Genomic DNA, 576716 nt, shown 5'->3' on the forward strand with positions numbered 1-576716 from the left:
ATAATACCTCATTTACCTTACCTCTTGTCCACGAAACTGCAATAATCATCAACTTCACATAATCTCAATACCTCAATAATACGTCCATACATATAAACCTCAGCACCAATATCATTTCACTTCCATAACAACTCTTTCCTGTAGTCAGTCTCCTCGAACAAGTACAGGCAAAATCCTAGTGCAACTTCAATTCAGCATCCCATACAATCCGAAGACACAGTGTCCACACACAACCTCTGTGTAATCCATCTGACACAAATTTTCTACTCATTATAAATTATAAGATACATTTTGGTTCCTTGTCCATCATTAAATAAAAGAAATGCATGCATGACCTCTAACAGCCTTTAGTTTGAATAACTTTCAGTAAGTAAGTACGATTACGAAGTGTTAATGATCATAATATTTCACAGTGTGTACACCACTTCAAGAATTATGGCAAACAGAAGCAAACATGTGGAGTATTTCTTGTGTCGTGTCACTTCCTATTTCAATTACTCACGAAAAATGCAGTGTAATAACTGTCAGTGGTCTAACCTAGTGTTGGTATGTCATGTCGTTAGCTTCCTTCCTATTAGCATAAATTTATACAGCTTCCATAAAACCTCCATCTCATGTGACTTCTATGAAATTTCTTGTACTAATGTCGTTCGTAGCATTATAGCAGTTCGTTTTCTTATCTTAAAAATATCAGGCACTGAGCGTAAGCAAAACATGCAATAGCGAGTAAATATACCAGTAGAGAACAGAATGTCAACAAGTGGATGCAACACAATCCCTACAACGAGGCTCTGCCAAGCGAACAATCTATAATTAATACCATAGTGTGACCTAAACTCTATGTTCGTACACAGTATATCAGCATTTCTATATTCTAAATTGAAGAGTAGTTATGACAACAAAACAGAAATGTGTAAATATGCAATCCATACGCACAGCAGCAAACATATATCTTACGTAATAAACAAGTCATTAGCATCATATCAGCATAAGCAAATAAATGTTCATACGTAATCTTAATAAGTAAACATGAAGACGCAAGCAGATAAATCACAAAGTGTAACCTACATACATAACCACAGTCAGCACAATTAATCAGTTGACAATTACAATTTAAATAAATAAGCACAGCAGGCACATAATAAAAAAAAAATATGACATCAGTAAAAGAGCAGTGCAGCCAAGCGATGCATAATATATACAAATAACAAGCCTGTTCATTAATCAATAATTGTCAAAATCAGTAAATGTACACAAGCACGTCGCTTCACAAGTAAATTCATCAAATTCATAGAACATGAAATTTAGCACAAAGTATGAATCACGTAATCGCGAACAGCAAATTGTGGAATTATGTTACCTGAAAAATAAACTCAATTAACAGTTACCTTTTTTTAGTTTATTACTTTTTTTCTTCGAAATTACATTCTTCCTGAAATTTTCTCCATAGCAAGTCGTCTTAACGTCGGACACACACAGAATTTACCTGAAGGTCTTAAATATTTTACACAACCGTATCCTGAAAAATACTGAACGTTAATAACATAATTTATAAAGTCACCATAGCTTTATACTGAATTTAATCCGAGAAATTAGACTGTGTATTTGTTTACGGCTGTCAGGGCATTCGCACTGAGCGCTCGATCAGCTGTCGGCGCGTGACGTACGAAGTGATTGTTTGCGGTCAACGACTGCCTTGTGCGGCGCGCAGACTGATTGTTGCTTTGAGTATGTGCCGCCGCCAAAACACAGCGCGGTATCCTTGTATTCTCTGCATGTTTACATGTAGCTGTTAGTTTCTCTAAAGTATGTCATTCCACAAAAATTTTAACGTTTGATATATGATGTATTCCTTTAGAGCGTCGTGATTTAAGAGTTTCTACTTCAACAGTGTTATCATGAATGATTTTGCGAACCCTATATGGACCATTATAAAGCAGAAAAAATTTGCGACACAAGCCTTTTCCTTTATGAGACAAACGATGAGACTTAATTAACACCTTTTGACCAACTGACAAAGTTTTTAAACGACCAGGACGTTTAGCTGATTTCTCTCTTCTAGCAGCCGCAGATGCAATATTTTGCAGAGCCAGGTTCACAACTTCAGAATGCCGCAGTTTCCGTGAAGGCGGAAAAGGAACGATTTCAGAAATGCGATTTGTTGGTACTTTATTTTTTAATATCAATAGAGGCGGTAAAGAAGTTGAGTCATTAGGAAGTTCATTCAGAATGTTTTGAAAAATATGAAGATACTGATCCCAAGTTCTGTGATTCTGATGACAATAAAGACGGCACAATTTATTGATTTCCTTCATCCATCTTTCTGAAGCGTTAGATTGAGGGTGAAAAAGTGAAATGAAGATTGGTTTAATTTTACGACGCCGTAGAGTACGAAGCCAAATTTTAGAGCGAAACTGTGATCCATTATCTGATATAACCTTATCAACATGACCCACTTCTTTAAGAAAATGTTTGATGAAAGCATTAGATACTGAACGAGCTGTTGCTTCGCGTAACGGTGTAAAACACACGTATTTTGATGTCAATTCCACTGCTACAAAAATGTACGCAAAACCATTAGTAGATCGAACCACTGGACCGAACAAATCAACTGCAGCCATCTCCTTTAATTTCGCTGGAATGATAGGAAACAACGGTGCTCTGTGAGAAATTGTTGGCGGCTTAGCCTTTTGACATAATTTGCATTTGGCAAGAACAGATCGAATACGTTTTTCCATATTACTGAAGTAGCAATTTTCTCGTAATTTATGAAAGCATTTTCTGGGACCAAAGTGCGCATAACTGAAATGTGTAAACGAGGTGTGGCCAAATCATCCAATCTAACAAAGCGTCTAACAAAATTACAGACACCAAGGAAACTACGAACATCACGTTTTGTGGAAGGAACAGCATAATTACGAATAGCGTCTAGTTTCTCTGGATCAGGAAGAATACCTTCTGTAGAAATAATGTGACCGAGAAATTTCACCTGAGAACGACCAAATTCAGATTTTTCCAAGTTCACTGTAATGCCAACTCTTGCAAAAATACGTAATAATGAATCCAAAATTTTTGTTGTGCTCACTCCAAGAACGTTTAGCAATAAGAATATCGTCAACATATGAAGTAATATTGTCACGAAGATAAACAGGTAAAATTTCATTTAAACTACTAATGAATGCTGCAGAAGATGCAGTAAGTCCAAACGGTAATTTCCAAAGTCACTTTTGGGTAAAATCGTCAAATCCGGTTATTCTTTACCTACTGTCTAGATAGATGGATAGTAGAAGAATTGTTTTTATAGATGCAAAGAATAGTGAAAGAGTAGGCAGCGGTGCAGAAAACTAAAAGGGAAATAGCACCACTACAGCTCGGGGCCCTGTGAGCGCTACGGCACATATTCACTTAGTGTAGTGAATCCCCTGAGGACATTAATAGCTGCACATAAATTTCAGTTTGTCACCTAGTGGCAAATTCGGCGGAAGTGCGTACGTAAATTGATCTAACCATGCACATGGATGTATGTCATTCTTAGAATTGCGAAATATCTTAATCTTCCGAACAGTCAAGAAGTGTTTATAGTCAAAGTTTTCGCCTCGTGGCGACAAAGACCTACCGTGTCTGTCCCAGTTTGAATTTCGATTATTGTCAAGTTCGCGCGCCTGGCGCTCTCTTGTTGCATCCCGTAAATGAAACAAATTATTTTCTTCAAACCCCTCTGCTATCTGTGATTCCAAATTTCTTTTGCTGTCTTTTCCTACAATTTCCCCTTCAATTTGTTTGACTTGCTTTCGTAATGCCTCAACTTCTCTTTTAACACGTTCATTAAATTTTCCCTGATTTTCAACATGCTTATTTATGTTCTGGTACTCTTCGGTTTCTGCAAATGGTAATGGAGCTGTATCATCCGACTCTCTGTCCCCATGTAAACTAAGATTTGTCAATTTATCTGAAATCTCCTCAACTCTTTCCGATAAGTCACCTATTTTTTCTTTCTGTTTATTTACGTCTTCCGTAAGTGTCGCGACTCGGGTTTCAGTGTTGACACATTTGGTAGTTAACTGTTCATATTGTTGTGTTAGATTATTTATTCTGTCATTTGGTACGGATTCCTCGATTCTCTCAAATATTTCTTCGTTATCGTGTGCACGTTGTAAATTTAACTCTGAAAATTTTTGTACTATCACGCGATCTCTTTCTTCCTGTTCTCTATCTTGTTCCCTTTGTCTAATCTCCACTGCAATTAATCTATTATTGTGAGAATTCAAAATCGGTTGTACTTCTTCCCTAATTTCTTTCTTTAATTCATCTTTCATATTTTTGAAACATGTCCCTATTCGTAAATCTAACCGTGTTTCCAGTGTTCCCATATCAGTTTTTAATTCAGATCCAAAAGTTCCCATCTCGGTTTTAATTGTTCCTATTTCTGTTTTTAATTCAGATCCTTGTGAGTCTAACCGTGTTGCCAAAGTTCCTATCTCTGTTTTAATTGTTCCTATTTGTGATCCCAAATTTAATATTGCACCCATCAACTGCTCCATAATAGCCGGTTCGAAATTCCTTTCGCCCCTAACATTTCCCGCAAAACCAGTTTCATTCGTCATAGCTGTAAAGCTATCTGTGTTCGATGCTATTCCAGAATTTTCTATCGTTAATCTCGTATTCTGTGAATTTTCTGATTGAGAAAAATTTTGAAATGGTTCCGGACTGTCTTCCCGACTTATTAAATTGTTTTCAACTCCATTATTCATCATACTGTTGTCCTGTGTTGGCGAGTTCGCCATGTCGACAATTTCGTCATTCTCACTATTCATCATTTTCGCCTTTTTCATTGATCGCGTAATCATTTACAAAACATACAAAACTCGTTACTGTACGAAAATTACACACAATGCCTCTATTTCCAACAATACCATTCACACGAAATGCTTCCCTCAACCACGATTAACGAACAATTGAAATCTTCCTAACTGCACAAAATTGTCAAACCCGTATACAAGATAACAAAATTAAATTCTGCAAAAAAAATACCATTAGAAGAGTGACAATTACCAAATCTACACATGCAAAATAGACTACAATTACTAAACTACAAAGTACTACAACAATACTACTGTCTACTATTTTTACAATCAGAAGAATGCCAAGGGACGATCCGAAGCAGCGGTCGCCACGTGCATGGGGGCTTAATTGAAATAGAATGCAAATAATTTTAATTTTTTGATTCAGTAGCTGTATGTCCGATTACGCTATGTCTCGTAAACGGTTGGCCCTGACTAGTATTATTACGCTATCTGACTGCAAAGAACAACAACAAAGAATGAAATGGAAATTTTCATTAACACAATTAATTAATTAAGTCCCCAGCAACTATAAAACCTACGAAACCAAAGCACAAGTGTAACTGTTCTGTGTGTGGAAGTATGACTCAACGTACGCATCTGGCACGGTTCTTCTTCAACAACACAAGAAATTTTAAATATCATTTATACTGAATTAATTAAAGAAAATAGAAATACCATAATTACTCAAGAAAACCAGAATTACACTCTAATACAAGAACACAAGCCAGATGCTTTGTTGACTGAACCTGTAATGACGCATTATTCAGGACATTGAAATAATGAGAAAGAAAATAAAAGTAGTTACCTTAATTTATATTGATGAAAAGCACTCTAGACATTACAATCTCTCCACACCGACTCGCTACTATCACATCTCAACAAGAACTTTTCAGTATCACATCTCAGCAAGCACTGCCTACTAGCTCATCTCAACAAACACTCCTCACTACGACATCTCAGCACTGACTACCACGAGTTCTCCCAAAGCACTGCCCACTACGAGTTCTCAATAATCACTGCCAGTGGAAGCGGCGGAACAATACTCTCTAGCGCGATCTCTGGCGCTGTGGCTCAGTGTAGCCACCTTTCAAGGGTCGTAATGTGTAATAGGCACACATCTATCCAGACCATCACAAAGGAATTCCAAACTGCATCAGGATCCACTGCAAATACTATGTCAGTCCGGCGGAAGGTGAGAAAATTTGGATTTCATGGTTGAGCGGCTGCTCATAACGCACACATCACGCCGGGAAATGCCAAACGACGCCTCGCTTGGTGTAAGGAAGGTAAACTTTGGACGATTGAAGAGTGGAAAAACGTTGTGTGGAGTGAAGAATCACGGTACACAATGTGGCGATAGAATGGCAGGATGTGGGTATGGCGAATGCCCGGTGAACGTCATCTGCAACGTGTGTAGTGACAACAGTAAAATTCGGAGGCGGTGGTGTTATGTTGTGGTCTTGTTTTTCATAGAGGGGGCTTGCACCCCTTTTTGTTTTACGTGGTACTATCACAGCGAACGTCATCTGCAACGTGTGTAGTGACAACATTAAAATTCGGAGGCGGTGGTGTTATGTTGTGGTCTTGTTTTTCATAGAGGGGGCTTGCACCCGTTGTTGTTTTACGTGGTACTATCACAGCACAGGCCTACATTGATGATTTAAGCACGTTCTTGTTTCCCACTGTTGAAGAGCAATTCGGGGATGGCGATTGAATCTTTCAACACGATCGAGCACCTGTTCATAATGCACGACCTGTGTCGGAGTGGTTACACGACAATAACATACCGGTAATGGATTGACCTGCACAGAGTCCTGACGTGAATCCTATAGAACACTTTTGGGATGTTTTGGCACGGCGACTTCGTGCCAGACCACACCGACGGACATCGATACCTCTCCTCAGTGCAGCACTCCGTGAAGAGTGGGCTGCAATTCCCCAAGAAACTTTCCAGCACCTGATTGAAGGTATGCCTGCGAGAGTGAAAGCTGCCACCAAGGGCCGGCCTAGGTGGCCGAGCGGTTCTAGGCGCTTCAGTCTGGAACCGCGCGACCGCTACGGTCGCAGGTTCGAATCCTGCCTCGGGCATGGATGTGTGTGATGTCCTTAGGTTAGTTAGGTTTAAGTAGTTCTAAGTTCTAGGGGACTGATGACCTCAGATGTTAAGTCCCATGGTGCTCAGAGCCAATCTTGTCACCAAGGCTAAGGTTGGGCCAACGCCGTATTGAATTCCAGCATTAAAGATGGAGGGCGCCATGAACTTGTAAGTCATTTTCAGCCAGGTGTCCGGATACTTTTGATCACATAGTGTACCTAGACAAAAGTACTCCAGAAATTTCATTTTCTTCATTAATTATTTTTGAGTGTTGCGATATTTTCCGTCGGTGTATGTTTATTGCTATTGTTTTTTCTTGTAGGCTTCATTTCGAAGACTGTTTCGAACAGGGCCAATTTAAGGCCGTAGGGATACGAACGGCTGCTTGAGGCAGCAAGGCGAATGGGGCGCCAGAGGCACCCTTAACGCAAACTTTGTACTCAGTGTGTATCATAATTAGCGGCGAAAACAATTCCCTTCCTCGCTCATTAGGTTTAGACTTATTTTAAAAGCTCTTACCATGACCCCAAGGAACGGCAGCTAAGGTAAGGGAGAGAGGAAGAAGAGGAGGATGCGAATGATATCTTGCTTGTGTGGAAAAATGGAGGAAGTGGGTGCACTAAATGATGTGTTGCTTGTCTCGAACCAGCCCTGGCTTCGCTGCAGCTCTCTGCATCAGCCTGTTTCGTGCAAAGACAGCAAAGTCTCTCCATCTCTGCGTTGCTATTGCAACCTACCGGGTGGTTGTGACTAAATTGACGGTATTATCAGAGCCTCAGTGCATACTCTATACATCGCAGACGCTGAAACAGCGGAGGTAAGTCCATTAATCGTTGCGCTCGTGGGGTATCCTAAAAAAAAAAAAAAGTTCCACTTTTGCCAACAGGTGAAAATGTGGTATTGTTAGCGAGAAAAAGAAAGGAGAGAAACGATAAAACACATGATAACGGTGATTCTAACATGTTTATTGTGATATGGTCACAAGTTACAACATTTATTCAGTATGGTCTCCAGACTCAGCAATATGCTTCGTCCGTAACAAGGCATGCTTGCAGCATATCTCGAATCATCAGAGCGATATGTTGTCATATGCTATCCATCATATCAGGAAGAGTGTGGATACATACCTGGCAGAGGGGATCAGGAAGGCCACACACCTTGAAATTGCGTAGAGATGATGCGGTCGTTACCGACGCTTCCTCGAACCATACCTTTCATCTGGAAAGCGACATGTGGCGTTGCCCAATTTTGAATGAAAATAATAGTGTATGCAAAGCTGGAATCACGTGTTGCACAGTGAGGTCCTAGATGTCACTGTACAGCTAATAGGCCCACGGGGTAACATCTCTTCAAGGAAAAACGGATAGAGAATGAAGGGGCTTGTGAAACCACACGACAGAATCACATAACCTGAGAGCAATAAATGTTCCTGCGCAACATGCCGAAGAGTGCAGCCCGATATGGGACAATTCTGTGCATTTACAACAGCGTGCAGAGTAAAATGTGCCTCGTTCGTCTACTGAATATTCCCCGGCCACATGTCGTCTCCATACGTGCCAAAGAACTAACAAAAAGTCAAGACCTTGTAGACTATCTTGGGGCTCCATTTGGTGAGAATTTTGAATATTGTAGGGATGCCAGTGTAAAATGGGCCAAAAAATCTTTTGAACCGTTGCTCAGGTGACAGACAATTACTGTGGCACATTTCGAGCGCTGGCTGTAGAGTTTGAGGCAAGTGCTGCACGGTCGACTATGGCTACAGCAACTTCAAAAAAATGTTCAAATGTGTGTGAATTCTTATGGGACTTAACTGCTAAGGTCATCAGTCCCTAAGCTTACACACTACTTAACCTAAATTATCCTAAGGACAAACACACTCACCCATGCCCGAGGGAGGACTCGAACCTCCGCCGGGATCAGCCGCACAGTCCATGACTGCAGCGCCTTAGACCGCTCGGCTAACCCCTCGCGGCTACAACAACTTCATCAGCAGTTGAAATGGGAACGGATCGCCTCTCTCTCTTCCTACAGCACCACGTAATTCACCTGTTTCTTCAAATTTCTTTACCTTTTTCTTTAGCCCGTTCACTGACGTGGCGCCTATTCACAGTTTTTTTATGTCGGTAATGTTCCCGCAACGAAGCGCTGCTATAGCTGCTGTTCTGTTAAAAGAACTTTACTAGCGGTGTATAGCCTTCTTCTCAATAACCATTGCGTTTCGTACGGAAAACTTCAGCATGTTAACCCGTTACACCAACAGTCTCGTCTCAAAAGAAATCACCGTGCGTCGCTAAGCGACCGACAGCATACCTGAAACAAAAGAGGAAACTTTTCACATTCGACTGATTGTGACGCCATATTTTTATCTGATGGCAGGAACTGCAACTATTACCTTTTTCATTATGGGTTACATGCGCATACATATGATGGTGCAGCGTCCCGCAATGTTCTCGGCCCGCACTGCAGCACCCGGTAGATACTTTTGAATCTGCTTACTGTGTTGAATGAAGCCTTGATAGGATTATCACCTCGATTGCATCACAGAAATCAGCCGTGATATGTAGATACTGAACATATCGAGCATGTCATCGACTTTATTCTGTACTTACTTAAACAAATACACTTTGATGTGTTGGCAGAAGTGCCAACACCGTGTTGCTAGAGGAGGCCGAAATGTACGCGTTTAATTACACGCAGACTGGCGTGAGGTCTGGAACAGGACAATGTCTTGAGAATTGCAAATAAAGTACGTAGATGATATAATACTTAACTTTAATCCATAATTGGAGTACATCGCTCTTGATGATACAAGAGTATAATAAGTTCAATATAACTGGTAATGGCGCCTTGCTAGGTCGTAGCAACTGACGTAGCTGAAGGCTATGCTAACTATCGTCTCGGCAAATGAGAGCGTATTTGTCAGTAAGCCCTTGCTATGAACGTCGGCTGTACAACTGGGGCGAGTGCTAGTAAGTCTCTCTAGACCTGCCGTGTGGTGGCGTTCGGTCTGCAATCACTGACAGTGGCGACACGTGGGTCCTACGTATACTAATGGACCGCGGCTGATTTAAAGGCTACCACCTAGCAAGTGTGGTGTCTGGCGGTGACACCACACACTTTCATATACACTAGGCATTAACATTTTCCTCTGCGAGGTATTAAATTAAAAACAGGTTTTGAAAGCTTTCTCTCGTTTCTAAGTGAAACGACGGAACGAAAAATCCTTCCCCAAATGTCCCCAATAGAGACCCTTCCTCTCCACCACCAGTTTGTCCTTGACTCTACTCTATTATTCCAGTCTCGAACATCGCGTGAAAAAAAAGAACACCTGTATCTTTCCGTGCGAGCTCTGATTTCCCTTATTTTATTATGATGATCGTTTCTCCCTATTTAAGTTGGCGTCAACAAAATATTTTCGCATTCGGAGGAGAAAGTTGGTGATTGAAATTACCTGAGAATATTCCGCCACAACGAAAAACGCCTTTGTTTTAATGATGTCTATGTCAAATCCTGTATCATGCCAGTGACGCTCTCTCCCCTATTTCGGGATAATACATACGTGCTGCTCCTCTTTGAACTTTCTCGGTGTACTCCGTCAATCCTATCTGGTAAGGATCCCAGACCGAGCAGCAGTATCCAAAAGAGTAGATCTGTTACGTTTTCTAAGTGTTCTGCCAAAAAAGGCAGTCTTTGGTTTGCTCTCCGCACAACATTTTCTATGTGTTCTTTCCAATTTAAGTTGTTAATTATTGTAATTACTAGGTATTTAATTGAATTTACAGCCTTAAGATTTGATTGATTTAGCGTGTAACAGAAGTTTAATGGATTGCCTTTAGCATACATGTGGATGATTTCACAGTTTTCATTATTTAAGTTCAATTGCCAATTTTCGCACCGTCTTTTGTAAGTCATTTTACAATTACTTTCGATCTCCTGGTGATTTTACTATTCCATAAACGAGAGCATCATCTGCAAACACCTAAGACGGCTGCTCAGATTGTTTCCTAAATCGTTTATACAGATAACGAACAGCACAGGACCTATAACACTACCTCGTGGAACGCCAGAAATCACTTCTCTTTTACCCGATGACATTCCATCAATTAGTACTGTGACCTCTCTGACAGGAAACCACGAATCCCATCACATGACTGAGACGATATTCTATAAGCACGCTATTTCACTACAAACTGCTTGTGTGGTACAGTGTCAAAAGCCTTCTAGAAATCTAGAAATACGGAATCAATTTGAAATCCTTTGTCGATAGCACTTAATACTTCGTGTGAGTAAACGACTTAGTCGTCTTTCACAAGAACGATGGTTTCCAAATCCGTGTTGACTGTGTGTCAATAGACAGTTCGTTCTCTTCCAGGAGCTCATAGTGTTTGAACACAATGTATGTTCCAAAATCCTGCTGCATATTGACGTTAATGATACGGGCCTGTAATTTAGCGGATTATTCTTACTACCTTTCTTGAATATTGGTGTGACCTGTGCAACTTTCCAATTTCGGGTGCGGATCTTTCGTCTAGCGAGTGGTTGTATATGATTGTTACGTATACAGCTACTGTATCAGCATCCTCTGAAAGGAACCTAACGGGTATACAGGCTGGAACGGAAGGCTTGCTTCACTATTCCGAGGATATCTAGTTTTCAGGTACTCATGGTGGCCGCTATTCTTGATTCGAATACTGGAATATTTACTTCGTCTTCTTTGATGAAGTAATTTCGAAATGTTATGTTTAGTAATTCTGCTTTAGCAGTACTGTCGTCGATAGTGCTTCCATTGCTACCGCGCAGAGAAGCCACTAGCAAACTTTACATACGACCAGAATCTCTTTGGATTTTTTGCCAGGTTTCGAGCCAAAGTTTCGTTCTGGTAAATATTATAAGCATCTCGCATTGAAGTACGCGCTAAATTTCGAGCTATTGTAAAAGATCGCCAGTCTAGCAGATACTAACATTGCACCGTAACACAATATGGTCGAGGTTACAGCTTGTGAAGCGAGGGTATGAACTTCTTCTTCCTCTCATAATTCACCGACTGCACATTTATTTTGTACTTTGAGTCATGTATGTATAACACTAATACCGAGAAATCTCTCAAATATGCTTAAATACCTCATAAAAATGCCTTCTCTGACTTGTAGGTAATTTCTGCAATGGACCAGAAATTGTTTCATTATTCCTTTCGCGACAGAAAAAAGAAATAAATGAATCACAATGCAACAGTGACTATTTAATGGCCTCTAAGCTGTTATAGGGATTACGCAGTATTATTATTATTATTATTATTAGTTGCAGTGGTCATACACAAAGTATTAGCAGCCTGAAGTCTTTCAGTTCCCGGCAATTCAGAAGTAAAAAGACAAGCAATAAATAGATTTAGAAAGTGGTCTAGGGACCATAGTATACAAATTTTAAATTGGTTTATTTTAAATAGAGGTGCAAGGGTGTGGATGAAACGAATGCCACTAGGGAGAGAATAGTGCAGAGGACGAGGCGCCACCCTTCATGTGGATAGTCAGCTTTCTTTTCTGAGGAAGAGTTGTAGGTAGCCCTCGCAATGCACTGAGAATAGCTTCAGCATTCTATAAAATGTTGTTACAAATAATCAGTACTAAGTGTCTCTGACTCATTATTTCGTGGTTTAATAAAAAAACTATAAAAACAGATTTCATTTATCTTTCGTCATTTTAAAAATATGAGTGCTACAAGACAATTAGTTTTGATTCTGAAGTTTATTTAGGCGCTAGTGTTAATGATGGGGGGCAGAACTGAACTGCACAGTAACCCTGGGTTCGGTGTGGGGCGACTGAGGGGTGGGTGGACTGCTGTGGCCTGTTGTGGGGTTGTGAACCACTGAGGGTTACGGCGTGACGCAACCTCTCCGTCGTTTCTAGGTTCCAGACTCAATACACATCACACACAGTGGTTTACAGTAATAACCCTAACAGACAGTAGCTTTAATAAGTCAGAAACGCAACAGCTGCTCTCCGAAGTATGGGCTACACAAGAGAAGTCATTTGCGTAATATTTTTTCTTTCGCAAGCCAGTTGCAGATTAGTAACCGAAGCATGTGATATATTAATTACTTCAGATCACTATTAGAAAACAAGAGTAATTTTCATAAACGCGGAACTAGAAACAAAAATAACCGGTACAGTTTAACCCACTCTCTCACACTCTCACTCTGACTGCGCTTGCATGCTTGAGCTCGTGTAATTTTGTATGTACGTATCCCGTCAGTCCAAAATGTTTCACAACTGGATTATCAAAAAACAGTGAAACGTTAAGATGCAGGTTTTAATACTTCAGGTGTTCTACATAGTCCCGTCCCCCCCCCCCCCCCCCCCCCCCCCTCCTAAGTAGAGTGGACAGAACGTTCAAACAATCAAGTGGAACTGTCAGTAAACTACTTGGGGATGTTGCACAACTCGTTAGTCATTTTGCCTTGAGTGTTAGTCGTCAAAGCGTTGACTCTCCATATGAATTTTCTGCGCTTTGTCGTTTTGAGGTAGGTTCGTATCGATAATATCAAGTCCAGTCACGCCTTATGATTTTTTTCAGAAAATAACTGTCCGCGTTTTACTTTCATTCAAGTCGCTACAGGCGTCCACGCACCGTAGTTTTCGTTCGGGAGTCAAGGTGTGCAGGAAAACTTCGCACACACTATTCTCTTTCTCAAAACATTCTGCAGAATGTCTTCAACACCTGATTTAAAGATGTTGCTCCACTGTGATTTGGGACGCGATAATATCGGCGCGCTAGGGTCGCTCGTCCACTACTTAACACTGCCTGCTCACAACTGTATGGCCGAATGCACTTCCGTTGTTTACAGCTGTTAGTACAAGCTACCACCGGAGTTAACAGCGTCGACGTCGCTTGCACGCCAGGAATAAAATCAAGTCTCGGAACGGTGTATCAACGTATGCATGTATGTGTGCCGGCTACTAAATTTATACCTGCAATTAACTTTCATTTTCACACAAATGCCAGTCACTCATGTTAGTCGTCAGAATGTATCCACGTTTAATCTGAGAAAAAATTGACGCGTTCCATATCGCAGCGCGACGTTATGAACACGATCCATAAAATGTGCATATAACTAATTTAACGTGAAAGACTGTAGATTCGCTGTGTGTTTATTCATTCCAGTGACATTTGTCATTGCTGTGGAAATATTCCTGAATGGACCATAAAATTTTATAAGCTGTATCGTACTTCTAGCTGGATACAAGGCTCACTCGCCTCTCGTTTGCTGTTATTTTGGAAGGCGCAGAAAAAACTCTTGACGTCTCTGGCTGAGGCTGTCGTGCTGCCACTCGTCACATACCCCTCATCGTACTTGCAACCCTGACTGTAAATATTTAATCCTTCCTCGTTTCCAAGGAAACGTGCCTCTATTTTTTTTGCAAGCTGTAAGCAGAGCAGCGTCCCCCGATACCACACTGTAAGACACTAAATTTCATATTCCTGCAAGTACCGCTAGTTTGTTTCACAGCACTTATCTAATGGAGGTTGTGTGGCGTATAAAAATAAAATAATAAACTACGACACCTGCATTCACTAGGAGCTAGGCAGAGTGCAGCATTTTAAAAGCTGAGATATTCTCAGGCTCGGAGCAATCTAGTTAAAACCAGCGACCTGAATCCCATTCTTTATACTGGTTGAATACTATTTGTGCACAGTGTACTCCGCTCACGTTTAACATCCAATAGATAGGGAATAAGTTAAGCAATCGACTATAATTTTGTTGAAGACTGTTTAGGAAATCATGTGACACATAAGAGTAGAATGATTTGATTCTGAGCGGCGAAAATAGCCAGAAGGAGGTGTAGCTCTCGGAGTTGGTTGGCTCGAGGCTCGAAAACTGCGACCAGTGAATGAGTTGATACTCTTTTAACCTGTGAGAACTACCGCCTTCAAAAGTTGTACAAGCGGCCGCGCGTTAAGCATTTTGTTCACACTCAACAAGCAGCCTGAAATGTACCTAATTCATGTAAATTAGTATCTTTTTTGTTAGTTTTAGAATAAAACACTCATATTTTACTTCTTAAAATATTTATTTGCAATACAGAATAATCCGTATATTCATATCGTTGGAGATAGTCTTAGGGCAAGTAAAATCGCTAGTCTTCTAAGGCACTTATGAAAAAATAGAAAAACAAAACAAGTATTTCTCGTTATTTAACTTTTGTTGCTTAATCTTCGTCATATATCTGAGCTTCACTCATACCAGATAATGTTACAGCATATTCATTACACAAAGTTTCGACAACAAATACATGCCTTTTTTGTCTTCCGATTTTTGTGCCTTGGAAAGACCTGATGTATACCACATGGTTTTTCAGCGTCTGAAACTTCAGATTCATTGGAAAATCGTTTTATAACTTGATGTAGAGAAGACGACAAATTTTGCATTGTACTCCTACGAACAATTTGTAGTCGTCTTAGCTCCAGGGCCAGCGTTTTGAAATATTGTCTCCTAGTAATAATGACATTTGTATTTTCTTTATATGTTGTTTGACATGGTACACCGGTAATATTTAAAATTGAGAAAAATAATCTCAATCGCCACCTACACATTACTAGAGCCACAAAATGTTCTTTCAGACGATCCACTACATCAACACCTCCTTTTGTCCGATTATAATACGTGAGATTTCGGATTTTGCGTGTTCTCCAGTAGCTGGATCAATCAGGTCATTATTATGGAGTGGACTAGTCACAGGCACAACTTTTTCTTTCTGTTTTTGTTATATCGAAAACAAGAACCTTGTGCACATGGAAACCAAAGATGCTAATGGGGTTTTGTCTTATTTCAGTGTCTAAAAACAAGCGAGGGATTTCTTTTCTATTATTCCTAACTAAAGTGGTACGTTTGCTGTTCAATTCGTCAGCCAATGGACTCCAGGTGAAATAATTAACAGTCGTTATATTTCTACATGCATATAAAATATCTTGTGATAAAGGATTCACGACAGCAGATGCAGTATTATCAAATTTGTGTTGGCCATTAGGTTGCTTGTCTGTGTAAATTTCTGTATTACTACTGCAAAAAGAAAGTGAATTACATAAAGCATACACATTCATTCCGTACTTGACCGTTTTATTTACTATGTGCATATGGAATTTCCAGCGACCTTGAAATGCTTCCAGCATTTCACCGATTGTTACATTTTCTCCAACCTGACAATTCGATAGGCACTTTGCGACAAAAGAATCAAACATTTCTCGAATCGCGACGAGATTTCAACATTACATCTCTTTCAGCGGGTTTGAATATTGTCAAATCTTATAGAAAAAGTAATGTAGTACTGCTCATAACAGTTCGAAAAATATCAGTAACTCTGCCACCCCTGTCCCACATTTCCTGCACGTTCAAATGACACATTCTTTTTATATCAGCCATGTATAAAATGCCAACAAACGGTTTTAGTTCTATAATATTGTACCTAACAATCTCCCCCCCCCCCACTCTCTCTCTTTCTCTTAAAAAAATAGATCCTTGATTTTTCTATTATGAATATTCGTATATATGACTGTCATTGTGCATTTATTTAGTTACAAGAAGAAGAAAACAGTCCACAATATCTTTGGCATCTTTTGCCCCTTTCATACATCACAATATTATGAGGTCTTGTCCATACACTGGAACGACCTGGACTGCAACGCCCCTCGGTGGCTTTTCTTTGCCTAAGTGAAATAACTGATCTCGTGCTTGCATCGAAGACATCTTACCTTCATCTTCTTCTGATGACTGTTCCGTCTCGTTACAGTGGTCGCTGTGTTCATGTCACTTCCTAGTGTTATAGATTTTGCTATTCACACATCTTTAATCAAATATAACAGTAATGATGATAATGTCTGGCAATGTTTGCCGACAAGATAAAGAATGCAACCTGTAACACTAGACTGCGTCAAGCCCCTACCACGCCGTAGCGGAGAAGCGAGGCAACTGTCCCCTAATTGAAGCAGCTGATCGCCGCCATTTGCAGGGATGGATCCTAGTACTGGGGTTGTGATTTGAACTATATGAGACACAACAACAGCAAATTGAAGCACAAATTAAACACATGTTTGTTTAAAAAAATTACTGAGTATTCGAGTCTATTTTAAAAGTGCACTCAAATGAATGAAGTTTCCTAATTTCCGAAATACGTCTGCATAGAGACGCGAAATTTAAGAATGTAAAGCTCATTCCTGTCAAGGTTGAGCGTGTTTACATTGAGTTATTTGCATTAGATAATTAGATGAAACTTTTAAAGTAGCAGACAGTACGATTATATTTGCCCCTCACTCCCTTGCCATTCCAATATTAGTGAAAAGTCCATCACAAGTAACAGCTAACACACTGACATTTATATCATACATTGTAATGGCCGTCTCCAGTAACATGTCACTGCGAGTAGCGTTAATGAACGAGATTACTTTATCGTTTACTAAGCTTTTAGCTTTTAGTTCTTCTAAAATATTTGCTAATTTGAAAACCTTCTGCGTCTGTCATTTGAACTTTTTGTTCACTGTATTTAACTTAGTCTTATATTGCACAATTTTTGCTTCCTTCTTTCTTCAGTTTTTTCGAACTTTTCTTTCAGCTTATTTGGACTTGATGGAAATGATTAATTGTGGTCTCCAGTGTAACCAGAAACGTGCACATCCACACACACGTTTTCTGCTGTCTCAACATTTCTTGGCTTTGGCTTTGGAGGTTTCCTTGCCTTGGTAACCTGGAAAAGGAACGTTCAAAGTTATACACACTGACAGTATTTCCACACTATTTAACCTAGGCCTATACTGCACGATTTTCAGGACACTATAACTTTTTTAAATGAGTTGAAAATCCAAATACTGTTCGTATAGCATCGTCCTTCAGTTGACGTCTGTTTACATAATTTTCCATGTAACAATTCTCTTCAAAATGAAGAGAGCACAGCAGATGATTTGCTGTCGGTTGGAAGTTCTATCTCCGAGTAGCAACTATCCATTTCCGATTTAGAAAATCATTTGTAAGAGGAAACCTAAACAAAAACAAACGCTCATGATGTATTATTTCTCCATGAAAATACTACAGGGTGTTTAAAAAATGACCGGTATATTTGAAACGGCAATAAAAACTGAACGAGCAGCGATAGAAATACACCGTTTGTTGCAATATGCTTGGGACAACAGTACATTTTCAGGCCAACCTTGTGTGAATGCTCTGAAAAGCTAATTATCTGCATATCACAGCATCTACTTCCTGTCGGTTAAATTTCGCGTCTGTAGCACGTCACCTTCGTGGTGTAGGAATTTAATGGCCATTAGTGTACAATAAATGGTAGAAGGACATTGAAGCTAACATAGGCGCCAAATGGTTGGAGTCCACGACACTTCACAGAACGTGGGTTTGGAGGCTTGTCTGCTCTGTAAAGTGGGATAGGTGGTCATCTGTGGCGAAAGAGCACAGTGCTGCTGCTCGCACAAGTGTTTCAGAGCATACCGTTCGTCGTACGTTGTTGAACGTGGAGCTCCGCAGCAGATCACCCCTACGTGTTGACATGTTAACCCAACGTCATCGCCAATTACGACTGCAGTGGACACGGGACCATCGGGATTCGATCGTAGCTCATTAGAAACGTAACTGCTCTTCGCGAGAATTTTTGCTACAGTAGGTCGATAGTCGTCTCAGAAACGCCATCATCCAGGTGCACGGCGTTTCGAAATGTACAATGCTTCACGGACGCAGGCTGGTGGAAGCAGTATTATGCCATGCGAGACCTTCTCCTACGCTTGCATGGGATCTGCGGTAGTAATCGAAGACACGCCGACATCTGCGAACCACATGCCGCCTTTCATGCTTGATGCCTTCCCCGACGGCGATATCATGTCAACTGTATAATTGCCCGTGACTCGTAGCCAGAACCTCACCACAATGGTTTGAGGAACATTATAGTGAATCTACGTTGATGTCTCGGCAACCAAATTCGCCTGATGAAGATCCGATGGCTCGCTATCGTACGCCATCACCGCGTACACACGTCAGCGGACCGTTAGGTGAATTACGTGACCTGTGCGTAGACATATAATGCCACATACCTCCTTAAACCTACCAACAAACTGTCAAATCCCTGGCCGGCCGGTGTGGCCGAGCGGTTCTAGGTGCTAAAGTCTGGAACCGCGCGACCGCTACGGTCGCAGGTTCGAATCCTGCCTTGGGCATTGACGTGTGATGTCCTTAGGTTAGTTAGGTTTAAGTAGTTCTAAGTTCTAGGGGACTGATGATCTTAGCAGTTAAGTCCCATAGTGCTCAGAGCCATTTTTGTCAAATCCCTGATACAAAGAATCAGTGATGTATTGCGTTCCGCAGACGGACAAACAAGGTAATAAGCAGGGGGTCATAATGTTTTGGCTCATCGGTGTGAATGATCTATTGGCTGAGATCGAAAGCTCTATTTGGCTGCTCGCGGATGATGTTGCAGCCTACAAAGAGGTTCCGCAACAACAGAAACTTGTAGCGAAATTCAGGCAGGCATGCAGCGACTCGAAGAAGCTATCAACGTAAACAAATATACAGGGTGTCCATGAAGTCCTGCTATTATTTAAACACAGCTTGGAAACTGTTATAAAGAATCATTGTTTGTTGTAAAAGGTTTAGGAGCTCTCAAAGTTTTTTTCCTTTGGCTTTTTTTGCCGATTTAACTTGGAGTGCATAAAAATGGCGACAGATCAGGAGAAGGCGCACTGTGTCATCTGACACGCAGAATCCAAACCTGTGACAACGGTCCTGTGGAATTTTCGACGCTAGAGTGGTTGGGCATCACCGGCAAAAACAAGCATATTGAAGTTGTTCTAAAACATTAAAGAGACAGACAATGTCAAAGACATTCCTCGAAACAGACGTCCTCCTACGTCTCAAGCACGTGTTGACAAAGAACAAGCTGCTGCATTTTTAACGCAGCCCCTAGAAGTAAATTCGTCATGCGAATTCCAGGAAGCAAGATCAGTTGTCAATGACGCATTAGAAAAGCTGTTACACCTTTATTTGAACAAAATGCAAATTGTCCGAGCATTCCAGCCAGACTATCGGTCCTCTCAGGTATGCATTTACTGGCTCCATGCAGACCTCCATATATGATGTCAATGACTAAGTGCTTGTCTTCAGATGAAGCAAAGTCCCACATTTGACAAGTCATAAAATTAGGATTTGGGGCTCCAAAAACCCTTCCAAAAGACGTGGACAGATCTGTGCTGGCCGGAATATTTATGTTTCGTGTATCCTAATGCACGATAGAGTGACAGTTCCATTTTCCTTCGTAGGAAAGTAACCCTAACGGTATTTGTTTACCTGGACATGTTCGAACAGTTCCTGCTACCGCAGGTCGAAGACCTGCAGCAGTCCATCTTCTTGCATAACGCTGCGACCCCACACTGGAGTTTGAACGTGAGGGATGTGCTTAATGGTACATTTACTGAGAAGTGGATGGATCGTGATTCTCTCATCACATGGAAGCCGCGCTCTCCCGATGTCACGACATTAGACTTCCTTTTTGCGACTGCGTCGAGGACCACGTATACACATCGCGAATAAACGACATCGCTGCCCTTCGTGCACGAATGAATGAAACAATCATAACTGTGGATCCTGCAATGTTGACCCGTTCATGGACAGAATTCGAGTATCGTCTTGATGTTCTACGAGCGACGAATGGGGCGCATACTGAAATTCTCGGACAAAAGAAATTAATAAAAGAAAAATTAAGATCTGCTAAAAGTTTCACGACAAACTACGAGGCTCTAGCTCTAATATGAGTAGTTTCCTATTTATATTTCTTTGAAACGATAGTGGAACTTTATGGGCACCCTGTAGTTATTGCTTGTAGATGGGAGGAAAGACGCGTTGTTGTTTGTTTGCACGGTTATTAAACAATCAATGAGCACACGCACATCGGTAGACGTTCGTATGTGGGAATACGGAAACGGAGCGACGTAAAGTGGAACGAATATTCCCTGGTGATTTTCAAACTTTCAGAAATGATGTACAATGATAAATGTGTCAATTTCAGGTAAGGAACCCTGGCCCGGCAACGACCTGATCGAAAATTATGAGCGAAAATTGTTCTGATACCTCTGTCAGTGGAATATACGTATAATACTGTTGTTGCGAAAATGATAGGCTCTGAGCACTATGGGACTCAACATCTTAGGTCATAAGTCCCCTAGAACTTAGAACTACTTAAACCTAACTAACCTAAGGACATCACACACACCCATGCCCGAGGCAGGATTCGAACCTGCGACGGTAGCAGTCCCGCGGTTCCGGACTGCAGCGCCAGAACCGCTAGACCACCGCGGCCGGCTGCGAAAATGATAGGGTAGGCAACTTTCAGAGGTGGTAGTATGGATAAACCAAGAAAAAATGTCTAGTAAACATGCTCTACGAAATGCATATCTTAAGAACTATGAGCTCTAGTTGATCTTCGCTCCTGTGAAACACATCTCTTCTACTGAATAGGTAGTCATAGCTCTTACGTTATTCATTTTAGAGCCTTGTTTACTAAAACGTTTTTCTTATTTTTGTCCATAACATCACTTGTGGAAGATGCCTACCCAACAATCTTAACAACAACTGTACCGGTACAAGTACTTCGATGTCAGAGGTGTCAGAACGTTTTTCGCTTATGACCTTCGATTCGGTCGTTTCGGGGCAAGAATTCCTTATCTCAAACTGATACATTTACCCATCTTCATCACCCCTGAAAGTTTGTAACCTCATCACGGAATCACCCTATATAAGTTTAGCAGCAAAGGGAGATATCGGACTGAAAAAATGGTTCAAATGGCTCTGAGCACTATGGCACTTAACATCTGATATCATCAGTCCCCTAGACTTTACTTAAACCTAACTAACCTAAGGACATCACACACATCCATGCCCGAGGCAGATTTAGAACCTGCGACCGTAGCAGCAGCGCGGTTACGGACTGAAGTGCCTAGAACCGCTCCGCCACAGCGGCGGCTATCGGACTGAGATTAGTCAAAATAGCACTGAGAAAGGGTAGCCTAGGCACGAAGAAGGTGGTTTACAAAACTTTCGTTTGACAGTTACTGGCCAATTGAGAAAATCCGAAGAAGAGCAGCGCATTTCGTCACAGTTTCATTTAATAAGTGCGAATGCTTCACGGAGTTCCTTATCCACCTACAGTATCAGACGCTGGAAGAGATCCATTGTGCATTACGGTGTGGTTTAGATTCGAAATTTCGAGAACGTTCGTTTCTGGAAAATTCAACTAAAATATTGCTTGCGGAAACTTCTGGGCAGGTTCAAACTGTGTGTTTGATCGAAAAACGAACACGAAATCTTGCCATTAAAGGGGGAAGCTCTTACTACTCGTAACTGCGCGGTCCTGGCATGATTCAGCAGTCGCTCACACTATGTGTCAGAGTGAAAGGTGTGTTCTGGCATCAATCCGCTAGCGGCTAACCAATTCTCTGCGGTATCCCTTCCTCCTGTAGTGCTAGTCCCTCAAGGTGCGCAGGAGGAATTCTGTGGAGTTTCTAAAGTAGCAAGGTGTACTAGAAGAAGCGAAGCAGTGAAAGAGGGTTGAGACTCATATCTGCATAACCCAGCTGGTTAGAGGAGGACCAGTTTCTGGGTTCGAGCCCCAGTCCGGCGTACTACACACATCAAAAAAAGTTTTGCATCACCTCGGTTCCTAGAGTTCCACAACCTGTACAGAAAATTGGAATACAGATCAACATAAACATCATTTCCGCCATTTTTATTGCTCATGAAAAGCACACATTGCACGTTGTATCACCATACAGCGAGATCTTCAGAGTTTGTGGTCCAGATTGCTGTACACAGCAGTACCTCTAATGCCTAGTAGTACGTCCTCTTGCACTGATGCATGCCTGTATTCGTCGTGGCATACTCTCCACAAGTTCATCAAGGCACTGTTGGTCCAGATTGTCCCACTCCTCAATGGTGGCTCGGCATAGATCCCTCAGAATCGTGGGTCACGTCGTCCATAAACAGCCCTTTTCAATCTGTCCCAGACATGTTCGGTAGGGTTCATGTCTGTAGAATATGCTGACCACTCTAGTCGAGCGATATTGTTATGCTGAAGGAGGCCATTCAAAAGATGTGCACGATGGGGGCGCGAATTGTCGTCCATGAAGACGAATGACTCGCCAATATGCTGCCAATATGGTTGCACTATAAGTCGGAGGATGACATTAACGTATCGTACAACCGTTATGACGCCTTCCATGACCACCAGCGGCGTACGTAAGATCCACATAATGCCACTCCAAAACAGCAGGGAACATCAACCTTGCTGCACTCCCTGGACGGTATGTCTAAGGCGTTCAGCCTGACCGGGTTGCCTCCAAACACGTCTTCTACGATTGTCTGGTTGAAGGCATATGTGGCACTCATCGGTGAAGAGAATGTGATGCCAATCTTGAGCGGTGCATTCGGCATGTTTTTGGGCCCATCTGTACCGCGCTGCATGGTGTCGTGGTTACAAAGATGGACCTCGCCATCGACATCAGGAGAGAAGTTGCGCATTATGTAGCCTATTGCGCACAGTTTGAGTCGTAACACGACGTCCTGTTGCTGCACAAAAAGCATTATTCAATATGGTGGCGTTGCTGTCAGGGTTCCTTAGAGCCATAATCCATAGGTAGCGGTCATCCACTGCAGTAGTAGCCCTTGGGCAACCTGAGCGAGGAATGTCATCGACAGTTCCTGTCTCTCTTTATCTCCTCCATGTCCGAACAACATCACTTTGGTTCACTCCGAGACGACTGGACACTTCCCTTGTTGAGAGCCCTTTCTGACACAAAGGAACAATGCGGACGTGATCGAACCACGGTATTTACAGTCTTGGCATGGTTGAACTACAGACAACAAGAGCCGTTTACTTCCTTCATGGTGGAATGGCTGGAACTGATCGGCTGCCGGATCCTCTCTGTCTAACAGGCGCTGCTCTTGCATGGTTGTTTACATCTTTGGGCTGGTTTAGTGACATCTCTGAACAGTCAAAGGGACTGTCTGTGATACAACATCCACAGTCAACTATCTTCAGGAGTTCTGGGAACCGGTATGATGCAAAACTTTTTTTGAGGTGTGTACTTTAGCCTACTACGATCTCAAGAAATGCAAAACAAGCTCTGCGTAATTACGTACTCAGCATTGTACACACAAAGGCATGGGTGAATTTCGCCAAGAACTGCTGCCCAAGAATTTTTGTAACAAGTGCCCATCTTCGTGGATAGGAAAACTAAATGACTATGTCATTGAATGTGACAGGAGTCACTACCAACTGGACACAACTGCATCTAGAAAATACGATGGTTGGAACTTAAATAGTATCAGCCCATCCGAAGCAATCACCAGAGTTGTATACACGCCATTTCCAGATATGTGTAAATCGTATGGTATCCTTAGCAGCGTCAGTTGTGTCGATAGTCCACGTCTTAAAGGCACATTTGCATGCTGAGCTTTTCTTAACAAAAAACGTAATTATAAGTAATGCAATAAATAATTTGAGCCACAGATATAGTCCATGGCAGTATAAATATTGTATGCAGCCGCTGGAAACATTTGAAGATTTTTTGATCGTCATATTATTGGCGAAAGAGGAAGAGACACCTTTTGTTTTCTAGATCTTGTTCAAATCGGACGTATTTAGGCGCACCGCCATTAATAAAATGTTATTTCATTATTTTATTCACGAGTCGCAACCAAACGGCACTCGTAATCACATAATGTAAGTGTACTTTTTAATTGTGTTTTTATTTCAGAATACACTGTCATTAATAACCTATGTATGTTTTATTTTGTGTCGTTAGTGATTGTAAAATTCTTGGGTGACTTGGCATGGCAAAAGGTTCCGTACTTCTACGCAAAAAGTCGTCCAGCTCGATCCACCGTCGTCTTCGGGTGCTGTCTTATTACGAAGTCCGATTGTAGTAAAACAGAGAGAGGAGACACGGTTAAAAAATACGTGAACGGACCTTTAACAAATAAAAAAGCCGTGCTCAAGCGGTGAGAGTTTGTATGATACTTAATATTCATTACTATAATTCATTGTAAGGTCTCGATCCAGTTACGAATGACTTCGTGTCTCGACGCATTGTTATATGTACTATATTGTCTTCCTTTTGTTACGTGTTTATTGCAAACGACGTATGGGAAACGAGACGGAAATACATTGAAGTAAGACAAATTACTGGATTCTATGTCAACACCTGAAATCGCGTACAAGGTAAGACACCGCATCTTTACATTAGCAATCTTGCCCAAGCGCTTCGTATTATCGTAGCTTGCTTGGTAGATTAATCGCAATTTTCCGTTTCCGTAGCAGTGATTTTAAGCTACATCGTGGTTTCCAAAATTATTTTCATGATCCATACAGTGCAACAATACAGTTTTATCAGTTCACAATACGGCCGACTTTAGTTCTGTGCAACGTAATATGGCGCGAGCAGCCATTGGTGTTTAAAATTCCACCATTACTTTCGACAATTAATTTGCTTGTTCAGACATTGTCGCACAACGAGATTAATTATTGCATTTATTCTGATTACTCATACGAGTTTAAAATTTTATTGTGTCGTACATTACGTGTGGCATGGTACTGACCAGAAAACAATTAGAAAAAATGGAGGAGCAGAGACTGCAAACACAGACACAGTCCGACTCTGACATACATTAAATAATGAAAGTGACATTACGGTTGACTCGAATACTAACGAGCGACATATTATTGACTACTCTGGTGACGCAAATTTAGAAAAGAGACCGTCTACGAGTAATATATCTAAATCTAGTTCCGAGCCCATTTTGGTGTCTGACGCCATGTCTAACGACGTGGCGGGGGCGGAACAGTTGCACATCACTAGTATTGCCAGAATGTTCGATGCTGCTATGAAACAAATGACACAACATGACCAACAGATGACGTCTATATACGCCACTTTGAAAACAGCTCATGACGAGATGAAAACACATGATGAAATCAGATAAGATTTAGCTGTACTTAAAACATCAAACGACACTTTGTGTAGCCGTGTTGAGGAGATAAATGACTGACTGAACAAGTGTCCGACGTCAACGCGAAATTTTCAGAACTTCTATTACAACAGGAAACACACAAATAATGACGTGACAGACATGCAAGCACTACTGAACAATCTCAGTAAAACATGCGAGTCTGTAGTTATACAGATTAAATCTTATCCGGCAGTGCATGTTACAGAAACGCGTATTGCCGATATCGAAAACAAGGTTGACATAATTGACAAACAGCTTTCTGATGAAGTAAGACTACGCACTGACAACCATTTCTCACACAACATAGAGAATTTCACAGTTGGATAGAGCAAAAACACAAATATTTTGACGAGTGCTTACAAGAAAAATTGCATGCTGTTGTCCACGACACTGTCGCGGAATTTATAAACAACAAACAACACGTAATCAGTCAAGCAGCACAATCTGCCGTTGCACAATCGAAACAGTTTGACAATTACGTACAACCAGTGTGCAATGACGGTAGTAGCAATCAAAACACACAGTTTGGCAATGAACACAAGTATATTTATGACGCATACACATCGCACACTACGTACTCACAACAACAGTACGCACCTCGACATGACACACTGCATTGCAGTCGTGATAATTATCAACAACATTTTCCTTGCCATTCGCCACTTGAACCTTACAGTAATCATTCTGAAACTAAACATTACTATAATGTGAAGGAAGAGGAGAGCCTCATAAAACATAGGGAGTTTCAGCTATTTATACATGAAAAAAGAACCGTACTTCCTGTCATCTTTCTTAAAGCCGTCAGAAATGCTTTTTCTCGTACGTGGAGTGACCGTAAGAGGATATCTTATGTTGTCGGTTATATCCAAGGCGACGCAGCTGCATGTGCTTATAATGAAGCCAACAGATGCGTCACGTACGAACAATTTGAGAGAGCCTTTTTATCTAAATTTTGATCACAATCTGCACAGGAACGACTTCGAAGACAGATTGTAGATCCTGAACCATTCAAACCTAATCACGGCAGTTTGCGCCGGTATTTCGAGAAATACTTAAATATAGGACATTTCCTTGATGAGCCGGATGCAACGCGAGACGTCCTCCACGCATTGAAGGCAAGACTGCCGTTTAATATCAAAGAAAAACTTCTGCACATTCCAGACAAAGTACGGCAAAACAATTGATGCAATGTTTACACCAGCGCCACGCGAAATACGCAGGGTAGCCAACCCAATTCCGGAGCGCCGGCTGCCGTCGGACACGCAAGCCAACAGAATGAACCGATTCACATGGCAAATGTTTACACACAACAGAACTTACATGCTCAACACAGCACAAACAGCAATTATAACGCTTCTTATTCTATTGGCGGCAATCCAAATAAGAGACAGCGCAATAGAAACAACAACAACTACAACGGTAATAATAATTATCAGAATGGTAACAAAAATTTTAAGAGAAGCAAAAATATTAATCCATACCAAACCAACAACAGAGCTAGAGTAACAGCAACTACGCTGCCCATTGTCAAAACACTGCGACACCACCGCAGCAAAATACTAATACAGGCCAGTGGCAACTGCTGCTGCCGCAAATGCAAACTCAGAACTGGAATGCATCTACGAACCCACAGGTGAGTCATAACATGAAAACGTAATGACCGCTACCATTAGGAGACAGGAATAAACAATACCAAAATATAAATATTATCGAAGAAACTAGTGATACTCCACCTCCGTCTGTGCCTGCACCCACAACATATGTGACGACGTCAAACTAAAAACAGTCACTACTATGCCCCAGGTCGTGGCTGTGGAAGAATTGGGGGGGGGGGGGGGCTTCAATTTAAATTTATTATTTGACACACCCAATTTGCAACGGTCAGTGATCACGTACCTGACACTTGTATACAGCAACCATTATTACTCGTAAAGTATAATTATGACGAAAACTTGTCTGATGAACTGTTACAAGAGAACACACAACGTTGTTCATCATCTAATGAAATTGTTTCGGCCTCAACTACTGGTGTTGTGGGTGGTATTCCTATTACTATTATTCTGGACACAGGCGCGGCTGTGAGTGTCTCGTCCCATGATTTTTACAAGGAAATGTGTGAATTTGAACCCGTACCGGAGTATCCTGTCCATAACTGTAAAATTTTAACTGCGGTAGGCAATAAGTCTTCTAGGGTTAAGAAACAGGTTTTTGTGACAGTCAAGGTAGGTAATGGAGTCGTACAATGGCCATTCCTCGTGTCCAAAACCTGGTCAGAAATTGTATTTTAGTTTTAGATATATTGCGCGAGAAGGACAGCACTATCGACTTCTCCCAACGTAAATGTATATTTCGAGATAATGGCAGTGAAATTTCAATTGGCCTGGATACCAGAACTCTTAAGAACGATAAATATGGTACAGGGAACAAGATTCCGTTAATACAGGACACCGATGATGTTGACACAGAGACACACGCGCCTGATGCCGAGTCTGAGGACTTGAAAACTTTAATTAGTAATAAGTTATCAGAATCCACAACTGTCACACATGATGAACTTAATGAACTTTATGAAGTTTTGTCCAAGTATATACAGGTATTTAGCAAACGACCAGGTGTTACCAACACATATGTGTAAAAAATATAAGTTAAGCCTCACCAGATTTTCTTCCGCAAAACCTATAATGTGCCACTATCCCAACGACCTGCTGTGTGACACGTTGTTGTTGTTGTGGTCTTCAGTCCTGAGACTGGTTTGATGCAGCTCTCCATGCTACTCTATCCTGAGCAAGATTCTTCATCTCCCAGTACCTACTGCAGCCTACATCCTTCTGAATCTGCTTAGTGTATTCATCTCTTGGTCTCCCTCTACGATTTTTACCCTCCACGCTGCCCTCCAATACTAAATGTGACACGAGTTGAAAGAAATGTTAGAGTGGATATTATCGAACCTTCCACCTCACCTTACTGCAGCCCTTTACTTGTTGTAAAGAAACCCAACGGGAATATCAAAGTTGTTTTGGATGCTCGTGCAGTTAATGAGATTATTTTACCTGTTCGCAACAAACCTGAAAATTTAAAGGAGCGACTACAGAAATTTTTGTATTCTACGTATTTTTCTTCTATAGATCTGACCAATTCGTTCTGGCAAATCCAAATCACGTCAGATTCTAGAAAGTATACTGCATTTACATTCGGGGAGCGAACCTATCAGTTTTGTGTCCTTCCCTTCGGCCTGAACGTCAGTTCAGGCGTGTTTATCACCGCATTGGATTCTGTACTTGGTGATGAATTGGTTGAATCAGTTACTCACTACACTGATGACCTGCCCATAGCTAGCAAGACTTGGTCTGAACACATTGATACTTTTAAAAAGATTCTGCACAAATTCGCACAAGTTGGAGTGATAGCTGATCTCAAAAAGTCGAAATTTGCTTGGAGTGAAATCAAGTATCTTGAACATATTATTAATGTTCAAGGTATACGACCTGACCCAGGAGAGTTAGACGCAATCAGGAATTTTCCTAGTCCACGCACTAGACAGCAATTGAAATCTTTCCTTGGACTTTGTTCTTTCTTTCGACGATTTTTACCACACCAACTATTAGACAGCAAACATCTGTGGAACCTACTCAAAAAGAATCAGCTATAAATATAGTCTGACCAGTGTCAGAAAGACTTTGACAGTATTATGCATGTTTTGGCTAACGCAAACATTTAGGATCACCCTGATTTTAATTTAGATTTTTGTATGACACGTGGCGCCTCAATTTATGGTTTAGGCTGTTGATTGTTTCAAGTTGTAAAGAATGGAGAGCAAGAACATGTGAAAATTATTAGTTTTGCGAGCCGCACACTTAGTGAATGTGAATGCACATACTCTACCACAGAACTTGAAACACTCTCTGTAGTGTGGGCCTTTAAGAAATTCAATTACTATATATACGGTAAGCACACTAAAATTTATACTGATCACCAAGATCTCACATTTCTGTTAACTTGTAAGCTGGTGCATCCCCTGAAACTATTTGTGGACGTTTACTATACGTCGCTGAACTTGTGACTATGAGGAAACTTATGTGCAAAACCGCATAATTGAAAAAGACTGTTCTTGATGTAATGCTATGGACATAGACGTAATGAACTATTTATGTATGAAATTTGTTTACAAACTGATAATGTACAATCGTGTTACGAATGTTTGCATAAAGACTTGTCCACGGACATTTGTGCTGCGTCACAACTACTTGTGTACGAATGTTTGTATATCGCTTAACAAATTGAGCACGTGAAGAAATGGTCATATGGAAGGGCACCGACACTTTTGAGTGCATCACAAATTGACATTTACTGCGCTGCATCTCTGTATCTCTGCAAGTCTGAATAGCAAGAACTGGTTTCCTACTGCACCTACGCTAGCTTTGTTCCAAAACGAGGAAGACCACTCGACGGGTGGAGGAATTTTGGACGGGTCCTCAGGCAGCAAAACTATCGCAGTCAGAAGTTGAGTAGAACAGTCAGCATGGTGTAGTGGTTGTGGTACTAGACTGTTGCTTGGAGAGTCGTGAGTTCAAAACTCATGTGACGTCTGGAATTTTAATTTCTGTATTCGGTTCGTGTACATTCTAGCAAGTATCCACAAATGTCAAGAATCATTGTACTGGAATATACACTCCTGGAAATTGAAATAAGAACACCGTGAATTCATTGTCCCAGGAAGGGGAAACTTTATTGACACATTCCTGGGGTCAGATACATCACACGATCACACTGACAGAACCACAGGCACATAGACACAGGCAACAGAGCATGCACAATGTCGGCACTAGTACAGTGTATATCCACCTTTCGCAGCAATGCAGGCTGCTATTCTCCCATGGAGACGATCGTAGAGATGCTGGATGTAGTCCTGTGGAACGGCTTGCCATGCCATTTCCACCTGGCGCCTCAGTTGGACCAGCGTTCGTGCTGGACGTGCAGACCGCGTGAGACGACGCTTCATCCAGTCGCAAACATGCTCAATGGGGGACAGATCCGGAGATCTTGCTGGCCAGGGTAGTTGACTTACACCTTCTAGAGCACGTTGGGTGGCACGGGATACATGCGGACGTGCATTGTCCTGTTGGAACAGCAAGTTCCCTTGCCGGTCTAGGAATGGTAGAACGATGGGTTCGATGACGGTTTGGATGTACCGTGCACTATTCAGTGTCCCCTCGACGATCACCAGTGGTGTACGGCCAGTGTAGGAGATCGCTCCCCACACCATGATGCCGGGTGTTGGCCCTGTGTGCCTCGGTCGTATGCAGTCCTGATTGTGGCGCTCACCTGCACGGCGCCAAACACGCATACGACCATCATTGGCACCAAGGCAGAAGCGACTCTCATCGCTGAAGACGACACGTCTCCATTCGTCCCTCCATTCACGCCTGTCGCGACACCACTGGAGGCGGGCTGCACGATGTTGGGGCGTGAGCGGAAGACGGCCTAACGGTGTGCGGGACCGTAGCCCAGCTTCATGGAGACGGTTGCGAATGGTCCTCGCCGATACCCCAGGAGCAACAGTGTCCCTAATTTGCTGGGAAGTGGCGGTGCGGTCCCCTACGGCACTGCGTAGGATCCTACGGTCTTGGCGTGCATCCGTGCGTCGCTGCGGTCCGGTCCCAGGTCGACGGGCACGTGTACCTTCCGCCGACCACTGGCGACAACATCGATGTACTGTGGAGACCTCACGCCCCACGTGTTGAGCAATTCGGCGGTACGTCCACCCGGCCTCCCGCATGCCCACTATACGCCCTCGCTCAAAGTCCGTCAACTGCACATACGGTTCACGTCCACGCTGTCGCGGCATGCTACCAGTGTTAAAGACTGCGATGGAGCTCCGTATGCCACGCAAACTGGCTGACACTGACGGCGGCGGTGTACAAATGCTGCGCAGCTAGCGCCATTCGACGGCCAACACCGCGGTTCCTGGTGTGTCCGCTGTGCCGTGCGTGTGATCATTGCTTGTACAGCCCTCTCGCAGTGTCCGGAGCAAGTATGGTGGGTCTGACACACCGGTGTCAATGTGTTCTTTTTTCCATTTCCAGGAATATATATATATATATATATATATATATATATATATATATATATATATATATATATATATATATATATATATAGCTTATGTGTTCCGGCCAGAGGCAGTTCGCTCCGCGCTCTTGTATGTGCAATTGCTGAATAAACTTTCATTAAGTGAAGTTAGTGTTCGTCATTCATCTAATTACACCTTCTTCTACGTGACATTATTCTGGTGGAGACACTGGGTATTGGAACTTGTATAGCTCACGTTATCGACGACACGGTGGCTACCATCGGGCCACGACAGAGCCGCCGTTTACGTGGCGAGGAATCCGAATTCGAGCCATATTCAACAGATCGCAATCTACCGGAGACAGAAGAAGAAGAGGACGTTACGATGACAGCAACTGTGTGCCACCATATGAGACATCCTTCCGGGTTCTCTGGTGACGATGGCCAAGATCCAAACAAGCGGCTGCAGGTATATGAGCGTACAGCCAAATTTAACAAATGGGATGACACCGTGTGTTTGGCTAACGTATTTTTTTACTTGGAGGGCACTGCCAAGCAATGGTATGAGAACAACGAGGAGAAGTTCACAAGCTGGGAAGTATTCCAGGCGGAACTGCACAAGTATTTCGGCGACACACAACGACAGAAGTGCAAGGCTGAAGATAAATTAAAGTGCAGGATACAACGTCCAGGAGATACTACAGCATCCTACATTCAAGACACCGAGTGAGGTAGGCCAGTGGCTAGCACACTGGACTCGCATTCGGGAGGACGACGGTTCAACCCCGCGTTTGGCCATCCTGATTTGGGTTTTCCGTGATTTCCCTAAATCGCTCCAGGCAAATGCCGGGATGGTTCCTTTGAAAGCGCACGGCCGACTTCCTTCCCTGTCCTTCCCTAATCCGATGAGACCGATGACCTCGCTGTCTGGTCTCCTCCCGCAGACAACCCAACCCAACCAACATACAAGAAGTGTAAAACAGTGGAGCCTAGAATGAAGGAGGTTGCACATCTAATCAAGGGTGTTGCTGAAGACATGTATCAAGCCCTTCTCCTGAAGGAGGTTTCGACAGCAGATGACTTCATAAAACGTTCGAAAGAACAGATACCATCTTCATATAGTTAAGCCCGTCTCCATATCATAAACTCTGAGTTGCTTGTCCTGGTGTGCTATAGGGTAGACAGCAAGTCGTCCACTAAGTCAGACTGCCACCTCATGTCACTTAACATCGTTTGCAAAGTTTAATTTAAGACTCCTATACAGACAGAGGAAGATCTACTGTCACGAGTTCTGGCCGCTGCACTAGTAATTCAAGAGACACAAGGTGGGATGGAGAGTGTGTACCAGAACATGCGTCGTAGGTACAATGTCTGAAACAACGTTGGTGATCGCTACACCGAGCCGCTATTGTAATGGAGCAGTACTGTTTCGTACGTACGGTATGCTGGGTTATTTTTTGTTTTGGAATAATAAATGTTTAAGTGTTAATACAAACAAAAATTCTTAAGTGATAAAGGATGTTACGTTATGTTTCCTTTCGAATTGTTACTTAAGGATTTTATTGCGTCACGCCTAATTCAGTTCGTCAAGCAGAAGTGAATGAGTTAAACGTCTGAATTGAAATGGTTCCAGAACATGGGTCCCTATTCTAAATATTATGTACTCACTCACATCTATAAGTCCAAGAATTATGTAACGGGAATTTCCGAACACTGTGTATAATTTGCAAATGCCGCTCTCAAGCACAATCTAAGATATGCGATTCCTTTTATATAATATGCACATGCAACACTCGAGTGCCATTCAGTATATTATAAAATAAGTCGACCACCACACAAAAAGCCTCCATAATGTGGAGTCCCTTTTGTAATGAATTGTCAATTGTTGATTATTTTGCCTTTAAGTGCCCGTATCTTGTTGCTTTCGGACACTGTTTTCCCAAATTGTTTTTGTTTAATATCAACATAAATTTACAGAATGGCACGGCAAGTAGTTGGAAGTAGACTAACGAACACAATGCATGAGTGCATGCCGTATCTCTTCTGAATGTGGTTATCGTTTAAAGTACTGTCTCAGTCGTGCTTTCATGTATTTAAATATTCTGTATCATTTCTGTAGTCTTCTTTTACACAGGCACGCATATAGATACGAACTTTGCGTCGTAATTCGGAATAACACAGGCACTGCAATATCGTATTTATCCGCCGACACTGGGCAAGCGGCTTTCAAATAAAATAAGTACTGGTTGACGATATATGTAAGTTTGGATACAGCCGTGAGTCGTGCATTGATAGCCAACTAGTAAGGTGACCGCGACGATAAGCAGGAAATATGGGTTCGAGTTCCGGTGCGGCACAAATTTTCACTGTCGTCATTGCATTCTATAGCTGACGCTTGTCCATATTCAAAGTTGCATGCATGTCCTGGAAATTTGCATGCTAATTTTGAATAACGTAAAAATTGAATGGGGAACGACGCTTTAAAACAGTTGTTTTCGATGTTGGAGGACAATACAGATCATAGAGAGGTGTGGTTTATAGAACACATGAATTCTGAATATACAGAGTTGCTGGAAGATTTTGCCTGAGATATGAAAGATTTTGAGGAAGAAACTAACAGGAAGTTTGAGAAATAGTGGAAGCCATTCCAAGATGCGATACATTACGAGCGTTGTGATTTTTCAGAAGAAATGGCAGAAAGGTGAAGGAAACTCAAACAGGGAACTTAACGCATCTTGATGGCTGAAAAGAGAAAATAATGAGAGGACTGTAAGCGACATACAAAGCGAAATCGCCGCCAGTGAAATCTACTAAATGAGGCCTCTGCACAGGGTAATGTTGCACGTGATCAGGCCGTCAGAGAGCTTCAGCAGGAGGACTCTGTGTCGAAAGACATGTTTCAAACGAAAACACCGTAGGTTGAAAAACATACGCAATCTTTAAGTGTGCAGCAATTGAAATTTCCTTACCTATAACCGACGTAACAGAAATGTGAACTTGAAAGCATTTCTCAGAAATTTCGATGTATACTTTCTTGTTAAAGGAATTAGCGAGGAATGTAATATATTGCTAATCCAGTGAGCGCCAGACCGCGAGGAATGTGCGTGGTTCACAGCCTTTTGTATGGAGCGGACGACGTACCAGGAAATTAGGCAGAAGTCCTATTGGAACATTTCTGCGCAGGCAGCCGTAAAGCTCAAACCTAATGTAGATTCAAGATAGAATATGGCAGTCTAGTCTTCTAACTTAGCCATTCTTTCAGACCATTTAGATTGTATAATGACTGAACAAGAACGATGTCACTCGATGTGGCAACATTTTTCGATGCATGTACAAGTGTACTTGTATTTGTTGGTATAAAATGGCTTTATTGAAAACCTTAGATCTTTAGATGATATGGTCCCGGCGGAGATTCGAGTCCTCCCTCGGGCATGGGTGTGTGTGTTTGTACTTAGGATTATTTAGGAAAAGCAGCGTGTAAGCTTAGGGACTGATGACCTTAGCAGTTAAGTCCCATAAGGTTTCACACACATTTGTATATTTAGAGGAGGTGGGACATCCTATGGAGGACTAATGGACCCCAAAGATTCATCCACAATAATAACTGTAACAAATCGCCTGTTGCTCCCCTTAAGATTTGTTTCGATTCCTGAGTACATGGCTTGGTTATCAAAAGTTTAATTTCTAATGCTACTGAGAGTTCTAACGGTCGACAGGTGAGAGTAATTTTATGTGTACTAGCAGTGGACGTGAAAATGTAGCAGAAGTCTTTCACTTGTGCAAACCACGCCTCCTCGATGCGGCCGGCGGATTTAACAGTAGCTGGCCGTCTACAGCGTGTGCAGGGCTATAATACGAAGACAGCCAAGCAACGCCCGACTGTCCTCGCCGAAGAAAATGAATGCAATTTGTTAATGATATCTGTTTACTTTATAAGAATTGTAGCGAGTCAAGAGTAATGCGCCTGGCCAAGGCATCTTTACTAATTTGAGTTTAAACTGAACTTGATTTAAAGTTAGATACGGAATTACGGCACTGCCACTGTATAATACTTATGTAATATCTACGTTAGAGAAGAAAGCTTATAGATCTTCTCGTAGCCAGAGGTATTTTGTGATCTGATTTCTGTGTGATGGTTAATGTACTGGTGAGTAACGGGAGGGAAGTTATTTCAAATGAATAAGTGTTATGAAAGATGATCGATTAGTTGTGCTTTGGTTTTTATATAGGTTTCTTGGTTACCGAACTTTGAGTGTCCGTTTTTACGCGCGATCTCGAATTCTAAATCACAGGTAGCCAGATGCAAGGAGGCTTGTCAGGGTTTATTAGCTATTGAATATAGCATTATCAGGGGATTTAGTTTAGCCCCTTCTGTGTGGTCTCCCCCTGCGTAACGCAACCAGGTTCGGAGAGGCAGGAAGGTGGACTTTCGGACTATCACCAAGTATAATTAAAATCCTCCCGATAGGAGAGACGCCGCACAACAATAGTTACTCAAACAAATCACGCGACAGAGGACAGGGATATTTCGGTGGAGCTTACAGAGATCATAATGCGCCAAGCAGAAATTATTAATCGATGAATACCGTGCAATGACAGGAGAGAGACGACCGTTATGTAATATTGACAATGCAGGCAACGAAGAATTCACCCCGAAATGAAGGAGGCAACAGGATTACATCCAATCACTGCTGAGTGTGGGAAGGGTCATCCAGGAAAACCCGTTGGTAAGACGCATAACAAGTGGGAAACATTAAATAGCAGAAGCACTAGAGCGAAGGTGATATAGAGAGCGAAAAGAATGAAGTCAGTAATTTGATGCCCCCAGATTGAGGCACCAAAGCATTGAAGTAAATGCTTACGTTGACACTGGATCGGAAGTTCAAGCAATAACCAATAGCGCTTTTGAGAGAACAAGGAGTAAAGACAGGAACGTCAAACAAATACCTGTGAGAGGTATGATATTACTACCAGCATTTGAAGCCAAAAACAGGAGGTCTGCAAGCATTGATTAGAGGAGAGTTTGATGATTCCTATATAGACGTCGCGGCATTTATGGTGGATGATTTAACCTTAGGTGTTACGATTGGAATCGATAGGCCTATTTTATCAGAAAAGGAAGTAGTGTTAAATTGGAAAAATAATACCATGTTCAATCTAAGATCGTTAAATGGAAATATGAAAGTGATGGCACCGGCATATCGGCAGTGAAGAGCAGGGATGCAGCACAAGGGCATGGTTGGGAGATACACAGTGGTAACTCACATAGATCATAGGAGTGACGAGAATTTTGTAGGGAAAGCGGGTCTGCGAACGAGGAAAAATTTAATATTTTAGAAAAATGAATCGATAAGAACCAATTTCTACAAGAAGAGCAACGCGTTTCCTTAAGGGAGGGTCTGCCGCACAATTTTCATGTGATGGGAGGCATAGATTCAAGCGTGAAATCGCATCCCGTGTCTGTCAAATACAGAGAAAGAGCCCGAAATGCAAAACAAGTAACGGGGCAGACGAACATAATATCACGTGTGGCATCAGAACATGCAAAGCCGATCATAATTGTGCCGTAACAGGACGGGAGTGTCAGATGTTGTTTCGATGCAAGAAAATTGAATAATGGTTGGAAGCAGACGGAATACAACCAGAGCCTGTACAGGATATCTAGTAATCCTCGGGAAAAGTGTGGTTAACCACACTAGACAATACGTCGTGCCGAATATACACAGGGTTTTTCTTCGAAGGAAACCATTTAATAGAGTTTCATACGGCGTGAAGCATTTGGTTTGGGATTCGTAGGGGCGATGATCAAAGTCTTGACGGCATAACTAAAAGTGTTCCGTTTGCGGTATATTGGCGACACTATATTTAATGTCGTTCGTCATAGCTGATGTTTTTGGCAGCCTCCAGCTGTGTGGCTCTAAGCACTATGGGACTTAACATCTGAGGTCATCAGTCCCCTAGAACTTTGAACTACTTAAACCTAACTAACCTAAGGACATCACACACATCCATGCCTGAGGCAGGATTCGAACCTGCGACCGGAGCGGTCACGCGGTTCCAGACTGAAGCGCCTAGAACCGCACGGCCACACCGGCAAGCTTGCAGCTGTCTCTTTCATTATTTAAATAATGAAAAACTGCACCAGTTATTTATTTTTTCATGCTTCGTTCAGTGCTTTTGGAGAATTTATTCTCATCTTCAAATGCATTTGTTTACATAAATATTTTTTTGTGATGTTTGAATGTGTGACTTCTGCTTTTATTGCACTGTAATTGTCTTTTTGGGGTTACACTGCCACAGGAAAATTGGACAAACGAAATTTGTATTTCTTAAAAATATGCTGATGTTATAGATAGTATTTTTTGTTTTGTTTTTTGCTTACAAGGATTTGGTTCAAATCGCTCTGAGCACTATGGGACTTAACTTCTAAGTTCATCAGTCCCCTAGAACTTAGAACTACTTAAACCTAACTAAGGACATCACACATATGGATTCGAACCTGCGATCGTTGCGGTCGCGCGGTTCCTGACTGTAGCGCCTAGAACCGCTCGGCCACCCCGGCCGGCACTTACAAGGGTTTCACAAAGAGTGTGTATACAGTCAGAAGTGTTTCATTTCCTAAGGGTTACGTTATAAAGACTTCAGTCATAAAATTTATTTTACCTTTGTTGACTACTGAATTATCGATTATGTTTATTTTGTTGTAGATGTTGAGTACAGTCTATGGAGTAATGTACAGGGTGATTATTATTAAAGTTGCAGTTTCAAGAAGAACCACTGCTCAGAATGACGTCAAATTTGAATGGAATGTTATGGAAGAAGGGGGAAAGATTACGAAAAAAAGTCAAATTTTACCACTAGATGGTACTGCAAGCGGCAGAATGTGCAAAATAAAAGACACAGGGTCCATGGTTGTTCCTCAGTTTGCATCCGAGGTTTCGGGCGTGACTGTCTCAATACAGCATCGCACGCTGCTGGTAAAGCTCTTTTAGAAGAACGGTGAGTTTGCGCCAGTACCTCTGCAGAAGTTCCCGATACTCAAGGGTACGGAAAAAAAGGCGTTGGGCTGTTGACTGCCAAGGGTCTGGAGAAAATTACTACGAAATTTGTAGAGACAGGTTTTTCTGAATTGAAATGTGCCAGATGGAGAAAAGCAATAGATCTGACGTCAGTAGATGATGCAGCCACTTCATTGCAGGACGTGTGAGTGGTTGCAAGGAAATATGCGGTACACAGGGAATTGTTCGAACTTAGGACATGCCTCTGGGAGCAGTGCATAAAATTTTACTAAAAACCATGCGTTGATATCCATGCGAAATTACTCATGTTCAGGAGTTGTTTAATGTTGACCTGCTAGTAAGACAATCGATTGCTCTGTACTATCTTGTTCAGATAGAAGTGGACAATGAATGGCCATGGAACATTATGAGGGCAACCTAAGCCATTTTCATCACCAAGGACATGTCAATAAGCAGACTTGCAGAATATGGCAACGAAAAATCCGCTTGCACACCAGCCAGTACAGTTTCATTCTGCAAAGGAGGGGCCGGCCACAGTGTTCCAGACTTGGTGCGTGCAGTGTGTGCGGGACCGACCTGTCACTCGGCCTTGTTCGGTCCTTCTCAGAAGCACCAGGAACAGCGCTACATTTAATTGAGTATTGCGGTGCGGCATTTTTCGGTCGGTACAACTGTTGAGCTCGGCAGAATAGTGCCGTCAGCGCTGTTCAACCTTGGCTATTTGTTCGTGGTATGAAGAACCTTCGCAGGTCCAGTATCTGTTAGCACAAAAAGAGGTGGTCTAGCGATATATCGTCGCAATCCCTTAAACTGAATGGGAATGACAGAAGAGAGGGATGAGATTCTTCAGTTCGCATAACGGCAGGTACTGCATATTTGCTCCTATTATTATTACTATCGTATGCATCAATTACAGTAATACACATTTAGCAAAACAAATAAATATACATAAAAATGAACATGTGATATTATATACAGTACACAAGTTTTGAAACGGCTCAGACTACACTCGGATGTTGATGGACTCTATCCAGCGAAGTGCCTCGTGGGATGCTTGATGGAGCTTCTCAATGCCACCAGGGAAGCGTCTGATTGGACATCCATTCACAATGTGGCTCATTGTTTGGGTGTTACCACAGTCACACACACTGTCACTTGAAAAGCCCCACATTTGCATGTTGTATTTGCACCTACCCTCTTCAGTCCGATATCTGTTTAACTGCACCCACACCTCCCTTGGTTGGTGGAAGCCTGGAACTGGAACGGTTGGATTGTCTACAAGTTCGTGGTTTCGGTTTCTTGTAGCTTGCTACTCACGTTTCCACTCTGCGTCCTGGTCGAATCTTGTGGATAACATTTGGACTCCCTGTTCATATGCTGGTCTTCTAGATTTGAGGCGTTTCTGGGCAGTGTTTTCAGAAACTTGCTGACAGAGGTTGTAAAGAGCAGCCTTTCGACAGAGGAGCACTGGTAGCCAGCAAGTAGGTGTAGACCGGGCTGTACCACTAATTACTCTCATAACTGAGTTCAGTCGGACGTCTACTTTCACTACGTGGGCGCTTCGGAGCCAAACTGGTGCGCAGTATTCTGCTGCAGAGTATACCAGTGCAAGGGATGCTCCTCTGACGACTGATGTGGTTGCTCCCCATGTACTGCCTGCCAGCTTTCTCACAAGGTTCACTCGTGTTTGTAACTTCCTGGCCAAGTTGGAAAGGTGTTTTTTGTATGTTAAAGTTTTGTCCAGAGTGACTCCCAGGTATTTTGGGCTTTCGTTGTATCTGACTGTGCCAAGAGGGCCGAACTGTGGACTGATCTTTGCTGATTAAAGGCGATTAGAGAGGTGGATCAGGCTTACCTCGGTTTTTGGAAACATTTGGTCTCAGTCGCCATGTCTCAAAATATTCATAAAGTTTAGTAAGGCCTTTCGTTAGGTGTTCTTCTCATTCAAAAAGGTCTTCACTCTTATATGAAACTGCCAGGTCATCTGTATATTCAAATTTTCGGCAGGTCAAATTCGGCAGGTCAGCTGTGTAGAGGTTGAATAACCCTGCAGCAAGAACAGAGCCCTGAGATAATCCGTCATTGAGTACATGCCATCTGCTTTTCTCTTCTCCTTGATGTACTTTAAACCGCCTATTGCTTAACATGTTACTTAAGAGGTTGCCTAGAGTTTTGCAAGGTACTGCTCTCAAAAATTTCAACAGTAGGCCCACGCGCCACACCGTGTCATAAGCTGCTGACAGGTCAATGAACACTACTCCAGTTTTAAGTTTCTTTTGGTATCCAGATTCTATGTGAGAAGGAGAGCACTTGTTAACAGCAGCTTCTATAAGATCTGAATCCAGCTCGTTCTGGTGGTATCATAGCATTAATTTGATCTTGGATTCGGTTTAGAATCATTCTTTTCAATAGCTTGTAAGCACAGCTAAGTAGAGATATTGGGCGGAAGTGTTCTGCAGCTGTTCTCTCTTTCCCTGGCTTTTTGATAGTGATAATTTTTGCTCTTTTAAGTTTTTTAGATAATGTCGCTGTACGAAGAATTTCGTTAAAAAGGCGAACTTGCCAATTTCGCGTTACCGGCCCACTGTGCACCAAAAATTCATAGTAAAGCCCATCTGCACCTGCAGCTCTTCTACATTTCGTATGCTTAAGGGCTGTCTCCAGTGATTATAAATGGAGAAGAGAATTCCGGGTTATGTTGCAGAGATTTCTTGACTTCCGTAAGCTCTCTCTTTACTTGCCGAAGATTTGCTTTATCTGTTGGGACTTTGGAAACTCTCACTAAGTGAGTGGCGATTGAGTCGCATGAGACCGTTGAGTTTTCTTTATTGTGGGAAGGGTCTCCTCCAAGTTTGTGAATCAGCGTCCATGCTTTTCTACTGGAGTGTGCGAAATCGAGGTCCCTTGTTTCTTTATGCCATTTTTCTCTCCTTTGTTCATTCAAGGAATTCATAAGGTTCGTAACTGTTTCTTGGTCTCAACTTTCCTTGAATTGGTTAAAAAGCTTATTGATCTCTTCATTCCAGCCAGGAATGTATTCTCTCCGGCATTCTCTGGGTATGCTCTTTTTGGCAGTAGATATTACGATCTTTAAAAACTTTGAGTATCATTTTGGAAGTGCAGGGACCTGTGTTATTGACTCGTCCAGCAATTTAGAAAATTTATACCAATTTGCTTTTTGAAAGTTCAAGCGGCATACATGAGCAGATCGCACTAGGGGAATGTGTAGCCCGTAGGAGATGAGGATGGGGCGATGTTGGCTTCTGGGAAAGTCATGCAGGACCTTTCTGATGATAGTTCCGCTACTACTCTCCGAGGGGTCCATAGTTGACAGGCAGAGGTCAGGTGTGCTCTCTGTACCCCATCTTCCAGACCTGACTGTGCCTTTTCCCTTTGCATCATAATGAAGCTTTAAGTTGTTTACTTCCATCCATTCTGCCATACTTCTACCATTTTCATCCTCTTCGGCATAGCCCCACTCATAAATATGGCTGTTAAAATCGCCTACATATAGTGCAGGATGTTCTAGTACTGGGAGTTGTTTGCGCCAAGTGCTATTCGGCTGTTTGTAGATATTTGCTATTTTTTATATTTCCGATCTGAATCACCGCTACCATCACGTTTTCTTTGTCAGATTTCTCCTAGAGAATAACTGAGACATCCTTTAAGTTGTTGCGGACAAAGCTGGCAACTCCGTATTGAGGGTGGTTAATTCGGGACATTAATTTGTAGTCTGGGATGCGCCCTCGCTTCCACAGAGCGTTGTCATCTTCAGTATGAGTCTCTTGCAGCGCTAAGACGTCCGCCCTATTCTCTCTCAAAATTTTAGATAGTATTTCGCCCTTATTCCTGGACGTTCCTCGACATTCAGTTGACATATTCTGAGCACGTTTCCAGGTTGGCTCTGAACAGTGTCGTTTGTGTAGGGTTTCATATTGTTGTTAATTTCGTAATCGCTGTTGGAATTATCTTTAAATTGCCTTCTGCGAGAGTTAGCCTAATTGGAAAGGACCAATTAGTTTCCCAGGGAGCACCGGCAGTGATCAAGGCACATGAAGATGCATTCGAAGGCGAAAAAAGTGACTGCTCACGTGGAGGTCTCTCGCTTGCTGTGAAACGACATTACAATACAATGAAAAAGAAATCTGAAGACATAGTTAACGATCCAAGAGCAAAACATTACAGCGATCGGCAGACGGAATTGATTGTTTTGTATATGAAAAACGCTTTGTGCTAAATTTGCAGGCCTGGAGGAAGTGAAGAAATTAGTTGTATGAATAGTAATACATCTGAAGTTGCATGCATTATTCCACTGTCAGTTGAAACTATTTTCAGTGGAACTGAACGATGAGTATGGAGGTTTCTTATATTACTGCAAAGTACATTGGCTAAGTGAAGGGGCATGTCTCGAACGATTTCTCGATTTAAAACTCGCTGTTGTTGAATTTATGAAGGAAAGAGGAGTGCAGAAACGAAAATTAGAACATCCGAAATGGATTGCAGACTTCTCATTTTAAGTGGACTTGATTGTACTCTGTCTGTAGTAAGACATTGGAAGGCAACTTCTTTCTGATTTGGTGGGGATGCATTTAAAAAGAAAATCACATAGTAGAGAGGACACATTCTGATAAAGACAGTCAACTTTCCCGAGCTCGCAGCCGGTGAAGAAAACGCTAGGTTTGAAGCCTTAATTGTGGCCTTGAAAGAATTACAAGAGTAGTTTTTTAAAGATTTTGAGGACAGTGTGAACTTTACATCTGTTTGCGTGCTATTTTTGAGACTGTTTGCCGTTTCAGTTGGAAGCCCCCTGTGCATGTGCCAATGCAACTGATTGACCTGCAAGGTAATTTCAGTTTTAATGATAAATCTTTTTACACAAAACTGTCCAGACGTCTATATTGCTTTCCTCACGTAGAGTTCCCAAGTCTCAATAATGATTTTGCAAAAGTACTACAATATTTGAATCTACATATTTGATTTGTGTGAAAGATCTTTCTTCGGTTATGAAACTGAATAAGTCTCGATTACATGGCAACTTGAGTGTGAAACTGTGAAATTGTCTGCATCTCTCAACATGCCGACAGTTTGTGCCAGATAAAGAAATTTATCTACAGTGCTCCAAAAATGATTAAATAATATTTAAAATTTATCTTGTTTGTTACCTATGTTACTGAGAAATGCGAACCATAAAACCAAGTCATATGCTGTGCAACTGCACTGCCATTTAAATGTGGTGCGTTCACAGAGTTCACTTATACCCTCTCCTCACTCTCAGACAGCATGGTGTGGTGGTGGGGGAAACATGAAGCGAGGTAGAGCACTTTGGCACTCGAGCTCCGGCATGGCCACGAGCCAAAATCTTGGCCACCCCCATGCGAAGGTAACTATGTGGTGTGGGTTGACGCCATGATTTATTGCAGGAACATATTTTTGTGTGGAGATGGGTCCTGCGGATCGTGGTTCTTGTACTGTCACTGGTAAACACTATGAGTGTCTTTTGCCCACCAACATCATTCCAGCCCTTCAACAGCGTGGATGTGTGGGTAGGATCATTTTTATGAAAAACGGCGCTCCTCCACACACTGTATAGCCAGTGAAGCAGCTGCTGCAGAGGTGTTGTGGAAATGCTAAAATTATTATCCGTCATTTCCCTACAGCCTGGCCGTCCAGATCACTTGATACTAATCCTTGTGACTTCTGACTGGAGTACCTGTGAAATCTGGTTTCGCAGGACAGAGCGGATTAGGTTGTGGAAAGGGGCCAAGATCAGTTACTGTTAGTTACGCAAGAACACACAACTTTATTCCTCAAAAACCAATGCAAAGTTTTCTCTTTAAAACAACAAGTATTAATTCACGGCTGAAGGCCCAAGTAACTTCTCAATAATAAAGTTTAAATAATTCATTTTAAAACACGAGGATTTAGGGAAACGGCTGAAGGCCTTACTTAAGTAAAATTAAAATATCCTTAAATAATTAATTTTAAGACACCAGAATTTGGAAAAACGGCTGAAGGCCTTACTTAAGTAAAATTGAAATATATTCTCGGCTAAAGGCCCAAATAATATTTCAGATTAGCAAAGGAAATTCTTTAAAAGGCAAGCATTTACATATCTCGGCTAAAAGCCGTATTAAGGAAAATGTAAATTAATTACTGAGCTGAAAGCCCAATAATTTTTCAATATAATAAAAGGCAACCTTTAAAGACAAGCATTTACAGAGCACAACAGAAAACGATCTTAAGAAAACTTGAAATATCTTGACGGCTGAAGGCCCAAGCACTTATTCAGAATAATTACAGACAAAACTAAAGATAAGAATTTACACAGTACGGCTGAAGGCCATTTTAAGAATTCGAGATAATTAAAGAGAAACCTTACAGACAGGAATTTACACATTACGGCTGAAAGCCACCGATTTAAAAAAAAACGCGGCTGAAGGCCTAAATACAGAGCAAACAAGAAATTTTAATAATACACGGCTGAAGGCCCCGCACAGTACTTTGAGACTAAAGGAAATCACAATCCCAAACAACTGAACAGTGGTGCTCAGAATTGTTCCAAGGGTCGGCCTGGGGTGGAAACTAACAACAGGTTAGGTGATACAGACAGCCAATCGTAACACTAAATAATCAGGTGGCAGCACGACCTAGGGACGGCTGAAGAACCATCCAACAACCCAATCAATTCCCTTCCACCCGACCAATGGGACGACAACAGGAAATACCAGCGAGGACGAAGACCGCAGGAGCACTACGTCTTGATAATTGGCATCTAAACACAGTCAAGCCATACTCTCTCGCAACCGACCGACTGGCTTCTCCCGTACGCAGACAGCATTCATCTGCTCAGCGGAAATCACAGAAGCTACACACTGTTCCACGTAAACACTTGCACCAAGAACTCCGACAATCCTAAAACCAATCACCGTGGAACAACAAGAAGAAATGACAAGTCTTACACACACAGAGTTTCCACAAGCGGTGGGCGACCAAATACACGTTGTGCAATGAGACGACCAACCAGGGTCGTCCCCGCTCAAGTTATGAGTGTCGGCAACGATAGGGCGAGTCTTGGCTGTGTGGAGCTCACTGCAGCTCCATCCCGACGATGTCCGTTCGGAACTCGGATACACGGCGATCCGTGCAGAGGTAACTCTTGCCCATCGGCGACGACATCTCTGCACGAGGAAGAAACCGACCCACGTTCGGCAAGATGACCAGTAGACGAGGCCCAGAAATGGTCAAAAGACCAAATACACGTCGCCCAATGAGACGAACAACCGAACGACCAACCGGCGATCGTTCCCCTCCAATCTCCTTCCGTCGGACAGTTCATGTGTGTGGCCAGCGGTCGGCAGGTACTGGCTGTCTGCACCTCACTAGCGCTCTGTCCACGAGTGAAGTCCCGACAGACGACGACCAGAGATAGTACGACGTTACACTTATCGATAAGTGCTGCTGCTGCCACTCACGGGCAAGCAAATCATCAACTTAGTGATGCCAAAAAATTGAATAAGAAAGAGGCGACAGAACCATAAAAACAAGATGAAGAGCAATAAACAGTATGACCGCGATCCGCGCGCGGCTCGACCTGTAAGATGCTGTTTTCACTGCTCTGACTACAAACGTATGTGAAATGGAGGTAAGCATTGGGCAACGCATTTTGAACGCGTCCCCTGACACAATGTGACCTGCTGTGGAACATGCTTCTTCTCGATTTCAGCTTGTGGCAGCAAACAGAGTACAGCATACTGAACATGTCTTGCGCCAGCCTTACCACAGTTAAATACCTATTTTATTGTTGCTTTTTATACGGGTTTTGACATCAGGACAATTAAAATCCAATTTCGCCCAACCGAATTGGTACGACCTTGCGGTAGCGGTTGGGCTTACCTAACTAACAGTCCAACGACCGTTGAGTGCCGAAATTGTGTTACGTTATGATGCCTACAGTGCCATTTGGTGGTAAAATTTTCATCAATTTTCGTTTTACTTCCATGACGTTTTCCCCTTCTTCGATAATATTATTCTCAAATTTGTCGTATTTTTGTGCAGCAGTTCTTTTTTACAGGGTGTTGAAACTTGTAATACATTTGAAAAAATAGCAACACACATGAAGAACACGGAACAACCACTCAAAAACAAAGAAGAAGTTCTTAAGATACTCCACCACTTTTAAAAATCAAATACTTATACAACTGATTCAGTGGAGGAGCCAGAAATTTTGCACCTCTCAAAAAGCAAGGAGGAAAAAATTCTCAATGGCAAATTAGATAGCGAATCAGTTAACTTTATCAATTATTTCTCCTGCGTATGACAACTGTAGTAATTTCCATAAATGTTTACGTTACCCCATATACTCTGCTCAACATCTACAATAAAACAGAAACATGATCGATAAATCAGTAGTCAACCATGGTAAAATAAACTTACTAACTGACAAATTTATGTACATAATATAACCCTCAGAAAATGTAGCACTTCTGACTGTATACAAACTCTTTTTGAAACCATACCGTTGTAATATCTCTGTATCAGGTTTTGGTTACAAATACAAACCGTGTCAGTGGTGATTAGCGTTTGGTTTATATTCTGCGTAATGGAGAAGGCACAATTCTTGTAAGTAGAAAAAACACTAATTAGCATATAAAACACATTCATTTGTCCGATTTTCCGATTGTAGTGTGACCTCAGGACAACTACAGTGCCAGAGAAGCACAAAATCACACATGTATACATCACTAAAAATATTTACGATTAGAAATGCACTTGAAAACGAATCTGTGAAAAATCCATCTCAGTTGCGAAATGTTACTGGTCTTTACCCAGGTTTCAGCTAGAGTAATCTAGCCTTCTTCAGAAGCATAAAATAAACTAATACATTCCAGAATAAGGCACGGTCAGACATAAAAAGCTAAAGTACCGTGGTACCATGTCAAGCTACGTTACTTAGCTGAGGAACAGCCCCGGCCCCACTTCATGGAAAGCGATCTCCTGACATTGCTCTTTTGTTACAAAGATAATTTTAAAAGCCTATCTTTGCGGTTTCTGCAACAATGTACAAATTTCTTATTACTAATGAGGGAAAGAAAACATTCATAGGTATTACACACAATGAGTGTTAATAATTACATTTAATTAGTTTAATCTTTATACATAATTGTATTTATTTTATTTATATTTCTTTACTTGATTTTTCTATCCTTTATTGTGTGTGTTTCATGTCCAGTGTACAACGATGTTTTCGCTCTTATATTGGTATGTAATGTAACGTTTGAGGCGAAAATGTAGCCAGAACACACCTAAATACTTTCATTCAGATGTAAACTGAATGTAGATTTTGGGCCATGGAATTTGTGAGTATTCTTCTTTCCACATTGTGTCTATATACGTTTTATGGTTTTCACGTGTTAATAAAAATGTTTGTCGCAGACTAACGGAAGACTCACCTACCGTATATTTTGGTAGGTGATACTATTTGTGTACGTAAAGTTATTTGTGTCTTGAAGTTCTCAGGATTTTCAGTCTTTGTGTCATTCTTTGGATAAAGATATTATGTTTTATAATAGTACAAATATTAAGAGATGCCCGATTTCAGAGATACAAGTGTAAAATAGCTATGTTACGAAAGACTTTGATCACTGTGAGGCAAATAGGGAGTGCAATTATTTGAAAGTGAGTTTACATGGAGATTTAACTGCTGCTAAGATTTGTCTCATTTAAGTCAAGAGCTAGTGTAATACATCTATCCTTCGTCGTCACATCACCAAGGTACAGTAGCTGCCCCCGGGAGCCTGCCACCCATTGTATAAGACACACGCCTGAGGGCGAAAGATGCCCCAGGGTACCTCATCCACGCAGTCGCCATTGTACGTCCTGCTAATAAAAGTCCTTGGTACCCTGTGAGCAGTCTACCTCTGCTCTTGAGAAGCGTCGAAAACACGAAAACGTGTGCATTTACAGTTTCAAACAGGAGAAGAAAAAGCCGTTATCAGATGCAGGGGTAGGGGGATGGGGGGGGGGGGTGGACAATTTGTTACTTCCACAGAACGTGTGGGACGCCAATGTGATGTGGACGACATTAGTTTTGACAGGTTAAACAAAACTTGTTATGAATGTCTTTTTAACGCTTACGAGTGACCTTCTGCGTTTACAAAACCTGAGAATGATGGCGGACCACACTCATATTGGCAAGACAGGATGAAAGAGAATGCTGGCAGGTGCAGAAGCTGGGGTTACGATGTTTGTACAGTGAAACTATTTCAGCTGCAATAAAATATGCGTGTGGCCTTCCTTTCCTGCGTGAGAATTGTGGTCGGTACGAAATATTTCATAAGAACGGTGAACAATATCTTGATTGGCCAGAAGAGGAATATAAGCTAGGCAATCGAGGGCCTGAGCACGCCCGGGTTGATAGCTTTGGAAAGGATCTATCGTCGAGATGGCAAAGAGGACACTTGTCGTCGAGACGGCAGAGACTTCCTGGTGAGCTTCTGAGCGCCGCCTGTCTCGCCGGCCATGCGGATCGTGCGACTCTGGGTGCATCAAAAGGTGCGCCTCACCCACCCGCTGACTCCATGCCGCCGCCCCAAAATGCTATGAGCTGCCCCCAGCGCGCAGTCACCATCGCCGGCTGCACCCTGACCATCGCCCTGTATTTGCGCTACAGACCTCTCGTCAATGTCTGCCAACCAGTTCCATTTCGTCTCGCAGCAACCACTGTTTTAAAACCCTGGTAACGAGCCTGAGAATATTATTGACAATGGGCAAATTGTTATTCATGAGTAAAATTAATTTTTAAGAGTGTATTCGTAGAGCTGTGGTATGACAGCACTTTTGTTTATAAAAATGAATTTTTGTGACTAATCTTCTTTCGTTCTTACGACTACTGATCCTAATCCTTTTATCTTGGGTGGTTCAGCTTCCGCTACCGATGTCATTTTAAGAAGCCCGCAATGTTGTATCTGGTCGTGTAAATCAATGAGCGAGATTCTCATAATCTCTCGCTCGCTACGTACAAACTGTTGGTTGTAATATATTCGCTAGACGCTGTAGTTTACGAGTTATTCAAGAAAAAGTACAAAAGTGACCTTCAAACGCGCCCACACTCCCACACTCCCACATTTACCCCCCACCGCTCAGGATTTTTTCTATGTTTTGATGGCACACCTCCTGCCACTGTATAAATTTTTACGACTGCACGAATTATGTCTCACATTTGACATCTTTTGATCTTCATTGACCACCCGTTATTACGCCACTGGATTACTCGAGCACTTATAAATTGTAAATGTTCATGTTTTTGTAACTTTTTCCTTATAATTTTGTGAATTTTAAGAGCATGAAATAAACAATCACATCTTTGTATTCACCAGGTCCTATGGCTACGAAATTATTGAGCTTGTGGCGGTTAAGTGTGGATCGAATTGTCAATGTATTTGGATTTTGCATAATGTTTACGAAAGCCACTTTCCTTTCATTGCTGTCTCTGACACGTTTAAATTATTAATATTAACAAAACAGCCGACTATGGTGTCGCGTAATAGCCCAATCAATAGAGACTAAAAAAGGTTGAATATCCGGAATAATTCGTGTAGTCGGAAATTTTTGCACAGTGAAAGGAGGGAGTGCCACTACTAACATGCTAAAAATCCGTGACTGGTGAGGGGTGAATGTGGAGGTGGCGGCGTGTCTGAAGGTCACTTCTGTTCGTTTTTCTTGAATAGCTCGGAAACGCATCCCCCTACAAAATTTATATACATTGAATTTCCTACAAAAATGTCCTGTTCCTTTTTTCTAAAGGGCTAATAGTATACGATACGCTTAGTGAATGAGAGAATATGAAAATCTCACGAGCGGTTTTTAAAGGCCAGACATAACACTGACGGTCTCATAAAACCATATCGATAGGGACAGCCCTATCACCCTGTAAAATTTGCAATTTAAAACATTGTGATTCTTATATTTAATATGCAAATGCCGCACTAGTATACAGTTTAATGCATTTTGTAAAACCTCGACCACCATTAGACTTTCCATTCCTGGAGGGTATCTTTAAAGATCTTGGACATTGTATCTTCGTCTTTACTCAGAATTTTCACAGTAGGCCCTCCTGGTTTGCTTTGATCCCATTTGTATTCTTTACTCTTTTGTACAGCAAATCTTCCTTTCCTCTCCAGTTCTTCAAATTTGTTATTCCTTGTCTGCTCTGTTCTTTATTCAGCCTTAGGTACACCTTTCTTGCATCTTTATTATTTTTGTTTTTGAATTTTCTTCTCTCCTCCGTCTTGAAAATCATTTCCTGTGCACCCGATGGCTTTTCTGCCTTTTTTCCGTTAACTTACAATTTTCTATTCCCTGCTTCTATGATTCCTCATTTCAGCATATTCCAATACTCTTTAACATTATCAGGTTTTTCTTTGTCTTGTAATGTGTTAGAAAGCTGAAGTGATGACTTTTTCGCAATTTTATCTTTCCCTTATCTTATCATCTAGAGTTCCCACTTCTTCGCTGCAGCAATTTTCTTTAGTTCTTTCATTTTTACTTCTGGTTCTCTTATAATCAAATTGTGATCGCTATTAAGATCTGTTACTGGTATTGTGTGCTCATTCGTAACTCCCTTTCCTTACCTTCCTTCCATCACTATAAAATTGCTATTTCTCCTTCCAAGACCATGACTGCGTACTACGGTTCTCACCTTCCCTTCCCCCACGATAGCACTTCAGTCGCCAACAACTTCTGCAGCATCATTGATTATTGTCCATTATTATCTCTGTTATGCATGGTGCCTCAGGAGGAACGGTACATGCTTTGAGGGATGACAGTGTAGGTGATTCTCAACAAAAAACTTCGTATGGACGCATTCCCTATTCCAAATGGTTTCGAGACAGAACGCTTTTATTGTCACTTTTGTAAGTTTTTCTTGAATAACTCGAATACCGCGTCTTCTAGCGAAAACGTGTGGCAGTACAAAATTAAACTACATTAAATATCCTACAATAAAGGTCTTGTTCACTTTTTCTCTAGCGCTGATACTTTGCACGAAGGAAGCGAGAGAAGACTGAAAATCTCGCGCGACACGCACGTGCTGTAACTTAGATAGTTGTTGGCCAATTTGAGGTAGTTTACTGACTAGACAGGCCACAAGTGTCCTGTGTCAAATTGTTCGTCTCATATTCCTCTACACACTGAGTTTAGTTCTAAACATTGACAATGTAGTTCTAAATTTAGTTATAAACATTGACAATACAGAAAACAAATAACGACGGACATTGAACGTGTTCTATCTCGGAAATTATGCGGATGGATCATATGTCCATACGAAGCTTTTGTTCAGAGTCACCAGTATTATCACCCCTCAAAGCATGCACGTTCCTCCTGACTCACCCTGTATTGCGCGTTTCCTCAACGAGCTTGACATATTGTTCTGATTTTAGCACATGTACCTTGATAATCAATATATTTTTTTGTACTCCTTTCAACCTTCCGCAGCTAACGTTATCACTTGCATACATCTAGATGGATACTCTACAAATCACATTTAAGAGCCTGGCAGAGGGTTCATCGAACCACCTTCACAATTCTCTATTATTCCAAAGTCGTATAGCGCGCGGAACGAACGAACACCTATATCTTTCCGTACGAGCTCTGATTTCACTTATTTTATCGTGGTGATCGTTTATCCCTATGTAGGCCGGTGTCAACAAAATATTTTCGCATTCGGAGGAGAAAGTTGGTACTGGAATTTCGTGAGAAGATTCCGTTGCAACGAAAAACGTCTTTCTTTTAATGAAGCCCAGCCCAAATCCCGTATCATTTCAGTGACACTCTCTCTCATATTTCGCGGAAATACGAAACGTGCTTTGCTTCTCTGAACTTTATCGGTGTACTCCGTCAATCCTATCTGGTAAAGATCCCACACCGCGAAGCAGTATTATAAAAGAGGACGGACAAGCGTAGTGTAGGCAGTCTCTTACATTTTCTAAGTGTCCTGTCAATAAAACGCAGGCTTTTGTTAGCCTTCCCCACAAAATTTTGTGTGTGTTCCTTCCAATTTAAGTTGTTTGTAATTGTAATAGTTACAAGGGAACCTCCCCATCGCACACCACTCAGATTTAGTTAGAAGTTTGCACAGTGGATAGGCCTTGAAAAACTGAACACAGATCAATCGAGAAAATAGGAAGAAGCTGTGTGGAACTATGAAAAAAATAAGGAAAATATACAAACTGAGTAGTCCATGCGAAGATAGGCAACATCAAGGACAGTATAAACGCAGGAGCGCCGTGGTGCCGTGGTTGGCGTGAGCAGCTGCGGAGCGAGATGTCCTTGGGTCTAGTCTTCTTTCGACTGAAAAGCTTAATTTCTTATTTTCAGTCAATTATTATGTGTCCGTCCGTCCGTCTGATGTGATCACTTTTTTGGGAGTGATTATCACATCCACAAGAAAACCTAAATCGGGCAAGGTAGAAGAATCTTTTTACCCATTCGCCAAGTGTACAAGTTAGGTGGGTCGACAACATATTCCTGTCATGTGACGCACATGCCGTCACCAGCGTCGTACAGAATATATCAGACGTGTTTTCCTGTGGAGGAATCGGTTGACTTATGACCTTACAATCAAATGTTTTCGGTTCCCATCGGAGAGGCACGTCCTTTCGTCTACTAATCGCACGGTTTTGCGGTGCGGTCGCAAAACACCGACACTAAACTTATTACAGTGAACAGAGACGTCAATGAACGAATGGACAGATCATAACTTTGCGAAAATAAAGAAAGAAAACTTTTCACTCTAGGGAAGATTTGAACCAAAGACCTTTTGTTCCGGAGCTGCTCACGCTAACCACGGGACCACGGCGCACCTGAGCTCATACTATCCTGATGTTCCATATCTTGCGCATGGACTACTCAGTTTATATATTTTGCTTATTTTTTCATAGTTCCACACAACTTCTTCCTGTTCTCTCGATTGATCTGTGTTCAGTTTTTCAAGACCTATCCACAGTGCCAACTTATAACAAAATCTGAGGGGGGTACGATGGGGAGGTTCCCTTGATAGGTATTTAGTTGAATTTACATCCATTAGATTAGACTGATTTATCGTGTAACCGAAGTTTAAATGATTCCTTTTAGTACTAATGTCAATGACCTCACACTTTCGTTATTTAGGGTCAACTGCCAATTTTCGAACCATTCAGATATCTTTTCTGAATGGTTTTGCAGTTTGTTTTGATCTTCTGATGACTTTATTAGTCGATAAACGACAGCATCATCTGCAAACAACCAAAGACAGCTGCTCAGATTGTCACCCAAATCATACAGATAAGGAACAGCAAGGGGCCTATAACACTACCTTGGGGAACGCCAGAAATCACTTCTGCTTTAATCACTTCTGCTTTAATCGATGACCTTCCGTCAGTTACTACGAACTGTGACCTCTCTGACAGGAAATCGCAAATCCAGTAACATAACTGAGACGATATTCCATAAGCACGCAATTTCAACTATAAACCGCTTGTGTGGTACAGTCTGTGGCATAGTCTGTATTCATCACACACTCAGCCATTTCCTTTGTTATAATGACTCGTATCCCATTCCTCCCTTTTATTTGTCCTCCCAAACAGTAAATTAGGTATTTTACTGCAGTTCTCCACGTCCATCCTATCTTTCATCAGCAACTCCTATCAGTTTTATGTTATTCTTTCCATCCCTCTTTTAATGTTTTTTAATCTTCCTGCTTGTGGTAGTGTCCTGGTATTCCAGATAGCTATCCTTGATTTGATTTGTTCATTTTGATCCTTGTTTTGATGAATATTAATCGCATATTGAAAGATTACTGCATTACTGGCCATTAAAATTACTACACCAAGACGAAATGCAGATGATAATATATTCTACAAATATATTATACTACAAGTGACATGTGATTACATTTTCACGCAATTTGGGTGCATAGATCCTGAGAAATCAGTACCCAGAACAACCACCTCTGGCCGTAATAACGGCCTTGATACGCCTGGGCATTCAGTCAAACAGAGCTTGGATGGCGTGTACAGGTACAGCTGCCCATGCAGCTTCAACACGATACCACAGTTCATCCGTAGTAGTGACTGGAGTATTGTGACGAGCCAGTTGCTCGGCCACCATTGACCAGACGTTTTCAATTGGTGAGGGATCTGTAGAATGTGCTGGCCAGCGCAGCAAAAACCCACTTCATTTAGAAAATGTGTGACAAGGCCGAATTATGTAAAGGATTTAATTCTCAACTAAATATTCTTAATCAGTTAATATGAGTAGCAGTCGAACATTTTCTGTATCCAGATATGTCCGTACAGGACCTGAAACATGCGTTTTGTTGTTGTGGTGGTCTTCAGTCCTGAGACTGGTTTGATGCAGCTCTCCATGCTACCCTATCCTGTGCAAGCTTCTTCATCTCCCAGTACCTACTGCAGCCTACATCCTTCTGAATCTGCTTAGTGTATTCATCTCTTGGTCTTCCTCTACGATTTTTACCCTCCACGCTGCCCTCCAATACTAAATTGGTGATCCCTCGATGTCTCAGAACATGTCCTACCAAACGATCCCTTCTTCTAGTCAAATTGTGCCACAAACTCCTCTTCTCCCCAATCCTATTCAGTACCTCCTCATTAGTTATGTGATCTACCCATCTAATCTTCAGCATACTTCTGTAGCACCACATTTCGAAAGCTTCTATTCTCTTCTCGTCTAAACTATTTATCGTCCACGTTTCACTTCCATACATGGCTACACTCCATACAAATACTTTCAGAAATGACTTCCTGACACTTAAATCTATACTCAATGTTAACAAATTTTTCTTCTTCAGAAACGCTTTCCTTGCCATTGCCAGTCTACATTTTATATCCTCTCCACTCCGACCATCATCAGTTATTTTGCTCCCCAAATAGCAAAACTCCTTTACTACTTTAAGTGTCTCATTTCCTAATCTAATTCCCTCAGCATCACCCGACTTAATTCGATTACATTCCATTATCCTCGTTTTGCTTTTGTTGATGTTCATCTTATAGCCTCCTTTCAAGACACTGTCCATTCCGTTCAACTGCTTTTCCAAGTCCTTTGCCGTCTCTGACAGAATTACAATGTCATCGGCGAACCTCAAAGTTTTTGTTTCTTCTCCATGGATTTTAATACCTACTCCGAACTTTTCTTTTGTTTACTTTATTGCTTGCTCAATATACAGATTGAATAACATCGGGGATAGGCTACAACCCCGTCTCACTCCCTTCCCAACCACTGCTTCTCTTTCATACCCCTCGACTCATATAACTGCCATCTGGTTTCTGTACAAATTGTAAATAGCCTTTCGCTCCCTGTATTTTACCCCTGCCACCTTCAGAATGTGAAAGAGAGTATTCCAGTCAACATTGTCAAAAGCTTTCTCTAAGTCTACAAATGCTAGAAACGTAGGTTTGCCTTTCCTTAATCTTTCTTCTAAGATAAGTCGTAGGGTCAGTATTGCCTCACGTGTCCCAACATTTCTACGGAATCCAAACTGATCTTCCCCGAGGTCGGCTTCTATCAGTTTTTCCATTCGTCTGTAAAGAATTCGCGTTAGTATTTTGCAGCTGTGACTTATTAAACTGATAGTTCGGTAATTTTCACATCTGTCAACACCTGCTTTCTTTGGGATTGGAAATATTATATTCTTCTTGAAGTCTGAGGGTATTTCGCCTGTTTCATACATCTTGCTCACCAGATGGTAGTTTTGTCATGGTTGGTCTCCCAAGGTCGTGAGTAGTTCTAATGGAATGTTGTCTACTCCCACGGCCTTGTTTCGACTCAGGTCTTTCAGTGCTCTGTCAAACTCTTCACGCAGTATCATATCTCCCATTTCATCATCATCTTCATTCTCTTCCATTTCCATAATATTGTCCTCAAGTACATCGCCCTTGTATAGACCCTCTATATACTCCTTCCACCTTTCTGTTTTCCCTTCTTTGCTTAGAACTGGGTTTCCATCAAAGCTCTTGATATTCATGCAAGTGGTTCTCCATTCTCCAAAGGTCTCTTTAATTTTCCTGTACGCGGTATCTATCTTACCCCTAGTGAGATAAGCCTCTACATCCTTACATTTGTCCTCTAGCATCCCTGCTTAGCCATTTTGCACTTCCTGTCGATCTCATTTTTGGTACGTTTGTATTCCTTTTACCTGCTTCATTTACTGCATTTTTATATTTTCTCCTTTCATCAATTAAATTCAATATTTCATCTGTTACCCAAGGGTTTCTACTAGCCCTCGTCTTTTTACCTATTTGATCCTCTGCTGCCTTCACTATTTCATCCCTCAAAGTTACCCATTCTTCTTCTACTGTGTTTCTGCAACATGCAGTCGTGCATTATCCTGCTGAAATGTAGGGTTTCGCAGGGTACAGCCACGGGTAGTAACACATATGAAATGTAACGTCTAATGTACAAAGGGCCGTCAATGCGAACAAGAGATGACCAGGACGAGCAACCAATGGCACCCTATACCATCACGTCGGGTGATATGCCAGTATGGCGATGACGAATACACGCTTCCAATGTGCGTTCACCGCGATGTCGCCAAACACGGATGCGACCGTCATGATGCTATAAACAGAATCTGGATTCATGCGAAAAAATGACGTTTTGCCATTCGTGCACCAAGGTTCGTCGTTGAGTACACCATCGCAGACGCTCCTGTCTGTGATGCAGCGTCAAGGGTAACAGCAGCCATGGTCTCTGAGCTGATAGTCCATGCTGCTGCAAACGTCGTCGAACTGTTCGTGCAGATGGTTGTCTTGCAAACGTCCCAACCTGTCGACTCAGGGATCGAGACGTGGCTGCACGATCCGTTACAGCCATGCGGATAAGAGGCCTATCATCTCGACTGCTAGTTATACGAGGCCGTTGGGATCTAGCACGGCGTTGCGTATTACCCTCCTGAAACCACCGATTCCATATTCTGCTAACAGTCATTGGATCTCGACCAACGCGAGCAACAATGTCGCGATACGATAAACCACAATCGCCATAGGCTACAATCCGACCTTTCTCCAAGTCGGAAACGTGATGGTACGCATTTCTCCTCCTTACACGAGGCATCACAACAACGTTTCACCAGGCAACGCTGGTCAACTGCTGTTTGTGTATGAGAAATCGGTTGGAAATTTTCCTCATAACAGCACGTTGTAGGTGTCGCCACTGGCGCCAACCTTGTGTGAATGCTCTGAAAAGCTAATCAGTTGCATATCACAGCATATTCTTCCTGTCGGTTAAATTTCGCATCTGTAGCACGTCATCTTCGTGGTGTGGCAATTTTAATGGCCAGTGGTGTATATTTCTATGTTCTGTATAGAGCACGGGTTAGCATTTATGAACATTAACATCTCTGAAGCGATATTTTGTAAAGATTTAACTGAATGCTACTATAGTTATTGACTGGTACCACTTGCTTATTATTCGCAAATGAAGGTTTCAGTTGGACAACGTGTCGAGTAGCAGTGGTCCACAGGCGGCCAGCTCCGTGCCGGACACGCAGCACCCCTCGAGATTTCGGCAGATAAGCGGTCACTCCCGCGGGAGCGACTGGTAAACAGGCGGTCTGAAGCGACTGCCCCCTCTCGTCACAGAGGCCCGCCGTGCTGATTGGACCCGAGGGAAGAGGCTCTGTCTGATGGAGGCGGAGCGCCGCTCTGTGAGCCGGGATTCCGCCTGCAGCCCTTCTCACTCCACATGCGCTTCAGACAGTGCTCGCCCAGGCGGTGTGGAATGCGCAGAATTCAGCTGCGCTCTACACTGTTAGAATGACAAGGAGTAGGACTGTGATAAAGTTCAGGAAAGAAAAGAAAATCTGTTTCAAACTGTAATTAATAATCCACATCTACATATATACTCTTCTAGCCACCAAGCGGAGGGCACTATTCGCGCCAAAGTCATATCCCCCCCCCTCCCCCCTCTGTTCCACTCGAGGTTCGCGAGAAGGAAAAGCGACTGTCTGAACGCCTCAGTACGAGTTCTAATTTCCCTTATCTTTAAATGGTGATCACTGCGCGATTTGAAAGTTGATAGTAATAATATATGCTCTACATCCTCGTCGAAGATCGTATTTCGGAATTTAGTGAGCAGCCCCTACTCTTTAGCGCGTCGTCTATCTGCAGGTGTCCCACTTCAAACTTTCTGTGAGATTTGTGACGCTCTCGTGATGGCTAAATGTACCAGTCACGAATCTTGCCGCTCTTCTTTGAACCTTCTCAATCTCTTGAATCAGACCCGACTGGTAAGGGTTCCATACAGACGAACAGTACTCTAAGACTGGACGAACTAAAGTATTGTAAGCTAGTTCCTTTGTTGAAGGACTGCATCGCTTCAGGATTCTACCAATAAACCGCAATCTAGAGTTCGCCTTACCAGTTATTTGTGTAATCTGATCATTTGAGATCATTTCGAATAGTCACACCCAGATACTTGACGGATGTCACCGCTCCTAAAGACTGGGCATTTATTTTGTACTCGTACATTAATGGGGATTTTCGCTTTGTTATACGCAGTAGGTTACACTTACTAGTACTGAGAGATAACTGCCAGTCATTATACCATGCATTTATTTTATGCAAATCCTCATTGATTTGTTCAGAACTTTCGTGTGATACTAAAAGCAGCGGACCTATTACGCTGGCCTGGGGCACACCTGATGTTACGCTTTTTTCTGTTGGAGGAGGAACGTCTCTGCCAGAAAACTTTCTATCCAACCGCACATGCCATCGGATAGATCGTAAGCGCGCACTTTTTGGAGCAAGTGACAGTGCGGAACTGAGTCGAACGCCTTTCGAAAGTCGAGGAATATGGCATCAACCTGGGAGCCGGTATCTAGAGCCTGTTGTATATCATGCATGCACAAAGAGGGCCAGCTGTGTCTCGTATGACCGCTGTTCCCTAAAACCGTGCTGGTTTCTGCAGATGAGCTTCTCAGAGTCTAGAAAGGTCTTTATGTATGAACACAAAATATGTTCCATGATTCTACAGCAAATTGATGTCAGTGAAATTGGCCGGTAATTATGTGCATCCGATTTGCTACTTTTATAGATTGCTAAGACCTGTGCCTTCTTCCAGTCCATTAGAACTTTCCGCTGTTCCAATCATTTCTGATAGATGATGAATAAGAATGGTGCTATACTTGTAGTATAGTCAACATAAAATCCTACGGGATACCGTCTGGGCCGGATGCCTTCCTGGCGTCTAAGGGTGTTTTACAATCCCAGATACACTAATCACTATGTCAGCCATACTTGCGTTTGTTCGATAATTGAAAGGGGGAATGGTGCTGCAGTCCTCTACCATAAACGAGTTTTTGAAAGCTAGGTTTAGAATTTCGGTCTTCTGTTTATCATCATCCGTTACATTGCCCGTACTGTTAGGAAGAGAAGGTATTGAATTATTCGTAACGTTCATAGATTTTACGTACGACCAAATTTTTTGGGGTTATTTTTAGAATCTGCAGATAAAATATTGCTTTCAAATTCGTTAAATGAATCTCTCATTGCCCTTTCGACAGCTGCTTTCATTTCGCATAATTTCTGTTTGTCAGCGGGGCAATGACTAAGTTTAAAACGGCAGTGCAAAATTCTCTGATTTCTCAGCAACTTCCCAATATGTTTGTTGTTTCAATGTGGATCCTTCCCCTCCCCTACAGTTTTACTAGGCACATATTTCTCTAGCATGTGGTGGACAATATGTCTAAATTCCGACCAAAGACGCTCAATATCTTTGTGTCCCCCGGTGAATGCTTGGAGCTGGCTATGAAGGTATACATTAATGACACTTTTATTTCCCAAACAAGAAAACCCTACGCTTTTTTCTTTTTTTTTGCAACTTCCACTGACACAGAAGCCATAACGACATTATGATCGTTAATACCTTTTTCTAGACCAACTTCCACAAAAAGATCAGGTCTGTTTGTCGCCAAGATATCTCCGACGTTCCCATCTCGAGTTGGTTTTCTAACCAATTGCTCAAGGTTGTATGCTGCGAGCGCTCCTCGAATAACACCACAGGAGTCTTTGCTCCTGTCCTCTGTGATAAACGCGTAATTTTCACAGTCAATGGATAATTTGAATATTTATTTTCTGTGTACTCAAGACTGTCCTTGAAACGTTCTGCGACGTTTGTTGCGGATGCTGGTGGTCTATAAAAACATCCTAATACAATGGTGAATCCTTGTCTGATTGACAGCTTTATCCAGAGTGTTTCACAGTTCGACCCAGTATCGATCTGAACTGCGTTTAAACTGCTTTTAACTGGAACGAACACGCCAACTCCCATAGCATCAGTCAGTCCTATCCTTCCTAAACATTGTCCAATCAGAGTTCAAAATTTCACTGCCATTTATGTCTGGTTTCAACCAGCTTTCGGTACCTAATACAATATTGGCATTACTACTGTTTATTTCGGAGAGTAAGTCGGGGATGTTGCTACAGACACTTCGACAATTTACTAACATGAGATTTAGCATATTTAAATCCTTTGGATTGACCTGCTTAGGCGAAATAACAATTTTTATAGTCGACACACCCACATAAGTGTCATGAACTGGTAATTTTTCAGGTCAATGGTTTGTTTCCCATGGGGAGGAACCTAATCTACAAAACCCCCATGTGCACGCCACAAGTACTGTATACTGTAGATGTAGCTGCTTCCTGTGTGTAGTGCTCTCCTGATCAATCGAGGGGCGTCCTACAACCTTATCCCATAGCGTAGGTTGAGAAACCTACAACCATTTTCATCACAGTGTCGATGTAGCCTCTGGTTTAGATTCTCCACTCGACTCCAAATCAGACGACCCCAGTCCCCCCCTGGGTATGATGCTGCAAATCGTCAGCTTGGCTTCCACTCCTAGAGAGATGTAGGCCGCCCTCGCCAGTTTAGCCAGCCGTCGAAAGGACCCAAGGATTTCCTCGGAGCCCCGACGACTGTCATCGTTGGTGCCGACATGTGCAACTATCTGCCGCTGGCTGCACCCCGCACTCTCGATAGCGGCCGGAAGAGCCTCTTCCACATCCCAGACAAGGCCCCACAGCAAGCACACCGAGTGAACGTTGGACGTCTTCCCCGTCCTAGCCGCTATGTTCCTGAGGGGCTCAATGACCCGCCTAACGTTGGAGCTCCCAATAACTAACAAACTCCTATCCGCATGTGCCTCTCCGGACCTTGCTGAAGGATCGGCCACTATCTTGGCGGAAGGTGCATTCTGATCCGGCTCTGCCCCTCCCCCCCCCCCCTCCAGCATCAGATAGCACACTGAATCTATTAGCAAAGTAATTACTACTAAAAACAGTCTTGATCACGATTTATTTAACAAGGTGACCGGTTTCGACCACTACTGTGGTCATCTTCAGACCATTGAGTAGGAACCTCTTTCTGTTGGAAAGTGATTTTCCAACAGAAAGAGGTTCCTACTCAATGGTCTGAAGATGACCACAGTAGTGGTCGAAACCGGTCACCTTGTTAAATAAATCGTGATCAAGACTGTTTTTAGTAGTAATTATTTATAAGACATTGATCACTGCAGTTCCCATAATGCATTCAAAAGTAATATTAGCAAAGTGTACGGGATTTGGCAGGAGCCTGCGTCCCGCATTCAGCCTTCGCCTTGAGACCTCGACACAGTCCGCCACCCACACTGAGGTGAGAGTGGGCCAGCCGGCTCAGTCGCACCTGAGGTTGGCTCTGTGACAGAGAGCTGTGACCCCCCCCCCCCCCCCCCCCCCTGCACATCTAGTACAGCAGAGGCTGCCCCAGGCAACCAACCCCAACTGCACCTCAAGGTGGCACCCTGGAGCCTGTTGACTGTGGCCAACAAAGCTTCCAGCTGCGTTTGGACTGTGGCCAACTCCTCCTGCATCCGCACAGAACAGACACAGTCCCTATCCAACGAGCTAATATGTGATTTACTATAAGAAACTTAAGGAAACTTACTGCCACACAAGGTTAACAGCTACACTCTAGTTGGCAGGAAGGACACTCAACTGAAAAACTTTAAAAGTGTGTGGTAGAAGCTAGATCTGGTGCTTATTTTCCTGCTATGCGCTATCTAGTGAATACAAAAGAAAAAAAAGTGACCTACAGTAAATTGCTAGGGGATAACTAGTGAATATTATTAAAGAATTAAACAGTAACCTACGGTAAGCTACACCTACTGATTGTCCCTCGTATTTGTAATTTAAACATACGTTTACGTACACGCGAAAATGACCTAATAAAACTATAAAGACTGCTACCTTCAATGTATCGAGTCTAAATGACGCTAATAAGCGTAAATACTGAGTATTGTATACTGACAGATGCAGGTACAAAACAAAACCTTTAGCTGATAATAAGAGTTTAGAATGTAAAGCACAAATACGACCTCTACTTTATAGGGACCGATGGGCTTGCAGTACACGATCGCCAAAGCCCACAACAAGCTGAGGATTTTAAGCAGACGGCGAGGTGAGTTTTAGCTTTCTGCTAGCTAAACCGTATGAAAGAAGGGCTCAGAAGTTGTATTATAACACTGATTTACTCAGATATTGAAGTGTAATACTAATTTACCACGTATTTTACGTTTGTTCAACTGTTAGCAGTCGCAGGTTGCGCTAGTCAAACGTATACAAGTGAGGTTAGAATTCACTGTCAGTATCACTTTTCCTAATAAAACTTATAAACTTCAATGTGTCGAGTCTAAATGACACTAATAAACGGGAATACTGAGTATTGTACACTAACCCAAACTGATTAACCCTCGTATTTATAATGTAAACAAACGTTTACGTACACGCGAAAAATGACCTAATGAAACGTATAAAAACTGCTACCTTCAATGTATCGAGTCTAAATGACACTAATAAACGTAAATACTGAGTATTGGTCACTGACTTAATTGATAATACCGCGTATTTGACGTCAGTTAAGAATATAAACAAACGTTTGCGTACACGTACACGCGAAACTGTCCTAAACAGGAACTTCGCTTTTCCTATTCAGACGCAAATAAAAACTGAAACCTTCAATTTATGAATTCTATCTGACACTAATGCACGTAAATACTATAGGATATGCAGCAGAAACAATTAATTACTAGCTAAATTACTTATCTCGTAACACAGCAAGCGAAAAGCGCTCGTAGCCGGCGTCAGGGCTGCCAACAGGTAGGACATGAAAATGATGTAAGCAAGCTATCAAGGTTTCCGTCCCAAAGGTTACACTTTAAATGCGAACATTTTTGGTTAGGATTTACCGTGACCTACTGATATCGAAAAAAAAAATAATTTCCCATATTCTGAAAGAACAGCACCACACATAAAAATATATGTACCTTGAGGACAAATAAGGAACCTTGAGTGCAAATGTGCCATTCGCTCAGCGTGTTCGGCCAGAGGGCTGTTCGCTCTCCGAAAAAAAAAAAAAAAACGATGCACTTGAACGGATGTCTTGTAACGTCCGCCCAGACCAAATGCAACGAACTATATCGAACAAAATGAAAGAAAAAACAGAAAGAAAAAAAAAAGAAAAAAAGATAGCAGAAGTGGTTCAGGTGACCACTCGTGACAATCGGGAAATCCGGGTTCGAGTCCTGGTCCTTCTCAAATCTTCATTTGTTGTCATTAGATTTATTTCAATGCCCGATTGCAGCTAATAATGGAATTTCACTTTCATCAATAAGTTCAATGTTACTAGTCATATTTTTCGTTATTTTTGGTTGGGCCAACTAAGGATGACATGCCCATTTCAATACCTTATCCGTTGTTCTTTTGTTTTTTCCTACTCCTCTTTTAGCTGTTCCCTATGTTATCCCTTCCTCTCTTCTGACCTCTTCAAACCAGGTTTTTTTACAATCACACCTTTGAACCCATCCATACGAGTATTCAGTACTTTATCCCTGACCACTTCTTCGTCAGCTGTTGTTCTACTTTTAAATTACTTTTTCTAAATAATTTTTGACTTTAAGGTTTCAACTTGTTGTTGTCTTTTTATTTCACAAATATCTGAGGTTCTTCGTTGATATGCTTTCTTGCATTCGATATAAATGTCCAAAAAGTACCAGTCTCCTTTTTCTCGTTGCTTCTCATACGTTTTCATTCCTGCTATAAATGTCGTAGTAGCGTCATAATTTCCAAACTTCCGCAGATTTTCGAATACCTAATATTTTCCTAATGATTCATCTTTCTAATGCTTCTGATTTGTCTAAATGAGGGCCAGCGACGGCGTGCCAAACGTCATGCTAGCCGCTGGCGGGCCGAGGCCCGGCCTGTCGTTCGGCTTTGCTCGGTCCTTCTCGTAAGTAACCGGAACAGCACGACGTTTCTTTGAGTATTCCGGTGCGGCATTTTTCGGACGGGACTCATCGTTCTGTAAATCAAGACGCACTTTGTGTTAAACTTATAAGCATGGATCTCGTGGTGAAACGGATAGTACGAATCGCAAAATTTCTGATGTCGCACCCATTAATCCATTTTTAGTTGCAACAGTTTTCGATGGAAATGAACGAAGAGTACAGAGACTTCATATATTACTTCAAAATACATTCGTTAAGTCAAGGGGCATGCCTTGAACGATTTTTCGATTTAAATCTCGCTATTGTTGAATTTATGAAGGAAAAAGGAGAGCAGGAACGAAAATTAGAACATCGGGAATGGATTGCAGGCTTCGCATTTTCAGTGGAATTGACTGTACACTGCCCATAGTAAGACACTGCAAGGCAAATTCTTTCTGATTCGATGGAAATGCATTTAAAACGAAAATCGATGAAAGACAATCCGGTTCTCTTAGCTCACTGGCGTTAAAGAAACCGTGAGATTTGAAGAATTCACGGTGTCCTTGCAAGAATTACAACGATAGTATTGTAAAGGTTTTGAGGATACTGTCAATCTTACATCTGTTTTCGAGACCATTTGCCGTTTCAGTTGAAAGCGACGCTGCGCATGTGCAGATGTAACTAACTGACCTGCAAGGCAATTCCAGTGATAATTACATATCTTTTTTACACTGAAACTGTCTGAGACGTCTAATTGCTTTTCTCAAGTAGATTTTCCAGCTCTTCATAATGAAATTGCAAAAGGCTACAATATTTCGGTCGACATATTTCTATGAAAGACCTTTTTTCGATTACGAAACTAAAAAGCCACGATTACATGGCAATTTGAGTGCGAAAGTCTGTGAAAATGTCTGCGTCTGTCCCTATGCCGATAATTTGCACCAGACAAAAATTATAATTTGTCTTCAGCATGCCAAAAATAATTAGTTAATACTGAAAACTTATTTCGTTTGTTACCTATGTAGTTGTTAAATGTGAAATATAAAACCCAGTCGTATGCAGTACGACTGTAATGCCATGGAAATGTGGCATGTTCGTTATTTCCCCCTCTTCCTCCAACTCGCACTCAGCGTGGTATGGAAGTGGGGGAAATGTGGAGCGAGGCTGAGCACTTTTGCGCTCGTGCCTGGGAACAGCCCGTGAGCCGAAAACTTGGCGACCCTGGTGATTATAGTTTATTGGTAGACATTTGCTTGCATGAAGACGTTCCGGTTTCACTACTGCCTTGTAATGCTCTATTTTTGGTGTTTTAGAGAGACTTTTTTTGTAATGGTCTTACAATTCAGTGCATCCTTTCTTCTGTAGCAGCTTTTTCTGAACGTTTTTTTGGATCATCCCCACAACATAGATAAATTTTTTAACCTTTCTTATTTGGCCAAATTGTGTTTTCAGAGATTTCAGTGTATTTTTAATGCTTGCTAAAATTCTGCAGGAATTCTTAAGACTGTCTTACTGGCTATTTCTTCTAAAAGAGTGATTCGTGTTACAGCAAATGTCACATTTAGAGACAGTATAACTAAGTCATCTGCAAATGCGAGACAGTTTATTCCAGTATTTTCGTTTCCTCTTCCCAATCTTATTGATGAAATCTTATATTAAATCTCACTATTTTTCCCAGAACGGAACTGGAGATAGGCAATCACCCTGCTGTGCAGTCGTGTATATTTTGAAGGACTGAGATATTTCTCCCATAAATTTCGTTTTAGATACTGTTTCCAAAAATGTTTCACGAATTAGATTTGCTGGTTTAGGCTTGACAGCAAATTCTCGGATTTTATCTATAGTTTCTCTCTCAACAGAATCAAAAAGTCCTTTTGAAACCAACGAACATTAACTACAAGTTTTGAATTCAATAATCTATGACGACTTCATATCAAATATATGTGTTCAGAACATAGTTTGCCCTTCTTAAAACTACCTTGACATTCACCTAAAAGAGTGTCTGACGCTTTTTTTACGCTGTCTAGTAAAACTTTAAAAATATTTTGCATGAAACTGTAGAAAAGAAATTCCTTAGTAGTTCTTAACGTCTTGTTTATTATCTATCTTCTGTACTGTATGTACAGGGTGACAGTTATTGAAATATATGAAAAAAAAACAAATTAGTTACAAACTACGGCGTGCACACACTTTATTCAACATGAAAATGTCACTACAGATATTCGGATTTAGGTTGTGACAAGTTCCGATACGCCTGCCATCATTGGCGACGATGTGACGCTGACAAATAGCGAAATTCTGTATGACCCGCTCAAGTGTCGCAACATCGATGCTGTTGACGACCTCCTGAATGGCTGTTTTCAGCTCGACAGTGGTTTGGGGTTTATTGCACTACACTTTATCTTTAATAAAGCCCCACGAAAAGGAGTCACATGTGTTCAGACCGGAGAATATGGCGGCCAATCTAGGCCCATGCCAGAATACGGTCTCCAAATTGTTCCTCCAGGACATCAAACACACTCTTGCTTCAACGGGGTCGAGCTCCGTCTTGCATGAACCACATCTTATCGAAATCAGGGTCACTTTGGATAATGAGGATGAAATCATCTTCCAAAGCCTTTACGTACCGTTTGGTAGTCACCGTGCGATCAAGGAATACCGCACCGATTATTCCGTCAATAGACACTGCACACCACACAGTTACCGTTGAGGGTGAAGAGACTTCTCGATCGCTAAATGCGGATTCTCAGTCCCCCAAATGCGCCAATTTTGCCTATTGACGAACCGATCCAAATGAAAGTGGCTCCGTCGTAAACCGAACCATAATGCATGTACTAATTCCCATCATGCCCCGCGGCCATCCGTGCAGTTTGAACGTCCTAACGCAAACCATTCGGAAGTTATGACGATTTTACTTCGTATAGTTGAATAATTATTGTCACCCTGTATGAAGACTATCTTCCACTCTCCTTTTTTCTATTTTCCACGATTCTTCAGAGATTAATTTTAAATCATTTTTATGGCTTAGTGCCTCAATCGGTAGAAACGGTACTCTTGCAGGATCACTTTGTAATTGTTATTTCTATGTGTCTGTCTGTCAAATACTAAGTTCTACGTCCCTTGGCGCTGTAAGTAATTTAAGCTTCTAAGTCAAAGCAATAAAAAGATACTGTCATAAATGCCATATATTACGACACTCCGAAATTCGCTCATCGAGACCTACACATAAACTATCTTCATACGTGTTGTTTCTGGTGGTCAAGTCGTAAAGCAAGTGCCTCTAACCTGCGAGATCGTGCGACCAAGCCTTGGTCGTACGACGAATTGTTCAGTCTCCCCTGTAATCTAGCCTTCAGCTCTCAACGATGTGAGAAGTCGCCAGAAGAGATAAGTGATTCGGATTCCATTTTAACTGCTCTTGTGCTCTGTGAAACCGCAAGAAGTTGGTTTGTGTTCTGTAGAGAAACATAGGCGCGGAAAACCATCAAATAGCATAAGATAACGGATTGTGCTTAACGCCTTCGATATGTTTTCGGGAAATACAAATCCGATGCTGCAGACACAGAAGATTACACATAAAACATCTGACAATGACTTTTACGGAGTTTCTGTGTCGACTGTATTATGTCCTCGGAAAGAAAAACAGAATACAGGTAAACTGTCTATTCTTGATAACTGGACAATACGCTTTCACATTATATATACCTCATGCACATTAAATACCCAGTTCGCGACAGATTTTTCTGCTGCTCGGTCTTTGTCATTACATTCCCTTTCACCCTGATTCCTTGTGTAGCTTATTACGGAATTCTACCATATTGTCCTTACAAATCCATATTACTAAGCGACTAATCACGAAACGATTACCCGGCCCCTGTTGCATGTTGTCCATCTAAGAGCTTCCGAGGATAAGAAAAATTAGGCTGTCAATATTTCACATAATTATTGACCTAAGTTAAAAATTTAAAATTCTGTCATAATATACTCATTAAGAAGTATAAACTTACGTTAAAGATTTAACACGGTAAGGCAAGTATTACAGTTAGAAGCTCTATTTGAGAATGAGAGCATTTAGGGACTTTCAATAAACTTAGCACATAATATCAAACCTTTAGAAAACTCTTTGTCGCTTACATGCTTAATATAATATTTAGAAAATTAACTCATTAGTAAAATAACCTGAAGTCTGAACCTGTGTGTAAGTGGGTTCGATTCTTTAAGGAATCGGTGGTTTTCTGGTTTCTACGAAATGGAATTTGATGTTACACTACTTGCTTCCTGGTCATTGCTTTTCCGGAATACATATACAGGGAATTTGACGTTCTGTTCGGCTGTTACGATACGTTAATGACGCAGGTGAGGCGAATCCTCCTCTGGTGTGGGTCCCAGTTGCTGAGAGGGCAGCGCAGGTGCAGGTTAAATGCATCAGCCGGTAAGCTACGCTTTCCTACGTCCGGAAATTAATCGCAGCGTGCTGCGGAGTACGCTTGCGTCTTCGATATCCCATGCGGACCACAAGACGTGTGATAGATCTTACGTCAGTTTAGCCACGAAGTATATGTCATTTAATAAGCATACCCAAGCGTAACCAAAGACTGGAAAGTTCACAGGTCACACCAATATTAATGAAACGTAGTAGGAGTAATCCACTAAATTACAGGCCCATATCGTTAACGTCGTCATGCAGCAGGATTTTAGAACATATATTGTGTCCGAACATTATGAATTACCTCGAAGGAAACGGTCTATTGACACACAGTCAACATGGGTTTAGAAAACATCGTTCTTGTGAAACACAACTAGCTCTTTATTTACATGAAGTGCTGAGTGCTACTGACAAGGGATTTGAGATCGATTCCGTATTCCTGAATTTCCGGAAGGCTTTTGACACTGTACCACACAAGCGGCTCGTAGTGAAATGGCGTGCTTATGGAATATCGTCTCAGTTATGTGACTGGATTTGCGATTTCCTGTCAGAGAGGTCAAAGTTCGTAGTAATTGACGGAAAGTCATCGATTAAAACAGAAGTGATTTCTGGCGTTCCCCAAGGTAGTGTTATTGGCCCTGTGCTGTTCCTTATCTGTATAAACGATTTGGGCGACAATATGAGCAGCCATCTTCGGTTGTTTGCAGATGACGCTGTCGTTTATCGACTAATAAAGTCATCAGAAGATCAAAACAAACTGCAAAACGATTTAGAAAAAATATCTGAGTGGTGTGAAAAGTGGCTGTTGAACCTAAATAACGGAAAGTGTGAGGTCATCCACATGAGTGCTAAAAGGAATTCGTTAAACTTCGGTTACACTATAAAACAGTCTAATGTAAAAGCCGTAAATTCAACTAAATACCTAGGTATTACAATTACGAACAACTTCAATTGGAAGGAACACATAGAAAATGTTGTGGGGAAGGCTAACCAAAGACTGTGTTTTATTGGTAGGACACTTGGAAAATGTAACAGACCTACTTAGGAGACTGCCTACACTACGCTTGTCCATCCTCTTTTATAATACTGCTTCGCGGTGTGGGATCTTTACCAGACAGGACTGACGGAGTACATCGAAAAAGTTCAAAGAAAGGCAGCACGTTCTGTATTATCGCGAAATATGGGAGAGAGTGTCACAGAAATGATACAGGATTTGGGCTGGAAATCATTAAAAGAAAGGCGTTTTTCGTTGCGACGGAATCTTCTCACGAAATTCCAATCACCAACTTTCTCCTCCGAATGCGAAAATATTTTGTTGACACCGACCTACATAGGGGGGAACGATCACCACGCTAAAATAAGGGAAATCGGAGCTCGTACGGAACGATATAGGTGTTCATTCTTTCCGCGTGCTACACGAGATTGGAATAATAGAGAATTGTGAAGGTGGTTCGATGAACCCTCTGCCAGGCACTTAAATGCTATTTGCAGAGCATCCATGTAGATCTAGATGTAGACGCAGAAGGTTAATATATAAATCAACTCAGACTCTTACAGTGGTAACAGTAGCGAGAGACTGTGGGGCTCCGCACCTAGACGGGTGAACTGTTTGCTGGTGAAAGTATCCGCCAGCCACATCCTCGAAATAATCCACATTATTCGCACCTCCTTGCGGCGCCAGTACTTAAGCACCAGTATAACTGTGACCGTGAAAAGGACGGTGCCAGGTGTAAATAATTGAAGTAATTGAAATATATAAAACATGTTATTACAATTTCCCATTGTATTAATTATATTTTTTTCTTTTTTACATGAAACTAATAACATTGCCAAGAGAAAGAGAGGAACGATCACGAAATAAAAACATGGGTGGACGGAGAATAAAATTTGTATGGAAACTACCAGTAGAAAGAAAACTGTGAAGGTAGGAAATTCTAACTAATAGCTTACATGGTTGCGCTTGATATCGCCTCACTACCCGTAGTATCTAATCGTAGTAGTACCTCACCGCTCCCATCCAAAAAATTGGACCATTCTAAATCATAGTAAAACAGAGTATTTATTAAAAATCGTTTTGGCTGATAATTGTGAGTATGCGTGACAACAGTGAGTTGCAGTATATGTTTGCGAAAAGTCACAGGATAATTTACAATATTTTCTGAGAGTAATTATGAAAGGGATATTCATTTCAAAATTTGGTAATTAGTAAATCACAAGGACAGAAATGGATACAGTAGATAAAATCATTGGTGACAATTCAGTAATTAATGTACAAGCACAAAATGTCGCCACAACTAACGCGACGACAAATGACGTCGGTGACTCAATCGACGACCGCGATTGTTATTTAAGCTTAACTATGACTGAGGATAGCAATGTTGTGATTAATGACAGGACTTTACTTATGTAGACGAAATAAATTCGCGAGTATCATCGGGAAGCACTTTTTCACATGAGGCGTGGTACCACAGATTCTAGTAGATGTAAAATTTCCGCACCCGGACCCGAATATTATCAGATGTGACTTAGTAGGCGTTGAAAATGATGGCCCAATGTTGATACAACTTATGTAAAGGATGATGAAAACTCTTAATGATCTTAGGATTGAACAAACACAAAAATTTAATGATCCAACAGAAAAATTTAATAATTTAATACAGAAGTCGAAGATTCTTCAAAACATCAAACACAAACATTTAATGATTTTAGGAATCATGTGGTACAAAAATCTGAGGAACTTTCAAATGAACAAGAGCAAAAATTTGATGACCTACGTAAAATGTTGCACACTGACCTGTCAAACGATTTAACATTCGTAAGTTGCCCGAAATGGGAAAAGAATTAAAAGTGGAGTTATTCACAAATATGCCTCGGGAAACACGTAAGCTAATTAAAAAGGTATCGGATGTTGACAAGGCATAGAAGGAAATGACAGGTAAGCTGAATAACGTGACCGAGACACAAATGAAAATGAAGGGGGCTCAACAAGAAATTAATAACAGTGTAAAGAAAATGCAAGATACTATTACCGAGTTGCAAATTGTATGTAGAGATTTTCCTGAGGAAGCACAGGAACTATCTGTACAACTGAATAATTTAAAATTGTGCAGAAAGTTAGTAAAGAAAACCCATGAAGAACTTAATGGAGAGAACCGAATGAGGATTACTAGACAGGGGTAGGACACTGGCACGGAAGGTAGTGCAAGAGCGTAAGACCGATGTGGAAGAGTTTGAAGAGGCAGTCAGGGAGAACGAAAATGAACTAATTGCCAGGAATGAATCAGATTTAAAGGCAGCAGAAGAAAAATATCGGAACGGTTTAACTAGACGTACTGATATCACAAAGGAGCCACTAATCGCTAGCAATTAGGAGCGGCCAGGAAGAATAGGAAGCTGCAAAACCTATCCGCCTTTTACCACTAGTCCTTCAGGCGGAGAGGAAGGGGAGTATAAAATGCAACAGGTACTTCCAGTGTCAATACCACCAGCTGCACCGGCACACAGGGAGTATACCTGTATGTAGCCGAACAATGCAACGGCTGTAGCAGACTATACCTCCTGCCTGTCTACTCTTCTAGCTGAGGAAGGGTTACTCCGTCATACGCAGTTTCTGATTTTTACTACAAAGGGTAAAAGAACCAACCATGTGGTATTCATCAGAGCCTTTCTTAACGTGTTACCACGCAAATGGACGGAAGCACAGATCAGGTTCGTTGTGGGTTACATTCAAGACGATGCTTTATTGCGGGCAACCGGTACGCCGAGCGGTGCCATACTCAAGAACAGTTTGAGAGTGCCTTCTTGGAAAAATTCTGGTACATAGCAGTCCAAGAGAGGTATTTAAGGCAGCACTATTCAAGGGGGAACTACGGCAGTATTCTGAAAAATACCCGAACAAAACAAGGTATTAGACAAATCTCACGTGGATGTACTAAAAACACTCAAAACTCGCTTACCATCACATATCAAGGAAAAATTGATCATAATACCCGAGAATAATGTAAAATTAATTTTATCCGTTCTGGTCTCGACTGAGCTGATTTATCTTCAATGCAGTCACAACCCCAGAACAATAACGTGCAAAGTGAACCTCCGCGAAATAGTGATATGCAGAGTAGTAACTGCGGCAGCAACCAACACGGTGAGCACCCGTACCACTCCCGTAGTAAAAATCGCACAAGAGATAAGTATGGCGACCATAGGACGAAAACGGAAAAAGGAAACCACAACAGTAATTACAACGGACCAACGTATACCGAACGTAGGGGTTTCCAACAACAGATTCAAAATATAATCCCAGCAGGTGTTAATAACCGATATAATAATTGGCAAGGGTCGACCGGTGGTAGAGCGCCAGACAGCCCTCCTCCTAGTAGCTACGACCCGTGGAACAATTACGTACCGGGCGGACGTTGTCAAGGTCAAAGAGAATTTGTTTAATTGGCGTTGCAAGGCACAAATTGGTGCAGTCAGGGCCACACTTTGTATATAGTGGAGGTAGCCCAGAGCGAAGACATTACTCCCCTCCCCCCGATTGATCAGGAAAACTAAAACAGGTCGCGATAGGCCCCGTTCGCAGATTTCTAATTATTTTCTGAGAGATGACAAAAAGCAGATATCAAGCAGGACTCGTGTCAGGAAAATGTGGGCAAACTGGAAGAGTATAGAAGGGAGTCTGTACAGTCCTTAATAAATGTCAGGATAGTGGATTTAAATATGCACACTGTACTGGATACAGGTCCACCGACAAATGTAATCTAACAAGATTTATTTACCGAGTTACAAAAGCATCTAGACTGCAGTAGCTAGGAAATGTAAAGGTGTGAAACTTCAAACATTAATACCATTACTATCCAAAATATTTCTTTGAAATGCATTTTTTTAGTGCTGGAAAAACTTGTCAATTGCCTTATTCGTCTGGTACCGTTCAACAGTACATGGTACACATTCACTTAGGACATGGAAAGTGTTTCTTCGCAATTAACACACAAAAGTTATCAGTAGATTTAATCAGAACCAGTGTAACAGAAAACAGACCTCTGCCAAATACAGACATTAGAGTACAACTGTCTTATTGAGATGTATTTTTCTATGATGAAAGCTACATGAAAGAAATGTGGATCTAGTACTAGTACGAGTCAGTTTTGTGGTGTCACCGCCAGACACCACACTTGCTAGGTGGTAGCCTTTAAATCGGCCGCGGTCCGTTAGTATACGTCGGACCCGCGTGTAGCCACTGTCAGTGATTGCAGACCGAGCGCCGCCACACGGCAGGTCTAGAGAGACGTCCTAGCACTCGCCCCAGTTGTACAGCCGACTTTGCTAGCGATGGTTCACTGATAAATTACGCTCTCATTTGCCGAGACGATAGTTAGCATAGCCTTCAGCTACGTCATTTGCTACGACCTAGCAAGGCGCCATTATCATTTGTTATTTATCTTGGGATGCATGCACAGTCAGACCGATGTTCACCAATTATGGATTAAAGTTAAGTATTTCACCATCTGTGTCCGTTTTTCTAAGTTCTAATTTCCTTGTCATTTTCCAGACCTCACGCCAGCCTGCGTGAGCTTAAACGCGTGCCTTTCGGCTTCCTCCAAACCCCGTTACAGGGAATAATACAGTATGCACAGATATTTGAAAAGTGCCCAGAAGTAGTAAAAAGGTTACACATATCAAATGGACGTTTATCCACACGAAACGTTCTGTTTTTCATCACATCCCGTACCCTGTTCCAAGAAGCAAGCAGTAAAGAAGGAAATTTAAAGGTTGATATATTGGGGGGGGGGGGTGTCATACAACACTCATCCTGGACGTATTGTAGCTCTATTTTAGCTATCGCTAAACCCAATGGTAGTGTCATGCTTGTACTTGATGCTCAGAATATAAACAAAAGCATTGTTCCTGTTAAAAAACGTCCTGGCTAATTAGAAGAACAATCACTAAAGTACCATAAAGTCAAATACCTTAACGTAACCGATTAAAGACATGAAAACAGTGGGAAGTACACAGCCTTTGTAAGTGGGACTAGAAGCTATGAATTTATGTCTTGCCTTTCGGCTTAAATATGGGCACAGATGTCTTCATTTCCACATTAGACGAAGTTTTAGGTCCAGAAATACTGAATAACTTTACTGTCTATGTGGATTAATTGCTAATGCCAACACTTACCTGGGAAGAGCATTTGCCACTTTTGGGCAAGTGCTGTACTGATTCTCTAATACGGTGTTCCAGCATATTTAAAGAAGTCTAAATTTGGGAAGGAAAATGTCAAATTCTTAGGACACATCATATCACCCCAAGATATTTTGCCAATTCCACGAAAACTAGATGCTAGCAGACATTTTCTCCTGCCTCAGAACAAAGAACAACTAAAAGTTTATCTTTCTTTAGAAAATTTATTCCTAACCAGCAGCTGAATAGCGGTGCCTTGTTAAACTTGATTTGGAACAATAACCTATGGGTATGGCCCAATCAATGTCAACGAACTGACTTTGAAAACATAAAAGAACCTATACTCAATGCAAATATATTTGCATTACCCAGACATGTCACAAGAGTTTTGTTTAAGCACTAATGCATGTTCACAGGGTCTGGGGCATGCCTATTCCAGTTCAACGAGACAGATGGACAACAAACACCCTAAATAATTAGTTTTTCAAAGAGAACTCTTATCAAATGCAAACGATCGTATTCACTAACGAAGCTCGAGGCTCTCTCTATAGTGTGGGCTTTTAAGAAATTCGAATATTATTTGTGAGGAAAAGACACCAAAGTATACCGTGACAACCAAGCACTTCCTTATTTCCTGATGTGCAGATCGCTGCGCAGAAGGAAAGCCAGAAAATGTCTTCACTTGCAGGAATTCAGTTTCGAGGTAGTATAGATAAAGGGCAAAAAGAAACATAATTGCTCACGCCTAGTGTTACTTAAACATTGATACTTGACACACACGGTATTATCGATGCTGTTATTAAAAACTATTGAGGTATCGATTAACTTCCGATTGTTTTGGACACGTGCTTCAAATGAAAAAAAAAGAACTTTTTAAGAATTTTTTATTGTTTAAAATATGACATTACAAGATATGCAAAGTTTGTTTTATAAGAGGTACACACGTTATACTTTAGTCTGTTGCGTTTTTCATTCGGGAACTGAAGTCGCTGGACAGCACAAATGTTTAGTGGTCATGATACGAATCATACTACGAGGGTTGGAACTCAAAGGGGTGGCAACTATTTATTCACAACAACAATGTTTGTACCTGTTACTGTCCTTCAAAGAAGTCACCAGCGTTGTGCAGATCCACTTGCCAGCGATGAGGAAGGCGTAGCATACCGTTAGCAGAGCCTGTTCTGTTGATGGTGCGAATGGAGCGGTAAACTGCCTGTCGAATCTCTGGAACAGTTCTGAAGCGAATGCCACGAAGTGGTTCCTTCATCTTCAGAATCAACTCAAAGTCACAAGGACTTACGTCCGGGGAGTATGGTGGATGGTACAGTGCTTCACAGTCCCATCGACCGAACAGAGCAGCCACAGCTTGCGCCGTATGCGCCCGCGCATTGTCGTGCAAAATGATGGGTGGTTTGCGCAGAAAGTGTCGCCGCTTCTTTCGCAAAGCTGGTCGCAGGTGATACCCCAAAACCGAACTGCCGCACGGGGTAGCCGTACGCTCTCAGGCGTCTTCTCACGGTTCGTGCGGCTCCCCCCGTCGGAGGTTCGAGTCCTCCCTTGGTCATGGGTGTGGGTGTTGTCCTTAGCGTAAGTTAGTTTAATTAGTGTGTAAGCCCAGGGAGCGATCATCTCAGCAGTTTGGTCCCATAGTCCTTACCACAAATTTCCAAAAACGAACAGTAATACTGTGCATTGACGGTCTGCCGTGGACGAACGTAGTGCGTTAGGATAACACTATCACAGTCGCACATTAGAATCACCTTAACTTTAGACCGTTCCATTCGCACCATCAACAGAACAGGATGTGCTAACAGTATACTACGCCTTCCATATCGCTGGCAACGGGTTCTACACAACGCTGGTGACTACTTTGAAGGACAGTAACAGGTGCAAACATGTAACTCTTTTGTATCGGTTGTGAATAAATAGTTGCCACTATTTAAGTTCCAACCCTCGTATTAGATTTTTCCCAGTATTATAACACACAAGCAAACTTGTCGGTTAGAGGTTTCTCAGAATATTGACGTAGCTCAGTTATGGAATCGCTGACTGATGGAACGACATCGACGTTACGCTGTTGCTGATTGAGCGAAAAAAGTGGATTGTCTGGTGTCAAACTGGTGGACGTCTCAGTAGACCTATTAGCACTGCTCATGTATGCTTCTGTTTCAGGCCTCATTCTTGGTGTTGATGCAATAATAGTAGCATACTCTTTCCGAAGTAATTGTGCTGCGTTGCCAGCTTCTTGAAATGTCCTCAAACCAAGTTTTTAAAATCTAGGATGTAGTAATCTTGTAAGCATATTAACAGTCCATGTATCAAACGGTTTCAAGATTTTCTTTGACTGATTTCATAATTGAAGTACGTGCTATATTTCGAACTTCTGCAAAACTTTGTCAATCTTGGGCATTTAGCGTTCTTTTAAATTTGGCATGCTTTTTTTGTTGCTTCTGCAACAGCGATCTGACCCGTTTTGTGTACCATGGGGGAACAGTACCATCACTTATTAATTTATGTCGTATATATTTCTCAATTGCCGTAGATACTATCTTTATGAAATCATTCCACATCTTTTGGACGCCTACGTGATCAGATCGGAAGCAGTGGAGAGTGTTTTTTAAAAAGGGATTAAGAGCATTTTTATCAGCTTTTTTAAATAGATGAATTTTGCGTTTCTTTTTGATGGTTATATGTGTTACAGTATTTAGCCTAGCAGCAACTGCCTTGTGGTCGTTAACCCCAGTATTTGTCACGATACTCCCTATTTGTCCAGGATTATTTGTTGCTAAGAGGTCAAGTATGGTTTCGCAACCATTTACGTTTCGAGTGGGCTCATGAACTAATTGTTCAAAATAATCTTCTGAGAAAGCATTCAGTACAATTTCGGATGACGGCTTATGCCTGCCGCCCTCTTTAAACGTATAATTTTTCCAGCATATCGAGGATATATTGAAGTCTCAACCGACTATAATTGTGTGAGTGGGGTACCTATTTGAAATGAGACTCAAGTTTTCTTTGAACTGTTCAGCAACTATATCTTCTGCGTCGGCGGTCGGTAAAACGATCCAATTAATAGTTTGGTCCTATTGTCAAGTATAACTTCTACCCATACTATTTCGCAGAAACTATCGAATTTAGTTTCATTACAAGGTAAACCACTTCTGACAGCAATAAATACTCCACCACCAACTGTGTTTAATCTACCATCTCTGAACACTGTTAGATCGTTTGAAAAAATTTCGGTTGAACTTATTTCTGGCTTTAGCTAGCTTTCCGAACATATAACTATTTGAGCTTCAGTGCTTTCTATTAGAACTTGGAGCTCTGATTCTTTCTCAACACAGCCACGACAATTTACAACTACAATCCCGATCGTTTCTGCAACTACTTTAATGTGTTTTACCTGCTCCCTTTTAGACAGACGCCCTTTCTGTGGTTTCCTGAGACCCTCTAACCTAAAAAACCGCCCAGTCCCTTCCACATAGCCCCCGCTACCCGTGTAGCCGCCTTTGTGTAATGTACTCCTGACCTATTAAGCAGAACCTGGAACCCACCATCCGATGATTTAAGTCAAGGAATTAGCAACATACAAGGCCACAGAACCGCCTGGGCCTCTGATTCAAACCGTCCACTCGAGTCTGTCGACGATGCTGCATATGGTGAGCTCCACCTAAATCTCGCAAGCAAGACTGGCAGTCTTTAGAATTTGTGCTAGCCGCCCGAATCCAGAGAGAATCTCCTCCGATCCAATGCGACACACGTCATTGGTACCTATATGGTTGGCTGCGCCCTGTACTCTTCATGGCATCCGGAAGTATCTTTTCCACATCCGAAATGACTCCCTCACGGTACGCACACGGAGTGCACATGGCTTCCTCCCCTCGTTGGCAGCCATGTTCTTAAGGGGCCCCATTACTTGCCTAACGTTGGAGCTCCCAACTATCAGCAAACCCACCCTCTGTGAATGTCCACCTTGCGGACTGAGAAGCTTCCTCTGGAACAGGGTGGACGACTGCATCCGGCTCAGAGACTTCGTCAGCCACAGATAACGCCCGAAACCTGTTAGTCAAACGAACATGGGAGGCCCTACGATCAGCCTCTCGGAAAGCATTTCGCTGCCTGCCAGACTTTGGAATGATCTACCGCTCGATCACGGGTGAGGGGTCAATTCCAGTGCAGGCAGTACCCGGGGCTGCCACAGCAGTGGACCAGTTGGGGATACGTGGGACGTGCTCGACGTCGCCTGCACAGTGATGCCCCGTGGCAGCAGTCTCAAGCAGTGTGACGTAAGCCAACACAGCCTGGAACTGTGAGCGAATGGTCACCAACTCAGCTCACATTTGTACACAGCAGTCACAATTCCTATCCGTTACTGAAGTCGCTCCTGTTTGAAGCTTTTAAAAATATGTAGCAAACGAACGGTGTACTCGCCTTATTAGCAGCAGGAACACGAGGTGCTCTCTCACTGACGGTTTGACCGACACTGATTTTTCTCGTGATGCTCGAAAACTTAATAAGATCGCAGAATGCTGTAAACTCAAAAAAATAAAAAAATAAAGATAATGGTGAGCTGTTTCACCCCCTCTACTAGTTCCAGCAAGAGGTTTCAGCATTAACAGGCAAGAGCTTAAGAAATATCGACAGGATTAGGAGCTTTTGCAAAAACATTTCCGGACATTCACACTCACGTCTTGGCAAGAGGAGATTAGTTTTGTGTCACATACATTGAAACATTCACATTTCGCCCGAATTACTTATGAATATGCATCGAGATACTTTGAAATTAGATAGTATTTAAGTACAGCTGTATATTTTAATGATTATATCCAGTCACAATACAAATAAAAAACCTGACACTCGACAGGTTGTACTTTTACTGTATTCAGTTTTGCGAGTGCTGGTGCGTCCTTGAAGGAACAAGTTCCTCTAATCGAACACAACGCAGGCAACAAACCTATGAACCATATTTGTGGTTCTACAAAAGCGGAAGTGAGACAGGGGCTCGAGGACTGCGTCGATGTTTTGGGTTTTCGAATCACCTTATACATTAACATATACAACTGAGAACACTTGTAAGTATAATGAGCACTCAGAAACAAGAGTGCAAGAATGGGTTTGTTAAATTAATGACGATAATAATAGCATTTATTGCACAATACATTATGCAATACAATCGCAAACGCTTAACAAATCTTTAAAAGTATTTTTTCCTTTTAGTACCTGCGTTGTATTACACCAGCCATATTTACATTTATATTCCGTGCTACAAGTATGCGCACACATTTCCAGATGGCCATCTGTGTAACGTGCATTCATGAATCCATGTTATTTGCGTGTGTAATTCTTATCATAAGTACCTGATAGCAACGAGGTGCGCACGACAGTGAGTTGTCATTACTGGAAAACAAACAAGAAAAATTCCCTCTCTCACGCCCCCTCTCCCATAGCGGACAATCTATTAACAACAGACGCGTGTGAATAACACAGACTGGCTAAGACGGCACCATATTTGATGTTGATTAAATATCTTTATGCAGTCAATTTTCCCCCTGCATTCCACAGACCGTGGAGGTAATAGGATCCGACAATTTTTCGCTCGCTAATTAAAGAAGGACTACATGATGAACAGTATGACTAGCGATAATTAAATCAAACTACTGATAGGGGCGATAGAGCAGACACTATCGATTTGTCGATAGTATATCGATGTTTAATTAACGCTACTGACGCCTTGCCGAGGCTACCCCAAAGGTTAAATGAATTTTTAGAACTCACCGAACAGAATTTTGAAACCTGCGTCCTACTTATGCATGACAAAACACATCAATTCTATTATGTAAAATGTGCAACAGCCTGAAGTAATTGTAAGAAGATCTACGCTGGAAAATGATAAGACACAAACTATGTGAAGGAGATAACGATAACAATATAAAAAAATTACTATTTACAAGGGAGTTCTGTTTCAGCGACGTACACCTTATCAATAATGGTGTTTACCTGAAGAGGTTGTAGATGGATTCATCATTTGCGCTCACAACGTATGAGGTTACTACGGTGTTTCTAAATGCACCGATAAGATAAACTCGTATTGCTACTTCCCCAACATGCGGTGCCGAATTCTCGAAGTGATTCAAAAAAATGCATTACTTGTTAGGAGACCAAATACTCCAGCAAATCAAAATGAATTGAACTGCATCTAATGAATCCCACAAATCCTTTAGAATTATTATTATTTGATGCTGCCGGTCTTTACTCAAAAGGAAAAGTGGGTTTCAAGCATATAACTGCCTTATATGATGTATTTTTTCAAGGATGTTAAGTTGTATACAATGAGATCAATGACCGCCGGTTCTATTGCTAGAAGAATTACAGACGACTATCTGTCGAGAGTAGGGAAGCGCATCTGCTGTTAACCGATGATGCATCGTACTTCACAGGTAGCAGATGGAAGGAATTCACGACCAGAAATAAAACAAAAGACATACTGGTATCACGATTCCACTCCAAAGGAAGCCCCATATCAAGGTTGTTTAAAGAATTTAGTAGATTTACACACTGCTACACACCACAGAAACATACAAACTGGATCGAGTTTCTCTCACCTTTCGGCAAATCATTAACAAACTGCTAATACGTCAACAGGTTTTCACACTAAATTAATGTTTAAGAAACGAGAAGTGGACGAGTGGGAAAACCACTGCCTAGAGTACCCAAGGGAGACATGTCATTTGAAGAAAAAATCTGCGAAGTCTTGATTAATCTAGGAGGAAAGGCCGAGCAGAGAAAAACGTCTTACGACAAAAGATTAGGGCACACTATACATTCCATACAGAACGAGGAGTATTGTTGTCAATGCACTCAAAGTCTACCGAACATGGAAAACTTAACCGCAAATGGCAGCCCTTACACACTGGCCCATTCGTAATTACACAGGTCCCTCATCCATGATCATAGAGAATAGCTTACCCTATAATTGGAAAGGATAAAGCCCTTTATCCACACAAGGATCTAAAGGAATTTGTAGCCTGAACGGATTTGACAGAAGGTTAAACTAATTCGTGAAGGTTTTGTGCTCAAGTATGGCGAAGATATTTAACTACAAATTATGAAAGATGTTCACTTAGTTTTAGGATAAATTTTGGTCTTGTTATTTACATGTGTGTAAATAGAAATAAGGTAAGTCATTAGTTATTTCAGATTTTGTTCACTGACAAAAAGGACGTTGTGAAATAAGTAATAAGCTGAATTAAATGACCATGATACGAATTTACTACTAAAACACATACACCTTCCAATGGCAAACTGATAAATTGGGTAGTGAGAAATTAATGATGTAGCATTATGACAAGACGCAACGCTCAAATGCAGCAGAAACTTGCATCGCAGGAAGCTGACCTCGGTACATGCACGATGGCAAAACGAGCCCAACGCGCTGCTTAATAAGCCAGATGGTCAGCTAACATTAGTACCTATATACCAAGTAGAATATAATCGAAAGATTATGAACATAAATTGATGACTAAAGTAAAGACAGAGGTCTACGTTATAAGAATAAGACTAATATGAAAAAAGAGAAATAAGATAAGGAAATATTTACGTGGAAGGGAAGAAAATGAACTAACTATGGGAAGATACCTACACACTGAACTACTATTTACAGTATATACACAAAAATCTACGTCACTATATACAAAATAAACTAAGCACTATAGTATAGGAAATCTGTATATACCATGAAAGAATCAATAATTCTAGGGACATGCTCATGCCCTGAATAAGCTACGAGAGAGGGGAAATGACGCTGTGCTTCGTCTAGGAAAATACCTGTTAGTTTCATGGGCACTCATTGTATGAATATATAAGAGACGAAAAAGATAAGTTGACGTGATAGACATGCTGTTAATATTTGCCCTCTTGCAAAAAAGGTTTGAATTCTGAGAATCAGTCACAAAATCAGAAACTAAAAACATTTGCGTACTGAATGAAAATGTATAAACTTCTATATAAGTTAAACGTATTAGACATCGTGTGTCAGTTAATATTAAAATGACGTTTATGTGGAGTTATAAAGAGCAAATTTACGTCATGGACGATGTGAACCATACAACCACGGGCGGAACTTTATGGCTTCTCCGTCGCAGCATCGAACTTTTTAGCCAATCACACATAAACGTTTACTTATCCAACGGAAGGTACCTCTGGACACTGTAACGACGTACAGTTCGTCGTCGTCTACAAAGTTACAGACCCGAGGCTAAACTGTTCACTGAAGTTACGCCGATGGTACCGTTGAAACTTCTTTATTAAATATTTTAAACTGCTCACTGAAACTGAATGCAAGTGAACCTACTTTCTCTTTACTTATTCTTATCATGTCAACACTGACCCACCATATTCTTGAGCAACGCAATCTGTCTACTCAAAAAAAGGATAACCTGACTTCAAATAATTAATTCAAAAGAATGGCCTTGACTAAAAAGAAATCTTAACAATAACCTATACATTTCATTAAGCACTTTTGTCATAAAAATCTTCATTACGCGAACTACTGTAATACAGCGAGAGTCAATACTGCCAGCTAAGTAAAAAATTCTAACTACTATAGCCACTAACTACTAATAAGCATGTGGTTAGCAAAGGAAAGATTTTGTTGCAAACCAAAAAATGTATTTTTACCTGAATAATGTGGCATCCAGTTTAGACACAAACATAAATCGTCATTTACATCTAGTACAAAGGTATATAGTCATGAATAATATTCAATCTCCAGGTCGAACATGTACAGATCGTTAGCCTACGCTAACACATCAGACCTCTACCCTCCATCAATGCTAACTTCTCACATCTAACATCCATCACTGCTGGCTATTCACCTCCAACTGCCCAACAGTACTTACATCACTGCTGGAGACTAATTTCCCACTGCCCAACACTACTGACGATTAACTTCCAACAACGAGTCTAACCAGCCGCAGAGTCTCTTACAAAGAAAGCGCAGTCAGAGATCCAATGCAAAGCGCTTCACAGCTCTCCCAACACAGAAACAGCCCACTTACGTTACCGTAAGGCGCGCGCACGACCAACGCCGCTTAATGTGTGAAGATGTGTCAGCGAAAAGCATGGGTGGCGGTTAAACCTCAATAATGGAGCAATAAACTCTAATTCAAACACGCCCTTTGTCGAGTCATGATCTCTCAGAAACTGAACCTTTAAAGTTTCGTAAAGTTCTCGTAAATAAATTATAATATAAATAAAGCTGACACATACAGGGGATAAATAAAATATAAACTTGACCACGAATAATGGGATTTTATCCCCAGCCAAGCCAAAAAGTAGTTACGTGGTGATTCCATATGAAATTTGATTATTTATGTTATGTATGTTTGTAAAATGCACCATTACTGTATACTGTCGTGCAGAAATCATGGACGACGCCAGTATCCAGTAGGGGGCAGTTGTGTATCGAAACACTGTGAAAGGCAAAGATGCAATATAAATATGCCCGCGCCAAAAAGAGATGTGTACAAAAATAAAGATGAACATACGCATATTTGTATTCTAATGTTTCCTTAAACCGATATAAAATTTTTCACTCTTCAACTATCTGTCCCTCCCCGTCTGAGATTCTGGGTGGATGTATTGTGTGTATGTCAGACAACACTATATATTTGTGTAAAAGCTTTTACAATGCATGTTCTGGAAAGGGAGACAGTCTCTTTCATTTCTAAATTGCTCCGTACTGAAAATCATACTTGGATACATCGTAGCCTGCAAACTTCGGAAAACACGAGGACGTTATTTATGATTCTGTTATACTGCATTCCTTATCCGAAGCTGGACGGTGCATCTTTTTCTTCAAGAAAGAGAAGGTAAATATCACTCTGTTCAAGGGAAGGTTAATAAATCAATCAATTTAGACTGTTTCAGGGGCAATCGTAGCACGAGGCAGTGGAGGTGCGAGCTTAAACGCGTGAACTGTTGCTAGTGGAAGTATCCGCCAGCCACGCACCTCGAAATAATCCACATTATTCGCTCCTCTTTACGGCGCCACTACGTAAATGTCAGTGTACATGCAGCGTAAAACATTCTCCTAGGCGTGGATAGTGCACGTCAGACCGGAAAAAATGGAAGTGGTGTTTCTTACAATTTGGGAACTGTGCGCGGTAGAATGATACGAGAACTACCTTCTAGTATCTATTTTTAATCAATGAAAATTTTGTGCTACTTTTAAGAAAGCGGATTTTTCACGATGCTCTATCACGCCTGTCCTAAACTACGTGTAGTATAACAACTATTTTATAGTTGCTTTCAGCAGTATATGTCGATAACGTCTGCAAACTGTCTGGTCAATAGTGTCATTAATAGTGAAGTAATAAATTCTCGCGCGTGACGCGGAATTTGTAGCAAATCAACAACCGAAATGTAGTAAGCGACAAACATTTTTCCTTCACGCATTTTCTGAGGGTGAGAGCGAGAAAAAGTTTCAGAAAGGGTCGACTGCATGTTTACAATTGTTGGAAGTCGGTGGGTGCCACAGTTTCTCCTAAACGAGAGTAGCATTGCGTGTTCCACTGGCGCGACGCGCGTTCGAGAGCACTGCGAGAAAAAATTTTACTGGCCGTGGGACAGTGAAGGGTGGCGGTAGCAGTAGCGAAGACAGCAAAGGCAATCATGCAGCGCATTTCTCAATCAAAATACTATTGATTTGGGTCCTCTGCAAGTACGAGGAAATTAGAGGAGGAAGAATGTATGTTATTGGGAAGAGTACTCAGGAAGCGTCAAGGAGACAGACAACTTTCTTACGTAGTGAAGAAGAAGGAGCATTTTAGTAAGAGAACATTTGCTCGACGATGCGGACAAGTTTAGGACATTTCTCAGATTCACACCCAGTCAGTTTCGATCTTCTTTCGTCAACTGAAGACAATATGAGAAGCAATTCGTGTAGGCGAGAGGCGAAACCAATTACACCAGCAGAAAACCTCAGGCGACTTGACGTAGTATTGATTGCTATTTGTACTGCTGGGCTATTGTCGCAGCAGAAAAAATACTGATTTGAAGAAATTCTGCTACGTATAACGAAAGTATTGACCTTATTGTATCGCTTTCCTTCGGTACTAATTAAAATGTATGTACACGTAGTAGTTTCGACTGTCTCCGAAAGCAGGAATTGGAACAAAAATATTGGTTCTGTGGTTTGACTGAAATATATCGCAGCAGAAAGAAAGAAAATACTAGTATATGGCATCTTTCAATTGTTCCAGGTAGCGAAGTCTGTAGTAGTGACATTATTGTCATAATACACTATGTGATCAAAAGTATCCGGACACCTGGCTGAAAATGACTTTCTCTTGGCGCCCTCCATCGGTAATGCTGGAATTCAATATGGTGTTGCCCCACCCTTAGCCTTGATGCAGCTTCCGCTCTCGCAGGCATACGTTCAATCAGATGCTGGAAGGTTCCTTGGGGAATGGTAGCCCATTCTTCACGGAGTGCTGCACTGAGGAGAAGTATCGATGTCGGTCGGTGAGGCCTGGCACCAATACGGCGTTCCAAAACATCCCAGAGGTGTTCTATAGGGTTCAGGTCAGGAATCTGTGTAGGCCGGTCCATTACAGGGATGTTATTGTCGTGTAACCACTCTTCCACAGGCCGTGCATTATGAACAGGTGCTCAATCGTGTTGAAAGATCCAATCGTCATTGTCGAATTGTTCTTCAACAATGGGAAGCGAGAAGGTGCTTAAAACATCAATCTAGGCCTGTGCTGTGATAGTGCCAAGCAAAAAAACAAGGGGTGCAAGCTCTCTCCATGAAAAACACGACCACACCATAACACCACCGCCTCCGAATGTTACTGTTGGGTCTGCACACGCTGGCGGCTGACGTTCACTGGGCATTCGCCATACCCACACCCTGGCATCGGGTCGCCACAGTGTGTACCGTGATTTGTCACTCCACACAAGGTTTTTCGATTGTTCAATGTTTACGCTTCTTACCTTGGCATTTACCGGCGTGATGTGTGGCTTATGAGCAGCCGCTCGACCATGAAATCCTAGTTTTCTCACCTCCCGCCTAACTGTCATAGTACTTGCAGTGGCTCCTGATGCAGTTTGGAACTCCTGTGTGATGGCCTTGATGGATGTCTGCCTATTACACGAGGTCAGCCTGTACACTTTCGTGCTGTATGTGTCCCTTCACGTTTCCACCTCACAATCACATTGGAAACAGTGCATCTAGGGATGTTTAGGAGTGTGGAAATCTTGCATAGAGACGTATGACACAGGTGACACCCAATCACCTGACCACGTTCGAAGTCCGTGAGTTCCGCGGAGCGTCCCATTCTACCCTCTCACGATGTCTAATGACTACTGAGGTCGCTGATATGGAGTGCCTTGCAGTAGTTGGCAGCACAATGTACCTGATATTAAAAACATAAGTTTTTGGGGGTGTCCGGATACTTTCGATCACATAGTGCATGTAGGGCCTTGCTAGCTGTCAACACTTGAAAGCACGAGGGCAAGATAAAGATGTGGCGCTGCAGTTTTCGTACCGAGACGCCGAGTTGTTGTCGTGTAGTTGATATCTCCGGTTTATGGTTGCCAAATGCTTCACTGTGTCGCAGATTTGTTTTTTGACTCTGGTCTAAATTTTTTCGCGGCTTCGTCCTCAATTTCAGGATCCAATAGCTTGTTGATAAATTTCGAAAAAGTGTGTCTGTCATGTATTTCCTGATCGTGTTCCTACTGTAAACTTTTGCTCATGAGGGATTTACGAGGGCCGTTCAGAAAGTAACCTCCGGTTGATTTAAAAAAATACACCAAGTTAAATAAAAATATTTTAATATATACATCTTACAACTACATCTTTGCACTATTTTTCTACATAGTCTCCATAGCGATTGAGGCACTTATCGTATCTCTTCACAAGCTTTGAAATTCCTTCTGCATAAAAATCACCCGCTTGTGCCTGGAGCCAGCCTGTGACCGCATCTTTGAGCTCTTCGTCGTCATCAAACCGCTGTGACCCGAGCCATTTATTCAAATGCATGAAGAGGTGATAATCACTTGGCGCCAGGTCTGGGCTGTAAGGTGGATGGTTGATAACGTCCCACTTGAAGGACTCAAGAAGGGCCGTTGTTCTGCGAGCAGAGTGAGGACGGGCGTTATCGTGCAACGTTTTCTCGTCCACTTTTAAATAAACGTCGTACCCATTCACGGACAACTCCTTCACTCATAACTCTTGGTCCGTACACGGCACAAAGCTCACGATGAATAGCTGCTGCAGAATATCCTTTGGCTGTAAAAAAACCTTATGCCAGCACGCACTTCACATTTTGCTGGGTTTTCTATTGCAGCACACATTTCAAACTGCCACAAAAACTAAACTAGCGCAGGTACGACGTTCACTCGACCACGGCTTGATGCCGACTGACCTGTTGAGTGCGTGAACGCACAGATGGCGTCGCTACTCCCCCCAGAACCCGCACTGTGACCAATCGGAGGTTACTTTCTGAACCGCCCTCGTATTTTTGATTTATGTTGCTGCGGGTCTGTGTACGAGCGGAGTAGAGCTGTCTGTTACATTCTCCTGTAACAAAGCAAATCGCTGCAACGTGCGGTACTAACTGCTCCAGAAGCACGCAAGCGTTTGCCGCAGATAGAGACCGCAACGGCAGTGCGTTGTTCGCATCCTAGGAGAACGGTTTGGTGTGTTCGCGTTGTGCGCTTGGGGAGCGCCGTCCCGCATGAGTTTTACGCAGCGCGTTGCGGAAAATTCCCGCAGCTGGGAAAACGTAGCTTATGGCGATGTGCGTTCGACGAGCTGCGGGCTACGACACGCCAAGACAAACGTACCGCAATAATTGAACACTACTGTACTCCACAGGTCATCATTAATGTACGTTCCGCGGGAAGGTGACTCCAACCAGGGTAACAACAAACGCGGAGGAAGGCCTAACGCTATGTTTACTTCCGTGTCAAACTTAACGATGGGTAAAGTACTGAAAAGAAAACAGTACCTTCTGAAGCAACTTCGAGTCCGAATAGCAGCTCACACAATATGCAAATGGTTTCGTCCAGCACTCCATGTGATGGAAATGTAGGATCTCCCCAGTACCGCCAATCTACTGTCACCCGGTCCGTCATAGTAATAGCGAACGTAAACCACACATCGAAATCTGGTGAACAAAAACAAGCGATATAGCAAGAATTATAATCATCCTCATGACATATCAGGAGTTGGCTTTGACAACACACAGACGAACTGACACCTTTCAATGTACCTCATCATCGTCACTGTACTGCTCTGTCTTGGTTTATGTAGTTACGATGGCACCCGCCTCAGTACAATTAAATTACCTACCAACCTTACTTCCGGTATTCATAGCTCACCCTCTAGCCTGGTGGGGTTTATAGTGCACTTAAATTTATGGACGACACACAGAGCGACATGTGGGAAATTAAATAAACTGCTCTCCAATTCCACAAGACGAAGTCAGTAACAAAAAGGAGAACACACAATGACCACAGCCAATGAAGAAGCTACTACAGTATGGTGATGTAGACTCTCGCACATTTTCCACAGTCATAACAGGCCTTGTTCATTTACGGAACGTCTTGTAATAAGAGCAACGAGAGAGCTGTACGTGCAATACAAAGCATTCATTAGTCATTATGTCTTTCAGTAATGGTATGTATACTATCTGCAACTGTCGTGTTGTTCTGCGACTATCAAGACGTCGCAAGACGTTTTGTAAATGAACGAAACCTATTACCATTGTGGAACTGTGTGACAGCACACTGTAGTGAAAGAAAATACAGTAATGCAGTTGTGACTTTACACCTTTTGACAGTATACCAAAATTACACAATGTAGTTTATATCCTGTCACACATACGGTAGTGGATCTTTTGTCTTCAATACCAGAAGCACCTCAAGTGACAAATTACCGTGAATCAAAAGTTTGGCCCAGCGTTGTATTAGTTATGTTTTTTTTGTATATATAACTCCACAGGTATCTTACTCAATTGGTGACAGCCGGCCGTGGTGGCCGAGCGGTTCTAGGCGCTTCATGCTGCAACAGCGCGACCGCTACGGTCGCAGGTTCGAATCCTGCCTGGGGCATGGATGTGTGTGATGTACTTAGGTTAGTTAGGTTTAAGTAGTTCAAAGTTCTGGGGGACTGATGACCTCAGATGTTAAGTCCCACAGTGTTCAGAGCCATTTGTACCATTTGAATCAATTGGTGACACTATAAATGTACACTGCCTGACAAAAAATGTGCAGCACCCAGAAGACATAGTCGGATGTCACTGTACTTCATACAAGTGCAGAGAATCGACAAGTATGTAAATATTCGAGTTCCAGTTGTCTGTAACAAACTGAACGGCCAACCAGAGTGCATTAGTGTTGTTACAAGGCTTGGTAAAGTATGTAAGGGCTATGAACAGCGCCAAATGTTGAGCGATCACTGTGAAGAACCCGGAGATACAGCGTACACGTGTGAGGCAACGTTATCAGCACTTACAATTTGAAAGGGGCTTCATTGTGGGACTCTTTTTGGCTGGCTGGTCGAATCGAACAATATCCAGATTTGCAGGGCATTCGAATGTGAGAGTGTCAGAACGTAAGGGCGGGCCTGCTCGTTATCAAGGTTCCAGCCGACTACAAGGGTGGATCACCGTGTTGTGGACCAAGCAGATTCTAACCCCTTCACACCTGCGCTTGCCATATGAGAAAAGAATTCCCTGGAACTTTCAGTGCCACCTCGTACCAATGGTCGGAGACTAACAGCAACCGAAATAGACAATTATCGTATCATGCGCAGGTTGCCGTTAACGTCACTACACAAACGCCTACGTTTAGAGCGGTGCCGTGATCGGGAAGCATAGGATGTCTGATGAATAGCGTCACATTTTGCTCAGCGATGACTCGCACTTTTGCACTACCCCAAATGATCATTGTCGGCGGATGTAGTGGCTACCTGAAGACAGGTATCATTCTTCCAATATTCTGAGGAGGCACACCATTGTTAATTCCGGCGTCATGATTTGGGGACCCATTGGTTACGACTTGAGGGCACGACTGGTAGTGATCGAGGGAACAACGATGATAAACGGTACGTCATAAACATCCTGCGTTCTCATTTGTTACCTCTTATGTGACAGTATGGTGGTGCCTCCTTTTTCAGCAAGGCTATGCTTGTCCACACATGGTACGTGTCCCTGTAAACAGTCTGAATGAGGTTGAGATTCTTCTGTGATCCCAGATCTGTCCCCAGTAGAACGTGCGTGGGATCAGCTCGGAGGTCAACGCTGTATCCAGGATATCAAGAACTGCCTACAACAAGTGTGGACCAGTTTTTCGGGAGAGGATACAAACTCTTTATGACACCCCTTCCAACCGAATCAGTGCTGAATCAAGGTCACGGGGTGTGTAACGTCGTACTGATAAGCTGGCTCATACTGCCAAATGTTTTGTAGATTTGATTCTGTTTCATATTCGCTTCGATAACATCAAACGCCTTCTCAAAACGTGAAGTTTCGTTACGTTTCCTCCTCCCGTTTTAGGTGCGCCGTTTACTTTGTCAAGGAATGTACGAGTATGATGAGTGAGATATGCAGGTTTCGAGCCGGGAAATGGGCGTGTTTGCCGCAAGACAAGTATCCACACGGAAGAGCAACGGCGCTTGCACCAGCACCGACTGTCAGCAGCGCGACCATAGCTGCAGCAGGGAGTATCTCGCCGACAATGGTGCGTCCAACGGCAACACTAGATTTAAGAGTGTCATCGTATGGTCTATTCCGTGTCATGGGCTTTCTGACCGTGTTGTCAGGGTGTTGTTTCCGCCCACGAATATTTTATCTGTCGCTGTTCCGAGCTTCAAAGGAAGTCGCTATTTTTCCTGTACCAGTCTACATTTTGTATCCTCTCTACTTCGGCCACTATCAGTTACTTTGCTGCCCAAATAGCAAAACTTATCTACTACTTTCGGTATCTCGTTTCCTAATCTAATTCCCTCAGCATTCCATTACCATTATTTTTCTTTTGTTTGTGCTCATCTTTTATCCTCGTTTTCAGACGCTGTCCATTCCGTTCAACCACTCTTCCAAACCCTTTGCTTCTCTGACAAAATTGTAATGTCATCGGCAAACCTCAAGGTTTTTGTTTCTTCTCCCTAAACTTCAATTCTTAATCCAAATATTTCTTTGCTTTCCTTTAACGCTTGCTCAGTGTACGGACTGAATAACAATGGCTATAGACTACAAGCCTGTTTCACTGTCTTCTCAACCACTGTTTTCGTTTCATGCCCCTCGACTCTTTATAACTGCCGTGTGGTCTGTGTACAAGATGTAAATAGCCTTCGCTCCCTGTGTTTTACCCATGCTACCTTCAGAATTTCCAGTCAACAGTGTTAAAAACTGTCTACAAATGCTATAAATGAGAATGTGCCTTTCTTTGGCCTATTGTCTACGATAAGTGGTAGGGTCAATATTGCCCCGCTGTCCCTAAGTTTCTTTGGAGTCCAAACTGATCTTGTCCGAGGTCGGCTTCTACCGGTTCTTTCATTCTTCTGTAAAGAACTCATGTTAGTACTTTTCAGCCATGACTTATTAAACTGATACGTCGGTAAATTTTTCACCTGTCAACAACTACTTTCTTTGAGATTGGAATTATTAGATTCTACTTGAAGTCTGAGGGTATTTTTCCTGTCTCAAACATCTTGCACACCAGACGGACGAGTTTCATCATGGCTGGCTCTCCAAACGATATGGGATATTAGTAGTTGTGATGGAATGTCTTCTACTTCAGGGGCCTTTTTTCGACTTACGTCTTTCAGTGCTGTGAGAAATTCTTCTCGCAGTATCGTATCTCCTACCTCATCTTCAACTACATTCTCTTCCATTTCTATAATATTGCCTTCAAGTTCATCTCCCTTGTACAGATCCTCTTCATTCTCCTTCCACGTTTCAGTTTTCCTTTCTTTGCTTAGTACTGGTTTTCCATTTGGGCTCGTTACATTCATAGAGCTGCTTCTCCATTCTCCAAAGGCCCCTTTAGTTTTCCACCAGTGAAATATGCTTCTAAATCCTTGCATTTGTTCTTTAACCATTCCTGCTAAACAACTTTGCTCTTACCGTCAATCTCTTTTTTTGACGTTTGTATTCTCTTTCACCTGATTCATTTGCTGCACTGTAATTTTCATCCTGTTATCAATTAAATCCAATGTCTCTTGTGTTATCCAAGTATTTCTACTAGGGCTTGTCTTTTTACCTATTTGTTTCTTTACTGCCTTCACCATTTCATCTCCGAAAATTAGTCATTCGTCTCCTATCGAATTCCTTTCCTCTGTCCTAATCAATCGTTACCTATTGCTCCCTGTGAAACTCTCAACAGACTCTGGTTCTTTCTGCTTATCCAGGTCTCATCTCCTTAATTTCCTATCTTTTTGCAATTTCTGTAATTATTATCTACAATTGATAACAAATAAATCGTGGTCGGTGTCTACACCTGTTCTCAGAAATGTCTTACAATGTAAAATCTGATTCCGAAATCTTTTTTTTTTACCGTTACAGAATCAGTCTAAAACTTTCCGGTACATCCAGACCTATCTCATGTATACGACCTTCTTTAATGATTTTTAAACCAAGTGTTAGCGATGATTAAATTATATTCTGTGCAAAATTGTACGAGGTGGCTTCCACTTTCATTCCATTCCCCAGTCCATATTCACTTACAATTTTTCCTCCTTTTCCTACTATCGAATTACAGTCCCCCATCATAATGAAATTTTCATCCCCTTTCACTATCTGAATAATTTCCCTTATCTCATCATCCATTTCTTCAATCTCCTCATTATCAGCAAGCTAGTTGGAATATAAAGTTGGTCTACTGTGTAGGTGTTGCCTTTGAGTCTATCTTGGCTACAATCAGGAGTTCACTATGCCGTTCATAGTAATTTACCCGCATTCCTGTTTTCTTATTCATTATTAAACCTGTTTCTGCTTTACCTCTGTTTGATTTTGTATTTATAACCCCGTATTTACCTGACCAGAAGTCTTCATCCTTCTCCCATCGAATTTCAATAATTCCAAGTGTATCTATGTTGAACATGCAGTACATAAGCAAGTTTAATATTTTTTATTGTTATCTTATTTTCTACAAAATTACTGTAACAAATGATTAAACTTGTCTTGTTTCACGAATTTTAGTTTCGATTAAACTTCTTTACTTATTTTATGAATTTTAATTTGTCACTCAATTTTTTTGACAGGAAAGTCAGAGCTTTTAGACATCTTGAACCCCCGAGTCGTTACATATTTTTATAATGTCTGTTAACCTTTTTCAAGATCTGTGTAGGTTTTCTTTTTTTTTTTTTTGAATAGGCAGGCCAATGGAATCTTTGTTATTTTAAACGTAGCGTGATTTGTTCAGGTATTTAGTTTTCTATGCCAGCCTTCGACAGATTCGTGGTCCTTTGACGCTTGTTAAAAACAGTCCACGTTTCAATTTGTATACCAGTAGTTTTCATTGGTTGGTTGAGCATATAATCTGTGGGTATATCTTCCACAGTTACCATTCACACTCCATCAACACTTTTTGGTGCTACTGCAGCACACATGCAGCAAAACAAACGGGCTTCCTCTCCATTCCCGTATTCCTTCGTTAATTCTATATCTTGCAATTTCTTCCAAAGACATTTGTTGAAGTGAAAATTACAACGGAAAGGGATTTTTCGCGGAACCTCTTTTCGTATCTTTAATTGTACACATTTGAAAGTCTGGCACTTCGGCTTTTGATGGTCATTGAGGAATCTTAGCCGGCCAGAGTGGCCGAGCGGTTCTAGGCGCTACAATCTGGAACCGCGCAACCGCTACGGTCGCAGGTTCGAATCCTGCCTCGGGCATGGATGTGTGTGATGTCCTTAGGTTAGTTAGGTTTAAGTAGTTCTAAGTTCTGGGGGACTGATGATGTCAGATGTTAAGTCCCATAGATCTCAGAGCCATTTGAATCATTTGAGCGATTCGATTCCTTTTTGCCTCACTATCATACAGTGCTGTGCAGAGAACGTGCATTCTCAGAAATTTATTTCTCAAATTAAGGCCTATGTTTGATACCAGTAAATTTTTATTGGGCAGGAAAGCTCTCTTTGCCTGTGCTAATCTCTTTTTATGTTCTCCTTGCTCCGTCCGTCATGGATTATTTTGCTTTTCCAAATGGTTCAAAAAATCGTTCAAATGGCTCTGAGCACATGGGACTTAACTTGTGAGGTCATCAGTCCCCTAGAACTTAGAACTACTTAAACCTAACTAACCTAAGGACATCACACACATCCATACCCGAGGCAGGATTCGAACCTGCGACCGTAGCGGTCGCGCGGTTCCAGACTGTAGCGCCTAGAACCGCTCGGCCACACAGGTCGGCATTTTGCTTTTAAGGCATCAGAATTGCTTAACTTCGTCTACTTCATGATCACTAATCTCAATGCTACGTTTTTCGGTTTTCTCATGTCTGTCACTTCTTATTAATTTCGTGTTTCTTCGGTTTACTCTCAATCTGTATTCTGTACTTATTAGACTGTTCATTTCATTCAACAGATCATTTTGTCCTTCTTCACTTTTACTGAGAATAGCAATGTCAGCAGCAAATCTTATCATTGTTATCCTTTCATTTTGAATTTTAATCCCACTTTTATTTCCATTGTTGCTTCTTCGATGCATAGACTGAACAGAGGGGGCGAAAGACTACATCGCTGTCTTACACCCTTTTTAATCCGAGCACTTCGTTCTTCGTCTTCTCTCTTATCTTTCCCTCTTGTTTTTTATGCACATTGTGTATCATTCGTCTTGCCCTGTACTTACTCTTATTTATCTCAGAATTTCGAACATTTTGCGCCACTTTAGACTGTCGAACACTTGTGTGTGGGTTGAAAAATTCTATGAGCCTGTCTTGATTTTTCTTGTCTTGCTTCCATTATCAAGCGCAACTCCAGAACTCTCTCTCTCTGGCGCCTTTACCTTTCCTAATCGGTCATATAATTTATTTAAGGAAAAGTATAATTTAAAAGTTAAATGGGAAATTTTGATTACAGACCCACTTATCTGTTTTCAGAGAACGATGCCAAGACATTAAGGGGTACGTTTCGAAGGGAACTGAAGAAAAGCTTCGCGTTTACATAAGGTGATGCAGCAACTGTGAGGAGTAGCAAATGGAGCTAAGCCGACTCTTTAATTTTCTTGAATGATGTTGTGACATTCAGGGGAAGTTACTCAAGTATGTTATTGAAAGTGCATTAGCGCAATCATCAAATGGAGACAACATTCACACTGAAGTGTCAGAAATAGATTTCGCTGGTAGTGTACTCATAGTCACATTTCTCATTTGTGTTGAAAGCAAGGAGATTGCCTCTGGATGGCACACCACCACTGCCAGCGCCAACACTTGCTTAGCAAGCAAAGAAGAAAAGAAAATGAGCTAATTCTAGCTATGATAAGGAGCTCTTTGAAGTAGAGCGCAAAAAAATAAATAAATAAATAAATAGGGAAACTTGAGAGAAGACACGAAGTTTATGCATTCTCTATTGCCTGATATGGAGCAGATAGATCCACTCGACAAATTAGATGCAGTGGGGTAGATAAGTGCAATCTTATTTTAAATCCAGTAAAAAAAATAGTAGAAAGAAGTTTATTTTCTATAACCATATCCTACTCTCTACCGTGCAGTTACCACAGTTCAAGGTTGTAGGTGGTTACTACCGCTACAGTTTTTCCCGTTGATGTGTGCATTTGGTTCCAAATTGCCAGGATTTATCTCTAACACATGTCGACAGCCCATTTTATTATTATTTGCATTTATGAAATTTTGTGAAATTAATGTTACAAAGATTTCACAGAAGTTTGCTGTCATGCCACATGTTGGATTTTTGTGATACATGATAGGTAAGTCGATGTGCAGCGATGCCAGCAAGTAGTGGTCTGCTTGAGAAAGTCTTAGCACTGCACGTGAGCGGGGTAGAAGAAAACTGTTTGGTCTCGACGACTATTTAGGTTAATTGAAACACTTAACTTGACATTAACATTGACTGCTGGTAAATTATGTCTCCAACTATCAAATATCAGCAAAAATTCTTGGTCTTTCAGTGTGTTTAATTACGAATTTAGTGTGACTGACGTACTGGGATGCATGTGTAAGGATTTCAAGATAAAGTACTTTGGTAAGACATCACAAATATACTTTGAGATGCAGTGTATAGATAGAGCAAACTACATAAAAGAGTAATATGATTCTGTTTGAGTAATTTTTCCATCTCCGCTAAAAGTTTAGTACTTCAAGAGCAAATACATGTGTCACCAAATAGCAGTGTGTCAGCTGTTAGAGTGTTATATCATCTGATTAAGTCCAAATGAATCAAGTATTTCTGGTTTTGAATCAAATGTAAGTGAACACTCTGTTGAGATGAGTTACACAGTGTCGTAACCACTTACCTTAAGTATTTCAGCTGCCAAATATTTACAGAACAATTCCATGTCAGGCATGGGTTGCAGTATTACATACTCCAGCATCAGTGCCTCTTCCATACATTCTTACAGAAATCACTGCAGACCTATATTTTTCGTCTGTTACTGTGTCAACGTAGTGTGGAAACTGACGTTTGTTCAGAATTTCCTATGCAGTATTGGAAAAGTGCTGTTTTGCTGGTTGGGACATACCTGACGTCTGGTTAGGTTGGGTTGTTTGGGGGAGGAGACCACACAGCGAGGCCATCGGCCTCACCGGATTAGGGAAGTACGGGGAAGGAAGCCGGCCGCGCCATTTCAAAGGAACCATCACGGTATTTGCCTGCAGCGATTTAGAGAAATCACGGAAAGCCTGTATCAGGATGGTCGGACGCGGGATTGAACCGTCGGCCTTCCGACGACTGGTATAGTAATCACAGAGCTCTGGGTATTTCTACCACAATATTTACCACCTCTGTTTTAGCATCTCGAAATGAATAAGGGCTGAACTAACAAGAACTTTAAAAAAGTGTTTACAAACAGCTTTAGATATATAGAAGTGTATTTGTAAATAAATTGGGGTTAGTTACCTGAAATAATTTCTTTCAGTTCCAGACCACATGTTCCTATTATTCAATTTAGCAAAACCAATATTCATTTTTTGCTGTGTCACTATCAGATTCGTGTACTGCGGCTAAGAACGCGTAGAAAATTGTTATTGGCATAACTTTACACAAAACAAATTACGCCAGTGCTTATTTGTAATAAAAAAGTTTCACGGAATCACAAAAAAGGTCTATCGCCAGTCACATTACACGTTTAAAGTACATACACAGCACACAGTTTATTTATAATTTGACTAAATAGCTTATCTTAATGGAATTGTCAGGCTTTCGCCAATCATTATTGGCTGCTGAAAGTTGGTGGTCAAAGCTGAAAGCCTGTTCATTAATCTCTTGATCAGATAGTTGAAAGTAAATCTTCTGATCACTTTGTATTCGAAATATTTGCGTGCTGATCTTCGTAGCTGAGGATACAAACTGTGAAATACTTGGTACAGATGCCTCTCGTATGTTTCATGTACAGAAATCCTTAGTCACATTATTTTTTGTTCAAAATGTTCAAATGTGTGTGAAATCTTATGGGACTTGACTGCTTACACACTACTTAACCTAAATTACCCTGAGGACAAACACACACACCCATGCCCGAGGGAGGACTCGAGCCTCCGCCGGGACCAGCCGCACAGTCCGTGACTGCAGCGCCTTAGACCGCTCGCATTATTTTTTAATTGGGGCTAATATTTCTGCTGTATTTTCGAGCAACAACATCCGACCCATTCGCGTCAGCTGACAATGGCCCAGGCTGTAGCGGGAACAAGAAATATGGCGGAAGCAAGGCTTTTCCTCGCTGTTCGCAGAAAAACAACGAAGGCTGCGCCTTTTTTTATAAGCGATCTTATTACAGTAAGTTAACTATCACTGGCGGACCCTTTGGTCCTCTTTCTCATGACATACATTTTAAACTTTACATACAGAAGACGGAAAAAAACACTGAGTGTGGAGTCCTACATTTGTACCCTTGAATGACTAGATAATTACTGTAAGGAATCATTCAAGTAATGATTACAATATTAACATACATGAGAAATCATAGCGGCTGGTCCCGGCGGAGGTTCGAGTCCTCCCTCGGGCATGGGTGTGTGTGTTGTCCTTAGGATTATTTAGGTTAAGTAGTGTGTAAGTTTAGGGACTGATGTCCTTAGCAGTTAAGTCCCATAAGATTTCACACACATTTTAACTTTTTTTTTTGAGAAATCATAATATACACATTTTTTAAATTGTATGAAGGTGATTTACAAACACATTTGCAATTGAAACTTCCTGGCAGATTAAAACGATGTGCCGGACCGAGACTCGAACTCGGGTCCTTTGCCTTTCACGAGTAAGTGCTCTACCGTCTTTTTTGTTGTTGTTGACGTCATTTTGTCCGTTGTTGTTCATTTTATTTGTTTGCGGCGGACGTCCCATGACGCTTGTTCTAGTTTACCGTTGATCCTAACTCAGTTCTTTTATTGCAGAGGGCTGAGCTACCGTGCCGGCTATCTGAGCTACCCAAGCAAAGCAGTTCATTAAATAGTTTTAAGATAAGCGTCTTTTCGTACTATCACATTCAGACAGGATTACAATATTTCATATATATCAATCATTTTCGCTTTGTTTTAGTAGTTAATAATTTGTGCTTTGGAAAATTTTCAGTTTTATTACTAGCACTAGGAGGTAAATACTCGTTGCGTTAGCATGATGTTTGACCGGTGTTGTTTGGACTATAGACTGGGGGGACGGTGAGTACTTTCAGAGAGCTGCGCGCAGCTAACTGCGCTGCGGGTCACACAGGGTGGCTGGTGTGACGTCACGCAGGGCGGTGGTGACGTCGAGCGGTCGTCAGACGCTGGCTGGCACGGCTGTTCCATTTGTTACGCCGTAAGTCCGCGAGCGCAGTTCAGCTTTCTCATCTCCCGTCTCCATATCTGCTTATTAACACTCTACAGTACAGTCGTACCACGTTTCCTGCAACAAGCGTAGTGTAACATTAGTTTCTTAGGAAATGCTGTACCAATACGCCACAGACACGAAAAAGATACACACATAAATGTACATCAAACACAAAATATATTTTTGTAACAAAAGTAACAGAAATTTCTTTTATACTCTAGATATTATAAGTTTTGTACACCTTTTATTTTTATTTGACTTGAATTAAATACAGACTTGAACTTTCCCTAGTATACAGGCAAAGTTCTGAAGCTCGGTCATGTCTAAAATTATGTTATTCTATAGCGATGGACCATAATCATTCTGTAACAGTCGTGTATCAATCAGTTCACATGGGTATATACAGTATTTTAATATTTTGTACTATTCAATTTGCCGGCCAAAGTGGCCGTGCGGTTAAAGGCGCTGCAGTCTGGAACCGCAAGACTGCTACGGTCGCAGGTTCGAATCCTGCCTCGGGCATGGATGTTTGTGATGTCCTTAGGTTAGTTAGGTTTAACTAGTTCTAAGTTCTAGGGGACTAATGACCTCAGAAGTTGAGTCCCATAGTGCTCAGAGCCATACTATTCAATTTATTTTGGTAAATGCGGAATCGCGCGTATATTTGACTGCTGAATAAGAGTCCCGCGGTGAGTTCCGCTACAATACCTTTAACTCAAGGCAAGCCCACGGCTCATTTTACAAGTGCATGAAATGTATTCACAGATGCGAATACGAACAACCGTCAGCTGTATCAGGAAATGACAATGAAAATTTGTGCCGGACTGGGACTCGAAACGGGATTTCCCGGTTTAGGACAATGGTCGCCTTAATCGCTTTGGCTATCCGTACATGATTCATATCCACACTCTAACTTTCATATGTCGTCGTTCCTAAGTCACAACCTGTACTCGTACACACATTATGTAATTCCCGTGCAGGGAAGGACATTTTAATTCACAGTCACTGCCTAGTATCGGTAGATACATACAATATTGCAGTGCCAGTTGTTAAGAACAACGATACAATGTCCCTTCGGATATGCGTGGATGTGTTTCCATCTGTTGACTGTAAGCAGTGTAATGTTAAAGTGTGTAGCTATCTAAGACAAAAGGAATAATATAGTAGATAGTCTGAAAATAAAAGCACCAAATACTTCAAGCAATGATGCACAATAGTAATTTTTCTCTTACCTGAAATATTTCTGTACTGCTTCGGCATCTGTTAATTCTAATAACTTCTCGAGATTGCTTAAACCATATTATTTTAATATCAGAGGTGCTCATTCATATCCATTCTCCAGTGTCATTTGTTTATCATGTTCATGTAACAATACCCGCAACAGTTCTTCGATCATGAAGAAAAATACAGATAATTAGTACACGGAAAAAATTAGAATTTTTAGATAACACTTGTTTCTGTTTTTTTCTCAATCGTGCTGGCTCAGTCGCAGGTGCGACTTGACCGCTACTTGCGAAGAGGAAAGGAAGATAAGGAAGTACAGAATAAGGCTTGCAATTACTTTCGGCTCCTCAGGGGTCAACCAAGTTAATTTTGTCGAAAAATTTCGCTTCATGAAGAATACTACTCAAAAAGAATGCCGATGCTGATCAGTGTAGTATACCTCTGCCTTGTAGTGGAAGGTTCCTTTAAGTTAAAGACGTGGGGTCTCGTAATTTTGAAAAGTACTGACCATTAAAATTGCTACACCAAGAAGAAATGCAGAAGGTAAACGGGTATTCATTGGACAAATATATTATACTAGAACTGACATGTGATTACTTTTTCACGCAATTTGGGTGTATAGATCCAGAGAAATCAGTACCCAGAAAAATCACCTCTGGCCGTAATAACGGCCTTGATACGCCTGGGCATTGAGTCAAACAGAGCTTGGATGGCGTGTACAGGTACAACCGCCCATGCAGCTTCAACACGATACCACAGTTTATCAAGAGTAGTGACTGGCGTATTGTGAGAGCCAGTTGCTCGACCACCATTGAACAGACGTTTTCAATTGGTGAGAGATCTGGAGAATGTGCTGGCCAGGGCAGCAGTCGAACATTTTCTGTATCCAGAAACGCCCGTACAGGACCTGCAACATGCGATCGTGCATCATCCTGCTGAAATGTAGGGTTCTCAGGGATCGAATGAAGGGTAGAGCCACGGGTCGTAACGCATCTGAAATGTAACGTACACTGTTCAAAGTACCGTCAATGCGAACAAGAGGTGACCGAGACGTGTAACCAATGGCACGCCATATCATCACGCCGGGTGATACGCCAGTATGGCGATGACGAATACACGCTTCCAATGTGAGTCCACCGCGATGTCGCCAAACACGGATGCGACCATCATGATCCTGTAAACAGAACCTGGATTCATCCCAAAAAAGGACGTTTTACCATTCACGCACTCAGTTTCGTCGTTGAGTACACCATCGCAGGAGCTCCTGTCTGTGATGCAGCGTCAAGGGTAACCGCAGCCACGGTCTCCGAGCTGATAGTCCATGCTGCTGCAAACGTCGTCAAACTGTTCGTGCAGATGGTTTTTGTCTTGCAAACGTCCCCATCTGTTGACTCAGGGATCGAGACATGGCTGCACGATCCGTTACAGCCATGCGGATAAGGTGCCTGTCATGTCGACTGCTAGTGATACGAGGCCGTTGGGATCCAGCACGGCGTTCCGTATTACCCTCCTGAACCCACCGATTCCATATTCTGCTAACAGTCATTGGATCTCGACCAACGCGAGCAGCAATGTCGCTATACGATAAACCGCAAACGCGTTAGGCTAAAATCCGACGTTTATCAAAGTCGGAAACGTGATGGTACGCATTTCTCCTCCTTACACGAGGCATCAGAACAACGTTTCACCAGGCAACGCCGGTCAACTACTGTTTGTGTATGAGAAATCGGTTGGTTTCAAAATGGCTCTGAGCACTATGGGACTGAACTACTGATGTCATCAGTCCCCTAGAACTTAGATCTACTTAAACCTAACTAACCTAAGGACATCACACACATCCATGCCCGAGGCAGGATTCGAACCTGCGACCGTAGCGGCCGCGCGGTTCCAGACTGTAGCGCCTAGAACCGCTCGGCCACCTCGGCCGGCAGAAATCGGTTGGAAACTTTCCTCATGTCTGCACGTTGTAGGTGTCACCACCGGCGACAACCTTGTGTGAATGCTCTGAAAAGCTAATCATTTGCATATCACGGCATCTTCTTCCTGTCGGTTAAATTTCCCGTCTGTAGCACGTCATCTTCGTGGTGTAGCAATTTTAATGGCCAGTAGTTTATAACTCAAGACCACCATCTCCAGCCGTGAGCCAGTGAGCCCAGCGACCCTGAAATTTGTGGATTCGACTTTACACTCGTTCTGTTATTTTCAAGTGTCTCTCTCTTCGCTCTGCGTCCTGAAGAGTGTTGTAGATGCATTAGCACAACAGCGTTTTTTCAGACAGTAAGTCATGTTGTAACGTACGTTATCCTGTCATTGGACACCATAAATAACGTACCGTTTCGGTATAATCATTTACACGATTTCTGTCTGTTAATATCCGGACATGGATAGCCAAGTAGAACGTATTTATTTTTGTTTCTTTCTGGTTTTGAACGTTATGAGCTACTTTTTAAATAATTGTTTGCGCAAGTTTCCTTCACTTTGATTCGTCAATAAGTGATTAAATGAAATAATAAGTCTATAATTATTTCTTTTGAGTTATCACTCATTATTTCCAATTTGTTTTTGACACCTTATCATTGAGCGCACCACATTATTTCATTCTGTTCAACACTTTGTTATGAAACTTATTCGATAATGTTCTGATTCAAAAGTCACAGAAAACTTATGTGCCCAGTATTACATTAAAACTGTTAGATACTTCAATATTTCTGCTGAACTCTCAAATCTTTCACGGTTGACCGCCCTCGCGCCCTACGCCCTACCCTCTCTGTTCGGAGTGATGTTAACGACGCTGCTTTAGCGTCCCCTCCAGATTCTATACATCGCACGCTATGCTTTCCGCCGATTGCACAACATGGTTTCACGTAATTTACCGGTGAGTACGTTATTTTTCCAAACAATTTTTTTTTCTTATGAGCACATTTTCTTATCGAGCTTCTCCATAAAATTAGGGTATTTCGGGGTGGATTTCAATATTCATTTACTTACATAAGTTTTAATTATTTACCAATTAATAAAATGTGTACCGAAGTCATAATGAATCGCTCTCGGGAATTCTTATACGGTTTGCCTCCAAACGCTGTATACACGCTTGCTCAGTCTCACTGAATCGATGATCATGTAGGAGGCCTGCTTTGGGCCTACACCGACGAAATTTTATGCCTCACTGGTGGCATTCTTTCAAAAGACATAAATAACCATCTAAAATCAATGGAATGTTTGATATACACCAAATTACCACGAACTGGCATCAATTCAATCTTTGCAACACACCAAAGATATGATACTACCGATATCACAGTGAAATAACGGTTTCAATTGTATTCTTTTTCGCAAAAATCATTACTGAATGGGGATTTGTTGTTTTATGTGCACATGCATCAACAGAACTGTGAAACCGAACGATACTATTTTTAAAATTAGAACTTGTGACAGAGAACTGTCAAACCAACTCTCACATTTCTTGGACTGAGATTTTCATTTCCGACTCTTCCTGTGGATTTTCCAAACATTTTCTTTCATACAAACCTTGTTCTGACAATTACAAACACAACAACATACGATCAGCCAAATTCCTTGAGCCATTCTGAAGTGATGAACTTTCATACATGCAGAAACTGATTTTTATTCATATAGATGTACTACAATCATGTGAAATTGTTTTTTTACATGTGGAGGTTGTGTATATTCTCTTGGATTTATGTTAGCTAACAGGATTGACAGTTGAAACTGATGCTGTATGTGCTGGCATAAGCTGTCGCCAGCACACCGGTTGGCAAAGATTTAGCAAGAAGATCGATGGTAGGCGCTGGATCGAGTGCCCCTATCAGGAGAGAGGTCAAAGACAGACTCGCAAGCAACACACCGCCAACGCCATCTCCACTGCAAGTATCTAGACCTCCGCCGCTGACCAGGAGACTCAGTCTCAGCCACTATCCCAAGCACTAGGTTAGGCACTCAGTCACTGGCGCACAAACTCGCACTCCAGTTGGGGAGTGTCATTCATCGCATAGTGGGACTTTCACTTCACCAGCAGTGAGGCTAATGTGGACTATTACCGAAGAGCTTGTACCACAACACATCGACTCTCTTAAGATGATAAGTAGCTTCCTGTTCGTGTAAATAAAGAACTCTGTTAATACATGTGTGCAGTTGTGTTGTAGAAAGAGGATACTGACCACCAAACAACACCCTCTCCTTTGTCCCCTATGGTAGAAGACTCTTCAGTGGCGAAGAGGACACAACAGTGGCGACAGAATAGGATAGTTCAGTGCTGATCGAAGTTAATCTTCTTGGCCAAGATTTTGCCTGCTTCTCTTGTTTTAGCTTGCAGGGGTGATCACTTCGCTAATTTGTTGTTGTGTTCATGCATGTATTCCAAGAAGGGTGCAGCATAACTAATAAAATTTCTCTTTTGAGAGGCTTGGCTTGCTTTTTTGCTATAGCGTATTTGTGTAAACCGTGGCTCCCCCGCCCCCTCCATCCCCTGCCCCCGTACCTCAACCTCAGAAGGCCAGTGTGATGGATCTAACCCAAGCTCTTCATTTACAGAACCAACAAATTGCTGCTTTGCTGACGACGGTACAACAAATACTGGCTGCACAAGCTGCGTCGGCCAACTAACCAACAACACAAAAAGTGCCGGCCAATAGCATACCACCGTTCCGGCAATTTAACGACTCAGAAAAGGAATGGACTGGGTATCTCACTTAGTTCCAAGGATATTGCGAAGTTCATCGTGTTCAAGGTATTTTAAAGTTGCGGGGTCCCCAGTGTTCTGGTTAATATAGTAGCTATTCCCAACCCGACGAACTCAGCTATAACCAACTCACAATGTTCAAATGTGTGTGAACTGCTGAGGTCATCGGTCCCTAGACTTACACACTACTAAAACTAACTTATGTTAAGAACAACACACACACACACACACACAGACACACACACATGCCCCATGGAGGACTCGAACCTCCTGCAGGATTGGCCGCGCAATCAGTGACATGGCGCCTCTAACCATGCGGCCACTCTGTGAGACTATGACCAACTAATCGCTGCATTAACTCAATATTATGACCAGAAAGTTCTACTGGCTGCAGCTAGATATCAGTTTCTTCGCTTGCAGAAAAAGCCGGAACAGACGTACCGCCAGTGGTACACAGAGTTAACGGGCATGACTAGGAAGTGTAAATTGAAATGTAGTTCTGGCGACTTTTACAGTGATTTAATGATACGGAATGGAATAACATTCAATGTCGCTGACAGTAGAATACGCGAACAGATCCTAAAGTATTCTGATCCATCACTTTCGCAAGTATTGAAAATGTTAGAGCAATATGATTCGGGTACCATAGCGGCAGATGAGTTTGACCAGGCCCCGGTTTGTCGGGTTCAGTCCCCCTTGCTCGCGACCGCCCCAAGTAGGCCGTAACAGCGAGCGCGTACACAGCCGCACGGACCGCCACGTCGACATGTAAACAGAGCTGTGAGGTTAGTGAAGTCTTGCTCTAGATGTTCTGCTCGCTATTAAAAATGGCTCTGAGCACTATGGGACTTAACTTCTAAGGTCATCAGTCCCCTAGAACTTAGAACTACTTAAACCTAACTAACCTAAGGACATCACACACATCCATGCCCGAGGCAGGATTCGAACCTGCGACCGTAGCAGTCCCACGGTTCCGGACTGCGCGCCTAGAACCGCGAGACCACCGCGGCCGGCGTCACTAGCTTAGAAATTTGTGGTGTGATTTATGGGACCAAACTGCTAAGGTCATCGGTCCCTAAGCCAACACACTAATTAATCTAACTTAAACTTACTCTATGAACAACACAAACAAACACACACCCATTCCCGAGGGAGGACTCGAACCTCCGACCGCACAGACCGTGACAAGGCGCCTCAGACCACGAGAAGATACCCCACGCGGCTCACAGTTATGTTTCTTTCGGGCCCATCCCGTTTCAATTGCTTTAAGAGACGATGTAGCCAGTGAATTGAAAGAATTGCAAGATAATTGTGTAATTGCTCCCATTCAAGCTAGTCATTGGGCAGGTACTCTCGTTTTGTTGCCTAGGCCTTCTGGTTGCATTCGGTTTTGTGTTGAGTTCAAGTTGTAAAGTTGATGCATTAAGTTGTTCTGAAAGCGGTGCTGATATTCAAGACAATAAAAGCGGGTTAAAAGCTGTGAGCTATCTGGGGAAGTTAATCTTGCATTACTGAGCAACTGTTTCACCAGGTATCCAGTCTAGCTTACCAAATTCCCAACCAGACTAACATTAATTATAATCTTTTAATAGTCATCTTACGACAACTGATGATTATATAAGAGAATTGAAATAAAAAGAAATAAATCAGTTTATATTTGGAAATTTATTTTAACATTGATCATTGTTGCGTTAAAATTTCAGCAGATTAAACTTGATTCATAACTAAACTGGTGCCTTATTTAGGATTGTGAAAATGTGAGTTTGTAATCTTACGGAACACATCAAATATGAAGCCAAGATTGGGAGACTGCATACAACACTGCATTCATAAAATAACACACGAAGAACGTTGAAACATATGCAAGAGGAAATTAACCACAACCAACCGATTCCATTTTCACCCAAAGAAGTTACGTTCATAGCGCAATCCTGTCCGTCATGAAATTACCACACACTGGTATACTAAATTAATACTAACTCTCTGTGAAATCTTACCGAAAAGAATAGCTGAGGGCTACTTTGATGATTACACCACATGCTTCACGTGGTCAACTTGATTTACACAAAGAGTGTAACTCCACAATAATTTTGGTAATTAAAATAAATTACATCGAAACGAAATTTACAAAAGAAAAACCTCGAACTGGTTACAATCGTCTTACTATTAACCTGATGGGTCAAACAACTGTATAAGCACGTGGTACTGGTCTCACAAAGTACACCCCACATTCGTTGAACATAAAGAAAAGTTGCTATATTGCAAAATATTGTCAAGACGAGATGTTATAATCTCACGCACATTCGCATTTAAGATTGATGATCTTAATTAGAGTTACGGATCATCAACACATGGTTCCACTTTACTCACAAAGTAGTGACAAAGCAACTACTGGAAGACATTCTGAACTTAACTCTCGAATTACACTGCGTTGCAATTTAAGATAACATAAGATATTTTGGATCTAAACCTGAAGTAAATGTGATAAAATTTTCAGTTAGGCTGAACTTAGAAACCCATTGTCCTACGGACTTAGCAGAGACGCGCTTAGCCGGAGATCTTACCACTTCAGACGCTCGCCACAGACTGACTGGTGTGGGCCCCTACCGAGGGTGTTTCAGATACAAACGGAAGTGACCAGGGAGGCAGCTTCCTATACCAACATGACAAGGGACGGACAGGACCATACCAAGAATAGAAACCTCTTTGCTTTTAGAAAGCGTACTACCTGCTCCGACTTTGGTCCTACTGTTCTCTAGCAGACAGGCTTGTCTTCTACCATCAAACACGCAACTAGAAATATATTTGCTCATTCATCCTTTCACACAGAAGAGAAGGGAGATGACAGTATCTTATCATATACACTATATAAAAGAAAGCGCATGTAGGTTCCATATGAGACTGTGTGACATGAATTACATATTAACTGTGTTTTAAAGTGTAGTGGTAACACGTTCCACTGCTGAGTCTCCTCCCAGATAGAGTCAGAAACACCACAGTAAATTTAGAAGTGGAATTTATGCCGTAAATGACAACAGATTTAAGAAATTAAAATGAAAGGAATCCAATAGAGACCATTCAAAGGCTACGGTCAAGTCTACAGTAGTTGACACTTATTCCTTACCTCGCCCTGAGGAACTCATGGACAGGTTTGGTGCAGGACGTTACTTTTCTAAGATAGATCTGCGTGATGCCTATTTGCAAATTCCATTGGATGAAGAATCATAGGAAGTGTTTGTTGTAAATACACACTTAGGACTGTTCAAGTATTTGCGTTTGCCCTTCGGCAATCCTTCCGCACTCGCCATTTTTCAACGTTACTTGGAACAGCTGACTGAAAAAGTGCCGTTTAGTTCACTTGACGATATTGTTTTCTCAGGTCGTACACCAGAAGCAGGACTCAAGTATCGTCTCGAAAAGTGTGACTCTCTTCAAACTGAACTACATTACATACGTCATGTGATAAACAGTAAGGGTGTGCGCTCCCTCCAATCTCATTTGCTTGCAATCCGTGACCTGCCTGTTCCTCGCTGATACGTGGTATCTACTGGTATTAAGGCAAATGTGGACGGGAGGACTCGCCAATGTAGCTTTCTTTTCACACAACCTATTTATTTAACAATACATAATCATAAAATTATGTTCGTTTCAAATTAACAAATTTGTGAAGTGAATAAGCTTTTACAAGAGAAATCAGAACAAGAACAAAATGACAATAATTACAATGGCCCGGACGTGCCGCCAGCCCGTTATCGGGTGAAACAGCTGTGTTTACTACCGCACTCGACACAGTTTCTATTGTTAAATGCCCTACTGCAAACCCATGAAAACATATAAGAAATATTGATGACAAGAGTGTGTCAGTTACTCAAACAAATGACGTGAATTATTTTTTTATTTGCAAATTGTATGTCGAAAGGTTCGAGGTTGAGATGCGCACCTATGTTTGAAGGTTAAACAAATTAGGAAACAATTATGACAATGATAAGGCTTGCTTCAAAGCGAACAACCTTTTCATTTCAATCAGTAGCAAGGTGCGCCTGGATTCCAACCCGTCCCTTTTGGCAATCTTATGCTGACTAAAGCCTTGGTGATTGTTGGCTGTTAGTATGTCAAAACTTAAATTGCTTTTCAGTTATGAAGGCCGCTCTGAAGGAAAGTTTTAAGACATTTCGCATGAGCACTTATTACAAGAGAATTCACTTGGCGGAATCACGAGATCCAGTTAAAAATATACGAATAATGACCCTGTCTTTCAAAGACAGGGACGCACAGCTTAGTACAACAGGTAGTTCAGTACAATCCTACGGTCTATATTTACGACCTAAGAGCCCACCGAGTTAAACTCTGAGGTCGGGAACAAACCAGAAAATAATTAGGAGGTTGGGTAGATAATGACACCAATCACCACGAGGACTACAGAATGTTACTCCCCTTTATAGCAAGCAGCTCCATGTATCTATGGTGCGTCGCAGCGGTTACTGAATAGCCAGGTACAAGGGGGCAGCCAGGCCACGAGCGGTCGTCCAACACGAATGTTGCCAACCAACCGACGGGATGTCGACGCTGACCCCGGTGAAGTACTCCGTTATCCTTCCTATGCGCAGGACCTCCTTGCGCAGCTCGTAGCTTGGGCCGCTCGGATCTCGTGACCATCTCTTGTTGCGACGCTACCGCCAATCCACAAAGTTGGTGCCTCCTTTCTGGGGCCAGCAAACCCGTATATATATCGGCAAGCAAAGAGCTTCTGAGGACACAGTCCACAGATACCAACTCTTCCACATAGATATTGGCAACGGGGCAGCAGGAAGGGTAGTCGATACTACCCTTGAACTAGTGGTGCCAGACAGAACAGTCTACTAACTTTATGGCGCCACGTCTCACTCGCAATGTGTTCAAAAATGCTAAGGTCATCAGTCCCTAAGCTTACACACTACTTAACCTAAATTATCCTACGGACAAACTCACACACCCATGCCCGAGGGAGGACGCGAACCTCCGCCGGGACCAGCCGCACAGTCCATGACTGCAGCGCCCGAGACCGCTCGACTAATCCCGCGCGGCTCGCAATGTGTCTGAACTGCAGTGAGTACTAGGCAAGATAACACACTACATTCGGTTCATACCGAATGCCGCTCAGGTCGCGACTCCATGGCATCGCTTGCGTCTCTAAAATGTACTTTTTCTGTGGGCTATAGACTGTCAAGACGCATTTCAGAAACTTAAAAACGCTTCGCTTAGTGACAGATGTTTAGGGCATTTTGACCTTACCAAGCCAGTAGTTTTGCAAGTCGACGCTTCTTCCTACGGAATCAGCGCTGTGCTTTTGCACCGAATTGGTGCACAAGACAGATCCATTGCTTTTGCGTCGAAATTGCTCACTCAAACTTAGTGCAATTATTCTCAAACAGAAAAAGAAGTTCTTGTTATTGTGTATGTTGTGACAAAATTCCATCACTATTTGTATGGATGCAAGTTCTTTTTAGTGAAAGATCACAAGCCTTTGCAGTCCTTGTTTCATCCGTCAAAGGCAGTTCGTATACGAACTACTCAAAAATTGCAACATTGTGCCTTGTTGTTTTCGCAATATCAGTATGAAATTGGCAATGCAGACGCCCTTTCTCGCCTTCCGATTGACCCAGACCCTGATTTTAATCGATATCCTGTATCTTGTTGCCATATCGATGCGCAGGACTCTGAATTACTGGACTCCTATCCCTTGCACTACAGAAAAATTGCACAGGCAATGGAAGCAGACCCAGATTACATTCGCACATCTCGGCCTCGTTCATTGAACAGTATCCAGAACTCGGTTGTGTGCCGATATTTTGCACGTCGACCTTTCACTTCAACAGGGTGTGATTCAGGTTCAAAATGGCAGTGGACAATCGCTTGTGCTTGTTCCCAAAGTGTTGCAAGAGGATGTGCTGTGATTGCTCCACCAAGAATATTGGCGAATTGTTCGCACTAAACAGTTCGCACGACGGCATTGTACTTCGCAAGACATGGACGCCCACATTGAATAGATGGAAATGGAAATGCCGTGTGGCTAGGGCCTCACGTCAGGTAGACCGTTCGCCGGGTGCAAGTCTTTCGAGTTGACGCCACTTCGGCGACTTTCGAGTCGATGGGGATGAAATGGTGATGATAAGGACAACAGAACACCCAGTCCCTGAGCGGAGAAAATCTCCGACCCAGCCGGGAATCGAACCCGGGCCGTTAGGTAGGACATTCCGTCGCGCTGACCACTCAGCTACCAGGGGAGGACTTGAACAGATGTCGCCCATGTGCGGCAAACCCGTCCGCAGACATTCTTAGTTTGGCCTAAGACACAATCGCCATGGCAACGAGCGCACAGAGACTTTTCAGGACCATTTTGGAACACTCATTGGCTCACAGTGGTAGACTCTTTTGGGAAGTTCCCATTTGCCGTGCCTGTGGCTTCTACCACACCACATAGCACCATTGAAGCGTTGTCCCTCCTATTTTGCATACAAGTTTTGCCAGAAGTACTTGTGTCAGACGACAGACCGCAGTTCACTTCACGTGATTTTGAACAGTTTTTTGAACGAAATGGCATTCGTCATCTAACACGTGCTCCGTTTCACCCCCCAGTCAAACGGAGGAGCAGAACGCTTTTTGCGCACTTTTAAGCAACAGATGGCCAAGCATTGCACGACCCACACACGCAAATAGGAGCTGCATCTCTTTCTCGCCTCCTATCGCTCCCACCCACGAGACGGACCGTCACCGGCGGAACTTCTGTATGGCCGCCGCCATCGGACGCTGCTACACTTGCTACTCCCAATGGTCCACAAGTATTGCTTTCCGCCGCGCGGTCCTGTTCTTTTCAGGGTTTTGACAACCGCGGGCGCTGGGAAAGGCGTGATCGAGGAAGGCATTGTCTCTTTTATGTACTTGAATGCAGGTCCCGATGATTTGCAGCGCCATCACCAACAAGAACCAAATTCGTGCGTGTCATTTGCCCTGTGATTCTCCTGCTTTTCTTCCCCCAAATTCACGGCCTCACGGGACCGCGCAGCCTTCTCAGCTGCCTACTGGTGCCACCATGGCATCCCAGGAGGATCGGATGGACGATGCGCCCTCGCCCCCGCCATCCCCGCTCGCTGACGCAACGGACCTGGGCCCACCATCACCATCGCCGTCGTCGTGATCGCCCCACGATTCGCCCTCAGACCAGGACGTGTGCCCTGGCAGCACTTTCCTGGAGGATGTTCCAGTGACCTCGCAAACCAGATGGCTAGGCACTGCCGAGAGTACGCCGTCCTTCATAGTCACGGCTCCTGGCTCACTCTACGTCCAGCGTCCTGCCTCCCTACCCGTTCTCGATCGCATCCTCTCTACACGACATCAATGTGGCATTTCAGGGGAAAGGAATGTGGTGGGGTAAACTGTCACCAGCAAACTGGTCCAGGAGAGAGGCCAAAGATAGACTCGCAAGCACCACGCCGCCAACGCCCTCTCGACCGCAAGCATTTAGATCGCCGCCGATGACTAGGAGTCTGTCATTAGTTCAGTCACTGTCTCAGTCACTGGCTCTGTCTCAGTCACTGGCTCTGTCTCAGTCACTGGCTTATTCACTAGCTCAGTCTCAGTCACTAGCTCAGTCTCAGTCACTAGCTCGACTCAGTCACTAGCTCAGCCATTCAGTCACTGGCGCACCAACTCACACTCAAGTTAGGGATTGTCGTTCATCGCATAGCGGGACTTATATTTCACCAGCGGTGAGGCTATCATGGACAATTACAGAAGAACTAGTTCCACAACGAGTGGACTCTCTTAAGATAAGTAGCTTCCTGTTCATGTAAATAACGAACCCTGTTAATACATGTGTGCAGCTGTGTTGTAGAAAGAGGATATCAGCCACCAAACAACACTCTCTCCCTTGATTGCTATGATACAAGACACTATAGTGGCGACGAGGACACAACAAAATACTCTACACGTCTATAACATTATGTTAGGGCATCATGTACCATCCGGATTGTAAGTTACCTAGATTTGTAGCACTCAGACGTGTGGAATGGATGTGTATTGAGTGCTATCAGGTGTCACATCGTTTTGCTATTATAGTATGGTGTGTGTCGCGTCAGCTGCATATACACTCCTGGAAATTGAAATAAGAACACCGTGAATTCATTGTCCCAGGAAGGGGAAACTTTATTGACACATTCCTGGGGTCAGATACATCACATGATCACACTGACAGAACCACAGGCACATAGACACAGGCAACAGAGCATGCACAATGTCGGCACTAGTACAGTGTATATCCACCTTTCGCAGCAATGCAGGCTGCTATTCTCCCATGGAGACGATCGTAGAGATGCTGGATGTAGTCCTGTGGAACGGCTTGCCATGCCATTTCCACCTGGCGCCTCAGTTGGACCAGCGTTCGTGCTGGACGTGCAGACCGCGTGAGACGACGCTTCATCCAGTCCCAAACATGCTCAATGGGGGACAGATCCGGAGATCTTGCTGGCCAGGGTAGTTGACTTACACCTTCTAGAGCACGTTGGGTGGCACGGGATACATGCGGACGTGCATTGTCCTGTTGGAACAGCAAGTTCCCTTGCCGGTCTAGGAATGGTAGAACGATGGGTTCGATGACGGTTTGGATGTACCGTGCACTATTCAGTGTCCCCTCGACGATCACCAGTGGTGTACGGCCAGTGTAGGAGATCGCTCCCCACACCATGATGCCGGGTGTTGGCCCTGTGTGCCTCGGTCGTATGCAGTCCTGATTGTGGCGCTCACCTGCACGGCGCCAAACACGCATACGACCATCATTGGCACCAAGGCAGAAGCGACTCTCATCGCTGAAGACGACACGTCTCCATTCGTCCCTCCATTCACGCCTGTCGCGACACCACTGGAGGCGGGCTGCACGATGTTGGGGCGTGAGCGGAAGACGGCCTAACGGTGTGCGGGACCGTAGCCCAGCTTCATGGAGACGGTTGCGAATGGTCCTCGCCGATACCCCAGGAGCAACAGTGTCCCTAATTTGCTGGGAAGTGGCGGTGCGGTCCCCTACGGCACTGCGTAGGATCCTACGGTCTTGGCGTGCATCCGTGCGTCGCTGCGGTCCGGTCCCAGGTCGATGGGCACGTGCACCTTCCGCCGACCACTGGCGACAACATCGATGTACTGTGGAGACCTCACGCCCCACGTGTTGAGCAATTCGGCGGTACGTCCACCCGGCCTCCCGCATGCCCACTATACGCCCTCGCTCAAAGTCCGTCAACTGCACATACGGTTCACGTCCACGCTGTCGCGGCATGCTACCAGTGTTAAAGACTGCGATGGAGCTCCGTATGCCACGGCAAACTAGCTGACACTGACGGCGGCGGTGCACAAATGCTGCGCAGCTAGCGCCATTCGACGGCCAACACCGCGGTTCCTGGTGTGTCCGTTGTGCCGTGCGTGTGATCATTGCTTGTACAGCCCTCTCGCAGTGTCCGGAGCAAGTATCGTGGGTCTGACACACCGGTGTCAATGTGTTGTTTTTTCCATTTCCAGGAGTGTATATCTCCAAAGTGTTTCAAACTACGTCTGCTGTTCGATCATCTTATCATTTACATTTTCTGTTCCATGTAAACATGTTTATTCCTCCTATTGGTAACGTTTATTAACGTATGTATCATATTCTCCAGTGTCATCTCCTGACTGGTAACTTCCTGGCCTGCTTTCAACTCGACATTTTCACAATGTGATCCTTTTATGACGTTGTATTGCAGTGGAACGCTAGTTGGAAACTCAAGCTGTGAGTATTGCTTCTATTTTCGATAAAATCTTGAAACTTACTTGTACGCCTGCAGTCTCCGTATTCATGAATTTTGTAGTACAGGTGCTGGAAAGTTGGTGGCCCATTAAGTGTTATTCTAGAGCTATAGAAGAGAGAGAGAGACTGAGGGAGTGGGTCGGAGGAGTGGCTTTTGCTAGCAGTGGGTAGCACACGATAGTTTCACGTCCTAATCATTGAGCAACCCAGCCCCCTCTTGTTATCTCCTGGCGTATTTCGAGTGCGTATAAATTCGTCTACATCTGTTCTCGGTGAAATAATGTGAAAAATATGTGGATATACTTCCAATTGTAACGATTTGTAGGGCTTTTTTCCGTTCCATTCAGGTATGGAGCGCTGGAAGCTGACTGCTTAAACGCCTCTGTACGCGCAGTAATTAGTCTAACGTTGTCTTAGCGCTGCATATCAGCTTCTCTTGGTGTAGTGGTTACCTTTGCTGCTTGGTGGTCGGTGGGGCCTGATTTCGATTCTCCGTCGGGTCGGAGATTTTCCTCGCTCACCAGGCGATCGAATAACGCCTGACGGGGTCTAGCGACCAATGACGCCATTCGATCATTTCATCTCCTTTGTGCGATAACTACTGGGGCGTTAGGTAGCGGGTGGATGAATATTCCTAGCTGCCTTACTTAAAGCTGGTTCATGAACTTTTGTAACTAGTGTTCTGGCGATAGTTGGCGTACGCAATTAAAAGTTCGTCGGTTCCGCTTTCAGCACCTGTGTGACGCTCGCCCATGGGTTGACCAAACCTGCGTGCATTCGTGCCTCACTCCTTTGTCTACGTTCAATTTCCATCGTTAGTTTCATTTGGTACTGCCCTTATTCACTGGAGCACTGTTTTAGGATGGGTCACAGACTGTTTTCTAAGCAGTCCCTTTTGTAGAGACCGAGTTAGGTGGCCCACTGGTTAGCACACTGGGCTCGCATTCGGGAAGACGAAGGTGAAAAACCACGTCCGGCTACCCAGTTTAACTTTTCCCGTCATTTCCATAAATCGCTCTAGGCAAATGCCAGGATCGTTCCTTTGAAGGGTCATGGCCGGTTTCTTTTCCCACCCTTTAAACATTCCGGGCTCGTGCTCCGTTTTATTAAAGCCGTAAAACCGCCGTAAGCTACAGTAGACTATCCTAATAAAATGCAGATTACGGTAGTTTTCCTAGTAGCTTTGGTCAGTTAAGGTCGTACTCACGTTACCTGTTCTTAAGGTATTCATATACATATCGGGTGTAATAACGATCGCTTTCTTTACGTATGCGGCCAGTGTGTTACTGGATTCTCCTAGAAACCGGAAATGGTGGATCTTCTAGAAACTGAGTGGGGATATATAAAGAGCAGCATAACTTACGCAATATTTTTGTTCTTCATAGTTATCCTCCCGTCTGTTACTTAAAATGAACAGATTTATAGCAAAAATGAAATTGTTGATGTTTAATTCATGTTTCATTCGGAAGTTTTTGCTTTGTAACGTGAAACAGAGGCACGCTGTAGTAAAAATTAAGAAAGCAATGCAGATTTATGAAATGGCGCTAGAAAACGCGATTTCCTCAACAAAGGGTAAAATAATAAAAAAAAAACACAAAACGAAAATATATCAAACATCCCTTCACTACTTCGTCGAAATTATATACAACATGTTTCCATTCTTCATAAACAACTTCCGCATGATCGTTTACAACAGGAAGCTCCTGCCTTTCGTCAGGTTCTATTAACTGCCAAATAACAGCAATAATTATATATTTTTTATGTTTGTGCATGTAAACTCTACTTGTATCATAACTAATTCTTCTGACTACGCCATCAACCAATTTTTAAACCTATAAAATGCAATTTATGTTCTATAAGGTCATAAAAAACCCAGTGGACTAACACCACATGAGGTGCGCTTCTAATTATGTGCGAAACAAACAACCAGACAAACAAAAAAAAAACAAAGAGATGTCGTCACCTCCTAGCGTCTTTCTTGCGCAGCCGTTTATGTTTCTTTCTCTGTCAATGTCACCAACAGTACCGATAAACCTATCATTTACTAAATCATTTCTATAGTGCACCTAAACTACCTAATCGTAGTTATGGCAGAGCGCAACTCTAGTCTCTAATGCGAGCAACGTGCACGGGCCGTTAAATCCTAATCTTGATCCTTTCCTCCTCTTTTTGTTGACTGATTTCACCGTCATAGTATCCTACTAGTAAACAGAAGTTCAAATGGTTCAAATGGCTCTGAGCACTACGGGACTCAACTGCTGTGGTCATAAGTAAACAGAAGTCTACCACCTGTTTTACCTACGACTGGGCCTATGTGATTGTTCCTTTTCACATCCTTACAAATTGTGACACCCAGGTCTTTGTACGTGTTGGACGAACCAACTGTGGCTTGTTGATGTTATAGTCACAGGGCTCTAGGTTTTCTCCTTTTTGTGTAGTGCGAAATTTTACATTTCAAAATATTTAAAGGAAGTTGCCGATTTTAGCACAACGTTGAAGTATTAGGAAGATCTACCTGAATATTTGTCAGCTTCCTTTAGACAGCGGGGAATCTGATGTTACTGTTAATATTGTCGGTCAGGTCATTACTATATGACATGAGCAGCAAGGATTCCAAAACATTTTCTTAGGGAACGCCTCAAATTAGTTCTACCCTACCTATGATTCTCTATCCAAGATAACCCGTCGGAGTGGCCGAGCGGTTCTAGGCGCTACAGTCTGGAACCGCGCGACTGCTACGGTCGCAGGTTCGAATCCTGCCTCGGGCATGGATGTGTGTGATGTCCTTAGGTTAGTTAGGTTTAAGTAGTACTAAGTTGTAGGGGACTGATGACCTCAGAAGTTAAGTCCCATAGTGCTCGGGGCCATTTTTCTAACACGTCGCAACCTCCCTACCAAGACATCCTCGATACAATTCCCAATTCCGCTTGACACCCTGTACGACCATCGTTCGATAGTAAACATGGGTGTGATACTGAGTCATATGCTTTTCTGAGATTCAATTACCCGAAGTTAGGTCGTTGGGGGAGCAGCAATGAATTAAAAAAAAAAAAAGGAGAAGTTTCCGTTGTGCAGGGAGTGTGGGCGTTACGCAGTTTCCGTGGCGCGGGTCGGTGCGTGCTCGGTAACTGCGCTGTGACAACCTCGGCGGGCTTGCGTACCGCAGCCCCGGCGCGTAGCGGCCGCCCGCCCGGGCCGAGGCGGCGCTGCGCGTGCGCGGGGGCGGCGGCGGCGGCGGCGGTGGCTCGGCCTCCGGGAGCGGCGGGCGGCGGGCTTCAGTGCCGGGCGCGCCGCCTCTCGCGATGGACGGCAGCGTCAGCGGGCCTTCAGCCGGCGGCGCCGTCGTGGCAGCGGCGCGACACAACGCGACGGCGGCCGCCGCCGGGGCCGGGCCGGGCGCGGCCGCGGCGGCCGGGGGCGGCGGGGGCGGGCCGCCCAACGCCTCCTCGGCCGTGATGGCGGCGGCCGCCGGGCCCTGGCCCATGCTGCCCGACGACCTCGTGTACCGGCACTCGGCCGCCATGACGGCCGTCTACTGCGCCGCCTACTCGCTCGTCTTCCTGCTCGGGCTCGTCGGCAACTGCTGTGTCATCGCGGTCGTGTGGCGGTCGCCGCGCATGCGCACCGTCACCAACCTCTTCATCGCCAACCTGGCCGCTGCCGACCTGCTCGTCGTCGTCGTCTGCCTTCCCGCCACGCTCGTCTCCAACATCTTCGTGCGTGAGTACCGCCGCTTCCCGCGACTGCGCTGCCGGCGCCGCCGCCGCTGGCCCCCGTGCCCAGCGACTGCCGGCCGCGGCACACACCGCGGCTGTTGTCTTCCCTCACCCCAAATAAAGCACGAGCCTTCCCAAACCGCCTACACCCTTCTTGTCCTACGATGACTACTTCTCCGTCGAAATATTACGCTGCTCCACTGTCCGCTAACGCAATCCGTTGCGGAGCAGCTTACTTGCGGCGGCGCTAGCTACAGCTGCAGCACGCAAAATAAAAATAAATAATGTTTCATCTTTCCAACTCGTTTGCAGGTTCCTGGACCACCGACTCAATTTCGTCTTCTGAAATTCTACATCTTGTGTACTTCTGTTACCGAAAATCTGTTGGAGCATGTTTCCTAAACACGTTTATATTTTAGGGTTGGATAAGTACAATACTGATTCTACTGGCTACGGCGCACACTACAGATGTCACTCCCAACTCGAAATAAAATAAAAGCAAGTTAGTTCCAACCTCCCCAACTCTTCCTATATTCTTCTTCTCCTCCGACATCTATTTCCCCGTCGAAACATCGCGCTCCTCCACTGTTCGCTAACTAAAATTTCACATTATCTGACTGGATAAAGCTATCTATTCGGTAAACATCCTTTTACTCGCAGACTTGTCGATGATATTTGCCAGATTTATGACAGTTAATCAATTTCCACTCTTACTGAGTTATCGTCAGAACTAAAAGCTCAGAAGAGACAAAAAGGCACAACCACTCTTAAACATAAACAGCTATAACAATATCAAAAAGTACAAGAGAAATACAACCAGTTACTTGTTACGAACGTATCACGTAAAGTTCTCTATCCACTCACTGTGGATTCTTAAAATCAACTGTTGTGTCTGACCTCTCGCTGAACTTTAAAAATCGAACACTTGTGTTCGTAGAAGGTACGTGAGCGTTAGTATTGAGAGACACCTAGAGAAGTTAAGAATACCTCTCCGTTATATGGAACAAATATACGAGTAAAACGTGATACAACTGCCCCTACCCAAGGGTTTTATGCAACCCAAAACACCTTCTAAAACCACATACTAGATTTTCATATTCTCTCGCTCTTTATCCGCAAAGTATTAGTCGTACAGAAAAATGAACACCCCCTTTTTGTAAAAAATTTTAGTTGGATTTTTTACTTGGATATATTTTCGCTAGAGGACGTAGTTTTCAAATTATTGAAGAAAAACGTACAAAAGTGTCCTTCGCACTTGGTTTTCTTGGATAAATCGTAAACCGCGGCCTCCAGCAAAAATGTGTCCCAATAAAAAATTTTACTAACTTACATTTCATACATAAAGTTTTTGTTCGTAGATAGTTAGGGAATATGAAAATCTCAAGCGCGAGTTTCGAGGATGTTGCAGGTTGCCTAAATCTATCAGCAGGGACCGCTGACTCAGTCTCTTTTATTTCACTTGTATAATTAGGAAACATGTAACTCAAACTCTGTAGGAATCGAATACTTTGATCACGCTCACTATAGTTGCGATTATTAGCTCAAACATTCAAAAAAAAAAAAAAAAAGTTCAACAACTGAAACTCTTTTGCTGTCTTCTTGATCTGCGGCACTAGTTCGATCATTGAAATACTGCAACTTGAGTAGTTCTGATATAGGAACTATGTCAGAGTATATTCAAAAATAGCATATTGTGCATTTAAACTTCAAAGCTTAGACAAGGAAAATTACATTACTCACAAAATTGATAACACTATTCACATACTCTACACATACATTTTTAAATAAATGTAACACATTTCCACTACATTACTCGATGAATCTATTGGTCACAAATCAGGACGATATAGACTTATTTGTTTTCTCATTACCGAGAAAATATCAGATCTGTAATTATAAATAATTGCCCTCGCATTGTTTAGACAGTATTCCATAAATATTTTATTCACCTTAGAAATCTGTCAAAGAAGGGAATCATTGAAATATTACGGAAGTTAACTGGAAGTTGAGTTTAATCAATTTGTTGCTTACTTCTCTTCCATTTCGGTGTAGAAACCTTACGATGGCATTGGTGTTCGCTGCAGCTGTCGTTCGCCACTCAACAGAAAATACTCAAAAAAGGGAGAGGTGGATATGGAAAACCTACAGTTTAAAAACATGTTTCAGCTGTAACTCACTGACTGTGGGTTAGTACCTGAAAAAGGAGAATGTTAGTGAACATTATATGCAGCGAGCAGAGGGAAGAAGACATGTAGACAAGATGAGAATGATGTACATCTAATACATATGCAAAAATGATTGCAAACCGGATGAAAAGTGGTACAAAGAGGACAGAAGATGAAAAATCATCAATATTTCCTACACTTTTTAAGTCTCTTATATCTAATCGAAATTATTTCACAAGCATGAAAGTATTGGAAACTGGATTTAAGGTTAATATCTAGATTCTTAAAACCAAATTACAAATACATCATACCACTGAATAACAAACTATGTATGTATAAATTTAAAATCCATTACAAGTTTCGAGTGTTTCAATATCTTGTGTCTAGATATTTACGCAACTAAGATTTATGAGATATGGACTGTAAACTCCTTTCGTGAAATGCTCCAGTTTAGATGCGCAAAATCACTGCAAAACATAAACATATTAGCATTCTTAACACTTGAAGTTACATTCCAAATACAAAAACTTAACTGAAAGGATTCCCATTTCACAACAGACACTCCCCCCCACACACACACACCGGCCAATAATTAACTTAACATGATCAAGGAATTTAATTTCACAGCAACATAGATCAATGTTTGAGAATAATAAGATATTTGTAGCATTATTTTACATAGAAACTGAAAAACACACATTATGGCAACCAATTTACAAATGACGCGACAAAATAATCAGATTAGTGACTACGTAATTTGTTCTTTTCGTAGGTTAATTAACATTTATTGTACCACTGTTTACCTTTATGGCGCTGTCGTGGTAGCGTCACGTTGAGAAGAGACAGTTATTCGGTTGACTCAATGTTCCACACTTTTTTTACGAGGTAATGAAACTAGTGAGTCTAAATGCGTCCAAATTATTGTCGGAGCCAGTGGACATAATCGAAAAAGTTTTTCGGCAAGCAGTGGATACAAAAGGCATGAGTATTTTGCAAGCTCGTAGCGAGCGACTGTCGGTTTTTGATTTGCGAATAGGTATTTTTTAACACCAATCATATTTGACCTACTTTGGAATCGAAGCAGAGGTAACATGGTTGAGACAAATACTGAGGCTTCATACTAGCGTCTAGTACACTCATCGTCCCATTTTTAGAAAAAAATTGTAATTAGAAAACGTTAAATTCTGTTCAAGTAGCCCTAAAGCCTCTATATAGTGTTGAAAAGACGTCATATTCCGTATATGGCTGTTAATGGTTTCATTTTTGCTAATTCAGTTTCAGTGTTTTCGCCATTATCGATCTCTAATAAATGGTGGTTTGTCATGGCACAGCTCTAGGCTGTAAATAGAGGTAACCTTGATGCTTCTTCGCTATATGTACACCGTGACATGGCATCAATTATTTGTTCTTGATAATGGCGTAAACGGCCAAGCAACAATAGCAAAAATAAAACCTCTAGAACGTCGTAAACGGATGTAGACGTCCTTTCAACACTACAAGAAGCTCCACATTCTTGTACGACCTTATGCAAGAACTTTGAAATAACATTAAAATAAAGTACAAACATTTCTGTAAAAATTCAGTTTTGACTCAATACCTTAGGGGATAAAAATGTTAAGACTATTATCAGTGCAGCAAATGAATTGTCATTTTGCTTACCATCACTTATCACCTGGCTTCAAACATCTACAGTGGACCCGAAAACACTTAAGGTCACTTCTTAGGTAATTTACCCCACCCATCACTCATTCACTTTGTAGGTCTAGCACAGCCATTTAATAATTAGTAAATACTATAGTGTGATATATTTAAATCTGATGGTTCAGATACACGTATTCGTCTTTTACATTACAGAGGATTCTGCTGAAAAATAAAATTAACTATGAAAGTCAACATTTTAGCTTTCGTAAGTTCCCATGATGCCAGTTTTTTTGAATTAAAAACTGCCTATGGAATTGAGCAGTTCTGCAGAAGGAACAGTTTCAGTTCTAAGGTTGGTTTACCTAGTCGTCAGATATGTTATATGTTGGCTTCGCTAAAGGGAACAACGTTGTATGTATCGATATATCTGTTCCCTCTACTTTCGGGATTACACTGAACTAAAATCGTCATTCTAAAATTATGGGTCGTCGTCATCAACGTGGAGTATCTGCTTGGTTGAAGATATCGAGTGCAGTTCAATAGCTTGGACTGTAAAGTATTAGCAAGTTGACTATCGCCACAATGTGAACTCCTACAGCTTATGAGAAGCCGACACAGCAGATAGCTAATTGCGGAAAACGAATGTAGGTGAAATTTCGCCCAGAAATTATTCGTTTCAGCTGTTAGCTCGATATTCTGTAGTTTAAAGACTATCGACACAGACATTTACTGTCTCACAAAAGTCCTAATGACTAGAATGGCCTTGGCGGACGAGTTCAATAACGGGGGGCTGAAGGCTTCTTACTTCACAATTTGATGACCCAAATTGGAATCAACACACGAACTTTAACGAAAGTTTATTTTTGATAATGACTGAATCATGTGTTTGTGCTACATCATCAGCTTCCCAACATAAGCCAGGTGTATTCATTCGATGTGGAAGAAATCGTGAATAATATCAAAATTAGTATTTATGTCGTTATAAGTTCTTATTCATTTCATTCTTCTCCGTTAAACGAATACAAATATTTATGAGACTGAATGGCTTAATATCATGTACAAAAATACATGATGTGACGGAAATACTTTTGCAAAAATTTGAAGTCTATTTTTCACTCTAAAACAAGACAATAGTAATAATAAACATAAACTTGGAAAACCTTCGTGTCTGAGTTATCGATCGAAGAAGTTTTTGCGAAATTGTCAAAGATGTCTATCATTTGCTTGTTTGCAGGCATGCATAGCCACATCACTTGTGGGTGGGAGAAAATTCTCGTGGGGCAGTGTGGTTAGAGAAGATCGGTGCTAGAGTGTATGGGCTGGAATTGTATCTGAACACCAGGCGGGTCCACATCTTCTTCCAGAACACGATACAGGGTACTGCTACGAGGACGACGTGCAGCACTCTCTTACCATACACTAATGCGCTAAAGAAGCTGGTATAGGCATGCGTAATCAAATACAGAGATATGTAAACAGGCAGAATACTGCGCTGCGATCGGCAACGCCTATGTAAGACAACAAGTGTCTGGTGCAGTTGATAGATCGGTTACTACTCCTACAATGGCTGCTTATCAAGATTTAAGTGAGTTTGAACGTGGTGTTATAGTAGGCCCACGAGCGCACCGTGTATATAGGGAATCAGGTAAAACATCACATCTCCGGCATCGCTGCGGCCAGAAAAAGATCCTGCAAGAACGGGTGCAACTGGACTGAAGAGAATCGTTCAACGTGACAGAGGTGCAACCCTTCCGCAAATTGCTGCAGATTTCAATGCTAGGCCATCAACAAATGTCAGCGTGCGAACTATCCAACGAAACATCATCGATATGGGCTTTCGGAGCCGAAGGCCCACTCGTGTGCCCTTGATGAATGCACGACACAAAACTTTACGTCTTGCCTGGGCCCGTCAACACCGATTATGGTCTGTTGATGACTAGAAACATGTTACCTGGTCGGACGAGACTCGTTTCAAATTGTGTTGAGCGCATAGACGTAGACGTTAATGGAGACAACGACATGAATTCATGGACCCTGCCTGTTAGCAGGAGACTGTTCAAGATGGTGGAGGCTCCGTAATGGTGTTGGGAGTGTGGAGTGATATAGCCCCCCCCCCCCCCCCCCGATACGTCTAGGTACGACTCTGACAGGTGAGACGTACGTAAGCATCCTGTCTGATCACCTGCATCCATTCCTGTCCATTGCGCATTACGACGGAGTTGGGCATTTCCAGCAGGTCAATGTGACACCTCACACGTCCAGAACTGCTACAGAGTGGCTCCAGGAACACTCTTCTGAAATGAAATACTTCCGTTGGCCACCAAGGTCCCCAGGCATGAATATTATTGAGCATATCTGGGATGCCTTGTAACGTGCTGTTCAGAAGCGATGTTCACCTCTTCGTATTCTTACGGATTTATGGACAGCCTTGCGGGATCCATAGTGTCAGTTGCCTCTGGCACTATTCCAGACGGCCGGCCGAAGTGGCCGTGCGGTTAAAGGCGCTGCAGTCTGGAACCCAAGACCGCTACGGTCGCAGGTTCGAATCCTGCCTCGGGCATGGATGTTTGTGATGTCCTTAGGTTAGTTAGGTTTAACTAGTTCTAAGTTCTAGGGGACTAATGACCTCAGCAGTTGAGTCCCATAGTGCTCAGAGCCATTTGAACCATTTTGAACTATTCCAGACATTAGTCGAGTCGATGCCACGTCGTGCTGTGGCACTTCTGCTTGCTCGCGGGGACCCTTCACGATATTAGGCACTGTACCAGTTTCTTTGGCTCTTCAGTTGGCCCTGCAAGTATACTTACACATGACAATGTTGCGGCGTGTTTGAAAGGGCGCGAGAGGCCATGGACCGACGAGTGCATGCCTGTAGAACCAATCGAAGAAAAGTTTAAACATTCGTCTTGATTCTCCGATAAGAGAACTTCGCAGAATGTTCTTTCGTTAGAAATTAAAAACCGAAGAAGTTATCGACATATTTCTATACACTGATGAACCAAAACATTGTGACCATCTGTTTAAAAGCCTGTTTATCCACTTTTGGCACGAAACATATCACTGACTCTGCCTACCAGTGATCCGAAAGTCTGTTGGTAGGTTTATGGAAGTATGTGGCGTTAAATGTCCACGCACAGGTCATGTAATCAGCGTAAATAACGGGCCGCTGATTTCCGTACGCGGTGATGGCACCCGACAGCGACCCGGCCGGGTTCAATAGGATTTACATCAGGCGAATTTGGTCGCCGAGACGTCAACGTGAGTTCACTATAACACTCGTCACACCACTATAGCCCGGTTCTGTCTCCGAGAAACGGACAATTATCCTGCTGAAAGGTGACATCGCCGTAGGTGAAAACAACAAGCATGAAGGGATGCAGATGGTTCGTAGCTGTCAGTGTGACTTCGATTTCCACCACAGGTCCGATGCAAGCGCAGGAGAATGTCTCCTGTAGCATAATACTGCTCTCACCAGCCTGCGCCCGTGGCGTCCTGCACGATTCTAGCCGCCCTTCACCTCGATGGCGTCATTTACGAGACGACCATCGACCTTGTGTAGCAAAAATGTGATTCACGCGAAGAGCCGACACGTTTCTGTTGATCGTTGGTCAAATACCAATGGTCCCGTGCTCACTGCAATCGTGATTGACGATGTCGTTAGATCAACATGTGAACGCATAGAGGTTGTCTGCTAGAGAGCTCTATTTTCAACAATGTACAATGGGCGGTGTGCTACTAAACAACTGTGCATGCACCAGCATTATGCTATTTCGGCAGAGATGCCACACATCACCGTTTTTCCTACTTTACAGAGTAGAAAAGTGTGCGAACCACACATTCAGTGAAGCGTCGTGGACGTCCAACCACTTAGCGCTTAGTGCTAATTTCACTTTCCTTCTCCCTCCGTCTCTAGACGCTCAGGACAGTAGCCGTGAACATTCAACCAGCTTAGCCGTTTTGTATATATTCGTTCCTAGGCTCTGCGTAATAATAATCTTCCCTTTGTCTAAGTCGCTTATTTTAATGGATTTCCCCATTTGCAGCCCAGACCTTCGCTAGGGTGATCCTCCGTCCGTGTCGGCTCCCCTTACATACTTTTGTTACCACGTCGCGTGCCCGAAACCCCACCAGCCAGCGTCAAAATGTTCAAATGTGTGTGAAGTCTTATGGGACTTAACTGCTAAGGTCATCAGTCCCTAAGCGTACACACTACTTAACCTAAATTATCCAAAGGACAAACACACACACCCAGGCCCGAGGGGGGACTCGAACCTCCGCCGGGACCAGCCGCACAGTCCATGACTGCAGCGCCCGAGACCGCTCGACTAATCCCGCGCGGCTCAGCCGCCGTCCAACGTCTCCGTGAGCAATGGTCAAAATGTTTTGGCTCATCAGGGTATGGACATTTGTCGAGTTTGTGCCCTTACAATCTATAAAAGATTCAACGAGAAGAGGCGCGTTTCGCCATGGGATCGATTAGTCGGCACGACATCGGTGCGGTGATGCCCAGCACACTCCAGTGGCAGACACTGCGAGAGAGGTGTTGAGACTCACGGAGGAGATTACTGTTGAAATTACGAGAGCGTACCTTCGAGGAAGAGTAGAGAAACACATAACTTCCTCTCGCATATGTCTCACGAAATGATCACTATGAGAAAATCGCAGAATTTAGAGGTCACACAGAGGTTTGCTGATGAACATTCTTCCCGCCCACCGTTCACGATGGAAGAGGGAAGTGGAGGGGGCGAAGGCTGTGATACCAGAAATATCCTCCGCCACACACCGTAATTTGGCTTGTAAAGTAGAGATGTAAATACTCTGATGTAAGGAATCTGCTGTGTCTATCGATTCCGATATCGGTACACGCGACTGGATTTGCGTGCCCCCACCTCCATCGGCGCGCAGATCATGGAGTTCTCACCGAGAACAGCGTTGTAAGCTGAGAACACGTCGCCTAATATCGTGTAAGACAGCGTGGCTTCAGCCAGTTCCTTCCGACTCAGCATATAGGTGCCGGTCGACCCTCAGATCAAAATGGTTCAAATGGCTCTGAGCACTATGGGACTTAACATCGATGGTCATCAGTCCCCTAGAACTTAGAACTACTTAAACCTAACTAACCTAAGGACATCACACACATCCATGCCCGAGGCAGGATTCGAACCTGCGACCGTGGCAGTAGCGCGGTTCCGGACTGAGCGCCTTAACCGCGAGACCACCGCGGCCGGCTCAAATAGTTCAAATGGCTCTAAGCACTATGGGACTTAACATTTGCGGTCATCAGTCCCCTAGATTTGGAACTACTTAAACCTAACTAACCTAAGGACATCACACTAATTCATGCCTGAGGCAGGATTCGAACCTGCGACCGTAGCAGCAGTGCGGTTCCGGACTGAAGCGCCTAGAATCGCTCAGCCACAGCGGCCGGCGACCCTTAGATCTTGCGATGCGGCTTTTATGGGCACGACCACCTGTTCGACGGACTTGGACTTTGCGAGGTGAACTGAAAATTTGGAAATTTGTGATAAGGTTGAAACCTCCCCTTAGAAAAATTAATGAATTACTGTGCTGATGAACCTCTTACGTTATTTGATTTTCAAACAGCTGAGCAAAACAGAACGTACTCAGACATTTCTCTCTTTACTTATTCTGATCATCACTAAACTGGTACACAATATTTTTTTAGCGCAACGCAATCTGTCTTTCAATAATCCCCACAAAAGAATGGCCCTGCCTAACAATAACCTATACCTTTCATGAATCACTTACCTCACAAAAATCTTCGTTACTCAAACTACTGCAATACAGCGTGCGCCAATACTGCCAGCTGAATAAAAGATTCTAACTACTGAGGGCACTAACTACTGATAGGCATAGTTAGCAAATTAAAGATCTACATACAGATCAAACAATGTATTTACCTTAATAATGTTCAAAAGTCATCACATACAAATTTACTCTTTCTGATGGACACACGTCCAGATCCGTACGCTCTCAAAATTCTAACATCTCTCCCCACATCCACCACTGCTGGCGGCTCACTTCCAACTGCGCAACGCTACGCGCTGTTCGTATCCAACTGCCCACCGCTACAATAGCAGATATTCCAACAATGCCACCCAGCCACAGACTGAACACAGCACAACCAGTGATTTTCATACAGAGCGCTACGTGGCGTTACCAACATAAAAACCTAAACGGCCTACTTACGAGGTCTAATGGGACCGAACTGCTGAGGTCATCGGTCTCTAATATTACGCACTACTTAATATAACTTAAACTATCTTACGCTAAGGACAACACACACACCCATGCCCGAAGGAGGACTCGAACCTCCATCGGAGAGAGCCGAGCGGACCGTGACAAGACGCCCCTAGACGGCGCGGCCGTCCCGCGCGGCAAGTAAACCGAGCCGGCCGGATTCTCGCATACAGCTTATGGTCGGCTATGCCCTGGAATTGCTACGAAAAGAAATGGCACCTCATGCCATTGCCCCCGGATGTCGAGCAGTATGGTGGGCGACAACCAGGAGGGATGGTCTCGGGTGTCATTTCTGTTCATAGCAGGACCCCTTTGGTTGTCATCCGCGGCACCTTTACAACACAGCGGCACGTCTACGACATTCTACGACCCGTTTTGTTTCCCTTCATGGCAAGCCATACGGGGCTTACATTTCAGCAAGATAATGCCCTGACGCACACGACGAGACTTTCTATCGCTTGTCTTCTTGCTTGTCAAAGTCTACCATGACCAGCCCGGCCGTCGGATCTCCCCAATTGAGAACGTATGGAACAGTATGGGCAGTGCCCCCAACCATCTCGGTATTTTGACGACGTAACGCGCCAGATGGACAGAATTTGGCCCGATATCCCTCAGGAGGACATCCAACAACTCTATCAATCAATGCCAAGCCGTATAACTACTTGCATAACTGCCAGAGGTGGACCAACGCATTATTGAGTTGTTCGATTTCCGGAACTCATTCTCTTGAATAAATCATCCAATTTTTCTGAAATTGTAATCATTTGTTTTTTAGTACACCTACATCACATCTACCGGTTTCCATTCCATTCGAACAATTCATTATAATCAGTATATTGTAGTTAAACGAGTTCTTTCAAAGTTTGTGGAAGTATTTATGATAATGATGAAGTCCCATAGTCCGAGGAGCGTAGGGGACGATGCGGGAGACCAGCACCGCTGTACTAGGCAAGGTCCTAGTGGAGGTGGTTTGCCATTGCCTTCCTCCGACCGTAATGGGGATGAATGATGATGATGAAAACGACACAACAACAACCAGTCATCTCGAGGCAGGAAAAATCCCTGACCCCGCCGGGAATCGAACCCGGGACCCCGTGCGCGGGAAGTGTGAACGCTACCGCAAGACCACGAGCTGCGGACAATACTTATGAAAACCCTGTATTTTTAACACGAGAAAAAAAAGACGTTTGGTCTGGATCGGGATGTGTTACGGGCTTGAGACGAAACCTGCAAATCTCCAGCATGATGCCGCGGCTACTAGCGCACCGAAGTTGGGATCTGACTGACATAGAAATCTATTATGCCAGCTTTCTTAAAAACTACAGAGTGTACATGTAAAATATGGAACGGCTGTCGAACGTAGTTTAATGACGAACATGTGAATATTATCAAGGCCAAAATTTCCGGACTCTCCTTGGTAGGAGAAATACTCACTTTTGAGGATGAATTGGTGTAAAAACTTGGTGCTTGAGGTGTTCCCTTGCAGGGGATCCTCAAGAAAAGGGTAGCAGCGTAGCAGCAAGACAAGGTTCCCAGAATGATTGCAGGAAAGACTTGAAATATCTGACAACAGTTAATTTAGTATAACAAAATAAGATTATAAATTTTGCTAGTCATCAACAGGCAGTAATAAGTCCTTCAACTACGCTTTTTTGAGCAATTTATAACGGTATAGTCTCAGTGGTACACGTACAATCTACGGCAAAATACTCCATACAGAGCAAGAGGAGCAAATCTGTCCGCAGACACTCACAGTACACAGGAATTCACTCTGAGATCACTGATATCTAGGCCCCATTTTAAAATCCGGACTGGCATGGTTCAAAGTTCTTCGAATTCCAATTCTGACACCGCATCTTAACTGAAGCTATAGTCTTAAGTTATAGTTAGAAAGTCCTATACTTGATAAAGCGCTACTGGTGATAATCCTGAAATTTTTCATTGGGTTCTTGGTGAGGTACGTGATTCTTTATCGCGTAAATAACATCAACATAAAGATCGAATGCTAGACAGCATTGTGTCTCAGAATTGTAATTGTTCTTGGGTGGGACAAATCACAAAGGCTGTAGCGGGAATCGAAACGATCGTGTATACGAGGGCAGTTCAATAAGTAATGCAACACATTTTTTTTCTGAAACAGGGGTTGTTTTATTCAGCATTGAAATACACCAGGTTATTCCCCAATCTTTTAGCTACACAACACTATTTTTCAACGTAATCTCCATTCAATGCTACGGCCTTACGCCACCTTGAAATGAGGGCCTGTATGCCTGCACGGTACCATTCCACTGGTCGATGTCGGAGCCAACGTCGTACTGCATCAATAACTTCTTCATCATCCGCGTAGTGCGTCCCACGGATTGCGTCCTTCATTGGGCCAAACATATGGAAATCCGACGGTGCGAGATCGGGGCTGTAGGGTGCATGAGGAAGAACAGTCCACTGAAGTTTTGTGAGCTCCTCTCGGGTGCGAAGACTTGTGTGAGGTCTTGCGTTGTCATAAAGAAGGAGAAGTTCGTTCTGATTTTTGTGCCTACGAACACGCTGAAGTCGTTTCTTCAATTTCTGAAGAGTAGCACAATACACTTCAGAGTTGATCGTTTGACCATGGGGAAGGACATCGAACAGAATAACCCCTTCAGCGTCCCAGAAGACTGTAACCATGACTTTACCGGCTGAGGGTATGGCTTTAAACTTTTTCTTGGTAGTGGAGTGGGTGTGGCGCCACTCCATTGATTGCCGTTTTGTTTCAGGTTCGAAGTGATGAACCCATGTTTCATCGCCTGTAACAATCTTTGACAAGAAATTGTCACCCTCAGCCACATGACGAGCAAGCAATTCCGCACAGATGGTTTTCCTTTGCTCTTTATGGTGTTCGGTTAGACAACGAGGGACCCAGCGGGAACAAACCTTTGAATATCCCAACTGGTGAACAATTGTGACAGCACTACCAACAGAGATGTCAAGTTGAGCACTGAGTTGTTTGATGGTGATCCGTCGATCATCTCGAACGAGTGTGTTCGCACGCTCCGCCATTGCAGGAGTCACGGCTGTGCACGGCCGGCCCGCACGCGGGAGATCAGACAGTCCTGCTTGACCTTGCGGCGATGATGACACACGCTTTGCCCAACGACTCACCGTGCTTTTGTCCACTGCCAGATCACCGTAGACATTCTGCAAGCGCCTATGAATATCTGAGATGCCCTGGTTTTCCGCCAAAAGAAACTCGATCACTGCCCGTTGTTTGCAACGCACATCCGTTACAGACGCCATTTTAACAGCTCCGTACAGGGCTGCCACCTGTCGGAAGTCAATGAAACTATATGAGACGAAGCGGGAATGTTTGAAAATATTCCACAAGATATTTCCGGTTTTTTCAACCAAAATTGGCCGAGAAAAAAAATGTGTTGCATTACTTATTGAACTGCCCTCGTAGTTTGCAGTTAAGAGAGGATGTGAAGAAATTCCTCGCTGAAGCTGATTCTGAGCGTTGTTACCATTATTTTTTTCCCTTACGGTGAAACTAGGCGTAGAGATCGCTGTATGAGACTAATAAGTTGGGTGACGGCTGACGGTGTTAAAATGCCGTAAAATGCGATGAAATATGTCGCGGTGCACATCAGGAATAACCAGACTTCGTATAACAAACAGTTTAGACTGCTGGTGGTAATAGGAAAGAAGCAAATATGCATATGAAAGCACGCTCATGACGCGTAATCGTCAAGTATCCAAACTTTCACTTCCCAGCGGAATTAAGCTGCTGATACATGTAAGACACTTGTACAAATATTTGCTGATATTTAAAAAATGGTTCAAATGGCTCTGAGCACTATGGGACTTAACATCTGAGGTCATCAGTCCCCTAGAACTTAGAACTACTTAAACCTAACTAACCTAAGAACATCACACACATCCATGCCCGAGGCAGGATTGGAACCTGCGACCGTAGCGGTCGCGCGGTTCCAGACTGAAGTGCCTAGAAGTGCTCGGCCACAACGGCCGGCGGTGATATTTAAAGTTATATTCAACAAATAATAAGTGATTATTATTCGTAATTATTCGTATTCAAGCTACAATTTCGGCGCCCTTACATGCATCTACACGGAAGAAAGAGTGTGAAGTAAGCAGCACTCTAAAGGATATTCCTTTGTTTCATATTAAAGAATAAATAAATTATTCCATCGATTCTAGCACATCGAATACAAGAAAGTACATTAAATTTGTTATAGGTGCTGGTCTGTCGCGGTCTCCCCCCCAGCAAAAGTGCATCTGGGTCGTGTGGATAATGCAGATTTCTTTTCGACGTGCAGTATGCATTGGTGTCTCTCTGAATGAGTATGGAATAAAAAGAGGGGGAAGAGAAGCGCACGATGGCGCCCACTGGACTACAGACTAAGCTTTCCGAGTAGCAGCAGTCTAGTCGGCGAACCTAATGTCTACGTTCGACACGTCAGACAGAAGAGATTATATTTTAATCCCAGGCATAAGCAGTAACTTTGATGATTTGGACTCAGACTGTTTGCGCATGATGCTAATACTTTCTAAGAGGTTCATTATTGAATCCCACAGCTACTGGTTTCCATTTTGGGACTGACGTATGGTTAAATTACTGCGAAATTCACGAATAACTTCTCACGCATTGCGCTTACGTGCGAGTCAGGGAGGTGTGGCATAACGACGTGCATTCAAGCAATGCTGGGGCGGTTAACCATCTACGCCTCAGATAATTCGATACACATCCAGATAAAATACGACAACACACATAAAAAGTTTACATTAGCCAGAAACAGACCACTTTCCTTACTTCGGTTAACTGACGACTGTGGCTGCAAGAAGGGCATCCGGTCAGATGTAGAAATAAAATAAGTATGCCAAATTACGGAAAACAGTGACAAGATAAACGCAAGGAATGAGAGGAATTGTGACAGAAAACTGAACTCACTGGCGCTGAAGTTCTGTTCCTGGCTAGCTGCTCCCCTCAATCAATGTAGGGCTAGTAGCTGTCGCTGACTTATTCATCCGTGGATCACTTTTTCAAGGACGTTGGTCATGCCGTGGTATCCGTACGTATGCGAATGCATGCACTAACGGTACGTTCCAAAACGGCACATATAAAGAAGGGATTTTTCCGGGGCTCATTGTGTTCTATTGGTGTTAGAAGGTGTTTTGGGTAGCCCCTGGGCTAGGGACCATTTGTATATATCTAACAGAAGAATCGGCTTAATGTAACTGTCCTACTGTACAGTGACAAAATTTGGATACTACACACTTCCAACAGTTAAGGCAAATGGTACAAATCGGTTGGTTCTTTTTACATTAGATGTCGTCTACGGTGCGTCTTACGGGGCTTATCGGGGCACCATTTAGTTCATGGGCGGTTGCTGAGAAAACCCGAGAAAAGCTTTTTTTTGCCATTTTTTCGCCGTCAACAGTGAATATGCAAGTAATTAACCGCAGAAAATTGCTCAAATTTTAACGGTATATTCTCTAGAAATTTATTGAGCAGTGCCGTCTTCCCGTTTTCTCGATGTCTTTGTTCGTTACCGAGAATAACCGCAAAAACATAAGCTTCGCAGCGTATCCCAGCTCCCCCACGATGATAATGGCCCAGCGTGTATCAAACAGTGAACCCGAGTCTTCTGCGCAGCAATCAGATAATCTAACATAAAAGTGGACCTAAATACACTACTGGCCATTAAAATTGCTACATCAAGAAGAAATGCAGATGATAAACGGGTATTCATTGGACAAATATATTATACTAGAACTGGCATGTGATTACATTTTCACGCAATTTGGGTGCATAGATCCTGAGAAATCAGTACCCAGAACAACCACCTCTGGCCGTAATAACGGCCTTGATACGCCTGGGAATTGAGTCAAACAGAGCTTGGATGGCGTGTACAGGTACAGCTGCCCATGCAGGTTCAACACGATACCACGGTTCATCGAGAGTAGTGACTGGCGGATTGTGACGAGCCAGTTGCTCGGCCATCATTGACCAGAGGTTTTCAGTTTGTGAGAGATCTGGAGAATGTGCTGGCCAGGCCAGCAGTCGAACGTTTTCTGCACCCAGAAAGGCCCGTACAGGAGCTGCAACATGCAATCGTGCATTATCCTGCTGAAATGTAGGGTTTCGCAGGGATCGAGTGAAGGGTAGAGCCACGGGTCGTAATACATCTGAAATGTAACGTCCACTGTTCAAAGTACCGTCAATGCGAACAAGAGGTGACCGAGACGTGTAACCAGTGCCACCCCATACCATCACGCCGGGTGATACGCCAGTATGGCGATGACGAATACACGATTCCAATGTGCGTTCACCACGATGTCACCAAAGACGGATGCGACCATCATGATGCTGTAAAAAGAACCTGGATTTATCCGAAAAAAATAACGTTTTGCCATTCGTGCACCTAGGTTCGTCGTTGAGTACGCCATCGCAGGCGCTCCTGTCTGTGTTGAAGCGTCAAGGGTAACCGCAGCCATGGTCCCTGAGCTGATAGTTCATGCTGCTGCAAACGTCGTTGAACTGATCGTGCAGTTGGTTGTTGTCTTGCAAACGTCCCCATCTGTTGACTCAGGGATCGAGACGTGGCTGCACGATCCGTTACAGCCATGCGGATAAGATGCTTGTCATCTCGACTGCTAGTGATACGAGGCCGTTGGGGTCCAGCAAAGCGTTCCGTATTACCCTCCTGAACCCACAGATTCCATATTCTGCTAACAGTCATTGGATCTCGACCAACGCGAGCAGCAATGTGGCGATACGATAAACAGAAATCGCGATAGGCTACAATCCGACCTCTACCAAGGTCGGAAACGTGATGGTACGCATTTCTCCTCCTTACACGAGGCATCACAACGTTTCACCAGGCAACGCTGATCAGGTGCTGTTTGTGTATGAGAAATCGGTTGAAACTTTTCTAATGTCAGCACGTTGTAGGTGTCGCCACCGGCGCCAACCTTGTGCGAATGCTCTGAAAAGCTAATCATTTGCATATCGCAGCATCTTCTTCCTGTCGGTTTAATTTCGCGTCTGTAGCACGTCATCTTCGTGGTGTAGCAATTTTAAAGGCCAGTAGTGTATTTTGATAGCGATATTTTTCTTTATTTAAGAGTTTTGAACAAACCACAGCAACCTTTTCTTTCCATACAATATCGGAAACGATAGACGACACAAGAACCGCTGGAGCTATGGCAGCTGTGAGCGAACGCGCAGCAAGCAGTAGAGGCGTGTGTCCCGCTCTTTAATGGCTGGCGTAAACAGTTACGAGGACGCCGGGCACCTGTGCTGACACAGCTGTCGCTGGAGACAGACAAGCTAGCTAGGGGCCTCGCGGGACAGACGGCCGATTTGCGACGAGTTACACGGCCGGCCGAGTAGTCGCAATCCCAGTGTGCTCTGGTCGTACTCTTAGTGGATTCCTTTTATTCTTTTTAAATTTGGTTTTGGTTTATTGAAGCATACTGTTGACAGCTTCGTAAAAACGTAAACCGTACACACAGAGGTATCACATCATAAACACTATGATTTAAAATTATTTTGGACTGACCACAGAAGCAATACTTTCAGCTAAACAATCTTGAAATAGTATCGGTTATAGACAAAATACCATATAAAAGAGAACTCAGCAGAAACAGGGGAACATACGGCTGGAGATTAATGTTTACGAAACCATAGACACTACACCAAATTTCACATTAACACGTCCTTGCTGGATGGGACATCTTCATTTTCACAAGGTTTCGTAGTAAGCGGTTTGGCTGTGCTTCGAAGAAATTGCAGGAAAAGAGCAAGTGGTTTACAATTCATGCCACTTTCTTCCGACAGTCGCAGAATAGTTAACCTTGATGCCTGTTCGATTTAAGTGGGAAGGGCTAGAAACGTGGTTGATACGCATTCGTACCGTTATCAGCTTAATCCTCGCCTGAAATTTTGGAAACCAGGGGAGCTTCCAATTACTGGTCAGATTGCAGCGTCGTTATTTACCTTTATGGTACACTGAACGGCGCAAATCATCCGTCTGTCCTTCCTCGGCCAGCTTCCCTATCCATAACTTGAAACAGTAGGATGGTGAAAAAAATGGTTCAAATGGCTCTAAGCACTACGGGACTTAACATCTGAGGTCGCCAGTCTTAGAATTACTTAAACCTAACTAACCTAAGGACATCACACACATCCATCCCGAGGCAGAATTCGAACCTGCGACCGTAGCAGCAGTGCGGTTCCGGACTGAAGCGCCTACAACCGCTCGGTCACATCGGCCGGTTAGGATGGTGGACTGACGTTCCTTAGATAACCAGAAACACCGGCCTCATTCGCCAACTGTCCGAACTTATCATTGTAAACCAATCCTACACGATCTGGGGCCTATACAAAGGAGATTCCCATAACCCTTTGTTTATTTATCAATGAGTCTCGTATTACTTACGGTATTTGGGTAATCATTTTTCTGTTTCGCTTAGGGTTTCAAAATATTGTAATCAACTTTTTGAGATTGATGCTATCAGCAGGATTTGAAGCCCGGCATGACCACAAAATCTGATACTCTCTCGAATCCGTATCGCCAATAATTGAACAGTAAGGGGGGGGGGGGGGAGGGGTAGGGACAGGCGACATTGTTTGAAAATATTTCTGCTTGGGGGCAAGAAACACACATCTCGCTGCTGAAGTTTGTTGATACCGAGAGCCATCAGTAGGGGAACGGCCTCTAACGTGCGCTACGTGGGCCAAAATTAGTATAAAAGTTTTGTTGTTATTTTGAATTAAGGTATAACTGCATAAAACCTTTGCTTGGACATTGGTTTAGTATAAATGATGAAATAAATATTTGTAACCAAAATGAAACACAGCAACTAAAGATTTGCCAAGACTAACACTTGAGGCGGTTAAGAAAAGTGCTAGTTAGTAAGGGATATGTAACAAAATACAGGGTTTTAAACAGCGAAAATCTTTTTGTGGTTCACAAACAAATCAATCTGTTTACACATCAAGATAATAAAAAAATAGATGATCAAAGAAATTTTCATCCTAACACAATGCATTACACTTATGGACTGACGTTTTCTCTGAGACAGTCCTAGGTGCTTCTTCACACGGTTTTGATAGAAATGTTTACCTGCCTATTTCTTTCTTCTGCTAAACCTGTGAGGCAATTGCAAATGTTCTGCCAAAACGTAAGCCAACTTTTGAAACTCAATCATAGCTAGCGACATTAACCTGGAATCTAAATCTCTCAAGTGAGCTACAAGTATTTCTTCGTAATGTTCTTCAGATATTTATTTGAGAAACCAAATATGAGATGTATTACATATCTGCTGATTCGCTACAGATGGGGTCTGTAGTTTTGGTACATAACTGAAGTAGTAAATAATAGGATTACCGGTAGTGTTGGTAGCATTTGTTGGGAAAGAAAGATAAGTGAATGTGTAAGAGAGAAACTTGGAGCCGATGTAGTCTCTTTGTTATTTTTTGTTTGTTTGGTTGTTTGCTTTGCACATAATTAGAACTAAACGTCATTGCGAATTTTTTACGTCCTTATAGAACATGAACTACGTCTTATAGGTAATAATAATTAGTTGATCGTGTAACTTACGTACTTTTATAAAAAATGGTTCAAATGGCTCTGAGCACTATGGGACTCAACTGCTGAGGTCATTAGTCCCCTAGAACTTAGAACTAGTTAAACCTAACTAACCTAAGGACATCACACACATCCATGCCCGAGGCAGGATTCGAACCTGCGACCGTAGCGGTCTCGCGGTTCCAGACTGCAGCGCCAGAACCGCGCGGCCACTTTTTTTTTTTTTTTTTGATTTTTTTTTTTTTTTTGTTTAAGCGAATTATCTTTGATGTTCAGTCAGACTCATAACTTTAGACCGACTGTGGAAAAAAAAAAAAACCGTTGGACGCGAACAGGCGACTATAAGCTTTTTTTTTTTTTTTTTTTACTAAAAAAAACAAGTGCCACCGCCACTTTTAATCCTAGAACAAAAAAATCTGGGCCACTTCAGGCGTTGGCTCCTGACTAAACCTACCCCATAGAGCTGCCTATGTACCAGGGGAAATATGGGAAATCAAGGTTAGGGCTATCCTTACAAACAAAACAAAATCTTCCTTTTTCTGAATTTTTTTTTTTTTTTTTTTTTTTTTTTGATTAGAGGCCTTCTGCGCCCCGCTGGTAATATGTTGAGTCACGTCTTCTCGAAATTGATGTGTTCCGTTCAATTGTTCAGAAATGTTCATTGTTTCAAACAGGAAACCTTCTCTCTTGGCTTAACACATTCCAGCTGCGAGGCGGCTCGTGGAAAGCACTCCCAAGGAAGTTCGAGAAAAATTGTCTGTATTTGGGGTGACGGACAACGACATAATGACGGTCATTGAGGTATGTCCAAAAATCGAGTGCAGAGTCTACAGTTTGTCCAAATAAGTAGTGAATGGCATGTCCGCGAATCCAATTCACAGCATTGGTCTTTGTCCGAGGAAAATATTCACGTTCCGGAAATAATAATGAAAGGGGAGTAATCCGATCCGGAATGTCCCGCGTTAGAAAAGCCACAATACGTCGAACCAAGTGCCAAACCTCCGCCGCCGGTCCGCAAACAAACCGATGTTCATCATTGTCTGGCACTCCACACGTGGAGCATAGAGGTGATTGGGCGAGGTGGATACGATGAAGGCGAAATTGGTTGATTTGCTTACCATTGACAGTTAGGTACCAGACAGATTGAACATTCGTGTCAAGGTAACAGGCGAACACCGCGCGCCATACATGACGCCAGTCAACCTGGGGGAACTTTTGTTCAATCGGGTTAGGTGGACGACCTAATTGGAGGACATTGTATACTGCCTTTGTCTTGAGTAAAAGCTGTCTTGGTAAGGTGAGGCGTAGATAACTGAGTTCCAGAAAGAAGTACCGGATATAATGGAACTGGGCCGGAACATCCGAGATCATCACTGGGGCTGACAGTGAGACCGGCGAGTATGCCGACAGGAGGAGACCAGTGAGGCTCGTTGGGCAACGGTTCCATACCGTCATCTGGGAGCTGATAAATAGGGCGCGAGCTCTATCCGGCACGTGAAACAGACCTATCCCACCTCGTTCACGGGGAAGAGTAAGGGTTGTATAGTTAACTTTGAACAACATCCCAGAGCTGACGAAAGATGCCATCGCTGCCAACATGCGACGTGCCACAGTAAGCGGGAAAGGTAGAACTTGCGCTACATGGGGAACTCGGGATGCGATATATGTATTGACATATCGAGCTCGTTGGAGAATATCTAGGAATCGAAGGCGATGGTCCATAAGACCTGCTCTGATCATTAAAAGGAGGCGTCGGCAGTTGATGGTGGCTGAACGCCGGAGATCAGATGAAAAATCTATTCCCAAACAACGAATGGTATCAACGATGGTGAGAGGTGTAACGCACTCCACGGGAAGTCCCGTGCCAATGAACATAACTTGTGACTTACGTACGTTTAAAGAGCTACCCGACGCCTCACCATAAGTCGCTACCCACGTCAAAACAGCTCGAACCTCGTCGGCATTACGTAAACAGATGACTACATCGTCAGCATAGGCCGTGCAACAGAATCGGTAGCGATCTATGGACAAACCTACCAAACGTTGTCTTAGTCCACATAGCAAGGATTCCAAGGAAAAGGCGTACAAAATTGCTGATAGAGGGCAACCTTGACGTACAGATCGACCTATTGTTATCGGTGGAGTGAGTCTGCCATTGTACATAATCCTGGATGAGGCACCCCGCAGAAGGCGCATCACTACCGTGATAACGGCGACTGGGAAACCCATATGGTGGAGAACGGCCGTAAGGAACGAATGGTCAACCCTATCAAAAGCTTGACTAAAGTCCAAAGACGCAAGTGCCCCAGAGAGGCGTTGTGCCTGGGTAACGGCGATCATATCCCTGTAGCGGCATAAAGCCGTGCGAATATTATTATCTCCTCCCAAAGATGCTTGGTCTGGCGACAGAACATATCGGGCAACGTTTTTAAGTCGTGCTGCCAAAAGGCGAGTGAAGATTTTCATATCACTGTTAAGGAGGGTGAGGGGCCGATAATCACTGATATTGTTGCCACCGTGCGGTTTATGTACAGGAATAATAATTCCTTCCATGAAAGCGTCCGGCACGGGTACTTCCGGAGACATCAGTTCCCGACAGATGGAGGTGAAGGTGGACTCTAACAAATCACGGAAGGTGCGATAAAATTCGAGGGGAAGACCGTCGGGTCCTGGGGAGCGATTGATGGTTCCTGCCCGGATCGCATCGCGGACTTCCTCATCAGTCACCTCCGACATCAAGTCAATCGCCGCATCTCCTGGGATACCACCGAAGTTGAGCTGTGAGACTTCCTCGATCAACTCTGGGGAATGTGGAATTGCGGCGTAGAGCTGCCGGTAGTGGGCGTGAAGCACATTCCCTATTGCAGATTGGGTTACGTAGCGCCGCCCTTCTTGATCCGTTAGGACGTGAATCAATTTTCGGCGTCGATTTTGTCGTTCTTGGATGATATGGTACATCGACGGATGTTCATGAGGCATGTGATCAGCAGTACGAGATCGTACTATCGCTCCTTCCAAATGCCGTCGCATGAGATTGGAGATTTGGGCCTTAGCTTGGTTCATCCTTGTATGGCGCTCAGGGGAGGCTGGCATCCTGGAGCATTCTCGTAGGATCCTGTAGTAAAAGTCCATAGTGCTCTTCCTCCAGGCGACAACATCTTTGCCATACCGGATTAAAGTTTTTCGAAGAGCAGGTTTTGCACACTGGATCCACCAGGATATGGTAGACGGATACGTGGGTCGGCGTCTATTACATGTAATCCAAGTGTCTTCTATTAGAAGTCGACAGTCAGGTGAATTAAGAAGTGCCGTGTTCAGTTTCCATAAACCACGTCCGTGCCATACTGCCTGTCTTGTGAGAACAACATCACAGAAGTAAGCCTCATGGTCTGAGAAAGCAACAGGCCAGATTTCAGCCTGTCGAGTGTGTTGAATTAGGGATCGCGAGATGTAGATGCGATCCAGTCGGCTAGAGGAGTGCGCAGTGTAGTACGTAAAGCCCAAAAGATCACCGTGAACATGTCTCCACGTGTCGACAAATTGTAGCCGCGTGACGACTGTTTCCAGAGCTGCGCATGGTGAGTGACGCGGCAATTGATCCTGAGGTCGCTGGGTGCAGTTGAAGTCTCCACCCATGACCCAGTCATCGTGTGGTCCCATAAAAAGGGGTGTGACTTCATTCGCGAAGAAGGCATTGCGTTCACGACGGTAGCTGGAGCCCGACGGCGCATAAATGTTGACGATGCGTACACCAAAGAGAGTAAGGGCCATACCTCTGCCGCTGGGGAGGTATAGGACATCTTCGGCAGGAAGACCTTCGCGTAAGATGATGGCAACACCACTACCGGTGTCCGAAGCGGGAGAAAGATGCACCGTGAAGCCATGTGGTGGTGAAAAATCGGCGACATGCACTTCCTGAAAAAGCGCAATATCTATGTCCGCATCATAAATCATATCGCGGAGCAGCGCTAGTTTGTGGGGCGCACGAATGGTCGCGAGGTTAATCGTTGCGACACGATAATGCTGGTGTTGGAGTCCCACAGGCACAGGTGGGGCTTCTTCTTCAGGAGCGAGAGGTCGTCGATCTTGCCGGTCCGCTGAAGAGGCTGCTATTGTGGAGAGTTTGCGGGCGCGGGCGCAACCGATGGGGGTGCCCCATCATCAGCAGCGTCCACCCCAGTCCCTTCGATCTCCACGTCGTCTGCCCAGGAGACTGATACTGCGGTAGGGCATCGGCTGTGCACGTCATCCACGTGGAGAGGAGACGTAGTTTGCGTCTCATCGGACAGGCTCTCTTCAACGTCGACCTGTGGGGGCGACGGCGTCAGTGAGGAGGGGTGTTCGTTGCCAGTGGTCGCCTGTGGCGGGTCTTTCGCATCAGACTTTTGGTCATCAAAGAGCGGTTTGTCGTCCATCTTCGGGTCTGCATCCCTGGTATCCATCCGTAGAATGGATTCATCAGGGGGTGTACGGCTACGTTTCTTTCTCTTTCGTGTCGACCCTTGTTTTCTAACATGTCGTTCAGAGTCCGATTGCGGGTGGCTTTCGTCTGACTCTGGACCAGTCTGAAGGAAAGCAGAAGTAGGTACCACGCCCGGATCAACATCCATCTCAGTAGCATTTTCAGTCACAGTGCTGCGATGATTCGGCAGGTTAGGATCTGGCGTCTGGGGCACCTCAGAAGGAATCTCAGGAGCGGTTGCATCTACCTGATCAGACGACGTCAACGGAGCAGGAAGACTCTGTGTAGACGTGCTACCTTCCTGGGCAACCTTGGCGTATGTGACAGGGATCTGAGTCATCACTGCTGGGGACGCTTCCTCGCCGACGGGCGTCTGGATCAGGCGGCGTCGCATGCAGGCGGATCGGACGTGGCCTTCTTGTCCACAACCCGCACATGTTCGGGGTTGGCCGTCGTACATGACAATGGCTCGCACCCCGCCAATGGTCAGGTATGATGGAATATGTTTTTTCAGTTCAATTTTGACCTGACGCACACCATTAAGGACATGGTAGGTCGTGAAGGTTTGCCAATTTTCCTCTACGTAACCGATGACGTTACCGTATGGTTGTAACGCAGAGACAACTTCGTCCTTCGGCACTTCAAAAGGTAGTTCAAACACCCTAATCGTGCGTTGACCGTACTCTGCGAGTTCAAGTGTTACAGCTCCGACGTGACCATCAGAGTATTTGAACTTAAGTCCATTGGCATGGCGGCGAATAACATCTTCACACACCTCGGTGTTTGTCATTTTAATATGAACGACACTACTCGTGATCGAAAAATGGATTCCGATAACGTGGTTAGGATCTAAACGAATTTCTTCACGTATGAACGTTTCAACTTCATGTGCACGAGGTCGCGCATGTTCAGCTGGGAAGGAAACTTTAAGGGTCGCACGGCGGTAAGCGCTCGACATGTTGTTCACGGTGGACGGACTCAAGCCTTAAAGCTACGACGCGGAAGTAAACAAAGCCTGCAGCGGAGCACTGGCCGGCGCGCGGGGCCGTCCGCACGCTGCCACGGCTGAGAGCCGACTGGCCACTTCGGCCGGCCGTACTTTCATACAACCAAAGCTACTGAAGTAGGGTTACATGCACAAACATAAAAATATTTACAATTATTGTTATTACTTTGTACTCAAGAGAACGTTCGCCATCATGGTCGAAGATAAGAGGGTAAGAGTTTCCTGTTATTATTGATAAAATTGGAGGCTGTTTATGAACAACAGAAAACAAGTTTCATATGAGATCGACGACGTATTAAAGCGATGTTTGAGATATTGTTATTTGCGTTTTTTTGTTTTTGTTTTGCCTTTTAGTTGAGGAGGTAGCGTTTTCTAGTGCTGTATGATAAGTCTATATCGTTTCCTTTATTTTTGTTTTCATATTTACTACAACGTAGTGATCTAAACATTGACAATTTCAGTTTTGATATAAACCTGTTTATTTTCAAGTAACAGACAGGAAGATAACTATGTTGCAGAAAAATGTTCTGTAGGTTAGCTGACGGTTTATACACTGATCAGCCAGAAACGTTATAACAGCCGACTTAGCCCCGCTATAAACCCGTCCAGGCAATAGCAGCGTCACCTGACAAGGAATGACTGCTAGTCAGATACACGCACGGTGCATGCAGTATCAGTGAGCGAGCTGCCCGTGTGTAGAATGGGTAAGGCGCGCCATCTGTCTGAGTTTGACCGAGGGTAGGTTGTGATGGTTCGCAGGCTCGGCACCAGGATTTCCGAAACTGCACGACATGTCGGATGTTCAAGGAAATGCTATGGTGAGTGTCTTCAACACGTGAAGAAACCAAGGTGAAACCACGTCTAGATGTAGTGCGGTTGGGCGACCACTCAACATTACAGATGTCGGGCGTTGTAGGCTGCGCAGACTTGTAAAACAGGACAGGCGGCGAGCTGTGGCGGAACTAACACAACACTTTAATGCTGGACAGAGTACAAGTGTGTCTGAACACACAGTGCACCAAACACTCCTAACTATGGGCCTCTGTAGCCGAAGACCCATGCATGAGCCAATGTTAACACCATGACATCGGCAACTATGACTGAAATGAACACGTGATCATCGGCACTGGACGTTGGCGCAGTGGCAGAGCGTTGCATAGTCTGACGAATTTGGATACCTTCTTCATCATGGCGATAGAAGAGTGCGAATCCATCGTCTTCCAGGGAACAGCTCCTTGACACCTGTACTGCGGGACGCCCGCGGCTCCATTATGCTCTGGGGAACATTCACCTGGGCATCTATGGTGCAGTAGAGCCAGTGCGAAGAACCGTGACGGCCAATGAGCGTCTACAGTGGTTGCGGACCATATACACCCTACTTGAAGATCATATTTCCCAGCTGCAGTGCATTTTCCAGCGAGATAATGCACCATGTCACGAGGCCAGGAGAGTGATGGAGTGGTCGAGGAACACAGTGGCGAGTTCCATTTGATGTCTTGGCCCCCAGACTCGCCAGGTCTGAACCCCATTGAACACATCAGGGATGTGGTTGAATGTCCCACCCCACCCCCTACCCCCTGAATTTACTGGAATTAGGTGACTTGTGTGTGCAGATGTGGTGTCAACTCCCTCCAGTGGCCTATCAAGGCCTTATTGCTTCCATGCCACGATGCATCATCGCTGTTATCAAAAAATGGTTCAAATGGCTCTGAGCACTATGGGACTTAACACCTGAGGTCATCAGTCCCCTAGACTTAGAACTAATTAAACCTAACTAACCTAAGGACATCACATACATCCATGCCCGAGGCAGGATTCGAACCTGCGACCATAGCAGCAGCGCGGTTCCGGACTGAAGCGCCTAGAACCGCTCGGCCACAACGGCCGGCTCGCTGTTATCCATGCCAAAGGTTGAGGTACCGGCTATTAAGAAGCAGGTGGTCATAATGTGCTGGCTGATCAGCGTACGTCCTCACTCAGTTTCTAGACGGTTCACCGCTTTCGGATTTTAGGGGAATCTGGTGATCGGATACGTGAAAAGGCGATCATTTTGAGGTAACACCCGATAAGTATACAATACACTTGACGTATAGGTAATTGTGGGTATGTCAGTCTAGGCTTACTTATCGTAGTCTACAGTAACCGGCCGTAGTTTTACAGCTGTATCTACAACGGATTTAAATCTGCTTTGCGGTGTAGTTCTAGGAACATTAAAAGGACCTGCAGCAGCTCTTTGGGTCATTTCGCCTTTCAAAACACTTCGCTTCATTGTAGTTCTGAGCCACTTCTCTCGACCACCACTGACACGTTTTTTCTTCAATCTTTGCATCATGCCCTAAAAACAGAAACAAAATTGCGTACATGGCCCATACCACCGGGTTTTGGTATGCTCCAAACTACTCGGCTGACATCGTGCATCAAAACATAGCGGAGACAGAAATCGCCTTTCATTATTACTATACAATCTACATTGGACTACTTAAATTTTAAGAATAGTACGTCAGTATTAGATTTTACTTTCAAAAGTATAAACAGATGCTGAAAATTATACCATTTTCCATCTTCGACCCTCAAAAACAAGTAAAATTTACTTGTGACACAAACTCAGCAGCTGCATTACTCAAGGTTTAGAAGATGGGGGAGTGGTGTCTGCGTTTTATTCCAGGCAAACCCGAGAAACACTACGTGGCTCATACTACCTGCCGGTCCACACCAAAGGCCGCCCCCTACACACGTGAAGAAAGTCTTGCCAATGACTAGTGACGTAAGCACTGAAAATTTAACTGACTGCGCCGAATCTATTTTTCATAAAACTGTAATAGTGAATTTTGTGACCTTCCGACTGATATCTGAATGGAATTCCAAATGGGGCTGTATAGTCAGCCATCCAGTCGACTCCTTCGGACGACAGTGCGCTCTGAGTATTGGTGGATTCTTAAAGCAGGTCGATCGACTGCGCGGAAGAGGACAACGGAATGATGCGTCGGGGAACAGAAATGCTGCAGTCGAGTGAGTCCGAAGTTCCGGCACACCGGCTGCGTACCAGGGTGCCGGGCCAGGCATGCTCTGCATTCCAGCACGCAGAGTGCTTTCGGAAGAAAAGAGACTGCAGATGCGTACCCTCGGCGCAGCACTAGCGTTGTCTTGCGGCCTTCCACGTTTCCAGCAAAGTGCTAGATCGTTTCCTTATCCGCTTTACGAGCATTCCTTCCTTTACGCCTTCCTCTCCTCGGTGCTATTTAATGGCATCAGACTAGGCGAAGGCGTCTGCTTTCACCTTCTTCTATCTTTTTTCAACCATCAGAACCTTAAACAATAACACTACTCTCTACAAACTATCGTTACAATCATGTACTGTACATTACGGTTAAGGCACAACATGGAAAGGCGCTCAGTGGATGTGGACATAGAAATCCTGATGTATGCGACTTAGTCCTTAGGGGACTTCTTTACCAACTACTTCACATATACAAGTGTCCACTGCGACAAGGTCACATCGTTACTTCGCAGAGTGGAGGTTTTAGGTTGGGCTAACACGTCAGGCATGAGTGTTGGCCTTAAATGTGCCGTGATAATAATAATCCGTGGGGCTAAACGGCGTGGTGTAAGTCCCTCAATCAGACGCCACTTCGGCGACTTGCGTGTTCCGAATCAAGAACAATAAACCTACGAAGAAAAAGTAATCCGAACTACGTGTCGTCCCAAGCGAATTTTCACGTCATTGAGAAGTGAAGGCTATCCTCTCCAAAGACTACAACCCTATTGCGTAAATCCATCTCCCATTCCTACAATCTTCGTACCATCTAATTATGGGCACTTGTGCTCTGCCTACACACCTGAGAATATGCAAGAGTCACTCCCTTGGCAAAATGTCCTTTCTATACGTGTTATGATGCAGCCACTTTTTAACTTAACAGAGTACGTCTTCATCCACATTGTTCCACTACATACAACATCAACTGCGTTTTTTTATCATTGAAAGCGTCCTATTACTATACCTTAGTCCTGGTGTTCTTATCTTTATACATACGTAATCCCTGTTAAATTTTAAAATGTTACAGGCTGAAGAACACCAATACGGAATTACACTGACGTAGGGGAAAGACATAATAACAACAATAATAATAATGGTAATATAAAAAAACCGCATGATCGCGTATCCTGTCCGCTTAAAGTGGTGTCGAAAACTGAATTCAACTATTATCGCGTACTGCGAGAACTGTCAGTTTCTGTTACTTCCTGACACCTCAGAATTGTTTGCCGGATTGGGAGTGAAACCAAAACCTTCCCTTTCTCGAGAAGTGCTCTTACGACTGAGATATTCAGGTACGGCTCACTACCCTCCTTCACAGCTTTACATCTGTATAGTGGAAGGCAGGTACTGGTAGAAGCAAAGATATGAAGGGAGGTGGTAAGTCGCGATAGGATTCTCGAAACAGGTTTAGAACTGAAAATTATAACGGGGATTTCGTGTTCAAGCCGTTAACACAATCACCTGATGGAACAAGACAGCGGCAAAATCATGTAAAACTGCAAAGAAGAAAATTGAGAGCACAGCTTGTTCTAAAACAAGATATGAGAATGCAGTTGAGATGGAGCATTGTTTAAGGTAACTTTGAATTTTTATATTATTGTTTTTGATTTTGTTCATCTTTCAATCTATTAGTTGCTTGATTAATGTAAATAATTTGAAGGATGTGTTGGTACCATTTATGATTCCGGTGTGGTCGAACAAGTCTAAATGACGGAGAAGGAATTGGCAGACCATTTCTCCGTTCGGGAACGAGAATCGCAAGAGAAATGGAGGACCGGCGAATCACAATCGAGGCATAGTCGAAAAAGTGAAACTCAGCCATGACCCAGTTTCAACATCTGGTACGACAATTTGAATGTTGTGTTCTACCCACTCATCTAATATAGGGTGCTTCAGAAGCCTGCTTTCTCGGATGGCTAGACAACAGTTCAAACAAATAGTAATAACAGATTTTTGTTACAGTAAGATAAATGACAATACTTAACATTGTGTATTCACAAAGGTGTGCCGCAAGCGAAGGGCTACATGCAAATAGTCAATGTCCGTTCGGTATATACTCGTATAATTCCAATTAAAGCAAAACAATACAGTTCATCATTCACTGCTGTAGCGTTCGGAGAACGGCTCGTTTTCAACTCGCACAGCGGCCAAGGGGGGCGGCGCTTATATTCTGTTCGAGTAGAGGCCGCTCCTGTCTCGGTGTCGTCCTACAGAAGGGTCTGTCACCGTACTATTGGCTGACGTCATCTCACAGGCCTCTCTGCTGTAACGTTCCTGGCCGACGAGACGGCGCTCGACGTTACGCCGGAACATGACAATGGTCGCGGCCCGCCAGGTTCCGTGACTGTTCACAGCCTCTGAAAAAGCCTAACGAGCCGAGACACCATAGAAAATGTTGCAGTTAAGTCAGGCCAATCCAGATTACTTCTTTAGCTGCTGTCACCATGGACGGACGAGTGCTGGGTGTATCAGTTCGACCCAGAAGCACAGGAGGAAAGCAAGCAAATGTTTTACAGGAATTCACTATCCTCAAAAAACACAAATATACAACCATCATCGGCCAAAGAGATGTTTTTGAAACTGGCATGGTGTGCTGCTAACGCGTGATTCTTGTAAGGGGCAAACCGTCATAGTATATGGGACAGTAAAACGAAAACAGAGCACCCGCCACAGCAGGACCTGCGAATGGTTCTATTCAGAAGCAATCACCACACGCTCTATACATCTATCCCACTCGAAGACGACACGATCAAAATAGTTCAAATGGCTCTAAGCACTATGGGACATAAGATCTTAGGTCATCAGTCCCCTAGACTTAGAACTACTTTAACCTATTGTATTGTATTGTATGTTAACCGGGGACCTAGAAACGACGGAGAGGCTCCGTCCCCGCCGCAGCCGCAGTGGTCCACAACCCCACGACGACTACCGCAGTCCACTTCACCCCTCCGCCGCCCCACACCGAACCCAATGTTATTGTACGGTTCGGGCCCTGGTGGACCCCCAGGGAACGTCTCACACCAGACGAGTGTAACTCCTATGTTTGCGTGGTAGAGTAATGGTGGTGTACGCGTACGTGGAGAACTTGTTTGCGCAGTGTATCTGAGGCGGAATAAGGGGAACCAGCCCTCATTCGCCGAGGCATACGGAAAACCGCCTAAAAACCATCCACAGACTGGCCGGTTCACCGGACCTCGACACAAATCCGCTGGACGGATTCGTGCCGGGGACTTGCGCTCCTTCCCGCCCGGAAAGCAGTGAGTTACACTACATGGCCAACCGGGCGGGCACTTAAACCTAACTTAACCTAAGGACATCACACACATCCATGCCCGAGTCAGAATTCAAACCTGCGACTGTCGCAGCAGCGCGGTTCTGGACGACACGAACAATTCCTGTCTCGTAGAACGCGGTCAGCCACTGACGGGTCCACAACCGGACCCACTCTCGCAGTTCCTCGTCCGATTGAAACCGACGTCCATGCGTGTCTTTCTTCAGGTGCCTAAAGATGTGAAAATCACACAGTAAGGGATCTGTGTTGTACGGAGGCTGTTGCAGTTTTTTCCAACCAAATAGCTGGACCGAAGCTTTCTTCCGATTCCGACAGTCTGAGGGAAAACGGCATAGAAAATAGTGGTAACACCCCACTCCTGGTTCAAAATGGTTCAAATGGCTCTGAGCACTATGGGACTCAACTGCTGTGGTCATAAGTCCCCTAGAACTTAGAACTACTTAAACCTAACTAACCTAAGGACAGCACACAACACCCAGCCATCACGAGGCAGAGAAAATCCCTGACCCCGCCGGGAAAACCCATTCCTCCCGCGGATGAAATCCAAAGCTGTTCATACAACTTCCGGTAAATTCACGATGACCTTCTTCTTCGATTGCAGGGGCCCTCGTTGAGTTCCTCGAGCGTGGAATCATAATCAGTGCGCAGCGCTAACAAGACACTTTACAGAAAATGTGACGCGCCATCAGCCTCAAACGCCCAGAAATGCTGTCAGACGGAACTACACTATTGCACGATAACGCCCTACATTGCCGATCGACATACGTGGACGTCGCTTTGAGTCGGACGCGGAAATACAAGAGTGGGTGTTACTGTGGATCCGTCAGCGAACGACCGCGTTCTGCGAAACAGGAATTGATCATCTCATCTCCTAGTGCGATAAATGTCTTAACACGTATGGTGATTACGTTTGAGTGGAGCAATTCCAAGATCACACTGTGGCGCATTTACAGTTTTTATTTGACTGTCACTCGAAATATAATAACGAAATGCCCATACGAGTTGTGGGAAGCTGTCAGTACCAAACATGGCGGGAAGGGAGTGTTTCAGATCCACGACAACGAACCAGCTTATTATGTAGAGGGTATCGCCAGATATGTTACTTCTTCCGGCTATGAAATTATACTTTCCTCCCTGTTGTCTTCTTATGGCACCCTGTTTCCTTGGATGAAATCAATCAAATGGCTCTGAGCACTATGGGTCTTAACAGCTGAGGTCATCAGTCCCCTAGAACTTAGAACTACTTAAGCCTAACTAACCCAAGGACATCACACACATCCATGCCCGAGGCAGGATTCGAACCTGCGATCGTTGGGGTCGCGCGGTTCCGGACTGAAGCACCTAGAACCGATGGCCACACCTGCCGACCCTTGGATGAAGAAAATCATTTCTTACCAGGCTTCTCCACAATAGCGACGATGTGATTTTGAGGTGGAACGTTCCTTGAACAGCCAAAATGCAAACTTCTGCAGCCAAGGTCTCCGCCAAGTTATCTATCGATGGCCAAAATGTGTCGCGTTCAAGAGTGAATATGTGGGGAAGGAGTAATACCGTCACCAAGACTCGTGTTCGCAGCTCGAGTTTTTCAGTGCCGTAATTAAAATTTCATGACTGCCCTTCCTTCTTGCTCGGAGGAGAGCTTGCTGAACGATTGGGTAATCCGCAGCGTTCACCGTGAGCGCCCTCAGGTGAGACGCGTGCACCGCCCTCTCGGCTGCTGACCGGCCGCTGTGGGCGGTGTGACGTCACACTCCCTGGGGCGGCTGGCCGTGAACTTTGCTCTTGCGCCGCAGGGTGCACTCCGCTTCCCGTTGACCATCGGTCCCTCGGGTAAAGGCCATACATAACCCCCTCCCTGGCAGCTGCCTCGTATTTTGTGTCGCCTTCGAGCCAGCCGGCCCTTCTGATTAAACGGAGCCGCGTCACTGTCACAGTCTTCTTCTTGTACGAGGCCGGGCCCCTTTCACGTATCTGGCGCGCCTCAGGGTGCAATATTGGTTCCACTACTATTCTTGTTGTAAAGGATGAGCCAGGTAATACTTTTCACTTCAGATATCACTTCACACATCAAACACGTAAGTAATCTGTCTTCACCTGTGATACTTCAATTTCTCCAGGGGTATTTTATAACGAAATAAATCTCGGGTGAACAGCTTGGTATGAGTGTGCATAAGACCACCATATGAGCTGCAATATAGCTGATTTTCTCGTCGTGGTCATTTCGCGAGACGTATTTTGAAGGAAGTTTATATGTTGACGAAATTTTATCGGTAAACCTCTCCGTGATGCACAGAGTCTCACTTTGTTTAACTTATCAATAATGTTGTGCCATCTGACGATCCCGGATCAAAATGCGCTGCTCTCCTCTATAGGGTGAAAAGTATTTAAAAACCGACAAACTCTGGCAGGTTGTAGGTGACATCAAAACAAATATTTTCCCCTAATGTCATTTTTTCGTATGAGGATTATTTAAACCGGTGGAAGCCGTATTACTCTCTTCAGTTGTTAGAGGCCGTATTACGATCTTCAGTTGTTAGAGGGCGTATTACGCTCTTCAGTTGTAGGCAACTGCTGTCCACCAGTGTAGCATTGTCTCTGTTTACTAATGGAGCGATACACCTCGAGTGAGTACACTGACATGCTTGGTGCGTACTACGTAGCGCACCACAACGGGCGAGCTGCACAGCGGTTTATCAACAACAATATCCTAATCACCGTATCCCGCATCATGCGACCTTTGCTGCTGTGTACCAACGTCTGCGTGAGAGCGGGTGCAATTGCACGTAACATGGGGACGAATCAGACGAATGTAAGAACAGCCCTTCGAGAGCAATTGTTACGTCCATTTCACTTACAGCGTGTCCAAAACCTGGAACCAGTTGATTATCCACCCAGAGCACAGTTTTCGCAGGGGTACCTGGGACACTGTGAAATGCATCCTACATTTCCATCCTCTGTGTTGTTTACCGATGAAGCAACGTTCGGTCGGGATGGAGTCTTCAACATGCACAATTCGCATGTTTGGAGTGAGGATAACCCACAAGCCACAGTTACTAGCGGTCATCAAGTGCGGTTCTTCCTTAATGTGTGGGTCTGTGTTGGTGGAGACTGTTTAACTGGGCCGTATCTGCTACCTAGGCCATTAAATGACAGTCACTATTACTATTTTCTCGCCAGAGCATTGCCAGAATTGCTGGAAAACGTCCCGCTCCCTACAAGACAACGCATGGGGTTCCAACATGACGGAGCGGCGGCACATTTCAGTCGTCGTGAGCGTCGATTCCTGGACCGACGGTTCCCAGAAACGTGGATTGGCGGAGGTGGTCCTGTACCATGGCCTGCTCGATCCCCAGATATGTCCCTTCTGGTCTTTTTTGTTGGTTTTAATTAATTTGTCGCCAGAGAAATCTTCCTCTACCGTTTTTTTACTCCTCATAGGAAAAAAATGACGTTAGAGAAAAATATTTGTTTTGATTTCCTTTACAACCTCCCAGTGTTTGTCGGTTTAAATACTTTTCACCCTGCATGTATCGTATCAATACAACTTGGTAACGATCCAAAAGAGAAGAACAGCACTCAACAACCGATCTTACAAGTGCTTTGTTAGCCACTTCTTCCGTGGATTAGATACATTTCCTTAAGCTTTTCCAAATGACTGTCAGGCAGGCACCTTTTTCCATCGTTTCACACTGTCCAGTTGCAACAATGTGTTCAAATGTGTGTGAATTCCTAAGGGACCAAACTGCTTAGGTCATCGGTCCCTAGACTTACACACTACTTAAACTAACTTATGCTAAGAATAACACACACACCCATGCCCGAAGGAGGACTCGAACCTCCGGCGGAAGGGGCCGCGCAGTCCGTGACATGACGCCTCAAACCGCGCGGCCACTCCGCGCGGCGCAACAATGTGACCACCCTCTATGTTCGACGCCAGCGTGCAGTAACCACTCACAGGTGGCAGGTGGCAGCATTAGCAGTGAAGGGTATACAGATCGCGAAGGGGGGACGCGAAAAGCCGGCCGCGGTGGCCGTGCGGTTCTGGCGCTGCAGTCCGGAACCGCGGGACTGCTACGGTCGCAGGTTCGAATCCTGCCTCGGGCATGGGTGTGTGTGATGTCCTTAGGTTAGTTAGGTTTAAGTAGTTCTAAGTTCTAGGGGACTTATGACCTAAGCTGTTGAGTCCCATAGTGCTCAGAGCCATTTGGACCGTTTTTTTTTTGGACGCGAAAAACAGTGCAATCGTTGCCCTAAATGCGGAAACGAAGCCGTTTGTCTGACGCCCAAAAGGGCATAATCATTGGCTTTCGGGCCAAGGGTGAAGCATTTACAAAACGCCTAAGTTTCTTAAATGTTCACGTTCTAACAATACCACCACTTGCAAAGTAGGTTAGAAATCAGATTAATAATGTTGCTCATGCAGCATATGTTCGCTTTATCAGGCAACAACAAAGTTATTGACTGTGGTTAGTATCGTCAGAATGGAAATAATGAAGTCACTGTAAAAAAGTCATTAATTTTGGCACTTAACTTGAATGGATGCCCACGTAGATTTCGTCGAAGTTGTTATGGCTTATCTTGTTCATTCTAGACTGCTAGAAGGTCCAGATCTGTATTTTAGCAATATTTGAAGACCTAACAAACGCGTTTTTCAGGAAATTCTTAATGATCAAACAATCCCAGATCAGAACAATGGTATGGTAGAAATAATTTTTGACTTGGTGTTCACGATCCACATATTTATTAAATTTCTTGTAAGGTCTCATATACTTCTTCTTAATTGTCACATCATCAAGAAAACACATTTGTGTCAATCTTCATACATTTAATTTCCACTTTAGCCATCTACATCTACATCTACATTTATACTCCGCAAGCCACCCAACGGTGTTTGGCGGAGGGCACTTTACGTGCCACTGTCATTACCTCCCTTTCCTGTTCCAGTCGCGTATGGTTCGCGGGAAGAACGACTGTCTGAAAGCCTCCGTGCGCGCTGTAATCTCTCTAATTTTACATTCGTGATCTCCTCGGGAGGTATAAGTAGGGGGAAGCAATATATTCGATACCTCATCCAGAAACGCACCCTCTCGAAACCTGGCGAGCAAGCTACACCGCGATGCAGAGCGCCTCTCTTGCAGAGTCTGCCACTTGAGTTTGCCTATACATCTCCGTAACGCTATCACGGTTACCAAATAACCCTGTGACGAAACGTGCCGCTCTTCTTTGGATCTTCTCTCTCTCCTCCGTCAACCCGATCTGGTACGGATCCCACACTGATGAGCAATACTCAAGTATAGGTCGAACGAGTGTTTTGTAAGCCACCTCCTTTGTTGATGGACTACATTTTCTAAGCACTCTCCCAATGAATCTCAACCTGGTACCCGCCTTACCAACAATTAATTTTATATGATCATTCCACTTCAAATCGTTCCGCACGCATACTCCCAGATATTTTACAGAAGTAACTGCTACCAGTGTTTGTTCCGCTATCGGATAATCATACAATAAAGGATCCTTCTTTCTATGTATTCGCAATACATTACATTTGTCTATGTTAAGGGACAGTTGCGACTCCCTGCACCAAGTGCCTAAGCGAAATAACTCAACTTCTGCAAAGTGAAACAAAGACTGCTCTGTGCGCATTCGCGCCAAAACGGTTACAAGTAAGTCAAAGATTATGACGGTCTCACTGAAATGAATACACACAAGAACCATATCACTGTAATATATCGATACAGCGGAGTACCTATACATTAATAAAACCAAATGTGAATATTGTCACAAAAATATGTCTGTCACTTCGCAGAAAAGTAGTACGATATTACTGGTATTGAGAACTGGGGTTGGAGTGCCGTAATGGTCACGTAAATAAAGAACCATTACAACGTGCCGCCATGGTTAAAGCGTACAGTGCATGATAAAATGGCGCTATCAAAAACTGATGCTGAGGCAACTATGGTGTGGGTCATAGATGACGGGGCTAAATGATAGCTGTGTAGCTGGACATGGACGAGTAGATGTGCAACTGTTGTGAACAGTCTCTCATCGACGACAACCGAGTGAGACTGCAAAGTGGCTAGCAGACTGGACTCGCATTAGGGAGGACTACAGTTCAAACCCGCGTCAGGCTATCGTGATTTAGGTTTACTTTGATTTCCTTAAGCCTCCTCAAACAAAGTCCGGGATGGTTTATTTGAAAGGGCACGGCTAATTTCCTTCCCCATCCATACATAACCCGAGCTTGTGCCCCGTCTCTAATGACCTCGTTGTCGTCAGGACGTTAAACACTAATCCCCTCCTCCTCAATGACAGTTCAGCGAACGTCGCTGTGTTTGGGCCTCGCAGCGAGCGGCTGGTTCATACATCCATGCTGATTGCTGTTTATCGACGAAGAAGGCTGGAATTTAGATGTCAGTACAGTAACTGGAGGTCAACTGAGTGGGGCAGGTGGCCTTTTCTGATGAATCATGTTTTACGCTCTATCATAAAGATGCCCGTTGGCGGGTACGGCGCGAAACACCCGAAAGAAACATTCAGCAACAATCGTCGAAAGGATCCAAGCGGCTGTAGGCAGCGTTGTCGCCTGGGGGAATCTTTTCGTGGCATACACCAGGGGATCTCGTCTTTCTGGAAGTCACAATGGATCAACACAAGTATGATTCTATTTTTGGGACCATGTCCACACCTGCAGGCAGTTTGTGTTTCCTTGGCACTATAGCATCTACCAACAGGACAATGCAACAATTCACACAGCTCGTTTGTAAGTGAGTGGTCCGAAGAGTGCCAGGATGAGTTTATCATACTCCCTTGGCCACCAAACTTCCCAGATTTAAACCCAATTGAGATTATATGGGAGCACATAACGCCATGGATCCTCAGCAGAGGAACCTAGGGCAGCCGGCTACAGAACTGGAAGTCGGCATGGCTCAGGCTTTTGACAGGTATTTTACGGTAGTTACTGTTCCCAGTGACCTGCCGTCAATACTGTGATCGAACAATAATGGACCCCTTCGTTTGCTCTTTGCCCTCCCTGCACCAATAGTCGTTCTTCTGCAACTCGTCCTGCATTTCGCTAGAGTCTTTTGAAGTACAGATAGCAGCACCGTCCACGAATCGTCTCACGCACTCTGAGCTTACAACGTTCTCTGCTAGATCACTCAATCACACACGCACACGCGCGTGAGTGAGTGCGCGAACGCCCTCGCGCGCACACATTCACACACACGCGAGCGCACACACGCACACATACTCACACAGTTATCAGAAGCTGCCTTAGTAAACTCCCTTGTGGTAGTTACCTCTAAATTGTAGATTTTGTTCGGCTAAGAAGGGCCGGCCTGTGTGGTCGAGCGGTTCTAGGCGCTTCAGTCTGGAACCGCGCGACTGCTACGGTCGCAGGATCGAATCCTGCCTCGGGTATGGATGTGTGTGACGTCCTCAGGTTAGTTAGGTTTAATTAGTTCTAAGTTCTAGGGAAATGATGACCTCAGATGTTAAGTCCCATAGTGCTCTGAGCCATTTTTTCGGCTAAGAAGGGGGACTATATCAAATACCTCCCGGAAGTCAAGGAACACGGCGGGAACGTGGGCGCCTCAGTATATGTCTCCCTGGAGTTCATCGACAAACTAAGCGACCTGTATTTAACAAGGTCTCTGTTTGCGAAATAAATGTTAATTTTTAAAGAGGAATTTTTCGTTGTCAGCATTAAACACGCCCCATAGTTCTACAACACATTGGTGCCACCAACGTGGGCCTATAATTACTCTCATTTATGTAACAACTGTCCATGAAAATGGAATGACTTGTGCTTTTTTCCGATCTCATTTCTGGACTATTTCATAAACGTAACCGAAAATTCCGGAGTGAAAATGCGTTTCTGGAGACCTAGCTGCGCGTTGAGTAGCTCACCATCCAGAACTTTATCCCTCTTTCAAAGGAAATACGTGGCGCCTCGATAGCAGCTGCATTATAAGTTATACGTTGCTCTCGAGTGGATCGGATGAAGTGATGGCAAAGCTTCTTTTGGAGTTTTAAAACTCAGTTACCGTAACTCTCTATATAAAAATTTTCTTACTGAAGACTGAATTGCAAGGATTTCAAAGTATGTTTAAAATCACTGTAATGTAACTCCTGATAAAGAGAATTGAGGAAAGAGTGATATTTATCAAGGCATGAAATATACAGAACACCTTTTGACCGATATCAGTCTCACTTTGCATTGTTGTAGAAGTTGTGAGACTGCTCCTCTTCTACAGTCTGTTTCAATTCTTATTTTTAATTTACTTTCGGTACATTTCGTCGAAGCAGAACTTGTCTCACAATTCCCATAGCCGGTATTGATTGGAGGCCGCGGTGGCCGAGTGGATCTAGGCGCTTCAATCCGGAACCGCGCGACTGCTACGGTCGCAGGTTCGAATCCTTCCTCGGGCATGGATGTGTGTGATGTCTTTATTTAGTTAGATTTAAGTAGTTCTAAGTTCTAGGGAACTGATGACCTCAGATGTTAAGTCCTATAGTGCTCAGAGCCATTTGAACCATTTTGAACAGTATTGATTGGAGTCTGCCTGGCAACAATTCTGTGTCCTGTTCTGCTACCTCTTACCTCAGCGACGCACCTACCCGTTGAAAACGGTATAAAATTCCGAGATGGGCTTCATTAAACAAGTTCTAAGAAAAACACAGGGACCACAAATTTAAATACGTTTTACTCCGTATTTTCTCTTCAAGGGATGATGCTGCAGGGTGAAAATCTCATTCTGGAAACATTCCCCAGGCTGTGGCTAATCCATGTCTCCGCAGTATCCTTTCTTCCAGGAGTGGTAGTTCGGCAAGGTTTGCAGGAGAGTTTCTGTAAAGTTTGGAAGGTAGGAGACGAGGTACTGGCAGAATTGAAGCTTGAGGACGAGTCGAGAGTCGTGCTTGGGCAGTTCAGTCGGTAGAGCACTTGCCCGAGAGAGGCAAAGGCCTCGAGTTCGAGTCTCGGTCCGGCAAACAGTTTTAATCCGCCAATAAGTTGAAGATCAGCGCACACTCCGCTGCAGAGTGAAAATCTCATTCTGATAACAGGTATAGTGTTTACCAAATGACACGCCAGGACTGTAGACCAATTTACGTAGGACGCATAAGTATGAACTTTAATACCGGATACACAGAACATAGAGCATTGAAAAGTACAGCTGTCATTCTACATTTACTGAACACCTTATGGGCATGAAAAGCAGTCAATCAACATCGATTCTGACTAGAAAATCCGCTCAGTCCAACCAACATCGACACTGACTAGAAAATTCTCAGTAACAGTCCCCCACAAAAACTAATCATTTAAGATTAAGTACAATGATCCAAAATCCACATGGGGAGCGCTTCGTCAACGATCTCCCTCGTGGTTAAATTACACTTCTTTAGAATGTTCAAATGAATTGCTTTATGGTATCTGACTCCACCCCTTTTTATCTCACTAGATTTATGCGGTCATTCCAAGTGCATTCGCCCAAGACGAATTGTCATAGTCATTTGTCAGTTGTGATTAACTTAGGTACTGCTAAAAATTGTTTTATACGTTCAATAACTAATGGCTCTGAGCACTATGGGACTTAACATCTGAGGTCATCAGTCCCATAGAACTCAGAACTAACATAAGGACATCACACACATCCATGCCCGAGACAGGATTCGAACCTGCGACCGAAGCAGTCGCGCGGTTCCGGACTGAAGCACCCATAACCGCTCGGCCACGCGGCCAGCTTCAATAATTAATATGTGGAGGCTACTAATGCTTATTTCCCCCTGGGCAGCAGGTCAAATATTGAATTGTGGATGTTTAGACACATCATCGTTAATCTATACTGAGAGGCGTTGTTAATTTCACAGCGCAGTTACGATCGTTCAGAAAAATCAGGTACTAAGATATGTAAAATGTTTTGCGGGAAGACTGTTAGAATCTAAAAAAAAGGCAACTAGCACACTGAAGTGGAAACATATTAAGGTACAAATGATCACACTATCTGCACTTGTACCCCCAACACCTAGTGTAGAAAACGCTGAGTAGAAGAAAGGAAAGGATAAAAGCGTATACGCTAAGACATCAGGCAACAATTTCCAGTGTATCAGAGGAAGACACAGAGGGCATAAAACTATAGACGAAGACTATATATTCAGCAAGTAATTGAAGACGTTGGATTTAAGTGCTACTCTGAAATGGAAAAATTCGTGCATTAGATGAAGTTATGGTAGATCACATCAAAGCAGTTAAAAGAGTGAAGGAAAGGGAGCAAAATTTCTTGTTTTCACTCGTGGAAATCTCTTTGTTTACTCCTAGTGTCAAATGCCAAATGCATGTTCTTGTACCAAATCTTGGTCATTTAGAGGCACTTCCATAAAATTCTAATGACTTCTCTATCTTCCGATGATGTCTTCTAATTGTTACAATCTCCTATTTTGTCTGAAATTACCTAAAGTCATATTTAGCTTAGGAGGTCTCGTTATATATCTGTGTCACAAGTTTACAAAGAACACGCGGTCAACTCGTGTCTAGATATTTTCCTGGATTGTGGAACCTGTAAAAGAGACGTGCGACCTTAGTTCCATATGATACATAGTGCGGAATGTGCGTTCATTCTTACGGAGCAACTGAATGGTTTCCAGGAGTATCCTATGGCATTATAGTATATGATCAGTAAATTTACATTTAACGTTATGACAACCCCGTCTCAACTTTGTGCACAATGTCTGCCTTCTGCACCTTTGCTGTTGTAGAAAAGATATTTGCCAAACGGAATCGACAGGGCCAAAAGTTTAGCCTCCCTAGGGCCTAATGGCTCGTTACTTTCTTCTACATGTTTACATACTTTTAGTAATAATAAATAATATCAAGTTAACGGGGAGCTCAGACTGTACTGAAATGATTCGATTCGTGATATTAGTTGCAGAATAATAAAATAACTGTGAATTTCCCATTCTAATTACATTTCTACAAAAAATTACTAAATAAACACGTCATATCTCGACAACACGTTAAGAACATGGACATTAACACTATTCAGTTGCAAAGTCAGCGGTATAGCTCTGTCTATGTCAGCTCAAATTCTTTTCAAAATTTGGAATAACATGTGTCTTTCAAATAAAATGGAATATTTTGTTCTAGATGAGCCAAAGGATTACGACACACATTCAACATCCACTGGTGAAACAGGGCTCTTCCAGACTTCTCCAGCCGTTACAGTCTTAAGTTGTTCGCATCCGTGTTGCTCCTGTATGTTTCGTTATGTCATCTTCCACTTTCTTTTCGTTATCTTTTCAGTGCCTTCTTATCTCTTGGAACCCAACCCAGCAAAGGGCTTCCCTGATTCATCTACCTTCCATTCACGTGGTTATATTATCTAGGCTGTGGCGAGATGAGTATATATGTCAGCAATAAATATTTAGTTTAATAGCAGAACTAAATACCTAATTCAACATAGGAACAGGTGTCTAATATTTTCTATATTACGGATGTTGTTGACCATAAAAAGGCTTCCTTTGCTTTTATTGAAAACTCGACTTCCTGTATGTCAGGCAGTTTGTTCAAAAAATGGTTCAAATGGTTCTGAGCACTATGGGACTTAACTTCTGTGGTCATCAGTCCCCTAGAACTAAGAACTACTTAAACCTAACTAACGTAAGGGCATCACACACATCCATGCCCGAGGCAGGATTCGAACCTGCGACCGTAGCGGTCGCGCGGTTCCAGACTGTAGCGCCTAAAACCGCTCGGCTACTCCGGCCGGCTCAGGCAGTTTGTAAGATTAAGTTAAATGATAAAATATTTATGTAGCGGCACTGAGCAATCTTTTATGGACCATTGCTTAGAGTGTTGTGGTCTGTTTGCAACGTATTTAGGAAGTCGCAGTCAGCGGTATGGGGAGATCACAGAGGTTGCGTAACGTCGGCGTTACGTGAGAGGCCTCCACCTCCAAGCAATGGACGGAATGGCTTCCATCGAGTGTCGAGTAGTGCGTGAACTAACACATTTCTGCTAAAACCACGTTTGTTTGAACTTAAGTAACACACGGTCCTGCAACTTAAGTGGAAGCAAAATATTTCATTCATAGAAAAATTTCTTCGAACGACAAAACTACGTTTATATATAAAGTGATTTGTTGACGCGCCAACCAAATTCATATTAACACTATTTGTTGAAGATGACAAGCTACAAGCAGCCGAATATGCACAGAGTGTCCTGCATAACTCTATAATTTAAAACGAAGGTAACAGCAACAACAAAGAATAACTGTTATAGACCTAATTTTTTTAGATCAATTATCACTTAAAACATGTTTACGTTTTAGAGATTTGAGTTAGTAAAACCCACTGGCGATGGCACGAAGGTGTTGAAACATGTTTAGGTTTCTATGGTAAAAAAAGAAAAATAAGAACAATGTTTTGCATAACAGATGGACCGTACAGCCAGTGAGTTAAATAGTTATCTAAATTATTCTTATTTCTGGTACTGATTCCATGAACGGAGATGAAGTTTTCGAAAAAGAAGTATATTACTTATGGAAAGTATCATTAATGATTAAATATTCTGGAAAACTGTAGTTAGTGTTACCAATTCCTTGAATAGGCCTCTGCAATCCGTTCTAGAATTCAAAAAGCATTTGTATTACATCCTTTTGGAATCAGAAAACAGTGCCTTGCCTTGATGAGCTAGCCCAAAATATGGTCCCGTATGAGATTGTGGAAAGAAAGTATGCGAACGATGGCAGTCAGCTGAGCAGAAACCTTGAATACACTGTGTCTTTTCAGAGTTTTGTGAGACATAATTAACTGGGAAACATTTATTAATGTAGATGTTAATCTCATTGCCACCACCTACTAAGGAAACTAAGCACGTCGAAGTTAGTATAGCTTTTTGCATGAAAGTATGTCAAGTAGTGTAACTGGTTACAGCCACACAAATATAATTTATTATCGAAATATGTGGAAAAGCCGAACTTTATTGTTTACAGAGAGAACCAGTGTTTAAATAGTCGATACCAGTGCACTATGCTCTGTTCCCACGGCGGTTTTTTTAACAATTCCCTCTGAATTCACGCTTCACTGTTGTAATAGACAAACCTCTCGCCTGTTCCACAATACAAACACCCTTTCCTTGTCTTGTCGTCATACTATCAAGGCACTGCAATCGTAACGGCAACTGGTGGGCACAATGCAAACCCAGTGAGTTTACAGTTCTATTCGTAAATCAGTCTCATTTTTATATTTAATATTTTGAAAAATATAGAACTTTGAAAGCGATTGAATCATTTCTATTGCTCTGTATTTGGGGAAAATCCTAAGAAGTGACACGGAATGGGAGGAACAGTCAAATGGGTATTAGGAAAGGTGAATAGAAAACTTAGATTTGTGGGATGTGGTCTGTTAAAAATTCAGTAAATCTGCAAGGAAAAATGCTTGAAATATGCTCGACCGCGCAATTCTCCTGTACTGTTCAAGCATCTGGAGTCCTCATCAAGTAGGAACGACAACAAACATGAACGAATTCAGAGACGTGCAGCTACGACCGTAACAAATTAGTGTAGCCCATAAGACGACAATGTAACATAGATACATAGGCACTTTAAAAGGGAAACTTTGCGAGAAAGCTATCGTAGGGAACATGAGAATTAGATAAGAGAGATTAGTTTTCGGGTGAAGGCGTATAGATAGCCACTTTTTCTCTCTGAATAGGCATGTGGAATAACTCAGGAAACGTCATTGATGGAACGAAGCACTCTCCGCCAAGGACAGTACAGTGGCTTGAATCTAGGCATATGCCGGATTCAGATTACTGGTAAATTTATTCAACAAAACTGGTTAATGGCTGACAACATGGTCACACATGTATAGTTTCCGTATGACACCATTAAAGTTTCTTCGGCTTTGGTGTCTGAGTTGGTTACACTACATGTATCCTTGTCCTTCTTATATGGGTTTGACGCTGGAATTGTTTTGACTGTTGTTCAGTGTTTATACTCTTTGTTTTTGTAATATTGCCTCTTATAGTGTTTCAACATTATATGTGTATGCATACTTTATTATGTTACAGTTTTCACCAAATGGCTGGTTTGCCGTTATTATGTGACACTGTAATATCGCTGGATATTTTAATACCATCGTGTGTATACTACATAATACCGCATGCAATATGCAGTTTCTGATTTAGGTACACTATTTGTATCCTAGAATTTCTGATGTGGAGTTTATTTGATGGTGTTAGTCTGAATGATTCGTAGTAGTTGGATTGCCTCGTATAATTGCTCAACATCACATGTCTGTGTATGTTTTCATATGTCGTCGATGTTACCAAATGGTCTATGTATATTTTCATATGTGGTAGTTTTCACCGATTGGTTGGTTTGTTTTTTCATGTGACATAAGAATAGTATCACGTAACTGTTAAATTACACAATATTGTAGGGAATTAAAGAATACATATCTCACTGTATCTTCTTTTATTGTATTTATTTTATTGTAATTTGATTGCATGGGTACCTCTCTGTGACTGTGTTATAGTGTACATATGTTTTGTAACTTACTCTTTGACGTATGGTCTTTGGCCTGAAGCTTCTTTAATCAACTCCTGTGTGCTAGCCTAGTGGGGCTTGTGCCTGAGCAATGGTGCAGTGCACTTACTGCTCTTATCGGTTTTCATGTTTTCAGTATTGTCTTCTACTTGGTTTAGCCTGTATTACGGTGTTAACTTTATTACGTTTCCAAGTCAGCAATTGCGTATACTTTCCAGGTTAAATAGAATGTGTGACATGTGAACTTGTTGCAATAGATACTTTTCGTACTTTTTCCGATTAATAATTCTCATGAAAATACACCGAAGAGCCAAAGAAACTGGCACACCTGTCTAATATGGTGTACGGCCTCCGCGAGCACGCAGAAATGCAGTAACACGACGTGGTATAGACCCGACTAATGTCTGAAGTAGTGCTGGTGGGAACTGACACCATGACTCGTGCGGGGCTGTCCATAAATCCGTAACAGTGCAAGGGGCTGGAGATCTCTTCTGAACAGCTCTTTTCAAGGCATCGCAGATATGCTCAATAAAGTTCATACTTGGGGAGTTTGGTGGCCAGCGGATGTGTTTAAACTCAGACAAAACGTTTCTGGGGCCACTCTGAAGCAATTCTGGACGTTTGGAATGTCGCATTGTCCTGCCGGAATTGTCCAAGTCCGTCGTAATGCACAATGGACGTGAATGAATGCAGGTGACCAGACAGGATGCTTACGCACGTGTCATCTGTCATAGTCGCATCTAGACGCATCAGGGGTCCCAGTCAGTCGAACTGCACACGCTCCATACCTGTACAGGTCCATCCGCTCGACACAATTTGAAACGAATAGAAAAGCAACTGGAATCACTCAACAGAGGAAAGTCCACTGGACCTGACGGGATACCAATTCGACTCTACACAGAGTACGCGAAAGAACTTGCCCCCCTTCTAACAGCCGTGTACCGCAAGTCTCTAGAGGAACGGAGGGTTCCAAATGATTGGAAAAGAGCACAGGTAGTCCCAGTCTTCAAGAAGGGTCGTCGAGCAGATGCGCAAAACTATAGACCTATATCTCTGACGTCGATCTGTTGTAGAATTTTAGAACATGTTTTTTGCTCGAGTATCATGTCGTTTTTGGAAACCCAGAATCTACTCTGTAGGAATCAACATGGATTCCGTAAACAGCGATCGTGTGAGACCCAACTCGCTTTATTTGTTCACGAGACCCAGAAAATATTAGATACCGGCTCCCAGGTAGATGCTATTTTTCTTGACTTCCGGAAGGCGTTCTATACAGTTCCGCACTGTCGCCTGATAAACAAAGTAAGAGCCTACGGTATATCAGACCAGCTGTGTGGCTGGATTGAAGAGTTTTTAGCAAACAGAACACAGAATGTTGTTATCAATGGAGAGACGTCTACAGACGTTAAAGTAACCTCTGGCGTGCCACAGGGGAGTGTTATGGGACCATTGCTTTTCACAATATATATAAATGACCTAGTAGATAGTGTCGGAAGTTCCATGCGGCTTTTCGCGGATGGTGCTGTAGTATACAGAGAAGTTGCAGCGTTAGAAAATTGTAGCGAAATGCAGGAAGATCTGCAGCGGATAGGCACTTGGTGCAGGGAGTGGCAACTGTCCCTTAACATAGACAAATGTAATGTATTGTGAATACATAGAAAGAAGGTTCCTTTATTGTATGATTATATGATAGCGGAACAAACACTGGTAGCAGTTACTTCTGCAAAATATCTGGGAGTATGCGTGCGGAACGATTTGAAGTGGAATGATCATATAAAATTAATTGTTGGTAAGGCGGGTACCAGGTTGAGATTCATTGGGAGAGTGCTTAGAAAATGTAGTCCATCAACAAAGGAGGTGGCTTACAAAACACTCGTTCGACCTATACTTGAGTATAACTCATCAGTGTGGGATCCGTACCAGATCGGGTTGACGGAGGAGATAGAGAAGATCCAAAGAAGAGCGGCGCGTTTCGTCACAGGGTTATTTGGTAAACGTTACGGAGATGTTTAACACACTCAAGTGGCAGACTCTGCAAGAAAGGCGCTCTGCATCGCGGTGTAGCTTGCTCGCCAGGTTTCGAGAGGGTGCGTTTCTGGATGAGGTATCGAATATATTGCTTCCCCCTACTTATACCTCCCGAGGAGATCACGAATGTAAAGTTAGAGAGATTAGAGCGCGCACGGAGGCTTTCAGACAGTCGTTCTTCCCGCGAACCATACGCGACTGGAACAGGAAAGGGAGGTAATGACAGTGGCACGTAAAGTGCCCTCCGCCACACACCGTTGGGTGGCTTGCGGAGTATAGATGTAGATGTAGATGTAGATGTCTGACCAGGCAACATGTTTCCAGTCATCAACAGTCCACTGTCGGTGTTGACGGGCCCAAGCAAGACGTAAAGTTTTGTGTGGTGCATTCATCAAGGGTACACGAGTGGGCCTTCGGCTCCGAAAGCCCATATCGTTGATGTTTGGTTGAATAGTTCGCACGCTGATACTTGTTGATGGCCCAGCATTGAAATATGCAGTAATTTGCGGAAGAGTTGCACTTCTGTCACGTTGAACGATTCACTTCAGTCCCGTTGGACCCGTTCTTGCAGGATCTTTTTCCGGCCGCAGCGATGTCGGAGATTTGATGTTTTACCGGATTACCGATTTACACGATACGTTCGTGAAACGGTCATTACGGGAAAACCCAACTTCACCGCTACCTCGAAGATGCTGTGTCCCATCGCCCGTGCGCCGACTATAACACCACGCTCAAACTAACTTAAATCTTGATAACCTGCCATTGATGCAGCAGTAACCGGTCTAAGAACTGCGCCAGACACTTGTTGTCACATACAGGCTTTTCCGACCGCAGTATCATATGCTGCCTGTTTACATTTCTATGTATCTGAATACCCTTGCCTATACAAGTTTCTTTGGCTCTTCAGTGTGTAATGTGTTTTGAGATTCACAGCTTTCACTTTGTTTCCATTTTTGTGCCAACACTGTGAAGATGGTCCATGACCGAAACCGGTAATGAATAAGTGTGCTGTAAGACAGCACAGTGTGTTTCTTGCGTGTCTCCAAGCATCTTCATTGCCCTGTATTCATGGAGCCTCGTTGTGCGCTCTGTCCGGCCGAATTGTCCGTGCTGTTAAAGGCGCTGCAGTCTGGAACCGCAAGACCGCTACGGTCGCAGGTTCGAATCCTGCCTCGGGCATGGATGTTTGTGATGTCCTTAGGTTAGTTAGGTTTACCTAGTTCTAAGTTCTAGGGGACTTATGACCTCAGCAGTTGAGTCCCATAGTGCTCAGAGCCATTTTTTTGTGCGCTCTGACTTTCCTGAAGCTTCTTGATTTTATCATCTGCCTCATAAGGGAGCGTCCTAGGCTCTACGGGATTGTAACCTATATATTTATATTTTTCTTACGCATATAAATGTCCTGTGCAGTTTGCAAGAGTTCAGTAAGTTGCCGTGCGCCCAAGTCAATATGTATCGGTAGCAATTCTATTGGGAATACTGCAGTGTATGACATTAACGCCACAGCCCTCCAATTTTTGATAGCTAATCCAATCGTGCTTTCCTCTTTTTGTCTCCCTCCATTGTTGCCACCTCCTGCTTCGAGGACAAGTGCATTGTGCTCACTGGATGTCACGTATTGGAGCTCTTGCCAACTGTTAATCTTAGCTGTTGCCATCCGGTTTGCTAAAGTGACAATTATGTTAGTGGCAGCGCCTGCTCGTCCCTCGAACGTAGTCGGCTGGTCCTCTAGATTTAAAGCAATGTAGTCGATTTCCTGTATTACTTCCTTTAGTATCTCTTCTCGTTCGTCAGCTTGCATGCTGTACCACAGAGAGGATTTTACATTCGTCTCTATGGCTGCAAGCAGGCATGCACCTCGTTCACAGAGACCTATTGTCCTGTGTTTATCTACAAAAGGTCCGACAGGATGAAAATACTGCTTGTATGTGCATACTACACACCACTTTGTCCGCGCGTCCTGTGGTGAGCATGGCGGTGACCTGGGAAGAGATACTGTACAACGTTTTGTAGAGCCACAGTGGTGTTCTCTAAGTCATGGTGTGGGGATCCATCAGGGTTGACTTCAGGTCACGGCTGATAACAACTGAGAGAAGTCTGACGCCATAACGGTACGTCACGGACGTCCTGCTTCTTCATTTGTTACCTCGTATGCAACAGTACCATGACGCCAAGTTTTCAACAGATCAATGCTCTTTCGCAAATGGCATGTGTGTCTTTGAACTGTTTGCGTGATATTGAGGTGTTCATTTGACCGAACATGGAACTTTTGTGATACAAGTTCGGCCATCAATTCAGACCCATTGCCGGTATCCATCTCAATGACCAATTACAATAGTAGTGTGTCGACTTTCCTCAGAAGAGGCTTTATGACACACTTCCCAACCGAATCAGTGCCTTCATGCAGGGCAGATGTGGTGCAACGGGATTTTGTTAAGTGGCCTCATATTGCCGAGTTCTTTGTAAATGACTCGATTTTGTAGGCTCTTGAAAAACATGATGTGGCCTCTTTGTGCGTGAACTTTCATTCCGTTTCTTCTTCTACAACATTTTTCTTTGTGAGGCAGAATAGATATAGGTATAAATTCTCAGTGGCAAATTTTCAAACAAATCTGGCAGGATAAGTTGTCACCCTCTCCCTTCTCCTCTCCCTCCCCCCTCCCTCCCTCGCTCCCACTCTCTCTCTCTCTCTCTCTCTCACTCACTCACTCACTCACTCAAACACACACACACACACACACACACACACACACACACACACCTCCCTCCCACTCCACCCACTCACACACATACATACACACACACATACACACACATACACACACACACACACACACACACACACACACACTCACACACATACAACACGAAGGAAACAGGTAATTGTGATGTACATGTACAGACAAACAAACGAAAAATTGGATGATTTGTTCAAGAGAAGAAGCTTAACAAATTCAGCAAGTCAGCAACGCTTTCGTCCACCTCTGGCCCTTAGGCAAGCAGTTATTCTACTTGCCATTGATTGACAGAGTTGTTGGACGTCTTCCTGAGAGATGTCGTGCCAAATTCTGTCCATTTGGCGCGTTACGATCATCAAAATCCCAAGCTGCCTGGAGAGTGCTGCACATAATGCTCCAGACGTTCTCAGTTGTAGAGAGATGCGGTAACTTTGCTGGCCAAGACAGGATTTGGAAAGCACGAAGGACAAGCAGTAGAAAGGCTCGTTGTGTGTGGCCGGTTGTTATTTTGCTGAAATGTAAGTCCAAGATGGCTTGGTATGAAGGGCAACAAAATTTGGTGTAGAATATTGTCGACGTATCGTTGTGCTTTAAGGGTGTCAAATACGACAGCCAAAGGGGTCTCACTTTAAAAAGAAATAGCACCCAAGACCATCATTCCTGGTTGTTGGGCCGTATGGCGGCTGACAATCAGGTTAGTATCCCAGAGCTGTACGGGGAGTCTCCACGACACGTCTTCCGCCTGGAATCTCATTGACTGGAGCAGAACTGTCGTCAGTGGTGAGCCCCGCTTAGAAGTGAATACTTGTCTGGAGACGCCCCAGTGGGACACCAAGTTGAGTATCACCCGTTATACGGCCCGACAACCAGGAATGACGGTCTGAGCTGCCATTTCTTTTCATAGCAGGACCCATCTGGCTGTCGTGTGCTGAACCCTCACGACGACGATATTCTACGCTCCGTTTTGCTGCCGTTAATAAAAGGTGGTCCTGGACTTACACTCGCACACGGCAAGAGTTGATACTGCTTAGTTTTGTGATTCCCAAACCCCCTTGGCCAGAACAGTTACCGGACTTCTCAACAATTCAGAATGTGTGGAGCATTACGGACAGACTCCGCAATCATCACGGAAATTAGTCGCTCTAAAGCGCCAATTGGACAGAATTTGTCATGATTTCCCCCAGGAGGAAATGGAAATTTGGGGTAAGGTCTTATGGGACCAAACTGCTGATGTCATCGGTCCCTAAGCTTATGCACTACTTAGTCTAATTTAAACTAACTTACGCTAAGGACAACACACACATCCATGCCCGAGGGAGGACTCGAACCTCCGACGGAGGGAGCCGCGCGGACCGTGGCAAGGCGCCTCAGATCGCGCGGCTGTCCAGCGCGGCGCCCTCAGGAGGAAGTACAGCTCTATGAAGCAGCACCAAGGCGAATAACTACTTGTATAAGGGCCAGAGGCGGGCCAACGCATTAGTGACTTGCCCAGTTTGTGAAGCCCTTTACCTTGTTTTTAAGAAAATTTCCATACATGCACATCACTTCTACAAATTTCTGACCCATTTGGATAATTCCTTCATCATTCGTCGTGGTTTTTTTTGTCTTGGAGTGTACAAAGACACATTTCGTAGACGACTGTATTTACTGTTTTGAAAAGTATGTGAAATTCGAACCGAAAATTATTGTCAGGAATATATTCACAGCGGGCTAATGCCAGTAGCATCGTTACAGTTGTTTGTAACGTAGGCACTTGCGGTAATGAACGGAACGAAAGCTCCTGGTAATGAAACCACCTCACACAGCTCTGGACGCTCTGGAAGATATTATGGCCTACACTAGCATATTTTCAAAAGCATAGCTTAACGTCATAGAGGGTACGTTCACTGATATCGACTACCAAAGTGTGCTTTATCAAGTCATTCAGCTTAAAATTGCGACGGTAATCCCAAAAGTAAGGCCTCCCGTTTTTTTTATAAGTACAGAACTCTATTTGTGTGACAGTTGGTCGCACTGTTATGAAGAGTGCTTCACGTGCTGTGTGTAAACATGCGCTGAGGCGCTCAGTCTTGGCTTGGCAGCCGTTGAGAAAGGAGCTACCGTTGGATGTTACCGCCAAGTGCGAATTGCGCGCGGTTATTCGGTTTTTGAACGCAAAGGGCACTGCACTGATTTAAATCCATCGCCAATTCACGGAAGTGTATGGTGAGTCGTGCATGGATGTCAAAAATGTTCATAAGTGGTGTAGAGAGTTTGCAGCTGGTCGGACCGAAATTCACGACAAAAAAAGGAGCGGGAGACCGTCAATTTCTGAGGAGACAGTGTTGAAGGATGAGCAGAGCATCCGTGAAGATCGGCGGATCACCCTGGATGATCTCTGCACGTTGGTTCCTGAGGTTTCCCGAAGCACCGCTCACAGAATTTTAACGGAAACATTGAACTACCGGAAGGTGTGCGCACGATGGGTACCACGCATGCTGACTGAGGACCACATGCGGCAGCGAGTTTATGCTTCCCGCGCATTTCTTCACCGCCTAGCAGCCGAAAAGGACAACTGTCTGGACTCAGTTATCACGGGTGACGAAACCTGGGCATACCACTTTACACCTGAGACCAAGCAACGATCACGCCAGTTCATAACTTTCTGAACAGCATGGCGACGAGCTGGTATGACCTGGGCATACAAAAACTGCCACAGCGTCTACAAAAATGCGACGGAAATGGTGATTATGTCGAAAAATAGCTAAATGTTCAAGCTGTAAACTAATGTACGCCATTGTAGAAATAAACAGGTCTATGTACTTATACAAAAAATAGGAGACCTTACTTTTGGGATTACCCTCGTACTTGGAGCCAGATAACGTGCATAAGAGGGAACCGCATACTAACAAACTGCACACTGGCTGTCATGACGAAAGACAACCGAATCGACAGGTGTGCTCTTCCAGCGGCAGAGCACGCTGCCCACAGTCGGCCAATCGCTGCCAGCAGTTGCGCCAGTCTGGGCCGCCGTCCTCTGTCGAATTCTGAACGCACAGCTGTGGCAAGTATGTGCTGCGCTAACGAAACATTGCTCGTGCCGGACAAAGAGGCAACGGGCAGCCCGTGAACACCTGCTCAGTTGGACACGGATGGAGGACGAAATCGATCACAGTCTCTTTGAAGGACCCATATCAATTTCCGCCTGAAGGGATTCTGGAAACTCTCAGGAGTTCAAATCAGGGTAACTAGACGAGAAATTAATATCTGATTGTCCAAAATACATGTCAAATGTCTTAATCACTGACCCCTTTCTCTTTGCTTCTGACTTTCTAAGGAACAGGAAGAAATACTTGTCTCGCTTTATTGATTAGGAATGAATCAGCCAATTCACGACCCAAGAAAATCGCAGTTTATTTGACGAGATGACAAAATGAAGATACTTGATGAGCTGGAGGAGCATTTATGTCATTCCACAACTGTCTTCCCAAATATGGAAATGTTTTGAGCTGCGACCACTATTACAGCATGACATAACGACACACTCCACTTACTAGGTTTATGTTAGGACCAGAAATTAATCACGGTCTATCGTAATTGCTTGGATAAAGCATCTTTGTCTAGTGAGACGAATGATCCACATCGTATGCGTTATGTAAGGCGAGTCCTTTCCGGTATTTAGTTCCCAAGACTTTGAGGAATATAAAGTTTAAATCTAGACCTAGAAAGTTTGTTATGCAGAGTAAGGTCTGAGGAAACTGCTGATGCCGATCCGTTGATCAGATTAGTGGGCCCGTGTGTAGTTGTTTACTGGGAAAGGTTGACCAATGGTTGACACACTGCCCTCATATTCAGAAGGAGCAAATTTCACCCTTGAATCCAACCACAATAAGACTTTCGGTTGTTAGCTGAAATTACTTTGGATGAATTGTAATGTTCGTGACTATTTTTGCCTAGCTGAGTTATGATTTATCTCTAAGGAACCCACTGTGAACCGGACCTTCAGCTCGTAAGACTACATCTTTTCTTCCTTTTTCCTTTTCCTTTGCTCAGCCTGTTCTATGAACCTGCACCTAGTCTGACTCTTCCAGTTCTTTTTTTGCCCAGATTGCTTCATAACAACATAGGCAGCACAGGCTGGCGGGATTCGATACAGACACGGGTAATGGAAGAAAAGAAAATGACTCCTACTGACTAGTGGCAGTTGGCATGAATCGGCTTCAGGAAATAGCAAATAGGGAGAACAACTGGTTGAGGTCTACACTCAAGTCGATAACATAATAACTATGATATGTTGTTCATGCACAATAATACGAGTATGTAAAAAGTGTCAAGAGGCACTGTGTCTAGCCTTACATGTGGCCGTCGAATTTTAGTTGGCCCTGACGTTCTTGCATCATGTTCTCGATGCCCTCAGCAGCACTTGCCCCTCAAAGGCTATCTGGGGTGCAGCCTGTGATAGCGTGATATTGCGTTTCGGCATTGAGCATGTGAAGAAATTTGGGCCCTCTTTCACCCACATCGAGTCGACTCTAGCCCACTGTTGTGGACGGGGTGGGGAGAAGACGGAATTCACTCTACAACTGTTAAACTGTTTCTTAATTGCATAAAGAGCAGGCGAATAGGCCAAAATCTGTGATTTCCTCTATAGTATGTATATGCTGATTCCAGCTACACAAGGCAAAAACGAAACTGCAAATATCTGCTGAAATATCAGAGAAAGTGCGCCTGACGGTTTTTAGGAAGGAGACCAAAGGAGGAAGCTTGTAAACACTGGCTCTGAAATGCATACCTTAAGAGCGATTGCACTTGTTTCACAGTAGCCAAGATAACTGGTATTCATATCTCTTAAGGTGTGCACTTTAGGGCCCTTGTTTACTGGACATTATTTTCTTGTTTCAGTGTATACTACAAACTCTCAAGATATGGAAAGAAGATGTCTGCAGTAGAAGAAATTTGTTTTACAGAGTGGAAGACAAAGTGTTCATAGCTGTAAAGTTACGCATTTTAGACCCATGTTTTCTAGACTTTTTTAATTCGAATAATCGTCCCTGTCATATCTGCTGGGACACCCCAATATGTACATTGTGGGTCATATAGTTGTATGTTCCGCAGGAAACTATCCGAAAAAGATAAAACGCTTCTAGTTTCGACTATGTCATTAACTCCTGGTAATGCGGTGAGCATATTTGTTCTTTAATATGTGTCGGTGCTTTCCTGTTAGAAATAACGAAATGATTATTCGTTGGGCCAGATGGCAATTTTGCGTTATACGCCTTGCTCCGTCTCTTGTTTTCTTGAAATTCAGCTGGGGCTTCAAACGTGTGACGATGTCACGTAATCAGTGAATATTTGGTTTGCATAGCTTCTCCCCACTACTTTACCGATACGGAATTTGATATACTTACAAAGGGCCAAATATAACTTGGTTAGATTTTTAATTATGCTCAGTACGCCCCTGTTCTTCTCGATCTGTCTTGCGATTTATCTTTTCACTTCGCCTTGGTTACTTGTTTTGCCGTGTTCAGTACGTTCTGTTAAATTTTTTGAAATATTACATTGCCCCTCCATCGTCTACTCATAAAAAGGACTCTAATTAGTGTGCGGCACGTACGTAGAAAAGTTGCAACTATTACTAATTTGGCGAAGATGTTAATACGTGCCTATGCCTCCCTCTAGATTTACAAAATATTTTCCAAATCAGCCTTATCAGCCTTCCTTACGCTTAAGCGGCTTTCATGTCTGGACTCGCATTCTGGAGGACTGGAGTTCCAGTTCCCGTCACGCTATGGAAATTTAGGCTTTCCGCTTAACCGTTCAACTAATGTTGGTAAATACATATACCACTATTATACTTTTGGAATTACCGTGTGTAGCTTTTCGCCCCCAATTCATTGGTATTAATATTTGTCATCACTTAACTCGTGGAAGGCTTGGAATTGCATAATAAACTGAGCAGGTTTATACATTGCTATTCGCAAAGAGTACATGACTTTTATTTCATTGTCATGCTGCAAAAACCATTTTGTCATCTGAAGTGTTAAGGTACCTACCCGAAAGGTTGCTTTGGATGAGACACGGCCGGATTCCGTCCCCATTTTCCCAAGACTATCTTCTGCTCTGTATCTAATGATCTCGTCGTCCCCGGGACATTAATCCAAAGCTTCCTTTCTTATTTTCAATTTTTCCCCAGCACGTTCTTCGCGTTTGTGTAGCTGATGTTCCTTCTCTCACTGGCTTTTCTGTTTTCCTTGGTTAGTTTTTCAGTTTATCGTAGCTGGCACAGTTACATAGTTACTCAGCGGAAGCTGCTCTGTATCTCACTTTTTGATCTGCCCAGGTTTCACAATATAAATATTTCTGTTGCCTTTCGTAGTACGCTGTCTCCCCGTTGATACAGAATTCGTGAATTTTCTGGAACTATTGCAAACATAACACCAATTATCCCAACGTTTCGACCCTGATCTCAAATTTCAGTACTGTCCCATTCCATTATCATCACGTTAGTCGATTCTTTAGTTCTACTTGCTTTGTGTCACTTTACAATGAAGCTTTGATCGATTTTCCTCCAAGGGTAATGAATGCGCGCAGACTCAACCCCTTACTCCCAAATCTAGTCCGTACACTCTTACATGCCAGAGATGAGCATTTCTCTCCTTCATCTTTCCTTTCCAGACTACTCTTGCCGTTTTCACTGACTACTAATCATTTCCACCCTCTCCTCATATCTTGACGCTTCCATCAAATAGAAACACATAAAGGTACCAGTTATCTGTTGATGACGACGAGTGAACCAAACCCGTTTATAGAAAATCAACAACAACTTTATCTCATTTAGTTCAGTGCCATTACGCATCAACACACCTTTATAATTCACAGTTATATTCTTTAATCTATTAAATGTAATTGATAACTCTTTAGTGTGGCTCAGTGGCTTAGAGGGTTGTCTCATACCACAAATTCAAAAGTACGGGGCACAATACTCAGCCAGTCCTTGTCTTTTTTCTATCTTTTATAGCTTCTGCCAATGTTTTTTTAATGTAAGAAAATGCAAAACTACACCGTAGTTTTAAATGTACGTTAAAATCGGGAGAGGTACGCGGTATTAGCTACCTCTTGTGTCCCTATCTTCTGTCTACGAGAAGAAACCCTTCTCTAAGCCCGCGATTGTAAACGTACGTTCTTATCACAGAGTCTTTTCCACGGTGTCGTTTCGCCTCGGTAGCACCATAAAGAAACTCCAACCGCAGAATCCGAAGTCTAACATTACGTGGAAACAGTGCGCTTGGTTCACACTAGAGATGGGGGATCCGCTCTTGAACTAATTCATAGAGTTGAATCTTTCAAAGGAGTGAACAATCAGTGATTCAGAAAAAAAGAACGGTAGCTCCAAACGTTTCCCACGGCAGAGAGAGAGAGAGAGAGAGAGAGAGAGAGAGAGAGAGAGAGACGGAGCATATCAGCAGCGCGTCTGCTGGTCAGAGCACACTGCACGCCACACAACACAGCCAGCGCCGGCCTCTGCCCTGCTTCTACCTCGGCTGCCTGCATTGTGCAGTGCCCCATTGGATTTTGTGTTTCACATATGCCGTGCCGTCTCTGTGCGTCGTCTGCCGCGTGCAGTGTCTGGCGCAGGTTAACTTCGCATCGCACTCTGTCGGCGATCGTTTCAGTCGCACGTCCTGCCCTCTGGGCAGTTGATGCGAGCAACAGGACAGAGAGCCACCTAGCGGATAACATAGGAACTACTTGCAAAAACCTGCTCGCAAGGGAACGGACGATTTGGCTCCGAGCGGGTGAGCTCCCCCCACCCTCGGAACTCGCCCGCTCAACGCTCACCCCACCGTCTCGACTCTAGCCAGAGCGTTGAGCAAAGCGACTCAGGTGTCACTCTGGTCTCTGCGGTCTCAGCTCATGCAGCAATACAGCTCGCGGCTCGACCTGCTCGACTCAGCGCCTCTGCATCGGAGTTCGTCCCCACTGGATATTGTTCTTCGTAGTAATACCGCTATGTATATTACATTATTATGTTATGTATACATCAATCGTTTTTATTTTATTTTTATTTGTTTAAACTGATTAGATTAGGTTGCTGATGACTCCTCTTACCATAGGATTTTTATTATGGACACTCGAAAATACGCTTTAATTACGAGCGAACCGATAAACGTATCGCAAAATGTGATACACCAATATTTTCCTTGTTTTATTCTGCGTAAGGCTATATGCAGCACTTTCGTTTTACAGTCAAATTTATATATTTTTTTCTTATTCTGCTACGGATTTTGCGATTTTAGGCGTCTTCGGAAGGAAACGTTCACTTTAAAAATATATGGCTTGCGATGTATTTGTATGAGGTTAATGAAATTTTAATACATTATAGCCAAATATATTGTTAATGTAAATCTCAAGTTACAACATTTTCCAATCACCCAAAAAACCACGATAGTGCAAAATAAATCAATAATCAAAAACTTTGTCATATCGTGGAAATTTCAATAAACAATACAAAATTCTTACTCATTATCTGTGTTACTTCAAAATAGGATCAAATAAGATCAAAATACAGGTGTAGTACTGGAATAAACCAAGTTTAAAGGGCAATGTGCCTTCCATTTATTTTCTATTGTAAATGAGTGGTGAGTCATGAAAAAGAGCTAATTCATTTCAGGGAGTGAACAGTTCTGATCCAATCTCTGAAAAGAACAGTTTTGCCCATCTCTAGTTCACACAGCTACTGTCTACCCGGTTCGCTCATCTTCAACAAAAGGAATTCTTGTCGCTATTTCGCTACAGTCTTGTAGGATCTCAAAGGTCGACTAGCGGATGCTGAAGTAGATATGCTGTTTGACTTCCGATCTCTGCTTCTTGTTATCGACTAGGCTTTAGAATGAGACGTGATGGTAGAGGAAGCAAGAGAAAAAGGTGAATGGGCTATGTAATTTATTTGTATCTTCGGTAAGTACTTTTGCTTCTTTCAAGTTTTGGTTGGTACGATCTGCTTTGTTAATGAAAAAATGAAAATAAGAATAAATCTTCTGTGATGGAAAAATAATACTAAAGTAGTTGTGCCTATTGACAGCTATATTCTGTTCATCCGACTTGTACCCTACTGTAAACTTACGTATGGTTTAGCAAAGTTCACGCGCAGTAACGATCTTTCAATGAATTTTGCATAAAGCAAAGGAAATGCAAAGTAAAGTTAAAATAAAAACGGAATTAGTGGAGAAGGACACATTCTCATTATAGCCTCTTTTCTTTTATTTATAATTACTTATCCACTATTAATAATTTATCAAGAGCCATTAAAATGCATTTTTTGTTATTTCTCATACCAAAACCAATGTGCAGTAGCTGGCATAAGCAGTAAGACAAATAGAATTTCTTATACTTTCAATTCGTTTGGTAAGTTCATACAACTTGTAATTTATCTGCAACAGTCAAACGTTTAATTTGCTGCGTGCAATATTTTTCATCTATGTAGTCGATTTGAATATTAATTTTCAATAATGTTCCATTTCTACTGACCCTAGCTACGATATTTTATATTTTGGTGCATCCGCGTAGAAAAAACTGCAGAAAAATGGTCTACAGAGGGAGGAGGTGAGGGAAGGGATGCATCTTAGACTGTTCTGTCAGGGGCGCAGGACCGTGGGTTCAAATGGCTCTGAGCACTATGGGACTTAACATCTGAGGTCATCAGTCCCCTAGAACTTAGAACTACTTAAACCTAACTAACCTAAGGACATCACACACATCCATGCCCGAGGCAGGATTCGAACCTGCGACCGTAGTGGTCGCGCGGTTCCAGACTGAAGCGCCTAGAACCGCTCGGCCACACCGATCGGCGCAGGAGCGTGGGATGGACGAATTTAAATAAGAGTCGATTAACTGATAGTTTTCGATTATTTAAATGAACTGATTAATCGTATCGATTAGTTGTATACTAATAATCGATTCTTCTCTTAATATTATGGTAGGTATTTTTATTCTGTAATGAATTCTTCTAAAATGATTTTTTATGAAAAAATATTCTTCTACAAAAACTAAAACTATGTTATCACCTAATATTTTTCTTTTTGAAACTAACAGTAGTTGCTCTGTTTTATGAAATACGTAATTACCATTTCTCTTTTTACCAGAAACGTATACCTATTTCACATTTATTAGTAAAGCTAATTAATATAGTTGCCTTTAACACATATACGGTAATGAATATGCTTACAACACGAAAATTTTTCAGTTTGTGAATTCAGGAGCACTAATTTATGTAATAGTTTTCCAGTGAGTCTGGAATGTCAATCTGTTGCTGTGTATCCTGCATGAGATAACGATCGCCGGCCGGTGTGGCCGAGCGGTTCTAGGCGCTTCAGTCTGGAATCGCGCGACCACTACGGTCACAGGTTCGAATCCTGCCTCGGGCATGGATGTGTGTGATGTCCTTAGGTTAGTTAGGTTTAAGTAGTTCTAAGTTCTAGGGGACTGATGACCTCAGATGTCCCACAATGCTCAGAGCCATTTGAACCATCTGAGATAACGATCAGAAGGAAAAGAGGTAGTCACTATTCCGATATTTACAAGCCACACTATGCGGAACAGGATATGCTGCCGTATTATCTTTCCAGAGTTGCAGGCAAGATGTTTTTCGAATGATTACAGGTTGGGGTAAATAGAGTCGAACAACAGCGACTAGATTCTGACTACATGCTGTTACTGTAGCCAGGGCCGTTTCGACAACATTTTCGTACACATGCAACTTATCATTTGGCGCCCATCCTCCTCATTTTTCCCTTGTCCACTTTCATCCGTTTCAGTTTTCGCTACTAACTGTGATGCGCACCTAATACAAATCTTGCACTTGGCCACCCCTGGCACCCTTCGCAGGTCGGTGCCCTTTGCCGTGGCTTGTGTCGCTTCGACCTTAAACTAGCCCTGACTGTAGTAAAGCTCTACAACTGATGTATTGAAACTGACGCCTCACGAATGCTCCACAAAACATCTTCTGCGGAAGCCGATAACTGGGTATGTGATTCTTCGACTTCGGCTTTTTTTCTGTGGCTGCTTCTGCTGAATAATACTGTTTAACGTGCTAATAGCTGCTTTTACTGCCAAGAGATCTTGAAAATGGAGCCGCTTGTAACGAGAATTTACAGTAGATAATTAATCGTATGAATAATCGTTTAGGAAAAATTAATTTACCTGAAAGAAATATCGGTACATCCATAACTGATGACCACGACTATCTCGATTAATAGATTACTTGCAGTTTTATCGGCCATTCCTGAGAGGATCACCTCGAAAGGGCTCTGCTGGTAGAGCACTGTGGTGTTCCAACGAACTTTCATGTTGGTGACATCTTTAACATTACGAACGCATGGCACACTTTAAGAAATACCGCTATCAGCACCTTTCTTTATGTATTTTCATTTATGCCAACACGCGTTTCGGACTTTCGCGTATCTTCAATTGGCGTAATACATACCTCAATCTTCAATTAAAACACTGTTAGAAACTGCGACTGCAATTTGGATACTGTATGCATCGATGTTTTAGCGATGTGCTAAGTGAAGATTTACATATGTATTACACATTGCATAAATAAAAATACGTAAGAAAAGTGGCTGGTTGCTTATTTCTTAAAATGGTATAAAACCTCTACAAAGGATAAATTAATGTTAACTCTTTCCTGTTATGTTATCTATAATAGCTGTCAAATGCAGCATTGTAATACTAGCAATCGCTCGGGGTAGGCGAGGAACTGAAAATTGAAGAAAACACTTCTTTAGAGGACGTTTCAAAGTCCTTGCGATAAAGGTCTAGAAGTGATATATCATTTCATGGGGAATAACTTTTGTCGGGGACAATATATTCGGTGACGCTTCCAGGCGACGCTAGGCGTCATTTAGTATTCGCTGGCCCTGGGGGCATTAGATTTCATTGAACTAGCGAGGCCTAATAATCAGGTGTGCGATATACTACCGGATGGTTATAATTAAAGTGCAGTTACTGACAGACGTCCAGTGTGGGCTGTGATTATTGTATGGCAGCGAAATTTGATGGCTTTGCTAATACGTTAATGTGGAATGGTTTATATCGGAAAAAAATTAGTTCCAGGTTGGCCACCAGGTGGAAATCGGGCGCTGTACAGCAACTCATCAACACGTCTGGTGCTCATATTGAACAAACTGTGTAGCCGTGGTTAATAATAAAATAAACGCAATGCCTTTGTCACCTGTTTGACCTTTTCTGCACATGTCCCATTCCTAATCTCTATGTATGGAAACCTTTTTATGCGTCTTTCTTGCATTCACAGCTCCAGATTTGTACCTGGTGGCCAAAATTGGAACTAATTTTTCCCGAGTGTAAATCGGTTCCGCGTTGACGCATTAGAATATGTACCAGGTTTCGCTGTCATACGATAATTACAACCCATACTGGACCGCTGTGAGCAGCTGCACTTTAATTATAACCATCTAGTACCTTCCCCAGTAATCTGTTAGTGATTTACAACAAGAAAACTATAAGAACGAGTATCTCTAAGAAGAGAAAGATATTTTATAGCCAATAAGGAACGATTGCCTTCCACATGGGGCAGATGACTGGATGACAGGCAATATAAAATGCATACGAAAGTCGCAGATTGCCTGCTGTCTGTTGCCTCTCAGGGGCATAACCAAGCACAGGGAATGAGATGGGGAGAGGTGTGGAGACTTTTGTAAGCGAGGAAATCGATCCTGAGGGGAATGCTAGGAGAAATCTAGACCGTCTTTGTGTTTCTTGCCGATTTAAAAATCAGTTGGATCAAGCTGAAGATCAGCGCAAATAGAATACTGGAAGCTTTTTCTTTTTTCCATTGAATTGGGCTACGAATCCTGATTTTTTTCCCCAACATGAATGGCGCTACATCTGTAGAAACATAAACTAATAAATTCAGTGGTAAAAATATTTTCCACACTTTCTTCAAGGCTGTAATGAATGTTACAGCTGTGTGCCTGCGATATCAACATGCCCATACAGCGATTCAGAATAGGCAAAACTCTCTTTACAAAGATTTTTCAAGCTAGCTCTGAATGTCGTCTGCCATAACCTGTGTGGGACGCCTGACTGACATGTTTTATAACGGCACCACGTGAAACTGTCCTACTTGAAGTCGACATAAACATTCAGGTGCAACTACCACCCGTGAAAGGACGCGGAGTTTGTTAAGAGTGATGCAGTTTTGTAGGCCATCCGAACGGCACGCTCACTTGATTCTTTTCTCTGTTTCCTTCTTCCTCTTCAGAGTGCTCCATTTTAAGTTTTAAAATCTCTTGTACAGTCTCAGGTACTTCGTATTTTCAATTTCCATATTGTCTGACGTGGTAAAACGTTTAGTATCTTTCTGAAAATATTCAGTTTCTTACCATATTATATACGCTTTGAAAAGTCATCTTTTTTGTAAGATTCCTCGCTCCGCGCATTGATATGTGAAGACGCCATCGCTGTTACACAATGCCTGCTCACCATTGCTGTAATTAGGTGACACGCTGTCAAAACTGAGCCTCCATCAAATTCAGAGTTGGCGCTGCTCCAGTGCTGTAGCGACCATATGGTCCCCGCGCGTTTCCCTCACTCACCAACTCGTCGCAACTTCTCTGCCCGCGAGCGAGTGTGCGACCAGACGCGAGTGCTCATGCTCAAAATCAGCGAGTTTTTAATCCCAGACCTAAATGAAAGTCTTCCGCCGTCCTAGCCACCTTAGTGTTCGTACAATGTTTGTGGGAAATCAGCGCTGCTTGAGGGCAGCTTTTAAGTTAAGGACTCACAGCTGTCAATAGTTAACAGCTGACAACATGTGAAAGCCAATTACCGAAAAACTACGCCACATCTTCATAGATTTAAGTATCAGTCAATATCGAAGATCTTACGCAGTTTGTGCTTTCTTTTTCAAATATGAAATTGTCTGCGCAGCACCCGTTGATTACGGGTCGAGGCTTACAATATTTGCGCAGAGTAGTACAGCAGCTCCTCGAGGTACATTTTGTTAAATGATCCACGCACTACTTCATTTTTTCATCTGGCAGGAAGCTAATAAAATATCCGATTTCTATCCCAGGGCGAGCGGCGAGCAGCAGCACTCAATATAACTGCACTGAAATCCCAGCTGCCTTACTTCTAATGTAATGCAATAACCGTAAGAAAATTTACGTTCGGAAACATTAATGTAATTACTACAGTATGAACTACCGGCTTCCGCGACGTTTCTTAGTCGTCCTCATCGTTTCCCCATCCCCCCCAATACTCTCCGGCTAGAAGCTGTGCAGGCAACTTTTTGCCATTTCATCTCGCACCTTCAAGTACTCGGGCGCGGCGGAACTTCTGAAATGATTGCTGTCTCTCTGAACCCAGTCTGTCGAATTTAATATAACAGAGTCAGCCACTTCGTTTGGAGTTCCGCGGAAGTAACTGCGGCCGCAGATCAAAGGCGCACTCGCTCTTGTGCAGTACTTTAACTGCCGGCACGTATTGCCATATTCTTTCCCAGCACTCGCGCCGGGCCCTCTTTCCCCAACACGGCGCCGGCTCACGTAGCGTATTCCATTTGTGAAAGTGTTATTCACCCATGACACTGACTCCTATGTGATGCAATGCAGGAAAGAGCAACTCGTGCATTTTTCCCGTGTTTGTTGCCTACTTCTCTCTCTCTCCATCTCTGCGCGCGCGCTTGCGTGTGTGTGTGTGTGTGTGTGTGTGTGTGTGTGTGTGTGTGTGTGTGTGTGTGTGTGCATAGGCGCGTATGCATATTTGTATCTGGTGCTATGGCATTGACACACTCCCACTCTCGTCACAAAGTCTCTTTTTTTTGTTTTTTCTTAATTCAGATGAGATACTATCAATTATATGAAATACGGAGGCTTAAAAAGACATTTGTCGAACCTCATTATCAAAATACATGTGAAACTTACCCTTTGAATGTAAAGAACTCAAAGCACTCCGTCGTCAGGCCACGAGTGGCCTACCGGGACCATCCGACCGCCGTGTCAACCTCAGTGGAGGATGCGGATAGGAGGGGCGTGGGGTCAGCACACCGCCCTCCCGGTGGTTATGATGGTATTCTTGACCGAAGCTGCTACTGTTCGGTCGAGTAGCTCCTCAATTGGCATCACGAGGCTGAGTGCACCCCGAAAAATGGCAACAGCGCATGGCGGCCTGGATGGTCACCCATCCAAGTGCCGACCGCGCCCGACAGCGCTTAACTTCGGTGAGCTCACGGGAACCGGTGTAGCCACTGCGGCAATGCCATTGCCACATTGCCACTGTAAAGAGTGACTGTGCTGATAAAACGTGTACATTACTTGATTTTCAAACTCCAGTGTGAAACTGAACGTACTGAGACTGTTTCCTCTTTTCTTATTCTGATCATTTCTAAACTGACACACAATATTTTAGCGCAACGCAATATGACTTTTAATAATTTTTACAAAAGAATAGCCCTGACTAACAATAACCTATACCCTTCATGAATCACTTACCTTACAAAAATCTTCGTTACTCAAACTACTGCAACGCAGCGAGCGCCGATACTAAATTAAAGATTCTAACTACTGAAGGCACTAACTACTGATAGGCATATAGTTAGCAAATGAAAGATTTTGATAGAGAACACACCATGTACTTACCTTAATAATGTTCAAAATCATATATATTCTGGACATCCAGTTTAACAAATTTCCTTTGCTGACGGACACACATCCAGATCGTCCGCTCATATTAACATCTCAGAACTCTGGCATTTCTCTCCCCACAACCACCACTAATGGCGGCTCACCTGCAACTGCCCAACGCTACGGGCTGTTCACGTCCAACTGCCCAACACTACACTGGCGAATAACTTCCAACAACGAGTAACCAGCCACAGACAGCACACAGCGCACTCAGCGATTTTAATACAGAGCGCTACATGTCGTTACCAACATAAAAACCTAAACAGCCTACTTACACATGTAAGACGCAAAAAAACCTACGCACCACGAAGGAATTATCCGAATGGAACGGAAATTAGTGTATGTGAAGTACATGCACAGACAAAAAATTATTACAATTTCAGAAAAATTGGATGATTTAGTCCAGAGAAAGAGCTTGATAACTTGAGTAAGTCAGTAACACGTTGCTCCATATCTGGTCCTCATGCAAGCCGTTATTTGGCTTCGTATTGATTGTCAGAATTATTGGATGCCCTTCTGAGGGGTATCTTGTGCAATTCTGTTCAAGCGGTATGTTAATATCCTCAAAATACCGAGCAGGTTGGAGGGCTCTGCCCATAATGCTCCAAATATTCTCAACTGGGGAGGGATCCGGCAACCGTACTGGTCAAGGCAGGGTTTGGCAAGCGAGGAGACCAGCAGTAGAGACACTCCCCGTGTGCCTGCGGGCATTGTCTTGCTGAAATGTAACCGCAGGGTGGCTTGCCATGAAGAGCAACAAAACGGGGCTTAGAATATGGGCGACGTACCATTGTGTTGTGAGGGTGCTGCAGACGACATCCAAATAGGGCGTGCTATGAAAAGAGAAAAATATACAGAGTGAGTCACCTAACGTTACCGCTGGATATATTTCGTAAACCACATCAAATACTGACGAACTGATTCCACAGACCGAACGTGAGGAGAGGGGCTAGTGTAATTGTTTAATACAAACCATGCAAAAATGAACGGAAGTATGTTTTTTAACACAAACGTACGTTTTTTTAAATGGAACCACGTTAATTTTGTTAGCACATCTGAACATATAAACAAATACGTAATCAGTGCCGTTTGTTGCATTGTAAAATGTTAATTACATCCGGAGATATTGTAACCTAAAGTTGACGCTTGAGTACCACTCCTCCGCTGTTCGATCGTGTGTATCGGAAAGCACTGCAACATGCATCGCGTTTCTACAGAATGATCTGCCAACGTTGCTCGAAAATGTCCCACTGGAAACGCGTCGACGTATGTGGTATCAGCATGATGGTGCACCTGCACATTCCGCAATTAACACTAGGCTGACCCTTGACAGAATGTTCGACGGGCGTTTCATAGGACGTGGAGGACGCATAAATTGGCCAGCCCGTTCTCCTGATCTTACACCTCTGGACTTCTTTCTATGGGGTACGTTAAAGGAGAATGTGTACCTTGATGTGCCTACAACCCCAGAGGATATGAAACAACGTATTGTGGCAGCCTGCGGCGACATTACACCAGATGTACTGCGGCGTGTACGACATACATTAGCACCACATTGAGCATCTATTGGCCTGACATGTCGGGACATACTCTATTCCACTCCGTAATTGAAAACGGAAACCACGTGTGTACGTGTACCTCATGGTAATGTACATGTGCGTCAGTGAAAAAGACCAATAAAAAGGTGTTAGCATGTGGACGTAATGTGCTGTTCCAGTCTCTTCTGTGCCTAAGGCCCGTCACTTCCCTTTGGATCCCTACGTAATTCGGTGCTCTCCGATACACACGATCGAACAGCGGAGGAGTGGTACTCAAGCGTCAACTTTAGGTTACAATATCTGCGGATGTAATTAACATTTTACAATGCAACAAACGGCACTGATTACGTATTTGTTTATATGTTCAGATGTGCTAACAAAACTAACGGGGTTCCATTTGAAAAAACGTAGGTTTGTGTTAAAAAACATACTTCCGTGCATTTTAGTATGGTTTGTATTAAACAATTACACTAGCCCCTCTCCTCACGTTCGGTCTGTGGAATCGGTTCGTCAGTATTTGATGTGGTTTACGAAATATATCCAGCGGTAACGTTAGCTGACTCACCCTGTATATAGCACCCGAGAGCATCATTCCAGGTTCTAAATCTGCATCTTCACAGGTACTCCGCAATCCACTTGTACAGCGGCTGGAGGAGGATACCCCGTACGACTAATAGCCATTTCCTTCCCTGTTCCACTCGTAAATAGAACAAGGAAAACTGTCTATATGCCTCCGTATAAGCCCTAATTTCTCGAATCTTGTCTTCGTGGTTGTTACGTGAAATGTAGGTTGGCACCACTAGAATCGTTATGCAGTCAGCTTCAAATGCCGGTTCTCTGAATTTTCTCAATTGTGTTCTTCGGAAAGGACGACGCCTGCCCTCCAGGGATTCTCATCTGAGTTGTCGAAGCATCTCTTTTGCACCTGCGTGTGGTTCGATGCTACCGGCAACAAATCTAACAACCCGCCTCCGAATTGCTTCCATGTCTTCCTTTAATTCGACCTGGTACGGATGAAATATGTCAATAGAAAATCGAATTGTAGTGTACAAGGAAAATGTTAAGAAAAATGTTTTGTAAAATTTATTGAAGTTCATTGCATATCGATGGTGACAGTGAAGTATCTGCAATAAGCTCTTTGTTGGCGTGATAAACCGCGCGGTGATACATAGGGAGAGAGGCGAGACGCGCGCAGCATTGTCTATAGAACACTCTTGAGTCAACCTTTGTGCAGCGAAGTGTAGAGACAGAGCGGTGTGCCTCATCGCCACCTGCTACATATTACTTGAAGAATACTATAATTATATAATTGGTAATGATTTATGAGTTATTAAAAATCGACGTCATGAAGACATCAAAGGTATTTAAGCGCTAACTGCATGTTGTAAGTTCGTTGTTACATTTTTAATGTGTTTTATGTAAACGATCCCCAAAGTAAAGTTTTATAAATTGAATCACTATAAAGAGTTAAAAATTTATATTCAGTCATTTTCAAAATAGATCAGTTTATCTCATTCAGTACCGTATTATTTTTCATTGAACCCAGTAACCACAAGATTTAACTTTTGCTGAGTATTCTCAATTTTTTAATTTAATAATGACATTAAATTTTGCACCAGTAACTTCAATCAAAAAAGCAAATGAATAATAACAACAGTTATGCTCACATATATGCATTCCTAGTAATGCCTACCCAAATAATTCTCAACAATAGATCAGAGTGAGTATATTCAGACATGCAGTCAGATGACGTTATCCAGAGCGACCCAGTAAAACAAAAGGTAAGGAAAAGATATACGTATTTTTTCAGGTTCACTGCATAGACAACCAGTACTAAGAGCCACGGCGTAAGCTTGTGTTCACGTCGAAATAATCTTCTTTTGATCAGTTACAATAATATTGTTACAAATAAAGGCACAAGGCGTACAAAATTGTGTACGCTAAAGACTATCAGATCAGACACGTTGTCAAAAGCAAGTCCGGACAGGAAAGCTGCAAGGCACAAAAAGTTCAGTTCTCTTTCTTTCTTTCATTAGATGGAAAGTAAGTTAAGTTATTTAAATTATTTTATTCGACGGGAAGGTTTCACGGATACCAAACACTCGAGTGGTACTCAAGCATACGTCGCACTAGCGCCCCATATGCGGTCTCCTTTACAGATGAATCACATTTTCCTAGACTTCTTTCAATACACTGAAATCGATCATTCACCTGCCCTGCTACAATCCCCACATGCTCGTTCAATTTCATATCGCTTTGCAACGTTACGCCCTGATATTTAAGCCATGTGACTGTGTCCACCAGGACACTACTTATGCTGAATTCGAGCATTAAGGGTTTGGTTTTCCTACTCCTTCGCATTAACTTACATTTTTCTGCATTTAGAGCTAGCTGCCGTTCATCACATCAACTAGAAATTTGGTGTAAGTCATCTTGTAACTCCTTATAGTCACCCAACGTCGACATCCTACCGTACACCACAACATCGTCAGCAAACAACCGATTGTTGCCCACGTTGTCTGTCAAATCATTTATGTATATACACAATAATAGCGTTCCTATCAGACTTTCCTGGGGCACTCCTAACGATAGCATTCTCTCTGATGTACACTCGCCGTCGAGGACAACATTCTGGGTCCTGTTACTTAAGAAGTCTTCGAGCCACTCACATTTCTTTGAACCTATTCCATATGCTCGTGCCTTCTTTAACAGACTGCATTGGGGCATCGTATCAAACGCTTTCCGAAAATCTAGAAATATGGACTCTGCCTGTTGCCCTTCATTTACAGTTCGCAGTATATCGTGTGAGAAAAGTGGAAGCTATGTTTCGCACGAGTGATGCTTTCTAAAACCAAGCTGATTCACTCTCGGTCTCAAGAAAATGTAATAAGTTCGAACTGAGAATGTGTTCAAGAATTCTGCAGCAAACCGAAGTTAGGGATATTGGTCTGTAATTTTGCGGGTCCGTTCTTTTATCCCTGTTATATATAGGAGTCATCGGCGCTTTTTTCAAGTCGCTTGGACCTTTGCACTGGTCGAGAGATTCGTGATAAATGCAAGAAGGGGTCAATCCTGCAGACTACTCTTTGAAAAACCGAGTTGGGTTTGCGTCCGGACCAGGTGGCTTATTTGTTTTCAATTCTTTCAGTTGTTTCTCTACGCCAGGGATGCCTAATACTATCTCGTCCATACGTCTTTTGATGGTCAAACGACGGTATGTTTGTACGATGCTCTTTCGTGAACGGTGTCTTACACCTGAAATTTAGAACTTCGGCATTCGTTTTGTTATCTTCAACTGCCACACCAGACTTGTCAATAAGTGACTGGATGGAAGTATTAGTAGCGATTTTACATAGGACCAGAATTTTCTTGGGTTCTCTGCGACATCTTTTGCCAAGATATGATCTTTTCACAGCCACACCAGTCTCTATAATACTTTTTTTGTCGTCGTTTGCGCATTCTCTTCAATGTTGGGTCTTTTCCGTCCTTAATTCACTTACTGGGCACGTAATTCCCCAGACCACGATTTAGAATCTTTTCAAACTTTGACATAATTCCTCTATGTCCTTCTTATTGGAACTAAGTGATATCACGTCACTGTCTAAGTGAGATGCTAACAACTGCTTATCTGCTTTTTCTAGCAGAAGGACTATCCTAGCCTTCTTACCTGATTTATTAACTTTCGTAACAGTAGTTGCTATAATTATATCATGATCGCTAATGGCTGTTTTTATACTGACGTTGACGCTAAGGTCTGACCTATTTATAGCTAGAAAGTCTAAGGTATTTCCATTGCGTGAGGTTGTTGGCCCATGTGGCAGGCGACAGTCAAGTTCGTATCCCACTGCTGTCCAGGACGTCTCCAGACTTGTCTTTGCTGGTCACTGGCGCTAGTTCGAAGCAGGACTCATCACTGAGTAAAGGCATTTTTACACTAATCAGTAAGGTTCCAGGACGAAGACGTGGCCCGGACAAAGATGGGATACCAAACTGTCGCCCACTCTACGGCCGACGACCTGGAGTGTCATGTCTTTTCATAGCAGCAGCCTTTTGGTTGTCATCCACGGCACGCTTACAGCACAGCGGTACGTCGACGCCCCGTTTTGTTGCCCTCGCTGGAAAGCCATCCTGGACCCGCACATGACGAGAATTTCTACTGCTTCTCAAAAACTACATTTGGCCTGCAAGGTGCCGGACCGCTCCCATATTGAGAACCTTAGAGCGTTATGGGTTGGGCCTTCCAACCAGCTCGCGATTTTGGCAATCTACCGCGCCAGACAGGACAGAATTTGGCAGGAGACCTTTCAGGAGGACATACAATAACTCTATGAATCAATGGAAAGCCGAATAGCTGCTTGCATAATGGGCAGATGTGGACCAACGCGTTATTAACTTACTCATTTTCTGAAGCTGTTTTTCTTGAACAATTCATCCAGTTTTTCTGAAACTGTAATCCTCTATTTGCTTGTACATGTACATCACATCTACCGATTTCCGTCTCGTTCGCATAACCCCTTCGTGATGCGTCATTCGTTTTTGTCTTAGAGTGTATAAGGCACGATTTTTATTATATATTGTTTGTACGAGGAAGGAGGACAAACCAGAAGAATGAAAAGCCAAACGTGTGGCGTTCCTGCCACGTACAGAGCCGCCGACAGCCAATATTCCAAAAATAATGAAAAAACATCAAGTAGAGATCGTTTTCCATGCAACGCAGAAAATTAAGGACATTGTCCGTAAAATTTCGGGAGTGCAGCCGCATAAATTTCACTTCTACTAATATTTCGGCTGTATTCCGTCCAGCTATCTTCAGAGTGAGTCGACGTGACTGACGCTCCAGCACTTTCTTCGTTCTTTTAAATCCGCGGACCGCACCACTGCGCATGCGGCCACAGATACACAAGGCGCCAGAGGCGTTGATAGGCGCCAAAGAGGTATAGCAAATGCATGGAATACGCCGATCTTCATGCATGCTTTGCTGAACCTTCAACACTGTCTCCTCAGAAATTGACGGTCTCCCGCTCCTTTTTCGTCGTGAATTTCGGTCCGACCAGCTGCAAACTCTCTACACCACTTACGAACATTTTTGACATCCATAGACGACTCACCATACACTTCCGTCAATTGACGATGGATTTCAATCGGCGCAGTGCTCTTTGCGTTCAAAATCCGAATAACTACGCGCAATTCGCACTTGGCGGTAACATCCAACGGGAGCTCCATTCTTAACGGCTGCCAAGCCAAGACTGAGCGCCTCAGTGCAGCGTGCGCATGTTTACACACAACGTGTGAAGCAATCTTCATAACAATGTGACCAAACAGAGTTCTGTCCTTATAAAAAAATAGGAGACCTTACTTTTGAGATTACCCTCGTATTAGAAGAAGAAGTGAAATTATGCGACTGCACGCCCGAAATTTTATGGAACAGTCATTGCGCCGCAAAAATATGAAGATGAACAAATTAAGGAGATGCTTGGCTCGGCGAAAAACGGGCTAGCACTGCAGACGTTGGAAGTTTACAACACTAAGTGCGAATATGGAATGCATTTCTTTGGCAGACACAGCGATACTTCTGACAGAGCCGTACGTAACTCATTAGGAACTAAAACTTTGAACATAGCTGCTAAGGTTCAGCGACCATGTCAGAATTATATTAGAACAAATAAGCCCTCGGTCACAAATATTAGGTCAAAATTGACCAGGTTCGACGCTACTATGAGCGTAGTCTTCAGAATTAAACTAACTGTTCTAAAACATATTAGGTATATAATACATTAATAAAATTAAAGTTTGTACTGACTGGAAAGAGATGCAGTACTTACAAGTCACATGAAAAATATCGAAGCCGCAAAGGCGACGTCATAAATAGTTGTAAATAATATGGCGAGCAGCCCTTAGAGCTAAGTGACTGGTAGCAGAAATAACAAATAAATACACACAGTCGCGGTTCACGAACGTAGCCACGATGGCCGAAAATAATACTGTGTAGCTATTTACAGCGCAGTATATCAAAGTCGTGATGACTCATCCTGAGTATAATAGCACATGGTACCACTTGACATCACAGATAACAAACATCAGTTAAAATTAAAAACATGTATTTTAGCTTATAGCTCGATTCCCAGATAAAATAAATGTAATAAAAGCAATGTGGTATAGCTTCCTAGATACAAGATTTTGCAGTCCGTTCGTCAGTTCCGTAAATGAATGCTGTCGCCACTGTATGCTTACGAAATACACTTTCTGCCCATAATTAATAATGCAGGACGATCACGTCGGCTAATCTCGGCACGCGAACGATCCACTAATAATTCACATGTATAATGTTGAAATAAATACGCGGAACAGCGTAACTGTAAATGAAAGCTCTGCTCTATTATTCAGCTGGTAATGAACCACACAAACCAGCACCGATTATAAGACGCGTCCTTTCTCTACCGGTTACCACTTCCGTTCTACTTGAATGTGATATCGCAGCAAAGATATGAGCTTTAAACAAACTCTGAATAAAATACAAATGATCTGAAATGGTTATCTGACTGGAACGATCCCTGTCGAAGTAGGGGGAAGCGCGTGATGTATCGCAGTTTCTCACACCTATTCTGTTATTACATCAATCAAATTTTGATGTTAAGGAACTCCATTCTGCTATTGGAAACCTAATTTATCATCGTGTTGTTACTTCTCGATGTGGCCCAGTGGTTATGGCACCGAAGTCGCATTTGGAATGAGCGCTTTCAGTTATCCGTCCGACCATCCGAGTTATTCTTGTTTTTCGCCATTTAAGGAAAATAGCGTGATGGCTACTTTAGAAATGACACGGCCGATCTCCTTACCCAATCCTGTCCTATCCAACACACTGTGTTCCTTTTCTAATGACACTGTCTTCGACTGGACGCTAAATTCTTATCCACCTTACTTTCATTAGTTTCTTTGATCTTAATCCACATTATTGCTAAGTAACACGTTGCCCTATTTAACAGGTCTGCAAAAATATTTATACTTTTCACTGTTGAACATATAATATGTGGGCAAAAATAGGAAATACCAATATCACAACGTGGAGGAAAGGTGGAAAGAAATAAAGTCCACGGTACTAAGTGTAGCGGAGGATATATTGGGAAGAAAGAAGATAATGTAGAACAGGAAATGGTTCAACGATACATGCCAAAAGGCTACAGAAAAGAGAGGGAAGATGAAGGAGAAGTGGCTAGCTGACATGGAGAATGAGCAGAAAAGGGAACATTTTATCAACATCAGACGGGAGACAAAGCGAATCCTAAGAGCAGAGAAGAGAATATATCTAACCAGTTTGCTAGAACAACTTGAGGCAGAGAGCCAAAACAAGAACTCAAGGTAATTCTTCCAATACATAAAATATCGGAAACGTCGATTTCAGAGCCCAACTTTTTTCGTTAGATATAAGAACGGCAACTTGATAAACGACAAGGAAAGAATTGTAGAAAGATGGAAAGAATACTTCTCAGAACTGTTGGATCGCCCAGACCAAGATGAGATATTATCTGCAAACACTACGGAGGAAAGGAAAGATGAAGAAGAATGGGAAGTTAGTGAGGAAGACGTGAAGATTGCAATCAAAGGACTCAGAAACAACAAAGCGCCAGGGGAAGACAGAATAACATAGAATTAATCAAGGACGAACGTGAGAGCTTACACTTAGAGATATACAGACTGATCCAGTTGATACGGGAGAAGGAGACACTGCAAGAAGATTGGAAATTGGTTGTAGTATGCCCAATATACAAGAAGGGAAGCAAAATAAAATGCGGTAAATACAGAGGAATCAGCTTGTTGAATGTAACGTATAAGCTGCTGTCCATCATTATCCTCAGGAAATTGCAACCATTCATAGAGAACAACATACAGGAGTACCTAGCTGGCTTTCGACCAAACCGATCGACAACAGGTCACATTTTCACACTAAGACAATTGTTTGAAAAACACTGGGAATACGATAAAGATATCTACCGCCTGTTCGTCGATTTTCAACGTGCATATGACAGCATCCACAGGAATAGCCTATACAATACAATGCGTGACTTCAGAATCCCTGAGAGGCTAGTGAGAATGGTGCAAGCTTGTATGGAAGGGTCAAAGGCAGCAGTACGTTTCCGAGGAGTCACAACAGAAACATTCGAGACTGAGACAGGCCTCAGACAAGGGGATGCTCTCTCATATGTTCTGTTCAATGTCATCTTAGAGAAAGTAATAAAAGAGTGTAGGCAACAGGAGTGGGCTGTAGTAGAGATGGACGGTCACTTAAATTGTCTCGCACATGCAGAAGACATAGTACTACTAAATGAACCAAAGCACGAGTTGAAAGAAATGTACCAAAACAAAAAATGGTTCAAACGGCTCTGAGCACTGTGGGACTTAACTGCTGAGGTCATCTGTCCCATAGAACTTAGAACTACTTAAACCTAACTAACCTAAAGACATCACACACGTCCATGCCCGAGGCAGGATTCGAACCTGCGACCGTAGCGGTCGCGTGGTTCCAGACTGTAGCGCCCAGAACCGCTCGGCCACCCCGGCCGGCGAAAATGGACAATTATGCACAGAAGGTAGGGGTCAAAGTGAATCGAGACAAAACAGAATTCATGCAATTAGGAAGAAGACAAGAGCAGGAAGAATTTCTTGAGATAAGATGGCAAGAGGTTAAGAAAGTACACCAGTTCAAGTACTTGGGATCTTGATTTACCACGGACAACAACATAAAAATGGACCACAAAGAAAGAATAGCAGTGGGAATGAAATGCATGCATTCCCTCAGAGAGACGCTTGCTCTAAATCGACCTCAGTGAACAGTAAGATGAAAATCTACAACACAGAGATATGCCCAGCAGTAATGTACGGTTCAGAAACATGGAGCATGACTAAGCGAGAAAGGGAAAAGCTATTAATATTTGAAAGAAGAGTAATGAGGAAGATATGAGGACCAGTTTTAGATAACGGAGAATGGAGGAGGAGAAAAAACGAGGAAATCTACCTTCTGATGCGATAACCAACTATCCTACAGAAGGTAAAGAGCAAAAGAATACAATGGGTGGTCCATGTAGCCCGTATGCCAGATGGGACAGGCGAAGATGGCACTAGCGGGGAAACCAAACACCAAACGTCCCACTGGACGACCAAGACAGCGCTGGATGGACGACCTGGCGAAGGACCTAGCAGCCCTGGGAATTGAAGACACCTGGAGGAACCGGGCACGAAACAGGACGGAATAGAGGAAATTTTTGGAAGCAGCGCGTGGTCTACATCTACATCTACATATATACTCCGCTAGCCACCAAGCGGTGTGTGGCGGAGGGCACAATTCGCGCCAAAGTCATATTTCCCCCCCCTCTGTTCCACCTGCGGATCGCGCGAGGGAAAAACGACTGTCTGAACGCCTCAGTACGAGCTCTTATTTCCCTTATCTTTGAATGATGATCATTACGCGATTTTAAAGTTCGTGGTAATATTATATGCTCTACATCCTCGGTGAAGATTGGATTTCGGAATTTAGTGAGCAGCCCCTTCTGTTTAGTGCGTCGTCTATCTGCAAGTGTGTCCCACTTCGAACTTTCTATGAGATTTGTAACGCTCTCACGATGGCTAAATGTACTAGTCACGAATCTTGCAGCTCTTCTTTGGACCTTCTGAAACTCTTGAATCAGACCCAACTGGTAAGGGCCCCATACAGACGAACAATACTCTAAGACTGGACGAACTAACGTATTGTGAGCTTTTCCTTTGTTGGAGGACTGCATCGCTTCAGGATTCTACCAATAAACCGCAATCTAGAGTTCGCCTTACCCGTTACTTGTGTAATCTGATCATTCCATTTGAGATCATTTCGAGTAGTCACACCCAGATAGTTGACTGATGTTACCGCTTCCAAAGACTGATGATTTATGTTTTACTCATACATTAGTGGGGATTTTCGCCTTGTTATACGCAGTAGGTTACACGTACTAATATTGAGAGATAACTGCCAGTCATTACACCACATATTTATTTTATGCAAATCCTCATTGATTTGTTCACAACTTTCGTGTGATACTATTTTCCTGTAGAGTACAGCATCAACGGCAAACAGTCTAAGGTCGCTGTCAATACCATCAACCAGATCGTTTATGTAAATCGTAAAAAGCAGAGGACCTATTACGTTGCCCTGGGGCACACCTGAAGTTACTCTTGTTTCTGTTGAAGTTACCCCGTTCAGGACGACATACTGCTCCCTGTCGGTTAGAAAACTTTCTATCCAACCGCATATGTCATTGCAGAGACCGTAAGCACGCACTTTTTGTAGCAAGCGACAGTGCGGAACTGAGTCCAACGCCTTTCGAAAGTCGAGAAATATGGCATCAACCTGGGAGCCGGTATCTAGAGCCTGTTGTATATCACGCACAAAGAGGGCCAACTGTGTGTCGCATGACTGCTGTTTCCTAAAACCGTGCTGGTTTCTGCAGATGAGCTCCTCAGAGTCTAGGAAGGTCATTATGTCTGAACACAAAATATGTCCCATGATTCTACAACAAATCAATGTCAGTGAAATTGGCCGGTAATTATGTGCATCCGATTTGCTACCCTTTTTATAGATTGCTATGACCTGGGCCTTCTTCCAGTGCCGTGGAACTTTCCGCCGTTCCAATGATCTCTGATAGATGACGGATAAGAATGGTGCTATATTTGTAGCATAGTCAACATAAAATCTTACGGGGATACCGTCTGGGCCAGATGCCTTTCTGGCGTCTAAGGATCTTAACTGTTTTACAATCCCAGATACACTAAACACTATGTCAGCCATCCTTTCGTTTGTTCGATAATTGAAAGGGGGAATGGTGCTGCATTCCTCTATGGTAAACGAGTTTTTGTAAGCTAGGTTTAGAATTTCGGCCTTCTGTTTATCATCATCAGTTACATTACCCGTACTGTCAGCAAGAGAGGGTATTGAATTATTTGTAGCGTTCATAGATTTTACGTACGACCAAAATTTTTTGGGGTTATTTTTAGAATCTGCAGGGCCTGAGATCGCTGAATATCTATCAACCAATATGACATTACCATACTTAATAGGCTGTAGGAAAACAGTTGGCATTAAGAAAAGCTTCCAGTCGTCTCGGAACTGATGAATACGGGTCCTGCATGAAGCAGGTGAGTTATACCAGTCTGCCTGCAAAATAGTGGCACGGCCAGATAACGATGATGGAAATGGGTAGCGATCACGCACCATTGTTTCGAAATAAGTCCACAAAGGTTCAGTAATAATGATATTTGGTGACCGTGTGGCGAGGAGAGATGCGACAATTCATCCTCAGGATCACGCAAGCTGTCCTGAGCGATGCGAGTGATGTGAATAGTAGCCCTGTCGTCTTGGAATACAGCATCACCAATGTGGAATAAACATTGTGCCAAGGGATTGACCCGACCAACCAAAATACTCATATAATCCATGGTAGTAATGTGATCTTGCAGAGAAAGCATGCGGCCCGTGGAATACCGTATACATAGTGGTCCATTGACACGAAATAAACATCAAACGAAAAAACTAAAAAGAACGAAACTCGTCTAGCTTGAAGGGGGAAACCAAATGGCTCTATGGTTGGCCCGCTAGATGGCGGTGCCATAGGTCAAACGGATATCAACTGCGTTTTTTGAAACAGGAACCCCATTTTTTATTACATATAAAGAAATATGAATGTTTTAGTTGGACCACTTTTTTAGCTTTGTGATAGATGGCGCTGTAATAGTCACAAACGTATACGTACGTGGTATCACTTAATATTCCGCCAGTGCGGACGGTATTTGCTTCGTGATACATTACCCGTGTTAAAATGGACCGTTTACCAGTTGCGGAAAAGGTCGATATCGTGTTGATGTATGGCTGTTGTGATCAGAATTCCCAACGGGCGTGCGCTATGTGTGCTGCTCGGTATCCTGGGCGACATCGTCCAAGAGTACGGACCGTTCGCCGGATAGTTAGCTTATTTAAGGAAACAGGAAGTGATCAGCCACATGTAAAACGTCAACCACGACCTGCAACAAATGATGATGCCCAAGTAGGTGTTTTAGCTGCTGTCGCGGCTAATCCGCACATCAGCAGCAGACTAATTGCGCAAGAATCGGGAATCCCAAAAACGTCGGTGTTGAGAATGCTACATCAACATTGATTGCACCCGTACCATATTTCTATGCACCAGGAACGTCGTGTACAGTTCTGCCACTGGGCACAAGAGAAATTATGGGACGATGACAGATTTTCTGCACGCGTTCTATTTAGCGACGAAGCGTCATTCACCAACAGCGGTAACGTAAACTGGCATAATATGCACTATTGGGCAACGGAAAATCCACGATGCTGAGACAAGTGGAACAGCAGCGATCTTGGCGGTTTAATGTATGGTACGGCATTATGGGAGGAAGGATAATTGGCCCCCGTTTTACCGATGGCAATCTAACTGATGCAATGTATGCTGATTTCCTACATATGTTCTACCGATTTTACTACAAGATGTTTCACTGCATGATACAATGGTGATGTACTTCCAACATGATGGATGTCCGGCACATAGCTCGCGTGCGGTTGAAGCGGTATTGAATAGCATATTTCATGACAGGTGGATTGGTCGTCGAAGCACGCACGTTCACCGGATCTGACGTCCCCGGATTTCTTTCTGTGGGGAAAGTTGAAGGATATTTGCTATAGTAATCTACCGACAACGCCTGACAACATGCGTCAGCGCATTGTCAATGCATGTGCGAACTTTACGGAACGCGAACTACTCGCTGTTGAGAGGAATGTCGTTACACGTATTGCCAAATGCATTGAGGTTGACGGACATCATTTTGAGCATTTATTGCATTAATGTGGTATTTACAGGTAATCACGCTGTAACAGCATGCGTTCTCAGAAATGATAAGTTAACAAAGGTACATGTTTCACATTGGAACAACCGAAATACAATGTTCAAACGTACCTACGTTCTGTATTTTAATTTAAAAAACCTACCTGTTACCAACTGTTCGTCTAAAATTGTGAGCCATATGTTTGTGACTATTACAGCGCCATCTGTCACAAAGCGAAAAAATTGGTCCAACTAAAACATTCATATTTCTTTACGTACTACACGAATATGTAATAAAAATGGGGGTACCTTATAAAAAAACGCAGTTGCTATCCGTTCGACGTATGGCAGCGCCATCTAGCGGGCCACCCATAGCGGCATCTGGTTTCCCCCTTCAAGCTAGACAAGTTTCGTTCTTTGTAGTTCTTTCGTTTGACGCTTATTTCGTGAGATATTTGGCCCGGTCACGATCAGTGGACCACCCTGTATAGCTTCCCACGCCATTATCGAACACCCGCCTTGTTTCACTCTTGGGGCGTAAATTCGATAAGAAGTTGGAAACAGAGTGAAACAAGACACATCCGACCAAATGGTGGGTGGTTCTGAAATTCTCTCGAACTGCAGCTTTCTTCTTATAGAGCTCCCTTCGCTTTATTTTGGTGCTGACAGAGTTGGCGACTGCGGCATTCATTTCTGCAGTGATTTTTGCAGCTGGTGTCCTCTATTTTTCTTCACAACCATCTTCAGTCAGCCACGAGAATTTCCCAAAATATCTCGGTATTAAGCTAGATCACAGCATGACTTTCAGACAACACCTAACTGATACTGCCCAAAAGCTAAAGACGAGAAATAACCTGCTCAACAGACTGGCAGGCACCACTTTGGGTTGTGATCCTGCCACTCTACAAACTACTGCCCTGGCACTGGTGTATAGCGCTGCAGAATACTGTGCCCCAGTCTGGAGCAGAAGCCCGCACGCCAAAAAAGTGGATGTGAAACTAAATGGCACTCTGATTACCGTCGCCGGCACTCTCAGGCCAAGCCCCGTTGAGTGGCTTCCGGTGCTGGCATACATCGCTCCTACTTCCATATGTAGAGGGAAAGCAACCCAGGACATAGTAGAAAAAATTGAAGCAAACCCAAGGCTACCCATACATGCCGACATGGGAGGACCCATCGTCTGGAGCAAAACATTGGGCACAGAGGGTCTCGATGCTGAATGGGAGAATGCGTGGCAGGGTCTGTGAAGAGGCGTCGTGGATAACCGTCACCTAATCCACGACCCAACCAAAAGGGTTGAAGGCTTCAAAATCAACAGCAAACACTGGTCGGCTCTAAACAGATTTCGCACGGGAGTTGGACGATGCAGACAGCAAACAACCAAATGGGGCTATAGAGACGATTGGTGTTGTGACTGTGGCGAGATACAAACAATTGACCATCTTCTGGTTTGTAACATTCATGGTTTCAGAGACGGCTCTCTGATGTCGCTCCACAAGTTAAAGGACAATGCCAGGAAATGGCTCCATAATCTTAATGTTACTGTGTAATTAATTGTCTTCAATTTAGGTGATTTTTGTTACATTTAATGTAATAAGGTAGTTTCCCTGACATAATTGTAATGTAATAACTGATATAATTTGTTTCCACATTGTAAGTTCCAAACGTTTATTGTGATTTATATTAATCTTATCTGTTCTCTGTAAAATGTATCTGGCAGATCGAACGACAAATAAATAATTCAGTAAGCTTCTGTGACGGTGACTCAACATACACTTTCGTCCGCATTATGACTCAGCGTAAGATGTTTCTCCGCTTTCACTGTATGCGGCATAAATCTTCGATACGGTGCCTGTTGAAACACTAAATACTTCGTCTGCCTTGATTACGACAGCACCCACCATACGACTGCCAACAATTGGCCCAGGGAAGCCACTTAGCTCCGACATAATGCACTCACAACCACACAGAGACTGTTTTGGCCAGGACTGAAACTTGCAATGTATTTATGACGTTGCACAGGTGCCGTTCGTGGTCAAATACAAAGACGCAACCAGCAAACTTGCCCAGCATCTGCATTCATGTTCAAGCACCCATTTCTCGCGGTGTACCCTGTCCAACCCCGCCCTGCCCTATGTTCTACGAACGCCAGAATTGGTACTCTTAGACGTTTAGTTCATCATCTGAAATTTTTCTATCGTCGCAGGCATTACATTTTCGAGATACGAGGTAAAGCGACTGTGGCGAGAAACTGCAGCCATACTTTTTATCGTGCTCAATGTCATTTTAATATTTTTTTATGTTCCACTTTCGTTAACCTGGAGGATTTATGTAAACATTAGAGAAAAAATTTTCTATTTCTCCTTTTTACGCCCACAAATCTCAGGATTGATTCTACTTCACATCATCGAAGCCTTTCTCTAGGTCCATAAATAAGTAATATAACCTGTTTCACTGTTTCCCTTTAATTTTATATTTTTTGCTTGTGTTTTGCAACACCAGGTCCGGTTACACGGCGAAGAAGAACTACCTCATAACGTATCGAGCCGACAAAAATTTTGCGGATGTACGGCTAAAAAACCGATAACCAACAGACGATGAGCAAATGCGCACGTAAACTAAGTTGCTCCAGCTAATAACTGCTGTGCTAAAGGGTGTAGATACTGGTTAAATTGGCTGAAGATAACGATATCAGCTGAACAGTCGAAACTAGACTATCTTCAAATTAATAAATATATCTGTTTCTTTTAAACAGGAATTTTATAGCATGTTTACTGGATAAAGCTCAACTCATTAAAATACTCTAAACGTACCGCAGTGCCATTAAATTCTTAAAATGATAATCTCCACTGTAGAAACAGCACTGCAGAAAGACAATCGACATGTGGTACTGCCAGGTTGAATATTACTAATATTGAAATATAAGCGATACACATTTTAATGACCCGCGGGGCAGCCGCGCCGTCTATGGGTCTCTTGTAACGGTCCGCGGAGGTTCGAGTCCTCCCTCGGGCATGGGTGTGTGTGCTTTCCATAGCGTAAGTGCGTTTAAGTTAGTCTAAGTAGTGTGTAAGCTTAGGGACCGATGACCTAAGCAGTTTGGTCCCATAAGATCTTACCACAGATCTACAATTTACACATTTTAACTTTTGCTAATGAACAGAGTGAGTAAATGAACATACACTCTAACAAGTACAGTAAACCACGACATGTGAATTAAGAGGATGGCGGAAAAGAAAACAGCAATTAAATTTCAAACGATCTTTTTTTCATTTATTATTACACTGAAGCTCCAAAGAAATTGTTATGGGCCTGCGTATTCAAATACGGAGATAAGTAAACAGGCAGAATGCAGTGCTGCGGTCGGCAACGTCTATGTAAAACAAGTGACTGGCGCACTTCTTAGATCGGTTACTGCAGCTACGATGGCAGGTTATCTAGAGAGTTTGAACGTGGTGCTGTAGTCGGCACACGAGTGTTGGGACACAGCATCTCCGAGGTAGCGGTGGAGTGGGGATTTTTCCGTACGACCATTGTACCGTGAATATCAGGAATCCGGTAAAACATCAAATCTCCGACATCGTTGCGGCCGGAAAAAGGTCCTGCAGGAACGGGACCAACGATGACTGAAGAGAATCGTTCAACGTGCGGAAGTGGAACCCTTCCGCAGAGTGCTGCAGATTTCAGTGCTGGACCGTCAACGAGTGTCAGTGTGCGAACAATTCAACGAAACATCATCGATGCGGGCTTTCGGAGCCGAAGACCCAGTCGTGTATCCTTGATGCGTGCACTACACAAAGCTTCACACCTCGCCTGTGCCCGTCAACACCGATATTGGGCTGGAAACATCCTGCCTGCTCGGACGAGTCTCTTTTGAAATTGTAGGAAGAACTATCACTTGAAGGACTATCACTTACCACAACGCATCAAGACCTCAACTGTAAACAGTGGAAAGGGACAGTCGATGAGAAATAGAGTTCTACATGCAGAAATGGTAAGCGAAGTGCTTTATTCATATTAGTTGTTAGTTCCTCAGTAAACCGAGAAATGAAGCTTTGTCTCTAATTTCAAATTTTCGCTAATTGGTTCAAATGGCTCTGAGCACTATGGGACTCAACTGCTGTGGTCATCAGTCCCCTAGAACTTAGAGCTACTTAAACCTAACTAACGTAAGGACATCACACACATCCATGCCCGAGGCAGGATTCGAACCTGCGACCGTAGCAGTCGCACGGTTCCTGACTGCGCGCCTAGAACCGCGAGACCACCGCGGCCGGCTTTCGCTAATTGAAACTCAGTCAGGGTACGTGAAGGCACGCAATAGTAAATGCCAGAAATGTAGCTGCCAGTGCTAATAATGCGTGCGGTGTTTGTACCAAGAAAATGCTTTTCAGGCGCGATTTTTACTAATCTGAGGATGATGTGGATAACTAAGACTTAGATAAAGTTCCGGAATTTGTTCCCAATGCAAATGGGGTTCAAAACATCTTGTTAATCAAGTAAATGTCAATATTTATTTAAGCATGTAAGCAATGTCAAGTTGTTCCTTACCATAGTATACGTGAATTTACTTAACAAGGTGATGGTAGAAATTTTAAGAGCCATTTTTAACATTTATTACACGCAGAAATTAATTTTACATTGTGCTGCGTCATAAGTTAATTTTGTAGTTTGTTATTCAAAAAATTGTTAATGCAAATCTTAATATAAAAAAACTGACACACATAGGACATTTTTAAATTTATGTTTTGAGTGGATTCGCAATAATATTTCGTAAACCCCAGATTATTAAAGCCTCGTAAAATTTACGATTACAGTTGGTACCGATTTCCGCTTCCCACCGATCTGGTATTGTCAGTATGGGTCCAACAGAACATTTTGTACTTTTCTTGTATGTGAAATGCCATTGGAGAACTTACAATTGTAATTAAATAGTGCATAAACCAGAAATTATGGATTCGTTTGCGTAAAGTATGGATTAGTAAGATTTACGACGGCTTAGTAACAATGTAACATTTTCCACTCATTAGTGTTCTACTGTTAAGTAAACATCGGTAAGTCAATGCTACCCCACGTTAAGTGCACTCAGTTTGCAAGTAAATAATATTAAGTAATCACTGAAGAATTTTTGAGAATAAAACTTTGTGTAGAACTTATCATTTTAAAAACAGGTCGGTACTGCTAATGTGTTTGGAAGCCGGCCGCTGTGGCCGAGCGGTTCTAGGCACTTCAGTACGGAACCGCGCTGCTGCTACGGTCGCAAGTTCGAATCCTGCCTCGGGCATGGATGTGTGTGATGTCCTTGAGATGGATAGGTTTCAATAGTTATAGGACTAGGGGACTGATGGCCTCAGAAATTAAGTCCCATAGTGCTTAGAGCCATGTGAACCATTTTGTATTTGAAAACAAAGACTATCTTATTAAAGGACAAACTGCGTGCACTTGAAATAAATTATTCGTGTGATTTTATTGAAATTTACTGTGCAAATTCGCAGACCAACAACCTTGTCTATTACCATTGTTTACAGCCGATGTTGGTCGGTTGATTTAGGTGAACGGACCAAACCGCGAGATTATCAGTACCATGGGATTAGGGAAGGATTGGGATGATAGTCGGCAGTGCCCTTTCAAAGGAACCATCCCAACATTTGAATGAAGCGATTTAGGCAATTTACGCAGAACCTAAATCAGGATGATCGGACGCGGGCTTGAACCGTCGTCTTCCCGAATGCCAATCCAGCGTGGTATCCACTGCGCCACCTCGCTCAGCAGCCGATGTCAGCACATACAAAACACCTAGTGCGTGACGCTTGAAGTCGCATGAGGTTTTTCGCGGGTGGTGCTCATGTGTACTGGGAACTTGCAACGGTAGAAAACTGTAGAGTAACACAAAAAGACCAGGCGAGAATAGACGATTAGAGCAGGGAGTGGCAATTATCCTCAACTTAAAGAAATGTAATGTGTTCAGCGAAAATAGGCAGAAAGCCCCGTTGGCGTACGATTATTCCACTGCAGAACGTCGCTAGAACAGTTACATCCATAAAACATCTAGGAGTTTGTGCACGGAGAGGTTTGAAGTCCAACGCTCACATAAAACAAACCATAGGTAAAGAAGTTTCACTGGGAGAATGTTCAGGAAATGTAGTGCACCCACAAGTGAGGAATCTAAGAAAATTCTCGTTCCATCAATACTTGAACATTGCTCGTCAGTCTGAATTTTGTACCAGAGAGTATTTATAAAGCAAATACAGAAGATCCAAGAAAGCGGAGCACATTTCATTGCAGGTTCAAGTAAGAAGCACGAAAGCGTCACGGAGATGGTCAGCCACCTCAAGTAGCTGACGCTGCAAGAAGGGCATTATGCATCACGAGTTCTATACTTAAGTTTCGAGAAAAAAAAATGGTTCAAATGGCTCTGAGCACTATGAGAGTTAACATCAGAGGTCATCAGTCCCCTAGAACTTAGAACTACTTAAACCTAACTCACTTAAGGACAGCCCGCATCTCGTGGTCGTGCGGTAGCGTTCTCGCTTCCCACGCCCGGGTTCCCGGGTTCGATTCCCGGCGGGGTCAGGGATTTTCTCTGCCTCGTGATGGCTGGGTGTTGTGTGCTGTCCTTAGGTTAGTTAGGTTTAAGTAGTTCTAAGTTCTAGGGGACTTATGACCACAGCAGTTGAGTCCCATAGTGCTCAGAGCCATTTGAACCATTTTTGAACTTAAGGACATCACACACATCCATGCCTGAGGCAGGATTCGAACCTGCGACCGTAGCGGTTGCGCGGTTCCAGACTGAAGCGCATAGAACCGCTCGGTCACAACGGCCAGCTAATTTTCTAGAACTTACATTCCTAGAAGTGCCACACAGTACATTGCTACTTCCTACGCATATCTACATCTACATCTACATCTATACTCCGCGAGCCACCTTACGGTGTGTGGCGGAGGGTACTTATTGTACCACTATCTGATCCCCCCTTCCCTGTTCCATTCACGAATTGTGTGTGGGAAGAACGACTGCTTGTAAGTCTCCGTATTTGCTCTAATTTCTCGGATCTTTTCGTTGTGATCATTACGCGAGATATATGTGGGCGGTAGTAATATGTTGCCCATCTCTTCCCGGAATGTGCTCTCTCGTAATTTCGATAATAAACCTCTCCGTATTGCGTAACGCCTTTCTTGAAGTGTCCGCCACTGGAGCTTGTTCAGCATCTCCGTAACGCTCTCGCGCTGACTAAATGTCCCCATGACGAATCGCGCTGCTTTTCGCTGGATCATGTCTATCTCTTCTATTAATCCAACCTGGTAAGGGTCCCATACAGATGAGCAATACTCAAGAATCGGACGAACAAGCGTTTTGTAAGCTACTTCTTTCGTCGATGAGTCACATTTTCTTAGAATTCTTCCTATGAATCTCAACCTGGCGCCTGCTTTTCCCACTATTTGTTTTATGTGATCATTCCACTTCAGATCGCTCCGGATAGTAACTCCTAAGTATTTTACGGTCGTTACCGCTTCCAATGATTTACCACCTATGGCATAATCGTACTGGAATGGATTTCTGCCCCTATGTATGCGCATTATATTACATTTATCTACGTTTAGGGAAAGCTGCCAGCTGTCGCACCATTCATTAATCCTCTGCAGGTCTTCCTGGAGTACGTACGAGTCTTCTGATGTTGCTACTTTCTTGTAGACAACCGTGTCATCTGCAAATAGCCTCACGGAGCTACCGATGTTGTCAACTAAGTCATTTATGTATATTGTAAACAATAAAGGTCCTATCACGCTTCCTTGCGGTACTCCCGAAATTACCTCTACATCTGCAGATTTTGAACCGTTAAGAATGACATGTTGTGTTCTTTCTTCTAGGAAATCCTGAATCCAATCACAAACCTGGTCCGATATTCCGTAAGCACGTATTTTTTTCACTAAACGTAAGTGCGGAACCGTATCAAATGCCTTCCTGAAGTCCAGGAATACGGCATCAATCAGCTCGCCAGTGTCTACGGCACTGTGAATTTCTTGGGCAAATAGGGCGAGCTGGGTTTCACATGATCTCTGTTTGCGGAATCCATGTTGGTTATGATGAAGGAGATTTGTATTATCTAAGAACGTCATAATACGAGAACACAAAACATGTTCCATTATTCTACAACAGATTGACGTAAGTGAAATAGGCCTATAATTATTCGCATCTGATTTATGACCCTTCTTGAAAATGGGAACGACCTGTGCTTTCTTCCAGTCGCTAGGTACTTTACGTTCTTCCAGAGATCTACGATAAATTGCTGATAGAAAGGGGGCAAGTTCTTTAGCATAATCACTGTAGAATCTTAAGGGTATCTCGTCTGGTCCGGATGCTTTTCCGCTACTAAGTGATAGCAGTTGTTTTTCAATTCCGATATCGTTTATTTCAATATTTTCCATTTTGGCGTCCGTGCGACGGCTGAAGTCAGGGACCGTGTTACGATTTTCCGCAGTGAAACAGTTTCGGAACACTGAATTCAGTATTTCTGCCTTTCTTCGGTCGTCCTCTGTTTCGGTGCCATCGTGGTCAACGAGTGACTGAATAGGGGATTTAGATCCGCTTACCGATTTTACATATGACCAAAACTTTTTAGGGTTCTTGTTTAGATTGTTTGCCAATGTTTTATGTTCGAATTCGTTGAATGCTTCTCTCATTGCTCTCTTTACGCTCTTTTTCGCTTCGTTCAGCTTTTCCTTATCAGCTATGATTCGACTACTCTTAAACCTATGGTGAAGCTTTCTTTGTTTCCGTAGTACCTTTCGTACATGATTGTTATACCACGGTGGATCTTTCCCCTCGCTTTGGACCTTAGTCGGTACGAACTTATCTAAGGCGTACTGGACGAAACCGTGAAGATAAAATTAGAGCGATTTGAGCTGACGCGCAGGCTTAGCAACAATCATTCTACTCGCGAATCATTCGCCACTGGAACAGATAAAGGGAATAGAGACAATGGTGCACAAAATATCCTCAACCACACACCGTAAGGTCTACTGCGGAGTCTGAATGTACAGGAGATGGAGAAAAAATGTGGAAACGGCGGGAGAAACGCATGCTTGAACATAAATGCAGGTGCCAGCGCAGTCTGGTGGTTGCGCTGTTGTATTTGACCACCAACGGCACATGTGTGATACGCTCAGTACCTGCCAAGTGTCAGTCGTGCTCACAACAGCGTTCAGTATAGTTGTAGGTGTCTCATGTTGCAGCTGAGTGAATGTTGGTACTCGTGTAGTGGGTGTCTATATAACCAAGGTAGCCCGAATGTTTGATGTTTGAAGAGGCACCTTATTGAAGATTTATACCACATACGGGGAAAACGGAAAAGGACTGTCCGATAAGTCTCAACGTGGACGGAAGTGTGCGTAGAATGATCACCACTGAAGAGGACTGTGACTAGTAGTAAGAGGACTACAGCTACAAAAGTCAGCGCAGAAATGAAAGCCGCACTCGCGAGTCCTGTCAGCGCCAAAAGATAAAGTGGGTGTCTATATAACCAAGGTAGCCTGAATGTTTGATGTTTGAAGAGGCACCTTATCGAAGATTTATACCACATACGGGGAAAACGGAAAAGGACTGTCCGCTAAGTCTCAACGTGGACGGAAGTGTGCGTAAAATGATCACCACTGAGGAGGACTGTGACTAGTAGTAAGAGGACTACAGCTACAAAAGTCAGCGCAGAAATGAATGCCGCACTCGCGAGTCCTGTCAGCGCCAAAAGATATAGTGGGTGTCTATATAACCAAGGTAGCCTGAATGTTTGATGTTTGAAGAGGCACCTTATCGAAGATTTATACCACATACGGGGAAAACGGAAAAGGACTGTCCGCTAAGTCTCAACGTGGACGGAAGTGTGCGTAAAATGATCACCACTGAGGAGGACTGTGACTAGTAGTAAGAGGACTACAGCTACAAAAGTCAGCGCAGAAATGAATGCCGCACTCGCGAGTCCTGTCAGCGCCAAAAGATATAGTGGGTGTCTATATAACCAAGGTAGCCTGAATGTTTGATGTTTGAAGAGGCACCTTATCGAAGATTTATACCACATACGGGAAAACGGAAAAGGACTGTCCGCTAAGTCTCAACGTGGACGGAAGTGTGCGTAGAATGATAACCACTGAGGAGACTGTGACTAGTAGTAAGAGGACTACAGCTACAAAAGTCAGCGCAGAAATGAATGCCGCACTCGCGAGTCCTGTCAGCGCCAAAAGATATAGTGGGTGTCTATATAACCAAGGTAGCCTGAATGTTTGATGTTTGAAGAGGCACCTTATCGAAGATTTATACCACATACGGGGAAAACGGAAAAGACTGTCCTCTAAGTCTCAACGTGGACGGAAGTGTGCGTAGAATGATCACCACTGAGGAGGACTGTGACTAGTAGTAAGAGGACTACAGCTACAAAAGTCAGCGCAGAAATGAATGCCGCACTCGCGAGTCCTGTCAGCGCCAAAAGATATAGTGGGTGTCTATATAACCAAGGTAGCCCGAATGTTTGATGTTTGAAGAGGCACCTTATCGAAGATTTATACCACATACGGGGAAAACGGAAAAGGACTGTCCGCTAAGTCTCAACGTGGACGGAAGTGTGCGTAAAATGATCACCACTGAGGAGGACTGTGACTAGTAGTAAGAGGACTACAGCTATAAAAGTCAGCGCAGAAATGAATGCCACACTCGTGAGTCCTGTCAGCGGCAAAAGATATAGTGGGTGTCTATATAACCAAGGTAGCCTGAATGTTTGATGTTTGAAGAGGCACCTTATCGAAGATTTATACCACATACGGGGAAAACGGAAAAGGACTGTCCCCTAAGTCTCAACGTGGACGGAAGTGTGCGTAAAATGATCACCACTGAGGAGGACTGTGACTAGTAGTAAGAGGACTACAGCTACAAAAGTCAGCGCAGAAATGAATGCCGCACTCGCGAGTCCAGTCAGCGCCAAAAGATATAGTGGGTGTCTTTATAACCAAGGTAGCCTGAATGTTTGATGTTTGAAGAGGCACCTTATCAAAGATTTATACCACATATGGGGAAAACGGAAAAGGACTGTCCTCTAAGTCTCAACGTGGACGGAAGTGTGCGTAGAATGATCACCACTGAGGAGACTGTGACTAGTAGTAAGAGGACTACAGCTACAAAAGTCAGCGCAGAAATGAATGCCGCACTCGCGAGTCCTGTCAGCGCCAAAAGATATAGTGGGTGTCTATATAACCAAGGTAGCCTGAATGTTTGATGTTTGAAGAGGCACCTTATCAAAGATTTATACCACATACGGGGAAAACGGAAAAGACTGTCCTCTAAGTCTCAACGTGGACGGAAGTGTGCGTAGAATGATCACCACTGAGGAGGACTGTGACTAGTAGTAAGAGGACTACAGCTACAAAAGTCAGCGCAGAAATGAATGCCGCACTCGCGAGTCCTGTCAGCGCCAAAAGATATAGTGGGTGTCTATATAACCAAGGTAGCCCGAATGTTTGATGTTTGAAGAGGCACCTTATCGAAGATTTATACCACATACGGGGAAAACGGAAAAGGACTGTCCGCTAAGTCTCAACGTGGACGGAAGTGTGCGTAAAATGATCACCACTGAGGAGGACTGTGACTAGTAGTAAGAGCACTACAGCTACAAAAGTCAGCGCAGAAATGAATGCCACACTCGTGAGTCCTGTCAGCGCCAAAAGATATAGTGGGTGTCTATATAACCAAGGTAGCCTGAATGTTTGATGTTTGAAGAGGCACCTTATCGAAGATTTATACCACATACGGGGAAAACGGAAAAGGACTGTCCCCTAAGTCTCAACGTGGACGGAAGTGTGCGTAAAATGATCACCACTGAGGAGGACTGTGACTAGTAGTAAGAGGACTACAGCTACAAAAGTCAGCGCAGAAATGAATGCCGCACTCGCGAGTCCTGTCAGCGCCAAAAGATATAGTGGGTGTCTATATAACCAAGGTAGCCTGAATGTTTGATGTTTGAAGAGGCACCTTATCAAAGATTTATACCACATATGGGGAAAACGGAAAAGGACTGTCCACTAAGTCTCAACGTGGACGGAAGTGTGTGTAGAATGATCACCACTGAACAGCTACAAAAGTCAGCGCAGAAATGAATGCCGCACTCGCGAGTCCTGTCAGCGCCAAAAGGTATAGTGGGTGTCTATATAACCAAGGTAGCCTGAATGTTTGATGTTTGAAGAGGCACCTTATCGAAGACTTATACCACATACGGGAAAACGGAAAAGGACTGCCCGCTAAGTCTCAACGTGGACGGAAGTGTGCGTAGAATGATCACCACTGAGGAGGACTTTGACTAGTAGTAAGAGGACTACAGCTACAAAAGTCAGCGCAGAAATGAATGCTGCACTCGCGAGTCCTGTCAGCGCCAAAAGATATAGTGGGTGTCTATATAACCAAGGTAGCCCGAATGTTTGATGTTTGAAGAGGCACCTTATCGAAGATTTATACCACATACGGGGAAAACGGAAAAGGACTGTCCGCTAAGTCTCAACGTGGACGGAAGTGTGCGTAAAATGATCACCACTGAGGAGGACTGTGACTAGTAGTAAGAGGACTACAGCTATAAAAGTCAGCGCAGAAATGAATGCCACACTCGTGAGTCCTGTCAGCGGCAAAAGATATAGTGGGTGTCTATATAACCAAGGTAGCCTGAATGTTTGATGTTTGAAGAGGCACCTTATCGAAGATTTATACCACATACGGGGAAAACGGAAAAGGACTGTCCCCTAAGTCTCAACGTGGACGGAAGTGTGCGTAAAATGATCACCACTGAGGAGGACTGTGACTAGTAGTAAGAGGACTACAGCTACAAAAGTCAGCGCAGAAATGAATGCCGCACTCGCGAGTCCAGTCAGCGCCAAAAGATATAGTGGGTGTCTTTATAACCAAGGTAGCCTGAATGTTTGATGTTTGAAGAGGCACCTTATCAAAGATTTATACCACATATGGGGAAAACGGAAAAGGACTGTCCTCTAAGTCTCAACGTGGACGGAAGTGTGCGTAGAATGATCACCACTGAGGAGACTGTGACTAGTAGTAAGAGGACTACAGCTACAAAAGTCAGCGCAGAAATGAATGCCGCACTCGCGAGTCCTGTCAGCGCCAAAAGATATAGTGGGTGTCTATATAACCAAGGTAGCCTGAATGTTTGATGTTTGAAGAGGCACCTTATCAAAGATTTATACCACATACGGGGAAAACGGAAAAGACTGTCCTCTAAGTCTCAACGTGGACGGAAGTGTGCGTAGAATGATCACCACTGAGGAGGACTGTGACTAGTAGTAAGAGGACTACAGCTACAAAAGTCAGCGCAGAAATGAATGCCGCACTCGCGAGTCCTGTCAGCGCCAAAAGATATAGTGGGTGTCTATATAACCAAGGTAGCCCGAATGTTTGATGTTTGAAGAGGCACCTTATCGAAGATTTATACCACATACGGGGAAAACGGAAAAGGACTGTCCGCTAAGTCTCAACGTGGACGGAAGTGTGCGTAAAATGATCACCACTGAGGAGGACTGTGACTAGTAGTAAGAGCACTACAGCTACAAAAGTCAGCGCAGAAATGAATGCCACACTCGTGAGTCCTGTCAGCGCCAAAAGATATAGTGGGTGTCTATATAACCAAGGTAGCCTGAATGTTTGATGTTTGAAGAGGCACCTTATCGAAGATTTATACCACATACGGGGAAAACGGAAAAGGACTGTCCCCTAAGTCTCAACGTGGACGGAAGTGTGCGTAAAATGATCACCACTGAGGAGGACTGTGACTAGTAGTAAGAGGACTACAGCTACAAAAGTCAGCGCAGAAATGAATGCCGCACTCGCGAGTCCTGTCAGCGCCAAAAGATATAGTGGGTGTCTATATAACCAAGGTAGCCTGAATGTTTGATGTTTGAAGAGGCACCTTATCAAAGATTTATACCACATATGGGGAAAACGGAAAAGGACTGTCCACTAAGTCTCAACGTGGACGGAAGTGTGTGTAGAATGATCACCACTGAACAGCTACAAAAGTCAGCGCAGAAATGAATGCCGCACTCGCGAGTCCTGTCAGCGCCAAAAGGTATAGTGGGTGTCTATATAACCAAGGTAGCCTGAATGTTTGATGTTTGAAGAGGCACCTTATCGAAGACTTATACCACATACGGGAAAACGGAAAAGGACTGCCCGCTAAGTCTCAACGTGGACGGAAGTGTGCGTAGAATGATCACCACTGAGGAGGACTTTGACTAGTAGTAAGAGGACTACAGCTACAAAAGTCAGCGCAGAAATGAATGCTGCACTCGCGAGTCCTGTCAGCGCCAAAAGATATAGTGGGTGTCTATATAACCAAGGTAGCCCGAATGTTTGATGTTTGAAGAGGCACCTTATCGAAGATTTATACCACATACGGGGAAAACGGAAAAGGACTGTCCGCTAAGTCTCAACGTGGACGGAAGTGTGCGTAAAATGATCACCACTGAGGAGGACTGTGACTAGTAGTAAGAGGACTACAGCTACAAAAGTCAGCGCAGAAATGAATGCCGCACTCGCGAGTCCTGTCAGCGCCAAAAGATATAGTGGGTGTCTATATAACCAAGGTAGCCTGAATGTTTGATGTTTGAAGAGGCACCTTATCGAAGATTTATACCACATACGGGGAAAACGGAAAAGGACTGTCCGCTAAGTCTCAACGTGGACGGAAGTGTGCGTAAAATGATCACCACTGAGGAGGACTGTGACTAGTAGTAAGAGGACTACAGCTACAAAAGTCAGCGCAGAAATGAATGCCGCACTCGCGAGTCCTGTCAGCGCCAAAAGATATAGTGGGTGTCTATATAACCAAGGTAGCCTGAATGTTTGATGTTTGAAGAGGCACCTTATCAAAGATTTATACCACATACGGGGAAAACGGAAAAGACTGTCCTCTAAGTCTCAACGTGGACGGAAGTGTGCGTAGAATGATCACCACTGAGGAGGACTGTGACTAGTAGTAAGAGGACTACAGCTACAAAAGTCAGCGCAGAAATGAATGCCGCACTCGCGAGTCCTGTCAGCGCCAAAAGATATAGTGGGTGTCTATATAACCAAGGTAGCCCGAATGTTTGATGTTTGAAGAGGCACCTTATCGAAGATTTATACCACATACGGGGAAAACGGAAAAGGACTGTCCGCTAAGTCTCAACGTGGACGGAAGTGTGCGTAAAATGATCACCACTGAGGAGGACTGTGACTAGTAGTAAGAGGACTACAGCTACAAAAGTCAGCGCAGAAATGAATGCCACACTCGTGAGTCCTGTCAGCGCCAAAAGATATAGTGGGTGTCTATATAACCAAGGTAGCCTGAATGTTTGATGTTTGAAGAGGCACCTTTTCGAAGATTTATACCACATACGGGGAAAACGGAAAAGGACTGTCCCCTAAGTCTCACCGTGGACGGAAGTGTGCGTAAAATGATCACCACTGAGGAGGACTGTGACTAGTAGTAAGAGGACTACAGCTACAAAAGTCAGCGCAGAAATGAATGCCGCACTCGTGAGTCCAGTCAGCGCCATAAGATATAGTGGGTGTACATATAACCAAGGTAGCCTGAATGTTTGATGTTTGAAGAGGCACCTTATCAAAGATTTATACCACATATGGGGAAAACGGAAAAGGACTGTCCACTAAGTCTCAACGTGGACGGAAGTGTGTGTAGAATGATCACCACTGAACAGCTACAAAAGTCAGCGCAGAAATGAATGCCGCACTCGCGAGTCCTGTCAGCGCCAAAAGGTATAGTGGGTGTCTATATAACCAAGGTAGCCTGAATGTTTGATGTTTGAAGAGGCACCTTATCGAAGACTTATACCACATACGGGAAAACGGAAAAGGACTGCCCGCTAAGTCTCAACGTGGACGGAAGTGTGCGTAGAATGATCACCACTGAGGAGGACTTTGACTAGTAGTAAGAGGACTACAGCTACAAAAGTCAGCGCAGAAATGAATGCTGCACTCGCGAGTCCTGTCAGCGCCAAAAGATATAGTGGGTGTCTATATAACCAAGGTAGCCCGAATGTTTGATGTTTGAAGAGGCACCTTATTGAAGATTTATACCACATACGGGGAAAACGGAAAAGGACTGTCCGATAAGTCTCAACGTGGACGGAAGTGTGCGTAGAATGATCACCACTGAAGAGGACTGTGACTAGTAGTAAGAGGACTACAGCTACAAAAGTCAGCGCAGAAATGAAAGCCGCACTCGCGAGTCCTGTCAGCGCCAAAAGATAAAGTGGGTGTCTATATAACCAAGGTAGCCTGAATGTTTGATGTTTGAAGAGGCACCTTATCGAAGATTTATACCACATACGGGGAAAACGGAAAAGGACTGTCCGCTAAGTCTCAACGTGGACGGAAGTGTGCGTAAAATGATCACCACTGAGGAGGACTGTGACTAGTAGTAAGAGGACTACAGCTACAAAAGTCAGCGCAGAAATGAATGCCGCACTCGCGAGTCCTGTCAGCGCCAAAAGATATAGTGGGTGTCTATATAACCAAGGTAGCCTGAATGTTTGATGTTTGAAGAGGCACCTTATCGAAGATTTATACCACATACGGGGAAAACGGAAAAGGACTGTCCGCTAAGTCTCAACGTGGACGGAAGTGTGCGTAAAATGATCACCACTGAGGAGGACTGTGACTAGTAGTAAGAGGACTACAGCTACAAAAGTCAGCGCAGAAATGAATGCCGCACTCGCGAGTCCTGTCAGCGCCAAAAGATATAGTGGGTGTCTATATAACCAAGGTAGCCTGAATGTTTGATGTTTGAAGAGGCACCTTATCGAAGATTTATACCACATACGGGAAAACGGAAAACGACTGTCCGCTAAGTCTCAACGTGGACGGAAGTGTGCGTAGAATGATCACCACTGAGGAGGACTGTGACTAGTAGTAAGAGGACTACAGCTACAAAAGTCAGCGCAGAAATGAATGCCGCACTCGCGAGTCCTGTCAGCGGCAAAAGATATAGTGGGTGTCTATATAACCAAGGTAGACTGAATGTTTGATGTTTGAAGAGGCACCTTATCGAAGATTTATACCACATACGGGGAAAACGGAAAAGGACTGTCCGCTAAGTCTCAACGTGGACGGAAGTGTGCGTAGAATGATCACCACTGAGGAGGACTGTGACTAGTAGTAAGAGGACTACAGCTACAAAAGTCAGCGCAGAAATGAATGCCGCACTCGCGAGTCCTGTCAGCGGCAAAAGAGATAGTGGGTGTCTATATAACCTAGGTAGCCTGAATGTTTGATGTTTGAAGAGGCACCTTATCGAAGATTTATACCACATATGGGGAAAACGGAAAAGGACTGTCCTCTAAGTCTCAACGTGGACGGAAGTGTGCGTAGAATGATCACCACTGAGGAGACTGTGACTAGTAGTAAGAGGACTACAGCTACAAAAGTCAGCGCAGAAATGAATGCCGCACTCGCGAGTCCTGTCAGCGCCAAAAGATATAGTGGGTGTCTATATAACCAAGGTAGCCTGAATGTTTGATGTTTGAAGAGGCACCTTATCGAAGATTTATACCACATACGGGGAAAACGGAAAAGACTGTCCTCTAAGTCTCAACGTGGACAGAAGTGTGCGTAGAATGATCACCACTGAGGAGGACTGTGACTAGTAGTAAGAGGACTACAGCTACAAAAGTCAGCGCAGAAATGAATGCCGCACTCGCGAGTCCTGTCAGCGCCAAAAGATATAGTGGGTGTCTATATAACCAAGGTAGCCCGAATGTTTGATGTTTGAAGAGGCACCTTATCGGAGATTTATACCACATACGGGGAAAACGGAAAAGGACTGTCCGCTAAGTCTCAACGTGGACGGAAGTGTGCGTAAAATGATCACCACTGAGGAGGACTGTGACTAGTAGTAAGAGGACTACAGCTATAAAAGTCAGCGCAGAAATGAATGCCACACTCGTGAGTCCTGTCAGCGCCAAAAGATATAGTGGGTGTCTATATAACCAAGGTAGCCTGAATGTTTGATGTTTGAAGAGGCACCTTATCGAAGATTTATACCACATACGGGGAAAACGGAAAAGGACTGTCCCCTAAGTCTCAACGTGGACGGAAGTGTGCGTAAAATGATCACCACTGAGGAGGACTGTGACTAGTAGTAAGAGGACTACAGCTACAAAAGTCAGCGCAGAAATGAATGCCGCACTCGCGAGTCCAGTCAGCGCCAAAAGATATAGTGGGTGTCTTTATAACCAAGGTAGCCTGAATGTTTGATGTTTGAAGAGGCACCTTATCAAAGATTTATACCACATATGGGGAAAACGGAAAAGGACTGTCCTCTAAGTCTCAACGTGGACGGAAGTGTGCGTAGAATGATCACCACTGAGGAGACTGTGACTAGTAGTAAGAGGACTACAGCTACAAAAGTCAGCGCAGAAATGAATGCCGCACTCGCGAGTCCTGTCAGCGCCAAAAGATATAGTGGGTGTCTATATAACCAAGGTAGCCTGAATGTTTGATGTTTGAAGAGGCACCTTATCAAAGATTTATACCACATACGGGGAAAACGGAAAAGACTGTCCTCTAAGTCTCAACGTGGACGGAAGTGTGCGTAGAATGATCACCACTGAGGAGGACTGTGACTAGTAGTAAGAGGACTACAGCTACAAAAGTCAGCGCAGAAATGAATGCCGCACTCGCGAGTCCTGTCAGCGCCAAAAGATATAGTGGGTGTCTATATAACCAATGTAGCCCGAATGTTTGATGTTTGAAGAGGCACCTTATCGAAGATTTATACCACATACGGGGAAAACGGAAAAGGACTGTCCGCTAAGTCTCAACGTGGACGGAAGTGTGCGTAAAATGATCACCACTGAGGAGGACTGTGACTAGTAGTAAGAGGACTACAGCTACAAAAGTCAGCGCAGAAATGAATGCCACACTCGTGAGTCCTGTCAGCGCCAAAAGATATAGTGGGTGTCTATATAACCAAGGTAGCCTGAATGTTTGATGTTTGAAGAGGCACCTTATCGAAGATTTATACCACATACGGGGAAAACGGAAAAGGACTGTCCCCTAAGTCTCAACGTGGACGGAAGTGTGCGTAAAATGATCACCACTGAGGAGGACTGTGACTAGTAGTAAGAGGACTACAGCTACAAAAGTCAGCGCAGAAATGAATGCCGCACTCGCGAGTCCAGTCAGCGCCAAAAGATATAGTGGGTGTCTATATAACCAAGGTAGCCTGAATGTTTGATGTTTGAAGAGGCACCTTATCAAAGATTTACACCACATATGGGGAAAACGGAAAAGGACTGTCCACTAAGTCTAAACGTGGACGGAAGTGTGTGTAGAATGATCACCACTGAACAGCTACAAAAGTCAGCGCAGAAATGAATGCCGCACTCGCGAGTCCTGTCAGCGCCAAAAGGTATAGTGGGTGTCTATATAACCAAGGTAGCCTGAATGTTTGATGTTTGAAGAGGCACCTTATCGAAGACTTATACCACATACGGGAAAACGGAAAAGGACTGCCCGCTAAGTCTCAACGTGGACGGAAGTGTGCGTAGAATGATCACCACTGAGGAGGACTTTGACTAGTAGTAAGAGGACTACAGCTACAAAAGTCAGCGCAGAAATGAATGCTGCACTCGCGAGTCCTGTCAGCGCCAAAAGATATAGTGGGTGTCTATATAACCAAGGTAGCCCGAATGTTTGATGTTTGAAGAGGCACCTTATTGAAGATTTATACCACATACGGGGAAAACGGAAAAGGACTGTCCGATAAGTCTCAACGTGGACGGAACTGTGCGTAGAATGATCACCACTGAAGAGGACTGTGACTAGTAGTAAGAGGACTACAGCTACAAAAGTCAGCGCAGAAATGAAAGCCGCACTCGCGAGTCCTGTCAGCGCCAAAAGATAAAGTGGGTGTCTATATAACCAAGGTAGCCTGAATGTTTGATGTTTGAAGAGGCACCTTATCGAAGATTTATACCACATACGGGGAAAACGGAAAAGGACTGTCCGCTAAGTCTCAACGTGGACGGAAGTGTGCGTAAAATGATCACCACTGAGGAGGACTGTGACTAGTAGTAAGAGGACTACAGCTACAAAAGTCAGCGCAGAAATGAATGCCGCACTCGTGAGTCCTGTCAGCGCCAAAAGATATAGTGGGTGTCTATATAACCAAGGTAGCCTGAATGTTTAATGTTTGAAGAGGCACCTTATCGAAGATTTATACCACATACGGGAAAACGGAAAAGGACTGTCCGCTAAGTCTCAACGTGGACGGAAGTGTGCGTAGAATGATCACCACTGAGGTGGACTGTGACTAGTAGTAAGAGGACTACAGCTACAAAAGTCAGCGCAGAAATGAATGCCGCACTCGCGAGTCCTGTCAGCGGCAAAAGATATAGTGGGTGTCTATATAACCAAGGTAGACTGAATGTTTGATGTTTGAAGAGGCACCTTATCGAAGATTTATACCACATACCGGGAAAACGGAAAAGGACTGTCCGCTAAGTCTCAACGTGGACGGAAGTGTGCGTAGAATGATCACCACTGAGGAGGACTGTGACTAGTAGTAAGAGGACTACAGCTACAAAAGTCAGCGCAGAAATGAATGCCGCAATCGCGAGTCCTGTCAGTGGCAAAAGAGATAGTGGGTGCCTATATAACCTAGGTAGCCTGAATGTTTGATGTTTGAAGAGGCACCTTATCGAAGATTTATACCACATATGGGGAAAACGGAAAAGGACTGTCCTCTAAGTCTCAACGTGGACGGAAGTGTGCGTAGAATGATCACCACTGAGGAGACTGTGACTAGTAGTAAGAGGACTACAGCTACAAAAGTCAGCGCAGAAATGAATGCCGCACTCGCGAGTCCTGTCAGCGCCAAAAGATATAGTGGGTGTCTATATAACCAAGGTAGCCTGAATGTTTGATGTTTGAAGAGGCACCTTATCGAAGATTTATACCACATACGGGGAAAACGGAAAAGACTGTCCTCTAAGTCTCAACGTGGACGGAAGTGTGCGTAGAATGATCACCACTGAGGAGGACTGTGACTAGTAGTAAGAGGACTACAGCTACAAAAGTCAGCGCAGAAATGAATGCCGCACTCGCGAGTCCTGTCAGCGCCAAAAGATATAGTGGGTTTCTATATAACCAAGGTAGCCCGAATGTTTGATGTTTGAAGAGGCACCTTATCGAAGATTTATACCACATACGGGGAAAACGGAAAAGGACTGTCCGCTAAGTCTCAACGTGGACGGAAGTGTGCGTAAAATGATCACCACTGAGGAGGACTGTGACTAGTAGTAAGAGGACTACAGCTATAAAAGTCAGCGCAGAAATGAATGCCACACTCGTGAGTCCTGTCAGCGCCAAAAGATATAGTGGGTGTCTATATAACCAAGGTAGCCTGAATGTTTGATGTTTGAAGAGGCACCTTATCGAAGATTTATACCACATACGGGGAAAACGGAAAAGGACTGTCCCCTAAGTCTCAACGTGGACGGAAGTGTGCGTAAAATGATCACCACTGAGGAGGACTGTGACTAGTAGTAAGAGGACTACAGCTACAAAAGTCAGCGCAGAAATGAATGCCGCACTCGCGAGTCCTGTCAGCGCCAAAAGATATAGTGGGTGTCTATATAACCAAGGTAGCCCGAATGTTTGATGTTTGAAGAGGCACCTTATCGAAGATTTATACCACATACGGGGAAAACGGAAAAGGACTGTCCGCTAAGTCTCAACGTGGACGGAAGTGTGCGTAAAATGATCACCACTGAGGAGGACTGTGACTAGTAGTAAGAGGACTACAGCTACAAAAGTCAGCGCAGAAATGAATGCCGCACTCGCGAGTCCAGTCAGCGCCAAAAGATATAGTGGGTGTCTATATAACCAAGGTAGCCTGAATGTTTGATGTTTGAAGAGGCACCTTATCAAAGATTTATACCACATACGGGGAAAACGGAAAAGACTGTCCTCTAAGTCTCAACGTGGACGGAAGTGTGCGTAGAATGATCACCACTGAGGAGGACTGTGACTAGTAGTAAGAGGACTACAGCTACAAAAGTCAGCGCAGAAATGAATGCCGCACTCGCGAGTCCTGTCAGCGCCAAAAGATATAGTGGGTGTCTATATAACCAAGGTAGCCCGAATGTTTGATGTTTGAAGAGGCACCTTATCGAAGATTTATACCACATACGGGGAAAACGGAAAAGGACTGTCCGCTAAGTCTCAACGTGGACGGAAGTGTGCGTAAAATGATCACCACTGAGGAGGACTGTGACTAGTAGTAAGAGGACTACAGCTACAAAAGTCAGCGCAGAAATGAATGCCACACTCGTGAGTCCTGTCAGCGCCAAAAGATATAGTGGGTGTCTATATAACCAAGGTAGCCTGAATGTTTGATGTTTGAAGAGGCACCTTATCGAAGATTTATACCACATATGGGGAAAACGGAAAAGGACTGTCCCCTAAGTCTCAACGTGGACGGAAGTGTGCGTAAAATGATCACCACTGAGGAGGACTGTGACTAGTAGTAAGAGGACTACAGCTACAAAAGTCAGCGCAGAAATGAATGCCGCACTCGCGAGTCCAGTCAGCGCCAAAAGATATAGTGGGTGTCTATATAACCAAGGTAGCCTGAATGTTTGATGTTTGAAGAGGCACCTTATCAAAGATTTATACCACATATGGGGAAAACGGAAAAGGACTGTCCACTAAGTCTCAACGTGGACGGAAGTGTGTGTAGAATGATCACCACTGAACAGCTACAAAAGTCAGCGCAGAAATGAATGCCGCACTCGCGAGTACTGTCAGCGCCAAAAGGTATAGTGGGTGTCTATATAACCAAGGTAGCCTGAATGTTTGATGTTTGAAGAGGCACCTTATCGAAGATTTATACCACATACGGGGAAAACGGAAAAGGACTGTCCCCTAAGTCTCAACGTGGACGGAAGTGTGCGTAAAATGATCACCACTGAGGAGGACTGTGACTAGTAGTAAGAGGACTACAGCTACAAAAGTCAGCGCAGAAATGAATGCCGCACTCGCGAGTCCAGTCAGCGCCAAAAGATATAGTGGGTGTCTATATAACCAAGGTAGCCTGAATGTTTGATGTTTGAAGAGGCACCTTATCGAAGATTTATACCACATACGGGGAAAACGGAAAAGACTGTCCGCTAAGTCTCAACGTGGACGGAAGTGTGCGTAGAATGATCACCACTGAGGAGGACTGTGACTAGTAGTAAGAGGACTACAGCTACAAAAGTCAGCGCTGAAATGAATGCCGCACTCGCGAGTCCTGTCAGCGCCAAAAGATATAGTGGGTGTCTATATAACCAAGGTAGCCCGAATGTTTGATGTTTGAAGAGGCACCTTATCGAAGATTTATACCACATACGGGGAAAACGGAAAAGGACTGTCCGCTAAGTCTCAACGTGGACGGAAGTGTGCGTAAAATGATCACCACTGAGGAGGACTGTGACTAGTAGTAAGAGGACTACAGCTACAAAAGTCAGCGCAGAAATGAATGCCACACTCGTGAGTCCTGTCAGCGCCAAAAGATATAGTGGGTGTCTATATAACCAAGGTAGCCAGAATGTTTGATGTTTGAAGAGGCACCTTATCGAAGATTTATACCACATACGGGGAAAACGGAAAAGGACTGTCCCCTAAGTCTCAACGTGGACGGAAGTGTGCGTAAAATGATCACCACTGAGGAGGACTGTGACTAGTAGTAAGAGGACTACAGCTACAAAAGTCAGCGCAGAAATGAATGCCGCACTCGCGAGTCCAGTCAGCGCCAAAAGATATAGTGGGTGTCTATATAACCAAAGTAGCCTGAATGTTTGATGTTTGAAGAGGCACCTTATCAAAGATTTATACCACATATGGGGAAAACGGAAAAGGACTGTCCTCTAAGTCTCAACGTGGACGGAAGTGTGCGTAGAATGATCACCACTGAGGAGACTGTGACTAGTAGTAAGAGGACTTCAGCTACAAAAGTCAGCGCAGAAATGAATGCCGCACTCGCGAGTCCTGTCAGCGCCAAAAGATATAGTGGGTGTCTATATAACCAAGGTAGCCTGAATGTTTGATGTTTGAAGAGGCACCTTATCGAAGATTTATACCACATACGGGGAAAACGGAAAAGACTGTCCTCTAAGTCTCAACGTGGACGGAAGTGTGCGTAGAATGATCACCACTGAACAGCTACAAAAGTCAGCGCAGTAATGAATGCCGCACTCGCGAGTCCTGTCAGCGCCAAAAGGTATAGTGGGTGTCTATATAACCAAGGTAGCCTGAATGTTTGATGTTTGAAGAGGCACCTTATCGAAGATTTATACCACATACGGGGAAAACGGAAAAGACTGTCCTCTAAGTCTCAACGTGGACGGAAGTGTGCGTAGAATGATCACCACTGAACAGCTACAAAAGTCAGCGCAGAAATGAATGCCGCAATCGCGAGTCCTGTCAGTGGCAAAAGAGATAGTGGGTGCCTATATAACCTAGGTAGCCTGAATGTTTGATGTTTGAAGAGGCACCTTATCGAAGATTTATACCACATATGGGGAAAACGGAAAAGGACTGTCCTCTAAGTCTCAACGTGGACGGAAGTGTGCGTAGAATGATCACCACTGAGGAGACTGTGACTAGTAGTAAGAGGACTACAGCTACAAAAGTCAGCGCAGAAATGAATGCCGCACTCGCGAGTCCTGTCAGCGCCAAAAGATATAGTGGGTGTCTATATAACCAAGGTAGCCTGAATGTTTGATGTTTGAAGAGGCACCTTATCGAAGATTTATACCACATACGGGGAAAACGGAAAAGACTGTCCTCTAAGTCTCAACGTGGACGGAAGTGTGCGTAGAATGATCACCACTGAGGAGGACTGTGACTAGTAGTAAGAGGACTACAGCTACAAAAGTCAGCGCAGAAATGAATGCCGCACTCGCGAGTCCTGTCAGCGCCAAAAGATATAGTGGGTTTCTATATAACCAAGGTAGCCCGAATGTTTGATGTTTGAAGAGGCACCTTATCGAAGATTTATACCACATACGGGGAAAACGGAAAAGGACTGTCCGCTAAGTCTCAACGTGGACGGAAGTGTGCGTAAAATGATCACCACTGAGGAGGACTGTGACTAGTAGTAAGAGGACTACAGCTATAAAAGTCAGCGCAGAAATGAATGCCACACTCGTGAGTCCTGTCAGCGCCAAAAGATATAGTGGGTGTCTATATAACCAAGGTAGCCTGAATGTTTGATGTTTGAAGAGGCACCTTATCGAAGATTTATACCACATACGGGGAAAACGGAAAAGGACTGTCCCCTAAGTCTCAACGTGGACGGAAGTGTGCGTAAAATGATCACCACTGAGGAGGACTGTGACTAGTAGTAAGAGGACTACAGCTACAAAAGTCAGCGCAGAAATGAATGCCGCACTCGCGAGTCCAGTCAGCGCCAAAAGATATAGTGGGTGTCTATATAACCAAGGTAGCCTGAATGTTTGATGTTTGAAGAGGCACCTTATCAAAGATTTATACCACATACGGGGAAAACGGAAAAGACTGTCCTCTAAGTCTCAACGTGGACGGAAGTGTGCGTAGAATGATCACCACTGAGGAGGACTGTGACTAGTAGTAAGAGGACTACAGCTACAAAAGTCAGCGCAGAAATGAATGCCGCACTCGCGAGTCCTGTCAGCGCCAAAAGATATAGTGGGTGTCTATATAACCAAGGTAGCCCGAATGTTTGATGTTTGAAGAGGCACCTTATCGAAGATTTATACCACATACGGGGAAAACGGAAAAGGACTGTCCGCTAAGTCTCAACGTGGACGGAAGTGTGCGTAAAATGATCACCACTGAGGAGGACTGTGACTAGTAGTAAGAGGACTACAGCTACAAAAGTCAGCGCAGAAATGAATGCCACACTCGTGAGTCCTGTCAGCGCCAAAAGATATAGTGGGTGTCTATATAACCAAGGTAGCCTGAATGTTTGATGTTTGAAGAGGCACCTTATCGAAGATTTATACCACATATGGGGAAAACGGAAAAGGACTGTCCCCTAAGTCTCAACGTGGACGGAAGTGTGCGTAAAATGATCACCACTGAGGAGGACTGTGACTAGTAGTAAGAGGACTACAGCTACAAAAGTCAGCGCAGAAATGAATGCCGCACTCGCGAGTCCAGTCAGCGCCAAAAGATATAGTGGGTGTCTATATAACCAAGGTAGCCTGAATGTTTGATGTTTGAAGAGGCACCTTATCAAAGATTTATACCACATATGGGGAAAACGGAAAAGGACTGTCCACTAAGTCTCAACGTGGACGGAAGTGTGTGTAGAATGATCACCACTGAACAGCTACAAAAGTCAGCGCAGAAATGAATGCCGCACTCGCGAGTACTGTCAGCGCCAAAAGGTATAGTGGGTGTCTATATAACCAAGGTAGCCTGAATGTTTGATGTTTGAAGAGGCACCTTATCGAAGATTTATACCACATACGGGGAAAACGGAAAAGGACTGTCCCCTAAGTCTCAACGTGGACGGAAGTGTGCGTAAAATGATCACCACTGAGGAGGACTGTGACTAGTAGTAAGAGGACTACAGCTACAAAAGTCAGCGCAGAAATGAATGCCGCACTCGCGAGTCCAGTCAGCGCCAAAAGATATAGTGGGTGTCTATATAACCAAGGTAGCCTGAATGTTTGATGTTTGAAGAGGCACCTTATCGAAGATTTATACCACATACGGGGAAAACGGAAAAGACTGTCCGCTAAGTCTCAACGTGGACGGAAGTGTGCGTAGAATGATCACCACTGAGGAGGACTGTGACTAGTAGTAAGAGGACTACAGCTACAAAAGTCAGCGCTGAAATGAATGCCGCACTCGCGAGTCCTGTCAGCGCCAAAAGATATAGTGGGTGTCTATATAACCAAGGTAGCCCGAATGTTTGATGTTTGAAGAGGCACCTTATCGAAGATTTATACCACATACGGGGAAAACGGAAAAGGACTGTCCGCTAAGTCTCAACGTGGACGGAAGTGTGCGTAAAATGATCACCACTGAGGAGGACTGTGACTAGTAGTAAGAGGACTACAGCTACAAAAGTCAGCGCAGAAATGAATGCCACACTCGTGAGTCCTGTCAGCGCCAAAAGATATAGTGGGTGTCTATATAACCAAGGTAGCCAGAATGTTTGATGTTTGAAGAGGCACCTTATCGAAGATTTATACCACATACGGGGAAAACGGAAAAGGACTGTCCCCTAAGTCTCAACGTGGACGGAAGTGTGCGTAAAATGATCACCACTGAGGAGGACTGTGACTAGTAGTAAGAGGACTACAGCTACAAAAGTCAGCGCAGAAATGAATGCCGCACTCGCGAGTCCAGTCAGCGCCAAAAGATATAGTGGGTGTCTATATAACCAAAGTAGCCTGAATGTTTGATGTTTGAAGAGGCACCTTATCAAAGATTTATACCACATATGGGGAAAACGGAAAAGGACTGTCCTCTAAGTCTCAACGTGGACGGAAGTGTGCGTAGAATGATCACCACTGAGGAGACTGTGACTAGTAGTAAGAGGACTTCAGCTACAAAAGTCAGCGCAGAAATGAATGCCGCACTCGCGAGTCCTGTCAGCGCCAAAAGATATAGTGGGTGTCTATATAACCAAGGTAGCCTGAATGTTTGATGTTTGAAGAGGCACCTTATCGAAGATTTATACCACATACGGGGAAAACGGAAAAGACTGTCCTCTAAGTCTCAACGTGGACGGAAGTGTGCGTAGAATGATCACCACTGAACAGCTACAAAAGTCAGCGCAGTAATGAATGCCGCACTCGCGAGTCCTGTCAGCGCCAAAAGGTATAGTGGGTGTCTATATAACCAAGGTAGCCTGAATGTTTGATGTTTGAAGAGGCACCTTATCGAAGACTTATACCACATACGGGAAAACGGAAAAGGACTGCCCGCTAAGTCTCAACGTGGACGGAAGTGTGCGTAGAATGATCACCACTGAGGAGGACTTTGACTAGTAGTAAGAGGACTACAGCTACAAAAGTCAGCGCAGAAATGAATGCTGCACTCGCGAGTCCTGTCAGCGCCAAAAGATATAGTGGGTGTCTATATAACCAAGGTAGCCCGAATGTTTGATGTTTGAAGAGGCACCTTATTGAAGATTTATACCACATACGGGGAAAACGGAAAAGGACTGTCCGATAAGTCTCAACGTGGACGGAAGTGTGCGTAGAATGATCACCACTGAAGAGGACTGTGACTAGTAGTAAGAGGACTACAGCTACAAAAGTCAGCGCAGAAATGAAAGCCGCACTCGCGAGTCCTGTCAGCGCCAAAAGATAAAGTGGGTGTCTATATAACCAAGGTAGCCTGAATGTTTGATGTTTGAAGAGGCACCTTATCGAAGATTTATACCACATACGGGGAAAACGGAAAAGGACTGTCCGCTAAGTCTCAACGTGGACGGAAGTGTGCGTAAAATGATCACCACTGAGGAGGACTGTGACTAGTAGTAAGAGGACTACAGCTACAAAAGTCAGCGCAGAAATGAATGCCGCACTCGCGAGTCCTGTCAGCGCCAAAAGATATAGTGGGTGTCTATATAACCAAGGTAGCCTGAATGTTTGATGTTTGAAGAGGCACCTTATCGAAGATTTATACCACATACGGGGAAAACGGAAAAGGACTGTCCGCTAAGTCTCAACGTGGACGGAAGTGTGCGTAAAATGATCACCACTGAGGAGGACTGTGACTAGTAGTAAGAGGACTACAGCTACAAAAGTCAGCGCAGAAATGAATGCCGCACTCGCGAGTCCTGTCAGCGCCAAAAGATATAGTGGGTGTCTATATAACCAAGGTAGCCTGAATGTTTGATGTTTGAAGAGGCACCTTATCGAAGATTTATACCACATACGGGAAAACGGAAAACGACTGTCCGCTAAGTCTCAACGTGGACGGAAGTGTGCGTAGAATGATCACCACTGAGGAGGACTGTGACTAGTAGTAAGAGGACTACAGCTACAAAAGTCAGCGCAGAAATGAATGCCGCACTCGCGAGTCCTGTCAGCGGCAAAAGATATAGTGGGTGTCTATATAACCAAGGTAGACTGAATGTTTGATGTTTGAAGAGGCACCTTATCGAAGATTTATACCACATACGGGGAAAACGGAAAAGGACTGTCCGCTAAGTCTCAACGTGGACGGAAGTGTGCGTAGAATGATCACCACTGAGGAGGACTGTGACTAGTAGTAAGAGGACTACAGCTACAAAAGTCAGCGCAGAAATGAATGCCGCACTCGCGAGTCCTGTCAGCGGCAAAAGAGATAGTGGGTGTCTATATAACCTAGGTAGCCTGAATGTTTGATGTTTGAAGAGGCACCTTATCGAAGATTTATACCACATATGGGGAAAACGGAAAAGGACTGTCCTCTAAGTCTCAACGTGGACGGAAGTGTGCGTAGAATGATCACCACTGAGGAGACTGTGACTAGTAGTAAGAGGACTACAGCTACAAAAGTCAGCGCAGAAATGAATGCCGCACTCGCGAGTCCTGTCAGCGCCAAAAGATATAGTGGGTGTCTATATAACCAAGGTAGCCTGAATGTTTGATGTTTGAAGAGGCACCTTATCGAAGATTTATACCACATACGGGGAAAACGGAAAAGACTGTCCTCTAAGTCTCAACGTGGACGGAAGTGTGCGTAGAATGATCACCACTGAGGAGGACTGTGACTAGTAGTAAGAGGACTACAGCTACAAAAGTCAGCGCAGAAATGAATGCCGCACTCGCGAGTCCTGTCAGCGCCAAAAGATATAGTGGGTGTCTATATAACCAAGGTAGCCCGAATGTTTGATGTTTGAAGAGGCACCTTATCGGAGATTTATACCACATACGGGGAAAACGGAAAAGGACTGTCCGCTAAGTCTCAACGTGGACGGAAGTGTGCGTAAAATGATCACCACTGAGGAGGACTGTGACTAGTAGTAAGAGGACTACAGCTATAAAAGTCAGCGCAGAAATGAATGCCACACTCGTGAGTCCTGTCAGCGCCAAAAGATATAGTGGGTGTCTATATAACCAAGGTAGCCTGAATGTTTGATGTTTGAAGAGGCACCTTATCGAAGATTTATACCACATACGGGGAAAACGGAAAAGGACTGTCCCCTAAGTCTCAACGTGGACGGAAGTGTGCGTAAAATGATCACCACTGAGGAGGACTGTGACTAGTAGTAAGAGGACTACAGCTACAAAAGTCAGCGCAGAAATGAATGCCGCACTCGCGAGTCCAGTCAGCGCCAAAAGATATAGTGGGTGTCTTTATAACCAAGGTAGCCTGAATGTTTGATGTTTGAAGAGGCACCTTATCAAAGATTTATACCACATATGGGGAAAACGGAAAAGGACTGTCCTCTAAGTCTCAACGTGGACGGAAGTGTGCGTAGAATGATCACCACTGAGGAGACTGTGACTAGTAGTAGTGGACTACAGCTACAAAAGTCAGCGCAGAAATGAATGCCGCACTCGCGAGTCCTGTCAGCGCCAAAAGATATAGTGGGTGTCTATATAACCAAGGTAGCCTGAATGTTTGATGTTTGAAGAGGCACCTTATCAAAGATTTATACCACATACGGGGAAAACGGAAAAGACTGTCCTCTAAGTCTCAACGTGGACGGAAGTGTGCGTAGAATGATCACCACTGAGGAGGACTGTGACTAGTAGTAAGAGGACTACAGCTACAAAAGTCAGCGCAGAAATGAATGCCGCACTCGCAAGTCCTGTCAGCGCCAAAGATATAGTGGGTGTCTATATAACCAATGTAGCCCGAATGTTTGATGTTTGAAGAGGCACCTTATCGAAGATTTATACCACATACGGGGAAAACGGAAAAGGACTGTCCGCTAAGTCTCAACGTGGACGGAAGTGTGCGTAAAATGATCACCACTGAGGAGGACTGTGACTAGTAGTAAGAGGACTACAGCTACAAAAGTCAGCGCAGAAATGAATGCCACACTCGTGAGTCCTGTCAGCGCCAAAAGATATAGTGGGTGTCTATATAACCAAGGTAGCCTGAATGTTTGATGTTTGAAGAGGCACCTTATCGAAGATTTATACCACATACGGGGAAAACGGAAAAGGACTGTCCCCTAAGTCTCAACGTGGACGGAAGTGTGCGTAAAATGATCACCACTGAGGAGGACTGTGACTAGTAGTAAGAGGACTACAGCTACAAAAGTCAGCGCAGAAATGAATGCCGCACTCGCGAGTCCAGTCAGCGCCAAAAGATATAGTGGGTGTCTATATAACCAAGGTAGCCTGAATGTTTGATGTTTGAAGAGGCACCTTATCAAAGATTTACACCACATATGGGGAAAACGGAAAAGGACTGTCCACTAAGTCTAAACGTGGACGGAAGTGTGTGTAGAATGATCACCACTGAACAGCTACAAAAGTCAGCGCAGAAATGAATGCCGCACTCGCGAGTCCTGTCAGCGCCAAAAGGTATAGTGGGTGTCTATATAACCAAGGTAGCCTGAATGTTTGATGTTTGAAGAGGCACCTTATCGAAGACTTATACCACATACGGGAAAACGGAAAAGGACTGCCCGCTAAGTCTCAACGTGGACGGAAGTGTGCGTAGAATGATCACCACTGAGGAGGACTTTGACTAGTAGTAAGAGGACTACAGCTACAAAAGTCAGCGCAGAAATGAATGCTGCACTCGCGAGTCCTGTCAGCGCCAAAAGATATAGTGGGTGTCTATATAACCAAGGTAGCCCGAATGTTTGATGTTTGAAGAGGCACCTTATTGAAGATTTATACCACATACGGGGAAAACGGAAAAGGACTGTCCGATAAGTCTCAACGTGGACGGAACTGTGCGTAGAATGATCACCACTGAAGAGGACTGTGACTAGTAGTAAGAGGACTACAGCTACAAAAGTCAGCGCAGAAATGAAAGCCGCACTCGCGAGTCCTGTCAGCGCCAAAAGATAAAGTGGGTGTCTATATAACCAAGGTAGCCTGAATGTTTGATGTTTGAAGAGGCACCTTATCGAAGATTTATACCACATACGGGGAAAACGGAAAAGGACTGTCCGCTAAGTCTCAACGTGGACGGAAGTGTGCGTAAAATGATCACCACTGAGGAGGACTGTGACTAGTAGTAAGAGGACTACAGCTACAAAAGTCAGCGCAGAAATGAATGCCGCACTCGCGAGTCCTGTCAGCGCCAAAAGATATAGTGGGTGTCTATATAACCAAGGTAGCCTGAATGTTTGATGTTTGAAGAGGCACCTTATCAAAGATTTATACCACATACGGGGAAAACGGAAAAGGACTGTCCGCTAAGTCTCAACGTGGACGGAAGTGTGCGTAAAATGATCACCACTGAGGAGGACTGTGACTAGTAGTAAGAGGACTACAGCTACAAAAGTCAGCGCAGAAATGAATGCCGCACTCGTGAGTCCTGTCAGCGCCAAAAGATATAGTGGGTGTCTATATAACCAAGGTAGCCTGAATGTTTAATGTTTGAAGAGGCACCTTATCGAAGATTTATACCACATACGGGAAAACGGAAAAGGACTGTCCGCTAAGTCTCAACGTGGACGGAAGTGTGCGTAGAATGATCACCACTGAGGTGGACTGTGACTAGTAGTAAGAGGACTACAGCTACAAAAGTCAGCGCAGAAATGAATGCCGCACTCGCGAGTCCTGTCAGCGGCAAAAGATATAGTGGGTGTCTATATAACCAAGGTAGACTGAATGTTTGATGTTTGAAGAGGCACCTTATCGAAGATTTATACCACATACCGGGAAATCGGAAAAGGACTGTCCGCTAAGTCTCAACGTGGACGGAAGTGTGCGTAGAATGATCACCACTGAGGAGGACTGTGACTAGTAGTAAGAGGACTACAGCTACAAAAGTCAGCGCAGAAATGAATGCCGCAATCGCGAGTCCTGTCAGTGGCAAAAGAGATAGTGGGTGTCTATATAACCTAGGTAGCCTGAATGTTTGATGTTTGAAGAGGCACCTTATCGAAGATTTATACCACATATGGGGAAAACGGAAAAGGACTGTCCTCTAAGTCTCAACGTGGACGGAAGTGTGCGTAGAATGATCACCACTGAGGAGACTGTGACTAGTAGTAAGAGGACTACAGCTACAAAAGTCAGCGCAGAAATGAATGCCGCACTCGCGAGTCCTGTCAGCGCCAAAAGATATAGTGGGTGTCTATATAACCAAGGTAGCCTGAATGTTTGATGTTTGAAGAGGCACCTTATCGAAGATTTATACCACATACGGGGAAAACGGAAAAGACTGTCCTCTAAGTCTCAACGTGGACGGAAGTGTGCGTAGAATGATCACCACTGAGGAGGACTGTGACTAGTAGTAAGAGGACTACAGCTACAAAAGTCAGCGCAGAAATGAATGCCGCACTCGCGAGTCCTGTCAGCGCCAAAAGATATAGTGGGTTTCTATATAACCAAGGTAGCCCGAATGTTTGATGTTTGAAGAGGCACCTTATCGAAGATTTATACCACATACGGGGAAAACGGAAAAGGACTGTCCGCTAAGTCTCAACGTGGACGGAAGTGTGCGTAAAATGATCACCACTGAGGAGGACTGTGACTAGTAGTAAGAGGACTACAGCTATAAAAGTCAGCGCAGAAATGAATGCCACACTCGTGAGTCCTGTCAGCGCCAAAAGATATAGTGGGTGTCTATATAACCAAGGTAGCCTGAATGTTTGATGTTTGAAGAGGCACCTTATCGAAGATTTATACCACATACGGGGAAAACGGAAAAGGACTGTCCCCTAAGTCTCAACGTGGACGGAAGTGTGCGTAAAATGATCACCACTGAGGAGGACTGTGACTAGTAGTAAGAGGACTACAGCTACAAAAGTCAGCGCAGAAATGAATGCCGCACTCGCGAGTCCAGTCAGCGCCAAAAGATATAGTGGGTGTCTATATAACCAAGGTAGCCTGAATGTTTGATGTTTGAAGAGGCACCTTATCAAAGATTTATACCACATACGGGGAAAACGGAAAAGACTGTCCTCTAAGTCTCAACGTGGACGGAAGTGTGCGTAGAATGATCACCACTGAGGAGGACTGTGACTAGTAGTAAGAGGACTACAGCTACAAAAGTCAGCGCAGAAATGAATGCCGCACTCGCGAGTCCTGTCAGCGCCAAAAGATATAGTGGGTGTCTATATAACCAAGGTAGCCCGAATGTTTGATGTTTGAAGAGGCACCTTATCGAAGATTTATACCACATACGGGGAAAACGGAAAAGGACTGTCCGCTAAGTCTCAACGTGGACGGAAGTGTGCGTAAAATGATCACCACTGAGGAGGACTGTGACTAGTAGTAAGAGGACTACAGCTACAAAAGTCAGCGCAGAAATGAATGCCACACTCGTGAGTCCTGTCAGCGCCAAAAGATATAGTGGGTGTCTATATAACCAAGGTAGCCTGAATGTTTGATGTTTGAAGAGGCACCTTATCGAAGATTTATACCACATACGGGGAAAACGGAAAAGGACTGTCCCCTAAGTCTCAACGTGGACGGAAGTGTGCGTAAAATGATCACCACTGAGGAGGACTGTGACTAGTAGTAAGAGGACTACAGCTACAAAAGTCAGCGCAGAAATGAATGCCGCACTCGCGAGTCCAGTCAGCGCCAAAAGATATAGTGGGTGTCTATATAACCAAGGTAGCCTGAATGTTTGATGTTTGAAGAGGCACCTTATCAAAGATTTATACCACATATGGGGAAAACGGAAAAGGACTGTCCACTAAGTCTCAACGTGGACGGAAGTGTGTGTAGAATGATCACCACTGAACAGCTACAAAAGTCAGCGCAGAAATGAATGCCGCACTCGCGAGTCCTGTCAGCGCCAAAAGGTATAGTGGGTGTCTATATAACCAAGGTAGCCTGAATGTTTGATGTTTGAAGAGGCACCTTATCGAAGATTTATACCACATACGGGGAAAACGGAAAAGGACTGTCCCCTAAGTCTCAACGTGGACGGAAGTGTGCGTAAAATGATCACCACTGAGGAGGACTGTGACTAGTAGTAAGAGGACTACAGCTACAAAAGTCAGCGCAGAAATGAATGCCGCACTCGCGAGTCCAGTCAGCGCCAAAAGATATAGTGGGTGTCTATATAACCAAGGTAGCCTGAATGTTTGATGTTTGAAGAGGCACCTTATCGAAGATTTATACCACATACGGGGAAAACGGAAAAGACTGTCCGCTAAGTCTCAACGTGGACGGAAGTGTGCGTAGAATGATCACCACTGAGGAGGACTGTGACTAGTAGTAAGAGGACTACAGCTACAAAAGTCAGCGCTGAAATGAATGCCGCACTCGCGAGTCCTGTCAGCGCCAAAAGATATAGTGGGTGTCTATATAACCAAGGTAGCCCGAATGTTTGATGTTTGAAGAGGCACCTTATCGAAGATTTATACCACATACGGGGAAAACGGAAAAGGACTGTCCGCTAAGTCTCAACGTGGACGGAAGTGTGCGTAAAATGATCACCACTGAGGAGGACTGTGACTAGTAGTAAGAGGACTACAGCTACAAAAGTCAGCGCAGAAATGAATGCCACACTCGTGAGTCCTGTCAGCGCCAAAAGATATAGTGGGTGTCTATATAACCAAGGTAGCCAGAATGTTTGATGTTTGAAGAGGCACCTTATCGAAGATTTATACCACATACGGGGAAAACGGAAAAGGACTGTCCCCTAAGTCTCAACGTGGACGGAAGTGTGCGTAAAATGATCACCACTGAGGAGGACTGTGACTAGTAGTAAGAGGACTACAGCTACAAAAGTCAGCGCAGAAATGAATGCCGCACTCGCGAGTCCAGTCAGCGCCAAAAGATATAGTGGGTGTCTATATAACCAAAGTAGCCTGAATGTTTGATGTTTGAAGAGGCACCTTATCAAAGATTTATACCACATATGGGGAAAACGGAAAAGGACTGTCCTCTAAGTCTCAACGTGGACGGAAGTGTGCGTAGAATGATCACCACTGAGGAGACTGTGACTAGTAGTAAGAGGACTTCAGCTACAAAAGTCAGCGCAGAAATGAATGCCGCACTCGCGAGTCCTGTCAGCGCCAAAAGATATAGTGGGTGTCTATATAACCAAGGTAGCCTGAATGTTTGATGTTTGAAGAGGCACCTTATCGAAGATTTATACCACATACGGGGAAAACGGAAAAGACTGTCCTCTAAGTCTCAACGTGGACGGAAGTGTGCGTAGAATGATCACCACTGAGGAGGACTGTGACTAGTAGTAAGAGGACTACAGCTACAAAAGTCAGCGCAGAAATGAATGCCGCACTCGCGAGTCCAGTCAGCGCCAAAAGATATAGTGGGTGTCTATATAACCAAGGTAGCCTGAATGTTTGATGTTTGAAGAGGCACCTTATCGAAGATTTATACCACATACGGGGAAAACGGAAAAGACTGTCCTCTAAGTCTCAACGTGGACGGAAGTGTGCGTAGAATGATCACCACTGAGGAGGACTGTGACTAGTAGTAAGAGGACTACAGCTACAAAAGTCAGCGCAGAAATGAATGCCGCACTCGCGAGTCCAGTCAGCGCCAAAAGATATAGTGGGTGTCTATATAACCAAGGTAGCCTGAATTTTTGATGTTTGAAGAGGCACCTTATCAAAGATTTATACCACATATGGGGAAAACGGAAAAGGACTGTCCACTAAGTCTCAACGTGGACGGAAGTGTGTGTAGAATGATCACCACTGAACAGCTACAAAAGTCAGCGCAGAAATGAATGCCGCACTCGCGAGTCCTGTCAGCGCCAAAAGGTATAGTGGGTGTCTATATAACCAAGGTAGCCTGAATGTTTGATGTTTGAAGAGGCACCTTATCGAAGATTTATACCACATACGGGGAAAACGGAAAAGGACTGTCCCCTAAGTCTCAACGTGGACGGAAGTGTGCGTAAAATGATCACCACTGAGGAGGACTGTGACTAGTAGTAAGAGGACTACAGCTACAAAAGTCAGCGCAGAAATGAATGCCGCACTCGCGAGTCCAGTCAGCGCCAAAAGATATAGTGGGTGTCTATATAACCAAGGTAGCCTGAATGTTTGATGTTTGAAGAGGCACCTTATCGAAGATTTATACCACATACGGGGAAAACGGAAAAGACTGTCCGCTAAGTCTCAACGTGGACGGAAGTGTGCGTAGAATGATCACCACTGAGGAGGACTGTGACTAGTAGTAAGAGGACTACAGCTACAAAAGTCAGCGCTGAAATGAATGCCGCACTCGCGAGTCCTGTCAGCGCCAAAAGATATAGTGGGTGTCTATATAACCAAGGTAGCCCGAATGTTTGATGTTTGAAGAGGCACCTTATCGAAGATTTATACCACATACGGGGAAAACGGAAAAGGACTGTCCGCTAAGTCTCAACGTGGACGGAAGTGTGCGTAAAATGATCACCACTGAGGAGGACTGTGACTAGTAGTAAGAGGACTACAGCTACAAAAGTCAGCGCAGAAATGAATGCCACACTCGTGAGTCCTGTCAGCGCCAAAAGATATAGTGGGTGTCTATATAACCAAGGTAGCCAGAATGTTTGATGTTTGAAGAGGCACCTTATCGAAGATTTATACCACATACGGGGAAAACGGAAAAGGACTGTCCCCTAAGTCTCAACGTGGACGGAAGTGTGCGTAAAATGATCACCACTGAGGAGGACTGTGACTAGTAGTAAGAGGACTACAGCTACAAAAGTCAGCGCAGAAATGAATGCCGCACTCGCGAGTCCAGTCAGCGCCAAAAGATATAGTGGGTGTCTATATAACCAAAGTAGCCTGAATGTTTGATGTTTGAAGAGGCACCTTATCAAAGATTTATACCACATATGGGGAAAACGGAAAAGGACTGTCCTCTAAGTCTCAACGTGGACGGAAGTGTGCGTAGAATGATCACCACTGAGGAGACTGTGACTAGTAGTAAGAGGACTTCAGCTACAAAAGTCAGCGCAGAAATGAATGCCGCACTCGCGAGTCCTGTCAGCGCCAAAAGATATAGTGGGTGTCTATATAACCAAGGTAGCCTGAATGTTTGATGTTTGAAGAGGCACCTTATCGAAGATTTATACCACATACGGGGAAAACGGAAAAGACTGTCCTCTAAGTCTCAACGTGGACGGAAGTGTGCGTAGAATGATCACCACTGAGGAGGACTGTGACTAGTAGTAAGAGGACTACAGCTACAAAAGTCAGCGCAGAAATGAATGCCGCACTCGCGAGTCCTGTCAGCGCCAAAACAACACGAAGGCTCCATAAGTAGGGAACTGCTGTGTGAGTTGGAATTCCAAAACCACTCATCAGTGATGCAAACGCCCGTATCGGGAAATCGAGGTACCGAAGCCGTTAAAACCTGGACTGTGGGGCAATGGAAGAAAGTCATTCGATCGGATGAGTCTTGGTTTCACACTGTTTCCCACTTCTGGCCAAGTTTACGTCCCAAGAGCGAAACACGGCGGGGGTTCGGTTATTATCTCGGCAGTCGTGTCGTAGCATTATTTGGGTCCCTTTCATACTGTGCAAGGTACCATTACTACCAAGAATTTTGTGTCAATTTTGGCTGGTAAGGTCAGTGAAGTGAAGCGGAAAGAAGACTAGGATTTCTGGTCAGATGAGTACAGGGTAATATCAACAGCAGCAAAAAACGGTATAATGGGAGTAGGTTTCGTTATGAATAGGAAGGTAGGACACAGAGTTTGTTACTGTGAACATTTCAGAGATAGGATTGTTCTTTGAGAATCGACAGCAAACCAACATCAACAACGGTAGTTCAGGTATACATGCCGACGTCGCAAGCTGAAGATGAAGAGATAGAGAAAGTGTATGAGGTTATTGAAAGGGTAATACAGTATGTAAAAGGATATGAAAATCTAATAGTCATGGAGAACTGGAATGCAGTTGTAGGGGAAGGAGTAGAAGAAAAAATTACAGAAGAATATGGGCTTGGAACATGGAATGAGAGAGGAGAACGAGTAATTGAGTTCTGTAACAACTTTCAGCAAGTAATAGTGAATACTCTGTTCAGGAGGAGGTATACTTGGAAGAGGTCAAGTGATACGGGAAGATTTCAGTTAGATTACATCATGGTCAGTCAGAGGTTCCGAAAAACAGTCTCAGATCACAATATACTAGCGATGAAGTATAGGCTGAACTTTTAAGACATTAGTCATAAAGAATCAATAAGCAAACAATTGGGGTACGGAAGTAGTAAGGAATGACGAGATACGGTTGAAGTTCTTTAAGCAGTAGTAAGCAGTAAGGAATAGCTCAGTAGGCAGTACAGTTGAAGAGGAATGGACATCTCTAAAAAGGAGTGACACAGAAGTTGGGAAACAAAACATAGGTACAAAGAAGGTAACTGCGAAGAAATCATGGGTAACAGAAGAAATCAATTGATCGACGAAAGGAGGAAGTACAAAAATGTTCCTGGAAACTCAGGATTACAGAAATGCAAGTCGCTGAGAATGAAATAAATAGGAAGTACTGGGAAGCTAAGACGAAATGGCAGCATGAAAAATGTGAAGAAATCGAAAAAGAAACGATTGTCGATAGGACTGACTCAACATACAGGAAATTCAAAAGGACATTCGGTGACATTAAAAGCAAGAGTGATAACATTAAGAGTGCAACGGGAATTCCACTGTTACATGCAGAGGAGAGAGCGGATAGGTGGAAAGAATACATTGAAATCGTCTATGAGGGTGAAGATTTGTTACATGTGACAGAAGAAGAAACAGGAGTCGATTTAGAAGAGATAGGGGGAACAGTATTAGAATCAGAATTTAAAAGAGATTTGGAGGACTTAGGATCAAATAAGGCAGAAGGGATAGATAACACTCCATCAGAATTTCTAAAATCATTGGGGCAAGTAGCAACAACACAACTATTCATGTTGGTGTGTTGAATGTATGAGCCTGGCGACATACCATCTGACGTTTGGTAAAACATCATCCACACAATTCCGAAGACGGCAAAAACTGACAAGTGTGGGAATTATCAGCTTAACAGCTCATGCATCCAAGTTGCTTGCGATACACACAAGAATAGAAAAGAAAATTGAAGATGTGATAGATGACGATCAGTTTGGGTTTAGGGAAGGCACGAGAGAGGCAATTGTGACATTGCGGTTAACAATGGAAGCAAGACCAAAGAAAAATAAAGACAGGTTCATAGGATTTGTCGACCTGGAAAAAGCGTTCGACAGTGTAAAATGGTGCAAGATGTTCGAAATTCTGAAAAAAGTAGAGGTAAACTGTAGGGAAAGACGGGTCATGTACAATATGTACAACAGACAAGGGGGAATAATAAGAGTGGACGACCAAGAACGAAGTGCTGGTATTAAAAATGGTGTAAGACAAGGATGTAACCGTTCGCCCCTACTGCTGAATCTGTACTTCGAGGAAGCAATGATGGAAATAAAACAAAGGTTCAGGACTGGAATTAATATTCAAGGTGAAATGATAACAACGATACGATTCGCTGAACACATTGCTGTCCTGAATGAAAGTGAAGAAGTATTACATGATCTGCTGAATGGAATGAGCAGTCTAATGAGTACAGAGTATGGATTGAGAGTAAATCGAAGAAAGACGAAAGTAATAAGAAGTAGTAGAAATGAGAACTGCGAGAAAATTAACATCAGGATTGATGATCACGAAGTAAATGAAGTTAAGGAATTTTTCCACGCAGGCAGTGAAATAACCAACGACGGACGGAGCAAGGAGGACACCAAAAGCAGACTAGAAATGGCACAAAGGGGTTTCCTGGCCAAGAGAAGTATATTGGTATCAAACATAGGCCTTAATTTTAGGAAAAAATTTCTGAGAATGTGCCTCTGGAGTACAGCATTCTATGGTAGTGAAACATGTACTGTGGGGGTGATGCTACAGACGAATGTCAGATGGACTGATAAGGTAAGGAGTGAAGACGTTCTGCGCAGAATCGGAGAGGAAAGGAATATGTGGAAAACACTGATAAGGAGAAGGAACAGGATGATAGGACATCTGTTAAGACATGAGGGAATGACTTCCATGTTACGAGAGGGAGCATTAGAGGGCAAAAACTATGAAGGAAGACATAGACTGGAATACATCCAGCAAATAATTGAGGACATAGGTTGCAAGTGCTACTCTGAAATGAAGAGGTTAGCGCAGGAAAGGAGTTCGTGGCGGACCGCATCAAACCAGTCAGAAGACTGATGACAAAAAACAAAGGTCCATCCTACGGTACAATGTTTCTTTCACAAATATGATGCCGTGTCCCAAGACGACACAGTTCGCTCCGTCCAGGACTGGTTTTGTGAGCACGGGGACGAATTTTCACACACCTGGTCATCACAGTCATCAGATTGCAATATTATTGAGCCTTTGTGGTCTACTTTGGAGAAAAGGGTGCGTGGTCACCATCAACAGTATCGGAACTTGACATTATTTTGCAGAAATATTGGTATAAGATTCCCTTCAGAACCATACAGGCCCTGCATTTACCCATTCCGAGACAACTAGAAGTTGTTTTGAATTAAAATGGGTTTCTAACATGTAAACTTGTTGTGTTTTTAATGATTTTGACCCCATGTAGGTGTAGAGGTAGTAGCGGAGGTAAAGGTGCGACGGGGGATCGTCAATCGTCCCTGAACCCTGGATAGCTCAGTCGGTATGAGCAATGCCCGACAAAGGCACGGGTTCGGGTTCTAGTCCCGGTTCGCACTCTATTTTAGTGTATCAGGAAGTTCCTTTTGACCTTGTTTCCCACCTCAATAAATTCTCATACCTCTTCTAAGTCCTGTCCCAATTGTCATTTTTAGAGGTTAACACAAGGAGCGAAAGGCTATTTACAATTTGTACAGAAACCTGATGGCAGTTATAAAGAGTCGAGGAGCATGAAAGGGAAGCAATGGTTGAAAAGGGAGTGACGCAGGGTTCTAGCCTAACCTCGCTGTTATTCAAACTGTATATTGAGCAAGCAGTAAAGGAATAAAAAGAAAAATTTGAAGTAGGAATTAAAATCCATGGAGAAGAGATAAAAAGTTTGAGGTTTGCCGATGACTTTGTAATTCTGTCAGAGGCAGCAAAGGACTTGGGAAGAGCAGTTGAACGGAATGGACAGTGTGTCGAAAGGAGGATATAAGATGAACATCAACAAAAGTAAAACGAGCATAATGAAATATAGCCGAATTAAATCAGGTGATGCTGAGGGAAAATGGATTAGGAAATGAAACACTTAAAATAGTAGACGAGTTTTGCTATTAGGGGAACAAATGGTCGAAGTAGAGAGAATATAAAATGTAGACTGGCTATGGCAAAGAAAGTGTTTCTGATGAAGAGAATTTTGTTAACGTCGAGTATAGATTTAAATGTCCACCCCCGGTAGCTGAGTGGTGCCGGCACGGTAACACAGCGTGTTCGGTCAGAGGGTTAGCTACCCTCTGTAATAAAAAAAAACTGAGTTAATGGATCAACGACGAACTGAAACGGGTGTCTTGCGACGTCCGCCCCGAGCAGATACAACGAACGAAAAAACGAACAAAATGAGATTAAAAAAAAAAAAGTGGTCAGCGCGACAGAAAGTCAATCCAAAGGGCCCGGGTTCGATTCCTGGCTGGGTCGGAGATTTTCTCCGCTCAGGGACTGGGTGTTGTGTTGTCGTAATCATCATCATTTTCATCTCCATCGACGCGCAAGTCACCGAGGTGGCGTCAAATCGAAAGACTTGTAGCAGGCGAACGGTCTACCCGACGGGAGGACCTCGTCACACGACATTATTATTATTATAGATTTAAATTTCAGGAAGTTTTTTCTGAAACTATCTATATGGGGTGGAGGCATCTATGGAAGTGAAACATGGACGATAAATAGTTTAGATAAGAAAAAATAGAAGCTTTGGAAATGTGGTGGTACAGAAGAATACTGAAGATTAGATGGGTAGATCACGTAATTAATGAGGGGGTGTTGAATAGAATTGGGGATAAGAGCAATTTTTGGCAACTTGAGTAGAAGAAGGGATCGGTTGATAGGAGACGTTCTGTGGCATCAAGGGATCACCAATGTAGTCCTGGAGGGAAGCGTGGAGGGTAAAAATCGTAGAGGGAGACCAAGACATGAATACACTAAACATATTAAGAAGGGTGTAGGCTGCAGTAGTACTCGGAGACGAAGAAGCTTGCACAGGATAGAGTAGCATGGAGAGTTACATCAAACCAGTCTCTGGACTGAAGACCACAGCAACAGAGGTTAATGCTCCTCTTCGGCCCGCAAAGAAGCGATAGATTCTGAACGCTTTTCCTGGGTAAAGCGGAGTATTTTTGGCGGCTAGCTTGTGCGCCGGGTACTGAGGAAGACGAGGCGAGCCGTTCGTGTCGCCGGCCGGCGCGGCTTCCACACACAGCCGCTCTCACGCAAAGCCGCGCCCTGTGTACACAAGCAGCTCGCCGCGGCTTTTCAAGCCGCCTTCGTTCCCGCTGCGGCGCAAAGACCAACTATCGCCATTATACCCGGAAGTACATTAAAAAAACGGGGCCAGCGTCGCTGTTGAACGTATGAGGATGATGGTGCTGTTAGCTGCACGAGTATTAACACACAAAACAAATGGTGGACTCAATCCGTGTGAGCACGTAGGATCCATACATATTACAAAAGCGCATGTTTGTTTGTATGTATGTTCTGCATCTCCTCCTAACGCGCTGGATCGATTTTAACAAAACTTGGTTCATATATCACTTATTGTCCGGAAAGAATCTGTGCGGTTTTAACACTGACCTACAACTCAAAGGCGTTGTAGTGTATGTAAAAAAGCGTGTAGCTCATGACGAGCAAATAGCTATTAGAGAATGGAGAGCACTTCGTGACCAGCATGTAATTATACAACACATTTTCTCACCGACACCCACCCACAAATCCGATGACAGGACAATAATGGGCAGTTATGACTACACTACTGGCCATTTAAATTGCTACACCACGAAGATGACGTGCTACACACACGAAATTTAACCGACAGGAGGAAGATGCCGTGATATGCAAATGATTAGCTTTTCAGAGCATTCACACAAGGTTGGCGACGGTGGCGACACCTACAACGTGTCGACACGAGGAAAGTTTCCAACCGATTTCTCATACACAAACAGCAGTTGACCGGCGTTGCCTGGTGAAACGTTGTTGTGATGCCTCGTGCAAGGAGGAGAAATGCGTACCATCACGTTTCCGACTTTGATAAAGGTCGGATTGTAGCCTATAGCGATTGCGGTTTATCGTATCGCGACATTGCTGCTCGCGTTGCTCGTGATCCAATGACTGTTAGCAGAATATGGAATCGGTGTGTTCAGGAGGGTAATACGGAAGGCCGTGCGGGATCCCAACGGCCTCGTATCACTAGCAGTCGAGATGACAGGCATCTTATCCGCATTGCTGTAACGGATCATGCAGTCACGTCTCGATCTCTGAGTCAACAGATGGGGACGTTTGCAAGACAACAACCATCTGCACGAACAGTTCGACGACGTTTGCAGCAGCATGGACTATCAGCTCGGAGACCGAGGCTGCGGTTACCCTTGGCGCTGCATCACAGACAGGAGCGCCTGCGATGGTGTACTCAACGACGAACCTGGGTGCACGAATGGCAAAACGTTATTTTTTCGGATGAATCCAGGTTCTGTTTACAGCATCGTGATGGTCGCATCCGTGTTTCGTGACATCGCGGTGAACGCACATTGGAAGTGTGTATTCGTCATCGCCATACTGGCGTATCACCTGGCGTTATGGTATGGGGTGCCATTGATTACACGTCTTGGTCACCTCTCGTTCGCATTGATGGCACTTTGAACAGTGCACGTTACATTTCAGATGTGTTACGACCCGTGGCTCTACCCTTCATTCGATCCCTGCGAAACTCTACATTGCAGCAGGATAATGCACGACCGCATGTTGCAGGTCCTCTGCGGGCCTTTCTGGATAAAGAAAATGTTCGTCTGCTGCCCTGGCCAGCACATTCTGCAGATCTCTCACCAACTGAAAACGTCTGGTCAATGGTGGCCGAGCAACTGGCTCGTCACAATACGCTAGTCACTACTCTTGATGAACGGTGGTATCGTGTTGAAGCTGCATGGGCAGCTGTACCTGTACACGCCATCCAAGCTCTGTTTGACTCAATGCCCAGGCGTATCAAGGCAGTTATTACGACTAGAGGTGGTTGTTCTGGGTACTGATTTCTCAGGATCTATGCACCCAAATTGCGTGAAAATGTAATCACATGTCAGTTATAGTATAATATATTTGTGCAATGAATTCCCGATTATCATCTGCATTTCTTCTTGGTGTAGAAATTTTAATGGCCAGTAGTGTAAATTTCAGCTACTGACAGAGGTCTAATGTGGGCTCTAATTATCGCATGACAGCGAAACTTGGTAGATATGCTAATGCGTTAATGCGGAACAGATTTACGCTGGAAAAAATTTAGTTCCAAATTTCCCCACTAGGTGTATATCCGGCGCTGTGAATGGATGAAAGACGTATACAAACGTTTCCTTGTGTAATGGATTAGGTACGGGACATGGGCAGAAAAGGCCGAACAAGTGAGAAAGGCATATTATTAACCGCCGCTCACACAATTTGTACAATATAAGCACCAGAGACGTCGACGAGATGCTGTACAGCGCATATTTGCACCTAGTGGCGAAAATTGGAACTAATTTTTTCCACCGTAAATCGGTTCCGCATTAGCGCATGGCCATATCTACAAAGTTTCGCCACCATAAGATAATTGCAGCTCACACTGGATCTCTGTGAGGAGCTGCATTATAAACATAGCCATCCGGTAGTTTTCCGCTTACTACGTTTTCGCCGTTCATGCAGTAAAACTTCCATCTCAGCCATGACCTTTTCATTTATTATTTCGTTACTGCTAACTCTATTTGGAACACATTTCGCACGTGGTATTCACGTATACTACTGAATGTACTTGCAACTGCAAAAATATATCATTCTACGAGACGTACTTCTGGAGATATGACGCCATAAACACTAGGATGTTGAAAAACTGCTGCATCATGCGTGACGTTTGGATTTGTTACTGCTTTATTACCAGATCTGTTCGCATCTCATTTCGCAGACAGCATCAACATATACCGCTGGATGTACGTGCAAAATTATATCATTGTGCGACACCCATCTCAGGACATATGACGTCATAAAGATGGAGCTGCGTGAAAAGGGAAGTTTAGGGCGAAATTCGCTAGAGGTGAAGCATGTGTACAAATACGCGTGAAATACGATAAATAATACGAAATATATGTGACATATGCGTACGCCGCCAAGGCCACGAGTAAAAAGCTCCTCCAAAACCCCTGGATCGATTTCAGCCAAACTTGATACATACATTATTTTTATCTGTACTGTATAAGTATCTTTGGTGTTAGAACTATCAACCTCGTAGTAGTTTTGGGAAACAGATCATAACGCGGTGTGAGATGGGGTTAGGAGAATATGGACAAACCGAGAGGGGGAAACGAAGAAATGGACACCGATAGGAATGGAGGCAAGATGGACAGAGACAGGGGGAGGGCGAAATTGACTCAAAGGAAAGAGGAGGAGATGAACAGCTAGAGGGGAGAGGTGGGGATGGACAGAGAAAGGAAAGAGGAGAAGATGGACAAAGAGCAGTGTACCATAGGTCTCTAGAAAAGCGTAGCGTTCGAAAGGATTGGAAAAGGGCACAGGACATCCCGTTTTCAAGAAGGGAGGTCGAATAGATGTGCAGAACTATAGACCTATATCTCTAACGTCGATCAGTTGTAGAATTTTGGAACTCGTATTATGTTCGAGTAAAATGACTTTTCTGGAGACTAGAAATCTACTCTGTACGTATCAGCATGGTTTTCTCGCGCTATTCGTCCACGAGACTCAGAGGGTCATAGACACGGGTTCCCAGGTAGATGCCGTGTTTCTTGACTTCCGCAAGGCGTTCGATACAGTTCCCCACAGTCGTTTAATGAACAAAGTAAGAGCATATGGACTATCAGACCAATTGTGTGATTGGATTGAAGAGTTCCTAGACAACAGAACGCAGCATGTCATTCTCAATGGAGAGAAGTCTTCCGAAGTAAGAGTGATTTCAGGCGTGCCGCAGGGGGGTGTCGTAGGACCGTTGCTATTCACAATATATATAAATGACCTTGTGGATAACATCGGAAGTTCACTGAGACTTTTTGCGGATGATGCTGTAGCATATCGAGAGGTTGTAACAATGGAAAATTGTACTGAAATGCAGGAGGATCTGCAACGAACTGACGCATGGTGCAGGGAATGGCAATTTAATCTCAATGTAGACAAGTGTAATGTGCTGCAAATACATAGAAAGAATGATCCTTTATCATTTAGCTACACTTATAGCAGGTCAGCAAATGGAAGCAATTAATTCCATAAATTATCTGCGAGTAGGCATTAGGAGTGATTTAAAATGGAATGACCATATAAACTTAATCGTCGGTAAAGTAGATGCCAGACTAAGATTCATTGGAAGAATCCTAAGGAAATGCAGTCCCAAGCAAAGGAAGTAGGTTACAGTACACTTGTTCGCCCACTGCTTGAATACTGCTCACCGGTGTGGGTTCCGTACCAGAAAGGGTTGATAGAAGAGATAGAGAAGATCCAATGGAGAGCAGCGCGCTGGGTTACAGGATCATTTAGTAATCGCGAAAGCGTTACAGAAATGATAGATAAACTCCAGTGGAAGACTCTGCAAGAGAGACGCTCAGTACCTCGGTACGGGCTTTTGTTGAAGTTACGAGAACATACCTTCAGCGAAAAGTCAAGCAGTATATTGCTCCCTCATACGTTTATCTCGCGAAGAGACCATGAGGATAAAATCAGAGAGATTAGAGCCCACACAGAGGCATACCGACAATCTTTCTTTCCACGAACAATACCAGAGTGGAATAGAAGGGAGAACCGATAGAGGTACTCAGGGTACCCTCCGCCACACACCGTCAGGTGGCTTGCGGAGTGTGGATGTAGATGTAGATGTAGATGAAGATGAAGAGCTGGGCGGAGAGAGTGAGAAGGGAGAAGGAGATGGATAGAGAGAGGGGGCAGGAGGAGGTGGGCCAATGGAAGATAGGAATAAATACATAGACAGGCAACGCCTGGGATTCAGCTAGTAGATTCATAAATCTAGCGTGCTTCCTTTCGCGCTGCTAGCAAGGAGAATAGTTCAGGGATTTACAGTTCGAATTACAGAGAAACCAGTAGAGGTCACATCTGCATCCACGCCCAGTATGAAATTCATTACCGTCACTCTCTGTTTGCTTGTTATTCGCTTTAACAAGTGTGCGTAACAGGACCAGCAGGATGGTTAACTACGGGATAAAATTATAAACTGAGCCTGTTACTGCCTGCTGACAATTTTGGATGACGGTCATAGTAAAGGAACAAATGAAAAAAGATTGAGTTTTTACATTTTTAGATTATATGAGTTGTACTGTAAGGGCCCCGCGAAGAGTGTCCTCTAGGAGGTGGAAAGAAGTTAAGACTATACATCCTGGAGTCCATCGCAATGAAATTTACGGAATATGATACACAGATTAAACAATCTACCTCTAAATAGGCTAGAGTACATTTCTGAACTTTGTATTTTAAAACAAGTGGTTGTGACTAACGGTTATGAAGCAAAATACATCACTTTTTTTACAGAAGCAATTTACTAAGAAGTAGAGGAGCAGTGTAGATCAAAAAAAGAAAACACAAAAAGAAAAAAAAATTGTATCAGCATACAGAGTATAGATACCTGAAAAGATTAGCCTTCCTTAATAACAATCATTGTCGGTATACAATATGACATAAAGAGAGAGTAGATTATAATAAATACTTAAAAGCGTGTGTATAAGAAAAAAATTTGGTGTTCTCGGAAATCGTACAGAGATAAAACGGTCAGATCTTTTGATGTCCGTGGCAAAGAACATTGAAACCCAGGTAGTAATAAAGCAGCCTTTGGTTTCACTTAAACAAAAATGAGGGAATAAAGCAAGATGTCTAGGTCAACATCTTGATACTTATCATTATGCTTCCAAGGCATGCCATGTAAATACACTTGTACAGCTTCACATTCTTACTAATTTAAAACAGTACCTTAATAGTTCTTACACGAACAGAACCATTTCCGTAAGGAAGATTTTCGCTGTATCTTCTAATCTTTTATGATGTCTCTCTCTTCCTGTTCGTTGCGTTTTTGTTTTCCAGGGACTCCTGTATCAGCCGACTCGCATTAGTCTAAGAGTTTATTGCTCAGTTGTGTGTACACTTGCGACCGCTAGCTATTAGTTTGTTATACGCGTCTATAGGCCGTTATCGTTTGTCCTGATTTTAATACACATCTAGTTTCGCTATACTAGTAGTTAAGTCATTTTTTACTAGGTTTCACGTTGACGACGCTTTTACGAGTATATTGTTAATATTTTAATCTTATGTCTGCGATTTAAAATTTACCATATTTTTTTTAACAACATAGTTAACTGTGGCCTTCAGTGCTGTCAATCAAAATATATGTACCTTTACATCATCAGGGCCTCACCAGGCCTTCTCAGTTAAAGAACTACTTTATAATATATTCAAGTACGCAGAGTTCTATATGAAAATTAGTTTCATTATAACTTAGATTCCTAGTATTTTATTATCTCCTTTTTCTTCACTTTTTAACAGATCATCTGATGATGATATGGTAATAAGTAGAAACCAGTAATGATACAATTTGTGTGACCTGAAACTGCAGTATATATTACAAAAAGCAATATTGAAATGTGATTCTTGAGTTTCTCCCGGCGTATTTGATAATCAAAATATCCACGGGTGTACTGCCGGTCTACAGTGTCCAACGGGCACAATATTTCGGCGATCATACATGTCGCCATCATCAGGTGAACTGACGGACTGAGCTCCTGTGAACGTGCCGGCACGGAGATCCGTACACTATGGCTGCTCAGGTGGAACTGGGTTCGGTCGCGGCGGCGGCGGATTTAAATACCCTCCGCCCGCGGCGCGCTCACTCCACCGTCCGCGCCCCGCGCCACGGTCGCGCGGTGGAACACATTGCGACGGCCTCTGAGATGACGTCGGTGTGATGGCTCCGTCCGCCGTGGTCGTCACAACTATACATTTGCTCGATTTGCTCTTGATTAACCCAATCGCTGGTTCCCAAGCCTTGCTAAGATTATAGCCACAGTCACGATTTATGAGGTCGTCATTGGAGCTGTCCCAGTATCTCGACGTCTGTACCAGAATCCTCGTGCGTTCATACTCCATTGCGTGATTTTCCGACAAACAATGTTCAGCGACCGCCGACTTGCTCGGATACATCAGTCGAGTGTGCCTCTGGTGTTCACGGCATCGATCCTCGACGGTACGCATCGTCTGACCAATATACGACAGCTGCCACCACCCTTCACAGAGGAATGGGGTACTTAAAACTCTAGTACATAGGGCGCGCACTGTCTCTGACGCAGAGAGTCTACCCCAGGAATTGGAACATCTGAGAACTGTATTTCGAAAAAATGGGTACTCAGAGTGGCAGATTCAACGTGCTCTCCGCCCAACCACTACAGCACAACCTGTGGATATGGATGAAATCACGAGGGAGGAGGTAGGCACTGCGTTTATCCCATATACAGGCGCACTCTCGGGAAAGATCGCCCGCATTTTGAAGAAACACCGGGTCGGAACGGTGTTTTGTCCTCCGAATAAAACTCGTGCACTGGTGGGGAGCGCCAAAGATGACCTCGGTTTGAGGAAGGCCGGCGTGTACCAGATTCCGTGTCAATGTGGCAAGTCGTATATTGGTCAGACGATGCGTACCGTCGAGGATCGATGCCGTGAACACCAGATGCACACTCGACTGATGTATCCGAGCAAGTCGGCGGTCGCTGAACATTGTTTGTCGGAAAATCACGCTATGGAGTATGAACGCACGAGGATTCTGGTACAGAAGTCGAGATACTGGGACAGCGTTGTTAGAGAGGCCATCGAAATTCGCACCAATGACGACCTCATAAATCGTGACTGTGGCTATAATCTTAGCAAGGCTTGGGAACCAGCGATTGGGTTAATCAAGAGCAAATCGAGCAAATGTATAGTTGTGACGACCACGGCGGACGGAGCCATCACACCGACGTCATCTCAGAGGCCGTCGCAATGTGTTCCACCGCGCGACCGTGGCGCGGGGCGCGGACGGTGGAGTGAGCGCGCCGCGGGCGGAGGGTATTTAAATCCGCCGCCGCCGCGACCGAACCCAGTTCCACCTGAGCAGCCATAGTGTACGGATCTCCGTGCCGGCACGTTCACAGGAGCTCAGTCCGTCAGTTCGCCTGATGATGGCGACATGTATGATCGCCGAAATATTGTGCCCGTTGGACACTGTAGACCGGCAGTACACCCGTGGATATTTTGATTAATATTTAAATGAGTTAACATTATGAAATATTGCATTATAGTCTTCTTAATATTTCAAAGTAACATAGCTTTAATTTTAAGAATTTCTGTGCAGAAGCTCTGCAGTGGAATAAAAGGACTTGAGAGCAACATTAAATTCTCTAATTTAGTCTTAAAGTCCACCACATTTTACAAAATATTTTTATTGTCTTCTGGCCAGCTGTTTCTCTTTAACTCCTTTCTATGATATTAATATGTTGAAGTAAGTAAGGTTTATTTTTAGGGATTACAGACTGTTCACGTCATTACTTGAAAATCTCACTCTCTGAAAGAAGCACTTCACTTCAGCTACATTTTTCAATACGCAAAAGTAGTACTTTTATGTCCTAGTAATGTATTTATATCTTACACTTTTTTCTACAGAAGAAAGAAATATTGGTAACGGTAAAGAACATTAATAAATATCTGCAGTGACAAACAGTATCCAAAATACCCCATTTATTGAAGAGGTGTGTGCAGGATGTTCTAGGAATAATACTACATATAACGTAGTAACTAACTCATCAACGAATGGAAATATGCTGTATAAACTAGATTCTTCATTTTTAAATCACCGGCCGCGGTGGTCTTGCGGTTCTAGGCGCTGCAGTCCGGAACCGTGGGACTGCTACGGTCGCAGGTTCGAATCCTGCCTCGGGCATGGATGTGTGTGATGTCCTTAGGTTAGTTAGGTTTAAGTAGTTCTAAGTTCTAGGGGACTGATGACCTAAGATGTTAAGTCCCATAGTGCTCAGAGCCATCTTTTTTAAATCACCAACAGCGGTGATATGATATTGCAAATGTAGTTTAAGTGAAGCTCTTCTTCCAGAGAGTGGGATTTTTAACTAATGAAGTGAACAGACTGGAATCCATAAAACTAAACCTTACTTCCTTCTCGTCTTTCATTATTTGAGTGGGCTGCTTTAGAACAACATGTGAGATAATGCGAAAAGTACAGAACTGTGTGTAATGAGCCTTGCCGATGTAGTTTACCTGTCTTCAGCTGTATTTCGTTATAATTTGCCTGCTGAATGTGTTGTTTATGTGTTTGAAATGACCGTTGGGCATCGGCAAAATTTCGTGATGGTTTGGCTTGGAAAATTGCTTGGTGTGTGTACTATTTTATAGATTGTGCTGCGGAATTATAACAGTGTTCACTTACATTTTATTGTGCTAATGGGCGAAATCTGTGGTGTGTGTGTGTATGTGTGTGTTGTGGGCACGCGCACACTGGAGTTCATTACGTGTTCTTTGATAGTTCGCTTGCGGAGTACTGTCATTGATTACTATTTTGGCTTGGATGACGTTTTGTTTTGGTTGTTGTATCTTTGTTCTGTCGTTAATACATGATATAGATTATTGCTATCTTTAAAGATCTATAGGTCTGTTTCTACGCCTCTGGTGTGGTGGTTATTTTCAATATGGTTCGGGGATTAAGCAAAACAAAATGTTTAGATGTGTATGAAATCTTATGGGACCTAACTGCTAAGGCCATCAGTCCCTAAGCTTACACACTACTTAACTTAAATTACCCTAAGGATAAACACACGCACCCATGCCCGAGGGAGGACTCGAACCTCCGCCGGGACCAGCCGCACAGCCCATGACTGCAGCGCCTAAGACCGCTCGGCTAATCCCGCGCGGCTTAAGCAAAACAAAAGTTGTGGTATTGCAAGAAGGCGGATCCTCTAGAATTGATTATTTTATTTTCTACGTTTTCAGTACTGTTTTTTTACTGTTCACTTGCATCATACACATCTCTATACACACGATGCATGACAGATGGTACTTAGCATGGTACCAAATCTTAGGGTTTCTTCGTATGGAGCACGGGAGTATGTCTGTTTAAACGCATTTGTGCTACCAGTAAATAGTCTAAGTTTGTCTTCACAGTCTATAAGGGAGCCGAAGAGTATCGCTACATTCTTCACTTAATAATGATTGTTGAAATTTTGTAAGTAGGCTTTGACAGGATAATTTTCGTTTATCTTCAAGAGTCCGCTAGCTCAGGTTTTTCACCATCTGCGTGTCACTCTCCTCAAAGTGGGAAAAACTTGTGACCATTCGTGCTCCTCGGCTCTATATATGTTCAGTATTCTAGTGTTCAGTAAGTGTCCATCACAGCTGAGTAATATTCGAAAATGAGACGCGCAAATGATTTGTAAGAAAGCTTTTGTAGACTCACTGAGTTTTCTCAATATTCGAGCAACGAACCACAGTCTACCACCTACGGGTTTACCCATGACTGAACCTGTGTGAGCATCCTATTTGATATCCCCACAAACTGTTGCACTCAGTCATGTGTCATTTGCGAAAAGGATCACATTTGCAACTCTTGACAGTGCGAGTGGGAGAATATTTTTGTGGATCATAAATAAATGTGGACCCAAAGTAAAACCCTGTGGTACCCACGAGTGATTGTTTCACGTTCTAAGGGGCTATTGTTTGTCGTAGATATGAAATACCCTGCTTTCTGCTACGTAGTTAAGATAAAAACAATGGCCATTTTGTACTGGGAGGGGGGGGGGAGGTCAATAAAAAAAGTAGACGGCAGAAGCCTGTATAAGGTCGGTAGCGCATGTCTGGCTATATCTATCTCTAAATTTTGCCTTTCATCCACTAACACTTGCGTTAGGCATCTCAGCAGGAGTGTGAAGTTTTCCGAAGCGCTGCGCCAGTGAGCAGTGAGGCAGTTGGGATGGGGCGGTGGTTGCTCTGCGTCCGCTGCCGGGTAGCCATTGAGGGCTGTATTTGTGCCCGGAGAGGTGAGAGGTGCGCGCTGCTTCCTATTCCGGCCACGGGGCGCGCTCGGGAGAAGCGATTCGGCACGCGACTTCATTTCTCTTAGCCCGCCGTTACGATGCTCACTCGAGGGCTACGTGAGAGGGAGCAGAATGTTTCTGCAGCCGGGTTGATGTCTAGCCCTCGAAACTTTGCACCGTCGCAGGTCGAGTGGTTAATTCACGCGAGGGTGCCACAAACCTGCCGGGGAATTTAGCGTGGCAGCGGAATGCCCGCCGTCCGGTGAAATCCTACTAATATAAATGTATGTAATCAGCTTGACGAAAATAATTTAACGGTTCATTCTAATTAAAGGCTTACAACTAGAGAAATTTGTTTTGTAGATCGTCTTGATTGGCGTATTATTGGAACAAGTTAGGTAAAATTAGGGGTGAGTTCACTGCTTTCAGTTAAAGACAGCTGACAAACCATTTGTTCTACAATTCAATCGGCTTGCATTAACTAGGTCAGTTCCCATGTTCATTTAACCCTTTGAGTCCCAACAATATAAAAAGAATAATGTTACAACTTTTCACAAAATGAACCTTTATCGTCATAGTAAGCAACGAATACAAGAAGAAACTCGCAAAAAGTAAGTAATCAATTGTTTTAAAGTTGTAGTTCACTTTGGAACCACTGGAACACACAGTTTTCAACCACTCATCACTTCATGAGGTACATTTGAAACTAATTTCGCATGTTTTCCGGACACAGTCCCACATCTCGATTATGATGATGATGTTGATTTGTGCGGCTCAACATCGTGATCATCAGCGCCCGTACAAGTTCCCATTGTTTCCACTTCCAGTATCGCCACTAGTCGAGTGATGATGAGATGTTGGGGACAACACAGACACCCAGTCCCTGGCCGGAGAAAATCCCCGACCCCGCCTGGACTCGAACCCAGGACCCCGTGATCCAGAAGCAGCAACACTAGCCGCTAGACCATGAGCTGCGGACCCACATCTCGGAACTCGCATCAACTTTCAATGCCCAAACTAAATTACAGGCCTAAACAACAAGCAAAAATGGACCCGAAATCTAATAAATTGACATAAAAATTACATAGTTTCATTTTGAAACCACTCGTGATAGCAGTAGTACAAAATATTTACGCTACAATTGCTTTAGACATACTTTGTTTCACTATCAATGATCTCTTTCAATCTGACCACTATTATTTTTAAAGAAAACCGTGTCAATCTTCTACAATCACGTAGCACAATCTTCACGCTCACTGTCCCACTAAACATTGTGAGCGACTCCTATAATGCATTACATTCGTAGGACTGCCTCATTCTACCACTAGAGGTCTCTGTCTTGCAATAGCATCGGTGGTTTCATGTGAAAGGTACTGACACTTCAAAAAGAAAAAAAAGGGTAGTTTCAGGTAGAAACCACTGGTACTGCAACGGTTAAGTTTGCTGTGTGTCCGACGATACTATGTGGCGATATATCTGATTTATCTGCCAGTTCCTCCAATATGTTAGAGCCAAAGGAAGAACTTCCTTTCCGTGAAGTTTCGGAAGTAGCGTACTCGAGCCTACTTGCAGCTTGAATTAAGCAGTCAACTGGACATTAATTAATTAAGAATAATCGTGGGGATGCTGGTGACATTGAAAGGCCACAAAACATTTCTAGCCCACGGAGAGTCCAAAGTTGACTCGATAATTAAAATATATTTTGCATCAAACATTTACAAATACTTATGCAGACAAAATTAAAGGAAACAAGGGTACTAATGTTAGTCATCTAGTTTTCGCTGGTCGACAAAAGCATTTCTTTAAGAAGAGCGTACAAATGAATATCTTCTGCTCTTTAAAAATGCAGTATAGTGTTAAGGCTAGCCAGCTCGGCAACAGAAGTTTATTATATTTTTGTATTCCATTTAAAATTATGCCATTCAATTTTTATGTGGTGTAGCCCTTTTCAAAAAAATTGAAAAAATTTGTTTGGAAAATTAAGGTTTCCCAAAAATGTGAAAACATACTCCAAGGTACAACATAGTCACGTACCTATGACCAATATTCCACCGAATTTTAAGAACTTTGCAATCGAGATAATCTTACCAATATTGTATGTATGTAGCTGTCCATCAGTTATATTATTACTGTACTAAACGCCAATAATTAGTGAGATCAAAATGAAGGAGAAGTATTATGAAAAATCAATTATAAACAATGGGCGTATACCGCCAGCGAGCAAAATTCATCTTTGACTTTGCTCAGTTATCTCAGTATCGATCTCGCGGATGGGTCGCTGTTGGTTTCTTAACCTCATATAAATCCAGAAAGCTAAGATGGCTTCAATTCCCAGCCGCAACAAAGTGCTAAAATCGTACAAGCGGCCAGCAGATTATGATTTCAAGTGAATATCTCAGATGATGGCTTGCTTCTACTACATAAGGCTATCACCTAAAGTTTATTAGAGTTTTACCTGGTTTCAGGGTAGAAATACTTGTGGAGCATATAGAGGATATTTCCAGATTTCCACCACATGTTTCAGAAGCATGTATTGTGGACCGAGAATACATCATTTTCAGAAGGAGTTCCTTTATGCACATCTACCTCTTTAATTCTATACGAAGAAAGACAGAATACACTACATTCCATTAATCTGCCTCTATGACGTAAGTGATTATTACACGTGAAAGCAAATAATGTGGCGTAGTGGAAAGTACCATACTAAAAACACACGGTTCTGTCTCAAGTCTGTCCAGGGACTTTTTCTGTCATTTTTCACTCTCTCTGCCCCTGAAAATAATTTATTAATGTTACAATCGGCACTCTGGTTCGGAGACTACTTTAACATCTACATTCCAAGAATAAGCAGCCTTCACTCAATTAAAACTCGGCAGAAATCAAACCTGCATTTGGATCGGACCTCCTTAACTATTGTGCAGAAAAGTGTGCAGTATACGGCTGCATTCATTTTCAATGAGCTGCCACTCGAATTCAAAATTCTTAGCAGTAATCCACGCGCTTTCAGATCGAAACTGAAGAGTTTCCTCAAGAGTCACTCCTTCTATTCTGGCGAGGAGTTCCTTGAAAAATTAAGCTGATTCTTGTTGTATTGTTCATTACGTTTACTTAAACTTATAGATTGACATTTTTCGGGATCATAAACATTTCATTTTTATCTATTATTACTATTATGTTGTAATTTCATGTACTGACACGTTCCATGACCTTGGAGATTTGTTCCTCAATTTGGTCCTACGGAACTTGACGTGTAAATAGATAAAATAAATGAAAAGTCAATTTATGGATGGGCTGAAGATGTCTTAGTAGAGAAGACAAAACATACTATTTTTGATGGGGCGTCGTGAACATATGTTGAAGTGACTTCTTCTGTAACCCTGGGTAGTGCGTTGGGAACTTTGCTGTTCATGTTGTATGTTGGTGATATGGTAGATAACATCAATAGTAACCTCAGACCATTTACAGATGACGAGCTTATCTATAGTTACGTACTATCTGACAAAATAATGCGCAAATACTCTGATAAATTGTTATTTCAAAACGGTGCCAAGACTGGAAAGTTGCTTTAATTGTTCAGAAATGTAGTCTTGCACACTTTACAAAATCCAGTAATATAGTATTCTAGGAATATAACAACAATGAGTTACAATTAGAATCAGTCACCTCATACTAATTCTGGGTGGCTATAATTAAAGTGCAGTGGCTATAGTTAAAGTGCAGTACTGACCGAAGTCCAGCGTCGGCTGCAATTATCATATGAGAGAGAAACGTGGTAGACAAGCAAACGTATTAATGTTGCACCGATTAACGGTGGAAATAAATTTGTTTCAATTTTGCCCACCAGCTGCAAATCATGCGCTATCCACCATCTCGTCGACGTCTCCGGTGCTCATACCGAACAACTTGTGTAAGCGGCGGTTAATAATAAAATCAATATTACACCTTTCTCACTTGTTTCATATTTTCTGCCCATTCCTAATCCATTACATATTGAAACATTTCTGTACATTTTTCTTGCGCCAGATTTGCACCTGTTGGGCAAAATTGGAACTAATTTTTTCCAACTTAAATCGGTCCCCCATTAACGTATGAGAATACTTACCTAGTTCCGCTGCCATACTACAATTACAGCCCACAGTGGAGCTCTGTGAGTAGATGCACTTCAATTATAAGCATCCGGTATTTCAAGGTGTAACGATTGTATGGGCGCAAAACGCCGATACCATGACTCAGTCGAAGTTAAAGCAAGAGGTAGGCTTCGGTTCGCAGGCAGGATACTGGGAACACGTAATGAATCTACAAATGACTCCTTACAAAATGTTCGTAGGATATAACCTAGAATATTGCTCAACTGTGTGGCACCCATACCAGATAGCGCTAATAGTGGGTATTGGACATTTACAGAGATTGGTGGGACGAATGGTCACAGGGATCTTTCACTCCCAGGGAAGCGGCACCGAAATGTGGTAATTTCTAAACTAGATGACGTCAATTAACCTGCGAAAGTCTACTTATAAAGTTTCAAAGAAAAGTGTAAAGTGGGGAGTCTAAGAACGTAATACAGCCACCTACGTATCGCTATCGTAGTGACGATGAGAACAAGATTAGACTAACTACTGCACGCACAGGAACATTTAAGCAGTCATTATTCTCGCATGCCATCCGCGAATGCAATGTGAAAAAACTGTAGTGTATGGTACATCTAAGCCTACATCTAGATGTTTTATTGTGTGTAAAGGGGTTACTTCGTGTACTGTCACTTCTCTACTTTCCTAGTGCGGGAAGAACGGCTGTTGGTAAACCTCCATGTGAACCTTAACCTCTCAAATTTTATCTTCATGATCTGTTCGCAAAGTATGGCTCTGAGCACTATGGGACTTAACATCTATGGTCATCAGTCCCCTAGAACTTAGAACTACTAAAGCCTAACTAACCTAAGGACATCACACACATCCATGCCCGAGGCAGGATTCGAACCTGCGACCGTAGCAGTCAACGCAAAGTATGAGTAGGAGGAAGTAATACAGGGTGTTACAAAAAGGTAAGGCCAAACTTTCAGGAAACATTCCTCACACACAAATAAAGAAAAGATGTTATGTGTACATGTGTCCGGAAATGCTTAATTTCCATGTTAGAGCTCATTTTAGTTTCGTCAGTATGTACTGTACTTCCTCGACTCACCGCCAGTTGGCCCAATTGAGGGAAGGTAATGTTGACTTCGGTGCTTGTGTTGACATGCGACTCATTGCTCCACAGTACTAGCAGGCATTGTTGGTGATGTCTTGATTGGGCCACATGTTCTTCCACCTACGCTCAATGGAGCACGTTATCATGATTTCATACGGGATACTCTACCTGTGCTGCTAGAACATGTGCCTTTACAAGTACGATACAACATGTGGTTCATGCACGATGGAGCTCCTGCACATTTCAGTCGAAGTGTTCGTACGCTTCTCATCAACAGATTCGGTGACCGATGGATTGGTAGAGGTGGACCAATTCCATGGCCTCCACGCTCTCCTGACCTCAACCATCTTGACTTTCATTTATGGGGGCATTTGAAAGCTCTTGTCTACCTAACCCCGGTACCAAATGTAGAGACTCTTCGTGCTCGTACTGTGGACGGCTGTGATACAATTCTTCAGGGCTGCATCAGCGCATCAGGGATTCCATGCGACGGATGGTGGATGCATGTATCCTCGCTATCGGAGGACATTTTGAACATTTCCTGTAACAAAGTGTACGTTCTGTTGCTGTGTGTTTCCATTCCATGATTAATGTGATTTGAAGAGAAGTAATAAAATGAGCTCTAACATGGAAAGTAAGCGTTTCCGGACACATGTCCACATAACATATTTTCTTTCTTTGTGTGTGAGGAATGTTTCCTGAAAGTTTGGCCGTACCTATTTGTAACACCCTGTATATTGGGTGAATCTCCCAGGAACGTACGGCTTTGCAATTTAAACAATAAATTACTCCGTGATGCACAACGTCTCTCTTGTAAAGTCTGCCACTAGAGTTGGATGAGCATCTCCGTAACTCTTTCGCGTGGTACTAGAGGAACTTGTGACGAAAGGCGCTGCTTCTCTTTTGTTAGAGTCCCAGACAAACGAACAACACTCGTGTAATGGTCGAACGAATGTTTCGTAAGCTACCACCTTCGTAGCTGGGCTACAATTACTGAGGATTCTTCCATGAATCTGGCATCTGCCTCTCTTACGACTCCTTTATGTGATATGGTCACTTTAAAACGTCCCATACGCACGATCACAGACATTCAATGAATATCGCTGCTTCCAGTGATGGTTCAGTAATTGTGTAATGATACAATTACGGGTACAATGGGAACTAACCTCTCATGAACTTCACAGCTATTCACAGATTGACGAGCACAACGAGTATCATTAACATTCGGTCAAACATTGTTTTTAGTGATTTTCTGTGTCAGTTGAGTGATTCCGCATGATGGATACACAAAATGTTCCGAAACAGTGGAGCAGAAGAGAGGGAGAGGAGAGGAGAGCGAGAGAGAGAGGGAGAGCTGTTAAGCTCCACAGCGTCATTGAACCACTGTAGAATGCTAATAAACTGTTTCTAGACTTCCGTACCTCAATCGGTAGAAACGGAACACTCACAGAATCACTTTGTTGCTCTTCTGTGTGTCTGGTCTGTCTGTCTGTCTATCCGACTGTTAAGAAACATTTTTCTCAGGAACAGGTAAACTCACAAGTTAAAATTTATGTCGCATGTTAAGATATAGGGCTCCCTTTACTGTGTAGCAAAAAAACCATGTGAGTCAGTGCAATAGAAAAATACGGCGATTTATGGCCCATATTTTAGTACGCGCAAATTCACACACGAAGCCTATACTTTCTGTTGAGCTGAAATCATGACATTTGGCAGGAAGTAGAAGAAAAAGGAAAAATCATCCGAAAATTGTTTATTTGTAATTATATCACACGAAAAAACATTTTTTTATCATTCGCTATCCGACAGTCCGGTTTTTCATTTATTAAGACCCCTTTTTTTCAGGAAAGGGCAGAAGTATCAATTATAAGTTTCTATCACATTCTAAGGTTTATGTTCCCTTGGCGGCGTAAAAACGTTAAGTTTCCAAATCAATGCAATCAACAGATACGGCCATTTAAGTCACATATTATGATATCCGCAAAACTCAATTCTCAAGACCTAGACGGTACTTCCCGTTGGGTTAGAATCATGAAATTCGGCAAGAACTGAGATTTTACAGTACAAGTAAAGGGAAAAAAATCCGTAAATTGTTAACTTTCAATTATATCAGACGAAATAAATATTTTTTTTGGCATGTTATGCCACTATGTCTCTCTGTCCAGCACCCCATTTCTTCAAGAACGTGTAGACATATCAGGTTGAAATTTATGATACATACTAAAGTCTGTGGCCTCTTAGCGGTGTAAAACATTTAAGATTCTATGTAGAGGCAGTCAAAAGATACGCCCATTTATGTCACATTTTTCGATATCTTGCCAGTACCATTATCAATAACACGCAAAATCGTGATATACTCGGTTCCCGGCATGGATGAACTATCTATATACCTAATTTTGTACGGAGCTCTCGGTGTGCTAGTCCTAGTCGCGCTTATCCGGATTCTTAAATATATATATATATATATATATATATATATATATATATATATATATATATATATATATATAAGTGTCGTAAGGTAATGAGTGTTTAATATTTGATTACGTAAGAGCATGACATAAGTCCCCAGCATAAATTCGCGATGACTGTGATATGATATACCGTGTTTATTCCTGTATTTCACTTGCCACTGTTCTGCTCTGCTGCGTAGTCTACAAGGTCTGTTGTTGCTTAACAGGGTGTTTCAACAGTAAAACTTGTCGTCTTTCACCGTAGGTATCCTCGTAGACATAGAGGTGTTGATAGTTTGCCGAGTATATCCGGAATTACAGTTGTGGATATTATAAGGCGACTTGAAAAAGAGGATCGCATATAATATGTTCCTCTAAAATGGCAGCTAAAGAAGTTAAATGGTAATCATAATAAAGATTAAGCGCAATCATCTGTTAAGTCCTCCTAAAATTGCAGTCCAGCTGCTGTAGGAGTGTGGAAAGCAGTTTAAAGTATAAAGGTACCCCAAAACGCCGTACGTGAACAAAGTGCACCGAGACAAAGGGCTCAGGTACCCAACGACCATGTTAACAAAACGTTAGACTGGTGGATCCTGTTATATTTGGTGATTGGAGGAAATTCAACATATTTTCAACAAACAGAGGAGCCGTGGTGTACCGAAATCCAAAGGAAGAGCCGCATTCTGAATATTTGCAACACACTGGAAAACAAGGTGGAGGGTGGCGGAGATATTCGGGTATGGGGCTGTACTTCGCCATCTGGTGTGGAACAATAACTTTCATTGACAGCGAGTTAAACAAGGAGGGGCATCGCAACACTCTGAAGCAAAACACACAAAGGAGCGCAGGAAAAACTGGTATCATATTAAATGTATATTTTTGCAAGATAATGGTCCGCAGCGGACATCGTGCTTTGTAAAAGAATGGGTTCTAATTCTGTCCCTCAGTTACTGAGACACACCTCAGTAATCAGACCATAACCCATGAGATAATTTATTGCACGAAAGCGATACAATGACCGAGGGAATCACAATGAATTTGCTGGAAGATCTGATATGAGGTGAAGGGAGAATAGGAACTAATTAGTTCTGAGAACACTGCAAAAATCGTTGCTAAAATGGATGAGGGTTGGCAGCGATTACAAAGCAGAAGGAATAACTTACAAAATAGTGAGTTGCAAAATTAGTTCTGTATTCAACAACAACAATGTTGTACGCGGATATTAAAGACACTACTGTGTTAAACAGTGAAATATTATTTACGAAACTGTAATCTTATTATATTTCTTAACAAATTGTATACCTCAGTTCACAGTGAATACAAGGGCAAAAAATCTCAACAAATAATGTATGCACTGTCTGATAAAAAGTGTGAAGAAATCAGTAAGGGGGGAGGAAACGAAAACAAACTTCACAGGTTTAGAGCGTATGTGGTGTTATTGTAGCGATTACAAGGTGGGATCAAATTTACAATCAACTTGGCAGTACGAGCTGGCTTACACTATTTGATCAAAAATATCCGGACACTCGCAAAAACATACGTTTTTCATATTAGGTGCATTGTGCTGCCACCTACTGCCAAGTACTCCATATCAGCTACCTCAGTAGTCATTAGACATCGTGAGAGAGCAGACTGGGGCGCTCCGCAGACTTCGAACGTGGTCAGATGATTGGGTGTCACTTGTGTCATACGTCTGTCCGCGAGATTTCCACATTCCTAAACATCCCTGGGTCCACTGTTTCCGATGTGATAGTGAAAAGGAAACGTGAGGGGACAAGTACAGCACAAAAGCGTACAGGCCAACGTCGTCTGTTGACTAATAGAGACCGCCGACAGTTGAAGAGGATCGTAATGTGTAATAGGCAGACATCTATCCAGACCATCACACAAGAATTCGAAACTGCGTGAGGATCCACTACAGTACTACGACAGCTAGACGGGAGGTGAGAAAACTTGGATTTCATGGTCGAGCGGCTGCTCATAAGCAATACATCGTGCAGGTAAATGCCAAACGGCCCATCGCTTGGTGTAAGGAGAGTAAACATTGATGATTGAACAGTGGAGTGACGAATCACAGTACACAATGTGGAAATCCGATGGCAGTGTGTCGATATGGCGAATGCCCGGTGAACGCCGTCTGCCAGCGTTTGTAGTGCCAAGAGTAAAATTCTGAGGCGGTGGTGTTATGGTGCGCCGTGTTTTTCATGGAGGGGGCTTGTGCCCCTTGTTGTTTTGCGTGGCACTATCACAGCACAGGCCTACAACGATGTTTTAAGCACCTTCTTGCTTTCTACTGTTCAAGAGCTATTCGGAGATGGCGATTGCATCTTTCAACACCATCGAGCACCTGTTCATAATGCACAGCCTGCGGCGGAGTGGTTACACGACAATAACATCCCTGTAATGGACTGGCCTGCACAGAGTCCTGACCTGAATCCTATAGAACACCTTTAGGATGTTTTGGAACGCCGACTTAGTGCCAGGCCTCACCGACCGACATCGAAACCTCTCCTCAGTGCAGCACTCCGTGAAGAATGGGCTGCCATTCCCCAAGAAACCTTCCAGCACCTGATTGAACGTATACCTGAGAGAGTGGAAGCTGTCATCAAGGCTAAGGGTGGGCCAACACGCTATTGAATTCCAGCATTACCGATGGAGGGCGCCACGAACTTGTAAGTCATTTTCAGTCAGGTTTCAGTCAGGTGCTGACATAGCTGTCTCACACGAGTGTGTGACTTCTTCGTGTCTTTCACAGTGATCGCTCAATAGCTGACGCTATTCACGCTCTCATTATCTTTATATGCCCTTTGAAGTCTGGTAAAAACACTAAACAAGAGTTACAACTTTAATCATTTACGTATTCACTAATGATGTGCACGTACCCAAAGTTACATTGACATCAGTCCATTATCTCTGTATGCTTAATATGTATTCAGGGTGAATCACCTAAAACTTGCACCACAAGTATTGCGGGAAGTGGGAAGTGCTGTTGATCTGTGATTTTCACAGAATGGGTTGGTAGTTATGGATTCGTACTGTTAGCCAGTCAACAGATTGTGATAATACTTAGAAAGTGTATTGTTTGTGCAAACGTACGCTTCTTAATGGAACAGTGCCTATCGACATTAACAATCTAAAATCAGTGTAAATTATAAAGTCAGGGGTGTTTGTTGAAGGATACTAGTGCGAGTTGTATAAGAGATACTGTATTTTGAAAAGTTCCCACGCCGACGTTTGTACAATACCTGTGGTAGCACATACTAAAGAACGACACAAGAGCGTACAACATTTACGTGGATTTTGGCCAGTAGCAAGACAACTGACTATCAGAGACTGTGTTCAAAATGACTACCCGCAGCGGCAATACACGCTTCCAGTCTTGTGTGGATCGACTGCTTCACACATGGTACCACAAGTTCCTCCTAGTGTGCAGAGGAACGTCTTCCAGCATCAGTGGAAGATGGTTTGCTAACAGGCTGCGATACTTGTGCTCGTTTGGAGTTCTGTCTATGAAAATCGGGCATGTGAGCCGACGGTTCACTATCCCACACCACACGGCTACACTCCACGGACGCTGGCGTTCCACATGACGAAGCCAACGGGTCTTGTCAACAGACCAACAGTGCATGTTTCGGTGGTTCATCTGGCCATGACTGTTAAATATGGGTTCATTACTAAACAAGATACATGATACATCTTAATGGCCATGCAAAGAAGTTGACACGATTCTCATAGTCGTGTCCTTGCAGCTCTTGATGGAGAGAGATGTGATAGGGATGGAACCTATGTCGATCGAGAATGCGTACGACACTTGCCTGATGCATGCCACCTCCTCGTCCAATTGCGTGAAAGCTAACGTGCGGATCAACTGCAACTTCTGTTACGTTGTCTCAGTGTCACACTACCACTCCTTCGTAACTGGTTGAAGTGGTTGATAAATAATTTCCGAGATGGTTGATTTCTATTGGGATATCTTGCCGCATACACCGTAGAAGAACGAAGTGCATTCTCCCTCACTATCCATACACCATGAGAATGTTGGCTTTTTCTGCACTGCTAAATCTCATCGTCCACTGCTGGATTGCTTGGACTGTCACACACTAACTGACTAGCAAGTCGCAATGCACTCAAGGAACACACAAGCATACTGTAAGCAAACATAACAACATCGTACCTAGAAACTACACAAGTCGAATGGCATAAACAAGCGTCGTGTGGAAACTTTTCAAAATGTGATATCTCGTAAATTACTTGCAGTAGGATCCGATAGCAATCACAACTGACATTGTCATTTACCTTACTTTAATCTGTTTATGTCAACAGGCATTGTTCTACTTAAAAAAGAGTATGATTGCATAAAAAGTACACTTTCTAAGTGCCGGCCGGGGTGGCCGAGCGGTTCTAGGCACTAGAGTCTGGAATCGCGCGACTGCTACGGGCGCAGGTTTCAATCCTGCCTCGGTCATGGATGTGTATGATGTCCTTAGGTTAGTTAGGTTTAAGTAGTTCTAAGTTCTAGGGGACTGATGCCCTTAGAAGTTAAGTCCCATAGTGCTCAGAGCCAGTTTCGAACACTTTCTAAGTATTATTACAATTTGTTTATTGGCTAACAATACGAGCCCCTGAGCACTAATCCATTTTGTGAAAACCGAACATTAATAGCACTTTCCATTTCCACAATATTTCTGATGCAAGATTTAGACGATTCAGTATATATATTTTAAGGGTGTTGCAGAGTATGTTATGCTGAGAAATAACTGTTAAGGAAAAAGATTCTACATATTGCACATTTTCCTTTTAAAGTTGGCCAATGAGTACGTTGCAGATTCAAGCAACTTCCAAGATATAATTTATGTCGGTCGTTCTCCGTCTCTGATGGATCGCTTGAATTTGCGCGCACCGGCATAATTCGCTGACTTCAATACTAATTAATTCGGAAAAGGAACAAAGTATTAAATTTTTTCGTAACAATTACTTCTCAGCAGAACCTACCCTGCAATATCCTTAATCCTTACAAGCTTTTCTCACTTTTTGTGGCAAAAAATTTATAAAGATTAAGTGTAGGGGGGGGGGGTACTGGGATGCAAGGATATATTGGATATATTGGAGACGTTCCTTTCCCTAGAATTCAGGGAAACAATGTTCGGGTGGGAGGATTAAAATAGCGCTTGTGGTGTAGCAGGCATTCCGGTCCTTTGAGTTATGCTGCAATCAGCATCTGGGTTCCGGGTGTTGACAAGGCGGGCTGTTTTCTATCCCCAGACATTTGCTCAACCAATTTAGCGACGACATCGCCTATTTAAAACGCTGGGTAACGGAAACAAGTTAACTGATAAGTAACACGTCTGTTACCGCAAGTGGCTCAACTTTGATTTCGTAAGATTTACGGGTAGTGTGAATGAAGTGGGTGGTAGTGGTTAGACGTTCGAGGGAGTTCTTACAGGGGGCACGATTTTATGGGTTGGAACCTTGGGATAGGGAATTTGTTTGAGAATCAAATAAGGGTTGATTACGTCTTAACGGAATTGAGAAATGTGACGGAAAGCGGCAGAGGGTGATGTGGCGAGTTTATCGAGGAGAAAGGATCATGTTTCAGGGCATGAGTTGAGAAAGTCATAGAGTTAAGAAAATTCATTTTTCAGTTATTTAACCTTCATTTGTTTGTTACATTAACGAAGGGCGTTCAATATGTAATGCAATATACTTTTAACCTGAAAGCAGGTGGTTTTATAACCCTGTTTTTCAAAATAATGTTCGTTGAGTGCGACGACCTTACGCAACCTTACTGGGACGACCTGTATAGCCGGCCGATGTGGCCGAGCGGTTCTAGGCGCTTGAGTCCGGAACCGCGCTGCTGCTACGGTCGCAGGTTCAGATGGCTCGGAGCACTATGGGACCCAACTGCTGTGGTCATCAGTCCCCTGGAACTTAGAACTACTTAAACCTAACTAACCTAAGAACATCACACACATCCATGCCCGAGGCAGGATTCGAACCTGCGACCGTAGCAGTCGCACGGTTCCGGACTGCGTCACAGGTTCGAATCCTGCCACGGGCATGGATGTGTGTGATGTCCTTAGGTTAGTTAGGTTTAAGTAGCTCTAAGCCTAGGGGACTGATGACCTCAGATGTTAAGTCCGATAGTGCTCAGAGCCATTTTAACGACCTGTATGCCCGCATGGTACCACTCTACTGGTCGACGTCGGAACCATCGCCTGCTACATCAATAATCTCCCCATCATCGACATACTGCTTCCCTCAGAGTGAACCTTCTGTGGGCCAAACAGATGGAAGTCGGAAGGCGCGACACCCGGGCTGTAGGGTGGCTGAGGGAGAACAGGCCAGTGAAGATTCGTGAGCTCTTCTCGGTGCGCTGTTGTGGAGTAAGGAGTGGTTCATTTCCATTTTTGTGACGACGAACCCAGTGAAGTCGCTTCTTCAACTTCCTGAGGGTAGCACACTATACTCGTATTTCAGAGATGATCGTTGCACCGTGAGGGAGGGCATCAAAGAGAATAGCCCCTTCAGAGTACCAGAAGACTGTCGCCATGTCTTTACTGGCTGAGGGTGCGTCTTTGAACTTTTTCTTCAGAGGAGAGGTGGCGTTGTGCCACTCCATGTGAGCCGTGCTGCTGCTCGGATTGGTGCTCTTGTAGGTTTCCGTCCTCTGTTGGAGGCCAGACTCTATCGTTTAGTTGACAGGGCTGCGGTTGTTTGTCTTCTTCTTGCGTCGACTGGCGCCATTTGGTTTCGCAAGCGCTGCCTGTCCACTAGTGGCAGCAGCGGCGTTATCGATATGTAGTAACTTAGGCCCTATCTTTGGGGTGACGTCGTCGTTCTTCCGTGTCGGGTGAGTGAGGAGTTCGGTTGGGGACGCAGGAGGAGCCAGGTCCGCACAGAGCCAGAACAAGCCGAGACCACTGGCGGCGCTCGTGAACTGCTGGATCGAAGGGCTGTGGTCACGAGGCGGCACGACCTCGTCGAAACCGGATCGCGCAAGTTTTTAGTGCATTTCAATTCGAGTAGAGAAACCTCCACCATTGTGAAATCTCGCGATTCTCCAGTGACTTGGGTTCGTGTTGCTGCTCGTGGTGTCGCAGAGGCGAAGAGCAGCGAGTGGAGTGCTTGGGGAAGGCGGATCTGATGACCTTTCATATCCAGTTACCTGCCCCGGCGGTTAGTGTACGTGACGGCAGTGTACGTTTTCTCGCCTTGCCGCTGCTGTCCGGTGAGGCGGCGGTAATGATTCCTTTTTTGTTCCAGGCGCTCTAAGCACAGTATTCTGCGGGCAGAGTCCAGACCGCCGGTTCTGGCTTCGGCGTATTCTTAGATCTTCGCATTTGGTTTATTGTAAGTCGGGTAGCGTCACCAAGATTATCATTAATGACTCGTTAGACTGCCATTAACCTTAGTTACCATCTTGTGATGTGAAAAGCAACTCTTGGCTACCTTTCTCAACGCTCGCGAAAGAGTTTCTGGCCTGACCTACTCAGAGGTCAATTCCTGGAACACCGTCTGTGACTGGCCCTTGTGTTTTATTATTATCGCTATTATTTTATTATTGTATTACCTAGTTACCGTCGATTGTCTCACCTGTTTGGTGATCAGTTGTTTGTCCTTTGAATTAACTTTTGTTATTATATTTGCTGTTTTATTGTGTGTTTCTGAATTTTTTAATAATTGCCTTTCTTGGCGTTAAAGGCCAAGCCGTGACTGTGGTTACTTGCCTTAAAATTCTAATTTTCAAAATATTATTTGCTGTGTTTCTATTATATGCTCATTTGCTAAATTGAAATGTACTCAAAGAACTATTAATTACACAGTTGTTTCTTCCCTATTATTAAAGTGTGATATTTTTCATTTATTGCTGAGTCTGGAATTATCGTCTTAAAATAAGTGTGTGAAATTCAAAAAGCAAACCAATAGTAACTGATTCGGGCCCCGTCCACAATCGTAATAGAATCCTGCCTTCCTTGACTTCCAGGTCTCACCACGGATTGCCGTTATGTTTCTGGTTGCTAGCGATGAATCCATGTTTCTTCGTCTGTGACGATGTACGAGAAAAAATTGGCAGGATCAGCCTTGTAATGCGCAAATTACTCCGCACAGATAGTCCTTCATACCTCTTTATGGTCTTCTGTTAGGGACGAGAAGCCTAATAGGCACGTATCTTTGAGTACCCCAACTGGTGGACGAGTGTGTCAGCACTATCAATGGAGACGCCCATTTGACCAGCGACGTGTTTGTGATCCGTAGATCACTTCGGGCACGCGGAAGATAGGGCAGGTTTGCGCGACAGTGTTGCGATCATCACAGACGTATCGCCCAACGGCTCACCGTGCTTTTGTTCATTGCCAGGTCTCCGTAGACATATCTACATATATACTCCGCTAGCCACGAAGCGGTGTGTGGCGGAGGGCGCAATTCGCGCCAAATTCATATTTCCCCCCCTCTGTTCCACTCGCGGATCGCGCGAGGGAATTACACCACGCATTTATTTTCTGCAAATCCTCCTTGATTTGTTCACAACTTTCGTGTGATACTACTTTCCTGTAGACTACAGCATCATCGGCAAACAGTGTAAGGCCGCCGTCAATACCATCAACCAGATCGTTTATGTAAATCGTAAAAAGCAGCGGACGTTATTACGCTGCCCTGGGGCACACCTGAGGTTCAGGACGGCATACTGCTCCCTGTCTGTTAGAAAACTTTCTATCCAACCGTATATGTCATCGAATAGGCCGTAAGCGCGCACTTTTTGTAGCAAGCGGCAGTGCGGAACTGAGTCGAACGCCTTTCGAAAGTCGAGAAATGTGGCATCAACCTGGGAGCCAGTATCTAGAGCCTGTTGTATATCATGCACAAAGAGGGCCAGCTGTGTCTCGCATGACCGCTGTTTCCTAAAACCGTGCTGGTTTCTGCAGATGAGCTTCTCAGAGTCTAGAAATGTCATTATGTCTGAACGCAAAATATGTTCCATGATTCTACAACAAATCGACGTCAGTGAAATTGGCCGGTAATTATGTGCATCCGATTTTCTACCCTTTTTATAGATTGCTATGACCTGGGCCTTCTTCCAGTCACGTGGAACTTTCCGCCGTCCCAATGTACAGGCTCCTATGAATATCTGCGATGCTGTGGTTTTCCGCAAAAAGAAATGCAATGAAAGCTCTCTGATTGGAACGCACTTGCATTACAGATACCTCTTCGAAGCCTACATATAGCGCTACCACTCACAGGAACTTTTTGAAACTCTAGGGAGTGAAGCGGGAATATTACCACGATGTCCCACAACAAATTCCACGTTTTGTCAACCAAAACTGGCCCAGAAAAAAAGTGTATTGCATTAGTTATTGAACGCCAGACGTACGTGTGAAAGTAAAACATATTCTGAGAGATATAGTGAAGTGACTGAAATACGAATGTTCCACAGATTTTTATTTATTTATTTATTGTTCCGTGGGACCAAATTAAGGAGAAGTCTCCATGGTCATGGAACGAGTCAATACATTAAATTATAACACGATAGTAGAAACAGATAAAATGAAATATAAGTAACATATTCAGGCGACAATTCGTAAGTTTAAATAAAGAAAATCAACAAAGTAACACTGGAATTTGCTTAATTTTTCAGCTCTTCCAGGAGCTCCTCGACAGAATAGAAGGAGTGAGCCATGAGGAAACTCTTCAGTTTGGACTTAAAAGTGTTTGGGCTACTGCTAAGATTTTTGAGTTATTGGGGCAGCTTATTGAAAATGGATGCAGCAGAATGCTGCACTCCTTTCTGCACAAGAGTCAAGGCAGTGCATTCCACATGCAGATTTGATTTCTGCCTAGTATTAACTGAGTGAAAGCTGCTAACATTTGGGAATAAGCTAATATTGCTAACAACAAACGACATTAAAGAAAATATATACTGTGAGGGCAATGTCAGAATTCCCAGAGTATTGAATAGGGGTCGACAAGATGTTCTCGAACTTACACCACACATAGCTCGAACAGAAGAATTCAAATGGTTCAAAGGGCTCTGAGCACTATGGGACTCAACTGCTGTGGTCATCAGTCCACTAGAACTTAGAACTACTTAAACCTAACTATCCTAAGGACATCGCACACATCCATGCCCGAGGCAGGATTCGCACCTGCGACCGTAGCAGCAGCGCGGCTCCGGACTGGAGCGTCTAGAACCGCACGGCCACCGCGGCCGGCAACAGAAGAATTACCCCAAAAAATAATACCATATGACATAAGCGTATGAAAATATGCGAAGTACACTACTTTTCGTGTTGAACTGTCACTTATTTCAGATACTGTTCTAATGGTAAATAAAGCAGCATTTAGGTTCTGAACAAGATCCTGAACATGGGCTTTCCACAACAGCTTACTATCTATCCGAACGCCTAGGAACTTGAACTGTTCCGTCTCGCTTATAATATGCCCATTCTGTCTCATCAAAATATCGGTTCTTGTTGAATTATGAGTTAGAAACTGTAAAAACTGAGTCTTACTGTGATTTAGCATCAAATTATTTTCCACAAGCCACGAACTTACTTCATGAACTACATTATTTGATACTGTTTCAATATTACACACAAGATCCTTCACTTTCAAGCTGGTGTCATCAGCAAACAGAAATATTTTTGAATCACCTGTAATACTAGAAGGCATATCATTTATACACGGTGCTACAAAAAGGTACGGCCAAACTTTCAGGAAACATTCCTCACACACAAATAAAGGAAAGATGTTATGTGGGCATGTGTCCGGAAACGCTTAATTTCCATGTTAGAGCTCATTTTAGTTTCGTCAGTATGTACTGTACTTCCTCGATTCACCGCCAGTTGGCCCAATTGAAGGAAGGTAATGTTGACTTCGGTGTTTGTGTTGACATGCGACTCATTGCTCTACACTACTAGCATCAAGCACATCAGTACGTAGCATCAACAGGTTAGTGTTCATCACGAACGTGGTTTTGCAGTCAGTGCAATGTTTACAAATGCGGAGTTGGCAGATGCCCATTTGATGTATGGATTAGCACGGGGCACTAGCCGTGGCGCGGTACGTTTGTATCGAGACAGATTTCCAGGACGAAGGTGTCCCGACAGGAAGACGTTCGAAGCAATTGATCGGCGTCTTAGGGAGCACGGAACATTCCAGCCTATGACTCGCGACTGGGGAAGACCTAGAACGACAAGGACACCTGCAATGGACGAGTCAATTCTTCGTGCAGTTGACGATAACCCTAATGTCATCGTCAGAGTAGTTGCTGCTGTACAAGGTAACGTTGACCACGTCACTGTATGGAGAGTGCTACGGGAGAACCAGTTGTTTCCGTACCATGTACAGCGTGTGCAGGCACTATCAGCAGCTGATTGGCCTCCACGGGTACACTTCTGCGAATGGTTCATCCAACAATGTTTCAATCGTCATTTCAGTACAAATGTTCTCTTTACGGATGAGGCTTCATTCCAACGTGATCAAATTGTAAATTTTCACAATCAACAAGTGTGGGCTGACGAGAATCCGCACGCAATTGTGCAATCACGTCATCAACACAGATTTTCTGTGAACGTTTGGACAGGCATTGTTGGAGATGTCTTGATTGGGCCACATGTTCTTCCACCTACGCTCAATGGAGCACGTTATCATGATTTCATACGGGATACTCTACCTGTGCTGCTAGAACATGTGCCTTTACAAGTACGACATGACATATGGTTCATGCACGATGGAGCTCCTGCACATTTCAGTCGAAGCGTTCGTACGCTTCTCAACAACAGATTCGGTGACCGATGGATTGGTAGAGGCGGACCAATTCCATGACCTCCACGCTTTCCTGACCTCAGCCCTCTTGACTTTCATTTATGGGGGTATTTGAAAGCTCTTGTCTACGCAACCGCGGTACCAAATGTAGAGACTTTTCGTGCTCGTATTGTGGACGGTTGTGATACAATACGCCATTCTCTAGGGATGCATCAGCTCATCAGGGATTCCATGCGACGGAGGGTGGATGCATGTGTCCTCGCTAACGGAGGACAATTTGAACATTTCTTGTAACAAAGTGTTTGAAGTCACGCTGGTACGTTCTGTTGCTGTGTGTTTCCATTCCATGATTAATGGTGATTTGAAGAGAAGTAATAAAATGAGCTCTAACATGGAAGGTAAGCGTTTCCGGACACATGTCCACATAACATATTTTCTTTCTTTGTGTGTGAGGAATGTTTCCTGAAAGTTTGGCCGTACCTTTTTGTAACACCCTGTATAAATAAGAAACAGCAGTGGCCCCAGCACCGACCCTTGGGGAACACAGATTTTTATGGTGATGTGCTATCTTGAACTGAGAAGGAATACCTAGCGGATATCTTTCCCTGATGTCAAAGCAGACAAATAGGCGATCAGACACGCTCTCTGGGGTGAGGCAGCCGGCAGTGCTATTTTTCAGTACCTGCGCAGCCCGAAGCCGCGACTGTACCGTCCCGTCCCGTTGCCTTGTCGGCCGCGGGGGACGGCCCACGTCCCATTGATCTGGCCCGGCGTTCCGGCGCTCCTCGCCCCGCCGGCTACGTGACAACACGTCGACTCGGAAATCGCTGCGCTGCGCCGCTGTGTCGTATCGCGGTTTTGCAGGAAAGCACTCACAAACCACCCCCGCGGGGGGAGGGATCGGAGGGGAGCCTCCACAGCGCTGGGGCGCCCGTTCCCAGCCTCACTGGCGGCGACAGGTGCATTCCTCGTCTGCGGTTGACGACTGACGACTGTGGCAGGACGTCTGAGGGAAGAAAAAAGTCACACTTGCATAAAGCTCTACGAGAATAGCACCGAGGGCAGTTTACGCAACATAAAATTTTAAATGTCACTGGGTTCATTTTTCAGTCTAGTGTTAAAAAATTGTAAGGTATTTGCTATTGACCGTAGGATACTAATAAAAGACCTAATTCATCCACAATACTTGTTCACTCGATTCTTAAATACTGCCTTTTAGTCTGGAACCATTACCCGGTAGGATTAAGGGGGTAGGACGTCAAACGGGCCGACTTGGAGCAGGAGATGCATCACAGGACATTTTAATTACCAGTGTCTATACTTTTACAAATGCTGTGCACAATTCATCGAAGAATCTCTCTTACTTATGAAGAAAAGTGTACCTATAGCAACAAATACTGCCATTTGTAAATGAAAAAAAAAGATCAAATTTCACATGTAAAAAAATTATTTCGTTATGTTTTCGAACTCCCACTGCTATGAGTGTGAATTCTGAATCCTTCCTGGTCATGCTGACAAAGTTTTATGATTTTTTTTTTGTAAAAGTATAGACAGTGGAATTTAAAATGTCCTATGGTGCCTCTCCTGCTCCATGTCGGTCCGTTTGACGTCCCACCCCCCTTAATATCAAAGATAGGGAGGATCTAACGAAGAGTGGCACGTTTCGCCCGTTTTGTTAAGGCTGTTGTTGCTGTTCAGACCGCTCATCATCGCCGTCATTAGCGCCCCTACAAATACCACGTTAGATGGATCTTGTTAAAGTATACAAGGACGTGCTAAAAAGAAATGCCTCTGAATTTTTTATTTGAACTCTCAAAGCTTTTTAAATGAGGTAAACGTTGTTATCACTGCGTGCCTTTATTCTTTGTGTCTACACACGTGCGTCTGCAGTCCTCTGCCGTTAGAGACTTCCGAATTGTAGCGCGTAACATGGCAGTGCGTAACGTCATGTCGGTGCGTGACAAACAACGTGCTGCAATCGAGTTTCGAATTCGAAGAGTTCGTCGACACACAGAGCATCCTCTCCTTTAGAATGACAATGCTACACCACGCACAAGTGGTGTGACATCTGCAATAATCTGACACTTTTGGTGCACTGTCGTTGATAATCCTCCACACAGTCCGAACTTGGTCCCATTCGATTTTCATCTGTTTCCAAAAATTAAAGAACACATTCGAAGATTTCGCTTTGACAGTGATGAAACGGTTACAGTACAGTTAAAGTTGCGGCACCATCAACAAAATAAAACATTCTTCAGTGACGGTACGAACAATGCGGTATCTCGTGTTCGTAGCCAGGGTGACAGTATGGAGAAACAAATTTCTACACATGAAGACCAAAGATGAAGAATGTTAATAACGTCTGTGTTCGTTAAAAAGCTTCAGAAGTTTACGTATAAAATATTCGAAAACTCTACTTTGTAGCACGCTCTTCTATAAAATTCACACATGCGAAAAATCTAGAAAAGGTCGCATTTGTTCTACCTGACTCCTTCTTACACTACGACAAACAGTCACTCTTTACGGTACAAAACTAAAAACTGTTAACTCCGACTGTGTCTCAAGGTGAACTATTAAAATGTGATTAATAGACCCGAAATGCCACTTAACGGCGAGTACAGAAATGTTGGTTGACTGATCACTTACAGATTAACTTCATGAGCCAACCACCCTCTTCAATCCCTAAAGTCTCGTGCCTAACACTTAACGTAGGACGTTACACACAACACAAATTCACAAAAATTCCGCCACAGTCGTCTCATCCCCACTTAAAATTAAACAAGTTCATTTATGCAACGGTCCACGTGCCACTTGAATTTGCGGCTGCAATTCGAAAACGGTGCAATGTATAGAATTTTTTTCTTAATAATTATTTCTCAGCAAAATGTACCCTGCAACACCGTTCGAAGATTTTCAAATTGTTTCTGCCCCTCCCCTCTAATGTATATACTACTAAAATTTAAATAGATAGATGGGAGATATCTTAACGGAGACTAATGTAGGAGGGTTTCGGTATGCAAGGACGCAATTGACGGATAAGTGCCCATCTCTGGAGTTCATGGAAACTAAGTTCGGGTGCGAGGATCTAAACAACACGAGTGGTATTGCAGTCACTCAGGTCCCTTGAGTTATGGTGTGGCATGTTCAGCATCTGGATACTGGGTGTTAACAAGGTGGGAAGCTGGATTTCGATTCCTGACTTTGCTAAAATTTTAAACAGTGGTGAATCTTCTCCAAACATTTGTCTTCAGTAATACAGCAGAAAAAATTAATTTGCAATGTTTTTTTTAATTTATAGGTCTTTATTAAGAAATTTTTATTAAAGATTGGTAATTAAAAATTTGTATTTGCAGTGAAAACTGCATATTTGTGTGCGACATGTAATTACAAATAAGAAGACGTGCATTTTCATTAAAAAGAAAATAGCATTTGTTAATTATCATACATTTAATGACTCCAGCGATTACCAGTCTCGAACGTTACCCTTTTTTCTCATGTTTATGTATCTTGAATTTAGCACGCCCCTCCCCCATCGCCCCCTCCCAGCTCCCCCCCCCCCCCCCTCCCGCCCCCAGATGGAAAGCAAGCGTTCTACTAGCCGCCAATGCTGCTTGTCAAAACATCGACCTTGCTTTAGGTTGTTAAAGACACTCCGAAAACTACAAGGTCGATTTTCTCTAGAATGTTTGAGAGTTGCATCTAACTGTTGTGGTTGATGTATATTTGAGTTTTTGAAATTCACGTACCATAATTCTTTCTTTCTTTCTTTCACTTGCGCCTTTGTCCCGCAATGTGCGCAGGGTCGGCGTGGTTACAACGGATTTGGCAAGGTTAATTTAAAGAGGTGACCGGATGCCCTTCCTGCAGCCACCCCATACCCCCCCAGGACGGAATGAGTGTACCCCAGCTGCCAGCGTCCTGTGTAAACCATGAAATAGTACGGAAGTGTTACAAATGTCTGCGTGTCGTGAAAATGAGGCGGGATGTGGGGACCAGCCCAGTATTCACCTAGCGGGATGTGAAAAACCGCCTAAAAACCATATCCAGGCTGGCCGACACACCGGTCCACGTCGTTAATCCGCCGGGAAGATTCGATCCGGGGCCGGCGCGCCTACCCGAGTCCAGGAAGCAGCGCATTAGCGCTTTCGGCTAACCTGGCGGGTAACTTCAAGTACCAAATACAAAATATTACAAAAATCTGATTACTGTGTGATTGCATTGTGAGAAAGAAGCTGTGTGTCACAGAGCAGTGTGCTCTTCCAAGAAGTGTTAAATAGATGGGTGTAGCTGAAAACGTAAATTTGTTCTAAATAGAATGAAGATTTATCGTTAAAAAGGCTGGTTCACGGCCAACATCTTGAGTCTTAATATCGTAAACACTTATGTCGTAAAATTTAAAACAAATAAGTATGTTCTCCAGCTACTGAAAACAGATATTAACAATGACGTATTAAATGAAACACAATATCAGAAATTCCTTCAGGGCCAATTGCCTACCATAAAGCAATTCAATACGACGATAAACTAAGTTAGCGTGTATTGTGATTAGAAGTGTCTGACATTGTGTTACCTTGGAGACACGGATACTAGCTTTTTAAACATACTTGTACTTCTCCGGCAATGTAGAAAAATATTCACCATTTGGTCAGCAACAGTTAGTAATAACAATATTATGAAAAGTAATATCTTGCAAGGACCTGTTCAAGGATTCTGCAAACCATACACTCAATGGCGAAATAGAGGTTGACATCTACATCTACATCTACATCTATACTCCGCGAGCCACCTTACGGTGTGTGGCGGAGGGTACTTATTGTACCACTATCTGATCCCCCCTTCCCTGTTCCATTCACGAATTGTGCGTGGGAAGAACGACTGCTTGAAAGTCTCCGTATTTGCTCTAATTTCTCGGATCTTTTCGTTGTGATCATTACGCGAGATATATGTGGGCGGTAGTAATATGTTGCCCATCTCTTCCCGGAATGTGCTCTCTCGTAATTTCGATAATAAACCTCTCCGTATTGCGTAACGCCTTTCTTGAAGTGTCCGCCACTGGAGCTTGTTCAGCATCTCCGTAACGCTCTCGCGCTGACTAAATGTCCCCATATCGTCTTTTTTATTTTCTTGCTACAACAATTACAAAACAATTTCAGAACGCAGCAATCGGTTTCAACTAGGTAGTGGTCATTTTTCAATGTTATTGTGGTTGTTATAAGAAAATAAAAAGATCAGCTTCACATTGAGTGTGTTTTGCACAACAACCAGGTTGTTGCTAGTATCTTCAGTCCGACGCCTGGTTTTATACATCTCTCTACGCTAATCAATCCTCTGAGAGTCTCTTTATATAACTAGTGCCACCTCTACGATTTTTAACACTCCCCCCCCCCCCCCCCCCCACGCCCCATACACATATATTTCCCACCAAGAAGACACTAAAATAATTGATTTTGTATATTGTGGCAGGAAAGAAACGTTAACGCAGGGAAGAAAATTACGCCTGGAACAACACTAAAGCAATCAAGGGAAAAGCGTACTGCATATAAAAGCTATCTAGCAAAGACAGTTCCTCAGAAAAGCATCGGATCTCCCGACAGTTATGATGGAAATTATCGTTTTTATCTAAGTATCATCTACTCAGCCATTTCACTTCCATAAAAGGGACTGGAACGATTGTTGATACTGAAGTTGTGTTTACTTAACTGACAACCATTTTACCTAGGTAGTTTGTGTGTTTATTTCAGGTGTAATCGTCACTAGTTCAATATATTTCAAGAAGAAGAGAGGCTGGAGATATTTAGTGCCTTTTAGAATTATGAAACCAACAATGAACAGGATATCCAAGTACAGAGACTGATTGAATGGTATCCCATTACAAGGCGATGTACTACGGCTGTTAGTCAACAATGCATTCGTTATCTTACACAGAATAACGAAGAAGCTTGTATTTAGGATTGCTAAGCTGCTGTCGAAAGCCGAAGGCCCGGTGGACAAGAGTGGATTCAATAAGTTTCCTGTCAAAACATCTCATTACGGAGTAAAGAAGCAAATTACTTTGATTCAAGGCCGAACCATAAAAAATGCATGATTTATTTTGTGAGGAACATCCTAACCTTGAAATAAAATATACATTTTATGCTGATTATTTCAATAATAACTTTGGCTACAGATTCTGTATACACCGAATAGATGTGTGTAGCACCTATGAAACGTCCCGTTAGAAAAATTATGAATGACTGTGCTGGTAAACTTACGTTATTTGATTTTCAAACAGCTGAGTATAACTGAACGTCCTCAGACATTTCTCTCTTTACTTATTCTGATCATCACTACACTGACACACAATATTTTTAGCGCAACGCAGTCTGACTTTCAAAAATCCCTACAAAAGAATGGCCCTGACTAACAATAACCTATACCTTTCATGAATCATTTACCTCACAAAAATCTTAGTTACTCGAAACCACTGCAATACAGCGAGCGCCAACACTGCCAGCTAAATAAAAGCTTCTAGCTACTGAAGACACTGGCTACTGGTAGGCATAGTTAGCAAATGAAAGATTCTGATAGAGAACAAACAATGTGTTTACCTTAATAATGTTCAAAAGTCATCATATATATATATATATATATATATATATATATATATATATATATATATATATATATAATTTTGTGACATCCAATTAAATAAATTTCCTTTTCCGCTCAAAACTCGGGCATCTCTCTCCCCACATCCACCTCTGCTGGCAGCTGATCTCCAACTGCCCAACGCTACGCGCTGTTCACATCCAACTGCCCAACACTACATAAGCGAATATTCCAACAATGCCAACCAGTCACAGACTGCACACAGCGCAGTCAGTGATTTTCATACAGAGCGCTACGTGGCGTTACCAACATAAAAACCTAAACAGCCTACTTAAACTTCAAGTCAGAACGAAGTCTCCACACTAACCATAAAATGTTAAATTAGCAGCAGCAAGTGGGCTAAGTATTCTCAAGCGCAGAAATCGCAAATTTTATTCGTCTGAGAAATCCTCCTCAGAATCCTACCAGCCCGTTGGTACAGTCTGTGTTGCCTTTGACTACATGCAAAATTTACCTCTACCTCATATACCTGTTCAGGAAATATTCTACACGAGGCAGCTGTGAGTATATGTATTTACCACACACAACCTCCAAGACAATAGTTCCAAAGTATATATGTACATGAGGGGCAGGCCAAGAAAGAGACCAGTGAGGTATGCACATTCATACTGGACTATCTCGTCAATGAGACTAAATCAGGCACGATGAAACTCCGCTTGTACTCGGATGAGTGTCCAAGCCAAAATAATAATCACCCCTTTTCTCGTTTCTGCGTGGGTTTGGTCGAAGATAAACTATTAGAGGAATTTATTCACCGCTTCCCTATTAGAGGTCATTCCTTCCTGCCTTGCGATAGGGATTTTCGTGTTTTCAAGAAGAAAATTAAGTGTTTCGACAGAATCTACATTCCAAAAGAAAATTATCCAATTATTGATAATGCAAAAAGCTATGTTACAAAAAAAATAGTGGAAGAACCTGACATCATTGATGTAGGCTGCCTAAACATTATAGGTAAATAACTCTAAGTGATGGATCAGCAGGATAGGACGTTCCTAGAAGTGCGAAGGTTCTGTCTGCTCCTGCGTCGTTCTCCGACTTCCAGTTCGTCCCTTCATTGGGAGCACAGTCCATCACACATTGGATTTGTCTCAGCCAGGACCAAGGAATGGTCCTCCTACGAACCATTTGAGCAAGGACGAGTAGCAATCAAATCAGCGAAACAGGGCGATATCAAGGACGTTCATCGTTATGTTACGACTTCTGAGGCAGTAAAGCATTCTCTGATGAACTACTAGAATGTATGTGACAATGAAAACGCGTTACCTGCCTTTCTAACAGTGTGGCTCGTTTTAATAACAGTTTTGTTATTCAGTATCGGTGATTACAGTGCAGCTGTTTTATGGATAATGGCGTTATACAGGGTGAGTCACCTAACATTACCGCTGGATATATTTCGTAAACCACATCAGATACTGACGAACCGATTCCACAGACCGAACGTGAGGAGAGGGGCTAATGTAATTGGTTAATACAAACCCTAAAAAAAATGCACGGAAGTATGTTTTTTAACACAAACCTACGTTTTTTTAAATGGAACCCTATTAGTTTTGTTCATCTGAACATATAAACAAATACGTAATCAGTGCCGTTTGTTGCATTGTAAAATGTTAATTACATCCGGAAATATTGTAACCTAAAGTTGACGCTTGAGTACCACTCCTCCGCTGTTCGATCGTGTGTATCGGAGAGCGCCGAATTACGTAGGGATCCAAAGGGAACGGTGATGGACCTTAGTTACAGAAGAGACTGGAACAGCACACTACGTGCACATGCTAACACCTTTTTATTGGTCTTTCTCATGCTTGCTTATGAATATATTCGTTTAGAAATAAAGTAAATAAACCAAGAACGTGAATGTCATTGATCGCTTACTGGTTCTGTTCGTTTCTGTTAAAAGAAACTAAGCCCATTTACCTATTTTGCCAGTAAAAGCGTAGTAACTTACGGACGAATGCTATTTTGGCTTTATTATAACGGCGTGTGTGCACTTTATACTTACAAACAATTACGTCTCATATTACATTACAAAAGCGGAAATTTTTTTGTGTTTATTTCAAAACTTTCAAAATTGATCTTAGTGCCTTTCATCAACGAGCGATTCAATTGCAATGTACGTGTCAGCTTCCAGTATAGAGTACAGATTTGGTTTTTGGTACAAGAGTCTTTAACTATCGGGCAACATAAGTTAAGTAAAAATGACTGACATTTCTGCACATTGAAAACAAAATTGAAACTGAAACTTACAGGTCTTTCCTGAAAAATATTTAATTGTCTTGTACGAACAAAAAAGTTCTGTTGCCAGAATGAAACCGAACAGCCTTATTTTTAAGCAAACTTCTCTTCATACAACATGTAGACAACCAATATTCTTCGATAAACATTACTATAATCGTGGGCAAATCAAACATGAAGTAACAAGTAAACGGTAGTCATGTAATGTAACTGAGAATTCAACTTTTTTTAATGGAATTTAAGATATTGTAACTAGTTTTAAAACGTAAATTTAGCAGTTATAAGAACAAATAGTATAAAGCTCTTTCGTGATGGTTAATTGCAGGTTCCGTTTACAGAATACCTTCCCGGCAGCTGCTTCTTTCCCTTACTGTATGCTTCTATTCATGCCAACAGCTGCTTTTCTTCTTATTGTATACTTTCATCAGTTCCACATTTCTTGAGTCTCTCCGTTGTATAGGGTCTACAAAACACGATAAATGAATGAATGACTCAAAGTCTACGGAATGCCTTAATGTCAGCTTTTAGCTACTCGATCAAAGCACCCACCTGAAACTGCTATATAAGTTTGTACTCCACAACTGAAATACGAGTAAAACACAGCAGACGCTCTCTTGTAATGAAACGAACACAATCACAGAAAAACACAACTGGACAATAATAACGTTGGAATTCAGTAAGAAACACGAGACTATCGTGTGTTCATTGCATAGCGACGTGCCATATCATTGTTTACATTTTCATAAATGACCAGTATATGTACGGCACGATGGGGAGGATAAGTAGCACATTTGAAACTGTCCCTTGCGGAGATTGTGTCAGACTTGGGGACGAAAGCGGAACTCTAACGGAACGTGAGTAACGTGTATTAATACCAAAATATCGTAATATGTTCCCGAAATTAATCCTCATCTAGCGCTACACTATCAGAAAAGAAATAATCTAATGTACACTCCTGGAAATGGAAAAAAGAACACATTGACACCTGTGTGTCAGACCCACCATACTTGCTCCGGACACTGCGAGAGGGCTGTACAAGCAATGATCACACGCACGGCACAGCGGACACACCAGGAACCGCGGTGTTGGCCGTCGAATGGCGCTAGCTGCGCAGCATTTGTGCACCGCCGCCGTCAGTGTCAGCCAGTTTGCCGTGGCATACGGAGCTCCATCGCAGTCTTTAACACTGGTAGCATGCCGCGACAGCGTGGACGTGAACCGTATGTGCAGTTGACGGACTTTGAGCGAGGGCGTATAGTGGGCATGCGGGAGGCCGGGTGGACGTACCGCCGAATTGCTCAACACGTGGGGCGTGAGGTCTCCACAGTACATCGATGTTGTCGCCAGTGGTCGGCGGAAGGTGCACGTGCCCGTCGACCTGGGACCGGACCGCAGCGACGCACGGATGCACGCCAAGACCGTAGGATCCTACGCAGTGCCGTAGGGGACCGCACCGCCACTTCCCAGCAAATTAGGGACACTGTTGCTCCTGGGGTATCGGCGAGGACCATTCGCAACCGTCTCCATGAAGCTGGGCTACGGTCCCGCACACCGTTAGGCCGTCTTCCGCTCACGCCCCAACATCGTGCAGCCCGCCTCCAGTGGTGTCGCGACAGGCGTGAATGGAGGGACGAATGGAGACGTGTCGTCTTCAGCGATGAGAGTCGCTTCTGCCTTGGTGCCAATGATGGTCGTATGCGTGTTTGGCGCCGTGCAGGTGAGCGCCACAATCAGGACTGCATACGAACGAGGCACACAGGGCCAACACCCGGCATCATGGTGTGGGGAGCGATCTCCTACACTGGCCGTACACCACTGGTGATCGTCGAGGGGACAGTGAATAGTGCACGGTACATCCAAACCGTCATCGAACCCATCGTTCTACCATTCCTAGAGCGGCAAGGGAACTTGCTGTTCCAACAGGACAATGCACGTCCGCATGTATCCCGTGCCACCCAACGTGCTTTAGAAGGTGTAAGTCAACTACCCTGGCCAGCAAGATCTCCGGATCTGTCCCCCATTGAGCATGTTTGGGACTGGATGAAGCGTCGTCTCACGCGGTCTGCACGTCCAGCACGAACGCTGGTCCAACTGAGGCGCCAGGTGGAAATGGCATGGCAAGCCGTTCCACAGGACTACATCCAGCATCTCTACGATCGTCTCCATGGGAGAATAGCAGCCTGCATTGCTGCGAAAGGTGGATATACACTGTACTAGTGCCGACATTGTGCATGCTCTGTTGCCTGTGTCTATGTGCCTGTGGTTCTGTCAGTGTGATCATGTGATGTATCTGACCCCAGGAATGTGTCAATAAAGTTTCCCCTTCCTGGGACAATGAATTCACGGTGTTCTTATTTCAATTTCCAGGAGTGTATATGTTATAGTGGAACGCCAATGGTTTAATTTCATATAACAAACTGACATTGCCTGGTAAAAATATTGGAACACGTTCGTATTTACCAGCAGACGATTTATTTTCGGCCACTTAATTGGGGTACCACTTTCGCTGCTGCGCGCGTGATATACGGCGTAAGCCCTGTGTCAGTGCAGCATATTTCGACCCAAAACCGGGATCAAAGAAATGTTTATCTTATGTATCTGATACTTCGTCACTAGATTTCTGATCTGTACTATTTCTACAAACTTTACTGAACTCGTTCGTGAGATATTTAGTACATGCTTATTTTTTAAACATTTATCTAATATTAAGGCAGCTTGTGCATATTAGCTACATGGTTACTGGGATATAAACGCTACATCACGTAAATAGTGAACTGGTTGGTCAAAGTCTCAAGGTTCAATGAGGGCTCTTATTCTACAGCATGGTTCGCCTTAAACTTGAAACACTTTCATTTCGTGAACGATCGAAATACTGAAACGAGCTTTCCAAAAATGATAGGAGATAGGAAGTCGCGTACATTTTTCCACGGGGAGTACACTTAACTGTTGTATCAACCGAGATACTCAAGTAAATACGTGTTTTGTTTAAGATATTCATACAGGGTATTTTCTGGCTTTCTAGTGATATAATACTTGTTAATGTTGATGTTCAAATTTTCTTAAAATATTAGGGAAATGTGCTAAGATAGAACGGCAGTGATGGGTTATTGCGTTGTGAACTTCATCAAGTGTGACTCTTCTGCCAGACTCTGTCTTTCAGTGCAGCAAGAAGATAGGCTTACACACTGAAAAGAAGATAGGCTTACACACTAAAAATAGCACAGAAAGCACTGAAAAATGTTTGAGTAAAACAAAACTAGGCAAGTGGTGTCTTGCATAAGGCGGAATTTCTATTCACTTTTTCATTAATATTTATTTACTCATGAAAATAACCACATACAAACACATCGATCAACAATTATCAGCCATTACATAGCGTTTCTTACATTATCCCTTGTCTTTTATTTTATTTAGAAATACCGAGTAACCCCAAGATCAACTTATTTTCTCCTCCAATAGAACCAAATTTTTCACTGTGAAAACAGAAAACTGTGTTTCATCTACGAGGGCTGTCCAGAAAACAAGTTCCGGTAGGTCGCGAAATGGACAACATAGTGAAACCCCGATGAAGTTTTGCACAGGTGTGTTGGGCAGTGTCTCTAGTATGACCGTCGATCGCATCAAGACGCTCTTTTCAGTTGAGATCGCACTGTGAGCGAGTAAAGGTGTAGAACAACGATGTCTCCCGCCAAGTAGGAGGGCCCGTTGAGAGGCTTCGCCTTAATGAATGCAGCCCACCTAACACAACTGCCACGCACTTCCTTCTTCATGGCAATTCTCAGCCGCACTGTGCAGATGGAGTGAAGACGCTCCTGCAGCCTTTTCGTTGGGAAGTGTTCAATCATCCACAACACAGCTCTAATTGGCTCATCCTGAGTATCATCTCTGTTCACATGAAACGCTGGATACGAAGACAACACTTGGGCGCGGGCTACACGCTGTAGACCAGCGTAGAGAATTATCGGAAAGCACAGGCGGCTGCCTTTTATGACGATGGTGTTGGACATTTTGCATAACGCTCCGACAAATGTCTAAGTCGGAGTGGCGACTGTGTAGAGAAGTATTTGGAAAGTGTAGCTAGCTATTTCAAATAAAATGTTTCCGATTTTCGCTGTGGTTTCCATTCAGCGACCGCCCGGAACTTCCTTTCTGGACAACCCTCGTGTCGGCCAGGGTGGCCGAGCGGTTCTAGGCGCTACAGTCTGGAGCCGCGCGACCGATGCGGTCTCAGGTTCGAATCCTGCCTCGGGCATCGATGTGTGTGATGTCCTTAGGTTAGTTAAGTTTAAATAGTTCTAAGTTCTAGGGGACTGATGACCTCAGAAGTTAAGTCCCATAGTGCTCACAGCCATTTGAACCATTTTAACCACAACCCTCATATTTACGTTTAATCTTATACGTGATACGCAGACCGACCTCAGACGCACACAACTTTCCTCCTTTGGTCAAACTGGCGACTGCGACTGTAAGGAGTGTGCCTGACCGCAGATTAAAAGTAACGTAAGAACCAGACTATAGAGGTACGATTGCCCGTCATTAGCAGACAACGAGGAAAATGGAAAAACTACATCTGGGGTCATAGTTTCTGCTTACTGTAATTAACTTCTTTAATTACTCTTTCTAGTGTTGTCGCTTCTGTGTCGAGTTAAATTGGATTGCTCACTCCCTAACGAAATTATCGAAGATGACTGTCCTGTGTCACACAATCTTGCGTCACGCAGGTGGAAACGAGTTCGTTTGTTCGGCGGCGAAGTGCGAGTCGATGTGACTGGCTTATTATTCAGGTGGCGTCTGTGCTGCGCACACGTAACGCTACGGACTTCACCGCTGCCAACGAACAGGAAATGGATGCGCCACAGTGAACGTCGGGAACAGGTCCTACTGGCAATACTCCAACAACAAGTGGGATTTTAATGAGCACATGGAAATACCGTAACAATAGAAAGACACATATCCTTCTTATGTTACCGGGTGTCTTCCATCAACATTGAGAAACTTACCATACCTCTTAATGAATTTTAAAAACCACTATCACATAACTCCGTGTTCTGTGAAAAACAGAAAGGCCGAAGTAGAGCGTTCCATTCCGATAACCAAACTCTAACAACCTTGTTGTTTCCCCACTAACTTCCAATGCTAGTGTACTGCGGCGCTTACAGCGAGGCATTCCACCAACTCTGCACCTATACATACTCCGTATTCTCTTTAAATGAAACTTAAAACCTTCTCCTTCGTACAGACAGTGAAATCAGCCCAGATATGAATCCATAATATTAGCTATAACGTTTTCTTCGTATTACACCAGACTTCAAGAATCCCATCTCTCCCCATTTTCTCTGTATATATATCTCATTTTCTCTTCATGCTGTATCCCTGGCAATATCCCTCTCTTCTACCCAGTGTCTGTTTCCTACCGTGCACTCCAAGGCCTACACTGAACTCCGTGGTTGCAACTCAGCGGATCCCTCTGCTTCGACCAACACGCTAAAGTCTTTCACTCCGCCAGGAAGCCTATCGATTTTCCTGCCCTAAACATCCTTCCATGGTGCATATGATTTAACTTTTAGTGAAACTGCACCGCATCATTTTAAGATCGTCACCTGTCCAAAAGTCTTTTAAATATCTTTTTAATCTTCTTTTTATTTTACCTATTTTCTCTTTTAAATTAATAAACGAGAAAGTATTGAGTTTAATTTTATATTTACACAGGAAAAAATTTAATCTATTTATTAATTTTGTAAACATATCCAAATGTTTAACTTTTTATACTAACTTGTGCTTACGTATTTTCAAACTTATTGGCTTAAGAGCTGGATGTATGTACTTCTGACAGCACACCCATATCCCATTTAGAGGGAGGGAGATGAACGAAACTAAAGAAAATTAGGTCTACGTCGACATTATTGATGTAATGGCATACACGAGCTCCAAATTCTAATCCGGGAATGGGGAAAGTTGTGGGGCCAGAAATATAAGTGGGATGCTCTATCGAACTCCTGCAATATTCATGTGAAAAGCAGCCTCATCGCTGAAAATCAACCTGCGGGTGATATCATCATCATCTACAAGTGCCCGGTATCAATGCAAAATTGTTTCTGCAAAAGCTTCTCGTATGTCTAACGGTTTGATGCACGTGAATCCGATGCTTTTATTTGCAGACGTTTTCTCAGCACTTCCAAACAGCTCGTTGTGGAATTCTAGGCTTATGACTCGCACAAGAAGTCGATTTTTGTGGACTTCTGAGGAAGTTACGTGATCTATTCAGCCTGTTCCTGAGATGTTCATGGCCACCCACAGCTTTTGCCCATACGAAGACGCCCAGTTTCCTTAAAATTCTGTACATACTAATAAAGCATACTAATAAATCATACATCTCGTACATGGACCCTTGTAAAATGTGTGTTGCTTTATGTCCAAAGTGATGTCCTCCAATAAATGCATATCTGTCAGAAACTGTAGATACCTATGGCTATAACCAGGAAGCAGCGATGTGACTCTCGAAAAGCTTTCATGACACGTTCACAGACCAAAGTCGTTGTTTATTCACTTTTGTCACCAAGAATGATTTTCCTCCTCACCATCGATGCATATTGCGAAGCCTTATTGAGCAATGGGTTGTAAAACGTGCTTTAACCGTAAGCAAAATCTTGCACAGAAGCACCGCATCACCTTAAAGTTTTCTGAAAAATATGATGTGTTATGCATGTCATTATGTCATGACGGCATTATCAGGATATCTTTCAGCATACAAACGCTCCTCGAACAGTATGGCGATATTAGACGTAAACGGTACCATATCCACTTTTTCGTTTGTTATATACGTTGCCAACGTCTGAACAGCTGCTCGAGGTAGTCGTTTGATCGCTACAGCAGCAGAACACAGCCTGATGGGCTTCAAGAGAGCTGATGAATCCACGAACGGTACCTGAGATCCGTGTTTGCTTGCAGTTGTTCCACTAGCGTAGATGTTTGCGGGACCCTTCTGCCGACAGCGGACAATGGTTTGCGGCGCTGTTCTCTTATTAGCATTTGATCAAGTTCGATACGTGTTACGCCGTTCGCTTCCTCTTCGAACTGTCTCACCCCCCCCCCCCACCCCCACCCCCCTCCTCACTGTTGCCCCACACCCCGAAGTGAAGACCTATCTATACAAACTGGACAAGTTTATCATTTTTCCAGCCGAGCTGATTGCGATTTTGGAAGCCCTGCTGTTCGCGCAGACGACCAAAGGAGACACAATAACCGTAATCTCTGATGGCATGTCAGCGCTGCTACTGATTAGAAACCCTAATAATAGCTGTACCAACCTCACAGTTGGAGCAATTACGGGTGTAACATCGTGATTGTATGGATGAAAGGTTACTCTGGGGTACCTGAAAACGAACAAGTAGATCTCCTAGGAGCGCGAGCATCTCTAGAAGGAGCTATTAGATATGATAAACTGCCTCTCGCAGATATAATACTCATGTTCAGAAAGCGTTTGTGATTAAATTAACAAGGTGAATAGTCGAGGACATCTAAAATCAAAGGCAGTTACTACACTCGAATTCATCCCACGATTCCAAGAGTACCACAGTATAATAAGAAGTCACCATCGAGGAGCTTTACGACAGTTACATCACGGCTGGAATTTAATCGTTGTAAGTTCAACAAACACCTCTATCGGCTCAACTTAAAACCCACACCTCTATGTGTTCGCAGAGAGGAAGAAGATCCGAACCATGTATTTATACAACGTCCTCGGAACACGTATCAGATAAACGTACTTGGATATAATCTTCTGGCTTTTGGTCATCAATTCCCAAGCAGCCTCGAAATCTTCTTTGCGTCCAGTGACATAACAACGTATAAAATACTGTAAGAATTCGTCAATAACGTCAGCATCTCGATATACAGTATCTCCCTGTGCTGCTCATCTAGTGCTCTTGGTAATTAGAGTGCCAGGGGAAGACCAGATCACAATTAACTGACTATATCCCCATGTGATACTCACAAGGAAAACTCCCCATCCCATTCTCCTCAGATTTAGTGTTAAGATGGCCCAGTGGATAGCAGTTCAAAAACTGAACACAGATCAAGCATGAAAACGGGAAGAAGGTATATTGAACTGCGAGAAAAATAAATAGAAACAGTGAGCGGTCCAAGAATAAGTGGAATACAGAGCAGCTTGAGTTACCCCGAGAGTCGCAGGTAAGTGGCCATGGTGTTGGGCTGCCGGGCGGGCGTGCCCTATTCAAAACTCAGTCATGCCACTTTTTTTTTCACAACCTTATGAACTGTTCGTCCGCTCATTGAAATGGTTATTCTCTTTTTGTAGTCTTGACAGCTGTCATACTATACACTGGTTGCATAATATGAGTCATGTGGTGAGAATATATTACCGTCGCAAGTAAATCTGATGAATAGTAAGAGCAGGCGAGATACCACGTAGACATCTCACAGAAATGAAAACAACAAATAAACGGGTGTGCACTATGTTACAACAAAGGAATTCAAGACTCAAGACGTCCAAAACGGGACGCAACATCAAAAGCATTAAAACACATATGTTTTGACGGAACACAGAGAAACTTTGTTATTGTGAAACTGTCGCGTTCATCTGTTGCAGCTTATGTGACATACTATTAAGTTTTCATCATTTCCTTGGGAGTGATGAGATTCACACTCATATTAACACACTTACCAGTCGCACAAATTATGTGCGTGGACAAGAGATTCCTTCCATATAACACACGTACTGTCACTAATGCCATGTATGACACACCAGACTTGTTTTCCGTTGGAGGATTCTGTTGACTTGTCGCCTTGTCATCAAACGACTGCGGCTCGCATTCGAAAACCAGTTCCTTTTCGCTACTAACAGAGTAGTTGTGCAGAATAAAGTTTCATTATAGGTCCCTTCCTTTCACCTCGCTGTTACAAACGGACGTTTTACCACAACACGGGGCCGGCCGCGGTGGTCTAGCGGTTCTAGGCGCTCAGTCAGGAACCGCGCGACTGCTACGGTCGCAGGTTCGAATCCTGCTTCGGGCATGGATGTGTGTGATGTCCTTAGGTTAGTTAGGTTTAAGTAGTTCTAAGTTCTAGGGGACTTATGACCACAGATGTTGAGTCCCATAGTGCTCAGAGCCATTTGAACCACAACACGGACACAAATGTAAATAAAGCAAATAGCGGAAAAAAAGCTGGCGCGAGGGAGCTTTGAACACAGCTCACCCGCTTGGCAGTCCAAAATGGTAACCATTTAATAACAACGCCATATCTCTTTCTAGTTACTCTACATTGCACTTCTTGTTCTTGGACGTTCATTGTTTCTATTTTGCTTTTTTTTTTCTCACAGTGCAGTACACCTTCTTCCTGTTTTCATGCTTGGTCTGTGTTCAGTTTCTGATGGACTGTCCACGAGGTCCTCTTACTACTAAAACTGAGGAGGGCGCGATGGAGGGTTTCCCTTGTGAGCAGGATATGTCAGTATGTGCAGCCTGTGCGTATGTTTATCCATATGTCTATATGTATTGAAACTTCTCCTTTGTACGTAAAGAATGACAGCGCTGGAAAAACTCTTACGTTATTTGATTTTCAAACAGCTGAGCAAAACTGAACGTACTCAGACATTTCTCTCTTTACTTATTCTTACAAATTTCCTTTTAGTGACGAACTCACGTCCAGATCATCCGCTCATAGTAACATTTCAAAACTCTGGCGTCTCTCTCCCCACATCCACCACTGCTGGCTGTTCACACCCAACTGTCCAACGCTACACTAGCGAATATTCCAACGATTCCAACCAGCCACAGACTGCACACAGCGCAGCCAGCGATTTTCATACAGAGCACTACGTGGCGTTACCAACATAAAAACCTAAACAGTCTACTTACAGTATGTGTATCTATAAGCTCTCCTGTTCTTTCTAAATCCTACTTATAGACCTGCACAAATATTTAATTCTCTATCAGCTTTGGAAACAATTCCTACAGAATATACAAAATAGCATTTTATTGCTGATTTAAATGCATCGTTATTAAAATGGATTGAATTGAGAATATTCCAAATGTGTACCTATGGCGATTTGTCATTTCTTATTGTGTTACCAGTAATATTTGTGGAGCATACTAATTCTATATATACTGTGCTACATTTCCGTCTTGTTTACTCATTTCAGTTTGCAGTGGATGTAATTTTTTAAATGTTGCAACCTGTCGGCACCAATAAACATTAAAAACTATTCGCGAACGGAATGAAGTTTACCATATTGTGCGATGTAACTCAGGGAAGAAGTCACTTCGACATATTTACTCGTTTTGAATATATTTGGGACGACCAGCCTTGGCTACTTCGTCATACATTAGGGTTTGTTCCCTTTCCACTCACAAGTGCAGCGCGAAAAGAATGGTTGATGGTGCCGCTCTTGCTTGAAGCGACGCTAAGTTACGAATTTTCAATATCTCTATTACACTCGCATAACAGTCAAACGCGGCTGTGACCATTCGCACAGCTCCAAAATGAAGTGGGTTCCGCCGATAGTATTCAAGTAAGGGACGTATAATTTGTATCAAATGCATACTATTGTAATAATAATCCACTAGAGCTGCTTTATATTTTTCATTTACCGCTACAGGTTTCCAGCGGTGGCTCATTCTGAAGTGGTACCTGGATACAATGAAGTTGTTATAGGCATATGTATAATTCTAGCTTGCGGTATAGGATCTTAAATGTTCCTTGTCAGTTATGATCTACTTCTGTTTTGTCATATTTTTCAGGACCGTTATAGCATCGATTTATGCGTCACAGAAATGGTCTTTACTAAATTTACATCTTTTATGGGCCTTCAAGACCTGTTCGGGCGGAGTTTAGTTCTTCTATGAAAATCTATAAGAAGTTCATCAAAGTTCTCAATATATATTTTTATTCCTCATTTCTGTTTGTTCGTTTAAAACGTTATTAGAATTTTTTGCGAAATCCAACTAGACTTGTATTTCCCCTGAGATTTTGAAGTAGCTTTCTTTTCCAGCTCAGTGAAGAAAGGAATGGTTAATGCTTATGTCTGTTGTAGAGTTTCGATTTTCTCTAAGTCGCGTACTAAGCGTGGAAAGGTTTTCGCATTTGTTTTATGTTCTTTGTATCTTGTTCTGAGTTTTCCTTTTCTTTGTCCGATATCGAACATGTTACAGTCTTACATCTAATTTTATACATTCCTTATTTATCTTGTTTTTGAGTTTTGTCTGTTTTGTGTTACTGTTTTGTGTGTAACCTCTACTGAAGACTTAAATCCAGTTTGCCACTATTTAATTTGCCCACAACTAAGTCTATTTTGTCATCTGAGTTCACATTCCCACACAGTATAACTGTCAAATATTCTTATAAATGGCTGCATGTATGACTCGCCAAGTCTGCATTCAACACGTAAGATGCTTTTACGCTTCATGAAGTGTAGAACTTTAGAAATCTCTAGGATAAGAGCAATCTGCCATTGTTTGCACCAGACTGACATTCTGTCCCCATCTGACCGAATATTACTGCAATTTTTACCGGGTGCAATTTCCTTATAGATAACTATGACATCTGCGAAAATTCTGAGATATCAACTGATTCAATGAGTAACAGTCTCACTAGTTTGCCCTGCGGCACAACACATGTTACGTTAATCGTTGACCGTCGCGAGGCCGTCGGCAGGAACATCAGATTGCATGCCTGATGCCGCGTGCTCATCAGCTCTCACTCGCTGAACTATGTTTCGCACAGTTTATCTATGTGTGACGCGATTGCAGTACAATCACAATCACAGATTCATGCAAGTTGTTGATGAAATATGTACTGCAGGTGAACGTGACCTATAAATGCGATCTTGGGTTGGTGAGATATCAGTTAGCCTTGTCGCAGTTGTGATTTCTTACAAATCCCCTTGTGATACTTGTCGATATGTCGCAGTCCACTACCATCACCATTACCAGCGTAATCGTTGCTATCGTTATCAGTTGCGTCCACAAACGCATCTTCTTCAACGGAAAACTCTGATAATTCTGGATCAGCGACATCCTTCCAGCATCCTCAGTGATTATTCATCAGCGGAACCACTCATTTTTCGATGTTTACAATATCGTGTCGTCCCACTGGCTCACGGTACTGGATCCATTTGAACTAGAACCATTAGTGCTTATATTCTATGATAAATGAAATCCCGCTGTTCATAGCAAAATATACATTAGCAGTAAACATTATAGTGGATTAAAATCGCAGTTGAAATTTCTTAAAAATTATAAATAAGTACTCTGTTGAAGGTAAAGTGAAAAAGAGCGAAATTCTAAACGTTGAAGAATTTAGTAAGCAACTTGGAGAAAATCGAGACTCAACAACAGACATAAGCATTAATCCTTCCTTTCTTCACAGAGCCGAAAAAGTAAGGTACTTCAGCATATCAGATAAAATAGAAATCTACGTACATTTCACAAAAAATTCTAATAACATTTTAAACGCACAAACAGAACTTACGAATAAAAACATATATTGATAACTCTGACGAAATGCTTACAGATTTTCATAAAAGATGTAAATTTGGTAACAGACTGCAACTGTGACACATAAATCGATACTATAGCAGTCCTTCACAAAGATGAAAAAACAAAACAAATACACTATTGGCCATTAAAATTGCTACACCATGAAGATGACGTGTTACAGACTCGAAACTTAACCGACAGGAAGAAGACGCTGTGGTGTGCAAACGATTAACTTTTCAGAGAATTCACACAAAGTTGGCGCCGGTGGGGACACCTACAACGTGCTGACATGAGAAAGTTTCCGACCTATTTCTCATACAAAAACAGCAGTTGACCGGCGTTGCCTGGTGAAACGTTGTTGTGATGCCTCGTGTAAGGAGGAGAAATGCGTACCATCACGTTTCCGACTTTGATAAAGGTCGGATTGTGGCCTATCGCGATTGCGGTTTATCGTATCGTGACATTGCTGCTAGCGTTGGTATAGATCCAGGGACTGTTAGCAGAATATGGAATTGTTGGGTTCAGGAGGGTAATACGGAACGCCCTGCTGGATCCCAACGGCTTCCTATCACTAGCAGTCGAGATGACAGGAATCTTACCCGCATGGCTATAACGGATCGTGCAGCCACGTCTCTACCCCTGAGTCAACAGATGATGATGTTTGCAGGGACAACAACCATCTGCACGAACAGTTTGACGACGTTTGCAGCAGCATGGACTATCAGCTCGGAGACCATGACTGCGGCTACCCTTCACGCTGCATCACAGACAGGAGCGCCTGCGATGGTGTACTCAACGACGAACCTGGGTGCACGAATGGCGAAACGTCATTTTTTCGGATGAATCCAGGTACTGTTTACAGCATCGTGATGGTCACATCCGTGTATGGCGACATCGCGGTGAACGCACATTGGAAGCATGTATTTGTCAGCGCCATACTGGCGTATCACCTGGCGTTATTGCCATTGATTACACGTCTCGGTCACCTCTTGTTCGCATTGACGGCACTTTGAACAGTGGACGTTACATTTCAGATGTGTTACGACCCGTGGCTCTACCCTTCATTCGATCCCTGCGAAACCCTACATTTCAGCAGGATAATGCACGACCTCATGTTGCAGGTCCTGTACGGGCCTTTCTGGATACAGAAAATGTTCGACTGCTGCCCTGGCCAGCATATTCTCCAGATCTCTCACTAACTGAAAACGTCTGGTCAATGGTGGCTGAGCAACTGGCTCGTCACAATACGCCAGTCACTACTCTTGATGAACTGTGGTATCGTGTTGAAGTTGCATACGCAGCTGTACCTGTACACGCCATCCAAGCTCTGTTCGAGTCAATGCCCAGGCGTAACAAGGCCGTTATTACGACCAGAGGTGGTTGTTCTGGGTACTGATTTTTCAGGAGTATGCACCCAAATTGCGTGAAAATGTAATCACATGTCAGTTATAGTATAATATATTTGTGCAATGAATACCCGTTTATCATCTGCATTTCTTCTTGGTGTTGCAATTGTTATGGCCAGAAGTGTAACATTCAACATCTTACACAGTGAGAAAAAAACTATACATATGGTGATAATAGCTTCATTTTATCCAGATACCGCTTCAGAATGAGCCACCGCTGGAAACTGATAGCGGCAAATACAATATAAAAAAGCACATGTAGTGTATTATTACTACAATAGTATCCATTTAATACAAATATACGTCCCTTACTTGAATAGTGCGTTTAGTCGCGTTGTAAGTGGAAGATAAGCTCACAGGAATCAGTGATCCCAGTGTGCACGCACACAAGAATCGTCAAGCGTTTACAGGTGGTGCTGCGACCGACTTATGTGTACAGCTGCGCTCACTGTTTCTGCGTGAGCGTTTGGCTGTAGAGATCAGTGAAGCGTTCATGCTTCAAGTGGTCATTGTATGTAAAAATAAGTAAATGAAGTACAGTACAGAGTGGGAAAGGGGGGCAATCGTGTTCTGCCATACGGTATGTGAAGTTGTTGGATTTGTTTGTGTTTCGCGATGGTTTGTTCGTGTGTACCAGCAGCGATGTAACACCCGCGGCGCGAAGCACGAATACTGAATTGTTGTCGGAATGAGATCCTGACGCAGAGGGACCGATTACGCGTTTCTCGGCTTGTGAATCATAGTCGCTTCCAAACCCGACGGCAATTGCTACAGGCAGCGAATGAAAGGTCCACTACAACCTTCTTTTTTTTTTTTTCTTCATCAGTCTTCTGACTGGTTTGATGCGGTCCGCCACGAACTCCTCTCCTGTGCCAACCTCTTCATCTCAGAATAGCACTTCCAACCTACGTCCTCAATTATTTGCTGGATGTATTCCGATCTATGTCTTTCTCTACAATTCCTGCTCTCTACAGATTCCTCTAGTACCATGGAAGTCACTCCCTCATGTCTTAACATGTGTCTTATCATCCTATCCCTTCTGCTTATCAGTGTTTTCCACATATTGCCGGCCGCTGTGGCCGAGCGGTTCTAGGTGCTTCAGTCCGGTACGGCGATGCTGCTACGATCGTAGGTTCAAATACTGCCTTGGGCATGGATGTGTGTGATGTACTTAGGTTAGTTAGGTTTAAGTAGTTCTAAGTCTAGGGGACTGATGACCTCAGATGTTTAGTCCAATAGTGCTTAGAGCCTTTTGAACCATTTTGAACCACGTATTCATTTCCTCTCCGATTCTGCGCAGAACCTCCTCATTCCTTATCTTAACAGTCCACCTAATTTTCAACGTTCGTCTGTGGCATCACATCTCAAATGTTTCGAGCCTCTTCTTCTCCGTTTTACCCACAGTCCATGTTTCGCTGCCATACAATGCTGTACTCCAGAGGTACATCCCTAGAAACGTTTTCCTAAAATTAATGCATATGTTTGATGCCAATAGATTCTCTTGGTCAGGAATGCCTTTTGTGCCATTTCTAGTCTGCTTTTGATGTCCTCCTTGCTCCGTCCGTCATTGGTGTTTTCCACATAATGCCGGCCGTTGTGGACGAGCGGTTCTAGGCGCTTCAGTCCGGAACGGCGCTGCTGCTACGGTCGCAAGTTCGAACCCTGTCTTAGGCATGGATGTGTGTGATGTCCTTAGGTTAGTTAGGTTTAAGTAGTTCTAAGTCTAAAGGACTGATGATCTAGTCCTTAACTTCATCTATTTAGTGACCATCAATCCTGATAAGTTTCTAGCTGTTCTCATTTCTGCTACTTCTTATTACTTTCGCCTTTCATCGATTGACTCTCAATCCATATTTCTTACTCATTAGATTGTTCATTTCATTCAGCAGATCATGTACTTCTTCTTCACTTTCACTCATGATAGCAATGTCATCAGCGAATCTTATCATTGATATTCTTTCACATTGTATTTTAATTCCAGTCCTGAACCTTTCTACAGGGTGTTACAAAAAGATACGGCCAAACTTTCAGGAAACATTCCTCGCACACACATAAAGAAAAGATGTTATGTGGACATGTGTCCGGAAACGCTTAATTTCCATGTTAGAGCTCATTTTAGTTTCGTCAGTATGTACTGCACTTCATCGACTCACCGCCAGTTGGTCCAATTGAAGGAAGGTAATGTTGACTTCGGTGCTTGTGTTGACATGCGACTCGTTGCTCTACAGTACTAGCATCAAGCACATCAGTACGTAGCATCAACAGGTTCGTCTTCATCACGAACGTGGTTTTGCAGTCAGTGCAATGTTTACAAATGCGGAGTTGGCAGATGCCCATTTGATCTATGGATTAGCACTGGGCAATAGCCGTGGCGCGGTACGTTTGTATCGAGACAGATTTCCAGAACGAAGGTGTCCCGACAGGAAGACGTTCGAAGCAATTGATCGGCGTCTTAGGGAGCACGGAACATTCCAGCCTATGACTCGCGACTGGGGAAGACCTAGAACGAAGAGGACACCTGCAATGGACGAGGCAATTCTTCGTGCAGTTGACGATAACCCTAATGTCAGAGTAGTTGCTGCTGTACAAGGTAACGTTGACCACGTCACTGTATGGAGAGTGCAACGGGAGAACCAGTTGTTTCCGTACCATATACAGCGTGTGCAGGCACTATCAGCAGCTGATTGGCCTCCACGGGTACACTTCTGCGAATGGTTCATCCAACAATGTGTCAATTGTCATTTCAGTGCAAATGTTCTCTTTACGGATGAGGCTTCATTCCCACGTGATCAAATTGTAAATTTTCACAATCAACATGTGTGGGCTGACGAGAATCCTCACGCAATTGTGTAATCACGTCATCAACACAGATTTTCTGTGAACGTTTGGACAGGCATTGTTGGTGATGTCTTGATTGGGCCCCATGTTATTCCACCTACGCTCAATGGAGCATGTTATCATGATTTCATACGGGATACTCTACCTGTGCTGCTAGAACATGTGCCTTTACAAGTACAACATGTGGTTCATGCACGATGGAGGTCCTGCACATTTCAGTCGAAGTGTTCGTACGCTTCTCAACAACAGATTCGGTGACCGATGTATTGGTAGAGGCGGACCAATTCCATGGCCTCCACGCTCTCCTGACCTCAACCCTCTTGACTTTCATTTATGGGGGCATTTGAAAGCTCTTGTCTACGCAACCGCGGTACCAAATGTAGAGACTCTTCGTGCTCGTATTGTGGACGGCTGTGATACAATACGCCATTCTCCGGAGCTGCATCAGCGCATCAGGGATTCCATGCGACGGAGGGTGCATGCATGTATCCTCGCTAACGGAGGACATTTTGAACATTTCCTGTAACAAAGTGTTTGAAGTCACGCTGGTACGTTCTGTTGCTGTGTGTTTCCATTCCATGATTAATGTGATTTGAAGAGAAGTAATAAAATGAGCTCTAACATGGAAAGTAAGCGTTTCCGGACACATGTCCACATAACATCTTTTCTTTATTTGTGTGTGAGGAATGTTCCCTGAGAGTTTGGCCGTACCTTTTTGTAACACCCTGTATATCCTCTCGATGCTTCTTAGATGTGCAGATTGAACAGTAGGAGCGAAAGACTACATCAATGTCTTACACCCTTTTAAATCCTGACACTTCGTTCTTGGTCGTCCACTCTTATTATTCACTCTAGTGTCTTGTACTTTTACATATTGTATATTAGCCGTCTCTCCCTAAAGCTTACCGATATTTTTCTCAGAATTTCGAACATCTTGCACCGTTTTCACTGTGGAACGCTTTTTTCAGGTCGACAGTTCCTATGAACATCTCTTGCTTTTCCTTTGGTTTTGCTTCCATAACCAGCCGCAACATCAGAGTTGCTTCTCTCGTGTTTTTACCTTTTCTAAACCTAAACTGTTCGTAATCTAGCACATCCTCAGTTTTCTTTTCCATTCTTCTTTATATTATTCTTGTCAGCAACTTAGATTAATGTGCTGTTAAATTGAATGTGCGATAATTCTCGCATTTGTCAGCTCTTGAAGTCTTGAGCATTGCGTGGATGATATTTTTCCGGAAGTCAGATGGTACGTCGCCAGACTCATACATTCTACACACCAAAGTGAATAGTCGTTTTTTGCCACTTCCGCAATGATTTTAGAAATTCTGATGGGATTTTATTGATCCATTCTACCTTATTTGATCTTAAGCACTCACAGCTCTTTTCATTTCTGATTCTAATACTGGGTCGTCTATCTCTTCTAAATCGATTCCTGTTTCTGCTTCTATCACATCAGACAAATCTTCGCCCTCATAGAGGTTTTAAGTGTATTCTTTCCACGTATCTACTCTCTCCTCTGCGTTTAACAATAGAAACCCACTGCTTTTAATGTCCCAGAAGATTGTTTTGACTTTGCGTTATGCTGAGTTTGACTTTTTCGATTTCTTCACACTTTTCATGCAACCATTTCGTCTTAGCTTCCCACTACTTCCTATTTAGTTCATTGCTCAGCAATCAGTATTTCTCTATTCCTCAGTTTCCCGGAACATTTTTGTACTTCCTCCTTTCATCGATCAACCGAAGTATTTCTTTCGTTACCCATCGTTTCTTCTGAATTACCTTCTTTCTACCAATGTTTTTTCTCTCCAACATCTGTGATTGCCCTTTTAAGAGACATCCATTCCTCTTCAGCTGTACTGCCTACTGAGCTATTCCTTACTGCTGTATCTACAGCCTTAAAGAACTTCAGGCGTATCTCGTCATTCCTTAATACTTCCCATATCCCACTTCTTTGCGTATTAATTCTTCCTGACTTATCTCTTAAACTTCAGCCTACTCTTCATCACTAATATATTGTGAACTGAGGCTGTATCTGATCCTGGGTACGCCTTGCAATCTACTATCTGATTACGGAATCTCTGTCTGACCATGATGTAATCTAACTGAAATCTTCCCGTATCACCCGGCCTTTCCCAAGTATACCTCCTCCTCCTCTTGTGATTCTTGAACAGAGTACTAGCCGAAATTTACTACAGAACTCAATTAGTCTTTCTCCCCTCTCATTCCTTATTCCAAGCACATATTCTCCTGTAACCTTTTCTTCTACCCCTTCCCCAAAAGTATGCCCGAACTGGCTATGTCAGTATTAGTTAGCTGTCGATTCTGATAAGAACTACCCTATCACTGAAATGAAATGTTCATAGTAATACACTCTCTGGTCTACCTTCCTATTCGTAACGAATTCCACTCCCGTTATAACATTTTCTGCTTTTGTTGATATTACTCTATACACATCTAACCAGAAATCCTTGTCTTCTTTCCACTTCACTTCACTGATCCCTACTATATCTAGACTGAACTTTTGCATTTCCATATTCAGATTTTTTAATTTCCCTACCACGCTCATGCTTCTGCAATTGCACGCCCCGTCTCACAGAGCGTTATCCTTTCGTTGACTAGTCGATTTTTTTCTTATGGTCACCTCCCCCTTTGCAGTCCCCTACTTGACACCCGAGTGGGGGACTATTCTGGAATCTTTTGCCAATGGAGAGATTATCATGACAATTTTTCAATTACAGGCCACATGTCCTGTGGATACACGTTACGTGTCTTTAATGCAGTGGTTTCCATTGCCTTCTGCATCATCATGCCGTTGATCACTGCTGATTGTTCTACCTTTAGGGGCAGTTTCCCACCCCTTGGACAAGGAAATGCACTGGAACTCTGTCCGCTCCTCCGCCCTCTTTGACAAGGCCGTGGCAGAATGAGGGTGACTTCTTATGCCGCCAGTGCTGATTATTAATCACAATTTAAGCAGTGGCGGGATTCGACTTCGCGGCCGATCTCATTTAATTCTTTGTTGTTCGTTGCATTTGTTCGGGGCGGACGTCCTATGACAGCTGTTCAGGTTCACGGCTGATATGTTTGCTCAGTTTTTTGTTACAGAGGATAGCTAACTCTCTGACCGAATATGCTGAGCTACCGTGCCGGCGTCCCTAGACCACGGGTACAAAAAACGTGTGTGAAATCTTATGGGACTTAACTGCTAAGGTCATCAGTCCCTAAGCTTACACACTACTTAACCTAAATTATCCTCAGGACAAACACACACACCCATGCCCGAGGGAGGACTCGAACCCCCGCCGGGATTAGGAGCACAGACCACGGGTACAACCACACCTGTTAGCGAGAGAATATTGAGACGGGAACTGCATGCAATGAATATTAGGAACTGGTCATCTCGCAAGAGGCCATTGTGCACACAGGCGCTTAAAGACGACATCAGCAAAGTTCATCGGGCTGCAAGAATATGTGACTGGTTTCTGAACACTTCCCCACAATATTCCAACTCGACTGCCCTGTAAAATCACCTGACTTGAACCGCATAGAAAATCTGCGGGCAAAATGCCGACACCAGCATCGCCGAAGTTTGGTGGAACTGCGCGGTCAGCTCGTCAGCGAGTGGCTTGACCTGGGTGCGATGTACCTGCACACCTTTGCTGACTCCTTTCAAATCGAATCCAGGCGGTTATCAAGTCCAGGGCCGGAGTTACACGGTATTACATGATGCGTGTAATCATTCCTGTAGGGGTGACTTAGCTTTTGTATATTAGGAAGAACAAGCGATACAAGACAGAACCCTGTGGTGAACCATGCCTGACTGCCTTAAGTTCAGAACATCATTCGTTGAACCATGGTCTTGGAAATAGTAGACGGTGTTTTTTATTGTATAGATAAGATTTCCTTTATTTCAGCATTTTCTTTAAAATTCGTACGAAAATTTAGTTTTACACTGACAAAAACATTACACTGCACCACACTGTTGCGCAGAAGCCAAATGTTCCGCAGGAAATGAATAAGTGCTCCACGGAAGACTACCGATAACATGGCGCTATTTCTCGACATTTTGATGATACTAATTGTTTAAATTTTTAAATTATTTCTCTGTTGTTTGTTATGATTTAACATTGGAGTAATCATGAAAAAAACAATTCTTCTCATTTTTAAAAGCTGTAGTAACCTGCAAAATAAGCAAGATGATCCATTAATGTGCCAGAGTTCTAAAAGAGTTCCTTTCGACGAAACAGTTTGGGGGCCCTGCGCTACACGATGTGGAACCATAATGCAGAAGTAGAAAGATAACTGCACCCTTGTATGCTGACGTTCAGAGCCACTCATTGAAAGGTGCATGAGAAGTACGCTGCGTCTCTGAAATAACGATTCCTGGAGGTAGGCTGCTGTGAACCCGCAGAGAGCGGCAGGCGCTGTCCGTAGTACACAATACCAGTGATTGGTTCCGATTCTGTCCAACCTCATCTGCATCTCAGGCGGTGCCTCTGTTCGCGGAAAGAGACCAACGCCTGTGAGAAACTCGCTGAGCGGGAATTCTGCGAAGCTGTTCCATCTACTTCGACGACTTTCCATGCTTCGGGGGCCTGAAGGGCTTCGTGTTCACACCTTCCTTTTGTGTCAGCCTCTGTTTCAGTCTATCACTCGACGGCTCTTGGTACCACGAACTCCTTAGCAGCTATTAAGAGTTTGCTGACTTTAAAATGAGTTACTGGGATGCAAATGGCTCTGAGCACTATGGGACTCAACTGCTGAGGTCATTAGTCCCCTAGAACTTAGAACTAGTTAAACCTAACTAACCTAAGGACATCACAAACATCCATGCCCGAGGCAGGATTCGAACCTGCGACCGTAACGGTCTTGCGGTTCCAGACTGCAGCGCCTTTAACCGCACGGCCACTTCGGCCGGCTACTGGGATGCATTCAGTCACGTCAAGTACGTAATAAAAATTCTAAGAAACAATTAACGGTGTCAGAAACTTAATATCTAGTCCTTTTCGGTCATCTGGGTGACATCTAAGGGAAAAAAATTAGCACTGGGAGTTTACATGTTGTTTGATGACTTACTTGTGATTTTAGTCTTTTGCCTGCTACGATGTAAAAAAAAAGTGTGTAAAATGTTATGGGACTTAACTGATAAGGTCATCAGTCCCTAAGCTTACACACTACTTAACCTAAATTATCCTAATTACAAACACACACACCCATGCCCGAGGGAGGATTCGAACCTCCGCCGGGCCCAGCCGCACAGTCCATGACTGCAGCGCCTTAGATACGACGTACAGTGTCAACCCTAACTTGAGCGACAAAAATCCGGAGGTCGTTTAGGTTGTGTTCTGAGTATAGTGGTTCAAAAAATGGTTCAAATGGCTCTGAGCACTATGGGACTTAACATCTTAGGTCATCAGTCCCCCAGAACTTAGAACTACTTAAACCTAACTAACCTAAGGACATCACACACATCCATGCCCGAGGCGGGATTCGAACCTGCGACCGTAGCGGTCACGCGGTACCAGACTGAAGCGCCTAGAACCGCACGGGCACACTGCCCGGCGAGTATAGTGGTAAATGGGCGAGTGGTCTCTGGTGGCTTGTTAGAAATAATTGCATTTAGTTCGATTTCTTATTCAGATTTATCTCCGTGTATTACACTGAAAATATCTGCGCGAGATTGCGAAAGTCGATAGTATATGCTATGTGACTTATTTGGAAACATATTTATTCCATTCAGAGATGGTGCTTGCTGTTGACAACAGTAATGTCCAATTTACTCTTCACCCTCAAGCCAGCATTCGATACTGCTCGGTTATGTCTCTGATTTCTTCAAAATGTTCAAATGTGTGTGAAATCTTATGGGACGTAACTGCTAAGGTCATCAGTGCCTAAGCTTACGCACTACTTAACCTAAATTGTCCTAAGGACAAACACACACATCCACACCCGAGGGAGGACTCGAATCTCCGCCGGGATCAGCCGCGTAGTCCATGACTGCAGCGCCCTAGACCGCTCGGTAATCCCGCGCGGCTCTGGTTTCTTCTTTCGACTGCGTCAGCTGTACTTTAACAGTGGTACAGAATGGACAAGTTTACTGAAGAGGAATTGAAGAATGCGCACCTCGTGCGTGGTAACACTGAATGCAGTGGAAATAACGAGACAACGACGCTGCACTGTGCTGTTCCCGCAGCTACGACAGCAACATAACAGTACTGCTGCATCGCCTGCCGGGTGTTACATTACTCTGCATTTTGCGTTGTACCTAACGTGGTTGCATATTACAATCTTTCTCACTGTTGGGAAGGTAATTTTACATAACCAAAACGTAACTGGAGTAAAGAGCGTAACAAATCAAACACACATCAAAAAAAGGTTTGCATCACCCCAATTCCCAGAACTCCCATTGATAGACTTTGACTGTGGATATTCTATCACAGACACAGTTCCTTTGACTGTTCAGAGATGTCACTAAACCCGCTCAAAAATGTAAGCAACCATGCATGAGCAGCGCATATTAGACGGAGGGGTTCCGACAGCCGATCAGTTCCAGTCATTCCACAAGGAAGGAGGTACACCGCTCCTGTTGTCTGTAGTTCAACCGTGCCTAGACGGTCAATACCGCAGTTGTTACTTTATGCCACGAAGGGCTCTCAACAAGCTAAGTGCCCAGGCGTCTCGGAGTGAATCAAGGCGATGCTGTTCGGACATGGAGGAGATACAGAGAGGCAGGTTCAAATGTTCAAATGTTTCTGAGCACTATGGGACTTAAAAATGGCTCTGAGCACTATGGGACTCAACATCTGAGGTCATAAGTCCCCTAGAACTTAGAACTACTTAAACCTAACTAACCTAAGGACATCACACACATCCATGCCCGAGGCAGGATCAGAGAGACAGGAACTGTCGATGACACGCCTCGCTCAGGCCGCCCAAGGGCTACTACTTCAGTGCATGACCGCTACCTACGGATTATGGCTCGGAGGAACCCTGACAGCGACGCGACCATGCTGAATAATGCTTTTCGTGCAGCCACAGGACGTCGTGTTACGACTCAAACAGTGCGCAATAGGCTGCATGATGCGCAACTTCACTCCCGACGTCCATGGCGAGGTCCATCTTGCAACCACGACACCACGCAGTGCGGTACAGATGGACCCAAAAAATGCCGAATGGACCGCTCAGGATTGGCATCACGTTCTCTTCACCGATGAGTGTCGCATATGCCTTCAACTAGACAATCGTCGGAGACGTGTTTGGAGGCAATCTGGTCAGGCTGAACGCCTTAGACACACTGTTCAGCGAGTGCCGCAAGGTGGAGGTTCCATGCTGTTTTGGGGTGGCATTATGTGGGGACGATGTACGCCGCTGGTGGTCATGGAAGGTGCCGTAACGACTGTACGATACGTGAACGCCATCAAAAAAGGTTCAAATGGCTCTGAGCACTATGGGACTTAACATCTGTGGTCATCAGTCCCCTAGAACTTAGAACTACTTAAACCTAACTAACCTAAGGACATCACACACATCCATGCCCGAGGCAAGATTCGAACCTGCGACCGTAGCAGTCGCGCGGTTCCGGTGAACGCCATCCTCCGACCGATAGTGTAACCAATCGGCAGCATATTGGCGAGGCATTCGTCTTCATGGACGACAATTAGCGCCCCCACCGTGCACATCTTGTGAATGACTTCCTTCATGATAACGACATCGCTCGACTAGAGTGGCCAGCATGTTCTCCAGACATGAATTGTATCCAACATGCCTGGTATAGATTGAAAAGGGCTGTTTATGGACGACGTGACCCACCAACCACTCTGAGGAATGTACGCCGAATCGCCGTTGAGAAGTGGGACAATCTGGACCAACAGTACCTTGATGAACTTGTGGATAGTATGCCACGACGAATACAGGCTTGCTTCAATGCAAGATGACGTGCCACTGGGTGTTAGAGGTACCGGTGTTACAGCAATCTGGACCACCACTTCTGAAGGTGTCGCTGTTTGGTGATACAACATGCAACGGGTGGTTTTCATAAGCAGTAAAAAGGGCGGAAATGGTGTTTTTGTTGATCTCTATTCCAATTTTCTGTATTGGTTCCGGAACTGTCGGAACTGAGGTGATGCAAAGCTTTTTTTTGATGCGTGTAGTTAAATTATGAGTAGCGGTCAAAAAATTTCCGTGTGAGGGCGGTACTGCATCGTATATACGGCGCGAATCCGATGGGTTGGTATTAGAAGCACCGACATACAGGTTAGGGATTCATGCGAAAAATGCGGACATGTGAACTATGGGGACGTTATTACCAATGTGATGACGACCTCGATAGCTGAGTGGTTGCCGGCACGGTAGTTCAGTGTGTTCGGTCAGAAGGTTAGCTGCAATAAAGAAACTGAGTGAACGGATCAACGATGAATTTCAACGGGTGTCATGGGACATCCACCTTGAGCAAATGCAACGAACAGGATGACATCAGAAAAAAAGTATCAGCTTGATGTAATGGCATGCCAAGGGGCCCTGGTTCGATTCCCGGCTGGTTAGGGGATTTTCTCCACTCGGTGACTGGGTGTTGTGCTGTCTTCATCATCACCATCTCATCCCCATCGACGCTCAAGTCGCCGAAGTAGCTTCAGCTAAAAAGAGTTGCACCAGGCGACCGGTCTCCCTGACCGGAAGCTCTAGCCAAGCTTTTCATTTCATCACGAAATGCCTCCAAATGCGACCAACATACTGCTATTTTTTTCTGGCTGCCGAAGAACAAAAACCGGTAGACATCCAGCGGGAAATGAAGAATGGACAACATGTCTGTTGAAAACTATTATTGTTTAACGCTGCGATAAGGGGTGCTGCCGCTTCATGATACAGCAAATGTCATGACGCAAAGGTTACCCCAACTCGAGTGTGATATACTCGCCACATGGTCCTGATATCTTCCCATCACGCCTTCGGTCCCTCAAAAAGGCTTCAAAGTGTCGGCGACTACTGCCGGAGAGGAGGTGTAGCAGGAAGTTACGGACTTCTTTACGCAGCAGGACACTATGTCTTACCAAATGGTTATGTTGAACCTGGTGCCTAGGTGGGATGATTGCCTCAACGCTCACGGCGAATGCGCCTGATTGCCATACCGATTCTTCACAGATCTCCGACCAAAATATATAATTAAATTATTTTCTTTATATTATAGACCGTTGAAGATGCCTGGCTTGAATAGGTGAAACAAACTTGGTAGACACAAATAAAACATTCAGTTGCAGAAGATGGAACTTTTTTATACGCGTGATAAATCTACTTGTAGTACCTACTGAGGGAAAATGACTAGAAGTATTAACAATACAACAGTCTAAGACAAAAAAAGCGATGGGCTGTGGTACTGTTTCATTCCATAGCAGGACACCTATGTGTTATAACCAGGAATAACACAATAACCTCTTCAGTCTGGTTTATTAAATCACAAATCACTTTTTAACAATTATGTTAGCCAAGCGTCTACCCAGGCTCACACTCAGAAGTAATGCAGAATTAAAGTTTGGTTATACCAATGTCCGAATGTGCATGGTGGGGTGCACGTCCCGTAATTATTCCGAAGTCCAGTGAAGTTCAGTCTCTCCAAGTGAAGTAGCAAGATTTACCGCCGAGCAGCCAGGTAACCTCGAGTGGTGCGGCGAGTCATCCACAAGCAGCTGGAACACGGCGTACTACACTTCCCGATGAGAACTATCGTTTGCGGCGGCAGCCGGGTTTATATAAGGCTTGCTAGTTAGTGGAGCCGTCGGCTGGGGTCGCTGTTTTCCAGGGAAAACCAATCGCAATGTTTCCTGGCGTAGCCAATTGCTGTGTGCTGACAACGCGCGCGCGCGAAGGTGGCCAGCGATGGTAGCCGCGAGCCGCCCGGAGAAGTGCGGCCAGCGATGTATTTCTCGGCCACGTAAGGGAGCGTGCGTGTGAAGACGGCCAGCGATGGAAGCAGCGGGACGCCCAGAGAAATGCGGCCAGCGATGTATTTGGCGGCCGCGTACTGGAGCGCGTTGTTCGGTGTTTGTTAGAAGTGGTGTATACCGCACTATGGCTGTCATCCGCGGTGCCCTTGCATCACAGCAGTAGGTTGACGATATTCTACGTCCAGTTTTGTTGCCCTTCGTGGCAAGCCATCCTGAACAGGATAATCATCGCCCGCACCCAGCGAGAGTTTCTGTTGCTTTGTTTCTTGCTTGACAAACTTTACCTTGGTCAGCAAGGTCGCCGGTTCTCTCCCAAATTGAAAACGTTTGTAGCAATACGAGCAGTGCCCTGCAGCCAGCTCGGGGTTTTGACGATATAACGCGCCAATAGGACAGAATTTCGTACGACATCCCTCACGAGGACATCCAGCAACGATCAACCAATACCAAGCCGAGTAAGTGCTTGCATAAGGGCCTACGTGTTATTCACTTACTGAATTTGTGAACCTCTTTCTCTTGAATAAATTATCAAATTTTTATGAAATTGTAATCATTTGTTTAGGTGTATATGAACATCACACCTATCAATTTCTTTCTCAATCGGATAATCCCTTCGTGCTTCGTATTTTTTTCTGTCTTAGAATGTATTTAACCTTCCGTAATTTCCTTCCGAGCAGTGTCTTCTGTACAGATTTAGAGCGTTCCTTCGCTCCAACAATGCATTATTGCTTTCCTCCTCTCACCATACTGGTAATACTTCAGTTTTTGGATCAAAGGTTTTTTTGTGGGACAGGCACCGTTGCAGACTTTTCAATACAAGCTATAAAATTCGTGAAGTCTATTCTTGTTTCTACACATCCCGTAAACTATTTAACTTTCCGAAAGCATAATTGTGATCCGGCTTCTGCGCGCAGGCATTATGACACCTCATATCACTCCTGAGTCACGTCTAAGTGTGTTGGGTAAATGACCAGGTGCAAGGAGTTCTCCTACTACCTCCCACGTCAAGTCTAATGTTAAACTAGCTGACACGATGTGTGTAGCGCTCAGTCATTGATATGGTGATTTTGTCATCGTAAGGGAACTCTCATTTAAAACGATTATGTTACTGTCGTCGACAATCCTTGCTATCATTCTACTGACGTTGGTTTGCCGGTCTGCGCTACAAGGAAGGCGATGAGTATTGTAATCAAATACTGTCTGCGGATGTATTATCGAATTAATCAACATCCTCAGCTGTTGTCCCATTACGGTTTCTCTTTGCGATGCGCAAACGTACATTATGTTTATTTCATTTCCGTTCGTTTATAATTTAGATGCAGCAGCTTTAAGTTTCATCTCTTGCGTCAAATCTCTTTGAATTTTATACGAATATCTTTTCTTCTGGAAAGTGCACTTGGCCAATATCCATCGTCTGTCAGCTCTAATTGTATTAAATTCAGGAAAAAAAATAGTTCATTTGGCAGTATCCTTGTTTCATACTATGACATTAACAAATGTTGTCATAGTGCAATCCCATACCCACTATCGATTCTCCAACGAATTCATTTGCGTTATTGGTGTTCGAGCCTGCGTATGGACGTCCCTTTATCTGTCTTACATTGATTATTACATTTTATAAACGATCTTCATTAAGTAATCTAGAACAATTTGACTCACCTGAAGGGTGTAGGGCGGCTGTGGATATCAGTTGTTTCCGATAGGAATTGTTTCAACTTCGTTTGCCATCCATAAGTTCTGAACGTCTTACTTAGTACCGAATTAACTTTTTTCCACGAAGTTCTCTGTTTGGTCGCTAATGTGTACGCCTGAGCCCCGTTTACTTCATTATTGCCTACTGAATTATTAAGAATTGAAAGCAGTTCACTGGTGTATGACGCCGACATTGGCAAAACATGAAGTGTGCGCTGAAGCGTCTGCCGTGCGGGAAAATTGTTTACTTCATTATGTGGTTTCGCGTTGTCTGAATATGTCAGACGATGAGTGTTACTAGGCTGCGAGTGTGCGTGCGTCTGGGATGGCGTCAAGTTTCCTGTGAATACAGCTGCATACGTCACAAAGTCGATTTGCGAAGATCCCTAGAATCAGATAGAAGCCATCCGAAGCACGTATGTAAGAGAAGGTGTTTTTTGTCATACTCTTGGGTGTCGTGAGGTGCAGAGCAGTGAGCACTTTGTTCAATACTACATTGTTTACTAAGGTGAATGTACGATAGGCAGTTAAAGCAAAATAGAACAGGTTTCACGTACGGTTCAAGAGAACAGCGGACACCTTATACGAGTATATATATATATATATATATATATATATATATATATATATATATATATATATTTTCCGAAAATTCAGTCACTGCTTCTTTTAATAATCCCTAGTGTCTGGTATGGAAATTTGGGGGATGTACTTCAAGACACTCATGCGCGAAAACATCATGTTGAACGATATAATTAGCAGCTGCTGCGGTCATTAATTCGATTTTAACGCGGTTACGGTCAGGTGACGCAATTTTCGTAACGCTGTTAGTGACGCGCGGACTCAGATATTAGCCGACCTGTGGCCAGTGGATGTAATCTCCAAACGTTTTTCTCTTTTTGTACACTTTCAATGAATACAGTGTAAGGGCGAACACTATACTGTTCATACAAATTTTCCGTATTGCTTTCTATCTTTTTTTGGTAAAGCTGTTGATTGTCACTGACGTATGTAGCCGCCGCTATGCTCGCTGTATGTTGTCAAGTTGCCACAGGACAATACGCCGTTTTCGTCATTTTGTGACTGCTGCTTCGTACACCTTCACGAATCTTGGAGCGCTTCTCGGTTAGAGCTCTTGATGTAACTGTGTCGACGATTTCGATGTCATCACCATAGATTTCTGTCATTTCCACGCTATGTGCTCCTGATGTACCACTACTAGGACATCAACCAGTGCATCGCTTGTCGGTCTGGAGTTGTCTGTGGCCTGGTGCGGAATTGACAGGAGCAGTTCACTTTTAGTGGTACCAACGTCCTCATAACATGTTGACACACTGAAGTAGTGAAACACTAACACCCTGGCCAACTAACACAGATAAACACAAATTAATCTGAACGTGGCCAAAGTTACGCATCTTCTCGAGCGCATATGCAGGGGCGACCGTACTCTACGAGGCCCGGAAATAAACTGTGGCAACAACTTTGGCCGAAATATTGCTGGCGAAACGCCTGTGTGAAGTTGCTCAGCACCAATGACATACGAATCTGGCTCAAAAAGAAATTATTGATTATTTCAGTGCAAAAATTTCATTGTTCTTTTTCCAATATCCGGTCAACATTTATGTGAAAATAACATACAGTTTATGCCTTTACTCGGAAAAAATATGAAGTTTGTGTTGACACCATTTAATCCATGCCATATTTAGGACTTCCGGATTATCCGGATAGGCTACGGTCCCATCCACTCCGAATAAACGGCTTCTTACTGTACGTAGGGATATGTATGGAAGTTAGTTTGTGTTCCGAAAGGAGACACTCCGATCTCTACCGCAATCGGGCAATGAAAGAATGTATTATTGAAAAATGAAAATTTGAGTTAAGGGTGGAATACAAAGTCAGGTACTCCTGCTTACTAGGCAAATGCATTATCCATCTGCTCCATCTCGGCACAGTGGTTTGACACAACTGGACGGACTACCCAAGCACTCCCCCCCTTCCCCGCGCCTCCCTGAACCCCCTCAGTCCAAATTCCCATTTGCCACAAACTACCTAAGTAGTGTCCCCTCATTTTTGCTCGTCGCATTACCCGAAGTCCGCACGAATTTGAACGAAGAGTGCTCTGCACTGAATGATGGTATTAGCCATCGCCGGCCAATGTGGCCGAGCGGTTCTAGGCGCTTCAGTCCGGAACCGCGCGACCGCTACGGTCGCAGTTTCAAATCCTGCCTCGGGCATGGATGTGTGTGATGTCCTTAGGTTAGTTAGGTTTAAGTAGTTCTAAGTCTAGGGGACTGATGACTTCAGATGTTAAGTCCCATAGTGCTTAGAGCCATTTTTTTATTATCCTTCACGGCAAGACACCACTCGTATAGAAATTAGTTTGGTTTATTGTTTCTTATCCTAGTATTTTGCTATTCCCTTTTTTCTCTTTCAGACAGATCATCTGATGAGTACTTGGTGGCAATTCGAAACTGGTTGTGAGCCATTTATGTCATCTGATTATGGAATATACAGAGCTATTCTTACTAACCTTTAAAAACCTCCGAGGCGGCGTAGATAAGGCTGAGACAAGTAATTTGATACAGGACAAATGGAGCCGTAAATGTCGGGAAATGCCCCAAAAGTGGATGACAAATGTTGAACATGTGACGTCACCAGATGGTGTACCTCGCCGCACGTGCAGCGGTTGACCCTATCGGTCTGTCCAACGAGGTATACGGGCCCTGCAAGGAACTTGTGACGTCACACTAGTCGGCTTGTCAGCCACACTTCGCGAACGCTCGGCTCCGAGCAAGGCACACGAGAAAAAAAAATATGTAATTGGGAAGGTTTCCACAAAGGTCTGAATTTTGTCGTGTGCTATCGAGAACTTGTATGCATTTAAACACGCAGTCAAGATTAAATAAAGTAGCCTCAAATAGATACTCGCTCCTCGCCGGAGACAGCTGCTGGAACTCGCAAGCCGGCCGAAGTGGCCGTGCGGTTACAGGCGCTGCAGTCTGGAACCGCAAGACCGCTACGGTCGCAGGTTCGAATCCTGCCTCGGGCATGGATGTTTGTGATGTCCTTAGGTTAGTTAGGTTTAACTAGTTCTAAGTTCTAGGGGACTAATGACCTTAGCAGTTGAGTCCCATAGTGCTCAGAGCCATTTGAACCATTGGAACTCGCAAGACTTGCAATCTCACGTGATGTGACGTACGCGCCGCGGCTTGTTTTTATAGTGGGCGTCGGTCTGTCGCACTTGATCATCCCAATCCAAGGCAATTGTTCAAGCTGGTGTGGCTCTGGGCTTACGTGCACGATTTTCATGCATGGTGCTGAGGGTTCGAGTCTTGCGTCTTACATGCAGTGCTTTATCATCGCGTTAGTCATTTTTGTGTTTACATTGACGTTCAAAAATGGCTCTGAGCACTATGGAACTTAACTTCTGAGGTCATCAGTCCCCTAGAACTTAGAACTACTTAAACCTAACTAACCTAAGGACATCACACACATCTATGCCCTAGGCAGGATTCGAACCTGCGACCGTAGCGGTCGCGCGGTTCCAGACTGTAGCGCCTAGAACCGCTCAGCCACGCCGGCCGGCTTACATTGAAGTAAGATCATTTTATTTACTGGTCTCGTGGCCTCCGCTGGTTTGTTGCAATGTACAGTACATCAAAACATACCGCATTGCGTCACAACGAAACAAGTATAAGCTTTCGAATTTCGTCGTTACCAGTATATGACCTGCGTTTTCTTTAAGTAAATAATGTCTGTATAAAAAAAAAATATATATATATATATAATAAAAAAAATAAAAGAAAAAGAAAAAAAGGCCAAAAGGAAAGAAAAACAAATAAGAGCTTTTTCTTGGTTACCACGAGGGCAATAATTCTGTAACATCTGCGTTCACAACAGCTCACATTTGCAAAAGTTGTTCGAAATTCACACCGTTGCGCAGCAATGTGTTGCATGCTCCCTACCAGAGAGGGTAGGAACGAGCAGCCCAACCGTTGCACGTGCGGCGAGGTACGTCATCTGGTGACGTCACGTGGTCCACAGTTGTCATCCACGTTTGGGACATTTACCGACATTTGCGGCCCTATGTGTGTGCATTAAATTGTCGCTGCTGCGTCTACATCACTTCGGGTGTTTTTAAACGTTAACAAGAATATAGGTTGACTCTTACAGAGAAGATAACAGCAACCAGCCAGTTTTTACAATGCTGTTTATTTATTTTAATACCGCTGTTACCGGTTTCGAAGCGACAGGTTCATCACCAGACGGCTTATTGACGTTAAGGTACGGAAAATGTAAGTACAGAAACGTACATATCCTCTACCCTCCAAACAGCTCTCCACAAATACGTTCAAATGGTTCAAATGGCTCTGAGCACTATGGGACTCAACTGCTGAGTTCATAAGTCCCCTAGAACTTAGAACTACTTAAACCTAACTAACCTAAGGACAACACACACATCCATGTCCGAGGCAGGATTCGAACCTGCGACCGTAGCGGTCGCGCGGTTCCAGACCGTAGCGCCAGAACCGCTCGGCCACCAGCGGCCGGCCCACAAATACGTAATAGTTTTCTTCATGGCTAGTTTGCAGATGAAATTCTGTCAAAAAATCGACGAAAACGAACACTAAAGTCGGCCGTCCGGAGTAGCCGTGCGGATCTAGGCGCTAAAGTCTGGAGCCGAGCGACCGCTACGGTCGCAGGTTCGAATCCTGCCTCGGGCATGGATGTGTGTGATGTCCTTAGGTTAGTTAGGTTTAATTAGTTCTAAGTTCTAGGCGACTGATGACCTCAGAAGTTGTGTCGCATAGTGCTCAGAGCCATTTGAGCCATTTTTTGAACACTAAAATTGATGTATATTAATATAGTTGAGTTAGCGATGTAATTTTAAGGCGAGTGTCCAAACAAAACGAAGCAAATTGCAAATAGTGATTTTTTAGGCATACAGCAGTTAAACTATTTCAAATGTGATATTGTACTTTACAGTAATAAAAAAAAATTGACCAACAGAAGATGACACATTGGTGTCGAAACATGTTTGGGTATATATAAAAAATAAACTAATTGTCTTTGCATAAGGTTGATTTCCAAAACTACCCAGTTTTTGACTCGCAAAAACACGGAAGAAAGAAAAGAGGAGCTTCAAACCTTAGTAAAATGAGTTAAGACACATTTTACATTAGCTTTCTCTTCTTGTTCTCTCAAATCATGAAATTTCTTTGGGGTTGGAAATTCCACGCCTTTACGTTCCAGCACTAACTGATTTTGTTCATGCAGCAGTGAAGACTGTATGAAGCACTTTCCTTACATACATCGATACACACAATCTAAGGCGCTACTCAAACACCAGGAAGTTTCTCCACATGGAACGTAAAGGCGCGGATTTTTCAACGTCACTACTATCCCAAGGAAATTTCATCATTTGGGAGAACAAAAAATGAAAGCTAATGTAAAATATATCTTAACGTGAGCAAGCCGTCTGATGGTGAACCTGTCCGTTCGAAACAGTTAACGGCACTATTTGAGTAAATAAACTTCGTTATAGAAAATGGCTGGTTGCTTTATCTTCTCTGTAAGAATCAACCTATATTTTGTAAGCAGCTACGGGGTCAGAATGCCAGTTTTCGACAAAATAGCAATTACAAATCATCCTGTATAAATAAATTTACAAGACAGTTATCGTATTTCTCTAAGGTGGTATGCCTAGACTCACTGTTACTTGTGAGGTTGTCCCCCACAATTTAATTACTTACATTCATTATGCCTACGACAGCGTAATTCTGACAGAAACATTTTTGTTGTAAATATTTCCATTGTGCCTACATTTTGTGCTGTGGAGCATTTTATTCAGTAATGTCTGCAGCGTTCTCAACGATTTCCCAGCAGGAGATTGTATTAAACGGCTCTGTGGCGCACAGTGTAAGACCGGCAGCGCCGACCACGGGTCCTGCTAAAACTCGTACATCCGCTGTTATCTGATACCATAACTCAGACCGCCGCCGACTGGGCCGAACTTGTTCGCCGCAAATACGAATGGGCCCACAGCGGACCACAGGCAATGAAACTGTTACCGTCTCACTGTAATCTCGTCTATTACGTTATAAGCCAATCTCTCCAGTAGCTTCCGCCACCCGCTGAGAGAGGCTGTAAATTTACAACAGCATGGTCCGTAACGTGCGACTCTGTTTGCTATGTCTCGATGTGTTCAGCTACAGGCCAAGTTTTGTCTGCAACGGATCTTATATTGCTGACTCTCCATTTAAGTTGACTGTTTCGTGTTAAAGTTTTAAGCAGTAAAGTAAAATAAAACGAAGGGACTCAGCACTATATAGTCGGCAGTGGTGTATGATTAATGCCCAAAAATGTATATAATCCAGAATGACGTAATTTATCATTAAGTGAAATACTTGCTCCATTGGTGCATGGTTTTTCTGCATCGAATACTATGCTAATGGATAGTTCAATGCCACAAAAATGGCTCTGAGCACTATGGGACTTAACATCTATGGTCATCAGTCTCAATGCCACAAACAGTCGCCGTTAAGCAGGGAGCTAGGTGATACAAAACCGTATTAATGCTATGTTTCAATGAAATAATTTCCACGATGATAACTATGGTAATCAGACTATGTTAAATACATGACATTTGCAAGCTCTACTTGTGAAATGGAAATTTTATTTTGATTTTTGTAAATTAAGGATGTGCACTCCAGAGAGACAGCATGCTACGTTACTGTTAAACAATCTTTCGTCTTGTCGTGGCACAGTCTTTTCCTCTGCGCAGTCTGATACATTCTTAGTTGACGTCTCGTAGGTTGTGGATGTGTGTAGTGTGCTGTATTGACTTGTGATTTTATCTGTTAGATGCAGAAACATTTATTGTAAAGGACAGCAAGTACGACTATCATGTATATATAGGAAGCCCGCCCGGCTAGCCGTGCCAGTCCCCGGCGCGAATCCGCCCGGCGGGTTAGTGTCGAGGTCCGGTGTGCCGGCCAGCCAGTGGATGGTTTTTCGGGCGGTTTTCCATCTACCTTGGCGAATGCTCACTGGTTGCTGGTTCCCCCTTATTCCACCTCAGTTACACTGTGTCTACGATTGCTGCGCAAACACCGTTTCCACATACGTGTACACCCCACGTAAACTTTTGAGCTTACACTCGTCTGGTATAAGACGTTCCAGGGGGAGGGGGGGTCCACTGGGGACCGAACCGCAGAATAACCCTGGGTTCGCTGTGGGGCGGCGGTGGGGTGGGTGGACTGCTGTGGTCTGTTGTGGGGTTGTGAACCACTGAGTGCTACGGCGGGACGATGCCTCTCCGTCGTTTCTAGTTCCCCGGTTTAATACATATATACATACGTGAATATATTGGAATGCGAAAAGAATATAAATTTTGAATAAAGTGACTCGTTTTGAATAGAACAAATTTGAGGTAAGACTGCAGTACCGCGCAGCTCGTTTGTCGGAATGATTATCGTCAGCTTGCTCAGAGCTGAAAGGGAGACCACCCTCAGTCACGCATTAAGAATCAACTGGTTAAGCTGTTTGGTTTTTACAGAAATTCTCCGTCAACAATGAATGCTTTTCAAATCATTGCTCACTTTGTTAATCGTAGTATTGTTCAAACCAATATTATGTGTGAAGATAACGCGAAATCTTACTCTGTCTTTTTTTGATACACACATCATTCTATAATCGTTGTCTTGGAATATCATTTCCATTGCCATATATCTAAAATAGAATTTAGCTAGTGTACTTTGAAGACTTTCCACACTATACATTGCACAATTGTACTATTTATTAATAAAATCATAAATTAAATATTCCATGATTCAAAATTGGTCAGATATTTGATATACTATCTTGCAAAATTCTGAAGTAACATACCAAACTACAAAAATAAGTGTAGAAAATGATAGATGTATAAAAATGGTAGATGTATGAAAGAAACTGCAATAACACCAGAAGTAAGTAAACCAAAGAAATATGCATTTATGTGATAGTAGGCATTTCAGGGACAGCATCAATCAAATATAAGTGTAAATATAGGTAAAGTTATCGAAATGACAGTATAAATATATCTATATGTCACACTGACGTCATGAGATGCTGAGTTGAAAACCGTATGTGCCATATGTACGTCATTTGCTTAAAATGAATGTCCATAGCGTGTCAGAAGACCAAATGTAGAAAATCATCTAGGTCATAACATTTACAGAATATATGAAAAACCCCCACAAGATACCACTAAGGGTGAACAACATTTATATGTGAAGCATCCTTATATCACGTACTGCCATAAAAAAAACCATACATGAACAACTAACTCGTGTAATTGTTAGAAAGTAATAATATACATGCACATAACATATAATACCCTTAGATCATATGACGCAATACCAGTAATATTAAACGTGAAACAGAAATTCGTATGTATGCAATATTACACCAAAGAATTAGATAGTGGTGAGAAATCGTATTATGCCTAATAATGTGCATGTAATCCACTGACAGATTCTGTCCAGAGAAAGTGGTCAACAACCACAAAGCATAAATATATATATATATATAACCTATCCATACATATGCCCTGTATTGAATTCTGTCAAATATGGCCTGGATATGTGAAGACAATACTTACGTGTTAACACAATACCTGTACACCTGTATGAAACCAACATACACCACTGTGTAATGTCGCAAAAAGGTGTAATTGTGTAAGACAACCACTTACAGCAACATCTGTACAACTTGTGTAACCAGTCAATAATATAAAACAATGTCAGGAAATGTCACAGGCACTAAGGTTGCAAGGCTAAATAGGATATAGACAGACGAATGTTAAGGTAGCTACCATGTACTAAATATAGACACTAGAAGATACATCCAGATCATTTACGTCATACTACACCAAAAAGAGTGGTACTAGTCTGCAAAAATGCAGTACAACATAAAGGATACCTCAACATTATCAATTTATGATTCAACAGAAAAATATTCGAACAGTAAACCACGTGAAAAGTTAATCATATGTGATTATGTAATTTTTACTTTTCGGTAAGTGTTTCACAGATTACTTGTGCTTACAACGACTTCCTCTGTCGTCATAGCCAGGACTTACCTGTAGACGGTGTGGTACTTTGAGCTGAAAAAAAAAAGTCATGGAGACGTAACGAAGTCACGAAACAACCATATGCTACCAGATGTGTCACTGTCTATGCTGGAGAAACATCGGTAGCTGTGCTGATTTCGTTAGATGGTGGGTAATTCACGGTATTTCTCTGCAGCATTTGGCATCAAGAGCTCGTATGTTTGTTTATGAGACTGTGTTTGGCAACAGTAGGTTGGCGAAGTACCTTATTTGTCTTCTGAATCAAAAATAAAAATTGTAAATGCACTGAACTGCGAGGCAGCGTCATCAAACGAAGATATGAAGTAGGTTCCAGTAAGAACAGAACAACACACAGAAATTGTCAGTAATGGAATTGTACAGTTTCTATCAAAATAGGACTAGTTTTTATCAGGTTTGACTTGAGTAATGGGTTCATTAACGCTGATTCTTTACAGTGGTATGAAAATGAAGATTTCGCCAACAATGTACACCTAGATTATTAACAGATGGTTTTTAAATAATCTGGCTTATAGAGGAATAAAGATCATAGTGGACTGCTGTCACAAAAAATGGAAACAGAAGCAGTATGTTCTTCCGCTTGTACCTGTGTGTCACGATAATTTTCCAGGACACAAAAAAGAGTCTAAAGATTTTTGACAGAAAAATGTGGTTTTCTCATTATATTTACGTCACGAATCGTGTGAGTAGTTCCGTCGCGCTGTTGGATCGCGGACACAGGAATCTTAAGACATGCCTCTTCCGTGTGACAAATGAGTTTTCTTTATACAGTGCGAACACTGATTTTATGTTTGGTACAGTTATCTATAAGCTTTTACTTTCCCTTCGGTGACGACAAACCACGCCACGTATGGTTAGGTACATGGCGACGGGGTGGAGATTTCGTCGCTCCTGATGATCAACATCTACAGTAACCGGCTGCCCAGCCACTTCATCAACATAAAATTCCCATCTCAGAGCCTCCAGGAACCACACTGGACAACACGATGGATGCCATGAGTAGTTCTACAGCGGTCGTTCGGGTTGAATCTGGAAGAAGATGGTGGAGTTGTCAGAACAGAATTCCTCGTGCTTCGCCAGCACGAGAAATAAGCGGCCAAGTGCGGCTAGTCAGGACTCGACGAGTTCCATAACTTCCAGTGCAGAAGCTAACCAAGTCTTATCTGCTGTTACTGATGTCAATGTGATTTCTCACCTTGTAACAGAAGCACCTGGTTCTGCTCCTAACCAACAAAATATTGTCAATACTCCTCTCATAAGGACGGTACCTTCTCAGTGGTCTCGTAAATTCTACAAGCTTACAGATCGTGGCCTGCACGAAGTTTATGTTGAACGTTTGGACAAAAACAAGGCCGCCTGCACCTTGTGGCCCTTGACAAACATGTGCGTCTTTCATTGCGAGAATTCAAGAATGCCACAATTAATATCTCGTCTGTCGACAAAATCAAAGAGAAGGCTGAACTGAAATTTCCAGATAAGGCTAATTTCTTAGTAAACAGTGAAGTATTAAAATCTATAAGAATTTGACATTCCTTCCTTCCTTGTCCACAACTAGGGAGTAATAAGGAAAGTTAATACGGAACTTGACGAAATGGAGATCTTGGAAGTTGTCCAGTCTGTGTTCCTTATTATAAGTGTTGACTAACGGTTACATACTGCGTGGTAATGAATAAATTGACTCTCAGACTTACAGAAATCTCTGTCTATTGATGGTAGATCTTTACGTGCCAACTGTCTGTCAGTGCTTAAAATGCCTACGTTACGGGCAAATCAGCAAACAATGTCGGTCTAAGAAAAGATTCCTTAAAGGTAGTGGGTCCCATTCTCTTGAATACTGCACCTGAGCTATTGCTATTTGTGCTTACTGTGGCAGACAACACCCATTCAGAGATCGGTTCCGCCCTGAATATCGTATGCTCTGAAGACTGTTCACACGCCAGCCTATACGTCCATCACTGGGGAGATCAACATTTCTTGCCTGCGCCGATCATAACGGCTCCAGCAAAGCTTAGAGCTCCTGACTATCACAACACTCAACTTTTCCAGCCGTTACCCGCAGCAAGCATTTTGGAGAATCACGTTGAATACAGGAAAAAAGGCAGGCAATCATTTTCACCAAAAACTAGGAGAAAGACTACGTCTACGACGCCAAACATCAGTACCAATATTTCAAGGGAGGAATCTGCAGTGGAGGCCAAACGTGAACTACCTAGGAGTCATCATGGACAAACGTCTCCCATGGCAGAGTCACGTAGAGAACCTCAGAAGAAAAGTGAGTACGAGGTTAGGCGTACTCTTGGCCACTATTAAATCAAAGTAGTGGACTATCCACGTTTACCGTAGCCTGATAAGCACAATAGTAGAGTATGCGACCCCTATCTGGACATACGCGCCGAAAATCCATCAGAAAAAACAGTGCAAAACCGAGCAGTAAAGAGAGACCACAGATTACCGACTGCCAACATACATGAAGCCACAGGGGTAGAGACAGATTAGACAGATTCAAAGTCCTTGCAAAAGCGTTCAGTCAGAACGATCCGAAAATTAAATAGTCAGTGGACTTTGTTAGAACTACTCCACATTATTTGTGTGCAAGAGAACAAAATTCCAGTCATAGACTAAGAGCAAAAGTAGTAAAAAAAGTGAATAAAATAAAACTAAAAATATACAGAAATAATAAGAATAAAACAGGATAACGAAAATAATGGAAATCGAACATAAATAAATAAGACAAAAAAACAACAAATAAATAAAACAAACAAAAAAGAAAACCTAATAAATAAATAAACACCGGCAATCTTGCCCGTCAATGAACATAAATAAAATACTTAAACGATAGGACAAACTGGCAAATAGCAACCATAAATAAATACCTTGGCTTGGTCGGAATGTCTTTCAGAGAACACGCTCCTATCTACTCGGGCACCTAATGCACAAGCGCCACTCCTGTAGCGATAAGCAGCAGCCACAAGCATTCAGGGTCAACTGTGAGGAAGCAGGGAAGGAAACTCATTGAGTGGATGTGCCTCAGCAGGCAAACACCGCAGGCGGCAGGCGGAGCAGGTAAACACAGTAACGTGCGTGAGTGGTCTCAATAGCGAGTCTGCTATATCCCACGCAACATGCGGCCCCACCGATAAGCCAGAACCCCTGTCAGCCTGGTGCCAAAAGGTTCGTACCTCCACAGGTGCCAAATCAAAGACAGTTGTCAGTTCACACTGAACTGTCGATAAGGTAATAAATGTTACTGAGACTGTAATTCAGAATATGCGACAAAACAGTGTTATGAACGATACTGGCGTTCGGAATCTTGTCATAAGTATCTTTCATTCTCTCTCTGATAAGCTACGAAGTCAAAAAATGTATATTATAGTGGAACGCGCGATCAGCTAACTCCAGCACAAAGCTTGCAAAGAGAACTATTCATAAGTCAGCCTGATACAGCCCTGTTATGCGAAAGGTGGACCATACCCGCTCCATGTAAGAAACGACGACATCAAACTGTTTGCTGTGCGAATACAATCTGTTCACAAAACCCGACAGTTGTTTCGATGCATAAACCTCACCACTATAGTATTGTGAAAGATGACGTGAGATGCTTAATAAGCCAGCTTCGGCAGTCTTTTACAATAGGGGGATACGCGATTCCCGTCATATGGCACATGGAGGAGGAAGAGACAGAAACTACCGTGCTTTGATGGATGCTACAGATGACAATAACCTGGTGATAGTCAACGATGGAGCCTCTACTATGGTTTCTTCCAGTCTTCCTTAGACGTTCAGCGATAGATGACACACTTCGCTGCCCCTGCTCTGCTCAAAATTCTAATTAGTGTATTAAAACAGACTCAGTGGGATCCTGTCACCTCCCGACGGTGTTGTACATTAACATAGACGTTGATACTACACAAATATAGTACACCAATAGTAAATGAAAAATTGTGGCAGTGAAATGGGACAAATAAAGGGGCACAGTTAGGCTGGGAATTCAAAAGTCGCGGCAAGACTTAAAAGGACAAAGACGCGTATCACGGTTTATCCTGCGCTATGGAAGTCGCGGCAAGTCTTTGCATTTCGGAGAAAAACAGAGGAGTTCACTGTAATGACGCAACAGTCCTCTCCTTGGAAGAGCACCGAACGCTCTAGAGAATCTGCAAAACGCCGACTTACTTTGGAAACTTATCGCCAGAATTCTGACTTGGATAACTTTTTGGAAATGCGAAAAACAAATGCATATGTTGAAAAATTCCTGAAAAAAATAAACAAATAATAGTTATGTTAAATTCAGTTCTTTGATCAACAAGGAAATGTGTATGACTTACATCTGGAATGAAACAAAGGCTTTTCGAAACAACCGACTGCCTTCCCCCGCTCCTACTACCATTCCTGGCTAGAGGAATTTACCTGGATGCTCGCTCCTTCGACGGTCCCATTCCAGAATGCTCCATATCCTGTTGATGATTTTTATCATGTCCTGCTTCGTTCCGTCTCTAAAGAAGAACTAAATTATGTGATCAAACCATCGAGTAAAGCTATCTTGGAGTTGATTTCATTCATGATTCTATGCTTGCGAATCTACCGCTGGGAGCGAAACATTTGCTCCTATTCAATTTTAATCAATACTGAACGCAAGAGGACCTCATGGAAACATGGAAGACGGAAGGTGTAATTCCAGTTCTGAAAAGTGGGAAATATTGAAATATGGTCTCGAATTATTGACCGTACAAGTTGTCCTCAATGTAGCAAAACGCTGGGGTGAATGGTCAAAAGGAGACGGGAATGGTGTTTTCAGAATAATAATTTATGCCTCGGAGTAAATATGGCAAGGCAAAGGGACGTTGGACAATTTATGCTAAAAAAAATGTCGTCGCCGTTTTTCTTGACGTTAAGAGAGCTTAAGATCACGTTTAGATACCGTTCTCTTGGACGAGCTAGCGAAACTCTGTATTCTGTCGAGGATGATTTACTGTTATCGGTACTTTGTACTCTCAAAGAACAATCGATGTCTAATTCAAAGGGAACTTGCTCGGGTCTTTTCTTGTCTCCCACGGCTCGGCACAGGGTGCAATTTTAAGTCCCCACTTTTATATGCTGTGTACTCACTCTCGTCACTAACGTATTGCACTAAACAGATGATGCATGTGTGTTTATTCAGCTGCAGACTTGTATCTTCAGACGAAAATGGTGTTACTCACTAACATGAACACGTAGATGAGTGGTTGTCTGCCAACAGACTGGAGGTACCTGCTGAAAAAACGTTGATCATCCCTTCCTGCAAGTCGAACGCTGACCGCATTGGCGTCCACGCAACGTGTGGAAAGTATGCTTTCCAGATAAAATCTCACGCTCCATTCCTGGGTGTGATATTTGAATTACGATAATTTTATTTTGGAACTTTTCCATTTGGTCTGTGTTTGCATACAAAAACAACAATATGGGAATCGTGAGTCCGCCTTAATGCAAAACACTGTTGTTATTTATTTATTTACTCCTCAAACTAGTTTCAGCGACAAATATCGCCGTCATCACTGGTTCTTTAAATCTAAAACCTGCAGAAAATAGCATAGGTACAAAACACCGTAAAACATTACTACATGTGTACTGTTTGTTTTTCAAATATTGTTTTCTGTGAATACTTTCATAATACTTTATTTATTATACATTACAGCATGAATTTAAGATTGTTGTCGCTGTTCGCAGGATATTTTCTATTTTTCTTTTGTTGTTTTTCTCGGCAAACATCATGTCATCAACACCTGTGTGGGCGGCGTTAACAAACAAATACATAAATGTGAACTTAACGTACGTCAGCATTATACAGTTGGGATTGTGGTAGTGTTGTGGACGCAGGTTTGGTGTGTGCTAGGCTGTTACATAGTTTCACGTGTACTCACCGTCGTTGGACAGTTTGCAGCTACTTTTATACACAGAAAAACATAAGTTTCACACTTCGTCCATAATCCAAAACATTACGCCATCTTGCTATTCGCGTGTGTAGCGAGACATGTATCGCATATTGTGAAAAGGCTATTACGTAAATAAATAACAAAAGTGTTTTGCATCAAGGTGGACTTACAATTCCCATATTGTTGCATTTGACTTATGGTTAAACTGGGAACCTTGTATTCGATCTACGGTTACTCTGTGCGAACAACGTTTAAATATCATTCGCTCACTTACCCGCGTGTGTGGGGAGCGCATCAGAGTATATTACCCACCATGCATCGACGGATTATTCGATCTCGTCTTGATAGTATCACACTGTGCCCAAGGTTTACCTCGGAAAATTAGATGCTCTTCAATATAGGGTCATTCGTACTTGTCTTGGAGCCATGCGTTGGACGACCACTTACGCCCTTTTCATGGAGGCAGGGGAGATGCCTTTGAACATTAGGCGTTTACATTGGAGGCATGACCTCCATGGATAGTTCAGCCTCCAAAAGTAGAGACTGCATTTACCGATTACGAGCCGATTCCGAAAGAAGAAATAAAATTCCCGCTGTCGGTATCAGCTTCGCCACTTCATCTGCTGTCGCGTTATTCTCTTCGCATGTGCCTTTATTTGGATTCGATCTTGACATACTTACCTGCCAGATGCCAGTCTGTTATTGTAATACGACAGGGTCGGAAAGCGTTAACCTCTATGCGGATTTAACAGTCTCGTTGAAGCTTACTGGCCTTGTTTTGTCTGTATAAATACACCGGCGGCTCCAAAATACCACAAGAAGAGTATACTCGATGTGCTTTGCTATGGCCTCAGGTCCGAGTAAGCAAAGCCTTTAAACTGCCTACAAGCGCACCTTTTTTTACGGCGGAGACAGTGGCACTTATGGAACTTCTCAAGTTTATATGTTTATCTCCATTTTTGAAGATATTACCTGTGTCTGGCGTCTAGAGACTCCTTAAAATATTCAACACCGGAGATAGAATTCAACCACCAAACGTTATATTTTGTATGTGGTGCAGGAATACGTTCGCAGTAAACGGAGGGTGTCTACGATCCACCTCCTGTGGGTTCATTCCCACGCTGGTATCCGCTATAATAAGGAAGTTGACGCTTTAGCAAAGCAAGCTGTTTCTATAGGAGCATATCCTGATTTGAAATTACCGTATAAAGACTACATACAGACGCCCAAGAGCTACGGTCAACATCGCTGGCAAGAACTGTGGAACGTGTTCCAGCAAACTAAAGGTGGTTATTATGCGTTCTTACAACCACAAATTCCTGCAAGATGGTGTTTTACAAGGACACATTTGGACCATTTAACGATTTCCGTCATCATTCGACTCCACTTCAACCACACCTCTTTTCCTCTCCATCTGAATAGAATCGACCTTTACGATTATCCAGCGTGAGAGTGTGGTTCTGAGCTGAACGCTGATGTAAACCATTTTAGTTTCGTGCCCCAAATTCGATAGTAAACGATCAGAAATTTTGGATGACTCCTTCAGTCACCTTCTCATGTCTTTTAGCTAAGACATTCACCTTTATAAAGCGATTGTTTATTTCCTTAGGAGCGCAAGGAAAAATCTGTAAGTGCTTTATCACCAGTTTGCTCACTGTTCAGCATGTGTTGAAAACGCTGATCCTGTGATTCTGGGATCCTTTTAAATATGGGGCTTTGATATTATGGTATTTGTTTTGAACTGGCGTGTTTTAATAATGGGCATTTTAATTTTTTATGTTTTGAACACGGGAGGAAGTACTGTCCCTAAGACTTATCTTAGAAAATAGATTAAGGAAAGGCAAACCTACGTATCTAGCATCTGTAGACTTAGAGAAAGCTTTTGACAAAGTTGACGGGAATACTCTCTTTCAAATTCTGAAGGTGGCAGGGGTAAAATACAGGGAGTGAAAGGCTATTTACAATTTGTACAGAAACCAGATGGCAGTTATAAGAGTCGAGGGGCATGAAAGAGAAGCAGTGGTTGGGAAGGGAGTGAGACAGGGTTGTAGCCTATCCCCGGTGTTATTCAATCTGTATATTAAGCATGCAATAAAGGAAACAAAAGAAAAATTCGGAGTAGGAGTTAAAATCCATGGAGAATAAATAGAACTTTGAGATTCGCCGATGACACTGTAATTCTGTCAGAGACAGCAAAGGACCTGGAAGAACAGCTGAACGGAATGGACAGTGTCTTGAAAGGAGAATATAAGATGAACATCAACAAAAACAAAACGAGGATAATGGAGTGTAGTCGAATTAAATCGGGTGATGCTGCGGGAATTAGATTAAGAAATGAGGCGCTTAAAGTAGTAAATGAGTTTTGCTATTTGAGGAGAAAAATAACTGACGATGATCGAAGTAGAGAGGATATAAAATATAGACTGGCAATGGCAAGGAAAGCGTTTCTGAAGAAGAGAAATTTGTTAACATCGAGTATAGATTTAAGTGTCAGGAAGTCGTTTCTAAAAGTATTTTATGGAGTGTAGCCATGTATGGAAGTAAAACGTGGACGATAAATAGTTTGGACAAGAAGAGAATAGAAGCTTTCGAAATGTGGTGCTACAGAAGAATGCTGAAGATCAGATGGGTACATCACATAACTAACGAGGAGGTATTGAATAGAATTGGAGAGAAGAGGAGTTTGTGGCACAACTTGACCAGAAGAAGGGATCGGTTGGTAGGGAATATTCTGAGGCATTAAGGGATCACCAATTTAGTATTGGAGGGCAGCGTGGAGGGTAAAAATCGTAGAGGGAGACCAAGAGATGAATACACTAAGCAGATTCAGAAGGATGTAGATTGCAGTAGGTACTGGGAGATGAAGAAGCTTGCACAGGATAGAGTAGCATGGAGAGCTGCATCAAACCAGTCTCTGGGCTGAAGACCACAACAACAACAGTAACATGTTATGAATTTGATTAATTTTCAGACATGGTGTTAATAATGGGCATTTTCAGTTTTATGTTTTGAATTTGATTAAGTTTCAGACATGGTGTGAATTGATAAATTAATAATTCTGCTTTACTTCTATATCTATTTGATAGAAAATATACTTTGAACGAAAATGTAACAGCTTGTGCTTTTATATCCGTATACACTAATCAGCCAGAACGTTGTGACATCCTACCTAACACACGGTATGTCCACCTTTGGCGGATAACAGCGGCGACGCGTCGTGGCGTGAAAGCAATGAATCCTTGGTAGGTCGCTGGAGGGAGTTGGCACCTTGCTGAAAAACCCTGCTGTCGTCTGGAAACATGATCGTCATGAAGGGGTGTATGTTGTCTGCAATCAGTGTACGATACTCCTTGGCCGTCATGGTACCTTGTACGAGCTCCACTGAAGTCATGGATGCCCAAGTAAATGTTCTCCAGAACATGATGGAGTCGCCTCTAGCTTGTCTCCTTCCAGCCGTACAGGTGTCAAGGAGCTGTTCCCCTGGAAGACGACGGATTCGCTCCCTCCCACCGGCTTGATGAAGGTATCGGGGTTCATCAGACCATGGAACGCTCTGCCACTGCGCCAACGTACAGTGTCGATGCTCACGTGCTCATTTCGTTCGTAGTTGCCGAGATCATGTGTCAACATTGGTACAGCTTGGGTCGTCGGCTGTGGAGGCCCATCATTAGGAGTGTTCTGTGCACTGTGTGTTCAGACATCTTTTAATGGGATAGAGTCAAACTAGGGGACGGGGGGAGGGAAGGGGAGGGAAAGCGTAAAGAAAAAATAAAACTTGAAAAATTTGAAGGATTCACGAAAATGATTAAGAGAACTGTGGACAATACGGTTAGACTAGATCCTATGTGGCAACAGAATAGACGATGCACTGTACTCCCTTGTATTTTGAAAGCAGAACAATATGGCATCGCCGGCCTGTGTGGTTGAGCGGTTCTAGGCGCTTCAGTCTGGAACCGCGCGACCACTACGGTCGCAGGTTAGAATCCTGCCTCGGGCGTGGATGTGTGTGATGTCCTTAGGTTAGTTAGGTTTAAGTAGTTGTAAGTTCTAGGGGACTGATGACCTCAGATGTTAAGTCCCATAGTGCTCAGCGCCATTTGAACCATTTTTTGAATATGGCATCTGCATTCGGCATTAATAATGAGAGAAAGAGGGAGGAAGCGTAGTCCCGTCGGCGTCGGCGTGATTAGAGACGGAGCACCGAATCAGATGAAAAAGGATGTGGCAGGATCCGCTTATGACTATTTTGAGGAACTATTCTGTCTACAGCCTTCAGTGCAGAAGAACACAAAACACTAGAGCTGGACAGAATTTAACCTGGCCTGCCACAAACGAATTTTTGACCAGTGTCCTCTCAATAGTGCATCTGAAAAGTAATCAAGCGATGCGGAGCTATTAGTTAAACAATTATTCTTTGAGGTGTTCTTCACTAATAACTAAAAAAAATGGCTCAAATGGCTCTGAGCACTATGAGACTCAACATCTGAGGTCATCGGTCCCCTAGAACTTAGAACTACTTAAACCTAACTAACCTAAGGACATCACACATATCCATGCCCGAGGCAGGATTCGAACCTGCGACCGTAACAGTCACGCGGTTCCGGACTGAAGTGCCTAGAACCGTACGGCCACCGCGGCCGGCTTAATAACTCATTTTTGAGGTGTATTTCGTATATATCACGTACTGTTCGTGGGCATTTCTGTTATAGTTCTCATGTTAGCAGTGCTTGCGAATCAGATAAACTGCTTTTTTTCTTTTATTTTATTTCTCCTATTCCCATCTACCCCATTTCTCAAGGACATAACATGTTCCTCAGTTTCTACAACTGATGTCGCGAATGGTTCTTTGAAAACTTCTTCCGTATTATTTTCTATGTTGTCTATCATCGGCAGATACGCCGTACGTAGCATAATGGTTAAAAGTCATTGATTTTATGATACGTATACTTACGCAAAACTTCTATCGCTGCAGTTTGGTAGATGCTTCATTAGAGTTGTTAGTTAAGACATGTATTCTACTTCGAATCAAATAGGAAGTAGTAGTTTCAGACGTTAGGAAAATGGTTCAAATGGTTCAAATGGCTCTGAGAACGATAGGACTTAACATCTGTGGTCATCAGTCCCCTAAAACTTAGAACTACTTAAACCTAACTAAACTAAGGACATCACACACATCCATGCCCGAGGCAGGATTCGAACCTGCGACCGTAGCGGTCACGCGGTTCCAGACTGAAGCGCCTAGAACCGCACGGCCACAGCCGCCGGCATGGTTCAAATGGTTCTGAGCACTTTGGGAGTTAACTGCTGAGGTCATCAGTCCCCTAGAACTTAGAACTACTTAAATCCAACTTACCTACGGACATCACACACATCCATGCCCGAGGCAGGATTCGACCCTGCGACAGTAGCGGTCGCGCGGTTCCAGACTGTAGCGCCTAGAACCGATCAGCCACACCGGCCGGCAGACGTTAGGAGCCCGCTTCCTTATAGTAGGGTTGGTCACTCATTTCATGGAGCTAAGCGCCGAAATGGATAGATAGAAGTAATACAGGGAGGTTCACTGAAATCCCAGTATCATTTCAGAAAACCGTAACGGGGAATCTATAACAGACAGTGCATCGTCGTTTGCTGTGAAATCTTTAGCAGCTCTCAAAGGTTTTTTCTGTTGTGCCAAAGTATCAGTGTGCTCCCCACTAGCAGTTCATCGAGGCGACGTTCGATTTCTGTCCATATACAGGTTAGATTGCAGCATCAATTCGTGCTCAAAGAGTAAGCAATGTCATTGATTAGTATTTTGCACGCGCGGTCCTTTACGTAAATCCAAAAAAAACTAGTCTAATTGGGTGACATAGAACACAGGGGCCGTGCGAAGGAATTATTACGACCCATTCGCCTCTCAAGAAATATGTGATTTACCACCTCATACATGTTCCAAACTACAGTGCGGGAGTGCACCGTCATGCGGGAACATGATGGACGACTGTATCCTCCGATCCGTGGTAGCAGGAACTGTTAGAGCATGTCCAAATAAACATTTCCCTTCATGGTTTTCTCTCCGAAGATAAATGGGCTTACCATGCCCTCGTGCATTAAACTACAGCAATCATCAAGCATTGGAGTTTCACGGATGTGTTCATGTTTTTTGTGTGGCGATTCATAAATGCAGAAATGTTGGACTTTGATACATTTGAAAACAGTCATTGTCACCATCTATGGAGGTCAGCGTGGAGCACGCGAATGTATACCACAGAAGACTCGCTTGACTGCAATACTTTGCTCCATTTCCACTCTGTATGCATTAAGGCGTAAGCGGTTATGTAACACTTTATGGGCAGTTGGTCTTGCCTGCTGCACGACGAACTGACTTCTGGGCGCTGCGTCGAACTGCAGCTCTATCACCACATGCATGAGACACGGGTTGACGTTCGTTTCGATGAAAGTCTATGACATTGCCTTTTTAAAGCTTTTAACTACCTCATTATGCTGGTTTTTGTCGCTGTTGCCCTCCAATACTGACGTCGCTAAATTCTACATCTACATCTACATCCATACTCCGCAAGCCACCTCAGGGTGTGTGGCAGAGGGTACTTTGAGTACCTCCATCGGCCCTCCCTTCTATTCCAGTCTCGTATTGTTCGTGGAAAGAAAGATTGTCGGTATGCCTCTGTGTGGGCTCTAATCTCTCTGATTTCATCCTCATGGCCTCTTCGCGAGATATACGTAGGAGGGAGCAACATACTGCTTGACTCCTCGGTGAAGGTACGTTCTCGAAACTTTAACAAAAGCCCGTACCGAGCTACTGAGCGTCTCTGCTGCAGAGTCTTCCACTGGAGTTTATCTATCATCTCCGTAACGCTTTCGCGATTACTAAATGATCCTGTAACGAAGCGCGCTGCCCTCCGTTGGATCTTATCTATCTCTTCTATCAACCCTATCTGGTACGGATCCCACACTGGTAAGCAGTATTCAAGCAGTGGGCGAACAAGTGTACTGTAACCTACTTCCTTTGTTTTCGCACTGCATTTCCTTAGGATTCTTCCAATGAATCTCAGTCTGGCATCTGCTTTACCGACGATCACCTTTATATGGTCATTCCATTTTAAATCACTCCTAATGCCTACTCCCAGGTAATTTATGGAATTAACTGCTTCCAGTTGCTGACCTGCTATATTGTAGCTAAATGATAAAGGATCTTTCTTTCTACGTATTCGCAGCACATTACACTTGTCTACATTGTGATTCAATTGCCATTCCCTGCACCATGCGTCAATTCGTTGCAGATCCTCCTGCATTTCAGTACAATTTTCCATCGTTACAATCTCTCAATATACTACAGCATCATCTGCAAAAAGCCTCAGTGAACTTCCGATGTTATTCACAAGGTGAATTATGTATATTGTGAATAGCAACGGCCGAGCGGTTCTAGGCTCTACAGTCTGGAACCGCGCGGCCGCTACGGTCGCAGGTTCGAATCCTACCACGGGCATGGATATGTGTGATGTCCTTAGGTTAGTTAGGTTTAAGTAGTTCTAAGTTCTAGGGGACTGATGACCTCAGAAGTTAAGTCCCATAGTGCTCAGAGCCATTTGAACCACTTTGAATAGCAACGGTGCTACAACACTCCCCTGCGGCACACCTGAAATCACTCTTACTTTGGAAGACTTCTCACCATTCAGAATGACATGATGCGTTCTGTTATCTAGGAACTCTTCAATCCAATCACACAATTGGTCTGATAATCCATATGCTCTTACTTTGTTCATTAAACGACTGTGGGGAACTGTGTCGAACGCCATGCGGAAGTCAAGAAACACGGCATCTACCTGGGAACCCGTGTCTATGGCCCTCTGAGTCTCGTGGACGAATAGCGCGAGCTGGGTTTCACACACGTCGCTAATTTCACTGTATTGTTGTCACAGATTTGGATTCTGCATATCAGATGACACATTACGCCTTCTTCTGTTCTGGCATCCCATTTTAATGAACTTCAATTCAAATCTGCAACGAAGGACAAAGGGAAGAAAAGTTTGAGAGCTGCTAAACGTTTTACAACAAATCACGATTCTCTGTCTGCAACAGCTTCCGTGCTATAATGTTCTAAAATTATGGCGAGGCTTTATGGACATACAGTAGAATGATTCTGATAAATTTAAAATCCTGAAGTAGGCTTTGTTATAAAAAAGAAAAAAAAACAGAATTACGAGGCAATAGCAAAGCCCGTTTTGGAATCTACGTATAGCAAATGTATCATGCAGTTACAGAAAATAAAGTTGCCGGCCGCGGTGGTCTAGCGGTTCTGGCGCTGCAGTCCGGAGCCGCGGGACTGCTACGGTCGCGGGTTCGAATCCCGCCTCGGGCATGGGTGTGTGTGATGTCCTTAGGATAGTTAGGTTTAAGTAGTTCTAAGTTCTAGGGGACTTATGACCTAAGATGTTGAGTCCCATAGTGCTCAGAGCCATTTGAACCATTTGAAAAATAAAGTTGTTTGTGAGAAATGAAAGTACTCCTTTCTTACCACTTGTCGATGTACTGTCGATGTACTCTGTACTTGTCTGCAATCGCACTTCAACGAAGTTTGCTCATTCGTGCACCTGATTGGCTAAACACTGCGCACAAATGGTCCGCCGTGCACGCGCCCGCTGGTCGGACAGGTGCCTGGGGACCCATCCGCTACAACTACGTACATGCACTATTGTGCTATTAACGGCCAGACACCTGTAGGAGTGCGCTTATCTGTTACGGCGTCAATATATCACACGTCCGCCCTTCGCTGCTGACGGTGATTTCGCCTCTGGAGTGATACGCACATTAAAAGGAGCCGCGTGGCGTGTTCTGGTCAGACCGACATGAAGAATACTTTGCTGTGTCACCAGTTTACTCACTGTCCCCTTTGCCCCCGCACTTCGGTCCAGTCCTTTCTGTGCAAGCCTCTTTATCTCTGCGCGGTTACCGCAGCCTACTTCTATGCTGCTCACTGCGTACCAACCTCGGTTTCCCTCTGGATCTTTAACCTCCACGCGCCCGTCCATTACCAGACTGCCGATGCCTTGGCGCTTCAGGATGCTCCCCATTAACTGAACCTTCGCTTACTTAGGCTGTACCATAAATTCCACTTCCCTCCCATTAAACTAAGTTTCATTAGTTGTTCGAACCACCCGTCCAGTCTTCATCATTCTTCTGCAGCACCGCGATTCAAAGTTTCTATTCTCCTCTGGTCTGAACTGCTTGTCTCCAAGTTTAACTTTAGTACAACACGGAATACTATCAGAAACATTCCTTCACAAACTTATGTTTGATGTTAAAATATTCCTCTTTTTCAGAAGAGCGTTTCCTGTCATTTTGTATCCTCTCTACCTATGCCAGCATCCGTTATTTCACTGCCCATATAATAAAAGTCATCTAGTACACTGCTCTGCAAAACAACGGATACGGTGACATAATACACTACTGGCTGTTAAAATTGCTACACCACGAAGATGACGTGCTACAGACGCGAAATTTAACCGACAGGAGGAAGATGCTGTGATACGCAAATGATTAGCTTTTCAGAGCATTCACACAGGGTTGGCGCCGGTGGTGACACCTACAACTTGCTGGCATGAGGAAAGTTTCCAACCGATTTCTCATACACAAACAGCAGATGACCGGCATTGCCTGGTGAAACGTTGTTGTGATGCCCACGTGTAAGGAGGAGACATGCGTACCATCACGTTTCCGACTTTGATAAAAGCTCAGATTGTAGCCTATCGCGATTGCCGTTTATCGTATCGCGACATTGCTGCTCGCGTTGGTCGAGATCCAATGACTGTTAGCAGAATATGGAATCAGTGGGTTCAGGAGTGTAATACGGAACGCCGTGCTAGATCCTAGCGGGCTCGTATCACTAGCAGTCGAGATGACAGGCATCTAATCCGCATGGCTGTAACGGATCGTGCAGCCACGTCTCGATCCCTGAGTCAACAGATGGGGACGTTTGCAAGACAACAACCATTTGCACTAACAGTTCGACGACGTTTGCAGCAGCATGGACTATCAGCTCGGAGACCGTGGTTGTGGTTACCCTTGACGCTGCATCACAGACAGGAGCGGCTTCGATGGTGTACTTAACTACGAACCTGGGTGCACGAATGGCAAAACGTCATTTTTTCGGATGAATCCAGGTTCTGTTTACAACATCATGATGGTCGCATCCGTGTTTGGCGACATCGCGGTGAACGCACATTGGAAGCGTGTATTGCCGGCCGTTGTGGCCGTGCGGTTCTAGGCGCTTCAGTCTGGAACCACGTGGCCGCTGCGGTCGCAGGTTCGAATCCTGCCTCAGGCATGGATGTGTGTGATGTCCTTAGGTTAGTTAGGTTTAAGTAGTTCTAAGTTCTAGGGGACTGATGACCACAGATGTTAAGTCCCATAATGCTCAGAGCCATTTGAACCATTTTTTTGAAGCGTGTATACGTCATCGCCATACTGCCGTATCACCAGGTGTGATGGTGTGGGGTGCCATTGGTTACACGTCTTGGTCACCCCTTGTTCACATTGACGGCGCTTTGAACAGTGGATTTTACATTTCAGATACGACCCGTTTCTCTACCCTTCTTTCGATCCCTGCGAAACCCTACATTTCAGCAGGATAATGCACGACCGCATGTTGCAGGTCCACTACGGGCCTTTCTGGATACAGAAAATGTTCGACTGCTGCCCTGGCCAGCACATTCTCCAGATCTCTCACCAGCTGAAAACGTCTGGTCAATGGTGGCCGAGCAACTGGCTCGTCACAATGCGCCAGTCACTACTCGTGATGAACTGTGGTATCGTGTTGAAGCTGCATGGGCAGCTGTACCTGTACAAGCCATCCGAGCTCTGTTTGACGCAATGCCCATGCGTATCAAGGCTGTTATTACGGCCAGAGGTGGTTGTTCTGAGTACTGATTTCTCAGAATCTATGCACCGAAATTGCGTGAAAATGTAATTACATGTCAGTTCTAGTATAATATATCTGTCCAATGAATACCTGCTTACCATCTGCATTTCTTCCTGGTGTAGCAATTTTAATGGCCAGTAGTGTATATTAACTCCTCGTTGGAAAAGAGTCAAAGTGTCCGAGCTTGTTGCCAGAGGTCTCCCAGTCGTGCACAGAAAGCTGGACGCCATATGGGGAGAGGTCAGAGTGACTATAATGCCAAATGTATCTCGGCTCACAACACGAGGCAATTGAAGGAACAGAAAAAGACAGCGCTGTCAGTCAGTGAGCAGTCACAGTGTGCTGTAGTGGTGTTCTCACTGCAAGATGGCGCCGAGACAACATCTGGATGACGTCACAAGGGACACAATCGTCTAGAAACTGAATGATCGACGAAACTGGAAGACCAGTGTAGCCCAGGAATTTGGTATTGCTCACAGTATTCTTTCATTTGCTCGGGGAGCGTTCCAATCGCATCATTACCAGTCATGAGCCGAAGTCATATGACGTTCCAAGACAGTTGAAGAATCGGAGCCGCCACCGTACTCGCCGGCGATAATCATTCGGGGTAGTGTAGAACCAAGATATACCGTTGAACTCAATCCAATGTCATTCTCCAGAAATCCATGCTTCTTGATCACGGGTCTACTCCTACTCAAAACGCAGCCGTTTGTGTTGTTGCGTTAACGGCAGCCTACGCATGGGTTCTTAATTTCCTAGTCAGGCCGCTGCTAATCTTCAACCAACGATGCAGGATGGCACAACGTTGTGGGGAGTGAATTACTTGTTTTCGGACGGCAGGCGAAAACATGAAGCGGTTACGATGTGCTTGGTGCACAATACGTCGATCCTCCCCTGTCAGTCGTGGCCGACCGAAACATAGACAACGACTATTCCAGGCAGTCCAGCATCAGGTCATTATAACATCTGAATGGCCCATAAATCTGGTTGCACTACTCTGCCAGTCGGCCAAATGAAGAGGCCCCTTTTAAACGCTATCCTATATGAACACGCACGGTCTCCACGTCCTTCAAATTGATCACCCAGCATTTGATGCTGTTAGCGTAACATACATGCTGCTGTTCTGTACACGTACGAACTTACAGGGACATATCACTACGCCTCCTGAATGTTTCATGTTTTTCTTAGATGGTATATATAACTTGATTACAAGTGAATAAAACTTCAATCACGTGAAGCTATTTCTTTGGAGCGACCTTTTTTAAAATTTGACTAGCATGACGTATTACTTGTTGTCAGAGTTGTAAAACTACCGTAGGCTATCATAAGTAACCATAGACTGCGGTAGTTTTCCTAGTAGCTGTAATGGCACTTGCTAAATGTTTCCAAAGAGATAAAAAAGGAAGCAATGGGCTGTAGCAGAGATGCTGTTACATGAGAGAGATGTGACTGACATTTTTTTAAGGCGGCAGAAACAGTAATCTGTGGTGTGTTTTGATGAAGAGAGGACGCGGACATTTTTATCGCTCTTCCTGTTGTAACAGTTTTCTGAATAATATTGTATTTTGGGTTCAAATAAAAATGAAGTGAACACAGTGTCTCTCTATTTATTTGGCATAAAGTTCATCTCGCTGCATGGAAATATAAGTTTCATTCATTACGCGACACGGTCAACTATTAGCAACTTCTACGGCGGCTGCATTCGAGGCGACCATCGCAGCAGAAACAAGAGGTGAAGTTTCCCACTGAAAAGAAAATACAACTAAGGACATTTACTATTATATTTCCTAGAAAGTTTATTTCAGATATGCCTGATGGCGTCTGCTCGGCAGCCGCGTAAAAGAATTTCATTAACTACCAATTACGACTTCACAGTTATTTCCAATAGAAAATTCTAATTCATTAACCAGCCAAAAAAAAAAAAAAAGAAAAAAAGGTTGAAATGCCTCTGAGCACTATGGGACTTAACTTCTGAGGTCATCAGTCCCCTAGAACTTAGAACTACTTAAACCTAACTAACCTAAGGACATCACACACATCCATGCCCGAGGCAGGATTCGAAACTGCGACCGTAGCGGTCGCGCGGTTCCAGACTGTAGCGCCTAGAACCGCTGAGCCACTTCGGCCGCCTTAACCAGCCAGTAAGCGGTAAAAAATAGAATAGAATAAATAGCTTTGGTCAGTTAAGGTCGTACTCTTGTTACCTTATGTTAGGTATGTTGCATACGTCTCGGGCGTTACATCACACCGTTCGCTTTCTTTATGTATACAATCAGTGCTTTGCTAGATTTCCCTAAAAATCAGAAGCGATGAACCGTCTGAAAACTGAGTCAGAATATATATATGGGTAACTCGTGTGTTACTTAAAAATGAACAATGTCTGTAGTGAAACTGAAACTGTCAATGTTTCATTCAGGTTCTATTGGAAAATTGTTGGATTGTTTCGAGGTACAGAGGGGTGTTGAAGCAAAAACAAAACAATACAGATTTATCATGTAGAGCTAGAAATCACAATTTCCTCAAACAAAAGGTAAAATAAAAAAGGCAGAACAAAAATATATCAAACATTGCTTCGTCGATGTTATATAAAACATATTTCTGTTAGCCATAAAAAACTTTCGCACTTATCGATAATAACGGGAAACTCCTCCCTTTTTTCCTCATGAAACACATTCCATTGAGAACAAAATAACAAAAATAATTATATACAATTTTATATTTGTGCACATAAACTGTAGTTGCATCAAAGTAATTGTTTTGGTTACATATAAGAGAGAGAGAGAGAGAGAGAGAGAGAGAGAGAGAGGAGAGAGATATCGTCGGCTCCCAATTTCTCAATTACACATTCATTTACCTTTCTTTTCCTACCAATACTACCGTAATCCTACCGTCTTATACATCATTTATCTAGTGTACCAAAAGTGCCGAACCGTAGTTTTGGTAGAGTGCAACTCTACTTGTTGGGTTTCGTCTCGGGATCTTCGGCTGGCGTTTCCTTAAATATTTTTCTGGCGGGTATTGGAGTAGCATAAGAAACTACCAGTATTGATAGGAAACACCTTCTACCAAGCAGCGCGCATCACATATGATGCTCTAGTATCAAACCTGGCCAAGTCACAAAATTTACTAAAATGAGTTGAAGTTATCAATTTAAGGTAGAAGTATATCACAATCAGGTGAAACAAAAATACGTTTCAAAATCGGTCATGTCCTCGTCTTACAGAGCACTGAATTCTTGGTCATGCGAGTCTTGCAGGCAGTGCACACATGTCAAGGAATGAGGAACAGTCTTCAAGTCGCAGCACTTTTGTCTGGAATCTTGCGTTGTTAGATTACGCAACAATGTGACCATATCAGTAGGCAAAATAATTTATTGTATTTTACATTCTCTGAATTCATAATATTTCATTTGTACATTGACAACTCCAATATTTTTCACTAATCTCCGTATTTGCGGGATTCTTGTTGTCACAAAAATAAAAGATAATTTTCCCGATTGTAGGCCATTCATTTCTACCTCCAGACCGTGCTTTTGGGAAGAATGAAAAATAATTCAGAATGCATGACATCCTTACAGACTCTTCGTGTCTCTGAACCAAAAGACATAAAAAAATCTCCTGCAGAGACACTTTGGCCCAACATGAGAAAATCTCCTCTGATCGCACTTTTTCAAATAATATTAAGAGCTAATGAAACAACCTTCACTGGTATGAGTGTTCCAGCACCGTCTCTGAAATGGTTAATGTGAGAAGCTCGATATTGTGATCTAAATGAGAACGAATTGAAGACTTAAAACAATAATGTTATTCAGTACGTGCTAACGGTATCTACCATAATAATGACTCAATTAACAATAACAGAACTAAAAATTTTTAGTGAGAGAAATCCTATTTTGAATTCTCTTTAGTTTTCTGATATTCTTCTTGATATGCTATTATCCAATTTAGGTTGAATTTTTTTATTGTATAAATAAAAGAAATTACAGCGGCACGTTATTTTCATTTATTGGCTTTATTCACAAGAATTTGGACTAGAGGAAGCGAACAGATTTATAGATAAATGTTAAAGTCGCATAAAACTACAACAGATACCGCCAACCAAAACTTAAATTCAGATAAAACAGTTTCTGCGTCAGTCACTTGTTTATTTTTCCACTATGCGTTTCGATGGTTTACACCATCATATTGTCCGCCCACGGTAGCTGAGTGGTCAGCGCGACAGTCCTAAGGGCCCGGTTTCGATTCCCGGCTGGGTCGGAGATTTTCTCCGCTGAGGGACTGGGTGTTGTGTAGTTCCAATCATCATGATTTCATCCCCATCGACGCGCAAGTCGCCGAAGTGGCGTCAAATCGAAAGACTTGCACCCGGCGAACGGTCTACCAGACAGGAGGTCCTAGCCACACCACCTGCCTCACCATCATGTTCAGGGGGAGAATTGTTTATTTACAAATGTTCAAATGTGTGTGGATTCTTAATGGACCGAACTGGTGAGGCCATCGGTCCCTTGACTTACACACTAATTAAACTAACTTAAACTAACGTATGCTAAAAACAACACACAGCCACCCATCCCCGAGGGAGGACTCGAACCACCGGCGGGAGGGGACGCCTCTAACCGCGCGGCTACTGCGCGGCGTTTACTTACATGGCTGGCGTTGGTGAAGAGTACAGACGTCTTCTCTCAATCACAGACCTAGTTCAGTGTAGGTTATGTTGTGTCTTTTGAAGGTCAGTATAGTTGTAAAAGGTTTGCACATTTAATGTAAATGTAATGAGAAGTGAAGAGCACATACATCAGACAACAGCTTGCAGACCTTTTAAACTCCACCATCCCTCAAAAGACGCAAAATAACCTACACTGCCCTTGATCTGCGACTGTGAAAAGCCGTCTGTACTCTTCACCAACAGCGCCTTGTAAATGAACAATTCTCCACCTGAAGATGTTGGTGTGAACCACCGAAACGCGTAGTGACAAAATAAACAAATGACGGACACAGGAACTGTTTTATTTGTATTGATCAACAGTCTCAACCGTCATAATGCCGTCCCTTATAGACGAAATATTCAAAGCCTAAATTAACAACAAAAAAAGGGTTCATTATGAATAAGATTTCGCAAAACAACACAACTTATACACTACTGGCCATTAAAATTGCTACACCAAGAAGAAATGCAGATGATAAACGGGTATTTATTGGACAAATATATTATACTAGAACTGACGTGTGATTACATTTTCACGCAATTTGGGTGCATAGATCTTGAGAAATCGTACACAGAACAACCACCTCTGGCCGTAATAACGGCCGTGTTACGCCTGAGCATTGAGACAAACAGATCTTGGATGGCGTGTACAGGTACAGCTGCCCATGCAGCTTCAACACGATACCACAGTTCATCAAGAGTAGTGACTGGCGTATTGTGACGAGCCAGTTGCTCGGCAACCATTGACCAGACGTTTTCAATTGGTGAGAGATCTGGAGAATGTGCTGGCCAGGGCAGCAGTAGAACATTTTCTGTATCCAGAAAGGCCCGTACAGGACCCGCAACATGCGGTCGTGCATTATCCTGCTAAAATGTAGGGTTTCGCAGGGATCGGTTGAAGGGTAGAGCCACGGGTCGTAACACATCTGAAAAGTAACGTCCACTGTTCAAAGTGCCGTCAATGCGAACAAGAGGTGACCGAGACGTGTAACCAATGGCGCCCGATACCATCACGCCGGGTGATACGCCAGAATAGAGATGACGAATACACGCTTCCAATGTGCGTTCACCGCGATGTCGGCAGACACGGATGCGACCATCATGATGCTGTAAACAGAACCTGGATTCATCCGAAAAACTGACGTTTTGCCATTCGTGCACGCAGGTTCGTAGTTGAGACTCTGATGCAGCGTCAAGGGTAACCGCATCCATGGTCTGCGAGCTGATAGTCCATGCTGCTGCAAACGTCGTCGAACTGTTTGTGCAGATGGTTGTTGTCTTGCAAACGTCCCCATCTGTTGACTCAGGGATCGAGACGTGGCTGCACGATTCGTTACAGCCATGCGGCTAAGATGCCTGTCATCTCGACTGCTAGTGATCCGAGGCCGTTGGGATCCAGCACGGCGTTCCGTGTTACCCTCCTGAATCCACCGATTCCATATTCTGCTAACAGTCATTGGATCTCGACCAACGCGAGCAGCAATGTCGCGATACGATAAACCGCAATCGTGATAGGCTGCAATCCGACCTTTATCAAAGTCGGAAACGTGATGGTACGCATTTCTCCTCCTTAGACGAGGCATCACAACAACGTTTCTCCAGGAAACGCCGGTCAACTGCTGTTTGTGTATGAGAAATCAGTTAGAAACTTTCCTCGTGTCAGCACGTTGTAGGTGTCGCCACCGGCGCGAACCTTGTGTGAATGCTCTGAAGAGCTAGTCATTTGCATATCACAGCATCTCCTTCTTGTCGGTTAAATTTCGCGTCTGTAGCACGTCATGTGGTGTAGCAATTTTAATGGCCAGTAGTGTATATTTAACCATTAAGGGTGTAGCTACGGCAGGAAAACTTCTGTGACCATCACAGTTTTGTCTCTGGAGGTTTGTCATCCATGTCTTCAGTGAGCTGACTGGTTTTGATACTAGACGCCTCACGTTGATGTAGAGCTTTGGGGGCTGGTCCGGATGCGTGCAGCGCCGCCGTATCACGTTGGCCGGTGCCTTCCGACGAGAACGCTCGGATCGCCGCATGTCCGCCGTCGGTCCGTCAGGCACTTGTCGGCAGGCTGACTTGGCTGGTTAATTATGGCACACCAGAGGCGCAGGCGTCGCGCCGCGCCGAGCCGAGCCTCCGGCATGCATAGCGCCGGCCGCTCGCGGGCTATCGGCAGGTGTCAGTCACGCCTCGCCGACAGCGACCGCTCCGCCGCACCTTGCTTTGGCCCGGCGTCAACTGGAGCAGCCAGCGTCTAACCACTGGTGTGTAGAACCGTAGTGTATCCACATTTGCATGTCTCGTGTTTGTCAGATTTGTAGACATCATAAGTTTACACTGAAACAATGCCAGATTTATACAGTGTGATTGGCGCTACTTGCTGAGTCCGTTACTGTATAAGGACACATGCTGTTTTCTTACACGAAGGAGGAAAAATAACCAGTCACTACAAAATTGTTAAGGCTATCGTGGTCACTTTTTGACAAACTGCCTATTGGCTTCTGTCTCGGGTTCTTCGGCCGACGTTCATCTAATGATTTTACTGACGTTTCGCCAGCAAGAATGGCTGGCATTGTCAAAGCTTCACCCTCCATTGCCGGTGGTGAACTGGAGCCGAGCTCGCGGCCGCAGACTATATGTACCTGGCGCGCCAACGTCCGAGGGCTTCTCCGCGATCATTTCCGGTGTGGTTCTCCTCTTGCTACCTGCGACGGTCGTTCGCTGCAGTACGGGAAGCCAAGATCCTTTTACCTTAAGGCATTCCTCTTTCTTGTTGAAACTGTTCGCGTGTTTTTGTATTTCTACAGCTTCTCTGAACAAGCGCGTGTGATAGTGCTTCTCTAAAGCCAGAACTTCCGTGTCGGCGAATTTTATTACGTGGTCGGTCTCACTCAGTGCGTGCTCGGCCACGGCCGATTTCTCCACCTGCCCGAACCTGCAATGTCGCGTATGATCTTTGAACCTGGTGTTAATTGATCGTCCAGTCATTCCGACATAAACTTTTCCGCATGTGCATAGTCCCACTTCCAATGTCGGGAATATACCGTATACCATGCACATGCGGAAACGTTTATGTCGCAATGACTGGACGATCAGTCGATTGCAGTCGTACAGTGAACAACAAGCGACTCCAAAATCGAGGCGTTTCAGTTTTTTTGTGCATAAAGTGAAGCGTTTCAGGAAAAACTGCTTCACCACGAGATCCACCCTTGCTTTGTCTACATAAAGGAAGTTTTTCAGCAACGCAGCAGATGATTCAGCTTTCACCTTTCTCCTTTGTGCTTTTTATTGGCGGCTCATGCACAATTTTAAGTGTCCTGCAATGCTACAAAAATAAACAAATTGTGTTACATGATCTGTCACCATGATAGGCGCGACTTAATGTTGTTGCGAAATCAGCTATCTATATTCAGAATTTTATAACTAATACTTAAACACTGTGAGGAACAAAATAAAATAAAAAAAAGATGGTAGCAGCGAATTTGCATCCTAGCCGACGAGCTGCCAGTCTAAGCACTTGTCCTCTGCACCACGACACCGACATGCCAAAAGCTGCTAAAAATCTCTCATATTGTACTTGTAAATCTTTAGAGAGCATCTTACCTTTTCCTAAAACCTAAAAAACTACACTTCTCCCGAACAGGCCATGAAGGCCCAAGGTACCGACCGGCCGCCGTGTCATCCTCATCCCACAGGCGTCACTGGATGCGGAGATGGAGTGGCATGTGGTCAGCACACCGCTCTCCGGGCCGTATGTCAGTTTACCAGACCGCAGCCGCTACTTCTCAATCAAGTAGCTCCTCAGTTTGCCTCACAAGGGCTGAGTGCATCCCGCTTGCCAACAGCGCTCAGCAGACCGCATGGCTGGTTCAAATGGCTCTGAGCACTAGGTCATCAGTCCTCTAGAACTTAGAACTACTTAAACCTAGCCAACCTAAGGACATCACACCCATCCATGCCCGAGGCAGGATTCGAACCTGCAACCATAACGGTCGCGCGGCTCCAGACTGTAGCGGCTAGAACCGCTCGGCCACCCCGGCCGGCCAGACCGCATGATCATCCATCGAATTGCTAGCCCAGCCCGACAACGCTTAACTTCGGTGATCTGACGGGAACCAGTGTCACCAGTGCGGCAAGGCCATTGGCTCTCCTACAGCCTACTCGGGAGAAATATTCTAGGAACTTGAAACATGCATCTACCAGCTTCTAGTCACATATTTGTGTCAAATTGGTGATTCCTGCCCCACGCCCTCTCCTAGTTTAATTTAAATTTCGAGTAGCTAACACTCACTATCTCCTCCTAAGCTGTAATTGAAAGTGACCTCTTTAGCAGATCACCAACAGAATCAGTGATGTTGCTTGCACAATACAGGGTGATTCAAAAAGAATACCACAACTTTAAAAATATGTATTTAATGAAAGAAACATAATATAACCTTCTGTTATACATCATTATTTAAAAAGGTTTTTTTTTCACTCAAAAACAAGTTCAGAGATGTTCAATATGGCCCCCTCCAGACACACGAGCAATATCAACCCGATACTCCAACTCGTTCCACACTCTCTGTAGCATATCAGGCGTAACAGTTTGGATAGCTGCTGTTATTTCTCGTTTCAAATCATCAATGGTGGCTGGGAGAGGTGGCTGAAACACCATATCCTTAACATACCCCCATAAGAAAAAATCGCAGGGGGTAAGATCAGGGCTTCTTGGAGGCCAGAGATGAAGTGCTCTGTCACGGGCTGCCTGGCGGCCGATCCATCGCCTCGGGTAGTTGACGTTCAGGTTTCATAACTAACCTTTTTCGTAGGTCTCTCCATACAGTTGATTGTGGAATTTGCAGCTCTCTGCTAGCTCTGCAAGTCGATTTTCCTGGGCTACGAACAAATGCTTGCTGGATGCGTGCTACATTTTCATCACTCGTTCTCGGCCGTCCAGAACTTTTCCCTATGCACAAACACCCATTCTCTGTAAACTGTTTATACCAACGTTTAATACACCACCTATCAGGAGGTTTAACACCATACTTTGTTCGAAATGCACGCTGAACAACTGTCGTCGATTCACTTCTGCCGTACTCAATAACACAAAAACTTTCTGTTGAGCGGTCGCCATCTTAGCATCAACTGACGCTGACGCCTAGTCAACAGCGCCTCAAGCGAACAAATGTACAACTAAATGAAACTTTATAGCTCCCTTAATTCGCCGACAGATAGTGCTTAGCTCTGCCTTTTGTCGTTGCAGAGTTTTAAATTCCTAAAGTTGTGGTATTATTTTTGAATCACCCTGTACTTTACTCGCGATTTCAAAGAAAAATTCTCACCTGGCGCTGTGAATAACGTAGCACCCTGACTTGCTGGCTGGGATGACGTCACATCAGACCATGTGCAATCGAAAACAGGCAGCTGCACCTCTTCTCATATTTAATCGTAATGTGGAACACTATCATTTCAGCACTCGACACTGGTCTCTAGATGTGGCAAAGAGAGTGCTACAAAACATGGTTTCGTCTGATGCATTCGAAAAGCAATGGGGTAATTTTTGTGCGACTTCTGGCTTGCATCCGAAGAAAAATGGCGATAATTACAGGGTGCTATAGCACATTAGCGCGTGACCACCTGCTGGCACTGCTGCTTGCCTTTATTCAAACGTGCGTGCGAACACTATTCTTTGAGTGGCAGGGCAACGAAGTCTGAAATAAAAGATCTGTGACAAGAATCACAACAATGAGTCTCAACAATGAATCACTGCATACAAAGCTTTACAACAGTAGTGATTTGACACGTTAACATGAAACTTATTTTATTTTATTTTCTTTATGGCCTTCAATCGTAAATCACTCACACTATGTGAAATGTTACAAATTGAAATATATATGCTATGACACATATACTTACACCCATAGCATGGTTCAAGTGGCTCTGAGCACTATGGGACTTAACTTCTGAGGTCATCAGTCCCCTAGAACTTAGAACTACTTAAACGCAACTAACCTAAGGACATCACTCACATCCATGCCCGAGGCAGGATTCGAACCTGTGACCGTAGTGGTCGCGCGGTTCCGAACTGTAGCGCCTAGAACCGCTCGGCCACTCCGGCCGGCACCAATAGCTTGCACAGAATACTTACATCGGTAGTAAAGAGATCAGTTACCTCATGATATTCTCCTATAATTGCTACGAGATGTCACCCAAAACACCACTTAAGTATGGAGTAGATAACATTCATGCCTCCTGAAAACTTTCGTGGTTTGCGCTGCTTACTTCCGTGTACTTGCGGAGTGGCAAAATTAATTTTTTTTTTAGATCGAGCACTGTCTTCGCTACTGCCTCGCACCTAACAAAATGTTCCTCCTAGCGCGCTGGAACTTACATCGTCCCAATGAGCCAAACGGTGTTGCTATCGTCTAGGAGAAACTGTAGCCCCTACCGACTTCCAACGAACTGTAAAAATAAATTCAAATGTTTCCCTAACATTTTCTCACTCTCACCCCCGACAAAAATGTAAAAGAAAAATGTTGTCATTTACTACATTTCGGATATTGATTTGGTAGAAGTATTGGGCCAGATGTGAGACTTTAATTTATTACTTCACTATTAATGACTAGTTGCCAGAAAGTATGCAGAAGTTATCGACATACACTGCTGAAGGCCACTATAAAATTATGTTTTTAAACTACACGTAGTTTAATATTTGGCGTGATAGATGTGTAGTAGCGCAGAAAATCAACTTTTCTTAAAAGATGAAATATTTCTCTATTTTAGAAGCACAAAATTTTCCTTGAAGTAAAAAGAGGCGTCAGAAGGTAGTTCTCGTTTCACTCTATTACGTACAGTGGCATATTATGAAAAACACCACTTTCACTTTTTACTTTTGGGGCGTACCGCCCTGCGCCTAGGAAAAAGTCACACGCAGAGTCCTGCGACCCACATCGGACAGCGGAAGACGCAAGAGTATTCCGCAGCACGCTGTCAATTTTCGCACTTGAGGAAAAGTATCTTTATTTCAAAGCTTTTGCACTCGGCTTGCTGTTCACCGCAACAAGGAATTGACAGCGGTAGCAGGACCGTCCCGAGCCTGTCTGACAGCGCCACCTCAGTGTGCGTCGCTCACGCTACGGTTCAAATGGCTCCGAGCACTATGGGACTTAACAGCTGTGGTCATCAGTCCCCTAGAACTCAGAACTACTTAAACATAACTAACCTAAGGATATCACACACATTCATGCCCGAGGCAGGATCCGAACATGCGACCGTAGCGGTCTCGCGGTTCCAGACTGTAGCGCCTAGAACCTCTCGGCCACCTCGGCCGGCTCACGCTAGGGATGGCTGTTATCGCTGAAGCAACCGGTCTCTGGTTATATCTGTTTATTTTGACGCCGGTTTAATCGGATTATTAAAAGCGCTCAAAATAACCGGTTTCTGAAACGACAGATTTTCGGTTTTTTATTTCTATTATTTCCTGTAATTAAACATAGAAATCGAACGAAGATTGAAAAATGTTGACACGCTCAGTTTCAAGATACATAGAACCAAAATATTAAATTAAATAGGCAATTTAAAAAAACTTGCACCATCCACCATTTGCTTCTTCTCTCAGCAAGTGATAAATAGTTGACAACTGCAAAAAAGTCATCAGTATTCTGTTACTGATTCTAAGTTTTTGAAACTCTGCTCAAAAATAGTGTTATCATCGGGGATCTTATCACTAATCGAACTTTACGAATAGTCAGTACTAAAGGTTGACAATTGAGGTTGAAGAACTCTATTTTGTCTTAATTTGCCCGTTTTCAAGGGCTACAGGCAGATGAACGCATGTTATGTAGACATAAGCAGAGGACCAGCCACTTTTTATTTTTATTGTAAACTATGAATAAACTGTGAAGTTTTCTCCTTATATTATATTGTAAGTTTGTTGTGGCTCCTCTCGTTTTTTATCTTTTAATGAAAGTAGAGCATTGTACTTTATTGATACCGCACTTCGTAAAATACTTGCAGACTAGGGATGATGTCATTCTCTAATACAACTGATTTCTGATGACGGTTGTGGTATGGACGTTCGATACCACACTTGTTAGGGGTTGCAGTTATCGACCGCGGTCCGTATTAGTATCGTTGGACCCGCGAGTCGCGACCAGCACCAGTAGCGCCACTCCGCGGCTTGTGTCAAGTTTCTAGCGAGCTGTCGTCGATTCTTACTCGGGACGTCAAGTAGTAAAGTAGCATAGCCTTCAGCTGATAGGAAGAAACCTCTAACAAGGCGCTTAGTAACGTATGGCCTAAGTGAGGATTCAATAGCTATCTGTTTATAATTATATGTATGCAGCCGAGAAGAATCCTGTACAACCAGTACAATATATATTATTTCTTACCAACGACTTCTAATTATTTTAGTCGTTGCAGATCCAGACCACGAAGCCAGCACCTTATCGACGCTACTGACAAACCTGCTGTGATTTATATGTTTCTATTTAGCATTCGCCACCTATCAACATTGGCGACGACTCGTTCGTCGTCATCATAACAACGATAGCGAGAAACTGCCATATTGACATGTGGGGAAAATCTTGCACACTCCATGCACACGCGTAGCATCTAATGGGCCATACCACATGGTAACAGGGACACTATTGTCCAGCAATGCTGTACCAGTTCTATACAATATATTTGTTGCTCGTTTCTGCCGACATTGCTATTAAAATAGCAGTGACCGCTTTAACTGTATTATATAATAACGCAATATGTCGAAGAAATACAAATGTTACGAATGAAAATTACTCGTTCTTTATAAAAGTTTTATTTAAAAACGAAAACTTTTAGCCTGCTGCTATGGCTAACTGATATTTCAGTTGTTTTACCACGTTGTTAGTAAAAAAATGACAAAACCAGTTATAATCGAGACCAAACAAATACCGAAAAACAACGGTTATTCAGAACAAATACCGGTATTGGTTTCCAAATGGCTCTGAGCACTATGGGATTTAACAGCGGAGGTCATCAGTCCCCTAGAACTTGTTGTTGTTGTTGTGGTCTTCAGTCCTGAGACTGGTTTGATGCAGCTCTCCATGCTACTCTATCCTGTGCAAGCTTCTTCATCTCCCAGTACCTACTGCAACTTACATCCTTCTGAATCTGTTTAGTGTATTCATCTCTTGGGCTCCGTCTACGATTTTACCCTCCACGCTTCCCTCCAATACTAAATTGGTGATCCCTTGATGCCTCAGAACATGTCCTACCAACCGAGCCCTTCTTCTAGTCAAGTTGTGCCACAAACTCCTCTTCTCCCCAATTCTATTCAATACCTCCTCATTAGTTATGTGATCTACCCATCTAATCTTCAGCATTCTTCTGTAACACTACATCTCGAAAGCTTCTATTATTTTCTCGTCCAAACTATTTATCGTCCATGTTTCACTTCCGTACAGGCTACACTCCATACAAATACTTTCAGAAACGACTTCCTGACACTTAAATCTATACTCGATGTTAACAAATTTCTCTTCTTCAGAAACGCTTTCCTTGCCATTGCCAGTCTACATTTATCCTCTCTACTTCGACCATCATCAGTTATTTTGCTCCCCAAATAACAAAACTCCTTGACTACTTTAAGTGTCTCATTTCCTAATCTAATTCCCTCAGCATCACCCGACTTAATTTGACTACATTCAATTATCCTTGTTTTGCTTTTGTTGATGCCCTAGAACTTAGAACTACTGAAACCTAACTAACCTAAGGATATCACACACATTCATGCCCGAGGCAGGATTCGAACCTGCGACCGTAGCGCTCGCGCAGTTCCAGACTGAAGCCCCTAGAACCGCTCGGCCACCCCGGCCGGCTGGTATTGGCTTTAGCTGGACAGTTTTTCCCATCCCTAGCTCACGGCCCGCCTGCGCCACGTACCTGCAGTGTGGAGTGCTAATTCGAGGTCGATACAGACAAGAGTTCGCACTGATTTTGATATCTTTGATTAATAAAGTTTTTGAATGGGCTGGATTATTAAGTTCGTCGCGCGTGTCAGCAGTTTGGAGTGGATGTTCAAGAAATGGTTCAAATGGCTCTGAGTACTATGGGTCTTAACTTCTGAGGTCATCAGTCCCCTAGAACTTAGAACTACTTAAATCTAACTAACCTAGGGACGTCACACACATCCATGCCCGAGGCAGGATTCGAACATGCGACCGTAGCGGTCTCGCGGTTCCAGACTGTAGCGCCTAGAACCGCTCGGCCACCGCGGCCGGCCTTGTGGAGTGGATGTACGATCGGTAGTATGGGAAGTTGAACGGTGCAAAACAGTGAGTGGGACGTCTTTGCTCCTGCGCCCGAGACACCCGGCCGTGTGATTCCACAACTTTATCTGCGGCCCAGCGTCTAACGTGCAGGGGAGTGAGTGACATTTTTATGCAGTGCGGGGCTGGAGGTGATGGTGCGGCGCCCCTGGTAGCGAGTTTAGCGCATGCTTTAACAGCGGTGCCGGACGACCGCACGCCGGCGGCTCGACAGCGCCCCCTGCCCAGCCCGACACGCTGTCAGCCACCCATCCACCTCCCCCCCCCCTCCTCCCTCCATCGACTACTACGACTCTTCGCACGCCGACATAGCGTCCACGGCCGCGACCGAGTTTGATAGACGGCGGTTTTGCATTTGCGTTCCGCTGGAGGTTAGCCGACTCCATTTCCACTGGTAGCAAACATTTTCCTCGTCAGCGTTTGACTTTATTGGTGACGTAATTCGACGTGCCAACACGGCAAAACGGACTATTTTACAAGCCAGTATTTTGATCTAAAAGGGGCATAAAAACGTGGCACAGAGAAGGCCTTTGATACTAGATATTGTAAATATTTGGCAGCCCCTCGATTGAAGAATTCCACTAACTCAGTTGTTGCAACCCTTCTGCACGTAACGAGACACAAAATAAAACTCGAATAAAGCGTTCACAATAACAAGTCATGAAAGGACGAAATTCTAAATGTCATGCAGTCATTAAAATTATAGAGAAACGAAACGCGACAGCCAGATTTAATACTGAATGAAAATACTGACAATCCATACATAAAAGTACGAGGGCGTCTTGATAAGCAATGCCTCCGAATGTTTTACGTGGAAACTCTTCAGGGGACCACACCCTAACTATCTAACCCATGTTAATTTAGGCAAGTATTTGACCCATTTCTGAAAAAAAACTATTTGATGCACGACCTTAATACTTTTACTGTATGTTAGGTGACGCTAATAGCGTCAACTGCACTAAAATCTACTTTAACCATTTTATAGTTTTTAAGAAATACTTTTTTAAATTTATTAACAAAAGTATTAAGTTTTTTCTGCAGAAAATAATTTTTGTGAACTTCCTAATGGGGGAATATTAATGTAGTACCAGAGGTGGCTTTTTATGTTATGCAGAGCCTCTGAAAATTTCATTCATTTATCTATGATAGTGTCTGATATAATGGGGCATATGTACTGAAAATTTTAGTCTGCAGGAAATTGACTTAAAAGAAAAAAACTTTTGAAATTTGTTACTTACAGTTAATTAAAACTGTCCTGCTGCATATGCTGGCCCTTCATTGACCTCTAGCAGGACTTCCAGCCTCTTTTTCACCTTCTGGATATTTGTCTTGCTTTCTTGGCCATATTAGATGCAGACCTGTCTGCATCAGCTATCCTCATTTTATCGCAGTGTTGCAGCCCAGTGATCATATTTTCACCAGGATTAATTCCCAGCTTTTTCAGTACCTAACACTTTCCAATATTACCACAATTGAATGTAATAACAGCATATTTAACTCCTAGTTTCATTGTATGTATGCCTACAAATAAAGTTTTAGGAAGGCGGTTCCAAATTATGCTGTTGAAACATTCATTTGGGTTTTGTGTCTGCCCATGCAGACATTTCATTAGAAGATCAGGATGAGCCAAGTCTCTGAAAATAGGTTTAATTGCTGTAATAACAGCAGCAGGAAGAGAATGCTGGTGAGAATAAGATTCTCCAGTTGCCTGAGCCCTATTGTATTTGCACCACGAATTTTCTCCTGATGGACACAATCCATGACATGGCTTACCATCAGCAGAGGACTTACGGAAGAATATGGCCCAAACATCTCTCTTCATTGCCTCCAGATTTTCTTTATTTCTCCTAATTGACTGCCCATAGTATACCTGCAAGTTTTCTATTTCACAATTCACTTGAACGAAACTAATCGCATGTTTGAAAGCGTGTTGTTTACAAACAGCAGAAACAAAAGAATACCGACCTTTGCATTCCAAGGATAGCCAACACACTCGGGAGTAAAAAAAAAAAAAAAAAAAAAAAAAAAAAAAAAAAAAAAAAAAACCTAACGTGTAATGTAGCGGACATAAAGATCTAAAATATATGCAGAAAAGTGGGTGGCACATAAACACAAGTGGTAGGTAAATGCTCTTTAAATGCTCGCAAAAAAATTTTTCAGCAAAATCCTTTTCAAAGTAGTTAAATAAAACCTTAATCTAGCAAAATATGCTGAAAACCGGAAATCGATTTTTTTAGACCTGAACCACGGTGTGGTCGCCTTTAAGCCATCTAAATAAAAAAGTTTATTAACATTCTATGTCACTATTGTTCGTGTCTACAGACTTATTTCTCTACACAGTCACCCTTGCGACTAACACACATGAGAGACCAGTTTGTTGATATCGTCACTGTAGAATGCTAGAGTCTGTTGGAGCTACAACCTCACCTCTACTAGCGTCGCTTCATCACTCTCAAACTGAAGTCCTCGAGGGTTCTTTAAGGGTCCCTACACATGCATCAACCAACCGACTGACATAAAGGACGTGTGTTGGCTGTTTGGCCAGCCGTCCGACCGACTTACTCTTGTCGGGCTGTCGGCCGTGTGTGACAACCCGACAGCCAACACCTCCCACCACTTCACCCGACAAAATGATCCGTGTGTAGCGCAGTCGCGCCAACCGCCCGACAAATGTTCGCCTTTCGTCATTGCGCTCGAGGTTAAATTATTTTCTAACGTACATGACAGAGTGCGAGGAGGTCAAAACATTAATGACAGTTTCTGGATAAATTTAAAGGCTGCAGATGTTTGAGGAGTATAGCAACAGACATATAAGGTATGACATACTTGTTTCATTTTTTAAAGAGCCATATTGTCTCACGTGGTGGTGGTGGTTAGTGTTTAACGTCCCGTCGACAACGAGGTCATTAGAGACGGAGCGCAGGCTCGGGTTAGGGAAGGATTTGGAAGGAAATCGGCCGTGCCCTTTCAAAGGAACCATCCCGGCATTTGCCTGAAACGATTTAGGGAAATCACGGAAAACCTGAATCAGGATGGCTGGAGAAGGGGGTTGAACCGTCGTCCTCCCGAATGCGAGTCCAGTGTGCTAACCACTGCGCCACCTCGCTCGGTATGTCTCACGTGGCCCAAGGAGAGAGTAGAAAGTATATATTTCGCGAATAAAAGACCATCGATCTTCTGTATTTCGGCTTTCAGATTTTATTGCCGAGTCTTAACGGAAATGAAATCTAAAAACCGAAATATATACTTTTTAGATCTTAAATTTCAGTTTCGATACATGTTGGATGAAATATACTTGCTTCATTCTTAGAAGGGTTTAAAAAAATGGTTCAAATGGCTCTGAGCACTATGCGACTTAACTTCTGAGATCATCAGTCGCCTAGAACTTAGAACTAATTAAACCTAACCTAAGGACATCACACACATCCATGGCCGAGGCAGGATTCGAACCTGCGACCGTAGCGGTCGCTCGGTTCCAGACTGTAGCGCCTAGAACCGCACGGCCACTCCGGCTGGCCAAGGGTTTAAAAATCCAGCCTATATCCAAGTCTTCCGCTACGAAGAGCGAAGTGTACAGCTTTGTTTTCACAGTTCCAACAGTTATTAAATGCTACATTTATTACGGATCTGTTAATGTATTTATTAGATGGTGTGCTCCACCGCTCTTTGTAGTCGTCTAATTTACTATCAGTCTATTAAATTTACAAGGGACATCTTTTATTCTGCACACATAAATTATTAACGCTTAAATGAACATCTTTTATTTTAATTATTGTTCTTTTCCGTGATGTGTTTCCTCAGGCAACTACAAATCACGTTATATATTTCAAGTATTATTTTAGATAATTGTAAGAATACAATTGCACTGAATTTGAGGACCTCATAAATTCTGCATGTGGCTAGGAGTTGCCTCTCCTCGCAACTTCAGCCACTCTCATGATTGTATTCTTTTTCGTTAAGAATGGTTTGATGAGATTCAGCAGCTCCGAAAAGCATGCTTCATCCATTCTTAGATAATTACGAAAATCATGAACTCTCTCATCGTTACGTAACAGAGCGTTGGTGAATTTCTTTGTATACGTTAACTACTTCTGTGCCCACAATTTTCGTTCGGCTTTCTTTTGGCCTTATTACGTTTAAAACGGCCAACGCAAGTCCCAGTTTTTGTTTGGTGCGAAACCAAGAGGCGTCTCGTCGAACATAAGCTCATGGAGTTACTATAAACAATTCGCTACCAGCAGCAGGAACAGCTTACTCATCAAGAACTTGCATGGATGAACGAAGTACAATATTTGGGGGTGACCCTGTACAGTAAACTCCTTTTCAAACGTCGTATCCGTAACAAGAGGATTCAATCATTATACCTCCTACACCAATTGTACCCATTGTTGAGCATTTGCCAAATGAATGTTTGAACGAAGCTTCGGCTGTATCGAGCGACAGTTTTACCTGCACTTCTTTATCGCTGCTTCACGTGGAGAAATACTAGCCCGTCCAATCTTTGGTCCCTACAAGTAATTCAAAACAGATACCCCCACCTCATTTAAGGAGGTCCAAGATGGGCCCGGACTGCCGACCTTCACGCCGAGCTGAACATCCCATGCATCTCACATCATATATGCAACGCACAAGCTCATTCATAGGATCGATGAACTCAGGCCCACTACCCGACACCTTGAATATGTTGGCTCTATCGCTCCACAACGATGGAACCGAGTGCGGGTCCCTCGTGCAATCATCGGGCCCCCCAGTAATTGGATTCAACGGTAACCAACACCCTTTGTGGGGCCACGGGCTACGAGCCCTTCCCCCTGCTTAAGTCTGAATAAAATTTAATACCTAGACAGCCCAGAAGTCCAGCCGTAATGCAAGGTAGTACTTCGGTTCACCTCTCTCTCTCTCTCTCTCACACACACACACACACACACGAAAGATAAGAACAAGGCGACGCTTTAATCGCTGAGTGCAGTCTGTCACGACGTGTGTGTAGGTTGCATGTGAAACTGGTCCGTCGGTCGATTTGCTGATAGACTGCTGCGTGTGTAGAGCCTTTTACTTTTCAAAACAGTTGGAAATCGGATGGACTGAGTCCAGTTTATATGGGGGATGGTCGATGACAGGGAACTGAAGACGTCGGATTGTTGCAGACGTCGCAGCGCTCCTGTGTGGTCTGACATTGTCGTGTTGAAGGGGAAGGTGCTCCATGTGCGGACGAACTCTTCGAATGCGTCCTATCAGCTTCCTGAGGCTTTCTCACACACCAACATAGTTACATTGCACACCGCCATGTTACACGCTACAGACCTAAGCCCTCTTGCGGCAGACGGCTGCAACTTGCGTCAGCGAAGCGGGGAAGTCGACCGAGTGATATGCGTAGCGTCTAACACCTCTGTCGATATTAAGAACACCAGAAAAAGTTCGGGACATTACTTTTCAGCGGGTCCTTGTAATTAGGAACTGTAGCACAACAGTTGTGGAATCGTGGATCCAGAGATGACGATGGGAGTTGGGGTGTCATGAAAGTGCCGGCCGGGGTGGCCGAGCGGTTCAAGGCGCTACAGTCTGGAACCGCGCGACCGCTACGGTCGCAGGTTCGAATCCTGCCTCGGGTGTGGATGTGTGTGATGTCCTTCGGTTAGTTAGGTTTAAGTAGTTCTAAGTTCTAGGGGACTGATGACCTCAGAAGTTAAGTCCCATAGTGCTCAGAGCCATTTGAACCATTTTTTTGTCATGAAAGTGACCACCCCCCCCCCCCCCCTCCTTTCCTCCTCAAAAGCAATAAACATTTTGGTAAAAACACTGTATTTTTCGTATACAAATTTCTAAATTTGTTGTATAACTTTCAAAGGGTAAAGTAGCGGCAAAAATAAAAGGTCCAAAGTTGTCAAATGTAAACTATCACTGCCGGAATTGCCACAATTAATAAAATATTCCGGGCTATTATGCAGTGGTCTAAGGGATCTCACTTCAGAACCCGACGTTTCGTCCCCACAACTGCTACAGTAGCAAGCCAGGGTGTGATCGGACGTTCAACAAAGCTACGATCGCCCTTGAAACTGTCTTCCACAGATGGGGACGAAACGTCGGGTTTTGAAGTGAAATCCCTTAGACCACAGCATAATCGCCCGGTATATTTTTTTAACTGTAAAAGTTCCAAAAATTGTGAAGAAGTCTAGAAATTAAAAGCTATTTTCAGCTGCTTGCTTAACGATCAGCCCACGTGGAGTCCCGGTAGCCTACTCTCTTACCAGGAACATTACAACCACGCCAAAACTGTTGTTCTCAGGTTGACATACCGCCTGTCAACAGCAAGGCCGACATGGTTTTGAGATCAGAAGTGTAATCAGTGATCCACAGGAGTTAATACAGAAACGGAAAGACGCTCCATAATGGAAAAAAGTGAAAAAAAGAAAAACAAAAACAGAAAAGCTCAGTTCTGCCGGCTCCATTTCCAAGGGTAGCAAACATTTTCCTCTTCAGCGTTTGACTGTATCAGCGAGCCAGTACGACAAAATGGGTCATATTACAGACTCAAAGGAGCAGCACCCCCACTCATTTACACGTTCATATAGCCGTAATCTGCAGATATACGTTCACAATCGTAGTGCTAAGCGAAATTCTGGTAACTGGTTGGGTTGTTTTGTTGAAGAAGACCAGACAGCGAGGTCATCGGTCTCATGGGATTAGGGAAGGACGGGGAAGGAAGTCGTCCGTGCCCTTTCCGGCATTTGCCTGGAGCGATTTAGGGAAATCACGGAAAACCTAAATCAGGATGGCCAGATGCGGGATTGAACCGTCGTCCTCCCGAATTAGAGCCCAGTGTGCTAACCACTGCACCACCTCGCTTGGTTTTCTGATAACTAAGAGCCACCGTGCACAATATCACGTTGCCAAATTTCTGACAGTTTGTTGCTATTACAGTTGTTAAATCTATTGAATGATGCAAGAGTTCGCCAGATTTTACGACCAATACCTGTCAAGTTCTGTATTTCTTTGAACTAAAATTTCTTCATAGTTATGCTAAACGTAAGCACAAAGCACAAGTATAAAGAATTATTATATTAAAACATTCTATGTACCTTATCATAGTAAGACAATTTATTATTTTAGTATGACAATGATTATCAAAATCAGAGGGGGGCGGGGGAGATGTAACCGCCCTCCAGAGCTGAACCCTTGACCCACACTTGCAAGCCTCTTCCCTCAAATCACAACATATCTAACTGATCCCGCATAATTTTATTTACTGTACATCTTCTACTGTACATCTTCAGATCTTAAGTCCCACAGTGTTCAGAGCCATTTGAACAAATGATGTAAACAATACTGTAGCATTTGGAGGAATACAATGACGTGTTTTTAAATATGTCGAAATATTTACACACATAGGGCCTAAGCATCCCACAACAGGCTTGACTTAACTGTATATTCTTGAAGTACTATCACAACGGGAAAACCGCGCGACCGCTACGGTCGCAGGTTCGAATCCTGTCTCGGGCATGGATGTGTGTGATGTCCTTAGGTTAGTTATGTTTAAGTAGTTCTAAGTTCTAGGGGACTGATGACCTTAGAAGTTAAGTCCCATAGTGCTCAGAGCCATTTGAACATTTTTGAACCACAACGGGAAAAATAACTCTCTGCCAGCGAGTACCAAAGCGAGACAACACCAGGAGACTTGCAAACACATGGACAAGAGTAGAAATCACTTTATCATACGGTAGTTGCATTATGATAGAGAAACACGAATAATTGTCGTTCTGAATATCTGTACTGGTAAAATTATACTGTTCCATTATACAAAAGTTTACTACCTGATCGACACGTTAACCACATATGTACAAATGGATTTAATTCCTACAGCTACTCATAACAATCTCGGAACACTCCTTGTAGAATATTAACTCTGTTGCAAATGCTTCAGGGCTACATAGCAATGGGAATATCCCTGTATAGAAGTACGTTCCGGATACCAGGGCTATTACTATGAGGAATGTTGCTCAACACGTCCTTTCGCTGTGACACCTAATCACTGAGTTCCCATGGCTAGCGCACCAGTGAATTGTGCACACCAGTGGGCCTTCATGTGTCTCCTCCAGGTCATGTATGCGCGCCAACATCGAGACTTCAAGCTGACGACGTTTGCTATCTAAGTGCAAGTGACTTATTAAAGCCCTTTTCCAGTCTTCTTAACTTGGTATGGTACTACAAGAATTTGTAAAGCCATATTCTAGGGATGGCGTGATTTGTTAAATAATTAATAATTTGGGCAATTAAAGTACGTTGCGAGGCCAGACGAGAGACAGAAAAAAATTGGAAATTTGGGGTAAGCTCTTATGGGACCAAACTGCTGAGGTCATCGGTCCCTAAGCTTAAACACTTCTTAATCTAACGTAAACTAACTTACGCTAAGGACAACACACACACCCATGCCCGAGGGAGGACTCTAACCTCCGACGGGGGGAGCCGTGCGAACCGCGGCAAGGCGCCTTAGACCGCGCGGATACCCTGCGCTGCTGAGATGGCAAACAGCTAGTTATACTTAGGTGTAGAGGGATTTTCATTACTTTTGAAGATATTTATTCAATTTCCTTAAGAAGTTATAATTTGCGCCAAAATGCTGTTTTCTGTTAAAAGTAGGCCCTTTATGAGAACTTAACGATGTCCTGCGCATGAACACATCAGAGAGGCGTCCTTCAGCTGCTGGAGGATGTCGATGTCTAGCAGACAAAGACGCATGAACAGACAACAAACACATAACACCTGAAAATTAATTCAGGTTGGCTGTAACAAGTAGCCCTCTGAGGACACGCGACTGTTTTCATTCAGTGCTGAATTTTTAAATAGCACTCAACACCAGCGCTGGCACCCATTTCTGTGGATAATGTTCTACACTCAACACGCACCTTTCCGCGGTTAGTACACCCTGCTTCCAGACTATACGCACCTACAACTTAGGCTCGATGCTGCAGTGGTTTGTCTGACTCTTTGAGGCCTCAGACATTCTGAGGAAGCTGCCGATTTCGTCAGATAAACTGGTTTACAATCTCGTTCCTCGCAATTCGCGACAATTAGAAACACTATGAATTACGATGACAAGTAGCGATTACGGCGGTGCCCGGACTCCCGACGCCTCTATGCCGCTGCTAAGGTAGTAATCTTCGACATTCTACTGCCGTGTTCCATCACTAGACACAATTTCTCCAGCTCGCCCTAATTTTTGATACTCAATTTTCATAATCGCATTGTCCTGTGATTCCTTCCGTGTCTTCTTTCTCTTATTGGCCGATTGCTGTCTGCTAGTTCCATAACTGTTGATTATCTACAATAATAGCACTTTTGGCACCCATTTCAGTACATTCTAATTGACTAAATGCATGAACGTATATTGGAATTTATTCATGGCTTTCAATGAACAATATTCCCATTTAACTGAGTGTGTAGTAGACTTCTGTGCTGGCCCTCCTGTCCTCAGTTCTAATCATGTGTCGCCACCATCACTTAACAGCCATAGCGTCAAAGCAAATTAAAACTGCAGAAGGAGAAGAGTTTAAAGGCTTCAGAAACGGTCAAGTACCTCGCCAATCTGTAGATTTCCAAAAAGTGACTCCCTATTAACATGCCAGCATCAGGATCTCCCGACTCCAGAAAATCCACATACGACATGAAAGGTGATAGAATGTTCTCGAAACAGACAGCTTCCTTTGCGCTGGGTACCAGATATAACAATCGGACGTCGTGCGTTTACGAAAATCTTGCCACGAAAAACAGTCTACCACCCTCTTTACATAAAGGTTCCATGGGTGACTCTCCCATTCGCTCTCATATGCTCTACGCAACTCTCTTTGACGGGAATTTAAACTAAGTTACGATACTACAACATTCATAGCAGAATCACACAACCTTATAGCAGACGTGATTCCTACGGCATTAAATTTAATTGAAGCGTTTAGGAACTTCATTAAAACGAGCGATCAAAAGGTTAGCGTTCAAACACTGTACAGTCCAGAATCGGTATACCAGTCAGCGAAAATCGCCATGAGGCAATCATCTCAACGACGGACCAGCTTGAAGATATCTGTTTGATAAAACACCGTGTGCTGCTGCGTGTCGAAGTCCGCCTGCTGCACATCTTCGACCGACAGGAACCTTCGACCTTTCAAGGCCTTTTTTGAGGAACTGAAGGCCCGATATTTGCATGGAGAAAGATCAGGGCTGTAGGGTGGATGCTAGAATTTCTCCCCCTTGAGTTGACATCGCTACCCATATCGACCGGTGTCTTCTGTCGAATCGCGACCAGCACGGAACTTAACGCACCATTCCACAGCGGTGATTTCCGACAGACATGCTACCCAATACATATTCTTCAATCTCCGATGGAGTCTGCCGGTGTTTGTTCTTTGGCAGCCATGGAAAGATTAACACCACTTTGGTCCTATTTGAACGCATTTGGTAACAATGTCGCCATAGTTCACGTTTCCGCACTTATCACATGCACGTCGGAAAGACACGAATGCCCTATTGCCTTGACTACACGGCGGTGCTTATACAAAAATTGGCCCTGAGCACTATGGGACTTAACATCTGAGGTCATCAGTCCCCTAGAACTTAGAACTACTTAAACCCAACTAACCTAAGGACATCATACACATCCATGCCCGAGGCAGGATTCGAACCTGCGACCGTAGCAGTCGCGCCGTTCCAGACTGAAGCGCCTAGAACCGCTAGGCCACACCGGTCGACGGTGCTTATACAGCGGCATCAGAGTCGCCCTACGTTGCATATATGCTGCAGCGACGACCTCAATCTAAAACGTTTTGGTCACACCTTATATCTTGAAATTAAGTTAAAAAAATTGTTTGAGCAAGTCGTTGGGAGGAGAAAATCAAAACAGTACAAATAGTAGACGTAGTAACTATGCTACATGCTGTGATGGCGTTGATGACGTTTGGTTTTATAGAGACTGGACATCAATAGTCTCTCATTCATGATGCAGAATGGAATTTGGGTCACACCTTATATCTTGAAATTAAGTTAAAAAAATTGTTTGAGCAAGTCGTTGGGAGGAGAAAATCAAAACAGTACAAATAGTAGACGTAGTAGCTATGCTACATGCTGTGATGGCGTTGATGGCGTTTGGTTTTATAGAGACTGGACATCAATAGTCTCTCATTCACGATGCAGAAAGGAATTTGTTTGCCCATCGGTCTGGGCCTAGAGTGAATGTCATGGGCAAGCGTGAAAATGTTTTATAAATTTTTGTGTAGCTTATATCTGAGACAGGAAGTGGGCACTACAGGCCTGCAAATGGATGTTTTGTTCGCTCGCCCTGATCGGCCGTTTCGTGCCCGAGTATGAAAGTTCGGAGTGGGCTGGCTGTGGTCGAAGGAAGCGCAGAGGGCAGAGCGCAGAGGTCGCCGGATCGGGTGCTCCCGTCGCTCTGCCGCTGTGGACGGCTCTGTGTGTGGCTGATGTTGCTCTCCCCAGCTGGTGACAATACCCCAAGATTCATTTAGGTATGCTGTAGGCGCATATTTCTGTGTGGCCCATAAGAGAGAAGAAAGCTTACTGCGGTCAAAAAATTTGGAAACTGTTAAAAATTTCAGAGCAAAACGCATTACTAATTTATATAACATCTGGTTAATTAGTTCAAACTCACATATGTAAATGTTACCTCCTAAAAATCAGAAAAATACAAAAAGAGAAAATTGTCTCCTAATTATTCTTTGGTAGCATTATACAGGGTGATTCAAAAAGAATACCACAACTTTAGGAATTTAAAACTCTGCAACGACAAAAGGCAGAGCTAAGCACTATCTGTCGGCGAATTAAGGGAGCTATAAAGTTTCATTTAGTTGTACATTTGTTCGCTTGAGGCGCTGTTGACTAGGCGTCAGCGTCAGTTGATGCTAAGATGGCGACCGCTCAACAGAAAGCTTTTTGTGTTATTGAGTACGGCAGAAGTGAATCGACGACAGTTGTTCAACGTGCATTTCGAACGAAGTATGGTGTTAAACCTCCTGATAGGTGGTGTATTAAACGTTGGTATAAACCTGAACGTCAACTACCCGAGGCGATGGATCGGCCGCCAGGCAGCCCGTGACAGAGCACTTCATCACTGGCCTCCAAGAAGCCCTGATCTTACCCCCTGCGATTTTTCCTTATGGGGGTATGTTAAGGATATGGTGTTTCGGCCACCTCTCCCAGCCACCATTGATGATTTGAAACGAGAAATAACAGCAGCTATCCAAACTGTTACACCTGATATGCTACAGAGAGTGTGGAACGAGTTGGAGTATCGGGTTGATATTGCTCGAGTGTCTGGAGGGGGCCATATTGAACATCTCTGAACTTGTTTTTGAGTGAAAAAAAAACCTTTTGAAATACTCTTTGTAATGATGTATAACAGAAGGTTATATTATGTTTCTTTCATTAAATACACATTTTTAAAGTTGTGGTATTCTTTTTGAATCACCCTGTAATTACAATGAATTGTTAAATTGCCATCGACTCGTTTCGGATCAAGTATGCTTCGTCTGACCAGAGGTGAGATTCCCTGCAGCGCTGAAACGTCTTTCATTAGCTGCATTCGCTAAAAAGCTAACTTGGGATAAAGACTATTGTTAGGTTTCTTCCACCCCTCAGGCCGATCGTCGTTATGGCCACAATCCATTCGCGTGATACAGGTCAACGGAATTGGAGCATTGAAAATCGGGTGATCTACAATCCAGCCACTCCGAAAACACGGGCTTGATTCTTTTGGCTGATGAGCGCTGCTTACAACGTCTAGACGGCCCTAAATAAGTATATCGCAAATATCACAAAAATATCACAAAAATAGAAAATGACATTTACAGAAAGAGAGATTCACAAATTTACCTGGGAGTCTCTGGATATAGACCAATAATAGATTATTTAATACCAAAACAAAAATTTTGTGTAAAATCAGTTGCCGGAAGAAGAGAAAATGAGGATGTACAAGTTCAAGAGGCGTTACTGAGCTGTAAAATCCGAAGAGCTCCTGGAACGAACAATGAAAATACAGAACTTTTTAAATACCAATCAAAGGATGTTACATATAAGCTTTAGTTTTTTAAATCAATGCTGGTAGCAAACAAAATTACCAATGAAATGGAAGAGACCAATAGCAATTCCCATTTTCAAAAGACGATCAGTAACACACTGTAGAAATTAGAGGTGTACATCTCTCAAATACAACATACATAATATATGTGACGATAACAGTAAAGAGAATGAGAAACATCTTAGACAGCGTACTACTCGGAGAAGAAACTGCTTTTCGGAAAGGAAGTTCATGCTAGGATAAAGTTTTCTCATTAAAACAAATAACAGAAAAATTCGGCAATGTGCACAGAGGAAAACTATGGATATTATGGAAAAAATCTGTACCCCACTACATCTGATCGAACTTGTCCGAAGTACTATATACTACTGCAGTGAGTTGTTAAACTGTCATCGACTCTTTTTGAATCAGTATGCCTCGTCTGTCCGAGATGAAATTCCCTGCAGCGCTGAAACGTCCTTTATTAGCTACACTTGCTCCTGGAATGGATAATTTCAATACAGAACTTTTTAAATACCGATCAAAGGTTATTAAGTATAAGCTTCAGATTTTATAAATCAATGCTCGTAGCAAACAAAATTACCAATGACATAGAAGAGACCAATAGCAATACCCATTTTGAAAAGACGATCAATAACAGACTGTGGAATTAGAATTAGTCTGGAAATTAGAATTAGTCTGGAAATATCGACCAAGGAAATAACAACAAAGGATTGTGACCAGGGTGTATTTCACCGATACATTTTATTTTATTTTTAGACGCCGTTGTGCGGAAATGGAAATAGCGATTATGAAATTTGATATAGAGAACACCTTTAAAGAAAGAAATTTTATGAAAACGCTTTACATTTTGCTGATGACCAGATTCTAGTAGTCGATAACGAAGATAACTTCCAGAGAGCGTTAGATGAACTATATAAAATAAAGAAGCAACGTAATTTAAGTATGCAGGCAGATAAAACGTCCATGACATTCCAAGGATCATAACCTTTCAGATATATATATTCATAATGGAAACCAAAACTATTGAACAACTTAACACCTTCACATTCTTGGTTTGTGACATTTCACATCGCGGCGAATCTGGTTTTTAAAATAATTCTCATCGAAGAGGTGTTTTAGGACTACATTCAAAAGATGGGAAATATATGCATAATGTGGAAAGGACTGCAGCGTCTTAATAAATTCCGCAGATTTTCTCTTCCCAGAAAAGTGAGTTGTAGTCAACACCATGCTCCTGAGCGTCCAATCATGATTAAAATAGTATGCGATAATACCTTTCCGATTCGGACCGGTCCACGAAATCCGCTGTACGTGCAAAAGCGTTCACAGCTATAGCCTCGAGAATGCTTGCCATCATACTCGCTCGTATTTCATAGGCTTGTCTTCCAGTATTTCGTGTCTCCGTCGTAGGATGAGGCAGAGTGTTGGAGGCATCAACCTGTCCAAATTCGGAACCGAAATTTCCAAGCTCCTGACTTAAAGAGCGAAATCCTCCACCAGATATTAATGTTCCTATCTAACTTTCTAGTTACAGAGTCTTTCACTGAGTTGGTAATGCTTCAAAACGTCTGCTCTGTCGCGTTCTGCAGACACGTGTCTTCAGATGCGTCGTAGTGGGTCTGTAAGACAGGAGAGCAAAGCGCCTGTGGCAGTAAGCGTAGAACATAAATTCCATTCTTATCAGTCACTAACAAAAATCTTTCCCAAGTGTTGCTACGACTATCTTAAGATATATTCTTTCGAATTAAGCTTCCCTCTCACTGTCCTCTTCGTCTCACGTTCACGCGACATGATCGTGCAGCGAAAGACTGAATAGTGATCGGGTAAGAGTATACGGTCGATCCTGTTTTGTTGTAGAGCGCAAAAAAAGAAAACTAGCGTCATACGCGCCCAAATCAAAATTACAGAACATGAAGACAGAGAGGAGTTAAGAAACGACTATACGTCAGTCCCAGTCGACATAATAGAAGGCAGCTAAAAACAAGCAGGTGGAGAAAGGGCTAAAAAAGACACCGGACAGAAAAGGAGGTCCAAAACTAAAAATTACATGGCCTTCACCATATTGCTTTGGCGGATAAAAAGTAAAACGTGGTCGACAGCCCGAGCTTCATTTGCTAAATCGGCCGACAACTCAGAGCCAAACCCAAGCGGGAACGTAAACGGTTAAAAAATAGGCATTCCATCAGGCAGTGGTGGACAGTTAAAACTTGGGCCCAATGTGTACAAAGTGGTGGGGTAGCGCTACTTATCAAATGTCGATGGCTAAAAAGGCAGTGCCCAATACGCAGGCTAGTTAAAATGATCTCATCCCGGCTGGAGGGCTGAAAGGAGTTTGTCAAAGCCGCTGGGAGAGGCTTAATAATCCTGAGATTATTCCCATGAAGGGAGGACCAATGGCGATGCTAAAGAGACACCACCTCCTGACAGAGGCCAACACAGAGATTACTGGAGGGAATATAGGAACTATTGGGCTGAGGTACGAGGACTGCAGCCTTGGCAGCAGCGTCAGCAGCCTCGTTTCCTGGAAGACAGACATGACCAGGAACCCACACAAACATCACAGTGGCTCCACCAAGAGTGAGCAAGGAGCAAGTGACTGATTCCCTGCTCCCACTGCACTAAAGGATGGGTGGTGTACAGCGCACATAGGGCGCTGAGTGAGTCTGAGCAGAGGACACAATTGAAAAGGCTGTGTTGTCGGATGTACTCCGTGGCCTGATACAGGGCGAAGAACTAGGCTGTAAATATTGAGAAGTGTGCTGAAAGCCGATATCAAAAGGCACGGGTGCCAATGACGAAGGCACACCCGACCTCATGGTCAGTCCAAGAGCCATCAGTGTATACAAAGGTACTGTCGCTAAGTTCCATGGTTAACATGGCCGCTTCAAGAAGCCAAGGTGGTAAATGGTTCACACCCACCAGAGAAGTTGGAGATAGTGTGAAGTTAAGCCGCCGTAGTAAGTGCGGAATCCAGGACGTAACAGAGAAGAGGGACGTGCCCCTTCTGGCGATCAAAGGAATCATCAAAGAAGGAAGCATAGGATGGGTGGCCACGCATGATAGACAAACGGGATGCATACTTGCTGAGGAGAAAGTCACGGCGGTAGGATAGTGATAGTTCAGCAGCGTGTGCACACAGACCCTCAACTGGGCAAGCGTAAAAGGCATCAGTGACCAAACGGATGCCTTGATGGTGGATAGTGTTGAGACGGCGTAAGAGCGATGGACGTGCAGACGCATAAACAAAGCACACATATTCGAATTTCGAAAGGACAAGGGACCGGTACAAACGGAGGGGGGTGGTTCGACTGGCATCCCAGGAAGTACCAAATGGTTCAAATGGCTCTGAGCACTATGCGATTCAACTTCTGAGGTCATCAGTCGCCTAGAACTTAGAACTAATTAAACCTAACTAACCTAAGGACATCACACACATCCATGCCCGAGGCAGGATTCGAACCTGCGACCGTATGGTCACGCGGTTCCAGACTGAAGCGCCTTTAACCGCACGGCCACACCGGCCGGCCCCAGGAAGTACCATTGAGAGCAATTAGGACATTGAGGAACCGCGTACAGCGGGCTGCCAGGAAGGCACATGGGGGGAGCAAGAGCATGAGACCCAGGAATATTGTAGTTTCATCAAAGGGAAGGGCAACAGGCCAAAGATGTAAGGATGGTGGGAGAAACCAATTGCGTAGCCAGAAATTCATACAGAAGGATTTGTCAGTGGAAAAGCCAAGACAATTGTCGATGCTCCAGGAGTAAAGGCGATCAACACATCACTGAAGACGCCGCTCAGTAAGACAGGTCTGTGGAGAACTGCAACAGATGGCAAAATCGTTAACAAAAATGGAGCCGGAGATGCCGGTGAGAGACAGGCCATTATAGGGTTAATGGCGATAGCAAAGAGGACGACACTCAGGACGGAACCCTGAGGCACATTGTTTTCATGGATAAAGGTGTCCGACAAGGCAGAATCCACACGCACCTTGAAAACTCGGTCTCTTAAAAATGCCTGAAGTAAACAGGTCAGGTGGCCACGGAAGCCTCACGTGCAAAGAGTTCAGGGGGTACCAGTTCTCCAGCAAGTGTCGTAGGTCTTCTCCAAATCGAAAAACACGGCCACAGCCTGGTATTTCCGCAGAAAACCATTCATGACATGGGTGGACAAAGTAACGAGATGGTCAACTGCAGAACGCCGCGCTCGAAATCCACACCGTGCGTTCGTCAGTAAATTGTGAGACACGAGCCACCATACCAGCTGGGCATGAATCATACATTCCATTGCCTTGCAAACGCAGCTGGTAAGAGAGATGGGGTGGTAGCTATAAGGACGGTTTTTGTCCTTACTGGGCTTAAGTATGGGTAGCTTCATGCCATAATCTGAGAAATGTGCCCTCTGCCTAGATGCGGTTGTACGTATTAAGCAGGAAGTGCTTGGCTGCAAGAGAAAGGTGCTGCAACATCTGAATTTGGATGGCGTCCGGCCCTGGGGCGGAGGATCGGTATGAACTGAGAGCATGATCTAGCTCCCTCATGGTAAAGGCGGTAGTGTAGAACTCACGATTCGGAAAAGAGAAGGATATCGCCCGAGCTTCCTCCGCTCGTTTCCGATGGAGGAAAGCAGAATGATAGTGGAAGAGCTCGAAACTTCCGCACAATGGCGGCCCAAAGTGTTGCAGGTAGCAAGAGGGTCCATGATGACATCGTCTGCTCATGTCAGGCCGAAAATTGGGGAATGAATCTTGGTCCCAGAGAGCCGTCGGAGGTTGGCCCACACGACAAAGGAACGGGTGGAACTGTTAAAAGAACTAGTGAATGCAATCTGGCTAGCTCTTTTGCTATCCAGAAGAACGTGACGACACTCTGCACGCATCTGTTTACAATGAATGCAGTTTGCCATTGTAGGATGACGATTAAAGACGCGGAGAGCACGTCTCCATGCGCGAATTGCCATCGCGGAATGCATCAGTCCACTGAGGGACTGGGACACGACGTGGTAAAGAGGAAGTTCGAGTAGTGGAACATTCTGCAGCAGTAAGGATAACAGTTGTGAGATATTCCACCTGGTCGTCAAAACTGGGGAAATCTTGTTCTTCGAAGGTCCCTAGTCAGCCTTAGTAAGCTGCCATTTGGGCATGCACGTGGATGGGGTAGGAGTCAGCAAATGGATAACACACAGGAAATGGTCACTCTAGTGGGTGTCAGATGGGCAAGATGGGCAGCCCAGAAGGATAGGTCCAAATGGGAATAGGTGTGCGAGGAGTCTGAAAGGAAAGTGGGTGCTCCAATGTTAAGACTGAAGAGGTTAAGTGGGTTAAGAAGGTCAGCCAAGGGGGCACCTCTCTGACAGGTCCTGGGAGAACCCCAGATGAATGATGAGCATTAAAGTCACCAAGTAGCAAAAATGGGAGAGGTAGCTGCCCAGAAAGCTAAAGGATACACCCTGGTGACATCAAATGACACAGGGACATAAATGGTACAGAGGGAAAAAGTCAGGTGGGGAAGTAAAAGGCGAACTGCAACAGCCTTACGATGGGTAGTCAGGGAGACGGGTTGACTATGAATGTCATCCCATATGAGCAGGATGACGCCTCTGTGGGATGGAATGCTGACTTCAGGGGGAAGGTCAAAAAGAATTAGTAAGAAATGAGAAAGCTCAAAGAGGTTATGAGGGCACAATTTCGTTTCCTGATGGCAGAGTACAAAGGGATGCTGCAATGCTAAAAGCAGCCATAAATCCTCTATCAAAGGTAAGAAAAAGAGTGCAGGTCGGCACTAGACAGCACGCAAAGTCACAGAGTGCTGCAGGCTAGAAAGGGACTTGCACAAAGCCGATTCCCTTGTTTTTTTTTTTTCCAGAAACCCTGTCGACCTGGGGCTGGGAATTGTGCATTATCCAGTCACCTGTTACACGTCAGACGCATGGACTGGCGTTCAAGAGCACACAGGGAGGAAGAAGAAAAGAAGAAACGGAGCAACCTCAAACGCCGAAGAGGAGGAACGAGAGGAGAAGGGAACAAAGGAAGGAAAATCGGGCGAAAACAAAAGTGAGACTGTTCTTAAGTCAGAGACAGACAATGCAGAACATTCCTAATAACGTCCCAGACATTTGCCCCAAGGGAGGGAAAAAAGAATAGCAAGAGGATAGACATGCAGCACGGAAGGGAAAGAATGCTGCAAAGGCTGCCGCCAAAGCGTGACGAACCCCGGGGAGGGGGGGGGGGGAATATTCGTGCGTGGCACCCTTGAACGAGCTTGGGGGAAGTCGAACGCAGTTGCTCCCATCGTCGAAATAATAATTAAGATTCGGAACATATAACTAATAATGCGCTCTGGATACCAGACCGTAGATATTGTTAAACACAATGTATTCCTTACTCCACAATATTTACTCGGGTAGCACTCGCAGTAAATAAACTTAATGCACAATACTTTTTCCAAAAGTGTCATCTCTCTATAAAATTATGTTAAAATAGTCCTCCGTCCTCAATTAAACATCAGGGAGCATCTCAAATAAAATTTTATTCTCTATTCAGCACGCCCTCCCTCAAAGCTCCTCGATTGGTAACGGCTGAACTCCCTCTCTCTGCAGCTGACTCACCTGTGCTGTGCTAATAATACAGCCTCTGATAGCCAAGCAACGTGTATCACAGGTGTGTCCTGGCTGACGTGTCTGCTCACGCCAAATTCACTAAAATGAATGATAATTAGACTTTACATAGAAACTAAAATTAATCACTGGAAAGAAAACTGTTAAAATTAACTAGTCATCGTTAATGGTGGTTCTGCGCTTGCATTCAAGTTTGCAAAACGCTTCGTCAAGATTGGAAATTAATCACAGGGGCTCTGTAGCGAGTTGCTAATGAATGAATGGCAGAACACTAATTGTATTCGGCCACTGCGCCCCCAATACGCGATCCGTTAAGCTCGTATTGGCCATTGGCTGTAACAATAAAGCATTAAAAAAATTAGTGTATCATATATCTATTAGGAGCACTGTTAAAACGAGGACTCATGAGGGTTAACTAATTTACATTAATTTAATTACAAATTGTTCTAAAGCTAATACATGCCACTTGCATCACATTTGTCTACACAAAAGAAAAGTTAATTAATGATACGCAAGGAACACAGCTATAGTACGTCCCATATGCATAAAGGCCAACAGACGAGAAAGTGAGAGAGACATCCAAGCAGGAATTCTATTCACTTACTTTCTAAAGAAAAAAGAAGCACTGCAATCGATCGCTATCAGCCACAGGCCTACTGCCTCTATGTCTTTGAAATATTATTTACCAAATTATTATTACATTTCACAAAATCGATTTACATAAGGTAATTGTGGTGTCACCGCCAGACACCACACTTGCTAGGTGGTAGCCTCTTAAATCGGCCGCGGTCCGCTAGTATACGACGGACCCGCGTGTCGCCACTGTCAGTAATTGCAAACCGAGCGCCGCCACACGGCAGGTCTAGAGAGACTTACTAGCACTCGCCCCAATTGTACAGCCGACGTTGCTAGGAAAGGTTCACTGAGAATTACGCTCTCATTAGCCGAGACGATAGTTAGCATAGCCTTCAGCTTAGTCAATTGCTACGACCTAGCAAGGCGCCATTTATCCTTTGCTATGTATCTAATGAAGCATGTACAGTAACAAGACCAATGTTCACCAATTGTGGATTAAAGTTAAGTATTCCAGCAGCTACGTACTTTTCTTTATAGCATTCATTAAGTATCCTGTTTCAGACCTCACGCCATCCTGCGTGAGCTTATAGCGTGCATTTCGGCTTCCTCAAAGAACACGGTGTTGGCACTTCTGCCGACACATCAGTAATTAGATATGCTGTAATGTACAGAGAAGTTGCAGCATTAGAAAATTGCAGCGAAATGCAGGAAGATCTGCAGCGGATAGGCACTTGGTGCAGGGAGTGGCAACTGACCCTTAACATAGACAAATGTAATGTAATGCGAATACATAGAAAGAAGGATGCTTTATTGTATGACTATATGATAGCGAAACAAACACTGGTAGCAGTTACTTCTGTAAAATATCTGGGAGTATGCGTAAGGAACGATTTGAAGGGGAATGATCACATAAAATTAACTGTTGGTAAGGCGGTTGCCAGGTTGATATTCATTGGGAGAGTCCTTAGAAATTGTAGTCCATCAACAAAGGAGGTGGCTTACAAAACACTCGTTCGACCTATACTTGAGTGTTGCTCATCAGTGTGGGATCCGTACCAGGTCGGGTTGACAGAGGAGATAGAGAAGATCCAAAGAAGAGCGGCGCGTTTCGTCACAGGGTTATTTGGTAAGCGTGATAGCGTTACGGAGATGTTTAGCAAACTCAAGTGGCAGACTCTGCAAGAGAGGCGCTCTGCATGGCGGTGTAGCTTGCTGTCCAGGTTTCGAGAGGGTGCGTTTCTGGATAAGGTATCTAATATATTGCTTCCCCCTACTTATACCTCCCGAGGAGATCACGAATGTAAAATTAGAGAGATTCGAGCGCGCACGGAGGCTTTTCGGCAGTCGTTCTTCCCTCGAACCATACGCGGCTGGAACAGGAAAGGGAGGTAATGACAGTGGCACATAAAGTGCCCTCCGCCACACACCGTTGGGTGGCTTGCGGAGTATAAATGTAGATGTAGATGTTCTTGTAACGTTTCAAGGCATCCAGAGATGCTTATAGCGGCAAACATTTCAAATTGCCATTTCTCGTGATACATACAGGACTATTACAAATGATTGAAGCGATTTCATAAATTCACTGTAGCTCCATTCATTGCCATATGGTCACGACACACTACAGATACGTAGAAAAACTCATAAAGTTTTGTTCGGCAGAAGCCGCACTTCAGGTTTCTGCTGCCAGAGCGCTCGAGAGTGCAGTGAGACAAAATGGCGACAGGAGCCGAGAAGGCGTATGTCGTACTTGAAATGCACTTACATCAGTCAGTCATAACAGTGCAACGACACTTCAGGACAACAAAGATCCACCAACTGCTAACTCCATTCGGCGATGGTATGCGCAGTTTAAAGCTTCTGGATGCCTCTGTAAGGGGAAATCAACGGGTCGGCCTGCAGTGAGCGAAGAAACGGTTGAACGCGTGCGGGCAAGTTTCACGCGTAGCCCGCGGAAGTCGACGAATAAAGCAAGCAGGGAGCTAAACGTACCACAGCCGACGGTTTGGAAAATCTTACGGAAAAGGCTACAACAGAAGCCTTACCGTTTACAATTGCTACAAGTCCTGACACCCGATGACAAAGTCAAACGCTTTGAATTTTCGGCGCGGTTGCAACAGCTCATGGAAGAGGATGCGTTCAGTGCGAAACTTGTTTTCAGTGATGAAGCAACATTTTTTCTTAATGGTGAAGTGTTTAAACCTCCTCTACCAAGAAACGTGCCAGAACTGCGAGCTCGCATCAACGATGCTTTCGAACTCATTGATGGGGACATGCTGCGCCGAGTGTGGGAAGAACTTGATTATCGGCTTGATGTCTGCCGAATCACTAAAGGGGCACATATCGAACATTTGTGAATGTCTAAAAAAACTTTTTGAGTTTTTGTATGTGTGTGCAAAGCATTGTGAAAATATCTCAAATAATAAAGTTATTACAAAATTGTTAAGGCTTTCGTGGCCACTTGTTGACAAACTGCCTATTGGCTTCTGTCTCGGGTTCTTCGGCCGACGTTCATCTAATGATTTTTCTGACGTTTCGCCAGTACGAGTGGCTGGCATTGTCAAAGCTTCACCCTCCATTGCCGGTGGTGAACTGGAGGCGAGCTCGCGGCCGCAGACTATATGTACCTGGCGCGCCAACGTCCGAGGGCTTCTCCGCGGTCATTTCCGGTGCGGTTCTCCTCTTGCTACCTGCGACGGTCGTTCGCTGCAGTACGGGAAGCCAGGATCCGTTTACCTTAAGGCTTTCCTCTTTCTTGTTGAAACTGTTCAACAAGAAAGAGGAAAGCCTTAAGGTAAACGGATCCTGGCTTCCCGTACTGCAGCGAACGACCGTCGCAGGTAGCAAGAGGAGAACCGCACCGGAAATGACCGCGGAGAAGCCCTCGGACGTTGGCGCGCCAGGTACATATAGTCTGCGGCCGCGAGCTCGCCTCCAGTTCACCACCGGCAATGGAGGGTGAAGCTTTGACAATGCCAGCCACTCGTGCTGGCGAAACGTCAGAAAAATCATTAGATGAACGTCGGCCGAAGAACCCTAGACAGAAGCCAATAGGCAGTTTGTCAATAAAGTTATTGTAGAGCTGTGAAATCGCTTCAATCATTTGTAATAACCCTGTACAGCTTTCAACATGAGGAATTTCAGATAGTTCCAAACGACGTAGGCCACGGCAGCACAAACATACAGAAGAAATGTTTCCGAGTCTGTTCACCTGAGTCGAAGCCCCACGGCGGTACAGCAGGGAGAGACGATGAATTCGGCAGAGTCCAGTAGAGCGAAGTGACGTCGCTCTCGAGAGTCCAGTGGCTGTGACGGTGAGAAGGCGGTGGTTCACCGTAGCTGGCGATGGTCTGTTTGCAGCGATCTGCCGGCCGACCTCTCCGCGGCCGGTGATGTTGCCACATTCGTATTGGCCGTCGCTCACGTTGCGTAGTCGCCGCCGCTTGTGGCGGTACGCTAAATCTACCATGACCCTGGTTTCTCAAAATGGTTCAAATGGCTCTATGCACTATGGGACGTCATCAGTCCCCTAGACTTAGAACTACTGAAACCTAACTAACCTAAAGGCATCACACACATCCATGCCCGAGGCAGCAGCGTGGTTTCGGACTGAAGCGCCTAGAACCGCTCGGCCACTGCGGCCGGCGTGGTTTCTCAACCGCGCTGTTGCATAGAGTTTCAGCCAACATCAGCCATTCCTCACAGTATTCAAAAACGTGTCTCAATAGTGTCCTATAAGCGGTCTCCTTTCCAGATGAACCACACTTTCCTAAAAACTCTCCCAATTAACCAAAGTCACCCATTCAGCTTCCCTACTACAGTCCTCACATAGTAGTTTCATTTCATATGGCTTCGCAATGATACGCTTATATATTTAATCGACGTTACTGTACCAAGTAGCGCACTACTATTGGTATATTCTTAGATTACGCGATTGTTTCTCCTACTAATTTGCATTAACTTACATTTTTTACATTTAGAGCTAGAACATTCAACTAGAAATCTTGTCCAACTCATTTTGTATCCTCCTAAAGTCAATCAACGACGACATCTTCTCGTATACCACACCGTCATCAGCAAACAGGCGCAGATTGCTGCCCGCCCTGTTCTCCAGCTCATTTATGTATATAGAAAATACCAGTTCTTTTATTGTACATCTCTAGGGCACTCCTGAGGATACCCCTATCTCTGATCAACACTTGCCGTCGAAGACGACGCTCCGGCCGCTGTGGCCGAGCGGTTCTAGGCGCTTCAGTCCGGAACCGCGCTGCTGCTACGGTCGCGGGTTGGAATCCTGCCTCGGGCATGGATGTGTGATGTCCTTAGGTTAGTTAGGTTTCAGTATTTCTAAGTCTAGGGGACTGATGACCTCAGATGTTAAGTCCCATAGTGCTTAGAGCCATTTGAACCATTTTGTAGACGACGCACTGGCTTCTGTAACTTAACAAGTCATCTGGCAGCCTATTCCGTATGCTCGTACCTTCATTAACAGTCTGCAGTGGGGCACCGTGTCATGCGATTTTTGGAAATCCAGGACTATGGAATCTCCCTATTAACTTCCCCCATCGTTCGCAGGACAAGCAGAGTTTCGCACGAGTGATGCTTTGTAAAACCGTGATGATTTGTGGAAAAAGCTTTTACATCTGAATGAAATTTATTGTATTCGAATTGAGAAGATGCTCAAGAACACTGCACCAAACCGATGTTAAGGACATTAGTCTGTAATTTAGCGGGTCAGTTCTTTCACACTTCTTATACGCATACAAACTAAGTAAGGCACATGTGCCTTAAAGTAGTCTTTGCAATACCGAATTATGATTTCATCTGGACCTGGCAACTTATTTCCTTTGAACTCTCTACGCCAGGAACGCTTATTACGGTGTCCTCCATACGGAAGTCGGTGCGGTAGTCAAACTACGGTATGTTTGTACAACTGGAAGCTGGAAGATCGAAAACGGCTACGGATGAAGCAACATCGACTGTTGTTCTGGCATCGTTCAGTAAGAGCCCAGAGTGCAGCACTCTCCACATCTCTCAGGAAGCTGGTGGCAACGTTAGGGCTACATCAATAGTGAGACTTTCGCTCACACATAAATGGTAACTTTGGAAAAATCAAATATTACACCTTGTAAGGCTCAATTTGCAGAATGGGTGACGCAAAACCTGGAGGAAAACAGTCGTTTTCTCTGTGACATATTGTTTGTAGACGAATTCAGTTTCTGTGTGAATGCAGGGGTAAATAAGTAGAATGACAGTGACTGGTCGGAAGTGGATGGGTGAATCTAATGTAGCTGGAACATCGAAAGTATTAACTTGGTAAATAATATGGGATTGCTGGTCCTTCTTCATTCAGGTATAATAACAGCAGTCCGTTATCTACAGTTGTTAGATGAAGAGGTGCTGTTGTTGCTACTGCCTAAAGAAGGGACATTTCCAATTAATTTTCTGCACAATGATGCTCCAGCCTTATTCAAATCTCCAGTTTCCTCGAATACTGAGAGGTCGTCGAAGCCCAATGGAATGAGTACCACGTTCCCCGGATTTAAGTCCATTAGATTTCTATCTGTGGAAACACGTGAACGCAGTTGTGTATCCGGTCTAGATCAGAAACGTTGCACACCTCAGAGTGAGGATCATTGATACTTTTGCTCGCAATCCGGTACATATGATGGCGAAAGTGCAGGAAGAGTGGGTGAAGGGGATAAAGACATCTTTACAACATACTGGACAATACGTCGAGCTGCAACCTGTAGCATTTGTGTTTTATCAATAGCATTTTCTTTGTTCTGTCTAAAATGTTACATAACTTGACGACAGTGAATAAAGCTGTGCTCACGTGAGAAACACCATTGTTTTTCTCGTAAAATGCTCTAGGTGTGTCATATGTCAGAAGAATCCCTTTTCTTTTGAAAATTACGACTTACATCCAAGATGGCATCTTCCAAAATGGCCACCATGTTGGTGATATGCCTTCATAGACTTTTGCCCTCCTCATCTCATACTACTCTGTGTATCCGCCTGTCTTCTTTCAGAAGGCTGGTTCTACACCTATGGACGATTCTGTATTCCAATTCGTACGGTCTCTCCTTAGCGAGGTTGGCTCTCTTGCCGTTTTTCTGACAGAATCGGTTAAAAAATTGTTACATTTCCAGGGTCGACAGTTTTGGAAGTTGGACGGCACATTACGCATTATAGTGCTTATATCGTATGTTTCAAAAAGGAATATCACTGTTTTAAGACTCTGTAGCATTTATTACATTCAACTAACAATTATAATTAATACGTGAAGTAAAGGAGTAACTCATAGAGTTTATTTTGCGTGTTCAGTGCGAGCATACGGCACACATCGAGTGGATAGGCCAGTTCTTCCCAAAGCTTGACCTATGTGTCTGGAGTAATTGTTGCAACAAAAACTTCAGTCGTGTTTCTAAAGTCCGGTCAAGCAGCTGAGGCACAGAGGCACATGCACATACACATGAACCCCCATCCGTCCTCCCCTCCCCCAAGGAAAAAGTGCATGATGTCAGATAGAGTGAACGTGGAGCCCATGCGAAGCAAGCTCTCTCACCCGGCCCGTTGCGGGCAATTCAGAGGTCGGGTACAATGTTGTTTAAGCAAGCACATACTGAGTTAAGCCAGTGAGGCTGTGAATCACCTTGCTGCCAAATAAAGTTCTGTGGTTCAGCTTCAGTCGAGGAAAGGCCCACAGTCCAGCGCATCAAGATAAGACTAAACTAAACTAAACTCCTCCCGAATAGGCCATGAAGGCCCAACGGTACCGACCGGCCGCCGTGTCATCCTCAACCACAGGCGTCACTGGATGCGGATATGGAGGGACATGTGGTCAGCACACCGCTCTCCCGGCCGTATGTCAGATTCCGAGACTGGAGCCGCTATTTCTCAATCAAGTAGCTCCTCAGTTTGCCTTACAAGGGCTTGCCAACAGCGCTCGGCAGACCTGATGGTCACCCATCCAAGTGCTAGCCCAGCCCGACAGGGCTTTACTTCGGTGATCTGACGGGAACCGGTGTTACCACTGCGGCAAGGTCGTTGGCATCAAGATAAAAGGTTCACTATGGGCTTAACATCTGAGGTCATCAGTCCCATAGAACTTAGAACTACGTAAACCTAACTAACCTAAGGATATCACATACATACATCCATGCCCGAGGCAGGATTCGAACCTGCGACCATAGCAGTCGCGCGGTTCCGGACTGAAGTGCCTGGAACCATTCGGCCACCGCGGCCGGCGCATCAAGATAAGAAACAGCAGTTAAAGTTGCTTCAGCGAAGACAGTGGCCCATAAACTTTCAACAGGATTCCAATATAGGAGAGTCTTGTTACAACTGTACCACCTCGTGAGGGTATACTCATCACCAGATGCGCACATTGTGTGTGTTCGCATTTACACTTAGACGAAATGTTGGTGCGTCACTGAAGACGATACTGTCTAGAACAATTCTTCACCGTAATGCACCAACATTTCGTTTGCGAAGTTTGCACGTAAATTGTAGTCTGCAGGCTTTAAACTGCTAACGATAAGGACGCAGTTGTAAGTGTCTCCTTAAAAGTCTTCACGAAGACGTGGTCTGAACTTTTAATTCGCGACTAGCCTTCCGAACTGATTACTTGGGACTACGCCTGAAAGACTCTCATAGTCGTTCAGCACGTTATTCAGTCACTCTTGGCCCTCCCGTACTGTTTCTTCTGCAAAAACTACCGGTGTCTTCCAATTGATTATACCATCTACGTATGTTATCATTACTTGGGAGGTTGCAATGGAACTTAATACGGAACGCAAGTTACCTTGTAAAAATATATTCGTTTCCTAGAAACAGTAAAATACAAAAGCATTCTGTTCACTAGTTGCCATCTTTGCTACTATGGGTTTCTAACTGAAGACACAAACAAAGGGTGCATGCAGGTGCGCACAAGTACACAAACAAGACGCAAATGGGCTAAAGATATTAGCTGCCAGTGGGCATTGATTTATATCAATGGGGCAAATTGAATATTTGTACCGGAGCGGGATTCGAACCGTGGTCTCCTGCTTGCTAGGCAGATGCACTGACCACTACGCCATCCGAACAGAATGGTGACCACGCCTCCCGTCAGACCGAAATTCTCAACTTATGCCACACGCTACTGATGTAGTGCCCCCGCTCATTAGCCTCATTACTCTCGGCATCTCTTCGATTCCAATAAGAGTTCGAGCTTGGTGTACATCTGCACTGAAAGGATCATTGGCCGCACATCATCTTAACTATATACACTACTGGCCATTAAAATTACTACACTAAGAAGAAATGCAGATGATAAACGGGTATTCATTGGACAAATATACTAGAACTGATATGTGATTACATTTTCACGCAATTTGGGTGCATAGATCCTGAAAAATCAGTACCCAGAACAACCACCTCTCGCCGTAATAACGGCCTTGATACGCCTGGGCATTGAGTCAAACAGAGCTTGGATGGGGTGTACAGGTACAGCTGCCCATGCAGCTTCAACACGATACCACAGTTCAGTGGCTGGGCTATTGTGACAAGCCTGTTGCTCAGCCAACATTGACCGGACGTTTTCAATTGGTGAGAGATCTGGAGAATGTGCTGGCCATGGCAGCAGTCGATCATTTTCTGTATCCAGAAAGGCCTGTACGGAACCTGCAACATGCGGTCGTGCATTATCCTGTTGAAATGGAGGGTTTCGCAGGGATCGAATGAAGGGTAGACCCACGGGTCGTAACACATCTGAAATGTAACGTCCACTGTTCAAAGTGCCGTCAATGCGAACAAGAGGTGAGCGAGACGTGTAACCAACGGCATCCCATACCATCACACGGGGTGATACGCCAGTATTGTGATGACGAATACATCCTTAGAATTTGCGTTCACCGCGACGTCGCCAAACACGGATGCGACCATCATGATTCTGTAAACAGAACCTGGATTCATCCGAAAAAATGTTTTGCCATTCCTGCACCCAGGTTCGTTGTTGAGTACACCATCGCAGGCGCTCCTGTCTGTGATGCAGCGTCACCACAACCACGGTCTCCGAGCTGATAGTCCATGCTGCTGCAAACGTCGTCGAACTGTTAGTGCAAATGGTTGTTGTCTTGCAAACGTCCCCTTCTGTTGACTCAGGGATCGAGACGTGGCTGCACGATCCGTTACAGCCATGCGGATAAGATGTCTGTCATCTCGACTCCTCATTATACGAGGCCGTTGGGATCCAGCACGGCGTTTCGTATTACCCTCCTGAACCCACCGATTCCATATTCTGCAAACAGTCATTGGATCTCGAGTAACGCGAGCAGCAATGTCACGATACGATAAACCGCAATCGCGGGCCGGCCGATGTGGCCGTGCGGTTAAAGGCGCTTCAGTCTGGAACCGTGTGACCGGTGCGGTCGCAGGCTCGAATCCTGCCTCGGCCATGGATGTGTGTGATGTCCTTGGGTTAGTTAGGTTTAATTAGTTCTAAGTTCTAGGCGACTGATGACCTCAGAAGTTAAGTCGCATAGTGCTCAGAACCATTTGAACCATTTGAACCGCAATCGCGATAGGCCACAATCTGACCTTTTATCAAAATCGGAAACGTGATGGTACGCATTTCTCCTCCTTACACGAGGCATCACAGCAACGTTTCACGAGGCAACGCCGGCCAACTGCTGTTTGTGTATGAGAAATCGGTTGGAAACTTTCCTCATGTCAGCACGTTGTAGGTGTCGCCGCCGGCGCCAACCTTGTGTGAATGCTCTGAAAAGCTAATCATTTGCGTATCACAGCATCTTCTTCCTGTCTCTGTAGCACATTATCTTCGTGGTGCAGCAGTTTTAACGGCCAGTAGTGTATATGTGTATGGAGTCTGTTCTTTCGAACGTATGTGACACAACGAAACCATTTCGATCCTGCAGTCACTACGGATCAAGACACCATTAGCAGCCAGTTGGCATCGATTTATGTGAATGGCTGAAGCTGAAAATTTGTGCCGGGCCAGGCTGGCGTAAGAGTCAGTGCATCTGCCTAGAAAGGAGGAGGCATGAGGCGTCCGAAAGAGCAGACACCATTCACGTATAAAATTCAGTTGATGTTTCATTTGGTGTATTACTTATAAATGCAAGATGCATGTAATAAATGCTACAAAGCTTTAAAACCCCGGTATTCATTTTGAAACACCTGATGTATTTAGACCGGGGTTCCTGTGACCTTCTCCCATTGCATCATCGCAGCATCGATTCATCTCCGTCGATGCGGCCGCCACTTTGCAAACTGGATCCAAAGTTGCGGAAGCACTCTACCGTTGCACGGGGCGGCGTCATTTATTGTAATTGAGTTAGCGCGATTGCCCACATTTTGCCGGCCGGAATATTAAGCGCAAGGCGGGGCGGGCACTTACTATTCCGCCGGCCGCCTGGCCCCGCGGGAGGAGCAGATAGCTTGTGGCGTGGCGTGGCGTGCCCGCTGGCGCAGCACGCGATCCCTCCGGGCGGACGGGCCGGAACTATTTGCCGCTAGTTACCTCTTCGCTGCCTCGCTTAGCGTGGCGCGGCGCGGCGCCGGGCTAGCTGGCAGACGTTGTCTCCTGTTCGCATCTAAAAGGCGCAGACTCCCGCTGCGGAAGAGCGAGCAGACAGCCCCATTCGCGTGCCTCGGATCTGTCTGCTCGTCAAGGCGTCTCACTGGACACGCCACTCTACTTGTGTCTCTGTTTTAGGAGCAAAACACCTGGCGTGAAATCTGCAAATAATGTACTTCACGATACGAGTCCTCGTGTTCCGATCTATGACGAGCAAGGGAAGGAGAAATGATGCCTTAAAGTTATCCTTCTTCAAACTATGTGTTAGTGTCAGGGGTTAAATCCCAAAACCTTCTACTCGTATAGTATTGCACCAAGTGAGACCACATGACACCTAATCTTTTCCGAGATACTCAAGTTTAGATTTATAATGACCCACTCTAACAGTTAATAATTTTCTCATTCTCTGCATTGCTTGTGAGCGAAGTCATCCAATAACAATTTGTTATTCGTATATGTCACCGGAGTATATTATAAAATACTGCGATAAATGTAGAACACTGTTCCATTTCGTAGTTAGATGAACAAGCTGTTTATTATCTTATATGTGTATCGGCACCCATGTTGAAGCTGGCTCGGGCTAGCACTGCGTTATCACGAGCGCATGCTAAAAATAATGCCTATAAAATAAACTATGTTTACGTTTTTTTTCAAATAATGAAGCGACCAAGGCAATTCTTTTTGCACATTGTTTGTTGATTCCCGGACATTTTCTGATGTTTTTAAAAGAAATTCAATCATCATTACGCCGCCTTCCCCACCCGAGCAGTTAAATTTCTTCTGTCCAAAATGAGGTGTGCCCATGACGAAAGTCCTTCGGTCTACAAATCTTAACCGAAATCAAAAAATAAACAAATCTCTCAGTCTATAGGGTACTTGGCTCGGAGTAATAGCAGTCTTTCGAAATTTGAAAAAAATAATAAACTAGAAGACGTATGAAACAAAGATGTAGTTTTATTGTGTCTTTTTCGTCACGTTTTTTGCAAGAAGTAATGAATAAATTACATAAAAACTTAGCCCATTGCTCCTTGTGGACATGTCCGAGCAGTAATTCAAACAAATTTTATAAAGACATCTTTACTAGTGTCGCCATGTTCCGTCAGTTTGAAATACACTGTATCACAAGCTAATGGAATGGATTGTGCGCACACTAACAAGGATATCTCTCCCAAATTTGCAAGAATTACTCTTCGGGCATGTCAGCAAAGAGTAACAGGCCATTTCTTCTATTTTAATTTATTCGTTAGGCATCGCAACAAACGTGGCCAAAAACACGACAAAACTACATCTTTGTTTCAAACGACCACCATTTTATTATTTTTCCACATTTCAAAAAAATGAGCTATTACTCCGTGCCTAGTATTCTATAGATTAAGAAAATTGTTTGTTTTTTGATTTCGGACAAGGTGTGCAGAGTGCAAGACTCCGTCATTAACCTCATTTTAGACAGAGAAAATTTAACTACTCGGAAGGAGGACTTAACGGTGACAAATTTTCTTGGAAAAATCGGAAAAAAATTGTGAAAAAGAAGTAATGATGTGAAAAAGATTTACGTTGATTGCTTCATTAGTTTTACCAAATAAAATCGTAAACATCGCTTATTTCACAGGCTGAGTAAGAAGAATGGATCCTTAAAGATTTTTAACTAAAACAAAAATTATTAACATTCTACACCCGGCCACTGTGGTCGAGCGGTTCTAGGCGCATCAATCCGGAACCACACGGCTGCTACGGTTGCAGGTTCGAATCCTGCCTCGGGCGTGGATGTGTGTGATGTCCTTCGGTTGGTTAGGTTTAAGTAGTTCTAAGTCTAGGGGACTGATGACCTCAGATGTTAAATCCCATAGTACCATTTGAATATTCTACATCTTTATTATTTATGTCTACATATTTATTTCTCCGCATAGTCACACCAGCATTTCTCCCAACGATAATCCTCTTTCTTAATATTGTCGCTGTGGAATCTTTGACTTTGTTGACAGAGGCACAACTTAACCTATGCTTGCACCCCTTCATCGCTATCAACGTTTAAGCCTCTATGTTGTTCTTTAAATTTTGGGAAAGATGATAATCGAATAGTGCCAACTCGCGACTGTATGGACGATGAACGATGACAGCGTTTCTAAGGCGTCGGTATGTCACAGATATTGGTGCGTTCGTGTGTGGTCTCGCATTGTCACGCTGGACAAGATGTGTGGTCTCGCATTGTCACGCTGAACAAGATGCGTCGTTTCGCACTGTCATGCTGAAGAAGAGAGTACTCCATGTGTGGACGAACCCTTCAAATTAGTGCTTTCAGCATTCTGAGTTTTCGGTTTTTACACCGACATAGTTATGTTACACACCACCATGTTGCAAGCAACAATTCGGAGCCCTCTTGCGACAGAGGGTCGCAACTTCCGTTAGCGAAGAGAGAAAGCCGACCGAGTAACATGCATAACACCTCAACCGATATGGAGAACAGAATAAAGAAATAGGAGACATTAGTTTTCAGCACACCCTCGTAACTATCCCTTGTGCAACACCTGTTTCATCAAATTCATGTTAGTCCTTAGGATGCGACCTGTCTATTGGCGAGGTTAACCTATGAGGACCACTTTATCATCCACAAGGGTCTTCGATGGCTCACAGCCAAAACATCACTCTGTCAAACAATATTTGTAACTGGTTCAAATGGCTCTGAGCACTATGGGACTCAACTGCTGAGGTCATTAGCCCCCTAGAACTTAGAACTAGTTAAACCTAACTAACCTAAGGACATCACAAACATCCATGCCCGAGGCAGGATTCAAACCTGCGACCGTAGCGGTCTTGCGGTTCCAGACTGCAGCGCCTTTAACCGCACGGCCATTTGTAACTGGATTAAAGATTTCTTGCTAAGGAGGGCGGAATGTGTCATCTTGGATGGGGAGTCATCGGCAGATCTGGGAGTAGCGTCAGGTGTATCCAAGCAAAGAATGTTGGATCCCTTGTGTTCATGTTGCTTGTTAGTGCCTCCGCAGATAATACACTACTAGCCATTAAAATTGCTGCACCACGTGGATGACATGCTACAGACGCGAAATTTAACAGACAGGAAGAAGATGCAGTGATATGCAAATGATTAGCTTTTCAGAGCATTCACACAAGGTTGGCGCCGGAGGCGACACCTACAACGTGCAGACATGAGGAAAGTTTCCAACCGATTTTTCATACACAAACAGCAGTTGACTGGCGTTGCCTGGTGAAAAGTTGTTGTGATCCCTCACGTAAGGAGGAGACATGTTGTGGGGCGGCGGGTGGAATAATTGTTAATATTCCTATTATTTATTTAATGCTGTTATTTGCTGTTCTCAACACTGGCTCTCTAACTACAACCAGAAAGTGATTAGCAAAACGTGAAGCCTGTAATTAGAATTCCTAGTGCCCACTTCATCTGCTGGGATTCATAATCAAAAACCATTCTCTCTAAAATGTTCACTATATTCTGAAAGTCACAGACAAAAGATCCACACAATCCAACTACCAGAGCAGTTCAGAGTCTAATGCGCTGATGCAACTATAACTGTTCAAATTAAATGTTTAAGTGAATGCTCACCATAATTTGATGATAATGTTCATCAAACGCCATGCTAATAATGGTAGAAAGTCTGTCCTGCGGCGGCACGTGAAAATACGACATACGCAAACTAAAGATAGATCATTAACGTCATCCCAAAATTAACACTTCACTAGAAAACGATTTCATGGTTACGCGTATCCCGAGTAACTTATTACTACATCCGAGGCTGTTTATATCAACGATACCTACCGACGCGACGCGACTCCCGGCACAGGTGGTGCGCTAATCAGCGTCTGGAGAGACCTGGGGCCTTTTTTTCTCGCGCACCGTTCTTACATATAAAGCTGCGGTATGGACCGCTAAGGGAACGCCTGATCAAATCTCCTCTCCCGACTAGCCTCTGGGATAGTAATGCAACACTTTAAGTTATCGAATAAATCATTGCTTCCTTTGCCGATGGCCGATGAAGCTCTCAATTTAAATTTGCAATCAGCACACAGGCAAGTAATCATAATAAAAGTCTGACATGGCTAAGTCAAATATTTTGGGCGAGAGAATTAATTTAATTACACTACACGCCGTAGACGAGCTCTGAACTTGCCTTTGGAGATACGCTATCGCTATAGTTTTATAGTTATTCAGTTGAAACTTCTCACATCTTTACTATTATAGCGGATCTCCCTTCTACTTAAATGCCAGCCGGAGTGGCCTAGCGGTTCTAGGCGCTACAGTTTGGAACCGCGCGACCGCTGCGGTCGCAGGTTCGAATCCTGCCTCGGGCATGGATGTGTGTGATGTCCTTAGGTTAGTTAGGTTTAAGTACTTCTAAGTTCTAGGGGACTAATGACCACAGCAGTTAAGTCCCATAGTGCTCAGAGCCATTTGAACCATTTGAACCATTTTTTTCTACTTAAATTTAAACATCCTAGCTTGATTTATTCGCCTACTTAATCTATCTTGCTTCCTTAATTTTTAAGATAAAAACCAGAAAATCATGAATTTCAACTAAAATTTTAATTTGTGAGATCCAGAATACTGTTTCTACTAAATTATTAAGCAAAAGGAATCTAAATAAAAAATTTTAAGTTTCTAGCTCTTTTCTGTTGCGCCAATGATTTTTACAGAAAAACGTCCAAATGTCGAAAATGGTTAACGTTATTGAACTGATATTCAACACATATTGATTTAGTATTACTCCTGACATGCTAGAAACGTTTCAGGTTGTTTACTTGATTTATAAAGTATTGCGCAACATTTATGACGTCAGAGCTAGTTACAGCGGACTGGCTGGCACACAATGGAAAGACTGATGTGAATTTTATAAGGCGTGAGTAGGCTGCTTCCCTACAATGCGTACCATCACGTTTCCGACTTTTATGAAGGTCGGATTGTAGCCTATCGCGCTTGCGGTTTATCGTATCGTGACATTGCTGCTCGCGTTGGTCGAGATCCAATCACTGTTAACAGAATATGGAATCTGTGGGTTCAGGAGGGTAATACGGAACGCCGTGCTGGATCCCAACGGCCTCGTATCACTAGCAGTCGAGATGACAGGCATCTTATCCGCATGGCTGTAACGGTTCGTGCAGCCACGTCTCGATCCCTGAGTCAACAGATGGGGACGTTTGGAAGACAACAACCATCTGCACGAACAGTTCGACGACGTTTGCAGCAGCTAGGACTATCAGCTCGGAGACTGTGGCTGTGGTTACCCTTGACGCTGCATCACAGACAGGAGCGCCTGCGATAGTGTACTCAACGACGAACCTCGGTGCACGAATGGCAAAACATTTTTTCGGATGAATCCAGGTTCTGTTTACAGCATCATGATGGTGCATCCGTGTTAGGCGACATAGTGGTGAACGCACATTGGATGCGTGTTTTCATCATAGCCATACTGACGTATCACCCGGCGTGATGATATGGGGTGCCACTGGTTACACGTCTCAGTCACCTCTTGTTCGCATTGACGGCACTTTCAACAGTGGACGTTACATTTCAGATGTGTTACGACCAGTTGCTCTACTCTTCATTCGATCCCTGTGAAGCCCTACATTGCAGCAGGATAATGCACGACCGCATGTATCAGGTCCTGTACGGGCCTTTCTGGATACAGAAAATGTTCGACTGCTGCCCTGGCCAGCACATTCTCCAGATCTCTCACCAATTGAAAACGTCTCATCAGTGATGGCCGAGCAACTAGCTCGTCACAATACGCCAGTCACTACTCTTAATGAACTGTGGTATCGTGTTGAAGCTGCATGGGTAGCTGTACCTGTACAAGCCATCCAAGCTCTGTTTGACTCAATGCCGAGGCGTATGAAGGCCGTTATTACGGCGAGAGGTGGTTGTTCTGGATACTGATTTCTCAGGATCTATGCACCCAAATTGCGTGAAAATATAATCAAATGTCAGTTCTAGCATAATACATTTGTCCAATTAATACCCGTTTATGATCTGCATTTCTTCTTGGTGTAGCAATTTTAATGGCCAGTAGTGTACTAACAGCAACCACATACTTCTTACACATTTTTGGGATAAGTTGTTATGGGATCAAACTGCTGAGCTCATCTGTACCTGGTCTTACACACTACTTAATCTAACTTAAACCAACTTACGCTAAGGACAACACACACTCCCATGCTCGAGGCGGCGAGCCGTGCGAACCGTGGCTGTCCCGGCTATCCCACGTGGCTTCTCGCAGATGATGCAGTTGTTTGTAATGTATATCATCCTGCATACATAACGGTTTATACTGTGATGTAACTGAACCGTTACTTACACCATGTTCTTGAACCTGCTATAACTTTTTGCACTGTTTTTACCACCATACAAGTTGTTAATTCTCAATGAGACGGAAATAAAATGTATATTTATTTTAAAATAAAAGCTGTGACAAAGTAATAGCTGAAAGAGCTGAAGAAATATTCAGCCATATCTGGATAGGATTGTTACAAAGACTGGAATCTTTCTTCAAATGTACAGAAATGTAAGAAATATTCGTCCATATCTGGATAGTATTGTTTCAAAGACTGGAAACTTTCTTCAAATCTACAGAAATGTAAAGTTACACATTTCACGTAGTGAAAAGAATGTAGTATCATATAATTAGAATCGTAGTATCCTACTATTACAGTATCAATGATTCACAGTTAGAATCAGTCAACGCGTGCAAACACCCAGGTCTAACAATTTGCTGGGATATGAAATCGAATGATCGCATAAGCTGTTACATTAGGGTTACTGAAAAAGAAATGTGCCAATGCCTGTCAAACGAAAAGCGTTTAAGAAGGTGCGGTTCCTGTAAGAGCGCTGAGGCCGAAAATTCGCCACTAGAGGGACATGCGCGCACATTCACGTGACGATAGAACGAGCACGTGCACATGTGGATCGCAGTCAGTAGTGTTGAAATCAGAAAAAGGGGGACTTGAAAAGAAGATTCAAGGGTTGTAGTGAATTCCCTGACAGCAGGAGGAGTCCAGAGGGCGGAAATTCAACATGGGATGGCTCAAGCATAGGAAGAGCACACGTACCCTTCGCCACATTCCGTAATGTTGATTGCGGAGTATATATGTAGATATGGATGCAGAAGAGCTCTGCATGTCCGTTATAAGGGTCAATATATGGCACAAGAGGAAGAAGAGGAAGGATGGATGTCATTGGTCGATGACGCATGATATATATATATATATATATATATATATATATATATATATATATATATATATATGTGTGTGTGTGTGTGTGTGTGTGTGTGTGTGTGTGTGTGTGTGGGTGTGGGTGGGTGTAGGTGCGTGTGAGAGGGTGGGTGGGCGTGAGTGGATGGTGGATATAAATACACAAACACGAAAAACACAACATAAGGTGCAGGAAAACCGTTGGCATTCATTCAAAACAGCTTGTAGTCGTCTCGAAAAGGAGACAGACAGGTACCGCATGGTCTTCAAGGGGATCTTTTACCACTCTTACTGCAAAATAGTGGCAAGATCAGATAACGATGACGGACGTCGATAACAATCACGCTGTCTTCGCTGTAAAGTAGATTACATATTAAAGCCTGGCGACTGCAGTGGTCACGGGAGATGCGGTATTTCATCCTCGTGCTCAGAAAACCATTAGTGGACGATGTGAGCTTTGTGAACAGGACCCTGTCGACTTGGAACACAGTATCACAACTGGGGAACAAACACTGTAGCGTGAGGTAGACCTGATCAACCAAAATAATCAGATACTCCTTGGCAGTAATGCGACCTCGCATAGTAACTATGGGGCACGTGGAATACCACGATATGGTTTCTGAAATCATCACCAAATTCCTTCCATGTTTCGCTCTTGGGACGTGAACTTTTCCAAAAGTTGGAAGTAGTGTGAAACAAGAGTCATCGGACCAAATGAGTTTCTTCCATTCCTCCGCAGACCAGGTTTTGTGGCTTCGGCATCACGTTTTTCTGTTACGAGCATTTGCATCGCCGATGAGTGGTTTTGGAATTCCAGATCGCTGTGCAGCTTCCTGCTTATGGAGCTCCCTTCATGTTGTTTTGGTGCTCAAATGGTCCGCGAATGCGGCACTCAGTTTTGGGCTGACTTTTGTAGTTGTAGTCATCTTGCTATTCGTCACAGTCATCCTCAGTGATTTTTATTTATTTATGCGTGTCCAGAACATAACATATTAAATATGATTTATCATACATAGCATATCATACATATATATTACAAGCTTTACAGAGAATGTGTGCATATTTATATTCTATGTGCTGCCCAGAATTCCGCTGCACAGACTGCCTTATCATTGGCGATAATCAGGTCTTCCATGGACACAGGTTCCGACAGTTTCCTGCAGTTGAGTAGATGCTGATGGTCTTGAGGTTCACCACACTCACATAACTCACATAGTTCGTCCCCTGAGATGTATCCCCATTTCTTCATGTTCTCCTTACACCGAGATTCTCCAGTTCTCAGTCTATTGGGTACCTTCCATGTCACGTATGGGAGCTGATGACCTGTAGCAAGTTCTTCCTTGGGGTTGTCCCAGTATTTCTCTGATTGTCAGCTACGCCAGAATTGTATCCTAGGGTCTGTAGGTGATGTCTCGATTAGTTGCGACTGCGCGACCGCCACGGTCGCAGGTTCGAATCCTGCCTCGGGCATGGATGTGTGTGATGTCCTTAGGTTAGTTAGGTTTAAGTAGTTCTAAGTTCTAGGGGACTGATGACCTCAGTAGTTAAGTCCCATAGTGCTCAGAGCCATTTGAACCATTTGATTAGTTGCGTTGTCCGGGGAAAACTTTTTCTCGACTTGAGTCTTGGTGTTTGATGTTCGCATCCGAACAAGAGGTGTCTCTGTTCCGTCTCCTGCTTCTTTCTTTCCACTTCAGTTGCTGTTCTCCTTCGGATGTCTGGAGGTGCTACGCCCATGAGGTGGTAGATTTTGTCGACAGTAGTTATCCGCAAGCAGCCGGTTACAATTCGTCCTGTTTCATTTAGGGCAATATTTACCTGTTTGGCATGGCTGGAGTTCTGCCATACAGGTGCTGCGTATTCAGCAGCGGAGAACACAAAGCAAGGGCAGATGTACGGAGGACTTGTGGGTGTGTTCCCCAGTTGTTGTTGGTCAGTTTCCTAATAATGTTGTTCCTCACACTGACTTTCATTTTTGTATCTGTACAGTGGTCCTTGCAGGTCAGGGACCGGTCCAACTTCACTCCGAGGTACTTTGGGGTGTCACAGTGGGTCAGCTGTTGACCTCTCCAGGTTATTCTCAGTTTCCTCCGTGCCTCTTTGTTCCGTAAGTGGAATGCACACACTTGTGTTTTGGAGGGGTTTGGCTTCAGTTAGTTGCTATCGTAGTAGTTAGATAATGCCTCAAGACTTATTGTAAGTTTTTCTTCCACCTCCTCAAAAGTTCTACCTTGCGCGGCAAGTGCTGTGTCAACTGCATAAATGAATGATCTTGTGACAGGATTAACTGGCTGGTCATTAGTGTAAATATTAAATAGTAGTGGGGCTAGCACACTTCCTTGGGGGATACCATTTCTCTATGCCCTCCCCCGCCTCCTCTTGTTTTGTAGAGTAACAAAGAAACGTCTGTTTTGTAGCAGGAATCTTGTAAACTGTGTTAAGTGGAAATATTTCGTGATAGCATAGATTTTTGTTAACATTTTCCTGATATTAATGGTGTCATATGCAGCAGTAAGATCCACAAAGGCGACACCGGTGATCTGCTCGCGTTCATATTCATCCTCTATGTGTTGTGTCAGGTTCAAGATCTGTCCACAACACGAACCCAGATTGTTCTCTGATCAGTGTTTGATCGACTTGGTCCGAGATTCGATTGAGGATCATTCTCTCTAAAACTTTGTATAGATGGCATAAGAGTGATATGGGCCGGAAATTTTTGGCATCTGTTGGCTGTTTCCACGGTTTCAGTAGGGCCACAACTTTGGTTTTTCTCCAGATCTTTGGTATTTGCAAGTTTGAGACACAGGTGTTCATCATATCTAGAATCCACTTCTTGGTTGCTGGTCCAAACATTTTTATCTGTTCCGTCCTCAAGTCATCTAACCCCGCAGCTTTATCGTTCTTCATTGAGCATATTGCGGTTTCTAATTCTTCCAATGAGCACGGTGTGCCAATATAGTTATTCGTCTCAGTAATTCTCTGGATCTTTGGAGTTACCGATTTTTTATTAACTTTGCCATTCAGCAGTAACTGATGTGCTATCTGGTTAGGTGTTATACCAGAGATGGCCGAGGGAATAGCTCTTTGGTTGTTTCCAAGGTTCTTCAGCAATTGCCATGCCTTTCTACTATTTTGTTTCATATCGAGCTGCGTCAAAAGATCGCACCATTTTTCTTTCCTTCTAGCTGATATGGCTAGTACAAGTTCTCCACCAACCTGTATTGTTTCTCCAGCAAATGGGTCATCTTCAAAAAGGTGTTCATATTTATTCATAAGTGTTTTTGTATCTTTGTCTAGTCCTGGTATGTAAGTTGTTCTACATCCGCGGGGTATGTACCTACAAGAGACAGCTTTCATCAGCTTTATAAAGCTATCATATTTCTCTGGAGAAGGATCTAGTTCAAGATTTTGGAATCAAGTTCTTCAGTAAATATATCCCATCGTTCTCGTTTAAAGTTAAATCTTCTGTTGAAGGGGGTATAGCTGGGGTTGATGACTGCTTCTACAGTGCAGATAATTGCTCGGTATTGTGTCCTTGGAATTAAGTTTCTCATTTTTTTCACTTGGTGGGCAACATTTTCACTTGCAAAGATATTATCCGGGTTATAGCCACGGCCCCACCTTCCACTCCTGAAGGAGTATGGTAGCTTTGGATCATGTATTCACTTCAGGCCCGTGCTTTCTACCCAGCTTTCAAGGTCTTCACCGCTTCGGTCTGTTTCTCTGTAGCCCCATGTTACACTGTGGCTGTTAAAATCTCCCATGACGAACTTCACTGGTTGTCAATTGAAATTATCAGGTTCTTTGAAACGGAATACATTGTTTGGTGGTTTGTACACTGATGTTACTCTACAAGTCTCTGTTGCTACAGTCAGTATTTCTGTGTCGTTATCTACATTTCAGTCTGCAGACTAGATATTGAGGCCTGGTTTAGCAAATACACTGCTGGCCACCGTAAATGCAACACCCTGAAGGAAGCATCCGAATCAAGTGAAATTTACACCATGGGTTTGCAGCGATGAGATATGCAACTGATTAGAATTTCAGCGTGGACGCACATCACGCGCGCCTGTGGCGCCACCTCATAGCGCCATTTAAGGCTTGGCGATTTCGACGAGTGTACGTTCGGCAAGTGTGTTTACCTTGTGGTTGTTTCACAAGACGATCAGTTATGCCTCGTAGACAACAGCGAACATCGTTTGATCAAATATCCGAGTTCGACAGAGGAAGGACAGTGGCTTACCGAGATTGTGGATTATCATACAGAGAAATCGCTAGTCGTGTTGGACGAAACCAAACAACTGTAATGCGGATATGTGACCGTTGGATGCAGGAAGGTACGACGGACCGACGTGGTCGATCTCATTCACCTCGGTGCACCACTGCACGTGCTGATAGGCAAATTGTGCTCATGGCAGTGACGGATCGCTCAGTGACATCCCGAACCATAGCACAGCACATTGCGTCTGTAACGCATCACCCAGTGTCTGCGCGTACCATTCGACGCCGTTTACAGCAGAGTGGTCTGTCCGCAAGACGTCCATTGCTTCGTCTACCACTGACGCAGAACCACAGACGTCTCCGTCGCCAATGGTGTGATGACAGACGGATGTGGACGGCAGAATGGAATGACGTTGTCTTTACTGACGAGGCACGCTTCTGTCTGCAGCACCACGATGGTCGGATTCGAGTGTCGAGACACCGTGGAGAGAGGATGCTGGACAGCTGCATTATGCACCGCCACACTGGTCTTGCACCGGGTATTACGGTATGGGGCGGTATTGGATATTACTCTCGCACGCCCCTAGTACGCATTGCCGGTACTTTAAATAGCCGGCGCTACATATCCGAGGTGCTGGAGCCAGTTGTCCTTCCTTACCTTCAGGGCTCGGCCACAGCCATATTTCAACAGGATAATGCGCGACCACACGTGGCACGCATTGTCCAAAGGTTCTTCGTCAATAATCAGATTGAAGTGCTTCCCTGGCCGGCTCGCTCTCCGGATCTTTCGCCGATAGAAAACATGTGGTCCATGGTTGCTCAACGAGTGACCCAGATTACATCCCCAGCTGCCACACCAGATGATCTTTGGCAACGTGTGGAAGCTGCTTGGGCTGCTGTACACCAGGAACACATCCAACGTGTCTTTGACTCAATGCCGAGACGTGTGGCAGCGGTGATCTCCAACAATGGCGGCTACTCTGGCTACTGATTCTGGCAGGAACCACATGTCACAGACGTCTGTAAACGTAATCATTTGATACTTGGTCAACATGTTATCTACAAAATAAATTTTGTTGTGCTACCTCTTGTCTTTCTTGGTGTTGCATTTACGGTGGCCAGCAGTGTATTACACTGCCATACTGTTCGCTGGGTACCCAAGTGATTAATGTCATTCCATGTATCCTCGGCCTTCTGTCATTCGGACATCTATCAGTTTCCTGGATGAGCAGGAGATCACAGTTCTTTGTCTTACACGTATTGGATAGTAATAATTGTTTCTCTACGGATATTCCCTCTATATTTATGGAGATTATTGTAACAGCTGGCTTTGAAAAAAGCCTTTTGGTTTTATAATCTGGTGTAATGTTCTGGTGGTGGAAGGATCTGCCACTGGAATTACTCCCAGCGTTGCCCAGGGTACGGCGGATCGCTGATGATGACATGTCTTGTCGTGTTTATCCCTTTGTTGCGATCTTCGAGGAGGCCCCTTCCGTGTACCCCCTCCTCAGTGGTGATCTCTCTATGGAAACATTGTAAGAAGTGTATGACTGAAAATAAATACAGATACTAACCACGTCTGCAGGCTGCGCTGCCGTATCTGATGACGAGCGGCGCCTTTGAAATGGTCCTCAGCACGTTGCATATCCAGACAGTCTAGGATGATAATGGCACTGAAACAGAGTATGGCACGCGTAAAGCCGATATACTAAACACCTTTTTCCAGAGCTGTTTCACTGAGGAAGACCACACTGCAGTTCCTTCTCTAAATCTTCGCAGAAAGGAAAAAATGGCTGACATCGAAATAAGTGCCCAAGGAATAGAAAAGCAACTGAAATCACTCAACAGAGGAAAGTCCACTGGACCTGACGGGATACCAATTCGATTCTACACAGAATACGCGAAAGAACTTGCCCCCCTTCTAATAGCAGTGTACCGCAAGTCTCTAGAGGAACAGAAGGTTCCAAATGATTGGAAAAGAGCACAGGTAGTCCCAGTTTTCAAGAAGGGTCGTCGAGCAGATGCGCAAAACTGTAGGCCTATATCTCTGACATCGATCTGTTGTAGAATTTTAGAGCATGCTTTTTACTCGCGTATCATGTCATTTCTGGAAACCCAGAATCTACTCAGTAGGAATCAACATGGATTCCGGAAACAGCGATCGTGTGAGACCCAACTCGCTTTATTTGGTTCATGAGACCCAGAAAATATCAGATACAGGCTCCCAGGTAGATGCCATTTTCCTTGACTTCCGGAAGGCGTTCGATACAGTACCGCACTGTCGCCTGATAAACAAAGTAAGAGCTTACGGAATATCAGAACAGTTGTGTGGCTGGATTGAAGAGTTTTTAGCAAACAGAACACAGCATGTTGTTCTCAATGAAGAGACGTCTACAGACGTTAAAGTAACCTCTGGCGTGCCACAGGGGAGTGTTGTGGGACCATTGCTTTTGACAATATATATAAATGACCTAGTAGATAGTGTCGGAAGTACCATGCGAATTTCCGCGGATGATGCTGTAGTATACAGAGAAGTTGCAGGATTATAAAATTGCAGCGAAATGCAGGAAGATCTGCAGCGGATAGGCACTTGGTTCAGGGAGTGGCAATTGACCCTTAACATAGACAAATGTAATGTATTGCGAATACATAGAAAGAAGGATCCTTTATTGCATGATTATATGATAGCGAAACAAACACTGGTAGCAGTTACTTCTGTAAAATATCTGGGAGTATGCGTACGGAACGATTTGAAGTGGAATGATCATATAAAATTAAATGTCGGTAAGGCGGTTGCCAGGTTGAGATTCATTGGGAGAGTCCTCAGAAAATGTAGTCCATCAACAAAGGGGGTGGCTTACAAAACACTCGTTCGACCTATACTTGAGTGTTGCTCATCAGTGTGGGATCCGTACCAGGTAGGGTTGACAGAGGAGATAGAGAAGATCCAAAGAAGAGCGGCGCGTTTCGTCACAGGATTATTTGGTAAGCGTGGTAGCGTTACGGAGATGTTTAGCAAACTCTAGTGGCAGACTCTGCAAGAGAGGCGCTCTGCATCGCGGTGTAGCTTGCTGTCCAGGTTTCGAGAGGGTGCGTTTCTGGATGAGGTATCGAATATATTGCTTCCCCCTTCTTATACCTCCCGAGGAGATTACGAATGTAAAATTAGAGAGATTCGAGCGCGCACGGAAGCTTTCCGGCAGTCGTTCTTCCCCCGATCCATACGCGACTGGAACAGGATAGGGAGGTAATGACAGTGGCACGTAAAGTGCCCTCCGCCACACACCGTTGGGTGGCTTGCGGAGTATAAATGTAGATGTAGTAGATGTCGATGGGGATGTGACTAAAACAGACAGACATATGTTAACAGTGCAGAAGCAATAACTGCGCCACGTTTTACCTTGGACGTGTAATAACATCTCCACTACAGCCTATAAGAAAATCACAGAGCGACGTCTTAAAAAATTCCAGTGCGATATTATGAGCTTAAAGGCATTTCGAGTGATCAAGCGTTAGCAAGTACCGATAACGGAGGAACGTGAGCGCTGGTGGAGTCTGATCTCTGAGAACAGAAAGGAACTGTGTCGTGACACAAAGTGTAGATTATTCGGCAGTTTCTCCGCAAGGAAAAGTCAGCGAGCGGAATAAGTGGGTTCCCCCTTGAGCTCACTGAATAACACATGACGCGCCCGCGCAGCGAGGCTTTCGCTGCTCCCTCGAAACAGGCACGGGGCTGTTTTTGTGCAGCGTGCAGGCGGATGCCATGCGACAGTCTGAGACGCAGCGCGGTGTGCCCAGAAACTGACGAGACTTCACAGCCGATAGCGGAATCTGATGTACGTCGTACTAAGCCTAGATGACAGCACTATAATTTTACAGGAGACCGAGAGGGAGCTACAACACACATAAAATATTAGTTCAGTTTTGTACAACTCCTTAATGTCGAATACTTAACTTGGATGCAGTCCATGTCCTCATGAATGACAATGTTCTCGGTGGTTATAATTAAGTTTTCCCTATTTAACACGCTATAACCGCGAAACTAATTACTGTACGAGTAGCAAACTTGGGGAAGGACATGGGGAAGAGAAATAATGCGGAATCAATTCAATGGAAAGACTTTTACTGTGCTGCTACGTTACATCATACCATTACATACCGCTACCATCACTGCTACAAAACGGGCTCAGTATGGCCCCCATCAGAGTCCAGAAATGTCTGAGAGCTCAGGGTTGCATTCTGCGCCGCAGAAAGAAGCAAGTCCATAGGTATGCTGACTATCTCTCTTGGTATGCTGTGCTTCAGATCAGCACATCTGTGAATGTTCGCCGGCCGCTGTGGAAGAGCGATTCTAGGCGCTTCAGTCTGGAACCGCGCTACCGGTTCGGTCGCAGGTTCGAATCCTGCCTTGCGCATGGATGTGTGTGATGTCCTTAGGTTAGTTAGTTGGCATACTCTGGATCAGGTGGTTGAGCAGCTGCTAGGGTATAGCCTCCCATTCTTCCACCAGTGCCTGTCAGATCTCTTTAAGCTCTGTGGGGCGGTGCGTTATCATCCATCAGGAGGAAGGTGGGACCCACAGAACCCCTGAAAAGGCGGAAATACTGGTGCAAAATAATGTCCTGATACACCTGATCTGTTACAGTTCCTCTGTCAAATACATGCAGTTGTGTACCTGCACCAATCATAATCCCACCCCACACCATCAAACCGCGACCTCCATACAGGTCCCTTTCAAGGACATTAAGGGGTTGGTATCCGGTTCCTGGTTCACGCCAGATGAAAACCCGGCGAGAATCACTGTTCAGACTATACCTCGTCCTGTCCGTGAACAGAACCTGGGACCGCTGCTCCAATGACCACGTACTGTGTTCTAGACATCAGGCTTTACGGGCTCTCCTGTGACCAGGGATCAGTGAAATGCACGTTGCAGGTCTCCGGGCGAATAAACCATGTCTGTTAAGTCGTCTGTAGACTGTTTGTCTGGAGACAACTGTTCCAGTGGCTGCGGTAACGTACCGAGCAAGGCTACCTGCAGTACTCCGTGGCCGTCTGCGGGCACTAATGGTGAGATATTGGTCTTCTTGTGGTCTTGTAGACTGTGGACGTGTCGTACCGTAGCGCCTGGACGTGTTTCCTGTCTGCTGGAATCGTTGCCATAATCTTGATATCACATTCTGTGACACACGGAGGGTCCGTGCAACGACCTGCTGTATTTGACAAGCCTCCAGTCGCCCTAGTATTCTACCCCTCATAACGTTATCAATATGTGTTCTTTGAGCAATTTTCAACACACAGTCGCCATTAGCACGACTGAAAACGTCTGCACACTTACTCGCTGCACCGTATTCTAAGTTCTAGGAGACTGATGACCTCAGATGTTAAGTCCCATAGTGCTCAGAGCCATTTGAACAATTTTGTGAATGTTCCCCTGGTAAATTATGTCCTTCTGGTAGCCCCTCAACCGTAAATCACAGGGAGTGATATCAGGTGACCAAGCCAGCCAGGAATCTGGAAGGGATCGGCTGATAATTCGATCGCTTCCAAATGTGTTTCAGAGAAACAGGTGAACTTCACGAGCGATGTGGTTTCATTTTGAATGAAAGCTGTTGAGTTCAATGCGTCTCTCTTCTGTAGGGCGGGTATGATATGCTGGCGCAGCATATCGGAGTTACACTGTCCAGTCACACTGCACGTGTTTGGTCCTTGAGCGTCAAACTGTTCAAAAAAGAATGGGCCATTGATGAATGTAGCCGTCAAGCCACACCATAGACACGTTCATCATACAGAAGAACTTCATGCACAGTGACAGTAGGTGAAGATCTTCACACTCGGCAATTTTGTTTGTTCATCTCACCGGTCAGAGGAAAATGAGCTTTGTCTGTCCACAGGATGGTCCAGGGCCAGCCCTCATCAATTTCAGTCCTTGCGAGAATGTGGAGAGCGAAATCGTTGTGCGTCATGTGGTGCAAGCTGCTGTACGATACGGATCTTGTACGGATACCATTTGAGAATGGCTCGAAGCACCTTCCGTAAATGGACCACGGGATGTTCAACTGTCATGACACTGCACGCGTCCTGCCTGACGCTCGAGAATTGTGCGCAGCGTTGTCTGCCATAGCATCAGCAATTTCATCAACCACCTGTGGTGTAACCGATCGACGGCCACTTTCCGGAGCGATTCCCAGTTCTCCAGTTGATTCGAACTTCTTCATCACGCTCGGCACGGCAAGTGGAGAAAGAAGACCCTTCCATAATCTTTTCATCCGGCAATATTTTCGAAGTGCAGCTGCAGCATTACTGTTGTTGCTTCACCAGTAATTCCCTGTTCCTTTTGTCCAAGTCATGTTGATACGTCAACAAGTGCACTGTGACTGATCAGGTGTGTGAGACTATGAATCACGATGACTGATCACGGCACCTAGTGGCTATAGTTGGAACTGAACGGTGGCGCTGTGGTGCATGAAATCTAGCACCCCATACTCCGGAAATTAATTCTACCAGGTGGGCGGTTTGCGGGTTTAAATCACCTCGGGGTATGACCATGCGGTGAATTGACCTGCGGGCGTCGCACGGTGGCACTGGCAGCAGTCCACATACGCAGAGGTGTGTTGGTGCATGTCAGAATACGGTGCAGCGAGTAAGTGTGCAGACGTTTTCAGTCGTGCTAATGGCGACTGTGTGTTGAAAATGGCTCAAAGAACACATATTGATAACGTTATGAGCGGTAGAATACGAGGGCAACTGGAGGCTGGTCAAATACAGCAGGTCGTTGTACGGACCGTCCGTGTGCCACAGAGTGTGATCTCAAGATTATGGCAACGATTCCAGCAGACAGGAAACACGTCCAGGCGCTACGGTACGAGACGTCCACAGTCTACAAGACCACAAGAAGACCAATATCTCACCATTAGTGCCCGCAGACGGCCACGGAGTACTGCAGGTAGCCTTACTCGGTACGTTACCGCAGCCACTGGAACAGTTGTCTCCAGACAAACAGTCTACAGACGACTTAACAGACATGGTTTATTCGCCCGGAGACCTGCAAGGTGCATTTCACTGATCCCTGGTCACAGGAGAGCCCGTAAAGCCTGATGTCTAGAACACAGTACGTGGTCATTGGAGCAGCGGTCCCAGGTTGTGTTCACGGACAGGACGAGGTATAGTCTGAACAGTGATTCTCGCCGGATTTTCATCTGGCGTGAACCAGGAACCGGATACCAACCCCTTAATGTCCTTGAAAGGGACCTGTATGGAGGTCGCGGTTTGATGGTGTGGGGTGGGATTATGATTGGTGCAGGTACACAACTGCATGTATTTGACAGAGGAACTGTAACAGATCAGGTGTATCAGGACATTATTTTGCACCAGTATTTCCGCCTTTTCAGGGGTTCTGTGGGTCCCACCTTCCTCCTGATGGATGATAACGCACCGCCCCACAGAGCTTAAAGAGATCTGACAGGCACTGGTGCAAGAATGGGAGGCTATACCCTAGCAGCTGCTCAACCACCTGATCCAGAGTATGCCAATCCGTTCTGCAGTCTGTGTACGTGTGCATGGTGATCATATCCCATATTGATGTCGGGGCACATGCACAGGAAACAGTGGCGTTTTGTATCACATGTGTTTCGGGTCGGTTTTCTCAGCTTATCACCAATACCATGGACTTACAGATCTGTGTCGTGTGTCTTCCCTATGTGCCTATGCTGTTATCGCCATCTTTGAGTAGTGCCACAGTGTGTGACACCACATTCTGCAATTATCCTTAATTTATGAGCATGAGTGTAGTTTTCGGCTTACAACACGTTAAGAAAGGAAAGTTTTGTTATAGTCACCCACTACATTTACTATACTGTAGCAGAACACAATGACTATTGTATCGTATAGTACTCTATGAGAGTCATACATGATTGCACGTTTGACAACGTGTAAACTTCGGAACACAGTTCCGACTAGCGATACCAGCTTGCTGCCGGATCTGAGATATGATGCTGCTGCTGTCATAGTTGGCTATCAAAGAGGGGACGGAGGGGCGCTACTCTCTGACGTAAGCAGACTGCCAGCAGAGGCGGCATACGGAACCTCCTGAGGGCGTCTTTGCAAACGTCTCTCATTCGTTGCTGCCTCTGACAATGACTGTCTTCAGCTTGTGGTCCCCTCTTGAGGTAACAACTTTAACCTGGGACCTCAGTCTTCGGACGACGCTACAGAATCTACCTGATTTCCAGGGAGATACTACCAGATACTTTCGTTCTCGTGAATTTTTTGGTTATGTTTTTATTTTGTCCGAGAAAATGTTTCACCAACAAGGAAAGATCTTCGAGTAGCCTCTCCTGTACTGATTACCGTCAAAGCGACGTATTTCTCTTGCTTCCTTTTGAGAGCGCTTCCTGGTATCGAATAGCGACAAATTAGATTTTGAAAACTTCCTTTATATCGTATTACAGCTGCACGAAGTTCTCTATCATATCTTACGCTTTGCGCCGACAACCGAATAAGATCCTGTACTGCGATAGAAAACAAGACTGAAGTGAACGAATTCAAAAGTTTACTGTGAATTCTGTAGGAATCAGTTTATACAAAAACATGCACTTCTTTAAGGAAAATATCAGATTTCAGCTGAAATCTAGCTAATGGCCTTATCTCAAGGCGTACGAATTTTTGGTGTATGCAAATGTGGAATAGAATGTTCGTCAGTTAAGACGGGCTACCTAAAATTTATTCAGAATGGCTGAATACGAGATGTGACTATAAAATAACGGGACTATGGCTGTAAAATATTTTATTTAAAAATGCGTGTTTAGTTATTTCAATACATTCTATCCCCACAACACTCCACGCGAACTCTCCATTAATGTAAACAGTGCTGCAGTTCTTCCTCTGTGAGTGCCTCGAAGACGCATGCCGCTTTTCCTTTCACTGCTTCAACGAACTAAAATCTCGTTCTTATTCATGTAGATTGGACCTTGGGGAACAGATAAAAGTCCCATGGTGCTAGGTCAGTGAATAACGTGGATAGTCTAACACTGGGATGCTGTGATTTGCTAGAAACCTTTTAACAGGAAATGCGGTACCCGCCGGTGCGTTGTCTTGATGCAGAACCCATGACTTGTTCTTCCACTATTCGGTTCGTTCTTTTCTTATTTTCTCACGGAGTTCAGGAAGAACTTGATAGAAGTAATGTTGATTAATACTTTGACCTTCAGGAACCCAGTGAAGATACACATTTCATGAATATTGAAAAAAACAACAATCATCTCTTTGAAACTTGATTTGCTCATTCGAGTTTTTTTCGCTCTCGGTGTAGTTTGTTCCTTCCACTGGATGGATTGGCCTTTAGTTTATGTATCATAACTGAAAAACCAAGGTTATCTACATGTTATCACTCATTCCAAGAAATAAGGATGATTTTCAGTGGTATTAAAAGTGTCAGTACAAACATTTGCACGAGCTTCTATTTGGGCGATAGCGACAATTTTCGGCACCAGCTTCGAACACAGTTTTCTCACATTAAACTGGTTACGTAAAATTTTCCTTATGCATTATTTGTCAATCCGTACAGTTTCACAACTGATCGAATACTCAACCGACGTTCTTTTTCGATATTTTCATCCATTCTTGATATGGGAGGGCGTCACAGGCGTGAGTCATCTTCAGTGTCTTGTGGGCAATATTGGAAATGATTAAACCACTCAAAAACTTGCGTACTTGACAACAGTCTTCGCCATACAATTCTCTTAATAACAGATACGTTTCAGTGGTAGGTTTTTAGTAATTTCATTTGAAACTTCACGACAGTTCGTTTCTGTATTATTACATTTATCATTTTTTCGGCCAAACAAACTAAGAGCTCTTACACAAACGATGGCCATACTGATTGTCTACAGACACTAGAGACGCCGAATACGATTGGGAATGCTTCACATTTATTGGTCGTTCATTTTTGGTGTATATGTATTTACTCTATGACAGCATCAGTCCCGTCACCTCGTACATCGAGTGCAGATTTCGCTATGTTCTAGCGATAATGTCGCGAATTTTACGACATACGCTAATTATTTTTAACATTTATAGCTATCTAAATATGATAGAATAAAAAAAGAGAGTGAGGAGATGGAGAGGGTGACGCATCTAATCTGTTCACGACAGATATTTCCCGAACTGTACAAGATACCATAACTTTGTTTCGGCCCAAATGTGTTGCAAAAATGCCCTCACTAAGTGACGTATTGTCTCTTTTCATAGATTTAGTAATTACAGAGATATCGGCGCCTACTTCTCTTCTCCAAATACACTCCTGGAAATTGAAATAAGAACACCGTGAATTCATTGTCTCAGGAAGGGGAAACTTTATTGACACATTCTTGGGGTCAGATACATCACATGATCACACTGACAGAACCACAGGTACATAGACACAGGGAACAGAGCATGCACAATGTCGGCACTAGTACAGTGTATATCCACCTTTCGCAGCAATGCAGGCTGCTATTCTCCCATGGAGACGATCGTAGAGATGCTGGATGTAGTCCTGTGGAACGGCTTGCCATGCCATTTCCACCTGGCGCCTCAGTTGGACCAGCGTTCGTGCTGGACGTGCAGACCGCGTGAGACGACGCTTCATCCAGTCCCAAACATGCTCAATGGGGGACAGATCCGGAGATCTTGCTGGCCAGGGTAGTTGACTTACACCTTCTAGAGCACGTTGGGTGGCACGGGATACATGCGGACGTGCATTGTCCTGTTGGAACAGCAAGTTCCCTTGCCGGTCTAGGAATGGTAGACGATGGGTTCGATGACGGTTTGGATGTACCGTGCACTATTCAGTGTCCCCTCGACGATCACCAGTGGTGTACGGCCAGTGTAGGAGATCGCTCCCCACACCATGATGCCGGGTGTTGGCCCTGTGTGCCTCGGTCGTATGCAGTCCTGATTGTGGCGCTCACCTGCACGGCGCCAAACACGCATACGACCATCATTGGCATCAAGGCAGAAGCGACTCTCATCGCTGAAGACGACACGTCTCCATTCGTCCCTCCATTCACGCCTGTCGCGACACCACTGGAGGCGGGCTGCACGATGTTGGGGCGTGAGCGGAAGACGGCCTAACGGTGTGCGGGACCGTAGCCCAGCTTCATGGAGACGGTTGCGAATGGTCCTCGCCGATACCCCAGGAGCAACAGTGTCCCTAATTTGCTGGGAAGTGGCGGTGCGGTCCCCTACGGCACTGCGTAGGATCCTACGGTCTTGGCGTGTATCCGTGCGTCGCTGCGGTCCGGTCCCAGGTCGACGGGCACGTGCACCTTCCGCCGACCACTGGCGACAACATCGATGTACTGTGGAGACCTCACGCCCCACGTGTTGAGCAATTCGGCGGTACGTCCACCCGGCCTCCCGCATGCCCACTATACGCCCTCGCTCAAAGTCCGTCAACTGCACATACGGTTCACGTCCACGCTGTCGCGGCATGCTACCAGTGTTAAAGGACTGCGATGGAGCTCCGTATGCCACGGCAAACTGGCTGACACTGACGGCGGCGGTGCACAAATGCTGCGCAGCTAGCGCCATTCGACGGCCAACACCGCGGTTCCTGGTGTGTCCGCTGTGCCGTGCGTGTGATCATTGCTTGTACAGCCCTCTCGCAGTGTCCGGAGCAAGTATGATGGGTCTGACACAACGGTGTCAATGTGTTCTTTTTTCCATTTCCAAGAGTGTAGAATTTTAGTAATTTCTGAAGCTGTTTTCATTGTTCTAAAAAAGACAAATTTAACTATGGATCGCTCTTCCAAATCAGATTAGTAGTTTCGGAGAAATCGCAGTGTTTGGAATTTAGGATTTTTTTTGTTTGCAGCGTGATAATGATAGCTGACTTATGCGGAAATTCGTGCTGTCACCTCAGGCGGATAGGGCGTTCCAGCCTGACATCACTATGGGAGTCTTCTTACAAAAAAAAAATCCGTTACAGTTCGTTTGTTGTTCCTTCCACTCAGTATTTTATTACAGAGGCCAACAGGCTCTCTGACCGAACACGCTGAGCTACCGTGCCGGCCACCACTCAGCTACCGGGGGCGGACTGGTACACTCACTGATATATGTAGATACTGCCTGAAAGTGCGCTGCGAATGCAGTTAAGCCAAGAAGGACATCCGGCCACCTTCTATTACCAATATTGTCAGATCCGAAAATTAACATGCCGACCACGTGAAGATATGGGATAAAAGGTAAGGAAAACCAGAAAAAGGTACAGAAGGGAAGACGTTTGTGGGGCATCTTTTCCTGACACTGGGACCACTGTCCCTTTGTTACGATTTGATCTAGATCTTCACGAATTATGTCACTGAAGTTATCTACGAAGGCTCTTTCCAATACCGCTGTAGACTACGTTATTCACGTAAGTTGTTCACTCCCAATCCAAATAAGAAAACGTGTCACAATGGAAACAGTGATTCGCCACCGCAATACCATTATAAAAGAGGCACTGAGGAAATACAGTTTTCATAATGTTTGTGTCGTTTACTTGTGTCAAGTGCTGATTAGATTAGCTATACCCGCCTTTCACGAACCAAGAGAAACTAGATATGCTACATCTTTATGGAGCGCTAAAAACAGTTATTTGTACAAAGGTATACCCGAGAGACAGGTCCAACAAAAATGACTGTTCAGCAAATGCACGAAACATTTTTATTGAAAGGGCACAGGAATACTATGCAGAGGGTAATGAGCAAGCCTGTAATGAGCGGAGCGAACGAAACTGATTTTCTGGCATCTTCTGCTTTTATTCACACGCTGGCTCCAGATAAATTGTGAGTGACTGAGGAACAAGACACTCCAGCGGGGTTTCCGCATTTTCCGCGCAAACAGTTTCCATCCGCATCATGTGTCGCTTCAAAAGCAGATTAACCATCAGCATTGTAGAAGACACCTGGATTCCTGTCACTCGGTCCTGATGGGACATCGGCACGGTGGGTTCTTCTTGCCAAGAATCTCTTTACCGATGAAGCTACTTTTACCAACTATGGAAAGCTTACTGTACGAACTATGAATTATTAGATTGCCGAGAATCCTCAGTCTCTAGGCAATGTGAACGTCAGAGGTAGTGAAGTGTGGACGCTTGATGGGCGAGTATTATTAGAAGATATTTGATTGGGCCTTACTTCACTGAAGAAACCTTAACATTTAAAAAATTCGCACAGTTTCTTAGCGAAGTTTACCGGCTCTCCTAGAGAAAGCATCACATGAAATACACAGGTGTACGTGGTACTTTAAGATGGGTGCCCGGCCCATTACACGCTCGTATCTAGGAAATAGCTCTCCCAGCTCTGTCCCGGCCGCTGGATACGACGTGAAAGCGTCATGAGTTGGACTCCAAGTTCAACTGCCTTTCTTCTCTGTTCGCTCTGTCCAGAAGTCCTTGCACCAGCAACTGCAAACGCGTATTGTAGTAGACGGTGGGCATTTCGAACACCTGATGACATAAATGGAATTATGAGGTAGTATTAAGATCAAATTTTTTGTGTTTTCCTTTTTGTTGCTTTTACCAGTGTAATTTTGCAGTATAAACGGGCATCTTGACATCAAACTCATGTTATTATTTAGCAATATTCATACCTCAGTTCCTTGTTTTAGAGACTGATTCCATTCTTGATGTTCACATTACTTTCAAGGCTCTGGCAGAAACAGGAGTAGGACTAGTATCGTATTTAACTCGTGTATCATCATTAGATGCCGTGGTCTTTAGTTTCAAGTTGGTGTGTCTATCCAACCACCTGTAGCCAAATGTGATTAGTATTAGTTACATTAAACTTTTCTCCACTAGTCCGTTTTTGTAAGAAGACTCCCATAGTGATGTCAGGCTGGAGCGCCCTATCCGCAGGGGTTTCGCAATTCCTGTAACTTGTGGGTCGGTGGTTTCTGGGTATGGAGCTGGCGCCCAACTGCCTCCCCAATGTGTTCCATCGGTTCCGAATTTTATGGCCAAGACATTAATGTGAATTCAGTAACTCGTTCCTCAAACCACTATAACGTGATGTGGTCCTGTAACACGGACTGGTGTTCTGCTGGAAGATGCATCCGCCGTCAGGGAGGACACCAAGCATGAGAGGACGCATGCGGTCCTCAGTAATGTTGAAGCAGTTTAGGACACTTACAATGTTTTCGGTTACTACAACAGATTTCATGGAAACCTGGTGAAAATACTTCCTCCACCCACCTGCATGTTTCGAGCAGCCTTTCGCCTAGATGCCGGCGTACCTAGTGTTGCGGCCACATGTAGTAAGCGTTGCTTCACACAGTGGAGAACGGCAAAAGAGAGGCACGCCGGCGACCGAAGCGTTGCAAACTAGGCAGGCACAGATAGCCTTGCTGACAGCAGCAGTCTACCAACAGACTGACGCAAGGAGGCACACAGACCGACTGCCGAGCGAAGCCTAGAGAGTGCTGAGTAAGGGGAAGTGAGGCCAGCACGCCAAGTTACACTGCAATATACTGCGGGAGTAATAACAAAAAGCTACCACTGAAGGTAAAAAACGTCCTCCTGCCAGATATAAATAGTGGAGCGCAGGCAGCAACAGACAGAAGCCATTATGAAGCAGTTCGGATCTGAGGATGGACGTGGTCCGTGTCCGAATGTTCAATCTTCGTAGGTGACGATTCCGGACGTCTGTTCCAGCTCGCAGGAGTCATCTGTTCGCCGCCAGATGTCAACTTCAGCTCAGGAGGTCGGCCCGAGTTCGGTCGGCACCATGGCTGACTGACTACAGCGAGAACTTCCAGCAGGACCGGCCGTAGCGCGGTCTCGGTCACAGGCGCCGCCAGGGACTGACACCCGGACTTCACGGCAACCCAGCCCCACGGCGCGTGGTCCGTCCATGACGGGACCTCGCGGACATCGCGACTGACGGCTTCCCAGCTGCCGGTGCAGCAGGCGACGTGGCTCCGTGGGCATGCCGTACTGGGGCGTCGAGCGGCGACGAGTTCATCTCAACCACAGCGTATCCTGGCTTCAGCGGAGCACTGGTGGCCTGAGGCTCCCGAGTGCGATCAGCGGCGCGCGTTGCGCGCATTGTCGGAGAATCTACACAGCAGCAACAGGCGGAGGGATCCGCAGGGCTGGGCAGCGACGACGAGAGAGAAATTGTAAAGAAAGTTCAATAAATAATTGTGAAACTCTATGCTGTCTCAGTCTTTGGCGCAGCCACTGTGTCTGCTGCTAAGAAGTGGTGCAGAAGTCGTAACACTAGACATGACCAAAGACCTGATGTAGTAAGAAACTTGAAGAGCCCAATCAGGCAACAAGATTTCATTCACCCACAGTCCAGTCTCGACGATGCCGTACTCACTAAAATTGTAACTGACAATGTCTCTGTGCCATCACACAAACACAAAGGGATTGCCTCCTGAGGAGCCCCAATTTCAACGCTTTGTGCTGAACAGTGTGTTCCGAAACACTTGTATCTGCACCAACATTGCGCTCTGTCGTCAGACCTGCGACAGATCACCACATTTCCCGAACTGCGAAATGTGTAAGCCTTGCCGCCTACTCATGGTTTCGCGTCTTTCGGCCACTTTGCACACGTTCTCAGGACAGCAGCAGCCGATAGCTGACCTACTTTCGCCTTTTCCTCGATGATTGTTGTCTGGCGCTGGACAATGACAAATCGGCTCTTTGTCAAAGTTGCTTACATCAGTGGATTTCTCCTTCTTCGGCCATTATAGTAGCTAAAATAATTCCTCTTTCCCCTAATCCTCTTATACACCTTATTTTAAGGCGTTGCACGCCCACAACGCCAACTGGTGGCGTCCAGTCTGGCGGTGGAAGTGGTCCTGGTGTTTTGGCATATCGTTGTATATGACAATGCTTAGTTCAAACTGTAAGCGAATCACGTATGTGATAACGATAATTTTTTTAAATGTCTGAGATAACCTTCTGTGACTGGACGCAGTGTGTCCGCAGGGGGGGGGGGGGGAGGCAAGAGCGGCACTTGTTCAGTAGAAGAGATGTTTCACAGTAGCAAAGTCCGCCCCTGGTAGCTGAGTGGTCAGCGCGACGGAATGTCATGCCTAACGGCCCGGGTTTGATTCCCGGCTGGGCCAGAGATTTTCTCCGCTCAGGGACAGGGTGTTGTGTTGTCCTTATCATCATCATTTCATCCCCATCGACTCGCAAGTCGCCGAAGTGGCGAGGCGTCAACTCGAAAGACTTACACCAGGCGACCGGTCTACCCGACGGGAGGCCCTAGCCAAACGGCATTTCTATTTTACAGTAGCAAAGCTAAACAAGTGCTCATAGCTCTTAAGCTATGCACTTTAGAGCTGATATTTACTGCATATTTTTTTTCTATTTTGCCCCATACTACCTCGTCCCAAAATGTCGAAAGCAAACAGTTCACAATAGATGAGGTGCACTGTCTGGGGTATCAGAGCGATTTTTGCATATAACTTTCGAAGCGGTCGTTTCCGGAGTAGGGTGCCTGATCTCCGTTTGATACATTTGCCCTTCTCCATCGTCCCGGAAAGTTTGTGACCTCATCACAGAATCACCCTACATATACAGGGTGAGTCGCGTAAGACGTAACACCCCCATTATTCCGTTGGCGATTGCTCGTATCGACAAGCGGTGTTCGGCGAATCATAGCCGACTATGGGGCACGTACTTTGGTACATGCACAATAATCACAACGTTTACATTGACCGAGGTAATGAGGCAAGTACATGTTTTTTAAATGGGACGCTACACTTTTTTTACCATCATTCGAACACTCTAGAAAAGACGTGTATAGTGATGTAACGCAGGTTGCTATTGTGATTCAAGCTTCGCTTAAAAGACGGTCGAGGCGGTCGAAAGCGGCTGCAGACTGTAAACACGCCTCGCGCGAACCGCGGGCCGAGTTGCCGTGCTCTATGCAGCATGCACGGCCTACGCTACGTAGGTACATCCTCATCCGCTCTCTTTTAAGCAAAGTTTGAATTACAATAGCAACCTGCGTTACATCACTATACGCGTGCTTTCCAGAGCGTTCAAATTATGGTAAAAAAAGTATAGCGTCCCATTTAAAAAACATGAACTTACCTCATTATCTCGGTCAATATAAACGTTGTGATTATTGTGCATGTACCAACGTATGAGCCCCATAGTCCGCTATGATTCGCCGAAAACCGCATGTCGATACGTGCAATCGCCTCCGGAATAAAGGGGGTGTTACGTCTTACGCGACTCACCCTGTATATAGTGCAACTGGGTGTTTTTTTCCGTAAAGGAAGTAAGGAGAGGAGCCAAATCCAAGACTGCGGTAGAATATTTATCGTTCCTTCAGAGGAACCATCTCTTCCATTACTTTACGTGATTTAGGGAAATCACGGAAAGGGTAAATGTTCAAATGTTAAAATGCATGTGAATTCCTAAGGGACCAAACTGCTGAGGTCATCGGTCCCTAGACTTAAGCACTACTTAAACTAGCTTATGCTTAGAACAACACACACACCCATGCCCGAGGGAAGACTCGAACCTCCGGCGAGAGAGGCCGCGCAATCCGTGACATGGCGCCTCAAACAGCGCGGCCACTTCGTGCGGCCGGAAAAGCTAGATGCTAGATCTGGATGGCTGTACGGTGACTTGAACTGCCGTCTTCCGAATACGAGTCCAGTGTCTTATCACCGCACACCCTCGCTCAATGTTGCCTCGATCACAGTTTTGTCGTCTTCCCGTGTGATCGAGAAATTTATTTTGTATACAGTGCCGCAGGGAAAATAACTCTCCGACTGAGTTCCATTAGGGTGTAATTGTTATATAACTGTCACTGTTACCTGTGTAAGATCGATTGCAGGCACTTCGATTACTTCAAACATTAAACTCTTTGTCTATCTGAATCTAAATTTTCATGAAATATAAGTTGGTTCTGATGTAACATAACAGGCACTTTCATCGATAACATGAAATTGCTTGAAATTATCCGAAACTTACCAAACCAGACATTTTATTTATGCGAGGGCTAGAGCTTAAATAGTGCCAACTATTTATTCACAATCGATACTAAAGAGTTACATGTTTGCACCTGTTACTGTCCTTCAAAATAGTCACCAGCGTTGTGTATAACCCGCTGCCAGCTATGTGGAAGACGTAGTACACCGTTAGCGGAGCCTGTTCTGTTGATGGTGCGAATGGAGCGGTCTATTGCCTGTCGAATCTCTGGAACAGTTCTGAAGCGAATGACACGAAGTGGCTTCTTCATCTTAGGAATCAAACCAAAGTCACAAGCATTTAAGTCCGGGGAGTATGGTGGATGGTGCAGTACTTCCCAGTCCCATCGACCGAACAGAGCAGCCACAGCTTGCGCTGTATGCTCCCGCACATTGTCGTGCAAAATGATGGGTGGGTTACGCAGAAAGTGTCGCCGCTTCTTTCGCAAAGCTGGCGACAGGTGAAGCTCCAAAAACGAACAGTAATACTGTGCATTGACGGTCTGCCGCGGAGGAGTGTAATGCGTTAGGATAACAGCATCACAGTAGTACACGAGAATTACCATAACTTAAGACCGCTCCATTCGCACCATCAACAGACCAGGCTCTGCTATCGGTATACTATGACTTCCATGTCTCTGGCAACGGGTTCTACACAACGCTGGTGATTACTTTGAAGGACAGTAACAGTTGCAAACATGTAACTCTTTTGTATCGGTTGTAAATAAATAGTTGCCGCTATTTAAGTTCCAACCCTCGTATTTACTCTGTCCGCTCTCACAATGGTTTCACTTTTACTTTCCATTTTAATAATTGTAGGAAACATCAGCAACGGTTATTGAAAGTCAGAGCAATAGTTCATCACCTGATCGCATTCTTCTCGAGAAGGTTGCTGAAATTATTTTTTGACATCTTTTAAAAATCTCTGTGCATCAATTTAGAGGTACAGCTTCATCCATTGTGTCAACATAAAATTGCGGCAATTCTTATGTACATGTATCGGTAAGAAAAGACAGTTTCAAGTGAGTAAGCGCGGTACAGGGTTCATATTATGCTGTCGGTGTCTGTATTCAGCGCGAGTAATATACGGTGCCAAAACGGATCATAGTTTTCCAGATAACCGGAATGAGTTGGCGGCCGCTGTTTAAATGAAATGACTAATGCCGCTGCTCAAATAGCGGGCCACTCGCTGAACTTGCACGCGCTGCCGGAGCGTTTAAATTATTCCAGAAGGCCCCGGGGGAACGGGAATGGATTCGGCAGTTTGAACGCTGTCGCACTGTAACGGGATTGAATACAAAATCGCAACTGGAAGAGCTATATGCTCTCATTTATTTAAGGGGAACGAGCAGAAAAACTGTGGAACGTTACATTAGGATCGAGTAATGAAGATATCCACGAGGACATAAATTGGAATTTCTGATTTGCGTTTTACTGCTGGCAGGAACATTATATTTGTGCGGTCTGTGTTTAATAAACGAGCACGTGGGAGGATAAATCTATCAAAGAGGCACTGACATCGCTGTATCCGTCACCAGGTGAGCAATGAATACAGGAAGTGTAAAAGAAAAAAGAAAAAAGAGAGGGAGAAATATGAAACTTCCCACAAGGTGAAAATGACTGATTAGTGTGACACAAATGGGGCGCGCCATTAAGCAGTGCGAAGAAATCCGTGTCGCTGGCAGTGTAGCGAAAGCTTTTTTATTTGCTTCCACAACAAAGCAATTGCTTATTTATTAAAGACTCTCTGTTGGCATTACGACCCGGTTTTAGACTTTTCCACCACAGAAACGTCGAGGTAGTTATAGCCAGAGTTCCAGTAGACATCGGCAATATCCACTCAGTTTACGCCTAAATTGCTTCGTAAGTTGTTTTGCGTCAAATCACGTAATATTTCCATAACTTTGTAGCAAACGATCCAAATTATTCGTTTGTATCTTTAAAATTCTTTCTGTACGTAAATGGTCTAAATTTGCACACTAAATTCCTCAGAAGTAGACTAGCTTGTCATTAACGAGTCGGATTCTACCTCCATGGCTGAGAGGCTAGCGTGGCGGAGTCCCATGCGAAGGCCCGGGTTCGATTCCCGTCCCACTCGGAGATTTTCTCCGCTCTGCGACTGGGTGTTGCGTTTTTTTCATCATCATCTCATCCCCATCGACATGCAAGTCGCCGAAGCGGGTCAACTAAAAAGACTTGCAACAGGCGGCCGGCTTTCCGGCAGGTAGGGTTTCCGGCACAGCCACTACATTATTATTAACGACTCTAGAACGGCCTTCCTCCACTGCTCACACAAAGTCATCCCATGACTATGTCATATTAGACTAATAATCTCAGAGTACACTAACACCAACAGTTATTGTATTTCTTGTTGTGAAAAAAAGCCTCATCTAGTACGAATAATAGTGTCATACGTTACACAAGGTCTAGATTTTTGGGTAATTATAACTACCGTATGGAAAATATATGATATTTGCTAATACACTACTGGTCATTAAAATTGCTACACCAAGAAGAATTGGAGATGATAAACGGATATTCATTGAACAGATATATTAAACAAGAACTGACATGTGATTACATTTTCATGCAATTTGGGTGCATAGAACCAGAGAAATCAGTACGCAGAACAACCACCTCTGGCCGTAATAACGGCCCTGATACGCCTGGGCATTGAGTCAAACAGAGCTTGGATGGCGTGTACAGGTACAGCTGCCCATGCAGCTTCAACACGATACCACCGTTCATCAAGAGTAGTAACTGGCGTGTTGTGACGAGCCAGTTTCTCGGCCTCCATTGACCAGACTTTTTCAATTGGTGAGAGATCTGGAGAATGTGCTGGCCTCTGTATCCAGAAAGGCCCGCACAGGACCTACAACATGCGGTTGTGCATTATCCTGCTGAAATGTAGGGTTTCGCAGGGATCGAATGAAGGGTAGAGCAACGGGTCGTAACACATCTGAAATGTAACGTCCACTGTTCAAAGTGCCGTCAATGCGAACAAGAGGTGACTGAGACGTGTAACCAATGGCACCCCATAGCATCACGCCGGGTGATACGCCAGTATGGCGATGACGAATACACGATTCCAATGTGCGTTCACCGCGATGTCGCCAAACACGGATGCGAACATCGTGATTCTCTAAACAGAACCTGTATTCATGCGAAAAAATGACGTTTTGTCATTCATGCACCCAGGTTCGTCACAGGCGCTCCTGTCTGTGATGCAGCGTCAAGGGTAACCGCAGCCGTGGTCTCCGAGCTGATAGTCCATGGTGCTGCAAACGTCGTCGAACTGCTCGTGTCCGCAGCTCGTGGTCGTGCGGTAGCTTTCTTGCTTCTCGCGCCCGGTTTCCCGGGTTCGATTCCCGGCGGGGTCGGGGATTTTCTCTGCCTCGTGATGACTGGGTGTTGTGTGATGTCCTTAGGTTAGTTAGGTTTAAGTAGTTCTATGTTCTAGGGGACTGATGACCATAGATATTAACTCCCATAGTGCTCAGAGCCATTGTAACTGTTCGTGTAGATGGTTGTTGTCTTGCAAACGTCCCCATCTGTTGACTCAGGATCGAGACATGGCTGCACGATCCGTTACAGCCATGCGGGTAAAATGCCTGTCATCTCGACTGGTAGTGATACGAGGCCGTCGGGATCCAGCACGGCGTTCCGTATTACCCTCCCGAACCCACAGATTCCATTTTCTGCTAACAGTCATTGGATCTCGACCAACGTGAGCAGCAATGTCGCGATACGATAAACCGCAATCGCGATAGACTACAATCCGACCTTTATCAAAGTCGGAAACGTGATGGTATGCATTACGCGAAAACAGCAACAGATAGACGACGCCATCTAGATGAGATATTCGATATAGTAAAATTGGGTTGATTACAAACATAATGGACGTCAGTTGGATCGACACTAATAGAATAAAGTGAGAGAAATACTAAGGCCAGTAAATGGGTGGGTTCAGCTGAATATACTCGGGATCTCTGCATGCGGCGACGGCTATCCCTCCCATACGTGTGCCACCCCACCCAGATTCGCTATAATCGAAGTGCTCAAGAGGGGAACAGCAAACGATACTCATCAAGAGTCCTACTGCTAAAACGGTAAATAGGATGTGACAGGAAAAAGGGCTGACTGCATCTAAAAGCAGTTAAAGCAGAATAAAAGAAGTATGGCCAAGGCAGCTGACGGAGGCAGATCGAAGACCGAGCATGCGACGAGAGATGTCCTAACTGAAACCACCCCGTCCCCTACTCGAAAATAGTTCACTGCGTTATATCTATGAATAAAAACCACTTTCGTGGAGAAAGCGAAGAACCGTTTCAACTTTATGTGAGTCGCCCACTAATATTAGAGGGAAAGATTGCGGGAGATAATGCTTAGCATGGAGAGCCAGATGGAGGAAGTGTTCAACCGGGATATGAGCCAATATGTAACCACAATGTGGGGTTGACTCATGACATAAAATAAAAGTATGGGCTAGTCTGGTATGAACGATGCAGAGGCGACGTAGGACGGTAGATTCCTTACAGGAGGAACGGAAGGAGGAGTACCAGGAATCAGTAATCTCCTTATACTGCAGATATTATTAGAGAGGGCAGTAGCACACCAGATGCTCCGAGTGAAGAGAGATTACTGCACTTATTTGCACTCGCAGAACTGCAGCTGAGATCATCAAAGCGGATGTTGGGCTAGTAATACCGTCTTTAGCCAGATGGTCAGCGAGTTCATTCGTCGAAAAGTAGGCAGTACTACGAAAGTCAGAGAGTATAATGAAGAGTAGCTATCACAGGATGACAAGAGTAACATCGATCAGCAGCCTAGAGACTTCTCAGTGAGTCACTACAGATTAAAATGCGGTCGGCGTAGGTCCGCATTGGTAAAACGTAGGGCTCTGTTAAAGGCTATCAGCGCCATTGCGAAACATTACAAGTTCCCTGCAACAACTGTTGTTCCTGAGATGTAAATGCGTATCGCTTCCTATCCATTGTTTTAGAGTCGTCTGTGTAGACAAAGTAGCACTCGTATTCTCGTGAAGAACTGAGAAGAACAGACGCCGTAAGCTCATGGGGGCGATTGTAACTTCAGGTCCTTGGAATAGATAAATCCTAATTCGTAGCATGGATACTAACTGAGGCGACGGGGGTGTGCGGAAAAACACGGAGACTACAATCTAAGGAAGTTATGTGGAGGTCCCACCAGAGGGCCTCGAGGTGCATTCCAACTGGTAATCTGATCCTAGTGCGGGTATCAGGGGATCAGTGACACCTGTAGACGAAAAGAAATTGAATAATTAGATGATTAGGAAACTGGTGGACGGTAATCGCGAGCAAGAGCTGGTATCGTCGGAACAGAAGATATGAGATTCCCACTTTGGCAAGGAATCTGTCTCCAGAACTTGTGCCAGTATTATACTACCACGATGGATTTGGACCAATACTTTCAAAGCAGACGGTACCGCTGAACCATAAACATGGCGCCGGGCGGGGTATCAGCGCGGTCTTGGGTGTCTTGTCACGGTTCGCGCGGCTCCCACCGTCGGAGGTTCGAGCCCTCCCTCGGGAATTGGTGTGTTTGTTGTCCTTAACGTAAGTTAGTTTAAGTTACATTAATTAGTGTGTAAGCCTAGGCACCGATGACCTCAGCAGTTTGGTCCCATAGAATCTTACCACAAGTTTCCAAATTTTCCATAAACATGGCAACCATAGTCTAAATGGGACGGGATCAGGGCTGGTAGCGGTGGAGAGAAGCGTGATCTGCGCCTCCAAGTGGCGTGTGCAAGGAGGCAGAGAGTGTTATCCTTTCAGAAGCAGCTAGTCTTTAGTTGACGAATATGGGACAGCCTGGACTGCTTTTTTTTCTTTTTTTTCTTGTAAGGAGTCGCTGTGCAACAACATCCAACGCTGGATAACCAAGTAGAATTCTGGATCAAGATGGACTGTGTTATGATGACAGAAATGGCTGAATTTCGTCTTCACTGGAAAGACAGGCCCTTCACATGGCGCCTTGGAGGTGGCGTTTAGCCAACGATACAGAGTGGGAAATATAACAAATGCAAATGTTGTCGACATTCAGTGTAGGGGCGACCACTGATCATGAACCTATTGACGACAATGAGGAAGAGAGAAACACTCAACATGGGGCCCGCATGATACAATTCTCTTGGACGCGTCAGGAACTGAGAGATGTATCAACTCTAACCAGAAACAACCGACGGGATAAAAACTGACGAATAAAATTTGGTATGGAGCTTCTAAATGTGATGACGTCAAGCATTATAATACGCTATATGTAACTCAGAAATGACTGAAATGAGGTGTTCGAATTTAGAAAAGCGTTGGGTTGCTATTTCTCACCTAACTACATGGACGATTGTGAATTGTCTCTCGCAGAAAACACGATGATAGAGGAATAAAAGTTCCCATGACTCGAAGACCCAGCATAATCGTCAGGCTAGCATCCTTCCAAGCAGTCTACAGACCCTGTCAGTGATGCTAATCGGTCAGCAGCTGTCAATGGTCCTTGGGTTTTTGCCTGGTGATTCTGGGACAATGATACTATCTCACCATTTCCAAGGGAAAAGACCTAACAGCCAAATAAAATTTATTGTGTCTGCTTTCTTGGACACTGTGGTGGCTGTTGATAATATAGTTAATTACAAAACCCTGAATAACTTGTATTTTATTAATTACAACGAAACGTATCTTTGGTTGCCAGGCTCGACTGTAGCTATGAAACTGCACACGTGACCTTGCGGTTGAGAACACTCTAAATGAGGCACGATTACTGATTGACGAATTGATAAAAGTTCAAAATGGCCATACTGTGGTTTCATAACAGTCACTACAAAACATAAATTCGGGGACACTTGTTGACACAGTTCTGATAGCGTTGGCGTGTGGGCACAGTTCACAGGTGACGGAAGTCTCTTCACTCCCCGATAGTTGACAGAGGCTGTGTCACGGTGAGTAGGCAGCACAGCGATGTTACTCCAGCAGGAACTTCCTGGAATAGCACACAATCCGACCTCAACCAAAACTGCCATCCTGGCCTCTGGAGACGCTATTTCAGGTCGGAGGCCTCGACGGCATGGGAGGCACGGCTTCTTAATACCACCTCCGTGCCACCTCACGATACTACGAGGTGCATTCAAGTTCTAAGGCCTCTGATTTTTTTTCTCCGGACTGGAAAGAGATACAAACATGCGCATTGTTTTAAAGTGAGGCCGCGTTCATTGTCAATACGTCCCAGAGATGGCAGCACCGTACGGCAGATGGAGTTTTACCACCAGCGGCGAGAATGTGAACTGTTTTAAATACTTAAAATGGCGACGTTTTCCTTACTTGAACAGTGTGCAATCATTCGTTTTCTGAATTTGCGTGGTGCGAAAGCAATTGAAATTCATCGACAGTTGATGGAGACATGCGGTGATGGAGTTATGGATGTGTCGAAAGTGCGTTCGTGGGTGCGACAGTTTAATGAAGGCAGAACATCGTGTGACAACAAACCGTAACAACCTCGGGCTCGCACAAGCCGGTCTGACGACATGATCGAGAAAGTGGAGAGAATTGTTTTGGGGGATCGCCGAATGACTGTTGAACAGATCGCCTCCAGAGTTAGCATTTCTGTGGGTTCTGTGCACACAATCCTGCATGACGACCTGAAAATGCGAAAAGTGTCATCCATGTGGGTGCCACGAGTGCTGACGGACGACCACATGGCTGCCCGCGTGGCATGTTGCCAAGCAATGTTGACGCGCAACGACAGCATGAATGGGACTTTCTTTTCGTCGGTTGTGACAATGGATGAGACGTGGATGCCATTTTTCAATCCAGAAAGAAAGCGCCAGTCAGCTCAATGGAAGCACACAGGTTCACCGCCACCAAAAAAATTTCGGGTAGCCGCCAGTGCTGAAAAAATGATGGTGTCGATGTTCTGGGACAGTGAGGGCGTAATCCTTACCCATTGCGTTCCAAAGGGCACTACGGTAACAGGTGCATCCTACGAAAATGTTTTGAAGAACAAATTCCTTCCTGCACTGCAACAAAAACGTCCGGGAAGGGCTGCGCGTGTGCTGTTTCACCAAGAGAACGCACCCGCACATCGAGCTAACGTTACGCAACAGTTTCTTCGTGATAACAACTTTGAAGTGATTCCTCATGCTCCCTATTCACCTGACCTGGCTCCTAGTGACTTTTGGCTTTTTCCAACAATGAAAGACACTCTCCGTGGCCGCACATTCACCAGCCGTGCTGCTATTGCCTCAGCGATTTTCCAGTGGTGAAAACAGACTCCTAAAGAAGCCTTCGCCGCTGCCATGGAATCATGGCGTCAGCGTTGTGAAAAATGTGTACGTCTGCAGGGCGATTACGTCGAGAAGTAACGCCAGTTTCATCGATTTCGGGTGAGTAGCTAATTAGAAAAAAAATCGGACGCCTTAGAACTTGAATGGACCTCGTACTATGCAGCGCAGTATCGCTGCGGAGGTCGATACTTCTTGCGCCTCTCTCGATACTCGACGAAACCGCAAGCATCCCTCCTTCCCTCCCCAAACATTTCCCCAGACGTCGCATATGGAGATGGGATCTGACGGCAGGGGGGAGTACAGAGCGCCGATGCAACTACAGACGTGGGTGCCATATCTTCAGTTGGCACCGAGCACCCATTTGCACCACGATATCCACCCGGCATGTGGTCGGAAACGCCGAACAGGAAACCAACCACAGGGTGTGCATCAGAGGCCACAGGCGCAGAGGCAGACGATGCGACAGGCGGGTCTCTGAAGACGATGCCTGGGCGCTTCGGGGCGTCTGGACAGGCGACCGGGCGCGACCTCGTCGCTGGCAGCCGGACTCGAACGCTGGCGGCGGCGCCAGGTCGACGTGAATGGGCACTACCGCTGCGGAGGCGACCGTGCTGCCAGAGACGACGTCTGCGACTGTGCGGTTGCTGCTGCGTGCCCTGGCGTGTAGGCACAGCTCACACGAGACGGAAGTCTCTTCACTCCCCGATGGCTGACAAGGGCTGTGCCGCGGTGAGTAGGAAGCGCAAGCACGCATGCCGTGGCTGTGTGATGGATCTGTGAGCAAAAAGGGGGCAGCAGAATCTCCCGAGTGGATTAGCCAAAATTGGTTCTGATGATAGGACAACACCTCCGACCCATACCCTGCTCCAGTCTGCGACTCCTGTCGAACACACGAAAGAATACTGATCGCTGACGCCACAACTGTGACATAGAACATTAGGTCTCTGTGGCAGGCGAAACAAACGGAGCAGAATCCTATGGTGTGAAGGAGCTCCACTGGCGACTTCCCGTCTTTGAGCAGGAAGGGATAAGATAAGAGAAAAACTTTCAAGGCTTGGTTCCTTGTATGGGTAGCTCACAGCTTGTCTATGTAAGATTTGAACGTCCTTGTGAAGGGTTCGGCTATTCCATTCGACTATGGAAGAAAGGGTGTTGTAAGGGTATGCTGAATACCACTGCTTTAAACCGTTCAAACTCCCAAGAGGTGAACTTTGGTTCACTATCCGACACTATCACATCTCGTAAGCCTTCAGTGCAGAAAATCGACGTAAGAGCTGATACTGTGCTGACTGATGCGGTAGACTTCATTGCAGCGATGGAGGGAAACTTGCTGTATCATGTCCATTATAATTATCCGGGCTGTTATGCCGTGGTCGGTTGATGAATTTTGTCTCAATTCCCAACGTTTCGTCTCCGACTGCGGGAGACATCTTCAAGGGGGTCCGTAAGTCGATGGAAGGTCCAACACACCCACTGGCTCGCTACTGACTGCCGCTAAATTCCGTGTCCGCGCGCTCCCGCGCCGCGGTGTGACGTCACGTGTTTTGAAAACGTCAGTGCAATTGACCGCTGTCCGTCGCCGTCGATCGCCGTTGCCATCACCCAGTAGTGGACGGGTGGTACACATATTCTTTAACACCGGCATCCATATACCGTTTAATTTCACGCCCTCCTCCTTTCGGTTGAAATTATTTGGGTGTTTAGCGATTTCTATTGCCTCCCTGTAGAGCCTTTCGTAGTATCCGCTTGTGGCCGCTAGTACTTGCGTCTCCTCGAAACGAATGTTGTGGTTCCCTGGCTGGAAAGCATGCTCCGCAACAGCTGATCGTTCCGTTTCTCCTCTTCTACAATTTCCTTTGTGCTCTTCCAAACGTTTAGAAACAGTTCTTTTAGTTGTACCCACATAAACATCACCACAGCTGCATGGGATCCTATACACTTCAGCTTTTTCCAAAGGTTTGCGAGCGTCCTTAGCAGGCTTAAGGTATTCCTGTATCTTCCTGGTGGGCTTGTAAATTACGGTAATATTCCGCTTCGTCAAGATCCTCCCTATTCTTTCCGTTACATTTTTAACAAACGGCAGGAAAACCTTAGATTTTGCAGTAGCCTGTACGTCAGTATGATTTCTGCGTGCCTGCCTCAACGCACGTTTTATTTCGGCGGACGGATATCCGTTCTTCATTAGTGCATTGTGGAGATGTTTCATCTCAGCGTCGAGCAACTCAGGTTCATAAATATTTCTAGCTCTGTCCGCTAACGTCTTGATAACACCCCGCTTCTGTTGTGGGTGGTGGTTCGAATCCCGGTGCAGATAACGGTCCGTGTGCGTGGGTTTGCGGTATACTGAGTGGCCCAAAACTACCATTTTCGTTTCTAAAAACAAGCACATCGATGTGCATTAGAGCCAATAGGGAGCCCCGACAGAAGGCCGGCGTTGGAGTGCACGGTAGTGGGCTGATATACCAACTCATAGTGATACTTGACAAGAGAAGTGCCCACCATTGTAACTTCTGTGTTGTAATTGCTGGGACAGTCTGTGAGGATCCAAACAGGGCCGTCAATGGTCTGTGGTCTGTAACTAGAGAAAAATGGCGGCCATACAGGTATTGATAGAATTGCGTGACCCCATAAATGATAGCCAGTGCCTCCTTTTCAAGTTGGTTGTATTTGCGTTGGGTCTTGGTCAGTATCTTTCAAATAAATTCAGTTGGCCTGTCGTTGGAGGCCACTGGGTGTGACAACACTGCATCAGTGCCATAAGATGAGGCGAATACTTCTAGAATGACGGGCTCTCTGAGACCACATACCAATCACTTAATAGTGCGTCTTACCGCTGCTGGAAAGCGGTCTGACATTCGGCAGACCATACCAACGGAACGGCCTTCCAGTGCAACCGATTTAGTGGCACTGCAATCTGAGCAGCATTCAGAATAAAACGGATGTAATAGGTTAGCTTTCTCATTACAGCTTGCAATTCTGTTACGTTGGTTCATGCAGACAAGACGTTAATGGGCAGTAAGTGTGGCTGCGACGGAAGGATGCCATGTGCACTAATCACATAGCAAAGACACTCAGTTTCAGTGAGAAAGAAGGAACACAGAATGGTTGCATATCAGTCTCACTTTGGACAACATTTGAAACAAAGCCTCTAAATTTTTGTAAGTGTTCTACTGGTGTACGACTGGAGATAACTATATCATCTAATTGGTTAGAACACGAAAGTACTTGCGACATCAGTTGCCCAGTGTAGCTTTTGAAAATAGGTGGGGTGGAAGCGCTACCGAATGGTAACCGCTGAAACTGGAATTCCCTTGTGTGTGTCGATAACAAAAACCTTCTTTGACTCTTCATTTAAAGCTAGTTGCAGATAGACCCCATGGAAATTATTTTTTTACAAAGAAATAATCCTGACATTATTTGTCCATCAGAACCTCGGGACAGGACAACGTCATCGGTCAAGACATTGGACAAAACCGTTACAATCAACAGTTCTTCGAAAGCGTCTTTACAACTTTACATAATTCACTTATTGTCAGTGAAACGGAAACGCGGATAACTGTTTACAAAAATGAAAATGTTCTTAACGTGTTTCTGGAAAAGGGAAATGATGCCAAAGGAACAATTTAAAAAAGAATAACATTTATGAACACCGAGATGACAATAAGGTGACCAGAACAAGGACAGATATTGTCAAAGTTACAGAATTATTCGCAGCATGCTTGCGCAGGAAGACGACAACTGACATCTGGAAGTGAGTTTTAGTAGTGTTGTTTCAAAAATACTCAGCAGATAAGAATAAAGGACTGTAGGTCCAAGCGTTTTTTATAGATAGGATTTCTCTCAAACTGTTCAGAGTTGTGTCTGAATTGGGTCCGTTACGCTAGCACACAGGAAAGTCATAAAAGGAGTACTGAAAAGTGAAATATTTAGGAGTTAAAGCTAGCCTTTTCAAGAAAGTGTTTCATTTTATGTTGATAAAATAAGTGCCGAGAGAAATTGGAAAATAGAGTAGTGTAACGCCGGCGCTAAATTTTAGGCGTTACTAAATTGAAGCAGCACTATGAGACCTGTGTGTCAGGCAAGCAGGGAGGCACTGAGGCGTTGATATTCAATTTGACATGCGAGTCTGTTTGCACAGCGTCAGACGTTCAGGTTAAGCAGCGCACTCTTTGTTACATGCAGAAAAGCTACGCAACGATGGAGCGGCCTGTGGTGTATTTCCACACCACCAGGACACCGAGGTGTACATCTCTACGTGACTGGAAGGCAGTGAAACAATACGTGTGCTGCTAATCGCTACAAAATTATGCTCAGTCTGTCAGCACCCTCCACGACGTCGGGTCCATGTAGGTTTCCAGCACGCTATGGGTCAGCCAGCAGCCGACGCCGGTCTGGGCAGTCAATTCCACCACCCCCGCTCATGATTCTGTGTCCAACACCGCGAACTTAAGCGGCAACTGGGACACATCCCTCAGGGACCAAAGCAGCACCAACTTCTGACTTTGAGGCAGCGTTTCACAGCCAGGGCGGTATTACCACCATCCACACGAGGGCAAGCTCTTAACCCAGTAGCCGTGGCCGGCGACAGGAATTCTTCAGATTTTTGGGTCGCTGGCACTGCTCCCTGAGTGCTGCATAGTGTTAGCTCAGACACGCGCTGCTGAATGAGGTAAACAGTATCAGCATAACAGAACACAGACGCCAAACAGCCTTCCCACTGCCGCGGCTTTCGAATGTTATCGGAATCGTCGTGGTCTACGCACCTGCAGAGGGCCTATCCGGGGGCGCCACGGCGCTCCGACGTAGTAATCCAAGACGAATAAAAAATGTTTCAAATGGTTCTAAGTACTATGGAACTTAAAATCTGAGATCATCAGTCCCCTAGACTTAGAACTACTTAAACCTAACTAAGGACATCACACACATCCATGCCCGAGGCAGGATTCGAACCTGCGACCGTAGCAGCAGCGCGGTTCCGGATTGAAACGCCTAGAACTGCTCGGCCACAGCGGCCGGCGGGCGAATAAAACATGTCGTTCCTTGCAACAGAGTTTTCCTAGCCACCCCCGGTCAGCACTTCCGCCGAATTAACCCGCCACTGCACCACTTTTGCACCGTAGTGGCCCAATTCACCCCTGGGTCGCGATAGTAGCGATGTAATTTTTTTTAGGATCATCCACAATGAGGCTATTGAGGCAATTATATTATATTAAACGAATGGAAAATTTAGAACTGAAGACGTAGGTAGACAGGGTTTACTCCGGTTCACCATATTAATTTTCGTAGCAGTAAATAGTGATGCATCAGGAATAGCTGTCAGGAAGTCTGAATCACCTTACGTTTGTTCAAACAAATTCCGGGCTTGCAGCCGGTCGTCGTTCAATACTTCGCACGATATTTCAACTGGGCACCCGCCAGTCATCTTCAGGTGAGTCGTCGCAAACTGGCTGTTCAAGTAATGACCGACTGACAAGATACCAGAAGAGCTGGTAGTGGGTCATAGGAAGTCCTAGTTTTGAAATTTTTGGAGGACTTTTCCCGTTGCGGCATTTGCCTTACAACCAAGGGAAACGTGCCTTTGGTCAGAGCCGAGGAGGGGATAGGAACTATTTTTAATTTAATTCTGAGACAATATTTACGAAGCATAAAATATGCAGTCAAGTGTATGAGGAAAGTCGATGGCTTGCTCGATTTATACCATGTAACTAAGCCTAAACTGCGCGTATAAATGTGAACTTAAAATGACGAAGTAAAGTTGTAAAAGTAAAGAGAATACTCTCCAGTATGCCTAGTGGTTCCTTTTCATGATATGTAAGTACTATCAGTAGGTACAGCAGAAACGGCTAATTCTTCCAACAGATGCGATTGTGTAAGGGAGTATAGCATGCACAACTGTCCTAAAATCATCCAGAGGGCGATGCCCGTTCCTTAGTCACCACTGTATTTGTTTAGCGTAACGTCACCGCTTGACTCCCATAACGGCCACGGAAGGCCAGGTATAATAATATCATGGTCACGTAGTACAGCTTGAGCTTAAATATTTACTATTTAATAATTTTTCCCATCTTTAGACAAGGGGCTCTATAAATCTTAAAATTGAAATGTATGTGTCATAAAAAGAGGTTCAGATGTATGAAAATGTGTTTATGCTTAATGCATGAATAAAACCTGTTTAAAAGATGTAATAATTAGTGTTATGTTATTTTTGTATACGTCTACCAAGAAAAGACAGGTTCAAATGAGTTGTAGTTCACTGAAATCTGATATAAGATTACAAAGAAACCTGCTGGCAGAACATAAGCAACTGAGCATTACAGCAGAGGTTGAAAATACCGCTTCAGTTGTATATTATTTTCACACGACCGGTTTCGGACTGTTATAAGCCCATCCTCAGGTGGGACTCCCTGTTCTGCGCTCATAGGCAGCACACCACGCCTGGTAAACGCAGCACTGGGGGACCACAGCACAGTTACGGCACCTGAGGATGGGTTTACAACAGTTCGAAACCGGTCGTGTGAAAATAAAGGAATTTACAACTGAAGCGGCATTTTCAACTTCTGTGATATAAGATTCTTTAGTTACACGGCGGACAGATTGTCGCGGTCGGAAAATTACGCAAAATTTACCAAATTCTAACCTGAAAACTGGTAAACATTTAAGAGTTAATTTTGTGAGAGCAATTTTCTTTTACAATAATTAACACACGTAAAAATTACTAATGATTTAATAAATACAAGATCAACTTTTTAATTTTTCGTCCGATTTTAAAAAGATTATCTTATTTACAGGTAGAATTTTTGTAGAAGGATTAACACTATCACCAACTTTCATGATCCCAAATTGATTTTATCAGAGATCGAGATAAGAATCGTGTTAATATCCCTCGTACACAAATCTATACAGGGTGTTACAAAAAGGTACGGCCAAACTGTCAGGAAACATTCCTCACACACACATAAAGAAAAGATGTTATGTGGACATGTGTCCGGAAACGCTTAATTTCCATGTTAGAGCTCATTTGAGTTTCGTCAGTATGTACTGTACTTCCTCGATTCACCTCCAGTTGGCCAAATTGAAGGAAGGTAATGTTGACTTCGGCGCTTGTGTTGACATGCGACTCATTGCTCTACAGTACTAGCATCAAACACATCAGTACGTAGTATCAACAGGTTAGTGTTCATCACGAACGTGGTTTTGCAGTCAGTGCAATGTTTACAAATGCGGAGTTGGCAGATGCCCATTTGATGTATGGATTAGCTCGGGGCAATAGCCGTGGCGCGGTACGTTTGTATTGAGACAGATTTCCAGATCGAAGGTGTCCCGACAGGAAGACGTTCGAAGCTATTGATCGGCGTCTTAGGGAGCACGGAACATTCCAGCCTATGACTCGCGACTGGGGAAGACCTAGAACGACGAGGACACCTGCAATGGACGAGGCAATTCTTCGTGCAGTTGACGATAACCCTAATGTCAGCGTCAGAGAAGTTGCTGCTGTACAAGGTAACGTTGACCACGTCACTGTATGGAGAGTGCTACGGGAGAACCAGTTGTTTCCGTACCATGTACAGCGTGTGCAGGCACTATCAGCAGCTGATTGGCCTCCACGGGTACACTTCTGCGAATGGTTCATCCAACAATGTGTCAATCGTCATTTCAGTGCAAATGTTCTCTTTACGGATGAGGCTTCATTCCAACGTGATCAAATTGTAACTTTTCATAATCAACATGTGTGGACTGACGAGAATCCGCACGCAATTGTGCAATTACGTCATCAACACAGATTTTCTGTGAACGTTTGGGCAGGCATTGTTGGTGATGTCTTGATTGGCCCCCATGTTCTTCCACCTACGCTCAATGGAGCACGTTATCATGATTTCATACGGGATACTCTACCTGTGCTGCTAGATCATGTGCCTTTGCAAGTACGACACAACATGTGGTTCATGCACGATGGAGCTCCTGCACATTTCAGTCGAAGTGTTCGTACGCTTCTCAACTACAGATTCGGTGACCGATGTATTGGTAGAGGCGGACCAATTCCATGGCCTCCACGCTCTCCTGACCTCAACCCTCTTGACTTTCATTTATGGGGGCATTTGAAAGCTCTTGTCTACGCAACCCCGGTACCAAATGTAGAGCCTCTTCGTGCTCGTATTGTGGATGGCTGTGATACAATACGCCATTCTCCAGGGCTGCATCAGCGCATCAGGGATTCCATGCGACGGAGGGTGGATGCATATATCCTCGCTAACGGAGGACATTTTGAACATTTCCTGTAACAAAGTGTTTGAAGTCACGCTGGTACGTTCTGTTGCTGTGTGCTTCCATTCCATGATTAATGTGATTTGAAGAGAAGTAATAAAATGAGCTCTAACATGGAAAGTAAGCGTTTCCGGACACATGTCCACATAACATATTTTCTTTCTTTGTGTGTGAGGAATGTTTCCTGAAAGTTTGGCCGTACCTTTTTGTAACACCCTGTATACGTGCTCAAGGTGGAAATTAGCTGATGGTAACCTATCAAGGTTGCTACCGGATCTCCTCATGATGTGGATTTGGTTTCAGACTAATTTAGAACTAGCCAATTCACGGCTGACTAAAATTTGGTTCTCAAAAAGTCGAGCGATGTTTATTCTCATCTACATGAGTAATACCTTCGTTACAGTGGAACAAATCTTCAGTCGAGCTGCGACCTGAGACTAAGTAACAGCAACCGGCTGTAGTCGTATCTCACGGGGCAAGAGACGGACGGCGCGTCCCCGCCGTATATCACACGCCACCCACTGGGGGACGCAAGTGGGTGTGGGTGGTGGGGGTGGGGGGGGGGGCGGGGGGGCGCCGCCCAGCCGGGTACCGCTCTTTCCACGTAAATTACAGGCATTCAGGGGGCAGGGAGTTTCGTAAGGACTCGATTCTCTTAACTACAAACTCAAGTGAGTTTACATACGCTCAGCAGACAGGTAACTTGATGACTACAATGAAAAAGCAACACCCTGGGTCAGGCTTTTTCAAATTTTGTTTGTGGGTTTCGACCTGGTGTAAAGATCTCCCTCATATCCGAAACTAGCGCTGCAAAGACAAACGATCCATCAGTAAATATATGTGTTCTGCAACATTAGTTTTGTATCTGAATGTGACGTCCACTTCAGGTTGAATTTAAAAAAAAAAAGTGAGAATGAGTAACTCAAACGCAGTTCTTATTATAACATCGGTATTCATGGTTTCCCTGAGATATCTTCAGTTATGAGATAGGTGACCACATGAACATAAACTGTTTTGAAAAGAAATGCCTTACGCTGATGGTGAATTTACTCTAAAATTTTTAATTGAACAGCATAAAGCAGTTAATAAAAAAAATATGATGTTCAATTATTTAAGGCTAAGGTGGTATGGACACATAAAGAGAATGGAAAACAAGACGATACATGAAATGGAGATGCGATGGAAACGATCAAGGGGAAGATCAAGGTATTGACTGCTGAAAGGGGTGGAGAAGTGTATCGAAAAAAGAGGCGAGGACTGGGCAAGAGTGAACATAGAAAGATGGTTGGAAAACAGGACTACATGGCGAGGCTTATGTTCTAAGAAGAACCAGCCTGGAGCTGGAAACTGTTCAAGATGATAATGATGATGGTTGGAATAAATATACTTACTGAAACTGGAGATACTAGAAGGTATCAGATATATTATATAATGGTAAGACAGAGATTTAAGAACCAGGTTTTAAATTGTAAGACATTTCCAGGGGCAGATGTGAACTCTGACCACAATCTGTTGGTTATGAACTGTAGATTAAAACTGCAGAAACTGCAAAAGGGTGGGAATTTAAGGAGATGGGACCTGGATAAACTGACTAAACCAGAGGTTGTACAGAGTTTCAGAGAGAGCATAAGGGAACAATTGACAGGAATGGGGAAAGAAATACAGTAGAAGAAGAATGGTTAGCTCTCACGGATGAAGTAGTGATGGGAGATGAGGATCAAATAGGTAAAAAGACGAGGGCTAGTAGAAATCCTTGGGTAACAGAAGAAATATTGAAGTTAATTGATGGAAGGAGAAAATATAAAAATGCGGTTAATGAAACAGGCAAAAAGGAATACAAACGTCTCAAAAATTAGATCGACAGGAAGTACAAAATGGCTAAGAAGGGATGGATAAAATGTAAGGATGTAGAGGCTTATTTCACTAGGGGTAAGATAGATACTGCCTACAGGAAAATTAAAGAGACCTTTGGAGAAAAGAGAGCCACTTGTATGAATACCAATAGCTCAGATGGAAACCCAGTTCTAAGCAAAGAAGGGAAAGCAGCAAGGTGGAAGGAGTATATAGAGGGTCTATGCAATGTCGATGTACTTGAGGACAATATTATGGAAATGGAAGAGGATGTAGATGAAGATGAAATGGGAGATAAGATACTGCGTGAAGAGTTTGACAGAGCACTGAAAGACCTGAGTCGAAACAAGGCCCCGGGAGTAGACAACATTCCACTAGAACTACTGACGACCTTGGGAGAGCCAGTCCTGACAAAACTCTACCACCTGGTGAGCAAGATGTACGAGACAGGCTAAATACCCTCAGACTTCAAGAAGAATATAATAATTCCAATCAAAAGGAAAGCAGGTGTTGACAGATGTGAAAATTACCGAACTATCAGTTTAATAAGTCACAGCTGCAAAATACTAACACGAATTCCTTACAGACGAATGGAAAAACTGGTAGAAGCCGACCTCGGGGAAGATCAGTTTGGGTCCCGTAGAAATGTTGGAACACGTGAGGCAGTACTGACCTTATGACTTATCTTAAAAGAAAGATTAAGGAAAGGCAAACCTACGTTTCTAACATTTGTAGACTTAGAGAAAGCTTTTGACAATGTTGACTGGAATACTCTCTTTCAAATTCTAAAGGGGGTAAAGGGGGTAAAATACAGGGAACGAAAGGCTATTTACAATTTGTACAGAAACCAGATGGCAGTTATAAGAGTCGAGGGGCATGAGAGGGAAGCAGTGGTTGGGAAGGGAGTGAGACAGGGTTGAAGCCTCTCCCCGATGTTATCCAATCTGTTCAATCTGTATATTGAGCAAGCAGTAAAGGAATTAAAAGAAAAATTCGGAGTAGGTATTAAAATGCATGGAGAAGAAATAAAAATTTTGAGATTCGCCGATGACATTGTAATTCTGTCAGAGACAGCAAAGGGTTTGGAAGAGCAGTTGAACGGAATGGACATTATGAGATTTTCACTCTGCAGCGGAGTGTGCGCTGATATGAAACTTCCTGGCAGATTAAAACTATGTGTCGGACCGAGACTCGAACTCGGGACCTTTGCCTTTCGCGGGCAAGTGCTCTACCAATTGAGCTACCTAAGCACGACTCACGCCCGGTCCTCACAGCTTTACTTCTACCAGTACTTCGTCTCCTACCTTCCAAACTTTACAGAAGCTCTCCTGCGAACCAGGAGGATTTAAGATGAAGATCAACAAAAGCAAAACAAGGATAATGGAATGTAGTCGAATTAAGTCGGGTGTTGCTAAGAGAATTAGATTAGGAAATGAGACACTGAAAGTAGTAAAGAAGTTTTGCTATTTGGGGAGCAAAATAACTAATGATGTTCGAAGTAGAGAGGATATAAAATGTAGACTGGCAATGGCAAGGAAAGCGTTTCTGAAGAAGAGAAATTTGTTAACATCGAGTATAGACTTAAGTCGCAGGAATTCGTTTCTGAAAGTATTTGTATGGAGTGTAGCCATGTATGGAAGTGAAACATGGACGATAAATAGTTTGGACAAGAAGAGAATAGAAGCTTTCGAAATGTGGTGCTACAGGAGGATGCTGAAGATTAGATGGGTAGATCACATAACTAATGAGGAGGTATTGAATAGAATTGGGGAGAAGAGGAGTTTGTGGCACAACTTGACAAGAAGAAGGGACTGGTTGGTAGGACATGTTCTGAGGCGTCAAGGGATCACAAATTTAGCATTGGAGGGCAGCGTGGAGGGTAAAAATCGTAGAGGGAGACCAAGAGATGAATACACTAAGCAGATACAGAAGGATGTAGGTTGCAGTAAGTACTGGGAGATGAAGAAGCTTGCACAGGATAGAGTAGCATGGGGAGTTGCATCAAACCAGTCTCAGGACTGAAGACCTCAACAACAACACTGAAACTTTAGTAAGCAATGAAATACATAACGCGTTATTACAACCCAGTAGCAAGTTATGCCTGCAAAACAGAGTTTTTTCAATGGAAACCAGCGAACTGTGAAGTATCTTTTCAATTCAAAGTTTATACGAAAGAAATCGCAACGCAAACGAGATTAAAATTCATGGCAACTTCGAGAAAATATATTAGATAAATGAGCTCCTCGCGAGGTCGTGAACGCCCAGGGGATTTCTACCGGTCGCCATGTCATCGTCTGCCTTGCTGCATCATGCGGATGCGGTATGGCGGGTCATGTGCTCAGCACTCCGCTCTCCCGGCCGTTTTGCAAACTTTCCAGACCGTAGAGCAGCTACTGCTCAGTCCGGTAGCTCGTCACGAGGCTGAGTGTACCCAACACCAGCTCTCCCATCAAGGAAAAATCCTTGGCAGTACCAGGAGTCGAAAATGGGTCCTCCGCATGATATAACAGTAGATACCACAATATATTGATAAGATCAAGCTCTCACTGTTAGTACTGAACACGAATCGCAATACACAATCCATTATCTAAAAGCCGCAGCAAAAGAATATAGTAGGGTAAATCTCAAGAATGAAAAGTGAAGCCATGGCTTTCAGGTGAAAAATACCTATCAGAAACTAAATTGGCATAGAAATTTCAGTAATAGAGCTAGACTGTTGTTATAAATACACTCTTATACTGTACACATGTTCCACATGCTGATGTTGTGGCCTTCAGCCCGAACGTGTTTAAAGCAGCTCAACAAACTAGGGTAAACATAGTCATGTGTAGGGACTGTGGTTGTTGTGAGCGGACGCAAGGAGAATTGGCCACTCTTCGGGGACAGGTGGAGGCTTTGTCTGTTAGGCTCATCGAGCTCGAGGCGCAGGCGTCGGCTCGTAGTGGCGTTGGGGCAACTGTGGTGAGACCTATGCCTACTTCGGTGGCCTTGGAATCGCATGGAACCCCTGATGTCGCTGCGTCTTCCGGCAGTGAGCATCTTACCGGTCAGCCATCACTCCAGGGTGAATGGCGGACAGTGGTGGGCTCGCGCGTGCCTGGCCGAAAGGCGAAGGTGGGATCTGGCCGCGTGGCGGCTGCCTTACCCCTTTCCAACAGGTACGGGGTGCTTCCTAGTGGTGATGACATCGTTTCCGAGCCACCACAGGATGCCTCGCCTGTTGGGCCAGTGGCCGATTCTCCGGCAAGGTCCCGACAGTCACAGAGGGCGGGCCTATTAGTTATAGGGAGCTCCAACGTTAGGCGGGTTATGGAGCCCCTCAGGAAAATAGCGGGTAGGTCGGGGAAGAATGCCAGTGTGCACTCGGTGTGCTTGCCGGGGGGTCTCGTCCGTAATGTGGAGGAGGCCCTTCCGGCAGCTATTGAACGCACTGGGTGTGACCGGCTGCAGATAGTAGCACATGTCGGAACGAATGACGCCTGCCGCTTGGGTTCTGAGGCCATCCTTGGTTCCTTCCGGCGGCTGGCTGATTTGGTGAAGACAACCAGCATCGCACGCGGAGTGCAAGCTGAGCTTAATATCTGCAGCATAGTGCCCAGAGTCGATCGCGGTCCTCTGGTTTGGAGCCGTGTGGAGGGTCTAAACCAGAGGCTCAGACGACTCTGCGACTATAATGGTTGCAAATTCATCGACCTCCGTTATTGGGTGGAGAACTGTAGGGCCCCCCTAGACAGGTCAGGCGTGCACTACACACCGGAAGCAGCTACTAGGGTAGCAGAGTACGTGTGGCGTGCACACGGGGGTTTTTTAGGTTAGAGGGACCCCCCCTTGGGCGAAACGATAAAATACCTGACGGCTTACCAGAGAGAACATTATCATCGTTGATAAAGAACGTCCGTCCTCAGAGACCAAAAACAGGAAAAGTTAACGTAATATTGGTAAACTGCAGGAGTATCCAGGGCAAGGTTCCTGAATTAGTATCTCTTATTGAAGGAAATAGTGCGCATATAGTATTAGGAACGGAAAGTTGGTTAAAACCGGAAGTGAACAGTAACGAAATCCTAGACACAGAATGGAATATATACCGCAAGGATAGGATAAACGCCAATGGTGGAGGAGTATTTATAGCAGTAAAGAATTCAATAATATCCAGTGAAGTTATTAGCGAATGCGAATGTGAAATAATCTGGGTTAAGTTAAGTATCAAAGGTGGGTCAGATATGATAGTCGGATGCTTCTATAGGCCACCTGCATCAGCAACCGTAGTAGTTGAGCGCCTCAGAGATAACCTGCAGAACGTCGTGAAGAAGTTTCGTGATCATACTATTGTAATAGGGGGAGACTTCAATCTACCAGGTATAGAATGGGATAGTCACACAATCAGAACTGGAGCCAGGGACAGAGACTCTTGTGACATTATCCTGACTGCCTTGTCCGAGAATTACTTCGAGCAGATAGTTAGAGAACCAACTCGTGAAGCTAACGTTTTAGACCTCATAGCAACAAATAGACCGGAACTTTTCGACTCCGTGAATGTAGAAGAGGGTATCAGTGATCATAAGTCAGTGGTTGCATCAATGACTACAAGTGTAATAAGAAATGCCAAGAAAGGAAGGAAAATCTATTTGCTTAACAAGAGTGATAGGGCACAAATCGCAGAATATCTGAGTGACCACCATCAAACGTTCATTTCTGAGGAAGAGGATGTGGAACAAAAATGGAAAAAATTCAGAAACATCGTCCAGTACGCCTTAGATAAGTTCGTACCGACTAAGGTCCAAAGCGAGGGGAAAGATCCACCGTGGTATAACAATCATGTACGAAAGGTACTACGGAAACAAAGAAAGCTTCACCATAGGTTTAAGAGTAGTCGAATCATAGCTGATAAGGAAAAGCTGAACGAAGCGAAAAAGAGCGTAAAGAGAGCAATGAGAGAAGCATTCAACGAATTCGAACATAAAACATTGGCAAACAATCTAAACAAGAACCCTAAAAAGTTTTGGTCATATGTAAAATCGGTAAGCGGATCTAAATCCCCTATTCAGTCACTCGTTGACCACGATGGCACCGAAACAGAGGACGACCGAAGAAAGGCAGAAATACTGAATTCAGTGTTCCGAAACTGTTTCACTGCGGAAAATCGTAACACGGTCCCTGACTTCAGCCGTCGCACGGACGCCAAAATGGAAAATATTGAAATAAACGATATCGGAATTGAAAAACAACTGCTATCACTTAGTAGCGGAAAAGCATCCGGACCAGACGAGATACCCTTAAGATTCTACAGTGATTATGCTAAAGAACTTGCCCCCTTTCTATCAGCAATTTATCGTAGATCTCTGGAAGAACGTAAAGTACCTAGCGACTGGAAGAAAGCACAGGTCGTTCCCATTTTCAAGAAGGGTCATAAATCAGATGCGAATAATTATAGGCCTATTTCACTTACGTCAATCTGTTGTAGAATAATGGAACATGTTTTGTGTTCTCGTATTATGACGTTCTTAGATAATACAAATCTCCTTCATCATAACCAACATGGATTCCGCAAACAGAGATCATGTGAAACCCAGCTCGCCCTATTTGCCCAAGAAATTCACAGTGCCGTAGACACTGGCGAGCAGATTGATGCCGTATTCCTGGACTTCAGGAAGGCATTTGATACGGTTCCGCACTTACGTTTAGTGAAAAAAATACGTGCTTACGGAATATCGGACCAGGTTTGTGATTGGATTCAGGATTTCCTAGAAGAAAGAACACAACATGTCATTCTTAACGGTTCAAAATCTGCAGATGTAGAGGTAATTTCGGGAGTACCGCAAGGAAGCGTGATAGGACCTTTATTGTTTACAATATACATAAATGACTTAGTTGACAACATCGGTAGCTCCGTGAGGCTATTTGCAGATGACACGGTTGTCTACAAGAAAGTAGCAACATCAGAAGACTCGTACGTACTCCAGGAAGACCTGCAGAGGATTAATGAATGGTGCGACAGCTGGCAGCTTTCCCTAAACGTAGATAAATGTAATATAATGCGCATACATAGGGGCAGAAATCCATTCCAGTACGATTATGCCATAGGTGGTAAATCATTGGAAGCGGTAACGACCGTAAAATACTTAGGAGTTACTATCCGGAGCGATCTGAAGTGGAATGATCACATAAAACAAATAGTGGGAAAAGCAGGCGCCAGGTTGAGATTCATAGGAAGAATTCTAAGAAAATGTGACTCATCGACGAAAGAAGTAGCTTACAAAACGCTTGTTCGTCCGATTCTTGAGTATTGCTCATCAGTATGGGACCCTTACCAGGTTGGATTAATAGAAGAGATAGACATGATCCAGCGAAAAGCAGCGCGATTCGTCATGGGGACATTTAGTCAGCGCGAGAGCGTTACGGAGATGCTGAACAAGCTCCAGTGGCGGACACTTCAAGAAAGGCGTTACGCAATACGGAGAGGTTTATTATCGAAATTACGAGAGAGCACATTCCGGGAAGAGATGGGCAACATATTACTACCGCCCACATATATCTCGCGTAATGATCACAACGAAAAGATCCGAGAAATTAGAGCAAATACGGAGACTTACAAGCAGTCGTTCTTCCCACGCACAATTCGTGAATGGAACAGGGAAGGGGGGATCAGATAGTGGTACAATAAGTACCCTCCGCCACACACCGTAAGGTGGCTCGCGGAGTATAGATGTAGATGTAGATTTGTGCAATTCTTTTTATGTCTGCATAAATACTGCAACTTTCATTTGCACCTGTTTCCCATACACAAGCGTTGGTCTGCCTGTACAATTTTCACCATCCATGCTTCCTTCCATTTCTGAACTGACGATTCCTTGACGCCTCAAGACGTTTCCTACCCATCGATCCGTTGTTTTAGTCAAGTTGTGCCATAAATTTATTTTTCCACCGATTAGTTTCAGTTTCTCTGCATAAGTTATTCGATATACACACCTGATCTTCAACATTCTTCTCTAGCATAATATTTAAAAACCTTAAATTCTTTTCGTGACTGAAATATTTATAGTCAAAGTTTCACTTCCGTGGACGTTAGACTCCAGAAAATACTTTCAGAAAAGTCTTCGCGAAATTTATGTTCCATATTAATATATTTTTCTTTTTAAGAAACACTTTTGTACCTGAAACTCTGTATTTTAAATACCCTCTATACATCGGACATTGTCATTTATTTTGCAGTCCGCCTCCGGTAGCTGAGTTGTCAGCGCGACGGAATGTCAATTCTCAGGGCCCGGGCCGATTCCCGGCTGGGTCGGAGATTTTCTCCGCTCAGGGACTGGGTGTTGTGTTGTCCTAATCATCATCATCTCATCCCCATTGACGCGCAAGTCGCCGAAGTGGCGTCAAATCGAAAGACCTGCACCAGGCGAACTGTCTACCCGACGGGAGGCCCTCGTCACACGACATTATTATTATTTATTTTGCAGCTCATACAAGGAAAGTCGTCTACTACTTTGCATGACTCATTTCATATCTGATCCTTTCAGCATCACTTAATTTAATTTGTTTGCATTCATTGCTCTTGTTTCACTTTTGGCAACGTTAATCTGAAAACATCAGGATACTGTGCATTCCGTTCAACTTCCCCTCCATTTCCTACATGCCTCGAACAAGAATTACAATGAAGTCGGCAAACGACAAAGTCCACAAAGGTTTTTATTGTTCTCTCTAAATTTTAACTCGTATTGCATGTTTGCTTTGGTGTTCTTTACAGATTGTAGAAATAATTCAAAAGCCAAGATCGCTTAAATACTGTTTACTGGATAACCGGTTTCAACACACTAAAGGTGCCATCATCGTATCTGTGAAGATATAACATGACAGGTCTGAGGGAGGACTTAAATAAGTTACATTATATACATTACTATTAGTACAGTACCAAATACCTGAATGTAGATTAAAATTTATAAACCATTTCGATATAACGATACATGAGGCAGACCAGCTGATATAAAACCATTGTCACAAAAAATACGTATCTTATGGAAAAGAATGACCATGGCCGCAGTTATTTTTTATTTCTTGTAACAATGATTTTATATGTGGTACTGTACTAACAGTAATGTATATAGTGCAACTCATGTAATCCCTCCCTCAAACCTGTCATGTTATATCTTTACAGATCCGATGATGGCACATTTAGTGTGTTGAAACCGTTTATCCAGTAAACAGTGTTTAAGCCATCTTGGCTTTTGAATTATTTCTACAACAGTGTAATCGCCCCACTACGCACTGTGTGTTCACTGCGAAGTCTTTACAGCTTGTTCAATGAACAGCTTAGAAAATATCAGGGAAACGCTACGCTACTGTCTCACTCCCTCCTCAGCAACGGCAACCTTTTCATATCCTTCGACTCTATAACTGCATTCTGATGCCTGTACAAGTTTCAAATAACGTTTTGCTCTCTGAAGCAGGGATAACCTGCTAGCTTCAAAATGTCAAAAGAGAGTTGTCTAGTCATCAACGTCGAAAGCTTTCTCTAAATCTACAAATGCTGTAAATGTAGCTTGCCTCAATTAAAGATGTGGGGTCTGCATTGCTTCACGTGTACTTGCATTTCTCCGGAACCCCCGAAGTCGCTCCCACCAAGTTTTCCATGTTTCTGTAAGTAATTCGTGTCATCATTTTGCAACCATGACTTATTAAACAATGGGTTCGGTAGTAGTCACACTTGTCTTCAATTGAAACTGAAATTACTACATTCCTCTTGAAGTGTGACGGTATTTCGCATGTCTCATAAATTTTGCAAACAAGGTAGAATAATTTTGTCATCGCTGGTTCTCCCAAAGGATCTTAGTAATTCTGAGCGACTATCTTCTACTCCAGAGGATTGGTTTCCACTTAGGTCTTTCATTGCTCTTTCAAATTCTTCTCGTAGTATCGCTACTCCCATATCATCATTTTCTTTCTCTCCCCTATCTATAATGCTGTTGTCTTCCAGTTCATTTCCCCTATAGAGAGTACCCGTTGCGCTTAATAACAAGTCATGTGTGCAAATAGTCTCATTAGCAGGGTATAATTCACAGTGATTAAGGCCACCCCAAATGTAAATGTAGATAATAGATGTAAATTTACATAATATTTTGGTAAAGTCAGAGAAGAGCCTCACATACATTCAGTGAATCAAATTCACGGCTTAAGATCATCAGCATGTCACCTACACAGGAACTGTTGCTTTAAATCCACGCCGAGAGGCCAGAGATAGCCTGAGAAATCTGAACGCGCTACATCGGCCGAACACCTCCAGCTTAGAAGAAAACAGAAATAGATGGTGGAACGACATGCAGATGAAGTGCAATGAGAAAAGAATACAATACGCTGTAGTTTCAAGTCATTATCCAGCATGAATTTAAATAAGTCACTGAACATGCTGTTGCTATAAATATTTTGTGCGCTCAAGGTAGCATACATGTACAACAAAGATTTATAAACTACGTACATTTTTCTTTTCATGGCGGCAGAACCAACAGTAGTTGATTACGTATCTTGGTTTGAGGCGGTAATGTGCACTTTCCACGTTATTATGCGCATGTATCGAAAGTAAAACGTATGAACGTCAGTTGGTAAGGGCGCTAATGATTAAGCGACTATACTGGTCAGCTATTTGTACAAGAAGAACGGTGTGTCTGCCTACGATGACTAGAAAAATTACACAGCACAGAATAGCCAACCAATTTACAGCTGTATTACGAGATAGAAAAAGTCGGCTGAGAAGATGATTAGGCTATTGTTTTCTTACATGTTTATATATTTCAGCTAACTAAACATTTAATAGCACATGTACAGAACTATTAATATTTTGTGATTGCAGACGAATCTAAAATGGTAAAGCGACTAACTCTCCTGTATTGATTACACCAGCACGGAGATGTAGATAGCTTAGCAGCGTTGTGCAAAAATTACTGTATGAGGAAGCAAAACATCAACTTAATTTGAAGATCAGTTGTCTACAATAATTATACGTGTGGTAACCATAGCAAAATAATTTATTTAATCTTATTATACTAAAATTCTAACATTTACAAATATAATTTTCATTTGTCACATGACACGATAGGACCATCCTAGTCCTATTACTTACTTTTTCGTGTCCGGAGATTTGTTTCAAAGCCTTTCAGCCCTATCCCGGGCCAAGTCCACTGTGTCTCTCTTCTCAAGCCATAGTTCGTCAAGGGTACACCTTGTGGGGCAGATGGAACACTGTAGAAGGTGTTCCATATCCTGAACTTCACCACAGTCGCATTTGTTGTCTCCATCGTCCTTGAAGCCCCATTTGACTAGGTTTGCTTTAACTGGTGCTACGCCTGTTCTGATGCGGTTCAGTGTTCTCCAAATCTTCCAGCTTGATGTACTGCCACTGGGTATTTCTCGTGAGGCAGGGTAGTCCTTCGGAGACTCGTTCAATTCACTAGTGAGAAATCTCTTGCGGGATTTAAGTCTGCTGCGTCCACATGAAGAACCATGCAGCGGGTGGAGCTCGTCGAAAATCTGTTTAAATTTTTCTGTATGTTCGTGCGCAATTCTTCAGGATTCAGGAGATGAGAATCCAGCTGCTTTGTATATTTTCCCAAGTGGAGTGGGTTTCATGCATCCTCTTGTTAGCCTGCATGTTTCATTAAGGACTGTAGTGACTTTTTTGGCACGTGTGGATCGGGACCATACAGGGCATGCATATTCTGCCGTGGAAAAGCAAAGTGCTTGAGCAGTTGTTCGTAATACAGTCGGACTAGCTCCCCATTTACTATTCGTCAGTTTTCTTAAAATATTGTTCCTGGCAGCAACTTTTTGGCAGGTTTTTTCACAGTGATATCTGTACGTCAGTGATCTATCCAGGACGACACCAAGGTATGTTGGCTTGGCCGTATGGTCCAGTTTGTTGCCATTCCAGGTGACGTTCAGCTTCCTGTTTCCCTGTTTTGTGCGGGGGTGGAAAGCGCTAACCTGTGTCTTAGATGGATTTGGTTTGAGGGAGTTATCTTTATAGTTGTTCTCTTTATCGTAGTCCTATAATGGTGCTTAGATGATACAGTATAAGTCACGAACGACGTCTAACGTTATTAAATGCCTAATTGACGCGACCAGTATTTAGACTTATTGTCCGTAGTGAAATATTTGAGTAAAATTTTCATTCAGTGTTTTAACTTCGTTGAGTGTTTCAGTGGCCGCTTGAATTTATGGTTTTAGCTAATAATTTTGTGAAGTTTTGTTGATATTGGTATTAGCTGTGGTGTAGCAGTATTAATACAAGTAGTCGCTTTCTTAGTAGACAGAGAACTTCGAGATCGCTATTGTTAGTTCTATAAATAGTTCTACTGGTGTAACTGAACTTAGGGAATGTAGACGTATAGTTCTTTTCAGTAACTGTAAAATTTTACCATGAGTGAGACACTCTCTGTCGTAGGTTAGTGAGTACTGGCTTACGGTGTGGGATTTTCATTGGGGAGAATGCAGTGGGGAGGCCAGTGGGTATTCTAGCGAGATCCTCTCCTGGGAATGCAGGATCTGTAGTAGAAATAAGTTGATAGACCAACAGGAGCGTAAGATCTGTGACTTTCAGGTGCAGTTACAACGCGCAAAGGAAGAACTAGATAGGTTGAGGAGGATGAAGGGTGGTGGGGAATGGGAACTGGCAGTTGACAAGAAGGCAGCTAGGAGGAGGAGGTATTCAGATGGTTATACTTTGCATATTTGCAATAGATTTGACCAACTGTCAGAGTTCAGTGGAGCCTATTGTAGCTGTACAGGTAGGGAACATGCAGCAGTCCTCATCAGTTAGGAGACCTAGGTCAGTTGCAAAATCTAACAGAAAGGTTCTGCTGCTAGGTAGTTCGCACGGTAGAGGTGTGGGCCAGCACTTTCAGGAAGTGTTGAGGAGTGAGTACGAGGTCATAAGCATTGTGAAGCCTAGTGCAGGGTTGGCTCAGGTGACTGACAGCATAGGGGAGTTTTGTAGAAATTTTACGAAGGAGGATCAGGTGGAGCAGGGGACAGTCTTGATAGGGGCGGGGAATATGATACAGGTCGTGACCTGGTAAATATAGCTACTCAAACTGGTGGCACTAATGTACATTTCGTGCAACTGTTTCAGGGTCATGATCGGCATGCGGCTGTTAGGCGCGTTAACGGAGAGGGCGCTGATGGCAGAGGGCATGGGTCACATTTCAGTGGTGCCAGTTAGGTCTATCAGTAGATCGAGTTTCACTTGGCAAGGCCTGCACCTCAATAGCTATGGGAAGGGGACGCTGGCAAAGCTTATAGGTGACAGTGTACTGGGTGGCAGTGGGATCACTCATGGAAAAATTCTTGTAGTAGTTGGTGCTACAACTACATCTTTTTCAGACTGAAGTCAGCTGATAGGTATATCTGCTGAAAGTAAGTCCCTCTAACTAAGGGCTCACCTTCAGAGGACGTCATGTTCCGAAGAAAAGAAGGAATTAGCATGTTTCATCAAAATATAAGAGGTATTAGAGATAAAGTTAGTGAACTGCTTGTAGATGATGACTCTGAAATTACTGGTATATCGGAGCACCACTTAAATAATTTGACAATTCAGAGGCTTCCTTTACCAGGTTACAGATTAGCTGGCTGTTTTTCAAGGAGTTCCTTGCGGAGTGGGGGAGTGGCTATGTACGTAAATAATAGTATTCCACTTGAGTCGATAGACGTATCAGGACACTGCACTGAACAGATATTTGAATGTTGTGCAGGGGCAGTTGAATTTAGTGAAACTAAACTTCTAATTGTCGTTGTTTATAGGTCCCCTAACTCTGACTTCAGAGCGTTTCTGCTCAAGCTAGAGAGGGTTCTTGGTTCACTTTGTATGAAGTACCAGAAATTAGTTATAAATGGTGACTTCAATATAAATTTCTTATATGATGGTGCAAGAAAAAGGATGTTGTTAAATCTCCTAAATTTATATACTCTGATACAGACTGTGTTTTTTCCAACTAGGGTGCAGGGAAACATTAGCTCAGCCATAGACAATATTTTTATTCATTCTTCATTACTAGACAGGCATTCTGTTAGTAAAAAGGTGAATGGTCTTTCAGACCGTGACGCACAAATTTTAACACTGAAGGGATTTTGTACTGAAACAAACGTCACATATAATTCCAAACTATGTAGGAAAGTTAAACCAACAGCAATAGAGAGTTTTTAAACCTTGTCAAGGGTCAAGAGTGGCAGGATGTTTGTAGTGCTGATAACATAGATGACAAGTATAATGCTTTCCTTAACACATTTCTCATGCTCTTTGAGAGTTGCTTTCCATTAGAACGTTCTAAACGGGGTACTAGCAGTAAAAGGCAGCCCGGGTGGCTGACTAGTGGGATAAGGATATCTTGTAGAACAAAGCGGGAATTATATCAAAATGTTAGAAGTAGTGACAATCAAGCTACAGTAACCCATTACAACCAGTATTGTAAAGTGCTTAAAAATGTTATCAGGAAGGCAAAGAGTGTGTGGTATGCAAATAGAATAGCAAATTCACAGGATAAATTTAAAACCATATTGTCAGTTGTGAAGGAAGTGTCTGGTAGGCAGCACGACGTCGACGATATAAAGTCAGTTCATAGAAAAAATATTTCTGCTACTGATAAATTAGATATATGTACAGTATTTAACAATAATCTTCTGAGCACTGCTGGTGAATTAAATAAAAATTTAGTTTCTGCAGGGAATCATATAACTTTCTTGGCAAATGCCTTTCCAAGATTGACGTCTGAAATATTCCTCTGTGATGCAGAAAAAGGGGAGATTGAGTCAATAATTAAATCACTGGAGACTAAGGACTCTCATGGATATGATGGAGTGCCTAGCAGAATATTAAAGTACTGTTCTGCACATGTTTGCCATGTATTTAGCCATATTTGTAATTTTTCCTTTAGGAATGGTCAGTTTCGTGAACGATTAAAGTACTCAGTAGTAAAGCCGCTTTATGAAAAGGGAGAAAGAGATAATGTAGACAAAGTAGACCTATTTCTATGCCATCAGTGATAGCTAAAGTTACTGAAAAGGCTTTGTATGCAAGGATAACTGATCATTTTATATCACACGATTTGCTATCATATGTACAGTGAGGCTTTAGAAGTCGTTTAAGAATTGAAAATGCTATATTCTCTTTTTCTCTGTGAGGTACTGGATGGATTAAACAAAAGGTTTCGAACGCTAGGCATACTTTTTGATTTAACTAGGGCATTTTATTGTGTTGATCACAAAATATTGCTCCAGAAGTAGGACCATTATGAAATACTGGGAGTAGCTCACAATTGGTTCACTTCTTACTTTATCAACAGACAGCAAATGATCATTATTCACAATGTTGAGAATGGCTGTGGTGTGGGGTCTGAGCGGGATACAGTCAGGTGGGGAGGGGGGGGGGGTCCAGTGATCAGTGTTAGCGCCACTCCTGTTCCTTATTTATATAAATGATATGCCCTCTAGTATTATGGGTAACTCTGAAATATTTCTGTTTGCTGATGACGCTACCTTGGTAGTAAAGTATGTTGTGTGCAACACTGGCTCGGTTTCAAATAGTACAGTACATGACCTAAGTTCATGGCTTGTAGAAAAAAATAACGCTAAATCATAGTAAGACTCAGTTTTTACAGTTTCCAACACACAATTCAACAACACCTGACCTTTTAAATTCACAGGATGGGCATATGATTAGTGAAACCGAACAGTTCAAAGTTATAGGTGTTCAGATAGTAAACTGTCGTGGAAAGCCCACGTTCAGGATCTTGTTCCAAGACTTAATACTGCCAATTCTACTATTCGAACGGTATCTGAATTGAGTGCTCATTCGACACGAAAATCAGTCTACTTTGCTTATTTTCATTCGCTTATGTCGTATGGTATTATATTTTGGTGTAACTCTTCCCATTCTAAAAGGATATTATGGCTCAGAAACGGGAGGTTCGGACAATAAGTGGTGTAAGTTCATGAATATCTTGTCGAACCCTGTTCAAGAGGAGACTGGCCTCTATATATATATATATATATATATATATATATATATATATATATATATATATATATATATATATATATATTACTTACTGTTATTTCTTGTTAACAATATTAACTTATTCCCAAGAATAAACTGCTTTCACTCAGTTAATACTAGGCAGAAATCAAACCTGCATTTGTATCGGACTTTCTTAACTCTCGTGCAGAAAGGTGTGCAGTATACCGCTGCATCCATTTTCAATAAGCTACCACTCGAATTCAAATATCTTAGCAGTAATGCATGTTTTTAATGTACAATTATTTTTCGCTTAGTATGGAATCATTTATTGTGTTACAACATGTTTGCCCTATACGGAAGCCTTTAGCAAACTCTTAGTAGTACGAAACTATTTCAGTTATAAAATACAATCGTACAATTTCAGACAGTAGTGATTTTCTGATTATATGTTAGTCAGCAGATACGTAGCTGGAAACCCGGAAGCTTGTCACCAACAGCATACACCGAAAGAGCCTACGTTCGTATATTCCTCACAGCTATTTCCAAATGACTCGAATAAGTCCTTTTTATTCCTATCTTATGTGTACCATCTCAAGAGCTCAACGAATTTTATATTAATGTGAATAACTTACCAATAACGTCATGAATCGCACAGCTAGAGTGAAAGAGCTTGAGCCTATCATTCGCTTTCCTGATGCAAGATTCATCGAAGTATAAGACATAAATGCAGCGATCAAGTAATTTAGGGTTTTTTCTTTCTGTCTTTTGGTGGCCTTGCGCTATAGCGGCCGTTGGCTTGTGCGCACGCAATGTGAATATAACTGATACCCCCTAATTACGAGCTGCTCCTCTAATCCAATATTTAGATTAAGAGTTAATCATCGTGGGATCCTTCATTAATATTTCTGCTTCAATTATACCGTAATGGCGGATGCGCTTCGTTAGTGGGTGAGATCTAACAACCGCTCTCACATTCATTTCGTGTTGGTGAGTTACCACCTTTAAATCCTTCTATCGTTTGAAACTCGTTACGTTAAGCCCACCAGTCGCAGTCGAAAATTAAATTATGTAATTAGGTTCAAAGATAACCTACAAACAACCACTACCATTGTATTTCACTCACCGTACAGCGTGTGTGTCGCTAGAAATTTATTTGATATATATGGCGAAATGTTACTTATGCAAAACAACTTCTCTGTTTACGCCTGCGCTCCACACCTAAACTACGTCTTAATAAGTATACTTTTAATAAACTGGGTACCAACTTTAATTATGATAGGTTCTTTTCAAGTTGTAAAGGATCGTAAGAACATTCTTAGTTTTCTCCCGCACGTTATTGTAACCAGATTTCCAGTTTACCTCCAGTGGTGCTATAAATTCAAATTTCTCGTAGTTGGTCCTCAGTTAAGAGTAACGGAGAAAAAAATTCTGCTTTTTTTCTGTTGTGAGTTCATTTATTCTCTGTTTCAGCGTGATAACAAGAACATAAACATTCCTGCTGACGTCAATCTCATTTCTTATTTGTAAGTATCACACAACTAAAGGGTAAATAGCTCTTTTCAATTTTTTTAAAGAGTTGATTACAGGGGCCGCATTTCAACAACAGGTAGAAATGAATGCGCTCAACCTAGTGAGACTGTTACTTATTAACTGTAATTTCGTGTGTTGCGGGGGTGGGAAATTCAGTAACAACGCGCCCTCTTCCACAACCCTTCCCTTACACTGGTCATTAGTTAGTGATCAGCGTATTCTTGCAGCATGATAAATGAGTAAAATAAAGCAGAGAGACCACTGTAGTAGCTGTTGTAAGAAGGGGAACTTATCGTCTCGTTTCGGTTGTATACGGCTAATGCTGAATGTCGCAGAGCCTTAATCGATTGAGAAATGAGGGGCGCGTGCAAGTAAGGTTACAATTTAATGCCTCTTGGAACTCGAGGTGTTTAGGAACGAAGTAATGACTCAGATGGGGAATGGTAGCGAAGGTAAACGGCCGTATACTGCCGAGGGAGTCATTCTCGCATTCGCTACACTCCGGAACAAACGCGTAATAATACAAACTTCTGAAAATTTCATCACGACGCTCAGAGGTCATCTTCACTTAAGAAGAAAGTTAAAACGGGTAATTAGGGTACTAAAGACGCAAAGAATGGCCACAACTCTGAGTAGCTTCGAGTGACACCGTAAAGAAAAGTGTCCTGTTTCTGTAATTTTGTCGTCAGGAAGGGATCAATGTAGAACTAATTCGATTCCGATAGCTGAAGGCAAGGCCACCGTTGAAAACGTGAACTTACGGTCATAGTGAAGAAGTACAACGTCGAATATGCAAACTCCGAAAAAGTTACAAGTATAACGTCTTTAACGTGTTAACCATTCGATCATTACTTGTAAGTAAAGCAGTATTGATATCTTTAAGATTTTGTCTGTGCGTAAATAAATAAATACAAGTTGAACGCGTTTCTCTTCAGTTTATTAAGCTGCTTCTTCAGTTGGATCAACTACAAAAAGATTCTCATGGACATCGTTTCATATTGTCGGTCGCTCAGATACAAACAGCTTAGGCACACTTTGGCTTTTTACGTTTCCTGTTATTTGAGGAGGCTATTGCTTTTGCGCTAAATGTATACTTACTTCGCTGATAGTCGAACACAATTGGAACTATAAACAGAACGAAGGGTGTTATGCACTTTTAACACGACGTTATTATGTTTTGAAATAATTTGTGTATTGTAATAGTCAGAGATATTTGAATGGTTGTATCATCTGGCTTTGTAATATTAACCAATATAGCATTGTTATGTTGGTACTGTGAACGGCTGAAAGCAAGAGGAAAGTATGGCTGTAATACTTTCCGAGGACATTGATCTCATAATTTTCATTATTTAGGGTCAGTTGCCTGTTTTCGTACGATGCAGATACCTTATAAATCGTTTTGCAGTTAGTTTTGATCTTCCGATGACTTCACCAGGCGATAAATGACCGCATCATCTGAAAACAACCTAAGACGGCTGCTCAATTTGTCTCCTAAATAGTTTATATACATACGGTAAAACAGAGAGCATATAACACTACCCTGAGGAACGGGAGAAATAACTGTCGTTTTACTCGATGACTTTCCGTCAATTAGTACGAATAGTGACCTCTCTGACACGAAATCGCGAATCTAGTCGCACAACTGAGACGATATTCCATAAGCACGTAATTTGGTTACAAGCCGCTTGAGGGATTTGGTGTCAAAAGCCTTCTGGAAATCTAGGAATACGGAATCATTGTGAAATCCCCTGTCGATAGTACACAACACTTCGTGTTGGTAATGAGATAGCTGTGTTTCACAATAACGATACTTTCCAACTCCGTGTTTCCTACATGTCATCAGACCGTTCTATATGTGGTAATTCATAAAGTTCGAACACAATATATGTTCCAAAATAATGCTGCACCTCGACGTTAATGATACGGGCCTGTAATTTAGTTGATTACTCCCATTACCTTTCTTGAATATTGATGTGACCTGCGCAACTTCCTACTCTTTGTGCATGGATATTTCGTCTAGCGGGCGATTGTATGTGATTGTTAAGTACGGAGCTATTGCATGAGCACACTGTGAAAGAAACGTGATTGGTTTACAATCTGGACCGAAAGACTTGCTTTTATTAAGTGATTGAAGTATCTTCACTACTCTGAGGATATCTACTTCTGAGCTATTCATGTTGGCATCTGTCCTTGATTCGAATTCTGAAATATTTACTTCGTCTTCTTTGATGAAGGAATTTGGGAAGGCTGTGTTTAGTAACTCTGCTTTAGCAGCACTGCTGTCCGTAGTATTTCCATTTCTGTCGCGCAGAGAAGGCATTGATTGTGTTTTGCCGCAAGTATACTTTACATAGGATGAGAATCTCTTCGGATTTGCTGCCAGGTGTCGAGACAAAGTTTCGTTTTGAAAACTATTATAAGCTTCTCTCGTTGAAGTCCGCTCTAAATTTCGAGCTTATGTAAAAGATCGCCAATCTTGGGGATTTTGCGTTCGTATAGTTTGGCGTGTTTTTTTCGTTTTCTTCTGCAACAGTGTTCTGAGCTATTTTGTGTACCACGGTGGATCAGTACCATCTTTTGTTAACTTATTTGATGTAAATTTCTCAGTTGCTTCCGATACTATTTCTTTGAACTCAAACTACATTTGGTCTGCACCTACATCGTTGATTCGGAAGGAATGGAGACTGTGTCTCAGGAAGGCGTCTAGCGAATTTGTGTCTGCTCTTTTGAATATATATATAGTTTTCGACTACTTTTGGTGGATTTTGGGTTGCGGTATTCGGCCTCGCTACGACAACCATGTGTTCAATAATCCCTGTATCCGTTTTGATGCTCGGTTTTAGCTCAGAATTTTTTGTTGGTAAACGGTCAAGTATGTTTCCATAAACGCTTACTATTCGACTGGGCTCATGAACTGACCCTTCTAATACTGCCCAAGTGGACTGGTGGTGATGTGATAGTTAAGGGTGAAACAAGAATGAACAACCACAGCTGAGCCAAATCAGGCAGACACCATGTTGTGACAAACCTACTTTATTCAAATCCTGATCTCCATCTCTATTCACACTTCCTTCCGTCACCAAACTGACAATTCTGTCATGCCTCAGGACATATCTTATCAACCGATCCATACTTTTAGTCAAGTTCTGCCATACATTTCTTTCTTCACCAGTTCTAATCAGTACCTCGTCATTTACTATTCTATCTACCCAAATACTAAGGCTCATCTATTATTTTAAATGTCTCATTTCTTAATCTAAGACCCTCAGCATCGCCTAATTTAGTTCTACTGTATTGCCCTCTTTGTACCTTTGTTGATTTTCATCTTAAAATCTCTTTTGACGACCCTACATTTCAGTACAACTGCCCTGCCAAGTCCTGAGGCAAGTCTGACAGAATTAAAATATTGTCAGCAAAGCTTTTATTTATTTCTCGTCCATGAACTTTAATGCCTTTTCTAAATATCTCCTTGGTTTTCTTTCCTGCTTGTTCATCGTACGAAGCTGGATAACATCGTGGATAGGCTGAAATCCTGTCTCAGTCCATTCTCAACTACTGTTTCCCTTTCGTGTGCTTTAACCTATTACTGCAGCTTGGTTTCTGCACAAGTTCTGAATAACCTTTTGCTCCCTTTTTTATCCCTGGTAACTTCAGAAAATCAAAGTCTGTAGTCCAGTCAACACTCTCAAAGTTTTCTCTAAATCTGTAAATGCTATAAATGTAGCGGGTGGTTAGACACTGAAGAGCCAAAGAAACTGGTATACCTGCCTAATATTGTGTAGGGCCCCACGAGAGCACGCAGAAGAGCCGCAACATGGACTCGACTAATGTCTGGGGTAGTGCTGGAGGGAACTGACACTATGAATCTTGCAGGGCTGTCCATAAATCCGTAAGAGTACGAGGGGTGGAGATCTCTTCTGAACAGCACGTTTCAAGGCATCCCAGATATGCTCAACAGTGTTCATGTTTGGGGAGTCTGGTGACCAGCGGACGTGCTTAAACTCAGAACAGTGGGCCTGGAGCCACTCTGTGGCAATTCGGATCGTGTGGGGTACGCATTGTCCCAAGTCCGTCGGAAAGCACAATGGACATGAATGGATGCAGGTGGTCGGACAGGATGCTTACGTAAGCGTATGTGTCACCTGTCAGAGTCCTATCTAGACGTACCAGGGGTCCCTTATCACTCCAACTGCACATTCCCCACACCATTACAGAGACTCCACCAGATTGAACAGCCCCCATGGAGGTTCAATGGATTCACGAGGTTGTATCCATACTCGTGCACGTCCATCCCCTCCCTACAGTTTGAAACGAAACTCGTCCGACCAGGCAACATGTTTCGAATCATCAACAGTCAGTGTTGACAGGCCCATGCGAGGCGTAGAGCTTTGTGTCGTGCAGTCATGAAGGGTACATCAGCGGGCCTTCGGCTCCGAAAGCCCGTATCATTAATGTTTCGTTGAATGGTTCGCACGCTGACACTTGGTGATGGGCTAGCACTGAAATCTGCAGCAATTCTCGGAATGGTTGCACTTCTGTCTCGTTGAACGATTCTCTTCCGTCGTCGGTTTAGTTCTCGCAGGATCTTTTATCCGGCCGCAGCAATGTCGGACTTTTGATGTTTTACCTGGTTCCTAATATTCACGTTACACTCGTGAAATGATCGTACAGGAAAATCCCCACTTCAACGCTACCTCGGAGATGCTGTGTCCCATCGCTCGTGCGTCGACTATAACACCACGTTCAAACACACTTAAATCTTGATAACCTGCCATGGTAGCAACAGTAACAGATCTAGAAACTGCGCCAGACACTCGTTGTCTTATACAGGCGTTGCTGATCGCAGCGCCGTATTCTGCCTGTTGACATACACTCCTGGAAATTGAAATAAGAACACCGTGAATTCATTGTCCCAGGAAGGGGAAACTTTATTGACACATTCCTGGGGTCAGATACATCACATGATCACACTGACAGAACCACAGGCACAGGCAACAGAGCATGCACAATGTCGGCACTAGTACAGTGTATATCCACCTTTCGCAGCAATGCAGGCTGCTATTCTCCCATGGAGACGATCGTAGAGATGCTGGATGTAGTCCTGTGGAACGGCTTGCCATGCCATTTCCACCTGGCGCCTCAGTTGGACCAGCGTTCGTGCTGGACGTGCAGACCGCGTGAGACGACGCTTCATCCAGTCCCAAACATGCTCAATGGGGGACAGATCCGGAGATCTTGCTGGCCAGGGTAGTTGACTTACACCTTCTAGAGCACGTTGGGTGGCACGGGATACATGCGGACGTGCATTGTCCTGTTGGAACAGCAAGTTCCCTTGCCGGTCTAGGAATGGTAGAACGATGGGTTCGATGACGGTTTGGATGTACCGTGCACTATTCAGTGTCCCCTCGACGATCACCAGTGGTGTACGGCCAGTGTAGGAGATCGCTCCCCACACCATGATGCCGGGTGTTGGCCCTGTGTGCCTCGGTCGTATGCAGTCCTGATTGTGGCGCTCACCTGCACGGCGCCAAACACGCATACGACCATCATTGGCACCAAGGCAGAAGCGACTCTCATCGCTGAAGACGACACGTCTCCATTCGTCCCTCCATTCACGCCTGTCGCGACACCACTGGAGGCGGGCTGCACGATGTTGGGGCGTGAGCGGAAGACGGCCTAACGGTGTGCGGGACCGTAGCCCAGCTTCATGGAGACGGTTGCGAATGGTCCTCGCCGATACCCCAGGAGCAACAGTGTCCCTAATTTGTTGGGAAGTGGCGGTGCGGTCCCCTACGGCACTGCGTAGGATCCTACGGTCTTGGCGTGCATCCGTGCGTCGCTGCGGTCCGGTCCCAGGTCGACGGGCACGTGCACCTTCCGCCGACCACTGGCGACAACATCGATGTACTGTGGAGACCTCACGCCCCACGTGTTGAGCAATTCGGCGGTACGTCCACCCGGCCTCCCGCATGCCCACTATACGCCCTCGCTCCAAGTCCGTCAACTGCACATACGGTTCACGTCCACGCTGTCGCGGCATGCTACCAGTGTCAAAGACTGCGATGGAGCTCCGTATGCCACGGCAAACTGGCTGACACTGACGGCGGCGGTGCACAAATGCTGCGCAGCTAGCGCCATTCGACGGCCAACACCGCGGTTCCTGGTGTGTCCGCTGTGCTGTGCGTGTGATCATTGCTTGTACAGCCCTCTCGCAGTGTCCGCAGCAAGTATGGTGGGTCTGACACACCGGTGTCAATGTGTTCTTTTTTCCATTTCCAGGAGTGTATCTTTGTATTTGAATACGCATGCCTATAACAGATTCTTTGGCACTTCAGTGTAATTAAACTTAGGGTGTTCAGAGTGGTGCAGTGCGGACTGCTTACATCCCAGGATACTGAAACATCGTAGGTATGCTCACTTATTGGGCACTTGCGGAGTGTGCTCAAAAATAATATCTCCACTTTCTGCCGCCAAATGAACATTTGACACTTTAAGCAGTCAGAATGGCACATGTTTCCTGTTTTTAAGTTATTATGCTGTTTGCTGCTTGCTGACGCAAGTTGGTTTCTTTTGTGAAGTGACAGTTGGTGAAAATGCATAAGAATGTTGAAGTTTTCCGCACGAAACGCAATGTCTAATGAGAAGAAAGACCGTGCACTGCTGGTAAATTTGTTTTATCAGAACGGCGGCAGTAGCAGCACTGCATTACAGGAATATCGCCGACAGAAATAGCTGCAAAGAGGCACCAAGTCATAAATGGGCTGAAAAATATGATGAAGAAATTTTAAGAACCAGATGAATTAGGCCGCCTCTCCCAGGGAGAGGGAGGTGGCCTATTCCCATGGAAGTTGTAACTATAGCCGACCGTGCATCACATGCTTCAAATTCTGTGTCATGGGAAGATCTGGCTAACAGTTCAAAAGATTTTGCGGCACATTTTACACTGGTATTCCTTCAAGATTCACAATGTGTAGCCAGTGAAACTCCAAGATAGGCTTCAAGGCCGTGACTTTGCCCTCCTATTTTTGGCAGGCATAGAAATGAATGGCATATGGCCTGGGAATATTCTTCAAATGGACGAGGCGCATTTTATAATGCACGATGCCGTAATGAACAGAACCGTCGCATATGGGTCCCACTCAACCACATGTTGTGCAGGAACATCCACTGCACTCGGCTGTGTGGTATGGTTTGACAAGCTCCTTTATTCTCAGTCCATTTTTCTTCGAGGATCCTTTGAGGTGTACAGTTACACCTGTACTTCAAAGAATGGTTCAAATGGCTCTGAGCACTATGGGACTTAACACCTGAGGTCATCAGTCCCATAGACTTAGAACTACTTAAACCTAACTAACCTAAGGACATCACACACATCCGTGCCCAAGACAGGATTCGAACCTACGACCGTAGCAGCAGCGCGGTTCTGGACTGAAGCGCCTAGAACCGCAACCGCCACAACGGCCGGCACCTGCACTTCATAGGGACCTCCTTGCGCAACACGTGATTCCAGCTTTGCAAGAAAGCAGTTGTGACTACATCACTATTTTAGTGCAAGATGGAGCGACACCACATGCCACTTGCCAGGTGAAAGATGTACCACTACAAACCTTCAGTAACGAAAGCATCATCTCTAAGCAATTTCAGTATGTGTGGACTCCAGATCCTGCGTCCTAAATCCCTGTAGCTTGGGATATCTTAAGATCCTGTCTATCACGGATGTATGTGGACTCTTTCTGATTTGAAGGATAACGTATGATGACACATCGCTCTGATTGCACCGGATATCGTGCGAGCAAGTGTCGAACACGCTGTGTTACGGATGCAGCGATGCAGTCGAGATACCATATTGAACACATGTTGTAACTTGTAACCGTAACCTGATAAACATGCCAGAACCACCGTTATCATGTGTTTCACCGTTATTTCCCTTTTCCTGCCCTCACGCCACTCTGTGACTACCTACAGCGCCATATTTTCACGTGGTGACGACAGAAAGTGGAACTATTATTTTTTTTTGTGCATACTCTGCAAGCTCACCGATTGATGAACGTACCTACGATGTTTCGGTGTCCTGTGATTTATACAGCCCATTCTGCAGCACTTGGAACGTAGTCGCTTTAATTATAACCACCATGTTACGTTTGTTGGTTTGCTATTTTCAACCAATCTTCTAAGATAAGACGTAGGATCAGTACTGCCTGACGTGTTCCTACATTTCTCCGAGACCCCCAAGGTCAGCTTCTAACAGTTTTTCCATTTTAATGTAAATATTACGTGTTAGTATTTTGCAAATATGCTTATTACTCTGTATTACTCAGACCAGCATTCTTTCGATTTGAAGTTATTACATTCTTCTTGGAGTCTCACGATATTGGGTCTGCCTCATACGTCTTGCACACCAGGTGGAATAGTTTTGTCACTGCTCGCTCTCCCAAATATTCATTAATTCTGAGTTGATCTAGTTTATTCTAGGGAACGTGATTCCACTTATGCCTTTCGGTGTCTTGTCAAATTCTTCTCGCAGTATTGTATCTGCCATCTCATTTTCATTTACTTATCTTCCCTTTCTATAGTATGTCTTCAAGTTGTTTCCCTTATATAGCGCTTCAACACATTCTTTCTACCTTCCACGCTTTCTCTCCTTATTTAATACTAGTTTTCCATCTGAAGTATTAATATCTGTAAAAGATGGTTCTCTTTTCTCCACAAGTCTCTTTAATTTTCCCTAAAGTATGCACGCTCCTTCGGCACTTCGTTTGTCCTCTATACATTCCGATTTTGACATTCTGCACTTCTTCTTAATCTTATTCTACAGATATCTGTATTCCCACTTAGCTGCTTCATTTGATTCATTTTTACATTTTCTACTTTCGCCAGTTACGTAGACATTTCTACTAGGTCTTGTATTTTTATCTATGTGCTCCTCTTCTGGTTTCTCTATTTCATCTCTCAAAGCTATACGTTTGTCTTCTATTGTATTCCTACCCCCCATGTGAGTTAACCACACATTACATCAAAACGACATAAATGCTATTTAACTGCAAAGAGAATGCTAGTTTTTAGATCCAATACATCTCTTGAATGTTCGAGAATAAGTGTACTGTACCCTCTGTCAACGAAGCTATAAATAGTTTGAGTCAATAGAGAATATATGAGCATCTCGGAAACGACATAGTTAGTCGGGTGTTCACGTGCTACTGTTGTGAGCCTCTATGGAATGTGGTTGAGACACGGTGAAACCACGAGTTGGCGACAAGGTATTGAACGTCCATACCTCATCACAGAAAGTGGAGGTAAGAGCCTTGCCCGGTCTGTAGATTAGGCGGCGATGTGTCGAAGATCTGACGACAGAGCACAATCCGAGTGGAAGAAGAAGTGTTTCGAAATACACAGTTTCGCACACAGCTCCACAGAGAACATCTCCAGTGAATTCCCAAGCTGATCCACCAGCCATCGCCAATGCGATTGCGGTGGGCACGGGATCATTGGGATCGCCAGTTACTATTGCGGTGGGCACGGGATCATTGAGATTGGACCGTTGGACTGTAAATCAACAGAGACGTGTTGCCCGTTCGGATGAATCACTTTCCTTGTTGCACCAGGTCGATGCTCGTGTCCGGATATGCCGTTGTCTAGGCGAACGGCTGCTTTAAACATACATCGCACCACCCGATAAAGACCGCTGGGAGCAGTATTATCCTAAGAGGGACATCCGCCTGAGCTCTTATGGAGGCTGTGCTAGTAATCGAAGCCGCCATGACAATTTCGAACTACGTGAACTTGTTTCCAGATCATCTACATCCATTCATACTTGAAGTCTTCCGTGACGGTGACGGCCTCTTCCAGGTGCATAAGTGTCCAAGGCCCTAGACTGTACTAGATTGGTTTGAGAGCCATGACAGTGAACTCACGTTGTCGTCCTGACCTTCGCCTGGAAACCAGTGGGCCCCAATGTTCATCCCACTTGCAATTTAGAGGGCCTAGTTTCGTAGATTTCCATCGGTAACGGTGCACTGGCTCACATGAGCAGCTCTAAATCTTTCGAATAGTTTTTCTCACACACGTCTGCGAGTTTAATTTTATGGCATGTTTCATTTTGCTCGTAAACCGTTCTTCTAATTACACAATTCATGTTCAGATTTTATGAAACAAAACTCGATTTTCAGACACCTTAACTTTAAGTGTTTTGTTCCTCTTTCGTTTAATCAAAAAATTTACAGGCTTTTTTTGCCACTGTGAGCTGTTACTCTTCATGTTTTCCTTGGGCTAGGAAGGTACTGTATTTTTCCTCTGGACTCATTAGCACAATAATCATTGTTTGAACCACAATTCGTGGAATCGTCAGAGTTACTTTCTCTTTCTTCTGATGTTTCCACAATTTCTAACGAAATGTCGACGTTGAACGAATTTCCAAGAAATTAAGTAATAAATAACATATATATATATATATATATATATATATATATATATATATATATATATATATATATATATATATATATAGGTCTTCATGAGATATAAGTGATTTCGATGGCATGTTATGTTCTTCTTATTGCATCTTTCAGAGGTTGAAAACGTTAATTGGATACCTCATTGCTGCGAACCTCTGGAACCTGCACAAAGGCAATGCTGTTAGCAAAGATGTACGAATAAAAAAGAAAGAAAATTAATTTACTTTTACCTCCGTTGTCAACACCTCAGAGACAACTGCTTATTGTTATGAGTACTAAACGAGTCGCAAATTCGAGCAAATAATAACTGTGAACGACTGCGTCAGTGAAACAAAGGTGACTGAAATTCGTTTTACAAATTACGGTGGCTTTGTGAAATATTATCAGTCAAGGATATAGGCCTGCCATGTTGCATATGAGCTGTCTGCTACAGCTATAGTAGGGGGTGTGCATTTCTCCAGCCGCCTCACAAGCTACGAATTTGGCAACTTTCAACATTTTTTAAATACTTACGGGGTGTCATAGCAGCTAAAAATCTGACACTGTGTTTCTCTCGGTGCATTCTTCCTGAAAAAAAGAAAATAAATTTCAGGGCAGGTTTCGACATGTCATAATGGAGTGTTCCCTTGTCAGAATATCAGGTAATCTCTATATTAAATGGCCCGTTGACACAAATACATTGACAGATTTGTAGTACACTCCCCTATCAGACCGGAAAGTCAAAATGGTAGTTATGCAACGCTTCTGGAAAGAGCACATAAAGACATTGTGAGTTAACGCCCTCTCTGTTGAGCTGTTAGTAGGGTAGAAGAGTTTGTGAACACAAAAGTATCACATGGCTCAGAACTGGACCGGCCAAGTGACACAAGATTCAATAGTACATTGGCCCATGACTTTGGGTTCAAAATGGTTCAAATGGCTCTGAGCACTATGGGACTTAACTTCTGAGGTCATCAGTCCCCTATAACTTAGAACTACTTAAACCTAGCTAACCTAAGGACATGACACACATCCATGCCCGAGGCAGGATTCGAACCTGCGACCGTAGCGGTCGCGCGGTTCCACACTGTAGTGCCTAGAACCGCTCGGCCATCCCGGCTGGCCATGACTTTGGGGATAAACCATACAACTGCCAGTAAATTGACCCGTGTCCTTGGAGATAAGAACGACATTGAGCTTTTGGGGAGATCTTACAAACACCGTAACCTTGCCAACCGACCTTTACGATACCTGACAACAACAATAGCGGGCCATCACTGGTACAGGTCCAGTACTCTACTATCAAGGACAGATCTGGGGGTCTTGCTGGCTATGGGTGTACCTCAACATCGTGTAGATATGTGCCATGTGTGGACGAGCATTGTCCTGTCAAAAAATGTCACGCCGATAGTGTCGCATGATGTAACACACGAGGATGTCAGTGAGGTACCATTGTGACATCAGATTACACTCAGTCACGACCACTCACAACCTGAAGTCATGCCCGATGGCTTCCCACACCATGATACCTACAGATACATTGCTGTACTCTCCAAAACAGTGAGAAGAAAGGCGTGTCTCCCCAGGTCGCCGCCATACTCACTGACGTTGGCCTTTCTGGGTAATGCAGAACAAAGATTCATCGCTGGACACAATGCGATGCTATTCATCAGCAGGCTCTGCTTCCCCATCACAGCACCAGTCCAAACCCAGCCGTTTCTGTTGTGGTGTTTACCTGTGAATTGGATGGTTAGTTCCACAGTCCAACTGTTGCTAGTCTCCGACCAACCGTGCAAAATGAAACAGAATGTTGCAGGGAATCCGTTACTTGTTCTCGGATGGCAGACTTGGTCGACTCGAAACTTGACGACAAGGATGCCTACTCTCAAGTTCCCATCCTGTCTAACATCGGGCCATTGCATATTCGAATGCCCTAGAAATCTGAATATAGCACCATTAGATCAGCCAGCCAAATGTAGAATCACAATGGGGTCCCTTTCAAACTCTGTCCGGTGCTGATAATCTGTCACACACGAGTACACAGCCTCTCCATGTCCTTTACAGTGACCACGCAGAATATGGCACTGTTCACGTCTCTTACATACACTACCAGCCCTGGTAATAATACTTAACAGGAACAACACTAATGCACTGTGCTGGCCGTTGTACTTGTCACAGAGAATTACAGCTCTGATCGTTTACGTATCTGCCGATGGCGCATACATGTGTGAAGGCATCCGACCATGTTTTCTGGATGTTTAACTTTTTTGTCAAGCATTATAGTACATAATTTAGAACTGTTTATGTAACAAGAGGACAGTTTGGTCATACTTTACCAGTCGTGCAACATCTTGTACCTTCATCCCAATGTTTGGATATCAGAATTGTTCTGAAATGATACAACAGAACTGTCACCGGTTTTGTTCTAATTTTGAATCATCTGATTTTCTTCTTCGCCAGGAATCTGGCATATTCGATGTGATTAGCACATGTGAGCGAATAATCGGACAGTATTTACATTTGCGTTGTAGCGACACGTCGTGGCCGTAGTTACGCAAAGAGAAAGTGCGAGGACCTGCGGCCACACTCTCAGGCAGCTACAGCGCAGCATCCCTAAGTATGGGAACCAGCGAGGGAGACACGGTTCAGTTACTTATCCCCTAATACTGGTCGACAACTCAAACCTTTTTTCTACAAGAGCAGTGTGTATTGTTTCTGAAATAAGATTCGCCAGTAAATATAAATCCAACTGCAGGCTTTCCGTTCCGGCCTCACTTTTCATGTGATAATGGTTTTTCGACAACTTACCTTGTAAAAAAGACGGGCCATCGCAGCCACACTAAAAAAAAATCTGCCAGTACACCAAGAAATAAGAAAAATGAACAACATATTGTTAGGGGACAGTGTTGTACCTCGGTGACAGTGTATCTAGGAGCACATCATGGTTTTTGGTCGGTTCTTCAGTCGGAATTTAGAATGCGCAGTAGAGACCGTCGTAAGCTGTTTCCACCATTTTCTGCAGCTTTTGTTGTTGTTGTTGGACATGAGATTTGGTCTGTGCTGCAATTGTAAAAATTTAGCGTTCGACATACACTCCTGGAAATGGAAAAAAGAACACATTGACACCGGTGTGTCAGACCCACCATACTTGCTCCGGACACTGCGAGAGGGCTGTACAAGCAATGATCACACGCACGGCACAGCGGACACACCAGGAACCGCGGTGTTGGCCGTCGAATGGCGCTAGCTGCGCAGCATTTGTGCACCGCCGCCGTCAGTGTCAGCCAGTTTGCCGTGGCATACGGAGCTCCATCGCAGTCTTTAACACTGGTAGCATGCCGCGACAGCGTGGACGTGAACCGTATGTGCAGTTGACGGACTTTGAGCGAGGGCGTATAGTGGGCATGCGGGAGGCCGGGTGGACGTACCGCCGAATTGCTCAACACGTGGAGCGTGAGGTCTCCACAGTACATCGATGTTGTCGCCAGTGGTCGGCGGAAGGTGCACGTGCCCGTCGACCTGGGACCGGACCGCAGCGACGCACGGATGCACGCCAAGACCGTAGGATCCTACGCAGTGCCGTAGGGGACCGCACCGCCACTTCCCAGCAAATTAGGGACACTGTTGCTCCTGGGGTATCGGCGAGGACCATTCGCAACCGTCTCCATGAAGCTGGGCTACGGTCCCGCACACCGTTAGGCCGTCTTCCGCTCACGCCCCAACATCGTGCAGCCCGCCTCCAGTAGTGTCGCGACAGGCGTGAATGGAGGGACGAATGGAGACGTGTCGTCTTCAGCGATGAGAGTCGCTTCTGCCTTGGTGCCAATGATGGTTGTATGCGTGTTTGGCGCCGTGCAGGTGAGCGCCACAATCAGGACTGCATACGGCCGAGGCACACAGGGCCAACACCCGGCATCATGGTGTGGGGAGCGATCTCCTACACTGGCCGTACACCACTGGTGATCGTCGAGGGGACACTGAATAGTGCACGGTACATCCAAACCGTCATCGAACCCATCGTTCTACCATTCCTAGACCGGCAAGGGAACTTGCTGTTCCAACAGGACAATGCACGTCCGCATGTATCCCGTGCCACCCAACGTGCTCTAGAAGGTGTAAGTCAACTACCCTGGCCAGCAAGATCTCCGGATCTGTCCCCCATTGAGCATGTTTGGGACTGGATGAAGCGTCGTCTCACGCGGTCTGCACGTCCAGCACGAACGCTGGTCCACCTGAGGCGCCAGGTGGAAATGGCATGGCAAGCCGTTCCACAGGACTACATCCAGCATCTCTACGATGGTCTCCATGGGAGAATAGCAGCCTGCATTGCTGCGAAAGGTGGATATACACTGTACTAGTGCCGACATTGTGCATGCTCTGTTGCCTGTGTCTATGTGCCTGTGGTTCTGTCAGTGTGATCATGTGATGTATCTGACCCCAGGAATGTGTCAATAAAGTTTCCCCTTCCTGGGACAATGAATTCACGGTGTTCTTATTTCAATTTCCAGGAGTGTATTTAAATGCCGTGTAATATATTACAGCTATTTGGAATATATTCTGAGTTCTTCAGTTACAGGATTTTGTGGTGAGTAAACTGCTATATAATTTTAGAGCTGTTTATGTAGCATATGCATAGTTTATCCACCAGTAATGTCTCAAAATTTTTACCTGTCTTGAGGATAAAATTAGTGTTACTTTCCAATAGTTTTTTTAAAATGTATTTAATTTGTAATTGGCCCTTGATAATACTTCTGTCCAATTTAATTTCACTTACTGATTACTGGTGTGTGGTTGAGTAATACTGTAACTGACAGACGATTAAATACAGGACTGACAAGATTTTCTCGATTACTATGCTTTTAAATTTCAATAGAATATTAGTTCCTTGGTACACGACCATGTTGTGCCTTGGAACATGTTTTCATATTTGGAGAACCCGTAATTCCTCAGAGTTGTTTTCATGTTATACTTTGACATGTTCCTCACCCACCAGAATCATATCATTTTTTGGGCCTATGGAACGAAAACTGAATCTAATCTAATCTAATCAGTAATTTCAGAAAAAGTCTACAGAACGTAAAAAATGAATGCTATCATTTAGAGAGTTGGGTTGGGTTGTTTGGGGAAGGAGACCAGACAGCGAGGTCATCGGTCTCATCGGATTAGGGAAGGTTGGGGAAGGAAGTCGGCCGTGCCTTTTCAAAGGAACCATCCAGGAATTTGCCTGGAGCGATTTATGTAAATCACGGAAAACCTAAATCAGGATGGCCGGACGCGGGATTGAACCGTCGTCCTCCCGAATGCGAGTCCAGTGTCTAACCACTGCGCCACCTCGCTCGGTGCTATCATTTAGAAACGGATTAAGAAAGAAGAAAACTTAACTAAAGTGAAAAGATACACGGAATGAACATACAAAATCAAGTCATGTTCTGGTCAGAAAAGGGAATGGACGATCCAGCGTTAATAGCAATTTTTCGTTATGCAGCGGAAGTCAATTATAAAATAGCATAAGACAGCACAGAACGCTAAAGCTAAGATAAGCTAAAATAAGAACTTCCCACTAACAAAATATGATAGTTAAAATACTAGTAAATTTTACTCACCAGAAGTTCGAGTAGCTGATGAGTCGACGGGTCCCTTTTCGCTGTATTAGGACCCCCTCATTCTTTGCAACGAAAATGTTGCTGACCAGTGTCAGCACCTCGAGTCTGTTGGAACCAAGTTGGGACACGATATCCTACAGCGCCACCACGTTTGGCACACATATTTCATGAGCGCCTTGTTAGCAGTTAGTTCCGCCCTTGAGCAGCCATTCACTGGCGCTGCAGAGGGTCGCCAGACGTGCTTCGGCTGACCTTTGGCCAGCAGCCAAGGCGGCCGTGCTGTGACGTCCGCGTGATGAAAGCGGCGACCCAGTCCCCAACACTCTCCCTGCTCGTTCTACTCTCTCCGGAACGCCAGACCTACTGCCTAAGAGTACTGCGCGATTGTCGTATTGGGTTGATGCGTAAGTTCTTAGCGTTTTATCATAAGTTTAATAAATACAACAGATAAATGTAACAGAGACTTCAGTCATCAATAACATACTCACCTTCACTATTTACAACAGTGTATCAACCCTAGGGTAACTTTTTGGTTCAGCGACTGTAGAAATCACATGGTTTTGAGGCGGAGAACTCGTCGAACCTTGCTCGGAACCCATTTTCATCCGGAAATGAAGTTCCTTGAAGGTTGTTGAATAGAGGGCAGAAAAGGTGAAAATCTGAGCACGCAAGATCAGATGAAGAGGGTGGGTGGAGAAAAGCTTCCCAACACAACCTCTGTATAGTGTTTTTTGTCAGTCTAGCAGAATGCGATCGGGTGTTATTGTGGAGTAACATTACTTCACGCAGACTTCCTGGTCGCAGTTCTCGGATTCTGTCTGCAAGACGTGTTAATTGTTGACAACAAATGTCAGCAGTGATGGTTACTCCTCGGGGAAGCAATTCGTAGTACATCACAACGTCGCTGTTCCACCAGATACATAACATTATCCTTTATGGACGTTCGCAGGTCTTTGTACGGGAGGTTGCCGCTTTGTTTGGGCCCAACCATTACTTTCTCTTCGTTATGTTAGCATAAAGCCGTCGTTTCTCGTCATCAGTAACGATACAGGGTAGGAATGGTCGGTGTTGTTCACGAGCCAGTTGAGTAGATGCACACACGGCTACCCGATCATTTTTGTGATTTTGGGTTAGAGCATGCGGTACCCTTCACCCGATTTTTGAACCTTCCCCAGTGCATGCGAATATCACACGATGGTGTAAACATCACAGTTCATCACACTTGCCAGTTTTGGAGTAACATTGTGGATTAATGCGTTTAAACGATCTTCATCAAACCCCGAACGTATTTCTGGATATAGAGAGTAACTAATATGTTTGCATGCATGTCTGAAGGAACCTTGCATCGTAAATCGGAATAACACAGGCACTGCAATATCGTGTCGTATTGTTCTATTTGCGAATGATTCAATTATTCAAAGTGGAATACTAGCTGACAAAATGTCCAGCGAGCTCACGATAAAATTTCAAAGCAGTGGAAAGTTTGACAACTTCCTATAAATGCTGAGGAGTGTAAAATTGTGTATTCGATAAAACGCTGAGACGTAACATTCAGTGACTACAATGTCAATGAGACACAACTGATACTAATATTAGGCGTCACAAAGTGTGGAGATGTGAAATGGAATTATTTACGAAAGAATTGGGAAAGTAGCAGAGGCCGACCTTGTAGCTGGTCAGTTAGTATCCCGGAAACATTAATGCAGGAACACGTGAAGTAATGCCAAATACGATGCCAGATACGCTGAAGAAAGTCATACTTATATTAATAGAAAGTCATACCTATATTAACAAACTTCGTAGATTTGTAGAATGCTTTTGACAATGTTGACTGGACTACACTATTTCACATTCTGAAGTTAGCGGAGATAAAAGCAGGGAGCAAATGGTTATTTACAACTTGTACAGTATTCAGGCTACAGTTGTAAAAGTCAAAGCACATAAAAGTGAAGCAGTAGTTGATAAAGCAATGAGAGAGTGCTTTAGCCTATCCACGATGTTATCCATTCTGTATAAGGAGCAAGCTGTAAAGGAAGCCAAGAAGGAGCGTGGAAAGTAAACCAAAGTTACGGAAAACGAAATAAAACCTTAGAGGTTTGCTGAGAGAACCGTCGAAACTGTAAACTCTCAACCCCTCCCCCTAGTAATTTAAAGAGATATGATCGTGGTGGTTGGCTGTCGGACTATAGGTAGAAAGACTTACTTCAGCCACTATTGCATAGAAATATAAACTGTAGCTTAACTATATCTGACGTGACTTATCCTTTACTGCAAAATTTATCGTAAATTTTTGCAAGGTTCTTTTAAAATAAAGGTTTTGTCCTGTAACTTAGTTTATCCAACTTCCAAACAACGAAAACACGCCTAACGCAACCGCACACATTCTTTTTGGTGAAACTGAAAAATTTCAAAAGTTCATGCACTCTAAAAAGCTACGGACGACCCAAGAATTCTAATCCAACTAAATATTTCTCTCAATTCAAATATTTTATAATTTAAATCTGGGTATTCATGACTCAGGGCTCTTTCATTTCAAGTTCACTCGATCGACCCCACTGTCTGCGCGCGATTACTACCAACTCATATTGTCGACGCAACACGACAATGGGCTGTCCGCAAGCAAAGTTGGGAGGCTAAAAGAAGTTCTAGAAGGTAAGGCTTGCCAGCTAGCACCTGCAGCTATTAAGCTCGCTGATGAGGAAATCGATAAGGGTATCCTTACATGCGGCATGATGTGTCTTCAAAGGAGGTAATAAAATTAACACCAACAAAATGATAACGCATTGTACTGGGTTGGCCCACAAGGCCTCGCATGAAAATTAAAATGCAATGGCAATGCGTTTTATGTTAATCGGTAGAAAATTATATACTCTACAAAATAATGTGTTTAGTTTTTCTTTTCTTCCTTGGCATACATTTTTTTCTTGTCAGGTCATCAAAATGGGGTCCCAAGTCGACACAAAAAGCATTTTCGACGCCTTCTGCATTTTTCGTTTAATCGACGTGCCAAAGCCACAGAAGCTGATCGAGAGATTTGTGAGGTATATGGCGAAGAAGCGGTGCCTCTTATGACGGCTCAAAATTGGTTTAAGAGATTCAAAAACGGAAATTTCGAGCTAAAAGATATTCATGAACCAATGCGAAACTTTACGTCCAACAAATTCAACGACTCAGCAACGTTATGTAGCAAAAGCGACGTGATCGGCGACATAGCGTTCTTCTGCGCCCTCACTTCACTGAGCTAGCCATTCAAATACTTGGCTGGGAAGTACTGACACATTCTCTGCGTTCTCTCGACGCATCAGGACTTCCATCTGTTCGACCCCTCTCGAATGCAGAGTTGTGTTTCACTCAATAATAACCTGGAACTGGAGGCTTCGATGGAAGATTTCTTCGAGTGGAAATAAGATGATTTTTTACTGTCGAGGAATTGAACATCTTGTTGAACGTTTCTTAAATATTGTAAACATCAACGCAGAATACAGTAGTGATTGGTTTGTTGTTCATTTCTTGTTTATTTTTGTGGAAACATAAATTTGAAAAAGGAAACACCAGAACTTACGGAAGAACCTAATAGTGGTATTAAATCAGGTGATTCTGGGAGAACTAAAGGTAGGATATGTGTTTTATAAAAGCATCCGTTTATTATTTTTGGCCGACCTTTGATTCTTAACTCCAACCAGATTAGTGACATTCGAAATCCATATCTTCGATTTTGGTAGGAAATTCGTCTCTGATCCCATAGGAGAGTTCCTCTAACTTTAAAAACCCCATGTGCACGCCACACGTACTCCGCTACCCTAGTAGCCGCTTCCTGCGTGTAGTGCATGCCTGACCCGGTAAGGGTACACGATAAAGAGGGTCGAAAAATTCAAATGTGATACCGTCGTAGATTAGTCTGAGCCTCTGGTTTAGACTGTCCACTCCACTTCAAACCAGGGGACTGCAATCGGTCCTGTACACACTGCCAAAAACATTGTCTAAATCTACAAATGCTGTGAATATAGGTTTGACTCTCTTCAGTGCATCTTCTACAAGTCTTAAGGTCAGTCGGGATTGCTTTGCATATTTCTTCATTTGTCCGGAACCGAAAACTGTCTTCCTTCAGTCGGGCTCCCGCCAGCGGTTGCAGACTACTGAAGATAATTTGCAGGAAATACACTCATGCTCATAAATTAAGGATAATTTCAGAATGTGGTGCCACACAACGTGGCACTACACAAAACTGGCTCTAACAGCATAGGCACATAGAGAACACGTACGACACAGATCTGTAAGACCACGGTATTGGCGATAAGTTGAGAAAACCCTCACAAAACAAATGTGATACAAAACGCCAGTGTTTCCTGCGCATGTACCCCGACATCAGTATGGGATATGATCACCATGCACACGTACACAGGCTGCACAACGGGTGGGCATACCCTGGATCAGGCGGTCGAGCAGCTGCTTGGGTATAGGTTCGCATTCTTGCACCAGTGCCTGTCGAAGCTCCTCAAGTGTCGTAGGGGTTAGAAGACGTGCAGCAAAACATCGACCGCGTGCATCCCAGACGTGCTCGATGGGGTTTAGGTCTGGAGAACAGGCAGGCCACTCCATTCGCCTGACATCTTCTGTTTCAAGATACTCCTGCACGATGGCAGCTCGGTGGGGCCGTACGTTATCATCCTTCAGGAGGAAGGTGGGACCCACTGCACCCCTGAAAAGGCGGACATACTGGTGCAAAATGACGTCCCGATACACCTGACCTGTCACAGTTCCTCCGTCAAAGACATGCAGGGGTGTTCGTGCACCAATCGTAGTCCGAACCCTACACCATCAGACCACGACCTCCATACAGGTCCCGTTCAAGGACATTCTACATCTACATCTACATTTACACTCCGCAAGTCACCCAACGGTGTGTGGCGGAGGGCTCTTTGCGTGCAACTGTCATTATCTCCCTTTCCCGTTCCAGTAGCGAATGGTTCGCGGGAAGAACGACTGCCGGGAGGTATAAGTTGGGGGAAGCAATATATTCGATACCTCATCCAGAAACGCACCCTCTCGAAACGTGGACAGCAAGCTACACCGCGATGCAGAGCGTCTCTCTTGCAGAGTCTGCCACTCGAGTTTGCTAAACATCTCTGTAACACCATCACGCTTACCAAACAACCCTGGGACGAAACGCGCCGCTCTTCTTTGGATCTTCTCTATCTCCTCCGTCAACCCGACCTGGTGCGGAACCCACACTGATGAGCAACACTCAAGTATAGGTCGAACGAGTGTTTTGTAAGCCACCTCCTTTGTTGATGGACTACATTTTCTAAGGACTCTCCAATGAATCTCAACCTGGTACCCGCCTTACCAACAATTAATTTTATATGATCATTCCACTTCAAATCGTTCCGCACGCATACTCCCAGATATTTTACAGAAGTAACTGCTACCATTAAGGGGTTGGTATCCGGTTCCTGGTTCACGCCAGATGAAAACCCGGCGAGAATCACTGTTCAGACTATACCTGTAGTCGTTCGTGAACATAACCTGTGACCACTGTTCCAATGACCATGTACTGTGTTCTTGGCACCAGGCTATACGGGCTCTCCTGTGAGCAGGGGTCAGTGGAATGCACCTTGCAGGTCTCCGGGCAAGTAAACCATGTCTGTTCTGTCGTCTGTAGACTGTGTGTCTGGAGACAACTGTTCCAGTCGCTGCGGTAAGGTCCCGTGCAAGGCTAGCTGCAGTCTTCCGTGTCCGTCTGCGGGCACTGATGGTGAGATATCGGTCTTCTTGTGGTGTTGTACACTGTGGACGTCAAGTACTGTAGCGCCTGGATATATTTCCTGGTTGCTGGAATCGTTGCCATAATCTTGAGATCACACTTTGTGGGACACGGAGGGGCCGTGCTACGATCTGCTGTTTTTGACCAGGCTCCAGCCGTCCTAGTATTGAACCCCTCATAACGTCATCAATGTGTGTTCTTTGAGCCATTTTCAAAACACAGTCACCATTAACACGTCTGAAAACGTCTGCACACTTACTCGCTGCACCGTACTCTGACATGCACCAACAGCGGCCGTTGTGGCCGAGCGGTTGTAAGCGCTTCAGTCTGGAACCGCGCGACCGCTACGGTTGCAGGTTCGAATCCTGCCTCGGGCATGGATGTGTGTGATGTCCTTGGGTTAGTTAGGTTTAAGTAGTTCTAAGTTCTAGGGGACTGATGATTTCAGAAGTTAAGTCCCATAGTGCTCAGAGCCATTTGAACCATTTTTTTGAACATGCACCAACACACCTCTGCGAATGTGGACTGCTGCCAGCGCCACCGTGCGACGACCGCAGGCCAAATGCACTGCATGGTCATACCTCGAGATGATTTAAACCCGCAAACCTCCCACCAGAGCGTTTTTTCACCATGTATCAGTATTATACTTAATTTATGAGCATGAGTGTAGTTTGCAACCATGAGTTATTAAACCGATAGTATCGTAGTATTCACTACTGCCTTTTTGAAACTGGGGTTGTTGCGTTATTCCTGAAGTCCGAGGGTATTTGGCCTGTCTCATAAATGCCGGATAATTACTGGAATAGCGTTGTCATGGTATATTCTTACAAGGATCTCTGTAATTCTAAGGTAATGCCGTCCACCACAGGTGCCTTGTGCCTGTTGGAACCACAACGTGCTAGCCAAATGTCGACACAACAAAGTCGTTTTCCACCGCGGAGGCTGGAGGTAATTAGCTGCCACACGCGCGACAGTGCGGATTCGCCAGCCAGAGTTCACGCCCCCGCAGTCGCCGCCAGCCCTCTGTGTGGGGCTGGGTGCGCAGCTGCCCTGGGGCACAGCCGCACGCCCAGCCGACCTTTGCACTGTCGCAGCCTGGGCCGCGCTATGACGTCTGTGTGACGGAAGCAGTGACCCAGGGTCGCATCCTCTGCGCTGGTCTTACTAATCCCATTGTCAGTGAAACGTCTGCACTGCGCAAAGCATAACAGCACTGCAGTGCCGGCGTCCTCCCAAACACGTCAGCGGCGTCCAAATAATTACGCTCTTACTTTTTTAATCCCCAAAGCGATACGAACTGCGTTACTGGCCAGTAACTGGGTGGGGTGATGTAGCGTTACATTTATTGGACCTGACGCAAGATGCGAACCGTTTTTCCCGTTTCTGCTTCAGACATATAGCAACGCGACATAAAATGATTATACGTTACCGTGCGATGTGTAGTGGTCGCTCTTTATTAAAGCTAATTCGTCGTCGATTTAGCTCTAGGGCTGAAGGTAGTACATATTTTGCTATGCCGCTCACTGGGAGCCAGTCACAGTATGTAGTGGTGGTTTTTATTTAGATTAAAGTTATCAATTATAATTTAATTACATTTAAGTGTGAGTCTTGCAAAATGGTTAGTAATGGAAGGATTAACTGTTTCAGCAACAGGAATACAAACACATTATTTTACAGTTATTTATTTTCACCATGCAACTGGCATATCTTTGGAGCGAACATGCGTATTGCGCATGTTACCAACATCAAGCAGAAATAATAGTATCACTAATCGGTATTTTCTATAATTACACTGTTATGGTTCTTACCTCTGAAAAATAACTTCGCTTCATTAACGAATTTTCATTTACGCCTGCAGCAGCAACAATTTAGCACTGATGCTGCTACTAATGAATTAATGTGTAAAAATAGGGTAAATTTGAGTGTTATTAATGTCTCAATCTTAGCACAAAATGGAAACAAAAGTGATGTGCATAACACTATTTCTACACATTTATTTATTAGTAATCGCTATGTTCAAAATTGTTGCTGTTGCGAACATAGGCGTCCGCAAAAGGGGGGGGGGGGGTGAGGGGGTGAGGAAGAGGGCCCCCCTCCTGGAAACTGAGGGTACAGACCTCACTTCCGCATGTTTCTAGCAGTAGTTCCCTGTAATTGTACTAAATCGCACATTTAACGTTGCCTATCGCGGTAGGAATTCTTGTAATTTCTATTTCTACACTTTGGGGAAACATGATTGTAATTTTTGAAGTTCAACTCAGTGTCTACACTTTAGTGAGAAATAATGTCATTTTTCCTATATTATTATTATTATTATTATTACTATTTGCTATTCAACTGGATTTTCTCAACCGTTATGATCTTTTCTTCCGTTTGAGGTTTTTAAATTTCCCTGAAAATCTAATATTATTGGCATATGAAAAAAATAGTTTTTGTGACTAACTGATTTAGTAGTATGCATTTAATCATAATAAGGATGAATTTTAGATGGTTTAACAAAATTGTGGCATTCGTATTCATATTAATAACTAAAACTCTGTGCTTAGCTCACACTAATGGAATATGCTTACGATTTCGGCACCTAAAAACATTGGGTCGATACCTGTAGGTCGTTTGTGATATAACAAATAGTAACCTTTACACTTCCACCTGCTGATATGAAACCATTTTGTGAGACTATGTCAAACTTCTGTATTTGGACTTCAAATATGTGTAGTTGTGTATGCTTTATACAATCTCTGTGAAGTCTACAAATCTAACTTCCTGCGTGCTGTATAACTGTATTAACTTTATGCCTAATCTTCATATTAGAACTTATAATACAGAACATTTAAGCAATCTTTTAATTGTACAACATCGGTATGTATGTCAACCAAAGCAACGTTTGCGTACGTAGCTGCGCCGGATCCTTGCATCATGACTGAACTGGTTCTCGAATACAGTGTACCTACCCACTGCTATCACTATAAAACAACACAATATTCTTAACGCACCACTGTGAATCCGATAGCACACTTGGCCTAACAACTATAATTGATAGACACGTGGGATAAACATGTACTGTAGCCGAAGATAATCTGAACCTCTGTAAAATGAATAAATACTCACTATTCCTTAAACACGTTAAACAATCTCTAAACCTGGTCCCAAGAAAGATGTGGCTTACCTGTGAAACAACGGGAACACTGGAAGAAATCACGCTGCTTGTGATATTATATTAACAAATCTAGCTTGATGCTTGATGTACTGCGAGTACGCCAAGCGTCGTTAAACCATTCACCAACTATCGGACCAAGCTAGCTGCAATGCGTTTCTACACAATTCTACTTAAAAATTTTGAATAGGCAAGTGGGATGTGAAGACACAATAAGGAATAATTTTAAAACTATTGTGATATAGTTGTGGATTAACTATGAACGAATAATGCAAAAAAAAATTAGAAAACGTGAGCGTGTATACAGTGACGATCATTGTTACTGTCTGCCTCGATAGGTGAGTGGTCAGCGCGGCCGAATGCTATACGAAGGGGACCGGTACGATTCCCGGCTGGGTCACAGCTCAGGGACTGGGTGTTGTGTTGTCTTCTTCTTCTTCTTCATCATCATCATATCATCCGCATCGACGCGCAATTCGCCGAAGTGGCGTCAACTCAAAAGACTTGCACCAGGTGACCTGTCTACCCGACGGGAGGCCCTAGCCACGCGGCATTTCATTGCAATTTCATCATTGTTATTAACAGTTACTGTACTTCCGACATAAAACACAAAACTCACGAAGTGAACACTTTTGACAAAATTTCTTAAATACTTTAAAAAGAAAAGCGTAAAGAGTGATGTGATACTTTCTGAGTTCACGCATATTATGTAGTTATGTTCTAATAGCGAAACACAGGTTGCAATATTGAAAATGCTTAAACTGGAAACGCCGTCTAAACGTGGAATTCCATTTCCTGCAATATCAGCGCACGCGAGTGCACAGCCACATATTATCTCTTTTGATATATTCCAATCTGTAGCGATTGCATTCCAAAGTCAAGCCTCCACACCAATAAGAAAACGCGTCCGATGCTCCCAGCGCTCGATAAAGAAGTGCTAGCACGAACTAACTACGTGATAACAACGTGAACTTTGGTATCCAATGTGTCCCCTCTGTATATGTATTCAGTATATACGCCCTCTGTGGCAAATATTACAAACAAAACTGTCACCTCTCATAATATGAGAAACCTTACAAAGTTTTCTGTAATTCCTATGAGATTTAGCTTTTTGGGCATCACACGTTCTCTAACTCACCGGGTCAGTTATATCAAAAATGACAATTTTAGAGTGAATAAATTACTGCGGATGCCCATGGCTACGCCTGCAAACCGAAATACACCCAAAGAGGAAAAGTTACTTTTCGTAGTTCAGTACCACAACGGTCTAATTCCAGTTACCTTCCGGAATGAGCCGCTTCGCGTCCTGAAAATAATCACAACGTAATAAAGAGTTAATATCGCAGGTCTAATTTGTACAACTCTATGGCTATACTAAACTAAACTCCGTCCGAACAGACTTTGGACGGCCGTACGGTACCGACCGACTGCCGTGTCATCCTCAGACAATAGGCGTCCCTCAATGCGGATATGTGGAGGGGCATGTGGTCAGCAGATAGCTTTGCCGGCCGTCAATTTTCGTGACCAGAGCCACTACTTATCAGTCAAATAGCTCCTCAATTGGCCTCACAAGGCTGAGTGTACCCCGTTTGCCAACAGCCCTCGACAGACCCGGATGGTGATCCATGCAAGTGCTAGCTGAACAACTGTATGGCCATAACGGTTTATAAATCCTGTAGTGTGATAGTGTGTTACTAGTCAGTACGTTGAATGTACGAATACGTTGATAAATTTTCACCTGCAGCTGAGATTTACATATCTCTGTCAGTCATCAACTCTGGATTATATAGATTTGCAAACCGATGAGCTTACTTTAAAATAGTCACAATAGGAAAAACGGTTCAAATGGCTCTGAGCACTATGGGACTTAACATCTGTGGTCATCAGTCCCCTAGAACTTAGAACTACTTAAACCTAACTAACCTAAGGACATCACACACATCCAGGCCCGAGGTAGGACTCGATCCTGCGACCGTAGCAGTCGCGCGGTTCCGGACTGAGCGCCTAGAACCGCTAGACCACCGCGGCCGGCGTCACAATATGATGATGCGGTACTAGTATCTATGTACCACTAAATGAACGAAGATTAGACATATGACACCAGAAATGAAAAACAGAAAAATTTCTTTTGAAAACATTCACAGTGTGATGAAACACTTATTTGCTGTAGGTCATAGCTCCAAATTCGACGTTTCTCTTCACACTTCCACTTTGGTGAACTAGGAGTCACCATCGTAGCCCACTGGAGCAGACATTAAAACAGAAATGTAGCTACGCAGTCACATGCAGTACAAAACCTGAAAATGGTAGTGGCTATTTTTTCTTTTCTTATTAAAAAAAAAAGCGGCAACCTGAGCTGCAGCATTTGTAGCAAACTAGCTAACTGTTCTTACATTTATCTCTTCAAAACTTGGTGCCAAGTGCATTCCAGATATCAAACGCAAATTGTCAAGATGCCTGCGTAGCGTGTGTACAACATCCGCAGCACCTTTCGACGATACCTGTCTGTAGTAGTGTGAGGGAGTAGATGGCCAAGTGACTTTTGGAGGTATTTTGGTAACGATAAAAATTGTCTTTTGTACATCTTAACGCTCACTTCACAGATATTCCTACTTTATGCTTTGCACAAAATGTCGTGTTTCTGATACGGCTAATAACGTCGGTTATGCTTTACAACGCACAGTTATACACTCCTGGAAATGGAAAAAAGAACACATTGACACCGGTGTGTCAGACCCACCATACTTGCTCCGGACACTGCGAGAGGGCTGTACAAGCAATGATCACACGCACGGCACAGCGGACACACCAGAAACCGCGGTGTTGGCCGTCGAATGGCGCTAGCTGCGCAGCATTTGTGCACCGCCGCCGTCAGTGTCAGCCAGTTTGCCGTGGCATACGGAGCTCCATCGCAGTCTTTAACACTGGTAGCATGCCGCGACAGCGTGGACGTGAACCGTATGTGCAGTTGACGGACTTTGAGCGAGGGCGTATAGTGGGCATGCGGGAGGCCGGGTGGACGTACCGCCGAATTGCTCAACACGTGGGGCGTGAGGTCTCCACAGTACATCGATGTTGTCGCCAGTGGTCGGCGGAAGGTGCACGTGCCCGTCGACCTGGGACCGGACCGCAGCGACGCACGGATGCACGCCAAGACCGTAGGATCCTACGCAGTGCCGTAGGGGACCGCACCGCCACTTCCCAGCAAATTAGGGACACTGTTGCTCCTGGGGTATCGGCGAGGACCATTCGCAACCGTCTCCATGAAGCTGGGCTACGGTCCCGCACACCGTTAGGCCGTCTTCCGCTCACGCCCCAACATCGTGCAGCCCGCCTCCAGTGGTGTCGCGACAGGCGTGAATGGAGGGACGAATGGAGACGTGTCGTCTTCAGCGATGAGAGTCACTTCTGCCTTGGTGCCAGTGATGGTCGTATGCGTGTTTGGCGCCGTGCAGGTGAGCGCCACAAACAGGACTGCATACAACCGAGGCACACAGGGCCAACACCCGGCATCATGGTGTGGGGATCGATCTCCTACACTGGCCGTACACCACTGGTGATCGTCGAGGGGACACTGAATAGTGCACGGTACATCCAAACCGTCATCGAACCCATCGTTCTACCATTCCTAGACCGGCAAGGAACTTGCTGTTCCAACAGGACAATGCACGTCCGCATGTATCCCGTGCCACCCAACGTGCTCTAGAAGGTGTAAGTCAACTACCCTGGCCAGCAAGATCTCCGGATCTGTCCCCCATTGAGCATGTTTGGGACTGGATGAAGCGTCGTCTCACGCGGTCTGCACGTCCAGCACGAACGCTGGTCCAACTGAGGCGCCAGGTGGAAATGGCATGGCAAGCCGTTCCACAGGACTACATCCAGCATCTCTACGATGGTCTCCATGGGAGAATAGCAGCCTGCATTGCTGCGAAAGGTGGATATACACTGTACTAGTGCCGACATTGTGCATGCTATGTTGCCTGTGTCTATGTGCCTGTGGTTCTGTCAGTGTGATCATGTGATGTATCTGACCCCAGGAATGTGTCAATAAAGTTTCCCCTTCCTGGGACAATGAATTCACGGTGTTCTTATTTCAATTTCCAGGAGTGTAGTTATAAGCATGCCGTCTACGGGTGTCTACAGGACTAGGTCCTTTCCAGGTTTTTGTCTGGAGATTGGTAAAAATAGTTGTCTATGTGGCGAAAGCTTCTCAGTACGTATCAGGCGCATGTGTTCTGGTTGAACTCCCACCAATGGAAATTGCATTTTTGAAACGTCCTTGAGGAGCATAACTGTTTTGGATACGCTTACCAGCAGAGATGGTGGCACTTGTTTCTGAGTGGAACTGGCTGCCGTCTGTGAGTCTCAGGAGGCCCAGCGTTCAGTGCTTAGAAACTATTACAGACTTAGTTTATAAAATGACGTTTCATATGATCATAGTGCAGCACCGTAATTGTTTCTGTTTTTTTCTTTTTCTCTGATATCTTATCGGTTCAGAAGTGGGTATTAAAATCGCATGTGTGTCCTCTCTTCGCCCTTGTGAGGCTTTTAGCTCTGCTGGCAATGCTTTCAGTGAGGTGTCTGAATGTCTGTGAAGGGCTGACATTCAGTTCTCCCCGACAGCCGGAATGAGTTACTGCAACGATGTTGAACGCTGAGGTCGGGAGAGAAGTTGACTTTCTAACTGATCCCAAAAACGATCCACTGGGTTCAGTTCAGGACTCTGGGCAGGCCAGTCCCTTTGAGGAATGTTATTGTCCACAAACAATTGCCTCACAGATGCTGCTTTACGAAAGCGTGCATTCTCCTGATGATACAATCAGTCATCGCCTTAGGTTAGTTAGGTTTAAGTAGTTCTAAGTTCTAGGGGACTGATGACCTCAGAAGTTAAGTCCCGTAGTGCTCAGAGCCATTTGAACCATTTTTTTTTATTTTTCGACATAGTTTCCTTTTAGACTTACACACTTCGTCCAACGCTGTTCTAATTTGTTGATACCTTCCGAATAATAGGAATTGTCCAAGTCTGCAAAATAGCTATTAGTTGCTGCAATCACCTCCTCGTTTGAATAAAATCTTTGTCCCGTCAGCCATTTCTTCAAAGTGAAGGACAAATAGCAGTCTGAGGGAGCCAAGTCTGGAGAATAGGGGGGGGGGGGGGGGGATGTGAAAAGAGTTGGAATCCTATTTCCATTAATTTTGCGACCACAACTGCTGAGGTGTGCGCTGGTGCATTGTGATGGAAAAGAACTTTTTTGCGGTCCAATCGCCGTCGTTTTTCTTGCAGCTCGGTTTTCAAACAGTCCTATAACGATGAATAATATGCACCTGTAATAGATTTACCCTTTTCCAGATAGTCGATGAGGATTATCCCTTGCGAATCCCAAAAGACAGTCGTCATAAACTTTCCGGTCGAAGTAAAGGTGTTCGCCTTTTCTGGTGCAGATTATCTCTTGGTAACCCTTAGTTTAGATTGTTGTTTGGTCTCAGGAGTAGAGTAATGTATCCGTGTTTCATCCACAATGACGAAACGACGCTTAAAGTCCTGCAGATTCTTCCTGAACAGCTGCAAACCATCCTTGCAACACTCCACACGATTCCGTTTTTGGTCAAGCATGAGAATCCATCTTGCGGATAGCTTTCTCATGTCCAAATGTTTATGCAAACTATTATGTACCCGATCATTAGAGATGCCGACAGCACTAGCAATCTCACGCACCTTAACTCTTCTGTCATCCATCACCATATCATGGATTTTATCAATGATTCCTGGGGTCGTAAACTCCAAAGGGCGTCCACAACGTTCAGTATCACTTGTGCCCATATGACCACTCCGAAAACTTTGAAACCGCTTATAAACTGTTCTAATCTGTTTATCAAGCTTCCCTTTAGTCTCCTGAGGCGTTTTGCCTTTCATAAAGTAATGTTTAATCACCTCACAAAATTCTTTTACGTCCATTTTTTGACAATCACTCGACTTCCTTAATTCACACGAATGGCAAACACAAAGAAATAGACCAGCATGGCTGACTCTTGGTGTGCGTTCTTTCCAAAGATGCTACAACTGAACATGACCTCGATACGCGCCGGTGGTACTATCTCTCGGACTTTGCACGGACTTTGCACGGACTTTTCAAACGCCCCTCGTATGCAGTATACAGTGCTGTAAAATGTCTCCTTCCGAGTTTATCATTTTATTAAGTGCAATAAGAGAACGACATCTTAACCACGAAGATCATACTGCAACACCGCCTCCTCCGTACCGGTAGGGGACTTTCTCCGGGCATTCGCCATACCAAAACCCTTCCATCGGCTTGTCCCAGCGCATTGCCTGATTCACCACTCAAAATCACTCGTTTACAGTTATCCACTCTTCAGTGACGTCGCTCTTTACATCTTCCCGAGCATCCCTTAGCAGTGACTGCAGACATTTGTGCCTTATGAGGAGATGGTCGACCATTGTCCTGCATTCTTTTTAACTCCGTTCGCATAGTCATGGTGTCAGCTGGATTGATTGTGGCACTTTGGAATTCTTCCACTTATTTCATGCGATTTTTTGCAACGACCGTCGGCAATGTTCTACGGTCCCTGACTGTACAGTACATAGCGCCTGCCCGTTGTTTGTTTAGCTGTGGTTGTTCGTTAGCGGTTCCATTTCGCAATCACATCACCAGCAGTCGACTCGGGCAGCTTTAGAAGGGTTGCGCCCTTGACAGATTTGTTACTCGGGTGGCATTAATTGTCCTGTCCACCTTAGAAGTCACTGTACTCTTCTGAGCGACAAAGTCTGCTGTTGCTCTTTCTCTACTGACAGCACAATACTCTCTACCTCCTTCTACGAGGGCAGTTCAATAAGTAATGAAACACATTTTTTTTCTCGGCCAATTTTGGTTGAAAAAACCGGAAATTTCTTGTGGAATATTTTCAAACATTCCCGCTTCGTCTCGTATAGTTTCATTGACTTCCGACAGGTGGCAGCGCTGTACGGAGCTGTTAAAATGGCGTCTGTAACGGATGTGCGTTGCAAACAACGGGCAGTGACCGAGTTTCTTTTGGCGGAAAACCAGGGCATGTCAGATATTCATAGGCGCTTGCAGAATGTCTACGGTGATCTGGCAGTGGACAAAAGCACGGTGAGTCGTTGGGCAAAGCGTGTGTCATCATCGCCACAAGGTCAAGCAAGACTGTCTGATCTCCCGCGTGCGGGCCGGCCGTGCACAGCTGTGACTCCTGCAATGGCGGAGCGTGCGAACACACTCGTTCGAGATGATCGATGGATCACCGTCAAACAACTCAGTGCTCAACTTGACATCTCTGTTGGTAGTGCTGTCACAATTGTTCACCAGTTGGGATATTCAAAGGTTTGTTCCCGCTGGGTCCCTCGTTGTCTAACCGAACACCATAAAGAGCAAAGGAGAACCATCTGTGCGGAATTGCTTGCTCGTCATGTGGCTGAGGGTGACAATTTCTTGTCAAAGATTGTTACAGGCGATGAAACATGGGTTCATCACTTCGAACCTGAAACAAAACGGTAATCAATGGAGTGGCGCCACACCCACTCCCCTACCAAGAAAAAGTTTAAAGCCATACCCTCAGCCCTCTGGGACGCTGAAGGGGTTATTCTGTTCGATGTCCTTCCCCATGGTCAAACGATCAACTCTGAAGTGTATTGTGCTACTCTTCAGAAATTGAAGAAACGACTTCAGCGTGTTCATAGGCACAAAAATCTGAACGAACTTCTCCTTCTTCATGACAACGCAAGACCTCACACAAGTCTTCGCACCCGAGAGGAGCTCACAAAACTTCAGTGGACTGTTCTTCCTCATGCACCCTACAGCCCCGATCTCGCACCGTCGGATTTCCATATGTTTGGCCCAATGAAGGACGCAATCCGTGGGAGGCACTACGCTGATGATGAAGAAGTTATTGATGCAGTACGACGTTGGCTCCGACATCGACCAGTGGAATGGTACCGTGCAGGCATACAGGCCCTCATTTCAAGGTGGCGTAAGGCCGTAGCATTGAATGGAGATTAGGTTGAAAAATAGTGTTGTGTAGCTAAAAGATTGGGGAATAACCTGGTGTATTTCAATGCTGAATAAAACAACCCCTGTTTCAGAAAAAAAATGTGTTGCATTACTTATTGAACTGCCCTCGTATATTGACAGTTCCTTCTCTCCTAATGGTATATTCTGCATTACATGGAGGTGTCTGAATACTTTTGATCAGATTATGTACATGCAGTCCATCTAGCAGGTGGCCATCGCCCTATTTAGGAGTAGCTTTCTCCTCAAGTGGCAACGGCCTTGCCGCAGTGGATACAACGGTGCCCGTCAGATCACCGAAGTTAAGCGCTGTCGGGCGTGTCCGGTACTTGGATGGGTAACCATCCGGGCCGCCATGCGCTGTTGCCATTTTCGGAGTGCACTCAGCTTCGTGATGCCAATTGAGGAGCTACTCGACCGAATAGTAGCGGCTCCGTCAAAGAAAACCATCATAACGAATGGGAGAGCGGTTTGCTGACCACACGCCTTAGTTAGACTATGTCGACGATTGCTGCGCAAACACTTCCTCCATGTACGCGTAAATCATAATTACTCTACCACGCAAGCATTGGGGTTACACTTGCCTGGTCTGAGACGTTCCCGGGGGGTCCACTGGGGCCTGAACCGCATAGTAACCCTGGGTTCGGTGTGGGGCGGAGGTGGGGTGAGCGGACAGCTGTAGCCTGTTGTGGGGTAGTGTACCACTGCGGGGCTTCGTCGTTTCTAGGTCCGCAGTTCCATACAATACAATACAATAGACCAAAAACTTTCACAGGAGCTACTTTTGTATGCACTCAACCAGTATTGCAAAGAGCGACGAAATCGATGGGCCGCAATTCTGTCGTCGCTTTGTCAACACGGAGACAACTTTTGTTACTGAGTGGTGGCATTGGAGAAGATTTGTGACACGATATTTCTCGTATGCATCGTTTCCCTGAGAAGCAGACAAATCATCCTAACAGAGAAATCTGTAAAGGTTGTTCTTACAGCATCTAGGGAAGGAGATAACCAGTTGCCGTCAGATCACCGAAGTTAAGCACTGTCGGCTGGGCTAGCCCGTGGATGGCTGACCATCCGGTCTGCCGAGTGCTGTTCGCTAGCGGGGTGCACTGAACCCTTGTGAGGCAAACTGAGGAGCTGCTTGATTGAGAAGTAGCGGCTCCGGTGTCGTAAACTGACATACGGCCGGGAGAGCGGTGTGCTGACCACATGCCCCTTCATTTCCGCATCCATTGATGTCTGTGGGCTGAGGATGACACGGCGGGTGGTCGGAAGCGTTGTGCTTTCATTGCCTGTTCGGGCAAAGTTTAGTTTATATTAAGATAGTAACTCCTCTCGAAAGAACAGATACTACTGATGACCATGCAGCTTCTCTAGAAAAAATGACAGGTGTTGTTGATATACGTCGATAGGGACAGCTGAAAATGTGTGTCCCGACTGGGACTCGAACCCGGGGTCTCCTGCTTACATGGCAGACGCTCTATCCATCAGAGCCACCGAGGACACAGATGAATAGCGCGACTGCAGGGACTTATCCGTTGCACGCTTCCCGTGAGACCCACATTCTCAACTGTCCACAATCTACATAAGTAATGTTCCTAATAGATATTTGCCCATCCACTCATTACTCGCGCCATCTAAGCTGACGATAAGTCGCCACGTCGGCAACTTTACAACAGCACTTCAAAGAAGCCCACAAAGGAAGTAGGCACGGCACACAAGAGCGGCTTTCTTCCCCCTTCGTTTGATCCACAGTACAGCAGCGTGCTTGTTATTATGGAAGGGAGAACCACTCACATACGAAACCTTCTAAATAGAGGATGGTAATTGCTATAGTACCGTCTCACTGTGATCAGCTACATAATCTACAATTGGCTAAACGAGAGCTTCTGTGTAATCACAGGAAATCACTTCTATAACTGTATGAGATTCTGTAATAATAAATATTCTGTGCTCCTCATTCCACAGGGAGCCCCTCTTGCCCCCCCCCCCCCCCCCCCGGCCTCCCGCCCTGTCCTTGCGGATGCCAATTAGGACAAGGGTGTTTACCCATCGGCTCGAAAGGCTGCCAACTTTTAGCCGTATGTGTGCCGCGCAACGGCTCTGGCATAAATTAAGACACGGAAGAAACAAGATTTCTTGAAAGCACATCATACAGACGCTCATTCCAAACACTCCGTCCGTTTCCAGAATGAGATTTTCACTCTGCAGCGGAGTGTGCGCTGATATGAAACTTCCTGGCAGATTAAAACTGTGTGCCCGACCGAGACTCGAACTCGGGACCTTTGCCTTTCGCGGGCAAGTGCTCTACCAACTGAGCTACCGAAGCACGACTCACGCCCGGTACTCACAGCTTTACTTCTGCCAGTACCTCGTCTCCTACCTTCCAAACTTTACAGAAGCTCTCCTGCGAACCTTGCAGAACTAGCACTCCTGAAAGAAAGGATATTGCGGAGATATGGCTTAGCCACAGCCTGCGGGTTGTTTCCAGAATGAGATTTTCACTCTGCAGCGGAGTGTGCGCTGATATGAAACTTCCTGGCAGATTAAAACTGTGTGCCCGACAGGAAGTTTCACTCCGTCCGTTATTTATTTCTCATGATACACACATCACGAGTTGTCGCCATGCCACTAGGTCACTAGTGTTCCCAGACGTACCTGTCCTAGGCCGCAACTGGGCACCCGCTCCCATAAATTCCAAACCGGGGAAACCTCTGCCTTATCCGTAGCTCGCTGACATTTGGACCAAATAAACCGAACTAAATGTTCAATAGGATGGATCTCAAACAGCCCACAGTCTTAAAAGATAAATTCGCTGTCTAACTAACTAGCACTTTTTCAACGACGTGTTCACACTCAAATGCGTCTCGTCGTCCCATCATCCCATCTTGCCCCGTATCCTGTTTCTCTCGGTCAAACAGTGAAGGAGATATTCGCATCTTCCCCACAACTCGTTTCTCAGTCAGTCAAGGAATTTTATTCCTCCCCCCCCCCCCTCTTGTGCTATCATCCTCCGCCCATTCCTCGCCTCATTTTGACTACTGTCAGTGCCCACAGTTTAAATCCTGCCTCTTAATGTATTTTTATCGTTGCACTTTTCAAAAACAAATACAAAATGCATTTTTCCTATATAGCCATTATTGGATCCACTATTAATGTTATAAAAATTTACCGGTTTTTTGTTTCGTACTTGATATTGTACCTCCCGTAAAACGTTTGGCGACGTGCATGTAATGTAACATATGAGGAATCTATACAGGCCCATCAGTTTTGCAAGGATAAACAAGAAAATTATAAAAAAAGAATATTGTCACATCAACAGCTCTGTGTCAGACGGTAACAGAAACATCCACGACCTCAGATCTTAGATGGATTATCCGCAAAATAATTATTTTATTACTGTTTAAAGTTAACATAAACTATCAGGTAATTTTGTGAGAGTTTTGGGAGAGTTAATGGCTGAATGTGCGGGTATTATAAGCCAAATATACAACACCGCACAGAAAAGAAGAATTGTCTGCTTGCAGCGTTTATGAGCAGCACTTTCGAACACCCATACCGACCGCAGACGGTGGAATTTTAAACAACATAATCCCGAAACGTCAAGCACTTGTAAATTAAATGCCTGGTTTATCAAAATAAAAAATTGAAATTCCGGTAGTTTTGCGAAAAATTTGGATATCAAATGTGTCTCGCTAATGATTTGCGCTTTTGTGTACGGATCTGGTGTAAGTCTGAGTAGAAAAGTGACGTGACTAGCATTTAATAACTTCATATACAGCAATTTCATGGTGTCGCAGGAATGCTATGTTCATTTAACCGTCAAGTCAGGTAGGACGTCGATGGTCGCAAGAAATTATTACGTAAAATTTCAATAAGCAACATATCAAGGACGAAATTATTTGTATTTTACAAATTACTACAAACGGCTCTCATGGAAATGTCGAAAATATTAATCTCTACACATAGACAAACATATGAGCTATCGTTTGTCGAACGCTGTATAACGGAGAACAATCGAAATAAATCTTACTTTCACAGTAACGTTATTCATTTAATTTTTATATAAATATTGTTTAATACAAATAACATATATTTCGTAGTCAACTGATTTAATTGAATTGTCAAACTGGCGATGGGGAAGGCTAAGAATTCATTGGGGTGACGTGATGATACCGATACGATAAGTCAGTGATGGAACTGTGTAACAATACAGTCATTGTTCTAGTAACATTAAGTAGGGGATACATGAATTAAATTAATAACTCGAGGATCATTAACTATTTGATTGCACAAAATCTGCAATGATGTCCAACACAATTTACATATACCGGAACAGAATTTTTTGTGAATGTGAACTGCACGTTTCATATGGGGATACCTATTAATGATTAACATACCGCTTTTAGGCATTGTTCCGTATATTTTTCTTATGACGCTGACCGCGTTACATTTTTTACCTCACAGAGTGTAAAGCGACTCATTGTTTGTCTGGTTCATTTTTTCTTGGCCGTCACCGAAACGCGAGACGCATTTAATAAACCAGTTAAATGAATTTAACATTATCTTTGCGTTGCATATTTACTATTTAAAACGTCAGCATATTCTCTTTTGCCCCTCTTTATGTTTTATAACATTTCGTTGCCTAAAAGAGTTGCTTTGTTTCACTAACTGTAATTAAAAGCATGCTTCAGTACTCGCCTCTGTTGTTTTAATTACAAAACGTATAGACTTGTTAAGGGGAATAATGATTTTACAAACTGAGGACTGCCATTCATTTAAATAAAATTTTCTTACTAAATCGCGGAGCATGCGTAAGCATTCCACAGTACACATCGAGCTGTAGCAGAAAATCGTCCCACCGTTTCATCCGATAACCTTCTTTGTGGGATTGTGGCGATAGTAATTGATTTGGAGTTACGAATGACAGGACATTCACGAGAAAGTTCTTCTACCGTACACTTTCAGCATCTGACGGTAGTAGCTTAGTGAGTTGTCTTCCATATCATTACGCGGTGTATACGAAGACTAGGGTGATGGGTACGTTTATTACTGTCAATGAATACGTTTAACGATACTAAAGGGAGCTGTAGAAGACAGAGACTGAAGGGGAAGTCAGGATTGGAATGTATCCGTCAAATAATTGAGAATGTCGGGTGTAAGCGCTTCTCTGAGGTTAAGAGATTGGCACATGAGAGAAGACATGGCGTGCCACAACATACCAGTCCGCTCTCCTCCTCCTAAAAAATAACTACATACCTAAACAGGCCCTGCGAGAGCGATCAGTGATAAAGTAATCCTGCTGAACTGCAATATGTATCACTTTTGACCACTAATCACGCACGTTTGCTTCTTGGGCCCCTGCAGCCTTTCCTTCACAGTTGCCTGGTTTCCAAAAAGTTTGGCAGTAGCAGCTGTATTGTGAGTTTTTCGTTCGTATCTGTCGTCGTACTGGTTTCGTTGACTCAGATGGCTCTAGATTCATCTCAAGCAAGACAGCTAAATCTGAAGCAGTGGTATTCTCATTACAGATAACAACCATTTGCAATGCCTTACTGCTTCTGTCAGTAATGTTTATCCAATAATTCTGTACACGATCTAGAGATACACTACCGGAAAATTAATTAGTACACCGTTTTCAAGGTTTCAAGTTCACTCAAGATTTATTGTTGCAACAGCGCGTATGGAGTACATGAAATGATTACATTTACAGATCAAAAGCACAAGCGGTTCTGCGGTACGAGATATCGACCCATGCTGAAACACCCACATCAGTGGTGTAGCCTCCACGGGCGGCAATGCAGGCGCTCACTTTGGTGTCCAGTCTGTCGCACAGATGGCACTGTCCTCCATGCCACGACTGCTTGACTGGTTCACGTAGTTCTGTAATAGTTATGGGCTGATGAGTTGCACGATTCATTTCTCGTCCCATAATATGCCAGATGTGCTCGATTGGAGACAGTCCGGAGAAGTTGTGATGATTGAACATGTAACACGTCAGCCTCAGTTGCAAATAGAAAGCAATCTTTAGCTAGGTTTCAGCCAAAATAATTTGGCCTTTTTCTCGAAGCCAGTGACGCTAAACTATTGCATGCCATGTCAAGTATAAAACTGTAGCACCGTAGTAACCAGCCATAAATCTACATTACTTGGGCTGGAGAGAAACAGCAGGCCCCACTGCGCGGATGAGGTCGGTAGGCCGCGAGAGTTGCGCCGGAACTAAATGCGGAGGGCAGCTGCGAAGCGCGCATCCCTGAGGGTGCCTCTTGCGCATACGCGCGTGGAAATATAGATACATAACAGTAGATATCTTAACATTAGGAATCGGATTAATATAACCATTAAAACCTTTAATGGCGTAATATGTAAAAGAACTTAGTTCTGAGGAGAACGATACCCCTATAACAGATTCGGAGTCCGTAAGAAAGACTAGCTATTACTCGGCAAAATTATTTCTCAATTTTGAATACATTGCTCAAACTTTATCTGGTTAATTAATAAAAGTACGTGTGGCTATTTACAGGAATGATCTCTAATATCGTGGAGAGTACATCAGTATGACTAAGCGTCAATAAACGCAACCACTATGTTTTACTAAGAATATGTAATTCGACACAGTATACGTGCATGTACATTGTTCCAATGTATTTATGGTGTTATACGCCAAATTTATAAAAAGATCCTCGGAAACCTAACACTTAGCTTTATACTTTTGTAGTACCACGATTAACGTGTTACGTCATGTTAAATTATTACTTGTATATTCTGCCAGGCTTACCCAGTTTCTAACTACCCTACGCAATTTTTGTTAATGCTATCTTCATTACTGCTACTAATGCTATGTTAATTCAAATTCATTTACTTTTAAGTTTAGGCCTAATTATTTTGGTTGAAACCTGGGTAAAGATTGGTTTCTATTTGCAACTGAAGCTGACGTGTTACATGTTTACTGACGTCTTGCAGAGCACGTTGGGTTTTATGGGCAGTGTGGACGAGCATTATCCTGCTAGAATAACATATCATCTTCCTGTTGCAAGAATGGGAAGAGAACGGGGGTAACAACATTCTGCACATACCGAGCACTGGTCAGCGTTCCTCTAGAAACACCGAAGTTGTAGCTTGTCGCACTGCAGACCACAAGGCCGGGGTGGGGCCAGTCTTGGACGAATGCGCACTATGAGACAGCGGTCACCAGGTCCACGTCGTACGTGCAAATGACTATCCCTTGCTTTCATGCAGAATCTTCTTTCATCACTGAAGACCAAGGCGCACCATTCTATCTTCTAAGTGGCACTCTGACGGCAACAGTCGCGCCGTGCACGTCGATATTGTGACGTGAGTGGAAGCCAGGCTGGAGGTGTTCGTACCCGTAGTCCCACAGCTAATTACCACTTTGCAACAGTTCTTGTTAACACGTCTGGACTCACAGGGCCTCTGATCTGTGGAGTGATAGCTGTACGATCTGGCACTGCTGCTCTTACACTGTGGCGATACTGGTGGGCGTCTATGCTGCTTGGACGTTCAGAACCTCGTATATAGGTGTGAGAATGTTTACATGACTACTGATACCAGCTTCGTCACACAACTGGCGCCGCACGTCCAAATTGTGTAGCAGCCCTCCGGAAGAACCACCCCACCACTCGGAAGGCTACAATTTGACCCCTTTCAAACTAGCTCAGTTGACTGCAGGAAGCACGAGTGCGTCTCTGTGGCATGGTTGCCTGCTTGTTGCACGCTTCTCCACCACATTGAGCATTCTAGCTATGAGCATTCCCTACTAAAGGATAGACACAGATGGCGCTCTGGCAGCTATGCCACTACGCTATTTGTTGGCGGACGACGTTGAAACCTTTGCCAGTACGTCTGCTATCCCCCGGATGGCATATGCCATCGTAAGATCAAATTCGACATCGTCTTCTCAGGTGTACCATATTTCCCGGCAGTGTAGTACCTCAGTACCTCAACATACAACGTAGTAGATTTGAGAGTGACGTCACGGACACCTAAATCTGGAATTTGGATGGTCGACGCGGATTTCGACCATCGTCCTCCGGAATGTGGATCCAGTATGCTAGCCTCTACGCCAACTCTCCTGGTCGTACAGATTCAGTGTGCAATAATATCGAATATAAAAATTCAAAAGGAGGATAAAAGGTGGGAATTTCAACAGCTAAACTGAATGATCTTGATGTGGCGGCGGATGTCTCCGATGGCGATGGAGCTGGCATTATAATAATGCTGACCATTGTTGTTGGAAGTGCTATGAAGCACCTGAGGATCATATTCAGTGTCTCAGTGCCGACTAAAAGCTCGGATGTCCCAGAAAAAAAGGAAAACGTAGTGCGTGAGACAGTCTATTTGATTATGTGTATACAGAGCACAGTCGGTGAATTGCTCCACATATGCAGTCCCACCGAGTACACATTCCACTACCTTATTATTATTATTATTATTTATTGACTGGGGAAGGCTGGTAACCACCAAATTGCCATTCTCCAGCAGTATCATTATTAAGTTTACAGTTTTACGAGGGTTATTCGGAAAGTAAGGAACGATCGGTCGCGAAATGGAAAAAACAGTGTAAATCTGATTTGCACAGATGCGTTGGGCACTGTGTCTAGTATACCCATCGATCGCATCATGTTGCTCTTTTCAGTTCTGAGCTCACAGTGAGAACACAAAAATGGCTAGAAATTAGTATGAGGGCCCGGCGAAAGATTTCGCCTGAAGACATGCAATCCACACAACACATCTGTCATGTTCTACACGACAATTCTCGGCCGCACTTTGCAGGGGCAATGAAGGTGCTCCTGCAGCGTTTCCGATGGGAAGTGTTTGATCACCCACGATACAGCATGTAATTGGATAATCCTGAGGCTCATCTCTGCTCAAATGAACCACTGGCTATGAAGACTAATTTGACACAGACAACGAGCTGCAGTCCAGAGTCGTAAAGCACTGGTGGCTGCCTTCTATAACGAGGGAATGGAAAAGTTGGTACATCGCTACGACAGATGTCTAAGTCTGAGTGGCGACTGTGTAGAGAAGTAGCTGGAAGGTGTAGCTAACCGTTGGAAATCAAACAGTTTTGATTTTGACTGTGGTTTCCATTTCGAGCCCTATCGTCCCTTACTTTCTGAATAGCCCTTGTAGCATACTTACATTTATGAAGGTTAAATACTTGATGATTTGATGCATACCATCGCATGGTGTGTAAGCAAAGCAGTTAGAATGCCCCCCAGAGCATATTAGTGTTTTTCGTGTTTGCGTGTTCTTTCGAGCACTCAGTGGCAGCGAGATCACCGTATCTGTCCCCAACAGAGCATATGAGGGGTCAGATCAAAGTTCAATGCCCAACTGATAAGTGGGCTCAGCAACGAAAGAGTAGGTTGCAGCCTTGATTTGGGTTGAGGCTGGGGTTGGATGGATAGGGAAAATTAAGTTTTGAAGGAAGGATAGATATGAGGGATAAGTTCATGATCTTCGACGGTAAGACGATTGAAATTTGGAGAATGATAGGGGGACTTTGTAAATTTTACTCGAATTTGTAATCACTGAAATAACAATACTTACCCACTGAAGCAGGAAAGTTTCATTCTGTTTTCCCTTCCCCTTCTAGTGCCACACTTTTCTTGTCAGACAGCATAAATTAACTTTTTAAAGAGAAATAGGGGATGATATGTATAATAAGAAGATGATTTGATGTACATTCACTTATTATAAGCAGGGTACGATGGGAACTGCAGGTAAGTTTTGGTGGAGATTGGAAAATGAGAAGTTTTGAGAAGGATGTGGTAGGACTGAGATGACAAGGCGCCGTATATGAAACGACCTGGACATCGCTGTCATCACTTTCTGTGGTACAGTACTGTAGATGCTGCCGTCTTAATAGCAAAATGCTTTTGTAAGGGATGGAGAAACTCGACGCGTACATCTATAGAGGCAACATCTTACGCCGAAATCACGAAACTGTGAAGTTTCATGCTTTTGTTCTGAAGATGGAAGGTCTGCTCAGTTTTCTTCCTCTCACACTTTTTTTTCGTTCCATTCATTTTTGGTTTAATCGAGAGAGCAGATATGGCGGGATCCGTGGAAATATACTTGTTAGTAGTATTCTGATTTTCTGTTGTTGGTAGCACTGAAAGAACGAATATCATCGTTGAATGTGGCTGCAACAGGTCGAAAAATTCTGCATAGGTAAGCTGTTAGACCTTCTGCTGCGTGAAATGTTGCTATGCAATCACGACTCAAGACTTGCCCATACAACTTTACTCAGTCGTGCCTTTCGAACTTAGCAGATGTTCTGCAGTATATCTCGATGGGAGTGGCACCCCTGGAACAAAGGATACTAAAGAGCCGTGACTAGCCATAGCTTGGGGGATTGTTTTCAGAATGAACTTTACACTCTGCGGTGAAATGGTGCTGTTTTGAAACTTCCTGACAGACTAAAACTTCGTGCTCGACTGCGTACGTGGGCGTGTTTCACTCATACCTGGATTCCTCCGTTGAAAAGACGATTGCGCGCCCAGGCAACTTCCGAGTTCGAGTATCAGTTCAGTATAAAATTTTAATTTTCCAGGATCTTTCTCAACAGCGCATATTCCACTCCAGAATGAAATTTTCGTTCTCGAAATAATCCTCCAGGCTGTGGATAAAGTCACCTCATCATAACATGATTTATTCTAGGAATACTAGTCCCGCATGGTATTCATGAGAACTTGTGCGAAACTGGAAGGTGAGAGAGAGGTACTGGCGGAATTAAAGCTGTGAAGGCGGGTCGTGAGTTGTAGTTGGGAAAGTGAGTCGGTCAGAAGAAGGGCTCCGGGATCTAGTCACGACCCGACGCACAGTTCTAACCAGTCTTTCATGAAGCTTTATAACAAGCACACTGCGTTACCAAAGTGCACTATGTGTTCAGGAAGTGTGCATGTGGGTGGGGACAATATGCTGGCAGAGTGGTTGGTCTTGTAGCTAATTAATTACTGTACCATAGATCAACTGCTCATTTAATAGTAATGATGAACAACAAATCAATTTGCGTTTCATGTGCTTTACTTTATGTATACACAAGTGCACAGCAGAATAGTATCTTCAATTGTTCCACGACACCTTTTCCCAATCACAGAGGCAAGGCAAGGAGATGCCTTTTGCTGAGTGCAGGGCACATGGGCAATCTGGGTACTGAAGCGGCAGATGACAAAACTAAGAATGACTCCTTGGAAAATACGGTTTCTGAATGTGCTGCCCCTGTACACGCAGTTGCCTCGCTATTGAGGCTGAGGGTCCTGTATCTGGGTGAGGAAGGGTGGTTAGGGTTGAGGCAGAGGATCCTCATCTGGGAGAGGAGAAGTGGTTAGGGTCGAGGCATAGGATCCTGTGTCTGGGAGAGGTGGAGTGGTTAGGGTTGCGGAACAAGAAGCTGCGTCCTGGGAAACCAATGATACAGCCATGGCGTTCCTCCATCTGGAGACTGCAGTATAAGAGATATTCTTAACGTGCCTCTTGATAGGGCCTTCTCCTCTGTCTCATGGATCCCTCCCCCCGCAGAAAGATGCACCGCTATGCAGTGCTTGTCGTGTACATATGTTGATGCAACAGATTTTAACAGAATGTGTTTCATACAAAGCCATGAGGGCTCCAAGCTGCTTACCAGCTGACCTGCCTCTATTTTAGAAAATGATGAATGGAACATGGTCTGCGTTTTAGAATTCTGTGTGATGTCTACTCTTCTCAAAGATGTCTGGTTGAAAATTTTGGTGTGGTACCAGGGTGGCTGCTTCATATTTATTTTCCAATTGCTGGATCACCCACGCTTTCTTATTGCACTATTTCAGGTGTTTTGTAATTATAGTCTCTGTATTTTAGTCACAAATTGTCTTGAGCATACATCTTTTGGTGTATTGTGTGGGAGTGCGAGTGCAAGTGAGAGAGAAGTCCTAAGGTCGCGAAAGATTACACGATACATTCTACCATCTGTTGTATGCTTTTTACAAAACAAAACGCATTCGTCTCGTGTTGGTTGACTACGGGTCTTGATGACCTCGCCGTTGAGCACGGTATATATACCAACACCATCAAAAATTTGTATCTTTGGCCAGACTGCTTGCCCGGCGTAATGATAATAAGTTATACAGGTTGGGGCCAAAAAAGTGACCTGGACGAGTGGCAGTATTGAAGGAGAAGGAAAAGACCTACAGTTACTTTCAACAGGATGGAGCAACTGCCAGTACAGCCGGCCGACCCTTGGAGAAAATTAACACTAAGTATTAGGAGAGGTCACTCTTGTCGCGGCCACAGCTGGCCACCCAGGTCACCTCATCTGTCACTGTCCATTACTTTGTGTGGAGAGCCCCGAAGTTTAGGGTGTATCGCAACAACGCTCATAGTCATCCAGAACTGTAGCAGGGCATTTTGGGTGAGACTACAACAGTTCCAGCAGTCTACCTTCGATCCGCCTTCAGCATCTGGGCCTCCCGGCCAACAATGCCATACGATCACTTCATTTCTTTTCATCTTGCTGACCAGGCCGAAAAGTGACAAGAGATGAATGATGGTCACTTTCAACAGTTGCTATATTCAGGTTAGTACTGTATTTCCTTTCGTCTGATGTGTTTCTTTCTACCCTAGAACTCTGTTCTCTGGGCCACATTTATTTGCCCCACCGTGTATACAGTGTCCCGGAAATATGGCGAAAACTTCGAGGAATTATAGAGGGCGTCTTTAGGTATAAATCGAGGACACAAACTCATGTTTAGAAATTTCATCCACCGCCGCAACTGAGCATCCAAGTTATAGGCGCTGGTTCTTGCCTCTGATATCCACCCTTTCGGTACCAAATGTGACTCTGTACGCTGACGGGCCGTAGGCGCAAGTGTCGCAACAGTGTTTGTTATTCAGTGATCGCTACTGACTTCCACGATCGCCAGTGGAAAACATGGAGCTAGCTGCTGCGTAGACAAGCCTTGTCTCTTACGAATGTAATGATCTGTTGCCTTGGTGAATGATGCTTTCAGACATAGGTTACCATCTGTAATTTATTTTTCTCCTAGACATCGGAAACATTGGACACTTTAGGGGGTTCCAAGAGAAAAACAAGCTGAGAATGGAAAACTGTGTTCGAAACCATAATCCACCAACGTATCAGAACATCTCATTCATAGAAGACAAGGCGTTTCTACGCAGCAGCTAGTTCCATCTTTTCCACCAGCGATCGTGTCAATCAGCCGCGATCACTAAATAACAAACAACGTTGCAATACGTTGTGCCTATTGCCCGTCAGCGTACGAAGCCCCATTGCTGACAAAGGGGTGGCCCAGGGGCACGCCTTGGCGCCTATAACTTCGACGCTCTGTAGCATCATTGGATGACGTTTCCGGACACGGGTTTCTATCCTCATTTGTTTCTTAAGTCACCCTTTACAACCCCTCGAAGTTTGTCGCGACGTTTCTGGGACATCCCGTGTACACAAACTTCCGTTGTGAATCAGTCTGTCTCTTAGCGTAAACCGTACCAAATCCCTACAGTACTTCCTGAGATTAGCCTTCATATAAAGACAGAAAAATTCGCAGGAGTACTTTAGTTTATAATATGTATACATCATTAATTCAGCGCAACAGTTGAGTATTTGTCCTTGATGGGGTCTCGATCCTGTCCATCCACTCATCTCGTGCAGTCGCCTTGATCAGTGGGCAATCCGAGCTCGTCTCGGAGAACTACTCGAACTTACTGTGTCACTCAGTTTTTGCCCTAATATCTTTGACTTCAATGGTTCCATGGATATTAACGCCTCTAGGTCTGTGGTGTAGCCTGATTCCTCCGCTCCACATGTCCGACAGGTAAACTTCTGGCTGCATTGCAAGGAAAACTAGCAAGATTGAAACTTTAAGTTGTTCACCGAGATATGCTCTGACGGCCTATCTGAGAAAGACAAACATTCACCATTAGCAATAAAGTCGAGTCTGACCTGACACAAATTTTCAAGTTCTCACGCTGCGTCTACAGCATCGTGGCAATTGCTTTACTGACCTGCTTTCCATGCTCTGGTCAGGGCTATTTTGCAGCAAGGTATACCTCTCTTGTTTTGTAAAAACAAGCTCTCGTTAATACTGAAGTGTGGACTCTGCTCTGAACGAACCTTGCACGCTGATTACTCGTCGCTTAAAATCTATCCTTGTTGATAAAATATACTGTCTTACCAGCATCGCATCTCCAAATTTCCGTCGAGGAGTAGCCGCTTTTCGTGAACGTCTGAAGGCTGAGAATATTTAAAATTTGGAAATTTGTGGTTAGGACTATGGGACCAAACTGCTGAGGTCATCGGTCCCTAGGCTTACGCACTACTTAATCAAACTTTAACTTACGCTAAGGACAACAGACTCCTGCCCGAGGGAGGACTCCATCCTCCGACGGGGGGAGACTATTTAAGCTCACTCACTGTTTAGCCATTAACTACCTCAGCCTAGGCTAAATTCAAGATAAGGTCTCGTTTCAACAGAAGAACCCTTGAAACACCCTCCAGAGAAATCAACACTTTTTGCACGAAAATCAGTGCAACAGGAGTGGGTGGAACCGTGAGAATTATCGAGGAGAGGGTTGGTTCGAGGCCGAGGACCTCCTTTAGAATTCTGGGTTTCTCATGTAGGATAGCAAGAAAATGTGGCCGTGGAGAAGGACAAACTGTGGATTCTCTATGCCAGTGCCCTGTTCGCCCATTTACCGGTTCAACATGGCGCCTTAAGTTCCCAAACGATTGTGTCCTAGGTGTGGCTCAGTTCAAATGTTATCTGGTTTACAAATCTGGTAGATGATGTTTATGAGTGTTCCTTTTTTTGTAAATATGTATATACTGTTTATAACTGGGTGTACTGTAAAGGCAGGCTTCTAAGTAAGGAAATATTTTCGAAAGTCTCTGGATGGTACCATTAAATTAATCAACAGAGGTAAAAATGATATCATTATCTTTCTTGTCGACTTGAAGTAATACAAAATTCTCGGCGAACTCAAACGCTTGAAAACTCGAGACTTTTATATTTACAAAAACAAAAATGTTTATTTTTTAAGCTACATGTCCTTGAAACTCGTTCTTATGGAACAGTAAAGATATTATTGATCTGCTCATTATGCTCTAATTTTAATTAAAAATTAGTCCCGAGAGCACAAATTGTTCAGGAGAAATAATTTCGGTATAGATTTAAAATTTAGTTTGTTCCTTGTTAGACATTTTATGTTATTGGGCATATAATCATGTAATTTTATACTGCGCCCTGTTCTAAACCGCAAACAGCTTTAGTGAAAAGTAACGAAGGTTCTTTCCTTTTTCCTTCTGGTATCCTATTGTGTACACAACCACTATTTTTCAAATTGAAATGTGCTGTTAGTGAATAAAGTCATTATACAATGTTGCGAAGGCACGCTTAGAATAGGAAGTACGTAAGGTACAATATTTTGTAAATAAGACTCGAACATGTTGTAAGTATGCTGTTTAGGTTTTTATGTTGGTAACGCCACGTAGCGCTCTATATGAAAATCACTGACTGTGCTGTGTGAAGTCTGTGGCTGGTCTGCATTGTTGGAATATTTGCTATTGTAGTGTTGGGCAGTTGGATGTGAACAGCGCGTAGCGTTGCGCAGTTGGAGGTGAGCCGCCAGCAGTGGTGGATGTGGGGAGAGAGATGGCGGGGTTTTGAGAGCGGACGATCTGGACGTGTGTCCATCAGAAAGAGTAAATTTGTAATACTGTATATCATGAACTGATATATATATATATATATATATATATATATATATATATATATATATATATATATATATATATATACCGGGTGATCAAAAGGTCAGTATAAATTTGAAAACTTAATAAACCACGGAATAATATAGATAGAGAGGTAAAAATTGACACATATGTTTGGAATGACATCGGGTTTTACTAGAACAAAAAAACATATCGGCGTACCGTCATGGTAGCAGTTACTGACGTTTTTCTCCCTGCGCCATATGTCGGACATTTGTGTGAACTTTGTTTTTTTTTGTTCTAATGAAACCCCATGTCATTCCAAGCATGTGTGTCAATTTGTATCTCTCTATCTACATTATTCCGTGATTTATTCAGTTCTCAAATTTATACTGACTTTTTGATCACCCGGTATATGATGACTTTTGAATATTATTATGGTCAATACATTGTTTGTTCTCTATCTAAATCTTTCATTTGCTAACTACGCCGATCAGTAGTTAGTGCCTTCAGTAGTTAGAATTTTTTATTTAGCTGGCAGTATCGGCACTCGCTGTATTGCAGTAGTTCGAGTAACGAAGATTTTTGTGAGGTAAGTGATTTATGAAAGGTATAGGTTATTGTTAGTCAGGGCCATTGTTTTGTAGGGATTATTGAAAGTCAGATTGCGTTGCGCTAAAAATATTGTATGTCAGTTTAGTGTTGATCAGAATAAGTAAAGAGCGAAATGTCTGAGTACGTTCAGTTCTGCTCAGCTGTTTGAAAATCAAATAACATAGAGGTTTATCAGCACAGTATTTCATTAATTTTTCTAAGGGGACGTTTCATTATGTGACCTAAAGAAACCATATTTGCCGTGTAACTTCTTTTAATGCGAGTCTGGCCAACCGCCACGCTGCTGTTGGAGCAAACCAACCGTGAAATTAAACGATGTAAACTTAAAATCATCCTCTCATACCTATTTTTCAGTGTCCGAGGGCCTAGAAATATTTAGGTAATGAATAACTGCTGCCAGGGCACCAGAGGCAACGCAAGACGTTATGGACAGGCGCGACGTTTGGGCCGAAGCCAAGCGCTACCGTTTTTTATTGTTTGTTCCGCTCCTACGTTCCAAGCAGAGCGTAAAAATTAAGTGTTTTTATGGCTGATAGTGGCTTTACGTCAACAGGGCAATTTCTACCCTTGGAATGCGAAAATAAATTGCATTTAGCTGCGTCTTCCTCTAGCTGAGTTTTCATTTTGGCCGGTGTTCATGAAACATTACAAAGCAAGCAGTCTGTCCACCGAGTGCGGCGACTCACGCTCCCCAGCCCGCGAAGCGCAGTTTACCCCGTGAGTTGTAGTCATTTACCACAACGTGAAAGGCGGAAGTGTAGGAGTTCCGCTGGAAGGAAATGAGAAAGCCAGCCGCAGCGACCCGGAACGTCGCCATTTCCCTCCGCGTGTTGGACGCGGCGCAGTCCATGCCTGTGACATATTGTTGTGACGTGAAACGTTTCATCGCTTTTATAAACATTAATTATGAATGATCCAGTTACATACGTGCCGCTCGCTGGGCATTTGAATTGATTTGTTAAAAATTAATCTCCGTAAATCAACGAGCAGCCTTAAGCATAACCATCGATGTGAATTACACATTCACACAAATGCGCGTGTGGTAGACAATTTCAATTTGCTCCTGAAACCAGTTTAACATTCAGTCAATGAGATAAATTACAGCGCTGCGTAGGTGACCGCGTTGCTTCATAAAAGAATACTTGAGCCAAAGCATTTTCCATCAACGAAAATGAAGGAAAGTTTATTTTACTTTTTTACCTGTACGATATCTCTAATTTGGGTATATGCAGTTTAAAAATTTAGAGAAATACTTCCGCTCCAAATGAAACAAACACTTTTCCCGTACTTAGTCCTGCCAAATTTTACTGCTATGATGTACAACAGTGCAAAAGTAGTGAAAACGTAGTGAAAAAAAAAAGGTTCAAATGGCTCTGAGCACTATGGAACTTAACTTCTCAGGGCATCAGTCCCCTAGAACTTAGAACTACTTAAAACTAACTAACCTAAGGACATCACATACATCCATGCCCTAGGCAGGATTCGAACCTGCGACCGTAGTGGTCGCGCGGTTCCAGACTGTAGCGCCTAGAACCGCTCGGCCACTCCGGCCGGCAAAACGTAGTCAAAGCTCAAGGCGACTTGAGCCAGCGATGAAGACCTGCGTTAGACACGTGTGTAACATCGATCAGTCCTTCTTATGCTCAATTAAGCTAGGTTTTCCTTGGAACAGGAAGTTTTCGCTGCGCGGCACTTAATGCGTGCGGTCTTCTGTGTCGTTCGCTCAACAGTGTCAAAATAGTAAATGTGTTTTCGTACAGAACGTGATTCGTTAATTTTTTACTTCGTCCGTCTCAGTTGCTTTGATATATATATATACACTCCTGGAAATGGAAAACAGAACACATTGACACCGGTGTGTCAGACCCACCATACTTGCTCCGGACACTGCGAGAGGGCTGTACAAGCAATCATCACACGCACGGCACAGCGGACACACCAGGAACGCGGTGTTGGCCGTCGAATGGCGCTAGCTGCGCAGCATTTGTGCACCGCCGCCGTCAGTGTCAGCCAGTTTGCCGTGGCATCCGGAGCTCCATCGCAGTCTTTAACACTGGTAGCATGCCGCGACAGCGTGGACGTGAACCGTATCTGCAGTTGACGGACTTTGAGCGAGGGCGTATAGTGGGCATGCGGGAGGCCGGGTGGACGTACCGCCGAGTTGCTCAACACGTGGGTCGTGAGGTCTCCACAGTACATCGATGTTGTCGCCAGTGGTCGGCGGAAGGTGCACGTACCCGTTGACCTGGGACCGGACCGCAGCGACGCACGGATGCACGCCAAGACCGTAGGATCCTACGCAGTGCCGTAGGGGACCGCACCGCCACTTCCCAGCAAATTAGGGACACTGTTGCTCCTGGGGTATCGGCGAGGACCATTGGCAACCGTCTCCATGAAGCTGGGCTACGGTCCCGCACACCGTTAGGCCGTCTTCCGCTCACGCCCCAACATCGTGCAGCCCGCCTCCAGTGGTGTTGCGACAGGCGTGAATGGAGGGACGAATGGAGACGTGTCGTCGTCAGCGATGAGAGTCGCTTCTGCCTTGGTGCCAATGGTGGTCGTATGCGTGTTTGGCGCCGTGCAGGTGAGCGCCACAATCAGGACTGCATACGACCGAGGCACACAGGGCCAACACCCGGCATCATGGTCTGGGGAGCGATCTCCTACACTGGCCGTACACCACTGGTGATCGTCGAGGGGACACTGAATAGTGCACGGTACATCCAAACCGTTATCGAACCCATCGTTCTACCATTCCTAGACCGGCAAGGGAACTTGCTGTTCCAACAGGACAATGCACGTCCGCATGTATCCCGTGCCACCCAACGTGCTCTAGAAGGTGTAAGTCAACTACCCTGGCCAGCGAGATCTCCAGATCTGTCCCCCATTGAGCATGTTTGGGACTGGATGAAGCGTCGTCTCACGCGGTCTGCACGTCCAGCACGAACGCTGGTCCAACTGAGGCGCCAGGTGGAAATGGCATGGCAAGCCGTTCCACAGGACTACATCCAGCATCTCTACGATCGTCTCCATGGGAGAATAGCAGCCTGCATTGCTGCGAAAGGTGGATATACACTGTACTAGTGCCGACATTGTGCATGCTCTGTTGCCTGTATCTATGTGCCTGTGGTTCTGTCAGTGTGATCATGTGATGTATCTGACCCCAGGAATGTGTCAATAAAGTTTCCCCTTCCTGGGACAATGAATTCACGGTGTTCTTATTTCAATTTCCAGGAGTGTATATCAATGCAACTGAGACGGACGAAGTAATATATATATATATATATATATATATATATATATATATATATATATATATATATATATAAGGACATCACAACACCACACCATCCTGTATATATATATATATATATATATATATATATAGGATGAGTCACCTAATGTTACCGCTGGATATATTTCGTAAACCACATCAAATACTGACGAACCGATTCCACAGACCGAACGGGAGGAGAGGGGCTAGTGTAATTGTTTAATACAAACTATACAAAAATGCACGGAAGTATGTTGTTTAACACAAACCTACGTTTTTTTGAATGGAACCACATTAGTTTTATTAGCACATCTGAACATATAAACAAATACGTATTCAGTGCCGTTTGTTGCATTGTAAAATGTTAATTACATCCGGAGATATTGTAACCTAAAGTTGACGCTTGAAACCTCCGACGTTCAGTTGCGTGTTGTAACAAACACGGGCCACGGTCGGCGAGCAGCATCTGCAGGGACATGTTTACGATGACGACCGTGTTTACGAGTGTGGCTGTAGTGCACTGTTGTGGTTTGGTCTAGCTGTCGCAGTGTCCGCATGTAGCGCTTGCTGCTATTGTTATTCTGCATTCGTCTCCGCACGCAGACCAACTGTAGTACACCGTGTTACCAGACGTCTGTGATAGTGTAGTGTTGTAGGAACTGTGACCATGGTGTATTCGAACTCTGAAAAGGCGGAGATGATACTCATCTATGGCGAGTGTCGACGAAATGCAGCTGAAGCCTGCAGAGTGTATGCAGAACGGTACCCGGACAGAGAGCATCCAACGTGCAAAACATCTACCGCCAACTGTATGCAACAGGTATGGTCGTAGCACGCAAACGGGTCCGTAACAGGCCCGTCACAGGAGAAGCGGGTGCAGTTGGTGTGTTAGCTGCTAGTAGTAGTAGTAGTAGAGGGGTTTTGTGGGCGCACGACAGCAAGGTCTTCAGCGCCCGTTCAGTATCCTAGTGAGACGGGTGTCAAGAAAAAAAGTTCAGAACATTTACATGAAACGGAACATAAAACACGGGGAACAATCATTGGAAAATATGTGCTCACCCACACCGAAGCGTGGGATGAAGCAGGGCGTCAGCAGTAAAACATGGACAACACAGGAAGAAATTGAGAGAGGGAGCTAAAACAATGTAGCAGATGGAAGTGGCTGGCTGACCGCAAGGAAAAAAAGGGAGGAGTCAGCCACTCTGCAATACACTAAAACCTCCAGCCTAAAAGTTTAGGCCAGAGTCCAGACACATCACAAAACTTAAAAACCCTAGACACACACGTCTCATCGTTTGCTAAAACACAAGGCAGATCCCCATCAACTTGTGCTTCTGCCCTTGCATCACGATATAAAATGCAGTCCGTTAAAATGTGCCGGACAGAGACGTGCACACCACAGGCATCACAAAACGGAGGATCCTCCCGCCGTAATAAATAGCTATGCGTCAGAGGACAGTGCCCGATCCGAAGACGTGTGAGGGCCACCTCTTCCCGCCTGAGTGTTAGCTGCTGTTGCCATGAACCCACACATGAGTACACGGGACATTGCGAGAGCCGATGGACTGAGTCAAAATAGTGTCATGCGCATACTGCATCGTCACTGCTTTCACCAGTTTCATGTGTCGCTACATCAGCAATTACATGGTGTGACTTTAATCATCGAGTGCAATTCTGTCAATGGGCATTAACAGAGAATGCGTTGCAGTTCTACATGTTTACCGATGAAGCGGGTTTCACAAACCACGGGGCAGTGAATCTACGGAACATGCATTACTGGTCCTTGGACAATCCACGCTGGCTCAGACAGGTAGAGCGACAGCGACTGTGGACTGTAAATGTATGGTGCGGAATCATTGGCGACCACCTCATTGGTCCTCACTTCATTGCAGGGGCCCAAACAGCTGCAACATACATCGCGTTTCTACAGAATGATCTGCCAACATTGCTCGAAAATGTCCCACTGGAAACGCGTCGACGTATGTGGTATCAGCAGGATGGTGCACATGCACATTCCGCAATTAACACTAGGATTACCCTTGACAGGATGTTCGACTGGCGTTTCATAGGACTTGGAGGACGCATAAATTGGCCAGCCCATTCTCCTGATTTTACACCTCCGGACTTCTTTCTGTGGGGTACGTTAAAGGAGAATGTGTACCGTGATTTGCCTACAACCCCAGAGGATATGATACAACGTATTGTGGCAGCCTGCGGCGACATTACACCAGATGTACTGCGGCGTGTACGACATTCATTACGCCAGAGATTGCAATTGTGTGCAGCAAATGATGGCCACCACATTGAACATCTATTGGCCTGACATGTCGGGACACACTCTATTCCACTCCGTAATTCAAAACGGAAACCACGTGTGTACGTGTACCTCACCACTCATGGTAATGTACATGTGCGTCAGTGAAAAAGACCAATAAAAAGGTGTTAGCATGTGGACGTAATGTGCTGTTCCAGTCTCTTCTGTACCTAAGGTCCATCCTCCAGGCAAATGCCGGGATGGTTCCTCTGAAAGGGCACGGCCGACTTCCTTCCCCATCCTTCCCTAATCCGATGAGACCGATGACCACGCTGTCTGGTCTCCTTCCCCAAAACCAACCAACCAACCTAAGGTCCATCACCGTTACCTTTGGATCCCCACGTAATTCGGTGCTCTCCGATACACACGATCGAACAGCGGAGGAGTGGTACTCAAGCGTCAACTTTAGGTTACAATATCTCCGGATGTAATTAACATTTTACAATGCAACAAACGGCACTGATTACGTATTTGTTTATATGTTCAGATGTGCTAACAAAACTAACGGGGTTCCATTTAAAAAAAACATAGGTTTGTGTTAAAAAACATACTTTGTGCATTTTTTATGGTTTGTATTAACCAATTACACTAGCCCCTCTCCTTACGTTCGGTCTGTGGTGGAATCGATTCGTCAGTATTTGATGTGGTTTACGTTTACGAAATATATCCAGCGGTAATGTTAGGTGACTCACCCTATATATATATATATATATATATATATATATATATATATATATATATATATATATTGCTGCAGTGGTTTCCAGTTTCGGGCTGACACGTCCATTCTCAAACCATACATCTTGTAATTAACTGTAACTAACCATACAGCATGGTGTCAAAAGGCACGAATAGATTCTGTACGGAAAGGCATACTATGGGAAACAAGTACACTCACTGATAGTAGCACATGTGTCTGTTGCACCTGACTGACACTGGTTTTGTCAGCCAGGTGCAACACGCACAGAAGCTCAAATTCAAATGGCTCCAAGCACTATGGGACTAAACATCTGAGGTCATCTGTCCCATAGACTTAGAACTACTTAAACTTAACTATTCTAAGGACATAACATACATCCATGCCCGAGGCAGGCTTCGACCTCATCAGCAGCGCGGTTCCGGACTGAAGCGCCTAGAACCGCTTGGCCACAGCGGCCGGCTCCCATAAGATAATATCAACATTGCTGTGGAACAAAATACCCTGAAACATGTATCTTATTCAAAGCGACGGTGTTCAAAAAGAGATCATTGCTTTATGGCATCAGCGCAAGTGCCCTTTTGACACATCCCAGCTGTTTTCTTTTGTCCACTGTAAAGCACCTTAACTGGTTTTTGTATTACTGTCCATGTTTAATACCTCTTGTAGTTTTCTCATCAAATATTGTTTATATTTTACTTGGTACATTTATTTAATGCGAACTGTTACATATTTGTTACAGTTTTGAATATAATATTAATCTTTTTCCTATTTGCTCCTTTTGTATTCGTGTATTGTTCAGCGTTTATACATTTTAGAAGTGCAGTACCACCACACTCTCAAAGATTGCATTTACTGTATGTAAACGTAGGTTTGTGTTAAAAACTCCTCCATTTTCCTGCACTTATTTATTTGTTTATATTTATCTTATTGATATTGCTTAAATTCCTTATGTATTCTATAATTACATTGAAAATTGTTTCTTCTTTTAATAGGTTTGTGTATCATTCTCCATATTTTATATCTCCTGATGTGGCCTTGTAAAGCACTAATTTTATTTTATTTTATTATTTTTGTTTATTAGTAGACACTGTTATGTAGGCATGCTGTTCCTATTTTGTGTTAAAGCTTTTTCCTGTCTACTCCATTTTTATTTACTGTTCAACTATTTACTTTTTCAATGCATTTCCACGATACTGTCAAAGATGTTACTTACTGTATGTGTTTCAATCTAGACGTGTAACTTCTCTTCCAATGTTGTTTACAAACATTGTAACTTCTATGGTGACAATACTCAGTAAATGTCTGAAGACGCCTTTGTAACCCGAAAACCGGTTAACACAATAAAATAATAGAGCGAACAGGCCGACAGAGATGGTCCCACAGATTCAAAAATGGTTCAAATGGCTCTGAGCACTATGGGACTTAACTTCGAAGGTCATCAGTCCCCTATAACTTAGAACTAATTGAACCTAAATAACCTAAGGACATCACACACATCCATGCCCGAGACAGGATTCGAACCTGCGACCGTAGCGGTCGCGCGGTTCCAGACTGTAGCGCCTAGAACCGCTCGGCCCCTCCGGCCGGCCCCACAGATTCTCCACTGGATTTAAATCCGGGGAATTTGGAGGGCGGGGGAGTATTGTTAATTAGTTCTCTTCGAACCACGCACGTACGCTGGGAGCTGTGTGACGCGCTGCATTCTCCTACTGGTAGATGTCATCGTTTTGAGGAAAAACAAACTGAATGTAGGGGTCGAAATGGTCTACAAGGAGAGAAGCGCACTTGTGTTGATCCACCGTGCCTTCACAGTGACCAGACCACCCAGGGACTTCCACAAAAATACTCCGCAGACCATAATGATCCCTTCTCATCATGGATCTTTCAGACGATTGTTGCAAGGCCGTACAAGCCAACGGTATGACCCAGACGCCTGCTGCGGAGGCCCACACGCAGCAACGTTCGTTGCACGGTCGCCGAGGAGACACTGTTGGTAGGTCTTTGATTGATCTTGGCTGCCAATTGCTGAACAACAGCTTGTCTATTTGCCCGTACACATTTACGCAGCCGTCATTCATTCCTGTCATCCATGGCCCATGGTGCATCACAGTTACCGCGGCTCTGGCTTTGGATAACGCCAGTTTGCTATTCCCAGTATAGTTTAACCACGGTGGGACGCGAACAGTTTACAGATTGATCCGTTTCGGAAATACTTCCACCCTTGGTCCAAAAGCCACGTTTCCGCATTATGACAGATACTAAATTATTCCCCCCACCCTCTCCTCAACCGACACGCTTTATATACTCTACACTGCTACTGCTGCCACCTGTCGTCTGAGTGGTTAATTGCACTCTGACATCGAACATAGGCGGTGCTCACATTAATGTGACTGGACCGTGCAGTTACAACGATATGTTGCTTGCATACTATTTTAATGTTGACTCACTACGGTTATGTAGTCGGATTTACGAGAGGGACTGAAGGCTCTAATCTTGAGAGGGGAAATAAATGCAGGAATAAGTAATATGTACATTCTTTTCTCTTCCAGTTTACGTGAGTAGGTGATATTAATAACAAACTCGTAGATGATCAGAATAAAGATGGAGACGAGTTACACGATGAACCCTGCATGCACTTTGTGATTTACAGATTATCCATACAGATGTAGATGTACGTTTAATTGTTTAATGTCCAGGAAACCACAAGAAAATCGTATGTATGTATTATTCCATCTATATATTGGTGCCGATCACATTTCAGTCTTACATGGACAAATATTGCAAATTAGACTGTAGCAAACTCCTATACAAGCAGTATGCTTCAATATACGGGATTCAGGTCACAAAAGCTAATGAAGAAAGTTTGATGCCAACAGAATAACAGCTTCGAAGAAAGATGTTTGTTCGTACAAGGCGCCATACAATTCAGGAGGGACGAATATTTTAAAAAGATGTACATAAAAGTTAAAGATGGATCGATAAGCACAAATTAATGATATTAAACAGAGAAATCACCTGTGGGACATTTAATGGCAATTTTAGAAGCAAGAGTGCTCCCAGCGATGCAGTGGTTGATAGCAGAAGACGGAGGGGTTAAAACTTTTTAAACATTTTAAAGAAACAAGGACTTCAAGGAGGATACAGAACAACAACACAAGTCAGAAAATATTGAGAACACAGGAAACGCATGCAGACAAAGTCAACAGGTAAGCCAATATTAAATCATATATAACTCGTGTCAGTCACTACACATGGGAAAACATGTAGGAACTTTAAAACTGGATACTCAGAACGCCTAAGAACTCTTAAAAGCAACAGCTCCCACGCTACATTTGTCCCCAAACATCGTTGAGATAAAATAGAAACTATTTTAAAATATTAAAAGTATGTGGCAGTCTATACTATAGACTTAACAAACAGAGGGAAACTTCCACATTAACAGAAGGAAAACTGAGTATGAAGGACTACACTACACTATGAAATGGCACTCTATTTAACACATTCAAGGAAGTGTACAGAAAAGACGAAGAAAACAGATAAAGACACACACACACACACACACACACACACACACACACACACACAGAGCCACTCATAGACGAAAGCAGAGGGAGATGAAAAATAAACAAAGTTTAAATTTGGTTCCAAAATGATACGAGAACAAGCGACCATCGACAGACGCAGCAGCAACTTTAACAGTTGTCTTTTATAAGATGTGAAAGTGTTATTTACGAGTGAAGATCTACGAAATGTGTTAAGTGTTTATGTACGCATCTCAACAACGGATAAGACTGCAGATGAAAAATTATTTCCGAAATAGTAGCGGAACATTATGGCAAAAAAATTATGTTTCGAGATAGAGTGGTTTGTTAACTCTCTGACTAAATCGACGGTAACATCATTTAATTGCGGACGACAGGCTACCAATATCCACTAATGTACAGAGTGTTCTACATATCCCAATAATATAGAAAAATTGAGGCAGTGACAACAGGCAATAAACATCTTTTAGGCCTACATTTCTTTACTTAAAACATGTTAACATTTTACAGAAATGAACAAAGAATACCCACTGACGATTGCACAAAGGTGCTGAAACATGGTTGGGCTTAACTGAAAAAAAAAATGTTTTCACAACAGGTGGATCTCACATCTAGTTTAAAACTTATTCATTTTCTCCCCATAGAACTCCCCCCCCCCCCAAAGCAAAAATCTAAAAAATTTCCTATAATGTGAATGAACCGTTATGGCCAAAACGGGGAAACCCAGAACTGTTATGCATAACAGTTCTGAATTTCACCATTTGTAAGCACAAACTACATGATTTCGCACTTAATTACAGCAACTCAGATGGCGGCCTTGTAGTGAGCCGTTGAGGAAACACTCCTTTTTGGACAAATGCTTTTGCATAAAGACATCAGAAGCACTGGGGTTAATAGAAAAAAGGAATAAAACGCAATAACGCAGTAACTAAGAAAGTTGAGGTATTAAAACTGAAAAATGATCATCGCTATGGAATAGAGAAGCTAATAATAAGTAAAAACAGTAATAATAAAAATATGAAGCGTGTGGCGATCCTTCTACACATTTTCCATCAACTTATTTGTAACTATTGTTTTTGTCGTTTTGCTGATATTTATCCCAATATCTAGTAGAATTCTATGAGCATTAGTTTCCACTTACTGCGTTTGCATGTGTTTCCAGTTCTTATGACTGTTGCTATGTTATAATGAAATCAAATGTGGTTGACTCAGTGTTCGTTTCCCTAGATCGGAAAGACGATATTGCGTAATACACCCAAGATATACAAAACATGCCAAGTTGATATTGTGTACAAGAGACGCTACAAAGATAAGAGGAAGTAGGGAGGGTGACATTACATAAAACCCTCCAATAACGAAAGTGCTCCTCCAGAAGAGTGCCCCAATTACGCAGATACGGAAACTACCATTGTGTAAGAGGGAAACTTAAGGCGAATTACTGAGAAGAAGCACAGCGAAAATAGAAGTACACGATAACTTATGTAACAGCAATGAATTAACTAAAAGTAAGCTCTTCTCAAATTTTCATCAACGTTGAATAAATTTCGGTTGGCAGTATATCGTCTAAAAAAAGGGATTTTCTGACTGACGGCATTGATGTTGAACAAATACACTCAACACGACTTCTTTAAGACCTACAAACTAGCAACAGATCAAACAGTGTTTAGTATGTTATTAGCAGTACGGTGACTACGCTGAAGAATCGAAGACCAAACAGAATTAAAATCAGGACATATTTGTTACTGTGGAGGAACACAGCAGAAAGCAAATTCAGATGGACTAAAGTCAATTCATCAGATTGAATTAACTCCGTATCATGTTCCTTTCACTGCCTGATAGTAAACTTTGTGTCCCGAGCTGATGGAGGTCGTTAATTTTTGTTTTATAAGCCACACAAATAAGAAAGGGATGTATTTATCACAACGTTTTACATTAACAAAGCTGTATGTAAAGCTAAAGAAAAATTTTCATTCTGTCCTATGACCTGATCATCGTTACGGGAGACTACCCATTCTTCCATTTAAATATACAAGGGCATGAGTTTGAGCGTGGTGAAATGATGTGCATTTGTTCAGATTAGAGCAAAAATGCAATGTATCTATAGTGAAATAGTTTAACACGAAAAATCGATGATAAGTAAACAATACTGCGGCCCCAATAATGTGCTACTTAATTTCACATCTTTTCTTTTAACAGGAAACAAATATTGTTTAAGACGGCAAGAATTCACTTTTGGACGGGAAAGATACCTCCTTTCTGCAACTGCTGTTTCCTTCAGACTTACCTGTCTCTTTTCTCCGCTAGACGAACAAAATAACCAAGCAGTGGTTTTTACTACCGTGCCGCTATTTTAAGGCTTGTCTTTGGATAACATAATTGTCAAAACTCTTCAATCAGGACTCGAATTCGGTGTTGAGTGTCGAAATTACAGAAATTTATCTTAAAATATCTTGGACTTGTTTTGTTTTTAAATATTTATTTTTTAGCGAAATTCATAAAAATCAGGATTGAAACAAACGGTTATTTCTCTAAAATGAGGTGGAGCTGCTAAATTAAGTCGAGAAGCAGAGATCAGAAACGGATATCTGGAAAAAAAATTAGTTGTGTGAAGAAGCCTTATGTTAAGAAGAAGCCTTATGTTAAACTGACCCGTTTCACATCATTACGAAATGTCGTATTCATGATCTATAGTAAAAATATTTAAGTATTGTACTGCAAGACTACCAACAATAGTAACAATAAGGATCAAATAACGGCAATGTTTGAGTGCAATACGCCCGAGACAGAAAAATACGGAAGATAACGTCTAAATAAGAGTACACAGAGACTGTGTTACTTGTTTGGCTCAAGTGAAGTAGGTCAAACAATTCTCCTGTATCATGATCTTTATTTCTAGAAAGAGCAGATGAACTTGCAAAACAAATGTGTTTTGAATTTTCTGCAAATCCTGGCTAACTGAAACGTTCAAGGGAAGTTCAAATGGCCCTGAGCACTATGGGACTTAACATCTGAGGTCATTAGTCCCTTAGAACTACTTAAACCTAACTAACCTAAGGACATCACACACATCCATGCCCGAGGCTGGATTCGATCCTGCGACCGTAGCGGTCGCGCAGTTCCAGACTGAAGCGCCTAGAACCACTCGGCCACAGCGGCCGATTCAAGGGAAGTAATGACATAGTATTACATACGTTTGCGGTGAACTTAACCACGATTTACCGTCTATGACTGCAAATTGTTTTCACTCTGCTTTGCGTTCAATAAGATGTCTTCCATTCCGTCGAAATTGGCTCATTTCATCGCTACTTCATCGTTTTAGGGATCGTCTTGCTGAGAGGAGAAGGTGAGAAAATGCAGTTCGGATATATGTGTGAAACTACCCTTATTTGTTACTGGAGATGGTGTAAAACCGAGGTGTTTGAAAATTTTTATAACATTACCCGTTGGATATGCAGCGAACAAATAGTGGTGGATGATGTTCAATATGTTCACCGGTTGGGTTCTCAATGCACATAAATAATAGCACTTTTTTCGCAAATTAATAATGATATACTATACGTAGAATTCCAATGTACTGTAAGTAACTAATGGAGTAAATTTTATCGGGATATCGAACTACCTTACTGTAGTCAACAATAACGAGATCGCAAAAACATTAACGTTTTTTGCATAATCGTTTAACAAAAAATTTCTTTTACACGAAAAAATATTTCGGCTACTAATACCGTGTGAAGCGATTTTAACTGCAATTGGTTTTATAAACGATAATGGATAAATTTTCTGACTGCAGTTCGGAGAAATCTAAGTAGAATTAGAACACTGTCATTCTGTATATTCGTGCACATCACGATCCAGAAGTTTGAGACATTTACATTTGCAGCACAAGAGACGTATGATTGGGTACTAGAGTTCCTTTACAACAAAATTCGTTGAGATGCACCTGCATTTTACAAGTCAGAGTCACATATCTGGCAATAAAACAGAGGCTAGGAGAAGCAACTACAGGAGGAAGTTTTCGGGGACTAGAACAGAACGTGAAACAACAGGGAACTGATATTTGAGTTGGGACAATAAATAACGACACTGAACAGCGTCTCCGAGTCTAGCGGCGTGGGCGGAAGCTATTCTGTCCTCTGAACTTTGCGTGGCGCCATGTGTGTGACCCGAAAGAGAAAATCTGCCATCTGAGGTGCATCTGAGGATTTAGGAAAACAGCGTCCTGCGGAAGCTGTTACTTCGTCGCTTTCCACAACACTCCGGATCATATCTGCTCGGTGCCCACTAACGAACAAAAAAAACGTTCAAAATTTGTAGCTTCTTCCTGTACCTTCATTTCCGTCCAAATTCTTTGAGTCGTTTCTAATAATGTCCCAATCAATCGATTTAGAGGCATTGCTTGTATGCGGTATTCTGCTTAGGCCTTTGAAGGCACCGTCTCATTTATGGCGAGTTTTTCAGTAACGAACAGGCTCTATAATTTCTTAATTAATCTATAGTAAACGTATTTTGAAACGCTAACTGTGCGACTGTTAGTTACTGCCGTAAACAAAAGTATACTGCCATAAAAAAAAGCGAAACATGCGGATGTGGAAGAGAAAACAAATTAAAACTTCACGATTTGGAAGGGTATGTGATGTTATTGCACTGTTTACAAAATCGACTCGGGATTACAAATAACTTGGCAGTATGAGCCCTCTTACCAGCAGGAAGATTGTTCATTTACCTGTTCAACATAGGACCAACGTATGTGCCGCTGACTCACAGACTACACTGTCTTCGAGCTCCATGAAAATGGATATATTAAAAAAATAAATGTATAGGAGAACTTGAAACGTAGATTTTTATTTTATATGCCATGATTCGATGATTCGTTTCAGTCGTAAACTCATCATCAGATGTATTTATGATTTGTGTAGCACTGTCAAAAATTAATTCAATATGAGGTGGCTTGCTGAATGTAGGTAAACTATTACGTAGCATACACTGTTTCTATGACATTCTAGTGCAACTTGTGTTAAAGAAAAATAAATCAATTGCTTGCGGCGTCTAACTGTCAGAAAATACATGCGTACACACGGCTATGATCTGCTTTACCGACGGGAGTACACATAATGGGCGATAAAAAAGTATCCTTCTGAAGGGCGTACAGTTCAGAATCATTATGCCAATCAGGAAAAATCGCCATAGCAATAAGGCAATTGCCCCACCGACGAACCATCCTCGTCCGACAGTAACATTCGTCCTTTCAACGCATTTTTTAAGGGACCGATGGCGTGATAATCACATGGGAGGAGATCACGGCTATAGGGCGCCAGTTGAGTTGGCGCAACTTCTGCGTTACGACATTTGCGATATGGGGACGTGCGTTATCAGGAAGCAGCAGCACCCCTTGTCGCAGTTTTCCCGGACGTTTTGGCTTAATTCCACGTCGCAATTTTTCGTGCGTAGCGTAGAACCATTCCCCAGTTACGGAGGCTCCAGGTTGTTGTTTGCAGTAGACGAGACTGGCCTTACTGATGGACCGACATCTCGCCTTGAATCGCGAAGCACGGAATTTGGCATCGTCTTGGCTGCCACATTTACATCCTTCATTCTCCGGTGGATAAGTTCCGGTGTTTGGCATTCGAAAGAAAAGAAAAGAAAAGCAGCACGTTGGTCGTGTTTACACACATTTGGTAATATGGCCGCCAGAGTTCACGTTTTAGTATTTATCGCACGCACTTTGAATGGATACGAATGCCTTGCCTACATATCGGTGCTTATATACCCGCATCGGAGTCGTGCTTACGTGTCATATAGGCCACAGCAAGGCCCTCAAACCGGAACTTTTTGATCGCCCCTCATATTTCAAAATCATACAGTAATTAATACATAAAGTAAATAAATTTACTACGCTGCTTAATTTCGTTAAAAGCAATGCCACATTCTAAATAATTTGTTAACACGTTTATGCAATACATGCATTCTACACGAGCAGACTTTTCAAGTAACAGTGTTTATTATATAATGTCCCTAAAAAGCATATCGGATTTGTCACAACACTTTGGAACATACAGCATGTAGTTCTGCATGAAAATATTCTGCAACGTTATCTTTGAGTGTGCACATTTTAAAAGCCGATTTGCAGCTGGTTGTACAATTTCAAAAATTCTTAAATCAGTAGTTTATACGAAGCTCAAAGTCAAATATTTCATGGGCTTTTCTTTCAGACCTTGTTGTAATAAAACAACGAAACTGTTCTTAGTGGAAGATGAAATTTAGAGTTCCTATCAATGAATAGCTGCCATCATTTTTCCTTGCTGTAAATTTTCCACATTGACTGTGCAAAATATAGCGAAGATTTCCGAATTTACGTATAGTATGCTTGTAGTGCATTCTCAATTTTCACTGGGCGAATGTCTGACGTTTTCTAAGTGTAGTGAGCATCAGTCAGGTTCCATTGATTGTCGACCGTATGCATACGCTGGATATTCATCCAGCAATGTGCGAACAACTGGTAGTAACAACACTGAAATTACTTCGGGCAACACTACACGCAGTATCCGCTGAGTATTTATTTCTGTCATAACTTTTGCCATACCGCTATCTGTTTATGTAAATACTTTAATTACATCTACATCTACATCTACGTGATTACTCTGCTATTCACGGTAAAGTGCCTGCCAGAGGGTTAAATGAACCACCTTCATGCTGTCTCTCTACCGTTCCACCGAGCGAGGTGGCGCAGTGGTTAGCACACTGGACTCGCATTCGGGAGGACGACGGTTCAATCCCGTCTCCGGCCATCCTGATTTAGGTTTTCCGTGATTTCCCTAAATCGTTTCAGGCAAATGCCGGGATGGTTCCTTTGAAAGGGCAGGGCCGATTTCCTTCCCACTCCTTCCCTAACCCGAGCTTGCGCTCCGTCTCTAATGACCTCGTTGTCGACGGGACGTTAAACACTAACCACCACCACCACCACCACCACATTTACCGTTCCACTCTCGAACGGCACGCGGGAAAAACGAGCACTTAAATTTTTCCGTGCGAGCCCTGATTTCTCTTATTTTATCGTGATGATCATTTCTCCCTATGTAGGTGGGTGCCAACGGAATGTTTTCGCAATCGGAGGAGAAAACTGGTGATTGAAATTTCATGAGAAGATCCCATCGCAACGAAAAACGCCTTTGTTTTAATGATTGCCACTCCAATTCAAGTATCATGTCTGCGACACTGTCTCCCCTATTTCGCGATAATACAAAACGAGCTGCCCTGTCATCCGTCAGTCCCACCTGATGCAGATCCCACACCGCACAGCAGTTCTCCAGAATAGGGCGGACAAGCGAAGTGTAAACAGTCTCTTTGGTAGACCTGTTGCACCTTCTAAGTGTTCTGCCAATGAATCACAGTATGGTTTGCTCTAACCACAATATTATCTATGTGATCGTTCCAATTTAGATTATTTGTAATTGTAATCCCTAAGTTCTAGTTGAATTTACAGCCCTCAGATTTGTGTGACTTATCGCGTAATCGAAATTTAGCTGATTTCTTTTAGTACTCATGTGAATAACTTCGCACTTTTCTTTATTTAGGGTCAATTGCCACTTTTCGCACCATGCAGATATCTTATCTAAATCATTTTGCAAGTCGTTTTGATCATCTGATGACTTTACAAGACGGTAAATGACAGCATCATCTGCAAACAATCTAAGACGGCTACTCAGATTATCTCCTATGTCGTTAATATAGATCAGGAACAACAGAGGGCCTATAACACTTCTTTGCGGAACGCCGGATATTACTTCTGTTTTACTCGATTACTTGTCCGTCTATTACTACGAACTGTGACCTTTCTGACAGGAAATCACGAATCCAGTCGCACAACTCAGGCGATACTTCGCAGGCACGCAGTTTGATTAGAGTACGCTTGTGAGGAACAGTGTCGAAAGCCTTCTGGAAATCTAAAAATATTGTATCATTTTGACATCCCATGTCGATAGCACTTATTACTTCATGAGTATAAAGAGCTAGTTGTGTTTCACAAGAACGATATTTTCTGAATCCGTGTTGACTATATGTCGAGGTACTACATAATGTTCGAATACAGTATATGTTCTAAAACCCTACTGCAAATCGACGTTAGTGATATAGGCCTGTAATTCAACGGATTACTCCTACTTCCCATTTTGGGTATTGATGTGACTTGAGCAATTTTCCAGTCTTTAGGCACGTATCTTTCTGTGAGCGAGTGGTTGTATATAATTGCTAAATATGGAGCTATTTTATCAGCGTACTCTGAGACGAACCTGACTGGTATACAATCTGGACCGGAGGTGTTGCCTTTATTAAGTGATTTAAGCTGCTTTGTTGCACCGAGGATATCTGCTTTTATGTTTCTCATCTTGGCAGTTGTTCTTGATTGGAATTCAGGAATATTTACTTCGTCTCCTTTGGTGAAGGAGGTTCGGAAAACCGTGTTTAATAACTCTGCTTTAGTGCCACTGTCATCAGTGACTTCACCGTTGTTATCGCGCAGTGAAGGTATTCATTGTGTCTTGCCACTGGTGTGCTTTATGTATGACCAGAAACTCTTTGGGTTTTCTGCCAGATTTCGAGACAGAATTTAGCTGTGGAAATTAGCAATAAATATTATGCCCACTGCCCACTGTGTGAATGGATGCCATCTGGTGGTGACGAGTGTACATGTAATGGAAGTGCGAAGAGTATAAGAGAAGCTGTGATGAATGGTGAATCGCCCTAGTGATGATACGGGCTGCAAACGGGAAAATCCACCGACATGGGCTGCTTTGATAAATGGCAGGTTGTTATGACACAACGTCTGGGAACGAGCATCCCAGAAATGGCGAAGTTGATCGGCTGTTCGCTTGCTACTATCGTGGACATCTATCGTAAGTGGCTGAAGGACCATGAAACCAGAAGTAGGCGAAAAGGTGCTTTACGTCCCTGCTTCATTATAGGTCAGAGGCTTGTCCGCTCTGTGAAACAGGATCGGTGGGGATCTTCATCAGAGCATTTGATTTTTTTTTCTTTTTTACTCAAACGTGTTTTGCCAGTACGACAATGGCGCACGCACAAGAGTTCTAGAACAAACGGTTCAGCGTAATTTGATGAATATCAGCATCCGCAACACACGGCCCTTGTATGTCCCCATGTTGGCCCAACGACATCGTGAGTTACGACTGCAGTGGACTCGTCTTCAAGGTTGGGCGACCGAACAGTGGAAACGTGTCGCCTGATCGAATGAGTCACGTTTCTTGTTGCACCTGGCGAACGGCTGTAACGCGCAACGCTTCACGGACGCAAGTCAGTGGGGGACCGCATAACGCTGTGAGGGAAATTCACATGTAATTCCGTGATATCTGTCCTAGTAATCTAAGACACCAAGCCAGCTGTGACAACATAAACATGTGGACAACCTGCAGCCATTTGTGCTTGATGTCTTCCTCGATGGCGTTGGCATCTTCCAGCAGTATAACTGTCCGTGTCACAACGATTTGAAGAGCATGACAGTGGACTCTTGTTGACGTCTTGGCTACACAGTTCACCTGTTCTGAACCCTATGGAACACATATAGAAAGCTATGGGGCGTCAGCTTCACGCCCTCCGACCACCGACGCTTACTTTATGGCAATTGTATGACCCGTGTCTAGATACCTCAGAATGTACTAAGGAGTTGTCGAAATCATGCCACGCAGTAAGGCTGCGGTATTGCGTTCCAAATGTGACCAACATGCCGTTAAGAAGGTGATCATAATGCTTTGTCCATTAGTGTGTGTTTCCTTAAATCGCAGTCTTTTGTCTTTGCACGATTTTTTTTTTACTCAAACGTGTTTTGTCAGTCATTTGATATATGTGGAGTAGGTTTGTCTAAGTTAACATCTGTAACTCTCCAACAGATTAATAATGTGTGCCTGATTGAGAATTTGTTTCACGGGCAGTACACCTAACGGGTGAGCGGACCACTCAGTACTTCCGACCCGGCTTCACAGCTTCAGTTACAACGGCACCTTGATAGCTCTTTCAGCAGGACAAGGTGAAAGGAAGATTATGGGTTCTAGTCCATATCCGAAATACATTTTAATTTGATATAATATTTTACAATAGAGCATCTTCCGCTGCAGAGTGAAAATGCATTCCTTTTCTGTCTGTAGACAGTTTCGTAAGAGAGGACTTTTATAAAGGCCGATCAAAAAGTTTCCATTTAAACGCGTTGCTGTAGCAAATGTGCAACGTAGTGAGATTCCGATGCGGGCATATAAGCACAGAAACGTAGGTAAGGGATTAGTGTGGCATTTGTGTCTTTCCGATCTGCCTGCGATAAATGCGGAAACGTGAATTATGGCGACATTATTATCAAATGGATTCAAACAGGCTGCCGAACGACAAATACTGATAGATATCCATCGAAAGAGTGAAGAATTGTATGCGGCAGCACATCTGTCGAAACCACCGTTGTGGAATGGTTCGCCAAGTTCTGTGCTGGTCGCAGTTCGACAGGAGCTGCTCGATCTGGAAGGCCAGGCTCAGCCATTATTCGTTTCAAGTAACCCGGTGTTTTCATCATTGGGAGGCAGTACTGCACAACATGTTTCATGATAATGCACGTCACCATATCGCAAATGTCGTAACGCAAACGTTACACAAACTCCAGCGGGAGACATTCGTGCAACCACCCTATAATCATGATCTCTCCCCCTTCGGCTCCTTAAAAACGGTTTTGAGGGGTTGACGATTCCTGTCAGACCAGGACGTGCAGACTTCTTCACGCAGCAGTATATGGTGTCTTACACATGAGTGTCTTCAGCCTGAAGGGTCTGTGGAATGATTGCCTCAATTCTCACAACGGTTTTACTGACTGAAATGCCGATTCTAGACTGTACGGCCTGCGGACGGAAGCTTTTTGATCTCCACTTATTCCCTATTTAATTGTTGTTGTTGTGGTCTTCAGTCCAAACTTAACAGAAGCGCACACTCCACTGCAGAGTGAAAATCTCATTCTGGAAACATCACCCAGGCTGTGGCTAAGCCATGTCCCCGCAATATACTTTCTTTCAGGAGTGCTAGTTCTGCAAGGTCTGCAGGAAAACTTCTGTTAAGTTTGGAAGGTAGGAGAAGAGGTACTGGCAGAAGTAAAGCCGTGAGGACGGTGCGTGAGTCGTGCTTGGGTAGCTCAGTTGGTAGAGCACTTGCCCGCGAAAGGCAAAGGTCCCGAGTTCGAGTCTCGATCCGACACACAGTTTTAATCTGGCAGTAAGTTTCGCCAAGTTCTTATTTCTTCACATGGATTTTAATTCCTACTCGAAATTTTTCTTTTGTTTCCTTTACTGCTTACTCAATATACAGATTGAATTACATTGAGGATATGTCCCAACCCTCTCTCACTCCCTTCCCAAACACTGCTTACCTTTCATGCCCATCGACTCCTATAACTGCCATCTGGTTTCTGTGCAAATTGCGAATAGTCTTTCGCTCCCTGTATTTGACCCCTGCCACCTTCAGAATTTGAAAGAGAGTATTCCAGACAACATTGCTAAAAGCTTTCTCTAAGTCTAAAAATGCTAGAAATGTAGGTTTTCCTTTCCTTAATCTAAGATAAATCGTAGGATCAGTATTGCCTCATTGTTCCAACATTTCCACGGAATGCAAAGTGATCTTCCCCGAGGTCGGCTTCTACCAGTTTTTCCATTCGTCTTTAAAAAATCGTTTGTATTTTGCAGCCGTGACTTATTAAATTGGCAGTTCGGAAATTTCACATCTGTCAACACCTGCTTTCTCTGGGATTGGAATTATTATATTCTTCTTGAAGCCTGAGAGTACTTCGCCTGTCTCATACATCTTGCTCACCAGAAGGTAGAATTTTGTCAGGGGTGACTCTCCCAAGGCTATCAGTAGTTCTAATGGAATGTTGTCTACTCCCGGGGCCTTGTTTCGACTTAGGTCTTTCAGTGGTGTGTCAAACTCTTCACGCAGTATCATATCTCCCATTTCTTTTTCATCTACGTCCTCTTCCGTTTCCATAATATTGTCCTCCAGTACATCGCCCTTGTATAGACCCTCTATATACTCCTTCCACTTTTCTGCTTTCCCTTCTTTGCTTAGAACTGGGTTTCCATCTGAGCTCTTGATATTCATACAACTGGTTCTCTTTTCTCCAAAGGTCTCCTAAATTTTCTTGTCTGCAGTATCTTACTCCTAGTGATACATGCCTCTACATCGTACATCCTTACATTTGTCCTCTAGCCATCCCTGCTTAGCCATTTTGCACTTCCTGTCGATATCATTTTTGAGACATTTGTATTCCTTTTTGCCTGCTTCATTTAATATGTTTTTATATTTTCTCCTTTCATCAATTAAATTCAATATTTCTTCTGTTACCCAAGGTTTTCTACTAGCCCTCGTCTTTTTTACTTACTTGATCCTCTGCTGCCTTCACTATTTCATCTCTCAAAGCTACCCATTCTTCTTCTAGTGTAATTCTTACCCCGTTCTTGTCAATCGTTGCCTAATGCTCTTTCTGAAACTCTCTACAACCTCTGGTTCTTTCAGTTTATTCAAGTCCCACCTCCTTAAACTCCCACCTTTTTGCAGGTTCTTCAGGTTTAATCTACAGTTCATAACCAATAGATTCTAATAAGAGTCCACAGCTGCCCCTGGAAATGTCTTACAATTTAAAACCTGGTTCCTAAATCTCTGTCTTAGCAATATATAATCTATCTGAAACCTTCCAGGATCTCCAGGTCTCTTCCACGTATATAACCACCTTCATGAGTCTTAACGCAAGTGTTAGCTATGTTTAAGTTATGCTCTGTGCAAAATTCTACCAGGCGGTTTTTACTTTAACCCCCCCCCCCCCATTCCATATCCACCTACTACTTTTCCTTCTCTTCCATTTCCTACTGTCGAATTCCAGTCACCGATAAATAACAAATTTTCCTCTCCTTCACTATCTGAATAATTTCTTTTATGTCATCATACATTTCACCAATCTCTTCGTCATCTGCGGAGCTAGTTGGCACATAAACTTGTACTACTGTGGTAGGCGTGGGCTTCGTGTCTCTCTTGGCTACAATAATGCATTCAGAATGCTGTTCGTAGTAACTTACCCGCACTCCTATTTTTTTGTTCATTATTAATCCTACTCCTGCTTTACCCCTATTTGATTTTGTGTTTATAACCCTGTATTCACCTGACCAGAAATCTTGTTCCTCCTGCCACCGAACGTCACTGATTCCCACTATATCTAACTTTAACATACTCATTTACCTTTTTTAATTTTCTAACCTGCTTGCCTGATTAAGGAATCCGACATACCACGTTCCGATAAGTAGAACGCCAGTTTTCGTTCTCCTGATAACGAGGTCCTCCTGAGTAGTCCCCACTGGAGATCCGAATGGGGGACTACTTTACCTCCGGAATATTTTACCTAAGAGGAAGCCACCATCATTTAACCATACAATAAAGCTGCATGCCCTCGGGAAAAATTACGGCTGTAGTCTCCCCTTGCTTTCAGCCGTTCGCAGTACCAGCACAGCAAGGCCGTTTTGGTTAGTGTTACAAGGCCAGATCAGTCAATCATCCAGACTGTTCCCCCTGCAACTACTGAAAAGTGTGCTGCCCGTCTTCAGGAACCACACGTTTGTCTTTCCTCTCAACAGATACCCCTCCGTTGTGGTTGCACCTACGGTACGGCTATCTACACTCCTGGAAATTGAAATAAGAACACCGTGAATTCATTGTCCCAGGAAGGGGAAACTTTATTGACACATTCCTGGGGTCAGATACATCACATGATCACACTGACAGAACCACAGGCACATAGACACAGGCAACAGAGCATGCACAATGTCGGAACTAGTACAGTGTATATCCACCTTTCGCAGCAATGCAGGCTGCTATTCTCCCATGGAGACGATCGTAGAGATGCTGGATGTAGTCCTGTGGAACGGCTTGCCATGCCATTTCCACCTGGCGCCTCAGTTGGACCAGCGTTCGTGCTGGACGTGCAGACCGCGTGAGACGACGCTTCATCCAGTCCCAAACATGCTCAATAGGGGACAGATCCGGAGATCTTGCTGGCCAGGGTAGTTGACTTACACCTTCTAGAGCACGTTGGGTGGCACGGTATACATGCGGACGTGCATTGTCCTGTTGGAACAGCAAGTTCCCTTGCCGGTCTAGGAATGGTAGAACGATGGGTTCGATGACGGTTTGGATGTACCGTGCACTATTCAGTGTCCCCTCGACGAACACCAGTGGTATACGGCCAGTGTAGGAGATCGCTCCCCACACCATGATGCCGGGTGTTGGCCCTGTGTGCCTCGGTCGTATGCAGTCCTGATTGTGGCGCTCACCTGCACGGCGCCAAACACGCATACGACCATCATTGGCACCAAGGCAGAAGCGACTCTCATCGCTGAAGACGACACGTCTCCATTCGTCCCTCCATTCACGCCTGTCGCGACACCACTGGAGGCGGGCTGCACGATGTTGGGGCGTGAGCGGAAGACGGCCTAACGGTGTGCGGGACCGTAGCCCAGCTTCATGGAGACGGTTGCGAATGGTCCTCGCCGATACCCCAGGAGCAACAGTGTCCCTAATTTGCTGGGAAGTGGCGGTGCGGTCCCCTACGGCACTGCGTAGGATCCTAAGGTCTTGGCGTGCATCCGTGCGTCGCTGCGGTCCGGTCCCAGGTCGACGGGCACGTGCACCTTCCGCCGACCACTGGCGACAACATCGATGTACTGTGGAGACCTCACGCCCCACGTGTTGAGCAATTCGGCGGTACGTCCACCCGGCCTCCCGCATGCCCACTATACGCCCTCGCTCAAAGTCCGTCAACTGCACATACGGTTCACGTCCACGCTGTCGCGGCATGCTACCAGTGTTAAAGACTGCGATGGAGCTCCGTATGCCACGGCAAACTGGCTGACACTGACGGCGGCGGTGCACAAATGCTGCGCAGCTAGCGCCATTCGACGGGCAACACCGCGGTTCCTGGTGTGTCCGCTGTGCCGTGCGTGTGATCATTGCTTGTACAGCCCTCTCGCAGTGTCCGGAGCAAGTATGGTGGGTCTGACACACCGGTGTGAATGTGTTCTTTTTTCCATTTCCAGGAGTGTATATCGCTGAGGCACGCAAGCCTGCCCACCAACGGCAAGGTCCATGGTTCATGGGCGGGCTCCATTTCATAAGTAGTCATTTTTGCTGATATGTGCACTGGTAGTGAAGCCATGATGGCTGGTTTTGAGTCTTACTTAGATTGTTGAGTCGCTAAAAGTATTTCCTCCGAAAGACGAGTTTCCGGGGTCGAATTAAAGTCCGAGATACAATTTTAATCTGCCATGAGGTTTCAAAACATTTCACACTTTACTGTAGAGTGAAATCTCAATTCTGAGGAGGAGTTCAAAACTTTTCCTCTAACGGAACACTCTGAGTATGTTGGTACCTTGATGGAACACCTTGCTTATTTAGAAGTTTAATAAATTATACGGAAAATGAGAACACTTTTTTATTCAATGATTACTTCAATTTTAAATCATAGTTAATAATACAGAAAATTGATTAGCTAAAAGTATTTCCTCCGAAAGACGAGTTTCCGGGGTCGAATTAAACTCCGACATACAATTTTAATCTGCCATGAGGTTTCAAAACATTTCACACTTTGCTGTAGAGTGAAATCTCAATTCTGAGGAGTTCCAAACTTTTCCTCTAACGGAACACTCTGAGTATGTTGGTACCTTGATGGAACACCTTGCTTATTTAGAAGTTTAATAAATTATACGGAAAATGAGAACACTTTTTTATTCAATGATTACTTCAATTTTAAATCATAGTTAATAATACAGAAAATTAATTAGTATCGTGAAAATGTCGAAAAAGAGACCGACATGTTATTAACAGCTTTTTGCGGGCCACTTATTCACTTCCCACGGAACATCAGTGTTCCGTAGAACAGTTTCAAAACACGTGCTGGGGCTATCTCACAGTACATCGATTTTTATTTGCCTCGTACTAAATTCCGCTTTGTTGAGTGTTCCGGAAACTATCATAAAAGTGTGGATATCTTGTGTAGTGGAACAAAGACAGCTGAGAGTAACTGATATCGGAAAGCGAATCTTGTATGAATGAAGAAAGAATAAAAGTCGTAAAATATTAACAAATTATGGTTACTTATTAAAAAACTAGCGGAGTACCCGGCGATACGCTGGTGTACATTTATTCCAATCTTCTATTAGCGCATCTCCTCCTTCCCCTCCCTCTGTCTACGTCCTCCTCGCCTACTCTGTGTCCCTCTGCTCCTGCCCCTCTCCCTGTATATGTGCTCTTCTTTCCCTGCTCTGTTCATCTTCTCCTCTTCCTTTCCTCTGTCATTCTTCTCCCCACCCTTTTCTCCGTTCATTTCCTCCTCCCCCTCTGGCTGTTCATCTTCTCTTCCACCTCTCTTTGCTTATCTATTCTTCACTCTGTCTCTGTCAATCTTCTCCTCTTTCATTTCTACATCTGTTTCCTCCCGCCCCCTCTCTGTTCATTTACCCCTCCCCCTCTCTCTGACCATCTTCTCCTGTACCTGTGTATATCTGCTCCTTTGCCCTCGCTGTCTGTTTGTTTCCTCCTCCGCCCCCCCCCCCCCCCCCCTTCTTTCGCCACATGATCATGCTCTCCACGATAGGAAGCTAGTGGTTGTTACGCGTACAGTACTTCTTTCCAGATTGTAACTAATACATGTACCGAATTTCATTTAAATCATTCCAGGTGCTTGGAATGAGATCTTTACTCGTCATTTTGCCCGCTCACGCTCATGTCGGATATATTTCACATATATTTAATGTATTTCAAACGTATTTGTATACATATTTCACCTGTGTCTCTGGCGAATTTCGCCATGCAGTTTCATGTTCACGAAACTCAATACTTATGATATCGTATCTCCCATGTGCTGTACAATGATACAATTTTGTAGGTACATCCAATGGTATATTTGACTATTGCTTACGTAATGTGTTGTTAATAGAGTTAATACTAAGGAAGTAATAAATTAAAGCGTTACGCATGAAGCGGCAGTTTCTTGACGCATCTTAATGTTTATGACGTCATACGTCCCGAACTGTGAGTCGGACAATGATATGTTGTACTACGTACATTCAGCGACATATGTAGATATTGCCTGCAAAATGTGTTACGAACAGTGTTAGTAATAAAGAAGTAATAAACTAAAGCGTCATACATTATGCCGCAGTTTTTCTCCCACCTCAGTACTTGACGTCATATCACCTAAAATGTGTGTCATGCTTGATATATTTTTGTAGGTACGTTCAGCAACGTGTGTGAATAATGTTCGCTAAATGTATTGCGAATAGAGTCAATGATAAAGAAATAATAAATTAAAACGTCACATAGGCCTTCGGCAGTTTTTCACCCATCTCTGTATTTCACGTCATATCATCATGAATCAGTCGTACAGTGATATATTTGTGTAGGTGCATTCAGCGGCAGAAAAGGTGTTGTGAATAGAGTAAGTAGCAACAAACTAATAAGTTGAAACATCTTGCATGATGCGGCCGTTTTTCACGCACCTCAGTGTCCACGACGTCAAATCTCCTGAACTATGTGTCGTACAGTGATATAATTTTGCTGGTACATTCAGTGGTATACTTCAATAGTGTGTCCAAAAGTGTCGCGAATACAATTGTAGTAAAGAAGTAATAAATCATAACGTCATGTTTCATGCGGTAGTTTTACTGCACTAACAGCGAAACTCTAGTCAATGACAAACTTTTTCCCTTTCATCATTTATCATTTTGTCATTTTGTTTGTGTTTGTGTGTGTGTGGGGGGGGGGGGGGGCAGGGGAGAGTCGCCAGCCTGAAAAAAGTTTCGTAAATGTTTGAAAATATGTGTAAAGTGTGTTGAAAGTCTCTAAGCGTTCTCATTCTCTAATAGTGGATGATTAAACTACGAGTATTCGCTCGTGGTGTGCTACACTGCTTTTTCACACCCACTCCCACCCCTTAGATAGGTAGGTAGGTCTTATACCCACAGCGATGATTTCCAAACAATAAGTGATACGTGCACCAAGTCTGGTTGAGATCGATCGAGTAGTATAAATGTGGAACACACACATATTCATATATATACATATACACGTACAATCATTTGTAGGGTTCCGTGTGTCAATCTATAAAAACGAAATCTTATATGAAGGCTTTGTTGTTCTTCAATCTGTCTCTCTGTCTGTCATACGGTTAAGAACAATTTTTCTCAGGACGAATAGACGTATCAAATTCAAATTTACGTCACTTACGGTCCATTAATGGTGCAAAAATTTTTAACTTTTAAGTCAGTTCAGTCAAAAGATGCAGTTATTTATGTCCCATATTTTGAACCTCGAAAACTCACTTTTCAAAACCTGTACGATACGTCCTATTGGTGTAGAATCATGAAATTTGGCAGGAAGCAAGGTTTCACAATACAAGTAGAAATGCGAAATTTTTTATTTGCAATTATTTGTAATTTTTTTTATTTGTTATCCAACATTATACTTTAAATTAAAATATTCTCGAAAGTGTTGAAATCCCTGGGACCGATATGCCGACATGTTGCTATTATCATTGTCGATAACATAGAAAAATCGTCAGCATCATCGATTCCCGGAATGAATAAACTGCCTGTATACATAATTAAGTTTCTATGGAACTGTCAGTGCGCGAGTCCTACTGGCACATGACCAGTTTTTTTTTAATTTATTTAATGTGTGGATGTGTCCCATAAGGAAATGAAAAGTTGTCGTTACGGAGTTATTCGTCATGTGTGAGCATATTATGGTGCACCAGCTCCCGTCGAAGACATGGCGGAACTCTCCGCGACACGTTTTAAAGTCAATCTGGTCAGCGGGGCTGCCCTACGGAAACAATACGCCCAACTTCTGCACCGATGCAAAGCTGGATCTCTTCAGGATTCCGGCGGTGGTGAATACGTTACGGCGGATCTTTCACCGTTTATGTTGATTTTCCAGTTACTGCACAAGCGAATAATTTCGGCGAGGTGCGCCGGTAATTTATGGGCTATGTAATGAACGTCGGTGCCGCTGCCGCGAAGGCAATTTCCCCCGCAGCCCCCTTCTTCTCCCCCGCTGTCCCTGCACGTCATTAGAGGACGCAGCGGACGGCAAGCGATGCAGGATTGCCGGAATAACTGATTTCATATCGCGGGATTCGCCGGGAAAGAATTGGCTTTTCCGGCGAGGAAGGCGGCCAGCCGAATGAAGTATTCTGATTTTGGGCGCGTGCCTTACATGACTTATATATCAGAGCAGCTCGCGCTTCGGCGGCCGACGCTTTGTCAATGTCGAGCGGGGAAGCTGCCGTGCTTCGTCTTATTGCCGCGGCCGCTGATGCCCCGCAAGAAGAAGAGATTAATGTCTTGGCAGCGCCGCGCCTCGCCCGGAATCTGAATTGCTCTCGGCCATCAGTTGCTGTGCGGTAAGGAATTTTTATACCAGACTTGTGTATTACGAGTCCGAGATGTAGGCGGGGAAGCATCGGAGCACCTACAGTTTTCGAGGGGTCTGGCGTATCTTTCCCGCTGTTTAAGAGAGATGATGGCGTTTCAAATCTAGCGGACAGGGAAGATATAAAGCAGTTCATATACTTTTCCGGTAGTTCGGTGACGTCTAGAGGAGACGGTTGATTTATGTCTTTAGGTATCTCTTTAATCTGAAATAAACGCTCGTGGAATCTGGCTAGGCCTTAGACTTCTTGCTGTTGTTTACAGGTAAGAAGAAACTCAGTTCGCTAACCGAGTTCCCCTTATTGTTGACTGGACACTTCATCAAATATTTCGCTTTTCTAGGCACGGATTTAGGGATGGATTATGGGTGGAGGTAGGGGGGACACAGTTGGCTACTGCCTCTGACTCCCTCCCTCTACCCCTCATCTTCGAAATACAGTCTGTCCCACTTTTAAAGTGCCATAGAGTGTACGATTTTAGTATTGTTAACATATTCTAAATGTTTTAATACAATAAATGTTGTTTCTTGTCGCGGTCTTCTGCCGGAAGACTGGTTTGTTATAGTTTTCCGTGCTACTCTGTCCTGTGCAAGCTATTCTTCTTCTTCAGTAGCGCCACAGCCCTTGGTGAGCCTTGGCTTCTTCAACAATCTTCCTCCACACTTCTCGGTTATTTGCTGCTCTTTTCCACCCCCGGACTCCCATACTGGTGATATCCATTATTACCTCGTCCATCCATCTTCTTCTAGGTCTCCATTTCGCCTAACAGAATGGATCATACTTTTCATCATTTTCTTTGGAATTATATCCTCTGCCATTCTCTTCATGTGTCCTAGCCATCGTATTCGCTCTGATTTCACAAATTGTACTATGTCCCTGCCTTGTATTAACTCTTGTAATTCGGCATTGTAGCGTATTCTCCAGCCTTCTTCCTCCCTTATTGGCCCATAGATTTTGCGTAGTATTTTCTGCTCAGTGGTTCTTAGTGCATTTTTATCGTGTTGTGTCAACGTCCATATCTCTGAGCCGTATGTGATAACTGGGCGGACTAGGGATTTTATATATTAGCAGCTTAGTTTTTATTGTAACAAGGCTACTTTTGAAAATATGCATATTTTCAAAGTAAGCTCTGTTTCCTGCTTGTATTCTTTCGCTTATGGCCTTTCCAATACCGTTATCATTTGTTATTAGGGCTCACAAGTAGTTAAAAGAGGACACTCCATTGATGCACTTCCCATTGATGTTTAGGTTTTTAGGGGTTCTTCTGGCCTCAGATTGTGACATTACCATATATTTTGTTTTGTTTTCATTTAATATTTGGCCAATTTTTAAGGCTTCTGTTTCCATTGCCCGGTATGTTTCTAGGAGTATATAGGTGTTTCTTCCTACTATAGCAATGTCATCAGCGTATGCACATATCTGGCTAGTTTTCATAAATATGGTGTCTCTTTTGTTGATTTTATTTACTACGCTATGCAGGGCTATATTGAATAGGACAGTGGAGAGACTATCCGCTTGCTTCACACCTTTATTAAAGTCAAAGCTTTCACTTGTTCTGCTAAGGACCTTTACTTTTGCTCTTGTCTCTGTCATTGTCATTCTAATTAGTCTTATTAATTTAGCACATATACCAACTTCTTTCAGTACTCTGTATAGTTCTTGCCAATGTGCAAGCTATTTCATCTCCGAATAACTACTGCAACATACATCCTTCTGAATCTGCTTACTTTACTCGTCTCTTGGTTTCTTCTACGACTTTCACCCATCTCCTTCACCCCCCATTCACACGTCCCTTAAATACTAAACTGTGATTCCTTGATGTCTCACAATGTATCCTATCAACCGAAACATCCTCTGAGTCAAGTTGCGCAACAAATTTGTTGTCTATCTAGTTCTATTCAGTATCTACTCATTCGTCACGCGATCTACCAATCTGGTTCAGAAACCTCTATTCTCTTCTTGTCCAACCTGTTTATCATCCACGTTTCACTTCCATGCACGGCTACACTCAACACAGATACCTTCTGAAAATACTTCCAATTTCTGCTGTTCAAAAAAGCTTTTCTTACCGTTGTCAATCTACATTTCATATACAATTTACTTCGGCCATCATCAGTTTTTTGCGCCCAAAAGGCTTAATGCATCTACAGTGCGATTAAAATTAGTTGCGTATTTTGACGTTTGGCTCACTGGAGGGGAAATGATACCGGTTCCCAAGTAACACCAATGGCGAGTCGCCTTCCCGTACTAGGCCGCCATCTGTTCGGTTAGTTCAAAAATGGTTCAAATGGCTCTAAGCACTATGGGACTTAACATCTGAGGCCATCAGTCCCCTATAACTTAGAACTACTTAAACCTAACTAACCTAAGGGCAGCACACACACCCATGCCCGAGGCAGGATTCGAACCTGCGACCGTAGCGGTCGCTTGGTTCCAGACTGAAGCGCCTAGAACCGCTCGGCTGGCGTTCGGTTGGTAAAGTGCCCTGTTGCCACGCCGTGGATGAACAGTATCACGCATTAGATGCATCTACGTTCATTAATTCTCGTTATAAAGTGGTTTATTCTGGCGTTGAAGTGTTCTGCAGTCAGCAGGTATTGTGAACGAGTATTTTGTGTTGGCGTTTTATTAATAAGAACGGTGCAGCACGTCTGAACATGAGATTCGCAATAAAAGCAGTCGTTCAAGGACACGTTCACCAGCAGTTTAATCAGACTTTCTCCATATTATTCTCACTTAAATTGTACTGAGAATATGAGGGCCTAGGTGGAAAATAACGTGGGGAAAGACAACAAGAAATTTACGATCAGCGAGATTGAAATGCTAACAGAAGAGACCATTGTAAATGTCACGCCACAGAACTGGTCTCGAGTTGTCGGCCATAACAAGATAGTGGTTGAGGAGACATGGATTTCGTGGAGGACTGAGAGAGTTTTGTGTAATACGTTACTTCTCTTGTTGCCATGTTAAAATCTGCGTCTTATGCCAAAACACAGCAGAGTTTACAAACATTCATCTCACTGACATTCTAATGCAGTTGAAACTGTGACATAATCCTGAAACAGTGCATTATTAAACTACCAACAGAGGGCAAGACAGGTCAACAGTTATGGAAAAGCCCACTCTCAGTATAAAAATAAACGTTTACCTTCTTCACTTATATTATTGCAAAACCCACATCATTTCTCGTTTCGTCAGCTACTGATGGTCCTTAAGTATTACTTCATTTCGTTATAAAAAAACTGTAGTTGCTTGAATATCGCGGTGGATACGGAAGTTTCGCATATTAATCCCGTGGCAAAATACTTTCCTCTTTGTATGCTATCATTTGCCAAAATCGTACTTCGATGTCTGAGACCGTTTATGAGATACGAGGGAATTATAAATATTTCATTGTGGCGTTTTCACTGGTGCATGCGTTGGTGACGGAGCACGTTACATACATTCCATTTTCTCGACACTGAGGACTTACAACGATGTCCTTCCAAACGTAAAGATTAATTCAATATGTTATCTAAACTTCATATACAGCAAAATATGACCTGACACGCACCAAACGCAAATTCATAACGATCCTTATTTTCCACTGCAAACTTTAAGAATTTCCGTAGAGTTTACGAATATCGAAATATCACAATAACTATGAACATTAACGAAGTAATAGACGACTCATCACGAAACTGACGAATCAAGCTATAAAACGTGCTATATTAACAGAATCTTCCGTCGGTTCTTGGTAGAACAACATTATAATAATAAATGAAAAGCACCAGTTTGCTTTTGTTCTACAATATTGTAGAACAAAAGCAAACTGGTGCTTTTCATTTATTATTATAAAATGTGCTATAATCAGAGCTTTTTACCGAATAGTTTCCTTAAACTCGTTTGAAAACGTTGCAGGTCGGCCGGCTTCGTCGGTTTATTGTTCACACAGTCTAGAGAGCTTGATACACTCCTGGAAATTGAAATAAGAACACCGTGAATTCATTGTCCCAGGAAGGGGAAACTTTATTGACACATTCCTGGGGTCAGATACATCACATGATCACACTGACAGAACCACAGGCACATAGACACAGGCAACAGAGCATGCACAATGTCGGCACTAGTACAGTGTATATCCACCTTTCGCTGCAATGCAGGCTGCTATTCTCCCATGGAGACGATCGTAGAGATGCTGGATGTAGTCCTGTGGAACGGCTTGCCATGCCATTTCCACCTGGCGCCTCAGTTGGACCAGCGTTCGTACTGGACGTGCAGACCGCGTGAGACGACGCTTCATCCAGTCCCAAACATGCTCAATGGGGGACAGATCCGGAGATCTTGCTGGCCAGGGTAGTTGACTTACACCTTCTAGAGCACGTTGGGTGGCACGGGATACATGCGGACGTGCATTGTCCTGTTGGAACAGCAAGTTCCCTTGCCGGTCTAGGAATGGTAGAACGATGGGTTCGATGACGGTTTGGATGTACCGTGCACTATTCAGTGTCCCCTCGACGATCACCAGTGGTGTACGGCCAGTGTAGGAGATCGCTCCCCACACCATGATGCCGGGTGTTGGCCCTGTGTGCCTCGGTCGTATGCAGTCCTGATTGTGGCGCTCACCTGCACGGCGCCAAACACGCATACGACCATCATTGGCACCAAGGCAGAAGCGACTCTCATCGCTGAAGACGACACGTCTCCATTCGTCCCTCCATTCACGCCTGTCGCGACACCACTGGAGGCGGGCTGCACGATGTTGGGGCGTGAGCGGAAGACGGCCTAACGGTGTGCGGGACCGTAGCCCAGCTTCATGGAGACGGTTGCGAATGGTCCTCGCCGATACCCCAGGAGCAACAGTGTCCCTAATTTGCTGGGAAGTGGCGGTGCGGTCCCCTACGGCACTGCGTAGGATCCTACGGTCTTGGCGTGCATCCGTGCGTCGCTGCGGTCCGGTCCCAGGTCGACGGGCACGTGCACCTTCCGCCGACCACTGGTGACAACATCGATGTACTGTGGAGACCTCACGCCCGACGTGTTGAGCAATTCGGCGGTACGTCCACCCGGCCTCCCGCATGCCCACTATACGCCCTCGCTCAAAGTCCGTCAACTGCACATACGGTTCACGTCCACGCTGTCGCGGCATGCTACCAGTGTTAAAGACTGCGATGGAGCTCCGTACGCCACGGCAAACTGGCTGACACTGACGGCGGCGGTGCACAAATGCTGCGCAGCTAGCGCCATTCGACGGCCAACACCGCGGTTCCTGGTGTGTCCGCTGTGCCGTGCGTGTGATCATTGCTTGTACAGCCCTCTCGCAGTGTCCGGAGCAAGTATGGTGGGTCTGACACACCGGTGTCAATGTGTTCTTTTTTCCATTTCCAGGAGTGTAGTTTCCGCGCTGAGTAGGCCTGGCTTGTCACCTGCTGCCTCGCGCAGCACACGCCGCTAACTACGCTTTCCTCCACTCACTCCGCATTGAACTGTCAAAAGTCGCTACTCATCTGGAATTTCCTAACCTAATTCCCTCAGCATCGCCTGATATATTTCGACTACATCCATAATCTTTGTGCTTTTGGTGATGATCATTTACATACTCCTTTGAAGGCGCTGTCTATTCCGCTCTTCCAAGTCCTTTGCTGGTTCTGACAGAATAACAATGTTATTGTGAAACCTTAACGTTTTTATTAAACTTCCCATACTTCAATTCCTACTCCAATTTTTCTGTTTATTGCTTGCTCAGTTATAGATTCAATAACATCGCGAGTAGCAAAAAACCCCTTGAAAGTCTCTTCGGGTTTGCTGCCGGATCCTAAAATCAACTTGATATTTCGGCGATCCAACTGTTCGCCATCTTCAGGAAATGCTGCTTCTGCTGATGAGTCCCGCTGAGAACTGACGCAAGATTGCAATTCGACGTCCTATATAGGCCACCGTTCAGTACACGGCGCATGCGCCGCCCATCACGGTTTCTGGCTTCCAAAACAGGGAGGTTATGCCGCCCTTAGTGAAACACTGCTGGCAACGATATATCGCAATCAAGGCCGCACCGAAGAACGTTCAGTTTTGATGCGAGATAATACAGGATTCCACGTTCTGCTAAGAGGAAACCCATTGTCCCTGTTGATTAAATTATCAGACAACCTAATTTCAATCGCCTCTTTATACACACTATTCCAAAAACCGGAAATGTTGGCAATTACAACAGTTTCCTCAAATTTCATTTTGTGTCCCTCATTCAGGCAGTGTTCTGCTACGGCCGATTTTTCCGGCTGTTGTAGCCTCGTGTGACGGACTTCAGCTTTGCAACCAACGTGCTTCTGGAGATACGTGGACGATACCTTCTTCGTATGGCCGCATGGACGTAATGCTCGTAACAGGTTTTTGGACCACTTCAACTGCCTTCATCCCCGTATCAAATTTACTATGGAGGTTGAAAATGATGGGATGCTTCCATTTTTAGACGTAATGGTTTATAAAAAACCAGATGGAACTTTGGGACACAGTGTTCACCGAAAGCCGACACACACAGATTTGTATCTGCACGCTCAGAGTTGTCATCCACCACACCAACGTAGTGGCGTCCTTAGGACTTTGGTACGGAGTGCATATGCCATTTCCGACGCAGACAGCTTAACCCAAGAACTTGAGCATTTGATGACTGTTTTTAAGGAAAATGGATACACCGAGAAACAGATTCGTCGGGCTATGGAATTTGGACCGTCTCCGGAGGTGTTCGAAGAGGAACATAGATCTGTGGCCTTTCTTCCTTATGCTGGAGGCTTATCGTTTAAGATTGGACGAATTTTAAGGAGTTTTAACATTAAGAGTGTGTTCCGTCCACCCTCTAAGATTAGGGCTCTGCTCGGCTCTGTGAAGGATGATTTGGGAATTAGGAAACCCGGGGTGTACAAAATCCCGTGTCAATGTGGGAAAGCTTACGTTGGCCGTTCTATTCGCACAGTGAATGACAGATGTGTGGAACATCGCCGTCACACGAGGCTACAACAGCCGGAAAAATCGGCCGTAGCAGAACACTGCCTGAATGAGGGACACAAAATGAAATTTGAGGAAACTGTTGTAATTGCCAACATTTCCGGTTTTTGAAATAGTGTGTGTAAAGAGGCGATTGAAATTAGGTTGTCTGATAATTTAATCAACAGGGACAATGGGTTTCCTCTTAGCAGAACGTGGAATCCTGTATTATCTCGCATCAAAACTGAACGTTCTTCGGTGCGGCCTTGATTGCGATATATCGTTGCCAGCAGTGTTTCACTAAGGGCGGCATAACCTCCCTGTTTTGGAAGCCAGAAACCGTGATGGGCGGCGCATGCGCCGTGTACTGAACGGTGGCCTATATAGGACGTCGAATTGCAATCTTGCGTCAGTTCTCAGCGGGACTCATCAGCAGAAGCAGCATTTCCTGAAGATGGCGAACAGTTGGATCGCCGAAATATCGAGTCAAGTTGATTTTAGGATCCGGCAGCAAGCCCGAAGAGACTTTCAAGACTTATTACGCCGGGAAAGCCTACGTAGTCACAGCAATAAACCCCGTCTTACTCCCTTTTCAACTATTGATTCCCTTTCATGCCCTTAGACTGTTTTAACTGCCGTCTGCTTTCTGTATATGTTATAAAAAGCCTTTCGCCCCCTGTGTTTCACTTCAGCTAGAGTCAGAATTTCAATGAGTGTGTTACAGCCAAGCCCGCATCTCGTGGTCGTGCGGTAGCGTTCTCGCTTCCCACGCCCGGGTTCCCGGGTTCGATTCCCGGCGGGGTCAGGGATTTTCTCTGCCTCGTGATGGCTGGGTGTTGTGTGCTGTCCTTAGGTTAGTTAGGTTTAAGTAGTTCTAAGTTCTAAGGGACTGATGACCATAGATGTTAAGTCCCATAGTGCTCAGAGCCATTTTTGTTACAGCCAACATTTCTCTCGTAGTCGTTTAATTGCCAAAAAATGTATAAAAACATCAGTCTGCAGCTACTTAATTTCAAATGAATGTTGTCAATTTATGATTCAATAGTGTTATGCTAATTCGTATGAATTTGGCGGCTGCTGGATCTAATGGCCTAACCAAATTATCTGAAGGTAGTATTTCAATACGCCCAGTAGCGTCATCCCTTTCTGTTCCATGTTACCTAATAGCGAAATACCTTGAGTGTATTAATGATTAAAAAAAGAAAAAAACGAGTTTGAAACCAAAGTTTGGTATCAAGAGTTCTGTGGATCTTGTTGACAAATCTAAAGTAAATCCTGATGAATTGTATTACGTAATTGATGCTACTCAAATGTGCGTAAAAGAAAATTACTTCCACTTTCCAAACAAGTATTATAGTCAATCTGATGGCCTAGCTATCGGCTCACCTCTTAGTCCTACACTATCCGAAATGTTCATGACAAAATTTCTTACAGAAAGCACCACTAATTTGTAAAACCGGCTCAGGTATGTCGATGATGTGCTGTGTTTGTGGACCGGTACATTTAAATACAGTACTACAGCATTTAAACTCACAACATAAGAAAATTCAGTTTACAATGCAGCTGGGAAGTTCATCTAAAAATTTCTTGGATCTTAGTACAGATGTTAACACAAGAAAATGCGTATTTGGCATTTACAGAAAAAAATGTTGCTGCTGATACAGTAATCCCTGCATATCTGTTCCATTATCCAGATCAGGCTTTCAAACAGAACTGCAAACCATCAAACAAATCACTTCCAGCAATGGCTATAGCTCTGTCCTGATCGATAATGATCTACGAAAATTGAAAATGTGTAAAATTACATCACTTCCGCGTGCTGGACAACAGTAAAAACACTCGACACTTTCTAAGTCTGGAGGAAAGTTCCGTATATTGGCAACATTTCAGACAATCTTGCAAAGAAATTAAAGTATCGCAACTAATAGACCAGCAGTTTATTCGGTAATAAAGAGTGGTGTGTATAAAATGACTTCCAAACGGTGCGAAAAAGTGTGTAACGGTCATTCAGGCAGAGCTGTGGTAATTAGGCTACCTGAATGTGAGAGACGCTGGCGATTAAGGAAGAAAGATTCGACGTTTTCTGATTACCTTTTAGCAGAAAACCATCCGTTTGATGTAGAATGTGAAGTTTTACTTCCCATCCAGAAAAGCAAAGAGATGGCGTTAATGGAAATCAACAAACACATGACACAGATGCCAGTCTAGTGTTAATTGAGCACACTCAATTTCCTCTTGTCAAATTAAATTTTCGTTACACGTAGTAGATTCAGACCATAAATTAGTTTAATTTCTCATTGTCTGCTATGCGTGTCTCTACATAAAAACTTTGCTTACCCCTTTTTTAGTTAGTGTAACAACTGAAATATTTTCCTAGTAAACACATCGCTATTTTTGTATCTTCTGTACAAATAATATCTTTGTAAGTCGCTCATCATGTTTATCTGTGCTGTTACACTCAGTTGTCTCCTGACGATGTCCTGAGAAGATGAAAGCCGGTTCGCGACCAAATAAATATAGTTCTGTAGAACATTAGGAAGTGTTTTCCTTTTTAATATTAATTAAAATAATAATAATTGCTTAAAATCAGTGAATAGTACATTACACTATCCTAACGTCGAAGAAATTGCTATTTTGAAAATAATTCAGCCTTTGGCAAGCATACATCCGAAAATTTGAAAAATGCATGTGTCACACAATTCATATAAGATCTGTGACAGAAACAAATCCTCGCAATTTTCATAATGTTATAATTTGCACAATATAAAATCGAAGTGTGCACCCACTTTTATTGGTATTTCACTAAATCTTACGACTGTAAACACAGGTGTACAGATCGTGTACATACGAGCACCTAAACGAGGGCCGCGCTTTTCCTTAAGCCGTTTCCACTTAAATTCCAAGAGCCAGGATTTCTGTATTGTAGCCTCCACATTATATTTGTTTCTGTATGAAATTTAGCCCAAATTTACCTCCTGCCCTATAAAAGTCTACGTATTCGTAATACGTAGAGTTTTCGTAAACCTTTATCTCCACAAACTGTTAACTAACTTAAACTCATACACTAACCTTTGACTAAACAGAACGTAATTTGAACTGAACTGTAACTGATTTGAGTACAACTTGCCTTTACATTAACGCGCAAGTTAAGTAAAACAATTATCTCGTCCTAATCAAAATTTCCACTTACCTAGCATTTTGACAACATTGTTGCAGATTTATCGAAATTCCAATCACCAACTTTCTCCTCCGAATGCGAAAATATTTTGTTGACACCGACCTACATAGGGAGAAACGATCACCACGATAAAATAAGGGAAATCACAGCTGGTACGGAAAGATACAGATGTTCGTTCTTTCCGCGCGGTTTACGAGATTGGAATAACAGAGAATTGTGCAGGTGATTCAATGAACCCTCTGCCAGGCATTTCATTGTGAGTTTCACAGTATAAATGTAGATGTAAGAGGTACAGCAGCAAACAGCAAGCAGTCAGCGGATAATTTAGACTTCTATTTCTAAATAAAAGAAAACGATTTTAGAATGAAGTGTGTATTGAAAAAGACAGAGTACAACTTCGCGTGATCTTCACACATATCATTGGTCTAAACAATACAGTCGTGCCCTGAGGAAGACCGTTGCAATTCGGCCGAAAACGGTTTTAGTTTATTATTGTTGTTAATTTTAGCAATGACGCTGCATAATACCCAGAAGAATTTTAATCACCAACACTATACTTAACGGAGCGAACAATGATTTAAAAATGGAACAATGTTAATAGAGAATTTCTACAAAAATCAAACAGCTTAATCAGTTCAAATTTTAATGAATGATTCAGGGAAGTGGAGTGGTCTTTCTCTGAGCTCTGAGCAACTGAACAAAGTTAACTAGCTACCAATAATCATTTCTACATATTAGGTGCTGCAGTCTTACGTCAAACTTCTTCTCTTCAAAAAAAGTTGTTGTTGTTGTTGTTGTGGTCTTCAGTCCTGAGACTGGTTTGATGCAGCTCTCCATGCCACTCTATCCTGTGCAAGCCTCTTCATCTCCCAGTACCTACTGCAACCTACATCCTTCTGAATCTGCTTAGTGTATTGATCTCTTGGTCTCCCTCTACGATTTTTACCCTCCACGCTGCCCTCCAATGCTAAATTTGTGATCCCTTGATGCCTCAAAACATGTCCTACCAACCGATCCCTTCTTCTAGTCAAGTTGTGCCACAAACTTCTCTTCTCCCCAATCCAATACCTCCTCATTAGTTACGTGATCTACCCACCTTATCTTCAGCATTCTTCTGTAGCACCACATTTCGAAAGCTTCTATTCTCTTCTTGTCCAAACTATTTATCGTCCATGTTTCACTTCCATACATGGCTACACTCCATACAAATACTTTCAGAAACGACTTCCTGACACTTTATACTCGATGTTAACAAATTTCTCTTCTTCAGAAACGATTTCCTTGCCATTGCCAGTCTACATTTTATATCCTCTCTACTTCGACCATCATCAGTTATTTTACTCCCTAAATAGCAAAACTCCTTTACTACGTTAAGTGTCTCATTTCCTAATCTAATCCCCTCAGCATCACCCGATTTAATTTGACTACATTCCATTATCCTCGTTTTGCTTTTGTTGATGTTCATCTCATATCCTCCTTTCAAGACACTGTCCATTCCGTTCAACTGCTCTTCCAAGTCCTTTGCTGTCTCTGACACAATTACAATGTCATCGGCGAACCTCAAAGTTTTTACTTCTTCTCCATGAATTTTAATACCTACTCCGAATTTTTCTTTTGTTTCCCTTACTGCTTGCTCAATATACAGATTGAATAACATCGGGGAGAGGCTACAACCCTGTCTCACTCCTTTCCCAACCACTGCTTCCCTTTCATGCCCCTCGACTCTTATAACTGCCATCTGGTTTCTGTACAAATTGTAAATAGCCTTTCGCTCCTTGTATTTTACCCCTGCCACCTTCAGAATTTGAAAGAGGGTATTCCAGTTAACGTTGTTAAAAGCTTTCTCTAAGTCTACAAATGCTAGAAACGTAGGTTTGCCTTTTCTTAATCTTCCTTCTAAGATAAGTCGTAAGGTTAGTATTGCCTCACGTGTTCCAACATTTCTACGAAAAGTTACATTATTCAAAATTTATATTCCTTTCACCTTTCAATGTGTACATCATATCCATCCTTGCTGTCCTTGAAAACGAATCTTTCTTCATCTAACAGATACCATCAAAAGTCAACAAAGGCACTACTGAGTACGTCCATAGACCGCAGAGAGGCAAAGACCGTGGCATGGCAAGACCAAAGATTATTTAACAGTAACATAACTTGTTCTCTCTCTGACGTGTACATCGATAACATACAAAAACCAAAATTACATGACCACCTTACAGCGTTTGTGTTTCAATAGTACCGAGCGAGGTGGCGCAGTGGTTAGACACTGGACTCGCATTCGGGAGGACGACGGTTCAATCCCGCGTCCGGCCATCCTGATTTAGGTTTTCCGTGATTTCCCTAAATCGCTCCAGGCTAATGCTGGGATGGTTCCTTTCAAAGGGCACGACCGACTTCCTTCCCCGTCCTTCCCTAATCCGATGAGACCGATGACCTCGCTGTCTGGTCTCCTTCCCCAAAACGAACCAACAACCAACCTGTTTCAATAGTGACTCTTTCCGATTACGTCGTCCCTTACTTAGACTCATGTGGTTTGCTGGTTCTATCTGCGGATCCACGAGGCGCCTCGGATTTCTTGACGACAACAGGTAGGCCAGCCTGCGCGTCTTCTCTACGACGCTTCTGGCTGCTGCGACCAATTTAGTACGACTCACATTGACGACATATGCATTAACGGGTGGTTCCCACGAAGCGACTGTGGCTTGCAGCTGATAACAGTACGTGAAAAAATAAGTTTTATCCGATTTTCGTGCTGCATATAAATTAAGCAAAGCTGCAACAACTTCTGGCGTTATTAATCCAGTCTCGAATCATTACCGACTGACGGTGTATGCCACTGTGTAAACTGGACGAATAAATAATTAAATAAAGAAATTCATTGTAAAACAATATAGTGTTCCAACAAATCCTGGGGTTGAGAAAATGTTTACCCAACCTTTCTCAAGACAAAGAAATTTGTTCCATTACACTGAACGTACATATACGGTCCAGACTCACATTAATCTGATCAATGCTTATGTTCGACGTCACCGTGCATTAACCACTCACAGACGACAGGTAGCGTTACTAGCAGTGCAGGGTATGAAAGCTTGTCAGGGATGCGGAAATCAGTAATGCGGAAACGGAGAGGTTTATCACGTCCCAAAGGTAGTGATCATTGGCTTTCGGATCAAGAGTGGAAGCATTTCCGAAACTGCTAAGTTTGTAAATTGACAGCGTGACGCAGGGGTTAACGTAAAATAGTCCTATCCAAATTGGCGCCGAGGCAACTCTGTTGCACCAAGGGCCATAAATGACAGGGGAGAACGACGGTTGCGTGGATGTGTGCTGGCAAATAGACGTGCAACTGTTTAGCATCTAACTGACCAGATGAACCAAGGGGCTACCAACAGTATCTCCTCAACGATCGTTGAGTGAACGTTGCTGCCTATGGGCCTCTGCAGCAGGCGTCTGGTTCGTGTACCCATGCTAACCGCTGTTAATTGGTGACGAAGACCGGAATTTGCACGCCAGAGTCGCAACTGGATGTCCACTGGTCGGCGACAGGTGGCCTTTAGAGATGAATAATGTTTTGTGCTCCATCGGACCAATGGTCGTTGGAGTGTACGGCAGTGCAACAGTTGTCGGAAGGATTCTGGCCGGAGGAGGTAGCGTAATGGTCCGGGGAATATTTTCGTGGCATTCCCTGGGTGATCTCATCATTCTGGAAGTCACAATGGATCGGCACAAGTATTTTTGCCCCTAAATGCTGTTTCTTTTTCCTCGGCACAGTGGCATCCACCAGCAAAACAATGCAATGCGACACAAAGCTCATAGTGTACATCCAAGGGTCGAAGAGCACCAGGATGTGAAACTTCCTGGCAGATTAAAACTGTGAGCCGGACCGAGACTCGAACTCGGGACCTTTGCCTTTCGGGGGCAAGTGTTCTACCATTTGAGCTACCCAAGCATGACTCACGCCTCGTCCTCACAGCTTTACTTCCGATAATACCTCGTCTCCAACTTTCCACACTTCCCAGAAGCTCTCCTGCTAACCTAGCAAAACTAGCAAAATGGTTCCAATGGTTCTGAGACTATGGGACTTAACTGCTGAGGTCATCAGTACCCTAGAACTTAGAACTAGTTAAACCTAACTAAGGACATCACACACATCCATGCCCGAGGCAGGATTCGAACCTGCGACCGTAGCGGTCGCGCGGTTCCAGACTGTAGGGCCTAGAACCGCTCGGCCACTTAGGCCGGCAGAAGTAGCAGTCCTGGAAGAAAGGATAATGCGGAGACATGCCTTAGCCACAGCTTGTGCCATGTTTCCAGAATGAGATTTTCAGTCTGCAGCGGAGTGTGCGCTGATATGAAACTTCCTGGCAGATTAAAACTGTGTGCTGGACCGAGACTCGAACTCGGGATCTTTGCCTTTCGCGGGCAAGTGCTCTACCATCTGAGCTACCCAAGCACGACTCACGCCCCGTCCTCACAGCTTTACTTCCGCCAGTACCTCGTCTCCAACTTTCCAAACTTCACAGAAGCTCTCCTGCTAACCTAGCAGAGCTAGCGCTCCTGGAAGAAAGAACGGGGCTCCACTTACCTTCCAGAAGCTCACTGACTGTCTTCCTGCGAAAGATGGTTATTCAGTCTTTTGAAAGGTGGTTACATTAAAGTGACTGGACCGTGTGTATTTAGGCGAAGCTCTAACTTGGTTTCATGTATCTCAGGCGACCAATTCGTTTCCAGGAAACAATATTTTGTACAAGAAACAAACTCTTATTTACCACTTTTTTCACTGATCAAGGTTTCGGTTTTTAACCCATTGTCAATCCTTGCTGCAAAGAAATTAAACAAAATTTTAGTGGGTAATTATACAGGGTGATTCAAAAAGAATACCACAACTTTAGGAATTTAAAACTCTGCAACGACAAAAGGCAGAGCTAAGCACTATCTGTCGGCGAATTAAGGGAGCTATAAAGTTTCATTTAGTTGTACATTTGCTCGCTTGAGGCGCTGTTGACTAGGCGTCAGCGTCAGTTGATGCTAAGAAAAAAAAATGGCTCTGAGCACTATGGGACTTAACATCTATGGTCATCAGTCCCCTAGAACTTAGAACTACTTAAACCTAACTAACCTAAGGACAGCACACAACACCCAGCCATCACGAGGCAGAGAAAATCCCTGACCCCGCCGGGAATCGAACCCGGGAACCCGGGCGTGGGAAGCGAGAACGCTACCGCACGACCACGAGATGCGGGCTGATGCTAAGAGGCGACCGCTCAACAGAAAGCTTTTTGTGTTATTGAGTACGGCAGAAGTGAATCGACGACAGTTGTTCAGCGTGCATTTCGAACGAAGTATGGTGTTAAACCTCCTGATAGGTGGTGTATTAAACGTTGGTATAAACAGTTTACAGAGAATGGGTGTTTGTGCAAAGGGAAAAGTTCTGGAGGGCCGAGAACGAGTGATGAAAATGTAGCACGCATCCAGCAAGCATTTGTTCGCAGCCCAGGAAAATCGACTCGCAAGAGCTAGCAGAGAGCTGCAAATTCCACAATCAACTGTATGGAGAGTTCTACGAAAAAGGTTAGTTATGAAACCTGAACGTCAACTACCCGAGGCGATGGATCGGCCGCCAGGCAGCCCGTGACAGAGGACTTCATCACTGGCCTCCAAGAAGCCCTGATCTTACCCCCTGCGATTTTTTCTTATGGGGGTATGTTAAGGATATGGTGTTTCGGCCACCTCTCCCAGCCACCATTGATGATTTGAAACGAGAAATAACAGCAGCTATCCAAACTGTTACGCCTGATATGCTACAGAGAGTGTGGAACGAGTTGGAGTATCGGGTTGATATTGCTCGTGTGTCTGGAGGGGGCCATATTGAACATCTCTGAACTTGTTTTTGAGTGAAAAAAACCTTTTTGAATACTCTTTGTAATGATGTATAACAGAAGGTTATATTATGTTTCTTTCATTAAATACACATTTTTAAAGTTGTGGTATTCTTTTTGAATCACCCTGTATAGTATGTCCCTTTAAAATTCGATGTGCCAGTATATTATTTATTTTAGTGTCCTATGATAATGAATTGTTTATTTTGCATATTTAGTATAGAATTAGTAATTAATTTGTTTGATGTTTATAAATTCTTTGCTGTTGATGTATGTAAAATTATGCACAGCATGTAAGTGGGCTGCTTCTGTGTTGGCAGCGCTGTTTAGCGCTTTGCATTGGATCTCTGACTGCGCTTTCTTTGTAAGAGACTCTGTGGCTGGTCGGACTCGTTGTTGGAAGTTAATCGCCAGTAGTGTTGGGCAGTTCGAAGGTAGTCGGCAGCAGTGATGGAGATACTGTTGGGCGGTTGGTGGTTAACAGCCAGCAGTGATGGATGTTAGATGTGAGACGTTAGCATTGATGGAGGGTAGAGGTCTGAAGTGTTAGCGTAGGCTAACGATCTGTACATGTTCGACGTGGAGGTTGAATGTTATTCATGATTATATACCTTTGTACCAGATGTCAATGACGATTTATATTCGTGTTTGAACTGGATGTCACATTATTAAGGTAAAAAATAGATTATTTTGCAACAAAATCTTTCCATTGCTAAACACATGCCTATTAGTAGTTAGAGGCTTTAGTAGTTAGAATCTTTTATTTAGCTGGCAGTATTGACGCTCGCTGTATTTCAGTAGATCGCGTAATGAAGATTTTTGTGAGGTAAGTGATTAATGAAATGTATAGGTTACTGTTAAAATTTCTTTTTAGTCAAGGCTATTCTTTTGAATTAATTATTGGGAGTCAGATTGTAATTTTTTTGAGCAGTCAGATTGCGTTGCGCTAGGATATTGTGGGTCTCAATCGTTCAGCAATTTAAGTACAGACACGCACATTTAAATAAAGAAGTTTCAAGCATCATGTCTGTCAGTAATGCAAGAGTACGGACTAATACCAAGAGAAATGAACAAACCCTTCTAATCGTTTTGTTACTTTACTATATTTGGAAGATCAAATGAATACTGGACTGAAGTTTCCTGAAAATTAGGAGATACTACGTCAGTAAAAAGCAAAGCGAAATGAAGTATAGTAGTTGTACAATAATGCCCAACAATCATTTAGCCCATAAAATACCCTTGTAATACAGGGTGTCTTAGGAGGAAAAGGGCTTGCGTTAGAGGAGAAGACATCTTACAAGCTTGTGCCCTCTTCTCAATTGTCTTCAAGCTATAACTTCGTACTTCAAACTGTCAAGAGTACTGATGACAGTATAACAGGCCATTTAACCTGTTATTGTATTACAAATATCAGTCCACAGCTATTATTTAAAATGTCATCAACTTTTTAAATGCATGTTGGAGGTTACGTTGACAGATGTTCCGCTGCGAATGGTAGCTGTGCTGTAGCTTGCTTTAACTTGCAACATGCATTTAAAACACTGCCAAGCTTTCTTCTTTAGATCTCACTCTATATTAGTAAAGCAATAATTGTGAACAACGTTAGTTTTATGTATCAGAAGTTCGGTATAAAGTTGTTTACGTTTTTCAATTTTTGTATGGATCATACTATCCCGTCTTAACCTACGCCTCTTTTCTCCTGAAGCAGACGTCATCCTTTTGTTTTGTATTGGCAATTGTATTGCGCTAAGTAAGGAACCTTGATGATAGCACTCACGTCTCAGAATCGTGTTGTCTTATTGATATTAGGAAAACAATAGCTTAAACTTCTCATTAAAAACAAAACATAAATCGAAGGCCTTTCGAAAGGTATTAATCAAAAACATGATAGGAAATTCAGCACATCAGTTCCGTTATTCTCTTAGTAACGCTCTGTCCATAATTACACTGCTTCAGAAACTTCGAAAAGGTTTGTCGGAGCGGTCATAACACTCAAGGCGGCAAAGAGACCTTTACGGCACATTTGTTAATGAAAGGCTCCCGACGCTGTAGCCGAGTTAAGTTCCAATTCAAACTACATTTTTCGAGGATTTTTGTCATCATCTTTTCAAAAGTAAAACATTGCAAGGAGCAGCAGAGGTAGCAGGCAACTGAAACAACGACTACGATTAACGATAAACACCTTGGTCAAACAAAAATAACAAGTATGAAAGTAATCAATTAACTTTTAGTGCAAAACTAATCACAAAATCATTTGTTTTACATACTATTTAGTATGATATTGCACGTTGATTTGAATGTCCAGAAAAGTAAATCATGTAATTTTGCATCTAGAAAAATGAGACTGATTGAAAAGAAAAGCATTTAAAATTTTTCTTAATATGAGTTTATAGTGTCATAACAAAGATCGCTGGATATACAGCGCTCTGTAAAAACGGAATGCATAGACTTAAGAAGCGCTTCCTGAAGTCACCGAATCTCTGTGAATATGCATTATCGCACGGCCCTGTGATGTCACCTATAATTGACAGAGAACTTTATCAGTACGGTTGCTAAAATACTATTTCTGTCCATTTAATCGTTAGTAAGAGTCCCCAGTTATTATTAAGTTGATGATGCCATTGTTGGGATTCTGACTCTGAATGGTATGGTGACGTTTTTACAAGAGCGCAGGGAAAACCGTTGCTTGTTATTCTAAGGTACATAAAAATGTATTTGGGTGGATGACAGAGAGAGAGAGAGAGAGAGAGAGAGAGAGAGAGAGAGAGAGAGAGGAGGGGAGGGGAGGGGAGTGAGTAGAAGACAGATTGCTTCCTTCCATATTTTAATGCTTCAGAACTTTCAGACTCTGCCTGTGCTGTTTCTCAGGCTTTCATCTCAGCAGATGGTACAGAATCGGGTAACCTCTAAATCATACCTACACCAGAACAAGTAGTGCATTGTCTTGACAAAGCTGTCACGGAAAACGCGCGGTTTTCAGAGGCACTGCTTTAGCATCATCTCTTCTTGCGCTGAAAGAACTCGCCTTTATTTTATTCGGCGGTGGAATGTCTAAGGAGGAATTAGATTTCTCCTATTTTCTCTTGACCGGAAGAGAATAGATAACGGAAGAAACAAAGAAATACCGTCATGGCGTCTGTGGGTATACAGAGAGGTTTCGGCATTGTAAAGTGCAATAAGATCGGCTTCAGGCCTCTGAGTAGAGTAGCCGGGGGTACAGAGGCATACGACTTGACAAAACTAACTGATAATAAGAAAGCCGGACAATGAAAAAACATAAATCATTCTTCTCAAAAAAAAAAAAAAAATGCGAGGCATGGTTTAACATGATAAATCTATAAATACGACCGGAGATGAAAATTAAGTTCCCGGTAACCATAAATGCGCAAGGGAAAGAGGTAGTTGTGCTATAATCATAGTAAACGTCCCCCTTTTTACTCATAATTAAGATGGATATAACAGGCTCACAAAAATAACAAATTGGTTACCAAAGAAACTGAAGTAAAGGGAAATTATGCTAATAAGTTACAAAAGTAGTGATATGTAACAGAGTTGCTACACATCGTAATTTCGAAGGAGACAGTAGAAGATGTGGTGAATGGAGACAGAACAAGACTGACAAAGTAAGGGAGACGTCAGAAGCAGGCGAATACTGGAGAGGATTTTTTACGGAAACAGCTCTACGGCCACCAAATATAGATACAGAATACAGAAATACACTACTGGCCATTAACATTGCTACACCACGAAGATGACGTGAATCAGACGCGAAATTTAACCGACAGAAAGAATATGCTGTGGTATGCATATGATTAGCTTTTCAGAGCATTCACACAAGGTTGCCGCCGGTGGCGACGCCTACAGCTTGCTGACATGAGGACAGTTTCCAGCCGATTTCTCATACACAAACAGCAGTTGACCGGCGTTGCCTGGTGAAACGTTGTTGTGATGCCTCGTGTCAGGAAGAGAAATGCGTACCATCACGTTTCCGACTTTGATAAAGATCGGATTGTAGCCTATCTCGATTGCGGTTTATCGTATCGCGACATTGCTGCTCGCGTTGGTCGAGATACAATGACTGTTAGCAGAATATGGAAACGGTGGGTTCAGGACGGTAATACGGAACGCCGTGCTGGCTCCCTACGGCCTCGTATCACTAGCAGCCGAGATGACAAGCATCTTATCCGCATGGCTGTAACGGACCGTGCAGCCACGTCTCGATCCCTGAGTCAACAGATGGGGACGTTTGCAAGACAACAACCATCTGCACGAACAGTTCGGCGACGTTTGCAGCAGCATGGACTATCAGCTCGGAGACCATGGCTGCGGTTACCCTTGACGCTGCATCACAAGACAGGAGCGACTGCGATGGTGTACTCAACGACGAACCTGGATGCACGAATGGATGAATCCAGGTTCTGTTTACAGCATCATAATGGTCGGATCCATGTTTGGCGACATCGCGGTGAACGCACATTGGAATGGTGTATTCGTCATCGCCATTCTAGTGTATCACCCGACGTGATGGTATGGGGTACCATTGGTTACACGTCTCTGTCACCTCTTGTTCGCATTGACGGCACTTTGAACAGAGGACGTTACATTTCAGATGTGCTACGACCCGTGGCTCTACCCTTCATTCGATCCCTGCGAACCTACATTTCAGCAGGATAATGCACGACCGCATTTTGCAGGTCCTGTACGGATCTTTCTGGATACAGAAAATGTTCGACTGCTGCCCTGGACAGCACATTCTCAAGATCACTCACCAATTGAAAACGTCTTGTCAATGGTGGCCAAGCAACTGGCTCGTCACAATTCGCCAGTTACTACTCTTTATGAAATGTGGTATCGTGTTGAAGCTGCATGGGCAGCTGTACCTGTACACGCCATCCAACCTCTGTTTGACTCAATGCCCAGGCGTATCAAGGCCGTTATTACTGCCAAAGGTGGTTGTTCTGGGTACTGATTTCTCAGTATCTATGCACCCAAATTGCGTGAAAATGTAGTGACATGTCAGTTCCAGTATAATATATTTGTCCAATGAATACCCGTTTATCATCTGTATTTCTTCTCGGAGTAGCAATTTTAATGGCCAGTAGTGTATATTAGGATGCTATAAACACAGTATAAATATATTAGGTTGGTACATAAGTTCGAAGCTTTTTTGTTTTTCATGTTGGTATTCCGGTTGTTATGATTTTATTTAACAATTGTAATTTTTATTTGCAATTCACGGTTGCTGTTTCAGTCTACATATTGTCATTTTGACATTTGTAGATAGTGACTGGAGCTGTGGACACTAGGAAATGGAGTGCGAAGTGGATAAATAGGAATATTTCCGACAATTTTTTCTGTTTGATTTCAATAGAGAGTTTCCGGCAGCGGAGGTAGCGAGAAAAATTTGTACTATGTATGCGGATAATGCCTTCGGACAGACATGGTAAGAAAACGATTTTCTCGTTTAAAGGAGGATCGTTTTGACATGAGTGACTCTCCACGTAGATGAAGACCTTCGTGGTTTGATGAAGATCGTTTAAACGCGTTAAACCACAACCATCCCAGGTCAGTGTACTCGATGACTGGCAAATGTGATGAACTGTGATCGTCCCGCCATCGAGTGACATCCGTACGCAATGGTGAAGATTCAAAAATCGGGTATGTGGGTACCACACGCTCTAAGCGAAAATCACAAAACGCAGCGGGTGGCCATATGTTCATTTCTGCTCGCTCGTCATCGACTGGCTCGTGAACAACACCGATTATTCCTATCCTGTATCAAACGAGAAATAGTGTCTTTATGCTAACTGCCGGCCAGAGTGGCCGTGCGGTTCTAGGCGCTACAGTCTGGAGCCGAGCGATCGCTACGGTCGCAGGTTCGAATCCTGCCTCGGACATGGATGTGTGTGCTGTCCTTAGGTTAGTTAGGTTTAATTAGTTCTAAGTTCTAGGCGACTGATGACCTCAGAAGTTAACTCGCATAATGCTCAGAGCCATTTTATGGCTTCCTCCTACGTATATCTCGCGAAGAGACTATGAGGATAAAAGAGAGATTGGAGCCCACATAGAGGCATACCGACAATCTTTCTTTCCACGAACAATACGAGAATGAAATGAAAGGAATGGTTGATCCCAAATAAGGGAGCAACTCTTTGTAGAAATATCTGCGTACAACCACAAAAGATAATGTTATGCTGTGGTAAAACAGCGACCGTGCAGTGGACTACGAATTGCTTCCCTGAGGTGCAACCATCACTGCTGGTATTTGCTGTCAACAACTGAGACATTTTACAGCGCCATCAAAGAGCAACGACCAGAAAGATTGGATTGAATCTCAATGTAGACAAGTGTAATGTGCTGCGAAGACATAGAAAGAAAGATCCTTTATCATTTAGCTACAATATAGCAGGTCAGCAACTGGAAGCAGTTAATTCCATAAATTATCTGGGAGTAAGCATTAGGAGTGATTTAAAATGGAATGACCATATAAAATTAATCGTCGGTAAAGCAGATGCCAGACTGAGATTCATTGGAGGAACCCTAAGGAAATGCAATCCGAAAACAAAGGAAGTAGGTTACAGCACACTTGTTCGCCCACTGCTTGAATGCTGCTCACCGGTGTGGTATCCGTACCAGATAGGTTTAATAGAAGAGATAGAGAAGATCCAACGGAGAGCAGCGCGCTTCGTTACAGGATCATTTAGTAGTCGCGAAAGCATTACGGAGATGATAGATAATTTCCAGTGGAAGACTCCGCAAGAGAGACGCTCAGTAGCTCGGTACGGGCTTTTGTTGAAGTTTCGAGAACATACCTTCATCGAGGAGTCAAGCAGTGTATTGCTTCCTCCTACGTATGTCTCTCGAAGAGACCATGAGGATAAAATCAGAGAGATTAGAGCCCACACAGAGGCATACCGACAATCTTTCTTTCCACGAACAGTTCGAGACTTGAATAGAAGGGAGAACCGATAGAGGTACCCTCCGCCACACACTGTCAGGTGGCTTGCGGAGTTTGGATGTAGATATAGATGTAGAAGACAGCGTGAAATGGCCCTACTCCACGATAACCACAACCCTGCATTCTGCTAGACTGACAAAAAACATTATACAGGACTTGGGTTGGGAAGTCATTCTGCATCCACCTTGCTCACCTGATCATGCACCCTTTACCTATCTTGCCACGGTTGGGAAATGTGGATGGAGGTGTGTTGGCGCCGGAAATAGACGGAAAATTGGATGGGCCAGCAACGACTGGGCTATGTTGAAGTGGGTGTCTCGCCTAAGAGTCGTCAGGTGTACTTCCTCTGGTATTTCCGCAGATATTTGCAATTTTGTTTTTTTAATGCGTAGCTGGAGTCAGCCCAAATAAATACTGCTCAACAAGCCTTTCGTGCTACGTCCGGTGTGGACGGAAAGCGTCGGTTGGTTTCCCGTTACAAACAAAATAATTTCTTAAGCGGAATTTTGCCTGCCCAGTCGATGGAAAGGTCCCAGATTAGTCTACTGCAATGTTCCTGCTATCGATACGTATTAACAGGGACGGTCGAACACGAAGGATAGTGAGTACTCCGGCACCGACTGCGTATCGGTAGCAGTCAGCCGCGGTCCAGGCTGGTACAGCTGCTGCTGGACTGCTGTTTATTCTTTATGTTTTATCGTCCCTGTTAATATATATCGATAACACGAATGTCTCATTAGACCAATATAGGACCGCTCTCTCGAACTGGCACGCTTTAAAAATATTTTGTCTGTAACGGGAAACAAACCGACGCTTTCAGACCACAGTAAACGTCGCGTGGAACACTATTTCTTTGGGCTGATTCCGGCCATACAGTTTAAAAACGAATTAGAAATATCTGCCAAAACGCCAGAGAAAAAGTGCCTGATGACTCTTCGAGAGAGTCCTTGCTTACGTGATCTGAAACGTGCGCAGAAATAAAGAAATTAATACCAAATTGTAACGAATAACGGGAGTAGTCAAGCCAGTGATGAGGCTACAAAAAGTATTCGTTGGGTGATATCATGGTTTATATTCCTGTTGGGTGTCAGTCCGGGTGTAGTCGTTGACGAAACACGATATTTCGACAGTATATCTTACCATCATCTTCGGGTGAAACTTGTAGAACGAGTGTCTTTACAACGCCACCACTCCTTCTCATCCTTGTCGCTCCCCACCCCTTGCCCGTCACCCGGCTCACGTAGCATCTGGTGCAGTGCTGGTGGGCATTCACCATCAGTGGGCTGTTGGGCATTAGCTGCTGCCTAATCGGGTGCGGTAGTCGCTCTCAGCCGACGTTGTGACTTAATATGGCTGAGTACTGTGCCCCACAGTTTACTGAGAGTAAATCCACTGTTTCTCTTTTAGGCCGTCAATCACTCGTATCTAAAGATTAGGCTCAGCAATTCAATTTATCATAATTCATAGACTGCCCTGTGGCTAAACAGTGTTCTTCAACTGCGGGTTTGGTGGGTTGGTTAAGATTGACATGATCCGATGTACCTTCAGGTAGTAGGTAGAGGCTGAGCAAATAGAACACGATGAGAAAAATAAGACACTGGAGTACATGCCCTTCGCAGGCGAGGTATTGAAGAAAACCGGCACAATCCTGGCTCGGCGTAACAGTAAATGTGTTTTCGGTCCACTCTGAAAACACGAGCACGTGAAATGTTACTTGAGGTCCGTACACCGGGCGCCCTATTGGAAGTAACTGTCTTTTCCTCCTCCGGTAATGCTGCCATTAGTGGTTTCAAAATATTGGCAATGTGACTCGCTGAAGTCAGCGTCTGATGAAAGAAGATGGGATGAATAATGTGGCACGCAGACATTGCACACCAAACCCCAGCCTTCTAATCACGCAATGCTGTTTCGTGGAAGTTATGCGGAATCTCCGCTGCCCAAAACCTGAGACTCTGTAAGTTGACATAACGACTCAGGTGAAACCAGGCTTCATCAGACATAAGGAACAGATAAATGTCCAGGCCACTCGTTGTTATGTCAGTGGACTGCTACTCACGAAACTGGAGGCGCTAAGGAGCATCTGCTGGTTTTACTGCATGAACAACAGATACTCGGTAAGGATACATGTGCAGATCCAGGTGGAGTAATCGTCCGCATTGTCGACGTGATATGCCGGACTCTTGCGACAAGCGTCGGGTGATTTAGTAGGACTCTGTAGCATTTTCTGGTGAACTGTAGCCACTTTTTCTGGCGTCTGGGCACGTTTCGGAATGTTTTTTGGCTTGGTCGAAACAAATCCTGTCTGACACCATTTTCGAAATAAGCGTAACATGGCGCTCTTTGCTGGCTCTTTGACACCATCAAACTTCTCAGCAAACAAGTGACTACACCGTTTCCACGACTCTGTTGTCACGTAACTTTCTACAATGAACACCCGCTGCTCCACTGTGAGTGCCATCGTCCCCTTTGCACTGCTCCACTCATACTGACACGTCCCGCACTAGGTGTTGTGTGCTCGTCACTGGGTGTGTGATATGCATACAGTCACGTCCAGTCGTATACACTCGTCCGGGCCACTTCTATTTGCACCACCGTGTATAATACAGCCTTAAAATTCATTTCGCTCGTACAGCCACTCTACATATTCCTTCCGTTAAGTACTGGTTTTCCATTTGAGCTCTTGATATTTCATGCAGCTGCTTCTCTTTGCCCCAAAGTCGTCTCTAATTTTCCCGTAGGCAGTATCTATCTCTCCCTATTTATATATGCTTCTGAATCCTTACATTTGTCCTTTAGCCATTCCTACTTAGCTATTTTGCATTTCCTGTCAGTTTAATTTTTTAGACGTTGCATTCCCTTTCACGTGACTTAGTTGCTGTACATTAATATTCTCTACCGTCATAGCTAAATTCACTATCTCCTCTAGTATCCAACGATTCCTACTAGGTCTTGTCTTTTTACTTATTTGATCCTTTGATACCTTCACTATTTCAGTTCTCAAAGCTTTCTATTCGTCTTCTGCTCTTGGCCAGACAGATCTGACAACTACTGCTCTAGAGTACTGTTCTCTTGTATGGGATCCCTCACATACAGAATAAACAGGGCACGGAAGATTCCAAGAACAGATACGAAATTCGTTTCTGCTTTGGCTAATAAGAATGTCAAATACTGTGTTAGCATACACTACAAAAATCTCTCGCTCCTCATCACAAAAGTATGTTGGTATGCCGAGTTTCTCTAATAAGAACGAGAATGTCAAAGACTCTAGTAGCATGAATTATGGCAAAGATGCTGTACATCACGAAAACAGTTGACCATTCGGTAGTTACGCGGAGTTTCTCTAATAAGAACAAGAATCTCAATCTCTTGTAGCGTGTGCGGCAATAAAGGTGCTGAAATCAAGAAAACAATTCACCGTATGCTAGTGGTGTTTTTTTAATAAGAACGAGATTATCAAAGACTCCAATAGTGTACACTATAGCAAAGACGCTGTACATCATGAAAATAAATCACCGTACCCTGGCACGTAAACTTTCTTTGATAAGAACAAGAATGTCAAAGACTCAAGTAGCATAGACAACGGGAAAGACGCTGTACATCGCGAGAGCAAATCAGCTTATGGTGATGGAGCTTTTCTAATAAGAAAGAGAACGTCAAAGACTCTGGTTGTGTACACTACAACAAAGGCGCTGTACATCACGGAAACGCATCATCGCAAGGCGGTGTGTGGAGTTTGTCTAATAACAACGAGAATGTCAAAGGCTCTAGCAGCGTGGGGTACGACAAAGGCACTGTACATCACGTAAACAGCACACCGTACGGTGGAGTGTGCAGGACGGCTAGTGAATACCGCATACACAGAAGGTTCAAGCCCGAAAAAACCTCATTCATTACTGCAGAGCTTCCAACCAAATTTTGCAGGTTTGTCCAAATACCCTCGTGATGCAATCACTTGGTTTTCGAAATAGTTACGCAAATATTCCGGTTACAAGACACGCAAAAATACTTTAGAATTGTGTGAGTATAGGGGCACTGCAGTTTTTATAACACTGAACTGGTAGATAGGTTTCCAAAGAAAAATGGGCCGTCACGAACACTACAGGATTCCATATTCTGACCTAACCAATGTACTCACCGGGCAACAGATATTACGACGGAATGAAGAAAATATTGTATCTAAATAGAGGCAGACATTATAGGTAAACACAAACGAAAGTACAGAAAATTGGTTCATAGAGTGTTTTCAGATAAGTGCCCAATAATCACTCGGATGAATTTTAAAACTGGCTATTTCGAACAACACTTTTACAGAATTGGTAGAAAAGATATCCCCAATTGTGAAAGCAGAGATGGGCGGGATATTGATCACATTATTTGTGGGAACACCTTCAGCACGAGCAGTACGATGTGGCTGTCGAGAACCCCTTGACGGTCACCACTCTTTTAGCAACGAAATATTTAAGAATCTGGAAACTGATTCTACAGTTTCTTTATCATGGGGTATCTCTGTACAACACCAGATAGACCATCTTTATTAGTGACCGCGTGTGGAGTGCTTTTTTTTCTGTAATGCCTGCAGGATTCAACGATGTAATAATGGTTCCCTGAAGACGAGCACCCAAGATTACTGTATATGAGACGTGTATAGCCAAACTATTTGCAGTGTTATAATGATAGTCTTGGTTGTCTTTATCTGAAGCAAAGAAAGTAAAACAGGTTATTCTTGTTAAATATGGTAATCTTTAACCTGGATGTGGTCCCAGGAGAGAGAATATATGTCGATGAGTGTCCTGTTGTGGCACTACGCTACAACTGTACACAGCCTCGAGGCATGACTGACTCGTTGACACAGGTGCGGACAACGTGTGCGATGTCATGGCACCAGTGAACTGTCTGCCTCAAGCGATGCACCTTACTACGCCTCATGCAATGCGACCGAAGGCGCAGACGATGAAATACGAATTTGTGAATCCGACAATGGAAGCGGAACCTATAGCGATCCAAGGCAGCAACGATGGCGACGATGATGATGATGTTTGGTTTGTGGGGCGCTCAACTGCTCGGTCGTCAGCGCCTGTAGAAAGTTCTAAGTTTTACATTGTCCATTTTTTTACACTGTCCAGTCTAGTCACTGCCACGAATGATGATGATGATATGATGAGGACAACACAAACACCAAGTCCCCAGCCAGGGAAAATCCCCAACCCGGCAGGTAATCGAACCCCGGACCCCGTGATCCAGAGGCAGCAACACTAGCCACTACACCATTACGACTGTGACGATCCACTATCCTGTGATACATCGGACTTACGAAACGGACAATATGAACGTCACAAGCGTGTGATTTCTTCCGCTAAACTTCCCTGCAGAAATTTGCGTTAGGCAGAACTATATGTTACTCACCGTCTGTGTCTAGGAATATTTTTAATGAAATCGAAGGTCGCGGACGTTGATCTCACAGAAACATACTCATGGATAGAAAGAAAACTGAACAGTTATACTGTGTGCCTGCCACTGGCTATCTTACTAGCCGAAGGCTTCTGATAACGCATTTAAAAAATAAGACAGAGAATAGAATCGTCTTTGTACGTCGTGGATTAACGAAACAATCTAAACCAGTTACTGTTCTTTTTTTAGTGCTTTTAGTCACTCAGTTTACAATTCAGCGTAACTGTTTGGTTTAAGACAATAATATGTTACGTTTTAATGAAATGATATCGTTATTGGAAACACTCAGTACATTTTCGTTGTCATTGAGCTTACTTGCAGATGTGTAATATTTAGGTTTCTTTATCCTCTAGTTAGTGTTATATTTGACCTCCGAAGATGCACGACTTTTAAAATAGAGAATGTTAAATCTGATAGCAAATCATATATAAAATGAAAGATCTAGCAAGATACACTGACAAGGAAAAAATAAAATAAATGGATGAAGCACGCAGAAGGAAAGCAGGGGGGTATGTGATGTTATTTCACTGATTAAAAATGGAGTTAAATTTACAAAGAATTTAGCAGAAGGAAACCAGGGGGGTACGTGATGTTATTTCACTGATTAAAAAATGGAGTTAAATTTACAAAGAATTTAGCGGCATGAGCCTACTTAGCAGTAAGACGTCGCACCGCCCTCCCCTACCCCCCATCGCCTGGAAGCAAGCCCTTTTCGGTTTGGAATGTCTCACAGCTGTTGTAACTGGTCCTTGATGTCTTGTATAGAGGCACAGGGACGGAGATGAGAGCAGATCTGGTCTCAGACATGTTCTGTCGAGGACGGATCTGGGGGTCTTGCTAACTACGGGAGTACCACATCATCACGCAGACAGTTTATGGGACTTCAGTTCCTTAGCCCACCTGTATTAGACTGCGAGCAATGCTGCGCGATGAAACAGAATGTTGCAGGAAGTCTGTTCAAATGGCTCTGAGCACTATGGGACTCACCTGCTGTGGTCATCAGTCCCCTAGAGCTTAGAACTACTTAAACCTAAATAACCTAAGGACATCACACACATCCATGCACGAGGCAGGATTCGAACCTGCGACCGTAGCAGTCGCACGGTTCCGGACTGCGCGCCTAGAACCGCGGGACCACCGCGGCCGGCCAGAAAGTCTGTTACTTGTCCGCAGATGTGAAGGAGTTGCGATGTTCTTGGTGCATAACACTGATATCCTCTCTTGTGATGGTGAGACGCAGTCCATCAGAATCTTGACGAGTACGCCTTCCCTCACTTTCTCATGCAGTCCATGTCACAACCGAATGCTCCACAAATCTGGATATTGCAAAAATTGACGAGCCAGCCGAATGGAGGCCCACGATAAGATCCGTTTCATAGTCCATCTGGTATTGTTACCGCTGTCTCACACAAGTTCGCGGCATTTCCGTGTCTTTCATAGTGACCAGCCAACATCTGACTGTTCACGCCCCTTATATAGTCTGACAGGCCTCGTAACACAACAAAACACTAACGACATCAGCGAACCTTGATAGCCTTTCTACATGTTACGGAAAACAGCAAGTCTAATTTATGTGTTTGTGTACGTGAACGAAGTTACATTGACGTAAGATAATGTCTTCTGGGTGCTCCAATTTTTTTTTGTCAGGGAATATAGAACAAATAAATCTATATCACTTATAGGAACTTTTCTCTAAAGAAATGTTCCTTCACAACCTAGATCTTGATTTCTTCTTACAGATGTCACTTTCATGTAAATAAATATTAGCATGTATTAAATGTCCGCAGCTCGCGCTCTCGAGGTAGCGTTCTCACTTCCCGAGCACGACATCCTGGGTTCGATTCCCGGCGGGGTCAGGGATTTTCTCCTGCTCCGATATGACTGAGTGTCGTTGTGTCGCCTTTATCACCTTCATTCATCCCCATTACGGTCGGAGGAAGGCAAGTGTCTATATCTGAAGATACAGACACTGTATAAACACAGACATTGTAAACATTATTGAAGGGCGAATGAATGATTGTCAGTAAGTGGCAACAGCGGCACAGCCTGTTCTCATAACATTCATGACCAGGTTAGCAAATGTCATATTCCAGAATAATAATTCAAAGCCTCAAATTGCACTTCACATTACAAACGCCTTGAACATGTGATGGGAAGACGTATACTTTTGTACCGCCCTCGAGTCAGCAACCTTCATCAACTGACATAGCACACCTTTCAGGCATGGTAAGACATTCCTCAGGGTCACGTTCAGATGGTGTTCCCTTCCGCGTCACAACGAATACTATAGATGGACATTAGGTCTGACTAGGGAACATCCCTATCGCACCCCCCTCAGATCTAGTTACAAGCTGGCATAGTGGATAGGCCTTGAAAAACTGAACACAGATCAATCGAGAAAAGAAGGAAGAAGTTGTGTGGAACTATGAAAAAATAAACAAAATATACAAACTGAGTAGTCCATGCGCAAGGTAAGCAACATCTAGGAGAGGGTCAGCTTACGAGCGCCGTGGTCCCGTGGTTAGCGTGAGCAGCTGCGGAACGAGAGGTCTTTAGTTCAAATCTTCCCTCGACTGAAAATTTTACTTTCTTTATTTTAGCAAAGTTATGATCTGTCCGTTCGTTCACTGACGTCTCTGTTCCCTGTAATAAGTTTAGTGTCTGTGTTTTGCGACCGCACTGTAAAACCGTGCGATTAGTACACGAAAGGACGTGCCTCTCCAATGGGAACGGAAAACATTTGATCGCAAGGTCATAGGTCAACCGATTCCTCCACAGGAAAACACGTCTGATATATTCTATACGACACTGGTGACAGCATGTGCGTCACATGACAGGAATATGTTGTCGACCCACCTAACTAGTACACTTGGCGAATGGGTAAAAAGATTCTTCTACCTTGCCCGATTTAGGTTTTCTTGTGGATGTGATAATCACTCCCAAAAAAGTGATGAAAACATAAGAGTTTGTCACATAAAGTGAAAATAAAAAGTTAAACTTTTCTCTCGAGGGAAGACTTGACCCAAGGAACTGTCGTTCCGCAGCTGGTCACGCTAACCACGGGACCACGGCGCTCCTGAACTCACACCGTCCTTGTTATTGCCTATGCTGCGCATGGACTACTCAGTTTATATATTTTGCTTATTTTTTCATAGTTCCACACAACTTCCTCCTGTTTTCTCGATCGATCTGTGTTCAGTTTTTCAAGGCCTATCGACTGTGCCAACTTATAACTAAATCTGAGGGGGTTGCGATGGGGAGGTTCCCTTGTGAGTGGAAAGGATATATAACCATTAAGTACCTGTTACGTGAACAATGTGTCCACGAAGTTCGGTAAATATCAGACTTGTCCTTCACAGTGTAACGCTTTCCGTCAGTGTACGTGTGTGCACTGCGCACATGCTAATGATCCACGTCTTGGCCGCGTGCCTGAATGCTCGCTTGCACTGGCCGACCGAACACCTGCGGTACGCTGTGTGCCTGCCAACGGGGACACAAGGAAACAACTTTCGCTTTCCGTATACTCCGTATCGCCAGATATTGCTCCGTCCTTCTTTACTTAGATCGCATGAAGTCTTCTTCAGACCGTCGTCCCCCGGTGCAGTCACATTTTGCAAGTATATTGAATCTCCAAGATTACTACTTTGTGCCACCTAAGGTGACCTAACGGAGGTAACTGATTTCCTGTTCACTAACTTGGCGAGGTCATGAATAGAAATGACTGAATTCAGTTTGGTGGATAAGTTATTCAGAAAAAAAGGAAGATTATGGTTTAACATTCCGTCGACATAGGTCATTTGAGACGACGTAAATTATTCAAAGTTCTCGTTTTACAGAGTTTGCTCTCCCTTCCCCTCAGGTATGACGGTGGAGCTTGTGCACGACTGTGTTTGTACCTAACCATACTCCGACTTCGAGTGAGAGGGCCGCCAGTTTCAGTAAAATACTTTAACACGAAAAATTAATGCTAGCAGCACCACAGGGTACGCGAAATTTAGATAGAACTCATATTTAACGATAGTTTATCTTATATTTTATAATAATAGCTTATAGTTTATATCTGGCGCTCAAATATTGCTAGTACGAATATACGTGTAAGCTGAGAGCGTCAAGCGCGGGACTCGCATAGAACATGTTTTTGTCCATTCTCTTTCAGCTTTCGACCACGTCAATTGGACGCCAATGCGTGAGCAAAGAGCTCTGCTCACAGTAAGTCGATCCGATCGAAGACCACACGTATGCATTAGCGAATAATGATTAACTTCACGAAAGTGAACAGATACATTTCCACGCTCATTGTAGTCTAGTAATACTACGTTACACAGTTAAAGTTAATATAAAAAATTCCCTTGCTCTGTAAGTTGTGTGTCTGTGATAATCGCTATGAGATTCGGGAAGCATCTGCTTAACTGACTATTCTAAAAATCGAAATCGGAATCCATCTGCAGCAGTCGACGACACCCTGCATTTGTGGGTTTCAGGGCAATCAGATACAGTCTTATTATTAAAACCGCAAAACCACGAAGATGGTATGCGACAAACGTCAAACTGGCATCAGGTGTTCTATATCCTTGGATAGTATTAGCTGATGTTTTGGACGCCGATATTCTTCTTTTTTACTGAGCTTGCTGAGAAAAACTGGAGAGATATTATGCCTTATGCAAGACAGATTTTTGTTTAGCTTTTCTTTACCCAATTATGCTTCAGCATTTTTTGTGCTATCCTCATTGGTATTTTTCATTGTTTAGTCTTAGATGCCGTTAATAAGATAATTTGAGGTGGTAATTTTATAACTACCACACGCTTTTACACCCGTGATGGTTTTTGCTTTTGTCCCATATTATTTTCAATGTGTTAAGACAATCATTGTCTTTATTAACGGATGGTTGGGTGTTTTCGTGCACATTTACGTTTATTTTGTCGCAGGACGCAAGGTTTCAGTTCTAATCTACATTATTTGTTTAAGGAAATATTACGCACCGAGTTTTCCACTCAAAAATAGCATTCGAATGTTGTTTGTTTGTGAGTACACTGTGTTATGTAATGTAAGTTATTACATCCGGCGTTTACTTGAGTTAAGACGATTTGAGAGGCCACGGTCGATATATAAAATTATTTCCTGTCGTTTCGTCATTATACAGAGTGCTTCAAAAATCATGCCCCATAGCAGAAAGTCTGCTTGCGTGACCCAATAGCTTGGTCCATCGAAAAAAGTTATATTATAGGCTACGACAAGAACGATCATTCGAAGCAAAGAAAGTCTAGTAAACATTGCTCCAAAGTACATACCTTAATAGCTTTGTGCAGTTGCTTATCTTCACTATTGTGAAACCCATCTGTTTTACTGAACACTGGCTCTATTCTCGATGTATCCATTTTAGAGCTTATGTTTTCTAGACCATTTTTTCTTGTAGGATGTGAGGTCCGCCAGTTATGCAAAACACCGTTTTTTCTCAATACCCAAACATGTTTCAGCACCACTGTGCCATCATCAGTGGGTTTCCGCCTTATTTAATGTGTAATGTGAAAGATGTTTACTGAATGATTACAAAATTATGTGGATATTTAGTTCAAACAATACTTCGTTTCTTTTTGTTAATACCTTTACACTTGGTGTGCATGATTTTTCAGGACCACTTGTGTATTATTTATTACAGGTAGCTTGTCATCTGCAACCAAACGATGTTGATGAGAAATTTTGTTGGGAGTTAACCTATCATTTAAACGTAATTTTGTTTATCGAGATATTTGTTTTATTTACGTTTTCGTGAGAGGATATAAAATGTAGACTGGCAATGGCAAGGAAATCGTTTCTGAAGAAGAGAAATTTGTTAACATCGAGTATAGATTTAAGTGTCAGGAAGTCGTTTCTGAAAGTATTTGTATGGAGTGTAGCCATGTATTGAAGTGAAACATGGACGATAACCAGTTTGGACAAGAAGAGAATAGAAGCTTTCGAAATGTGGTGCTACAGAAGAATGCTGAAGATAAGGTGGGTAGATCACGTAACTAATGAGGAGGTATTGAATAGGATTGGGGAGAAGAGAAGTTTGTGGCACAACTTGACTAGAAGAGGGGATCGGTTGGTAGGACATGTTTTGAGGCATCAAGGGATCACAAATTTAGCATTGGAGGGCAGCGTGGAGGGTAAAAATCGTAGAGGGAGACCAAGAGATCAATACACTAAGCAGATTCAGAAGGATGTAGGTTGCAGTAGGTACTGGGAGATGAAGAAGCTTGCACAGGATAGAGTAGCATGGAGAGCTGCATCAAACCAGTCTCAGGACTGAAGACCACAACAACAAACAACGTTAACGTGTGGCAAGCCCTTTTATTCTCATCATCATGGTGAGGTGTCGTGGTGCAGAAGTAAATATAACACGTATTTTCTCAAATAAGGACATAAAATCGCTTTGCACTTCACCCAAACACAGTGATGGTTCAAATGGCTCTGAGCACTAAGAGACTTAACATCTGAGGTCATCAGTCCCCTAGAACTTAGAACTACTTAAACCTAACTAACCTAAGGACAGCACACACATCCATGCCCGAGGCAGGATTCGAACCTGCGACAGTAGCAGTCGCGCGGTTCCAGACTGTAGCGCCTAGAACCGCTCGGCCACCTCGGCCGGCAAAACACAGTGATTTTTTTTATTTACTACTAAAAACAGTCTTGATCACGATTTATTTATCAAGGTGACCGGTTTAGACCACTGCTGTGGTCATCTTCAGACCATTGAGTAGGAACCTATTTCTGTTGGAGAATCACACTTTCAGTAGTGATTCTCCAACAGAAAGAGGTTCCTACTCAATGGTCTGAAGATGACCACAGTAGTGGTCGAAACCGGTCACCTTGATAAATAAATCATGATCAAGACTGGTTTTAATAGTAAATATTTGTAAGACATTGATCACTGCCTTTCCCGTAATGTATTCAAAAGTAAAACACAGTGAAATTGTGGTTGTTGTGTGTCCCAGCCCAGTCAGTGTTCATTTGTTCATCAGAGAGTTTGGTGCCAAATTTTGAATTTTGTTTACATTTTATCTTTGTGTGTGTGTGTGTGTGTGTTTTCTGTAAGCAGCTGTTTGTGATACCTTTTTCATGGTGTTCCTTTTGTGCATATATAGGTGAGTCTTGGCAGCGTGTAGTGTATCCAGTTTGTGTGTGTGTGTGTGTGTGTGTGTGTGTGTGAGCCTCTGTCCGTATGGGTAGACTTTATCTGTTTGTGTTGTCTTTTTTTGTAAAGTTCCTTTAATGTGTTAAATAGTGTGCCCTTGCAGAGTGTAGTGTATTCATTTATGACCTGCTGTCCTGAAAAATCATGCACACCAAGTGTAAAGGTATTAACAAAAAGAAACGAACTATTTTTTGAACTAAATATCCACATAATTTTGTAATCATTTAGTAAAAATGTTTCACGTTACAGATTAAATAAAACGGAAACCCACTGATGATGGCACAGTGGTGCTAAAACATGTTTGGGTACTGAGAGAAAACGGTGTTTTGCATAACTGGCGGACCTCAGATCCTACAATTTTAACTGCAAACACGGTAAACACAAGGAGCTGCAAATGAAAATGATTTTTTTCTTGTTTTGGTCCGTAATACCTCCTCCCAAAATATGGAAAGCAAAGAACATGAAGTGGAAGAGATCCGTTTCACAGTGTCGAAGATGAGTAAGTGCTCATAGCTGTTAAGGCACGCATTTTAGAACCCATTTTCAATAGACTTTTTTGCTTCGAATGATCATCCTTGCCATATCTCTCAATACGACGGTTTTCTCCTGTAGGCTAAGACTATTGAATTACCAACATACACTTGGTCCTATGATTCATGACTTTCGAATCACCCTTATGTCGATCACGGCTCGAAAGGTTTAACTCAAGATCGTGTAAGTAAGACAAGCGTCTACCAGCATATGTCGGAATACGACAGCGGCAAGTGTTGTGGTATCTCGAAAGTGCGGTGTACCATTCCGCAACATTGCTACTCCCGTTACTCGTGCTACATGGGAATCGATGGGTTCAGGAGGGTCGTGCTCAATACCACGAGAGATCTCAGCGACCCTGAGCGATTAGCGCCCGAGAGGACTCAACCACCGTTCGCTCGGTCGTGCAGAATGGTGCAGTCACGTCACATACTTTGAATCAGGAAATGGATTTGTCTGCATCAAGACAAGAGTACACAAGGACGGCGACTATTGATGCTCCTTCCGTTGATGCTGTAGCAAAGAGAAGAGCGCCGACAATGGTGCTCTCAGCGACAACCAAAGACCTTGTAAAAAATAACTAGACTCACTGATGGCGCTGCAGTCGCGGGATAATTTGAACCTTCGGCTGGACGCCATTATAGTGGTTGTAGTCTGATGTGTTGTGTAGTATTGTTGTTCATGAAGACCCTGATTCAACGTTGTATATTTGTTGGGGCGTACATACAGTATTTCTTACTCGTAATTCTACTGTCTGTACGTTCCAAACAAAAGAAGTACAATGGTGAAGAGTTGTGCAGCGATTAATTGTACAAATAAATTCAAGAAAGGAACGAATATTACATTTCACAGATGTGTGAATATTTTAAGGTGTTTTGTATGTCAGTGCACTTGCTTAATAAATGACTTTGTAACACGGTATTAGCATAATGTCTGTGTATCTATTTGCAGGTTTCCTTTCTCAAAACCACAGCTGTTACAAAAATGGTTACACGCTGTCAGAAGGCAAGATTTCCGACCGACAGAATACCGTTTTATACGTTCTGATCATTTTGAAGAAAGTTGGCTGATCGGTAGTGTTTTCATGGTCTAGATTAGGTTGAAACTTGATAATTTGGTCGTGCCATATGTAACGCACTTCTCGTCATAAAATCTAAAGCAAGGTAGAGTCAGAAAATATCTATTAATATAGTGGGCAAATCTTAGAGTATTTTGATGCATTTTGCGTACATCTATCGTAAATGAACTACGAAAAATGCTAGGGTTCCAGTACATAACTTTTAGCTACGGCAGATTCCATGTAGTACGTAAGATAAATTCATAAACAGTGACTAGTTGCTGTTTGTTCATAAATTAAAAAGTATATTGTAGTAAAGTATTTAAATGAGGCATTATGTTTGTGACCTAACTCAAGGGAAGGCATTTTATAACCAAAAGCGATGTATAAACATTCGAACTCCGCGCGTCAGTTTACCACTCTAATGGCCGCCGCCCAGCTATTCAATTTGTCCGCTCTTCACAGTCGACCACTCGTGCGGTTGTGGGGGCCTGGCGACAACAGTGGACAACACGATCATCTCTGATGCGCAAGGCCCTTACATTTCTGACGTGTCAAAAGGTCTCCGTAAATGAATAATTTCACTTACATGGTGACATGCACATGTTAGCTATTTTACAAAAATATGATTACTCATTGCGCTTTAGATCACGTCAATAAAAAAAATTATGGCATAGAAAGGGTCTCCCAGAAATGTTGCGACAAATCTCAAGGGGTTTTAGAGGGTGTTCAAATGGTTCAAATGGCTCTGAGGTCATCAGTCCCCTAGAACTTAGAACTACTTAAACCTAACTAACCTAAGGACATCACACACATCCATGCCCAAGGCAGGATTCGAACCTGCGACCGTAGCGGTCGTGCGGTTCCAGACCGAAGCGCCTAGAACCGCACGGCCACATCGGTCGGCTGTAGAGGGTGTCTTGAGGAACAAATCTAGGCTAGGAACCCGAGTCCAGAAACTTCATAGATCGATGTTACAGAGAGTCCAAGTTATAGGCGCCGGTGCCTGCCACTGTGATACCCCTTCGGCAGCAAATCTGACTTCGTACGCTGACGGACCATAAGCGGAATATCCCGCAATGTTGCCTGTTAATTAGTGATCCCGACTGATTGACACGATCGCTGCTGGAGGATATGGAACTAGTTGATGCGAAGAAAGGCCTTGTCTCCTATGAATGCGACGCTCTGTTGCCTCGGTGGAAGACGATTTCAGGAAAGGCTTTCCATCCACAGTATATTTTACTCCTGACACCCTCTAAAATATCCCATGTTTCCGGTATACAGGAGAAAAACAATCTATGGATGGCAAACCGTTTCCGAAACTGCCATCCACCAAGGCAGCAGAGGATCACATTCATAGGAGATAAAGCTTCTCCACTGGCGATAGTGGCAATCAGGCCCGATCACTGAAAAACATCATTGCGAGACGTTCCGCCTGTGGTCCATCAGCGTACAAAGTCACATTTGCTGCCGAAGGGGTGGTATAGTGCTAGGCGCCGGTGCATAAAACCTGCACCCTCTGTAACGTCGTTGGATGACGTTTCCGGACAGCGGTTCCTATCCTTAATTTGTACCTAGAGACACCCTTTTCAAGCCCTGGAACTTTGTAGCAATATTTCTGGCACATCCTCTACACATGTCTGATTTTTTTTGTTTTAGTTGAGATGCGCTGAACTACAAAATGAGTACTCTGTCCTTTTATAATACAACGGCCGTCTGCGTGGCACTATGTAAATAAAATAATTTAGTTCTGTATGTGCACTCAACTTTAGTAGTTTCGCTACATTCCACTTAAGAATTCTTAAATGGCTGAAACTGCAACAGAATATTTCATACATAAAAAATTTTAATAGTCAAAGGCGACGATGACGACTGTAAAAAATTAATTAAGAAACATTAATTAGCTTAATGATTAAGTTGTTGTTAGATACTAATGACGATATGTAAGAGATGTCGCTTTGTAGGTTAAGATGCTGCCTCTGATGAGTTGAGATGGATGTAACATTGAATACAGGATAACGTAGATGGACCACTATGTCTTTAAGGAGGTAGGGAGTTGGTGGGACTGGGCAGTGGGTGGTCGGGGTGGGGATGAGAACTATGTGAGCGGGGCTGCAATTGTAAGTTGCGAGTACTGCAATATCGGACTGTCGGGATAGGGGATAAAGTGCAGTACTGGTGTCTTGATTCTTAGATATGGTTCTAAGCGTATAGCTGAACGAACAGGTAGATGTCGACAACGAATTATGGCAAGGAATGTGGGATTGGAGTGGGTACATGTTCATGCAATGTAGGTGTGGCTGTGGTTCAGGATTGGAAGGAATTGAGCAGATTGCAGATTTGTGTTCTTAGAATGGATGCTAATGGAACATATTAAAGTTTTCTTTTCAAATACCAGTTTACTTTCTTTATTTCGTCGCTAAAATTGTATTAAAGACAAACAAAGTTTACATTCTTCTGTATTCGATTTCATTCATTATCCAAAAATTATTTTTGTCTGTCATCTAACAGCGCATGGACGCGAAAGTTATTAACGATCAGTAACTGCAAGACGTAAAGTAACACCACAATCTGCGTTTCCTCCTACCAACTATGGCAATAACACATTGCTTGTGTTCTGTTTTATGTTTAACTTGGCCTTAATACATTCACAAATCACTTCGTTCTTTCTATCACAAGTTTTCAGTCTGGTCTAACCGTTGACTGTGAGAAACCACTGCATACTAAAGGATAGGCTTTGTTAATCCGAAGCTCAGCAACTGTGGTGTCACCGCCAGACACCACACTTGCTAGGTGGTAGCCTTTAAATCGGCCGCGGTCCGTTAGTATACGTCGGACCCGCGTGTCGCCACTGTCAGTGATTGCAGACCGAGCGCCGCCACACGGCAGGTCTAGAGAGACGTCCTAGCACTCGCCCCAGTTGTACAGCAGACTTTGCCAGAGATGGATCAATGACAAATACGCTCTCATTTGCCGAGACGATAGTTAGCATAGCCTTCAGCTACGTCATTTGCTACGACCTAGCAAGGCGCCATTACCAGTTTATATTGAGATTGTAATTCATGTATCAACAAGAGCGATGTTCTCCAATTGTGGATTAAAGTTAAGTATTCCAAGAGCTTCGTACTTTATTTATTAGACTCAACTACTTTAACTGTTCCAGACCTCACGCCAGTCTGCGTGAGCTTAAACGCGTGCATTTCGGCCTCCTCTAGCAAAACGGTGTTGGCTCTTCTGCCAACACATCAGCAACACATTAACTAATCGTCCGTTATTAAAGCACTTCTCTTTTATACTTCTTACTTCAACGCTTGTTTCTCCATACTGTATGTAGCTTACCTGGAGTGGAGGACACGCGATCTGAGTCCGAAGCCAGTAAGTACCTCCAGTATTATCTTACGTGATTTCTAACTTTGTAGAATACCAATTGAAAACTTGGAATTTTGAAATGTCTATCGGTTTCTGACACAAACGACCTAATTTTGTCATATGTCTATTACGTTAAGGAGCACTACAGATGATCAATTTCGCGACTGAATAGCTTTACTGAAATAATTTTAGTCTTTAAATACAAAATTCAAATAAGTTAAGAGAATGAACATGACGGAAGGCCTTCATCATGTTCAACTGATTGCAACACTATTTAACGAACTGACTTCACGATAATTTTATCCTTCAGTGCTGTTAGAACTTTTATGTTACCTATATATCTTTCTACGAATAAACGTGTTTTTTCACTTGCTCGCAACAAGATACGTAATTATAAACACAAGATTTAGACTAAGGACGGTCTTGGATTCAGTCAGACACAACGGATATTTTGACACTATATTTTAAAAATTTCAGTTCACTCATCTAACTTAAAGATCACCCCGTTACAAGTTCAACTAAATAAAGTAAATGATCTTGCCTTTACTTTTCTCGAGGTGAACAAATAACTCCCATTCGTCAGTGCTATACCAACTGCGCCACATTCAATCGTACAGGCATCGCTCACACGTTCTCCTTGCGTCTGGCTATTGATACACGGAGTGATTCTTCCAGATATCTGTACACACAACCACCAATCCATCCGAAGCCATAGTAAGTTGTATTGGACAGCATCAGTACAAATTTGTAGCGCGCAAACGATGCATCTCACCACGCACACAACAGCTTTCTTGAATAAAATGTGCCGGCCGGGGTGTCCGAGCGGTTCTAGGCGCTACCGTCTGGAACCACGCGACCGCTACGGTCGCAGGTTCGAATCCTGCCTCGGACATGGATGTGTGTGATGTCCTTAGGTTAGTTAGGTTTAAGTAGTTCTAAGTTCTAGGGAACTGATGACCTCAGAAGTTACGTCCCGTAGTGCTCAGAGCCATTCGAACCAATTTTCTTGAAAAAAAAAAAAAAAGTTCTCAGGGTTCCGGTCTCATAAAGTGGTTAAAATGCAACGAGCTTTCGGAAAAACACTCCTTAGCCATTGTCAAGTGGAATGACAACCAGTGGGCTGCTGGTACGCCTTTATATACTCTATCTGCCGGTTGTGACATCAGAAAACATTCCACTCGGCAGTGGTCAACGAGTTCATGGGCGAAATCTCGTGACATTTTAACCACTCCAGTCGTCTGGAAGGCCGAGAACATTATTCAATATTACCGCCGCGAGACGCTGCATTCTTACAACAATTTGCTCGGTTTATCAGATCTCTAGCATTGCTTTATCCGAACTGAGTTACACGTGCCAACCTTAGCACAGCTACGTAGCGGGAGTGTTCCCCCAGTTCGGTAGTAAGTGACTACACTCAAACGATTATAAAACGGCTATATCTTCTGGATGCGAATAAAAGTCCTTAGACAGTACACAATCTTTGTTATACATATTTTAGAGCTTTACACTTTCACAATTACACTTAACAAATAAAAGCAGAATTACCACACAAAATTGTAAAACACTCTCACAGAGAACATATTACGTTGTAAATATTGTAACTGAAGTCAGTGCAGTGTAAAGTAAATATAAATGTAAGGGTTGTATCTGTATGTATATCATTGTAGTTACGCTATATAAGGAGTGCTAGTCAGATGATGATGATGATGATGATGATGATGTTTGGTTTGTGGGGCACTCAACTGTGGGTTATCAGCGTCCGTACAAATTCCCAACCGTTGCTCAGTCCAATCTCGCCACCTGCATGAATAATGATGAAATGATGAGGACAACACAAACACTCAGTCATCTCGAGGCAGGTGAAAATCCCTGACCCCGCCGGGAATCGAACCCGGGACCCCGTGCTCGGGAAGCGAAAACGCGACCGCGAGAGCACGAGCTGCGGACTAGCGTTAGTCAGGTTACCTTCCATTCGGCAAGTGGGTGAACTCAGCGACTGTTATGCGACATAAATTATAGAGTGCAGCACTCAGTAGTCCTTTTTTAGATTTTATTACGCAAATCCATATTTCGGCTAGTAACAAGCCATTCTCAATGCACTATTTTCTATTGTCAATGCATGCAAGTCGCTGTACAGTATTCAAAGGACTGTGACTGACGCCCGAGCAACAGGGACTTGCATGCATTGACAATAGAAAATAGTGCATTGAGAACGGCTGGCTACAAGCCGAAATCTGGATTTGCGCAATAAAATCTAAAAAAGGACGACTGATTGGTGCATCCTATACTTTATAAGTAGTTTTAGTCTGTTGTAGACTTTTCGTTGGACCGTTAATAGGTGGGACATCATTTTAGTTCGTGGGGATTTAGTCCTAGATATTTTAGTGTGCTAAAAATGGCTGGGATCACTCAAAATGGCGAAACGGAACTGAGCTATAAGTAAATTTCGAATTTTGCATCTGATGATTATTACCCGAGTAGACACGGATTGATGTCATAGTACCAGGAGTAACACAGGGAGTTGGACCTCGAGGTAGAGGAAAGGTGCCAATTATGCGTTAGTTCCCTAATATGAGAGTCCGCAGCTCGTGGTCGTGCGGTAGCGTTCTCGCTTGCCACGTCTGGGTTCCCGGGTTCGATTCCCGGCGGGGTCAGGGATTTTCTCTGCCTCGTGATGACTGGGTGTTGTGTGATGTCCTTAGGTTAGTTAGGTTTAAGTAGTTCTAAGTTCGAGGGGACTGATGACCATAGATGTTGTCCCATAGTGCACAGAACCCAACCTAATATGAGACACCCCAACTGTGCTCATGTTAGGGGCTGCACTCTGGTGGAGAGTTTCTTAAACACGTCTATTGTGTGCCAGACGATGACACAGCGAGTAGGAAGCCATAGTTGAGCCGGACACAGTACGTAGAGGTTGATACAAAATTTCTTGTGTTTGTTTTTGCGACATCGGCGTTGAGACAGTATTTCAGCTTACAGGTGAGTGGATATTACTGCATTCTTTTATTGTTGTTATTTGTAACAGTATTACCTGTAATTATTGACAATTAGGTTCATTTTCCAACGAACGTTGTTAGCAAGTGCGTGATTCTTTGTGTAAGATGGCGAAATTCCTAATATGCGATAATATGGGGATCCAAATACGCGACAGTGTCGCATATTACGATACCTATCGCATATTGGGGGAACTCGTTCTCTCACGATTTTTTATATGTAATTTACGCAATACTATTATGAGATAACAATATTTCATCATTTATTGTAGTAAAATTTTCGCAACTGCGTTTATTGTAATTCGATATAATTATGATAAACGGGGATTACTTTGGTTAGTTTTATGATCAGAAATTGGAATGTTTTCTGGAACTTGATGGATGGTGCACCTGCAGGATCAATATCAGCTTGTCATCCAAGTGGCTGGATACAAACTCACATTTCTACTCAGTGGTTTGATCATTTTGTGAGTCATGTAAAGCCATCTTCAAATGTCCCTGTCATTTTGATTCTTGATGGGCATTATTCCCACACAAAGAATCTCGATGTGTTGGATAAAGCACGTGAAAACAATGTTCATGTTGTATGTTTTCCATCTCACTCAACGCATAAAATGCAGCCACTTGACGTCGGATTTGGTCTCGCGGTTCTAGGCGCGCTGTCCGGAGCCGTGCGACTGCTACGGTCGCAGGTTCGAATCCTGCCTCGGGCATGGATGAGTGTGATGTCCCTTAGGGTAGTTAGGTTTAAGTAGTTCTAAGTTCTAGGGGACTGATGACCACAGCAGTTGAGTCCCATAGTGCTCAGAGCCATTTGAACCATTTTTTGACGTCGGATTTATGGGGCCTTTGAAAACCTACTATGCCCAAGAGATAGAAACGTGGTTGGCAAGTAACCCGGGTCGTGTTATAACCCCATTATTAATAGCCAAGTTATTTGGGGCAGCTTGCAACCCAGCAGCAACAGTGGAAGCATCTGTGAATGCCTTCAGAAAAACAGGCCTCATCCCATGCAACAGAAACATCTTTAGGGAACATGAATTTTCAGTTCATCGCCATGATAACGCTCTACAAGGAAGAGATGCCAAAAACGAAAATGAAACTACTGATGGTGATGGTCAAGCTGTCAGCCCGGCAGACATCAAAGCAATTGCAAGAATCTAAACAGAAGAAATCAGAGGCTGAAGCTAAGAAAGCAGCGAGAAAGTTATTTGGGGAGAAGAGTGGAAAATCTTCCAATCGTAGACCTAAAGCAGAAGAATCGTCTAGTGACTCGGCATCCGATGTCCATCTTGATGACAGTGGGGATTCAGACAGCAGTGATGATGATGGAGAGTGTCTGTTCTGCACTGGGCGCTTTTTTGAAGACAAACACGGGGAGGAATGGGCACAGTGCACGAAATGTTACCGCTGGGCTCACGAAGATTGCGGTGTCACAGAAGACAATTTTGTTTGCCCCGGATGCCGCAAATATAAACCTAAGTAGTATGAAATGAGTGAAGGATAACAGAAATGAATGAACATGTAAAAATTTTATTTTCATATGTCGTTATTATGTGATAAAATAATTACAGGAAAATATTATTACTGTGTCATATTAGGAAACCTTGATCTCATTTCTACGAAATGCCTTGTTTGTGAAGATTTAGTAACTACTCTGAAAGGTTGTTTATTATTGCAAATACGACAATTGTATGACAAAATTAAATAATGCAAGATCTTATTACCATCATAAAAAATACAATTGCATTTACTTTTAGGTCTCAAATGGGTCCACAAAAGTGTGTCTCATATTAGGCACTTTTCCTCTACCGTCGGGAAGTCTGGAGGCTTGCGCGGAGTTGAAATCTACCGATGCACGATACGGCCACGATGTACGGGATGGTTATAGTCAAACTTTCGCTACTTGAGAGAGTCCCCACGAAAAACGAGTGATTGTAGGACAATGAAGCTTTGTGAAGACATTTCTAAGGACACAAGGAAGATAAATAACGAATAAACAATTGAAAGGAACACATTTTAATTTATACTTGAGTAGTTAACATTTGTTAACTGCATACCTTGTTTACGTTTCAGGTAACATACAATCCGAAACATCACTAGAGGTTTCTCTACTGCTGCCCGAAACATCTCAAATGGGATGTTGGCTGCTTCCCTCGCCATGTTCATCTCGCACCTCCAACGTGTGTTACTGTTCCGTCAATAAACCGACCTAACCCCACAGCCACAAATAACATGGTTCAAATCTGGCAATTTTGGTGGCCACGCAGTTTGGAACGATCGACTAATAATTCGGTTTGCTCCAAATGTTACTAAGTAAGCCAGCGATCATAAGCGTCCAGCATTGCATCCGCCATCCTTAGCCATGGCAACAGCACTATTTCAAGAATTTGGGACGCAGTTTGCCGTCAGCCTCTCTCAGAAGCAATTCCCAATTCGCCGGTTAATTCGAAGCTCCGAATAACATTCTTCAACCCCAGTGCGGAAAGACGACCTCTCCGTATTACTTTAATGCATGGATGGGCAACCGACAATCGGCTGGCGGAATCCGGCCCGTGATTGGTTCAATCCGTCCCACTGAGGAAATTCGTTGGAGAGAGGGCAAGGCGCTCCCATTGAACTCCGTCCGGTCTTATTTTCGGATATTCCGTCCCCAAAGTTCGTCTCGCCTCGGGTTTGCAACTCATGACGCAAACCAGTGAAAGTTTTGCTTACTGCGCGTATATGCAGTGTGAATAACAAAAAGAAATACGTTTCCAGTGTAAGCATAAACCTTGGGCTCATGTGCTCATATGGTGTGGAGAGTGGTGGTAACAGCTCACTATCTTGAAGGGGTGCAAGGAAAAGAATTTTCGCATCTGGATCAGTGTTGACAACAGACATACACGTTACTGACCCCTTGCTGCCTACGTCTGTGCTACACAGCGATAGACTGCAAATGTTGGTAGTAGGCAACAGTGACACGAAAATCACAGATTGTTCGCGAAATGTACCGATTTGAACAACGGCATCCATATCGGTACGTTACCCCATAAACATTATAGCCACAGACGGTATATTTTTGTACATATGCACGCTGAAGACGATGATCAGCAATTTGTACCAAGGCCGGGGTTAGAACCCTGCGACCCAAACTCCCATCATGCCTCATCCCACTTAGTATTTACCATAAACTCGAACTGTGCTGCAGTTGCTCTCCAATCGTAGCGGAATAGCACCTTACCATCGAACGGAGGTGGGATCGTGCCTGAAACCCAGGCATTGGTGCTTTAATTAGATGAATCTACACTAAAAACTGGTATAGGCATGCATATTTGTTGTGTACATAGTTCCGCGTAGTCAGCGCGTACACAACTTTCCCACTAGAGCGCGCCCCACTAAGCACAACAGCGCAGGCGCAGCGCTCATCCGTCTCCGCACTAGGAGATGGCGCTGCCATAGAGACGGACCAAATTCTGCTTCCGCCGATCCGCGTATTAATATGTAACGCAGCCAATGAGATTGCTGCTAACGTAGAACCTTTTCTCCTCGCGGATCACACTCGCGCAGTGATACCTGAACGCGCGAGGTATTATAACGAGTGTACAGACCTCCGATTAGTCAGTCTGCATTTGTCTGCAACAGTCTGTACGAGTTCTACATTTGTCTGTACCAGTCTATAGTCAAGTTTCAGTCTGCGCCCAATAAGATTACCATATTCCTGTACATAGCCATGACGATAAATGTATGGCCACTTTTGTCAAGTATCAGAGATATATGTGAGAATAAGATTAACGTACCAATACCAAAGGCCGGCCGAAGTGGCCGCGCGGTTCTGGCGCAGCAGTCTGGAACCGCGAGACCGCTACGGTCGCAGGTTCGAATCCTGCCACGGGCATGGATGTGTGTGATGTCCCTAGGTTAGTTAGGTTTAACTAGTTCTAAGTTCTAGGGGACTAATGACCTCAGCAGTTGAGTCCCATAGTGCTCAGAGCCGTTTGAACCATTTTTGAACCAATACCAAAGGAACTTCAGATTGTCAATTCTAAATAGCATCCAGAACCAAGTTAAGTAATTTTTATGCTTGTTATTATTTTAATAAATGTTTGTGATAATTAATCCAGTTCTGTTTAAAGTTGGTTACCGTCAATCTGCTACTCTAAGCATGCAAGTGGCATTTCTATCGTCTGACCTAACGGCAGAACACTGGACTCGCATTCGGGAGGACGGCGGTTCAATCTCGCGTCCGGCCATCCTGATTTAGGTTTTCCGTGATTTCCCTAAATCGCTCCAGGCAAATGCCGGGATGGTTCCTTTGAAAGGGCACGGCCGACTTCCTTCCCCGTCCTTCCCTAATCCGATGAGACCGATGACCTCGCTGTCTGGTCTCCTTCCCCAAAACAACCCAACCCCCTAACGGCACGATAAGACCACGAGACATATTGCTGACACTCGCCTACTTCGTTAGAGCGACAAGTCAAATAATCTGATGGTGTGTGTACTGAAGGTCTTACAGTACGCACACCACAATATTAAAATACAGAGATATATAAGCAGGCAGAATACGGCGCTGCGGCAGGCAACGCCCTTAAACACAAAAAGTGACTGGCGCAGTTGTTAGATCGGTTACTGCTGCTACAATGGCAGGTTATCAAGATTTAAGTGAGTTCGAACGTGGTGTTATAGTCGGCACACGATCGATGGGACACAGCATCTCCGAGATTGCGATGAAGCGGGGAATTTCCTGACGACCATTTCACGTGTGAGTCATATCAGGAATCCGGTAAAATATCAAATCTCCGACATCGCTGCGGCTGGGAAAAGATCCTGCAAGAATGGGACCAACGAAGACTGAAGAGAATAGCTCAACTTGGCAGAAGTGTAGCCCTTCCACAAGTTGCTGCAGATTTCCCTGCTGGGTCGTCAACAAGTGCCAGCGTGCGACCCATTCAACGAAACATATTGAAATAAACGATATCGGAATTGAAAAACAACTGCTATCACTTAGTAGCGGAAAAGCATCCGGACCAGACGAGATACCCTTAAGATTCTACAGTGATTATGCTAAAGAACTTGCCCCCTTTCTATCAGCAATTTATCGTAGATCGCTGGAAGAACGTAAAGTACCTAGCGACTGGAAGAAAGCGCAGGTCGTTCCCATTTTCAAGAGGGGTCATAAATCAGATGCGAATAATTATAGGCCTATTTCGCTTACGTCAATCTGTTGTAGAATAATGGAACATGTTTTGTGTTCTCGTATTATGACGTTCTTAGATAATACAAATCTCCTTCATCATAACCAACATGGATTCCGCAAACAGAGATCATGTGAAACTCAGCTCGCCCTATTTGCCCAAGAAATTCACAGTGCCGTAGACACTGGCGAGCAGATTGATGCCGTATTCCTGGACTTCAGGAAGGCATTTGATACGGTTCCGCACTTACGTTTAGTGAAAAAAATACGAGCTTACGGAATATCGGACCAGGTTTGTGATTGGATTCAGGATTTCCTAGAAGAAAGAACACAACATGTCATTCTTAACGGTTCAAAATCTGCAGATGTAGAGGTAATTTCGGGAGTACCGCAGGGAAGCGTGATAGGACCTTTATTGTTTACAATTTACATAAATGACTTAGTTGACAACATCGGTAGCTCCGTGAGGCTATTTGCAGATGACACGGTTGTCTACAAGAAAGTAGCAACATCAGAAGACTCGTACGTACTCCAGGAGGACCTGCAGAGGATTAATGCATGGTGCGACAGCTGGCAGCTTTCCCTAAACGTAGATAAATGTAATATAATGCGCATACATAGGGGCAGAAATCCATTCCAGTACGATTATGCCATAGGTGGTAAATCATTGGAAGCGGTAACGACCGTAAAATACTTAGGAGTTACTATCCGGAGCGATCTGAAGTGGAATGATCACATAAAACAAATAGTGGGAAAAGCAGGCGCCAGGTTGAGATTCATAGGAAGAATTCTAAGAAAATGTGACTCATCGACGAAAGAAGTAGCTTACAAAACACTTGTTCGTCCGATTCTTGAGTATTGCTCATCAGTATGGGACCCTTACCAGGTTGGATTAATAGAAGAGATAGACATGATCCAGCGAAAAGCAGCGCGATTCGTCATGGGGACATTTAGTCAGCGCG

General features: G+C 43.7%; 1 protein-coding gene and 2 pseudogenes across 1 annotated transcript; 2 read left to right on the top strand and 1 right to left on the bottom strand.

Annotated features, from left to right (window-relative positions):
* The first annotated feature begins 120157 nt into the window (after positions 1 to 120157).
* LOC126232704 (neuropeptide SIFamide receptor-like) lies at positions 120158 to 410684 on the top strand. Its single transcript, XM_049942814.1, has 3 exons — positions 120158 to 120395; positions 410120 to 410221; positions 410665 to 410684. Exons 1-3 carry the CDS (start codon positions 120158 to 120160, stop codon positions 410682 to 410684), a joined length of 360 nt encoding a protein of 119 aa, XP_049798771.1.
* LOC126212927 (5S ribosomal RNA) lies at positions 380368 to 380485 on the bottom strand (annotated as a pseudogene).
* A 70918-nt stretch (positions 410685 to 481602) lies between the features above and the next one.
* On the top strand, positions 481603 to 481720 carry LOC126208454 (5S ribosomal RNA; annotated as a pseudogene).
* Positions 481721 to 576716: the final 94996 nt, after the last annotated feature.

The sequence above is a fragment of the Schistocerca nitens genome, chromosome 1, assembly GCF_023898315.1.
Source record: "Schistocerca nitens isolate TAMUIC-IGC-003100 chromosome 1, iqSchNite1.1, whole genome shotgun sequence".
Taxonomy (NCBI): domain Eukaryota; kingdom Metazoa; phylum Arthropoda; class Insecta; order Orthoptera; family Acrididae; genus Schistocerca; species Schistocerca nitens.

Coding starts and splice junctions, on each gene's coding strand:
- LOC126232704 (XM_049942814.1), top strand. CDS start 120,158: ATGCTGCCCGACGACCTCGTGTACCGGCACTCGGCCGCCATGACGGCC. Junction 120,396..410,119: donor CGTCTCCAACATCTTCGTGC/GTGAGTACCGCC, acceptor CGTCTGTTCCAG/CTCGCAGGAGTCATCTGTTC. Junction 410,222..410,664: donor TGACTACAGCGAGAACTTCC/AGCAGGACCGGC, acceptor TCTGCTGCTAAG/AAGTGGTGCAGAAGTCGTAA.